This window comes from Eublepharis macularius, chromosome 8 (genome assembly GCF_028583425.1).
Source record: "Eublepharis macularius isolate TG4126 chromosome 8, MPM_Emac_v1.0, whole genome shotgun sequence".
NCBI lineage: Eukaryota > Metazoa > Chordata > Lepidosauria > Squamata > Eublepharidae > Eublepharis > Eublepharis macularius.
In genome coordinates this window covers 110,299,233-110,875,948 of record NC_072797.1, presented here as the reverse complement: position 1 = coordinate 110,875,948, position 576,716 = coordinate 110,299,233, and the positions used below count along the sequence as shown (strand labels likewise).

Here is a 576,716-nt window from a genome sequence, read left to right as displayed (position 1 = left end):
GAAGAGTGAAGCTTGCACCCAAAGCCTTACTGCAGCTCTGAGACTGGGTTGGGGCAGAGCCCTAGGCTAGCCCCCCCCCCAATAAGAATTGATATAAAAAATATTAAACAGAAGAGTGAGCCTTCAGCCAAGGAAACCCAATAAGCTTGCTCCCAGAGCCTTGCTGTAGCACAAGCCACAAGCCTCTCTCTTACACAATCCAAAAAAACTCCCACAACAAGCAGTTCCTCCCTCAGTAACCAGCTGGAAAGTGAAACCGTGGCTCAGCACTGGGTGGTATATATACTGTTTGCTCTCATAGAGAGTAATGGGAGATCTCTGGTTGGAAGCCAGAGCTGCCTATCAAGGTTTTCAGGGCTAAGATTGGTGTGTTCCAAAGGCAGCAGAAGGTCTGCAGGCGACTTCCCTACATTGCCTAGGGAATTGATTGCTCAGCACCAGGATGTCTAGTTTCACAGGCCAACGGACTGATGGACTGCCCCAAAAGTCATTGAGTCTGTGAAAAACACGTCCCATGACTTGCCTGTTCACGAACGCCGAATCGGGCCAGTCTGTGTCAAATTTGGGTTCGTTTTTTGATCCGTGCCCACCTCTACTGTTAAGTATTTTTAGAGTAGTTTTTTAACCTCCAGTACTTTGGCCTATTTGGCTTCAGCTATGGTCTGCAGGCATCTTGCCTTGATTTACACCCAGATAGGCTGGATACTCTGTCCCTCAGTTTCTAAGCTTAGGGTTAGTGAAAAGGGACTGGTGGCAGCTGCTGTTACCCTGCCCTCCCTCAGTGTGTTTTGTCATTTGACCCTGTCTGGGCTCCTTGAGGACTTGAGAGTCCTCAACGCGGCCTCAGCCAGTAATTTACATGATTGTGTAACAAATACTCTCTTACAGACTAAGGTTGATTCAGAAGCCGTAACAGCAAAAGATAAGGCACTGATTAATCTCCATTAGACATCCTCATTTTCTCTGTCAATTAGATTTCATGATCACTTGCCATTTTTTGCAATGGCTGACCTCAAAATGAGAATTGTGAGAGGAGTAGCTAAAAAAAGTTAGATTTTTTTTTATTAACAAAGAAAGTGTTAAATGTATTAGACATGGGACAAGCCTACTCCTCTCAGAATTTCCAGGTCCCCCCTGGTGGTGGGGGACGGATGGACCTGGCACTCACCTTTGAGAATGTTTTTGCATGTGTGCAAACTGAGCGTACACACTCCCAGGGCTGCACAATGACATCACTTCTGGGAGGTGACATAATCGCGCAGGGCGGGAGCGCTCCTGTGCTTCTCAGCAGGCCAATTTGGGACCCCAATGGGCCTGCTGTGAAGCATGGAAGCATTCCTGGGGCATGCAGCAATGTCACTTCCAGAAGTGATGTCGTCGTGCCGTCCTGGGAGCATGCCCGGGAGGCCTGTTCCCATGCATTCCCCCCATGCCAACCAGGTGAGTGGGGGGTGGGTGGGAGTGGGGGGCCCAGGGGGACCCAGGATCCCAGGAGTGGGGGACCCAGGGGGACCCAGGGGGACCCAGGCTCCAATTGGGGGACCCAGGATCCCTACTCCTTCTTCACCCTGGGCTGAACTACACAGTATTTTTAACACATCCTCACTCTTTTAAAAATGAGACTCAGTTTCCCCATAGTCACACAGCAGCTGCAGGAGCACAATTTAGCTCAGGATAGTAGCATGGGGGGAGGAGGGGCTCCTGCCTTCCTTTCACGCCTTTTTTCCTTAGCAGAAATGGCCTTAAGGAGGAGTTATCTGCATAACGTTGGAGCTGCAGATGGAGTAATCCAAGCATTGGGGAAGAAGGAATCTTGAGGGGCCTCATCCATAGATCATCATGTCAACATATTCTTGTATGATAGGGCTTAAACAGGAGCAGTTGAGGGTAAAACTATTTTCTTTTAAAAATCCCACTGGGGAAATAAAGAAAAAGCTAAGGGCAATAAGAAGGAAATTTATTAGAAGACATTCCACACACACTTGATCTTACACAGCTGATCTTAGCCAAAAGGCCTAGAAGTAATAGAGGATGTTGTAGAAGTGGGCCTAAGTCAACGGCATTGCCAGAGCAGACAGAGCTCTTCACAGTCCCGGTTCTTCATTCTGAGACAGGAAGAGAAGCAAAGGCATTAAGGTGGAAGACAAGGAGACAAGAGAGATGCGAGTTAGTCTTGCTTCCAGACACTCTCCTCCTTCAAGACTCATGGAACATTGGATCAGATATAGCAGGCTTATTACTGGGCTATTAGTTATACTAATGAAACCTCTTTTACAAGTCTAACAGAACCACACAGCAGAAATGTCAACTTTTATATCTTCAATAATAGTGCAAAAGGAAACAGGTTTTAAAAGACAACAACCCTAATAGAGCTAGATGTTATTGCAACCTCTTGAAACTGGTGTTGGTTGCAACTTGGTTAAATCTAAACCAAGAGTATTTATTCATGACTGAAGGCACAACCAGATATTATGGCATTCCTATGGATGACACAGGAAACCCCATACCATTTAAAAATGCCACAAGAGCCTGATCCTGATCAGGCCTGCAACATAACAGGACCAGGCACTCTTGTCCCCCTCCACACTCAAAAGCATTTTTAAATAGCCTGTGCTCAACTCTAAAATGGCAGTGTCACCCTTGGGAGTGTCTAGTTGTGCCCTGAGGCTGCAGCACTAAAATACTTAATGGGAAGTAAGATCCATTGAGCTCAATTGGATTTATTTCTGAGTAAACATGTTTGTGCTTGTGATGTAATTGTAGTGGGATCGGGACTAGTTTGCTTCAGCAATCCTCATTCTTCACAAGGATGTGTACAGAACCCTCTCATCTGAATGTGAATGGTAAGAAATAATATATCTGCTTGTACAGAATTGTTTGTTTGGAAGAAAGCCAAGAGAATCCTTTGGGATATAAAGCACACCAGCATGTTCACCAATTTCCTATTATTTGTTTCTTTATTACTGAGGATTGCTGCACTGTGACTGCTTGTAGGGGTGGTGGTATCACAAACAACACCTGGGTACAACTGCAAAACTGGATTCACAGTGCATTGCAGGTGCCACATGTGGACGCCACTCAAAGATGTCTGGTACAAATGTATAAGAAATTGTTCAGACGATTGAGTGGTGAGCGTTAATAAAAGCTCTCCTATTACTTATGATGCATGTGACTTGTTCGTACTTGGATGGTGTTGAAAACTATGAAATTTAATTCAGAGTAGGTAAGGTTCCTGCAAATTATGGTTTATATATTTTGTTCTGAAGAACAATGTATATTGACCATGTAGCTGCAGTGCTGCATGTATTCTGGACATTTGTTGTCAGCTGTGATGTCCCAAGTATGAAACAGACATGTGCGTGCAATTTTCAGTGGCACAAGAGTCTACATGTGTTTTGTTTCTACACCTGTGACCATATAAGTATGGTGGACTACTAGATGTTATAACAGACGAAGAGCTGTAACTGGTCTTTATCTCTTTTGCCCCCCTTCCTGGTAATGTTGGTATATACTAGAAAAAAGTGTGACATGACACTGTTATGCTGTGCAGATCATTGCCAGTTGCAGCCAGTAATGTGAAGCAGAAGCTGTGAATTACACACTTTGACAATGTCACATCATGTGTTAAATTAGATCAGACAAGAAGGTGGCAGAAAGGAACTTGCAGTGGTGGTAGATCCATTTTTCTTATATCAGCTTGAACCCACCTAAAATGTTCACAGATGGAAGGATTTCCATCCATGAAAACATAACTTACTTCTTGAGTCCATTATTATAACCCATAATGCTGCTCCTGGAGGATGGGGGGCCCCCTAGAATATGTTAGGGATCTAAAGTCAATCATGAGAGGGAGGGATCCACAAAAATTGCCCCATTGCACACATGATCCAACTCATTTCAACATGTTGAAACACTAATTGTAAATTCTGTGCATACTTCTAGAGAGCTGTCAGCTAGATTTTACTGGTGCTGGCATTCCGGAGTGTATTAGTCATGGGTCCAGATGTGACCTGTGTGACAATCTTGTTGCAGAACCTGCCGCTGTTAATAATTTTTAGGATTATTTGTTGCATACCTACTCCCTATGTTTTGTTTTCAAATTTTTGTAATCCTAGTCCTTTTATTTCATTTATCAGATGTGTTATCCCATTGATTGCATTGACTTACACTGTGTGTGTAAACCACAGTGCATCTCTACAAGAAAGGCAGAGTATTGTCCCTCAGGGGGTGATGCTCTCCCTGATGTTGTTTAACATCTGTATGTGCCCCCTTGCCCATCTGGTGCAGAGTTTCGGGTTGGGTTGTCATCAATATGTGGATGACACCCAACTTTATCCGTTGATGGATGGCCAGCCAGATGCCGCTCCAGACAGCTTGGCCAGGCTTTGGAGGCTGTGACAGGATGGTTAAAACAGAGCAGGCTGAAATTGAATCCAACAAAGATGGCAGTCCTGTGTCTGGGACTCGCAGGTTGTTGGGTACAGAGATCCAGTTTCCATCTCTTGATGGAGCACCTTTGGTATCGGCTCCATCAGTAAGGAGCCTGGATGTGGTCTTAGATGCCTCCTTATCGATGGAGGCCCAGATCATGGTGGTTGCCAGAATGACGTTTTACTGTCTTCACCAGGTCAGGCAGATTGCCCCCTACCTCGCTCCCCGGTACCTAGCAACAGTAATCCATGCAACAGTCACCTCCAGATTGGACTGCTGTAACTCACTGTACACTGGGCTGCCCTTGGGCCTGCTCCAGAAGTTACAACTGGTCCAGAATGCAGTGGCATGCCTCTTGACTGGGAGTCTGCTCCAGTCACATGTGACACCTGTGGTGTGCCAGCTGCACTGGCTTCCAGTGGAGTTCTGGGTCAGGTTCCAGTTTTTGGTATTGACCTGTAAGTCCCTTGGCGGACTCGGACCACCATGTTCCCCGGAGAGCATTGTGCTCAGCGGGGAAAAACCTACTGGTGGTCCCTGGCCGCAAGGAGGTTCGACTTGCCTCAACCAGGGCCAGGGCCTTTTCGGCCCTGGCCACAACCTGGTGGAACTCTCTGTCTGAAACAATTCAAGCCCAGCAGGATTTTTTATCATTCCTCTGGGCCTGTAAGACAGAGATGTCCCACCAGGCTTTTGGTGGCTGAGGCGAGCGGGCTGGGGTGTCTCTCCCCCTTCTTGGTTCCTGCCAGTGGTTTGTTGCCATCTGCCACCTGGGACTCAGGATGATAAGGTGTGCCGCTGGAAAAGGTTGCTGTACTGCTACTAGTCTTAGATGCTGTTTTATATTTTATATAAGGTTATTTTAACTGTGGATATTTATATATTGTATTGATTTTATGTATGTTAGCCGCTCTGAGCCTGCCCAGTGGGGAGAGCAGATTACAAATCTAACAAATAATAAATAATAACAAATAAATAATGTAAATAAATAATATTTGTGCAATTGATGTAATTAGTTACCCTGAAGAAGAATGTCTTCTCCTTAGGATTGTCAACTTCCAGATAGAGCCTGGAGATCTTGAATTACAACGGATCTCCAGACTACAAATATTAGTTCCCCTGGAGAAAATGGCTGCTCTGGAGGGTGGCCTGTTATTATACCCCACTGAAGTTCCTCCTCAGGCTCCACTCCCAAATTTCCAGAAATTCCCTGACCTGGAATTGGCATCCATGTTTCTCCTGAATGTTCTTTGTTAGCCGAATGTTCTTTCCATTGTCTAATTTTCTTCTGCCACAAATTTACCAGTGAGGTTGAAAGAAGTCAAAGATATGTTAGTACTAAATAAATGATTTTGTAAATAAGCCTCTAGCGGAGATTCCCCCTACCCATTTTGAATGTACTGGCCTCATGTTGGATCTACCCAAAGAGTAAGGAGGCACTGGTGAGGTGGCTCTGACAAGACTAATGGACGTGATAATGGAGAAAGGATCAGAAGCTTCAAAAGTACACACTTGGGAAAGTTCTGTGTATGCCTATACACAATTTACCTATAACAGTATGGGGGCAAGTAAAGGAGATGAAATGAAAGAGATTTGCCACCCGGTTCACGCTGTTATAAGGTCTGCACCTGAAACAGTAAAAGCATAAAGTTCATCACAGTTGACAGTTGTCACATTTCATCTTAATTGTTTAATAATGTAGAATAAAAATTAGTTGCTTGGAACACACTGGGACACACACAGTTAGTCCTTATCCTGGGAAACAATATATGCCGATATTTAATGACCACTGACAATGGAATGGCACGGATTAAAATAGACTGTGAAGATTAGTGTATTCAAAAATGCAAGGGAACTCAGGAAGACAGGATGTAATCATCCACACTGGCATTTTGCCAGGGCATAGGGTTAAAAATACCTATTCTTACAAAATGTATCAGGAGATTTTTTTTTAATGAACACAGGTGGTTCAGGACCTTAGTTTCACATCTTGTTGAGGAAGTGTCACAATTACTCTTAACATTATTCTGGGCTGTGGTTCAGGACCGAGTCAGAGGGAATAGCACCACCTACAGCACTGAATTACCAGCACATACAAGTATCAAATGGGAAAATGGGGCAGGGGGGAACAGGACGGGACACAGAAAGACATGCAGATAGACCAGATACAAGGACAGGGGTTGAGAAAAACGTACAGATTCTAATATAACATAGACAAGATGGGAGAAAGTCTACACAAACACTTAAGAACAAGAAGGATATAGGAATAGGAGGGAACTTTTCACCTAGGTTAAAGATCTTCAAGACCTTAATATAAGAAATATGAGGTCAGTGAAAGTGGCAACAGATCTTCTAAGAAATGCTCAGAGTAATTTATTGACTAAAGGTGGCTGAAAAAAAATTACATACATCTTTTACTTTCTTGTTCACAAAAGATCTGAGATAAAAGTCCAAAGCAGACATAAATTTCCCAAGAGTGGGGGGAAAGTTATTGAAGGAAATCAAGATCATGTCAGATCGGGTTCTCAAGAAATTAGAACTTCTGAAGACTGACAAATCTTCACAGTTAGATTAGGTCACTCACAAATATGTGAGTAAGGCAGCAAAAGGAATGAAGGCAATTCTTAGCAGCAAAAATCAGTCTGCCATTCACTTAATGAGCTCCTATGATACTTCTGGTCTGTGGGTGCAGATGAAATAGAGATTGGAAAATGAAGAAGTTTCAGTTTTGTGTTGAGACTCCCTGTAAATCCCAGGACATGGGTGGGAAGACGGACAGATGGATGGATGGGTTGGGTTCTTGCTATCCTATTGGTATGAGGGGTGTACCTTTCTTACACAAGTAAATCTTAGATTGATTTTTGCATTTCCTGTGTCTAAAGTGAATTTAAAAAAACCCTATCATTTAGAATATATAGCCCACTTCACTCTTCTGCTTTCTTTGCTGCACCAACAACATTCACAACTGTTCTGTTCTGAAACAAAAGGCACTTTTACCATCATGTCTGATCTGGGTCCCGTTTCTCTCGCTGAAATAAAATAAGTTCATTTTGGTGAATCACTTTGAACTACGTTGGACACTATACAAAAACATTTTTTCTGATGTACAAATGGCATCTCATTCAGTTGCTTTGCTTCCAAGACAGTGTTTTGTGGGGTAGGGTTGGGCATCCCTTGAATGGAAGGATGGAGATGAGTGAGTTCTAGATGCATGTAGTTATGGCGCATATGATGTATCACATCAGAGGAGATATGAAGCGTCCCCTTTTGGATGTTATATTGGAAGTGTAAAATAGCAGATGCACAAAGGACTAATCTGCTATCCGCTTCTATATAATTTCAATCAAAGCCAAGCTACAAGAGATGAATTACATGAAGAGGAGCACGTGAAGGAAGTTGCAATGTTAGCCAGGAAGCTGAGTTTTAAAAGAGATCGGAAGGCTTTGTCAATTTCCCCACTCTACAGAGCCTGGAGATTGCTGCTCAGAGGGTTTGTTTATTTCCTCTTTGCCTCTTAGAAGGAGAGGTGAAACTGACAGAGCCTGCCTGAGGAAATTAACCAACTCTCTGAGCAGGGATCTCCTTGGCTCTGTAGAAAAGGGAAATTGACAAAGCCTTCCGATCTCTTTTAAAACTCAGCTTCCTGGCTAACATTGCAACTTCCTTCACACGCTCCTCTTTGTGTAATTCATCTCTTGTAGCTTGGCTTTCAGCCTCAGTTCTGAATATATTAAGGGTTTCATAAAATTTCAAGCTCAGTGTCATATACAGTCCCATGTGCATGTCCCACGGCAGTGGAGTCCGCGAAAGAGGCCTGGCCCAATGCTTACCCTGCCTGCCCTGCTCCCCACAGTAGTCGCCATCACATGGGCTGCAAGGAAGAGTGGGAGGACAGCCAGCAGCATGTGCTCTGCGTGCATGTGTGTGCAGGGCAGCGGCGGCAGCAGCCTCGCCGCTGCTTGCTCTCAGCACGCAGTCAAGGAAGAGGGGAAGGATGGTAGCTAGCGGCCAGGCTTGCTCTGTGTATGTGCATGCATCCGTGTGTCGTAGCCTTGCCGCCGCCCTCTCTTTGGCACCACTTGGGTCAAGCGACTTCCCTGCCCCTCCCCTAAATACGGCCCTGGTCATATAACTCAACTATAGTATTTAAAGGAGAAGTAGTGTGTTATAATGAGTGGGATGCTGGGCTAAAAGTCCAGGCATATATAAAATGGTCTTGGACTTGCATTTAAATCTTACTGGTTGGTCTTAGACAAGATACTTCTAGATGTACCCACAATTCTGAATGTGTCAAATGGCATCTTCATGTTCTATCTTGCAGGGTTCTTGAGCAGATGAGGTACAGGTCATGCCTGCACAAGTGCTACAGAAATGATTAAGGACAACAAAGATTTGATTATCATCACACTTTCAAAGAAGGTGAAACAAAGCATTGATTATTCTTTCTAGATTAAAATGTATATATGAGGCAGTAGTTGCGATTCTTCCACTGTCAATTAAGTTATATAAGTGAGGGACCCACAGGGACTTGCTGGGGCATCTCGTTTAATCATGTACCTCCTCCCTCTCTATTTCCTCTTTCCCTCCTCCTGGTGGTCCGCATAACTTCTCCCGTTTCCTTGCTTCCATTTCTTCTTCCCTCCCACCAGCTAACCTACATTATATCTCCCCTCCCATCTTCAGCTACATGTATTACTTATTTACTTCAGTTATACCCCCCACCTTTTTTCACAATGGCAATCCAAAGCAGCACTCATCATTCTACTGTTCTATTCTCTCAGTAAATCTGTGAGGTGGATTAGGCTGGAAGTGTGTGTAATGGGTCCAAGTTGTTAAGGAAAAATTTCTTAAAGATACTCTGCATTCAGATTATATTTCCCAACAGCCATCGCCCACAAGTAATCAAGACACCAAACAGTGATCCATAATTAATTAGCTTTATTTACAACTAGCTTGATGTCTATGCTTCACTACAGTATTAAACTACTTTAATTCCAGGTATAATACTTATGGGTATGTAACATTTTTCAGTTTGTGGGGTGGGTGGCTTAGTTGGTTTTGTAGTATAATGGCATAGTACCCAAGCATCACAAAGGTGTTTGTATAAAGCGAAACGTGTTGATGCCGAAAACTGATGAAGTGAATTTCGAAACATAACATTTATTGAAGAGATTTTTTTAAAAAAAGATTGTACTGCAACAAATAAAGTGAAAAATCCGTACAACCTTTTTTTTCTACTGAAGGACCTCTTTGTAGACCTCATGGGTGGTTTTCCCCTCAGGTGCTAGGATCACCAGGCTTCTGGGTGAGGTCACTCTGGAGCAAGCCAAGTAGAACTGCCCATGTGAGAAGCAGTCCTCCCTCAAGTCAATTTTTGCCACCTTCAGTGTCTGCCTCTGGGATTTGTTGATCGTCATAGCAAAGCAGACCTTGAGGGAGAACTGCAGTCTCTTGAACTTGAAGAGGTTATCTGATGGTATGAATGGTATGCATGGTATGAACACCGACTCCCCCACCCCCAGCAGTGCCAGTCAACAATGTGGCCTCGATGATGTTCCTGTGGAGGGATTTCACTTGTAGTCTGGTGCCATTGCAGAGTTTGGATGGGCTGGAGCACTGGAGCCTCCAGTTTGAGGAGAAGCTTGTGGGCTGGGAAGCCAGGAGGGTTGAGCATGTTGAGGAACTCCACAGGGTAGTGGACAGCATCATCCATTTGCACCACTGAGTCCACAGATCTGTACTCCATTTCTACCCCTTTGAGGGACTTAAGTTGTGTTTCATTAATGATGGCAGCCTTGTCATTCTTGGGGGTTAGAATGGCACACTTACACAGCCCGTCCATAGACTTCTCCGTGATAGTGATGATATCAGGGTATATTGTGGCTGTTCGGTCAGCTAGGGTTGTCACTACTGTGCCCAGGCCTGCAGGAATGGTCACCTTTCCCTTGCCTTGGGACTTGCTAGTACTTGGCCACTGCAGGAGTACGATGTGCATATTTCTTTGCCACATCTCTAAGTTCCTTCCTCCTTTTAGCATTGATACATCTTGCATAATGTCTGCCAGGAGGCTTCTTGGGGGCAATAAGAGGTGATGGCTGCAAGAGGTGTGAGGTGGAGTTGGACTGAGGGAGGGGTGGTGTGGTGGGCACTTCGGCAGGTTCATGTGAGAGGTTCATTGAAATGCCCCCTAGAAAGGTTGTGTACCATCTCCCCATGAACATTTAAAAACTCAGTTGCCATACTGATTTTTATATAAAACCCCTTTCAGAAGTCTTGTACTGTCTTTCTTCAACTTCTGTAGTTTCCTTCCTGATTTTTACCTCAGAACACAAAGTTCCACAGCTGACCCATCAAGGAGGGGGAGGGTGCGAGCAGGCAGGAGCCTGTGAGCCACACAGGAAAGCCAGGCCCCACAGGGAGATTGGCAACCCTAGAAGGGAAGGCTGGGAGGTGTATTTTTTCCTCAGGACACATTCAATGATTCCCAGTAGCAACTGTATACTCTTTAGAATGTTGGGGAGATGGCCAATCAAGGCTGCATATGTAAATGGCCTCAGGGAGGCTGAGTTGGGAGTTGGTTGCGGGGGGGGGGGGGGAGCACCCTGCCAGCCACACAGGGAAGCTGTATCCCTATGGCAAAACACATTTTACCCCTTTTTACCTGCTTAGGGGGTGAATTTCTTAAAATCCCTTCTTAGTAAGCCTCTACCCCACAAAAGGAACGTCCTCCCCAAATTTCACGTTTCTAGGTCCAGGGGTATGGGCTGGGTGTTGATGAGTCAGTCAGGACACTTGTCTTTATATATATAGATAAAACCCAGATGCTATACCATGTTCCGACATATGCATAAAAATCAGCCATAGCAGAGAATATAATATACTTTCCAAGGTTAATTGTTTACAGAAAGGAGATAAAATTGTTATACAAAACTAGATACAAACAATTCTTCAGAATCAAATGCTTCAGGAGATGTGACACAAAACAAGTCTGATTGACAAGACAGTAAACTCTCTCTGTAATATAAACATGTCTGGTGCCACAAAGGAATTTTGGGTGTCTTCCTGAGAGGTGCTGCTTATCCAAGCTAAATTCTTGAGTACAAAGTCAAAACAAGAGAGATACTGTCCTTGCAACAGGGCTTTCTGACCTTACTTAACCACAGTATCAGAAGGAATCCACTTACAAAGGAACAACTTTTGCCTTCTGTGCGAAAGGTCAGCTCCAATAAATGCTCATACATAGGTCTTTTAGAATAGGGGTCATAGAAATTCCCTAACACAAGTCACCCACAGCAAAGTGATGATTCAAACCTGGGTCTTCCAGATGCTAGCCTGAAACTCTAACCTGTACACTATACTGGCTTTTGTACAGTAGCCACTATTGAATAGTACCAAACAGCTGAGCCTTAGGGTTGCCAGGTCCCCCAGGGGCCAGAGAACAGGGATTGGGGGCAATTTGTAGCAAACTTAGTGTTTGGCAGTGATTTTTAGCAAACCACTCCCCCCTCCCAGTCATGACCTGTAGCTTCTGTGTCACCCTGGAAAATGATGTCATTTTCTGCCACGATATGGATGCATGTGTGAACCTCCCATGTGTACCTCCCTCCCGATGCCTTCTCCTCTGTTGGCTTGGTGAGTGGAGGCAGGCGGGCAGGGGTTGGGGCAGGAGATCCCCCTATGAGGGACAGCAACCCTACTGAGCTTGCCAGTGGTTGCTGTTAGGCCTGGCTTCATAAGCCTTCCCTCAAAGGCCAAAACAGCCCTGGAAAGGACACTGCTCTCTCACCATCAGGTACTGACAGAAACCTAGGCTTGAATGCTGGAAATATTGCTGGTTGCCTAGCAACCTCCACATTGGCCAATGCACATGACATTTGTTTCTTAAAGATGCAAGTGCTGCTTCTGTTATTTGGATGGGTTTAAACCTCTTTTTTTAAGATTTCAGATTTTTTTTGCAAACCTGAGACTTTTCCAGGTTTGTAGAAAGATCTGTCTTGGCTGTTCATAGTGCCACTCTCTGAATTTAAGTATCCACAGATGTTGAGAATTAGATATATTGACAAGCAGGGGACCCACAGAGCCTTCCTGAGGAAATTAACACTACTTCTTTCTGTTCCTGGAAAGCCCCATAGCCTTTCCTATTTTCCTTCTCCCCTCCCCACTCACCAGCTTCCCTTCCTTTCCTCCCCCTGGCAGCCTCTGCCTGGGAACACTATAACACCATTGTGGAGTGCTGTTGTTCTTTCAATAATTCTACCACATGAGGCTTTTATTGTGACCTGACAACTTGAAAAGGGCAGCAAGGCCAAAAAGGGGTAGCTAGGAGAATAAAATGAGGGGGGGTGGATTGGGAAAGGCTTGGGTAAGGACTAGGACAGCAATTATGTGCCTGCTTAGTCATTTTAATAACAACAACAACATTCGATTTATATACCGCCCTTCAGGACAACTTAATGCCCATTCAGAGCGGTTTACAAAGTATGTCATTATTATCCCCACAACAAAACACCCTGTGAGGTGGGTGGGGCTGAGAGAGCTCCAGAGAGCCCTGACTAGCCCAAGGTCACCCAGCTGGCTTCAAGTGGAGGAGTGGGGAATCAAACCTGGCTCTCCAGATTAGAGTCCCACACTCTTAACCACTACACCAAACTGGCTCTTTTTTAATTGAAAGAAACTTTTTTTAAATCTAGGAAGCAGAGATGATCTGCTTGCTTTTTTTCACCTTTCCAAACATGAAGTTACAAATGCCTGTGGTGCAAATTAGTGACTGAGTCACAAAAGTTAAAGCAGCCTGTAAACAAGCCACATAAACAATTAATTATGAATTAACATTATGCCGCAGAAGCTGCACAATTCTGTGATTGCTTTGTAATTAATTTGATACTTGCTGAAAGGAAAAAAGGAACTCCCCACAAACAACTGTTTTTTGGCCCTAACAAGATGTTTAAAAATTCTCTGGCTCAATTACCAGACTCTGGCTTCAGTTATATCCCCACACTGTAAAAGAATATTTAAAATAGCAGAGCGTTTAAAAAAAACAACAACCAAGAGATGAAATCACAAACAAAAAAGGGAGGAGTTAAGCTTTGTTTTAGATTGGTTAGCTCTTAACAATGTAAACATAACTTTGCTTTCACCTAGTTTGGAATTCATTGAGGGAAACTACACAAGACGCCTGAGCACATGTCGGGTCCCGCAAGTTCCCTGGGTAGTGTAGTCTTACAAAGAACAGCTGCTCGATGTGATTCTCCACCAGGGGAGAACGATGGGAGGGATTCTCTCTTTCAAAGAGCTTCGGCTTGGGTTTTCCTCTGGGAGCTCAGGGGCAGAAGGGGATGTAACAGGAGGCAGGAAATCCAGGGGAACTTTTTGCAAGAGAGAGAGAGAATCCGTGATGCAATATACCAGAGAGAAGAGTGGTGGGGAGAGGGCTCTTTCTCTCTCTCTTGTAAAAAGCTGCCCTGGATTTCTTGCCTCCTGTTACGCCCCCCCCCCCACAAGCTCCTAGAGGAAAACACTAGCTGAGGCTTTAAAAGACAGAGACAGAATCCCTCCATTGCTCTTCCCCCGGCAGACAATCGCATCGAGCAGCTGTTCTTTGTAAGACTACACTACCCGGGGAACCTTGTGGGACCTGATGCGTGAAGAACATGTGTCTGGCATCTCGTGTACTTTGGCTCATTGTTTCCATAGAGGGCTTGTGTGAGTGTGATATCCTTCAGTCCTTCAGATATGCTGGCCGCAAGCTATAAAGGGCTTTAAAAGTCAATACAATCACCTTGAAGTGAGCCCAGAAGCAAAATTGCAAGTCAGTGTAGATGGAACAAAACTGGAATGATACAGTCCCTACTACAAGTCACTCCAGTTAACATTCTTGCCACAGTATTCTATAACATCTGTAGCTTCTGGACAGCCCCACATAAAGACCATTGCAGTAATCTAAGCTGTTAGCAGGCCATGCACCACAGTGGCATGATCTTTCCTGCCCAGGAGGGCCACCGCTGCCTCCCCAGCCAACATGGGTGAAAGGCACCCTTGGCCACCACTGCCACCTGTATATTCAAGAGGAGGCTGGGTCCAGCAGCACCACCCAGCTGCAAACCTGCTCCTTTAGTGGGAGTGCAGCTCCATCCAGAACAGCAGATATCTCAGCTCCTTGGCCAAACCTTCCCCTCCCCCCACCAGCAGCACCTTCATTTTGTTGTGATTAAGATCCAATTTGTTAGCCCATATCCATTCCAAAATTTCCTACAGGCACCTATTCATGGTTTCCACAGCCTCCCTGGGATCTGCTGGAAGCACCAGATAGAGCTAAGTGTCATCTGCATATGAACTGAGGTGTGAGCTGACATTACTAGGGACCTTTTTCATCCTTTGCCAGCATCACAAAATGATATAACCTTGTTTTGGTGCTGGAGAGAGGCTTTCCTGCTCTTCCAGGACCAAAATCTTTGCTGTAATGCTCTCCTCTGCACTGCCACACCCATTTCCCCAGCAAATCAGTCTACAAATGCTAAAAATCCCACTCTAGCAATATGCTGGGGAAGGTTTACTGTTTCCCAAAATATTAAGACAGAACTCTTATTTTTAAGAAAAACTGGTACAGCTAAAGCACATCTGCAGTACGGATGTAAAGTTTGAAAACAATGGGATCCAAGGTGCCACGGTGTTATATCATCACAGCACTGCAGAGAGTATAGCACGGATTGGCAGGCTCTTAGAAACAAAGCTATAACCGAGAGGAATGGGGGAGTCTTAAACTGAGGATGGAGAGCAATTGACTCCTGCTAATGGAAACATATGCAATATTAAATGAAATTGAACTGCACCTTCTATGTAAGGTGGCACCTGGGAGAAAGACTCTGTGTACCATGGGATCCATTTGGAGCACAGTACTGGGGGGGTGGGGTAGAATCAGCTGTGCCGTTCCAGTTCTGTCTAATGGTGGTTGTGCTCCTAATTCACTGTGCAACTGCGTAAAATATTTACCTATACCTCTTTAGTGAGGCTGCTTGTGAGACTTCAAGGGAGTACCTAGCCAAAGGGGAGTTCCTTTATGCCAATTAAATGGACGAGCATAAGAGGGAGAGTAATTCAGCACGCTGCTTCTTGCAGGAAGCTCTGTGCTTAAACACCTCGATGGGGCTCTTTTTAATGAAGAATCAAACTGCACTACATGGCCTCCTACACACCTAAGAGGGATGGCTGGGTCCCCTGGTCCAGTATTTCCCTGAAAGGGAGGCAAGAGGCGTGCAGCAAACTCTCCTGCTGAGTGATATATTTGGATTATCAAGATGCTCAGGCTGAACCGTGGTGGGGAAGGGAGTGGGTGGGAACATGTGCAAATAAATCTTCCTCCCCCTCTGGATTGGTAATGGAGGGTTTGCCAACTCAGAAAACTCCTTGACATACATAGGCACTTGCTTCTGAAAGAGGCTCTCTCTCCCCCTGCACCTTCCTTGCATTCCTGTATTCACCTTTTCATTCCAAATTCTTTCCTTTATTTACATCTCTTTATGCCTTACAATACATTAATCCTAGTTCTCTGATTTGTAGCTGACTTCAGAGATTGGCCTAGTCTTACTATAATTTTGTAATCTACATCAGTGATCTCTTATACTATGTTCAGAAGTGGTACTAACAATATATTATCTCAGAACGTTCTTAAGTTAGGTCAGAAACTAAACTGAATGTGTATTCGGCTTAATTTTGATTTACACTTCGATTTACAAGGAAGAGTTTTGGATCATTCCTAGGGCCGATTTGCACAGTACATTCTTTTATTGCACATCTAAGATGTTTTTAGATGATATGGGATGGGATGGTATAGCCCGATCTCATCAGACCTTGCAAGATAAGCAAGGTTGGTACTTGGATGGGGAAGCGCTGAGGAAGACTCTGAAGGCCATGGCAAACCACCTCTGCTTCCCACTTGCCTTGAAACCCCAAGCCATAAGTTGGTTGCAACTTGATGATGCATACATGAGTATGTTTTTACTTGAAATTGTAAAATATGGACAAGACATGGGGACAAGCATCGGCTTGCAAGAACCTCTCTAAAACACACACAGAATAATAATAATAATGACAACAGTATGCTTATATATTACCCTTCTGGACAGATTAGTGCCACACTCAGAGAGATGAACAAAGTCAGTGTTATTATTATCCCCACATGCCTTATAGAAGTGTGGACATCACGTGTCCTGCCTCATTGTTACATCACATCGCCATGTGTTGGCTATCTTATCTGCTGAGTAAGACATGCACACACTCTCTGTAAGGCACATGGCTCAGTAAATATGATCCATGTTCTTGAAAACTGGAGGGCACACATGCATATAGAGCCTTTGTGTGTTCTTGTTCAAATTTGACGTTAAGAGTCTGAAGGTAAAATGGAAGGGCTGAAGCTGGTGGAGATGATCTGACTGACCTTGTGCATAATTGTACACATTTTGGGATCAGTTGCACAGTCCCATGCTTTGCAACCAGGATTGACCATAGTTTCCTGTCAAGTACCATCTTGACCTGAAAGGTTCTCGTGGCACACAGGAACACCTCCCAAAAGCTGGCTTCTGCAATGCAACATCATTGTGCAGCTTGTGAAAACCTAGCAAAATCTAATCAATTACATTGAGATTGGGGTCTCCTGGGGGTGGTGGGATAATAACGTGTGCTGCTTGTTGTTCCCACGCAGTAGTATATCCAACAACCAATAGCTGACTGTAATGTAGAAACTTAAAACTGTGACAAGTATGTTAGGCTCATTAATTCCCCCCATTTTGTGAATTTTTAATCACCAGCTTTGCAGTTCAGTGCTGGAGGGGGGGGGGGTGGAACTTTCATTTTCACATGCTGATTTCCCAGGGGTGGTTCTCTTTATACTGTAAATAACAAGACGATTGATCGGCTGTATGATATGAAAAAGAGATTGACTTAAGTAGGGCAAGGCAGGCAAGAAGCAAAGAAGGAAGGTTCCCTGAGAACAGGTAAGAAATATCACACCTGCATCCATTTACACAGTTGTTTGGGATACCTCTCCCCTTTAAACCCACATTTCTCAGTCTTTGTGAGGCAACGAAAGTTTAATCTCAATTATTTTTCAACCATGGTATTTTTTAATTGAGACTTTGCTATGTAAAGCTATCCAGCCCTGGATCTTTATAGTTCCAGAGGAGTTAGCCATGTTAGTCTGTAGTTGCAAAATAGAAAAGAGTCCTGTAGCACCTGGACGAAAACCATGCTTACCAGGGGGTCAAGCAACTGTGTGAGAAAGTTACAAACCAAAGACATTTTATTTAATTAATGTAAATATTACTGCCACCTAACATAAAATGAGCAGGGACTGATATCACAGAGAAACGTCACGTGCCTTCGCCTTTCTGGGTGGTTTCATGTCACAGGGGAACAGAGAGGGGGCGATTGTGCACCAGGTTGATCAGATCATTTCCACTAGCTTCAGCCCTTCCATTTTACCTTCAGACTCTTAACGCCAAATCGTGTTTATTTGCTTTTATCCTTCTTGGTGCTACTGAAAACATTCCAAGGGTGCTCGTCAGATGGAAACACAAGTGAAGTTGCGTTTCCTGCCTTCATACACTGTTTTCATTTTTTTCTTTGTTGAAAAGCTTCTTTGAACTGATATTAAGATGGTTATGGGATGTTATGGGAGATGGTTATGTGTCAATTTCTGGGTCCCCCCCCCCCCTCCGTAAGGCAGTAACCTCTGCTGCTTCTTGTGGCTGGTCATGGAAGTGTACAAAATTTAAAATCTTTGTAAAGATCCAAAATCTTAGTATGGTCAATCCTGCTTGCATAGCGTGGGTCTGTGCAACTGATCACAAAATGTGTACAATTATGCAGTGGAGGGAGACATGAAGAATAGAAAGTCTCCTCACTTTGGTTGATTCCCCTCTCTTGACCCTTATAGGTGCAACTCTCTCAGTGGAAGGGTCAAGTTGCATGTGTCTACAGGCAAGACAGGAACTCATACCTGCAATTTGTTGACACCTACTGTCAAAAGCTATATACTTATTTTTACTTATACCCCACTTTTCTCCCTGATGAAGACCCAAAGTGATTTATCACATTGTTCTCCCCTCTTCCACATTATCCTTAGAACAACAACCCTGTGGGGTTGGTTAGGCTAAGAGACAGGCTCAAGGTCACCCCTCAAGCTTTCAGGGCAGAGCAGGCATTCAAACAGAGCTGTCTCAGGTCTTAGTCTGATACGCTAACCACTATGCCATGCAAGCACTCACCCAATTTTCAAAATGATCAAAATCATGCGATGCTTTTTAAATTAGGGACAGCAAGTGTCCCCTGGTTCAAGACCCAGGTAATCTGTCTCCAAGCATATCTGACCTGAATCGTGGAGTGGTAAAGAAACTGTTCTCTTTGTCTGCTGGAAAATCCTGCGCTAATAGTGAGCAAAAGGGTTCACTCCAAGCACTTAGTGTGAAAGCAGCCAAGAGGCTTCCGCACAGGTAGAAGAAATCAAGCTCTCCAAAGTAGCTGACTTTATGCAAAGCAGGCGAGCGCAGTCAAAACACTTACAGCAATCAATTGAAGTTGTTGGGTAAAGTTTTTTCCATGTCCCATAAATTATTGAACAGTTAATTTCGTCTTTGTGCTTCCAAGACATTCTAGCTTTAGGGATGACAGCTTTATCCATTAAAGTGAGTGTGGTGGTGACAGCAGTACAGTGAGCGCCGAGAGAGCTGCAAGGAAAGGAGGTCCATTCTCAGCTGCTGCATTACCACTGAGAAATGCCGGGACACATCAACATCTTAATCAATATGCAAGAGTCAATTACTGGGGAAGCGCAAGCTTAAGCAGGATCTGATTATTAGGTTCACATCCAGGCAGCCAAATGGGTTTAATCGATAAGGACCTAAATATCAGTCAGTGAACTCAGAGCTGCCACCTCCTGAACACTCAGGCCCTGGAATATATAATGATGCTTGGACCTCGCTCACAGTGCTATCAAAATGACTAAATTACTTGCACATAATCTAGGGAGAGGCACTTTGTAATAGGTGCAGAACAAGACATCTTAAGGGCTAGAAAATTCTAAAAGGGACTCATCTGTCCAACTCCCCTTTGAAATTGGGGGAATGAATTGCACAATCTGTTGCCGATTCAGCTTATATCTGCTGCTGTAACTGCTACCCAAGTCCCATGTGCTTTTAGTCCCAAACCACCAGGTCCTGCACCCTGCTATGGATGCTGTGGGTTTTGGCTTAACCCCACCGTTTTTGTTTTCAGCTCTAACAGCAAGGGAGGAAAGACTGGGAGAAACATCTTTGCCAGCTGTAATATGTTTGCTTTTGCATTTCCCTTCTTATTGCAGGTACAATGTTGGATATAACCAGATGTGTGAGCCAAAGGCTCTTAGCCTGTGCCTTTGGACGACCAACCCAAGATGTCGTTTCTGTGTTGGTTGATTTATATTGTATATTTTAACAGTCATAGGCCTCTTGGGGTCTCTTCATGGAGAAATGAAGAATAAAACATTTAAATAAATTTTAAAAATCAAGTTTAAATATATGCAACTGTATTTGCTCGGGATATTTGTTTATCATTGCTGCCTTTGTCTCTTCCATCCATTCACCATAACCATTGCTGGTTTTAGATTGTGAGCTCTCTGTTGGCAGGGACTCTTCTATAGAGCATATTAGTTAGCAGAGTTGTAGAACTGCGCAATGGACATAATTAGTGCACACTCCAGTTCTTAGCTCTATAAAAATACTTTACTACATAATAGGAAAAAAGGTTACATTGGTAAAAAATAAAGAATGGCTGACTGACTGCATCTTGCAGGCTAGAGAGACTGAGAGAGACTTAAGAACACTGAACAAAGAGCAATAAAACTTTGGTATAACTTTCTAGTGAACCCCCCCCCCCCATAAACTAGTTGCCCAATAGAGAATCTCACATTTACTTCATTTATTTATTTGATTTATACCCCACCCTCCCCACAGATGGGCTCAGGGCGGCTAACAACATTACAAAAATACATTAAAAGTCACAAAAACATAAAATCAATAATAATTTTTTAAAAGTCATTAAAATATTTAAACAAATATTGGGAGTCCGTATACGGGCATAGCAGATGGCCGAGGACAGCCCCAGAAGAAGTGGTGGTCTTAGATGGAAGAAGGAGGACACCCGCTGGCACTCGGCCAAAGGCCCGGCGGAACATCTCCATTTTACAGGCCCTGCGAAACTGTAAGAGGTCCCACAGGGCCCAGATCTCCAGTGGGAGAGCATTCCACCAGGCCGGGGCCAGGGCAGAATTAAGCATAACGCATTAAGCATAAAGACTCCCCTTCCTATGGCAGAAAACCTCACTGGACAGCTAAATGGTTACATGCAAATAAGTTTACTAAGTAATATAAACAACAGTTTAACTCTTTCATGACTGAACATAGAACATAATTCCCAACATCCGCCCCACCCATACTGTTGCTTATATGACCTCATACAGCACCACGTACATGGATGATACTGAGTACAAAAATTCTGACACCCTACAAATAGTGACTAACTTCACCCAGAAATCTGGCTTATAGTGCAGTGTAGTCTAAAGCATTCTGATTTCTGCAAAGTATAGAAACAACATTTTCAGGCTAGGAAAGCTGTTCAAGTGGCAGCCAGAAGAGGTACTGATGATTGCGGAATACGAGCTAAACTGAGTAATATGCATATTAAGTACTTACTTAGAAGAAAGTCCTTACTTAGAGGAAGTCCTTGCTTAGAGGAAACAGTGGCCGTCGTCACACGGGCTTTTATTTAGCGCTAAAATGGCGCTATTTCCCGGCAAACACCCACCTTATTCCAACACTGTAACGATTTTCTCTCTTCTGCTTTGTGCTTGATAGTCGCGCTATTTTGTGCCTCAGTGTGAATGCCTCACATCGATGTATTTCGCCTCGCAACGTCCTATGCCTTCCCTTCAATCCCAGAATCCATTTCTTCCTGCGACTCCCCTTTTTTTTATTTTATTATGTCCTTATAACGCCATAACGCCATAACACAATGCAAACTTTCTGCTGAAGTAAAAATGACTCAATCGCCATGGCAGAGTCTTCAGCGATGGGGATCACGTCAGACAGGGAGTTTTCTGCGGGCAAAGGGCTATTTATATCATTTCAAAGTTGGAAAAACAAAAGGGTCGTAATGTTTTGCTCTAACGGAATGTTTATATGCTGTTATTCCGTTATAGCGGAATTAAATGCCAGAATAATAATTAAAAAAGGGGGGAGGAGCTGCTTCTGAGCGGTTAGAGAGAACAGAACAGAGTGCTTCGGTGTGGACAGCTGGTGGCGCGAAGAGCCATTAGGTGACCCAAAGAAACGTTACTGTGCCGATAACAGGTAGGACGCTATATGCTGTAAATTTAACGGAAGAGATGCCCGTGTGACGATGGCCAGTATCATTATGACTTTTAGAAAACAGCTATCACATATCTATGCGGGATTACATCAGTTAGAACATCCATCCCATAAAAACCTGGTGTCAGCTATGCTGGTACAAACAACAGACTTTCTGCTCCATGTAGCCACTAGTTATCTTCCTCCTGGAACTTGTACAGAGATCAGTGCCTGCAGCTGCTAGCTCACAATGCAGTCTGACACAAACTGCATTACCGTCACCATATGCTTTCTTATTCAACTTCCTTTTCAGAAGTGTGTCATATGTAGAGGTGCCACAATCTTTGTAGCAAACATGTTCAGCTGGTGAGTATTGTTCAATAACCACAATCACAACCAGCCAGTCTTAGTGATTCTGGGGCCCTGGGCAAAAGTCTGGGTTGGCGCTCCAGAATCACTGCCACTATCTCCACCCCACCATTGGAGCCAAGCAAGGGATGCCCTTCACCCCATGCCAGGCAGGTGGGAGCTGCTGCTGGAAGCCTGCTTCCCAAGCCCCAGACGGGGCAGGGACAAGCAGCAACTGCAGGAGCTTGCTCTTCTTCCCCCCCACTCCTGTCAGGGAGGTGGGGCCGTAGACAGTACCCGTTGCCCATTGGCTCTACGACTGCCCCTGGTCATGCGCCAGTCAAGCTTCTGGTCTTTTTGCCTTGCCCCCATTTGCCCTGATCAGCTGCCAGACAGTTTTGCATCTGAGTAGACACAAAGGCAGCATGCCCATTTTTGCACAATATCTGAAATCAGTTCTCCCCCCCAAGATCACGGATGGTTGGGTCAGATATATAAATGACAGGAGGGCTTGTGTGACTCCCATAAGGCTGTTTGAAAATATGCATGGGCAAAAGAATGTTGACGGCATAGATTTGGGTAAGAGCCCAATGGTAAGACTTGATTGTTGGTTTGTTTTTTAATCGGTGTTGATGGTAACTGGCGACTCAGTGTGTATATAAACAGGCAGCTGCAGAGGGGGGCACAGCAACAACAGGACGGGGGACGGACTAGGAGGACGCCTCCACCAAGGTGTGTGAGGATGTGCACGTGTGAAATGCTGCCCCTTGCACTGTACTGTATGAATACACGCAACACCTTCAAATGGCAACGTGGCTCACAAAGGGACAGCTTCTTTGCTCAAGGTGCAACAGACAGCCGCAGTTAGAAAAGGAAGGCCAGCAAGAAACAGGCCAGAGAGTTAAATTAAAGAAGCCTGAGTTTGGCCTCTTTGGGTTCTATCTATCTAGAACAGCAGAGAAACACTTGAACGCCACAATGATCCTCCAGCTAACGTTCAGCAATCTTACCTGAAAATGTTACATGCAAAGTGAAAAATCACTTGTTTTATTGTAAGCTGCCTCATAGACTAATGCTGGTTTAGGGTCCCGGAACGTTAACCGCCCAAAGCAGGATCTCCGTTCCTCCCTGTATCTACCTCTTGAACGCTTATATCCTGACAATCTTATTGGTCTCTAAAGTGCCACTGGCCTCCAATCCTGCAGCCCAAAGCAAATAAATAAATGCATAATCATATCAGAACTATACTGAGCTGGGTTCTCCAATGGCAACAACGAACTACTGAGAGGGACTTGCATACTGGGGGAAATGCAGGATGGAAAAGTACATCTTGCTAAACTGAGCAAATAAATTGGCAGCAGCCACTGCCACAGCTCTCTCTAACCTTTATTATTATCAGAGACACGGAGGGCTGGGATGGGGGGGTGGGGAAAGAGTGTGAAAAAACGGCCAGTGTAACAGGATAGTGAAAGAATGACATATTTGTCTGTGAAGTATAAATATGAACAGCTATGGAGATCTGGTGCTGCGGCGCTGCTAGGTTTTAACTCCAGCAACATTCATCTATTGCCAGGAAACACTAGATTTAGTACCTGAGGGATTGCAGTCTCAAATACCTTCTGCATTTCTTTTTTAATATGCTGCCAAGAATTTAAATTGGTAAAAGCTGGGGACTGACAGGGAAGGGGGGAAAAAAACCTTGATCCCCAAGAGCTTTTCTGGCATTGGTTTATCAGGGAATATGGTACCATTATTTTTATTATATTTGTTATTTTTTTGGTGGTGGTCAGGGAGCTCATTTATAACCCAGTGACTTCTAGTCCCCAAAGCATTTTTTTTTTAAGTTAAACAGAGGGATTGATTATCTTGGTGGCGCTAGGAGCTGTCATTAAGTTTATGTGTAGTATGCCTTGCCTGCACTCATTTTAACGTATCTGTGAAGAGGTCAGAAGCAGGCAACAGAAGAGGTCCTCTGCAGAGTACGTGCTCCGTCCAAACCACCCATCCACCTGGGGCCTCTCTAGCAGATGAAATGAAGGCAATATGGGAAGTTTGTTGGCTTCCTGAACATGTTCTGACGGGGAGGGCGGTCTAGAAATGCGATAATAAATGTTTACTTGGATCTGAAAAACCAGGACTACTTCCATGTGCCGAATGGCCTTCAAACTTATGTTTCTCATCAGAAACTCTACATGTTACATAGGAAACCTCTGAGGGGAGTTTCAAAAAGCAGTTTCTGTTAAGGTTGCCAGGTGGGGCTTGCAGATGTTCTAGAATTACAACTGATCTCCAGACTACAGAGACCAGTTCTCCTGAAGAAAATGACTGCTCTGGACACTGGACTCTAAACTCCACTAAGGTCCCTCCCCCTCCCCAAACCCCATCATTCCCAAAATTCTCTCCAGATTTCCAGGAATTTTCCAACCTGGAGTTGGCAAGCCTATATGGCATAGGTTGGGTTTGCTATTCAAAAGGAATGGGGAATGGCCAAAGTATTTCTGGGTATGTCCAAGATCTTGAGTATCTTAATATAGTTCTTCAGAACACAGTCATCATTGGATTGGAGGAAAGTCCTGTGGATTTCAGTGGAACTGACTTGTTTATAAATAGGCTTGACAGGGGCAAATATCTAAATGAAGTAGCTGATGGTGTCAAGCAGGGTTTTTTTTCCAGCTGGAACATGGTGGAACGGAGTTCCGGAACCTCTTGAAAATAGATACATGGCTGGTGGCGCCGCCCCCTGATCTCCAGACAGAGGGGAGTTTAGATTGCCCTCCGTGCTGCTGGAGCGGCACGGAGGGCAATCTAAACTCCCCTCTGCCTAGAGATCAGGGGGCGGGGCCACCAGTCATGTGACCATTTTCGCCAAGGGTGATTTAAACTTAAAAACTCCCCCCTTGTTCCAGCTGTCCCAAAGTGACGTCATTGGTCCTGGGAACGTGTGCGCACTTTGCATGTGCACATGTGGTACCAGGGGCACCACCTCCTGCCAAGAGTTGCCCCCCTGTGCTGGCAACCCACTGAGTTCCACCACCTCTTTTCCCAGAAAAAAAAGCCCTAGTGTCAAGCTACTTCTATGCAGACTAATGGATTAGTTGGTGTTATTGTGGGTCTGTGTTTATTAGAGGCAGACATCAAGGAATGGAGGCTTGACAAGAAGGGGTTCTAAGGGAAGACACAAGTAAGAAACCCTGAAAATACATAGTATAAGCCAATTAGAAAAGATAGGTGAACTACAGAAGGAAAACCCAGGATGATTTTATTTTATTTAACTCCCAAATACACAAGAGGGTTAAAAAAAAAACACTTGCAGTTGAATAACGTGAAGGAATCCTTTGTGTGTTTTGCATTTATTTGAATTGTGTGAAGTTCCCTCAGTCTTCTTTCCATCTGAGAGAGGAAAATATATAAAATGGATACCAGGTTCTGGTGCCAGTGCCAGGGTTTCTGGCACCTGAGGCGACATACCTACTTGCATGTCATCTCCCCGCCCCCCGCTAACAAATTTTTAATTTAATTTTTATTTCTTAATTTAAATTTTAAATTTTATTTTTTGTAATTAGTGTGAGAATAACAACAATCTTTGTTTTTCTTATTGTGAGCCAAAAATCTATTTTGTGAGCAGAAACAGCGACTTGCATTGAAGTTTTGAGCACACCTCCTTTTGTGTGTGTGTGTGTAAAAAAGTTTCCCTCTCTCTTTCTTCCCACCTCCCTCTGAACCCAGAGACTCTTGGGCAGTAGAAGGAGGGCTTCTCTTACAGGGCCTGCTTGGAGGAGAGAGATGTTTGGAAAGGGGAGACTGAACTGAAGCCTTCTCTTTCTCTCCAACCCTCTCCAAGCCTTAAAATATTGATCACCTTTGTCAGAGATCCCTTTTGGGAACTACCCTCCATGCTCATCCTTCTCCCCCCCCCCCACAACTTGGGTTTGAAGTCAATGGCAGCTGACAGCTAAGCATGTGGTGTATAAATATTGAAATAAACTATTGGGGAGAGGGGGAAGGTGGGGGTGATATATGTAAACTAGGGAATGAGAGAAGGAAGGTGATAAAGAGGGGGGCGCAGTGCAGGGCGCTGCTCTGCTGGAGTGAAGGGGGAGCATCATTGAGATCGGAGAATAGCAAGGGGGAGGGTGAACGAAAGGGAGAAGGGGGGAGGAAAGTAATAGAATTTAAAACAACAACTTCTGCCCCAACAACAGTGATCTGCTCCTACCTGTCGCACAGGAACTGAAAGGGAATTGTGTGTGTCTCACCTCACATTCTCCTTCCTCTGAGGCGGTGCACACACAACCAGCCACTCTTTCCACTAAAAGCAGCCCCCCCCCACCAAAAAAAGCCTGAGGAAAGGTGAGAAGTAGAATTGATGCCAGCTGGGGAGGGGGAAAGGGATGTACTAAAAGGAATGACAGGATTGCTCGTTGGAAATAATGCGATGGGCTTGAAGGCTCATTGGAGAAAATGGGAGCCAGGAATGCCAATTTACTTGCATGGGCTCCATTGAAATGCATTACAACACAAAAAAAGAGCAAGAGTCCTGTAGTGAAGAAGTGAGCTGTGGCTCATGAAAGCTCATACCCTACCACACATTTTGTTAGTCTTATTGGTGCTACTGGACTCTTGCTTTTTTTTACTGCTACAGACAAACACGGCTACCCATCTTGAGCTATCAACACAGGCCCCAGAGTGGAATGACAGTCCCTGGGAGAAGAATCAGTGGTCTGGGACTGGAATGGCAGTGGGTGTGGAATGACAGGGGATGTCATTCCAGTCCTAGAGCCCTGACCCTATTTCCAGGAGCAGTCGTTCCACTCTTTGACCTGTCATTCTAGTCCCTGAGCACAGGTTCTATTCCTAGGGGCCGTCATTGCACTCTGGGGGCTGTCATTCCATTCCCAGAGTATTCCACCTGGACCCAGAGACCTTTATGGAAAATCCATTCCACATTTTCTTTGCAACTTTTTTTTGTGTTGAGATGTATTTCAATGGAGCCCAGGCAAGTAAATTGGCATCCCTGGCTCCCATTATCTCCAATGGGCCTTCAAGCCTCTCCTATTATTTCCAATGGGCAATCCTCCTATCATTCCTTTTAGTACATGGCTGGGGGGGGGGAGCAAGAAAGAAAGGAGGGAACAAGGGGGACAAAAGGTCAGATGGGAACTCGCTGCTCCCCAGCTAGCTAAAGTCTCTCTTGCTCCCGGAAGCTTACCCAAGGCTTAAATTGAGAGGGGGGGAGGGGGGAAAGGCAGAGAGAGAAATGTCCCTGCTGATGGGGCTGAACTCGAAGGTCCTTGGGCACTGGATGAGCAGGAAGACAGGGCTGCCCTTCTGCTCTCTAGAAGAAATGCCTTGCACCAAGAGAGGAGAATTCCTGTGTGAGCACACAGGAACGCACACACTGCAGGGAACGCCGATCAATCGTTGGGGGGCCAGCACAGCGCCTCCTTTAGAGTTCAGCGCCCGAGACAGGGGCCGGCTCCACCTCAACGGAAGCGCCAGCAGTGCCAGGTTCTCTTTTCCATTGTTGTCATTTCTGTCAAGCAAGTAGGGAATCCCTGGAATCTGTGTAGGAACAGATTAAAGGCTATCTACACTGTGGCATTGCCATATGTTTTATTTTCAACATCTCTAATCTTTTATGTGTGGTACAAGATGGCATGGTCCCCAGACTACATATACCTTGACTAACCCACTTTTTGGTCAGTCATAAAATGTGCAAAATGGAAAACTGTGCATATATTGACGATAATATACAACCACCAAAGCATATGGTAAGCACTGAACATCACATTCTGATGTGATTGTGTAGTTTTACCCCACGATTGTAGCTGACCAGTGCATATTTAACATACATGTAACTAACATTCTTGCATATTATACCGATGCTGCAATAGCCGTATTTACTGGCACTAACATCTACCTTTGTTGGGAGAAAGGTTCATGTTTTCTCCAATCAAAGGTGTTAAACCAGATTGCTGGGCAAGTTGTGTGGCAATTTTAATCACTGATAAAGGCTTTTTGCCTTACATACGTGCCAACAAATCCAAAATTCAGCTCTGACTTACACATAGCATCTATATGAAGCCATCATATCAGGATTTCAGCTAATAGAAATGAATGTGTAAAAACTAATTAATCCAAAATGTAAGCAAAAATAGACTTTAAAAAATATCCTTAATACCTAATCTGAATTGGGAAACTTACACAGTAATATCTGGAAATATTCAGATCTGGCTATTATTCTGGGGCCTGGATGTCACAGAGATCAGATGGATGAGGGGACAGTGAGGAGAGATTAAGTTAACAGGTATGTTACTGAGAGGAACAGTTACTAACCTCAGATTTTGTGGTTTTCACTACCACTTTTTTAGTTTATTTCTTTAGGGAGAGCTTTGAGTCAAATCTTTATTAGCATGGTGGTTCCTGTGCCGATGCCATGCCTGCCTGGAAGAGGGGCAAATGCCTTCACATGAGGTTTGCCAGCATAAGGCTGGCAACCAGTAGGAGACTCTGTTGCTGGAAGGGGGAGGGGTTCACCAGTGACATAATGATGTTGCCAGCAATGCACTGATGTCACTTCCGGTATGACTGGAAATGACATCAGTGCATTGCCAGAAATGCTCTAGCATTTTAGCCTTTGCCAGATGGTAGAGCATCCCCAGCAATTAACTGATGTCACTTTGGCTCACATGTTGTGGCTCTGGCCTTCCTCTCATTTCCCCCTTATGTTTCTCCTGCCCCCTCCCAGACGAGCAGCAGAAAGGGCCCACTGGAGGTGGGGGATCCCCTGCCCCCCAGTGGGAACTTAGCAACTTGGCACATGCAGACGTACAGGGAGGAGGTTCTGAAGACTGAAAGGGATGAATACGGAAATATTGTAGTCTCTCCCAGACGTATGTAGTGCTGTTGCTAGCCAGAGTGAAGCAAACATTTTGCTTACAAATACGGAAAATGTAGCAGGAATTGCTGCTGGTTATGGAGGGCTGGGGGGTGGCTGCCAAAATTACATTTGCCCTCTCTCCAGTTATAGATCCAGAGGAGTTAGCGGTGTTAGTCTGTAGTTTCAAAATAGTAAAGAGTCCAGTAGCACCTTTAAGACTAACCAACTTATTTGTAGCATAAGCTTTCGAGAACCACAGCTCTCTTCACCAGATGTATCTGACAAAGAAAGCTGTGGTTCTTGAAAGCTTATGCTACAAATAAATTGGTTAGTCTTAAAGGTGCTACTGGACTCTTTACTATTCTCCAGTGATATAATGTCTTGCCATTTTAATGTATGAATACTCCCAACAGACAAACTAACTTAAGGTTCTTTTCTATTCCTCCCTCTGACTTAATAATGCATTTATGCATGGACAGACATTAAGAAAGAAAGAAAGAAAGAAAGAAAGAAAGAAAGAAAGAAAGAAAGAAAGAAAGAAAGAAAGAAAGAAAGAAAGAAAGAAAGAAAGAAAGAAAGAAAGAAAGAAAGAAAGAAAGAAAGAAAGAAAGCCAGAGTTCAGCAGCCACAAATGAAGTGCAAATACTGGTGAGAGCAGAAGGATGCAAGCAGGGGCAGTCTTCGTGATTCTGGGACCAGGGCAAAAGTCTAGGGCCCTTTTTGCACTTATGGTTTAAACCGCTGTTTATGAACATTCACTGCAATCACAGTGGCTTTGGCATGGCACCCCCACGTTCTGAGGCAGTTTCGATTTGGTGTCTTGTTTTTCATTTTAGTCGGACTTTGAAGCCTCAGTGCAGTTTCAGGCTTTCAAGGCTTTGCAATTCACGTCACACTTTTTTAAAAAAAACTTTGTGTAGTAATGTAGCAATGTCGGAACCCATCCCCCCCATATTTACTGATTGGGTTGTCCCCTGTCCACTGGAGAGGCAATTGGTGGCGGAGTTCTGGGGGAAAACATGTATTTTTCATGCTTGTTCCACTTTATTTTTTAAAAAAACAAAGCCAGGAAAGGGTTAAAATGCTGCTGCTTCCTCCCCTCTCAGCAGCTTCTCTGCTGCTTTGTTTCCAAAGTGCTGTACAAAATGCTTGGTTTTTTTCCTCTTTGGCAAAACCCAAAACATGCCTGGGAGGGAGGGGAAAGTACTTGTTTTATTCTTTCCAGGCTTTTAAAGCCAGGAGGAATGTGCAGTAATGTTACAATGTTACATCCTTACAACCCATTTTTGCCTTTGGAAAAAAGAGTGTGTATGCATACTCCAAGGAAGGAAGGGAAAAGTAGCCATTTAATCCTTTCCCGGCTTTTAAAGCCAGCAGGGAATAAGCAGCAATGTTAGGAATAGTTCCTGGCTTTGAAAAAAATATAAGAGAGTGTGTACATACCTGGGAGGAAGGAAGCCGACAGAGAAGCATCCTTATGACCCTTACTTTGGTTTACTGATAAAAATGGTGGGAAAGGGGTTCAGAGAGCTGAGGAAGGTGGGAGTGATTAACTCTGCACAGACCAATCAGCTCCCAGGGAAAGGAGAGAGGGAAGAAGAGAAGCAGAAGGGGAGTATAGAATTCACACTGACATTAATTGGGCTAGATGCAACTCGGCAGTGGCTTCAAAATAAAATCACCATATGTCCACGGGGGAGAAATCGGGGATACCATGGATAAACATTGGTATTGTGTCCCATGACTACCTTACAAGTATGAAACTCCTGCAAACATGGGAAGCAGAACAGATACTGAAATGCTTTAAAGTCCCAGTGTGAAAAGGACCTCGAATGGAGCCCAAGAATCATTGCCTGCCCCCAGTAGGTTCCTACCTCCCCTTGCCAGGGTCAAACAACAGGCAGCTCTTTTGACACAGGTGGGAGCCATCACCAAATCCTGGCTGCCTGATCCGCAGACAGAGCAAGCATAAGGAGCCACTGCAGAGCTGGCTACCTGAATCCCAGGCAGGGCAGGTATGAGTGGTTGTCACAGCAAGTGGATGGCCCAAGCCCTGGACACAATGAAAGTGAGTGGTGGCAGAGAGAGCCTGCTCTTTTTCTTCTTGCTCCCTTTCCATAGGGGGAGCAGAGAAGTGTGCCATCAAGGCTCTCCACAGCAAGGGCTCGGGGCAGCTGCTCTTGTTGCCCATTGGCTAAGACAACCCCTGGATGTGAGGCAAGCCCACCTAGTGGTGATGAGGAAGAGGGGAGCCTATGGACTGGAGGAAAGGAGAGCCTGCAGGTGTAAAAAGGAAAGCCAGTGATTTCCAGTGAAGAGTCATCTTTCCTTGCATGGTACTATTGTGCCACATGACAGGTTTGCTTCAAGGCAGGACGAGAAGGATCAAAAGTAGATCCTGCCCCTCCCTCACCATCTTAAGGATGCATGTGCGCCACTTTTCTCCTTTTTAGTAAGGACATTTTATGAACGTTTTGCAAAAACTAAGGACTTTTATGGAACTGTTGTGTATGTTGTGTGGGCTTCTCTGACATTAGGCAGTTCTGATGTAAGGGCCATTCATTATATTCTTGGGCTACACAGAGGGGGAATAAGGAAAAAAACCCTTGAATTTAAGGGAAATAACTTAAAATTAGAAGCATCTGGCAATCCTAGCTAAGCCTTCCAAATTAAAGGTTGCTTGAAAGACAGGCTTTGGATTTGAATTTTATAGCATAGGAGAAGGGTTTTTTTACTGCTTTGACAAGGGGTGTTTGAAAGAGCGCTCTCTCTCTCTCTCTCTCTCTCTCTCTCTCTCTCTCTCTCTCTCTCTCTCTCTCTCTCTCACACACACACACACACACACACATGTTTAGAAAACAATTCCAGCCTTGGTACCATATGCCTTTAGCTTGTGGACTGATTTCCAGGCAAGCATAACAGTTTAGTGGTTTTTTTTTTTTTAAAGAGGCTGGAAGGGTGGGTTTCATTTCCTTCCTAAGGGAATTTTTATTAGTTTTTTTAAAAAACTGTGTTGCTTTCCTTCTGCTGGTTTACTGCCTTGTATCTATCTACCCCCAAGGAGTTTAAAGCCTGGAGTAAGTATTATTAGATTTTTTAAAAAGTATATTCTCTGATTTGTCTGTTCATGAGATGAAAGAGAGGGGGGATGACTGTTTCCTTATATGCTCGCGTTATTCTTTTGTGTCCTCCTTACACAGAACCAGAGAGTGGATACTGAGAACAATTGACCAAACAGAAATTTGCTCCAGAGTGCATCTAATCATGCGGCAAGTTAGTTATCAATGTTCTTCTGCCAGCTTGTGAGGATAACTTTACCGCACCACGATTGCAAATACATGTTAAAAGTTTCATCTGTAATCACCCATACATGTACGTGCAACTAATAGAAGAGTGCTGATCAAATTTGTTTCTTTTTGCACAATAGATTAAAAAATCCAGTATGTTGATAAGATTTTTATATGTTGAGATATAGGAAAGGATGCACCCGTGTGCGGTTAGTTAGAATATTAATTGACTACTCTTCTCCCTGACAGGACACAAAGCAGCTTACAATGATGACAATGCAATACCCAAAATAATCCAATTATATATACAAACAAGCAAGAAAAATCAGCTGTATCTTGAGATGGCTAACTTGGCCGTGAGCCAGGGGCTAGGAGCTGAGGGCCAAAAGCTCTTTGGGCCATGACCAAAGGCTCATTGCCTTGGGCCACACCCAATCTTCATACCTGCAGGCAGGAAACGAGTAGAACAAGCAAGTGCACAATTTAGCTGGTGTTTCTGGCAGGAGGTTTCCTTCTAATCTACCTATCATGCCTTTGGAAATCAAAGAATGATTTTTTAAAAAAATTTATTTGAGCAAAAAGTTATACTGCTTCTCTGGAGACTTGCTTGGAATATATAAAACGTGTTTAGCAATTATTCTCCCTCTCCCTTTGCAACATGTTGTTCTAGCTCTAACTTTGATTGAGGTTGCCTTTCTGCTTGATCCACAGCCCGGCTAAGCCAAATCAACTACCTTTAAGCAAATGTAAACCTTTTGACTTAATATGGGATTAGACCATTTTAAAATGAATCACATCGACTTAACTGAGTTGTAAATGGGGATCTCAAAGCCAAGTCGAAGGACAAAGTGGTCTGTTTTTTAACAGTATCTCCAGCTGCATATACTTTTTACTTATGAGCTGTATTTCTCCCTCCACCATTTTTATACAAAGGGGATGGACCTGTTCAAAACCCAATGCAGACACACACAGCCGTCCTAGCTTCTGAAATCTTCAATAATACAACAAGTGGGTATCAATATGTAATATCTACATAGCATACTTCCGTTGTGCTCAGAACACTCTGTATTAATTGAGCTGGAACCCAATGATAATTTCTGCTAATGGAAGGCGGGGGGGGGGACAATTTTCATGGATTACTCCCACCTGCTGCAGACTTGTTCTGTTTTGGGGAGTGGGTGGATGTGGAGCTACCTAAAAGCTGAATTTTGGGGAGATTAGCGGGCTGCAGCTGGGGAAGAGAGTAAGGGAAGTGTCTTTCACTAGTAAACATTATCAACACAATGCAGCCCACTATTTCAGTAATATCGATACAAGTCCTATAAGGTAGTAATTCTGACCTATTTCTATATTACAAATGGGGAGGGAAGAAGAAAACTATAGGGTTGTTTGGGGGAGGGGCTTTCTGTTCCCCAAATTTACTTTTTAGATACAATCATCAGTTCTCTTTTTCCTCTTTTAAAAGAGGGATTTCTCTTTCATTTCTTTTAGATATCTCTTGAGATATCAACACACCCTTTTATGGCTTCCGCCCTTGCAATTACTTTATGGTAGGCACTACAGGATGGTGCTCTAGTAGAAGGATAGAAAGGTTTGGGAAGACATTGCCTTGCCTCTGAGCATTAGTGGAGTGAAATTCTAAAATACTGCAGAACCTCCCTTCCTACACCTCCTCTGTTTGAATTTCTCTTTGTTCAAAATGGAATTGATTGGAAGTTGACTCCAAATTCCTAAAAGAGGAAAGCATGTGGATTGTTGAGTTTCTCTTAACAACCCTTAAAAAAATGTGGCTTGCTTAAATCCCCCTAATGAGTTTAGGGCTGAGGCGAAACTTGAACCAGGAACTTTGTGGTATATAGCTCATTCTCTGTCCTTACTGTTAAGCTAATAAAGCCCTTTTTTAGTAATTCATTTCTTATGTTGCCTTTGTTACTAGTGTCCTATATTTCCCCACATCTGGGGCCCTATTGCAGGAGTAGAATAGGAGAAAAGAAGATGTACCCTTCTGATTCTAAAGCTCTTAATTACATAAGTACAAACTGCTCTAATTTGTCCAGCACTTTATGCTATAGAATATTTAGCATAGCGGTTAATCCAGCCTTGTGAGTTATGAACAGGAACTTTTGTACCGCGTGTAGTTCTCCTGTGATTGTTTTTGAAACCAACACATTATAGATTTTCCTTTTAATCTCAAAAACAAAGGGAAAACACTGCTGGGAAGAATACTTGATTTGTTTTGAAGCATATGCTGTTTCACATGATCCTTTGACTTACAGTGAGAGCTGGTGAGGCAATGCACTTTATTAACTTCCATAAGAAGTGTGTGTTTGTATTTTCTTTTCATTGTTTATCATGCCTTCTTTACTAGTTGATACATATTTTTATCATTACTCAAGAAAGGAACTATAGAAACGACAAAGGCTTCGCTGTAACTAATTACCAAAGACGAAGGCTCAAGTACACAGTATAATACCAGATATGTGAAAAATAAGATCTCAACAATATCTGACCTGTTGAGTGAGGAACAGGTGGGCATGGCCTGCCTGCCTGAAACCTGTCTGGATGATTCTGATTTGGTCATGTAGATACAGCTGACTCCGGCTGGATACAAAGCCCTCCACCAACTCAACAGAGTATGTGTGTGGCATTTCTTTTCCATGAGTTGTTCTCCATCACTAGGTATCTAGTGCAGATACAGGCTGGCTTGGATTGTTTGCACCTTATGCTGGGCACTAGGGACAGATGGGGGATCTGCTGGAGTATGGTCAGCCTATCTTTCCAGCAGGGTCTCTGGCTGAACTGGTGGAGGTGGTGTTGGGTTTGGTGCTGAAGATCCTGAAGGCAGGGTAGAATTTGCTTCCTCCTCCCTGGAGGGGCAGTGGACCAATTTGGATGGTCTGCCCTCAGAGATTAATAGAACCTGTTGGTTTCCATGCAATTCTGGGGGATTTTGAGAGCATCCTCGTTGACTCTGTAAAGCCCCTTGTAACTGCATGGAATGATGGTCATAAACAGAGTTGCTCCTTGGCATCTGCAATCATTCTCTGTGAAGCCTTTGTTTATTGGGGAGCTGGGCAATAAGAAGCAGACTGGAAGACATCTAGAGCAATGCTGGTGAACAACTCAGTACAAACCAGACAGAGGATGTCAGAAAGCCTGTTTGCAAGCCTATGAGGTGGTGGTGATGGCGGCAAAGAAGGCTATCTTCTCTGCCACCAATAGGATCTGTGCCAATAGGATCTCATCTAACTCAATTGTTTGAAGTGGTTTATGACCCAATAACAGTCATGTCAAAACCTGCCAGTGATGGAAATTTAACTCTCAGCTGTAATGTTTTTGAAATTTTTTTGCTGACAAAATCAATCTTATCCATTCTGACATGGAAGCCAAGTTGAGAGCAAATCTGGTACCTGAAGTGTCAGTAGAGATTGGCACGAACAGCAATATGAACAAAAAAAAGCCATGAACAGCCCAATCTGCTGTTCACGAACGGGCTGTTCATGAGGCCCCATTCTAAATGAATAGATAGTCGTTGCAAGCCTCGTTCATTGCTGTTTGTTGCTGTTTGTCAAGCCAGACAGTCTGGTACTTGCAATCAATTACTTTGGCAACTTAGGCAGGGATTGTCTGGACTCTGTCTGAACTCCTGCTGTTGCCCTAGAAACCCCAATCTAAGCCCAATTTAGTTTGATAGGCAGGTCTTTCTTTCAAGTGTGGAGCTCCAAATTTGTTACAACAAGGGAGCAAAGATCAGGGGGGAGAGTGGCTCCCAGCTCTGACTCTGCAGACAGTGGAGAGGGAGAGAGACAGTTGCCGTTGGCATTTTGATAGAGAGAGTGCATTGGAGCTTGAATTTTCTTTGTGTGTGGTGGGATAGGGATCTACCCCTTCAAGTTCCAGGGCTGCTGCCAGGCTCTGGGGCCAAGCTATTATTTATTATTGGTACCTTTCCTGGTGCCTGGTCAGGTCAGATTTCTGGGAGTGGTGCAGTAAGGATCTTGACTTGGATGATGGCTGGAGGAGAGCCTGCTGGCCCTCACAAACAGCCAATTATGAACATGTTTGTGAACAGGGCCATGTTTGTGGTTGTTTGTGAGTCCCTGTTCGTGGATGGCAATGAACAACGAACATCATGTTCGGTTTTTTTCCTGTTCATACCTGCTTTTCCTTTTGTTATAGACAGTTTCAGATTGACCCTACCTATGGATTCTGACAGGGTCTTGGAGAGTGTGTGGGCCACCATTTGTGCTCTAGGACCACAAGTGGCTTTTAAAATCTTGTCAGAAAAGGAGCTGGAGCCATTACTGGAAATCATCAACTGGTTGAGGGGGCTCTCCATAGACCTTTGAAGAAGGCAGTTATTAGACCTCTGTTTTAAAAAAACTTTATTGGCTAGGGATGAGGTAGACAGATCAGTCATCAATTTACCTTTTTTTAGGGAAAATGACAGAGGTTGTAGTGGCAAAGCAACTGCAGGTTTCCTGGAAGGCACCATCTGCCCCTGACCCAGAACAATCTGCCTCCACCGGAGGTGCGGAATCACCTGGGTCTTGTGGAGTGCCACAGGATTCCATTCTCAGATTCTATTATCTCACCAATATCCATCTAGGTTCTGAACTCGTGCTTTGACCAAAGTGGTGCCTTGCTCTTTGAAAAGCAGGTTGATATGGTGGCCTGAAGCACATTTTATCAGCTGCATCTGGTGCATCTACTCTCTCGCTACCTAAGCTCAGTTGATCATGCCATGCTGATCCATGCTTCTATAACTTCATGGTTGGATAACTGCAGTGCACTCTGTGGGAGGCTACCCCTGAAGACAACCCAGAAACTGCAACTAGTCCAGAATGTGACAGTCCAACTATTATCAGGAACTAGCTTCCAGGAACATATATTTCCATTGGCAGCCATTTTATTTCCAAGTTCAGTTCAAGGTGTTAGTCATGACCTTAAAAGCCTTTCATGACCTGGGTCCCACATATCTGAAGGACTCTTTCCTTCTGTCCCAGTGCACCAACAGCGATCCTCAGGCAGTCATTTGTTGACTGTCCCACCACTTAGAATGGCCCATCTGGCATTGACCAGATCCTGGGCCTTTTCCATCATGGCTCTTGCTTTGTGGAATAGACCCCCTGAGAAAGTGAGAGGAGCCCCCTCCTTGAAGGTATTCAGGAGGTGCTGCAAGGCTTTTGGGGGGGGGGCGGTGAACAACAGATATCTTTTAAGGGGAGAGAAAGGGAGGGAGAGATATGGGGTCTGTTATTTTAACTTGGTTTTGATCCAGAAATGTTTTAAAACATTTTTGGAACCCACTTTGAACCCCGAGGAAAGGAAAGATATAAATGTTTTAATAAACAAACAAACAAACAAACAAACAAACAAACAAACAAACAAACAAACAAACAAACAAACAAACAAATAAATAATTTCACCATTGAAAAGGGCAGCAAGACAGAAGACCTATAATGTTTTGTTGGATGTTTGGATGAATGAGAATGCTTTTCGCATAACTATGTTCTACATTGCAATGATGGCAATATTTAAGGTTGTTTTTAATATACAATATGTAAGGTATAATAGCATTCTACGGTATAAGTTATCGTGCTTTCATTGCTCAGAAAATGCAGCATTCTGTGGATGGGAATTTAAGATTGAAACAGCGATTACAACCCAAGGAAAGTGAATGAGAAGGTAAAGATCACTATCTCTCGAAACGGGACAGATTACTTAAAGTAAAGAAGAATTAAAGTAGACTTTTAAACTGCAACAGACTAAGTATAAGGAGGGGAGGACCCAGCAAGAATTATATTAGAAAAAGGACTAAGTTAAACGAAGTTATTAAAGAAATTGGACTATTGGTTTGAATACCTGTGGCTATAAGGAAATATCAGGCTGTGAGAAAGTTTCACCATCGCGAGAACTGCTGTAGGAAGTCGGGAAACAGGAAGTACGTAACAACAATAGAGTTGCTGGAGAGAGGCGGCCCTTGCCAGAGGGCAGGAAGTAGGGAATCGCCATTTTTGAAAGGGGAAGAGCCGCGGCTTCAGCGAAAGAGGAAGTAAGCCATATTGGATTACAAAAATCATAGAGGAACCATAGAGAAAAGACGCCCAACATTTTGGACTCTTTAAAGTTTTTTTTTGAAAGACCGGGACATTTAAACTAAAAGGACATTAAATTAAACGCCACGGAGCTAAGGAAGAGAGCGGACTTGTGGGAGCGAGCCAAAGCAAGCCCCACGATGTCGAAAAAAGAGTGGCAATCGGCAATAGAGAATTTGGATAAAAAACTTTTAGAAGTGATTAAAGAGCTCAAGGATATGAAACCGGAGTTGGTGAAAGAGGTTAAAGAGGTTAAAGAGACAGTGAAAAATGAGCTGGCAGAAGTGAAGAAAGGTATGGAAACAATGCAAAATGACCTGCAGGGAACACAGCAAAGAGTCAAGGTAGTGGAAAGCACGGTGGAGAACTTAGCAGATACGCAACGAACAGAGATGAGGGTGATGAGGGGGAGAATGGCGGTTGCGGAAAGTAAACATATGGAGAAGCAGCTGAGGTTTCGCGGCTTGCCGGAAGTGGAAGGAAAGACAGCTCAAGAACAGATCACTGAGGTGTTAGCTGAATACCTGGGGAAGGAGGAGGAGGAAGTTGTGGCTATCCTAGATGTGGTATATCGTGTAAATTCAAGAATTGCGACCCAGAGGAAACTACCAAGAGATGTGATTGTGCAATTCACGACCAGAAATATAAAAGAGAAGATTGTGACTAAACAGTTTCAAGATCCATTGGAGATTGATGGCAAGACGATTATTATCATGAAGGAATTACCCAGATCGGTGTTGTTAGATCGAAAAAAATATAAAGCTCTAATTCAGATTCTGAAGGACATGAAAATAAGGTACAGATGGGAACTACCAGAAGGAGTGTCCTTTGAATTTGGAGGAGCGAAAAAGCGCATTAGATCTGAATCAGAGATGGAGCAGTTTATAAGGGACAATGAAAAGGACTTACCAGCAACAAGATTATGAATATGGAGTGCAAAGTTTTATCTTGGAATGTAAATGGACTTAATTCACCGAATAAGAGAAAAAGTATTTTCCACTGGCTATTAAAACAAAAATGTGATATTGTATGTTTGCAAGAGACTCATATTAGAAAACAGGATGCAAAGTATCTAAAATTGAATAAATTGGGCAGTGATTTTGTAGCGGCCTCTAATAAGAAAAAAAGGGGAGTGGTATTGTATATAAAAGAGGAGCTACAGCCAAAGTTAGTGATGAAAGATGCGGAAGCCAGATTTTTAGCAGTGGAATGTATATGGAATTTAAAGAGAGTATTGGTGATTGGAATCTATGCACCTAACGGAGCAAAAGAAAGCTTCTTTGAGGACTTGAGGAAGCAATTAGATGAAGTTTCTTATGACCAGATAATTCTTGCAGGAGACTTCAATGGAGTGACAAACTTGGAACTAGATAAAAAGTCAGCAACTGCACAAAAGAAAAGAGGACTATTACCAAAGACGTTTTTTGTATTGACGCAACAGGAAACTTTAGAAGATGTATGGACAGACTGAACTTGTCATGGTTGGGAAGAATTGCAGTAATTAAGATGAATGTGTTACCAAGAGTGATGTTTCTGTTACAGACAATACCAATTATCCGAGATTCTAAGCAGTTTGAAAAATGGCAGAGAAAAATATCAGATTTTGTTTGGGCAGGCAAAAAGCCTCGAGTGAAAATGAAAGTGTTACAAGATGCAAAAGAAAGAGGCGGAATGCAACTGCCTAACCTAAGACTTTATTATGACGCAATTTGTTTAGTGTGGCTGAAAGATTGGATGATGCTGAAAAACCGGAAATTACTGGCCTTAGAAGGATATAAAAAAATATTCGGATGGCATGCATATTTATGGTATGATAAAGTAAAAGCGGACTCTATGTTCTTACATCATTATATTCGGAGAAGCCTATTCACAACTTGGAAGAAGTACAGAAATTACCTACAAGATGGAATCCCCTCATGGGTGGTTCCATATGAAGTAATAGATCCGAGAACTGTCGATAATGAACAACAGTGTTTAACATACAAGGAGATAACCCGAATGGAATTTTCTAAACCCAAAATAAAGACGCAAGACGAGTTGTCTCCAAGTTACGATTGGTTTCAGTACAGACAGATCAGAGATCTTTATAATTCGGACTGTGTGAAGGGAGGGATAAGAATGGAGAATTCGGAATTAGAACAGGCACTTTTACAAGAGGATAAAAAGGAAATCTCTAAGGTATATAAAGTGCTGCTGAAATGGTATACTGAAGATGAAACAGTTAAAGTGCAAATGGTGAAGTGGGCTATAAACTTTAATAAGGAAATAACAATGGAGGCGTGGGAATACTTGTGGAAGAATACAGTGAAGATCACGACATGCACCAATATTAAAGAGAATGTCTACAAAATGATTTATTGTTGGTATATGACACCAAAGAAAATTGCGCTAGGGAATTTGAACACATCTAATAAATGCTGGAAATGTAAAAAGCATGAGGGATCTTTGTATCATATGTGGTGGACTTGTGAGGTAGCTAGGCAGTACTGGGGGGAAATAATAAGAGTAATAAGCGAGATTTTACAATTTCAAATTAATAAGAACCCAGAACTCCTGCTACTGAACTTGGGAATGGAGGATATTCCAGCACAATATAGGACATTGCTATTTTACATGACAGCAGCGGCTAGACTTTTGTACGCGCAAAAGTGGAAAGTGCAAGAAGTGCCAACTATTGAGGACTGGATATATAAATTGCTGTACATGGTGGAAATGGACAAAATGACAAGGAAACTGAGAGACCTTGATCCAGGACAGTTCAACACGGATTGGGAGAAGCTGAAACAATATTTAGTGAAGAAATGGGAGGTGGGAGGAGAACTGTGGCAGTTTGAAAATTACTGAAATACAATAAAAGTAGAGGGAGGTGACTTTACCGGGGGGTGGAGAGGTAAATGAGAATTTCTAAGCAACTATTTTATTAGACTATTATATATAGCATTAAGTATTATAGGTGTTATTACAAGAATTATAATGATAGAAATTAACTAATTATAAGGATAGAAACTAATTAATTTCATTTCTGGCAATAATTGTATAATGGAGATAATTTTATAATTGCAATGAAGGAATTTAAGTAAGGTGGGAAAATATATATTAATGTATAGATCATGTATTAAATTGATTGAATTGGTTTGGAGGTATATATGGGTCAAATTGGTTGACTATTTTTGGTGGATAGTTGCATAATGAAAGAATAATATAATTATATAATTAAAACAGTATGAAGATAAGATATGTAGAAAAAGTAATATATAGAGTATAAGTTAAATTGGTTGACTTATATTGAATGTACTGTTTATAGAAGTATCTAAAATTATGCTAAATGAGGGATAAATTGTTTGTCCCATATTGAAGATGAGATTATAAGATAGAGTATAGAGTACTAAAATTAGCTAAATGATTATTATCAAAAGAAAATATGCCAAGAATGTATTATTTAGTTATGTATTATTTAGTTGTTAAAGTAAGTAGGAAGACAGAAGGAGCACTGTGTTATACAGATAAGCTTAGAAGAAAGTGAAAGTTTACGTTTGACAGATAGAATAAATTTAAACTGAGTAAGGGAAAAGGGACAAGGGGTTGGAAAACTGTTGGAAGTCAACAAAAGGGGGGGAAAGGGAGGGGGTTAGAATTGGAAAAATTAAAGGAAACTGATTGTAATGTACAATTTAATGACATCTAATCCAATAAAAAAATTTTATAAAAAAAAAAAAGAAAATGCAGCATTCTCACAACAGGACGTGCTGGCTTTAAAAATATACCTATATCCTACTTGATAGTCTAGAAAGGACCTATACTCAAATGTGTGAATCTTAAGGGAGTATGCTTTCTGTTATTGCAATCGTAATCAGAGTTACACAACAAAGCCCACTTATGTCAATGGGTAGAACAGTGGAACTCTGTTTAAGATTGCACTGTCAGTATAGCAGTGGGTGACAGTAGGTCAAAACATGCCTTTTTCTGGAAATATTTTTTGTAGGTCAAAACATGCCTTTTTCTGGAAATATTTTTTGTAGGTCAAAACATGCCTTTTTCTGGAAATCTATTTCTTCCTCCCCAGTGTCTTGTGTCTGTGTCCATAATTTGGCCTACGTGCAGAAAAATGTGTTGCTTTATTAAACTACATGAAATAACTTATTTTCCATCTGGGATTGTTTTGGCTGGTATCTGGGAAGTTCTGTCACTTTGTTCTTTGTACTTAAAATACAGTGATAGAGCAATACTATCATCTCTATTATTGTGAATTTCTAGAAAAAGGATCTCCTACATGTTGTGCTTCAAGATGTATGTAAAAGTAACCAATAAATTAAAAGAAGATTAAAAGAGAAGGCGAAAAGCATGTCAGGTAGCTCTTTTTTTCCTTTCCTTTTTAAATCATAAAGCCTCAGGGATCATTGTACTTACTTAGCAGTTTTTAAGCACCTTCCGTCAAAGGATCTCCAAATGCTTTGCAAACGTTAATTAAACCTCACTGTATTCACTCACAGGAGGTAAGGATTATTAATCCCAGTTTACATCTGGGTAAACTGAAACACTAGGACATTAATAGGTATATTATGCTTGCAGGTAAATCTATGAGTACCATCCTCTCTGGCCCAGCAATTACAGCTAGTTCAAATTCCTTGTAGACAGTACTGGGTGAAGGTGCAAATCTTGTAAAGGGGTGGGGGGGGACTTTTATGGGGGGAAATGGAACTTCCTTTTAAATTAAAGACCGTGATTGTTTTGCTATCTTTCTCTCTCTTTTCAAGCATGACAGAGGTGTCACCCCAGGGGAAAATAAGACAACAACATCCTTAGAGATGTCATTTATACAGAGCTTGCTGTACAAGTTCAATTTCTGTACCGGCAGCAACAAAAATGGGGTGGGAAGAAAGAGTTTGACACAGGGAGGCAGAGAGACACAAAATACTCAAAAGCAGAAGAATATTCTTTCTGGAGAATAACAGACTAGTTGAAATGGCTGGAAAATGAAGAGAAAAAAAGAGAAGAGGAAAGAATGGGGAAAAACTAGGGAGGTAAAGATCAATATTACTTTTAAGAATGTTTTTAGTAGAAGCTATTTTTCTCTTTTCTTGTCATCGGGGGTTCTGACCTTCTGTCTAAATATCATCTGGGGAACATTGCAGGTAGGTGCTTTGAGAGAGATTTTGGGCCCATAGAGACTCGGAAACTCCTTCCTTGGTTTCACAAATTTCTAGGCACCAACTTCCCCACCCCACCCAACTGAGGCTCTGCAGAGTAGTTATGAGGCAATTGTGCCATGAATCTCATTGGCAAAGATCAGAGTAACCATAGCGTTGGGCCTAAGAAAACCAAATCTTTAACAGTTTGCATGAAATGGAGAATTTGTATTGCTTATTCTGAAGCAATGTGCTGGGCAAAATTGCAGTTGGTAGAATTTGTCCACCTCTTAGCAGTATAGGAACCCTCTCGGGCTCCTTATTTATTTCTTTTAAAAGTGTTATCACTGTAGCATGGTGGTTTGCTTAATAATATTAGCAAAAGAGCAGAGCCCTGCCCCAAGGAACTTACAAAGTAAATTTTGAGGATGAAATATGAATGCATGAGAAAGGGAGGATGACAGAACAGGCGGGCAACAGAAGTAAGGATAACAGGACAGAAATCTGCACAAATGCAGTTGCCTATTTAGTCACGGATCTAAACCTGGCAGCTGGGTTGCCATGAGATATGGACCAAAAGTCTTGTTTAGTCCTTACCCCCCACACATATGGCCTGTTCTTGGGGTGGGGGGAATCAAACAGCTTTACTCTGTGGCTTTAATGCTCCTGTCCTTGTCTTTGACATGTCTGAACAATATATCAGGTTGCTTTATGCTACTCCATCGACTCCTAATTCCCTTCCCTCCTCTTTATATGCAATCACGTGCGGAGTCCAATGACCATGGCCTCATATATCCTCTTTTTCTTCTTCAGCATCTTCTTCTCCTTTTTTGCTCCTTGGCAATTAAAGAAAGTACAAATCTAAGCCCAAACAAATCAATGTTTACGGATTTGTAATAAGTTTCTTTCCCCCTCTTATTTATTTATTTCCTCCTCAGTCACTAAAGAAGCGGCAGCAACGTGCAAGGAGCAGTTCTTGCCAGAGGGTGAATCATAGCTGTATTGATTTGATTATGTAAAAGCTCAGAGGAACCTCAAGCCAGATACAGAAATATCTCATAGTCCAAACCCTGCGGGACACACACTAGTAAAAAAGCAATCTTTATATTGTTCTTGATAAAAGCATCATTAGTTTCCTCACAGCGAAACCATTTCTCTGCTGATACCGTGTATGGTTTTCTTTTTCTCTAGAATCCACTCAGACATAATTAACACTCAGTTACTAGACTTCGGCTTCCCTCCGGAGTGTGCTGTTTTGAGGGATGTGGGGAGGAGCGGGGGGGGGGGGGAGTGAGTGCTGTAGAGAGTCTATCAAACAGTTGCCTTATAGGGGATCATGCTTTATAGTAACAGCCATGGTGGTACATCTCAGACTCTGAGCTGTGGCACCCTCTTCTGGGCCCTCAGAACTTTCCGCTTTCCTGAGTGAGCCGTAAAGCAATCAATCTCTCCCTCTCTGTTTCTTTTCCCCTCCAGCACTTCAAACTTTTCTTTTTCTTTGTGTAATTCTATTCCAGCTGCTGCACCACAACAAAGGCATGAAATCACACATCCACAGACACACAGACCTGCAAAGGCAGACATGCTTCCAGCTTGTCATAACAAAGTGAAGGGGAACGGTTTACTCTTTTGATGAGCTATCCCTCACAAACATCGCCTGCTAACCAGACAAGAGCTCTCTATTGCTGTTGTAAGTGGAAGGGTGAGACAGAGAGTGGCTGGGATATTTTTTAAGCTGAGAAGTCCCCTTCTCTCCCTCCCTCAGAAAAACCACACACAGTCATATTTGTGCTTCTGTTTCCTCACTACGTGATTAATACCTGGCCAAAAGTGATCAGCATGGGCTAACTTGTTAACCTCACACAGGGAAAGTCTGTACATTCATGAGATGGATTTTTTTTCTTCACTGTGCACACCAAAAAGGAAAATATGATCCCTTCGTCCGGAGGCCTCTCCTGTGTGGATATGACTTCATGATGTAGAAAGGGCTGATTGTGAGCAAGTTTACTTCACTTGCCTTATGTTCCTCATTTAATTCCTTTTGGCCCAGTTGAAGGAAGGGATAGATTGATTTTTAATATCTTGGCCTTGAGGTTATGCAGAACACAGTGGGGGAGAGAAAATGGTGTCTGTGGGTCCCAAAACATTACCCTGATCATTATAAAATATTCTGGAATGACTCTATTTTTAAAAATACTGCCTCAGAAAATGAGTTTGCTTTGGGCTTCTAGGAGGTATCAAGGACTGATCCAAACACAGAAACAATTTAGGCAATAGCCAACAGTACCACAATTAAAAAGATGCCAACCTCAGCTATGCAAATGGCTTGGAGAAAGAACCACTGCCTGTACTGTCAGAGAAGTGTACTGCGGCAGCTTAGCTGTTCATCCACTAGTAATATTCCCTGCATTCCAGGGGAAATGACTGAGAGCCTTCTGACTACCACCCACGGTTGTGGGCTCAGAGTTGTAAAGGAGAGGAAGTAAAAAAGTGGAAACCCCCCCAAATGAAAATGATAAAATAGTATTCCAGTCATCTTTTGACTACAAGCAATTTTACAAGGAGTGGTGGAAATTAATTTCTCTATACAAAAACACACACACGCCAAAACAAAAACCCTTGACCCAGCACTGAGGGGAATCGGTTACTTTTATTCAGTGCAAGTTCTGTGAATGCTTCGATATGAGACATATGAAATTCCACAACCTAGACCAGTTGTCATTCCCATTCTTTCCCGTGTCTGGTAGCTCACAAACTCAGGATGTCAGAGGATTCGCCTCAGCATGCCAACATCTTATAGAAACAGCAGCTCACCATTGCTTTATTGTGTTTGAAAAAGGTGGCCTAACCGCTAAAAGGAACTCTGCTCTCTAAGCTTTTTATATGCAGCTTTAGCTTATGGTTAGTTTACGTTGTCAAGGAGCAGGTTTCAGTATGAAAAACAGAAAAAAGAACCCCTGGATAATCCTGGGCTCTTTTTTCATCTCCATTTTAATCTTGAAACAAATGGTACCATAAATGCTATTGGGTGCATTTTGAAAATTACCATTCCTTTTTGAAATCCATGGCTGTTGAGTGTAATGTCTATCGTGACTGGTGGGTTTTCCAGACCCTGTTGGGTCAGACTCAAAATTCATTAGTTTTCTTTCACGCTTATGGTTTTCGTGGCTGTTCTTTTTGATGGGAAAGGGGAGGGGGGACTAATCGGAGGCTCTGGGGCAGCTGTTTTTGCACTCAACAGCATGAAAATCACACAGAATACAGCCCTCCCTCTGAACTATTGACTCACTGAGTATCCAGCACACACAAACAAGGGGGTAAGTGTTAAGGGACCCCAAAGTAGTTGAGTAGTGGCAGTGTAGGCTTGTAATGTCACTGACTCCCATGTGAATTCTTGCATGTAATGAGGTGCAATATCCAAATACATTTGATGCTATGTTCTGTGCCAAACAGTTGATTGGCTGGTACAGCTCAGTGGTTTGATTGGAAGGGAGAAATGAGGCTTGTGGCCTGAGAAAAACAGAAATAGAACAGAAAAACAAGGTTTGCCTTGCCTTCTATACCTGCCTAAGGCCATGGTAATTGGCTGGCATGGCTCCTAAGATGATTTCTAAGGGCCAAGCTACAAGTGACAAATGACACTTGAATGGCAAGTGGATTGAGTGGAGGGTAAGTGAACTGGGAGAAATACACTTGCTGTTCAAGTGTCATTCATCACTTGTAGCTTGGCCCTCAGACTGGCAAAAAAAAAATGGGAAAAATCTGCAATAACTGAGAAATGCCTGAACACTGTGGTGAGGTGGCACAGTCAAAAGCACTAGGAATTGAAAAATATCACAGAATATGTGTGTGTGTGTGGGGGGGGGGGTCCCCTGACTACCAAGCAGTCCATACCAGTGTCTCCATTCCAGGGAGATGGAAATAAAGCTTATAAACCGTTTTTAATCGGGAATTTTGTTAAGCACATCCCTACTACTGAGTACCATTGGGTAGCAAGCAACAAGCATACAGCGACTCAAAATTGAAGTGGCTAAATTATCTTGGCAATTTCCATCCTAAATAAATAGAACAAAATGAACTTGTTGGTTGACTACTCCTTGTGTTGTTGCTTAATATTTAACACCAATAGACTGATATGAACTATACAGGAAACAGAAGGGGATTAGTATCTTGCAAGAACACATCTGGCCCGAAGGAAGGATTACAGTGCCCATTACATACTACTCTGTTCCTGGTTTTCACAATTTTTTTTTTCATGTGAAGCTGCTTCAGGGTGAATGGAGAACTGAGAAGGTGAACTAATAGGAATCACGTACCTTGAATAGGAATACAGATGGAAAGGCAGATGGGGAATATATTTTCAAAAGACAAATAGCTGGCAAAGAAAGGAGAACATAGTCCCCTCATCATCCCACCAGACACTGGTCCTCTATTCAGATCCAAACTACACATTACATCTGCCACTGATCGCCATCGGGACTTGTAGACATACAGCAGCTGTGAGTTCCCTATGGGACCTCAAATCAGAAGTGCCACAGGGACCTGAGATCAGGACTGAGGCACAGGGGAAGAGGGGCTCCTGCTGTCCACCCATACCATTTTTGACCCCCCCCCAAATAGCCCTGGTGGGACATTAATCACCCCACCAAGGAGCTTCACCTGCAAGCATTCAGTGCACATGCAGCCGTCTGATAGAGCAAATCATGTTTCGTGGGGCTGTTTTGGGTTGGGAAAACAGCACAGTGGGGAGGCAGGAGCCCTTCCTTCTCCTGTGTGGTGGTCCTGATTCTTCAATGGTTCTGAATTAAGTTTGAACATGGAAGTTGCAGCTGGCATCCCGCTGCAAGTCCCCATAGGAATCATGTGGTAGATATAACTTGTAGTTTGGCGTCTGTTTTAAGCCAACTCAATTAGCTTTGAATCGACAGCTTCAAGAGGGGATTGGATAAACATATGGAGCAGAGGTCCATCTGTGGCTATTAGGCACAAGGTATAGATGGATCTCTCTGTCTACGGCAGTGATGCTCTGTATTCTTGGTGTTGGGGGGGGGGGAATCATTGGGAGGGCTTCTAGTTTCCCTTCCCCACTGGCAGACCTCCTCCTGATGACACCTGGTGTTTTTGGCCACTGTGTGACACAGTGTTGGACTGGATGGGCCATTGGCCTTATCCAACAAGGCTTCTCATATGTTCTTATGTTCTTATAAATAGGTAAAACCTCTTTAGAAGAAATAACTTTGGGGCTTTATATATCAGGAAGCTCAATTCTAAAATAAGGCAAAGAGAATGGACAGAGCTTGATAGAGTGGAGCTAATGACTCCTACTCAACATCCTTGGAAACATCCTCAATAACCTTATTCATGCACAGAAAGTCTAAACATGATGACAACACACTTAATTATTTTTGTCATAATGCTAAAATCTCTTGAAGAATCATACCCCCCCCCCCTTTCACAATACCCTTCTAAGGATTCCAGCTTCGGAGACATTCTTATGTAGTGAATTTCTCCCTTTTTTTCCAATTTGCTTAATCAGAAAACTTAATCACACTTGGACATTACTGCTGCCACTTTCCAAAAATGTCCGCACGGCCAGATGGAGTCTATCTGGAGATTTTTATTATTCTCAGTGCCAGTTCAGCTGTGGAAAGAAGCCCCTTTTATGTTAAATCTGTAGATTGCTGGGCTGGATCCCACAGATGATTTCTGCATGAGCAATAGTTCTTGCTCAAGTGGAAGAGCTAAGACTATTCCTCACTGTTTGCTTACACTAAATTGAAGTGACTGTATCCCCACTATTTGTTCCATGTGTGCTAGACATAGCACAAGGTATTTCTTCTGTTACAATTTCAAAATCAAATTAAATGTAATCATGTGAACCATCTGCAGTACATTCCTTTGTTCCATATGAACATTGTTATTTTGTTAAACATTATATTAAAGCGCTCTGTGTTACTGCAGCTATTGGGCTACCGCTTCCTTAAGTGGAACCATGCTAAGTACATAGCCCTTTTCTCACACACATTGCTGGACCCAATCCATTAAGTTCATATTTTCAGTACTGGGATCCCAGCCCCAACGGGGGGTTGACCATTTCAGACTCTGTATATGCACTGTAGTTGTTAAAACCTTGAACTTATACCAGGGAAATCCAGGTACAAACTTTTACTTAGAACCAAACTTCATGATGTGTTTGGCCATGAGTTGAGTTGGGGTTGCAATTTGGATTCAATTTGGATTGAGACCACAGTGCCTAGGGAGGAGGGGCTCTAATTTTCCACCCATGCCATTTTTCCGAGCTGAAGCAGCCCCGGGAAATAGGCTTGTTTGCCCAATTGCAGGACTGTATGTGCAGTATTCATTGCATGTGCAGCACCACAAATGGGCAAAATGTGCCTATTGGGGCCATTTCAGCTCAGGAAATGGTGTGGGGATTGCTGGAGCTCCTTCTTCCCCTATGCTGTGATCCCTATCTGAATAGGTCCCTGTCCTATGATGCATAGGTGAATTCCATCAATGGCCAAGTGGCTTTGGGGGAAGTGAATAGGGCTGGGGGAACCCTGACTCAAGTTGGCACCAAACATTTTGTGCTATTTGGCACCCATTCATGATGCTCACTGTGTGACCTTGAGCAATTTACTCTTTCTCAGTTTAAACTAATTTCACAAGGATGTTGTAGGAGTAAAATAAGCAGACCCGCCATTTATTTTGAACTTCTTGGAAGAAGGGTGGGATACAAATAAAAATTATAATATAAAATTAAGATTTTGTGTGTTTCAATGTGTATCAATTTGCATTTGCTTTCACCAGATATTGTTTCATTCTGTTGTCTTTGTTAAGGAAGTACAAGATAAAAAAAAATTAGTGGCATAGAATCAATACCATTATCAATTTACTATTTTCTTGTTTTTTTTAGTGAATACAACGAGAGTTTTAAAAAGACCTTTCTTATTGCGCACTGTCCTGGCATTCAATATTTTTCACCTCATTGGCTTAAGAATCTGCAAGAATTAATAACCTTTGAAAACTTGCTCTGGCTGGCAGCTTTAATAGACTCGTCTTGCTGATCCCCAGTTTCCACCCCCTCAAAACTAAAATCCACCCAAACTATAAATCAAAAGCACTGAAATGAAGTACAGTTACACATCGCAGAGCAATAGTTTTATGGGAAGAACGTGGTCCAGATAATTTTTAGAACAAATAATTGCATTTTACTTAATACTGTCCCATGTACAAATTTCAAGTTACATAAAACATGGCAAAATGACTCTGGCTTTGATCTAACTTTGGTTGGAATCTCCCCCGTCCTTTTCCTACTGTAAAATGGACAGTTGTGTTTACATAAATAAACTTTACTACACCTTTTCCGAAGCTATCATCAAACCGAATGATCTTTATAAGAGTTGTTTTATTATTAACATACCATTTCAGTTCTACCAGTTTCAAAGTCAATATTTAACAGCTTCGGGTCAGAATTCTTTTTTTAAAAATCTGGCAGAAGATCAAAATGTAGTTGTAGGCTGATATGTGAACTAATATACATAACCATTATCTAATCAATATACTTTCTATGGCAGTCGGTGGGGTAAGGAAGGAAGGAAGGAAGGAAGGAAGGAAGGAAGGAAGGAAGGAAGGAAGGAAGGAATTTCCTTTGGAAAACAGTAGCAAAAGTTTTGAAATCATATTTTCTCATTAAAAGATCTGAAAATCTCTCCACAGAATCTGTTACTCTCATCAGCATTATACTAAAGTGCTCTTGCCTACAGCCTGTTGCACATGAAAGATGGCTATTTGATTCCCAGCACAGTTGGGTTCCACTGTTTCAGACAGCAGGGCTGCATGGATTTAAGAGCACTTTCTACTTGAGGAAGTGAAAGCCCCGAGGAAGAGGAAGCTGAAGAAACATGCCGACGATGCCTTGCATCAACGGACAATTTGATGGAGAATCTTAATCTACAACTAATCAAACCAAGCAAGAAGTCGCAAATCATTTTCTCAAGTCAGAAGAGTGGTTGTGCTGTTGCATCACATGGGATAGCACTTGGAATTTTTATGTCTTTAAAAACTGTGTGGCAAATTCAGCAGTGAAATTTTCACAAATAATTATTTGCTTATTTGTAATTCTGACTGGGAAATACACTGTTGGCTTTTATTTCTTTGCCTGCTTAATTTTTAACTACACACCTAGGTCCAATATTCAAATATATTTTCTGGCAATAAGATATAAAACAAAAATATGACCCTGCTATTTAATTAACTAAAGGATACATTATTGGGGTATGCATTCTAAGGCAGGAATGCATCAAATATGCCCCCACAATATTTCCTTCCACCTGTTTCCACTATATTTCCTTCCACCTGTTCTGAGAAATCCACAAATAATCACAAGAAAACTTGGCAATCAATATTGTCTGATTCAGAGTTCTATAGTAATGTATATTACTATACAATATAATCCTAAACTGTTACGAAGTCAATGGGTTTTGAAGAATGTAACTTACTATAATTTCCTTTTAAATATTATGTTGAGCCTTATAAATCCTGTCTTGTGAAGGTTATAGTTGTTTGTTGGTTAAAATGGACACAGATATGTAAGTCCTACACATTCTGGGGGAAAACAAGAACCCTGTTGAATTGTAGCCAACAGCAAGTGATGTGCAAAGTCATCGCTCCAACAAAAATCTTGAGATATGTTTGTATTCGGGAGGGTCAACCGTCAAACTGCAAAACAGCACACATTAGGAAATACAGCTTGCATTTCCTTGCATGTTCCATGCTGCCTGCTTCTCCTCAGGCCAATGTTTTGTAGTTTGAAGAGGGAAAGCCCCCTTCAAATGACTGGCCTAAAGTCACTCTGCAAGCTTCATGATGTAAATGGGAATTTGACTCTGGGTCTCCCAGATCCTGGTCCAACATTTTAACCACTGCACCAGACGGGCTCTCAAAGGATGTCATCTACATTTTCTTAGATGTTTTCATTCTGGATTCCTGCCTCATTTCAGTGCTGAAATAGTCTGGAGTCTTACAGTCTTATTTGTCTTATTTGTGAAAGAGTCCAGAAGATGGTTCTTGAAGTTGCTGCTCTTCCCTGTGGCCTGCAGCCAGTAAGGTTCCAGTAGGTTCTTTCTTGTCTTCTAGGCTGTTTACCTTCTATGTATCTCCCAAGCCCTGCTCTCTAAGCTCCCGCCTGCAGAAGCAAGTGGCAACTAGAGACAGTGATGGCAACTCACCTTTAGAATCCCCTCCTTCTTGAGACTCTCCTGACACCTTCCACACAGTCTTTTAGGTGCCAGGCCAAAGCATTATTTTTTATTTAGTTTTTTACTATGGGGTTTTATTTTTTCAGCTGTTTTATCATGTTTCTAGCCTGTGGTCTGTTTTATGGATATGATTATTTGATGCTCTTTTTTTGCCCATGGCTTGTTTTTAATGGCTTGTTTTTAATATCGATAATTTATGTTGTTATAGTATTGTTTTTATTTATTTGCCAATGCAGGCAGTCTCTGGAAAGGCAGCATGTACATTCCCTAAATAAATAAATGTGTGAACTGCTGGAGGAGATTTTCAGGAGGTTTGGTGTATAGTGTCCTTAGTATGCAGGTTCTACCTCTCTTTTTCATGTGGATTTTTATGTGGATTTTTTAAAAACTATTCTCTGGAATCATTGATGACCTACATAAGGAAACAAAATGAAGTTTAATCCTGATAAGGCACGAAGTACTGCTAGCCTAGCAAATGAAATTGAACCTGTGCTGGATGGGGTTGTGCTCTCCTTGAAAGTTCAGTTTTGCAATTCAGATGTAGTTCTAGAACCCCATTGACTCCTGGATGTATCATTAGTGACATCCTAGCTAGCTAGGAGTGCCTTTTCAACTTAAGCTGGTATACCAACTGTGACTTTCTTTGGAGACATCTGACTTGGCCACAGTTATATAAGCCCTGGTGACCGACAGACTAGACTATCGTAAAGCTCCTTCTGGGCTGCCTTGGAAAACTTGTCAGAAATTTCATCCAGAACTTGACTGCCCAATGGTTGAATGCAACAAGCTTCTCTGAGCATTTCATGCCAGCACTGATCCAAATGCATTGGTCTCAATTTATTTCTGGGTTCAGTTCAAGTGTAAAGCCCCAAGTGGGTTGGGACCTTAGGGGCTGCTTTCTCCAATGTGATGCTGCGTGGTGGAGCACCTGAGTTGCCGCGGGTCACTGACCTTGGATGCCCTGTGGTCAGGAGTGAGGGGAAGTGAAGCTGTCGTGCCCATGTTATCTCCCAGATGTCCTCTTCCCAGGGCCTCAAATGGAGACAGAAGAGATACACAGCACTCTACTCCTCTCCTGTGCACCCTGTCCCTTGCCTAAGGAAACAGATCCATGCACTTCCTCCTCAGATATACCTCCCCTTCCCCCTAAATCCCATCCTCGCTATCTGTGAGGGAATAATGCCCGCAGCTATCTCAGCAGGACTGGGCCCTGAGGAGCTTGTTGGCTTCAGCCCATGCCACTCATCTCATGTCAATTCATGCATCACCCTCCAAAGCTGCATCAACCAGAAGCCTCTTTGGTTGTGCCTTCTAGGCAGATGCCTCTGCAGTCGCCCCCTCTCCTACTTCCAGTGAGGTCAGGCCACCAGGTCAATGATTTGAGTTGTTGATTGTGATTTTTTCCCCTAATACTAAATACAAACTGCTCTGGTTCTGAATCCCACCCTCACTCTCACCATTACAGTTCCCTTGTCACAGAGGGGGACTGGCTATATAACTGACAGGGGGATTTCCCTGTGGGCCATTGCCTTAGGGGGCAGCAGATGGTCAGACGAGCAACTTTGCCAGAGCCTTAGGGGCCACTTGTCTAAGACCCTTCATCAGCAATGGCAATTGGTGTCAGTTCAGCAACTGTCTTTTTCCATGCTGCTGCCAGTTTTCAGGAGGGAGCAATGGATGAGCCAATACCCATTGTTTGCACCATGGAGCTCGGTGCCCTCTGCAGCACTGGCTTGTGTGACTCCACTGGGACCACTCAGCTAGGTTTGCTCCAAGGCTATTTTCCTTCTTATCAGTGAAACTGAGGGTGGAAATACATGTTACTAAGTACATAGGGACGCTCAAATGAACCTCATTTCACGTGCTCCCCCTCCAACTTTCCATGTACTCGCTCGCACAGTCACAGTTCAATTTGTTCTGTGTGAATACATTCACACATTTGATATCAGTTGCTCCTTAACTGCTGAAAGTATCCCAGTCCCCCCGCCACACACACACTTTAATTCATTGAAATGCAGATCTTGACACTTTCTCACAGCTTAAAGAAATGCAAATTGGCTAGACAAAGGAGCCTACAGTACTTGTTCTTGCAGCGATTTGCCCTCTGGACACACTTGCAGATGCAATCACACAAAGTTCTGGTCCAGAAAGCAGCATGCACGTACACCAAGCAAGAACAGCCTGCATGTGAATTGAGGAGCACTCATAAAATCCTGAACTGGAATGTCCCCAGGAAATTTGCAATGTATAAAGAGTAGTTTTCAGACAAAAAGTGTATGTAAAAATAATAGTAACTATATCGACTATGGTTAACATTAGGTTTTATACATTTCCAGACATGTAAACCATATACAGAGAGTTTTTCCTCCCACTAAGCATCTGTTAACAGCTACCTTGTCTTTTATTGTCACTTTTCATTTTTGACTTCCACAGGACCATAGGTGCCACAGTTTTTTGTTTTAATAGAATTTAGCCAGAATTTGTTGTAAGTACTACCGAAAAGCAAACAGGGTAGTTGAAATTCATTTGAAAGAATGTCAAAGGAATTAAGTTCCTCCTTTCCATATGATAGCTGAGATGGGTGTAGGAGTCCTGACTAGAGATGGGCACGAATCGAATTACAACCCAAAAAAACACATGAACCAGGCCAGTTCGTGGTTTGCGAACCAGTGGTTCATGGAAGCTCATTTCCACGAACTTCCACAAACTGGTCTACTGGTTCGTTTGGGTCGTAAAGGGGTAGTTTCAATGGCCATTTCCCCAGGGAAATTAAGCACTCTGAGTGGGTGAAGACCAAGTGGCGATCATCGTTCCCTTCTGGGAGAAGAAGCAGCCCAAAAAAGGATGTTTAAAATCCAAGTTAAGATATAGATCAGTCTTGCCATTACAGATGTGCATAAATGCTTCAGAGTAATGGGACAAGAAAAAATACGTCTTCTTTAAGTTCCACAGAATTACTACATGCGAGGACCAGGTCAAATTCTGCTAGCTAATTCTGCTAGCCAGATGCCTCTCAAAAATTCCCAGACTGGTTATAATGAAGACAGTCATTCCTTATCTGTCTTCCCCCACATCTGATAATCAAAGGATATCGAGATTCCATTTTGAGCTATAATGGTTAATAGCAAGTAATAGTGAGTACTATCCTCCTCAGGGACCCAAGAGAGGCCAGTGTAAATTATCCACTGGTCCATGAAAGCAAACATATTTATACACATTCCACACTGGGAAGCTTTCAGCTGTCAGGGAATCGGGATCACTTGCTCATGACCACATCAAAAATGTATTTGAATCCCCACTTGGAACACTGTTTACCGCAGCACCGACCTTGTTTCAGTTCTGTGGCTGTACCAGACCAAGGTGTAATCCCAGTGGGAAAAGAAACAAGAGGATAGAGAAGCATAATCTCCAAACATCTCAAACATTCTTGTCCAAGTTTAATCGCAGAATTAATAAGTTATTCTTTCTTCTCTATTTATTCCATGTATTTCCAGGTGATACCATTTCACAATTTTACTTAGTATCATTTGCAGGTTGGGGTTTCAACTGCATTTTTTCCCTGAACGATATGGGCAGCATTGTTTCCATCCAAAGGACTGGTGTTAAAGATTCAAAATGACGATATTAAATCTCTGTCTTGCAAAGCAACATCCTTTATGAAATGCAGCCAAGACACATTAAGAATGAACAACAGATAAGGGAGGAATTCGGCTATAACTCTTTCTGGAGGATTATGTTTAAGAACACTTGGAAAAGAAACTTGCATTTATGGTTCAACAAAGAAATAAGATCTCTTCCAAATTGCTGAGGGTACAAAACATTGCATTAAATCCATTAAAGTTTACATATGGGAGACATATGACCGCTCCATCATTGGGCAGCAGCAAGGTGTGCAAAAGAATCCTATTCTTTTCAACCCTTACGCTTGAAATGTGAAGCCAACCGAGAAGACAAAGAGCTTTAGAATGTGCACGTGATTGTTGCCGGTGACAAACCATCATGTTAGTCTAAGAGCCAAAACACACGTTAAGAAATACCTAGGTTCAGCACGTGTTCTCTTACCTCAAGGTTTGCCGGGATCTGTAGGCGTCCTGGAAGCTTAAAGTAGGCGTCCTGGAAGCTTAAAGATCTGTAGGCGTCCTGGAAGCTTAAAGTCCTGGAAGCTTAAAGGATCTGTAGGCGTCCTGGAAGCTTAAAGGCGTCCTGGAAGCTTAAAGCTTAAAATACAGGCGCCTGTATTTCCCTTCCCCTTTTTGCTGCTCTGTAAATGCTAAACTTTAAGCTTCCAGGACGCCTACAGATCCCGGCAAACCTTGAGGTAAGAGAACACGTGCTGAACCTAGGTATTTCTTAACGTGTGTTTTGGCTCTAAGTGGTTGTTTGCTCATGAAATGTTGATGCCTGGCCTTATGGCTACAGGAATTCATATCTGTATTAATTGTTACTGTAAATATTATTAGCTAGCAACTATGACTGCTAAGATTACCCAACTCCAGGTGGGGCTATAATCCTGAGTCCAGGATTATAATGTATCTCCAGATTTCAGAGATCAGTCACCCTGGAGGAATGGGAACTTCATGCGGGATCTCTAGCTCTACTGAGCATTCTCCCTTCCTGAAATTCTGCCCTCCACAGGTATCAGCCCCACATCTCCAGAAATGTCCTATGCCAGAGTTGACAAACGGATGTCTTTTGACGATTTCACTGCCTAGTGCTATTTTTTTTCTTATTTTGCTTCATTTATACCCCACCTTTCTCCCCAGTGGGGACACAAAGCAGCGTGCATCATTTTCCTCTCCTCCATTTCATCCTCTCAATAACCCTGTGAGGTAGGTTAGGCTGAGAGGGTGTGACTGGCCCAAGGTCACCTAAGTTACCCAGTGAGCTTCCATGGCAGAGTGGGGATTCAAACTCAGGTCTCCTAGATCCTAGTCCAAGAGCTAAACTACACAAGATGAATTACGCGAGGACACTGCAGTGAAGGGTGACACAATGATAGCCAGGAAGCATAGTTTGAATTTCACCTCTCTACACAGCCAGCAAAGATCATTTTTCAGAGAGTTTGTTAATTTCTGCTCTCATCAGGGCCATGCTGATGAACCTATGAAATCTCTGTTCAACCTTAAACTAGATAGATGGATTTGGGTTCAGTTCCTTCATCTGTAAAATTATGGCATTAATGAGAGCTAAACTACACGAGACAAATTACACAAATATGCTCAAGTGAAGGGGGACACAATGTTAGCCAGGAAGCATAGTTTGAATTTCATATCTCTCTACAAAGCCAGCAAAGATCGCTCCTCAGAGTGTTTATTATTTTCACTTCTCTACGGAGCCGGCAAAGATTGCTCCTCAGAGGGTTTGTTAATTTCCTCTTTGCCTCCCCAAAGGCTCTGTCAGTTATTAACAAACCCTCTGAAGAATGATCTTTGCAGGCTCTGTAGAGAGAGGTGAAATTCAAACTACGCTTCCTGGCTAACATTGCAACTCCCTTCACTTGCGCATCATCGTGTAATTCGTCTCATGTAGTTTAGCTCTAACACTCTAACCACCATCACACCAGCTCTTCTTCAAATGGAATGTGCAGTTCCAGTGATCAAGAGATGCCAAGTTAGGACATCTATGTGTGCCCAATTTAAAAATCAGCATTAACATACCATGATTATTTTAATAGTAACATGTTCATTGGTTTTTGTTTTACACTTTCCCTAGGTCAGTCACAGCAATGTATTTCTCTTTGCAAGTCACTTGAGGAAATTTATGGTTAATAATCAGTAGTTTCTTAACAGAAAAACCAAAGTATCCCAGTTTGTATTAAGACAAAAACCTTACAGAAATGCATAGCATACCCGACTGGTGATTATTATTGTTCTATGTCATTATTATAAACCATTTTGAATATTCTTTAAACTGAAAGGTGGCATATCAGATTTCTAAATAAACAAATAGCTAGATTAAGTAGAACATCTAACTACAGCTACTTCAGCTCTTGTTAGCAAAAGCAGAGATCAGTGCTTGATGCCTATAGCTCAAGATTACAGGAGATTGACAAGAAAAGCAGAGGCAGGAAAGTTTTGATCAGTGGGTATCATAGATTGCTAAAAGAAAACACTCAGTTACTCTGAAACAGTTGGAAAGTATACTAGTGATTTGGAAAGCTATGTTGAGAATGTAGAATATTTCTAAAAAGGGGAAGCAAACTTTTCTTCCTGGGCTGTTCGGTTATATATTGAGGTATAAGATATCATGACCACCATCTACAGTCCTTGGTTTTCACAGATGTTCAGAAGCATTTGTTATATGTGAATTATATAACTGGTAAAAATGGGGGACCCACGCCGCTCACTATGGACTGGCATTCCTCTGGATAAAAGAGACTTGGATTAACTGTTCGGCAATTAATCCAATGAACTTCCACAGCAGAGTGATTATTCCAAACCTGGGACTGCCAGATTCCCAGTAAGAAAATAACCACTACATCACACTGGTTTTTGTGGGGTGGTTGCTGATGAATACTAGCAAGCAGTCAGTCCTGGAGTCATGCACGTTACATATTAGCAAGTTGCCTGGTGGTTGGTGCTAGGCCTAGCCCCAAAGGCCAAAACATCCCCATAAAAGTCCCTCCTTCCTCTGCCTTTTCCTGACAGAAACAAAGGAAGCACACATCCACTTTCTATCACTTGTTTTCTTTTAAAAAAATCTTTCCTAGATGTTTATAAAGCCAGCACTAAAGTGATCAGCCAGCGTTGTTTTGGGGGAAGAATATGAACAGTAGCTAAGCAATTCCCCATCCCTTATGTTTTCTTCTGCAACATGATGACTCCGTAAAATTCTTGTCTATAGCACATAAATAATGATACTTTATAATGTAAATTCTGTATTTATCCTACTATAAAAAAGGCTAACTGCATTCCAGAAAACTTACTGCCTATCCTGGTGCACCTTCAGAGTGCGTTGCCGTGGAGAGAAGCCCAGAAGAAGCAGCCCGTCCCTCCAACAGCACGCCGCAGCAGGAAGCCCAGGCCGGAATCAGGTGCAGAGAAGGCTGCAATGCCTTCCTCCCAACTTCACTAAGCTAGGATCAGAAGCGGAGAAGGTGGCAATTCCTGCCCCCCACCTTCACACAGTTGGGATCAGGAGCGGAGAACGTGGAAATGCCCATCCCTCACCTTCACACAGCTGGGATCATGCACGGAGCAGGTGGCAATGCCTGCCCCCCACGATCACCTGGTCGGGATCAGGAGCGGGGCAGGTGATAATGCCAGCTCCCCTTCACCAGCTGGAATCAGGAGCGGAGCAGGTGGCAGTGCCTGCCCCCCACCTTCACCCAGCTGGGATCAGGAGTAGAGCAGGTGGCAATGCCTGCCCCCGCCATCATCCAGCTGGGATATAGGCGCAGACCATGAAGCAATCCCCACTCCCCCCTTCACCAGTTGGGATCAGGAACAGAGCATGTGGCAATGCCCACTCCCCAGTTAATCTGCCAGAATCAGGCATGGACACAAAACAGAAGGCGCTCCTAGTTTGGATCAGATAATACAAAGAGAGAAACCCCCAAGCAGGAGAAAAACACCAAACTCTCTCTGTTATAATATACCTTCACATTGTTTGTACATGGTGGTGAGTTTAAAATACATACTCATAAAACTTACGTACATGATGTTTATTTATTTGTTTTATTGTTAGAATACGTCTTTGTTCATAGAAAGTGCTAAAGTGGACAGAATCCTTGCCCCTGAAGAAGTCTTCAGACGACAACTGCGTAACAATAGCTGGCCCCAGTTAGGGCTAGGAGGGCTTGGACCTTTTCCATCCTTGTCGTCCAGCATCCCCAAGAATGATTTAAAGGGATATTCATTGGGGTAAAACAATAAGACTGTATTGCTTGCATATTAAGTGTTAAATTGTGGCCATCATTTTGTATTGTATAGTTTTTGTGAGTAATATTTATATTTATTTATAGAATGTATTTATTGACATGTGATAGAGGAATACCTTATGAATTATGATTTTGAGCACTTTATGATATGCACAATGTATGTCATCACTTTAAGTATTTGATAAAAGGGTATACTATAACAGAAAGAGTTCGGCGTTTTTCTCCTGGTTGGGGAATCAGGCGTGGAGCGGGCAGCAATGCCTGCCCCCTCCTCACCCAGCCAGGATTAGACGTGGAGCAGGCAGCAATGTCTTCCCCCCCACCTTCACCTGGACAGAATCAGGCACAGAGCAGGCGGCAATGCCCAACACCGCCTTCACCCAGCCGGGATCAGGCACGGAGAAGGTGGCAATGCCTACCCCCCTTCACCCAGCCAGGATCAGGCATGGAGCAGGTGGCAATGCCCACACCCCCTCACCCGGCCGGAATCAGATGTGGAGCAGGGGGCAATACCCGCCCCCTTCACCCAGCTGGGATCAGTAGCGAAACAAGCAGTGGCTGAAACAAGCCAATTTGATTCCATTGACTAGCGAAAATGACTGTTTAATTAGTATACACAGCTCTGTACTGGGCGTGACATACATGCTCCTGAAGAGGCTTCAGATGAAACCGCGGTTCATACCGGTGCTGCACGTTGGGCGTTACAGCAGAGCGTCTCCGCCTTGGAGTTTTCTCGGAGAGGACACTTTCCCATTATTTCTGAAAGAGTTTACTGCCGCCCCATTTGGGGCGAGAGACTGGATACTTGACTTTTTTGTTTGTATGATTGTCATCCAAGGACTGTTTTCTCCTTGACTGTTCATAATGTATATGCTTTCATTTATGTAACTTTTGCATTGTTGTAATATAATATTGAAAAGAACACCTGTAACCTCTGTTGAGTTCAGTTATATTAGGAAATATTTGTGGGCTACCCACCTTTGTGGTTCTCCACCTTGTACTTACTCTGTTCTTGAGTGGGTCCTCCGTTTTTTGCTGTTCAGGATCAGTAGGAAAGCAGGTGGCAATGCCTGCCCCCCTTCACCCAGTCAGGATCAGGAGTGGAGCAGGTGGCAATATCTGCTCCCTGCCTTTACCTGGCCAGTATCAGTCATGGAGGAGGAGGCAATGCCTGCCTGCCCACCTTCCCTTTTCTAGAGTCCGTTGCATTTCCCCCCACAATGGGCTTGTTACTAATAATTAGAGATGGGCACAAACTGAAATACGAACCAAAATTAAGTAAGAACTAGGCTGGTTCTTGGTTTGCAAACCAGCGGTTCGTCAGATCCCATTTCTGATGAACCGCCACGAACTTTAGGCTGGTTCATTTGGTTTGTTTTTTGGTTCATCACTGCAGACAGCCTGGTGCCAATCAGTTTCCTAGGCAACAGGGGATGGACTTCCTGCAGAACTTCTGCTGACCTGGAAGTGAACTTCTGCTGGCCTAGAAGTGATGATTTTCTGGCCTGGATGTGACATTTTCACTAACCAAACAAACCAATTCGCAAACCAGGGGCAGGTTTGTGAAAGTTTGTGGTTCGTGAAATTTGATAAACCATGAACCACATGGTTCTTTTTTTTCCAGTTCATGCCCATTTCTACTAGTAATGATATATTTTTCATTATTTTATTGTTTGCTCATAACCATTTGATCTATGAGCATTAATAATAACATGGTCTACATCCATCCAAACTACAGTTTGCTTCTTGCTTACAAGCCAAGATTCAAAAGCAGCATCAAACGGTAGCTCAGAATCATGACCCTGTATTCAACCAAGTGCCAATGGAAACACAAAGGAAGAGATCTCTTCACTTTGCCCTATTCATTGCAACTCCCTGATTCCCACAGCAGTCTGACCATGCAGGTCCTGTTATCTTAGGAATGATGTTTCTTTGGGGTTGAAAGGAACTGCTTGAGGGTGATAAAGAAGGGGAAAGGATCCATGCTCTGCTGCTACTTGATCAGATGCAAGCCCTGATAGGAAGTATTCTTTATCAAAGCCCTCTCTGCAGACACGCTGGGTTCAGCCTTCATGTGTGTAAGGATGTGTCCTTTATTCAATGATCAAGTGAGATAAAAGTTGACAGTTAGAGGTTGAAGGACAGCTTGCCCAAGTCAAGCTTCTCAACCCCAAGCTAGGAATGAATACTAGGATAATCCTATCTCTAGTAAAGAGAAGCCCAAATAATATTACATGGACTCCATTTCCAAGCAACTTGAGGTGTGATTTTTTTAATCCAAAAAATGAGCAGAACAAAAGGTCTTGAGCAACCTCTTTCCTCCCATCCCTCTTTTGCTCCCAATTTGTATCCTGCCCAGGGCTGGTCCTTGCTTTTTAAAAAATGGAGAAAAGAAACAAGGAACTCCATGTAATATGTAGCTTGAGCTGGATGGCTTGTTTGGATCAATGGAGACCTGTATTCAAATCCTATGTCTGCCAGAATTCCATCATCTAGTTCTGGGTAAATTGCCATGTTTCAGATTTACTGATACTATCAAATTGGGACTATAACAATGCACTTCTCAAGGTTATCCTGCCCGCAAATATGCATTACCAGCAGAAAGTGTACTATAAATTGCAAGAGGTAACTGGCTCTTATGTTCACACGCTTGTCAAGTGTTGTTGTTGATTGGTTTATTAGGAATACAGTAGAAAGGTTACTAGAATGAGAGGACCTCTCTGGGTTAACAAAAAGAAGCTGAACTGGAGCCCCACCACTATAGCTTATTGAATCAAAATGATGGTTTCATGGACAGCATAGGACTTGGACAATAAAAATGGCTATTTATTTAGCTGCTCAGAATTAGTTCTTTGAAATGTAACATGTTGTGTCAGTAGGTTAAGTTTATTCTTTGCTCTGCCGCAGAGACTTGGCACCATTTGAGTATGCTATGCAAAGCCATTTGATGAAAAAAAATCACTTCCTTGTTTCTTAAGGCACATGGGATAGTAGTCTTTTCTTTTTTCAAGCATGTGTAATTTCCTTCACTTCCTTTTCCTAAACTTCAAGGGCCAAATATTGACCTACATCACAGGGGACTCTAGTTACAGGATGAAAGAAGGAAAGTGAAGAGACAGTAAAGAGGAGAGAATCTCGCTTACCAGCAGTGATTAATGGGTACATGGGCCAATGCACGCTGCCACTTACTTGGGATGGCCACTTTCCTTCTCTGCTGGAGGAAACTCCCTTCTGGCAAATAGGTTATAATTTTTATACCACAAACTTCCTCAGTGTGGGTTGAGTACTTGTGGACAAAAGTGCTAGGGCTAGTCAGTCAAGTTATTCAACATGAGTAGAAAGCTGCAATTCATAACATCACTACTACAAGTGTGCACTGAGAGAATTTCCATTTCCGTTTCGAATACAGGGTTTTTGAACTGTTTACAATTATTGGTTTCTTTCAGGTGGGGCATTATCAGTTTAGCTCTAATTCATTTGGGGTTTTTTGCTGTCATAAGTTTCAGACCCATTTTTTGCAATGAGGCCTTTGAGGCTCTTTGGGACAGTGAGTTTTGCAGTTAACAGCAATAAAATCACACAGAACACAGTCTTCCCTCTAAACCATCAACCACTGAGTTTGAGTACACACAACCATAGGGTCTTTAAAGACCACAAAGAATGCTTGGGAAAGGTGTCAAGGAGAATGTTTGGTGGTTGTGCATGTGACCCTGTTCTTTTCAAGTTGGGAAAATGAGGTTCTGGGGCAGCTGTTTTCCCACTTATCTAAAACCCACATCAACATACTCCCCTTTCCTCTAAACCATCAATCCACCAAGTTTTTCCTCAAGTACACTATACTCACACACAACAACCAACCCCAAGAAGGTGAATGTTGGTGGGTGCACACTATGGTGGAAAACTGGCTGTCAAGGCAGTAGCAGGGTAGTGGCAGCTGCCAGGCAGTGCCCAAACAGAAGAGCACTCCAACCAGTACGACAACATCTAAAAAATCCTACTTTTGTTCACTTTTTTCTTGTTCTAAGTAATGATAGTGCCAGTAAATTATTATCTTTCTATCCTGCTATTGCTTGTTGCTGCCATGTTTCCTTTTGCTTTGCAGTTTCATTCCCATGATGAGGGGTGATTCCTTCTTTTTTTGACATTCAACATTCCAATGAAAAATAGAGTGTATGTGTGTTCTCACATTTATCACCCTCAATCTCCATCACCCAGATGCAGGCAGGTAGCACGATTGTCCAGATTCCCTGCCCTTCCTCAAACTGACCTATGCTTTTCTGCAATTTTTCATTTTGTTGTGAGTAGATAAGATTGATTTTGAAAGGGTGGAGTGGGCCAATGGCTTGTAGGGGGCTTGGCTTAAGATTGACATGGAGAATGTTTTTAAAATAATGTTTTGGCAGAAGCTGGATAGGTGTGTGTGTGTGTTGCAGCAGGATGGGGAAACCAGAAGAGAAGACTAGATTGTAGTTGGGAACTGTGAAATAGCTGAAGTTTTATTAGAGTACATTTACCATTTAATTCAGAGGAAAAAAGAGCTCTGAAAGACTATGACTCTAATCTTCCAGGGCTTTTATCAAGTTTGATTGATTGAAGTAGCCACTTTTACCCTGCTCAGCAGCACTTTCCCTCACAGTGTCCAACTGTTCATGTCCTGATAGGGGTGAGGGAGACAGACCAGTGCCTGAGTAGTACTGAGAAAAAAAACCACCAAGATGCTCATTCCTCCTTCCCTTCAAAGGAGTGAATTAAATTAGTGTTTCTGAAGCTGATGATCAGGAAGAGGTCAGTACTCATTCCCTTGTGAGGACCCAATTAGCAGGGAAACAATGCCATTGCCCAGATAGCACCAGAAAAAAAAAAGATACATTCACGTGCATTGCTCACAATCCCCCTCCAGCCAACAAAGTTAATTAGGTAGTATGACATGATGTAAAGACTCTCTCCCTTTGAGATCCAATTGGTAGACAATGCCAATAAGGAAAACAAGAAGCTGCTGGTTCAGTGCTTGCCTCCCTCTGGCTGCTGCTGTGCAGTAAGAACCAAAATGAAATGCACAAAACTTTTTAGTAGGAGGGTGTAGTTATAACTTGGTTTCCCAGATTTTGTTCACTGTTCCAGAAGCTGCTTTAACAAAATGGAATAGAGATTTCTGTGTGTATTTCCCACTAATTTATTTAATTTTACACATCCCTAATAATAACCACAATAAGGCAATCACATTTATTGTGAGAAATAGCTGAGAAACGGGAACCCAATTAGGGAAATACTCTGCCCATGGCATAGTTGGAATCTGAATACTAGTAACATGCTAAATATACAGATACTCTGGATTTCACATCAAAGTTTTCAACAGCTGAACTTACATTGTTCCTTTATGACAATCAGATATGAGCTGAACAAACAATGTGAACTGATCCAGCAGGTGTTCAACCACCCCTACTTACATGGAGGTCTTTGTTTCTTTTCTCCATTATTTTAGAGCAAAATCAGCTCCTGGAATGATGCGAGTTGGGATAGAGGAAAAATGGGAAGAGAACAGTGGCTTACTAGTTTTACTCTATAATTTTTCAGTTCACCCCCTCCAAGTTGCTTTTCATCTATGAGGGCAATGATATGGTGTTCATGTAATGTGTAGTTTGAGCCTCTATGCACGGCACAGAGAAGTACTCCAGTGTTTCTTTGCCATACCTTCCCCAGCCCATAATGTTTGAAATCAGGGTCATTGCTGAAATTAACTGTAGTTTGAACTTTCATGTATTATAATTTACAGCTGCATTTGTGGGAAACTGCTGTCCATACAGTGTCCTGTGTATACACTTATGGATACGACACCTACGTAGAAACATACCAGCATTATACAAAGCCTGAATATTTGATATTCAACTGAAAATCGGCATTGGCTATTATTGACACCTACATCAGCTAGAAATTTCTAGAAACCTCAGGGCCCCTTCCCTGCCTACCACATGAGCTAATTTAAAGCATATTCTGAGCAGAGAGACTATCACTCCAGTTTTTTGAAGACACAGCCACTAAAATGTATCAAATATAATGACAAATTGTTTGGTAGCAAATCACACTATAATTGTGGGTCATTTACAGCAAAGTGCAACCAAGCAAAAGATAAACATCAAAAAGGTCATACACGTATAACTTGAAAACTTGTATTTAAGAACTCAAAGCCTATATTGCATAGGGCACAATGTCTCCTCTTGAATTATAATTTATTTTCTCGTTCCCACATGTTAAAAAAGTAATAAAATGTAAAGATCCTGTATAAATGCACGGAGGACAGATCTGTCAGTCATCTGCCATGACAAATCATAACAGCTAATGAGATCTTCTAGAGACAAAATAATTGAAGACCAGATGCTGATTACAAACAATATGGGAAAGATATTGCCAAAATGCCCAACTTCTGAGCTTTTCAAGGGAAACTGGTTGACCACAGTTGGAAGGAGAATTGTGGACTGGACAGACCTTTATCCTGATTCAGCTGGGTATATAAGTAAACAAAAAATCCCAGGATGAGGATTAGACCTTCTGAGTTGTGGCCTGTGAATCTGCTGTCTTCTAAGACCTGACCTTGTAGGTCATGTTCAGACAATAAACAACATTTTTCTTAAATTTTCTTTTAAGGTTATTTTGAGGACAGATGCCTCCATGGTGTATGTGTAGCATGCTGCATGTGGTTTGAAAAAGGTTTGTCTGTTGTGTGCTGGCAAGGAAAGAGGTGAGGACTTGAAGGTGGATGAAAATATTTTAATCAAAATGGCGTTTTTCCAGTTACTAATGCTTGACTACTGCTGCTTTAGAAAATGAAAAAAATATCCAACACACTTGGGTTTAGTGATACCTAGTAAGCATTTGTTCAAACCAAAAAATTACACTTAAAAAAATAACCAAAAGCCATGGACACATTTAACAGCAACCTTGGAAAGTAGATGTGGATCTGTTTGGTGCCTTGAGGGGAAGCAGCTAGAAAACCCTCTGTACATCGTCTTGGTTCCATGGAAGAAAGATGGGGTAGAAATGGAATAAATGAAATTTAAATAGTGTTGGAACACACATACAGGCTTAAATATTAGAAGAGACAGAGCAAGTTCCACAATTCCAGTTGCATTCATATTCTTCTGAACATCATCGCTTTGATACGGATTTTTTTCCCTATACCAAAATTTGTGCTAAAGGTCAGAGAAGGCTATGGGACTATATTTAATATCTACTTCTTGTCTACTGAGAAAACACATTCTCTCAAAGCTTATTAAAATCTGGAATCTGCCATGTTTGTCCTGGGTTATAGTCTTTCCTGGGAAATTTTACTTACTATGCCTATTAAAAATGTGACCTAAATAGAATAAATTTACTGAAAATAACATATTTTCAGAGTCATCTAGAGAATCAAACACATTTATATTTGAGATGTGTTTGGGTTTTGCTCCAGAAATTTAAACCTGATGGCATACTTGCCATCTTCCCATGGGTTAGTGGCTAAAAACAAGCATTTTCCACTAAAACTGGAAGCACCTTTTTGCCAGATCTTATCCTATATTAAAATATCTTTTGCCTTGCTGCAGTTGACATATCTCTTTTTTTTCTTCCTGCATGAATCAATACTATTTGTTTGTTAGTCTTCTAAATGATCACAGCAATGTATTATCTACTCCATAACCTTCAACGTTTTACAATGAAAATAGGGACATTTTTAGGTACATGTAATTAGAGATGAATTCTCCTAGCTCTGTTCCACTGACATTTCTCCGATTATCTGTGCATAGGTATTCTGCTCCATTTGCCTTCTGTTCCTCTATTTAGAATTTTTTTGTTGCCTCAAAATTCACTTTTTAAATATATATTTTGCAGCATTATTTGATATGGTATTTCTTATGTGTTCAGCTGAATGAATACTGCAGTCCTACATTTTTCCCCAAGGTCGCACGTGTGTATATGAATCGACTGTGATTTAAATTGCCTTGTAGTTAACGCATTTAAAATTTAACACTTGCATGGGAAAAATTAGTAAATGCCATTACACATTGCTCAATACATCAAATTCATTTTTTAGCCACCTGTCCTCCAAGGCGCTCAGAACATCTACAAAGGTTTCCCCTCTCCCATGAAGTTCCTCTAGAGCTCAGATACACCTTCTCTTTGTTATATTCATTTACTCTAAAATATGGTGTCTTGCAGAAGATTTTGTAACATTGCAGGTCGTAAAATTATCATAACAGTTCTCTTTCTTCAAGAAAAGCTTTACAAAACTTTGATATAATAGTTAATGACACAACAGATATGACTTTACTTGTGATAGAACAGCTGCAGCTCAATCACATTCAGTGGCACTGAGTACTCTGGATAAGTGTTTGTGCAGGATGTTAAAGAGGGAGCCATGCTTTGGAATTTGTTAGAGGAACCTCAGAAAGAATTAACTTAGCCACAGCCTGAGTCTTGCCATATGATTTAAAAGCAACAGAGGGGTTCTAACTAGGAAAAAAATAATAATTTCCCAAATGACAGGTTGCAATTTAAATGGTCCCTTTACGCGTACAAGTGCATTCTTGTTCATGTACACGTGAGTCTGCATCGGTATCCAGCTCAAAGATTTAATTTCTAGACATTTAGCAGGGAGGAGGGGTTACCCCAAGAACAGAAACTCTAGTACATGAATATGCAAAATATTGTTTTTAACTGAGTGCCTTAAAAGCTCCATCCATACGCATGACATATTTGAGTACAGAGCACATGGAAGGGAAGCAGGACTGAGTATACTGGCCCTACCCCCACCACTACCACCCCACACACTTAGAAGTTTTCACTGTACTTGGGCACAACAGCTATGCCCATATGACCTATATCGTCACCATGATTAAGAATGTTCATACAGTTGGTACATAAGTAGGCACTGTGGCCGAACATGTGGAGAAGACCAGAGCCATCATGCTCTGACATGAACAGGGAAGTGGGGCAAAAATGCCAGCTCCTGCTACCTCTACATGTGTACAGAAGTTCTGTTTTACCACGGATAGTTATTTGAGGATTGGTACTGACTCTGGAAAACTGGGAGAGATATACACTATAAGCGCTGTTTGTCTTAATATTGCTTCCAAATGATTATTATAGATATTACCAAGAATGAATCTATAAATACATGTTCACACACACACACACACAGACATACACACACACACACTGGTAGTTTGGCATTCTGATGTACTTCAGTATTGCTCCCCAAACTTCTCAGTAAAGGTTTTCCTCTTCACTGAATATGAATCTACAAGTGTTCTGGTTTTTCAAAATGGGACTAGCAATCAAAGATAATAAATGTTTGTGAAGGGAAATCTTTTTTTTTAACCTGAAAGTAAGCACAACACACATCAATGCGATGGAAGTTGTAACTGAAATGAACATCAGAACTTTGAGTAATCACTTAGAGTAAATCTATCAAATCAAGAGTCTGATTTCCAAAGGTAATATTTAACTGTTTCCACCGCTATCTATATAACATTTCAGGAATCATCTCGCATTCATTCTTGGCAGTGAGATTTTTTTTTTACAAGGGACAAATCACAGGTCGGTTCCCAGAATAGGTCATGTGTTCTCCCTGTCTATCAAACGCTTACTCTGAGAGCAGCTTCATAACCAACTCTGTCAGTTTTGGCAGAAAACATTTTACCTTTTCCAAGTGACTATTGTGACAGGCAAAACCTCTAGACAAAGGTTTAGACTACAACATAGATGTTTAAAAAGTCTTTCAGAAAGATTATTGGTAAAAATGCTGGGTTCTCTCTCCAATGAAACGTTGGTTTATATATTTTTCTTTATTCAGAACACATGAGCTTCTGTTGAAGTCAGTAAAAGATTTGAAACAGAGAAACTTTCAACATTAAATGACAGAACTGTAACCAATAACTATTATTTTGCTTATTAAGTTGATATGTAGGATTTTATTTGAATGATCATCTATCAAAACAGGAAGGGTTTAAAGCTTCTCTAGCACCATCTCTGTGATCAAATTAGCAGCCCCACGTGGTTGCTTTAAAGTTTTTTTTTAAAAAAATGAAGATCTCTCAGATCCCCTGTGTTATTGTTCTGTTTGAGCCCAAGCAAATTTTCAGCATTGTTTCTAGCAAGGAAGCAGGGGTGGGGAGGAGCTAGTTATTCCCCTCTCCATTGAGATTATTAAAGAAAACAATTGCAAATTTCGTCTCCCGCAGCAATCCTACATAGCTCTATCACTGAAAACTTTTATTTTAAGACATGGCAGATTCCACTTGGGGGCATGGGCTGGTCATTCCTGTCCCCCATTGAGACTGGTAAACAATTGCAAATTTTCATCATCTCAGCAATAATAACCACAGCACGGCAAGGTGGTGGGGCTAAGTAGCCAGCAGAGGCGGTGGAGGGCAATGAGAGAAACCTTCCTCTCCCTAGTGATCCTGAGTAGCTTTTAAAACTACAGTTTCCAGGTAAAATTGCATCATCCAACATGTTAAAGAACACGTGCCTGGTGTCACGTCTAGCTTGGCCCTTAAACATACTGTGACACAGGCCAAGAAAAAAAGAAATTCAGCCCCATGATGAGCAGGGATGAATGTTATTAGAGGTGTGCACCAAAAAGAAAAAAAAATCCAGGTAATTCAGGTCCAGGTTTCAGAGATTTTTAAAAAAGGACTTCCCTGGAATCTGGGTCAGATTCTCTGATCTGGCTTTGAGAATCCTGGATTTAAACAGCCATTATCCCCTATGGGGGGGGGGGAATATCCAGTGGCCTGGCGGGGCATTTTTAAGCAATCTCCACAAAATTTGCAGGAAACCTCCTCATGACTGTCCAATAAAGATTCCCCAAATTTCAGAGGATTGGACCCCAGGGTCCAGTTCTATGGGCCCCTATACAAGGTGGCCCCAGCCACTCTCCATTGTTTTCTATTTCCAAGGCTTTTAAACACCACAGTTCCTTCCTTCTTGATTGGGATTCTCTGGCTTGGCATTAAAACACCCTTCCAAGCTTATTGTCAAATCAGAGAATCCCAGTGTTGAATAAGCGGATCTCAATGTCAAATCAGAGAACCTCAGAAAAACACTTTAGTGAAATGAGGGGGGGAAGCTTGTCGAGCCACCAAATTTAAAAGGCAGCCAGCAGCAGCAGCTTGAAGAGACTCCTTTGGAGCTCAGGCAGGGCAAGGGGCAAAATGGGATGGGAATCCACTCTGTTTGCTGTCTCCTCTTCCATCCCTCCAGCCTCCCGCTGCTCTCCTGCAGCGGCGAGGAGCTTGGCTCCATTTGTGCTGCCCTCTCAATTGCACTGCTCTTCTGCCTCTGTTGCAGCTGCCTGTGGCTGCTGCCAACATCTACATAACATGGCCCAGCAAGCCTGGGTCCCTGGGTCTAATCTGGGGCTCTGGTATGCAGTCCTGTCTAACCAGATTAAGCTGGATCTGCATAAATCCAGTTTTTAAGCTGGTTGCCAAACCTGGTTCACACACCTTACCTGTTATGTCTTGGGTAGGAGTAACAGGACTGAAAGGGAGGGGGCTGTTCTCCATGTAGCATGTGTTGGCTTTGTTCATAGGTCCCTACACTTCCAACAATGGCATTCCTCCCCTCTCCACCTGCTTCAGGGATGAAGCCAACTAGGGCAGAATGGAGAGAAAATGTCTTCTCTCTGTTCTGAACTTACAAAAGGTGGCCAGAGGCCAGTTCATGCATTTGGCACTTGCCTTCTGGCAAACCTATCCCCCCGTCCTTGGATATTAGGACTTGTATTGTTAATCACCTTCGCTACTGCCACATGGCAAGCTGCTGGTTTCAAAGCCAGGAAGGAATTTTTACCTAGAGATCAGATGGGTCAATTGGCTCTGATATTTTTGCCTTCCTCATAGCAAAGAAAATATATTGGATTATATAAATGAGCAGTATGTAACATTTGTCACAACTGACTGGATAGGTGCTTGGGCAACTGGGCTGAGAACATAGTACAGGGCTATGTAATGTTATGGAGCTGCAGTACACAGCAGACACCCAAGAATTTAGAAGCCGGTGGGAATGGTGGCCTCTGCCATTCCTTGCCTTAATGAGCCAACGAAAAGCCAAAATCAATTTTCTTGCTTCCAGAACACAATTGTAAGGCACATAATAAGCCAAAATCAACCGAGGAGTTGTGAAGAATTCCCAAACTCCCGGCTGGAGGTGGCAACGGGTTTGCCAGCTTGGAAATTAGGCCCCGTTTCGCACAATGTGCTTTGTCATAAGCCACATGTAAATCAATTATAGTCTGCTATTGCTACTTTTCTCTTTTACATAGAAGCCACATGTAAATCAATTATAGTCTGCTACTGCTACTTTTCTCTTAGAAGCTTCTGTTCCCAAATGATTTTACTTCATGGGGTCACATGACCAATGAAGAAAAGAGAAAAGTAGCCATAGCAGACTATCATTGATTTACATGTGGCTTATGACAAAGCACATTGTGCGAAACGGGGCCTAATTTCCAAGCCAGCAAACCCGTTGCCACTTCCAGCCGGGAGTTTGGGAATTCTTCACAACTCCTCGGTTGATTTTGGCTTATTATGTGCCTTACAATTGTGTTCTGGAAGCAAGAAAATTGATTTTGGCTTTTCGTTGTGCCTTATATTTGAGTTTTGATAGCAAGAAAATTAAACTCTTTTGTACGTGGTCCTGTTCTTCGGCTTCGTTTCATTTTGTTTGGGACCACCCCCTCTTGGATTTGCTCTGCTTAATGAGCCAACAACAAAGCCAACTATCTGGAGGCTAGCTGCGTCTACTCATACAATAAATAAACATTTAAATAAATGTAATTTTAAAAATATTTTTCAAAGTGCCAAAGTGCTCAAAACTATATTCTAAAGTGCATCCTATATGAAAACAATCTTAATCACCATTACCCACTTCCTTTCTCATCAATTACTAATTAGTTATACAAACTCATACAATAAATAGCTCATTCAAAAAATAACCAATAAATAGCATTCATCCAGTAAGAACAGAATCCTCATGGAGAACAATGCAATGTCCAATCATCCAACTGGTGAAGAATCACAACGTACAGTCATTCAACAGGTAAAGAGCATTCCTGTATGAAAGCCTGCTACTGGTATCTTATGCCCCAAGACATTAGTAGAGAGTATGTCCAATAATGTCTGGTAATCTGAGGGCCAAGCTACAAGTGACGAATGACACTTGAACAGCAAGTGTATTTCTCCCTGTTCACTTGCCCTCCACTCAATCCACTTGCCAGGCAAGTGTCTTTTGTCATGTGTAGCTTGGCCCTATATCACAGCATTTTTGGTCTTTCTCAGATGGTGCTCCTCTTGAGGCAGAAGGATTCTTTAAGAAGATGAAGTACAATCAGTCTGCAAGCAGATGTTCCTGTTCATATATCATGCAAAACCACAGTTAAAACTAACTGTGGTTAATAAACCTATTTCAAACCTTGTTTCAGATCCTTGTCATATTCTCACTAGCCAAAGTTAACCGAGTGGTCCCTGTTCAGGTGATCACTGGTTTAGTGAAACCATGGTTTCCTGTGATGCTTGCGTGCATTCCCCAGTTTTTTAGGTGAACCGCTAGTTACTGCCTGTTCAGACTGCCTGCTTACAGGGAAAATACACTGTTTAGCCTGTGCTTTTAGCCTGCTTTATTTCTTGTCACACGGCAAGTGGTCATGGGGATATAATTTCAACACTTAACAAAATTTCACCCCATACAAAATGAAAAGCAGAGTATTTCCTAGACTGCCAGGGTGATGTAGTCAGTTGTGTGCTGGACTAGAAACAGGTTCAAATCCCTATTTGCCATGAAACTTATTGTGTGACCTTAGACCAGTCAATCTCTCCACCTACCCTACCTCACAAGGTTTTGGTAAAGATAAAACAGAGTTTGAGACAACTACATATGCTACCCCAAGCTCCTTGGAGGGAAGGAGAGAGAAAAACACACTAAATAAATTATAAATATATAAAGAGTTGGTGTACCTTTTATCCTATGAAACTTTTTACAGATGTTATCTGCTTTAACTTCCACAGCAGCATAAAACACAGACTGAACTGCATGTTCTGCCTTCCAATCCCCAAGACAGTAAAGGTCCAAAAAGGGTCAGATAGTCAACACATTAAGCTTTCTGTACTCATATTTCTTTAGTGGGTGCCATGAATATCTGCATTCTGAACTGCACCAGCAGTACAAGGGCAAAGACCAGAGGTGATCTGATAATACCATTCTTTGAAACACATTCAGTGGGCTGACACTCTCTTCCTCTGCCTTTCATAAAGATAGAACAGGTGACTGGACAAGCCCTGAATGCTGCTCAGTTCACAGGCATTACATACAACCCCCCCCCCCCCCCACTTTATAAAGACTTGCTGAATGGGACTTTGTGCCTGTAAGCGAAACTTAATTAGATTTCTTTACGACTTGCACAATCCCATGGAAAATTATGTAAGAATCACATGATTCAATATTGGCATGCACTTGAATCGCTTTTTTTCAAAACATATAGAAAAGAATTCTCTATCTTTTCTTTAAAGGAGGGTTTTTTAAAAATGAAAACAGCCATTTCTAATGCACGCGCCCTAACATCGTTCGCGATGGCACAGACAATATGCATGTGTCATTGTCCCAACTCAGAGTAACATAAATGCACAAATTATAAGCCATTCACTGTGAATTCCAAAGGCTTTCAAGGCCTCCAGGCCTGGCGTTGTGAGGGAATAATGCTGTCTTTCTTGCTATCTCCATGCTCTCCACTGAACTGTATGCTACATGCATTAAAGAAAGGAATACGCACACACATATATATCTACCTTGATGAATAATGGCGGTGAGGCCAAGCATTGCAGCACTGAGATTCTTGTGTACAAGTTTGTGCCTTTGTTATTCCATATGGCTTCACAACGAAGAAGAATTTCTGTGAGTAAAGCCCCAGCGTCAGGGTGACCAAACACAAAGGATGGCAGGGCTCCTAGATTTTTAATAGTGCTAAAGAAGAACCACTTCAGCAGGGTCTCCTTTGCCCAAGAAGCTAAAATTTCCCCTTATTTATTGATGTTTTTTTTTTTTTAGAGAGAGAGAGCGGTATTTTGTTCAGGAGACCCTTTGGGCTACATTTTCATTCTGAGAACTGATGTTGGTTTTTATATTGCCAATTCTAGTGTTTTGCGGATGTCCAGGGTTTAGTGTTGTTTTGATTGATTACGTTCTTAATGTCCACCACCTTGTGTTCACATTTGGTCTATAAATATTTTAATTAAATTATTTGTATGTTTTCCTTACGCTTCCACGAAGAAGGTAAGAGCAGTTTGCATCTGGTTCTTCTAATGCAGGTTCCTATCTAATCAGACCTGTGTAGCTTCATTAGTAGAACTATTTTATGTGTTCTCCAGGTCAGGCCTTTCTCTGGCCCATATTCTTTGGTTTCAATCCAGCAGAGGATTTCCATGGAGCAAAGCAGGCAATCTTCATCCATTCCTTCCCTTCCACTTCAGACTACTGGCTCCCTACCATGCTGTTTTAGGGGTTTCCTTTTCCCCAGCAGCATTTGGGCCTGCAGCAGGAGGAGGGAGGCATGGAAGTCCCATGAACAGAAGAAAATGCCTTCTATCCACAGAACTCTTTCACTGTATCCAAACTATGGTGTGCCCTCTTGTTCACTTTTGTCTCTCTCCTTTGTGTGATGATCATGGAGAAATTTGGCGGTATAATTTTTTTGTGTATTTTTTTTCTAAATTAGTTAAGTGCTATTAAATTGCTAAGTATACTAATACATTGACATACAACATTTGTCCATCTTTCAGTCTAGAGAACTGCACTCAAGCTTGCTATGTAATACATAGCACACACATGTTGTTCTCTTGGCTTCAAAAATAAACCCTTTTGTTTTCAATTTCTCATTGGAAAAGAAACAGCAGTCTGATTATATGCAGATAGTTTCAGGTGGGTGGCCATGTACATGTTCGAGTCCAGAAGCACCTTATAGACCGATAAAGAGTTTCCAGGTTATAAGCTTTCAAGAGTCAAGTAAGTTGTGACAAACGGTTTGACTTTCAGAACCTTATATTCTGGAAACTTTTGGTTGGTCTTTAAGGAGCTAGTGGACTCTGCAGGGGATAATAATGTACTGTACAATACAGACCTTCTCCATATCCAACCCATCCATCAACCCTTAAGATTCATTTGATCATGGTGGGAAGTCAGAGATTGCTGTTATACAGATCCCTGATGAAGCTACGTGCAAAATGCACGGAGATCTATAATTACAAATAAAATATTTCTCCTATTGCACTTTGTTTTCTTCTTTTCCTGTCCTGTTAGGTTGCTGCAGCCAGCAACACCCAGGAGGAAATGCAGGGTGCAAATGCTTGGCATGCTGATGTCGTGCACTTCTGCTAAACTATAGAGTTTTTGCAAAATACTAGAGTTAAAAACTGAATGTGAGCATACTGGCATGACACCAGTAAGTGTGCTTTTCCCTTACATTTTCTGCCACTAGTACTGAGTCAGCAGGCAGGAATTTGGGAGGTGTTGAATTCCCTCTCTGTCAGCAGTCCCCCTCCCGTGTAAGCAGAGCTGTGTATTGTTGAATTAGGCTTGCTATCCCCTCGCCCCCACCTGCCACCTCCAGGCCCCACTCATGTAGCTTCCACGCTCCCCCATAGTGCCTACAACAGAGGAATCAAGGTGCCTGCTGAGGCTGAGCGCTGTGAAAACCACCCTTCTGGAGACGGTTTTTACTGAGCTCCAGTGTGCACAGAAACTCCTCCATCACACTCATTTTCCAATGCAACAGAGGAGTCGCAGTGCACAGAGTTTAGTGAAAACTGCCTCCAGAGGGACAATTTTCACAGCGTTCAGCCTCAGCATGCACTGCAATTCCTCCTCCACTCTGGAAAATTATGTCATTTTCTGGCAAGACAGGGGAGTGCAGAAGTGCATGCATGCATGTGCATGGCATGTGCACAGTCCCCTGCCCCCTGCCCCCCCCTTGGTCCCTGGGGACTCTGGCAACCCTAAGTTGAATACAGGGGATGGTCTGGATCCTCCATCTAATTTGTTAATTATTCTTATTGTAATTAAATAAAGCATGTATAACACACGATTCCTGGTAACTTTCTAAATTAAATATGTTCTAGAAAAAATACATCTGAGCTGGTTTCACATTTCTGGTACTTAAACTCTTATTTTTCTAGAATAATTGCAGTATATCCTGGCTTACAGCGATATATTAATATGGTTAAATGCTGCATTTCCTAGTGAGAAGTTCTGAACTACTACCCATCAATCCCTCTGGCAAAAGAATGGTCCACAAGCAGCCATCACAATACTTTCCATATAACTTCATAAGAACCTCTGTTATGCCAGACATTCCGCATCTGATTTCAGCAGGCTGATCATAGCACCAAGAGTGCCCTCCACTGGTGACTCGCTCTGTGGATCACCCTCTTCATTTGCAACCTACATTCCAAAACCTTCCAAGAACCAAAGCCAAATGTAGTTGGGGAGTACCACTGCAACATACTTACCGAACTCTTCTGGATTTACCAGAGGCAGCAGGTAACATAAGAGGTCAGCAAAGTTCTTTAATAGTCTCTCATCTGGATAAATGTCCCATCTGTTCACTTTCTGAGCCAGTTACGGTTTCTAGGATTATCCTGGTAAACAGGTGTGATTCATCTCTACGTTAGACTTGGCATGGTTTATTGTTTGTTGGCTCATACTGACAAGCAAATTTACAGTTAACTTTTCATTGCGTTTGAAAAATGAAGATTCTGCCAAACAATTAATGATAAAGAGACCATTCTTTTTCCTTTAAGTTATGCAAATGTTCTCACACCTGATTGCTTAGCAATGCGCCCCTCCCCACACATATAGCTGTGTGCAGGAACGACTACTGTATGGCAGAATGAGACCTCCTCCTATGTGACCTGAATGACTGGAATGGAAACTTTGGTTAAGGATACTGGAGGCAAGCACACATCTTCCATGCCCTTGACTACATTTGTGGTGTTGCCCAGGGGGAAGGAGGGAAATGGAGAATTTCTCCATGTGCTAATAGAGGAAGGAAGTGCGGTGCTTATCAATACTTTTGTAAAACATGCTTTTAAACAACTCTGGCCTTCTCTTTCCTGTAAGTGGAACCATCATTCCATTAGAGGTGCAGAAGGGTGCTAGCCAGTGGAGGACAGCTAGCAGGAGCTTGCGGGTGGGGAGCTCTATGGGCAAAAGGTTTTATGTCACTTCCAGGAGAAACCTGGAAGTGAAGTCTTTCCATTTTAGGAATTTGGTTTTATGACAGAGTTTCTGCAATTTCTAGAACTGAGTGATATCACTTCCTGGTTCTCCCCAGAAGTAATGTAACACTGTTGCACTGACAGTGACTTTTAGGGGGGGGGGGTCCTCTTGCTGTCTGCAGGAACAGTCTCATGCAACGAGAACTGGAGTGAGAGATCTCCTGTCCCCAGCAAGTGAGTGACATCTCTAAGTGGCAGCAATGCTAGAGATAACACAATTTTTCACAAATTGCACACATGTTCAGGAATGAAACATCCTGTGTATGCCTCTCACAGTCAGACCATTAGCTGATCCTAGATATGTTTGGCTAGTGCAAACTGACTCAGGCAGTTACTAAACTTGTTTACTGCTGGCCACTGTAGAGAAGCTGACTCCCAGCTGATTGGAGTGATTGGCTTCTGATCTCTGGGAAACTTCACTGTACCCCAATCTTGCTAGCATATAGTGGAGCTTTCCATGTGGCTGGAGGGCAGGGGGAGTAATCAGAAGCAAGATTCCAGCTAATTCCCTGATCAGCTGGCAGTTGGCTTCTGATCTGCTCCTCCCAGGTTGAAGCACAGCGAAGGCAGAATGTTAATTCTTGGGAAGATGAATCAGCAGCCCATCCCCAATTGGCTCATCTTTGAGTAGGCTTCTGATCTTTTCCAAAAGAAATGTTCTTTTGACGATTTCAGTCCCTTGCTATGACACAGCAATGTTTCCTTGGAGAAAATATGGAAGGATTCTATTGTAAAGTTTTATTACTTGTACAAGATCTATTATCCAAAGAGCAAACCATCCCAAGGCCTAACTCAGAGCTACACTGAGGTGCCCTTTGATTCCTTTGCTACTAAATCTATGCGCTTCTTTTAACAATGTTTTCATGATGCAGATCTTTCCAGCTGCTGACAAATTTTCAGCATGCACTTTCTCTCTCTCACTCTCCCTTCCAAGGAATTGCAAAAAGGTCCTTTTTGTATATGGAAGTGCCACTAGTGGAGACCAAACCCTTCAAAGGAACATTCTGTTTGCTTAGCTGCATTTGGAGTCAAAGTACTTAAATAAAAAGTGTGCTTTCTTTTCAACAGCTGTGATTTCTTGGGAGCACTGTGGAAAGTATAACTCTCAATTAATTATTGTTATAAAGTAGTTTGCAAGAGAAAAAAGGAACACCATGGTGGTGGTCCAGATAATTTAAGTTCCATTTATGGAAGACACACTGACCCACTGGGATGGGATGAAATAGTGTGGACTGAAGTACTATAAAAGATGCCATTTGGTTCATTTCCTTATTGTGATGCTTCCAATGAAAAGACCCAGGCCAGCATCATAAAGTGTCCTCTGAATCACATTGGTTAGTGACATTGAAGAGGAACAGATTTAATTATAGGAAACATGACTCCCTGTTCATGTCATCTGGATTTGCCTTAGTCCCTCTAGATTCAAAATTGTCTGCTGTAATTTGGGATGATCATAAAACAAAGGGTTGGATCTGCCTATCGGGTTGGATCTGCACTGCCATTGTGCCAGCAGAATGGAACTTTTCTACTTCTCCTCCACTGTGGTCCACATCTCTCTGCTCTTCCTATGAGACAGAAGACTGTTTAACAGAGATCTGTGGGCTGGTACAGGACAGAGAAGGAAGAAAAGTGATCCTCTGTTGATGGAAGTGCCCTCAACTAACAGAAACTGAACGTTGGAATCAGCCCATAATATGCTGGCATATTGCACAATTATAAAAAAAAATGCAATTGCATCTGTCAATATTAATGTTGAAAATCATTGTTGACCAGAGGGGTAAATGGGATTGAGGGAATAATCCTCCTCTTGTGACTTCAGCAACATGTGTGAAGGAATTATCATAGTGAAGTGGTCATAGAGGTCAGGATGGCTTTATTGTTAGTGCTGGAACTGGGCCAAGCAGAGCTGGGTTGAAATTCCTAGGTGCTATGAAGCTCACTTGGAACAATAAAATTCTCGCAACCCAATTTATCTCATCAAGTTGTGAGGATGAAATTAATCATTCCCAAGCATGCTACTTGAACCTATTGAGAGGAAGGACAATATAAATGTCCATAATGATGATGATGATAATAGGTGATTTGCAAAGTGACATATTGCTTAACATTGATAATGTTTTTATAGTGATTCCTCTGTAACTGAAGACTTTTTATACCAGGCATGTGCATGGCTGACACATGATAAAAATAATCTCCAGGTACCACAGGAATGATACCTGGCACCACCTTCACTGACCTTGAAAAAAAGGAAATGGTTAACGGAGTCCTCAGGAAGACATATTTTGGAAGTGCAGAATTGAGATCCATAATCCTTTTCCTTGGCCAAGAATATTTTGTGAATCTTACCTGCACCACCACTGTGACATATTTAACAGTCTTACTTTTTACAACAGCTATGGGGTGATGTTCCTAGAAGAAATGTATAACTCACCAATTTTTCTCACAAATATATTCACTTTATATCTTGGAACCACAGACCCTGGAAGATACCTGCATCTTGACAGTATCTTCCACTTAGCAGGTAAGAAGAAATCAGTTTCTTCAGCTTATTTAATCAGCAATTAAGTCTCCTCCAACCAGAGCACAAGATGTCTTAACTTCATTTTGCTGAACTAATGGAAACTTATTGTATCAGTCCCAAAATTCATACTGCCCCAGTCTCCCAGTTTCAGTATGATAAACTGTAAGCTACCATACAGAAAAAATACTGTCATTTAACAGTATTTTGATTTTTCTGATATTTATATAATTGCTGTTTTTTTCACAAGTATCAAAATAAAACAATGACATTTTAAAATGTGAACTTAGTATGATAAGACTATGATAACCATGTAAAGTCACTATTTCTTTTGATATTTGCCATTATATTTTATACTTTTGTTAAGGAATAAAGCTCCAACAGAGACCATTTGGGAAAGAAAGACTTGCAGGTTTGTTTTAGAACCACCTGCTGCAGCGGGAGCCTTCAGTGGGGAGGGCTGCTGTGCCAAACTTGAACAAAGCTTTTATAGAAAATGCCGAACATCTTTTTTGTCATGCACAACGAGTTGTTTTACTGAAGCCTGAGTTACCGCACTGACAAGAATAGCAACTTCTGCTGATGTAGTAGCAAGTCAACATGCTGAAGCTGCTTGCTCTGAGAAAAACACTTTTGCTGGCCTTAGTCCTACGCTGCGTGACAGTGTCACATAGGCTTACGGCTGATTTTACTCCCAGAATCCTTTTCACTTTATACACTTATAGGATAATAGGTGATGATTTGTGATTAGTATCTAAATTCTAACGGTCTTTAGAAGAAACCAAGAAGACAAAGCTTGACACATTCACGCACAGGATTTTGTGAATCTTACCTGCGCTACCACTGTGACATATTTAACTGTCTTACTGGTCATGGCTTTTCTTTTTTTATTTGTTGGCTCATTTGACCAAAGGTCTCAAGCTCAGAACTTGTATCACATATGTCCACAATTTAAAACAACCTACAGTAGTACATACATACAGAATCACTATAACAAAATCATCGTAAATCATTATTTTAATAGGGTATAAGAGCAGAGATAATATATAAATTACATAAAATATTTATTCAGAATAAAATATACAAATATATTTAAAAAATTAAAACCAATACATGGACTATGTATAAAACAGCGTAGGGAAATATAAATACAGGATTCTCCCATTCATTTCTAAGTAATGCAAGTAGCATTTCAGTGTTGTTTATGGGAGTTCACTATTGTTAGGTATTTTGCCACATAGCGCATCAATTCTGGGTCAAAATCTGCCAACAGATGGGCTATTACCCATGATTCCAGGGGAAGTTGATGTTTAAGTAATGCAAGAATAATCCACTGAGGGGCTTCCCACTGGTGGCAGAATAATATAAGGTGGTCCATGGTCTCTATTACACCAGTTGCACAGTCGCATAAATGATCTGAATATGGAGTTTTGTCAATACGCTCCTTCAGCTCTGCGGTCAGGAAGGAGTTTAGTCTAGCAAGTGTTAAAGCATGCCTGTGATTAGAGATTGTAAGGGCCAAGCTACACATGACGAATGACACTTGAACAGCAAGTGTATTTCTCCCTGTTCACTTGCCCTCCACTCAATCCACTTGCCGTTCAAGTGTCATTCGTCATGTGTAGCTTGGCCCTAAGAGAACTCGCATACCAAGGAAGAGTCATAGAAGGAGGGATTCCAAGTGAAAGTGTGGAGCATACTCGTCTTGTGCGGGCTAGAGTACTGTCCCAGTCTAGACTGAACACCCTTGAACTAATCAGTTTCATTGCTTCACTGGAGTTTATATTCTTGAGCATTGGTGGTGAAAGACCAAACAATGTAAGTTTGTTATCTATAAGCTTCTATGGCTGTCTTCCTTTAGCAAGTATAAGAGACCTCCTTGGGCATTAGGTGCAACACAGTTAGGCACTCCTGTCATTTAACGTAAAAACGAATGGAGTGTATGGTCTAAGGATTTAGTAACTTCCCTTATCCATATACCAGCCTCAAACAAAATCTGAGGGAGCATTTTAGCATTGAGGCTGTGATAGCCATTGGTATGTACTGGATTGGTCATGGCTCTGAATGACTGTTTGCCGACACCCCAATATCTTCTGGTGTTATTTTAAAAATGCAGGTGGCCCATTGTGTAAACGATCATCTGAGCTTTGTTGTAATAAGTGAAGTGGCCTTGTGAGGGATCTTTATTCGATCTGAGCAAGATGTAAACATTATTGGGCAGGAGAATATTGGGGAAATTATCATGTGTGTAATACTTGAAAGCAAATGTTTTCTGATTGTGAATATGAAATTTGAATTTTCAAAAAGCCCTTTCCCTTGAAGCTGATTCTTTGTATTTATTCTAGTGATGTTGAATTATTTCCTTGTGGAACAACATTGAGTAGAAGTATGAAATCAATGTGTCTGTCCAGCAAGGCTCTTCCTTTGAGGAGAAAACTCTTCATCATTAGCTCTTAATCATATTTTCCTCTTTCTTTTAGCCTGGATGCTATTAGAGTAATGGGCAGCAATTGTGTGTTATTTATTCTTTTGAGTTGCTGCTGCTAAGTACTCTGTTACATTATCACATAATTTGTCTCCATTAAAATAAGAGGTGGCAACTCTACATCTTTTTTCTCCTCTATGTGTGGCCATTACTGAGTTAATTTCTCTTCGGTTATTGTATTGTCCCCCTAACTTTTGGTGAAATCCAACATTTTCTCATGGTTAGAGTAAGGGATTTTTCAGTCCCAGATTCACTGACTAGCCCCAGCGACACCCCTCCAGCAGTTTGCTTTATAGATCAGTAAATGATGATGCCTGACTCTTGATAGACTCTGACAGTGCCATCCTAAGCAGGTCTATTGATAGTCTCTCTACACAAGTTGACTGGGCACGTGTTCTTCAAGTGTTGATTACTGCAAGTTTACCGGGGAAGTGTAGTATTACAAAGAATGGCTGCTTGGCAGAGGAATGATTCTCACAGTGCCCTTCTCCGCTGGGGAGAAGAGAGATGAAAAGGATATTCTCCCTTTCTCTGGCAAAAAGAAAAGCTTGGCTTGGGTTTTCCTCCAGGAGCCTGGGGAGGGGTGGGAATGTAACAGGAGGCAGGAAATCCAGGGCAGCTTTTTGCAAGGGAGGGAAAATTCAGATCATTAATCGAGTTGACGTGTGTACAGCATGGAATTTCTTACAGTTTGCCTCCTCTTTGCACTTGTGCAGTCAGATGCATCTTTTAAATGACTGGCAGTGGCTAGATTGCATTGCCTGCTTTTTGTGCCTGCCAGTCAGCAGTATCTTTCTGAGAAGTGACTACTAGAAATGTCTGCATGGCCAGACACCAAAGATACACAGAGACAATATATAGTAAGTCTCAACTCAAATATCTGAAAGGTTTTTCTTTGTTTTGCTGTAAATATTAGAGGCAGTGGCTGCAGCCAATGGGTGAGGAAGAGCCAATAGCAGTGGCTAGGAAGTCTAAATTATGTGAGAACATAGGGTAATCATGCAAAGCTACACTTCCAAATTAATTCAGATGCATGAAATAGCTCTGCATGAAATAGCTTATTGTTCACAATGGGCTAGTAGCATATGAGCTGAACCTGCAGGTGTTCAGGCATAATTACTGATGGTAATATGATGCCAAAAAGTAAAAGCAAGAAATTATAGCCCTACAAAACCGAGTAAGATTGAAATAACTCAGTTAATACACCCTTACCACCATCCTCACTAATCTCATCACATACAAATGGTTAATTCACTTACATTTTTCTTCAACAACAAAACCTTTGCACAGCTAAAAAGAGCCTGTTTTGCTTTCATGGTCAGGGTGGCTAGCAATTGGTGGTACTGGGTACTTGACCTTTGCCTCGTGTGACTTCCTGACAAAGAAAAATCAAGGAAGCATAAGGGGTGTATTTATACAGCAGTTGTAAACGATTGCCTTGAGCTTTCTCAGTGTACACTTAATGTGCTTATTTTACAACCTTAACCCTCCCTGATGAATTTGTAACATTAGCTGGCACAAGCAGTTGACAAGTGTGCTGCGTTATGACAATAACAAGAAATAGGTTAGAATAAAATGTTCTAGCTAATAAGAGATGAAATACAAAGCTCTTTGTCAACACACATGTCTGGGGCAAATTTGATAAGCTCTTTAACTGATCAAAATGTTGTAAAATTAATTGGCAACACTGCTAGACCAGATTGGAGCAACTCTTCCTATTTTCTTTAGGCCCATGTATTTCTATTCACTCTAAAAGGACTGGTTATGATTTCCACAGTCATAAGCAAGATGAAAATAAGTCTTGTTTTCTGGAAGCAGGAGGTAAATGTATACTTATTACAACAATATTGTCAGCGTAAACAGAAAGCAAGCCATTTCAGTTACACTTTAGTTCTTACAGTCTCTAAAAGACTTCTGTTACAACATTGGAAAGACAAAAGCCCACTTACCATAACTCACTGGATTGAGGACCTTATAAACTTACCAACATTTGATTGTATCATATATAGATGACAATTGTGTATGGACTTATTTTTAGATATTTGGATATGTATAGATTCACCAGCATTGCTTTGTTGTTGTTTCTTGCCTTTTTTTTTTTGCTTTGCCTAAATAAAGTTTAGTCCTTAAAAAGTAAAATATGTCTTTGCCATATAAGGTGAATAAATTTATGGCCTTATGTATGCTTTTTGAATTTTTCCTACTTAGGTATCAGAGACTAGAGATAGGCACAAACAGCAATATGAACCAAAAAAAGCCACGAACAGCCCAATCTGCTGTTCCAGAACAAGCTGTTCATGAGGCCCCATTCTAAACGAACAGGTGGTCATTGCAAGCCTCGTTCGTTGCTGTTCGTCAAGCCAGACATTCTGGCACCTGCAATCAATTCCCTTGGCAATGTAGGCAGGGATTGTCTGAACTCTGTCTAAAGTCCTGCAGTTGCCCTGGAAACCCCAATCTAAGCCCAATTTAGCTTGATAGGCAGGTCTTCCTTCCAAGTGTGGAGCTCCAAATTTGTTACAAGGGAGCAAAGAGCAGGGGGAGGGGAGCTCCCAGCTCTGGCTTAGTTTGCAGACAGTGGAGAGGGAGAGAGTTGCTATTGGCATTTTGATAGAGAGAGTGCATTGGAGCTTGAATTTTCTCTGTGTGTGGTGGGATATGGATCTACCCCTTCAGGTTCCAGGGCTGCTGCCAGGCTCTGGGGCCAAGCTATTATTTACTATTGGTACCTTTCCTGCTGCCTGCTCAGGTAGGGTTTCTGGGAGTGGTGCAGTAGGGATCTACCCACCCTCAGGTTCCAGGGCTGCTTCCAGGCTCTGGGGCCAAGCTATTATTTACTATTGGTACCTTTCTCGCTGCCTGCTTAGGTAGGGTTTCTGGGAGTGGTGCAGTAGGGATCTTGACCAAACTTGGATGATGGCTGGAGGAGAGCCTGCTGGCCTCTATGAACAGCCAATCACAAACATGTTCATGAACAGGGCCATGTTCGTGGATGTTCGTGAGTCCCTGTTCATGGATAGCAATGAACAACAAACATCATGTTCGGGGTTTTTTTCTGTTCATGCCCATCTCTATCGGAGACTCATCAGAATCATAGGATGGAAACTATCTGACATGTTTTAATTGAATAAGAAGAAAATTCTATGTTTCACCTGCCACTGGTTAAGAACTGATTATGTCCAGGGCCTGACCTTGAAGGTGGGGAATGATTACACTTCACTAGATCCTAGCCAAGACTGGAAGCCATTGTCATGATATGGCCAAGTTAGGTCATTTCTCAAATAAAAGCAAAAATGCTCATGGGGTTTATGTATGCATGAAATAGGATTAAACAGAAAGCCCATGATAATGCCTGTATCAGGCCCCAAGAAATTATACATGGATACTAATTTAGGGTTGCTAGAAGGAGACTGACAACCATAAGAAGACTCACCAGTGGAAGGGGGAGCTCTTTGCCAGTAATGTACTGATGTTGACTGGAAGTGACATCATTACATCACCAGCAATGGTGTAGCACTCTAGACTAATGTCACTGGCCATCTCCCCCCACATCCCCGATTTTTCTTCTGCTGCTCTGCTGAGTGGTGGCAGAAACTGGGTAGGGGGCAGGAGGTTTCCCACCAAAACAGAAGATTTGGCATGCCTGCACTGATTACATAAGCCTTTGAGATCACACAAAGCAGGCTGACAAGAAAGCCTAGAACAGAATTGTCCTGTCTTGACTGGAACAGAAAATGTCAGGTACTCTCATTGAACTTTGGAAAAGGGGACACTGCAACTAGTATAAAGGAAATTCCACTAATTGTGAACTAGGAAGACTCATAGAAGACACTCAAAAGGACTTTGCATTTTAACAATCAAGTAGAAAAGCAAACAGATGTCCTGAAAGGAAAACATACCATAAAATGAAATGATTGAATGAAATTGGGGTGTTGTTGTATATGGTCACTGAACTACACTATGCAACTATTGTTTGCATTTGTAACCCCAGTCTGGTGGCTCCCTGGTAGCCTGTCTCGTTGCCTGCCAATGCCTTGGGCACCAATGGGAGGTAATGGGGAGGGAAGGTAAAACCAGATGAGACATGGCAGACACTCTAGCATTTTGCAAAAACTCTATGCTTTTACCAGCAGTGCTGTAAGAGCACCAGTGTGGCATGCCAGACTCTACCCAGCATGAGCTTCCAGAGTTGTTGGATGTGGACTGGTAATCCTAGTCTGGAAAGTTGCAAGACATTTGATGTGCAATGTTTCTTTTTACTGAATACTGCCTTAGAGTGTTGGTTATGGTTACTCTCCTATTCCTTATTAAAAACATGCTTTTGTTATTCATATTTCTGTTTTGAATGCTTTGTTTAATATACTATACATGATATACAAGGCCAAATTGTTCAGATTGGCCTTTGGAGGTTAATCGGATGTTTTTGGTTTGGTGCTGATAGTGGTATGGTGCTGAACCATGTATTTTAATATATCTTAATGTGCCATCTTATGTGCCGTCAAGTTGCCTCTGACCTATGGTGACCCTATGAATGAAAGACCTCCAAAACATCCTATCATTAACAGACTTGCTCAGATCTTGCAAACTAGAGGACATCACTTCTTTTATTGAGTCAAGCCATCCCGTTTTAGGTCTTTCTCTTGTCCTACTGTCTTCTACTTTTCCTAGCATTATTGACTTCTCCAGAGAATCTTGTATTCTCATAATATGACTAAAGTACAATAGACTCAGCTTTGTCATTTTTTGCTTCTAGGGAGAATTCAGACTTGATTTGATCTAGTACCCACTTATTTGCCTTTTTGGCTGTCCATGGTATCCATAAAACTCTCCTTCAAATGAATCAATTTTCTCCCTGTCAGCTGTCCAACTTTCACATCCATACTTCAAAATGAGGAATACCATTGTTTGGATTATCTTGCTCTTAGTTTTCAGAGACACCTTTACTGAGAACTTACACAATTTTAAAGTTGAGAATGAGGAAATTGAAATTGTCCAAGATTTTCTATTCCTTGGCTCAATCATCAACCAACAGGAAGACTGCAACGAGGAAATCAGAAGGAGATTGAGACTTGGAAGAGCAGCTGTGAGGAAGCTAAATAAGATCCTTAAAGATAAAGATGTCTTTCTGGGAACCAAGATCAAGTATTTTAATATTTTAATTTAATTTTAATTTTATTGTTATTATCTCTTCTTGTGTTGGTTTTAATGTAGTCCTTAATGCTTTAATGCAGGCTAATTTCCTTGACAAAATGAGTATTTCTTATACATATTGATCAGAAATTCAACCTACACAAATAACATAAAACTAAAGATACCATGAATTCGTGGCAACATATATGAAGTGAAGTGGAAGTAATCAATCAAGAGTAAATCAGGATTAGATAATAGGGAACAGGAAAACAAGGTGCCTGCCTGAGGTGTGGTGTAGTGATTGGCTAGCACAGCTCTGTGCTCCTTGATCCAATTGGAAGGGAGAAGTGCAGATGATTGCCTGGGAACTCAGAAAAGAAAAACAAGATATGCCTTCCCTTTCATACCCACCTAAGGCTGCGATGATTGTTGGCACACCTCTGTGCTGATTTCTCTGACCAGAATAAATGTGGCCAGTTTTCCAGGAGAAACATCATAGAATAATAAGTTGCCTTCCATGTGCCCTCCCTGAGCTTTTGCGATTGGCTAGGACAGAGAACTGAGAACAGCCTGCATGCTACTGTGATGAAGTGGCACTTGAAAGCATTCAAATCAAAAACTATCACAGAATGTTCAGGGAGGAGTTTCCGTGACTACCAAGCAGCCTGGACCAGAGAGTCATAAAAGGCCTCAAAACAGTTGTTTTTGTGATTTTTACAGGCTGGGATTTTTATTACATTAACCCCAGTAGATAATTACCTATCACTAGAGATGGGCACAAACTGCAAGATGAACTAAAGTTCGTCATGATCTGGGCTGGTTCATGCTTCATGAACCAGCGGTTCGTGGAAGCCCATTTTCCATGAACTTCTACAAACTGGTCTGCCAATTCGTTTGGTTCGTGTAAAAGCCCAATACCCCTTTCCGTGCTACTGGAATGCCCCTTTCCCAGCTGCTGTGAAGCAGAATAGAAAGGGGCATTTAAACCCCTGGATCAGCTGCTTATTGGGGATCTCCCCATCAAGCAGCCGATCCAAGCTGGTGGGGTTGAAATTCCTCTTTCTGTGCCACTTCGCAGCAGCACGGAAAGGGGTATTTAAATCCCACAAACCATGAACCGCAAATCGGTTTGCTAACTGGGGTGTTTGTGAAAGTTCACGGTTCGTGGTTCATGAAATGGGACGAACCATGAACCAGATGGTTCATTTTTTTCCGGGTCCGTGAGCACCTCTACTTACCACCAAGAGAAGTGATGTAATTAAACTCTCGGAAATGGGAGCGTCATGTATAATTATAGTTAGTCTGGAGTTCATGGTAAAAAGTGGATCAACTAGATCATTAAAACTTCTCTTAGACATCTTCCATCTTCAGTCCTGGACATTTGTGAATTCTAAAAGAAGTTGAGCAATAAACTTCTGAGATTTTGGCAAATAGATATTCTTCCACAATTAATTTGGCCTGAACTGAGGCATAAAATTAAAACCATAAAACATTCTTCATGAAAAGCTTGATCGCAATTATGCTTATGTGAACACCCCTGCTGCTTGGAGCATATTGTTATACAAATTTGTTGTAGTTTTTACTGATGCAACCTCATGCAAGTGGCAAAGGCTTTGGATACCTCCTCAGGCCTTTTAGATGAATGTGTTCAGGATAATTATGCAATTATTTAGCCTCTATATAAATTGGCAGATGATCCCATAGCCATGGGCAGGTAATCTTGGAGTCTGATACAACATCCTGTGAAGTCAATTGAGTGTTCCCCTTAATATGGATTGCCTTTGGATTAAACCACTTACATGGATTCTTTAAATATTGAAATATGTAAACAAATCTTTGCTCTTGTGCAGCTGTACTTTAGCTTGGACCACAATTCCATAGTCAAGAATTTTTAAAAATACGTTTTCCATCATGTTTTTATATTGTTTTAATGGTTTTCAGATATGTATATGGTTTTAAGTGTATAAGATATGAGGTTAGCTTCTGAGCCCATTTGAAGGGAGGGCAGGGTATGCAACAATATGCTTGTAATCCACCCTGAGCCTGCTGGTGTGGGGAGGGCGGAATATAAATCAAATATAAATAAATAAAATTTAAAAACTGATAAGATAAAATAAAAATAAAATCATAACAGCCATGAAGAAACAGTTTGACATGCTGGTAGCCCTGTGGCACATAGCAGTGGTGCTAGGGAAAAATAGCAAGAGCTTTCACTCTATATCAAGAACAGGAAAGGTTTATTAATGTCATTTTGTTGCTAATATGAGCTTATGCTTCAGAGGAGTACTATTGAGCTTACTAGCTGTTAAGTCAAGCCAGCATGATAGAGTGGTCAAAGGGTTGGACTAGGATCTGGGAGACCCAGGTTCGAATCCCTATTGTGCCATGGAAACTTGCTGTTGACCTTTGCTCCGTCACTCTCTCCAAGTTTATCCTACCTCACAGGCTGGTGTTGTGAGAATAAAATGGAGAAAAGGAGAATGATGTTATAAGATGCTTCCCATTGGGGATAAAATCGTGGTATAAATAAACTGGAAGAGTGACCATCTGGGCTCTCTATTCTCCTGCATACTTAGCCATAGGTCCAAATTCTGTGCAAAGTAAAATTTGGTGGCGTTTAAAATTCTGCCTGTAGCACTTTCTGAGTGAGAAATGATTTTATATGGAAAGGGAAGAAACCAAGAATAAGAATTAAAGTATTACAGGATGAAAAGAAAGAAAGAAAAAAAGAGGGGGATTGGAAGTACCACATATTAAATTATATCGCCAGGCTGCTGCAATAGTTTGGATAACAGATTGGATTATAAATTCGAGCAGAAGACACATAAAATTGGAGATAACAGACACCAAAGAAGGAATATTTATGGGTTAAGAAATCATTAAATCCATTCAAAAGCAAGATCGTGTTCATATACCAAGAGATGGATTACTCAAAATATGGTTTCAATGCAGAAACAGATTAAGCCCACCGATTTCGCCACTGATATCACCGATAGATGCCTATTATGATACAACCAGTAGAAACAGAATTGACCATGTCAGCTATGAATCTATGATAGATAAGCAAGGTAACATGTATATAGTGAAAACATGGTAAGAAATTCAAGCTCAAGGGAAAAATATTCCATGGTTGATGTATCATCAAATGGTATCCAAACTTAAAGAACAAACTCTCAAAGAAGGTGGCAGATTAAGATATAAAACAGAGTTCAAACAACTAAGTGGAAACTTGAAGCATCTATTAGGAAAAATCTACAAAATTCTACTGCAACATCACACAGAAACTGAACAAGTTAAAAACTGTATGTTAAAACGGATGAAAAAAATTGGAGAAACGTCATGAATCAATGGGGAAATCTATGGACTAAGGAAATCAAATTTACAGATTGTTAACTGTTAAGAAAGAATTGGTATAAAATGTTCTTCAGATGGTCTATCACACCCAAAGACATTGCAAGACATTGCAAGGATTACAGTGGAAAGTGTTGGAAATGCCAATGCATGGATGCAACATTTTATCATATGTGGTGGACACGCAAGAAGGCACGAAGATATTGGATAAAAATACATGAAGAGATGCAGAAGTTTTTCAAGCTTTGGTTTGAGTTAAATCTTAAAAATATGCTATTAAATATTCTACTGAGTAATATTACAAAAGAACATGGAGAATTTTTCAGGTATAAGATGGCAGCTACGAGAGTACTATGTGCAGCAAAATGGAAGACAGAATCTTGCCCCGGTATGTCTGAGTGGATAGATAAAGTGCACAAATATGCATCAATGGCTAAATTAACTTCTTATGTGCATAACAGACCGATACTGGAATTCCAGAAAAAGTGGAAAGATTTCTTTGATTATGTAGCTCAAAGCTAAGAAAATTTAAGAGTAGTTAATAGATTAATTATAATATAGAGACCTTAAAAATATAAAATATGAAATTGATGACTGATTAAAAACTATTGATATTGAATTTTAGGTATAATTAATTAAGGAGAGGGAGAGGAAAAACATCCCATAAGCTGGTTGTGTTGCCACATATTTTGAATATACTTTTCTGTTGTAGTTTAAATTTACTATTTTGTTAATTTCTATACACTTTCTATTGCTATTGTATTTCACTTTCCAAATAATTTTTTAAAAAATTCTGCCTGTAGCACTGAAGCATGAGAAACTCATCCTTTACAGAGACTGCAATTCCAAAGATGTTCTCCCAATTTGTAAATGCTGCACATGGTGTTCTACATTCTGGAGCTGTTTCTGGGAAGCAGGGCAAAATGTAACTACACTTATGGATGGCAATCCAAGACCTCCAAACTTTTGTGACCAGGGGTCATTTCGTAAAAAAAGAGCTGGAGGAACTCATTAGCATAATTCATTAGCACAACTTATTAGCATTTGCCATACCCCTTGCCATCACCAGAAGTGTGTCATTAGCATAACTGATTTGCATATGCCACACCCCCTGGCATCACCTATCCTGGCCGTTTTGGACCCAATCCTGGCCATTCAGGGCCAAAATTGGGCCCAAAATGGCAAAAGGGGGCTGAAAATGGCCAAAAAGGGGCCCCAAAATGGTCAGGATCAGGCCACTGCTGAGTGGGAGAGTGATCCACCACCCGTCAGAGGCCCAATCTGGGCCATTTTGGCCCCAATCCAAGCTGAAATGGGCCCAAAATGGCCGAGAGTCAGGTGGGCAGGGCCACCTGACATGTGACCTCTTTGGGGAACTGCTGGAACTGCGTTCCTGTGCATTCCCCCTCGAAATGAGCCCTGTTTGTGACCATCTATGAGTTCCTGGGGGGGTGCTCTTATTTTTAGTCTCAGGTACTATTTTCTTTCTGATTTCTCTCAGTCTAGCTTTTTGCTCCTAAACTTTAAGTTAGTGTTTAGTTTCTAAGACAAGAACTGATGGAGTTTAAACTTAAGCAAAGCTGTGACCCATTAATCCCGTCTTGGTGAAAGGGTGACCTGCTAGGGTTGCCAGCCGAGCTCTGGCAATCCCCGGGAGATATGGAAGGCAGTGCTGATGATCAACATTGCACCAATGTCATGATGTCACTTTTGGTGCAAACCCAGAAATGACTTAGCATTGGCAGCACAACACCGAGGGCCCAGTTTTGCTCCCACTGTCCCATTAAGCAGCAATGGGGCCTGGGGCAGGGCCTCAGGTTATCCAATGAACAGCAGATAGGCAAATTGCAGTGAGGAGAATACACACTGCATAGGGTGGTACCATTTCTCAGGTGTCAGTAGGCAGTAGAGATTTTACTAGTAGGGAGAATTCTCAGCAAATCTCTTTAGGCCTCCTTTTAGATATATTCAAGATTTTATTGCAAAGAAAAGCTATGCATTTTATTATTTGTAAAGATGAACACTCTGTATGCAGACCATGAGCTGACCAGAAATATAGATGATGCTGATAAATTAACAATTCTTAGTCCTCTCTGGCCTTTCCAAAATGGAAACCTCCGACTCGAAGACTGCAGCACATTTCAAGGGCTTATCCCTGGAATTCCCAACAAGCCTGAACCCTGGAGTGGGCCATAGGTGCTGGCATGTGCCACCTTAGGCATTTCCATGCTGTCATGAGTAATATTCTGAACTGAAATCGATATGTTGACAGCAGCAACGCAAACGACACACTCTGAAGATCTAGAGAGTGTCTGTGCAGTTGATTAGGATGTCTCAGTAGCTTAATTATATCTCACACTTGCTTATTAGGTGCCACTGGGGTATGCGGGCTCCATAATGAAAAGGAACAAAGAGACCCGCGGTTGCAGGTGGTCTCTTTTACTGAGCTAAAAATAAAAGAGAAGAAACTGAGCATCACACTCTTAGGGAAGACGGCAAGAGGCGACATTTTAAACCCATGTATTATATATTCACACATATGTGTATACACACACACACAGTGTGACACACTCCTAAAGCAGACTCAGGCCTCTCAATTATATTGACAGAGGCAGAGATTTAAGCAGTAACAATGAAGGGAGATGCAGCAGAAATAGGCAGGTGCAGTTCATGTCCCCCAGGACACCAGCTTTATCATCCCCAAATCTGAAAACTGAGGCCAGAATGAGGATTAGTGTGTTATCATGTCTTTTTAAAAAAAAGCTGTATCTTGCTGCCTGAGTTTCTCTAATCCCTGTCCATCACTCATTCAATTTAGTATAAACAAGGGGAAGATTGTGGGATCGTGGGATCACCTTTTATCAGGTATAAAATGATAAATTCAGCACACACACAAAAGGTCTTAGCACCAATTAAACAACTGTACTGGAGCAGTCACCTGACATCTCATTTGGTTTCCTGTTGGACATGGCATATCAACGATCCCTGGCTTTGTTAGTAGAAACTAAGCAATAAGCATGGGAACTGAAGCCAAGAAATTCCTCTGGGAAAATCTCAGCAGAAAGCCCTGATGAATGACAGTGCATATATGCTAAACTTTATATTCCAAGTGCCAAATTCTGCAGTAAAAAGCTTTGAATTTGCCAACCATGACTGTGTTAGAGAGAAATTAGGCATACAACAGGCCAAGATACTACTAACATTAAAATAGTTTCTTGTGGAATGGCATCAAAAGGTTGCTGTTGGAGACTAACTATCTTCAGTGTGGGAATTATATAGTTGGGTTCCACGGGGTGCAATCTTATCGCCCATGTTATTCAACCTCTATGTAAAGGCTGAAAGCTATGATATTAACAATAGCTATGGAACTGGAAGTCAACAATATGTGGATGACACCCCGCTCTATATCTCACTATTCAAATCCCCTGGTGATGCAATATAGGTCTTCTTGAGTCACTGCCCAACTGCTGTAGTCAAATGGCTGAAAGCAAGCAAATTGGAACTGAACCTAGGTCAGACAGAAGTGATGCTGGTTGGGAAGGCAGACATCTTAAAGGACATTCTGCTCCCCACTTTTGAGGGGTTCAGATGACCTTGCCGACTGAATACAGCACGGTTGCTTGAGATGCAAGTTAATGCAGCTGCAAAAAAAGGTCTTCTTCCAACTCAGATTAGCCTAGAAGATGGCACCCTACCTTGACATTGCTGATCCGCCATGCCACAGTAACATCAAGACTAGACTACTGTAATGCACTCAGCATAGGTCTCCCTTCTAAGCTAAACCACACAAGATGAATTACATGAAGATGCTCAAGTGAAGGGAGACGCAACATTAGCCAGGAAGCGTAGTTTGAATTTCATTGCTCTCTACAGAGCCAGCTAGATCACTCCTCAGAGGGTTTGTTAATTTCATCTCTCTACAGAGCCAGCAAAGAGGGTTTGTTAATAATTGACAGAGCCTTCAGGGAGGCAAAGAGGAAATTAACAAACCCTCTGAAGAGTGATCTTTGCAGGCTCTGTAGAGATAGGTGAAATTCAAACTACGCTTCCTAGCTAACATTGCGTCCTTGTGCAATACATCTTGTGTGATTTAGCTCTAAGTCAACTTGGAGACTCCAGTTGGTACAGAAAACCACAGCTCAGTTATTGTCAGAAGTAGGTGGAACATGCATATTACTCCAACTGTGCAGTTACTTCATTGGCTACCCATCAATTATTGGGCTGAATGCAATGTTTTGGCTGTAGAAAACTGAATTATTCAGGAGGGTTTTTTAATACAGGTAAGAGGGCTGAATTGTAAAGAAATGTCACAGGAAGATGCCTTGGTAAGAGATAGGGACTGTAGATTATACTACTGTATACTGCCTATTGCCATAACTGTGCTCCTACTAAGCAATCTCCGCATCATTTAACATGTCACATTAAATTGCTTATGCTTTGTCTAAGCCTTGTTTCAGTTCTGTATCAGACGTCTGCTTGTTTTCAGATTTCTGCAATCCATTCCCTAATGACCTATTTATTGGATGTCCCAGCCAGTCATCATACTGTTAATTTGCACTATGTAATCCGCCTTGAGTTTCCATGAAAAAAAGGCAAACAACAAATAACATAAATAAATTAATAAAATATAGCTTAGGGAGGAACCCTAACCTGGGCCGTCGTCACACGGGCATCTCTTCCGTTAAATTTACAGCATATAGCGTCCTACCTGTTATCGGCACAGTAACGTTTCTTTGGGTCACCTAACGGCTCTTCGCGCCACCAGCTGTCCACACCGAAGCACTCTGCTCTGTTCTCTCTAACCGCGCAGAAGCAGCTCCTCCCCCCCCTTTTTTATTATTCTGGCGTTTAATTCCTCTATAACGGAATAACAGCATATAAACATTCCGTTAGAGCAAAACATTACGACCCTTTTGTTTTTCCAACTTTGAAATGATATAAATAGCCCTTTGCCCACAGAAAACTCCCTGTCTGACGTGATCCCCATCGCTGAAGACTCTGCCATGGCGATTGAGTCATTTTTACTTCAGCAGAAAGTTTGCATTGTGTTATGTCGTTATGGCGTTATAAGGACATAATAAAATTAAAAAAAAGGGGAGTCGCAGGAAGAAATGGATTCTGGGATTGAAGGGAGGGCATAGGACGTTGCGAGGCGAAATACATCGATGTGAGGCATTCACACTGAGGCACAAAATAGCGCGACTATCAAGCACAAAGCAGAAGAGAGAAAATCGCTACAGTGTTGGAATAAGGTGGGTGTTTGCCGGGAAATAGCGCCATTTTAGCGCTAAATAAAAGCCCGTGTGACGACGGCCCAGGTTTATTTAGAAATGAGGCTCACTTCGAGGAAAGTGTTCTTAAGGTTTGCAGCCTTGTTATTTCACTACAGAACAGAAATTGTGCCATGCCCCTCCTCTTTCATGTCCTTGCCCGCACTGCATGAGGGTTGTGCAATTCTTGAATATGTAGATGCCAGCACAGTGGCAGCACAAAGCAACTAAAATGTGGGCAGCTATTCTGAAACACATGATTTATGCACACCAGCTTTAATAATTAAAATTAATACCCTTATCTTCAAATGTATTGAACATTTTGTCCTTAAATAAGTAGAGGCAGGGGTTTTTTTTGCTTATTTTGTCTGTGGAGTCAACTGTTGGGATGCATTATTACTCTCTTCTCAATACTTTCAAAGCTGGGTGGATTCTGTCATTGTCTTCTATTTTAAATGTGCAAATCACTAAAGAAACTGTGCTGCATACTTCCCAATTACTTGATTCCCCTACCAATACTAATTTCCCTGTCCCAGCTGATGCTAGAAAGAGAAATTCATCCTCTTTGCACTTGACAGCTCCTGCAGTACTCATAGGGAAAGGAGGAAGTTCGAATGACCTCCCTCTGTATTCCTATACTGGGTCTGAGAAGTACCTTGTCTTACTTTTTCAGTCATTCCCCAAGCAGCGTGCTGTTGTTTTTATAACAGTAATGGCCCAACTATAAATTCATCACTGTAAATCCCCCCTTTTATTGGCAGTAGTTTAATACAGCTGGCTGCTGCTACTGTAAGGAGGTGGGAAATAGAAGGTAATTTACTTGAGGCTCCTTTATTTCTGTACACGCTGTTGGTAACTACAGCAATAGTTCATGGGAGTCTTATGAGAACTGGTGAAAAAGATTTTGAATATATGACTCTCAGGTCACAGAATATGACAAAGGATAACCAAAGCCTAATTTAGACATTACCTTCAGTGGTGTGGTTCCTATTTTATTCATACTTGTTCCAGAATAAAGTTCTAGAAAATCTTGTAACCACAAGGCCAGGACAGAGTTTCTGTATATTGGCAGAAAGACAGAGAGCAAAACTTGTCTTCACAGTAAAGAATAGTACCAAAGTTTCATTTTTATGGCAATAACAGACAGAGCTCTTACTTCAGTTTATTCAAACAAATAGAACGATTCCAATCAACCAAGCATATTTGGTTAGAGAAAACCTGAATAGAAACTCTAAACAGGGAAAGTGAGTAGATAAAGTTATACAAGTAAATGGGTACATAAATGCAGAGTAAAATTAATAAGTATAAGAAAATAACTAGCAATACAGTAAATTAGTAAATAATTAAGAGGTCCGAGTAAGGGAAGCGAGCAAATGAATGGAGTGGGTAAAATGAGATTTATGAATTGAGTAGCTGTATAAATGAGTAATGTTAGCAAGTAAATAAATGACTAATGACTAATGAGCAAGGTAAGAAAGTAAAGGGAATAAATTAATTAATAAATAGTGAATAAACAAGTAAGAGGAATAAATGAGTAAACTTAGTAAATGAGCACCCTGAATGAATAAGAAGGTGAGTAAAGTGAGTACACCAGTAGAAATAAATGGAATGAGTTACTGCATGTCAACAGGGTAACAGCACAATCCTCAAGCCAATGTGTAAATTACTTCTGATTGCAACTAAGCCTTTATGCCTAGAAGTATGCTAGTTTATAGGACATGCAATGGAGGGTTACAACTTTCTGGTCTCATGTTATGCACACTTAAAAGCACACATGATGGGAATTCTAGAGAAAGGGCAATTTGGGGGGGGGGATCCGAAACGGAGCAGTTTGCACAAACATCTAAGAAAGAAAACAGGCGCTGTTTCAACATATTGCCAAGAATACTCTGTGTGGATCCCTACAGATACTCTTCCTCAGGTTACCAACACTGTCTAGAACCCCCATCCTTCAACTGAGGAGGAGCCTCTTCTTCAAACTGACTGCCCCAAATGCCTCCCCCATACACATGCCAAACATGTAACTATTGTATATCGTCTAGTGGCTCAACACACTTTCTCTGTCAACACTTGCTAGCAGGGTTTTCCACGGAGGCAACACATGGTAAGTAGTCACACGGCAGAAAGTGGGTTCCTTTGGAAATCTGTTGTAGATCATCATTGTGATCACACATGCAAGTGGATGAATAAGGGGGGTAAAATCACAGGCTGTAGCATAGTGGTTAGAACCATAGTGTTGGAAGGGACCTCTAGGGTCATCTAGTCCAACCCCCTGCACAATGCAGGAAATTCATAATTACCTCCATTTAAGTGGCTGAACTGCGAATCAGCACTCTGCAGGTTTACCTGCCAGTACTGCCATGAGCTTGGGAAAGCCATTCCCTCTCAGCCTCGGCTCCCCAGCTGTATTGTGGGGATGATGATAACACTGACTTTGTTCATCACTCTGAATGAGCACTAGGAGGGCAATGTAGAAGCACAGTTATTATTACTATTTTGAGTCACTACTAGCCACTCCAGCCATCGCTACAGCTGCTTAAATCCTACGACCTTTTTTTTGCCTTGCCGGATCAAAACACATGGAACAGCCCAACAGGAACTGCATACTCAGCTGGAGAGCAACTGGCTACAGGGGCTGGGAAAGCCTCAGCCCAGCGACTGCTCTGTGTTCCCAACAGCTGCATCCTTGTCCCTGTGGGATATTGGAAAGCTACAGAACAATTTAACATAACCATTAATACCTGAACTTGCACAGCGTGAAAATGCCATAAAATTCTGCACATATCATGTTTAAAATTCAGAACAAATAATGCAGTTCCGATCAAAATTCTTTCTAAGTCTTTTCAGTAGAACAACTACTGTACTTTCCCTCTACCAAATGTATATATGCTTTGTGGGAATGGAAAAGACTTCATAATTTATTTGGCCTATGAACTTCTGCCATCAAAAATGCATTTTTAGATATCCAAAAATAAATATTTAAAACTGTATTAGTAGATGTGCCTATACTAGCATGTCCACCAATACCATTTGGGGCGACTATAAATATAACATTGAACAGTAGGGCGAGTTCGAAAGCAGACTTACTGTGTTCATTTCAAATGCAGTACTTCTTTTTCAGGTTGGGTGCTTTAAAAAAAAAACACCAAGCTCTGCAGGTGCCGATTGGCTGTTACAAACCCATTTCCCCACAAACTACACATCCCCTGGGCAGTTATGCAATATTTTACATTACATTTCCTTCTTCAAAAAAGGATGAAGAATAGGAGCTGGATCCAGCAGCTTTTCCATTGATAAAAAAGGGAGTGGGGAGTCTTCTTTGGACACCAAAAAAGGCTATGCTGAGGATCAGGCCTTTTTTTCTGGGAAAAGAGGTGGTGGAACTCAGGACCACACAATGACATCACTTTGGGTCAGCTGGAACAAAGGGGGGAGTTTTTTAAAGTTTAAATTGCCCTTGGTGAAAATGGTCACATGGCCAGTGGTCCCACCCCCTGATCTCCAGACAGAGGGGAGTTTAGATTGCCTTCCATGCCAGCAGCATGGAGGGCAATCTAAACTCCCCTCTGTCTGGAGATCAGGGGGCGGGGCCACTGGCCATGTGACCATTTTCAAGAGGTGCCGGAATTTCATTCCACTGCGTTCCAGCTGAAAAAAAAGCCCTGCTGAGGATCATGGGACCTGCAAAACAAAAGCCAAATGGTACCGGCACTGTAGCAAAGAGGATAACTGGGCAAGGTTTAGAGAAAAAATCTGGCTGGTCCAGCCCTAGGTGTATAAATACACTGAGATGGAACTATAAAGGCAGACAACTGAACGATGTAGACCGACAGGTGAACCAGTGTTATATTCACTGGTTTGCCTGTCTATCATGCAACCTACAAAGCTAGGAAAAAACCAGAGTTATGTCATGGCTAAAAAACACGGTGCATTTTCTTTTTAAATTACGTTTGTATTCACCATTTTATCACTTATAATGTGGCCATAGTGAATTCTGGTCCAGAGAGAAGAGAGACAGAATACTAGAATATCAAACCATTATCCATTGCCCTGGCTAGATTGTATATACAACTCAAAATGTCCCTGACCCCCAAGGAAAAATATTAATGGGCAGGAAACCTCTTTCAGATGCACTGCACTGTGCTGGGTCTGTAAGTGAAATGAAACTTATTACTCACAGATGTACTTCAGCAAACTTAGGGATGAAGCCATGAAGGACCCCTTAGTATTTTCTTTGGCCTCTGAACAAACTGTTGACATCATTTCAGTATTCATCTACTGCTGTTCAGGGCTTAAACTGTGCAAAAGCTGGATTTCAGGGTCTAGAGAAGGTCTGGTCAATAGCTTGGGGGATTTTTCTGGGAACTTGTATATATATTTTTTTCCTGTTCCTTTGGAAAGAACTATTGATTCCTACCTAAAAATTCTTCTCAGTACTTGAAACTATCTTTTAAATCCAAGTCAGGCAGCCCAGGTCTACGGTCCCAATATGCCAGCCATCGGTAGGCCATTATCAATGCAGGCACAATTCTATGTACTTGCAGCAGCAGTAGAAGGCACCAAGATAGCTATAGAAACAACAGTTAACATAACACTGATAGCCACTTCTGCAGCATAGCTAGATACATTGCCACCACACATTAATCACAACATTGCACACTAGAGACACTCCTACATTAGCCATATAGGGTTGCATCAATCAAAACACAATGCAAGTGGAATAACCATGAAGCTCCATGAAGGGAGGGCAGGATAAAAATGTAATATAGAATTTTTGTTCACCTCATCAATTAAGTGTTTGTTTAAAGTACCCTACTTCCAAAGACTCCGCCTGTCTGATTATGGTTCTAAAGAGACAGAGGCAGAGTAAAATAGCTCAATGTAGGGCATTTGATATATTATGAGTTCTCTTGCTGAACCTTATAGAATCCTGATGATATTCCAGTATTGCCTCCAGAATTTATCAGGATTGTATTCTTTGATGTGACTGAGTTCGGGTTGGAAGGAACAGAGCTGAGGGCCGTCATCTGGGGCTCCTTGTTGACACCAATGGAAGTGTTGTAAGTAGGGTTCCGATTCCCCCACCCGGGGTGGGGGATCCCCTGATCCCACTCTTTCCCCTCTGCACCCACTTACTTGGCGGGGGGGGGTGCGCTCCCTGAGCCACTCCCTCCCCGGGCAGCACGGTGCACCCGCAGGCAGGGGAGGCAGACTCCTGCACCACGAGAGCGGGCCACGGCAGCAGTGAGAGTGGGTGGTGGTGGCAGCAAGAGTGGGACACAGCAGTAGTAGTGAGAGCAGGCTGTAGCACCCACCACTGCCACCACCCACTCTCGCCGCCACCTGTGCCACCGCCCACTGCCCACTCTCACTGCCACTGCTGCCAGCCCTTTGCACTAAATAAGAGCAGGCTGTGGCAACGACGGTGAGGGCAAGGGCCCCCTTTGACCTGGGGCACCCTTTGACCACATGTGATGATGTCATTTCCTGGAAGTGACATCATCATGCAAGCTGGAACCATGCGCGCACTACACGCACATGCAATGAAGTACCGGCTCCCAATCCCCCTCCAGGAGAGACCAGGGACCTGGGGATCTCCTGTCGCGAGACTCCAGGTCCCTGGCAACCCTAGTTGTAAGTTACGCACCATTTCTAAAGATATAACATTCAGTGTTGAGGAGGTGACTGACACAAATGTAGTCAGAAGGTATTATTTTGCATTCATTTTGTAGACTGCACAACAGAAAAGCAGGATACATTACAATCCTTCCTCACCATAGTCCTTGTTTTGGCCATTTTTTTCTCTTGTACTTTTTCTCTTATGCCATTCACTGGCATAAACATCCCCCAGCTGGCAAAGTGCTAGCCTCTGCCAGCACCAGGAGATTTACAGTGCCATCTGAAACTGAAATAAAACTGAAACTACAATGTCATCCTAAGCAGAGTTACACCCTTCTAAGCACATTGATTTCCAAGGACTAAGAAGGGTGTAACTCTTTTCAGGATTACTGTGTAAGTAGCATAATTCAATGGAAGGATTGCTCTGTAAGCAACAGTAAACTCTTAAAACAGGACATCCAAGACTACTGAATGTGAAGTGTGTATTTCAGAAAACAGAAGGAACAACAAGAGGTAAAGGGAAGCAAGGATCCTATACCCTTGATAGCTGTGTAGGAAGAATTATGGTAGATGTGTCTTGTTACTGAGGGGTGAAAAAAAATCCCTGATCCTGGCCACCAATGCCATTTTAGAGACTGATTTAGCCATTTTAAAATTGCTGCAAGGGTCCAATCTTAATTGGGCCCATGGTGTGGTGGTACCATGCAACCTCTCCCCCCTCCCCCGCCGTATCAAGTGCCAAAACAGTGCCTGGTCTTACCTAGGTGTGTACGAACATCTTCCTACTCTGTACCTGACCCCAGTGTGTGGATCTAATAATCCACACACCAGGGTCCCAGTTCATAATTAGATATATGATATACATGTTTCTTTATGAAAAATGCCATAGCACATACCAAGATCTTACACTGCAAAGATAGCTTCTGGTGGGTAGCCATGTTGGTTTGCGGTAGAACAATAAGATTCGAGTCCAGTAGTACCTTAAAGACCCACATGATTTTCAGGGCATAGGCTTGCAAGATTCAAAGCTCTCAAGTGCCCAAATCTTGCTGATACACGGTGAAGTATCATCATGTACTGTTAAATCTTGGCAATATCAACCTGGTAGCTCACGGGGGGAAAAAACAACTTTGGTCTTTTCTGAACATTAATCTTGTGCATTAAAATTTGGGCAACATTTTGTCCCTCCAGATTCTCTAGCTTTTGCTCCAATAAGGCACCTCTTTTATATGCTTGCTTTTTACACTCATATAAGCCCCCATTTTACTAATAGATGAATGGTATGTTTGCCTTAATTACAGTAACATGTTGTCCTTTTCATTTATGTCAGCGCAATCCACTTTTGACATTGTGTCATAAAAGTTTATGTGCTGTGTTCTCTCAGTGCCTTACTAATATCCTTGCCATTCTCCCTGGCTATCCGAAATCAATACCATTGCTCCTCTCTTGATAAAAAAAATGGAGCAATGAACAGGGTCCAAATGTGCACGCTGACAATATGGAGCAATTAGAAGCCATGCTAACAAATGACCATCCCACAGGGGATCAAGCATGCCACAAAGGATTACTAATGTCATCTACCTGGGAATTAAGGGTGCTTATATTAAAGAGTAGATTCAGTCCGTGAATGCAAGGAAAAAGAGAAATCAGGACAGAGAAGCATGTAAATTAGGAACCCCTTGCGATCAATTTTTACTCGCAGCTGGTGGATTGTAATCAATGTTAATTAACCAAGCTCCTTTTTTCAGAACAGGCCAGATCAGGAAAGCAACTGCATATATTCTTGTCTATGACAACAGACTCTAGTAGTTTTCAGGAAGGGAGAGAGTGATGGGTATGTGAGCAGCAAGAGAATACAAGATTAAAAGAAAGACAGGAAACGGAGGCTTCTTGGAGCACTTTGCCATAGCAATGGTTTTGGAATTACGCTGTATTGGACACTGGTGACAAATAAGAGAAATTTGCTAGCTCAAACTTACTCAAAGAAGCAGAGTAGCATCTTGCCCAATCTTCTGGGTTCAAGGAGGCTTACTCCCAAGTAAGTGTGACTAGGAGGACTGCAGTCCCTACTCCCCGTAATTTGCTACTTAACCCTTTTCAAATTAATTAATCACTAAAGGCCTTTCGAGAAAGGTTTCTAGCTGCAACTCAGAGGCTGAATTCAATACAAGGGCTAAAATAATCTCCTCCAGATAGCAAAGGGTTATATCAGGAAGCTGGATCAAAGCTGTCAAATGACTTCCACAAGCATGCTAAACTCTTGAGACAAGGTGTGTGTGTGTGCGTGCAAAGGAGAGAAAATATACTGTGCAGCAGAAGATATCTACTCTGCTGGATGCAAATTTTCCTGCTCTATTAATGGTTGCGTTCAGTGAATAAAGTTGTCTTTCCTGGGACATTTGATGAGAATCAGAATTGAGGATGAACTCTGGAATGAACTGGGTGGAACAACAGCAACCAGATTATTTATTGTGTTTAGAAAAGAGACCGAATAGTGCCATGTTAGACATATGTGCCTGGTATATAACTCTTATTAACACTGGTCACTGGGGGGGGGGGGCGGATTTTCTCACTTGTAACATATCCACAGCATACTCATCAGTAAGCATTTTACTTTTAGTAAGTGTTCAGAGAGTTTGCAATAAGAAGTTACTGAAGCCCACAAGAATAAGCAAGACTTAAGCCAAAAAGCATCTCTTACAAGTGAATTATGGACCCGTTATGGCTAGTACCTCCTTCTTGACCTAAATCTTTTGGTGTGTGTTAAACATGATCCTGAATATTGACTGCTTAATGTGATTATTCCCTGACCTGGATGGCCCAGGTAGCCTGATCTTGTCAGATCTCAGAAGCTAAGCAGGGTTAGCCTTGGTTGATAATTGGATTGGAGACCTCCAATGAAGACCAGGGTTGCAGAGGCAGGCAATGGTAAACCACTTCTGTTAGTCTCTTGCCATGAAAACCCTGCCAGGGGTTGCCATAAGTCAGCTATGACTTGATGGCACTCTCCACCACCAATGTGAGTATATGCCATTTACTATTCAACTCTTTTTGGGGTTTGATACATTGGCTTGAATACTAAGATCTGTGAGCAGAGTAGAGTTCACAGAAAGGATCTTTGCAGTCACTCCCTTCCTACAAGAGTTCCCTCAAGCCACCCTCTCAGGAACAGCATGGGATTCAGTGCAGGGAGCTATAGCTGGAGGGGAAACCCCCCCTTGTGTGAGCTGTTACTCCTCTCATGCAAGAAGGGAGCAATGTCCATCAACCCCTGCTCTATCTACAGCCCTCTATGCAATGTCTCATTCTGTTCTTGAAGATCTCCCGGCCCTTAGAGGTGATTTCCATTCTTAAGTCCATTTACACTTCTAAAATCCAAGCCAAGAGGATCCCTATCCCCTTTCTGGCTACTATTGTTAATGTGGAGTAGTCCTCTCCTCTTGATGGATAACAGGCTTCATGTTTGTGCTTGAATATTGCAGGAATATCAACACTAAGAACAATGACTGAATCACATTATCTCATTAATCTGCTATTGAACATCATCCATAAGGACCGGGTTGATCCAGGATATAATCCATTTCAACATTTAAAATATGAAGTGCCATCTTAGTAAACCATCCATGCCATCTTGGATTTCAATGGACTTAAAAAGATGTAACTCTGTTTAGGATGTAAATCAAGCCAATTGTCTGCCCAGCCCAATACTGGTTACCCATTCCTTGTGATTAACAAGCTTTTGGTGATTTTTATATTAAATAAAATTACAGTTTTACACATCTCCATTAAATTGTTGCTTCTTTCTAACATATGTGTATCTTGTTTAATTAATTCTCCAATCTCCAATACCTCCAAAAGACAGCAATCAATAGTAATCGGAGTAACTTGACAAAACATTCTTGACAAATGTATTTTTACATGGGCGATACTGAAGTATTTAAAAATATAATGGGTAGGGAGTTTAAAAGAATTGTGACAAGGTGTTAATTCCTCTGAAGGAGATTGGGTCTATATTCCAAAAGCAACTTCCAATTTACCATGGTTTTGATACAATATATTTTTCGCTCATTGTCAGGTCAGGAATCTGAGCTAACCACACATGGGTCGAAGGTGCAATTCATGACTTCCACACACTTAACACAATCATTTTGCCATTGCCACAGCTCTGCCAGTCCAATCTCTTTGCTCATTGGGAAAAGCCCATGTAATCGATAAATATATCCTAAAATTAGATGTTTAAATTTAAAGTCACATACTGTATTTAATAGCATGTTGATACACTAAGAGATATAGAACACACAGCAACAGCCGAAGAAATAAGAGAGAAAAAGAGGTAGCAAAGGACATAACCTTTGACCACAACAGTCCTTAACTGTAAGTAGCTTAGATACATCCATGCCGTACTAGAATCCTCACATTCCTAATGAAATGCGGTAAGGTATTATGGTGCGATACCTCATGTGGTTTTGATAGCTTAATTATAATTGAAGAAGTAGAAAGGGAATGTTTGAAATTTTCGTGCACATATTTTTGTTTTCAGTACAAACGTTCCAGGATAAGGATGGAAACTCACATGGTCTGGATTATTTGAAGCTTTATAGTATGGACACTGACAGTGCAATCCTAAACAAGGTTACATCCTTTCTAAGCCCACTGTCTTCAGTGGACTTATAAGAGTATAACTTGGTTTAGGATTGCACTACAAATCTTAAAGTATATACAATGCCAACATCAGTATGGTTCTGGATAACAATTGTGTTATTTAGCAAGAGGCCAGTCATGCAAGAGGCCAGAAAAGAGGCACAAACATTTTAAAAATACTGTTTTCTCCATACATTTTTTCATCACATCCTTCACTCAGGTGTTAAGATTTTATCCTATTAAAATAGGATAACTCATGAATGGCCGATATATATGCAAACTCCTTGCATGTATGAATCCATCTCAACATAAAAATCAAACAAAAAACATCATGATGCAAAGAAGTGGATGCTCTGTCTCAGCTTAGAACACAAACAATGCAATTTTGAGGGGCAGGAGTGAAAGTGCACAAGGAGCTAATGTTCCCCAACTTATCTCTGAGGGCCCCAGCAGCACTGTGCCCCCAAGCTAGGTGACAACTGCACTGGTGGTGGGGAGGAGCAGACCCAGGGACATAGAAAGAGTTAGTCTGCTTTCCTGGTGCAGGAATGCCCCTCCAACTGGTGGGAAGTAACAGTATCAAAAACGATGGCATAACACATAGGTGCCCATATAACATGACAGGCCAAGAGCCCCCCACAGGGGCGGTCCCACCCCAAAGTCATGGTGGAGCAGAGGGTATCAACGGGGGTACCAATGACAGTCACTCCCCAGCGGCAGCCAATGTCTACTCCCATTCCCGACCACACACACACCCCTCCAGGACACCCATAGTTCAGTAGGTACATAGGGCACATTGTATGGTACCCTTTCTCAGCAGTCTCTGCCATTAACACTTAGAGTGCACAGAGTTGCACATTGGTAACAGAAAAGGCACAGAGGGCATTTACCACCACTGAGGGAACACTTGGCACTAACACACAGGGGAGAGAGCAAAGCCCATGCCATGTGGGATTTCAGTACCCTAATAGGTACCCTATATCCATGGGATCAACCTGAAGGGGCAACCACACATTGACAGGTGAGCTGGGTTAGGAAACTAGCTGCCCTGGCTCAGGAGTCAGCACCTGTTTCCCCTATACACCTCTCACAAACCCGGGTGCTGCCCCGACAATGCTGACTCCCACACTCGAGGCTAATGGTGTGTGGAGGTGGGAGTAACCCAAGCCACACCCACCTGGCACTATGTCTCATGTAATACAATGAGGTCTATTTCCAGGGAAGTGTACCCTGGATGAGAGCTGTGGGGAGGGGTATAATGAACTGTTAACACACTCCTTTGTCAAGAAGCCCCCCAGGAGGTGAACAGGGCACAACTGTGCTCCATTGTGCTCTGGGATCATCTGCCAAACAACCATGGGATGTAATGCCTTGCCAGATCTGGGCCGAATGCAGCAGCAGTGGATGGAACAGTTGCAGCAACAGAGCACTTCACAGGATCAGGAAGTGTCATTTGGATGAGTACAGCTTTGGCATCTGGGGGGTTCCCTGGCAAATGGAGCCCCTCCATGCAGACCCTGGCATGGCTTTGGCTGGCATGGCACTTGTGCTGCTGGCCATCATGGCTCATATTTACATTTAGCAACTGTGCAGGTGGGGATTCAACAGGGAGACCTGCAAGCATGACCAGTACAGTTCCTGTCACTTTCCTCAGTCACAAGTTCCAGCCTGGTTCCTGGTGTATCCTGCCACAGGCAGCTTTCTGACCAACAAGCCTGCTTCACTCCCACAAATGCTATGCAAGGGACAGCCGGCCTGTCTCCCTATGGCCCTGGGAGCAGCTTGCAAAGGCACAACTGCCGTAATGGACAAAAGGAATTGGCAGGGCCAGATCTAGGGTTGCCAGCGCCCGGTGCAACCCTTGGCCAGCCCTGCGCACGTGCACTCCCAGCGCTGTGTGATGACATCACTTCCGTGACATCATCACGCAGAGACAGGAGGCTGCCCAAGCACCCAGTGCACTGTGGAGCTGGCGGCAGCGGCCTGGGCGTGTGCTGGGGCGGGCGGCTGAGCACAGGGCTAGGAGTCCCTCCATGCGGTTTGCCTGCCCCACTCCTCCATGCCGCCCGCGTGGCTGCCCCAGTGTATGGTGCGCTGCGGAGATGGCGGTGGTGGTGCGGGTGTGCGTGGGGTGGCTGGCTTGCCACGCAGGCAGCTGAGTGCAGGGCTAGGAGGCCCTCGCACGGTTTGCCTCCCCTGCTGCCCTGTGCCACCCGCACGGCAAGCTGGCCGCCCCAGCGCCAGTGTGCCATGGGGCTGGCAGCGGCAGGGTTGTGTGTTGGGGCGGCTGGCTTGCCACGTAGGTGGCTGAGTGCAGGGCTGGGAGGTCCAGCGGGGCAAGCCAGCCACCCCACTGGCGGGGCAGGTGAGGGCCTCCAAAGCCTGCACTCAGCCTCTCGCGCAGCAAGCCATGGAGCGCTCCGAGCGGCTGGCAGCCGTTCCCAGCACTCCCTCTTTGGGGGCGCCAGGGGCAAACTACCCCTGCCCCCCCTGGATCCGGCCCTGGGAATTGGCAACCCAGTTCATTGGACCTCTTCATGATTTGCTGTTCAATAGTCAGTTCAGGGACATACAAAATGACCTAAAACACTTCTAAACGTCTAGGAGCAGTGATAATTTATCTCCTGGAGTTCTGGGAATGTTTCAGGCAGCCAGTAGGAGCAGAGAAGGAGAGAAGAAGAGGAAGTATATCTTGGCCCACAGCAGTTGCTCCGTGCATCCCTTAAAGAAACAATGCACCACAAAACAGATGGGTGGTATACTTCCTCTCTCTCCCTCCCTGCTCCTGCTGCCTTGAGTGGGGGCAGGGGAAATACTTACATAATTTGTTTCAATTTTAGGGTTTTTTTAAAAAAAGAGCATCATTTTCAGGTGCTAAAGTCCCTGGACTTGAAAACGGTGCCCAAAACCATTTCCTAAAATGGGACATGCACTCTCAGCTTTGGCATAATGAAAACCATGACTTTTTTTAAAGAACCCACCTTAACACAAAAGTAATACAAAACTTTTTGAAGTACACACTATCTTTCCCTGTTTGAAGAGGAGGGCTCTTTTGTTGCTAGAGAAAAGAGAGATTAATGTTGCCAAGTCAGCAGCAGCACCCCAAAATGAACTAGTTCTATTGCCGCAGACCAGCAGAAAACCAACTATGCACTTGCATCTGTTTCTAGGCCAGAGACTAAAATGCCCGAGTCTAACAGAAATTTCATTTTTAGGTAGAAATAAGTATTTTGGGTTTTTTAAAAAAAAATCACAGTTGAGAAGTCTTTGCCAAATGCTGTGGCTTGGAAAGCAAGATTTGCCAAAACACACACACACTTCTGCCAAACCATTCCTTTCCATTCATTCATTTCAAAATACATTGGGCATGATCCAGCACAACCAAACCCCATGGAAAGCAATGGAATGGGGTCTTGTTGGGAGTATTTAAATCCCATGGATTTCAAGGGCCTTAATTGTAATTTAATTTATGCTGAATTATTCCCAGTGTCTCTACAATGTCTCTAATTTTACTCCGGCAACATTTACCATTAATTGTTGCTGACGGGTTCACCATGGAATGACCTCACTCTCAGAAATCTGTTTGTAATGAGTAATAACAACAATGAAGATGTCATCAAGCTGTAAAATCCTCTGGAGAGCCGGAATCTGTTCTCATCTCATGGTATATATAAACTGTCAAAATATATGTGGTGCTACAAGATCCTAGGGTCCTGCCTATGAAACAATGGCAGGATAAACCTTTCCCACACCCTTGGACAAATAGAAATAAAGTCCTTTTTTTAAAAAAGGAATGGAATCCATATTGCTGTTATTTCCATTATCTTGTTGAATGTGGGGGGGAGGGAGTACAGTGCAAAATTTGTAGGGTGACAGAACAAAGGTCAGAGCATTTAAATAATAATTGAAGTGGCAGCACAACTGCCTGTTAAGTTTATTAGATATGCTGACTTCATGCGGGGAAATCGGAAACCTGCCACTGCCATCTTGAGAATTGTAGACATAGCTGTCATTCCATATGCATGCACTTAAATCCAAGATGACAATACCTTGTGGTTGTGTTTGTGGTTTTTTGGTTGTGGCAACTCTTAGTATGGCTTTATTGTACATATATGTGACTATTGAAGGTGTAGGCCTATGATTTATAAATAGTGCTATCTTCCGTGAGGTACTACTGATAGTACATAATCAGTAGCTTTCAAAAGGCCTCTTTCCTAGGGTTCCAGGGGGAAAGTGGCCTGCTGACTTTTTTGTCTGTGGCCTAGTTGTCAAAAAAGCGAGATCAATGCTGCCACCACCCCCAGCTTTTTTAAAAGCTGAACATCTAGGGTTGCCAGCCTCCAGGTGGTAGCAGGAGATCTCCTGGAATTACAGCTGATTTCCAGGCCACAGAGATCAGTTCACCTGGAGAAAATGGCTGCTTTGGAGAGTGGACTGTATGGAATTATACTATGCTGAGGTCTTTTCCCTCCCCAACCCCTGCTTTCTCCAGGTTTCACTCCCCAAATCTCCAGGAATTTCCCAACTTGGAGTTAGCAACCCTACATCTTAGGGCTTACGCAAACATTACAACAATGAGTTGTGCCAGGATCTCTTGACACAGCTCATAACTATGTGTGCATAGGGGGACTCACCCCTATCCATGTGGGGGGGGGGCATGTGGAGCACAAGGAAGGGCAAACAGTCCCCTCCACAGCTGTTTCTACTTGTGAAAACAATATAGAAGGGAACCCTGAATCCCTTCTTCCTCCCTCACGGAGCTTGGAGCTGCTTCATAAGGGGGAATCCCCCAGCTGAACAGACAGGGTTCGTGTTGGGCTCTACCCCTAAATTTCTGGGTTCTGTTCCTGGAACCAAAACCTTTGTGAAACTGTGAAGTGTATTATCTGTGCACCCCCTACTAAAGGATGGTAGGCTCCCATTTGGGGTTTGAAATAGAGTATCTATGTCCTGACCATATGCTACTGCAGCAGTGTTGTTGGGGGAGCAGGGGTGCAGAACAAAACCAATGAGCCAGAAATACACACTGCTGATTTGTTTTGTTAAAGTGGCTTCTGGAACAGTGAACCAAATCTGGGGGACCAAGTTATAACGAAGACTCTCCCACCGAAAAGTTTATGTGTTTATTTTGTCTCATAAGATGCATAGGAGGGTAAACCCATCAGGCCTCATCATCAGGGATATTACAAGGAGCTGCTGTAGCATAGTGGTTAAGTACTTGGGCACAAATCAGCACTCTGACGGTTTGAATCCCACTCCTCCTCTCAGCCACAGCTCCCCAGTTGCACTGTGAGGAAAATAAACACACTTACTTTGTTCACCACTCTAGTGGCACACTGTTCCGTGTCTAGAAGAGTGGTATATAAGCACATTTGTTGTTGTTGTTAAAGAGAGACCAGTTCAAAATAAGATCCACTCCAAAGTGTTATCCGTTCACTAAGCATAGGTGTGCGACTCTTCTTATTGATGTTCAATAGTCAAAATGTAAACTCTAGTGCACAGTGAAAATACAATAGGAAGTTACAGGGGTAGAGGTGAAAAAAGATCTGTATTGGATGGGGAAAGCATGATAGGAGCACCTATAGTAAGAACGAAATGAATTGCTTTATGGCAGCTTTGAATCAACAGAGGCCTACAGCTTTGTATTTCAGTGAGTTTATAGCAATCTCTAAAACAGTGGTCTTCAAACTTTTCAGACTTGGGAACCACTATGCTGCAAGAATATAATAACAGACTATGCAACATCACTGTCACATGACTGTGAAGAAGTGAGCTGTCGCTCATGAAAGCTCATACCCTACCACACATTTTGTTGGTCTTATAGGTGCTACTGGACTCTTCTCTTTTCTACTGCTAGAGACAGACTAACATGGCCACCCATCTTTGTCACATGACAGGCAGTGTTATGATCCCTCATTGGTATCAAGGGTAGGAATGTGACTAAGACAATAAGGGACAGCAGATCCAAACTGAACGCTAAACGGTATACTGTAGGAAGGAGCAAATAAAGAGTCAGAGCCATGGAGGAATCCTCTCCACCAGGGCTTTTTTTCAGCAGGAACGCGGTGGAACGGAGTTCCGGAACCTCTTGAAAATGGTCACATGGCTGGTGGCCCCGCCCCTGATCTCCAGACAGAGGGGAGTTTAGATTGCCCTCCGCGCCGCTCAACAGCATGGAGGGCAATCTAAACTCCCCTCTGTCTGGAGATCAGGGGGCAGGGCCACCAGCCATGTGACCATTTTCTCCGAGGGCAACCCACTGAGTTCCACCACCTCTTTTTCCAGAAAAAAAGGCCTGCTCTCCACCATTAGATAACCTTGCCTGTTGCTCTCCTTCATATGTGAGCAAAGAGAGGGACTTTGCTCTCTGGGTATTCCAAACAGCAGCAGGTTCTTTTTTTAAAAAGGGCATCTCTAGAGGAACCGACTGTACAGCTCACCTGAGGCTCCCAATCCAGGGGGTGACTACTCTATAAATATCAAACTGGTTGAAGTTACGTTTTTCTTTACAGATGTTAAAATTTGGCTAGATTTGCTAGTTATTTTCTTTTGTTACAAAGTAACATATAGTTAAGCACAGACATGCCCATTGTTGTACTATTCACATAACATAACACGCTCTACTTTTAAGAACTATACCGGAAACAGAATTCACCAGCAGGTGCTTTTCTTAACAGCAACAGGAAATCCTGAACAACTAATGATAATTTTCCTTCTGTGCAGTCCTTTAAGATACAAGAGCCCTCTTAGAATTTGGACATGACAAGCATTTTTGCAGCCAACGAAAATGAAAACAAGTTGCTCTCACTCCTTTCTGTGTTAAATATCCTTTAGGGGTGTGCATAATGGAAAAAACAAGTTGAAAATACACACAGAAATCAATGGTTTAGCTCGTAAGTGACTTCCAGAACGACAGAACAAATTCAGGAAATTAGGCTGTAATGACTCCCCCCCCCCCCCGCCGAAAAGTTTGTATGTTTCATTTTGGTTCTTACCACACAGAGGCAGCTCAGACAGGCCAGGCGGTGGGCCATTTGGCAGCATCTTGTTTTCCTTAAAGGCAAGTGTGCCTGCACTCATTGTACAACCAATTGGATCCAAATGGGAGAGACTGAGCCCTTAGAATTAACTCCGTTGGTGTGTGTGGTGTGTGTGTGCACAGCATACATGAGTGCATTTTTTTTCAGAGCTTCCTGGGCGATGGCATTGGCATTGAGAGACTAGTAGGAATCAAATTGCAAAAGGTTTGTTTTGAGCTAGGGACAGAAGCAGCAGACAGCTCTGTGCCATCAGTACCACATTGCCATCGCCATCCCTTTCTGTGTGTCTTTATGCACAATGCAAGGAAAGGCTGGCAACATCCACATGGGCAAGCACACATGGATTTGAGAAGAAAGGGATCTCCATCAGCCTCTGAGCCCCTGGCTGCTGCAAAGGCTCATGTTATGCAGATTAGGGTGGACATTATTAAAGAAGAACTGCACTGAGGAGGTCCCAGGCATGTGGAGCTGGTTCATGCCCGTTCAGGGACCTTCTGCTGGTGTTATCTTTTGCTTAAGTGTCATGGTGCCAGGGCCACCCCAGTGAGACTAAAGAAGTCCTCCAAAGCTAGCAGGTCAAGGACCACAAGGAGTAATTTCATCAGGCCCAGAAAGTCGTCTGACTTTTTTGGCTTTTCTGATTAAAACTGTTAATCCAATATTAAATGATGCAGAGGTAGGTGGCATGTGCATTGCGTACATTCACACATTCCCAAGTCTTTCCAGATCAGTCTTCCACGTGGAAGGACAGATCTGCTCAGATTCTTTTCCTTTCTGTTTTTCTTCCTGCGATTTTGCCTTTTTCTTTTTCATTCAACTCTGGGTTAATGGTTTTAGTTGGAAAGGGAGACTGGCAGCCAGCCATTTGTCCAGTCTCCCACTTTTACTAGTAAAAAATAGAGAAAAAAGAGGGTCATTCCCCCTCCCCTCCCCATGAAGGAAAAATCAACATCTAGCCCTCCCTTTCTATGTGCTTTTATGCATACTGCACGGACAGGCCAGCAGCTGGCAGGCTTAAGCAGGGAGTCCCTGGACTGCTGTAAAGCAAATTAGAGTAAGAAGGATTTGCCCCTCATTGTGAGAATGAAACTACAAGACACAGAGAAACTTGGCATAACAGCAGGACTCAAAGGTAATAATTTATTGGCTTTGTCACTATCATAAAAGAGCAATTATTTTTTTATTTTGCTGCACTGTGCTAGTGGGCAATGAAACGCTTTCCTCCTTGTCCACCATGCTGGTATTCCACGCCTACTCCATTTTGCCAATAAGTTGTGTTTGCCTACCAACACTCACCTTCTTTGGGGTCCATTGTTGTGTGAGTTTTCATGTGCTTGAGGAGAAACTCATTGGATTGATGGGGTTTTGGATGATGTGGTTTTTGGTTAACGGCAAACAGAGCCTTTTTCCCCCAACTCCCCCCGCCCGGCCAAGAATAATTTGTATGTGTGGGCACAGCTGCTCAACTCACCTTGATGCTCACCTTCCCCAAGCATTCCTTGGGGTCCATAAACATGGAACCCTGTTGTTGCATGCTCTCAAAATCAGTGAGCCAATGACTTAGAGAGAGGACTGTGTGCTGAGCAATTTTGGTACTGTTAAGTGCAAAAACAGCTGCCCCGGAGCCTTGTTTCCCCATTCCCCTTGAAAAGAACAGCATGAGTTTGCACATGCACAGCTAACACCTGCCTTGTGCTTGCACAATGGGCTGAAACGCATGAAAAAAAAAACCAAATAGATCAAATCTGAGCCAGCACTGCCCCAGCCATCACTGTCCCAGCTGGAACAAACAATAATGGAATGGAATTATTCCAGACAAAATGGAATTTTGGGGGGTGCACACCCCTAATATCCTTTTCATTCTCCTTTCAAGCAGTGGGTATATAGTGGCATAATATCTCCTTTAAAACACCAACTCATAAAAAAGGCCAGCATGCTTCCATTTGATGGGAAGGGCAGGAAAATGTTTTTGCTACACACAAACACCCAAAAAAACCAAGCAAGAATCTACTGTGAGGAGACAGAGCAAATAGTGCATTCAGCAAACTCACTAAGACATGTCAGCTTGATTTGAATCACTTGCTAAAGTGCAGGCTCTCCAAAGCCAAAAGAACCTATGGTTCTTCAATAAAAGAGATTCCCAAAGCATAAATAAAAGATTTCACCTGTGAAGAATGATTTATTATCTCTCACTCATGAGAGAGATAGATGTGATTTTCCATGTGATGGCCACTGCTCTTAGTTTTAAACTAAAAACAGCCCAGAAAACAAACGATCAATCGAGTGCAAGAAAGAAGAAATGGAAGAAACTTCAGACCCAGCGAAAGGTGACTTACACCCAAGCGAACTAGGTAAAAAAAACAAACCAGAACATCGGGCAACAGCAGGTGACCACTTAGGCAAGCATTTCATGTATGTGGGACAGGGAGACAGAATTTTTTCAGCAATGATAGAGGATCTGTGCCTGTAACAACTATGTGGCATGCAGAAATTCAAGTGGTGAATTTTTTCATCTCACAATTTTGACGTCAGCAAAAGTTGCATCTGTGGAATTTATCTATCTATAATGTGACTCTTAAAGATACAACTCAAGGAACATCCCCTTCATGGATTATGTTGAGAGAGTATTTCTGGAATAGCTGTAACAATGATCAGATATTATACGCAAAAAGGTTCTCTTAAGAGACGTGAAAATACAGGTTTTATCCTAGCCTCCTTTAAAAAAAAAAAAAAGCAATGTTCCCAACAGAAAAACTGGGAAATCAGGAGGATCACGGGGGAAAAAACTCCAGTGAACTGCTTTGTCTTTTGGAATGAGTGAAATGTTTTTAAGACGAGGGTTTTCTCACTCTAGAAATGCATAGTAGTTTCAATTTGTCCAATGGAAAAGTTCAGAAAATTGAGAGGAGCACTGAAACAGAATCTTTATGAAATATTTTTGTCTTTTAAAATGAGTGCGATACTTTTAAAGATAATGTTTTACCTGCTCCGATTTTATGGCAAGTAGAGTCTGAGGACTCTATTAAATTTTTTCAGTAGAAAATTGGGACATTTGGGGGAGCACTGGGAAAAACTTCTTTTTTAAACTTTTGAAACGGGAGGATGTTTCTTAAGGCAAGGTTTTACTCAAAATGTCCAAAGCTTACTGTTTTCAGTCTTAAAACATTTAAGATGGTATTTAGATATGCTGGTATTCCTAATTACTGTGATTGTATGTGTATGCTTCTGTCCAAAAAAATGCAATTAATTTTGTTTACTACAAACTGGATTTCCAATATAATTTGTATTCCTAACTTTTAGCAAAAATTAAGATACATGCACTAAGGTACCACAAGGCACAGGCGTATTGGATATATTTGCAATTTATACATTTCAGATCTATAAATATGCCAAATAATACAATTTTATATGTTAAGTAAGTTATAAATGATATTTTTATGTTGTAAAATCAGTAAAATACTTTTAGGTTTGATCAGAAAGTAAATATAGCATATATTTCAATTTTATTCTTTTTGAGGGGGGGGGGCAAGAACAAAACCTGTTTCCTTTCTGTGGCTTCAAAATTTCTGGAAATTTTACATTCTGTATGTAGGCTATATTCATTTTTATAATCACCATGATCATTGTTTTACTAACAAGTACGGTGCCTGCATTGCTATACACTTATACAGTCATATATTAATGTTTTATTGTTGCTATTACTGCACACAGATGGAAAGGTGTAGGGTCCAGTATCCAATAAACTCTGCATTGACTTCAGCATCAACTTGGCACAGTTCCATGGAAACAAGGACAGTTGTACAAGCAGAAGAGAAATTTTGATTTTACAAACTCATGTCCATTGTTTTATGGGCGTATAAAAATGCTATGCATGGGACTTTTCTAGTAAACTATTACAGTCATGTTAATACTTCCTTGGAATGACCAAAAGTAGTCCTATCACTATGCCTTCTGCAAGAGCCATGTTTGGACACAAAAAAGTTTTTAAAAATTTATTTATTGCAATCCTCTTCATAAAAAGAATAAAAATTCCACTTATGCAAGAACACATACCAAGGAAACCCTTGGAAATAAGCCAGAACGTCTGGTGATTAATGGCACTGGCTTAAAATATATTTTATCCTACTAATTGCTTGATTCAGTGTGGGACAGTACTTACATCAATTGAATTGCTGTGCAGTAGGGAAGTACCATCAGCTACTGCCGCTTCTGCTCCTGCAGTATTATTATTAATAATAAAAATAAAAACAACAACATTTGATTTTTATACCACCCTTCAGGATGACTTAACACCCATTCAGAGTGGTTTACAAAGTATGTTATCATTATCCCAACAGCATCAAACACCCTGTGAGGTGGGTGGGGCTGAGAGAGCTCCAAGAAGCTGTGACTAGCCCAAGGTCACCCAGTTGGCTTCAAGTGGAGGAGTGGGGAATCAAACCCAGTACGCCAGAGTAGAGTCCTACTGCTCTTAACCATTACACCAAACTGGCTTATGGAAAATGTTCGTCCTGCAGAAATTCTACATACACAAGCGTGCACGTGCATGTACAAATTCACACAAATATCTATAGAACTATTAAGGATACAAAAGTCCTCTCCCATATGCATAGGTCCACCTCCTATTCAAGGTGATCTAAGAAACTGGAATTGAGCTGTGGGTTTTCAACAATTTTTATCAGTTGCAGAAATGTTATTGGCCATCCCTCTGTTCAAATTTAGTACAAGTGGCTATTAGCAGTGTTGAAACGACTTCGAGTCAATAATAGGGTAAAATGGAATACCTAGGGTTGCCAGGGGCCCCAGGGGCTAAAGTGAGGGTGCAGGGAGCAGGGCAGCGAGGGACAATGGTGTACCCACCTCCTGTGCTCTCTCATCGCACCAGAAAATGATTTCATTTTCTAGCACGATGAAGGAATCTCAGTGAAAGCCACCTATCCAGAGGCAGTTTTCACTGAGCTCAGCTTCTGTTATGTTGGAAAATGAGTATGACAGAGAAGTTGCTGTGCGTACTAAGGTGGAGCTCAGTACCAAAAAAAAGAGACTAAACCATACGTTGCATTCATTTGGAGTACAAGAATATGCAGACATTTATGTAATAGCAAGAATTAAAATGTTTAAATACTGATGTAGATTACAGGGCTTAGTACTTGCAGAAAATACATACTTGCATCAAAGTATTTACACCGACGTGGTCGAATTATCTCCTGTACAACAGATGGTGCTGGGTCATCACAGGAAGACGGGGTTTCATCCTCCTGACCAGAGGAATCCTTTATGGCCTCCTCCTTACAGACAATGAGACAAACAAGGCAAAGTTACTCTTAAGTTCAAAATTTTCTTAGCACTTCACCAAATTTTTATCCTACTCTTCCTCCAAGAATCTCTGGATAGCATACAGAGTCCCCTCCTCTACACACACTCCCCACAACAACCTGTGGGGAGCACACCATGATTCCTCCATCGACAGAGCAATGAGGGAGCATGAGAGAGTATGCACATGTTTTTCCCACCCTTCTGCCTCCTCCCCCGTGCTGGTCAGGTGAGTGGGGCCAGGGGCAGTAGGTGGGGGCAGAAGAATGGTAAACCTAAGTATACCTTAAATTTGAGCTTCACCTTCCTGATGCAGATATTTGCTGAGTGCTGTTGATCTACTCTCCCTCCCATTGGGAAGCATGGGCCCAGTTGGTCACCTGTGCGGGCTGAGCAAGAATCTTGGCATCTCTAATTGGCTCAGATAGATAATTGTTTTCTACCTGCTTCATGTTGTTCTTGAGAGGCAGTATAGACCTGATCTTGTGGCTGGTTAGGTCACAACGAGGGATGGCAGAAGTTTCTCAAGGAGCCCGGCGGGGGGGGGGGGGGGAGAACAAAACACACTTCTGGGAGGCAAGTGACCTTACCACCCTGGGTAACAAGCTGCCAACATTTCCTTCTAAACAAAGGCTGTTTCCCCATGTTCTTAAAATTGCGCAGAACTCACCAAAAGCTAGTCGCTTCCTCGCGCTATTTCTGATGTCACTTGGAGGCAGGCAGTGATGATTCCATTTTCGTGGCACCATGAAAACAGAATCGTCACTGCCTTACCTCCGGGTGATATCAGAAATAGCACGAGGAAGTCACTAGCATTTCATGAGTGTCTCACTATTTTAAGGTCGTGGGGGAATGTCCAAAGTATCCAGCCCTTCCGGGTGTTAATTAAGAAGTTATCTCTGTAAGGAAGGATTCCTGCAGACTGAGTTCCACAAAAACAGCTGTTTCAAAGCTGGGGCCAGTCATACCAAGATACAGGATTCAGATTGAAGCCCCCAAACCAATAAAATTGCAAAAGTATATTTAATAACGTTAATTAAGAATCATGCAAAAGATAACAAATACAGAAATGTGCAAAATAATAACATCTAAATAATTACTATAAAATTCCTACCAGCCTTTGGTTGTGTGTGTGTGTGTGTTATGTGCTGTCAAGTCGTCTCCAACCTACGGCAACCCTATGAATACGTTCTTTCTTTAACAGACTTGCTCAGATCCTGCAAACTGGAGGACGTGGCTTCTTTTATTGAGTCAAGCCATCTCACTTTAGGTCTTCCTCTTTTCCTGCTGCCTTCCACTTTTCCTAGCATTATTGACTTTTCCAGAGAATCTTGTTTTCTCATGAATGTGACCAAAGTACGATAGCTTTAGTCTTGTCATTTTAGTTTCTAAGGAGAATTCAGGCTTGATTTGATCTAGTGCCCACTTATTTGTCTTTTTGGCTGTCCATGGTATACGCAAAACTCTCCTCCAATATCACATTTCGAATGAATCAATTTTCTTCCTGTCAGTTTTCTTTACCGTCCAACTTTCACATCCATACATGGCAATGGGGAATACCATACTTTGGATTATCTTGATCTTGGTTCCCAGAGAGACATCTTTATCTTTAAGGATCTTATCTAGCTCCCTCACAGCTGCTCTTCCAAGTCTCAATCTTCTTCTGATTTCTTCATTGCAGTCTCCCTGTTGGTTGATGATTGAGCCAAGGAATAGAAAATCTTGAACAACTTCAATTTCCTCATTATCAACTTTAAAATTGTGTAGTTCCTCGGTAGTCATTACTTTTGTCTTCTTGATGTTCAGTTGTAATCCTGCTTTGGCACTTTCTCCTTTATCCTTCATCAGTAGTTGTTTCAAGTCTTCACTATGTTCTGCTAGTAATGTGTTGTCATCTGCCTATCTCAAATTGTTAATGTTCCTCCCACCAATTTTCACTCCACCTTCTTCTAGATCTAATCCAGCTTTCCTTATGATATACTCTGCATAGAGGTTGAATAGGTAGGGAGATAATATGCTTCCTTGTCTGACACCTTTGCCAAATGGAAACCATTCTGTTTCCCCATATTCTGTTCTGACAGTAACCTCTTGTCCAGAGTACAGGTTGTGCATCAAAACAATCATATGTTGTGGCACCCCCATTTCTTTTAAGGCTCCATAGCTTTTCATGATCCACAGTCAAAAGCTTTGCTGTAATCTATAAAACACAGGCTGATTTTCTTCTGAAATCCCCTGGTATGTTCCATTAGCTCTCGTAAATTTGCAATGTGATCTCTGGTGCCTCTTCCTTTTCTGAATCCAGCTTGAACAATTGGCATTTCTTGTTCCATATATGGTAAGAGTCTTTGCTGTATAATTCTAAGCATCACTTTTCTTGCATGGGAAATTAACGTGAGTGTCTGATAGTTGCTGCACTCTTTGGCATCCCCCTTTTTGGGGATTGGAATGTAGACTGAGCATTTCCAGTCTGTGGGCCACTGTTTTGTTTTCCATATTTGTTGACATATTCTTGTTAATATTCTGATGGACTCCATTTCTGCGGCTTGAAATAGCTCTATTGATATTCCATCTTCTCCAGGTGCTTTGTTTCTCTCAATTGCTTTGAGTGCAGCTTTTACTTTACTTTCTAGAATTTATGGTTCTTCATCAAAAGATTCTTCTTCAAATGTATCTGTCATCCTTCCATCTCTTTTGTACAGTTCTTCAGTGTATTGTTTCCATCTTTCCTTTATTTTGTCCTGATCAGATACTGTATTTCCATGTTGATCTTTCAGCATCCCAAGTCATGGCTTGAATTTCCCTTTCATTTCTCGGATCTTTTGGAACAAGTATCTTGTTCTTCTTTTTTTGTTGTTCTCTTCTGTTTCTTGCACTGGTTATTATAATAGATTTCTTTGTCTCTGTGTGCAAGCCACTGAAAAGCTGCATTTAGAGTTTTGACCCCATTTCTTTTTTTCTTTTCTTTTCTTTTGTTAATAATTTTTTATCGGATGGGTCAATATATAATCAAATTCAAATACAAATACACTCCATTTCAATACCCCTGTATATATTTCCCCACCCCCTCCCCTCCCCCTTTTCAATAATGACTTCCAACAGCACTCCAACCCCCTGTTATTAATAATACCTTATTACCATATTAATATTGTTCTTTTCTTACTATTAGTAAAGATCTTAGTTATATCTTATCTTAATTTCTTTAAAACCCCTCGAAAGACCATAATTGTCCCTTAACATCCCATTTCTTTTCCATATATTTTTTTCAGCTTTTTCCAGTCTTCCAAAAATGCTTCTGGATCTTGCTCCTTCAAATTTCTTGTTAGTTTGTCCATTTCAGCCATGTACAACAATTTCCTTGTCCACTCTTCAATTTCAGGTATTTCTTCTCTCTTCCAGTACTGAGCAAATATTATTCTAGCTGCCGATATCATATAATATAACAATATCTTATCATTTCTATTAACATCTTCCAACTGCAATGATAATAACAACATTTCTGAATTTTTTGCAACATTATAACGAAGTATCAAAGACATCTCAGTACATATTTTGGTCCAAAAGTCTCTAGCCTTACGATAAGTCCACCACATATGAAATAGAGAACCTTCATGCTCCTTACATTTCCAACACTTATTGGATAGCTGTTTGTTGGCTATGGTTAATTTTTTCGGTGTTAAATACCATCTATATAACATTTTATAGCCATTCTCCCTAATACTGGTACATGTTGATATTTTTAAAGTATTTTTCCATAATTGTTCCCATGCTTCCATTGTTATTTCATTATTACAGTTTATAGCCCACTTTACCATTTGCACCTTAACTGTTTCATCTTCTGTAAACCACTTCAATAACAATTTATAAATTTTAGAAATTATTTTATTATTACCTCCCAACAATAATTCTTCTAACTCTGAATTCTAGGTTCTAAAGCCTGTTTTTCTTTGGTCTGAGTCAACTAAGTCTTTAATTTGTCTATATTGCAACCAACCATATTTAAAAGGCAACTCCTCATTTGGTTTAAGCTTCAACTCATTATCTGTTACTTCTGTTAAATCTTTGAGGGTAAGCCATTCCTTTCCTTTATATTCTAAGTTTGGGTTGATCGCCTCAGCTGGTATAATCCACAGTGGTTTCTTCTAGTCTATAAATTTTTTGTACTTTAGCCAAGTCGATAATAAATTTCTTCTTAAGTAGTGGTGCTGGAACATTGTGTCTATTTTGTGCTTTTCATACCACATATATGCATGCCATCCAAAAGATTTATTATAGCCTTCCAAAGTTAGTAATTTATGATTGGTTAAAGACACCCATTCTTTTAGCCAAACAAGGCATATCGCTTCATGATAAAGTTGAAGATCAGGTAACTGCATTCCTCCCCTTTCCTTGGCATCACAAAGAACTTTCATTTTTACTCTTGGTTTCTTTCCTGCCCACACAAATTCCGATATTTTCTTCCGCCATTTTTCAAATTGTTTTTTGTCTTTTATAATTGGTTTTGTCTGCATTAGGAACATCACTCTAGGTAACACATTCATCTTAACTGTGGCAATTCGACCTAACCACGATAGGTTTAACTTATTCCATTTTATCATATCTCTTTCTATTTGTGTCCAGAGCTTTTCATAGTTGTTCTTAAATAAATCAATATTTTTCGCTGTTAGCTCTATTCCCAGATATTTTGTCTTATGTACCACTTCACACTCTGTTAATTCACTCAGTTCATGTTGCTTCTTTTTGGTCATATTCTTGGTTATTATTTTTGACTTCTTTTTGTTTATATAAAAACCTGCCAGATCTCCAGATTCCTTAATTCTCTCAAGTAGTATTGGCATAGCTTGTAATGGATCTTCTACTATAAACATCACATCGTCTGCAAACGCTCTTAGCTTGTAAGAAGATTCCTTTATTTTTATTCCTTTTATGTCATCATCTTCTCTGATCTGCCTTAGTAATATTTCTAAGACCATCACAAATAACAGCGGTGATAGTGGGCATCCTTGTCTTGTACCTTTCCTTATTTCAAACCTTTCTGTCAGGTCGTCATTGACACAGCGTGTTTCTCTTTGTTCCTTATATATTGTTTTCACTGCTTCTATAAATTCTTTGCCTAAATCCATCTTTTCCATTGTTGCATACATAAAATCCCAGTTCAGGTTGTCAAAGGCCTTCTCTGCATCCGCAAAGAAGAAGCCTACTTCTTTGTCAGGTCGCTTATCAAAATATTCAATGGCGTTTATAACCACTCTCAAATTATCTTTTAATTGTCTATTTGGTAGGAATCCAGCCTGATCTTCTCCTATAAAGTCCTTTAACCATATTTTAAGTCTGTCTGCTAGTATTCTTGCCATTATTTTATAGTAATTGTTTATAAGCGAAATTGGCCTATAATTTTTCACGTCTGTCAAGTCTTGTGATTCTTTTGGGATCAAAGCAATATTCACTTCATTCCATGTGTCTGGAAGACCTTTTCCTTGAAGTATATCATTCATTATATTTTTTAATATAGGTATAAGTTCTTCCTTCATTGCTTTATAAAATTTAGCTGTGATCCCGTTCGGACCTGGTGCTTTCCCAATCTTTGCTGCTTCTATTGCTTGTAAAATTTCTTCCTCTGTTACTGGAGCATTCAGTCTCTGTTTCATTTCTTCTTATATTTTTGGTAGGTCTATTTTTTGGAAATATTGATCTATTTCTTCCAAATTCACTGCCTTGCTTTGAAATAATTTTGCATAATATTTATAGAAGGCCCGTTTAATTGCTTGATGATCCTTCAATTCCTTTCCTTCCTCAATTATCTTGCTAACAATTTTCTGCTCTTTTTTCTTCTTCAGTTGCCAGGCTAGGTACTTTCCTGGTTTGTTTGCACCTTCAAATGACTTCTGTTTTAATGCCTTTAACTTCCATTCCAATTCCTTGTTGCTAATGGCTCTTACTTGCTCTTGCAGTATTTTGATTTCCTGTCTTATTGATTTTTTCCCAGGTTTTTTCTTTAACTCCTGTTCTTTTTGGTACAATTTCTCTTGAATTTCTTGCCATTTCTGTTGCTTTCTTTTCTTGTCATTATTTAAGAAAATTAAATTTCCTCTTATTACTGCCTTATATGTGCCCCATACCATCTGGATTGAAACTTCATTACTGTTATTTATTCGAAAAAATTGCTTTGTTTCCTCTTTCAAATAGTTCAAATTATCCTGATTTTGTAGTAAATCTTCATTTATTCTCCATCTTAACTTTCTCCAACCCATTGTTGCTTTCCATAATATTGGATTATGATCTGAACTCACCCTAGGCAGAATTTCCCCTTTTTTTGTATTTAAAGCCAGCTTTTTTGATGTCCAGATCATGTCAATTCTTGAAAATGATAAATGCAGGGGGCGTGGCGTCGCTGACTCCGGGATGGACGTGTGCTGAAGACCTCCGCTCCTCCCAACCCCCAATTCTCCAAACAAAGCTACACAACTTTACATTTGATCGTTATATTATGAAAAATAATAACGTTAAGAAGAAAAAGAACTTAGTGAAAGCAGCTAAAAACTTACAGCCGCTTTTTTCGGCGCCTAAGGAGAGAACGCAGAGCGAAGGAACAAAAATGGAGAGATCCAAAATGGCGGACGGACTATCTCCTCATGCGATAGAAAAGGTACATAATTCAGATATCACCCTAGACCCTCAGCTCGATAAACTAAAGAATGAAATCCTAGATCAAATCGCTAAAATGATTGCCCCACTAACGGCACAACTGGCTGAAATAAAAGTGGACTTGCATGCAACTAATTTAAAAGCAGATAAAGCTCTAGACGCAAGTTCCTCGGCACAGAGAGAAGTGGGCTTACTGCATGAGGCTTTTGAAAACCAGCAAGAAAGATTAATCAACCTAGAAGTCAATATGAGACAGAATCACTTGAAGCTGAGGGGGATTGATGAACTTTTAATACCAAAGGAAGATTTAATGCCTGTAATCACAAGATGGCTTGCAAAGCACCTGGAATTAGAAGAAGGGGTAAACACCCTGATTACAAAAGCCTACCGTATTGGAACTCCTAAGCAATACAAGAACAGACCTGTGCCAAGAGACATAATCATAGAGATACCTGATCAAAAAATAAAGATGAAAATTATTGAAACAGCTAAAATATCAGGTTCAATACTGTTCAATGGAACTCCAGTGCAAATATATACGGACTTACCGAGAGAAGCATTATTAATAAGGAAAGAACTGAAACCCATTACAGACGCGCTGAGAAATGCCAACGTCAGATATAAATGGATAAATCATGTCAAGATATTAGTGATTCTGAACGGGAAACATCATGTTGCTACAAATTTAAGGAACGGAACAGAACTCTTGAATAACATCGGCGTGGAGACACCCATGGAAACAAGCAAGCAAAATCAGAAGAGAAAATCGACGGACATGCTTTCTCCACAGAAGGGAAGTAAGATCCCGATAAGAAATCCCTAGCAGACTCTGGAGGATAAGAACTTTTAATTGAATTAATCAGCTATTGTTGTGCCTAATATATTATAATTAATACAAATGGAGATTGGGGGTGGGGGGGAGAGTGAAGGCTTCAACACAGCTCCGTGGTATTAGAACTTTTCATTTGGAATTTTACCTACCAAAACTGTGGCGTGAAGTTAACGACACAGTTTGAAAGTTCTAAGAAATAGCTGGTAGCACGTAAATTGATTGTTAAATTGTTATTTAGTTAAGAGTGCTTATAAAGATATTTGATATCTTAAGGGTAAAGGGAGGGGAGGGAGGGGGAGAAATTAGGGGTTTAAGATTATTAATAATACAAGTTCTAAGAACTAGGGGAAGGGAGGGAAGGGTTGTATAGTTTTGTATAGTATAGAAGGTAACAAGTTTATAAGGAAGCATATCAAAGTTCATATATTTACTTAGATAACTATATTATATTTGTAATAATAAAAAAAAAAATTAAAAATTAATTGAAAAAAAAATAATAAGGAAAATTATAAGTGAATACTCCCTTGGGGGGGGGAATACAAAAATACAAAAATAAAAACAAAAAACAACAAAAAAAAATAAAAAACAAAAAACAAACAAAAAACCCCCATAGATAGGATATAGAGATTAGCTATAAGTTTTTGTGAAAGAAGAGAGTGGATTTAAAATAGAGCACCAAATTGTATTTTCTTTACTGCTTGATATTATTGTAGTAGATTGAAATTTGTGTCATATAAGTGAAGCAGAATTATATATTTTAAATCATGGCTTCTAATTTTAAAATGACATCTCTGAATGTAAGAGGTTTGGGAAATCCTATAAAGCGGAGAAGAGTGATCTCATTGTTGGCCAAAACTAAATCTCAGGTAATTTTTCTACAGGAAACTCATGCTAAAAATAATGATACAGATATTCTAAAGGCAAACTGGATTCATTCACAATACTATGCAGCAGGTAATTCAAAATCGAGGGGGGTGGCAATACTATTCACAAAAGATCTTCTATTTCAACATAAAAAAACCCTCAAAGATCCTAAAGGAAGATTCATCTTTGTCAAAGGTTTAATTCAAGAACAAGACTACACCTTCGCATCCATCTATGCCCCTAATAATCAACAATTAAATTTTATAGAAGAAACACTAGGAAAACTGGAGAAATTTCAGGAAGGTCATCTCATAGTAGGGGGGGACCTAAACTACATAATGGACTACAAATGGGATAGAACACATTTTGAGGAAAAAACCGCTCAAAAAAATAGGAAGACAAAGTTACCACCCACCTTAAAAAGACATAACCTTATTGACATATGGAGACATCTACACGTAGGGGAAAAGGATTATACTTATTACTCTCAAAGGCACAACTCATATACTAGGATTGATTTTATTTTAGTTTCTGAATCACTGCTCGAGCAAGCGATTGATTCCCAAATTGGATCGTGCTTAATTTCTGATCACTCCTGGGTCAATGTTTTAATAGCATCAGGAACACCAAAACAGAGCTCCAAACAATGGTGTTTGCCGAAACACTTACTCTATAATCATCATGCAGCTAAAGAAATAGAAAAAATCATAGAAAGAGCCATAGCCGATAATAACTCTGAAGAAATAAAGGCCAATATACTCTGGGATACGATTAAGACAGTATCAAGAGGACATATTATAGCGCTTTCAGCGAAATTAAACAAAGAAAAACTAAAATATAGACAGGACTTAGCAGAGTCCATTAAAATTTTGGAGGAAGAACACAAATTGACAGGATGCAAAAAAACGTATCAAATGTTAACTGCCCGACGTAAAACTTTAGAAACGCTCGATAGTAACAGTGTACATAGAAGTTTAATTAAGTCTAAACAAAAATATTGGTTTAATACCCCCAAAGCCTTAAGAACTCTATCAAATAAAATAAAACAGAAGAATTTGAAAAATAATATCCATCTACTTCAAGATGAAAATAAAGTAAATTGCCATGATTCCAAATCAATTTTGCAAGTATTTAGAGAATTTTATACGAATTTATACTCATCAACAAACCCCAAACAAACTAAGATTATGGATTTTCTATATTCACTTAAAAATGTAAAGAAATTGGAAGAGAACCACAGACTAATTTTAGAGAAACCAATCTCCCTACAGGAAACCCTAGAAGCAATTAAATTAGCTAAAAATAACAAAGCCACGGGACCCGATGGATACCCATCAGAGTTCTATAAAAAATATGCAACATTGCTAGCTCAACATCTAACTAATACCTGCAATCTGGTTTTGGACGAATGTAAATTGCCCCCTACTTGGAATATGGCTGATATTGTAGTTATACATAAACAAGGAAAAGACCCAACAAAAGCAGATTCATACAGACCAATATCACTTCTCAATCATGATTATAAATTATTTACATCAATCCTGGTTCGACGTTTAAACTCATTTATAAGCAACTATATCCATAACAATCAGGCAGGTTTTATACCCAAAAGAGAAATTACAGACAATATTTATAAAACTTTAAATTTGATTGAGTTTTGCAATAACAACAGGACGGAAGCATTGTTCTTATCTTTAGATATCCAAAAAGCATTTGATTCGGTTGAGAAACATTACTTATGTAACACCCTTCAATTCCTAGGCTTTGGTAAGAAGTTCCTAAATACTATTGGAGCTATATATTCGCAACCTACAGCTAACATTAGACTTAATGGTTTACGTTCAGAAAAAATAGTAATCAATAGAGGCACTAGACAGGGCTGTCCGTTATCTCCCATGCTTTTTGCTATAGCTTTGGAACCCTTCGCAATAGCTCTAAGGGAAAATGAAAATGTACTTGGAATCCATATCAAAGATAGCTCTTTTAAAATCTCACTTTTCGCTGATGACATGCTAATTTACTTAACTAACCCAACAACCTCAATGACATATCTCCACCCCCTGTTATCTGAATTTGGTGCTATATCTGGCCTGATTGTTAATCAATCAAAATCACAAATTCTTCCTATCAATCTCTCTAAAAGTACTGAAAATCTAATTAGTAAACATTACAAATATCAATGGGCCTCAAATCATCTAACTTATCTCGGCATTAATATCACCTCTAATTTAAACAATCTCATCAAATTGAATCACCAAAGAATAGCAAACCAAATTAAAGCTGAAATTATCAATTGGAATAAACTAAAACTTAGCTGGTTCGATAGATTTCACTTAATAAAATCATTCATTTTACCTAAATTTCTTTTCATTTTTAGAGCAATCCCAGTAACAATTCCCATAACGCTAATTACTCAATGGCAAACAATGATCAATAGTTTCTTATGGCAAAATAAACACCCAAGAATTTCATATTCCACGTTGAGACGAAAATCTAGAGATGGAGGTTTTAATTATCCAGATCTTAACCTATATCAAGCAGCAATCAGACTTCTAAACTTACTTCAACTCATCTCCGTGGAATTTACAGCAGAATGGACCACCCTTTCCAATACTCAATTGGACAAATTCTCCTTCAATGATTTAATATGGAACAAACAAATAAACAGACCCAAAAGCATTAACAAAAATACGTTTTTATTAGCAATTTTGCAGATATGGGACAAATTTAAAGCTAAACTAATTCCAGAAAAATCCAGATTTTCTTCATTTGTTAATCAGTCTTGGTTTCCTCCAGGTCAAGAATCAGATTTCATAAATATATTCCAGCAAGCTAAGATGACAAAATTAACTGACATCGCTACAAATTCAGGCCTGATGGAGAAATCAGAAATAGAAAACAAATTAAAGCAAAAAATGTCATGGTTTAGATACTTACAGATTAAAAATATGATGGAACATATCGGCATAAAATCAATAATGAAAACTCCCCTGACGGAGTTTGAAATGATACTACGATCTTATACAGCTCAAAAAAAAGGAATGATCTCCATACTTTACACTACATTACTGAACACACTGAACAAAAAGCAAATCCTCTGTCAATCCAGCTGGGCTAAAGATTGCAACGTAGATCGATCTCTTGAAACATGGAATAAGATTTGGACTTCAACCATATTTAAATCAAATATCTCTCTAACTAAGCTGCAAACATTCAAGATTATTCATAGGTGGTATCTCACGCCTAAGAGATTATCCTATATATACCCATCTGCTTCCCCACAATGCTGGAAAAATTGTGGAGAGACGGGTACATTTGCCCATTGTTGGTGGGGTTGCCCTTCTATAAAAAGTTATTGGGGAAAAGTGATTGAATCAATCAGAACAATTACAGGATATGAAGTCCCTTTAGATCCCAAAATCATTTTCTTAGACCAGTGGGAAGACTTAGCAATACCTAAGATTAGAAGAGAATTGATTGCAACTCTTTTTGTAATCGCAAAAAATGAGATAGCATTGGTCTGGAAGAAAGATCATGCACCCTCTGTAGATTCATGGTTTGAAAAAGTATGGAATCATTTCATAATGGAAAAAATTCATAACGATCTCTATATAGCTGAACAGTTTCCTGCAGTTTCTAAGTTTATGGAAAAATGGCTTCCATTTTTTGAATATGTTGATAAAAATAATATCCAGCCTAGATCAAAGATACTCCAAACAATTACTCTCTCTAGAAGCTTTACATTGTAGCGTATAAGTTTTGTTGAACTATATAGCTTTTAACTGTATATACTTAACTCTCTCCTGTATCACAATAGTTTTATACTGGTTAATGTTTCAAGTTATATGTGTATGTTACTATGTTGTAATGGTTTAACTGCAATAAAAGTTTAATAAACAGAAAAAAAAAAAAAAGAAAATGATAAATGCCTCGTGGAGTAGTATGTAAAGTCTTTGGCTTTAGGATTTTCTTTTCTCCATACATCCTCAAGTTGTTCTTGCTGGACCAAGTCAAAAAATACTTTTGGCAGCTTTCCAGATTTCTTGTTGCCTCCTTTAATCTTCCTGTTCATCTGTAAATCCACGACAGCATTAAAGTCTCCTACCATTATCATCTGTTCACAAGAGTCCTGATCCAGTTTGTCCATTATTTCTCTATAAAATTGGTCTTTTGCACCATTAGGTGCATAAAGACCTATTATCAATGTTTTTTTGGCATTTACATTTATTTCCACAGCCACATATCTTCCATTCTGATCTTGAAAGATTAATTTAGAATCTATAGTCTCTTTAATATAAACCACTACTCTTTTTTTCTTTTGCTTCGACGATGATATATATTCTTTTCCTAATTGTTTATTTTTTAGGTATTTAATATCTTGATCTTTAATATGAGTCTCTTGTAAACAAATTATATTGCAATTTTGTTTTTTTAGCCAATGAAAAATTGTTTTTCTCTTTTGGGGTGAGATTAGTCCATTTACATTCCACGATATTAATTTGTATTCCATTGTGTTACTATATTAATGTTCTGGGAAAATCTTCTGCATTTTCCTCAAAAAATTTTTCCATCTGCTCTCTTGTTTTGATGATGACTCTTAAGGCTTTATAGTAAAAACTCAATCCTTCTGGTAGTTCCCATCTATACCTGATATCCTTTCCTCTTAATTTCTGGGTCAATTCTCTGTATTTTTTCATCTCCTGGAGAATGCCTTTTGGCATTTCTTTCATAATCTGAATTCTGTTTCCGTCCACTGCTAAGGGCTCTTCAAAATGCCTTTTGATAATTTCTTCTTTCATTCTCTTTGTTACTAGTTGGACAATAATATCTCTTGGTATTTTCTTACATTGTGCAAAAGCTGAATTAATTCTATATGCGAGATCCATATTTATTGATATTTCTTCTGATTCTTTATGTAAAAATTCTGCCAGTATTTCTGTCATTTGTTCTTGTGCGGATTGGGTATCTGATTCTTTGACGCTGCAAAATCTTAATTGCCTTTCCATTGCCTTACATTCCATCAACGCCATTCTTCCTTGTATCCCTTGATTTTCCTGTTTTATATCCATTGCAAGATCCTTGGTCTTTTGCTCAACCTCCTCCACTTTTTTATTGGTTGCTTGCAGTTCCCCTTTTATTGCGTCTATATTTTTTGCCAGTCCCGCTACTTCTTCCTTGATAACATCTTTTACCTCCACCTTAATAGCATCTTTCATATCTTTTAAGTCTTTTGAAAGCATTTCCTGCGTTTTTGCACCAATTCTTTGTGATTCTCCGCCACTCTTTTCTCTAATTCTTCGATCGATGCATCCACTTGGGCTTGCCACTCTCTTTCTACTTTTTTTCCAGCCATCGTGGGGCTCTGCTTCGCGCCTCCCCACGTATCCGCTCTTTTTCTTAAATCCATTTTGACTTCTATAGCCCCTCTCTCCTTTCAGTATATTTAAATGTCTTTTTTAACAGTTTAAAAATAGTTTCTTTTAAATCCAAAATGTCAGGCGTTTTTTCTCTATGGTTTCTTAGCCTCTTCTCTTTGGTTACTGGCTTTACTTCATACCTCACTTAAAATGGCGTACTTCCTGTTCCTGAAGTCCTTGTAGCTTTTCCAGTAGTTCCTTTGTTTTGCTTCTGGGTCATCCTTCTTCTAGTCGATCTTCTTTCTTCCTGCTCTCTGCTGTCTTCTCTAGGCAGCACCTTATCTGGTCCCCTGCTTACTTCCCATCTCGTGATGTTTCCTCCAGCCCACAGCTCCTCTCTCACGCTGCTTATCTCACTTCTAACCGCAGGTATGTGTAAACAATATTTCTTTTCCATTTTTTAGTACTTAAAACTTCACCAGCGTCCAAAATTTTACTCAGTAATTAATCCTTGACATTTATTCTATCAGATTCTGTCCCTTTAACTTTTTTATCTTGGTCTTTTCACTGCTGTTTTAATCTAAAAATTCCGATAATGATCTTTACCTTTCGACGTTTCTGCGGGTTGTCTGTGCTGTTTCATTCACTTATATTTGGTCAAAGCTGTTACTGAAGCTTGGTTTCTGCCGATCTGATGCCAATTGAATGACTCCTGAGGTACTGCAGAGTTGATAGCTTGCCCTTCTCCGAGGGGACCTCAAGGTGGTGGGGAGAATCCTTGATTCAGAAACCCCCCCCTCACCAAGATCACACTCTCTCGGGGTTGCGAAGCGTTCAAGCCCAACTTCTTCCTGAAGGTGGGTCAGCAGCAGGCATCTAGGCGCCTCGCTTTCCAAAAGAAACAGTGCCTCAGACAGCCCAGACTTGGGCTCCTTCAGACCGTCATTAATCCCAAGCTGGAAAAGAGCCTGCTGCACATTCCCTGTGAATATGGGCTCTGTAAGCGCTAACGGGTCCGCTCTGGCACTGACGAACACCTAACACCGAACACGCTCAGCCACCATTTGGGAAGCTAGACACTCAGGCGCCTTCAATCAATTGCCTTGCCAACGGAGGGGGGGGGGGAGTGACTGAACTCTGTCTGCATTCCCTCTGTCTTCCTGCCCCCAATCAAAGGCTAACTTAGCTTGATGGGCAGGTCCTCCTTCCAAGTGTGGAGCTGCAAATCGGTTACAATTGGTAACATGGGAGCAGACACCGGGGGGAGGGAGGGAGGAGGGGTTGTTCTGTGGCCATGGGAACTCCAATCTCATCCCTGCAAACCCTGTTAGACAGTTCTGACTGCCAACCACAGGCCTCCTGCATTTCTCAATCAGTCCTCAGCTTATAAAAGGGCACTGCGCTCTGAGTTCTTGTTTCACTTTCAGCAAGCAGTGGAGTGGGACAGAGCTCTTAATAGCGTTTAGGAGGAGAGAGTGGGAGAGTGCATTGGAGCTGGGCTTTTTTCTGTGTGTGGTGGGTGGGATAGGGAGCTATCTCCTCTGGTTCCAGGGCTGCTGCCAAGCCCTGGGGCCAAGCTCAGTGGGCACCTTGGCTGAGGGTTCACCCTGATTATTAGTGCCTGATCTGGTCAGGTCTCTGGGAGTGTTGGGCTAGGGCTCTACCCCCTCCCTCCGGGAATGTATGAGATCCATACTGCAATCTTGACCAAACTTGGGTGGTGGCTGGAGAAGAGCCTGCTGCATATTCCCTGTGAATATGGGCTCTGTAAGTGCTAACAGGTCCACTCTGGCACCGACGAACACCGAACTCCGAACTTGTTCAGGAACGGGACATGTTCAGGACCATTTGGCTGTTCGTGTTCATCGTTGCAAATGAACACCAAACAGCCTGTTCAGGTTTTTTTCCCCGTTTGTGCCCATGTCTACTTGCAACCCACACTTAAAGCAGTACTTGATGATGCAAATCAGCTCATTTTAATAAAGCATAGTTTAACCCAAATATGGTTATCTCATGTGTTCATTTGCAGGGTGTTGGTACAAATGTTTCCTGTCATTGACAATTTTTCTGTACTTCTTGGAAAAAAAACTTATTCATTTAAACTGCCACCATTTGTCCTTGCTCTCAGTGATCCTCATTTGCTTTCACAGATGTCATCATGGCACCAAATACGATTGACTCACATCAACCACAGCAATGTAACTTCTACCCGACTCACTTTGCAATCCCTGATTAGATGAAATTGCCTATATTCAGAAAGAAGATGAAAAAGCAGTCATGGAATACAACAGCTGAAAAAAAGAGAAATAGCTGAACATAAATATGCCTCTATTTACAGTGAAATCTCAATCCCAGGAGAAGATCTGTCTTTTGTAAAAAAAAAAATCCATCATAGTGTTTTTTTAATACTGCACCGTATACAACAGGTCTGATAAGAAAGTCTGTGTGCCAAGAACAGATGTTGTTTTTGCTAGATCTCACATTTCCATGTCCTTGCTTTCTGAGGTACAACTCCTGATTCCTGCTGTGTTCGAACAGCAGCAGCAGGAGCTGGAAGTAAAGGCTTAGTGTTAGGTGAATGTTCATGAAGCATAATCAATACAGCCAAGATTTTTTTAAAAAACTTAGTAGTAAACCAAGGAAACTGATTTACGAAGTTTCCCATAACTTGTGGATCAGCATTTTTTAAAACAGTGGCACTGCTGCCTTGACAAATGACACCATTTAAATGATATCTTAACTCTCAACTCACTCCCTGTGATTGAGGTAAGGCTCAAAACATAGTGATCACCCCCCCTCCCCGTAATATTCATCATCTTATGAGGACTCCAAGTGGTTCCTCATGACAAATACAAAACTTGCTACCTGATTATAGCATACCGTCTGAGTTTACTGACAAGAAAATAATCATGTACAAAATGAAGAACGTGCCCGTCTGTATAGCTAAAGTAGGACTGAAAGATACTAAATAGAGGAGTTGAGAAACCACTTGAAATATAGTGGTGATTACAACAGGCTGAAAATGTGAAACAGCCAATCAACAACTACTGAAAAACACTTGTCATTCAACAGTGCTGAAGAAAATATTAAACCAGACTTAATATGGGACTTACATATACAAAAGTTAGAATTGGACTCCACATTGAAGAAGGTTGAATGGTAAGAATGTCCTCCAGCATGCTATCGCTATCATACTCACTACCCAGACAGGGCCGGCGCCAGAGGTTTTGGCGCCTGCGGCAGCGTGCCTTGCGCCTCTGCGCGGCGTGATGACGTCATCGCAGACGTCATCACGCGCCGCAGGGGGGCTGGGCGGCACGCCGACCGCCGAAGCTGCGGGCTGCTGCTGGAGCGGCGCGCGGAGGCTGCTCCGCGCGCCGCCCCAGCAGCAGCTCATGGCTTCTGCGCTCGGCTGGGGCGGAGGAGTGCGCAGCGGAGCTGAGGTGGCTGGCTGCAGCAGTAGCTACAGCCAGCCAGGCAGCCCCGTGCCGCCGCCGCCACATGCCCCAGCCGAGCGCAGAAGCTGCGAGCCGGGGCTGGGGAGGCGCGTGGAGGCTGCTCCGTGCGTCACCCCAGCAGCAGCTCACGGTTTCTGCGCCCAGCTGGGGTGGAGGAGCGCGCAGCGGAGCTGGCGTGGGCTGGCTACAGCTGCTGCTGCAGCCATCCAACCAGCTTCGTGCCGCCGCCGCCGCACGCCCCAGCTGGGCGCAGAAGCCGCGAGCCGCTGCTTGAGCGGCGCACAGAGGCTGTGCCCGGCTGGCGTGTGTGGCGGCGGCGGCAGCAAGGGGCTGGCTGGCTGGCTGCAGCAGTAGCTGAAGGCAGCCCAGTCACTCCAGCTTCGCTGCGCGCGCCTCCACCCCCAACACCCCCTCCAGCGCCCCTCCCGTGCACACGCGCCCGAGGCCACCGCCTACCTGGCCTCCATGGGCGCGCCGGCCCTGTACCCAGATATTATTTATATGAAAACTGCATGTTACCTTAATTGTGGTAATTCTCAAGAATTGTTAGGGACCTCTGCATGGCACGGGCAGCTCAGAGTCTCTAAGAACACAAGAGCCTTGCTAGAGCACATCAGTGGTCCATGTAGTCCATCATCCTGTTGCATACACAAACCAATCAGTTGCCTTTTAGGGCCAATAAATAGAGGTATGATCCCTGGCCAATAAACAGTGGTATGATCCTGATGATCCCTTGGGTTGATATTCAGTGGTTTACTACTTCTGGTTATGAAGATTCCCATTATTGGTGGACTTTTCCTTCCTGGATCTATCCAACCTCCTTTTCAAAGCATTTATACTAGTGGCCACTGGTGATGAATTCTACAATGTAAATACTTGTTGATTAAGTACTTTTGCTTACCATAATATGTTTCTTTCTTGGATTCTACTTCTTTAAGTTCTATATGACAGGGTACTCAGGGACCAGATGAGGGCAGCCTACAAAAAACTTTATATTTATTATCCTTTTGCAAGTTTTTTAATGGCCCAGAATACATTGGGGTTACCAGAACAACAGATTGACTCTGTCTCCTCCCTTCTAGTTTGGTGCATGGGTAGGTATGAAACTCCAGCCTCTTTTGTAAATGAATAGAAGTGAGGTCTGTTTTCAGTGTACATCACCCCAAGCCCCAGATTGTAAACAAAAGTTGTTTTCCTCTCTGAAATAATAAAGAAAGAAGTAAATCATTTTCATCTTTCTTGACTGCTCTCCAAGTTCAACAGGCTAATAAGCTTAATATATTATAAATTCTAGCGTAATACAATCCTTTGACAGATGTCTACTCTTTCTTTGCCTCTAGCTTTATCCAATAATAATCATAGATCAGACCACACTCAATCATGTATACTCAAACTGCAGAAAGTCCTACCGTGGGCAGAACTTAGCAACAATATAATGCCACGCATGGGGACTTGACTTGTGAATTATGTTCAAGATCTGTTTGAACATCCATTGTACAAATTCCAGTAAGGTATCTACAAAACAACAGAATCCTGTAGCAGAATAAAGGCTCACAAATGCATTGTGACATGAGTTTTCATAGACAAAAGACCATTTTATCAAATGCATAAAATTAAAAGTTATAAATGGAGAGCCAGTTTAGTGCAGTGGTTAAGAGCACAGGACTCTAATCTGGAGAACCAGGTTTGATTCCCTACATCTCCACTTGAAGCCAGCTGAGTGACCTTAGGTCAGTCACAGCTCTCTCAGAGCTCTCTCGGCCCCACACACCTCACAGGGTGTTTGTTGTTGTGGGGATAAAAATAACATACTTTGTAAACCACTCTGAGTGGGTGTTAAGTCATCCTGAAGGGTGATATATAAATCAAATGTTGTTGTTGTTGTTGTTGGCCGTTGTTGTTGTTATATATGAGTGTCTACAAGAGGATGTGTGCATTTTGTGTGCATGGGCATATGCATACATTGTGTCAGTAGAAATAAAGTTTTTGAAAAGAGAAACTGAAAAATGAAAAGTAAAGATATCAAACAGAAGTCAAGCAGTTGAAGTAAATAAGTTTCAACCATCAGAGTTCGATGAACCCACAGATGTAGAGTTAAACTGAATGTTCTCCATGTTTCTTAGTTTGGTTTAAACTAGTGATTTTTGAAGGATTGGGTTTCTTCCCCTGGCCCCTTCAACCGTTTATTTAAAATATATACCACCTCATCAGAGGCCTGCTCAAAGGCATCTCACAGCATAACAGATGAAAATCATGAAGCATAAAAGCCATTAAAAACCAGCCTAGAAGTATAAAAGCACATTAAAGCACAGAAACACAATACATTGGGCAGCCTAAATGATCCTTGTAACATTCTTCAGACTTGAAACAGACTAAAAACAATTTAAAACATCAACCCCCTAGTTAAAAGCTTGGGTAAGAAGAAATGTTTTGGCCTGGCCACTAAAAGACAATAGGGATGGAACCAAGCTGGCCTCAGAGGGAACAACTGTATTCCACAGGCAAAGTACCACTACTAAAAAAACCTCTGTCTCTGTTCACCACCCACCTCACCTCTGCACGTGGGATCACAGAAAACAGGGCTTTTGAGGAACATCCTCTCGGCTACCTTTGTCATTGTAGTTTGCGGCCACTTTCCCCCTCTTTGCTGCAACTTTGACAGTCATTTTCCTTCTGTTTTGATTCCACCCAGGGCTTTTTTTCAGGGGGAATGTGGGGGAACGGAGTTCTGGAACCTCTTGAAAATGGTCACATGGCTGGTGGCCCCGCCCCCTGATCTCCAGACAGAGGGGAGTTTAGATTGCAATCTAAACTCCCCTCTGTCTGGAGATCAGGGGGCAGGGCCACCAGCCATGTGACCATTTTCTCTGAGGGCAAACCACTGAGTTCCACCACAAACTGTTCTGTTTGTATGACAACACAACTGTGAGAGTGAATGACTATTTATAAAACTCACATTGACCTTAACAGCAGCAATTACAGAGCCAATCGAGATGTCATTATTTTCTCAGACGATTAAAAAGATAACAAAGTTTCTTGTTATACAAGTTCTTTCTACCTTTAGTCGGCAGGATTTGACACAGTACATATCTAGTGCTTATTGGTTTCCCCAAAAGGAAAAGAAACAGCTTTGAAATAATTTAGCACGTGTGTCCTACATTACAGAGTTGAAGGTAAGTGGAAAAATAAGTCCAATGGCAGACTTATGAGAGACATTCTCAGTTAACTCAATTTGTTAGGGTACCATGATGCACGCTATAATCTGCAACATTAGTTTTCCACTTGTGAGTTTGCTCCCCCCCCTCCCCCCGCATCCACCATTGGAGTGAAGTCAATATTTTCCTAATCCGCTTCCTCTAACAACAGAGAGGAAAGGATCAATCATCATTCTCTTCACATTAGATTTTTATTGAAGAGTTTTCTTCTCATCAATAAGAGCTATCCAGTGTAGCCCTGGCTTCCTTTGTATTCTCTCTGCCTACCTTTCTTTACCTTCTTTCTGGCCCCAAATGTCCCTCAAATCTCCTATCATGCAAAGGTTAGAGGTGACTGCTTTATCAAGAGTGCAGCTCTGCTATATTGACAGAGAGAACAGGAGAGAAACTGGAGATATATAAAGCTCCCGGGCCTTGGCCTTGTGAGCAGCGCCTGTGGTTAAAGAACAGGGCTTTAAGAGGGTGACCCACCAGACTTTGTACACACAGCAATAACTGAGAATGTGATAAACTGTCACCAGAAGATGGTCTCAATTCCCTGGGTCTTAATGGTAGGATAACACAATAGGGTCAGACTAAAAAGGTTTCCTTATGAAAATTTTATCAGCAACTTTGGTAAATTGCTGTGGGAAAGGTGCTCGGCTCTCAGGCAGACCTGGAACCTGTTTTTACAAGGTACAGCTAGCAGGCACTGCATCACCCTGCATGATATTAAGGGCACTCAAATTGAATTAACACCAAATCAGGCCGGTGCACTTAACAATACAAATGCACTTAAGGGATGCCTCAGAATGATTTGTGACTAAAGAAAGCAAAGAAGAAAACAGCCTCCAAGACCACAGGGGTGGTGTTGTGTGTCATATACAGGAAAAGCCATAAGTAGAACTTAGAATACCGGAAAACCATGAACTTCAGGGGCTCTCAAATACCTTAGACCCAGCCATAAAGTAGATGGCCTATTTTGTGGTATGCAGAAAACAATTGATAAATAAATTACAGCCAATTTTCTTAGTGGTACAGTCTCCATTACCTCTGACAGCAGCAAACTGTCTTGCTAAAATGATAAGAGGCAAATAATGGAGTATCAAGTAGCAACCCAAGGAAATTCTTTCTGAGTTCTTCTTTGTGATAGCAATGACACAAAGATCATTCACAAAAGGGAATGGGATGCGATGTGGCAGCCAAAGGAAAGAGACTGGAAGACTCCTGCTAGGGAAGCCGACCCATTACTTGACTAGGGTGGTATTAATTTCCTCTACTGTGCTTTACAAACATTGAACTTGAATTCTTACAGCTAATACTAAGCATTAGGCTCTTTGGGACAAATCCTGAACTTAACACCCAATAGCACCAGGCTCAGCTCTTTTGCAATTGCAACTGGCCATGGGAATTGAAAGCACTCTTCCTGATAGTCAAGATATCTAAAGATCAGATTAACATTCTTTCTGGCAAGTGAAATTACTCTGAGAACATAATATCCACCAGCAATTTATTTCTTCCTTGTGTGTGTGTGTGTGCGTGTGACTACTGACTACCTATAGAATCACAGAAATTTATATATGAAATGTTTACAGGGGCTTCTATTAAAATTCTGTAATTTTTTTGTTCTGGTAGCCAGCAAGTAATCCCATGTTGAAGTGTTTGGCTTGAATTTGAGAGTTTGGGAATCAGCTTACACAGAGGTAAAGCAGCAACCTGACTCTATGCAAACTAACCCCACTGGATTGTTCAATGAAACTTATTTCCAAGCAAGTGTAGCATACACAGGATTGCGCCCCAGAGCCAAATCACTCAAAATGTTGCAAGATCTAGGATCAGAACATTTCTCCCTATCTATTAGCATGGTTGCACCTGAATGAAGAACTTCCATTCATTATTTAATTTTTTAAAATTAATGTTCACCAGCTGTTTCTGTAACATTCAGGTTTTGTAGCCTCCCTTGCACAAGAGAAATGTGGACTATACATGAAATACAGCCTCAAATAAACTCATTCTTTAAAATGAACACTGATCTTTCAAAACAGCTTTTCTTTCTCCTTACTGTTCTATTATTATGGCCGTATTTCCAAGTTGTTCCCTTTCCTACAGCAAACCGAAAGGAAGTGAGGAAGTGAGAGTCAACGTTGCATAGTGGTTACAGTTTTGGACTGGGATCTGGGAGACCCAGATTTGTACCCCCACTCTGCCCTGAAAGCATGCTGGGTGCCCTTGGGTCAGTCACACTCAAGGTGAAAAATCCTTGTCATTTTTACGTAATGAACTTTTCTTCTTACTGCACACTCATGCAGTGAGATTTGATAGCAACAAAATGGATAGCCAATGCTTACCATGGAGGTGCTTCAAAAGACAATTCTTTCTTTATTAAAATATTTATACCTCACCGTTCACTTTGGGGCTCAGTGCCTTTTCGAATTTCACTATTGTCAACATCCAACCCCAGCGCTGTAAATGATCTCATTTAGTGGCTGCATGTAAATACAGAAGCATGTAAATATACTGATAGGCACCAATATATGTGTGTATGTGCATACATGTGCTCAAACACATGTGTGTGTGTGCACTATATTTTGTGGGAATTTTCCTCTTTTGGATACCTTGGGAAAATAAACATCACAGAGTATATGGTAAGGCAGCCGTTACCGAGTTTTTGCTATCTGCCAAGTCAGCAAATTATCTGGAGTCTCTTGACCTGGATTCTTATCTTACGCAATTACTAAAAAATGGTTCAGGATTTCCCTACGGATAGCTTAAAATACACACAGTTCTGCCCAGATCCCAAGACATATTTAGCAAACAAATACATCGGTCTTAATATAGTTTGCCACTAACTTGGGGTACTTGCATTGACATACTTACTTGGACAAGTTGCTATTTGTTTAAAACAGAATTTTTTCAGAATAAAAAGTTGGAATAATCCTTAACTGTATTCTATAAATCAAGTTTGTAATGGCATTTGATTTCTGCATTTTAGCCACTCCTTGCTTCCTTTTCTTGAGCTGCCCTTAATCATATCTATATTATCAGGGATATGTTTTCATTTGATGTTGAATAGCAACATGTGTGCAATTGGAGTATTATATAAATCAATAACAGACATAAGAAATAATATTTTATTGTTATTGGGCATAATTCATTTAGACCATTGGCTTATACAACTACACAGTGGGTATAAAATTGCCCAGAAAGAAGTCCTTTCTCTGTTGTAAATGCAGGGGCTTCTTCTTAGGGCATATGTCTACACTAAAAATATGTGTTAATTTTAGACCAAAACCATCATGGCTTTCACCCAAGAATCCTCAGATTCTTCCCAATAGTGGTCTGTGTATAGGAATTCTGTACATGACCTCCTATCACATTGATTCATGTACTCAACAGTTTACTTCTGCAGTTTAGTTCTTGTACAGTGTCATCCTAAGCAGAGTTACACCCTTCTGAGTCCGTTGAAGTCAATCCTAAGTAGGTCTACACAGAAAGAATCCTTCTCAGGTGTATTCAATGATGCTTGCTCCCAGGAAAGCATTTTTAGGATTGTACTGTTAGGTTAAAGACTAGACATGGGCACGAACCAAAAAAATTTAACGAATCAGCAGTTCGTGGTTCAGTGCCGACGGCGATCCCAAAGTCGTGAACCACAACGAACATTTTCCGTTGCTGAAATGGTTCGTGGTTCGTGGGCACCAGAATGGCCCCCATTGCACTTACAAAGCCCATATTCACAGGGAGTGTGTAGCACGCTCTCCTCCAGCCAGCACCCAAGTTTGGTCAAGATTGCAATAGGGATCTTGGAGTTATACCCTCTCCAATCCGAGGCCCCCAGGAAACTCCCACAAATATACAAGCTCAATTATACTCTCTCTGTCTCTCCCCAAAGGCTAGCAAGTAGCAAGCAACAGTTCTTACACTCCACTACTCGCTGAAAGTGAAAGCCAGCCTAGGAGCACAGTACTTTTTATAAGCTGAGGTCCCATAGAGCAACACAGGAGGTCTGTGTTTGGCCGTCAGAGCTGCCTATCAGGGTTTGCGGGGATGAGATTGGAGTGCCCGTGACTACAGAATACCCCCTCCCCCTCCCTCCCCCGGGTGTCTTCTCCCAACTTGTAACCGCTTTGCAGCTCCATGGTTGGAAGGAAGACCTGCTGATCAAGGTAAGCTGGGCTTCCATTTGGGTTTCCAGGGCAACAGAAGGAGCGCAGACAGAGTTCAGGCATTCCCCCAGCTCCGTTGCCAGGGGAATTGATTGATGGCGCCTGACTGTATGGCTTCCCGAACCATGGCCAAATGCACTGAACCAGGCTTCTTCTGAATGCAGGTTCGTTGGCCGAGGACAATCACGATCTGTCAGATCACGATTGCGCAATCGCCAATTTCGTGGGTTTTTGAAGTTCGTAATGCGGTTCATGCCCATGTCTATTAAAGACCCACAAACATTATGCATGGTGGAAGTGATGTCAGTGCACATTCTATGCCTTGAAAAGAAATGCTTCAAAATACAACAAATGTGAAAACATTTTCACCACACTTTAAATGGGTGGGTTAATACAGATGACTGTCTTGCCACATAAGAAATACGGAGAAAGTTTGCTCATTTTTTAAATAAGGTGAGTTAAAGGGTTCAATACAAAAGAACCATGGTTTGTTTATAATTCTCCATGGTTGCTTCTGTACCATCCCTACATACTAACTTAATCTATTGATTCCCCACTTCTCCACTTGAAGCCAGATGGGTGACATTTGGTCAATTGTAGCTCTTTCAGAGCTCCCTAAGCTCTACCCACTTCACAGGGTGATTATTGTGAGGATAATAATAACACACTTTGTAAACCACTCTGAGTAGGCATTAAGTTGTCCTGAAGGACAATGTATAAATCAAGTATTATTATTATGTTATTATTATTGCTATGGAGTAATAATTCTACCTATCACTACAAGCACTGCTCTATCATTTTGTCACTGCTACCTGACCATTTGTTTATGAAAGTATTTGGGTGGATGACAGGATAAATAATGTCCTTTGCTATCTAAGCACAGTCATTGAAATGGATTTTGTTATATTTATATTAGTGCCACTGTTATGCACAGATACACACTTGTGTACCACATTTGGAAAATAAAATATAAGAAAATATACTAAAAGGGATTACTTATATACCTCATTCAAGATATGTTAATATGGCAACCTAGCTGAAGGTTAAATCGGTATGGTTCTGGTCAATGCCTTGATGGAAGAGAGATAAACGTAAAAAATAAGAGCACACAAATCTCACAGCAGATGAAAAACACAACTTGAGTGACAGAATTTTTGGTGAAGAAAAACATATATACAACTAGATAAATTAAAAGAGAACCTCATGAAAACAACAAGTATTGAAGTCTTTCAAAGTATACTGTGAAGTGAATGCTAAATGCCATTGGAAAAAGTAGAAGACAACTAATGATGCCTCAGACTTTGCAGCGAACAGATCTGGCAGGCGAACATCCTGTGTTAAACAGCTGCAGTCACTTGTGAGCCTTGCCATGGTTAGCCTCAAGCTGCTGCCCATCTAATTTGCAACTGGGCAGTTGCTGTGGCATTGCTGTGGTGTTTAGTTTCCATTTCTTTCAGTACTGAACACCACTTCCACATTTGCACAGTAGGAGAAACTGATTGTCTCCCAGGTCTTGGATATCCAGATCTGATAATTAAATGACATGGGACAACAACTCCTCTAAGGCTGTACATGCCCCCGCCCCCCACTTTCTGATGGTGGTGGAGGAGAGTGCCGTCAAGTTATAGCTGACTTATGGCGACCCCTGGTGGAATTTTCATGGCAAGAGACTAACAGAGGTGGTTTGCCATTGCCTGCCTCTGCAACTCTGGTCTTCATTGGATGTCTCCCATCCAATTAGTAACCAAGGCCAACCCTGCTTAGCTTCTGGGATCTGATGAGATCAGGCTCAGATAATGCAATCTTAAACAAACACCAAGCATTAAGACTTTTTTTTAAAAATACGATGTTTATAATCACTGTCTGAACAATGAATTTGCTTGCTGTTTATTTACACAATTTGCTGCTGATTACTAAACAGTATGAATAGCCCTGTGGAGGGAGGGGGAAACTTGGACTCCCATTGGATGGCGTCTTAATGCGCATGCATACTGCCAATTGCACTGCATTCCAGCCTCTTTATTCACCAGGAATGCTTGATTACCTGTTCATTTGGCTTGCAATCTGCTCCTAGGTAATGATCACAGGAGCCAAACAGTTGATGAACCATTTGTCTGCATCCAAAGATATATAGTGGAGGAGAAAAGATAACTGCATGACCACGTTTACGAGCTTTATTCTAGTAGTTCTTGTTACCCCCTGCCTTCTCTGTTACTGCCTCCAAATTTGAGCAGTTAGAAAGAATAACAATTTGTGTTGAGTCCTGTTCTTTTGGTGTCTCTGTGAGCCTTATGACAGCACAATTTGGAGTCCATTAATGGCTGCCAAGCTGTCTGAAGAAGACCATAAGGAAAGGTAGAAAGTGGGAAAAGAGGAAGACCCGAAAAGAGATGGCTTAACTCAATAAAGGAAGCCACAGCCTCCAATTTGCAAGATCTGGGAAAGACTGTTAATGACAGGACATTTTGAAGGTTGTTAATTCATAGGGTCATCATAAGTCGGAAGCGACTTGATAGCACATGACACACATTCACCCAAGCTGTCTGGATCCAGATCAGTAGGCACATTTATATTATCACATGGCCTCATAGGAGTTGTAGTTTATTCCTTTCCACGTTTATCATTAAACCTTTCAGATTATGAAAATGAATGGCTCTTGGGGTTTGTGGAAGCACAATGCATGGAACCCACGTGGACAAGCAAAGGCAAGGCAGCCAAACAGTCCCAACTGTGGATAAATGTGTGCAAAGACAGTGAACATTCTGAAAGCTCTTTGCTTAAAAAAATGGCCATTTTAATGACCCAACCATGACCCCTGCAGGAGAAGTGCCATCTTCTCTGGTGATTGAGAACACTGAATTTGCTGACTGCAACACGGAGGTAAATTAATCTTGTCTACTAGGGCGTGAATGAGCCAAGACATTCGGCACAAGCACCTACTGCACAAGTGCAAAATTCTTTGATGTGAAGTTCAAATTGAGCATTGAACGGTAATATTGTGGCAATCTGGCGAGGGGATACAACTGAAGCCTAAGCAAGGAATTTGATCCAGGGAAGTTCAGCTAGCTATCATGTTCATATAGAAGTTTTCAGCATCCCTGCTGTTTATGCTGTATGTGCATTTTGTTAATGCAGACTAGAAAGCAGGATGGAAAGTATACATTCCAATCAATGTATTCCTGTTATAGAGCAGTGATCCTCACCGAGTGGCTCAGGAATCTCCTGTGGCTCTTCTGAGTCCTGTTCCCCAATGTGGTACCTGCCCCATGTTTCAGGAAAGGGGGCAAAGCCTTTGCCCAGCGGGGATTGTGACTGGCAGGTGGTGGTTCCCGCCTTGAAACAGTCACTGCCATGGGGAATGAGGGATGGCTAAGCTGTGAGCCTCCCTGAGCAGCCAAGGATGGAGGTAAAGGGCCCATCCTCTCCAACATCCCCCACAGCCTCTGCATCCTGGACTGTTGCTGGGAGGACAGAAAGACAGTACAACTACCACCACAGCAGCCACCAGGGAAAGAGAAAGCTGTGGAATGAAGGTTGTTTTACTTTCCTTTCTCTACATCCAGCTTGTTCTATTCTGGGCACCTTGGCAATCTGCCTTGCCCATCTGAGTTGCTGTGCCTCATGCTGAAGAGAAATGAGAAGACAGAGAGGAAAGCCCTTCCCCTAATTCCAGATACACAAGTGCTAGCTAAAGTTCAACAGTGGTATTGCACAAATAAAGTTGTAAACCATTTTTAAGTTCGGCGCTTGGGAGAGACAACACTACACGCTCAGAAGTAATTTTGTCCTTTAAAGGGTAATAATTATTTATTTATTATTAATTAGCTATACTATTGTTATTATTATTAATAATAGCTATACTATTGTTATGTGTGTTTGTGGTAGGGAAGGGGGCATGGTATAGCCTGATCTCATCAATTTTCGGAAGCTCAGCAGAGGCGATACTTAGATGGGGGACCATCAAGGAAGGTGATGGCAAACCACCTCTGCTTCACATTTGCCTTGAAAGCCCCTTGTTGGTATCACCATAAGTTGGTCACAAAACTTGACAGCACACACGTATGTGTTTGTGGTGGCAAACCATAGTCATACCATACCATAGTCATGTGGCTCCTTCAGTTGTTGGTAACTGCAAATGTTGTTTTCCACAAGCCACATAGTAAGTACCTGTTTTATAGAACAATTTGAACACAAATTGACTTAAAACTCACATGTGAAAATATTCTTTCGATGGTGTTTTATGTTTGGCTGCTGTTTGACGCTTGTAAGTCAACAGTCCAGGGCTTTTTTTCAGCTGGAATGTGGCGGAACGGAGTTCTGGAACCTCTTGAAAATGGTCACATGGCTGGTGGCCCCGCCGCCTGATCTCCAGACAGAGGGGAGTTTAGATTGCCCTCCACGCCGCAGCCATGTGATCATTTTCTCCGAGGGCAACCGACTGAATTCCACCACCTCTTCATAGAAGCACTGGAGTTCCAATTCAGGTTTAATGCAACTTTTTTTGGACACTATTGGCCACCAGTGGAAGATATGCATCCTCCCCTTTGATCAATCAAATCCATTACATTCAGTGGGTCTGAATGTTGTTCACATTCAAGTAATCAAAAGTAAGGCAATAGCATTGCTCTTTACTCAGAAATTATAAGCAACAAACAACACATTCAAAAAAATCACTATTTGTGAATAACTGATGATACATAGATATTGAATTCCATGAGGTCTTTATGGATCCTTTAGAAGACGGGGCTGCACATTTGAAGAGATTTTGCCTATCCAGTTGCACTGGGTTTCTTGCATGCAAAATGCCAAGTTGTGACCCACCTCTTACATCCTCCAGCCACCCTGGAGGGAAAACTCTTTGTGGAAATTTGCCACAATATTTAATCAGAAAGAGACAGTTGCCTAGAGGCAATGTGTATACACAAGAGCATGACAACCTGCTGAATAGATTTTGTTCCACTGCATAGAAAAGGGAAGTCTCAAAAATGGAGAAAATAAAATGCACACTAAAGAAAAACATTAACTTGTGCATGAGTCAGGGCTGAAGTTACATTCTTTTTGTCACAACCTCTCATGAGAGTCATAGATTCCGGATGTACATGTTTTTCATGACTCTGGGAAGTTGGGGAGGGGGGTTGATTCTAAACTGATGAATCATTTCCAAGACAAATGCTTCAGTGTGTCATCAGGTTAGATCCTGGTCAAGGGAATCAGACAGTGAGGCTAAGTTCATGAACCACCCTGATGTGATCGAAAATCAGTTTAGACAATCATACACAGAGAAATGAAAGACTATTTCTTATGAAGCACTGAGGATGGATCTTAGAGTGTATGTCTTAGACCAAGAATGCCTGGATTCAGTCCCTTACCTAGCCATTGCACATTTTTTGGAAACTTCCTCTCAGATTTAGTTCTGCATTTGTTAAATGATCTCCCACAGAAGACTGGGGTGGAGAGGAGCAGATTATTTCCCCGGCCATTCTGTCTCCATTTGCTTAGTATTAGCCTTTACCAAGATGGTCTGTAGCCATCCACCTGCACTATACAACTCAAGGATGTCTGGCAAACCCTTGACAGGGAATTGTTCTGGAGGGTATCTGCAAGACAAAAGGAGGCAGGCTGAGGAGGAAAAAAGGCAGAAGCATTCACTTTTGAATTTGAATAATGAAATGCAATGGTGAGCTAACAGCCAAGGTAAAGTGAACACATGAACACTGAAAGCTGCCTTTATACTGAACCTGGCCATTAGTCCGTCAAGGTCAGTATTGTTTACTCTGACCAGCAGCCGTCCAGCGGGATCTCAGGCAGAGGTCTTTCACATCACCAACTGCCTTATCTTTTAAACTGGAGATTCCAGAGCAGATGACTCAACTGGGTACAGTTAATTCCATAACTATTCTCCATTCATAGCATTTCAATCCAATCAAGGTGCCATAGGGCACAACACTCTGTCGTTTTGCCTCAGTGTTGTCCTAGCAGGAAGGGTCTCCAAAGATCTTATTCTGTAATTTAAGGAGGCTAGTCCAAGGAATGCCAGAACCATCTCTACTTCCTGGCCTTCCTCTAACCTGCTTTTGTCCTTGAAAGCCTCTCCTGGCCATCTCTAACTTTCTCTGCAAGCCAGTGCTGATGCTTGCTTTGGACTTCACCCACCTTTCTCATTCTCTGTCCAAGTAATTCAAATTGCTGTTGTTATTTTATAATGAGAGTTGCCTCCATCATTTCAACTCATGCTCAGTAACCTGATCTTGAAGCCCTGCTTTGCAGCATAAGCTGGGCAAGGCAAACGCAATGGCTGTTCCCGTCAATGATCAGCAGAGGAAGGGGAGAAGCCTCACGGGAAACACAAAATAAACATATCTACGCAATATCAAACTGTTACAAAAGTGTATTCAAAGTGCAAGGTGCTATAAATATTTCATATTCCTCTCTTTTTCAACTCTAAACCATATACATTTATCACGGAAATTGTTCCTGGCTTAACAAAGCAACAAACCGGGTACGCTACAGAGTCCAGTAATCACTTCCTATGTTAAGTATTTTTCTCCATAGTCCTCCATAGTCCTCCAAGTTACTGACAAGCAGTTGTCCGTGGAGCCGATGGAAAGGGTTCCGTGCCACGCCCAATCTGGGGCCGGCTACACAATGCAGATTTCGTCCCTTACTTTATCAGGGGCGTGTGATCCGCTTCAGTTAAGAGGAGTAGACAAGAATCTTAGAACCCGGAACATGTGCTAGAGAAAGCTCTGCCACCATGTTCTGGGTTCTAAGATTCTTGTCTACTCCTCTTAACTGAAGCGGATCACACGCCCCTGATGAAGTAAGGGACAAAATCTGCATTGTGTAGCCGGCCCCAGATTGGGCGTGGCATGGAACCCTTTCCATCGGCTCCACGGACAACCGCTTGTCAGTAATTTGGAGGACTATGGAGAAAAATACTTAACATAGGAAGTGATTACTGGGCTCTGTAGCGTACCCGGTTTGTTATTTTGCAGCATAAGCTGAGCTTCCTTGTTCACATAGCTGCTCCTACATGCTTCCCCCCTCCAGACTCTTTTCTGGATCTTTCCCTTGAATTTTTATCTAGAATTGCATGCTTCAGTCACCACGTGGTCTTGGTCAGCACGCCACTTGTGTAGAACTGAAGGCTGTTGTCAACTGTTTGGATGCATGGAAAATAGCCAATGGTTTCTTCACTCAGAATCATACAAAGACAGGTATCTTTTCCCCTGGTATCTCCCCCACTTTCTCCACAAACCCCTCCCTTGAGTGGCATGGGGCACTTAAGAATATCTAGCATCTCCTGTGGGCACTTTGAAATTTAGAGCTACATCCATGTTTGATATTTTGTATGACTGTATTGGCATGTTTTGTTATTTTACTCAACAGAACTATCTCTGGACCTACAGTATTCCAGAATCTATTACATTCTCTGGAACCCCATCACTTTGTCATGGATCCCTAAAATAAAGGGCAGCGGTTAACTCCAATTTTGGACACATTTCCCAATAGCCAGGTGTTAAAAACACTCGATCAACAGTGCCTACTAAAACAGGAATGAGTGGTAATGGAGGAAAGGTTTTCGTTCCTGTGTTTTGTGTGAAACTAGGTTCAGTTTTAGAAGCATACCCGTACATGGTAACAAAAGTAATAACTGAAAACAAATTAGTATTTTAATATCTCTTTCTAAATGGAAAATAACGACGTTGTTGTATGTGAGTTATTGTATACAAATCTGTCCATTAATTATTATATGCAGCACCTAGAACAAACTGAGCTGTCTGCATTGAATTAGTCCCTGGGGATTAAAAAGGTATCATGTTGCTTTTGCTTTTTCTTCTACTGGATTTGTCTGTCTCTGACATTTCTACTACATGCTTTTTCTCCACTCTCAAGGTGCAATTTCCGTTTTTATCTCATCCTTCAATATTCAGGTGCTTTCTTTAAAAGGTTTTACTTATGCCAAAAGAACAAAAAAAATCAAACTGCATCTACATTGCACTTCATTGAAAACTGTTCTTGTATACTCTGAACTTTGTTGTTGTGAATGCCTGCTACATGCAAGCCTTTACCTGGCCCTCCAAGGACAGCTAAGGCTGTGGTCCAAAGCCACTTACTTGGAAGTAAATTACTCTGAAATCAGTGGGATTTGCAATTTTCTGCTCATGCCTCTTTTGTCAGTGTAGCTATTGCCCTTTGGGAGATCCCACTGCTTACATGGGCAATTAAAACCTCATGATAAACCTCATTAAACTGAAGCCCTTCTACATGTGCATTAAAAGCAACTTGGAAGCTACCACTGAAAAAGTGGTGCCCACTTTCTAAACAGTGAGCATATCCAGAGAAAGTTAGATGCACTGACCTACCATTATTTAAATAGAACTTAACAGGCACGAACTTTCTGTACGCTGCATTCATGAGAAACAGAACTGTTTACTCCCCTGGGATGCTTTCACGGGCTATAGGGAGGGAAATACGTGTGCAATGAGAATTAATAGGGTTAAGTTCCAAATTCACACCCATGTACACAGAAGTTTGAGCAGAACAATGGTGGACCAGAAGAAAATGTTCTGCTCCTGTACAGTAAAGCCTAAAGCAGGGCTAGACAACCATTTTTGTCCTCCTAACCCAAGTATCCACAAAACTTCAATGTGAAATCTTGAACCCGAGCAGCAATGCCATGGCCTCAGAGGCTCGTCTCAGACCCAGATGGCAACTGGTTTGGAAGATGGTGACACATTGCCTTCTCCCACACCATTATACCAGTGGCACCATTAGAATCTTAAACACTCACCTTGGTTGCTTGCACAGAAAACCAGCTATGCCTGCTGAGTGAAATTATGTGGCCTGCCATTGGCAGTCACGTATGCCAGGTGGTTGCTGATCTGGGGTCTAGAGGACTGCATGGATACCCGGTGATATGACGAATGTATTGAGGACTGGATACATCAGGCACCCATTGAGAAACACACATATTGTTTCTTGTGATGAGTGCTCCATCTTTAGGTTGAGATTTGCTACTTTAATATCTCCGTGTGTCTTATGGCAGCTGTCAAATTGGTTGCCAAGTTGTCTTTATCCTGGACAATTCACACATGCATGATCTTGCACAGCCTCATGGCATTGTAGTATTGCCCCCCCCACACACACACACACATGCACATCCACAAAAACATTTTTAAAAATTCTTTTACTTGATTAGAAGAGATGCATCTCAGGTTATGCTGTACTTGCAATTCAGTGTCCTTGTCCTGGCATATGGTGCCCATTTTGACAACTGAAAGAAAGGCAGCGAAACCATCCCATTCAGTGATAAATTTGTGCATGTACCTAATGACAGTGATTTAGAGAAAGACATCTCAATGGGCAGTTGCAAAAAGGGGATAAACTGCAAGTGATTCCATGTTCAACCAATTACTCATCTAATAACACTTTAATGACCAAGTAATGACTGTGAGGGATATGTATTGTCTTTTCCAATGATCAAGAATATTTAGTTTGCCAAATGGACAGGCACACTAATGCCACAAGCTACCAATTACCAATGTAAGTTATTTACTAAGGCATGACCTGACCGTGATCATGTAGCATAAATAGCTACTACACGGAACAAAGCTGTTCAACACAGTGTTCAAGGGGAACATCAGACAACAATGATGAGACAGTCCACCCACAAGTAAATGAGGAAATTGGTCATGGTAAGTTTGGCTGGTGACCAGGTCTACACCAGTATCTCTTTTCCATCTTGCACAAACCTTTTCAGATCTGCTTCTTCCATTTGCTTCATGCAATTAGTTTTGGGTCTTCCTCCTGCTCTCCTTCCTTCTAGTTTTCCTTCAGTCCTGGACTAGTTCCTTTTTTTAAGACTGTACAGCGTCAGCCTTCAGGCTTTGCATTAGTCCCTGTTTCCTTCCATATCCTACCAATTGTTTTTCTATTGGTTTTTCCTTTATATCCAGCTTGCTTTGCACACTGTTCTCCAACACCACTTTTCAAACATCCCCATTTCTTATTTTCCCATGTTACTAATGGCTGATTATTTATATCCTTACAAAGCTGATACAGAAACCAACATTTCATGTTTCCAAGCCTGTAGATGGAAACGTTTTTTTTAAAATCTTCAAATCAGTCCTCTTTGACTTGAGGTCTACTTTAGACCAAATACAATGGTGTTGATTTAGTTAGAACATTTTTATGCTGCCTTTCCCAAGAACCTGCTTGAGGCAATTTACAAAAGAAAACATAATAAAAACACATTTAAAAAACACAATTAAAACTGTTAAAAATTAAAAGAGATTATTGGGCCTCCCAGTTTTGGGGTTCGCTAAATCGGACTGCTCCCATTCGATGTTTTCATAAATTCACTTCGTCTTAAAATACTGAATGCTGTTCTCTACTACAGTGGTCTAGAAAAAGGTGGAAATGTTCCCTTAATACCCATGAACCTGTTATTAAAGAAATGATGGCTCTTCGAGGTGAAGGATTACATGTTCCTTAATGCGGCAGGATGTATCACTAGCAGCAGACTTCTGCCACAGCAAGTTAAGAAAACAACAGGAAAAAAATGTATTAAATAGCTGCACTGGTTCAGCTTTCATATTTCATCCTGATTTTTATTCTTCTGTGGTTTCTCACCATGGTCAGTCATGTCATGCCATTAAAATGAAAACCCCTAAGTAAATGACTGGAGATTAAAAAACAACAAGCCAGCACACACCGCTTGGAAAAAGGTAACCAAATTCCTCCGTCTGACAGGCTGTAAACAATGTCGTAGAAGGACAATGTTTTTCTTTCCACCGCTTTGCCAAGTTAGAGAGGAAGCATGAGATTAGAAGAAAATATTTAAATCAAAAACTGAATCCTCAAGTGAAAGTTGGTTAGCAGTGCAATCCTAAGCAAAGTTATTCCTTTCTGAGCCCATTGACTTCAGTGGACTTAGAAGGATGTAACTCTGTTGAGGGTTGCAAGGTAAACCCCTCCTCCCAGGTCAGTTTGGAAAGCAGATGTGTTCTTGAGAGAAAGATATAGAATTGCTGAGTTAGGGGGAAAATTCTACCGGGAAGAAAACCACAGTTCAAGGTCCAGGCTTCGTCTGACATTAGTCTGTTGTGTTTTAAGCAGATCCTTTCAGCCAGGAATACAACTGCCATTAAGCATCTCCTGTGTTTTTAAAATGTAAAGTTTTCACTTTGAATTTTAATGGGGCAGTCCTTCTACACTTCCTTATTACTGATGCAACTATTCTCTGGTCCTTCACGGGGAATAAGCGGTAAAAAACAAAACATCTGACTTAAAAATTTACAGTTGTAGTATGTTGTGGCTTAGTGGGGCCAATCCATAACAGGTGTGAGATAAATGAAAGGTGAGGAATAAATGTCCTCTCCTCTCTACAGTTTGAGGAATAATTATTGTTTATTCAGTATGGCCTGAGTAGTATCAGACTTTGTGTATACCCTACTAATATTTGCTACTGTCATTCTGATCTATTTTTTAAATCATGAAAAATAACTGTTGGTGAATATTTTTGCACCTTTTTAGTTAATGTATTTACTTCATTTATACCTTGCCTTTCTCCCCACTGGGGACCTGAAGTTTACACAGGTCTCCTCAACTACATTTTAACCCCACAACAACCCTGCGAAGTAGGCTAGGCTGAAAGTATGTCACTGGCCCAAACTCACTGTCTGTGGTTGGTGCCACAGCATGGTACAGACAACAGCTGAGACCAGCAGAGCAACAACACCATCTCCCTAACCAGGTGTGCACTGCTCGAGCAACCCAGGTGAACTTACCTGTCACCTGGAGAGGCTCTGGGAGCCACGGGGCCGCCATTGTGGCAAGCAGCGGCAAGGAGAGCTTCCTTGACCGCTGGTGGAATGGAGCTGCTGCCATTACAAGCAATGATCTGAACAGCCACCCTTGCCAGCAGCCCAGAGACAGGGCATGCAGCTGGCCCCTGCTGGCTCCAGAGGTATGGCCAGGCCCGCAATGCCCAGCAGCAGCAGCAGCAGCAGGTACCATGGGGCAGCCAGCTGCAACAGCCCTTTGTGACTCGGTCAGAATTTGCTCCTGCCAGCAGTAGGGTGTGTGTGTGGCAACCTCCAGTTCTGTCCTTGCCCTGACAACCAAGGACTGCAGCAATTGTTCTAACAAGGAGGAAGGGCCAGGCCAGGTGGAGGCCATACAGGGGAGGTGGGAGAGGGGCTTGGGCAAGTCAGTAGCCCAGGTGTTGTGCCTCACCCTGTGGGTGGGGCTGTGCTTTCCCCCAAGTAGGGGGAGGGAATAAAAACAGGGCTGCAAGCCCCAGACTGTGAGGAGATGCAAGCAGACATGATTGCTAAGAGCTGCTTTGTGGGAGCCAGGACAACTTCCAGGCTGAGGCAACCCAGCCCTGCTTCTTGCATCTGAGGCCAAAGGGGGAAGCCCTCTCCAAGGGTGATGGCACCTGGCGGTAGGTGGCTGCACTAGGAGGGAGTAGCCTGGGACCTGTGCACTTCAAGGGTATCCCAGTAGATGGGCAGGCAGCAACCCCACCCCCAGAGGAGCCTCACAGTCACCTAGCAACTTTCCATGTTGGAGTGGGGATTTGAACTTGGGCCTCCCAGATCCTAGTCTTATACTCTAACCACTACAACACATTGGCTTTGATCAGGGCCATATTTTCAATAACCAAAACATGCTTTTTTCATAATTGAAACTGAAGTCCCATGTCAGTGCCTCATGTGAAAACTCCCCCAAATAAGCATTTTTAAAGAGTTTCTGCCAGAGTCAATTTGGGGGGGCATTCTTCCTTTGACTTACAATGAATGCAGAGGTGTGGTGGACTTATCTAAACTTCAGTTGGAAAAAAGTAAGGTCAAAGCCCTGGCTCATGTAGAGATACCTTTTCTAGGTGGTTATTTGAAGCTCAGAATAACCTTTAAGTCTTATTTTAATGTCTCATGGCACACAGTACAAGAATTGCTGAAAGAAGTACAACTACATTTTTTTAAATCAGGTACAGCTTCCCAAGAACATTAGCAGCCATTTCTGGTTTCTGTTAGTTTCCACTCCTGACTTCAAATTTCAATTGATCTCCAGATTACAGAAACCAGTTCCTGGGGGTGTCAGGTCTCCCATTACTGCAGGAGACTTCCTATGCATCCTCTCTAATGACAGCTGGCACCTTAAGGACAGTGGAAGAAAAATTAAGGGGAAATGGGGAAGTTGCTGAAGTCAAGCTGGTATGTGACATCACTTCCAGTGAAAATTGGAAGTGACATCATGAACTTGGGGAAACATTCTAGGATTTGCCAAGAATTCTATGGTTTGAATTCTATGGTTTTGGCAAATCCTAAAGCATCACTGCCATCATCATAATGTTATTTGGGGGGGGGGGGGTCCAGCAGTAACATTGCACACCAACATGATGCTGGAGCTCCTGTCCTCACCCCCCCCCCAATCTTCATGGGGGGTGCCAGGCAACAGCCTGGCATACAAACTAGTTTCTCTGGAGAAAATGGAGGGTGGACTCTATGGCCACATCCCTCACAAGCTCCCTCCCCAAACTCTACCCCTCCCAGGATCCACCTCCAAATTTTCAGGAATTTCCCAACTGGCTGTTGGCAATCCTACTCCAAAGGAGAACAACTTCACCCTAATCCTGCTCTGCTGTCAGTACTTTTGCTTAGAAATTTTAGCACTAAAGCATCCAAAAGCCACTGGTTACTGCCTTGTCTTTTAGGAATCAATAGAGTACCTGCAGTTTTCATTGTAAAAAGGGAGAAATAAGACAAATTTCTCTCAAAAATAAGCAGTATATAACCTTTATAGGAAAAGGAATACAAGTTTTGCATCCAGTGAACTGACAAAAGATAGGGAGATATTTGTTTACCATTTGTCAAATACCTAGATGAAGTTCACTCACATTTGAAAAATGATTCTGTTGGATGATTTTTTAAAATATATATATATTAATAACTCAGATAGATTTTCTGTAGATTCTTAATGAGCAAAAATAGAGTTGTTTATCAGTGTAAGACAATTCCAAGAAACAGTGTACAATGAATGGTGAAAATAAATTTATCTTCTTATGTGGGTAATACGATGTCAGACTGGAGCATTTCTCTATTCTAATGTAATGTGAGTAGAACTTTTCAAAAGTACCTAATTAGTATACAAGTGGACAGCTTTCTTAATGTCAAGATTTCAATTCACTACCACAGAATTTCTAAGAACACATTATTAAGCAGTGTTTAGAATGACTCTGTAAGTTTTATTGAGAGAGAGATTTGAAGTGAAGTAGATTTTCTTTTATTTTTAAATTTTTATTTATTAGTGCAAACCAAACAAAAGAAATTTTTTAAAATGCTGGCTACAAAAACACTATTGGCAAATCTATACATATGCTTCTATAAAACGTTTCCAAATATCTAAAAATAAGTCCATATGCAATTGCTGCCTATATGGGGTAAGTTCAAATGTTAATAAGTTTATAAGGTCCTCAATCCAATGAATTACAGGAAGTGGGTTTTAATCTTTCCAGTATTGTTGTATAAGTCTTTTAGCTACGGTAATGAAGGGTTCATTTCCGTTGATCGTAGGTTCCAAGAGACATGCAAATAGTTTAACACTACGTTAATATCCTCAAAAATAAATTGTTATTTATAATGAAGGCATGTTATAGTAAAGCCAACCAACATAAAGCCAGCTGGGAGGAGGGTGGGGACTTAAATAAAAATAAATTATTCTAATAATATGGGTAATGACTTCCTCCCAAAAGGGCTGAGTGACTAGACATATCCAAAAATTATGCTTAACAGATACATCTTGTAAATTACACCACCAACAATTACACATTGTTCTTAAGTCTTTAGTAAAAAGGCACTGTGGTATCCAATATACCCCAAACATATATTTTTTGGTGAATAAGTCGCAGCTTAAGATCTCTAGCAGCAACAGGTCAAAGGCTTAAAGCCTTATCCCATTGCTATAGCAGAATTGGATGTTCTACCTCTCCATTCACCTCTGAGAGAAGTTGTGCATCATATTTATTGATTGACATCAGATTGACATCAGATATTTATATACAAATATTGTCGGTTTCATTTTCTGTAAACATCTTCTGGTGATCCCTGACCCCAAGAATGTTCGCCTGACCTCAACCAGAGCCAGGGCCTTTTCAGCCCTGGCACCAGCCTGGTGGAACTCTCTCTCTGTAGAGACGAGGGCCCTGTGGGACTTACTACTATTCCACTGAGACTGTAAGATAGAGATGTTTTGCTGGGCCTATGGCTGTGATTGAGGCACAGGAGAACTGTCCTGCTAACCACTCTACAGTGGCCTTTTTAGTCCACCTGCTCTGCTAATATACTTAGTAATCTGCCTGCCCTACCCCATGATATGTAGGTGTTGGAGTGTATTGTCTGTGAACATCAAATGCTGCATCTTAGATATTATGGTTCTAACTTTTTCTCCTCGAATTGTTTTATTTTATTCTTATTACAGTGAATTGTTATCTTTAACTTATTGTATCTTTTAACTTATTGTAAGCGTTTCCAAAAGTCAGGGAGATTCTGAAGCACTCAAAGCTGGTGGGCCATATTTGCACATTAACAAATGTTGCAACTGTAAGCCACCGGCCCCAGTTTAACAGGGCCAGAGTTTGCGGGCTACAGGTGAGAGGAGGGCAGCTTGGCTCCCTGCTCCCAGCCAACGGCTCCAACACGGCTCCCTGGGACGCGTGGGGAGCCATGGTATTCAAAATGTCCAGCCAGCCAATCAGAGCAGCCAGCTGGGAGGAGGGTGGGGACTTAGTCCCCGATCGGAGAGAACATGTTTTCTCTCAGGTCCGGCCCCCTTCTATTTAAAGGGAGCCGCCTGGGAGCACGGGACACTTGGTGCTGAACAACGATCCCTCCCTCCCACTGCTTCATTTGGGTTTTAGATACAGGCTGGTTTATGTTGTTATTCTAATGTTAAATTAAGTTTGGCAAGACATTTTGAATTGAATTGCAATGTCACAATTTTGTCACAACTTTGGGTGATAGTGAATTTTGACGGGTTGGAACAGTTTAAATGTTGGTTGGCTTTACTATAACATGCCTTCATTATAATTTTGATGTGGCAGCGATTTTGGCGTTGGGCTTGGATCCCCTTGGGGGAAAACATGGCCTGCGCACACAGTTTCCCCTAGGGGGATCCCCATAAGGGATCTTGGAACAGGCAGGGGCAGGGGGCAAGCTCAGTTCAGGGGCTGCCAGAGCATGCCTGCTTCCAGGTGGCAGGGGAATGGCTCATTGGGGTTCCCACTAACTGTCATCCTGCCATTTCCCTTTCAGCAGGCAGGCTGAAGGATGAGGAGTCATCGGCTGGCAGGCGGGTCAGCTGATGCAGGGCTCCACGCCCTGTGTTGTGCCAATACTCCTATCGCTGTTACCAATAAAAGTTGTGGCCTTTTTCTCCACGCAATGCATAATGCGTTTTTTGTTAACCTACCCAAATACTCTAAGCCTTCAAGCTGGCCCTGCAAATATTGCCATTCAGTAGAAGTTTGGAAATCATACGTAAACCCAGCTGGGGAAATGACAAAATTCATCACTGTAACCTATCAATTGATCTAAGGTAAAAATTCCCCCCTTTTTTTAAAGCTTTCCATAAAAAAGATTTCTTCCCAATTTTTAAATCTGGATTTGACCATAACATTAGTTTAGCATGTGAGAACAGGTCAAATTGATATCGTCGTGATATGATGCACCATACTTCTCTAGCTATAGAAACTGCAGGAGGAGCAAAATCCATTTTAACATAAGTAGACCCTAATGCATTCCACTTAGAAAGTGGCTCGAAAAAAGGAGCCTCCAAGAGAGCTCAAGATGGATAATCCAACTGAGAGGAGTGATCCCAATAATTTGTACATGTTAACAAATATGCTTGATGATAAGCACTAAGGTCCAGAAAACCAAATCCTCCTTCATTAAGTGAAAGTTGCATCCTCTATAAAGAAATCTTAGATGGTAATGAACTCCACATACATTTTTTAAAAAAGGATTATTTTTATTAATATACCTACAAGGTATATGAAAAGGCATTGCAGGCACTGCGAATAAGGAACTGGGAACTGGAAACCAACTTTATCTTCATCCTCAACGTGCCATTTCAGCTTTTTGTGCCAAAGGGGAAGAGTTCTGTATGTAGGGAGTAGGGGGCAGATGGATAATGTTGGATATATTCAACATTAAATCACAAAAAAGCAGTGGTCCCTGGCCTCAGGGAGGCCCGACTGATCTCGACCAGAGCCAGGGCCTTCTCGATCCCAGCTTCATCCTGGTGGAACTCTCTGTGTGTAGATACTCGTGCCCTCCAAGATCTTGGCATTGGTTGAGGCTGGTCTTATATCCTTCTGGTGAGCCTCCCTGTCGGTCTCCTGTCAGAGGGGAACTGTATAGTTATTTCAGTGCCCCACATGAGTCATCATGTGACCAGAAATGGCTGTTTCCTCTCCCCCCCACCTCGTGCACCACTGGCAGGGGTAGATGATATGGGCTGCTATCTTGGGAACTGTATTTTACTGTATTTTATTACTGTCATGATGATGTGGGTTTTATTGTGATTTTGAAATGTGTTTATACTCTGTTGTAACCGACCCTGATCCCACTTGCGTGGAGGGTGGGCTAGAAGTCAAATAAACAAACAAATACGAGAAGTTACGGTTACTTTTTAACCCAATGATAACCAAAAATTAAGGAACCATCATATGTAGTTGGGAAGAGCATGGTCTCCCTTTCAGAAGTACACTGATGTTATAACCTGATTGAACTGTGGCTGTAAAACATGAGCACACAGGAGTTCCAGGACACATATCACTCATAAAAACACTAGGGCATCTGTGCAAAAGGCAAATAATGCATATAATGTAAAGTGGCCCAGGAAATGTGGGCATTGTGCCAGCTAGTATATGAAAGACTCTTCCGGGTTCTCAGCTAATTCCTCATCTTCCAGGATGGGGCTGCCAACCTTACTAGACTGGCTGAGACGCTACGTCTAAGAACTGGTGTCAGTGTTTTTGTACCTAATGAAAGCAACCCAAGAAATGTTCCCCTTGCCATGTTCTTTTCAAAGTACCTTGGAAGGAGGCAGGATGGAACACCGTGTTCTGGCTCCTGGGTGAGGGGGTGATAGAAGGATAGCAGGGAAAAAAATAAAAAATAACCTCCTGGAATAGCTTCAGCCAGAATTGGCGACCATGGAAGGCAGATATGCATTCAAAGCTTTTTCAGCTGTCATCCTGAGAGCTTTAATTGAAGATGAAGGGGGTAATGTGTACTGTGGAAGGAGAAGAAAAAGGTATGGCAATTTTAGGTCTAAAGAAGGCTGTCCTCATCCTCCCCCCCATCCGCCTGGGGGCACTTGGAGAAAATGGAGGGTGGACTCTATGGCAACTGATCTGTGATGAGCTCCCTCCCCAAATTCTACCCTTCCCAAGCTCTACTCTCAAATCTCCAGGAATTTTACAACTCACAATTGGCAATCCTATTCCAAAAGAAAACCACCTCAACCTAATCCTGCTCTGTTTTCTAAATTTTGCTTAGAAATTTTAGCACGAAGGCATCTTAAAGTCACTGTTTACTGTCCTGCCATTGGGAATCAACAGAGAGGAGACTTCTGAGAATTCATTTTCCCAACCTTTGCCCTGCAGCCTTGAGGGCTGGACACTTAGCTTTTTAAAAAGTTGCATCCTTTTCTTCCACTGACTAAAATGTCTAATGACATTCACTGTTGCATGCCTACATTGTATACAGCCATTGCGTTTTATTTTTTCTGTCACTGGTTTAAATGTATTAGGAGTTTCTTCTTAACAATTTATATAACCCCTTTTTAATGTGCAATGCATATAAGCTTTGTCTCACTCATTGTGCTGCAAAAACAATACTTCAGAAAGGTGATTATTTGCTCTTATACATACTGCTGTGTAAGGAAAAGTTGTGTCATTTGTTTATATGGGTGATCACCAATATGTCACAGAGTCTGGTCTTTTGGACATCCACAATACATAATGAAAGCTATTGATTTTGCCTGTAATATTTATTTGCATATATTATACCGCCTCATTCAATCTTTCAAGGAATAGATATAATGCTGAGGAGAATGTGGCTTGGGGCTTTGAATACTCTGAAGGAACGTTTTTATTCCTGCCATGCAGCATCCTACATGAATTACCGGGTCTTGAATTTTTATTTTTCCTTACTGTCCAATAAAGACATTAACATGTTCCTATTTCTCCGGAGAGTTTTGAGACTGTATTAATGGAGCTAAATTTCTTTGGCATTGTTGATGAGTGATATTTTTAAAAACACAGGAAACACTACCTATTGGAACTGAATCAGTTCAGCTTCCCACTGTAAATCTCCTTTTAAAATCCCCAAATAAATGCCGGTTCTCTTATTCAGAGACAGAAATGCTAACTTTGTGAATGGATGCAACAGCAAATGCCATTCTGAGCACATTCTTTATGCACCTTTTGCCCCTGGTGTATTCCGACATGTTACCGAGCAGTGTGTGCTAAGTACGGAGGGGAAGGGTGGACGCTTGATAATCAACACCTTTGCTGTTCTACAGAATAAAGATTGGAAACACAAAGCTTCACTGTAGTGATTTCTCCACCCGTGCAGCTTTGCTTATCGAGATCAGCATCCCTACTTGAAGTCTGTACTCTATAAAGCAGGACTTGAGTGTTGTGTGAAAACAAACAGCAGGGAATCCTGAATGGTGCGTCGAATACAAGCCAAATGGAATCTTTTGGTCTCCTGTTGTGCAATATTGCCATTGTCTGAGTGATCCAATGCGGAAATCAATTGAACTCTCTAATGATGGCTTCAGAAGGAAATGCAAAGGAGAAAAGACAACAGACTACATGGATTAGAAAAGGAACAACAGTCAGAAAACGTGAGAGGAATATGGTGGGTGGTAGAGACTGCTGTCAAGTCATAGCTGACTTATGGTGACCCCTGCTGGGGTTTTCCCGCCAAGAAACTAACAGAGGTGCTTTGCCGTTGCCTGACTCTGCAGAATGACCCTGTTCTCCCTTGGAGGTCTCCCATCCAAGTACTAACCAAGGCCAAATGCATGAAGTTAATGTTCACTGTGGCTTGCTGCTTTTCTAATAAGGGTGGAATGAACACAAGCAATACTTCCCTCTCGCCTACCTCCTTTTCCTGAGGCAAGAATGATAGAGATGGGAAGGCTTCACACAGCCAGGGACCTAGCACAGGCCTGAAGCATGCCATAAGCATGTGTGAGTGTTGCCAACCTTTGTGGGGAGGGTTGGAGTGCTCCTGGAATTAGAAATGATCTCTAGATTACAGAGATCAGGTCTCCTGAAGGAAATAGCAGACTGTATTGTGTCACAGCCCTACTGAGCTCTCTCCTCTCCCATAAACTCTGCCTTCCCCAGGCACTGTGCCCAAATCTCCAGGAAATTTCCAAGCCAGAGCTGGCACTCCTAGCATGTGGCCTCGATAACTGGAACCATGGTAACTGCCAAATGAGGCAGCCACATTATGGTAGCATCCAAGCTATAGAATGCCGGAAGCTTCCTTATTGCTGTTTTCTTGGCCAAGATAAACTTTGAAAAAAAGTGTGAGGGCTAGGAAGTCCGGTAGTCAGGCTGAGCCTAGCAACCAGTGGGAGGGGCAGGGGGACAGAGCACGGAGTGGAGTGTGTGATGCTGACATTGGCAGGAGGCCTGGGAACCCTACTGGGAATGCCAATTCTGAACTGGGTCCAAACTTTGGATTCACAAAGGGTTGAGGATGGTTGAAATATGGAAATCAATATTAATAATTAATATTAATTAATATAATTGATTAATATTTTCACAAACCTGTTTCCAAGGTTTGGGGCATGACTACTTCCAAGTGCCTGGCTGCCACTACTCAGACATTCAGAACTGCTTGTGCTGTGCTGTTCTCTTTGCCCGTCCCCATGGCACATGGGAAAAGAGCACACAGCCTGTTCAGTCAGTGGGGGAAACATGCCCACCTTTCACTGGGTTATGTGTAATGTTTATTGCTCTGCGCAAAAGGGAACACGGGACACAAGTCCCCCATCTGGACTTGTAAAGAAAGTTGCAACTATCAAGCTGGAGTCACTGATTACCTTCCACTAAGGGAGGCGTCTTGTTCCAGAGAAAGGTGACGTGATCCAATGGATAAATCATCTGCTGCTGGAACAAGGGTCCTCACTGAGAAAAAAACGAGTTTCATTGAATCTAACCCATTATAAATTGCAGATGTCAGGAAGAAACCAGATGTTAACACATTCATTTGACCTGCGGTGCAAAACTATATGGTCGGTATGAATAAGCTTCCCAAGTGCCCGCCAGTGGCAGGCAAACTCCAAGCAAAGCTGGGGCAAGCTCCCAGGGCACCTCAGGAATGTGCACCATACATGCACTCCCAACTGGCATGGTGATGTCACTTCCAGAAGAGATATTGTTACGCCGGCCATGGGAGCATTCCCACGCTTTGTTAAGTATGAATCACATCTGCTGAGCAAGACCTTGCTTTGGAGGAAAGAATCTTGCATTAGAGGAAGGCATCTTGGAGGCTTCCTCCTCCAGAGCAGGACTTTAGCATTCTGTATTTTTAGTGCCAGCATTTCCATATGTTGCTGATTTAAGCATTTTCACAATGTTCTGCAGAGACTTGGGTGGAAGAGCATGCAAAGGAATGGCTGCAGAATGAGACAAAGGGCTAGATACATGAGGTAGGTCTTAGCATGATACGAAAATAGGCGAAGACCAGGGAGGTGGGCGGTGCATTGAAATACAATTTACTCCACCCTGCTCAGCTGTGGTATCACCATACATAACCACTGAGTGCTAGTATGTTAAGAGACTGAGCAGTGTCCCAAGAAGATGCCAGTTCAAATCTCACTTCTGTCACAAATTTATTAGGTGGCCTTAAACAAACTTCTGGCTCTCAACTCCCATCCTCTTCTGCAACGTGTGGATTTTTATTACTCGGGGTACCACAAAGAAACCTCAAGTGATCTTTTACCCCTTACTAGGCCCATTTCTGCGTAGCTTCAGCAAGGGCACTTCATCACGTGCCTTACCATCACATCCTCTTTTTTAATTAAGTTATTTATATTCTGCACCCGCCTATCCCCCACTTTTCAACAGGGACTCATGGCAGGTAAACTAATAATGTTGAATAGCTTTATAATAGGGGTTCCCAATTTCACTGAGCCTTTTGGAATTTTGAGAATGGGGCGTGGGTTCCACTTGAAAATGGCTGCCATGTGGTACTGGGCCAGTCACAATATGGTGGGAGGTTCCAAGCTAAGCAACCTTAGCTTAGGCAGCTGTTCTGAGGAGCCTATTTGCTTTCAAAATATCTTCGACAAACACTAAAGTGATTCCTCCTATGTTCTTCTGAAACATTTCCTGCTCTAAACGAGGTGAAAGTAGGGCTTTTTTTTCTGGGAAAAGAGGTAATGGAACTCAGTGGTGGAACTCAGGACGGCTCAATGACGTCACTTTCGGTCAGCTGGAGCAAGGGGGTGAAAGAAAGGATTACGGTTTGCTTCCTGGGCACTAGGAAACTTGTCAACAAGCACGTTGTTGGAAGTAACTGCTTTTAAGAGTTACTTCTAAGTTTGAAACAACATAAACAAAGCTCATCAATCACTTTAAAAGCACTACATGCTAAATGTCTATATCCCCAAGCTTGTAACTGGAAACATAAGGGTACAAGCTTGCTTTTAGAAGATGAAATTACTGGGATAGCAAATGCCAAACTGGATTAGATTCTTGCACGGTGCAATGATGGATGTATGGATTGCAACATAATCCTGCATAAAGTCAGTTTGCTAAAGTGCTAGAGGCTGTTAATTCACAGAGAACATACTAATTCATACAGAACAAAGGGAATTAATACCAAAGACTTCCAGCTCCATTTCACACAAATTATTCGTTTCTCCTACACTACCATCTCTAACATGGTCCTGGGGAAACTGCCTTCATGATTGTTTGCTCTCAGCATTTGATCAGACATATACTGCCCATGAACATGGAAGCTTAAATTTATTCATTCAACTACTTATTTCAATATTTTCATGGTTTGACCTATTTTTTAGTGTTCGGATTTGAGGGAAACACTTTAATATTTGGAAACAAGGCGGTTTCTTTTAAAAACAGTCTACTCCCTCCTTGCAATTCATGGTATGCATCTTAAATTGTGGTTAAAAGTGGAGCTTCTTCCAGTTTGTCCAGCTATGTAAAGGACTTTTCTGAAGAGTGATTCCTGGCTTACATGGTATTAGACCTCTGAAGACCAATCAATCTGTAATCAATTCAGGAACTTGCAGATACAACTTATCTGTTCTTGTTTATTCACAACGATGAGTAGGATTTAATTAATATAATACATATGGTCAATGCTTTGCTCTTAAAACTTTACCTTTTTCTCATTGGTCAATCAATAAGTATTTTAATCTTTTTCTCCTTTTAAACATGGTTTTAAAGTCTCTCTGAACAAAAGTAGCAGATTTCACAATCATTAATTGCTATTATAGTCCTTTCATTTTCCAAACATCAGCAGTTTCTATAAATTCCACTTTTATCCCTGTGCTAAATTACCTTACTCTTGTACATCACTTAACTAGGATTCCATTAAGCCAATGGCAACTGACCTTAAAAAATTCCCAGCTGCTCTTAAACTTCCTTGATTTTGTCAATGAAGGGAGATAAAACAATATATATATCATGATAAATTGCACATTGTTCTCGCATAGGATTCATCTTACTTCTCTGGTCATACCATTTTGGTAATTCAAGACTGTGGTGTAGAATGTTTAGAGTTGGAGAAGATGTGGGGGAAATTCCACAAGAAATAGAAACTTCCCCTTCTATTTCCTAATTCTCCTGTAGCATTCACAGTGGGACTCATGGATCTCAGTTGTGATCCAGATGAGCTCTACTTTACCAGATCCTATTTGTAGCACAATGGAGCACTACAAGGCACTTCTATAAATATCCATCTTCCAACATCAACATTGGCAATAAATATTTATTTATTATTTACATTATTTATAGTCCACCTTTCTCACTGAGACTCAGGGCAGATAGCATAGTGTAAGTCAATACAATCAATGGCTGGGATATTAAATGAACCAATATATAAGAAAGGGCCAAGATCAGACCTTTTTAACTATTGATCTATTAGTCTGCTTAGTGTGGTAGGAAAACTGAATGCTAGACACCTATACTTTGGAAGTGGATTGGTAGGGGAAACATATTAGCAGAAGAACAAGCTGGATTTAGATCTGGCCGCTCAACAATGGACCAATGTGTTATTTTTTGACATCTAGTAGAGAACTATACTGATAGGCTATCAGGAGCATTGTATACAGTATATATTTTCAGAGAAAGATGGTGGCCCAGGTTATGTACAGTGTGCAGGTATCCCTGTACAAAAACTACTCCAAACTTGAAGCAATTCAATCAAATTTTTAAAGAACTTTATTAGGAGTACCAAGATGTGTTCATAACAATTTGCTCAGGATAGAGGCTGGATTAATTTCACTGAAAACCCAGGCTTGGTTCCATGCCATCAGCCTATGGCTCAAGATAAAACTATCTCCCTTAGGATTAACTCCTCTTAGATAGTTGCTGCTCAAGATGGATCTCAACAATAGAATGCAAATTGTCTTTACTGGGTTTTTCCAGTACAGCTCTCCTGTACCTTGGTTACCAAGAAGTCAGAGTAATTATTAAACAAAGATTATGGGACATCTTTTTACAAGCAGAGAGCGCATGATCCTTGTATTTCCCGGTAGTTGGGAATATATAACAAAATTTTACTCTGTCCAGTTATCTTCTCTTGTTAGAACTTCCAAAATACCACAGAGCCTTTACTTTAGCATGATTCTCTCCTCTGCTGTTTTGGAGGGGAGATTGTCTCTGCCCTTGTCAAGCCAGACTGGCAGAGACAATTGATCACCATCTTTTATACTGCCCGTACTATCTTGAGATCCAAATAAAGTATATCACATCAATTATTGCCATCCATCCAGGCAGATCTAATCAATTTTATTTTGTTCTTCTTTTAGTTGATTGCTGTAACAAAATTACTGCCAAGGTAGCAAGATTCTGTACCCTGGCTAGTCTAATCAGACAGAATATCACAACTTCTTTTAAGAAATTTTAACATTTTAACAATTTTATTTATTTATTTAAGTATATTGTTCAATATCTTAGATATGCTCAGATATGTAATCAATGTATTTGTTACATATTATTGTAAATATTGACTTAAATTCTGATCTTTGATTGTAATAATAAACTTGAACTTGAAATAAACTCTACTTTCAATAAACAATACAATAAGAATTTGCAATAAGCAGAAATTTGATACAGAGCTGAAACAAAAAAAGCAAATTTACATAACCTATTAAATGATGCAGAGAAAATATTCAGTAGGACCATAATTACAGCAAAAGGCAGTATACATTTGTATAATCAACAGTTTCTATCACTTTACTCACCCATCTCTCTGAACCATTTTGCTACAGCACAGTCCTATTACCTGTGTGAAAAAGCCCTTTCGAATAATTTATTTGAGCATATTTTGCAAAAAGCCGGGAAAGCGGGAGCTTTCCTGACCTCTTCAGGCAGGCCATGCATTCCATAAGGTGGAAGCCACCACAGAGATTTTGCATGTACAGGCAGTTGTTGATTCTGCCCATTTGTAGGATGGCAGACGCCCTGTTCAGATGAGTGAAGCTGCTGTTGGTGGGGCACAGGTAGAGAGGTAGTCGCATAGATATGAGGGACTAAGGCCATGAAAGGCTTTGTATGGGATAGCCAAAACTTTGCACTGAGCCTGATAACTGATAGAAAGCCAACAGACTGACTGCAGAATGGGAGTAATAAGCATGCTTCACCTAGCTCCTGATAATAATTGAGCTGTACCAGTCTGCACCAGCTGGTGTCTCCAAGCTGACATTAATGGAAGACCAATGTAGAGTGCATTATAGTAATGTAGTCTCAAGGTTGCCTTGGTGAGGATCCAGGTGGCAGATCAGCCATGTAAAGGTAGAGAGCCATCTTCCAGGCTAAACTGAGTTTGAAGAAGGCATTTTTTTTTGCAGATGCATTAACTTGCTTCTCTAGTAGCAATGCTGGATCCAATGTAACCCTTAATCTCTTAACTGTGCTTGCAAAGGTCAACTGAACTGCATCAAAAATGTGGAGCACAATGTCCGAGGTTTTTGCATTCCCTACCAACAACCAGCATCACTTCTATCTTGTTTGGGTTCAGGTTTAATCTGTTCACTCTCAGCCATTTGATTACTGCTGTCTGGCACCAGCTCAAGATTTCTGTAGCATCATCAGGGGATAATGAGATATAAAGCTAGATTCGTTCCAGTAGCACCTTAAAGACCAACTCCAAACATGATACTCACAAAAATGCACTTCCCAACATGGACATGAACCCTGGAACTAGGGCCTGCAATAAACCAAGATTCAAACTCTGCCCCCATATTCATTCCAAGAACACAATCACTGGACAACAGCACCAGCTATACCATCTCAGGCTCATTCACTTGTTCATCTTCCAACGTTATATAAGCCATCAAGTTGTCAGCAATGCCCTTCAATTCTCTATATTGGACAAACAGGTAAGTCTGTTCGCAAAAGAATGAATGACATAAATTTGATATCAAAAACCACAACATTCATAAACAGTGGGAGAACATTTAAATCTGTCAGGACATTCCATTACTGACCTAAGAGTAGAGTTCTCAAGCAGGGAAACTTCAAAGAAAAATTGCAATGCGAGGTTGTTGAAATAAAGTTTATTTGCAAATTTGGAACAATGGATCCCCCACTAGGGCTGGATTGGGATATAGGATTTTTCTCACATTACAGACGCTAATTTTCTGTACCGCAACCAGGCTCTACAAGCTAACTACAACATGCATTATAGCTAGCTTCCAAGCACTTTAATTTACAATACCCCCTCCCACCCTGTGTCTGGATTATAAGGACTCCTTCCTTTATCCACTCTTTATATCTGACAAAGGGAGTTCTGACTGTTGAAAGCTCATATCCTGAAAATTTATCTGGTCTTTAAAGTCCTACTGGACCTGAATCTTGCTCTTCTACTACAGACCAATATGGCTACCCATGAGATATAAAGCTGGGTGTTATCTGCATACTGATGACATCCAATACCAAAGATACAAATGAGTTCTCTTAAAAGCTTTAGATAGAGGTTGAATAACATAGGGGATAAGATTGTACCCTGTAGAGCCCTGCAAGCCATCTCTACCCCATAACCTTGCCCTGAAATCAGTCTGAAAAGGGTCCAGAGCACCAGAAATATCCAAGAAATGCTGAAGTTGTCTCCTACAGCTCTCTCCATCACTTTGCCAAGGAAGGAAGATTAGATACTGGGCAATAATTTGCCAGATCATTTTTATCTAAGGATGCATTTTAATTGGCAGGCAGATAACTCCCTCTTTGAGTGGCTGAGGGAAGGCACCTTGACTGATTTATGATAGACATCAAGGGTTCATTTAGATGGTCTTCACATGATTTTTAGTAGCCAAAATGGGCAAGGATCCTGCGCACAAGTAGTGGCCTTCACGTGTGCCATGATCCATTCTTGTAACTGATCCATAAGTGGACCAATGTATTAACCATTTCTTTGACCTCACCTAAATTACAGGCAGAGTCCAAGTCAAAGCACATTCGTGCAATTTTATCAGAGATCACTCCTTTTAATCATTGTTTTTATACCTGTATTTTAACTCCAGTTTTAATCAATAAGGTTTTTTTGTTTTTAATTATTTTTAAGATATGTTTTTATGTTTTTAATTTGTTACCTGCCTTGGTGTCCTTTATGACAGCAGTAAGGCAGGGTATAAATTTTGTAAAATAAAATAAGCAAATAAATTGGTGAATAGATGCAAAGTGCTATTCATTGCAGTGCAGACATTCAACAGAATATGTATGGAGGAAATTAAAGGAAGGTCGATAAAAAAATGATAAAAAAGGAACAGACAACTAAAACTGCACAAGCAGGGCAAAACTGTAAAATGTTCTGAAAATTCTACAACTGGATTCTCAAAGAAAATCGCCCAGCTTCTTATCTTATTTTACAAAAGAAAATCCATCCTAAACTAGCCCTTTGGCCTCCCATTGCTGATCTCCCCAGGGTTTGTTTATGACACCACTTTCCCTTAATTGGACTTGAAGCACCTGCCTCTTTTGATGTAGAAAAATGACTAGAAACTTCTCAAAAGAAATAAGTTTGTATTCTAATACTTCACACAGTGAGTTGTAAGTACTTGGTGAACTTTATAGGAGAGGTTCTTGCAGTTTCAGACAGTGGTGGGAGCCATTTCAGTTATTAAAAAGAATATTCTTTGGCGGGGGGAAGGCCGTTCAGCACCAAATGGAGAAACTCCTCCCCTTTCAAATTATATATCTTTATAGTGCAATTCTTTCTGGCTAGGAGGAAGACTTCAGACACTTTTTCAAATAACCCCAGCTGTTTAATCTGTACCCTTCGGAGTCCTGCTGTGTGTGTACGTGAGAGAGAAATACTTTGGTTGAAATAGGAGAATGCTTTGGATTCAGCTTGGCCTTTCCATGGCAGAAGAGGAGGACTCATTTCCTTTATAGAGAGTGGCATTGCATGGCTCATGAACCTTTATTCTTTCTTAGTTTGGACAGGAACTTCTCACAGGGGACTGTCAGAGGAAAATGCACACAAATTCATTTTTACAAAATTAGATCTGCTAACTTGCCCATTTAACTTTACTTATGCAGCAAAGTGGCAGCATTTGATCTTAATTTATAGCAAACAGATCGGTCTAGGCTTTACTCGAAAGGTTTTATTCATCACCTCTTTTTAAAATTTACTCTTAGTGACAATCTAAAACTAGATCAGTCAGGGTGTTCTCCCTTAGGTTTTAAGTAATTTGTTTGGAATACCAACAAATCTAATATCCCAATAGTAATGTCCATTGATCTCCCTACCTTTCCTGGTGTAGAGACTAACCAATCAGTCAAGTACACAAGCACAACCCCCCTTGCATAAATACTCAGAAAACATCATGGCAGAATCAACAGGGCTAGAAAAGCTTTTATTCCAGGGGAACAATGAACAATACAAATTGAACCAACCATTTTCAGGTTTCTTAAGTATAATAGATCTCTTGACTTTGGGAATTACCAGTCTTTTCTGTTTTAAAAAAAGTTCATTTACATATGTTGGCTTTGTGCTTTAAAAAAACCACATAAATATTACTTTGGTTTTGATTACATCACTATAATGAAAAAATGATGTATCCAAAGAAGCACACACATTCAAGTATTGGTGCCCAAATTGCGTGCCTGGACACTCTGAGCCACATCATGAAAAATCAAGACACCATGTTGTGTGTATCTATCACACTATTTCCCTTAGAGCAGACAGGGAATAATTTTGCAGCATTGATACCCATCCAATTAATAGATGGGAAGCAGCATCACCTTACAGAGCAAGGATGCAAAAAATTCCCTGATATAGTTTTGTGCTTCACTTGACAGATGTAAGAATTCCCAGAAGCATCACCATTGCTCAGACTCCATGGCCCCACCCCTTAGCTCATTTACCAAAGAAGAGGGGAGGATGCTAAGAATGAAAAGCACTGCCCCAGGATTGCAAGAAAGAAAGCTGCCATTGTTGGGTTATTATTGCGTTCCTAAATTCCAATGGAATCCTGTTGCACTTTTATTGGACGTCTTACGCTGTCTGACTACATGTTTTAAATATTTTGTAAGCCACCATGAGTTTCAGCAAGTAAATAATAATTTAAGTACTGTCAAGTCACAAGCGACTTGTGGCAACTCTTCATGGGGTTTTCAAGGCAAGAGATGAGCAGAGGTGGTTTGCCATTGTCTTCCTCTGCATAGCAACCCCTGGACTTTGATGGCTGTTGTGGATTTTCCAGGCTGTATCACCGTAGTCTTGGCACTGTAGTTCCTGACGTTTTGCCATCTACTTCCTGAGTAGATATAAATTACCTGCTAACATCTTCTCCACAGTTTGACACTGAGAGATCTCTGTCTTTCAGTGCTACACCTCTGAAGATGCCAGTCACAGCTGCTGGCGAAACATCAGGAACTACAATGCCAAGACCACGGCGATACAGCCCAGAAAATCCACAACAACCATCGTTCTCCGGCCGTGAAAGCTTTCAACAACCCTGGACTTCCTTGGTGGTCTCTCATCCAAATACTAATCATGCCCAACCCTGCTATAGCTTCCAAGCTCTGAACAGCTCAGGCTAACCTGGGCTATTCAAGCGGTTTTTCAGCAAGAAAGGTGGGATATAAAAAATAATAAAGATGTTGTATGTTAATACAACCAACTTTATTTCACATGGAATTGTAAATGAGGCTACCAGATTATTTTAAACTATCCCTAAAGGTTTCATTGTGGAAATATTCTTCAGTCAAGACCATTCAGTCCAGTGGCGCCCTTTCACAATGAAGGTTTTTTGCACCATTACTTTACCCTTGTCTGATGAAGGAAAGAACTGGCCGGCATCAGGGGCTGGCTTCCAGTGATGCATGAGAGGCAAAGAACATATATTTAGCACAGTGCAAGCTGTACCGCAACAGTTACAGCAACACATATAATTTTAATATAGTTAACCAAATAATGTGCCAATGAAACAATGGATGATAAAAAGATATGGCTCACATGATTTTATTCAATTTGGTTTTGAAATAATATCAAAAGAATAGTGCTGAGCCTTGCAGACAAGGAAAAGATAGTAGGGATTCATTTTGCACAGAGAGTGAGGAATAATTTTATTGGTTCCACTTAAACAAGGTTTCTTGCACACGTGGATATTTTACGTGGGATTCAATCTATTGTAAGTCTGCAAAGATGATCTCCCCTTAGGCAACTATTCACAAAATAAATCCAAAGGGGTAGCCTTGTTTGTCTGTTGCAGCAAAATTAAACAAGATTTCAGTATCATCTTAAGGTAAGAAGAACCTTACTGGATCAGACCAGTGGTCCATCTAGTTCAGCAATCTCTTTCACACGTTGGTCAACCAGTTGCCCTGGAAGGCCAACAAACAGGGCATGGAGATCAAGGGCTTCCCCTGATAGTGCCTCATACCACTAGTATTACCTCTGGATGTGGGGGTTCCATTTAGTCATTGGGGCTAGAAACCACATATGAACCTATCCACCACACATCTGTTTAATCCCCTTTAAAATCTATCTATCATATTAGTCACCTTCTAGGGATGCCAGTCTCCCGGTAGGGGCAGGGGATCTCCTGCTCCCACACTCCACCCCCCTGCTTACCTGGCGGGTGGGGGGAGAATGCACCTCTCAGGCTGCTGCATAGTGTGGGAGTGCTGCCGCACTCTGCAGTGGCCTGATTCACCCCCTGGGGAGCATGGGAACGCTCCAAGAGCAACCTGTGACCCACACAATGATATCCCTTCCTGGAAGTGACATGATTGTGCATGTGGAAATAAGGAAAGGAGAAGGTAGGAGCCAGGCCCCAGATCTCCCTTGGGGGGGGGGTCAGGGGAAATAGCAACCCTATCACCATCACATGCCCTTTATGTTCTTAAAGAATTGGTTCAGCCTAAGTTTTAATAAGTCAGTGGTCACTTCATCAAATGTCTGTCAGTCTTTAAGGTGTACTGGACTTCTTACACAAACTTTCTGGGAATGCCAATGGAAATCACACTCTTCCTTCATTACCTCACTGCCTCTTTGTAGAGGTAGTAGAGAACCCCAGTGTTAGGGCTAGTAAAAACTTTGCATGTTTTTCAATATAATAGGAAGTCACTGATTAAATTCACAATATGATATCTCCTATTTGTGGCATATATCCAATCCACAACTGTGTATGTATTTAAACAGACTTAAAACAGTCATCACCCAATTTTGTATATGTATTTATGTCATTTATAGTACACCTTTCTCATTGAGACTCAAGGTGGATTACATGGTGTGAGATTAGCACAGTCAATATCAAGGACATTTCAATAAACAATGCAATAGGGTATATAAATGCAAATTCGCAAAGATATAATGTCAGCAAAAATCCAACATAGAGTAAAAGAAATGCTGAAACAGACATAACCAATTCTAAGACTGACATATTAAACAACATAAAACTACCAAGTAGGATTATACTTAAAGCAATAGATAGTACATATTAACACATACTTAAAGCAACAGGCAGTACGTAATACAACAGAAAGTACATAGTAGTGAAATTTATGGTCCCTATCTCTTTAGAGAAGCATCTCTTTGAGACCACTTTCTTACAGTACAACCCTCCTATCTGAGTAGAAAGCCCTCTTGAATAATTCAGTTTTGCATTGTTTGTGGAAAGCCAAGAGAGTGGAAACTTTCCTGACCTCTTTAGGTAGGCCATTCCATAAGGTGGGCTACCACTGAGAATGCACATGTACAGGCAGCAGTTGATTCTGCCCATGTGCAGGTGACACCTGCAGGAGACCCAGTTCAAATGAGTGAAGCTGCCATGAAGGATCATAGGGAGAGAGGCAGTCCCATAGGTATGCTGGACCAAGGCGGTGAATAGCTTTATATGTGATAGCCAATATCTTGAACTGAGCCCAGTAACTGATTTGTAGCCAGTGGAGTGACTGCAGAATGGGAATAATAACCGAGCTGCAGCATTCTGTACCAACTGGAGTCTCTGAGTTGACGTAGACAGGAGACCTATGTACAGCGCATCACAATAGTCAAAGCTTGATGTTACCATTGCATGGATCCTGGCCAGATTGGCAGTGTCAAGGTAGGCCATCTTCCAGCTTAGAGTGAGGTTGTAGAAACCATTTTTTGCAGCTGTCTTAATTTGCTTTTCTAGCAGTAGCACTGGATCCAGTATAACATCCAGTATAACTGAGTCTGCAAGGGTCAGACAAACGCCATCATAAGTCAGGAGTGAAATTTCCTTTAAGATCTCCACCTTCCTATCCAGAATCACTTCTGATTGTTTGGGTTCAGTTTTAGTTTTTTCACTTGCAGCCATTTGATCGCAGCTGTCAGGCAGTGATCCAAGATTTCTACTTCCTGTGGTGATTTGGATAATGAGATATAGAGTTGGATGTCATCTGCATATTGACGGCATCCCACTCCATAGCTGCAAATGAGTTCTAAAAGCTTTACATAGAGGTTGAATAACATGGGAGATAAAATTGCACGTTGTGGAACCCTGCAAGTTAATTCCCATTCTGGAGATAGCTGATCTCCAACAGCAACCCTTTGAGTCCATTCCATGAGAAATTATTTAAACCAGTCAAAGGCGTATTCTTTGGATGACCACTTCTGTCTCCAAATGCCTCAACAAGATGGCATGTTCTACTGTGTCAATGGCTGCAGATAGATCCAGGAGGAGCAATAACAAGACATGGCCTTTGTCTATATTCAGACAGAGATCATCTGCTAATGCTACTAGAGCTGTCTCTGTCCCATGACCTAGTTTGAATCCAGACTGGAAAGGGTTCAAAACACCAGAATTATCTAAGAAGACCTGGAGTTGGTCAGCTACTCCGTCCTCTCTCAATCACTTTGCCAAGAAAAGGTAGATTAGAGACTGGGAGATAACCAACTATGTCATTTTTGTCTAGGAATGTTTTTTTAATTAGTGGATAACTGCCTATTTGAGCAGCTGGGGGAATACGCCCTGAGTTAGTGATTGATTTACAATAGACCTCAGTGGTTCATTTATGTGGTCCTTACTTGATTTTAACAACCAAGATGGGCAAGGATCCAGTGCACAAGTAGTGGCTTTCACAGATGCCAGGATATTGTTGAGATCCCTCATTGTAATTGGTTCAAAGCGGTCCATACATGAGCCAGATGGTGTATTAAGCATTTCATCCATCTCATCTGTATTACAGCTAGCATCTAAATTAGAGTGAGTTCATACTATTTTATCAGCACAAAACTGTGCAAAGGCCTCACAGGTAATTCTGTTCTTGAGAATGTAAAGGTTCAGATTTAGAAGTTAGAAGATGTTGAGATACCTTGAACAACTGGGATGGTTGTGAACTAGCTAAAGCAATGGTTGCTAAGAAAAAAATTTCTTTGCTGCTTTCATTTCTGCTTCATAGGTCCTCTAATGGGTTCTGTAGCATGCTTTATCAATTCCAGTGCAAGTTTTCCATCAGCAGCTTTCTAGGCATCTTCCAATCCTCCTTAGGTCACCCAACGCTGTAGTAAACTACAGGGCAGGCTTCTATCCCAAGGGCTGGAGGGATTGGCAAGGAACAATGTTGTCAATAGCTTCAAGGAGCTTTGTGTTTCAAGTTCCTACTGCAGCCTCAATAGAACATGTTTCTGAAATTCTAAAATCCCCCAAGGCATTTTGGAATCTAGAAGGATCCATGAGCTATGTGGGTGAATCATTTTAACTGCCCCCCTTTCTGTGGGGTGTTGGGATATAGATAAGATGCTTTTGCAACCCTTCTCATTCATTGTCCAGTCATCTCAGAACTTTGTTTCTTAATCAAATGTAAATTGCTTCTTGGCAGAAGCTGACAAAAAAAAAGAGAGGTTATTTTCTGAAAGAAAAACAAGATGAAAAGCTGCAGGCATGTCCTAAGGCACGCTCAGAAAAACTACAGGAACTCATTCCTGTATTCTCTTGGACTTCTAAATTTGCTATGCACTTCGCCAAGTTTATTTATTTATGTAGAAAACACACCCATCACTGAGCCTCAGTAGAGCAACCAAACATAAAAAATGAACTCTACCCACAAACTCTCACAGTACTTTAAAAGACAGACTGTAATAACTCAAAACTTTCTTTGTGTTCATGGAAGCTTGGATTCCAACAATAGCACCAATGCACTTGATAATATCATCATGCAGCTCCATTCAGGAAAGTGCACAAATGCAGCCTGCCAACTGGAAAGCCAGTTTGGTGTAGTGGTTAAGAGCAGCAGGACTCTGATCTAGAGAACCGGGTTTGATTCCCTACTCCTCCACTTTAAGGCAGCTGAGTGACCTTGGGTCAGTCACAGCTCTCTCAGATCTTTCTTAACCCCAACCACCTCACAAGGAGATTGTTGTGAGGATAACAACACACTTTGTAAACCGCTCTGAGTGGGTATTAAGTTGTCCTGAAGGGCGGTATATAAATCAAATATTATTGCACTGACTAGGGACGCTTGTAGTTGCCAGAAGCTGAGAGCCTGTGTCAGAAGCACTATGAATGAGTGGATTGAATAGATAAGGGAATGAATAATTTCTTAATATTGTTGTCATATATTGATTTCTATTGTGTACGAAGCTTATTTTATTTTCAAATAAAATAAAAATAAATGAATGAGTGGAATGTCTAGAACTGATTCATATGAGAGATACGTTGTGCAACGTCTCAAAATGCAAGGTGCTAGAACAATGTTATGTATTTCCTTATCAAAGTAGGAGAATTTTTCTTCTATCCTTCTACATCCTGTACTATCACATCAAATTTTATCCCACCTGTCCTCCAAGAAGCTTGGGTTGGTGTAACTTGGGACGCACCCCCCCCCCATTTTTTTCCACTCAGTAAGCCAGTATAGTAGGTTAGGGTGTGAGCAGTTCACCCAAAGTCACTCAAAGAGCTTGAGAGTCGAGATTGGAACTTGAGTCTCCCAGGTCATAATATGATACTCTGGCTTTTCATCTTTTGAATTCTTTATGAAATAACCAGTGCTTCCTTGGCCGAATTATTAAACACTGTGGGACAGCTAGAGCATGTTGGGATAGAATTTCCATATTCAAAAATCCATGCACATGTTGGTAGAAAGCAAGCATGGAAGCCAAATCCAAGAGAGCCATTTTTATTGTTTGTAACAATACAGGTCTACAGAGAAAGGAGGAAATTTGTGGAAGTTGCTTCCCCGCCCCTCACTGCACAAATTGATATGCTAATCTGCCAGAGAAACTACATGATTAAATAATGCAAACATCTCTGATCTTATGTAAGAATCTGAATGAATGACTAAAAGCAGACATTAAAGATAGAAAAATGATGCTGACCAATTTTTAATTACAGTTTATTACATGTTTCAGTCATGTTATATGAGAAAATTAAAACATCCTTTCTGCCTTGGACAAAGGAAAATACAAAGCTGAATCAGAGGATTCTTGGTTTTAAAAAAAATTGTTGGTTTCTTTAAAAATAGTTACTATCTTCCACTTTAAACTAGACACATTTTCAGAGGTAAACTAATAGTGTTTCTAGCAAATGTGAACATGATAGATGAACTGTAGAAGAAAAAGTAAATGGCAGCGAATAAGCTGTAGGAGGAAAAAGTTCACCACCACAACCGAAGATGTTTCTTGGCTGTTCATCATCAGAAGGTGGTTCTAAATGTACTCCATTTCATCTTATGCATTTTTTACATGCAGTGCATTTTGAATGATGGAATACATAAGCTACAGTGCTGTCACACAACAAAAACAACATATTCCGGAACACTTTTCTTGCCAAAAAAGGATTGAATAAATATTTTTGTCCAAATTATAACTCAACCAAACCATCGTTTATATTAAGTGCATGAATATTCCTAATAACTATGATATTAAAACTGATATACACCACCTGGGACTGCATTATACTGATTCAGACCATTGGTCCATCAAGGGCTAGTTTGTCTACTCAGACTAGCAGCTGCTCTTCACAGTCTCAGGTAGAGCTTTTTCACATCGCCTATCCAATCCCTTTTATGGGAGATGCTGGGGACTGATCTTCTGTATGCCAAGCAGATGCTCTACCACTCAGCCACAGGCCTCAGGGGGAGAGGGGTTGCAGCTGCATAAGGTGACCCAATGCACATGTGGTATTCCATAATGGACCAACACAGTGAAAAGAAGACAACATCATTCATTCTTGTATTTAAGGGGCTGGACAGGGAAACAGCCCTAGTTCTTCACCAGCACTAGAAACGATTCATTATCGATAAAGTGGATTACTGGTTAAAACAAATAAATTACAAGGAAAGAAAGAGAAGGATCAGTACCTACAGTCACACGATCTAGGAGTTTAATTTGAGGAAAGGAAAATATTAGAACAGAAACTAGAAAAGGAATGAAACGTTATATAAGCACGGCTGGCCAAAGGTTTTTCCTGACTGATTTATGTGTTACATTTTCCTCCTTCCTTCAAGGAGTTCTGGGTGGTATATGTGGTTTCCTCACATTTTATCTTCCAATATGCCTGTAAAGTAGATGAAGCTGAGAGTGACTGGCCCAAGGTGTGGGTTTGAACCTGTATTGCTTTGTTCATCCTCTAACCATGACTTTACAGGCACTCACTAATCTTAAGGGCACTTTCTAGTGCTTCCACTTACCAACAGGATATGGTGTTAAGTCTAGTAGTTTACTACCAACACTGGAGGATGAAGAGAGACAAAAGTTAGTTGTTCCAACAGTGGAATGGTTGATAGTTCCAAACAATGATTTGGTATAATATATAAATGAGCTTAGAAGCACCTCAGGCTTATGTACTCCCTTCTCCTCTGAGGTGCATGAGTTAACTAGTAACTTTCTGGCTTTTGGTAAAAAAATAACTTCTGGATCAGGCAACTTTGCTCTGTGCTAGCAATCTACAGCCTGGGCCTGGTTTGCAATCTCGGTATGCAGGGCAAGAGCAAATCACAGTTTACCTATTTGGATATAAGTCCAAACTGTAATGTATTGGAGCCAGAAGGAAACTATTTCATGACACGTAAAAGCAATAAGAGAGTCCAAACTCAAAGCTTCCTCCAAGACTAATTCTCATTATTTGGCATAACATCTAAACCGTGTTCGAGTCAGCCAAGGTCTAGAAAAATGAATCTGCTGATATCGGAGGAGAATATAGTATCATGCCAGGGTAGGCGGACCCCAAAATTCACATTTGTAGGTACATCAATGTTGAGCTTACACATTCATTTTCACAGAGATTTCTAAACACATGGTAAGAAAGCTTGGCAGTTCTACTGGGAATCAAATGGTTTCTACTCAGATAGGAGGGCTAAATTGTAGGGAGGTGGTCTCAAAGAGAGGCTTCACTAACGAGTTAGGGACCATAGACTTCTCCACTATGTTGCTTATGCTTTGTTTCAGTATTCCTTCAACTCTGTATTGGACTTTTGCTAATGCTATGTCTTTGTAAACTTGCATTTATGGCATTGTTTATTGAAATGTCCTTAATATTGACTGTACTAATCTCACACTATGCAATCTGCCTTGAGTCTCAGTGAGAAAGGTGGACTATAAATAAATAAATAGTATTTTTAATGCCTTCACCACTATTCCAAAAGATAAATTCATGGTTTCATTATATCAGGATACAGTATCCAACTGTGTGCTAAATACAGTATGCAAAAAAAAGTGTGCATGACTGAAATCATGTCACATAAAACATGAGGATTTGTATACTCATTCACAGTTGCTGTATTACCAATTTATGCCTTCAATCATCATATGGGATTTTAAAAAATGACTGTGAAGAACACAGAGTCTGTAATCTCTATGAATAGTAAGGAGGTTCTCATATCCAAGTATTCCTACTGAATGAGATCTAACCCGGAGAACTTTATTCCCTTTGAAAACACAGTGATAATGATTTAGGATTGCTGCCCTAGCACCTCTTCAACAATGTAGCTGTAAAAGGGTTTACAACATATAACTCAGATATTTTTCAATATCCATGGTTTTCTTTCTGACCTTTTTTGAGGGCAGCAGTTTTGACTACATTGAATTGTAAAAGCCAGATTTCACAATTCTGAAAGTATTATGGCTGATTTTTACCTGTAGTACAGTTATTCCTATTCATCATTTACAAACTTCTACTTATTGTTCTTTGTCAAGGAGGACAAACAAATCAAAATTACTCTAATTCCCCAAAGGTAACAACGTCAAAATCACTGTAATGCATCCCTGCTCCTTTAAATGAAAAATTATGACTTATTAATACGGTTATAAGGAATTGACCACAATAATCTTTTAAAGACACTTTTGATATTGCCAATTGTCTGTATAGTAAAAGGTAAAATTCTGACTATAGGGTATTAAAACCTTATTAATGACATTAATAGCTTTAGTTCACTTCTTTTAGAACAGCAAAAAACAAAACTAGTCATACAAGTGGAAAAGAGAACTGATCTTGATATTTTCAGTATTTTTTGTAGTAGCAACAAGTATAGCAGAAACAAATCCTTTATTCCAAAACTTTGTCTTAAATAATCCAGAGAAATCACACCATGAAAAGAGAGAAATTTCTTTTACTGCTTTGTTCATTTGAACGTGTATACAGTTGCTATTGCACATGTGAAACCACTTTTAGAAATGAAGTATTTCAAGTAATACTTGAAATTTTCTGACGTTCTACAGAGTGGTTTTCAAGTACATATCTTGGAAATCTGCATGATTTTACTTATAATGATGTGTATTACATATGCAAATTTTTTCTTCTAGGGCAAGGAGAACAAAGATAAATGTTAGTCGTCAGGACCCTTGGAATCAAACACTGTTCTTATCAAAGCACAAGAAATTACAAATTCTACAAAGCACGATGTTATTTTTAATGTATCCTTGATCCATAATGAGAAGCAATCTAACATATAGATTTTGTATTCAATATCCCTGTCAAAAACTACATCACACATCAAATGTTAATGGCACTGGGGAGTTGGGGTGATTAATACCATAACAAATGGTATATATTACAAGTTTTCTTTTGTTCTTTACTCACAATGACGCATACTGGCTAAGATTTAACCTTTAAGGGTTAAAGAGTTTAATCAATGTCAATGTCTGATCTTCTAAAGGCGATAAAGAACAGTCTGTCTAGCGATACCCAACAGAACATCACTTTGTCAAGCCACAAAGCACCCAAAAGCTTGTCAAGTAAGTTACCAGAAACCTCTTTGTGGTTAGAACTCAGCTCCTTCCTGCTTGACCTATTATTTGATATTTGACCACTTGGTTGCAAGACACTTGCTCTTTCCAGCTGAAATGTCACTGGGGCATCTTGTCAGCTCCCCGACATCTCGGCCTGACATACAATTTTACTTTTGTGTGCTACAAGGCAGAAAATGCAGGGCAATGGCCTTGCTTTAAATTCTGTCAGCATCAAAGATGGGCGTCACTCTTGGGTCCTACCAACACAACAACAAAAATAAAAGGAGCTTATTTTGAAGGTCAAAACAGCCATTACTTTAAAGTCTTGCAGCTCAAACTAAATATATTACCTGCAATGTTGGTTTGGGAACTGCCCTTATAAAAGTACATAAACATATCATCTAAAATTTCTCCCAGAACAATGGTTTCTACTTCCTTATCAAATGCAGCCTTTGCTAAAAGGGTGAGTTTGTGGCGCCTGCAGGGACCAGATTCAGCACTTAACTTGTTCAAAATGGGCAAGTGGTATCATGTAGCTTTACAAGGAGCAACCTGACCTTCTCACATTGACCAGGAGTGACATTATTGTGCAGGAGGAGAAGCAGTCACATCATTTCTGTTTTGCACAACCTGCTTAAAGTTTGCAACTAAATGCTTGTCTTCAGTTGAGCTGACAAGAGAGAAGAGGGGGCTCAGTGAACCATGGCAGGGCTGCCATGAAATGACAGGAATCATTGGCATACATTTCAAATAGCTCTCTCAATCCCATTAAAGTATTGCAGCCCTGTTTTAAAATAGACAAGTATGAAACAACTTTGATAGATAGAGACCAAAATGGCTTATTGATTTTTTTAAAAGTCTGAGGAAAATTACCCAAAATGTGTCATTCTTTAACATTTAAAAATATATTACATAAAAATGAGCTTCCATGATAAATAAAACTTTTTTTTTTAAATGGACTGTTTCACTATGCTGAAAGTATGAAGCAAAGGAACATATGTACAAGGCCCCCCTCCTACTTAAAACCATCACACTGAATAAATGCAAAATTAATGTCACAAAAATGCAGAGACACTGAGCCAGAATTCAATGTATAAAGGCATACTAATAAAATAGGATTTAATTAGGGGTTTTTTACCACTTAAAAATACCACATAATAAAAACTTAACAACCATTTTGCATTGCTCGTTTGGTGCTAGCTGTGATATTTAGGGTAGCGGAGTAAGATGAAGAAGCCTGAGAATGGGGTCTGTTGTATGCCAAAGGAAAAGATGCCTCATAATCCGACTCAGCCTTCAGCGGCAAAAAATCCAGGACGCCACTCTGGTCAAACTGGGATGCTGGTCTTGAAGCTGCAGGAATGTTTGTACTGTTCCGTGAATCCTAGAAAAAAAGTTTTAAGAAGAAAACACACTCAAAATTCATCAAGGATCAATAAAGAAAATAATAGCTATGGTTTCAGACATGCTAGCATTCTGTAAGTGATAGGAAGGAACCAATGAAACAGACTTAAACTTCATTGATTTCAACAGGACTTAAGCATGATGTGCATTAGATTCCAGCTATTATCAACTTTTATAAATATACCCCCTCCCCAATACTTCTAATGATATATTTGCCCTACCTTTCAAATGTGAAAACAAAGTAAGAACTAGATATGCCAATTTTACAATCCAACAAGTCTGAGAGCATGGTTTATAGTAGACATCAGCACAAACAGAAAAAACAAACAAACAAACAAACATGGTGTTTGTTGTTCTTGGCCATCCACGAACAATGAACAACGAACGCTGACAAACACTGATGAACACGATCCTGTCACAAACATGTTCATTGTTCGTTGTTCGTGGGGGCCAGCAGGCTCTCCTCCAGCCATCAAGATCCCTACTGCACAACTCCCAGAAACCCTACCTGAGCAGGCAGCAGGAAAGGTACCAATAATAAATAATAGCTTGGCCCCAGAACCTGGCAGCAGCCCTGGAATCTGAAGAGGTAGATCCCTATCCCACTACACAAAGAAAATTCAAGCTCCAATGCACTCATCCTGTCTCTCTAACAGCAGCTATCTCTCCCTGAAAGCCAGAGCTGGGAGCCCCCCTCCCTCCTGGTTTTTTCCTCTTGTAACAAATTTGGAGCTCCAGTCCACACTTGGAAGAAAGACCTGCCTATCAAGCTAAATTGGGCTTAGATTGGGGTTTCCAGGGCAACAGCGGGAGTTCAGACAATCCCTGCCTGAGTTGCCATGGGAATTGATTGCAGGTGCCAGACTGTCTGGCTTGACGAACAGCAACGAACGAGGCTTGCAACAACCACCTGTTCGTTTAGAATGGGGCTCATGAACAGCTTGTTCGTGAACAGCGGATTGGGCTGTTTGTGGTTTTTTTTTAGTTCGTATTGCTGTTCGTGCCCATCTCTAGTTTAGAATATGAAGTGTTGTATGGTAAAGAAAAATCTAGATATCAGTTTTAAGTAGTTTTCCCCATTTTCAATCTGCATGATATTAAGGGTAGCTGGTAACTATATTTCCCTGGAATGGAAACTGGTATTGCAGAATTAATGGCTTTGCTATCATTGAATGCATCTCCTCTCCTGATTATCTATGGAGCCATATAAAACTGAGCCCATGTCATAGTTTTGGATTATAAGGTAGCTGAGCACACTACCTATAAGATTTTACAGAAGTATAATTCCTGTTTAATAAAATCTAGAAATCCAGCTTTTGGGGGCACAGCAATATGTAGTAATGATATGTTCCACTGATAAAACAAGCAAATAAATCAGAAAGGATAGTTAAATAATACATAGCAGGAATCTACTGGGGTGGGGGAAGACACCCACTATTGCAACCAAGAAAATGTTATATAAAATGCTACCTGCTATAGAAAAATAGGATGGGGTCAAAATGCCACCCAAAAGCTCATGGTTTGCATTTGGTGGATTTTAAGTCTACCAAATACAGGATTACATGTGGGGGGGGGAGTAAAAGTTGCTATAAGGAAATATTTGTAATTCTGCTACTGTGTGCTTGAGGGTTTTTTTTTTTAGTTTCCCCTCTCCGCGTTCCCATTACAGCTACTGGGAGAAGGGGGAAAAAAAATCAATGACTGCATCTAACACCTAGTTCAGCAATTTTCTTTGATGTTGGTTCTTTGATTTCCTGATACACCACAAGCTATCTTGTAGTCGGCTGCAATCATCAAGACCTTTAAGACCCACCAATATGGTAGTAAGTTCAAATGGTTATCCCAAAGAGATATTTAAAAAGCAGTAGTACAGTCAGTTTTACAAAGAGTTTGGATTATGAAGAGAAGTTAAACAACAGAACATTTATCTTCAGTACTATTGGATTTTAGCTGCACTATATACAGTTTATTGTTGACCCAGGTAATGTAAAACTTCATTGTATTTATTAATAACCATGTTCATTTCAGATTTTTACACATTTTAGATGACACCTAGCCCATTATAATTATCAGTATATTTACACAGGATATAATAAAAAAACCAAGTTAGGTTTTACTGGCTTACTTCAAACTAAAACCATATGAACTCGCATTAAAAAAATTCACACTGTATTTTAGATTGTGCTGAAGCGGGAAGATAAATGCGTCATTTTAAAGAGAATCTTCTCGCCTAAATAAATGCAGTAAACAAAATGGTTGCAAAGGAGAGCTCATTTTACATATTTATTTATTTATTTGTTAGCACCCCTCCCCCCATTATCATGCTTGTCATTCTGGTTAAAAATAATTTACGTTGCTCACATTTTTCTTTTCCTCGAGAACTATCCTTTTTTTTTCTCTTTCTTTCAAAGAAAACAACTGCAAAATCCCAAGTAAGGAGATGAGAAATCAGGTTCCCTTGGAGAGTTGCACAAAAATGTATGAAACTTAATGATTGGCAGCTAGTCAATAGAGTGTTACAGGAAAATGCTTCTGTGTTTGGTGGAGGTGATAGTGGAGGGGGTCAGTCCTGTTTCAGTTCTCAGGACCACTCCAAACCTCATAGGAAACTAATATAGAATAACATCTAACTACCAGAATGGAAATTAAATTACTACATAGCCTTGTCTGATGTAGTGGGAAGACCTCTTGCTGCTATTCATTTGAACCTAAATAAGAATACATATTTAAAGCAAATCTGGGGGAAAAAACAAGAATAAATTAAACAGGTTCTTTCATAGCTTATAAGATTGTATAGCTTTCTACAATGTAAACGTAGTAGACACAGAAATAACCTGAGCAATGGGAAGAGCACATCAGCCAACAGTCTTTTGATGTATGTGAGTGAAGGTCTTGGAACTCCTGTATTTTTTTAAATGTTTGTTGTTAGCTACCCTGTCATAAAGGGTGGTGGTGTTAGGTAAAAATCTTTCAAATAAACAAATATAAAATATGTCTTCTATGCACAGGATTTTTTCCACAACATTTCCACTTCAATTTGGCAAATTTAAAAATTGTCACACTTATATGAGAAGTATTGGAACACCAAGGAGAATCTGGACTGTAAACATGTGTTGAGATTATTTTTTTAAAGGAAGTGATTTATTTGATATAAAAGCCTCAGTATTATATCCAATAAAATAAAACCAAAATTTAAGGTATGATGCACTTCACAATATATACTGAAAATGTTTATAAAACGTCATAATTTAGCCTTATTTTTCAGTGTTTCATTCCACACTTTGAAATAATATCCAAAACTGTAGTTTAAAATATGAAAAAAATGCTGTCTGAAGGAAAACCTTAACTAGAACCACCATATTTTATAAGCAACAAGATATTTCAAAAAGACAAATCTGTTAAAACTAGTAAATACAAAATAAATATTCAGAACATGCATGGAAGAGAATGTAGTTGGAAGTGATATTGGGTCTAAAGCTGTAATTGGATTAGCGTATCAGGCCTTGAATTTTATGAAATTCACTCATAAACTTAAAAAATGAGAAAGAAATGAATGAGTATTAAGGTAATGTGAGAGTGGAAATTCAACATAGATAGCATAAGGGTCCAGGGATCTTCAACCAGAGTCTCCAACAAGGCTTCCACGCTACCTTACCAGGATATCTTGGAAGCACGGAAACTACTTGTCTGAATAGTATGGCATTACAATGCTACTCACCATAGTGGTTTCAGTGGTGTACAGAAATTTTATTCAGTTGGGATCATGTGATATGGAACTGTTTTATGAGTAAAGATGCCAACTCCAGGTTTAGATATTTGGGGGTGAAGCCTAGGGAGGGCAGTATCCTCAATGGGGCATAATGCCATACTACCCTCACAAAACAGTCATTTTCCATAGGGGGATTGATCTCTGTTGTCTGGAGATGAGTCATGGAAGATCTCCAGGTCCCACCTGGAGGTTGGCAGCCCTATTTATTAAACTGCAAAGTAGGAGCAGCTTCTCGCTCTGAGTCGCTCTACACAAGATATCTTACAGAGAGATGCTCAAGTGACTTACTTTCTGTGCGGTCTTATATTCAAGTGTACTCTGTCTCCCTAGCAGTGCATGTGTATCCACAATGGGAGAACAAGTGTAAGATCTTTCACTTGAGCGTCCTCGGGTAAGATGTCTTGTATAGAGAGAGACTCTGTGAAGGCTGAATGATCGTGGACTGCTAGGTCCCTTACTGGACTGCTAGCTTGCTTACTACCGACTTGCTTCGAACTCTACATTACGGTGTCTAACACAGAAAGTTCTTTTAATTGAAGTCTCCATATGAGAGATAGCTAACTTCTCAAGGCCAAGCAGCAGCCAAAAATAAAATGCTTCGCTCTTATAAATCATTTTGCACACCAACAATTTAGAATTAAATTTTTATGAAGAGATTAAAGATTTGCAACAGGCACTATACATTTTTCACTTACGAGCACTTAGGACAGGCTTACCTGGACCCCACATTAAAACTCTTGCTGTCAGATACAACAATGCAAATGACTGCCAATCCATATAATTTAAAAACCAAGAAAAACACTGAGCAACCTAACAGTTTCTAAACATTTTTTCATTACTTTTTAATTTTCTCCTATGCCTTTTAACCTTTTCGAAAGCTACAGATTCGGTAATAATCTGGGAACCATAATAATAACCCACATTTCCTCTTATCCTATCATTCAGTGATAGCATTTTATATAATCTTTGGAATTATTGTTGTATTTATAGTCCTCCTTTCTCTCTGAGATCCAAGATGGATTACATAGTGTAAATGAATACAATTAGAGATGGGCATGAACAGGGAAAGTGCTGAACCACACGGTTCATGGCCTTTCATGAACCACCATGAACTTGCCCTGGTTTGTGAAAATGTCACTTCTGGGGGAGCAGAGGGTCTGTAGAATAGGTGTGTGTGTTTCCAGTCCCCCCCTTTCAAATGCGAGCTGCTTTTCAGCTGATGGGAGGAGGATCCCGCATCAGCTGAAAAAAGCTTCCAGCATTTCAAAGCATTAACACTTTTTTTTGCATGGCAAGAAATGTTGCTGCTTTCAAACACCTGCCACTCTCCTTTTCCCAGGGAGCTAAAATGAAGTAAGGGTCATAAGGCTGCTTCTCTGTTGGCTTCCTTCCTCCTGGGTATGCAAGCAGGAATGATTCCTAATGTTGCTGCTTATTCCCCGCTGGCTTTAAAAGCCAGGAAAGGGTTAAATGGCTGCTTTTCACTTCCTCCTTTGTGGTATGCACTTTCTCTCTCTCTTTTTTCCAAAGGCAAGAATGGGTTGTCATGTTGTCACATTGTAACATTAACGTTACTGCACATTCCTCCTGTTTTTAAAAACAAAAAGAAGGTTAAATGGCTGTTTTTCCCTTCCTCCTTTGGGGTATGCACATGCTCTTTTTTTTTCCAAAGGCAAAATTGGGTTGTAATGTTGTAACATAGTAACATTGTAATGTTACTACAGATACTTCCTGGCTTTAAAAGCCAGGAAAAGATTAAGTGGTTGCTTTTCCCTCCCTCCCAGGCATGTTTCTGGCTTTGCCAAAGAGAAAAAAACTCAAGCGTTCTGCACAGCCCTTTGGAAACAAAGTGGCAGGGAAGCTGCCGGGAGGGGGGATGAAGCAGCAGCATTTTAACCCTTTCCTGGCTTGGCTTTAAAAAAAATAAGAGTGGAACACGCACAAAAATTATATGTTTCCCCCCAGAACTCCGCCACCAATTGCCTCTTCAGTGGGCAGGGGACAGCCCAATCAGCAAATACTGGGGGGGGAGGGTTCCAACACTGCAATGGTACTAGGCCTGCTCAAAGTTTTTTTTTTTAAGTGTGACATTAACTGCAAAGCCTTGAAAACCTGAAACTGTACCAAGGCTTCACACAAGAAAAGTGTTGCTGCTTTCAAATGCCAGCAGCTTTTTTCGGCTGAAATGTGGCCGGGTGCACACCTCTACTGCAGAAAGCCCATCCCTGGTTGCTTAGAAAACTGATTGATCAGTGCCAGGCTGTTTACAGTGATGAACCGAATAACGATCCAAACAAACCAGCCTAAAGTTTGTTGTAGTTTGTCAGAAATGGGTTCTAATGAACTGTCGATTTGTGAATCACGAACTGAACCCAGTTCGTGATGAACTTTGGTTTGTTTTTCGGTTCGTGCCCATCTCTAAATACAATATAATCAACAGCTAGGATATTCATACAGCAAAAATACAATAAGATCAACAGTTAAGATATTTGGTTAAAACAGATACAATAGAGTATGATAGCAGCAAATTTGAAAACTAGCATAAAGTCGAACACAGAGACGAAACCTTTCTGAATTAAAGCATAAGTAATTAACATATTTTAGCAACATCAAACTACCCAGTAGGAGGGTATCAAGTTCATCAGACAGCACTCAATAGCCTGGTCTACAGTCCCTGTCCCTTACCAAGGTTTCTCTTTGAGTTATTTCTTATGATACAGCCTCATAATTTGAGTAGAAAGCCCTCCTGAAAAATTCAGTTGTGCATAGTTTGGGGAAAGCCAGGAGAGTAGGAGCTTCTCTAGCCTCCTTGGGCAGGCCACCCATAAGGTGGAGGCTAGCACGTTGAAAGTGCGTGTAACTTTGACTTAGCTTACCAGCAGGGTGGTATCTACAGAAGGCCTGTTCTCATAAGCGAAGCTGCTCTGAAGGAACATAGGGAGAGAGGAGGTCCCATAGGTATGTTGGGCCAAGGCCATGAACAGCTCTGTATGTGATAGCCAATATGGAGAGAACTGGTTGCACAGAGGCTTAGGCCATAAAGGGCTTTGAATATAATAACCACGACCTTGAATTAAGCCCTATAACTGATGGATAGTTAATGGAGTGACTACAGAATAGGAGAGATATGTATGTTCTGTTTAGCTCCTGAAAGAAAATGAGCTGCAGTGTTCTGCATCAGCTAGAGTCTCTAAGTTGACTTTGAGGGGAGATCTATCTAGAATGAATTATAGTAGTCTACTCTTGATGTTACCATGGCGTGAACCCAGATGGCCATATCAGCTGTGTTAAGATAGGGGACCATCTTCCAGCTAGTCTGAGTTGGGAGAGGAACTTTTTTACTGCTGCATTTATTTGCTTCTTTAGCAGCAGTGCTGGATCCAATATAACCCCTAAGCTTTTCACAGAGTCAGTCAGGGTCAATTGAACATCAAAGGTCAGAAGCACAAAGTCCTTCAAGATTTCTGCTTTTCTAACCAGCATCACTTCTGTCTTTTCCTGGTTCAATTTCAATTTATTTGCTTTCTGTCAAGCAGCAACTTAGTACCTCTACAGCATCATCAGGGGATTTGGGTATCATCTGCATATTGATGGCATCCAATATCATAGCTATGAATAAGTTCTCCTAAAAGCTTTACATCGGGGTTAAATAACATGGGGGACAAGATTGTGCCTTGTGGAACCTCACAAGATATTTCTTATATTGAGGATAGCTGGTCCCTTGATACCTACGTCTGCCTGCAAACACGTCAAAAGGATGGCATTGTCTACTGTTTTGAAGGCTGCAGATAGATCCAGGAAGAGCAACAATAAACCATGGCCTTTGTCGACATTCTGGCAAAAGTCATCTACTAGAGCCGGCTACATACTATAGCCTGGCCTAAAACCAGACTGAAAGGAGTCCAAAGCACAAGATTTGTCCAAGAAGGCCTGGAGATGATCAGCTACTGTGCTTGAACCAGTGAAGGTTCAGATTTAGGAGTTAAAAGATGTTGAGATATCTTAAAGAGTTGGAATGGAAATAAACCAGCTGATGCAATGGTTGCAGAAAAACAACATTTTTTGCTGCTATCACCATGACTTCATAAGACTTCCAATGGGCTCTTTAGCGTGCTCTATCAAATTCAACACGAGTTTTCCACCAATTCCTTTCTAGACATCTTATGCCCTCTGTGGTGAACAATAGGGCTGGCTTCCACTGCAAGGGTGGGAGAGGTCGGTGTAGAGCAATCTTGTAGACAATTTCAAGGAGCTTCACATTCCATGCTTCCACTGCTGCTTTAACTGAGTCTGTGTTTGAAATTCTAAAATCTTCCAAAGGATTTCGAAATCCAGAAGTATCCATTAGCCTTTATGGGTGGATCATTTCAGCTGGTCCTCCCATTTTGTGGAACATCAGTGTCATATTCACCCTTGACTTCACCAGGTAATGGTCAGTCCATGGTTCAGGCTGAATATCCAATCCCAAAAGAAGACTTTCCTTCAAAGACTCAGAACAAACGATTAAATCCAAAGTCAGGCTTTTTTCATGCATGAGAGAGAGGCCTAGGGCTGCCAAGGAAGCTATGAAGTCCTGGGCTGGCCCTAACATGGAACATTCAGCATGGATGCTGAAGTCACCCAGCACTATCAGTCTAGAACTATCAGTCAAGAACATCTCTGCCAACTCCCAAAGGGTGCTTACTGGGGAACTAGGTGTCCAGTAAACAAGCACAATACCCAATTTATTCTTAATCCTCAATGTAAGGAGCATACAGTCAATGCCTGGTATAGTTTGTACCAGGTGTTAGCTTGAAAGAAAGAGGACTGATTTTACAGCTTAATGAAATTATATATCTATATCTATCTGTCGATCGACCGACCAACAGATAGATATAGATATATGTGCATACATAATCACAACCAGCAATTAGTCAGTGTACAAGGCTCTACTGCCCAGTGGACAGAGCCATCTCGAAAGATACAAAGGGGTTGGTACAGTAGGGTACCAACCTCTCCATCACTTACGGTACCCTCAGTCAGCTCTGCAATCAGCCACATTTCTCATATCTGCACCCCCAAAGCAGTTACCAATCCCATTCCATATGTAGGAATGAGGGTAGCAGGGAAGGGAGACTGTATAGGAAAGCAGAAACAGCTGGAAAAAAAATGAAAAGACTGTAAAGATGCAAGAGAAAGGGCAAACAAGCTTAGTAACCGAGGTTTCACCATTCTCTGGATGGCAGTTCTTAGGCAGAGAAGACTTCTAGCTGGCAGGTTGTTCCTCTGAAAAAGCTCTTGGAGGCTCCTAAAAGCAGCTCTGGACCCCATTGGATCAGACTGCAACGCCTGATGAAGTTGCATAGACTTTTTAAAGCAATATTCACACTTAATCTTCTCCCTGTATTTCTTTTTGCTTGATGGATATTGAAAGGAAAGGGGTTACCCAAGAAAGCAGGACGTGGATGGGCCAGAAAGCAGCCCTTCCAGAGCTGTCGCCTAGAACAATTGACTAAAGAGCTAGTTCCTCACAGTGAGACTGAACCCAAGTTAATCTACTACTAGAGAGGACACCAAATAGCTATTAGGTTGGCAGGGGGAGGAAAAGTTGATCTCTGAATTTTGGAATGATGTCCCATGACAACTTTGGGCAAGCAGAAAAACCAACACATCAAGCAAAGACGGGGAGGGTCGAACCTTTTCCCCTTGCGGTTCTAGTTCTGTCTAGGCATGGAGGTTTTTATATAAAGAAACCTTCAGAGCTGGAATCCAGCGTCTGCAGTCTGAAGTGGTGCAGTCCATTCCACCAGGCCAGGGCTTACTCTCTTGCGTAGAGAAGCCCTTTGCAGCAAACTTTCCTACCAATTTTGAATATTTAGTATTATATATAGATTCTCTTCCAATTGCTACCTTCAGTTCTATTAACATGCACTAACAAATAGGAAATAAAAGGAGATTTTGCAAGCTCTGTGGTTGGCTCCCACTTGAACAGCCTGTACAGGAAGATTGTCCCTGTACTTCTTAGTCAACATCTTTGGCTGTCAGATTTGGAACTCCTTTATAGGGATGGTGTGTCTGTCTATTGAGTTTCCAGCAGCCTAATTTTCACTAGGCTCCTGGAGCCTGATGCAGATCTGTGCTCTGGCAGAAGGAGGGGGAAAGGGGCACAGTGAGTGAGAGAGGGAAACCATATTTACATTCACTTTGCCAAACATTAGCATCTTTTTGTCCAATCATTTGAATTCAGAAGGGTTAGGAGAAAACAGCTTAGAGAACAAGGGTTGACACATACAGTGTGAAATTTTAAAGGTGCTTGAATGCAATGAGGGAGAAAGTGAGACTGAGCCATTTTTCAGCTCCCTAACTGCACTGCAGCCTGCATGAACTTTGTGACAGGTCTCTGTCTCTCAGCCACACTCGAGTAGCTTTTGCTGACATTCAGCTGTCAGACAGCATCCCTTTACCATGCCCCTAACATGCTCTACAGCTTCACCCAATTAACTTGCTTTCACTTGACAATGCAGCAAAAAGCTTCATAATAGGTGGTCAAGGTGCACGGTGCCTGCCTGCCCTCTAACTGCTCACGCACAGCAAGATGCTTAACTACCGTCTCCTTCTTGCCAGTTTGCTCAGAAGTGGTGCGACTATGATTTAGTCATCCCGTTTTTGCTAAACTGTGCAGGGAAATCTGGGATTCAGCAAAATCCACATTCTCATGTGCGTTTTATTTTAAAGAAAGTGGGGAATCCAAATCTGATTGGCAGAAGCAGGAGGCTTAAAGTATACAAGACAGTTAAATCTTTGTAAAAGATATATTATATTAGATAGGCAGCCAAAACAAAAATATAGTTTACAAGTAATAATTTCTAACAGTAACATTTTATGATACAGGGAATGAGTAGGCTCAATTAAGGTGTCTTTATGATCCAGCATTCTTACATTAGAAAAATCGTTAGACATTTAGATGATTAACTCTATTACATACTCTGTCAAAAGGCAGGCAGAATTTTAAAATTAAAAATTGAGTATAGATAAAATGGCATTAATTAAAAAAGTAAATTAACTGTACATCTTTTGAGGATATCAGGAACAAGTTTTTAGTTCTCTGTTATAAAAGAATGGTTCTGAACTCAATATCACTATGGTATTTTACTTTATATTTTGTAATATCTAGACAATCCCCTCATTTTAACAGGGTTAACTGGACATAGGTATATAATTCTATACATTATGGAGGCATAGGAGTCTATAGATGAAAGCATATAGATCCATGTACTATGGAAGCAATTAAAAAGGCAAATCATATACCTGCAGCAGTTTCATTAGAATGAAGTATTGAACCAAAAAGTATGCAAGTCAAGATATTGGAGAAAAATGCTTCTTTATTCTGGGCATTTTAGCAAAATGGTCCTGAGAAAGCAAAAACCAGTTGGCTTTGAGCTAGCTAATCAGAAAGTGTGTATATCTTTTGTCTCCTGTGGGAGGCAAAAATGGTTCCTTGTCTATTTCAAAAGGGGAAACTGCCTAAGCCACAGGTCCTTGCTAGAACTTTTGCAAAGACAGGCACAGAAGCAACAGCTATAATTCCTCTTTTTAAAAGCGAACACACGGAAGGACAGGTAAGGAGGTCTTGGGACTGCATGCAGGGCTTTTTTTCAGCTGGAATGTGGGGGAATGGAGTTCCAGAACCTCTTGAAAATGGTCACATGGCTGGTGGCCCCGCCCCCTGATCTCCAGACAGAGGGGAGTTTAGATTGCCCTCTGCACTGCTCCAGCGGCACGGAGGGCAATCTAAACTCCCCTCTGTCTGGAGATCAGGGGGCAGGGCCACCAGCCAGGTGACCATTTTCGCCAAGGGCGATTTAAATTTTAAAGAACTCCCCCCCCCTCGTTCCAGCTGACCCAAAGTGACATCATTGTGTGGTCCTGGGAGCATGCACGCACTTTGCACGCGCGCATGTGGTACCAGGCGCACCAGCTCCCGCCAAGAGTTGCCCCCTGTGCTGGCAACCCATTGCGTTCCACCACCTCTTTTCCCAGAAAAAAAGCCCTGACTGCATGTGCAAACTGCTGCAAGTCACAGCTAATTATTGAGCACTGACTTGTTAGTCAAGAAAGATGTTCTACAATATGTGGGACTGTGGGTTGCAGAGGCCAGTACTGCAAGATTATGTACCACATACATTATAATCCTAAACACAAGGACACAAAAGATCAAGGCACTTTCATTGCTCAAATAGGAAATGTTTACTTCACATCTGAATTTTACAATCTCTTTAGAGAAAAAGAACAACCGTAGTTACACTCTACCCTAGATAAAAAGCTATAGTGCATAGATGACCCTTCTTGATGTAATGGCAATCTGGAGTTTGCAAAAGAAGTGACCTGGTAGGATTTCAGATACCCTCCCAGTAGTTGTTCAAAGACTAGATTTTTTAATGCAAATTCAGAATGTTGAAGTTTGCCTGTCTTTAATCTAGCAAGCAATTCAATGGATACCAAAAGACAAAATGGTTTTTAATCTGAGATAGTTCTACATTCAGTCAATTGCTGCTTTACAAAAGTCATTCAAGAAATGAGAAACAATGAAAATTATAAAGTCCAGTATTGTTTTGTCCTATGCGAATTACCTTGAAGGTTAACAGCAAGAACTGCTTAATGGCAAGAGATTTCATTTAATGCTGTAGAAGGAGTGTGGTGTGTGTGTGTGTGTGTGTGTGTGTGTGTATGTGAATTTTTAACTCACTACGGAACACTTGAGAATGCTGTCAAACATAAAAAGATTTCTGCAAAAAATATACTTTGTTTGATTCAGATTTTATACACAGAAAGGCTTTTGGTCTGGACAGGCTCTCCTTCCTACTGCAAATAGTACAAGATTAATACCAATTACTTGTAAATTGTTTAAAATCATAAGTAAGTCAGAAAAAATAATTTATTTTGAGAACAGTGCTTAGAAAAAGATACGTGAACAACCAAAAGGGGAAAAGGTCATATTTTAGACTCAATTTCAGGTGATGTCTAATATGTAAGCAAGCTTCAAATATAGTTAACTAGACAAGAAAACCAGCTTATCAGTTATAAACATCTTCAATATGGGTAAGTTAGGGTTACAGCTTCCATTGTTTCTGGTCTCATTTATATACACATATTCTTCTGGCTGACTTAAACAAAATACTAATAATTAGTTTAACAAGAACCACACACATTCTGCTCTATAGACTGGTACCTACTCTGGAATATCACTTTTCCTGAAGCTGGCAGTACAAACTGAATGGAACTAAAAAAGTAGAAATCAAGTTTTCTACATACCAATTATATCCTAAATGAATCAACATTTCAAAACAAACTGATTCCGCCCCCCCCCGCCCCTCCCCCCAGCGACCTGAATGTCAAAATATGAAGATTCAAGAGGAATAATTAAAATGGGTGTGAAACGGTGTGGCTGGCAAGACAAGAAAAATAGGTAGTGCTCCAGAAAGCAAAACATGAATATAACACCAAATTGTGTTAATGAGGAAGATACACTTCAGGTGCCCAGCAGTAAGGGAAAGGGTCAGACAGAGTCTACAAGAGAGGTTATTTAACCTTTCCATAGTGCAATAATGGAGCCTGGATATGCAGTTGCCATTTCTGTGTCACTACAAAAGATGCCGGTCCTGCATAACGCTTCTCCAAAGCTAACACCAATTATCTTTAGGCAATGACCTTAGGAATGAAGAGAACAATTCCAGAAAGCAAAAAATCTTTGCTCTGACATTTTTGTGGGCAGAACTTTTCAGACATGTTCTGAGTGTTGTTAGCAATAATGGCACGATGGGGTACCCCTTCAAAAAAAGAAAAAAAGAAGGCAACCCAACCACAAAGCAAAATAGAAATATTAGAAGCATTAAGTTCCTTTTATAGAGGGTATCTTTTTTTAATGGCAAGCCACGGCCCCTCATTGCTTTACTCTACTGGCTCCATGCGCCCAACTTGTCCTCAAGTGGGATTACTATGTCCTGTGGCAGAGCTCATATTGCCCACAACACTCTTGGATTTAGATCCACTGATGCAAAAGCAAAAACACAGATGAACTTAGTGTAGTTCCACTTGCACAAGATCTTGTGTAACACCAAGCACCATCTTCCCTTTATATTATAGTGCCTTGGAAATGATCGTATAAGATCTTATGCAAGTGGAAATGCAAGTGAGCCTGAGTAAGTGACCATTGTCTTTTTATTGTGTTTCTGCTTCCACAAGAGTTCTCGCGTAAGCAAAAATCTGTGCTGGATCCAAATCCTTGGTTTTGTACCATGCTTGCCCAGAGCATTCATCATTTGGGAGCTGCTTCTGGCTTAGGAGAAGATGAGATCTCTTGGGAGTATAACATCAGTTGATATGTGTATGCAAACAGAAAGGCAGAAGGGCAGGGAATCTGGAGTAAGCAGGAGGTCTTCCCTTCCTATGGTATCTACTTCAGAAAGACCAGTCCCCGTCTTGATAATTCTGGGTTTCCCACAACAGTGCAAGTTCACTAGAGATCAGAGTGGTTACACTTGTTATCTTCTAGACAACCTGGGATGCATTCTACTCCTATCCTATCACTCCACTACATAAAGTTTATTATTTTTTATTTATAAACCACGCAATTTGACTCAAGTTTGAAGCCCTTCTCCAGGCTCATTAACCCTGTCAAGTATGTGACTCTTCTGTACGGAGGAAGAACCTCTTAAGTGGGAGCTGGAGTGGGAGCTGGAGGAAGGCTACGTGAAGGAGGGTTGGATCCACCCCATTAAAAGAATACTGCACTCAACTCAGATTTTCATTGCAAGCTGGTAGCAATCTACCCCTGCTTCTCACTAGAAAGGTCCTTTACTAAAAAATTCTTAAAAGATTTGCTTTCCACTCTTCATTTTCAGAGTGAAACTACTTAATGTATACTAAAAGTTATGTGATTATCAATCCAGGGCTTTTCTGCACAGGTTTTTTTTCATCGGCTCTGGACCCATCCAGCAGAGAAATACCCCCTTTCTGCATGTACAGTCAAAATACTTCAGTTCAGTCTTCAAATTGCTTCCCATACTCCTTCGAGTTCTGCATGGCATCTGCTGCAGAATAAATATTTTCCCAGGGTTTCTCTCCCTATGCATATATCCCGATTTTTTAAATAGTGAAAAGATAGCTTTTTTGAACTGCAGGATGTTTTCTTCAGTGTAAGCACTGGTCCTGCCTTTCACCCTCCCCTTTATTCCCCTCTGTCTTGGCTGGTTGAACAACAACAGGTAACCACACCCTTTCCCCCTTCTTCCCCCAACTCTTTCAGCCCTCATCCTTTAAAATATTTGTTATGTGTTGCGTGTGCATGCTAACCTTACAGAATGAAGTAAATTGTCTTCTCACGAACACAAGCTATTAGGATGACATTTTGTACAGGAGTCCATGTTTCTATTTTTACTGCAATGTTTCCTCAATTTTTATTTTTTTAAAAACAGCAGGGTTGCAAAATTTCAAAGTTTTTTTTTAAATTAAAAGTCCCACTTAATATTTTGATGTTTCCCTTCAGAACCCCTCAGTCAATCAAATTTTGTTAAATTTGGAAGTCAAATAACATCATTCAATTATTGCTGGACAAGTACAGGGTGAGGTAGAAGTTAACCACAACTTCTAAATTCTAAATGTTACAACATTGTAACACATGCACAAAGGCAAAAACAAAACCCCACATTGATAAAACCGCTAATATTGTCTTCCCCCAGAAAGCCTGCAGCGGAAACAGGGAGTTTTCCTAAGTTCAGAAGTAAAAACCTGTCACCACTTTGGCTCAACTTCCTCAAGTGGAGAATTACAGAAGTCCAAAGTGGATCTGATTCTTGCGAGCGAAATACCCAGAAAACCTGCTGGAAGTGAGTATGCAGAAAAGCCCCTAGATGCTTTTCCAAAACTTTTAAATCAGTTCACCCTAGCAACTGGTATCTCTTTTCCTGTGACACAGCATGATTTCAAAACCTTTTTTCAAAAAGCATTTTATATTAAATTAGGAAATAAAAACAATGAGTTCAATATCTATATCTTGTAACTTTAAGAACAATGACCCACATGTATAAACCTAAAAAAAAAATTAAGATGTTATCTGCCAATTCAATATCCTAAATCCCACTAGCAACCATAGAAACAAAAGCATTCACTAACAGTATATTCAACTTTACGATGCCCTTTGAACTTCCTGTCTTATATGTCACACCTTCCCACATATTGTCAAGATTTATCATTCCACTTAGTTTTCCATCATAAAAACAATGAATCACTTGGGCCACATAATGTATATTATTCTATACACCCTAACTTGTAATGTGAAGTCTTATAATACACAGTGTTAATGTTTGTACATAAATTTTACTAATACTAATGCCAGATGAAGCTGCTTTCCAACTACACAAGTTTTTCATGCAACAGACGAAGACTTTCTTAAACAGGCTTAAAGGAATGGCTTGGCTGGTTATCTATTTGGGATGTTTTAACTATAGGCTGACCTATTTTAGGGCACAGGGGTTAGACTAAGTCAGAGATCTTCTTCAGCTTTTCCAGATCTGAAACCCAATGTACTGCAAGCACCATGGCAGGAGGTAACATGACAGTCATATGGCAAGAAGAAATGCAGCCAGAATTAAAACCCACTGGTACCAAGGCCAGGACTATGGGCTGCAGAACAAAACGAGCTGAGGACAGGAGACACAAGCCAAGTGCAATGTGGTATACCACAATGAAAAACAATCCAAAGGCTAGAGCCATGGACCTCATCTCCACATACTGTGGATCAGCATCCTGCAAAGAAAGGCAAGGGACATGGCATTTGCTCTCTACATAGCTGAGCCACTCAAAAGACAGTTAAGAATAGTAGCTCTATAGGTGCTAGCAAGGAGAGGTTTCACAGCCCAGTTGAGGATCCCTACCAATGCAATGAAGACAAAGTAACTAGTAAATATTACAATAGGGCCATACCCTGTCCTAAGGTGGGCTGCATAAACACCACTCTTTCATTCTTTGAAGTTTAAGAGTAGAAAGAAGGGCAAAGAGAGAGAGAAATTACAAACCCCATATTACACCTTTGGTTAATGGCAGATCAGAGGTTTTGAAAAGTGTGAAGACCTTTGGCTTATATAAGTGCAGAGCTTCACTGGGTATCTTCAACATCTGTAATGAATGCTACCTTTTATCAGGACTTGTACCTTGTTCACAGTACAAACCCACCAACACATTTGTGGCCTGCACATATAACCCTATTCACATATCTGAGGATATTCACATAAGGCCTTGCGGCAATATCAAGTATTCCGCACAAATGACTCAATGGTTTTATCAGCTGAAGTAGCTCAGTGTTTATTCAAACTCTTACAGCACAAGAACATTTACACCACTGGATTAACAAGATTTTCAACTGGATTTGATGGGCATTTGTATGCCGAGGAACATGCTTAGGAGCCTTAGCCAAGTGTCACGCCTGCCAACACATTCATACACACACACTTTTAAACATGATTGAGATTGAAAACATGTGTTGTATTTTGCTGCAGCCTTTGAAATGGTCCACACTTATTTGGACATCATACTGCAGTGATCCAGAAACAGAAGAATGAACAAAATAGAGAGTGCTCAATGACATATTTTATATGTTCTTTAAGATATAGCGGGAAAAGGAGAAAGAATCAAAGGAGAATTAGCATGAAAAGGCCATATGGATTCCCTGAATTTAGGAGTTATACGAGTTTATGAACTAGACTCTTTCTGAGCATATCTAGGTTTTATTCCCCTCCAAAATTTTCTCAGCTGATGCATAACCCCAGAACCCTTTTGTGGTTAACCCACAGTTTAATGGATGCTTCTAACTTTCTGCCTTGAAATAGCTTCTTCAAAAGAGGAGGAGGAAACACCTATGTAAAAGTCCATGACTCTGGGAAGAAGTAAATTTATCTACCTTTGCATAGAATAGTTCTTTTCTTCTGCTCTGTAAAGCCACTATAATTACATCCATAGCTCTATTCTTTCTTTTTTAAAAAATCCCTTTCTACATAGAGTTAAACAGCCTGATCCAGCTTTCAGCACAATAGCTTCCCCACCTCTCACAGGCCTTTTGTTCTTACTGCAGTGTAGGCAGTATTGTTGGATCTTTTTATAGTGATGTGTCAGACACTGTCACTTGGAAACAAATGGGATTATGGTGAACTGGAAAGAAGATACAATGGACAGAGCAAAGAGATAACAGGAAACTAAAAGAACTGGTACCTGGCCATGCATTTTGTTAGTACTGTAGCTGACATACCATGGGAAATTCTTCAGGAGTTTTATTAGTTTTAGTTTTTATAACATTAAAAACACACTGATAAGAACGTACTATAACCCATCATATTTATATACAAAGAGTTCTCACACTAAAGTTATCATGTGTGTTGATTATGGCAAATCTGATGCTAGAGTAACTTCCTCAGAAGAGTCTTATTGCAGTCCTGTTTAGTTCCTCTACCACAATGAGCACAATACACCAAACTCTGGGGGACCCGTTTCTGCAGAGCCTTGCTATGCATTAGTTGTTCAGTACTGGCCAGGGTCCATCGAGCCTCTTTCATACAGGATAGTATCCTGTGCAAGAGGAACTGACCCTCTACAGTCGAACAGACTCTATATTTAAGACTCAGATCCTGTACAAAACCATGGCTTAATTAAACTGTCTATATGGTGATTGTTCAAACACGAGACAGTCCACTGACTATAAGCAGCGCATGTTTTTTTTACTTCAGAGACCTCTGAATCACTGATTGCTAGCAGGTAATTATCCAACATCCAAATCCAACCACTGAATGCAATTACAGGCTCACCTGGGTTTTGAAGAAAGGATTCGGTTGGTTCAGAGGTAGAACAGACATCTTCATTACCACAGTGTTGTATCAAGCAACTGAGTACAATTCGAGTTACTGAGGCTTATTGTAAATCTTAAACAACCAAAACAACTGCTGCAGCACTCAGTAAGTCAGCACAAGCCCATGCTTAAATGTCTCCCTTCTACTTCCTATTTCTTGGCCTAATATACTACATTTCCCAGCAGGCACTGCATCCAACTCTGTTGTTATAGCCACTACTATATCCAGGGCTTTTTTTCTGAGAAAAGAGGTAGTGGAACTCAGTGGGTTGCCCTCAGAGAAAATGGTCACATTGTTGGTGGCCCCGTCCCCTGATCTCCAGACAGAGGAGAGTTTAGATTGCCCTCCGCTCCACTCGGTGGCGCGGAAGGCAATCTAAACTCCCCTCTGTCTGGAGATCAGGGGGAGGGGCCACCAGCCATGTGACCATTTTCAAGAGGTTCCAGAACTCTGTTCCACCCCGTTCCTACTGAAAAAAAGCCCTGACTATATCTAAGACCACCATATTAGAATATGTTAAATCAAGATTTTTTAAAAAAGTTTGAAGTTGGTTTATTCATTAATATCTTAACTGTGATTTCATATGATGAAGAAACACAGAAATCTTGGCTTAATCCCAGCTTGTTTCTGGCCCTAATGCATTGCCTAGCAACAGTTTGTCCCTGGCCAAAGCAAAGGGAAAGAAAATAGCATTTGTCAAGGCAAACTAGAATTTGAATAAGGGATTCTGCAAGTCAAATCCTGGTTTCCAAAATAAGCCATAGCTAAAATAATGATGGTAATAATTCTGATGCACTCTGGTCTAAGCAGCATAAACAGTGATCAGTTGATACTGATCTATCAGACCTAGATGGGGTTATGCTTTCTTTAGTAGATCAAGTGAAGAACTTGGAAGTGCTCTTGGACCTGGTTGGTGTTGTTGCTAAACCAGCCTTCTTTCAGTTACACTTTCCTTGCAACCTGGCCCCTTATTTAGACACTGCATACCTAGTAGGGTGGCCAGCCACCAGGTAGTGGCTGGAGATCTCCCAGAATTACAACTGATCTCTGGGCAACAGAGATCCATTCCGTTGGAGAAAATGGCTCCTTTGGAGGATGAACTCTATGGCATAATATATACCCTGCTGAGGTCCCTCTAGGGTTGCCAGGTCCCTATACCCTCCTGGTGGAGGTACCCCGTACTTACCAGGAGGATGATCCTTGAGAGCATGCTCCCGGTGCTGATACGATGACAGCACTTCAGGCATGCTCCCACACTTTGCGCAAGGCCATTTCAGCCTATTTGTGGCTAAAACTGGCCCCCGCAAAGTGTGGGAGCATGCAGGCTGCTGGCATGAGGACATCACTAAAGGAAGTGACATCACAGGTTGCCTGGTGGTGGTGGTTAATTGCCGGGCAGTTTGCCATCTCCCGCCAATCACCAGCAATTGGCGGGCAATGGAGAAAACTGCCAGGAGATTGCCTGCCACCAGTGGGCAACTGGGAACCCTAGGTCCCTCCCCTCCCCAAATCCCAGCCTCCCCAGATTCCACTTCCCAAATCTCCAGGCACTTCCCAACCTAGAGCTGGAAATCCTAAGACCTAACCACGTTGATCTGTGCTACCACAACCTCCAGATTTGATTATTATAATGGACATCATGGGGGGCTGTATTTGAAGACACTTCAGAAGCTTCAATTGGTACAAAATACAGAAAGATTCCTGTCAGAGCTCAGCTGCTTGAAACATATCACTCCAGCATTGCATTAATTGCACAGGGTACCTATTTGCTTCTAGACCCAATTCCAAGTGCCAGCCATTATGTTTAAAGTTTGTCATAGTTTAGGGTTCTCATACTTATTGAACTGCATATCCCAGCATACTCCCACATGTCAGTTATGTGCTTCAGACAGCTTTTTTCTTTTGGTGCCCATTCTTAGGACTGTTCATACAGCAACATCTAGGCTGTGGGACTTCTGTGGGCTGATTTAATCATCTGCAATGACCTACCAGATAATGCCTTCAATGGCTACATTTAGGAAAGCATGCAAGACATTTCTGATTCAAAGGGAATTAGGAGGCGAATAATTTTTTCAGCAGATTTAGCCATGTGTGTTTTAAATGTGTGTGTGTTTTATATGTTAAAGGTAAAGGTAGTCCCCTGTGAAGCACTGAGTCATTACTGATCCATGGGGGGATGTCGCATCACGATGTTTTCTTGGCAGACTTTTTACAGGGTGGTTTGCCATTGCCTTCCCGTCATCTACACTTTACCCCCAAGAAACTGGGTACGCACTTTACCGACCTCAGAAGGATGGAAGGCTGAGTCAACCTTCAGCTGGCTACCTGAACCTGACATCCGCCAGAATCGAACTCAGGTCGTGAGTAGCGATGGGCACGAACAGCAATACGAACTTTAAAAAGCTACGAACAGCCCAATCAGCTGTTCGCGAACAAGCTGTTCGTGAGGCCCCATTCTAAACCAATAGGTGGTCGTTGTAAGCTTCATTCATTCCTGTTCATTGCTTTTCGTCAAGCCAGACAATCTGGCACCTGCAATCAATTCCCTTGGCAATCGGAGGCAGGGACTGCCTGACCTCTGTCTGAACTCCTGCTGTTGCCCTGGAAACCCCAATCTAAGCCCAATTTAGCTTGATAGGCAGGTCTTCCTTTCAAGTGTGGAGCTCCAAATTTGTTACAAGGAAGCAAAGAGCAGGGGGAGCGGGGCTCCCAGCTCTGGTTTTGCAGACAGGGAGGGAGAGACAGTTGCTGTTGGCATTTTGAGAGACAGACAGGGAGAGTGCATTGGAGCTTGAATTTTCTTTGTGTGTGGTGGGATAGGGATCTACCTCTTCAAGTTCCAGGGCTGCTGCCAGGCTCTGGGCCAAGCTATTATTTATTACTGGTACCTTTCCTGCTGCCTGCTCATGTAAGGTTTCTGGGAGTGGTGCGGTAAGGATCTACTTCTTCAAGTTCCAGGGCTGCTGCCAGGCTCTGGGGCCAAGCTATTATTTATTATTGGTACATTTCCTGCTGCCTGCTCAGGTAGGGTTTCTGGGAGTGGTGCGGTAGGGATCTTGATGGCTGGAGGAGAGCCTGCTGGCCCCCACAAACAACAAACAATGAATATGTTCGTGAACAGGTCATGTTTTTCAATGTTCGTTGTTTGTGGATGACAACAAACAACAAACACCATGTTTGGGTTTTTTTTCTGTTCGTGCCCACGTCTAGTCATAACTCATAAGCAGAGCTTGGGCTGCAGTACTGCAGCTTACCATTCTGCACCACGGGGCTCTTATGTTTTATATGTTAATGGACATTTTATGTTTTACGCCCTTGCACTGTTGCACTGTTAAGCTGTCTTGAGCCCATGGAAATAGGGTAGGACATAAATATTTTAAATAAATAAATAGAATATATAGAATATATTTGCACAGCTTGGTAACTGCAAGAAAATGCCTAAGTTTAGCAGGTGTCTTGTCACTGTTTTAGAAACAGCCACTAGCAGTCCTAAGCTATAAGGATAGCACAGTATAACACAGAAGAGGAAGACAGGTTTACCCATACCATCTCAACCACAAGTGTGATTCTACATGCTTACTATCCTTTGATAACTAGATTGCATTTGGCAAACAGTATTGCACATGGACTTGGGCCACTTTTAAAGCACAGGGCATTATGTGAGCCATGCAAAGAAAAATATGACCACCATACAGAATTATTTGATGGACAGACATACACACTCCATTTCTCTTCATTGTGAAAGCTTTCACATCAGGCACAATGAAAGAAAATAAAACTATATGCACTTCAAAACAAGCTAATGTAATTATAAAGATGGGATTTAAATATAACAAGTATAACAGTTTGTTTGGTATTAATGGCTGTGAGATAATAATAGCTGGAGGTATATCCTGGCATTGAGAGGACAATCTGGGATGCTCTGAACTGGAATACTAAATAAGAATGACTGCAAGATTCTTAATAGGCAGCACTCAAAATATAATTATGAAGCCCTAGAAGGTTCACCAATATCCACAATTCATCCCCAAGACAGAAACTGGATAAATGATTTAGCTCATCTGGTGTGCAACCATGGTTATTTTAAAGGAAGTTTTAGTTCTATCAGAAATTACGGGTCTTCAAAGATCCCGGAGTAATAAGTATGGATATCAACTTTCCGGTACGATCCTTATTCACTTATCATCAGTTCACATTGGAGACCAAATCTACTTTCAGCTCCTCCTCTCTTAACTGTTTGCCAAATATTCCCCCCCCCCCCCCCGCTCTTATCAGTGTCCTCCCAAAAATATTCTTGATAATTTCAGGAGCAGAGGAGTTTGTTCTTCCTCAAACGCTACCTTATAGGCACAAAGAGAGAAGTTTTAACATTCTAGATTTTGTCTTAGCAATGAAGAAGTTTACTTATTACAAACAGTATTGCTACCCAAACTTTACTTCTCCGCAGGTGTAAATATGTGAGTCTGGTAATAAGTTCCCACTAAGAAAAGGGTTATTTATATTAAAATATTAAAGCTATTTAATGAGCTTTCTCCCCCTACCCTCCAAAAAGTAAGTTAAGTGTGTGTCTTAACCTGCTTGAGGCAAAGGAAGTTTCAAACATATTGGATTTGAAACTAGCCATTATTTCCCATGTTGCAAAAATGGCAATTTTATTTCCCGACAGCAAATGAAACTGTCAGGAAAATTTAGATGCAATAAAACTGTGTGGTTAAACCAACATGCTGGATTTGGACTAAAACTGAATTAAAGGAATTAAAATTAAGCATTATGTCAGTCAAACTTTATAAAAACTATATTAAAATGTGGATTTTCACTGGGAAAACTTAGGAGTTTGGACTTGGTCAACTCCAACAGGATCCATCCACTTCATCTCTATCAATTGTGTCACATTTGAAATTTGCACAATGAAAAATATTTTGCATAAGTGTCTTGCTTCTGGCAACCTTTCCACCTTTATAAAAAGTTGTCAGGCAGTGTGTGACTTTCACAGTGCAGAGTTTTAAAATGGTGGCTTCAGTCCAAGGCTAGCTAATAACGGCTGACATGCACTGGAATCTTGAGGCCTAAATCAACATTGTTTTCACAGCTGTAATTAAGCCACCTAATCAGAAGCACATTTTGACGGGACAGTTTCTGGAAGCCAGACATTACAATTTCTTATGCCTGGAGCGCAGTGGCTCATGAGAGGTCCTCATTTAATTTCAGGGTTTTTTTTTTAAAGAGGCAGTAAAAAGGAAAAGTTTTTTAAAAGTAGTGCACAACTGTTGAAATGAAGCAGGCCTATGTGTTCATGCCTTGACCATCTTTGCATCCCGCCCTCCTTCGGCTCTCTGCAGAGTCCCCATCTCTCTAATGGCAGCTGCACACAGTGAGAATAAGGAACTTTGCCAAGAGCAACAGATGAGCTGGTCTGAACTGGCTCTCTGTGTGTTCTGATTGTAAATTGTGCTGGTGATGATTAGAGAACTCCAACACAGGATGTTGACTATTAAACTATCCAGGGAAAATAAGGGCTTTTTTTTTTTGTTCCAGGAATTTTTTTCAAAACCTTATTGGTGACTTGGTACACAGTGTTGTGTCTATGATTTCAGACAAATTAAAATAAACTTATTAACTAAATTTGTTTCTCATACCTGAACCCTTCATCTCCATTTTTATTCAAGAGTGCTGATGCTGTTGCGTGCTGTTCCTTCAAGCAGCACGTATAAGTACCGTACAACCTTACAACCTGTTAGGGGAGGCCAATCGTCAGTCCCCAAGAATCTGGAAGTTTATTATTGCCTGTTCTCTCTTATATACATTGCGTTTGTTTTTTAAAAAATGGCTGAAATGTCGTCTTGCTCATGTGCTGTGGCACTGCTGCATTTGGTAACTTGAACATAAACTTTCAACCTCAGCAGCTATTGCAAGAGTACCAATACGAACGCTCTAGTCACTGGGGTCTGATTACATTTAGTTCTGCATTTTAATTGCATATGGATTCCATTAACTTACCCTTTGCCTTATGGGCAACATTTTAATCAAATTACTATAATTTTCAAATATGTTACAAAAGCTTGACAAGGTAAAAGTTCACATACCTAGCATGTATTGAATATATTTTTTAAAACCCTTTATATAGAAAGAGAAATATTCTTTGTCCCCAAAGGGGGAACAAATATATTGTCAGATTACTCTGAGGTTTTTTTCACACCTTGCTCCAACTAGAGTTTCATGACTTACATGGTTCTCATATTTTATTGCCATTGGCTTGGATCCAAAGAGCCACCATTTCCTCCCCTTGAGAACAAGCCTACCCACAGGACCTTACACACCATTCTAGCGTCCCTCTCAGCCCTAAATAGCGGGGGGGGGGGGGGGGTCAGGCTACACTAGAAAAAGAGAAGGTAGGAACTCGACTTGCAGTTCTCTGGACACATCAGTGTTACTGCAACTGTTACGAGCCCTTTTCTCTCTTTAGTTAGATTTAGCTTTTAACCCTTTTCTTCTTGCTTCCTCTGAGTAGACTGCTGCCACCAGGAATTATATTCCAAAATAATTTAAATTTCCCCTTTAATAATGTGCACAAGTGTCAGGCTCCTTCATGGGATTATGTGGCCCTGAGAATAGAAATGGGATATAGGAATAACATATACTGTAGAATAAACAAAAAAACCCAAAATAAACTCTTATTTTTACAGGAAGCGTATCAGTTTCATATTATTTCTTAATTTTGATGGTTTCAAAGAGTGTTATTTGTTCTTAAAGTTACTTTACTTAGGCACAGTCACTCAGATCTTCATAACCTTTATCTCTCAGGCTCCACACACAGTTCGCCTGCTTCAGAATTCAGATATCAATTTCTCACTCAAATACACATAGACTTTCTCTCAGGCGCACACACAGTTTGCCTGCTTTAGATAGAACGAATAGGTTTCTCTCAGACACACAGAGCTCAGATTTCCACATGGGTTCTATTTCTCTCAGAAATGCTTAAATATGCTCAGGCTGCACATAGTTTGCCTGTTTTCCCCAGACTGAATCTTTTCTTTCCACTCAGTAACCGAAAACTGCATTCACTCCGCCCACACTCTCAGTCATCAGCCAATCATCTCACTCACTCATCCCTCTCTTTCACCCCTACTCTTCATCTGTACCACACCAAGCATGTAAAGGCACATACACACATTTACTTAAAATCATTGCAGCAACCAACAGCGTAACCAAATAATTTTAGTATTGATCACTAAAATGAAAAAAATGTAACTAATACATCAAGTCAAGTAAAATGCATATGTTGTCTGCTATTTTAAATAGCTAGTTTCTTACCACCATCTACATTCATGCCCTTACATAACCTAAATAGACATACTGGCATGGATCTAACCATCCAGAGACCTCACCAGGTGACATTTCCCAGATCCCCTCTCCCACTGTAGCCCGTTCGCCCCTCCAAAATTTTGTTCCTAGTGGTCAGCCAACCCTCAGAAACAACATGGAGGCAAAGTGGGTACCTTCAGTGAGAAGGGGAAATGGTAGACACTGCCAACGCCTTCCAAAGATTTAAATGTCCTCAAGCCTTCAGAACTGCATCCATGCCATTGTTTTGCAAATGGGACCTTCTAAATACAGCTGTTTTGCTTTATATGCATAGAACATACCCCCACATCCAAAAGCTGTGGAAAGCATTCAATACAAGACTCACTAAAACTTGTTTGAACTGTTTGCTTAAATTGTGCCTTTCCTCCAGCAGTGGAGCAAAGTACGCAGACAAGGAAGACAATCTCCCAAACAAGATTTAAATCTTGACGTGCAGGAGTAAGTCCTTGGCAGCAATACAGACAGGGAACCTTCTTCTTGAATGTAACATTCAGCTGACTAGTCTGTAGAAGGATGCAAACATTAAGAGTTTTTCTGCCAACAGGTGATTGCATTGCTTGGCTAAGGTGTTTCAATCCGTTGCCAGATTCCATGCTGAAGAGAGTGAAGGGCTTGCTGGGCGAGGTAGTCTAGTCCTCAATACTATTTCTTCTATTTGTAGAAAGCAGAGGAATAGATTTTCTAGAGGAGTATGCACAGGCTTCAAAGATCAAAGACAAAAATTTAACATGGTAGGATATTGCACTGGAAGGAGAAAGCAACTGGACTAGATTATTTTTTATTTGTTTTTTATTTACTTCATTTATACCCCACCTTTCTTCCCAATATGGACCAAAGCAGCTTACGTCATTCTCCTCTCCTCCATTTTATCCTCACAATAACCATGTGAGGCAGGTTAGGCTGAAAGAGTGTGATCAGCCCAAACTTCCACTGGAGATTCAAACCTTGTCCAACTCTCAAACCATTAAACCACTTTGGCTCTCTGATTTGCATTAGATTAGTGTTGCCAACTTGTCATGCTTCAGTTGTACATAAAAGCAATAAGGACCAAAATAATTTGTAAAATGAAGTTCATGTAAAAGTACTGGCATGCAGCACTCATCCACCAACATGATGCTCATACAAGCACACTTCATACAGCAGTCATGAGTAGACATGGGCACGGACAGAAAGAAAACCACAAACACCCTGTTCGTTGCCATCCACGAACAATGAATAGAACATGTCCCCTTAATGAACATGTTCGGTGTTCGTGTTCATGGCCCTTTAAAGATCCCTTTAAACTATCAGCTGGCAGGTGGCGGGGGGGGGATTCCCCCTTGCTGCCTGCCAGCTGATAGTTTAAAGGGCCCTTTCCTGCCATGTGCAAGGGGCAGGGCCCTTTAAACACCCCACAACCCCCAGCCCCCTGCCCCACCCCAGCACCACCAGGCTGCTGCTGCTGGATGCAGGAGGGACGGAGAGATTCTCTCCCACTGTCAGAGGGACGAGGAGAGACTCCCCTGGTCCCTGTGACAGTGTGCAGAGCCGGTGCCACGGGGCTCATTCTGCCCACTGTCAGAGAGACGAGGAGAATCTCCTCATCCCTCTGATAGAGGGCAGAGCCGGTGCTGCTGTGGGGGCGCTCCTACCCGCTGTCAGAAGGACGAGGAGAATCTCTTCATCCCCCTGACAGCGGGCAGAGCTGCCACCGCCGCGGGGCCACTTCTGCCCACTGTCAGAGGGACGAGGAGAGACTCCCCTCGTCCCTCTGACAGTGGGCAGTGCTGGCACCGCGGGGCTGCTCCTTCCCGGTAACAGCACTGGGAGAGCCAGCACTGGGAGAGCCAGCCTCTAGCACTGGGAGAGCTAGCGCCGCCCTCTTTGCTGTCATTTTCTCTTCACAGTGCCAAAAACCGTACTGCCTGTTGGAAGCTACTTTGAGGGGTCACAAAACTGACCTTCCCAATGTCCAATACCCACCAAATTTGCTGGGGACATAGTCCTCACTGTCCTCTGAAGACCCCCCAAGTTTCAGAGAGATTGCACCCTGGGAAAGGTATGATCCATGGGTTCCCCCCACCTTTGCTGTCTATTTCTCTTCTGAGGGGCAAAAACTGGACAGTCTGCTGGAATCTGAAGGGTTAAAGCCAGAAGGAAAGCCTGAAGGAGTTCAGACAGAGTTCAGTCCCTGCCGTTGCCAGGGGAATTGATTGAAAGGCGCCAGACTGTTTGGCTTGACGAACGGCTGCTGAACGCAACGAATGAGGCTTTGCAACGACCACCTGTTTGTTTCAAATGAGGACCCATGAACAGCCCGTTTGCGAACAGACGAACTACCTGTTCGTGGGTTTTTTTCGTTCGTATTGCTGTTCGTGCCCATGTCTAGTCATGAGTGCTACATATGTACTATGAAACATTTTCAACCAACATAATACTGCAGTTTGAATACTGAGAAAATAAGATACCCCAACCATAGAACTACCAACTGTAGAAAATATGTCCAGATCTTCGCAGCAGTCACTATTGTATTTATTTAAAATGCTCTTGCTGCTTTTTAATAGCTTGCTTATTTCAAACAGACTCATACTATTTTCCCAAGTCTCTATACACTGCCTGTTGAAAAGTCTACTGAATTATGTCATCTCCATTCAAGCTCATTGCCACAGCATGCGGTATTTCATCACAGTGACGCATCATTGAAACGAATGAAATATCACACACACAATGCCACATAAAAAGTTCTAACAGAAATGTTGGTTGGATTACAACATCAATTAAGACATTCATCCAAAAACAACAACTCTTGGCATTTCCAGTGGTAGAATGACAGCCTGACTCTTTCTCCAGCTGTTATCTCACTTGTAGCTGTCCTCTCCTGAGGGTCATTACTCTTTTTTCCCTTCATCTGAAGCTGTCCTCCTGACCCCAGCAAATTTCCATCTCCCCTTCAACCACGTGATCCCCTGCTCATAAGGCATTCCTTCTACTAATTCTTTTTTGTCCATTTCCTTTTTCCTTTCTTTCTTCACACAATCTAAATTCTAAAGCATTGAGTAATTGCTGGGAATTCCTCCTGATATGCAATAAATTTGAATAATTTTGTGGCAGCCAAGTGGACATTCTTCATACTACATGGACACTGATTTCACTGTTCTGCCTTTTCCTTTCGTCTTCCACATTTCCAGATGTTTACAGCTAATACTCCTTAGTATTTTACAGCAGCCTTATCCTCCAGCACCAAAAGCAGAATTTTCCTGCCTTGAGAGGGAGGGAACAGCCATGCTACATGCTGGCTGATCTGAGTGCTGGTTAGATTTTCAGAAAGTGAAATATACTCACAACAGTACAACCCTTGAGGGAAGACACGTGGACTGAGTGCACAATGTGCAAAGGCACACTATGCCTAAATCAAGAGAAAGCAATCATAATATGGACATTGTTGGGACATATATAGTTTAATTCAGACTTAGACAGCTGAGTCTTTTGAATACACGATTGCATGTAATCTGAACTCTGAGTTCCAAAAAAGCTTGCTACAGAGCTCAACATATAAAAAAAAGAATCCCTATTTAGTGTGATTGCTTGGCAGGATACTCAATCCATTGTTCTAAAGGAGAGGGAGGGAAAGTGTGGAAAGAGCACCTTCTTTGGCTGTACCATGTTACTGACAATTTGTCCTTCCCTTCTCATCCAGACACCTATAGAGCTTGGATGTGGCCAGAGGTGTGAGCCATTGGGTGTGCGCTGAAGGGCAAGGCATCAAATTAGTTCAAGACTGGCCCAAGTTGTAGCTTGTTGTTTTTGCTGTTTATTGTGTGTCTGTATCCATGCACACATATGTATGCGTGCAAACACACACACATACACACACTAACTCTTTATACTTGTTTTTTTAATGTTAGAAGCCATTTTTTGTCCTTTGGGGAAAGAAGTAGAATAGAAATAAGTGACCATCTTGACTGGTACTATAGCAGCGACAAACACTGAGCTAAAGGAACATTACACACATAAACCAAGCAATATGCCTGGATTTAAACTGATTAGATTCTGATCCTAAACATTTGTGCCATGTATTACAAACCTAAACAAGCCTAATATAGGGCTGTTCGTGCTGCTTGAAGTCAATAGTATTAAATTGCTTTATTCTAAGCACTGCAGCTTAAGATAAATACAGCAGTGAGGTGTTATTGAGGAATCTAGTTTGTTACTGTCGCTCCTAAATCGGAACAGCAGAAAAGGATCTTAACGTAATAATGAAGTTAATTGGAGGAAATCAGATTAATTCAAAATACTGAAGTGCTTAATGTGCTGGACTCTTGGAAAAGTTGTAGAAGGGGTTGAAACCTTCATCTAAAGATCTTAAATACTTCAGAAAATGCAATTAACTAGATTATCTTACTCCAACCATATTTAATTGCATGGCAATGCTAATTGATATATCTGCCTTATGCTTCGGTGGGGGGGGAGGGATCACACCATTTCTTCAGTAAAAAGCATAATAAGTTAGTGAGCATGACTTATATGTCTATTAACATGTTCTAATTACCAGTCTGATTAAGCATATCAGGTTGAATTCTAAGAACTGTAAGCAGAGCCTCTCCTGCACAACAGAGCTTTCCTGCCTGTCTTTATGCAGTCCCCTGCACCCCAAAAATAGCACTGTAGTATGCATTGAGTGGGTTGCAGCTAGAAGGAATCATCAGAAATCACTTCCTCCTCTTTTGTGAGAGGACATGTCTTTGTGCTCGTGAAAGAGAAAATCTTTAATTAAAAATGTTGTATATTGATGAGAGTGTGTATTCTTAAAAAAAACCTTTTGTTCCAAAATGCAACTGAGGGCTTCATTGCTGAACCCAAAAGAATTATGAAGCTATGTTTTTGGCATTGGCAGTCCTGCACACATTTTTTTATACAAGACGAAATGACAAACATTAATTGCTCCCCCCTGCTCTATGTTAACTATTAAAACTTTGAAGCAGTAATCATTTTGCATCGCTGCTCTGAAACATAAAATCAAATTATTGATAATGTCTACATAATAAATACAAATACTCTATTGCTGTTAACATCCCGGTCATTACAAGCAAACTGAGGGCTCTACAGAGACCCATGTAGCAGAGTGAAGATTCCAAGGATAAAAGAATACAAAAAATTAAAGCAGACACTTACTGAGTGCAAGCCTTCATTTTCACGAAGACAAGCAGTTTGGAGTTCTGATTTCAAAGCTGCAATGTGATGCCGATGGGATGCTATTTCTCTTTCTAGTGTGGCAACTCTGGAGACCACTAGTTGATAGACGTCCATAAAACTCGCCACCATAGCCTTAACGAAAAAGCAAAGGGAACATTACTACCTATAAATGTTTTCTCTTTTAAGTCTGTACCATCTATGTCAATAATCATACAGGGAGCAAACCCCCACGAACGGGGGTTTGCTCCCTGTATGATTATTACTAAACTGGATGTATAACACGTTGCCTGAGATGAACCAATAAAAGAACTCTGGAAACGAATTTGCGTCCTTTCACGGTCCGTTTTCACTTCAGCTTGGTTTTCAATTGTGACCGTTCCCACCTTTGGTTTGTTGGCCATCTACGTCAATGCCAAATCATGTTTCTAATTTTAGAGAATGGTATACAGATTAAAAAAGATTTCTAAAATGGACCCTTAATACCAACCTCTTAAAATAAATAAACAACATTGAGTGTATTTCTGCCAATATTATAAATAATGAGTGTTTTGGTTTGTAAACAGCACTTTTGGACTCTATTTAAACACATCCCTCAGCTAATTTCATTCAAAGTCAGCTGAGAAGAAAGCCAGAGGTAAGTATGAACATTTTCAAAATGAATGGAGTTGCTAATTCTCCCACTTCACCTTTAAAAAGAATTAGATTTAATTTGGCATGAAACTAAAGGAAGTTACAGACCTCTGAAAGTAAATAATCCGATTACAATATAGCTGGGAAAATAATTCTGTTCAGGTATATAGTGGAGGAATGTCCCAGCCGTGTAATATTGATCAGACCAATAATAAAGTTAACTGCACAAGAGAATATAAATGATTTGGCAGTGCTGGTAACTTGATATCTGACCTAAATAGTATAACACAGTTGGGATTATTGGACTTCTTTACAACTGGTTAATCACATTTTATAGGTTATAGTTTCTCTTTGAAGTGACCTGTACTGATTTTTTTCAAATGTAAGAACAGCATTAAACTTGATAAAAATTTTACGTGTTTGTTAAATAAACTTAGATTAAAACAGTATCTGATGCTCTCTTTAGCATCTTCAGATTTTTATGCAACAAAGCAGCTCTCTGTTTTAGAACAACCAGGAAGAATCTTTTTCAGATATTGGGTCTAGATCCATCAAATGCAGGAAGAGGTGCTTCTCAAACTTTTTTTCAATTTTCAATAATATTATGAAAGAAAAGCTCATTTGCAAGCAAAAATAGGAACAGTATCTTTTTGTCAGAAATGACCAGGGGTAAAAGTAAACTAGGAGTCTTGGTAAAAAAGTGGCTGAATTGATATTGCCCATCTTCTGTTTCCAGCTCTCCACTCCACAGGGCAGTGTTGTTAAGAAAATTAAATTACTTTCACCTCTAACTCTGATCTACCTCTAGGGAAAAATGTGCAGAGAAACAGATTCAGTACAGTACATATGCTCCCTCATATACAAACACCATGTGGGTAAGCAGGGCCGGTGCATCCATTGAGGCCAGGTAGGCGGTTGCCTCAGGGTGCGGGGCGCCGGAGGGGGCGCTGGGGGTGGGAGTGCGTGCCACGGAGCTGCAGCCTCCCAGCCGTCCAAGCAGGAGAGCTGGGAGGCCACCCATGCACCATCCCAGCTGCCCGCCACAGCAATTGGGCCAGCTTGTGTGCACGCCTGTGATGACATCACATGTGACATCATCACGCAGGCTGGTATGTGTGCGTGAGTGCACGTGTGTGCACGCGCACCTGGCCAGCCAGCTGCGGGTGCCGGAAACTCTTGCGCCGCTCCTGTGGGTAAGCATCTGCTTTGTGCTGTGCATTCAAATGTGAGTCAACCAATACAGCCTTCATTCACACACCTCATCCCCAGACACTGTCTTGGGCTATGTGCCCTTTTTTGTATCTGGATTGGAAGGAAAGAGGAAATGGAGGGAGAAGCAGCAAATGGGCACAACTCTGACATTGCTGCACAAGCTGAAATGAAAGTATGTTCTGCTGCTACCACGCTTGGCAGTGAATTTTGCCCACTGCAACCTGTATGTTATTAAATCTCATGGTGTTTTTGCAAGTGGGACTAATAATGTCTTTTAGTATGAAATGCATCGCTTGTTAATGCCTGGGAGAGAGCCATTTAGTTGAACATACATTATAGCCCATGTAGCTTTTTAATTTAGAGAAATGAAGAGATTTGTCACTTGTGAAAAAAAAATCCAAGCCTATATATATGAAAAAAAGCACCTCAACATTTCATGTGTGGTATTGTAAAAAGTTATCTACACAATCATAGGAAAACAAAGAAAATCACTCCCATATCCACTCCACAATATTTTCATTCTGTTCTCAAGTTACAGCAATCGTTGCTCTTTTTTGAAAAACATTTTTTAAAAACCACCAATCCCTTACAGTGTGCAAATATCAGAAAGTTAGACAAGAACAAATGACTAGATAGAACAGCATCTTATATAATAATAAAAAACTGTAGTCATTACGAATCCTGCTATAATCCAATTTAATCTCCCAAGTGACATTTAGACAGGGCTACATACATTTTAATTTGGACAGGTTCTTTGGGGTAACATTTCCTACTTTCCCCTAAAGGAACCATGGAATTTTCATGTATCAAGTGTTCTGAGCCTCATATTTAAATCTCAGCGGGCAGATGGTATTTCCAGTAGTCTCCTGTATTTATTAGTGTGCTGCCTTTATTGCTGACTCAGCATACAGTATCCTGTGAGATGATTAAGAAAAATCAAGTTCTCTGATTAGGAAGGGAAAGAACACTTTACTTATAAAGGCTGGATTCTGCAAGGCTTTCACGCTATGCAGCTGCGCTATTTAAAAAAGAGAACTGGGTGTTCAACAACTTCTCCTTTTAGAAATTCATTTTTAAAAAACTAGTACATTAAAAATTGAGACTGAAAATCACCAGTCTTCTGGGCAGTTGGTTCCCTGACAAAATGACAAGGGTGTCATTTTTACTGATTGACAACTCTTGCTTGTTGGGAAGAAAGGCACATAGATGCCTGGGTTAAGAAGCCATATCCGGATGTTATTGCACAGGGTAACCTGACTTTCTAACTCTGTTGCCTGTAAAGATACAATGCACTGGTCTTACACTGACTGTACCAAAGCAAAATTATTCTGTCTCTCATAAGAGCTGAATAATTCTGAGCCTGAAGGCTGTTCCTCATTTTACATTTCAGGGAGGGGGGGAGACTGTCCTCTTGGGAATCATAGCTGTATACAAGGCCATATGAACATATGATGCAGCAAGAATATTAGATCTATTTCAGAGAGAGATGCATGAATGCAGAACCCCTTCCTGAAACTCATTGCACTTATGATGACTCCTCTTCAAAAAAGAAATCTGCTATTATCCTTTCAACATTCCACAGTCACACATTTTAAGATATGTAGGTATGATTCTGGAGGGAACACGTGCATTCTTTTAAAGGAGACATAAAAAGAGATTCACTGTCTTTGCATTTCCCTGTTCATTATAATTTGCTTTCCTTCCAAACACAAAAATATGTGTACATTCCATACTTTTTCTTAAAATTTTGTTGGAAACAATCCAAAAGACAGTGAAGATCATTACATAGATCACCCCAGCAAGTACCAATTAATCTGTGCACTGTGTTTTCCACCAGCTGCAGTTTCTAAACATTTTCCTAGGCAGAAACTCTGCCGTTTTCTCACCTGGATGTTTCCAAGTCACTGGTAACTGACAGTGTTATACTTTTCCACAAGGGGCTTCTATGCCTAGGAGTTCAGTAAGCAATATTAAATGTGGAGATATGAAAGGTATTGTATGACTATTTTGGTGCTTCTTCACTGATTCACATATCTTGGATATGCTCATGTAGGCACAATTGAGATCCATAAACCAAATGCAGCTGGGAAGTGATGTCATTGCCACCCCTGGAAGCACCTGAAGTGACATCATTGCTGCCCCTGGGAGCACCAATTTGGGACAGATTGGGCCACTGCGGAGTGAGGGAGTGCTGTCATGTTTCACAGCAGCCTGATTCGGGCCAGATTTGGCCTGAATTTGGCCTGATTCGGGACGGATTGGGCCACTGCGGCGCATAGGAGCGCTGACGCACTCCGAAGCAGCCCAATTCAGCCTGAATCCAGCCCAATTCGGGCTGAATCAGGATTGATTCAGGACACTGCAGAGAATGGGTGTGCTGCCATGTTCTGCAGTGGCCCGATCCTGCCTGAATTGGGCCCCAATTGTGCTGCTGCAGTGCATGGGAGCATGCCCAGGAGGCACATTACCCCCCCCACCAGCAAGGTAAGTGAGGATAGGGGGTGGAGAGTGGGGGCAAGAGATCCCCCACCCCTGGCAACTCTATCCAGAAGCTTCAGCTTATCCAAAACGTAACAGCCAGGGGCAGGATACAAGGATCGTATCACCCCAATGCTGCCCATCTGTTTCCAGGTACAATTCAAAGTGTTGGTTCTTACCTTTAAAGTCCTAAAAGGCTTGTGGACACAGTGCTTGAAAGACCACCTTCACTCATATTGTCCAACTCTGCTTCACAAGCCCTGTCCTATGTGGCCCTGCCTTCAGAGGTAAGGCATGCAGCAATCAGAAACAAGGCTTTTTCAGTAGTGATGCCTTGCTTGTGGAAAGCCCTTCCCTATTGAGGCTTGCCTGGCACCTAGATTGCTCTCTTTTAGGCACTAGGCCAAAACATTTCTGTTCACCCAGGCTTTTAACTAAGGGGTTGATTGTTAACATTTTTTTAGCCTGGAAGCTGTAGATTGTTTTTATAATCTAAGTTTTTACAGGCTGGGCTGTGGCTTTTTTAAATACTGGGTTTTAATTAATAACTTTTAATGTTTTGTTTCTATTTTAATTTTGCAAGCCACCTCAGGCAGGTTCCTAGAGAGGCAACATAAAAATGAACAAAATGCATGCAATAATATTTTCTTGCATTAAAAAAACCTCTGCTTTCCCTGCGAAGTGCCTTTAATGCATAACAGCAGCTTCTGAACATAGGACTGATTAAAGAATTTTGAGCAAATGATGCTTCTGTCATAAAAATTACATTCTGTGGGATCCAGCAAAGGGCCTAGCATGAGAGGAAGGCACTTCCACACAAATTAAGTGTGTGTGTGATTTCCTCCAATTTTCCTCCAAGAAGCAGACCACTAATCTACATCTCAAGCCATTTGACAGACTCTAGACTCTTAGGATATAGTGTGGGGGGATCACAAGAGTATGTAGTGGGAAAGAAGAGATGGGAATGCCACCTTGCATGAGCAGAACTCTGCTTACAGTTCTCTCAGAGCTAAGCTACAAGTGACGCCTGACACAGGTTGGACACTTGTCAGCTTCCCTCAAGTTTTGATGGGAAATGTAGGCATCCTGGTCTTGCAGCTGTAATGGAGAGCCAAGCTGTAAAACCCATCAAAACTTGAGGGAAGCTGACAAGTGTCCAACCTGTGTCAGGTGTCACTTGTAGCTTGGCTCACAGTCCTATCACCAATTTCACAAAGGAAATGAAGCTGTTTTTCCCCCCTAAAGACAAAGGAATCATGGGATAAGTTTTCAATATGATTTTTTATCTGAACTGGCAGACCCTAACAATGAAGCAACCAACCAACCAGCCACTAGAAACTAATCAACTATCATTAGAAATCAGACAAAAACATTCGACATACAGGTTACACTATTCTTTATAAGAAAACAGTCAAGGCTGAGATTCCTGAACATTATACAGCAAGCCGGTTTTACAACCCAGAGAGATTCATATGGCACGTTTATTTTAAACCTAAAATCCCCTTCCTGACTGAGGAGTACTGTAAGAATGTGGTTCAGGAAACTGAACCACAGCAATTCTGAAGGCTGAAGAATTTTAATTTTAAGCATTAAAAAGCCATTTTAAATTGAAATACAAGATGTAAGTTAATAAAAACTAAAACATGCAGAAGGCTGCCAATTTTAGAACACAAACAGTAATGAATTACTCAGGAATAACCAAATGCAAGGAAGTAAGAACAGACCAAATCTGTTTTTCCAGTGACCTCGTCCTCCATCCTTTTAACCTTCCTGCCTTTCCATTATGTGCTACATATTCCTATCCAGGGCCGTTTCCAGATGGCTTACCTGAAGCCGCTCCATGCCGCAATGTTGTGGATCGTGCCGGGGAAAACGCGAAATTTCTCGCGTTTTCTCACGCGAGAAAACGCGGTATTTCGCGTTTCACCCGGCACGATCCACAACATTGCGGCATGGAGTGGCTTCAGGTAAGCCATCTGGAAATGGCCCAGGTATCTTATAGTAATGGTAACACGGCGGCTGCATGCTTGTCTCCCAGACAATTTGCCAATTTGAAAATTTGGTAACGCTGATAAAATATCTGAAGAGTAAGATTAGTTCTCCTGTCTAACAGCTACTGACAGACACACATTCTATGTATTTGTCTAATCTTTGCATATGATAGATTACATTTTGCATCCCTGTAGTAGCTGAGAATATGATGTTCTGCAAGAGATGTGACAATAAAATGTATGAAATGAGGACAAAGCATCCTTCATATTAAATACATTAAATCAAAAGGTCACTCCAAGTATTACTAAGTTGAAAACAGCTCCAGTGGAACATTTTCAGAAATATGAAATCTATAGATCTGAGTGCACAAGTTGCTAACTGACTTCTTGTTAAGGTGTTAATGCGCTGATTATACATTCATTCATCTCTGGGGAATTGCAGCCAATATTCTTTACTGTGTCCACTGAACATTTTCGTGACAATTGCTGGCAAGTAACTTCTTGAAAAGGAGTAAACACATTTACGCATTTCAGGCTTTAGCAGGTAGTTACCTATAGGAAGAAGTCTCAATTAGAACAGCTGAAAAGAAAGGATGAATTCCCTAACTACAGTTTTTATGATCTCATAGTAAAGTTTGTGGGTGTGTTTGTAGATGCATATTTGCATACCATAATTAAAGCCAATGTTTCTTTCTGCTGGCTTTCAAGTAGTTTGACTTTAAGATAGGTTACAGTTGTATTTATGTATTTGTAATGTAATATCCTTTTAATTTTTGTTTTTCTTTTTGCAAGTGGATAACCTGAATTGTTGATATATGCCAATAAAGGCTAACTTGAACTTGAACTTGACTTTAAGATAAATAAAGGTGCTTTCCATACGGGGGAAAGGCTTGCGTAGTTGCCCCATTGCTGCTGTAGCTGTTAAGAGAACGATTCCCTGTATTTTCCCTGCTTCAGGATAGGAATTTGGCCCCCAGCAGAGGCCAACCAGCCTACCATGCCAAGGCTTTGTCAGGTTTTTTTTTTAAATCAGCAAACAAGTATTGTTATATTTATTTAACATTATAACAATCTGTATCACTTTTTGTGAATTCCCACCTTTCATCGAACAGCATCTCTAAATTCTTTTTGTTGCTGAGATACACGAGAAAGTTATATCTCTGCAACAAAAAGGGCCAGACACTTAATTTTTAAAAATAAAAGCTGGGAATGCACAGGAAATGAAACACAAATTGTTATAATGTTAGACCAACATAACAATAGTAATTTACTGATATAAAAAGTCCTCCTCAAAGGTGGTGGGGAAAATGGCTGCTGAGTGGGTAGGACTGGGAAACATTCCCACCTACACAGCAACTACCTTTGATGCAATTTCCCCCCCAAAATCCACAGCAAAGTAGGTTTGGAGAATCTTGGAGAAGAGCCAAGGAAACTCTGGGTGGTGCATGAATGTATCATGATGCTGTGGGGAAACATGAAGAAAAAAACCGTCTGTACTTTCCAACAGCATCAAACCCAGGGCAAATAACTCATGTGGAGATGGCCTAAGAATGCTTTTACTAAACACCTGCACGATGTTGTAACACTGGCTTTCAAATTTACAGCAAGTTCAAAGTTCTAGTCTCTCCCTGGCAATGCACTGGAACTAGAATAAGCTTCCATCTAGAGACAGTTTTATTTACTAAATGGAAGCTGAAACCCCCCCAGCAAGTATAAGACCTCAGAACAAGTTGACACACACAACATTCTGTTGTAAGTAGTCCAATAAGTAGATAATGAGGGAGGGAGAATCAAAAGCCACATCTAAAAATTAGAAAACTATCTCACAAAGCATAGGTTCTGCTTATTTTATGTTTGAAAAAGGAGAAAAATCTAAATTAATATACGCCTTTTAGGCTTTCAGCCTTCAAGAAATTCCTAAACTAAAAAAAAAGTTAGTAGGTAATAAATTTACCTAAGGGCAACGAACACAAAGAGATGAAAAGAAACAAGAGAGGGAATAATAAATGTATTTCAAAAGAACAAGAGGCTAACTTTAGTGTAGCAAACTACTAGGATGAAAATCTGGAGAGACTACAAATTTTATTTTCATTATGAAGTTTGGCAAAAAAAAAAATGACAGCCAAAGATTATCTTTTGTGGCTATATAAAATAAAGTAGATGTGGTGCTCTGCATCTATAGCAGGTATTCTGTAGAATGACCAGTTAATTCTAATCATAAACCAGCATTATTATTACTTTGTTAGTTTGGATTGGAGGGGGATTGTGTGTGGTGCTCCTCACCAAGTATAGAAGTGAACAAGCAAAGTGCAGTTATCACATCAATTTTTAATGTCCCATTTCAATTTCTAATCCCAGTGAAATACCGCAACTTAAAAAAAAAACACTGAAGGTAGTCTGTGATGGACAGGACTGGCTCCAGCTCCGCCTCTCCCAAGAGACAGCCAATTGGAGTGAGTGAAATGCTGGGCCAATCAGAGTTAAAGTCCATTGGAGGGGGAAAGAGGCTCTTGCAGAGACTGAGAGAGGGAATGGTTTAAGATGCTGCTAAGAGGCAGCAGAAAGATAGCTGGCTATTAATCTGTTCTTTTACTTTGAAACCTTTCCTGTTCTACCCCAGTATGTTTGGTAGTTTAAAATCTGTTCTCTCCTGTATTCCATCATATAAATAAAGTTTGTTTTTGTTTTGTTTAACCCTGGCTGGCTTGAGATAGTTAGCCGAGGGGAAATATCTGACAAACACACACAAATGTTCTGGTCACATAGTCTAAATGATGGCAGTGAATACTGAGGGAAAGAAACTTCTGAGTTCCCTTTTCCCCAGTAGCCCTGGGCTGTAGCTAGATGAGGAGAGGCAAATACAGGGAACTGGCTGCCTGTCTGGTGGAGCCTCTGGAAGACAAGAGAGGGGACCCTGTGAGGATTTAGGTCCGGGCTCTCTATCTGCTGTAGTGGAGGCTAGAAAGGTGGCGTATGGCAGTGGACTCCCAGCCTTTACTTACCTGGAAGGCAAAGGGGTGAGAAAGTTTTGTGTCTGTGAGTTGGAGTCTACCTATCCACCTATACCCGCTAAATAGTCACACTTTGCACAGCTGCAATTTACAAATAAATCGCAAAGTGGCAGGAAAGATATATGGAGCTGATGGAGATCAGAATAGATCAAGGGAGCCACAGACACAAAAATACGCTACAATACTTATCTGGGAATAGAAGGAGAAAAAGGTTGTGCTGAGTGAGCTACTTCAGAGTACTTATAAAATTCCACTAAGGTTACCTCTGCCCAAAGGTGTCTTGTGGCAGCGAGAGGCTGTAAACTGTAAGGTGTTCTCAGGCATAACAAAAGGCCACGTGGGAGAAGACATTCAGCAGAACATTTCTCTTACAGTTGTTTGGTACTTGTTTTAATGATCTCCTCTCTATAGATCTCATGCTGGGCTTCATTTAAGCATAGCGTACAGAATTTAAAGACACCAGAAAGGAAGGCAACTCTGTTCTGTTTTTCCCTCCACTCCAAAATTTCACAACAGCAGGACCTCTGGGTACAACTCTGCCCTCTTACTTTCGGTATCAGTTATGTTTACTTCCACTTCTTCCCAAGGTCATATGCTACTCTAAGGAAACAAATCTCTCTGTAAAATGCTAAGCTTGCAGCAAGTAGTAATGACATGATTTCCTTTGGGGAGGGGGGAGAACTGAAGAGTGATGAAATTGACAAGAGATGGAAAGGTTTCTAATGGAAGTCACAGTGGGATGGCATTTATTGCAAAGTATTAACAGCCCCAAAGACAATGTTCTAAATTTAAAAGTGTGGGACTCAGAAGAACTTGTGGGGGCAGCTCGTTTTCCTCTGTATCCCTTCCCCCATGATTTCCTCTTTCCATCTTCTGGGCAGTGCTCATATCATCTCTTCTTTCCCTGCTTCCTTTTTTCCTTTGGCTCCTCTGTCAGCTTCCCCATCTTCAGCTATATTTACTAATTCATTTATAGTCTACCTTTCTCCCCAATGGGGACCCAAAGCAGTTTACATCGTTCTCTTGTCCCTGATTTTATCCTCACAATAAGCCTGTGGCGCAGAGTGGTAAGCTGCAGTACTACAGTCCAAGCTCTGCTCACGACCTGAGTTCGATCCCGGCGGAAGCTGGGTTCAGGTAGCTGGCTCAAGGTTGACTCAGCCTTCCATCCTTCTGAGGTTGGTAAAGTGCGTACCCAGTTTCTTGGGGGTAAAGTGTAGATGACTGGGGAAGGCAATGGCAAACAACCCCATAACAAAAAGTCTGCCAAGAAAACATCGTGATGCAACGTCCTCCCATGGGTCAATAATGACTCAGTGCTTGCACAGGGGACTACCTTTACCTTAAGCCTGTGAGGTAGGCTAGACTTTGAGTGTATGAGTGCATTAAGGTCACCCAGAGAGCTTCCATGGCAGAATGGGGATTTTAACCTGGGTCTCCGATATCTAGGGTTGCCAGGCTGTACCTAGCATATTAGATATTGAGCCTTGTGCTCAAGTGATTTCAGCCAGGCAGTAGTTTCAGCTCATGAGAGTAACTTTATTGCAAGAGAACTCAGTTGTGGCTTCCGGAGGAGCCAGATATATACACCTCAAACTACACCCCCTTTCAGTAACCCCCCAATAAGAACACAGGCACTAGGATCCTTCATTTTCATGCACTGAACAAAAGGTAACATGTTTACAAGGCAGCAATTGGCTCATAACCCAGAGGAACGATTGGCTGCTGCTAACTCTAATTCTCAATAGGATTGGATACCTGAGGAGCCCTGTTTTACTCGAAGCTAGCCCAATACATAACATGGCAACTGGCAGGAGCTTTGGGGGAGGGGGGACAAGGAGGGACACTGGTGTGTTTTGGCAGAGTTCTGGGAAGTTCCTAGAGGAACATGGCATCACTTCCAGGTTTTCTCTGAGAGTGATGTCACATCATGCACAAAGGCAGTTTAAAAAAAAAAGATTCCTCCTACTGCCACTCGAGTGGTGGCAGGCAGCAAACATCACCAGTGAGAGGTCTCCCATCATAGCAGGCGACCTACCAATCCTGCTTTACCTGCACATGTGCAGTTAAAAATGTCTATAATTTCCCCAAACAAAAGAAGTTCGTACAACTTTTAAATTTACACCTGAAAATCACTCCTAGGCCATTTCCACACGGCTCCCCGCTGCTTGTAACAACCCGGAAGATCACGCAAAAACCGTGGAAGATCGCGTTTTCTCATGCGAGATTTGCGTGACGTCATGCAAATTTCACATGAGAAAACGAGATCTTCCGCGTTTTTTGCGCGATCTTCCGGGTTGTTACGAGCAGCGGGGAGCCATGTGGAAACGGCCCCAGTAATAAAAAACTAGATGGTTTTGTGCATCACTCTGGCAGTAAAATGGAGCAACCTGTGGCAGGGATTTCTGCATCTCTGGGGACTTCACATGTTCATAGAAAAAAAATTGCTTATGAGTTTTTTAAAATGACACATATACCCTAAAAAGGTCTGATGCTCACTGAGGATGCACATTACCCTCAAGGGGTCATGGAACATTAAGGGAAGTTGAACACCATTTAAATGGGGAGAAAGTAAAACATATGGGAGAAAGGGGGTGTTGGGTTGCCCAAGTATGCATACAAAATATACTTCTCCCCACACTTTACAGCTCAGATTTTGCTGTGAGCATCTTGTTTTATTTATAAATTAATATCTCACTTCACCATGTAATAACACAATCCATCTAATCCAGCATCCGTTTCCCCAAAGCAGCTTCTGTTGCAACTGGCATTCAGAGGTATACTTCCTCTGAACATGGAGCTCCCATTCAGCCATCATGGCTAACAGCAGATGATCTAGCCTTCCCTAATCTGTACAATCCCTTTTAAAAACTAAGGACCAAACAGACATTACAGAGCCCACGGGTCTGACCTATGGTCACCGATACCATTTTAGAGCTGAACTTGGCAATTTAAAAATGGCCTGAGGGCTCAATCCTTATTGGGAGTATAGCATGGCAGAACCAAGTAATGGCCCTCCTGTGTCATTCAGTTTGGCACTCATTTTGGCATGGGTGGTGGTGGGGAATCACCTGGTCCCACTGAGATCAGGCCCTCATGCCATTTTTAAATGGCTGAGTTCAGCTCTAAAATGGTGTCAGTGGCTATGGGTTGGGCCTGCAGATGCCATAACATCTAATTTGGCTCTAAGCTAGTAGCCACCAACATGTCCTATGGCAATTAAGTCTCACAAGTCAACTGCAGTGTTCAAATAAGTACTTTCTTTAGAACTCACCAACTATGAAACAGCTAACCAACAACTAGACAATTAAGTCACTAGACAATTCACCAAACCAACAAGTCCTCATTAAACTAAAGTTAAGAAAGCCCTTTGTAACAACACAACCATATTCAGTTTTTAGCATCTCAACAGTGATGGAACTTTATGAATTTGCTCTGGGAGGCCTTTCCAGAAAAATGGGCAGAATCACAGAAAAAACTATGACCACCAGGGAAGGACCAAGTCTGGAAATGTGACAGAAGCACAAACGACATGAGGTGAGAAGCCTTTAACTGGCACATTGGCTCATAACAGGCTACCTTCCTCCTTATCAGGCACCAAATCTCCTCCATCAGCACAATTGTAGTGTAGCAATGTTCATTAGAGAATATGGCAAACAAGAAATTATTCATCCATCCAAGGATGTCTTACATAGTTGCACTGAGGGCAGAAGATCTTTCAACTATTGACCCCCTCATTTTTTCCTAATGATAATATTTTCATGCCACTGAACCCAAAACTTGGCCACCTTAAGTCATCGGACATGTCTTTAAACCACTATTAATATCCAATATGCTGAAGACTTACTTTTGTGACACTACTTTTGTGGGGAAATATAAACATAGAAAACTTTTCCAAAAACTGCACAGACATTCTTCTACAACAAGTTACAGAAACTGTTTCCTCAGGAATGAACAAGATTACTATACTTTCATATATATTTCAGCATTAGGGTCTACTACTATTTTTTTTTATCTCTGCTAGAAAAAAGCTTTGAGAGGCTCAGTGCATGAATTTTATTTCACCAACAGCATCTAGTCCAGTTAAAAAGTTATCACCTTAGGATCCTCTGCCATACATCTTAGGAAATCTGTACTGTTTACAGTCACTTACACACATCAGGGTGTTTAAAAAGTGTTTTTCCCTCTTTATACACAGCAGCTAGCACCAATGAAAACAGATACACAATATTTGCTAACAAGTTTCCAAAATTTTAATTCTAAAATGCTGAAATGTGACAATGGCTTTCACAATGGCCATCGTCACAAATTCAAAGATCACATCCAACTACGGTTAAAGAAGCTCATTGTTTCTAGTTGAAGACATGAAACTGCCTTAATATAGAGTTAGACCATTGGTCAATTGAGGTCAATAGTATCAAGCAACTCTTTTGGGTCTCTGGCAGAGGTCTTTTGTATCACCTATAGTATTTACTCCAATGCAAGACTTGGTTTTTTTAAAAAAAAAAAATTAGGTATACCATTAAAAAAAGAGGAGGGTTATCTTACATTCAGGAATATTTGCCTTTTGAGTTGATACGGTACTACCTGATCCTTTTAGCTGGAAATGCTGGGAATTAAACCTGGGACTTTCTGCATGTAAAGCAGATGCTTTTTACACTGAGCCATAGCACCTCTCTTGATTAACTAGAGAACTAGAATAAAAAATGAAACAGCAAACTGTGGTTTGTGCTAACTACATCTTGGCATATCGCTTGAACTGATCAACCACAGTGCAGGCCATTGGTCTATCTCTAGAATTTACAGCAACTAGAATCTGAAGCACTGAGCTGACAGAATATAGCTGTAAACCATGAAATTGGATCCCATGGAGGATTTCCACAGGCTGAAAAGGAGAGATTTTTGCTAGTTTCCCCCTCTTGCTACCAAGCTTTGATTCCTCCCTCATTTTCCATCAACAGAAATGATCTGTGGGATCCAAACCATGTACTGCATATATATTTGGAAACTCGTACCATGGTTTGAGTTCTAAACTAGTTATCGTAAGTCAATTTTTGGCACTATGCCTGGATTGAACCCTCAGTGTATTTGCTCACAGTTAATGGCTAGATTTACACATATAAAGAAATCAAGGATTGTTTTAAAACTGGTTAATTTGTGAAACCGGGTTTCAGCTTGCAGGCAGTCATTCAAATCCTTGACAGATGCTGGTTTTCATCACCTTTGCTCTGAGCCAGGTGACCTTGTAGCTGGGAAGCGTTCAAGGTCAACGTTGGAGAACAAGCCAGGATTGTCATTAGCACATCATGCAAAACCAATAATTACAATCGTGGTCAATAAACCAACTTCAAAACAAGTTTCAATTCCTGTTTTAATGGACTGTAATTAATCTACATTTAGAGATCTGCATTTGGAGAGTACAAGGGGTATCTAAAGTATCTAAAGGAGGAGTGTGCAATTCAGCTTTCCTGATCAGGCTATGCAAAACTGAATTAAAGAATCCCAGATCAAATCGCGGAAGTCAGATCAAGATGAGACAGATTAACAGGGTTAATTTGGTTAAATCTGGTAAACATTGGCTGCTTTTTTAGAATATTTTTTCTTCTTTCCCGGGCTCTTCCCAGCAGGGGAGGGGGGTTGAGGCAGGATAGAGGGAGGATTGTGAGGCCAAAGGGAGAGGAAGTGAGTAAGTGGCCAATGCTGAGAGAGAGCCTGATTGGCCAATCAGTATTCTCTGATGGGAGAGAGCCTTTTTCAAATTCTGCAAAAGAGATTAAAAGCAGCTATGGCTCAGAGTCGACTCCATTCTGAGTCAGAGACTGGAGAGATTGAAATGGTGTTCTCTTGCCACCGGAAGAGGAAGATTCAGAGAGAAATGTTAGGGAAAGTAGAGAATTTGACACACCCTGTAATTGCAACAAACAACCAGCGGCAAACCCATAGAAACTTCCAAACTGAAGCTAGAAAATGGTCTGGTGTTACTCTTGTGTAATGTTAACTTTCTTCATTGGAGGGGTGGGAGGAAACAGGATGGCCAGTGATAAAGGGCTGCTGCAGCTTACAGCTCTGTCTTGAGGCTCTCTGAGCCTGTGAGAGGGACAGTGTAAGCTGCAGAGCAGACTAGAGAGAGGAGAACTTGGATTTCTCAAAATTATTCCTCACTCTCACTTTCTGAGGCCTTCTTTGGGAAAGGGTTCCATTATTCTAGTCACAACAACTGTATTTGCTTGTCATTGCCTTGTGTGTTGTTGTTCTGCCGCTGTAAGACTGTGGGTACTTTGTTCCTCCTGGTGGAATTTGCTGGTTTGACATGATTCTCTGGTTTGATGTTGTTCTCCTTGCTCCACTTTCGTTCTGTTGGGCTTTCTCTGAATTCAGCTTGAATTGAGACTGGCCAGTGGTTGTCTTGCCCCTGTGTGTGTTTACCTGAGAGCCAGCTTGGAAATTTTCCCACCATAGGAAACAATGGATAGTGTCTGAGTTCAGGGGACACTTGGGTTCCAGCGGGGAGAGGTCATTTGTTTCAATTTGGTTCTGCTGGCTTTCTCTTGCATTTGAGACTGTATTTTTGGCCAGTGGCTGCCCCTGTGTGTTTTTGCCTAAGAGTCAGCTTGGAAATTTTCCCACCACAGGAAACAATGGAGAGTGGCTAGAGGTGCCTTGTACAAGGGCCCAAAGAATTGCCCCCCCCCGAATTTAATCTTCCTGAAACTTGAGTGGGGTGATGGGGCTTTAGTGAACAGAAAGGAGTAGGTTCCATGCAAATTTGATGGAGTTCACTTAAAAATGCTGCCACCCTGCCACCTGGATACTTTCTCCATAGGGAACAATGGCCAGATAAATACAGGATTCTCTAATCTTGCTGAACTGGATTAGAGAATTTTATGCAGATTTTAATTTATGCAAATTTTGTTTTGGTTTCCTTGAAACCTGGATCCAGATCAACCAGATTTTTTTTTTTGGTGCACATTCCTAATCTAAAGCTTAAATGTTCTTGTTTTTTCTCCTTATGTCCTTACTGCAGGTCAAGGATCTTGAACATATCAGGGGATTCTGCACTTATTAGAATGCAATACCTCCCTGATGTTGTAGGATAGAAATGTGTTTTATAAGGTCAGGGAGATTCTGTGTTCACATGAGCATTTTCCACTTCATCCAGCACCTTCTACCATCAAGTAAGGGGTAGGGTAGGAAGAAATAACTGTCAGGATCCATTCTCAAGCTCAACCCTTGATGTACCTTCAATCATTCTTTGCCCAACTCTCCCATCTTTGTACTGCTTTATTTGTTAATGTCACTTCACTTAACTTTCCCTTTTCCTTTCGCAACAGTGCCAGATGCCGAAAGTAATGTCATGCTTAAATATGTTTTTTCCTCTTGAACCTGAAAGTAACAAGAATTACACAGCCTAAAGACTGATGCTGCAAACTGCTAATAAATAGGGCTGGGACTTCAATCTTCCATCTCATCAGCAATCTATTTCCATTTCCATTAGCCCAGCAATCAGTTCTGTAGACCAGAAACAACACGTGCCATGTATTCAGCAGTAGGACAGCATGAAAGCAAAAGGAAACTCTCAAAGGACCTCATAATATTTGAAATTAATGCACTTCCAAAAATCTACACCTCTGTAACAGGGCGAACATTAAGCAGAACTTAAGAATTTAGGTTAGCTTCTAATTCCCTCTAAACTTTTTTTCTCTTTGAATTTTGATTTAGTATATCACTTGGGACACAACAATGGCCTATTTCCTCAATATAGGATATCTGTGGAATTAGCAGACTAGCCTGTTTCTTATGAACAGTTTTCTATTCTGAAGCGTTTACATGGCATTTTCCTTAATACTACAGTTGCATATTCATTGCTGTATTTTCCTTTAACTGCTGTCACTTAAATTGTCATGCAGAACAGGGCAAATCAGGGTCAGTTTATGTAAGCGAGATCACTCTGAAGAACTTCATCAGTCTTTATTTCAATGCATTATGCAAAAAAACCTGACATTAAGAGAGCCTTAACTGACAGCAAATGAAATCAATCAGCAAATCACTAAGCCATAATAAACTCACTCAAGTTGTAGATAACCCTTCCTTTTCCAGGCCTCCACCTAAGCAACCCATCAAATGATACCCTTTACCCCCCAAAAAGCTGACAATTACATTACAAAAATCTAGTGTTAATACAGTGCAATGTTTCACATAGTTTTTTGACCTTAAAAACTATCTACAAGGATAAAAAAAGAACTAAGAAAGCCATTATGAAGGGTAGCTGTGAGAAAAAGACACGGTTTTTAATGATAAAAGTTGTACGATGTGACATCTTAAAAACCAGGTTTTGAAAAGCAGAGTTTATAAGCAAATTCAAGTCATTCCTAAACTCACTGGCAAAGCTGAGGCAGCTCTTGTCAGCTAGCGTGGACTCCCTGAAATAAGATTTGGGGGAGGGAATAAAGTCTTCAGAAAAATTCACTCGTTTGATTTTAACATGGTTTAAGTTTTCAAGTAATGCTCTTTCCAACTGAGCAGCAATTTGGGTTAAATGGCCTCCCCAAACTGAAAAGAAAAACTCTTAGGAATTTTTTTTCATTAATATTATAACTTATAGAAAAAAATGTTTTTACTCTCCCATGGGAACTATTTTACACAAAGTGTTCCCCATGTGAAAATGAAGCGGTAAAATCACCAACATAAGATCTTTCCCACTCCTACAAATATTAGAAACAATATTTGAAGATTAACAACAGCTAAGTTCCAGCACAGTCATGGTTCAAATTCACTGGTGTTTTTGGTTACATTTGAAGGAAAACTCAACACAAGCACGCATGTTCACAGTCATCAATGTTTCACATTAAATGTGAAATGCCTATACATGAGCTCTTCTATCATTTTCTTTTGAATAAAATGTCTGAGCGGGATTTATTAGCATATTTACTGAGTTTTTAAATGGTCTTATGGCTACAGTGTCATGACAGTATGTACATCTACATAAAACACCACCACACCAGGAAATTTGTACTCCTTTGATTTTGAGGGAAACAAAAACTCTTTCCAAATTTTTAACTTTGATACAGCTTTGAATGACATGAATTAATACTTAATACCCTTTTGGAGGGTAAGGATTAGACATGGGCATGAACAGCATTACGAACAGAAAAAAACAATGAACAGCCTAATCTGCTGTTCTCAAATAAGCTGTTCGTGAGTCCCCATCCTAAACGAACAAGCCTAGTTCGTTGCCTTCGGCAGTCATTTGGCAAGCCAGACAGTGTGACACCTGCTGCAATCAATCCCCTTGGCAACCGGAGGCTGGGAGGGGCTGAACTCTGCCTGAACTCCTTCTGGCTTTAACCCTTCAAAGTACTTCCAGCAGAGTCCCGTTCTTGCCACTGTGAAGAGAAAATTACAGCCAACGGGGAGACCCGTGGATCATGCCTTTCCCAGGGTGCAATCTCTCTGAAACTTGGGGGGGGGTCTTCAGAGGACAGTGAGGACTATGTCCCCTGCAAATTTGGTGAGTATTGGACATTGGGAAGATCACTTTTGTAACCCCTCAAACTAGTCGCCAGAAGACACTGCTGTTTTTGCCAGGACAGGGCCCTTTAAACTATCAGCTAGCAGGCAGTGGGGGGGGGATTCCCCCCTGCCACCTGCCAGCTGATAGTTTAACGGGATCTTTAAAGGGCTAGGTAAGTGGGTTTGAGGGAAGGGGGGCTAAGTGGGGTGGTTGGGGTGGGGTGGTTCTGGCCCCCATGAACAACGACCATGTCCAGGAACAGTTCACGTTCGTTGTTCATGGATGGCCGTTCGTGCCCATGTCTAGTAAGGATTTCTCCAAGCAAATGGAAGGGGCTAATACTGAAAAATTAACCTTTTTCATTTTATGTTGCCCTTGAGCTAAGATGGTTCTCTCTTCTTCATTTTATCCTCCTAACAAGCCTGGGAGGTGGGGGAGAGGGAGGGGGAGTGTTTCCAAACCTGTGGGCTAGGACCCAAAACTGGGTCACAAAGCCTCTGAACGAAACTAAGCCACAGTCCAGCCCTCTCTAATGGCTGCCCCTGCCCTTTGCATTGCTCTCTTTCCTCTTCCTCCTTGCCAACTTCTCATGTTCTCACCCCCCCACACACACACACCACATCACATCCTTTGCGGCTGTTGGAAACAGTTCAGTGTGAGGGAAAATACTTTTTATTCTATCAGGATACGTTAGGTCCATCTGCAGTGCTGGGTGTGTGTGTGTGTGGCCATGCTGGCCCTGGTTAGTGGGTCCATCCTGCCTTCCCAGACTTCGGCTGCCTGGTTGGTCTGGGTTAGCACTTCTTGGGGTGAGAGGGCTCCCCCACAGGCCTCAGAACTGGTGCCCTCTGGAGCTTGGTGAGGAGCCTCTGTGTTTGATCAGTCACTTGAGAAGCTGCCTCTCATGCCAGGGACAGGCTTCCTCTCTCCTCCTCACCCAGGATAGGGAGTCTTCCTTTTATACTTCCCCTAGTGCTATTCCCACCCCCAAGGTGAGGCCCAACACCTGGGCCAGGTGTGCCCACATGCTTCTGTCCCACTCTTGCTTAGGTGGCCAATAGCGGTCATCTCCTGCCCCTCTCTGCTGCTCCCACCACCAGCCAATGCCCTCTGGATCCAACCTGGCCCCAAGCGAATCACCAGCCTCCTGGTGGGCTGTAGGCGGGCCGGCCCTGGGGGTGGGCCTTCTTGGCCTGGGCTAAAATGGCATCATTTGAGGCATAGCGGCATCAGTCCTGGGGCTTTGGAGTTGACGTGAGGCTCCGTAGTGTCGCCTTGCCCTCTTGGCCCGCTTTCTGCCAACCGGGGCAAATTAGGGCATTGGCATCAGATCCTTAACAAGGCTGACCAGGCTGGAGTGGAAGTTGGTGTGGCTGTGTTGCTGAGGGCTCGTCCTCCTCACCGCCCATCCCATCCTCTGCACTGCCCATGCCGTTCGTCTTGTCCTCCACGCCACTCGCCCCCTTCTTCTGGTGCAAGTCACCTCCCAGCTGGTGAGTGAGGGCAGAGGGTGTGTGGGGGTTGCTGCCACCCATTCGGGGAGTGGTGGAGGCTGTCCCAGGATATATTTGTAGATGTGAACTGTATAAAAACTTTCACCCTCAGTTTAAAAAAGTCTCTCTTAGCTGAGTGGGTAGGAAGCCACACCCAGCCATGGGCTTTAGTCCTGCGGACAGTGGTCACTCATAATAGCGTCGACAACTTCAAACTTGACCACAGAATTCAAAAGAGTAGGAGATATAGCAATATAGTCTATTGTGCTGTCTCTACAGATGGACAGATAAGTAAAAGTCCCACCAGATGTAGCAAAATTGGTACCATGAAGAATGTATAAGTTTGTCAAAGAAAGCAGTTCCAGGAATTTTAAACCAAACTTATTTACCAACACGTTCTTCGATGATCGATCCAAGGAATGAGCATGTGCTACAATCTGTGCATTCAGACTAGTTCTTGGTACAATTTCTCCCGAACCTATTCTTGCATTTAATTTCCCACATAGAATAATGTGAGAGATTGAGTAATGGGAGATCAACAATTCAAATGTTGCAATTAGGGCATACCAAAGTCACCCCTCAGCTCACAAGTCTAAACCTCTTGGGGGTATATACACATTTATGCAAAGAATGGTACCAAATTGAGAACCTTTAATCAGTAAAATCCGAAAATTATTGGGACAACTATTCTCCGAGTAGGTTTCCTGCAAATTTGGTGAAGACTGGTTGAAAAATGACCCCTCCTCCCAGCCCACCGGATAGCCCTTGGATTGAGTTTCCTGTAGGAAACAATGGCTGAATTCTACCAAATTTCTGCTATATTACTGAACTAAACTATATAATCAATTCTGTATTCAAGGAATACCAACTTTTTTCTCTAGTTTGGTATTCAGATTTACCAAATTTCTTTTGTGTGCACAGCCCTAGTTCATAGTGTGGGCAGTTGTAGCCATTGTGTTGGAAACCACTGATCTACTACATTATACTATCTCTCTACTATAGTCTTCTTACCAGTTTTCTGCTGGCATAAGCAGATCACTCCTTGCCTTCCCCTTCCCCCAGAGCAGTTCCTTTGACCCCTGAAAATACTATGGTGTGAATCATGAGACACACTTGGAAAAGTCATGCAAGACAGCAGAACTGGGAGCAACTGAACCATTATCCAATGGGAAGTTCTCCTTATGAGTTGGGGGAATTAGCATGCAAGGAGGGCAGCGAGAGGTGGTAACTTAAGGATCCCCACCAATGTATATGAGGATTGTCCCAGCTAGAGAACTCTTTCAATGATCAGAGTTTTAACCAAAAAGGGGATTTTTATTGAAAATAACAAAGACCAACAGCACACGAAAACACACACCACACACTCTGAGCTAACTAGAAAGCAGTGGTGAAAGTTGGATAGGGTTTAAGGGATTGGGTGGTATTTACCATCCAGAAGAGGGCATCTGGGGGAGAGAGCATTGAGAAACCTGAGCATCAAGGTGGAAGGACTGAAACGGAGTTTGAGGGTGGATGCTGGATCCAAGAGCATGCACATAGCTATGGCAGAAGGGCAGCCCAATTATACTGTGGTTCCTATTCAAGGGCAAAACTGCATCTTCAACTCCAAAAACAAAGACTTAATGGATGTTCCTGAGGTGGAACAAAGGATTGAGAAGTTGTCTCTGGGGCAAGACAGAGCTGGCAAACTGTCTCCGAAGTGAGACAATGAACCGGCAAACCATCTCCAGGGTATGACAATGAACTAGGAAGGTTTGATTAGGTCTTCCCAGGTGGAACTAAAGTTACCAATAATGACCGATGAGTTGCAAAGTAGTTGGATGAGGCTACAAGCTTCCTGAATTGCCGAAGAATAGGAAAGTGGTTAAGGGGAGATCAATAGAGCATGTTGTGGTGATTATTTCAGGAACTCTGGGAAGACCCTATTGTATCAGGATGCTTTGCGTGCTTCCAGGGCAAGGGAGAGGGTGAGTTGGCCTCGCCTCTCATTCTGCATGCTGGCACGTTCCATCTTCTGGCCAGGATCTGGCTTCCATATTTCTGCCTGCTTGGGCAGTAGTTTTAGTGCTCAAAGCACACTCAGAGAAGGGACTTATGGCATAACCATCATCATAAGTCTTCTAATATTGTGGGGGAAAGTCTGACCGCTAACAGAACCTCCTCCTCCTTGCATCAACAGAAACCAACCCATAGAAAGTGGTCCAGCTCACAGGATCCAGCCCACAAAAAGTGGTCTTATAAGCTCGCTTGTTTAATCTAAAATCCAGAATTTACTGTTTCCCAGCTGACATAAAAGAATTTTCTTGGGGTGGGTGGGTGGGAATCAAAGATAATTAAAGCTGTTTGCATGAAAAAAAATCCAGACATGGCTTAAGAAGAAAGGAAGTATAAAGAAAAGGGATGGGGGAAGGAAATGTAAAGAAAAGGGTACTAGAGAATTAGACTTCACGTGTCTCTTTCAATGGCTTAAAGCTACTATGGAGGTTTTCGTGGTAAAAATACACTTTGTGCAACCTGTACTATACAATCAAAGAACTCCTTTGCAGAACCTTTTTCTGCAGTGAGCTCTGCATTTCACCAAGTAAGGGCACATTTGTAAGATCAACTAACCATGGAATTATTTGAGGGATTTTCTCAGTTACGCGTCACCCTGGGACATTTGAAATTAGTGAAATATCCTGCGTGCAATTCTAAGGTGATACCTAGGAGAGGTTGTGCTTCTTTCTCTCTCCCCACCATTGGAGTTAATTGCTATTTTAGGGGGAGCACAATTATTTGATTTGAGGAAAATTATTAAACAAGCCCTTTCCAAGTGCCACTCCCCACCTCTTCAACTGGCTACTCTGGAGTACCAATGCAGGGAAGATTGTTTTTAAGAAAAAGCACAGATCTTAAGTGCCATATCTAATGTGGCCCTGACTGGGTTTATTAATCTGTTAGTACCTGCTATTTCCCAAGCAAATAGTTTTTCACAAAATGTGATTGTTTCGGGGAAAAAATGTTTTCAATATTTAAATCCCACTTATCTCCTAAAAATATCTGAAGTGAATTACAAAAAGCAACTTAAATAAAAATACAATAACCAAATACTAGGAATATCAAATAATACATTTAGAAAATGTATCGTAAGCAAAGCAACAACTTAAAATCCTTTATATTTCTCACTTGCTCAACCAAACAGTGTTGTCTGAGCTTGTTGCCTGGAGGAAAGAAACATGGACACAGGCCTGTATCACCAAGTAGAGAGCTGCACAGCTGGGCATTAACACTCCATCTCTGCTCATTTAACCTATAAGAAGAGGGACACTCGGGGTGGAAATACCCGTTACTAAGCACCTATGGACGCTCCAGTGAATTTCATTTCACGTGTCCCCCCCCCAACTTCCCATGCACTTGCTTGCACAGTCATACTTCAATTCGCTCCATGTTACTTGTTTGATGTCAGTTCCTCCTCAACTGCTAAAAGTATCCCCATTCCCCCCCCCCCACATCCATTCACTGAAATGCAGATCTTGCCAGTTTCTCATACCTTAAAGAAATGTAAATTGGCAAGTCAAAATGCCTACAGTACTTGTTCTTGCAACGAAAACAGAACTGAATTGGTGCTCTGCCCTCTGGACACACTTGCAGTTGCAATTACACAAAGGGAGCTCCCGTAAAAGCAACATTCACATGTGCCGAGTAAGAACGGCCTGACGATGAACTGAGGACCACTCACAAAATCCTGCACTTGAGCATCCCTAGGTAATCTTCAACATGTCTTTCCAACACGTCTGGGTTTATACATGACAGAGAATAAGGCAGCAGAACAGAATGGACCAGCTTGAACTGCAGCTGGGTTCCAGTTTTGGATGTTCCTTTCCATGAAAACTCCCTGCAAACAGAAAACCACTAAGCAAGGAGAAAACTTTTATCCTTCTTAGAACTGATTAAGTTTGCCAAACACCCGGTGGGGCCTGAAGTTCTCCAGGAATTACAACTGATTTTGAGACTACAGAGATCAGTTCCCTTGGAGAAAATGGCAGCTTCAGAGGGTGGGCTCCGTGCTGAGCTCCCTCCCCAAACTCTGCTGCTGTCTCCAGGCCCCACCTCCAAATCTCCAAGAATTTCCCACGCAGGAATTAGCAACCATAGAGCTGAGCTTTGTTTAACGATTTGGCTGCTTCATTCTTGTAGTTTGGTTCATGATGCAGAATATACAAATCATGAATAACCCGGTTTCTGCAGAGACTACTCAAGATAATAGTTTAGCAAGAAAAATCACATTTAAAAGATTCCAGATGAACAGGTTAACTGTCCTCCAATATTGTTCCAAAGTGCTGGTGATGAAAACCAGCGTATTTTACATGCCTATGCAGAATCACAGTTTGAATGGGAAACAATGAGGAGTTCTGCTGCTTTTTTGCCTCCAAAAAGTACTCTAAACAATACATTTTATAAAACGCAGTATTTGCCGCAACATTCTGAACAGACAAGAAACAACATCATTATCTTCATATTTGGAGATAGATATTTTCCCTTGGGCCCTGAATGCTTATTTTCATAGAACCACTAGTGCTGTTGAAAGAAGCAGAAAATGTAGTAGGATCCTAAACATTAAACTACGTTTATCTTTGCCCAATTGATTAGAAGAGCAGGCTTTTGCTGCTGTATACAATACAATATGATAAGCCATGACTACATCATACATGGATGCATAATTTACATAAAATAAATGGAGGACATAATCCCTTTATAAATTTATAATGATTACACTCTATCACTCAGAAACGATGTCAACACTCTAGTATACTATTATAAAACTAATAACACCCCTCTTACATTTGTATAGTAGTTTGCAAACAAAAGAATGTCAGAATATTTCAGCAGCTGTAAATTGCAGATAATTTGTATGTAGCCTATCTGCACCTGTATGCACACTCCAACTCTTGAGGTAAGGAGAATGAAGTGCAAGAATGATCCATTATCCATATTTTCATTCACATTCTCTCATACCACAATTCCTTCAAAGCACATATTTGTAAAGCCAACATCTTCTGTTTGAGAAGTAGAACACAGAGAACAGAACACACACAATTTACAATCAAATTCAGAGAAAGATGTGGATATTGCTGTAAAACCTGTGCAGAATTTAAAGCTCTTGATGTTTATTCTTCCATTCAGAAGATAAAGACAGACAACACTAAATGTTGAAGTATAGAACAAAACAGTTCTTAAGAACAAAACAGCGGCTTAAGGATTCATATCATTTACGTTATTCGCTAAATCACCTTACAGCAGCTGGGACTTTAAAAAAAACACACCACCAACGGTTCACTTTATGCTTTATAGCCTAACAAGTCTCATTTCTGCATCTAGTTTTCTTCAGTTACCATACTTGGATCATTTACAAAAACTGTCACCTTATTAAAGCTACAGATTAAAGGATTTGATAGTTAACAGCAGAATAATTTCTTATGAAGAAGTCACCCCAAAACAGTGAGTAATAGAATATCTATTTCTGATATCCAGATTAGATACCTCTTTCTACATAACGGAATTTTGATAGAACTATCTGAACTTTTAAAATGGAAAAAAAATTAAAAGGATTATTTATATGTTGGTTTATGGTTGCTTAATGCAATTTGCTAATGTAAGGGATTGACCAGTTTAAGCAACAATGGGAAGGAGCTGTTGCATTGTGAATCAGAGAACACAGCTCGGATCCTAATCAGCACAAGTTAAATCCAGCTAGAAGGCAACTTCCCCTCTTTCCTGATCTCACGGCAGCTTCTGTGCCCCTCAAAATTGTGCTCCTGATGGTTAACAGACCGTGTGCCTGTTACAGTGTGGGGAACAAATTGGGAGTCTGTAGCAGGAGGGGGAACTGGAAAAAAATCTACCCCCACCTCACAGAAGAAGAATTCATTCTGCCGCAGCTGCTGTGCTAATAGAAGGATCAAAGCCTATGAATTTTCAAACACTGGGTAAGTTCCAAGGATTGAACACATAATGCATAGGACCAACACAGTTGGGAGTATGAAAAAGACACAGACTTTGAACATGTATGATGGCTTTGTTCTAGATTTTCAACATTTCAAGATATACATTTATTATTATTATTATTATTATTATTATTATTATTATTATTATTATTATTATACTGACTTTGCAAAGCACTTGCTTGAGGTGGCTTACAAAATAAAACTTCATAAGAACACAGTACATTAAAGTTAATAATTAAAAATTCAGCTGGGGTATAAAAACAGCATAAAACAATGAGCAGCTTACAAAGAGCCTCAATACGGTTCTCAGGCTAAAAAGCAAACTATAATAATGTTATATTGTCGAAGGCTTTCACGGCCAGAGAACGATGGTTGTTGTGGATTTTCCGGGCTGTATCGCCATGGTCTTGGCATTGTAGTTCCTGACGTTTCGCCAGCAGCTGTGACTGGCATCGTTAGAGGTGTAGCACCGAAAGACAGAGATCTCTCAGTTTCAAACTGTGGAGAAGATGTGGAGATCTCACAGTTTGACACTGAGAGATCTCTGTCTTTCGGTGCTACACCTCTGAAGATGCCAGTCACAGCTGCTGCCAAAACGTCAGGAACTACAATGCCAAGAACACGGCGATACAGCCCAGAAAATCCACAACAACCATCTATAATAATGTTATTAAAAGATCAACCCCTTTAAAAATCTGAGTAAGAAGAAACATTTTGATCTGGTGCCTAAATGAGTAAGGTATGTGCCAGGCAATGCACACACTGCTAAGGTGTCACTACTAAAAAGCCCTGTGTCTGGCCACCACTCACCTCACCTCTGAAGGCAGGGGCACAGAGGAAGATCTCAGCTGGCAGGCTGGACTGTATGGGAAGAGTGGTCCTTCTTGTTACTTAGGATAGCATACTTAGCAAACAACAGAAACTATTTTTATTGGGACTATTGCTTGATATAAATAATAAAGAAATAATGTATCATAAATGTTTTAGTAACAGCAAAAACATATATGTTAGATCTTGGCAATCAAATAGTACCAAGAGAAAAGGGCAATTCGAAATACTCTTGAGACTGCTTTAGAGATGGAAAATTATATTAAACAGCCTTAACAGCAGCTAGGTACTTAAGATTTGACAATACATGATGAATATCTTCAAGAATTAAAGTATGTTGGACACGTTGATATAGTCAAGTGTTAAGCCTATGTTTAATGCAGTGTTTTGGAGCACAGAGAACTACTACTCATAGAATGGAAAACGGTTGCACTTCATGTATTTTTATCCAGTATCTTCTCGCTTTCTTGTATGTCTACAACATGTGATAGAATGTTGCATCTATATATTGACATTTCCAGCACCTTCCACTATAGTCCTTATTGGGTTTTGCAATTTCTTTGGGAGTAATACACTATCTAAAAAACATTTATACAAATTCTCCCTTAACATTTGACAATCCGTAAATTTAATTTCTTTAGTCCATAAAGATTACCATTGGATCATAGAGATATTTTCTTCAAAGTTTTGCATCCATTTTATTATACAGTTTTTAACTTGCTCTGATTCTGTTTCATACTGCAACAGTATTTTATATACTTTTTCTAACAAGTGTTTTGGATCATTGCTGATTAATTGTTCAAATACTGTTTTTTCTTTTAGAAGACTACCTTCTTTGGATAGTTGCTCTTTAAATTTGGACACCACTTGATGGTATATCAACCATGGGACATTTTCCCCTTGAGCTTGAATTTCTTGCCATGTTTTTATTTTTCCATGCTTGTCCATCATATCTTCTAATTCTTTATTATTATTATTGTAGTCGTACCATAGTAGGCGTCTCTTGGTGATGTTGTTGATGAAGTTGGCAGACTTCACCAATGTTTCTACATTGAAACCATATTCTTAATAGTCCATCTCTTAAAATTAAATAGTTAAACTAATAAGTTAATATAATAAATATTATGAGGCTGAATAAAATGTTGAAAACAAAATGCTTAAAGTTTCACCTTGTGATGAACTCTAAAAATATGCTATTAGCTATTCTACTCAGAAGTATTACAGTGGAAATGAAGATTTATTTTGAAGCTTATATATTCTGTTATAATTATTGTTGATCTATATAACTAGGTTACAGAAATTTCTATTTTTCTCTCTTCAATATCATTCTTATTACTATGTTCTTTTTGTATGATTGGATGAATTTTCTATATATACAATTAGGTCAATTTATTAAATTTAGAATGTACAATTAATATTAAAATAGACTAACAGCTAAGCTAAACTGTTAAACTAATACGTTAATATACTAAATATTGTGAGTCTGAATATAGAGTTGAAAACAAAATGTTTATAGTCTCACCTTGTGCTGAATCCCCCACCAAAACTCCTAAAAATATGTTACTAGATAGTATTGCAGTTTTTTCCTTCCTTTTTTCTGTAACAGATGAATTCTATATTCATTCTATATAATTTCTATAACAGGAGAAACAGTATAAAATCCTGTTATGTTATATATCTTGCTTATATTTCCTATGCAGCTTAAATCTTTTATTATATATTCGATATATTCTTTCTGTTGTAGCTTAATGTATTTTGTATAATGGTCTATGCACTTTCTATTGTTATTTCTATTTTCTTTTTCAAATAAAATTTTAAAATAAAAAAAAATGAGTGCCATCTTGTCTTTGAATAGTTTTTAGTGATTTCTTAAGCCATAAATAATTATGAATTTCTTCTTTGGTATCAATTGTCTCCAATATTATATGTCTTCTATTCAGATTTATAATCCAATCTGTTATCCAAACTAATGCTGCTGCTTGGCGGTACAATTTGATATTTGGTACCACCAATCCACCTCAGCTTTTTTCATTTTGTAGTATTTTGAATTTTATCCTTGGTTTCTTCCCATTCCATACAAAGTCAATTATCCTTTTTTGTCGCTTTTTAAAAATCTTTTCATCTATATAAATTGGCAGCATGTGAAACAAAAAATTCAATTTTGGTAATAGTTTCATTTTAACAATAGAGATTCTACCTAGCCATGAAATATTCAGTTTTTCCCATCTTTGTAAATCTTCAATGATGCCCGTCTAAACTTTTTAGTAAGTATCTTTATATAGATTTTCATTTTGTCCCATATATATATATATATATATATATATATATATATATATATATATATATATATATATATATTCCCAGATATTTTATTGGTTTTCTGGTAATCACACAAACTGTTATTTTTTCTATAAAAATACATGAAGAGATGCAAAAGATATTAAAGCTCCACTTTATCAAAAAATAAATAAAGCTCCACTTTATCAAAAATATGTTCCTCATCATAAAGTGTCGTCTATCTAGACTGAAGAATTCAGAGTCTCTGTGTGAGGCCACATTAACAACCATGGCTTTTATTTTTAAGTCATAGCATGGCCTACAGTAGTCCAGCTCCTGATTAAAGGAACAGACTAGTCACATACACTACAGTTACAAGCTGTGAAACACAGATATCTGAAGGAGTAAGCTGAACTCACAAAAGCGCACAGTAAATAATATTAGTCCTAAGCCATTAAGCTTTTATCTTATTCTACAAAGATGCAATCTGGTATTGGAGATGTTCAGTGACATCAATTTATAACACTTTGACCAATACCCTTTCCTCCAGAAGGGGGTTGAAATGTGTTTCATGCTCCCTTCAAATGGGATTGTAAAAGGATCATAATGACCTGTTGATTAGCAGCAGGGGAATTCTGTTTACCACACAGGCTAAGAGCTTACAGCATTCACAGTCTACAGTGACTGAATCAGTGATGATGTGTTATTTAATCTGCAGGCTATCAACAAGAATAATGATGACCACTGGAATGAAATATACATTTGCTAGAAGACTGCAGCAAGAGCCCTGACAGCAGCGAATTTAATGAAAACTTGTATGTCAAGGATTTCTTGCCCTGGGACACCCTTTCTGAGTAGAAGCGTAAGACGTCCTTTAAAAATATCGGTTTGGAGTTTATCTAAACCCCACCTCTTAGCCCCAGTGGGTATTAAAAGTGGCTAAAACATTTTATACCTTTCCATTCCATCTACACAACAAGCCTACAAGGTAAGTCAGGCTGAGAGAATGCAGTGGGCCCAAGGTCACCGGCAAGTCTTTCAGTTAGAATGGCATTTGTACCTGGATCTCTGAGAGCCAAGCTACAAATGATGAATTATATGAGGACTGCATGTGAAGGGAGTTGCAATGTTAGCTGGGAAGCTGAGTTTTAAAAGAAATTACAAGGCTTTGTCAATTTCCCCTCTCTACAGAGCTGGGGAGATCATTCCTCAGAGGGTTTGTTAATTTCCTCTTCACCTCCTAGAACAGAGGTGAAACTGACAGAGCCTTCGGGAGGCAAAAAGAAAATTAACAAACCCTCTGAGGAGCGATCTCCCCAGCTCTGTAGAGAGGGAAAATTGACAAAGCCTTCCGATTTCTTTTAAAACTCAGCTTCCCAGCTAACACTGCGACTCCTTTCATGTGCAGTCCTTGTGTAATTCATCATTTGTACCTTAGCTCTCAGATCCCAGCCCAATGCTCAAATCACTATACAAAACTGCCTCTTTTTAGAAATGGTGTCATACAGGAGTGACTCCAGAGACAGAATGAACACAATTGTAGCAAGAACTCTCTCCTAGCAGTGGCAATTGTAATGCTGTCGAATCTGTTTTATGTTAGTCCCAGGATACTAAAATCTGGATCAGTTCCAGTCCAGATTTTACTCATATCTGTGTAAATTGGTGGAAGAACTGCTAGGGAAGGCCTCTGATATGCCTTGTGTTCTTTTCTTTGTTTCTGCTGAATAAAGCTACTCTGTGTTGACTAAGAGACCCGCTGCACATTCCTAAATGACTGCTGAATCTTACAGCCATGAGACTGAGAACTGTGAGAAGAATCAGCACCATTTCCCTGGTAGGAAAAAGGGATTGAGGGCATACCTGGAACCGACAGGAAAAAAATGGCTTCAAAAAGTATCAGGCTTAGAGGTGCAGGTTTATCATCTCTGTTAAAACAGAAACAATTGAGGAGCCCCAATCATTACACTGATGGTTCCAGGCTGCTATGTCACTGTGGTAGTTGTATTAACTCCTGCTGGCAGGGATGCACCTTGGAACCAAGGACAGCTTGAGAGGAGGAGGGATTCCTTGAGTCAAGCAGGCATTTCCAAAGGTCTTGGGGGGGGGAGGGGAAGCTTGTCAGCCTTGGATCCCAGCCTTCTATTAAGTTACACCTCCAAGTGTCTCCCCTTGGAGCCGTCACAGCCAAGGGAGTGGAGAGGCCTATCCAGGCTGGCAGGCAGACAAAGCCTTTAGAAAAAGCCTTGCAGCCGCCATCCCAAGAAATCTGTTATGCTACATCTCCAAGTGTCTCCCCTCAGAGCTGACACAGCCAAGGAGGGAGGGGCCTTTATCCAGGCATGCATGCAGGCTAAGCCTCTGGGAAACGGCCTTGGAACCGAGGGCTCTGTCAGGCCTCCTTTCCAGGCTTCTCCCCTTAGGACTGAGAGGGTGAGTGCCTTTAATCAGGCTGGCATGCAGCTGCAGCCTTGAAGAAAGAAATGTGAGGAGGCTCTGATGGGCCACACCTCTGGACTCAGCCCTTGGTACTCAAGGGGGCCAAAGAAGGAGCAGGTGCCTTTAATCAGGCTGGTGGCTTTTTTTCTGAATTTATTTACTTATGTCTTGAAAACTAGAAGATAACTCGGTTCTTAGCTTGTGTATGTCTTCCCTAAATCCAGAAAGTTTCTTGTGTCTTCTAATCTGTTTTCTTTAGATGGATCAGAAGTTTTTTTGTTTTCTTGATGTATTTCTCTAATCGCCTCCTGTGTCTTCTGAATCAATTCAGTAGATAAAATTTGGAACTGTCTTGACATGGAGGACATTAGTTTCTCTATTAATATATCAAAGTCGTCTTCTGAGGAAAGTTCAGTGTTTACCTTTGGCCATTTTCTTCAGTTTAGCTGATCTCATTTGTCTCCTAAAGACCACATACATCTTATCCATATAACAATATATTTATAATGGTATACTTATATGTTTAATATTCAATATTCAGCATTCAAAATATCCAATGTTCATATTACCAGTTGAACACATTCATTAATGGTCTAAATCTTAAGCTAAAACACTCTATAGATAATATTTTATAGTTATTGCTCATTTATAATAATTAATACACTAGTATTCAATAAAGGTATCAAATGGTATTCAATACAGAAATTAAAATTAACTGTTTAAACTGTACCAGTAAATCTCATGTGGCAGTTTAAATCTTATCTCCATTTTAAAACCAGACTAGCATCCAGCAAATATATATTTTTTTAAAAAAGGGGGGGGATGAAGTAAGGGTTCTAAGGTATTGAATGTTGATTCATTTTTCAGCCCAATCCATTCTTCAAACCACAGATGGATTAAAAAAAGATGAAAAGAGAGAGAAAACTTGTTAAATATTGAATATTAAAAAGCAATTTTCTTCAAACTGGCAGGTACTAGAGTTCTATTTATGAGTTTTCCGAAGCTGGAATGGTCTCATTCAATTCCAACCTGCAGGTGGCAATAGGGTTCAGTATGTAAATCTCCAGTGGGTTTTTTTTTTTTTGCTTTCAGCTTCAAAAGAAAAAAAAGAGGGAAATAATTCCAACACAGTCCAGTAATATATTTGTAAGAAATCAGATTTTCAGCTTCATAACTTTAAATCCTTACTTGTTTAATACAGTTCAATCAGTAATAAAATGAAATAGGTTTATTAAGAGTTAGTCTGATAAGCCAGTTTAGTGTCCATTATATTATCCCATTTCTTCTTAGAAAAATAAAAGAACAAAGAAGAAGATAGTATCCAAATTTTGGAAAGATTCCTGGATATGTTTAAATGCAGTCCTTTAATAGTCAGTTAAGATATAACAGAAAAAGGTAAACAATCTTCATATTGAAATCTTTGTCCAATTAAGGTCCACAGACTCTTGTAAACACAAAATTAAACAAGATAGTTTTAAGGTCAGTGTCTGAATTACATTTTGAAATCCAAAGTCCAAATAAAGTGAAAGCAATTGTGATTTAATTTTATGAAGAAATGTAGATTTTACTAGCTCTCTTTATTCAGGTAAAAAAAAAATAAAGCACAGCCTGTAGTTTTTAGTTTAATTTTGAGTCAAAGTTTCTTGTAAAGTTTGTAAAAGAAGAGGGGAAAAAGCAATTGTAATACAGTCCAGAAAAATATCAGCTATTATTTACAAGTAATCTTCGGCAAACTTACTCAGCCTGCAGCTGGCCTTGGACTGTTCCTGTGTCGATGGTGGCTGCGTTATCGGGACACAGAGGAATCTTGAGCTCTTTAATTAAAAAGAGCCCCAAACTCCCCTGAACCACCCCCGTTATGCATAAGCTGAAGGGTTTCCTATCAGTAAGGAAACAGTTTCCCAACCCTGCATGGCAATTGGTCTAGGAAACAGAACCGGCACAAGAGCCCACAGAAATGTCTCTCAGTCAGTTGCCATGTTGATCCTCAGGCCGGTGTTTTTCAGCATCTTGAAGAAGCCTCTCTTGAGCCATAATGATGAAGGGAAAGAAACTTTTCTTCTTTAAATGTAGTTGCATTCCTCACTGGAATGTCTATTGAGGTTTAATAACTTTTATAAGAAATAATTCTCCTCAGCCTCAAGGATGAGGTGAGGGAAAAGCAGAGAACAGCAATGGACATCCTCTCTCTGCAGCGGCAAAAAGAGAACTGAGGGAATAGTGTCTCTCTTCCTGGTTATGTAATGTTTTTGGCGGGAAAGTGCCAAAGGGAGGAGGAGCGTTCCTAGTCTTCTAGAAAGCTCTGGAATTCTTCTCCATGGCTGGCCTGCATGTGCGCAGTTCCTAATGTGGGATTACACAGAAGCCATGAAGATGAACTTTGTTTTGCACTCATTTGTTGCTGCAGTCCCCCTTCTCAAGCTGCTCGAGAAGTTTGGAAGACCCTTAGGAAGAGCATAGGATGCAAGTAGCATTACCAGAGCTCCTTACGCTCCTGGCAAGAAGGTGGAACCCGCACTTTCCTTTTCAATGTCGTTGCACATGTGCGTGTGCTCCTGGAGCGATGATGTCACTTCCAGGAGTCTTATCACTGTGCAGTCCCTGTGACTGCTCCTGAGCTTCGCTGATCTGGGCCCCCAAATGAGCTGAATTAACCGGGGCAAAGCCCAGGAGCACTCTCAGGGCTGCCATGATTATGTCACTCCTGGGAAAGACATCATTGCAACACACCGGGAGTGTGCGCCAGGAGGCCTCTTCCTGTGCCTTTCCCCTTGCCAGCCAGGTGATGATGGGGGGCAGGAGGCTGGGAGCAGGGGAATCTCAACCCTAGATGTGGCACAGAGACTGCAGTGGCAAGAGGCAATCAGTACATATTATATGCCCCCCATGAGCACCTCCATTTATATGGAGGGACCTTTGTATCCAATCCACTACATGGTGATAGTAGTAGTTTTACTTGATTTATGAAGCTCATTTTAACATTTTTATTTTTGCAAAATAGTAAAGAGTCTAGTAGCACCTTTAAGATTTTAAAAGTTGGTAGGATGAACCTCTGGGAACCCAAAACATGTCAGAAATGGTGCTTAGTCCTTAATATCCAATGCACTGCATCAGAAGTGGCTTTATGTCAACAGCATTTGTAGAAAAGAGTCCAGTAGCACCTTTAAGACTAACCAACTTTACTGTAGCATAAGCTTTCGAGAATCACAGTTCTCTTCATCAGATGCATGGAGGGTAAGAGAACTGTGATTCTCGAAAGCTGCTACAGTAAAGTTGGTTAGTCTTAAAGGTGCTACTGGACTCTTTTCTATTTTGCTACTACAGACTAACATGGCTAACTCCTCTGGATCTAACAGCATTTGTGATATTCTCAACAAAATTTATAACAATTATTTTCTGTGGTTGCATGGAATAAATTACAGGGATTATATGTTCTCCACATCATCCTTCACATTTCTATCTGACACAACCTTTCAGTCCTACAGTACCTGTAAAAGTAATTTTCAAGCAGTCATTTGGATTTTCAGTTGCACCATTGGTAGGTGACTACTGCTATTATCAAATATTCTGAATAGAAGTTTTCATACTTTCTATTGACAGCCCTTCCCCCAATATATAAATTATCATTATTCTATATCACTCTAGAGAATCAGGACACCGCCTGAATAATTATCAGGGACTCATGATTCTAATCATTCTATGGATCTCTTCTACATTTGTATGAATTCAAGAGGATAGTGTTATAGACATTAACCATTTTTCTTCCAATTGTCAGTATTTTGTTTACTCTGTTTTTGTATTTGTGTATTCTTTTCCCTTCTCTCCACACCTTTTCTTTTACACCACCCTGTTTTTTCCCTGTTTTTCCACAGGCCTTTCTATAACACCATCTCTCACTTACCCCTCTGGCCCCACATTTCTCCTTTTTCCCCTCTGGTCCCATATTTCCTGTCTCTCCTCCCTCTCTTATACTTCCCCATGCAGACTTAGTCTTCTTATGCTATTCATGCATAAGAAAGCCAAACTGGCAGATTAGCTGGCTGGTTACAACAGGCTGAAAAACTTGGCACGAATTCCACAATACTATTGATAGGCCTGTAAGGGCAACCTATGTTGTCCAAAAGAGGCAGCAAAGGGCTATCATTAAACAGTTGTTTGGCTTGTCTCTTCTCAGACAGCTGCAAATAGTCTACGGGTCCCTCCAATTGGCCCATGGGTATTATTATATGCAGAAGGATACAGACTATGGAACACAGGGGAGCTGTTTCAACTAGTCCCAAGAGATAATAATGTCTAGAATACTCCTTGCATTTCTTTCACCAATCATGTTTTGACATCCAAATAATGTCAAAAACAATTGGTCGCGATGGTGTTTATTAGCATCCTGCTCCTTTGTCACATGCATATGTGACAATGTTCAGTCATCTCAAATGGCAGCCTCTTCTTGAGCAGTAACATTAGCTTTCCTGCAAACATGCTGAAAGACTCTCCTTGCAGTTCCTTCCTTATATAAAGCAGTTGGCAATTGCTATGGCTATAGGTCTTACCCGGGCCTTATAGCAGCATGCTGTAGGATTTCAATAGCTACTAGGTCTGACTGCAGAACTTCTGCAACTCACACGTGGCTCTATTCTAACACATCAAAAGTTTCCACACTGGTGCCCACATAGTTAAAGTCTAAATGTTGTAGCTCTTATCTGCTTTTGACATGATCACATAAAATAAACAGGATTGGATCCAGACTAAATTAGCAATTTCCACTGATTCCCCCCTTTCTGCTGCAGCCCCCCCCCCTCAATGTTATTCCTCAGGGTTTCCTATCCTGAAAGAACAGCATTTCCTGGAGATCAGTAGGTTGCAGTAAAAGTGGGGAGGCAGGAAAATGCCATTGCGCTGGTGGAAAATTTCGTCTGTATTCAATCCTATATCTGTAAAGTGAAATTTAAAATCATGGTGCAAGCATAAATAATACAGTGAAGAAAAATGGGACTAACAGACACATTGTTATTGTATCCAAAACACAATTAACAATAAGCAGAGGTCACATGTTATTATTGACTGGCCTTGCTAAGCTGATACAAGTTTCCACCAGAGACCTAAGTATCAACCAGATATAGGCGTAATATGTACGCTGTTCCAGGTAGTGCCGGCTTTTGCAGTTCAGAAAGCTGCAGTTTTTCCATATGAATTGTAAAGTTTTTTGAGATGGTTCCAAGTACCCTGATGACAATGGGGACTACTGTTGCATTCTTCTTCCATAATCAGGTGGTTTCTATTGTCAGATCTCTCTGCATTGTCGATTATCCAGACTTTTCGATTTTCCATGACTGTTACGTCTGGTGTATTATTTTCAAGGTGCCGATCAGTTTGAATTCTGAAATCCCACAAGATCTTGACTTGTTCATTTTCAAGCCCCTTTTCCATCTGATGTTCCCATGAATTCTTTGATACTGGAAAGTTATACTTTTTACACAATGACCAATGAATCAGCTTTGCGACCCTGTCATGTTGTCAGACAGGGGTTAACCTGTCTGGCATAGAAGGCAGAAGTTACATAGTTGCAGTTTAATGTCTGACAGGAGTTAGCCTGTCAGTTATAGTAGGGAAGTTACATAGTTGCAGTTTAGTTTTCTAGCATTGAAAGGCTGTCAAAGCCAAGAGTTCTGTTCCATACGAAAAGGGAGGGGCAAGGAGTATATAGTCAGCATTGTTACAGTTAAACAGTCATCCTCGGCAATTGCCTTGTGTTGGTTGTACTGCGATTCCTGAATTTTAAAAATCCATTTACTGAATCTGTCTGCCTGATCTGATCAGTGCAGATGTTTTGGGGAAGATCCATGGAACAGAAACTGACATTTTACTGAGAATAATCTTTTCCTCCTATGGACCCCAGAGGGCACACTGTTGGCCCCTGAGAAATGGCAGTCGAGCCAAGAAAGAGCAGTCTGGTGAATCCAAAGGAGACCAAGGAACTCAGTGAGAGGAATCCAAGCTAAAGGCGAAGGAGATGAAGGGGCCCGGGATAATACTGCAGACAGACCTGGGCTTCCTACCCTGGCTGGCAGTGACTCCTTGAAGCTAGGCTTCTCGTTCCCACGCCACTGCATACAGAGAGCTGAGAGACAGGAGGAGGTCTAAGCTTTTCATGCCGAGTGGGGGGAAGGAAGAAGCCATCCTGAGTGATGAGAGGAAAGAGAGTGAAGAGGAAACAGAGGGGAAAGAATCCAAAGGCCATGACACCTGGAAGTACGAGCTCTACAGGAGGAAGTAGAAGAGCTTAAAGTGGCATTGAGGGAGATAGTGGGAGGAATGAGGGAACTCCTGCAAAGCACCCAAGTATTGAGAGCCCCAGCCGATTTGCCACAGAGATGTTCCAATTTACCCAGGGACCCTTCTCCCTTACCACCCTTTCAACAGGGAGGCCACACACCATCTTATCACAATCAACCAGTGAGGTCCTTGATCCAGGGCCAAGTCCCCCTGAGTTGGTGGAAGTTAGAAGCACAATTTGAGGAGGACCCTGGAGACCTGGCATACTTCCTGGTACAGGTGGGGGAGTTTTTATGCGAGTGGGGCCATACCTTCCTCAGTGACCTCAGCCGGGTGAGCTATATCGGGTCTCGTTTAGTGGGGTCAGTGGCCAAATGGTACGTAACTCTTTATGCGGCTCAAGCCCCCAAGCTACAAAATGTAAACATGTTAATACAAGCTCTTAAAGAGCAATATGAAGACCCTTTGGAGGAAGAGAGAGCAAGAACTCACCTGAAGCACCTGAGGCAGGGCAATCGCCCTGTATGCAAGTATGCAGTCGAGTTTAGACAGCACACAGCTAAGCTGAGGGATTGGACAGAGTGAGTGAAAATTGAATTTTTCCGCACTGGCTTAAATCCAGATTTGGTGACTAAGGCCCTGGTACAAGATGATCCAAAAACCTTATTAGGATGGATCCAGCTAGCTTGCGAGATCAAGAATAGGGAACAGGTGGTGAAGTTACTTTGTCTACAACATCAGGCCGGACAGCAAAAGAACCTTGGGGAAGGACAACCACGAGATCTAAGGAGGGAATGGAACAGCCCCCTCCCTCTGGACGAGAAGGGCTGAAGGATGAGCCAGGGGTTATGCCTATGATGTGGGGAAGGCTACCATTTCATAGCGGAGTGCTCCAAGACGAGAAGAGTGTACCCAGAACAAAGACAGAAGCTGAAAAGGACTCAGGAGAGGCAGCCTAGACCCAGACCTCGTCATGCTGAGAAGGAGACAGCAGGGGAGGTGGCTTGAGCGCACGGGGACACCAAGGTATATAGTGGGGGGTCATCCTCAACTGACAAAGGAGACACCAAACCACTTGTGGGAAATGACGGAGACCTGCTGTAAAGGGTTGGTCGTCAGGTTATGGAGGAGCAGGTGCCAACGAAAGTGAGACAGAAGGGAGATCTATTCTTCCATGTCATTGCCCTGCTGAATTCGAGGCAGGGGACCAATCTCCAAGTCAGGGCATTGATTGACTTGGGGTGTACTAGAGATTTGATTGCCCACTCTCTAGTGACTGAACTGGGACTAAATGTACACCAACTGCCAGAACCATTGGTCTTTGAACAAATGGATGGTATGGTCATGAAGAGACCCCCGCCCCCAGGATTTGAAACCGAACTGATTCTGATGGGGATAGGGCACCACTAGGAGGACAGAACTTTCATGGCCAGGCCAGCCCAGCCACAAAGTTCCCGCTGGTGCTAGGGGTGAGATGGCTGTACGATCATGACCCATATGTTAAGTGGAAAGCAGGCGAGTTGGATTTTCCCTCAAAACATTGTCATAAACATACATGGAGCTACCAGTGGGGGTCCCAACCCCCTCCTATCACTGAGGCTATATGTTAAACCATGGAAGAGAGGGATAAGATTCCTCCGGAATATCAGGACCTGAGCAAAGTGTTCGAAGAAGGAGAGGCGGACGAACTGCCTCCTCATCGGTCAACTGATTGTGCGATCGAACTAATACCGGGGGGAAAGCTACCAAAAGGGAAACTGTATTCAATGAGCTTAGGGGAGAGGGAGGAAATTACGCAAGTTCATAGATAAAAACCTAGCTAGGGGTTTTATCTGCCCAGCAAAATCTCCCCATGCTGCACCAGTGCTATTCAGGAATAAGAAAGATGGGGGGGGTTGAGGTTATGTACCGATTATAGGGGAATTAATGCGGTCTCCATGTCTAATGCTTACCCCCTCCCACTTATTAGGGATATCTTGGGGGTAGTAGCTCAAGGAAAGATATTCACAAAACTAGATTTACATGATGCATATTTCAGGGTACGAATAAAAAAGGGTGATGAATGGAAAACGGCATTTAACACCTCACTGGGCCAATTCAAGTACCAAGTAATGCCATTTGGTCTACAAGGGGCCCCAGGAGTGTTCATGAATCTAATTAACAATGCTCTGTATAAGTATTTGTACAAAGGGGTGGTGGTCTATTTGGATGATGTACTGGTGTACACGCAGGACCTCACTTCCCATGTGAAGCTAGTAAGAGAGTGTTAAGAACCTTGCTTCAGCATCGATTATTTGCCAAGCTTTCTAAATGCAAATTCCACGGAAAGAATTGGACTTCCTAGGCTATTTGGTGTCCCACAAAGGTTTGGGAATGGATCTGGAAAAAACTGGAGCAGTGTTGGGGTGGGAAGCCCCCCAAACTAGGAGACAATTGCAATCTTTTTTGGGATTCGCGAATTTTTATAGACCCTTTATTAGGAATTTTGCCCAAGTTGCATTACTGCTCACTGATTTACTAAAAACCAAAGGGAGAGGCCTGAATGGAACTAAACCAAGCGCAAAGTTAGTATGGTCTGGGGAATGCCAGAGAACATTTACAGAATTAAAATCTAGGTTTACCTCTGAGCTGGTATTGCACCACCCAAATGAAGCTCATAAATTCGTAATACAGGTAGATGTAAGTGATGTGGCTATGGGAGTTCTATTTCAAGAAGGAGAAGATGGGAAGATGCATCCCTGTGTTTACATATCAAAAAAAATTTCAGATGCCGAGCGGCACTGGGCGTTCTGGGATAAGGAAGCAGCCGCTGTTAAACTGGCTTTAAGCACATGGCAGGATTGGTTGGAAGGGGCCAGGGTACCTTTCGAGGTGTGTACAGACCACAGGAACTTGGAAGCTTTGAGAAAACTGCACAGACTGGGAGTGAAGCAGCTAAGATGGGCAGACTTTTTCTCCAGATTTAATTTCACATTTAAACACTTCCCGGGAAAGTCGACTTTTTTGGCAAATGCCCTGTCTCGCCTCCCACAGCATGCCAGCTACAGAGAGGAGGTGGTAGACACAATGTTTTTCCCTGCCCAATTGGGGGGAGGCAGTCGTTACTAGGAACCAAACTAGAAAGGCAACTTCCCCGCTGCCTTCCCTTTCCATGGACTGGGAAGAGAGGGTGAAGAGAGAACTAAAAAAGAAGGGAAGGATTACCAGAGCAATTGGAAAAGAGGATAAATGGATGTTGGTATCAAAATGGGAAGATGTATATTCCACCAGGACACTGAGGGGAGAAGTATTTAAAAAATTGCTATGATAGTAAGCTAGCAGGCCATTTTGGCTACCTCAAAACATTGAAACTAACCTAAAGGCACTTCTGATGGCCCAAAATGAGGCAGGATGTGTCCCAATATGTGGCCACCTGTCAAGTATGCTTAATGGGAAAACCGAGAGGGGAAAAACCACTAGGATTGTTACAACCAATGGAGAACCCCCCTCAACCTTGGTCTGTAGTATCAATGGATTTTATCACGGATCTTCCTCCAAGTAAAGGAAAGACAGTGATTTGGATGGTGGTGGACCTGTTCTCTAAACAGGCTCATTTTGTCCCTTGTGCCAAGCTACCCACAGCCAAGAAGCTAGCCAGTCTGTTCATGTAGTGAGGCTTCACTCTTTCCCTGATAAAGTAATTTCGGATAGAGGCCCACAGTTTACTGCTAAATTTTGGAAACAGTTAATGGAAGTGACCGGCATCACCCAAGGGATGTCATCGGGATACCATCCAGAAATGGATGGGCAGACGGAAAGCGTCTATCAGGTGTTAGAACAATTTCTAAGGTGATATATAAACTATCAGCAGGATAATTGGACAGAATATTTAGCTTTTGCTGAATACTGTTATAACAACAGCATTCACAGCTCTACCGGAGTGTTGCCTTTCAAGATCATGCAAGGGTTTGAGGGCAAGGCGATGCTGTTTATTAGAGACACTCATCCAGAGAATGGAGGAGAAAACTGAACTCCACAATTAGTGGAGGGGAATTGTAAAACAGTGGGACCTAATTTCACAGACCCTGAGAAAAGCAAAAGAGGATTACAAGGCCCAAGCAGACAAGAAGCACTCACCTCAATGGGACTTAAAAGTAGGAGGATGGGTATTTATATCTACAACGAACTTACAGGGAGAACAGTCTAGTAAAACATTAAGTTGGAAGTTCGTAGGCCGATTCGAAATAATATAAGTCATTAATGGAGTAACAGTAATATTAAAACTACCAAAGAGTGTCCACCCCGTTTTCCATTGTAGCCTTCTAAAAAGGGCACCAGATCTGAACCAGTGGCACCCAGAACCTGGGACTCCCCCCCCCCCTGTGATGGTGAACGGCCAACCGCATCATGAAGTAGAATCTATTCTGGATTCAAAACGCAAACGAAGGAAACTGTTATACCTTATTCGGTGGAATCATTTTAATCAAAGACACCAAGAGTGGGTCACAGCAGAAGATGTTAAAACTCCAAAATTAATTAAGGAGTTTCACAAAAAATATCCAGATAAACCGAGGGGGAGCTGAAAATAAGGGGGGCAGAATGACAGACAGGGGTTAACTTGTCTGGCATAGAAGGCAGAAGTTACATAGTTGCAGTTTAGTTTTCTAGTGTTGAAAGGCTGTCAAAGCCAAGAGTTCCGTTCCATAGGAAAAGGGAGGGGCAAGGAGTATATAAGCATTGTTACAGTTAAACAGTCATTCTTGGCAATTGCCTTGTGTTACTTGGTTGTACTGTGATTTCTGAATTTAAAAAATCCGTTTACTGAATCTGTCTCTGCTTGATCTGATCGGTGCGGATGTTTTGGGGAAGATCCATGGAACAGAAACTGACATATGTCTAGCTTTGCAGTCCGTCTGTGCTATTTTGCGGCATTCAGAGATAAGGTGGGACACAGTTTCATCTTTTTCCAGGCAAAGTCGACATTTTGGACTTTCAGAATTTTGGCTTTCATAACATTTGTTTACGATGCTTGTTCTTTCAGTTTCTTTCTTGATTGTATCCATCTTCAACCATGCTCAAGCTAGGCTGTAGTCACTTTTTTCTTCAATATTTTTTAGATGTTGCCCATGTAAGGGTTTGTTCTTCCAGCCATTTAATCTATTCTCAAACTGTTTCTTCTTGTATTCAGCCTTTGTTTCGGTTGTTTTTAATATGTTATCTGTTTTCACAGCCTGAAGTAGTAGTAGTAATAGTTGTTGTTGTTGCTGTTATTTAATTTCTAGCCCGTCTTCCCTACAAGTGGGCTCAGGGCTGGTTACAACAGTATGAATAAATGCAAAGATTAAAAACATTTAAATACATTAAAATCAGAACTATCAATAAACATACATTACAGATCACAAGATGGAAGCCTCCTCCATTCTTCTGTAACAACCATACACAGGGGAGAGGGGGGACAAGTTGATATCATGAAACTGTGCCTTCACATTTTTGGGGGTGTGTGTGTCAGGCTATGGATGACAGGATATGGTAGACAGATCCCTGGACCATTGCAGGAAGACCCAGGTTCTTGGTTAAATGGCTTTTATTCAGAAATCAGATTATTTCCATATATATGTCCATAGAACTACTCAGAAGCAAGGTAAGCATCTAAGCAGCAAGAGTAAAAGTTGATAGGAATGACATCATGTGAGATGACTGTTTAACTGTAACACACCGCCATACCTCCTGTGACCCGGGAGTAGTGGGATCCCTAGCTCCCTCGTGGTCTCCTCCATCACATCCACTGTCCTCCACACTCTCCATCCCATAACATAACATATAGCAGTATCGACACAATATAATACTAACTACCCTCAATCTAATCCTCAAATATGGGTTTTAAATACTCTCATTTCATTTCCCCACACCCCTAACCTCATTATCAAGTATAAAATGGAAATACTGTCCCAATTAATTAGAGCATAAATATATAAATACATAAATGATCACAATACAGAGCAAGATCTGTGCCTTGAAAATCTACAAGCTGTACTAGAATCACAGAATCATAGAGTTGGAAGGGGCCATACAGACCATCTAGTCCAACCCCCTGCCCAGTGCAGGATCAGCCTAAAGCATCTCTGACAAGTATTCGTCCAGCCTCTTCTTGAAAACTGCCAGTGAGGGGGAGCTCCCCACCTCCCTAGGCAGCTGATTCCACTTTTGAACTACTCTGACAGTGAAAAAGTTTTTCCTAATATCCAGCCGGTACCTTTGTGCATGTAATTTAAGCCCATTGCTTCGGGTCCTACCCTCTGCTGCCAACTGGAACAGCTCCTTGCCCTCCTCCAAATGACAGCCTTTCAAACATTTAAAGAGAGCAATCATGTCCCCCCTCAACCTCCTCTTCTCCAAACTAAACATCCCCAAGGCCCTCAGCCTTTCCTTGTAGGGCTCAGCCTCCAGACCCCTGATCATCCTCATCGCTCTCCTCTGCACCCTCTCAATTTTGTCCACATCCTTTTTGAAGTGAAGCCTCCAGAACTGCACACAATACTCCAGGTGCCACCTGACCAAGGCAGTATAAAGAGGGACTATGACCTCCTGCGATTTTGACGCTATGGTCCCTTTGATACAACCCAAAATTGAATTAGCCTTTTTTGCCACCGCATCACACTAACTGCTCATATTTAGTTTACAGTCCACTCTTACCCCTAGATTCCTTTCACATATACTACTGCCCAGAAGTGTATCCCCCATCCAGTATTTGTGCTTCCCATTTTTGTGGCCCAGATGTAATACTGTGCACTTTTCTTTGTTGAATTGCATCCTATTCACAGCTGCCCACTTCTCCAGAGTATTCAGGTCTTGTTGAATTTTAATTCTATCTTCTTGGGTGTTTGCTACTCCTCCCAATTTGGTATCATCAGCAAATTTAATGAGCAGCCCTTCCACTCCTTCATCCAGATCACTGATAAAAATATTGAAAAATACTGGGCCCAAAACCGAGCCCTGCGGCACTCCACTGGACACCTCCCTCCAATCTAATTAAATGCTATTGACCACCACTCTTTGGGTACGGTCCTCTAACCAGTTCCCTATCCACTGAACTGTTCTATAGTCCAGTCCACAGTCTTCCAGTTTGCCCATCAGAATGTCATGGGGGACCTTATCAAAAGCTTTACTGAAATCCAGATAAATCACGTCAACAGAGTTCCCCCGATCCAGTAAGCTCGTCACTCGATCAAAGAAGGAAACCAGGTTGTTTCTACTGTAGATGGCTACCCTCTCAAAACAATGCTAATACACCGTATTTATACTAGGTAAAGTGCTTTCAAGTTTGGCAGATGTGGGGGGAACACCACTCCTCTCCCAGCCCAAAACAACTCTATAAAGTCAACTCAATCCTCAAGCTGGAACTTGACTCACTGGAACGAATGGCAGAAAGTAAGAAAGTGTATTTAGAGACTGCCATATCTGCACAGTCTTGTCCTAAATAAAGGAAGATTTAGTGCAACTAAAAACAAGTTGGAGGCTTGTGAAGAATAATATGAGAAATAAAAGACTGGAAAATTCCCTGGGTTGCAGAGAGCCATCATGGCCTCCATAGATTTCTCCATTCACCCTAACAGATGTTTAACATTCTGGGCCTCTTAGTGAACAACAAACATGCAGTCTAAATCCAGCTTCTGAAGGAGGATTTTATTGTGATTTACACAACAGTACTGTTACACATACCTGAGGAGTACACCTACATGGGCTGTGAGAAGCCCAATTTCACTGCCCTATGATAGGGCACTTGACTATATTGTTAGAGAAACACTACAACAATCCCAGTTTGCAATACATGGGTACTTCAGATGCTGATTTATAATTGAGAGTAATGTGTCTATAAATGTGAATGAGAGGGTTTCATCAGCTGACATTTGGGACTGTTGCAACAATTCAGGCACTAGTACAACCTTGCCATAGAGAACTTTATCAGGACATTGACTTCCTGCCTCCCGCTTCCACTTTATTTTTAAAAGATGTATGTAGCTGTGTCCATGTGGGTCTTACGGGACAGAATAGGGAAGAAAGAACAATAAAATAGCAATGCCTTTTGCCTGTTTTAACTGGATTGTGAGCATTTAAGAGGCAGGAGCCTTTTTATTTTTACTTTCAAATAGGTAGTCTGTTTGCTCTTGTTGAGCCCTTGGGGATGAATCTAGACCCTTGGGAATTAATTAAATAAATAAATTAATCTGAACCATGATGAATTTCTTTGCAATTTCTTAACATGCTAGTGAAACGATGCAAACTGTATCTTGTGACTTGGCTCTTTTTTAATTCTAAAAGATCCTTTTCTTGACAATAATAAGCACATTTACTTCATCAGAGAAGTTCCACTGAAATTAGCTGCATATTTGACTTGAGGGCACTCTCCACCACAATTCCAAGTAACTCTGTTTAGACTTCGTGTTAGTTTGTGGGTTGCCCCCCCCCCCCGCCCCACACACTTCAGTGTTACTCTGGGCCATGACCAGCCATCATCTGGAAAAACCCAGAAGTGACAGATACAAAATATCTTCTGTCATCTCTAAAAGCAATTTTGTGTGTGTCACTCTGCATGTAATGTGGATGTGCCACTTACCCCAGGGCGATTATATTAAGTGTTAAATAAACATAGAAGATCTCAACTAGTCTAAGGAAAAGAAAGCCTAAGTCTAGAAGCAGGTGTAAAGCCAGAGAAAATTACATCTATACCCATGCCAACTTCCAAGGCAACCTCTACATTTCCATATCTAGGCAAGGGCCCCCAGCTTACAGTACTGCCCGAAGCACCCCCATTAAGCTTGCTCCCGAAAGAATATTTTAGCACTCCTGTCTCCTGGCCTTAGTCAGTAAAGCAAGAGGGCACCTGTCTAAGAACTTTTAAAGGCAAGGGGCAATACACCCCTTTTTAAAGCAAGGCGTTGTGCAAAAATTGATCCTTCCAGAAAAAGTTTCGAACACATTTGTTTTACCATTCATCTCAAACAGCAAGATAAACCAAGGCTTTCAGTCAAACATAGAAGGGTTCTTCTCCAATTCAGATACCATGACAACTATATTCATTCTCTGTTTTACTTGTCCGAGTGCTGTGTCATCAATCAGTGCCAGAAGGTGTCAATAATCAAGTGCCTAAAGAGATCAATGACCCTATAACCTTTCCCCAGCAGGTATGAATCCAAAGATCACTCATGCACCCCACTCTGTGCCCATTTCTCCTCAGTGATCCAATCCTCACCCCAATGTTTACATATTGATTTTTACGATTGTACTTCCCCCCCCCATAGAGCTCTTTGAAAATACATTTTAAGAACCTAATTGGAAAAAGCAAGTTACATGGCAAGTTCTTCCCTATGGATAAATACTGTTTTTATGTATAGTGTTGTGCATCTTTCTTCAGCTGTTTCTAAATATTCTGTTTAGGATATGGTTAATTTTAGTCATTAGAAAACAACATTTTTAATTGCTGACTACTACATGATTGAAGCTTTTTGTCCTTCCTATTAACACCACCTTTTGTATTTTTAAGCATGGGGGGTAAAGAAAGGTTATTTAGGATTCTAACCTGGAATGCTACCACCTCAGGCCCAGCCTTGAGCCCTTCCATTACAAAGGTCTCCAGGTGCAGCTTAGGCAGCTGCAGGGTGAAGTCATTCCTAGTTGCCGCAGTCCGTGACAGCGAGATCTGATCTCTGACCTAAAAGGGGAAAAAAAACAGTATCAATGGTAATTCCCCTTCAGACACATTAACTGGGATGAAGCGGGTCCCCTTGAGTCCACTGAGTGGACTTGCATTGATCGCTGGACCTGAAATCCATGAATAAATTTAGGACTAATTGATTTTTCGTTGCAAATAAATCTCTAATTCAGAGTGCTGGGAGAGAATGTTAAGAAGAAAAAGCATCCTCTTCTCTAGACTGAAAGAAGAAGGGAAGGGAAGTCACTAAAGGCTTCTTTCTTACCCGAACAGTGCAACAAAATTCTATGGCTACACAGTAATAGGAGGCTCAAGAAATCAAAATGTAAAACTTGTTCAAAACAGCGCATACAACAATAATTGCCTGCTTTATTAATATCAAATTGTTTGTTACTGTAGTATGATTATACATACTACCAAAATATTTTTAAGCCACCACTGCTTTTGATTTTCATGCTAGGATATTATTTTGAGGAGTCTCAAAAAAGGTCTTACACAGTTTTTAAACATTATGGTTACATTTCTACAATATATTCATTTGACTATTAGCATATTTTTTAAAACTTAAATTGGTCAAATAGCTTTTTAGTTCTTTCCTGAGCACTCCAAACTGTCACCTAATTTGGAAGTAAGCCTTCAAAGAAGATAGCTCTAAAGAAGAAATTGATATTTTTTCCTCATAAACCCAAATAGTTTGGATTTAAAATACTCAAAGAGGCAGAGTTTAAAGAAACAATAACAAAACACTCGGCATGGTAAATGAGAGATACCAACAGTTTTTGTAGACAAATATAACCTTATGCAGTTGGTATTGTACTGCCATCTTCTGTCAAGGTGAGAAATCCCTTCAATTCATTATATGTCCAGAAAAACAGAAAGTATGACCATGCTTCTAATTTTTTAAAACCAGTTTTCAATCCCATACAAGTTTTGCATCAAACCAAACTAACGTCATTAATTAAAAACAAACACCTCATACATACTCGCTGCATATTGCTTCACATCCGAATTCTGTTCACATCTGTTCCCAAATGTTGCTCTGTATTAAGTGATATGTATTTTACTAACACTCCCTTCAAAAAGTGCATACTATTGCGTATTCAACAAATGCTGATGTTCACATGCATTTGCCGAATTCAAATTATTTCCTTGCATCAACAAGTAATTGTAGTAAATCTTTAGCTTTACAATGAGATAAAAAAGCAAAAAGATTATCTTCCAGATAACTCTGTATGTTTCTGCATAGACTAGATATTTTGGATACTTTATATGAATGTGCTAATATTATAAAATTTAATTCTGACATCCTATTTAGGCTGAGTTTAAAACAATATTTCTCCCTTCCTCCTACAGACCGGATCACTTAAAGAATAGCTTTAATTTGTGTGGGTTAACGTCCCGAATATTTTGTTCACAAACTGTACTTTTTAAAAAAATTTGCTTCAGTATTACTTTCAATGTCTAAACACACACACACACACACACACACACACAATAAACACATTTAGATCTCTAATGTGTGATTGTATGTCTTATTTACAGAACTACAAAACTATGGATATAGATATATATTCAATGCTATAGTGCATGGGAATAGGAAGCCTTCTGTTTCCCCAAGCTGACCTAAAGAATTCCTGTCAATTCCTGTGGCTGCCAAACTTATGCACTATAATGCAATTTTTATAACAAGTGTACGTCCTCCACACATTTCTACACAGACTGTTCTAGGCTCAGGTTAGAGAGTCCAGCGGAACAAACACTGTCTCCAGGGCCTTCCGTCAGCATGCGTAATTTTGTTCAGATGTTAACCTTATCTAACATGATACAAACATGTTATTTTAACTATACCTACAATAATACATATTTCACTTGATTTTTGAGAGTTTATATATGCTAATATTTTTAGTTTTTCAGTACAGCCAGTATGCAGACAGATAAAAGAAAACATTAATGTGGATTAAGGTACTAAGAATTTATCAACATCAAACCACCAGTGTTTTGCCTTCTACCCTTCTGAACCATAGTCAATAGATCTAAATATTTTACTGCACCCTGGCCAATTCATTGTTTGATGTTTAAAAACGCACCCAGAATCAAAGAAAATTTATTAAATTTGAGCCCCCAAATGAGATACTATTAGCTTTGAAAGTCAAGTTTAACTGCGATATTGATGATTCTCTTTTTTCTGTGACAAAATTCACCAGGGAAATCCCTGATGTCAAAGTACCAAAGCAGATTGCTAATACTGAAGAGGGAGGAAAGGAAGAGAGCAGAGAGAAGGATGGAAAAAGCAAGGGAGTGGGAGGAAAACAATATATATCCTAAGTACGTATGATATTGAACACAGAAGGGACAGCAGAAGATATTTTAACCCTATCTCCACCTGGTTCTGTTCTTTGCCATAAGGGTCTAAAGTTCAGTTTCAGCAAGAAACATAGGAATACAAACATCTTTAAAATGTAATAAATATATAGTAGCATGTTATCAAAAGGGAACGCTATCATTCCCTACAATATAATTCTTGTGAAATCAAGGGACCCAAGTAAATTTGTGAGTGCTTTTTAATTATGTTAGATACAAAGATCTATATGGCTTTCATTCAAATGAACAATGCTTTGTTTTAGCTACTTTAAAAAGGGGGTTTCTTTTTGATAGCCATCTGGGGTGTATGCTGAAAGCCACAAGGAGTAAACAGAAAAGCACTTTTTAAAAAACAGATCACTTACCCCGCAAGGCAACCACTGCCATTTCATTATGACACAGTTTTCATGAAGAGGTAAAACTGACTCTGACTACTGCCACTTCAGACCACAGGTAGCGGCTTACATGACTCTTTCACAAAAGTTTTCCCTGTGCATGGAAGACTAGTAGGTCAAGGAGAAGTCTAGCTTTGCCTTCTCCCTGACACTTGTTTCTGTGTACTGGGCTTTTTTTTTGCTATAGAGAAGCAATAAGTCACAATAGTCTCAAGTTGTACAACACAGATACAGATTTCCTAACTCAGCAAGGATCTCAGAGCTTGTAAGTTGTGCTAATGCCCCTGGACTGGTTATACAGCACATTATAAGGAACACCTACAGCGGAACCTTGTCCTCAGACATTTTTATCTATACAATGTTGCTTTTTCAGTGTTGCAGTAAATGGAAAGCAAGGCAAGTGCACATGTACACAAGTCCCTGAAGCCGTGTACAAACCATAGCAGGTTAGGCAAAGCCAACGACCCCAACCCACCGTCCCTGAAACATCTATCTGTGAAATGTCGGTGATTGAAAAACGAAAGAAGGAGCAACAAACAATACTGATTATACTCAGCCAAACAGACTCATAGCAAGCTGAGCCACTGTGGTGCTGTTACTGCCTCAGGGGTTTCACCTCAGTCCTTTGGGCAGAGAACTGGCCCTGTCTGGCATGTGTGACAGAGGTTGTGTACCGCTGGACTATAGCTTTTCGTGAGCTTTAAGGCTCTATAACATTTATTGTTGATCACCTTACAGCTATGCATTTTATCGGTACTAGAAGAAATGTAATAGTTTGTGTACTTCAAACTCACAAAGCCTGTTTGACAAAATGTAACGGCAAGGCAGAAAAAATAATAATAATATGGCTCATGCAGGCAACGGTGGCTCTATTATACATACTTTAAGCCTCTGCAAATCAGTTTGTCTATATGCAGACTTAAAGGTGGAGGGAATCCTTCGATAACATCATACTTGGTTGTGCAGATTGCACAGTTTGAGCAGATACTGATCCAATCCCAGAGGAATTTCAGGGATATGGAAGAAATCAGTATCTCCATCTCTGAATATGGCAGAGTTCACAAACACGCACAATGTGCTTCAAAAGCACAGAGCAGATCATCTCTAGGAAAACAGCCAGTGTAATGCAGAGTATTATACATAGGATTTGTGAGACCCGGATTCGAGATCCCACCGGGCCAGTTGCATATTCTCAGTTCAATCAGCCACAGAGGGCTGTTGAGAAGATAATTTAGGGAAGGAAGAACTATATGTGTCACCTTGAGCTCCTTGGAGGAGAGACTGAATAAAACCGTGTGTGTGTGTTTTAGAGAGAGAGAGAGAGAGAGAGAGAGAGAGAGAGAGAGAGAGAGAGAGAAGATGCATAAGCCTATCTTGAAGTCCTGTTATCTTAGCTGAAATGGTGGAAGTCTGATAGATTATTTTTAGTCTCCCCTGATATAATCCCATATAAAATGAAGTTGCAAGTGGAAATTTACCTTGGAGGTGATCACTTGCCCCTTTCACTTTCAATCGAAGGGAATTTTGAGGTTCTTACCTGAAAGCCTTTTCAATAATTCTGTATGAGTGAAGGGTGTGTGGGATTACTCAGACAACTGTTTTGGCCTATCAACACTGGTTCCCATCTGTTCAGGTACAATACAAGGTGCTGGTGCTGACCTATAAAGCCCTTTATAGTTTGGAACCAACATATCTGAAAGAGCGCCTGCTCCCTTATAAATCTGCCTGACCACTATGGTAATCTTCTGGGGCCCTGCTTTGGGTGACTGCTTTCAGAGATGAGGCAGGTGGTAACTCAGAAGAGGGCCTTCTTGGTCATGGCACCCAAATTCTCGAACTCTCAAAACTTCTGCCAGTGGGTGATAACTTGTCTCGTTCGGCACTCTATCAATGAGCTCTCCTTCCTGCCTAATGTTTTAATTGTTGCCTTTATTTTTTGTATGTATTTTAGCTCTGGTTTTGTTTTAATGTGTTTTGTTGCTTTTAATGGTTTTTAAGATGTGATTTTATTATTTATGTTTTAATTTGTTAGCCGCCTTGGTGGCCATTATGATGGCAGAAAAGTGAGATATAAATTTTGAACAATGCAAAAAATGTTCTTATTAATACTTTGCATGGTCCTAAGACACTGAGAAAGATTTTGTACTTGAGAGAAAGAGACTCCATCCCCAAGCATACAGGTCTCTCTTTCATAGCACCTTTCTGAGGAGAAAGAGGCAGGTATGCTATCTAGCCTCACCATGCACCCCACTAAAAAGAAAGCAGCAACAGCCAGAAAGCCAACAAGAAACACTGAATATCTTCATCACATTGCTGCCCTCCATGACAGCTTTAATTTTATGATCTTAACTGGTTTTAATTTATTTTTATTGTAAACCACCTTGGAAGGAAGTTGGGCTGACACTGGTCTAGTAAACAAATAAGATGGCATGAACTTGAATTCAAATTAATCCCTGCATAATAACTGCCACTTGAGATGATTAACTTGCAACTCCCTCAGATTGCTACTGCCTGCTTTCTGGTGCTCAGGGTTGTATACATGGTGCATCCTCCCCTCCGAATTTTATCCTTACTCAACAACGCTGAGAGATAGGTTAAGATTGAGACAGACTTTCTCTGCAGAATGACGCTTTGAACCCAGATGTCTTCAGCCCGAGTCTAACACTCTGTAGCATGCACTGGATCCCTTGCTGTATTTAATCACCCAACTCACACAACTATGAGCAGTAGTGCTATAGATGGGTTAAACCAGAAAGCAAATGCTTTCTTCTCATCCGCCTGTTCAGTTTAGGTATATAGCCAGCTAGCAGCTATGCATCGATAGATATTTGGGGTATGGGTGACCAGTTTCAGGGATGAGGAAGTAAAGAAAGCATTGTCTGTCAGATCAAGAATTGAGGGCAGGAAAGTTTTATTAGCACATACCTTCTGAAGTCTGGAAGAGAAGACATTTTTGTTCTGTGAGGAAGTGAGATGAAGTCCTCAGAGTGACAGCGGTATGATTTGTACCGAAATAAATTTGTATCTGATATAGAATCCAAGGACAATTTCCAGATAAATTACAGATAGCATAAGGAAGATTTTGTCTGAGATACTTCCAAATAAGTTTTGCATATGCAAAGAGGTTTAATATAATTATTAGAAATCCTTTAGTGTGGTTTTTACATTTCGGAGGAAGGATTATCTATACTGAACTCCAACCCTTTTACATTTTAAAGTGAAGTATATAAACTTGGATTTTTGACATCAGATTGAAAATTCTCATATCCGCATAACTAGAGCGCAATCTAATAACTGGAAGGAGATCCAGTTTGGTGTAGTGGTTAAGAGAACTTGGTTTGATTCCCCACTCCTCTGCTTGAAGCCAGCTGGGTGACCTTGGGTCAGTCACAACTAGACATGGGCACGAACGGGGGGGGGGAATCCGAACACCCTGTTCGTTGCCATCTATGAACAACGAACTGAAGCAAACATGTCCCCTTAACTGCAAGAGTTAGCCGTGTTAGTCTGTGGTAGCAAAATCAAAAAGAGTCCAGTAGCACCTTTAAGACTAACCAATTTTATTGTAGCATAAGCTTTCGAGAATCAAGTTCTCTTCGTCAGATGCATGATACAGAGACTGGTCAAATATAGAAAAGGAGGGAGGAGAAGGGGAGGAGAGAGAAGAGGCAATTGGGGGGGAGGGGGAGGGTGCAACCAAAACATTCCTTTGCTAGTATGTCCCCTTAACGAACATGTTTGGTGTTTGGTGTTCGTGGCCCTTATCAGAGGGACATGGGGACTCCCCTTGTCCCTGACAGCGGGCAGAGCAGCCACTGCGGGGCTTCGTTCTGCCTGCTGTCAGAGGGATGAGGGGACTCCCCTCCTCTCATCCCTCTGACAGCAGGCAGAGCCAGCGCCGTAGGGCTTTGTTCTGCCCGCTGTCAGAGGAACGAGAGGACTCCCCTCGTCCCTCTGACAGCAGGCACAGCCACCAGAGCAGGGCTTCATTCTACCCACTGTCAGAGGGAAGAGGGGACTCCCTCCCCTTGTCCCTCCAACAGAAGGCAGAGTCGCTGCCGCGGGGCTTTGTTTTGCCCAATGTTAGAGGGACGAGGGGACTCCCCTCAAGCCGGTGCCACAGGGCTTCGTTTTGGTGACTGTCAGAGAGATGAGGGGAGTCCCCTCCCCTTGTCCCTCTGACAGTGGGCAGAATGAAGCCCTGCTGCGGCAGCTCTGCCCGCGGTCAGAGGGACAAGAGGATTCCCCTCGTCCCTCTAACAGCAGGCAGAGCCGCCGCCACAGGGCTTCATTCTGCCCGCTGTCAGAGGGACAAGGGGACTCCCCTCATCCCTTTGACAGCAGTCAGAGCCACTGCTGTGGGGCTTCATTCTGCCCACTGTCAAAGGGACAAGGGGACTCCCTTCCCCTTGTCCCTCTGACAGCAGGCACAGCTGCCACCGTAGGGCTTCGTTCTGCCCACTGTTAGAGGGACGAGGGGACTCCCCTTGAGCCGGCGCTGCAGGGCTTCATTTTGTCCACTGTCAGAGGGACGAGGGGACTCCCCTCATCCCTCTGACACCGGGCAGAGCCGGCGCAGCAGAGCTTCATTCTGCCCGCTGTCAGAGGGACGAGGGGACTCCCCTCATCCCTTTGACAGCAGTCAGAGCCACTGCCGTGGGTCTTCATTCTGCCCGCTGTCAGAGGGACGAGGGGACTCCCCTCCCCTCGTCCCTCTGACAGCAGGCAGAGCCACCACCGTGGGGCTTCATTCTGCCCACTGTTAGAGGGATGAGGGGGCTCCCCTCGAGCCGGTGCTGCAGGGCTTCGTTTTGGCCACTGTCAGAGGGATGAGGGGATTCCCCTCATCCCTCTAACAGTGGACAGAGCTGGTGCAGCGCGGCTTCGTTCTGCCTGCTGTCAGAGGGACGAGGGGACTCCCCTCATCCCTCTGACAGTGGTCAGAGCTGGTGCTGCAGGGCTTCACTCTGCCGACTGTAAGAGGGACGAGCGGATTCCCCTCAAGCCATCACCGCAGGACATCTTTTTGCCTGCTGTCAGAGGGATGAGGGAAATCCCCTCAAGCCGCTGCTGCGGGGCTTTGTTCTGCCTGTTGTCAGAGGGACAAGGGAAGTCCCCTCGTTCCACTGACAGCAGGCAGAGCCGGCACCGCGGGGCTTTGTTCTGCCCGCTGTCAGAGGGACAGGAGGACACCCCTCCCCTTGTTCCTCTGACAGCAGGCAGAGATGCCACCACTGGGCTTCATTCTGCCTGCTGTCAGAGGGCCGAGGGGACTTTCCTCATCCCACTGACAGCGGGCAGAGCCAGCACTGTGGGGCTTCATTCTGCCCGCTGTCAGAGGGACAAGGGGACTTTCCTCTTCCCTCTGACAGCGGGCAGAGCTGGCACCGCAGGGCCTCGTTCTCCCCGGTGTCAGAGGGACAAGGGGACCCCCCCCCTCTTCCATCTGATAGCGGGCAGAGATGGCAGAGACTTCTCTCCGTCCCTCTCACACCGGGAGAGCTGGCACCACCCCCTTTGCTGTCATTTTCTCTTCAGAGTGGCAAAAACTGGACTGTCTGCTGAAAGCTGAAAGGTTAAAGCCAGAAAGAAAGCCAGAAGGAGTTGATACAGAGTTCAGTCCCTCCCTCCCTCCATTGCCAGGGGAACTGATTGAAAGGCGCCAGACTATCTGGCTTGACAAACGGCTGACAAACACACAAACAAGGCTTTGCAATGACCACTTGTTTGTTCAGAATGGGGCCTCATGAATGGCTTGTTTGCCAACAGCTGAACCCAATGTCTGTGGCTTTTTTCGTTTGTATTGCTGTTCGTGCCCATGTCTAGTCACTACTCTCCAGAGCTCTCTCAACCTCACCCACTCACAGGGTGATTGATGTGGGGATAATAATAACATACTTTGTAAACCACTCTGAGTGGGCATTAAATTGTCCTGAAGGGCAGTATACAAATCAAATGTTATTATTATTATTTATTAAAGTTCCAACTGACATCCAAAATAACCTTATGGTTCGAACTTCAGTAGAGCAGTATGGGAACATATCACAGGAAAGCAGCAACCACATAAGATCTATAAAATAAGAAGTGGGTCTTCTAAAAAAGCCTCAGTCAAAATACGGAAACTCCACCTTTTAACTGGGGAGGAAGGTCAGACCATTTAAAAACAATTTTATTCATCAATATCCATGGACTTTATCTCACATGGCTTCATTGGCCTGAACTTTTTTTATACTTCTACAGTGACCCTAAACAATATGCTGATTTGTTTGGCATTTCCAGAAAAAGCAGACTAAGTGCATGGGGGGGGGGGTGGAATTGGAACAATTTGGTCACTTAATATATAATGTGAAAGTACAAGCTTACGTTCACCATATTTCATGTCAGTCCATATTTTCCTTGCTGGAAGCAGAACACCGTTAATGGACAGGCATCTAAAGATTAAATCTGGATTACTAACGGCTGTTCTCAAATTAGGTACTAGCTGAATCAACAAAGTGATGTTGAGCAAAGTTATGAGTGGCAATCCAGGAAGTAGGTTTCAGTGTCTCCAAGGATTAATTTACAAAGCTAACAGAATATTTCCCACTGATTGTATTATGTTTTGTAAATTTTCTTTACAAAAAATTGTAAATTTTTTTGTTTTGTAAATTTTCTATTTTTTGGAGGAAAGGTTCTTGGAGAATGGTTGGATCCACCCCAATAATTCCATGCTGCAGTATCAACCTTAACCACAACTCTGTTGATTCTAAATAGACTGATCTACCAATAGTAGACCTTTCTTAATCATGTCTAGGGCACACTATTACCTTCTAGTCTTTTAGGGGTTTCACTACAGAAATCTCTCAGTATAGTATTGGACATAAATGACCTTTACTTCCTTCTAGCCTTACAATACCACAATCATAACATTTCTAAGTTACCTTCCTGAAACTATCAGTTAAGAGGATTAAAACTTAAAATATGAATGTACAAAACCTAGATTTTTTTAAAAAGGCAGTTACTTCTACCTGAGAGCTGATATAACTGAATCCTAAAATTCATAAGAAGAGTAATCACACTAGAGGGGAAAACTGTATACATTACTGTAGATAAGTGACTATAAACTACTTGCAGGTCCCCTTGCCAATCACAAAAGCAGCTAAACCAAGAGACCCATAGACAAGGTAAGGGTCTACATATTTGGAAGATTCTCCAATATAAATAAAAATATTAAATTAACCACACACACACACATCTATCTGAGGGACTAAATATGCTTCAGGTTGTTCACCTGCAGAATGCTGAGAAAGCTACAAGTCAGTAAAAGAAATAAAGGTTTAGCCTACATAAACCTTAGAATTTGTCATCCCAGAAAGGGAGATCTTTAAGGGAAAAGGTGATTTCCAAATTGTTCTCTCCCCTATGATTTTGCACAGGCCCCCATCTTTGAGTCAAACTTGTTTTCTCTGGGTTGTTTCCTTATCTACTCACCTCGTAGCATCGGTGAGCTCACTTTCACAAGACGACCATATTGTTATGTGGCAAAATTATACCAAGATGGCATCTTGATCAATAGGAACAGCCGTCATATACACTCCCAGATTGTGGCACATTATGATCTGGATGAAGCAAACTAAGGCGTAAGAAATTTCATGAGTACAGATAGGATGTTGAAACCTGGAGGTTGCTGTTAAGAGGTGAAGATTAGTGGGATGATCCTGGATCTCTTCCAAAGTATATTCACAGGTTAAACAAAGAACATCAATGTATCTGTTTACCCACCTTGTAAATTCAAGTTAAGTTATGGAGAAATATAGTAAACAAATAAAAACTAAAACTAGCTTAGCATATTCATAACCAATGCTCTCTTAAATTCAGTAAGTTTTTAAAAGAATGTTCGGTCAGAAAGAAAGGAACATGGTTTCTTTTTTAAAAAAAAAAATCATTATAGTATAATTTCCTGAAAAATGCCAACACACTTACAAAGTGCGTGCACGCAAACACATACAAAATCGCTCAAACCAAAGATTATTTGGATGAAATGTTAAATTTGATCTGGGCTCTTTAAGCAAACCATAACCACTATGACAAAGCTATTCTGTATTTGTGTGATGCGCACAGTAATACATCCCTTATGAACAGATTTCATTGACCTTGAGCTGGAAGTGAACCCATGTCTGGAGAAAATAACAGCTAACACATTAATTTCACAGTATTCCATACAAGGATGTTTCCTTACTTAAGGCAAAGTACACGCATGGACATACAAAGAAAAACCCCTTCAGACTTCCCAAAGAATGAAGACAGACGGGCTCTGGCATTACTTACTTAGATATGTCTCAGCTGAAAACAGTTAAACACATGGATATGACATTCTGCAATGTCTTATCTTGAGTTTGTCAAGGTTTTTTAAATCCCTCTTGAACTGGAGTACCATTTTTAGCTTGGCTAGGTCAGAATGACACTGAACACTATGAGTGATGACACACTAGACAGCTATATGGACAGAGATGTCATCAGCAAGCCAGCTGTGCTAACACCTGTATGTCCTGCACAATTGATCTTTAGGAATATGGATCAAGAAAGTCAGGACAGCATCAAGAACAAAACAAAAATGATATTTAACAAATTTGCAAAAGAGCAACACGAAAAGAGAGAAGGATCACCTTGAATCGAACAATGAAGCAAAATGTAGTATTATTTTATTTCAATGTTTCATGGACTATGTCTCTTTCAGAAAGAAAGAGGCGCATCTCTAAAATCTTAACATGATGCCACAAGCCCATCAATATAAAAAATGCCATGAGTCATTCTTTATGTGACTTTAAAAACAGCTTTTTTTTTGGAGAAACTTTAAAAAAAAATTGTTCTTTTCCTGCTGACTCCTTTTATGTGTGTCTACTGGTCCGTTTCACTTGTGGCAGGTGCCAGATTGATAGACAAAAGCCAAGAATAGGCACAGAACACACAACAGCATCCTCGGATTTCTGTCACTGTCCTGCCAGCCCATACGAACCTGACATGCTATATTTCCAACTCAGAGCTAAAGCTGAGTTGCAACTTTCTACCACATGAATGCATAAACAGAGGGAGCCTAATTACACACTGACTCCCATCGAGAACCAGCACAGAGCAAATAATACAGTACATCTGTATTATCTATATATCAGTATATATAGATTCTATAGACAGTGTTACGTCAGGACCCAGTTACCTAGACACACTCTTTAAAAATGTAAACGTGCTACGCAACCTACTACTCAGGCTTCATCTATCCAAATTTCCAGACTCATCAGAATAATTGTGGCTAATTCAAATCCTCTGTATTGCTTCTAGGTTTAGCACAGTGCGCAGCATATTACTGGCAAGGAAATGAAAGTTAAACCTCATGAACTGTTACAAAACTCCCACACGATATACATATGTATTGAGGGGGGAGGCATGTCTTGTGACTGTAGGCAGTACTTGTGATTCTCAAAACAGGAGGCAGCTCTCCTTATGGCACTGGTCTCAAATTGTGGAGCAGGAACCAAAAGGGGGTCATGACAGTCTGACAAGTATATTGTAGCATAAGCTTTCGAGAACCACAGCTCTCTTTGTCAGATGCAGATGGATCTGCTTAGGATTTCACTGAAAGTCACTTGCTAGGGAAATTCCATGCTCTTCTCCAAACCCCCTATGGCACATGTATTGATTGAGCCAGCATAATGGTTAGGATGTTGGAGACCCATGTTCAAATTCCCACTCTGACATGGTTCAAATAACCACTCAGGGTAACGTCAGGTCAATCACTCGCTCTTTCTGCCTAATCTATATCACAAGGGCGTTGTGATAAAATGAAATGGAGAATGATACAAACTGCTTTCAGAAATGTGGAGTATAAATAAAAATGTGAAGTATAAATATCTAAATAATTATTGAACCATGAAGTGAAGGCAAGTGGAATGCGTGTGCTTTCCTAATTATTGCAGCGTTGGCTGATGTTATCTGAACACAGAAAGGACAATTATGTTTTATTAAGTCAGCCCCATCAGGGTTGGTTGATGGTACCTGAAGAATTGTCCTTTTATTAAGTCAACCTCATCTAGATTCAGATTACATGGCAAGCCTTGTAGCGCTTTTTTCCAAGTGTACTCAACCCTCTAGATGAGTACTCAAATTACTTTTCCAAATACAGACTGTAATGACTTGTTTGAGAAAAAAGCACGTCAAACGAAATTTCAGAATGGCTGCATGTGTGTTTATTCGTTCCCAACATATACATATCAGAAGACAAACACAGGCACCCCCATTACATTTTATATGCTTGTCCCCACTCTTTTTCTTCCCCAATATTAGAAAAAGCAATGTGAGATATAATCCACAAACAGAAAATGAGATCTATTTGCAAAGAATATTTTAAATGATGTAAACGTTGAGAATTGAAGGGAAAACTCAGTTTGCTACAGACCGTAGAACCACAAAGATGTAGTAAATAAAAACCAGGCATTGATCACCAGCAAGCAAATTCTGAAAATTTCACTCCATCCCCCACCCTTTGCACAACTTAGTTGGAGCTAAGTCACAAAAATTTCAGTGGGACATTGTTCTTAATGTCCCATTGAAACCTTTACAAGACGGGGCTGTGTCACCCTCCCCCCACCCCAGCAAAAAAGAACAATGAAGAATGAATATCTGAAACCCGCAATTCTGTTGTTCATATGCTGTTAAGGAAAGGGTAGAGAAAACATAGCACCCAAAGGGTAATCTGGAAAATGCTTTCTCAGGAAGTTGCCCATTAAAAGTTGCTGCTGACCAGGTTAGGTTGGGACACAAGGGGATGAGGCTGGGGTACGTGAAAACAAAAATGTTCTTAGAAATATCTTAAGTAGTTAAATAAAATAGACAAGATGAATTCGGGGGGGGGGGTTATCTGCAATGAGGTGAACAGTCATTATGCCAAGGACTGTTTTAAAGTATTCAGTTAGCAGCATGATGTTAATCTCTTTTGAAATACATCAGCCAAACTGGAAAACAACAGCGAAGGGCCTGTGAATCCTGACCGTGTAGGGACTGGACTAGTTAAACTTCAAAGACCCTTACAACTTCTGGAACTTTTATAAGTCCCAAAGCTCAGAAAATAAATGTAAACACAAAGATTGAAAAACTGTATGTACTATCCTGCACCCACCACATATTTTCTACTTTCATAATACCATATTCTGAACTGTTAGCAAATTATTTCTATTTTCTTTTTTGCCTCGTTTTAAGTTTCTGGAATCCTAGCCTGATTATGTTTCCTATTAGATGTCACATCCACAGTGCTGAGAGAGGGGGACAAGGGGAACAAAATCCCTTGGACTTAAGTTAGCACGAGAGCCACTGAAGATGGATTAGTCAAACATTCAGTGAATAAATTTAGTTTTTTCCCTCTACTTTTGGTGCTGTTCTGCCTGCAGCCACTAGGGGTGCAGGAATATTGTGGCCAGCAAACAGCCAGACACTGGTTTTCTGGTACTGTATTTGCCGCCTTTTTTGCATCCATTTAGGTACATGGTTAATGGAGAAATATTAATAGGCACAGGTTATGCAAACTGAGTAGTTGATAGAAGGGATCCTCAGGGGCTGATGAAAAAAGAGCAGAGGAGGTCTGAGAATCTTTACTAAATAGAAGAGGAGGGCATTTTTGGCAGGAACAGTTTGGCTGGAAAGAGGAGAGGGAAGCTGCCCATGCTTCCTTTACATTATTATGAAGACTTGTATAGATATATAAGCTATGTAAGTATAGAGGCTTATAAACTACTGAATGTTGTGAAGAAAAAAGAGATTTTTGTCCTGTCTCACTGCTGAGTTCACCCATAGTTAGCTTGAGGCTCAGGACAGCCAGAAGGAAGTACTGTATCACATGCTGTATAATCAATTTATTGAATTAACCACTGTAAGAGGCGATACCTACTGGTTTAGAAGACTTTAAAAGAGGATTAGACAGATTCATGGTGAGGGAAAGGTCCATGAGGAGCTATTAGCTATGAAAACAGAACCTCCATGTTCAGAGGCAGTATACTCTTTAATGCCAATTTTGGGAGGCTACTGTTGGGTAGCTGTTGCCTGCATTCCCTGCTGGTGGGATTCCAAGAAACATGTAGCTGGCCAGCACGGGAAACACGACATTGTACTAGAAAGTCCTCTGGTATGATTCAGCAAGCCTTTTGTTTTATGGTTATGAAAGCTACAGGGTATGTTGCCCTATCCATATTTTTACAGAGGAATTAGAAAATATAATTTAGTGATCCCATTGCTTCTTCTGCATCTGCAAATATGCTACTAAATTATTAAAGCATGTGGGAAGATCAGAGACTGCAGTTTTTCAGTGCTGAGGGAAAGGCATTCTGTGTATGCCCAGAAGAATTTTTCTTCCAAAACTCAGCCTGTGCTGAAAACAAATCTGGACACAAACTGAGCAATTAGGAGAGACAAATTCTAAAAGGGTAGTCTCTAGTATGTTGTGGCAAAACTAAAGATGAATTTTGTGCCACTGGAAAAAAAATAACAGATGCAGTGTAGTTTCAGTTTTCATGGTTAGAATCTATTTCATCAGATGCATGAAGTGAATTCTCAGTCTGCAGATATAGCTACATACATGAAAAACAAATTTGTAAAGAAGGAAAGCCTCTGTAATTGCCATTAAAATGCACGCTATTGAGATAGGATACCTTGTAATTAATTAACATTATGTGTTAATTTTTTTTTAAAAGCATATATGCAAGTGAAACAGAAGTAAACCCAATTACATGAAATGAGACTTACTTCTAAGGAGACTTACTAAGGATTACTCCCAAAAGATCTCATCAATTTTGCATCCTTCAATCTGTACCTTCATCCTGATCAAGAGCAGGGCCGGTGCCAGGGTTTCTGGCGCCTGAGGCCAGGGGCAGCTTCAGGGCTGTTGCTGCCCCTACGCGCATGTGTGCGCGTGCACACACCCACACCCAGACTGCTCAGTTGCCCCGCACCACCCCGGCCACCTGCTGTGCCTGGCCCGCAGCTGTGTGCACACCAAACGAGATGAGGGTCGCGCAAGTTTTCTTGGGAAATGTAGGAGATGCCTTCCCCTCTCTGCTACTGCTCACTGCCCTCTCTGAATGTGTGGGTTTGTGTGTGGGGGTGGAGCCCCAAAGCATTCTCCCCCATCTCCTGCCTGTCGCCTCACAAACTGGAAAGGAGCGGAGGAAAAGTGATACGTTTCTTTTGAGGGACTGGGAGGGGGATGGGATGGAATAATGACCAAAAAGCAAAGGGGAAGGGAAAGGAGAAAGCGGGAAGGACCTAGAGAAAAGCTGCACCTCAGGGTGCGAGCTTTGAATGAGCTGCTGAAGACACAAATCCTTCTTCCAGGCACACACCCCCTTCCTCACTCCCCACACGAGGGTACCCTGGGAGAGAGCAGCAGCAGCCCACCACGGAATGGTCTTCGGGTACCCTTGCATCCAGCAGGCCTGGAAGAAGGATTTGCATCTTCAGCAGTTCATTCAAAGCACACACCCTGAGGCGCAGCTGTTTCTCTAGGTCCTTCCCGCTTTCTCCTTTCCCTTCCCCTTTGCTTTCTTCTGTCATTATTTCATCCCATTCCCCCCCAGTCCCCCAAAAGAAACGAATCACTTTTCCTCCGCTTTCCAGTTTGTGAGGCGACAGGCAGGAGATAGGGGGGAATGCTTGGCGTGCGTGCGTCCTCCCAGCCCTCCCGCTCAGTTGCTCTGTGGCGTGCGCCCCCGCCCCCGCCCCCCCCCCCCGGCGCCTCTGCGCTCGAGGCGATTGCCACACCTGCCTCCACAGACGCACCGGCCCTGATCAAGAGCATGTATTGGGCCTCTCTGTAAACTATTACTAGGGACATTTCAATTGCCCAATCTCCCCCTGCTTTCTTTCTTTCTCTTTAAGGAGGCAGCAGCAGGAGGGAGGGGAGGGGAGGGGAGGATAGGAAAGAGCTTGAACTATTGGCATTTCAGCATCCGGATTTTAGTATCTCTTTCTAAAGTTAGGGCAGATGTGGAAAGACAGCAGCATATGGAGATGTTGCTCACCTGCCTCCCCTCTCTGCAGGATAAATCCAACTTTTCACACCTCAATTTTCCTTATCCCTTTAAGTATCTTCATGTTGCTGTGATTACGCTATTTTGTTTTGGGTAAGTAGAAATATTTTAAAGTTTGGTCTCAGTTTAGTACTTTTTGAGACACAGAAGTGTCACTTGATTCAATGGGGCTTATTCCCAGGTGGCTCGGGTCTCACCTATGTTTCATTGATAGTGTGCTTCAGTTTTCTGGCTCGGCCTTTGGCTGGAGAGTCTTCCTGATTCTGCTTGCTCCTGGTTTTTTGGGGGAGAGGGGGGGAGCAGGTTGCATCGTATCCTATTGCAATGATTATCCTGTTCACAGTAACAGAAAACAAGTGATTTGTTTTGTTATGATATCTGTTACAGATGAGAGAGGTTGCTACATGACAAACCTCTTCTGCTCATCTCTTACTTTGAACACCCCATAGTTGGGGTCACCATGAATGGCTGCAACTTGACGGAGCATTTTTCTTCTTCACGGTGGCAGCAGATGGAATTTTTTGTCCAGGGGCCCACAGTGCCTCTCAACAGTACTGGTCACATCCTATTGATTGCCTAGACTGACACTGTGTGTTTAAATCCATCTTGAGTCTCAGTGAGAGATTATAAATAACGTAAATAAACAACTTTGGACTTAAAGGCTGTTTATGATATAAGCAAGTAAATTTTGTACTTCTAATTCGGAAGCTATTGAGGCTTCTAGTTATTGTCTGGACCAAAATGCCCCTCAGAATTCTGCACAAGGTAATGCAGAAATCTCTGCTATTTCCCCACTTCTTCTAGGGGAGCTGCATGTGCAATTGTGTGCCATAGATTCTCCTTTGTTTCGGCAGTTCTTGGTAGAATTCCAAGTTACAAAAGTATCTACTTCCTTATATAAATACTAAATAAGTATTTATTTGTGAACGCCACAGACCAATATTAAGCTAAAAGAAAAAAGATCTTTTCCTTAAAAGGAGTCAAGCTTCCAAAACAGTCTGGACGAGATGACACGCTATCCTACTGTCAAGTTTGCCGAGAGCATGGCTACACATTACCCTTGCTGTGTAAAAAGGAACCAGGTTCTGACGGTTGAGAACTCAAAGGGCAACTGACAGCTCATCTCCCCAAGCAGCTGAGAAGCAAGGGAGATTAGCTGTGTGAGATAACTAGAGATAAAAGCTTACTGGTCAGCAATGCCTCCTACACTCTTAACGGGGGTGTTTGAGGCAAATACCTTTAGTCTTCCTAGACTATCGACTGAAGGGCCCCTCTCAACAGATTTCTCAGCAATCAGGGCCTGCTTTTCATGTCATGAATGTAAGGTGTAACCTGCAGGCAAAGGGCTCACAATGAATCAGACAACACAGTCCTATAGAGCCTTAGACAGTTGACCCTATTTGTCAGCTACTGGTAACCATAAGGTGATGACAATTATAATTCTGGGAACCGCCATCCAAATGTTACATTTCCAGACCAAAACCAAAAAATATTATTTATTTAGAAGATTCATAGCCGCCTCTCCAGAGGCCTGTTTGAGGCAGCTCACAAAGTAAACTAATACAATAAAATCATTAAAAGAGAATAAAAAGTAACCACCACCATGAAGCCCAGCCATTAAAAACTCAGCAAATTAAAACAACCACTGAGAGCCAAAACACACGTTAAGAAAAACCTAGGTTCAGCACGTGTTCTCTTACCTCAAGGTTTGCCGGGATCTGTAGGAGTCCTGGAAGCTTAAAGTTTAGCATTTACAGAGCAGCAAAAAGGGAAAGGGAAATACAGGCGCCTGTATTTTAAGCTTTAAGCTTCCAGGACGCCTTTAAGCTTCCAGGATGCTTACAGATCCTTTAAGCTTCCAGGACTTTAAGCTTCCAGGACCCCTACAGATCTTTAAGCTTCCAGGACTCCTACAGATCCCGGCAAACCTTGAGGTAAGAGAACACGTGCTGAACCTAGGTTTTTCTTAACGTGTGTTTTGGCTCTGAGCGTTCTAAAAAATTAGCCATAAAACAGACCTCAGACCAGAAGTAGACCATAAAACAGCTAAAACCCCTTAGTAAAAATCCAGGGGGGAAAGAAAAATGTATTGACCTGGCACCTAAGAGAGAGTAAGGTAGGGCACCAGGTCAGCTTCAACAGAGAAGACATTCCAAGCGCAAGGTGCCACCACCAAAGAAACTCTGTCTGGTCACCACCTGCCTGACCTCTGCAGGTGGGGGCACAGTTTGGGGAGATGATCTTAACTGGTGGGCTAGACGGTTATTAGTCAGCAACAAGATAAAACTAAAGACAGTAGAGAAAAATATTTTAAAATTGCTGGAGTAGAAGATGGAGGAAAGGAGAGGGAATAAAGTTCAAGGCATTTTTCAGTTCAAAATACACCACAAAATACAAAGAACCCATTGCAAACATCTTACTACATACCCCATCCTCACTGCTGAGTGATACAAAGATACAGATGAACATGCTAAGCAGGGCAAGAGAGGACAAGTAGGATCGTTCATCTGTAGATGCTCATAGATGGTTACTGTGCAGTAGCAGTATTTGTAGATCCCAGCCCAAGTGTTTTTTCCCCTCCCAAAATTTAAGGGGGAAACCCCTAGTACTTATTTTTGGGGCAACAGCAACATCTCTGTTTTATGAAATGGATATATACACAATTTACTTTTGTACATAGCACTACACACAGAAATTAAGCACTGTACTTATAATCTTGATTTTAACAGTGTTCTTTGTCTATATGTTGTCAGTGCTATTAAATTAGCCTTATGTATGATCTCTGCTACAGCCAATATAGACCTGCTTCCACAATAGAAGGTCTTAAGAGTAAACTCTCATGTCTTTCTACATGATTGTGGTATTGCTCTCCTACAGTTATAAAAAAAAAACCCGAAAGCATAGTACGCATTAATATTTTAGACTACCAGTTACCTTTCTGGCCTGATTTTCCAGACTGCTCACAAGAAAGCAACTACCAAATATAATATTTATTTTTATCTATTTTATAAAAGAATCCACATCCTAAGTGCTGTGTGCTCTGATAAGTAATTTAAAATACAATCCACCAAACAAAAGAAAAGGCATGGACAACAATACTTTATACCCATACAAAGAAGCCAGAAGCAACAGTAATGAAGCTATGGTTGTTGGGGGTTTTCCAGGCTGTATTGCCGTGGTCTTGGCATTGTAGTTCCTGACATTTCGCCAGCAGCTGTGGCTGGCATCTTCAGAGGTGTAGCACCAAAAGACAGAGATCTCTCAGTGTCACTGAGAGATCTCTGTCTTTTGGTGCTACACCTCTGAAGATGCCAGCCACAGCTGCTGGCGAAATGTCAGGAACTACAATGCCAAGACCACGGCAATACAGCCCGGAAAACCCCCAACAACCATCGTTCTCCGGCCGACAATACAGTAATGAAGCTGATTCATCTAATCTCCAGAAAAGATAACAGTGAGCTTCTGATCTAGCTGTATTCTTTTCAGTGCAGACCAGGCAAACATATTAACCATACCTTAAAGTGTACTTTTCCCTCTAATGAACTGCCCCACAGTCCAAGTTTTTACCCCAAGGGAAACTGCCAAATGCAGCCTCAGTTTGAAAATGGCACAATGACAGAAGGAACAAAAATAAGCAGCCCTGGTTTAGGAACTCTGTTACTGATGGTTGCAGCACAAGGCTTGGAAGGGGGCATTTCAAGAATTTTCAATCTCATGTAGTTGAAAACCCCTGAAATGAGATTCACTTGGTACAGACTGTCTGGAAACAAAAACATGACAAAATAAGAAACAGATTCCTGTGCGTAATTAGTCTTCTGAGATGTGTAAACACACCTCTTCTTATTTCTTGATATGACCTGATTATTAGGACCTAGATCATGAATACGAAAGCAAAAATCAATTTTTTAAAAAAACCCTTAGCTAATGCGTAATTCAAGATGGCATATAAAGAATGTTTTGTTTTATTAAAATATTATCATCTTTTCATATTCAAATATTTTAGTGATTCCAATTACAGAATTTCTGGAAAAAAATAATGCCTATCTTTTAGTATGAAGTTAGGTCTAAAGTACCACCAGCAGAGTAAAGCCAGTACAATGTGACTTCCTCATCTCCCTTGGCTTCAACCCACTAACCCCCTCCCCCATGAGATTTGACTTCTTGGGGGTTAAGAAAGTGTGGTGGGGATCTATAATGATATGGAGGAACTGACAAAAACGGTTTCTACTTCCATATCAATAGAAGTGCCATTCCATTGGTGGAACTGGCATCACATCAGCAGAATAGTACTTCTAGATCCAGCCACTATGGATAAGATAGTACTACTTTTTATTTGTTACTGTTTTATTTACTTTATTTATACCCGTGAAGTTATCTCTTCAATGGTTATTGAAGGGAAATATAGAAAGATCCCATATGAGGACAGACGCTGCCGTTGCTCCATTGGTGAAGTGGAATCACTTATTCATATGTTCTTTCGTTGTCCTTTCCATCAAGTCTATAGGGACAAGTTTATTTCCCCACTCTTAGACACACCAATTGCAGAGGCAAGTAAGGCCTGCCTGGAGAAACTCCTAATTGATGAAAATCCAACTATCTCCAGGCAAATAGCCAAATTCTCTCTCTATTTGGTTAAATTCCATAATAAAAAGAATAGCCATACGTAGTCTCCTGCTCTTTTTACGATTTTAACTATCTTAATGTCAATGTTTTAAATATTAGAATTCCTGCTGTTCCCAGAGAACTATATACATTTTAAGATAAGATTTTAAATGCTAAATGTATTTTTTTATGTCCTTTACATTTTTATGCTGGATTTAATTATTTCATTGATTGATAAGGATGTATTGTCATTGTTATGGTCTCTGATTGCAAATAAATTTATTCATTCATACCGCACACTTCTCCCTAGTGGGGGCTCAAAGCAGCTTACATTGATTTCCTTTCAAATATTCAAATATTTGTCTTCACAACAACTCTGTGAGGCAGGTTAGGCTGCGATGGTGTGACTGGCCAAAGGTCACCCAACAAGCTGCCATCGGACGGCAAGAATTTGAACCTGGATCTCCCAGATTGTTGTCTGACAGTAACTAATAAGCCACACTGGTTCTCTTTTAACTTCATTATAGAGGGAAAAGAATATTTTCAAAAAACAAATTCCTGAAGTACAGACATGATGGGGGAGTAAGGAAGAACTGACCATGTACTTACATTCTGAAGAGAATTCTCCACGGATTTCATATGAGTAGCAATTAATTCTTTATCTCTGTTAAAAAGGAGGGTAGAAGGTATGCTTACAATGTCACAGAAATTACTAGAATGAGCATTATCAAATGCCCCAAGATCTGTCATCTTTGAATCACTTCAGTGCATATATAAAATGGATAGCTTAGATAACTATAAAGAGACTGCCCCATGCAACATTTCCCCCTCTTTTTGAGCTAACTGAGGGCCAAGCATGGGGTGTTTCTTGTAAACAGGCGACTAATGAACAAGTCCTTAAAAACTTCCACCCTGATAGTGGATATCAGTTCCACATAGGAGGCCATACTGGGCAATAGGGTCTAAGCACTGAGCAGTTATTGTACTTGTTAAAGAACACCTATGCCCATATTCAGAACATATTACTTGTGGCTGAGGAATTTTGAATCCTCTAGATCACTGACACATACAGGAACTAGAAACGATGGAAGGAGAAAATGTAAGTGCAACATTGGCCCATGAACAAATAGCATATTTGTGGCCAAAGTGGCAAAGAAATTAGTGGGGAAACATTAATTATTGGCAAAGCTCAGCAGAAGTAAGACGGACAAATGATAGTCATGGAGGCATGCTCCGTTCTCTCTAGAGAGGAGATGGTCCTCCGAACTAGCCAGGTATTGCGTCTCTCCAAGCATGGTTCACCATCACCTCCTCCCATGACGTTACCAGCTGGGGCCGAGCAAGCCCCTGTGGCAACACCCTCCGTGTCATACACATCATACCTCCAATTTCACTCTATACTCTTGCCTAGCCAATTTCCAAAATGGCTGCATAAACTGAGAAAACATGGTTCTGGATCAGTTCATGGGGAAAGTAGTGTGCCAAAAACCAAGTAACAGCACCAAATGCTGCACTCAAGCCAACACAAGCACGGAAGCCTCTCCTTTTAGAACGGCCCTTTCAGCCATTTGCTCTGGTGAAAGCAATGCCCACAATAAATGAGAAAGGAATACAGAGGAAATATGAGCAGAAACTAGGGAGCCTTTCTCCCAAGTAGTACCAGTCAAGGCAAAGATAGAACATCCCCTTGGGAAAATCTTCCTAGACCTGTTATCCCTTATTGCTGTTAGGAAAGGGGCACAATCTTCTCCCTATCAAGAAAGGTGGAGTTGGGAGGGATTTTTGTCCTTACTAACATGTTTATTGAACAAAAATATCTTCCCCATATGGACTTCTGGAGTGATACAAAAATGTAAACAAAATGATAAAGACAGGCAGAGACATAATCAGAATCCCAATAAAATAATTGTACGTAGTCAAACAGTTGCAAATTATACTTTTACTGGGACTAGTACAAATTTGTAATATAGAACCTCCTCCTTGATGTCTTTTCATATCTATTGATATATATCTATATTATCATCTGATGAAATACCTATTTCTTGTTTATTTCAGAAATGCCATAAACAAGCTACGCCATGGTAATGGGATAGACCCCCGCCAATGGATTTTACACACACACATACTGGATCTTCAGCCTTGGCCGCAAAGTGTGTTCTAAGTAACTTTATTTATTTTATACCTCACCTTCCTACCCAATAGGGACCTAAGATGGCTTATATAATTTTCATCTCCTCCATTTTATCCCCACAACTACCCTGTGAAGTTGGTTTTGCTGAGAGTCTGTGACCAGCCCAAAGTCACCCAGCAAGATTCCATGGCAAAGCTGGGTTCTCCAAGATCCTACTTCAACACTCTACCACTACACCATACTGGTATATTACTATATTAGCAAACTCCCTTAAGATGGTAGATATAATCAGTACAACGTCCTGTACTCTGCTAGTTACTACATTTCAGTTTTCATCCCACCCTTTCTCCAACAAACTCAGAACACTGTATGTCAGTCATTCTCCTATTCTTCTGTTATCCCTCCAACAGAACTATTAGGTACGACAGGCTCAAAGTGACCAGTCCAAGGTCACTTATCCGGTCAGTTTCACTGAAGAGTGGAGGATTTGAAACAGGGTCTCCCAGACTTAGTCTGATACTCAAAGCATAGGCCTCCATGAATCTCCGTTGGTACCCTTGGGCCAGTCACTACTGCCCCTAGCCCATATCAAAGGGCTTCTTTGGGAATAAACTGGGGAAAAGAGGTAGGAGGACTGCTATGTATAGTTCCATTAGATCCTTGGAGGAAGAGGCAGAATGCAATAACTTAACAGACTGCACAGATCACTTGGCAGCATCACCATCTTCCAGTTCTCTGTCAACTGGTGCTGATTGCTGTTTATGTACACACACACAGCCTCCTATGTTATGCTTCTACGTACGAGAAGAAGTCAGTGATGGCTTTCCCCCCACTGTGCTACAGCTCTAAAATCCTCTTCTTTCTTGTCCCATGTGCACTCAGTCATAAAGGCATGTATTAGGGCATCTGATCTGGAGTGCTATGCCTTGAGGAGGGGTGCACAGGCCATACATGTCTCCTGTGTATGTACTTTATTTCTGCAGCATGATGGAAGGGATTTTCTTTTTTTGCCACCAGTGTTGGTGCAGGAGGGAGGTTCTGAGTATGTGCGCACAAACCAAATGAAGGAATACCAGAAACTTCATGCTGCTGAGAGAATATGTGGTGTTGACTCTTTTTCATTGTTACTCCTTACAACATTCCACAGGTGACCACACTTGTGTATTGCTATAGTGACTTTATAGCTGTGAATGCTGTTTGTACTTTGCTTCCCAATTCCTGCAAATCCAGTACACTGATTGTACTACGTTCCCTGATCCAACATCTGCTTTCTATCCAACTCTTTGTTCATTTGCTAGGCCAGTGGCACATCTACTAGCTAAGGGAAGCTGGGGGTGACTCGGTCACTATACACTAGAAATATATGTTTGTGCTGCAGCAAGCCCATCCTTGAATGACCAAGATGGGCCATTAGTATGTCGAACTAAGTTTTCTTTCTTCAAGAGGATCTTGCAGTAAATTTCAAAGGAAGGCAGCTGTACTTTTGTTTTCCAATGCTGCATTATCCAGGCCTAAAACCCTTTGCATGAAAGTAAGAATTGATCTTTTGTCTGTTTCAAGTGATCTCCCCAAGGCCCCAGTGCTCACTTTGCTGCCATGCGGAGGGCACTCTCTGCATCGCGGATGCTCTCTTCCAGCCGACGCTTGTCCTGCTCCAGCTGGGTAAGATGTCTATTGAGCTGACGCAGAGATTGATCTTTTCTTCTCAGCTCCATCTTTGCCTCGGAGAGACTCTGAGAGCCGACAGAAAACAGAGTTACTTGTCAGCTCTGATAATTAACTTCAATTTATGCCATAGGCTATTAAACAAAGAGGAATACAGACAGACTGTGAAATAGATTGAGGCTATTTTCTAATAAAAATAGTTCCTATTTACCTTTTCAAATATCCAGCGCATTATATAGCAAACGAAAATCCCATCCTCAATCCAGAATAATCAAAGATATTACATGTGCTGTACATCAGCATTATTCTTCAATTTCATGAGAATATTCATCTTTAAAAGTGAAGGGCCAATGAGCTCAATAAGGTACATTTTGAAAGACAAGTCACAGTACATGAAATCACAGGTGGCCATTAAAGACACTGAGTAATATGGCTCGGAAAGGAAAGAGATAAAACAAATATAACAGAAGAGAAACATCCCTAAAGGTCTTCTGATATGGTGTATTGGTGTTCACTATGCTGCCAATTGCTGCTAACATGCAAACATAATGTACTTCATTGTATCATGTGGCTTGTGTGGTTTCCAAAATACATTGCATGCTTTCTCTCCCTCCCTGGATGATTGCCTCGGGATTTCTACAACATTAAATGCTTCAAGTACAAAATAAGTTCAGACTGATAGAATACATACAGTTCTCAAAACGGACAGTGTTTATTTATTTCATTTATACTTCGCCTTTCTCCCCAATGGGGATCCAAAGTGGCTTACATCATTCTTCTCTCCTCCATTTTATCCTCACAACGATCTGCGAGGTAGGTCAAGCTGAGATTGGGCAACTGGCCGAAAGTCACCCAGCAAGCTTTCCATGGTAGTGGGGATTCAAATCTGCGTCTCCCAGAACCTGTCCGACACTTTGATCGACGCAGCACTGGTTCATATGCAAACTACAATCAAGGCCTATATACTCCTTTCTTTTTTATTGGAAGAAAGTATTTTCAAAGGATTTCAACTTGCTGAGACCAATTTTTAATTCCGTTGCCTTTAGTAATCCAGTCTAAAATTAGAAAATTTTTGTGATTGCTGTGAGATTCTTCTATCACTATTATTGGTAATAGTAATTCTAGTATTTTGGTTATTGTTTGTTAATGTGGGATCAGGCTTAAGCCTATGACCAAAAGAGCTGAACCAGGAAAGGAAAGGAAGGAATTCAGTTGCCCTTCCCCACTGTGGAAAGACCTCACAATTGTTACGGATTATCCAAGTGCCAGCACTATATTCAATCTTTCGTAATATACTGTTTCTGCATCTTTGTTTACGCTTGTATGTATTTAAACTTTGTTACATAAAAACCTAATTTTAAAAGTGTGTCTTTTTAAAGAGTTTACATTTGGTTGCTATGTTTATTGCAAAAGGATTTAAACTGGGCTGTTCCAGAACAAAAATTCCTATATGCTACTTTGACAAATTAAGAAGTTATAGCCTTCTCAACGCAGCCAAGAATTTTAAATATCTACATAACACTTTGAATGCATTTCTAACGGCATCCATCTGAGGAATGGAAACACTCAGCAGCAGAGGAATTTGGGAAAGGCTGAGCAACCAGACTTAGCCAAATGTCAATGGAAAGTCAGCAGTGCAATGGAAGCCCAAGAGGTCTATACCCCACAACCTCTGATTACATTAACACCTGGAGAACAGAGGGTCATTTGTCATTTTGTTTTTGAAAAAGATGGACATGTGTTTGGGAGGGTACTATATTTGCAGATTCATGAAAAAATCTGTAAAACATACCTTGGACTGCAGGTTCACAAACTACAGAAGTAGCTTTGAAAGTCTTGCCCTATGTCATTTCCCGGAAATAGCTGTATATAGGACGATTGACCTGAAGACTTTACAGATCTTTAGATATGGATTTCTGGGTTTACTAAAGAAGTTTTGGGAGTGCCCCAGTAAAATAAATGCTGAAAAGATTTGGCAAGGTAAAAACAGGACCTAGACCTTCCTTTTGCTTCCGGTTGCTACCTTTTAATTAGCATTAAAATGCATAGTATGCTATATTTAGAGCCGGGTAAAGAATAACTATACAACTAATGGAGATAATAAAGTTCTCTATAGCAATGACATTCTTGGATACCTTAAGCTATTTATTTTCTAAATTCTCTTTATCAAGAGTTCATCTGTGTCCTTGCAAGATTTAGTTGATTGAATTTAGAAGAATTATCATGGGGCAAACCCTATCGTCTCAAGAATTCCCCTTTTCCCATTTAAAAAAGGCATAAAAACATAATTGCTTATTTGCTGAGAGAGGTCTTTCAAAACTGAAAAAACCCATACATTTCTTATCTACAGATTAGACAGTATTGTTCCATGTGGTATAAACAGCAGTGGTCCTTAATCGTTAATCTATTACTGCCCCTTAAGAACACACCACAATATTATAAACAGATGCCTCCATTTATTTAAACATTTAAGTGCTGCCGTTCCCACCTATCCAGAGGAGTGAGCCATGTTAGTCTGTATTTGCAAAATAGTAAAAAGTCCAGTAACACCTTTAAGACTAACCAACTTTATTGAGGCATAAGCTTTCGAGAACCGCAGCTATCTTCGTCAGATGCATCTAAAAAAAAGAATAGTCTAATACTTTTTCCGGATAGCCGATAACATAAGGGCTGTCCAGACCTTCAGGCAACGAGCATTCCATAGTACTGGAGCCACCACTGAAAAAGAATACACCTGTATTATGGCTGAACAGAGACAGCTTGAAGGGAGGGCTCAGGAGGAAATCTTGGAAGTATCTTACATGATGCACAAGTGAAAAAAAGCAAATAAGAACAGCACTCCAGAAAAGACAGATTTATATAGTATATAGTATATTTATTATGTATACATAAGTTTACACAGATCTCAGGAGCACATTCACTGAAACCCTTGTGCCTAGTGGCCAGTCAACTCCTTAAAGTCAAATTTGGTTCCTGTTTGTTGTGTGCCACAGCAAGGACTTGAGACAGAAATGTAGGATCTGGAATTTTATCCTCAGCATGGGGTAAGCAGTATAGAACAACTCTCCTTTGGCAGGGGGAAGCGGCTGCCAAAATTCCGACTGCTCTCCCCAAGATTGCCCTCTGGAGTGCCATAGGGTTCTGCAATAAGCATCAGTTTACCTTTGGTCTTCTTCCCATACTCATCACAAATTGCATGGGAGAAGTAGGGAACATTCTGTATATGTTAATTGTGAGGATGTGATGTGGGGCCATGCAATGATGGCATTCCCTTTCTCCTCACACACAAGAAGGCCTCAGATTGGGAGGGGAAGGGAGTGAAGTTCATCCTCTTCCTCCTGTTTCGATTGGCAGGCTCCTCTGTCTCCCTTGTGTCTCCGAGTTACAAGCAATGGCAGAGGAGTCAAGCTGACCACCTCCTTCTAAGCCTCTGGCTAGGAGGTCTTAAATTGTTTTCTGCAGCCCCTCTCCCAGTCCTGCAAGACTATCCTGTCTCTTGGGACTTCCTCCTCAGAGAGGCCTTAGGCTTCTGTTTTGCTGCCAGCTTTCTGGGCACCAACCTCTTGCCTTTACCTCCTGGTTGGTTTGAGCCCCCCCCCCACCTCTGCAGTGGCCTGCAGCCTCAGCATTTCTTAGCCAGCATCACTCAGTGGGGGCTTGGTTCCAATGCACAGCTGAGCAGGGGTGGCCTGAACAAAACTGGAGCAGTTGGACTGCTGTGGGCTCCAGACATGAAGTATCTGCTGTCAAGTATACCGCCTAGCATGCAAGAATACAGAGTGCGCTCTATGACCAACTTCCTCACACTCTGGTCTTATCCTGCATGCCTATTGAGGCTGGCACATGAGAATGAAATGGGCAAGTAAGAACAGCCAGATCCCAATGGCGGCCATATCTGCTCATATTCATTTCTTCTCTCTTTTCAACTTTATGCTCTTCCTAACTAAAAATGCTAAGACTTTGGTTCTCTTCTACTTAACACAATTCATTTCACTGGATTAGTGGATCACTAACATTGGGCTTCAGGGCATGTATCAATCAATAGCTGCAACGTTCACTTGGGGAGCCAACAGAACACCTATTTTCTATCTGTACACTTCGCTTTCACCATCACCTAACCCCTTTGCCTCTGATGAAAGAACGGAAGTTGGCATTTTTGCAGATAAGAACTCTGTGCTTGTTTTTTGACTTTTTAAAAGTAACATTAACACAACTGGAATGTACAGCATCATCACCACAACTCATTAAAAGGCAAAACAAAACAATGACAAGAAATCTCTGAAAGTCAAAGAGGTGGAAAAAACTTGCAGGCTACAAAACACTGAACATTTCTTTTGGCCAGCTGTATCCATTACCTAGGCTCAACGAGTGCTTTCAAGAGAAAGTTGTCTCTCTGCTTTTAAAAAAGTTGGTCTTTGTGGGTTAGATAAACTTTTAAAATTGTTCAAACCATAGTCTCTGGAATGGTTTAAAGTAATATACTTTCAGCTGCTAAGGCTCCCCCCTCCCACCACATTTCTTCAGATTGATCTAATTAAAACCCCTGATAAACTTTATGGACTCTAATATTTCCAGCTGAATGACTGAAACCAAGAGGGTGTGCCTCAAGGCAGCAAGGCAACAATGATAAGCAGCAGGTTAGCCACTAATTTCTCAACCAGGGTAGATTGTAAAAGTGTGATGTTCTGATATCCAAGAAACTGTTCAGGAGAGAATAGGATAAATCAAGTTTAATAACTCTGGTCCTAATTGTTCCCCCAATGCTCAACTCTAATTACTTGGAGAACTCTCCTGACTGTCACCTGATATTAAGTTGTTGGAGGCTGAGTGTGGAACAGTGAGATAATCAATAAACATTTAGAGGGGAGAAGAATGAAGATCCCCGTTAAGCAGTGGGAACCGGCAGCACCCAAAGCCCTTCTGCTCATGAGAAAGCCTATGGGAAAACCGGAGTGATTGCAAAGCAATAATCCAAAAGCACTCTTTTTAGGCCTTGAGGCCTTGAGGCAGGAGTACGTTTGAGAAAGAGAGGTTAACACGGTCACCCTAATTACAGCCCACTTTCACATGCTTCATATATAAGCGAAGACAAGCCAATTAGGTAGAAAGGAAGATAAGAGAAGTTTTATTTGTATACTAATTAAACCCCTGATGAAATTAAAGGAAAAACATACAGCTCTGTAATTGTGTCTGAGAAAGGTCACTTCAGGTTCAGTTATCAGAAAAGCGCAGCCTTGAGATATTTCACTTAATCCACAATATAGCCCCTTTATTTTGCTCCCTGGGCCTTAATATTTACAAAAGTAAGAAAATTTCAAAGCCCGATTATAATGCATTTATCTCAAAACGTTGCAATGGGCAAGCCTGAATGGCCAGAAAGTTAAAGCTGAATAAGAAAAGGAGGATAACAACAACAAAAGGAAGCCATGCAAACCCACATATATTCTGAGTATGTATCGTTTTGAACAGCAAAGAGCTTTAAGTCACATTTCAATAATGTGATCCTAATTATTTTATCCTTCAGACAGTTAAATTGTTGTATGGTCATTGGCAAAACCCCAATATTTCTATTCACCTTAAGTCAAATCACATTCTCATAAGTAAGCCATGTTCCCACTAAGGAACCCTACAAGACTACTCAAATACACAGCATAACGGACAACTTGATCAAAATGTAAAAGCCCAAACCTCAGAATACAAAGAAAATATAAAGAGCAAAGAACACATATCCTTGAACTCAGCTGTCCCACCCCAACACAATTCCATGATTTCTTTCTTTTTTGCTGAAGGGGGGGTCATGCAGAATGATGTAATTTGATATCTTATGCCAGGTAAACAAGACACATTCATTCGTGTCACACTCACACATGCCCTCCCCAAGAGGAAGAGAGAGGGGAGCAAATTGGGCAACATTAAAGGGTTAAAATTGACAATTAATCATTATTCTTTTTATCAGTGGAAAGGGAAAAAAGTTATTTAGATAGTCTGTTCCAAATACAGAAGCTCTAAATATCTCATGATGCCAGATATACTGTTATATTGTGTGTTGGGTTTTGTGCTACAATATTTTCACAGCACAAGGGCAAAAAAGGACATTATGATGGACCCTGGACTATTGAAGTAAGCCACGGATTCCTAATCTCACTGAGTCTTGGGCAGTTCTGGATGCGAAGTAGGAGCTTCCATAGGCTGTCATGGGGCACCGAGTGTGCGTGTTATGTGCCTTCAAGTTGCTTCTGACATATGACAACCCTATGAATTCACAACCTCCAGACTTCCTATCATTGACAGCCTTGCTCAGGTCTTGCAAACTGAAGGTCATGGCTTCCTTTATTTATTTTTATTTTATTTATTTCAAATTTGTATTCCGCCCTCCCCGCAAGCGGGCTCAGGGCAGATAACAACATATTAAAATACAATTAAAAATTCATGTTAATTAAAAACAACACATTTAAAACAGGATGGTGGACAGCCTTCACAGGGAGGGTTAAGATTTATACACCCCTTTTTTCCAGGCCGGTGGAGTGACTTTATTGAGTCAACTCATCTCATTTGGGACTTCCTCTTTTCTTGCTGCCTTCTACCTTGTCTAGCATTATTTTTAAAAAACTTTTTTTAGCATTATTGTCCTTTCCAGTGAGTCTTCTCATGAAGTGACCAAAGTATGATAGCCTCAGTTTAGCAATTTAGCCTCTAGGGAGAAGGCAGCTGTTTAGATGCTTCTTGCAGATAAGATGAGGCCTTCTGGGTTCTTTTGAAGCACTCCATGATCTGATGAAGTGGAAAAAGACAAGACAAGCTATTTGCTTTGGGGAAGAGATAAGACTGGGGAGAAGAAAGTGGGCGCCAGGAAACCATGATACCTACAAGGTACCACACTGGGGGTCACTGAAGTCAGAGAATGATTCCCTTATAGGAAATGAGAACAGAGATTCAAAGAGTGAGCATCAGTTTAAATAAAAGGTATTAAATCCCAAGGAATTTCAAACAAACCACACTTTCTTCAGAGAAATCTTCAAAAAGCAGAAGAAATCCGATGCTTGGAAGTACACTTGAAATACATTAGGATTTCACTTATCTAAGTTCTTCAGATCAGCAATGTAAATGCTTGCATACTTTGTCCGATAAAGGAATAATATCTATATGGCAAAAACTCTATAGACCAGTTGAAGGTCACACTTGCACCATGTTCCAGTTTAACTCATAGAAGAGTGGGGGAAAAAACAGGGTTGTACTTACCTGCAACTGTTGTTCATTGAGGTCTTCTATGCAGGCACACATGGGACTGTGCATGTGCAGGCCTGCCAATTGGAGCGGTTTTGCAGCTTTAAATTCTCTAGGGGACACCTCTCCTACCCCAGAGGACATACATGGCCATTTCCCGCCAAAACAGTCTGCACTCTGGGACAGGTGGCACCCCCCCAACCCTCAGTTTCTCCTGAGTCGCCGGACTCTCCAGGTAAGTAATGAAGAGCACACAGCACAGCAGGAGGGAGGGTATGTGTGTCTGCACAGAAGACCTCAAGGAACAACAGTTACAGATAAGTGCAACCCTGTTTTCATTGTCGGTTTTCTGTGCAGTCCCACATCGGAGATTAGCAAGCCACTTACCCAAGGAGGAGGGTCAAGCTCTTCATCTGAATAGCGATTGTAGAACTGCTTGCCCCACTGCCGCTTCTCTCCTGTATCCAGCGCTACTAGAAGTGCCACCTTCATCAATAATACCCTTAAATGGAAAGTAGCCAAAGGTTCAAAGGGCTTCATCATTAGCTTAGCTAAAACCAGACGTAAAGACCATTGCAGGACAATTTGAGATACGGGTGGAAACATGTTATAGAACCCTTTAAGGAATAATTTAGAAGTGTAATGAGAAAAAACCTACACTTTTTGTCTATAGGAAAATGAAATGCTGAGATATCAGCTAGATATAGCAGCTAGATACAGTTTGACAGATGAGATGGAAAGCCCATCCTGCTTAAGCATTAGTAAGTATTCAAATGTCTGAGTTAGTGGACAATCATAAGGATCAGTCCCTTATTCTTGGCCCAATCTATGAATTTGTCCCGTTTGAGGACATAAGACTTTCTAATGTTGGGTTTCCTTGCATTTAAAATAACCTCAGCTACCCCTTCCAGGAGTCTCCCTACTCTAGAACTAACCAGACTTCCAGTTTGAGTTTGCGTATGTTGTAATATTGGACTCCCCTGTAGGTGAGTAGGCCTGACGCCATGGGCAGCTGTTGAAAGTTGCCTCTGGCCAGCTGAAGTAGCCGATGGAACCATGGCTGGCAAGGGCAGAATGGAGTCACTACGATGGCATCCGTTATCTCAGCTTGCATCTTGGTGACCATCAGAGCAATTAGCAGGATGGGAAGAAAAGGATAAAATAGGTACCCTGATCAATTCACTTGGAAAGTGTCCCTCAAGGAGGATGGGTCTATTCCCCACCAGAGCAGAACAGAGAGGCTTTCTGATTCTTCTTTGTCACAAACAGATCTACGTTCGAGAAGCCCCACCGTTGTAACAGCGGTAGTATGCACAATTTTTCATTCGTGAGTGGAGGAACCTAATTTGCTCAGTCTGTCTGCAATGAGGTAGGTCACACCTGGGATGTGAATGGCCTGAAGCGATGTACCCTGTCTGTTGCCCCATTCTCAGATGAGTATGGCCTCCAAGCATAAAGTTTTGGAAGTAATATCTCCCTGCTTGTTTATGCAGAATGTTGCTGTGCGTCCATGAGTATTTGAACATTTTTGCCCTTCACCATATTTGCAAAGGAGATAAGTGAATAATGTATTGCCCTTAACTCTAAAATATTGATGCACAATCTCTGTTCACTTTCCAGCCATATGCCATGAGTAGAATAGCATTCACAGTGCCCCCCCAGCCATGCAGGGAGGTGTCCATGGTGATAGTAGCCTCAATTTTATGTAAACCAGTCAAGTCCTCTAGCAAGTGAGAGTCTATCAACCACCACAGCAGTGATCTGACTACTGCCCTATGTATGTTGTATTTCCTACTCTGGGAGTGTGCCCATGGATAGTGAACTGACAGAAACCATAGTGGCATTTTCCTCATCTGCAGTCTGGCTAATGGTGTTACAGTTGTGGTAGCTGCCATGACACCCAGGAGTGTCTGAATTTTCAGTGCTGACTGAAATCTGAAGACTGTAAAAGATCTCACTGAAAACTTTATCTTTTGTGCTCTATTTGAAAGCAGGAAAGCTTTGTTCAGAGAAGGATCGAGGACTGTTCCTATAAACTGCACCCTCCTGGAAGGGTTCAGATTAGACTTTTAAAAATTTATTACGAGTCCCAAGGATTGGCATGTATCTATTATAAATTTTATCTGTTTCTGCTGTCGGAGATCTCTAGAATAAGCTGGTATCAACCAATCATCCAAATAAGGATATATGGAGCATCCTTGTGTTCTAAGGTAGGCGACTATCAATGCGGTGGATTTTGTAAGGACTCTGGAGCCGTGGCCAATATTGGTATATGTTTCCTTGAAACAGAAACCTCAAAAATTTTCTGTGAGAACGATGAATGGTCCTTTTTCTGGACCAGGAAAAACCTGGAATAGAACCACAGATGGGATTCAGATACGGGGACTTTTGTTGCACTGTCCCTTTCTCTAATAATGCTGCCAATTCTGTGGCTAAAACAGGTGATGAGACCTGTATTTATTTAGGAGGAAGACTAAGATGCAGTAAACTGTCAAACTCAATTTTATAACTATTTTCAATGATCTCCAATACCCAAATATCTGAGGTGATAAGGACCCAATCTGAATGAAAAGTGGTGAGCCTATCACCAAACAATACATATTGTTCCTATTCCAGTAAGAACTGTTTTGGATTCTGAGCCTGATTCTTAATAGAGGAAGGACTGGCATCCCGCCTTGACTTATGCGATGGCTTTCATCTTTGGTATTGCCCTATGGTGACCACAGTTGAGCGGCCATAAGGATGCTGATGCGGCTCTAATAATGGCTCTTGTAATACTGTTGTTGTCTAAAGGGAGGTTTCTACTTTGATTGCTGATTTGGTGGAAGGATCCTGTAAGACCTTGTGGTCTGTTGGTCCTTTCACTTCTGCAAAAGATAATAATCAGTTTTTGCAGAGAAAAGTGTTTGGCCTTCAAATGGCAAATACGTGTCTCAAGCGGTAGATCAGAGCCATGCATGCCTCCTAAGCATTATTGCTGATGCCCACGCTCTAGTGGACAAGTTGGCCATGTTCCTGCCAGCATTAATTTGCTGTTTAGACAGCCTCAGGGCCTCCTACTGGATCACCTTGACCAGAGCTCTCTGATTCTCTGGCAAACAGTCTTTATATGTCGCCATCTTGTTCTAAAGAAATATTTGGTAAGCCCCCATAATTGCTGAATAATTCATGATCTTTATATTAAGGGTTGATGAAGTGTAGATCTTTCATCTGATCCCGTCAAGTTTTTTCCCCTCTCTATCAGTGGGTATAGAATAAGGTCCCTGCTGATGTCTGGACTATATCTGATCGGTGACAAGTGATGATGGGGGGGTGGGGGGAGGACAAGAAATGACACTTTCCTATAAAGACCCTCAACCTTTTTGGATATGGGTGTAGATGCTGGTTTCTTGCACAGAGAAGACATCAATTCTACAAATCCCTCAATCATAGGGAAGGCAATATTGGGCAGGGTTCCCTGAATAAAGATGCTGCAGTATTTTATCCTTTGGTTTGGGTTCAGTAGATTTACACATTAATGTTGAGCGATTTGGCCATATGGAGCATCTGTTCAGCATATAGCCAAAAATCATCAGTGAGTGAAACTGATCCTCCATCACCCATTGCCTTATCAGGGGAGAGATCCGATTGTAAACTTGGGCTCCACTAAATCTAATACGGTTCAGAGTCCGACTTGGATAATTGGAAAGCCATAGAAGATTTTAGAATAGAGTGCTTGTGCTGATGTGGTTTAGTTTGCATGAAGCTTTCCAAGGAGGATATGAATGATTCTGCCTGGTATGGTTCTCCCAAATTGACGGCATAAGCTGGTAGCATCTCCAGATGTGTACAGCAGGATTGTTGTAGATCCTTCCTCTGGGCACAACGCCTCAGAACCAGTGGTGCTCTTGGTAATTACCCTTCTTCCACAGAAGAGTAGCCAGAGGGCAGTTTTGAACATAGTGAAGGCATATGTGGATCCTCAATGGTTTTGACTTCATTTGCCTCCGCCTTAATATTAGCCTTCCAGCTAGAAGTCTCCTTCTGTTTGGAAGAATGCTGAGATTTGGACCTGGCTTTCTTTCTCAGAGGCTCTGAGAACTCCAGGGTCAGTCCCTCCATTCTTTCGGGTCTCTCTGCATTCAGGTCCAAATTAGCAGCTGAAGCTACAGGTGCAGCTATGACCAGCAAAACTGAAGATTCTCTTGACTTCGACCACTGTCGAATCCTGGGTGTTTGAGTCGGATCCAAGGGGCTCAGAGAACCCAGGACATCAGTGTATTCTACAACAACCAGAACCTGTTTCAAACATTCATCACTACTGTTTTGGATATTTGAGAGATTTTTCTACCCTAAGCATCTCTCTCTCTCTCTCTCTCTCTCTGTAGTGTTGAGTTCCCAGTTGCCCACCAGTGGTAGGCAAACTCCCAGTGGTTTGTCCCACTGCCTGCCCAGTGATTGCCTGCCACCAGCAGACAACCTGGGCAAGCATGCAGCAGTTTTAGCCCTAAACAGACTGCAAAGCACAGGAGCACTCCTGCCTCCGCTGTGATGATGACGCCACTTCCAGAAGTGATGTCATTGTGTCAGTGTAGGAAGTACACATGCACAAAGCACATGCATGAAGATATTATCCCGGTGAATACTGAGTGTCCCCCCTCCCACTGGAAGACTATAGGGACCTGGCAACCCTACTGTAAGGAGGTATGTTTTCTACAGTCAAGCCCACTGTTCACACCAACAAACAAAAATGATAAATGTACTTCAGTGCATCTTTGGATCAGTTTTCTTTTGAAAAAATAGTAAAACTTTTAAAACCCCAATATATTACACTGGCTGGGATAAAAAAAGAACATAATATTCAAAATCAGTTGAGGGCCTGATTGGTTCATGCCGCATACTTCTCTCTTTCCTGAAAGAAAACTGTTAAGGAGCGATATTTGGGAACATCAACTTTGTACGCTGTAATGAAGTGCAGATAACAAATAACCCTAAAAGCACAAAGTTGGAATTTCTATAATTAATTCTGCTGGAAAAATGCAACTTGGGTGATTATTATACACGCACTCACACACATATACTCCTCCTGCCTTACAGGAAACACATACAGCCTCCACATGAGCATACGTATGTATAAGTATGTTCTCTTTCATCCATGGGACAAATAAGAGCCCTGGGGACGGAAGTGTGAGAGGGGTGAGAGTGAGACTGTAAACTCAGTATTGAGGAGGGGTTAACTCCTCCCCTTGTGGTGTGACACTCATCTGAAGAAAGGTCATGGCTAAAATTTAAAAAACAGGTGATCTTCCACATTTTGACCCACAAACAACTGATTCAATCTGAAATAAATATTAACCATAATATAATTTGTCTTCATAATTTGACCACAAACTACTTCTGTGGAGGTAACAAGAGTTGCCAAAGAAAACACACTGATAATGAAAAAATACAAGTAAGCATAAGCCGTTTGCAAACACAGGTAACATCTAAAAATTAAACAGAGAAAGCATTTCTAAAATACTGCTTAAGAATATACAGTTCATAACATGAAAAACAACGTGAACCGTCCACGGGAACTGCTGACATAAGCCTTAACTACTGAGATCTGTAAGGGAAAGGTAATATTTAATGTGCGGATGGACAAAAAGGAGAGAATGCATGATCCCACAGGCTAGTCCTTTAACCATAGCAGCATGTTTCATTGAGCAAGGTCAAAGAGAATTAGTATAGAGTTTAATCCTAGCTTCATACTATTAAAACATCCAACATCACTTCTATTTTAACTGCCATTTCAGTGTTAGCTTACGTATGAGTTCCACTATGGTAAGTTTTTTTTTAAAACTTCATAGACTCAACCTTCATACAAAAAGAGATCATGGGAAAAGTCAGTTAAGGTTAATAAAGACACTCACAGGATAAGTCGTATAAGAATAACTCCCAGGTCTAATACAACAACAAAAACTTCAACTATAAGGGACTTGGATATCAGAAGTCAGAGAAAAGTCTTATACATTGATATTCAAGCTACTAGGAAAAATAGGGTTTAGAACATTAAAAAAATGCATGCAACTTTATAGGCCTATTGATTCCCTCTGCTCATCTCAAGGTAACATAGTTACTTTGTAGTTGATTCAATGCTGTAACAAAAGATCTCTCAGGAAAGTGGATTTAACAAGAAGCCTGCCTGTATTTTTGAACGAAAACTTAAAGATACATTAAAGCTTTAAACTAACCAGGATAAATGATATGCAAGCATGTGTACTTAACACCTTTGCAGAATACCCGTGCAGTAATCCCATTTTTTTTTCTTCCAACGTATATGTCAATAAATTGCACTCTAAATTCCAAGGTCATGGACAGAAGTGTTTATTAGTATAATTACAAAAAGCAATAATACTACTAAAGCCTTCAGTGACAAGACTTTAAAAAAAACCAATTAAAAGAAGAAAAGTAGAAAAGAGTAGATAAGATTTTCCCCCTCTCAACAAAAATGCACAAGGCCACCAAAGGAACTAATTTCACTCTTTCAATAAATAACGTTTTAAAAATGACTTTCTATGCCTGTTCTCCGGAGGCTGCTTCGTTCAGCAGATACTGATGGTCCGTGGTCCCAAGGAGGTTCACCTTGCCTCAACCAGGGCCACGGCTTTCTCTCTGTCTGCGTCAACTCAGGCCTGCAAGACAGAGATGTTCCACCAGGCATATGGTGGTTGAGATGGGCAGGCCACCTAAGGTATTGGTATCAGCCTCCTGCCATTGGAGGAGCACATGTTCCCCCCCTGCCCGGTTTCTATGACCATCGATAACTGGTCACCCTGCCCCACAGGTTATCTAGGCTGAGTGGGTGGGGCAATATGTGCATTGCTGTTTTTAGAAATTTATGTTGTTACTGATGTTTATATTGCTGCTAAATTTTATTCTATTTTATTGTACTTTTTTAAATGCTGTGATCCGCTCTGAGCCTGCTTGCCAGGAGAGTGGAATAAAAATTAAATAAATCTGACTGATGTAAATGAAGGATTTTTAAAAGCTTGCAACTGAAATCTAGTATCAGACCCTGGATTATGAATCATTTAATATTTAAGAGGGACATTTTGTATGAAATAAAAGTTATTGTAAGGTACAAAAGGTTATGTTGTATGCTGCCTCAATTGTCTTTGGACAGGTGAAGCAGCTGAGAAATGAGCAATTTGCAACCATTTAAGTATGCTCCTTAAAAAAATAATACACTGAAGAAAAGGAGGAGGGAAGAGAAGGGACAGTCTACCTAAAAAAATGAGTACTTTGTGTACAAATTTCAATGCTTTCCTCCCTGCAGAATGGGAATGTATCTACATAGTGCAGTTGGTGTTCAATGGTGCTCATCTTGATTATTGCCTCAACTTAATGTCAGCTTGGATAGAGAAATCAAATGTCAGAAACAGAGATGCAAAACAGTATATTAAAATGGTCCATTTGTGGGAGGTGCTCCTAACAGAAAGTATACTACTTTTCTAGATGCATTCAACAGTACACTGGAAAGACTGTGGTATTGGCCAAGTATTCAGGGTGATTATCAGTTAGCACAGATGTTGAAATCACATATAGGATATCCATTATCTTTTTGGATAAGTCAAGAGAGAAGCAATTGTCAAAAAGCATCTCTTTGAAGGGGTTCTCATGTTGCACTTTGAGGGTTTTCTTTTTGCTCTTTGAGGGTTGCACTTTGCACTTTGAGGGTTTTCTTTTTGCACTTTGAGGGTTGCACTTTGCACTTTGAGGGTTTTCTTTTTTTGTGACTCAAGTATTAGTAGTGACTCATGAATGACTTTTACTGAAAGAAAGCCAGGTAGAAATTCCAGTTCAACATTCACTCTCTATAAATATATTATTTAGAAGTTGAGAATACGCATTATACAAAACTAAAGCCTTTAACTAATTAATGAATTATGAAATTTAGTCTTGAAACAATTCAGAGGGGAACTTGCTCTCTCCCTCTCTCTTGCTTGCTTTAACATGATAAATTTGATTAACAGAGTTTACTATTAACTTGTACACTAATGAATAATCAGCTACATTATGTTCTTTAATGAACAGCTTTTAATTTAATAGATACAGTGTTTAGAATGGCTCCTTCTTGCCAAAGTGACAACAGAGTTACTGGCAATCAGCAACGTCCCTGCGAGCATTCTAAACCCAGTCTATTTCTCTAGAGGAAAGGAAAAGGAAAAGCTTATGAGAATCAACAAATAAACACCAGAAATTTATTTTATTAATTTACAGTGAATACGCTCACAATTATTCTACTCGGGTATTGGGTTTTCATCAAACCTCTTTAAAAGGGATATATAAAAATATCTTTATCATTTAAAAAATGCTCAGTAATCTGTAGAATCCAACCTGCTAAGTAGTAAATAAATTCCAGGCTATATTACTCCTACGGTTTGTGGTGTACTCTGTTCAGTTATCCTTATCATCAGCAAGTTTTTCAAGTACTGCGGATGGGGAGAGGAATTCTGAGCTATCAAGCGCTCGTTTGGGGTCTGGGCATCCAGTCTTTTCCTCCACTACTCCCTTCTCACATGACCATCCATCACCCTTAATACTCACTGTTGATCATTAGGTAACATGTGACTCTTGTTAACCAAGTTGAAGGGATACCGTTTCCAATGTCTCAGATAGAAACAGGTAGAGAGATCTTCACTTGCATGAATTGTGGTTCAATTATTCACATTTCTTCACATTCAGATTATTAGAAATAACACCTATACTAATTGACAGAATGAGTATCCACTTTGATTTGTTGCATGATTTGCTAATTTTACTTATTTTGCTGCTAAACCTATTAAACATGGTTGACTGCTGAAACAGTTTTAGATTGTTTTTAAGTGTCTTTTGGATTATTTGCTTATTTTATACCGTAAGGACTTTTAAAAAATGTTTTAAATCTTATAAACTGCCTCAGAAAGAAGGCAGACTAGGAACGAGTTCAAAAAACAATAAAGGACAATAAAAGCTGGACGATTACACTTACTGGGCCTAATCCCTCAAGCGCTACAGTAAATATTCATAAGCACCTCAGAGCCCTGCTGGATCCAGCTAGTGGTCCATCTAGTCCAGCAACCTGTTTCATACAGCACCCAACCAGTTACCCTAGAGGACCAATGATGACAGCATAAAGGCCAAGGCCTTCCCCTGATACTGCTTCCTGGCACTGGTGCTCAGAAAAAGTCTGCTGCTTCTGAACATGGAGGTTCTCTTTAGCCACCATGGCTAGTAGTTGTTGATAGACTTTCTCCTCCATGAATTTATTTAACACCCTTTTAAAGCCATCCAGGCTTATGGCCATTACTACATCCACCAGCAATGAATTCCACAACTTAAATTACTGGTCGAATAAAAAAGTATCCCTGTACTCTGCTCATCTATTATGCCCATTTTCATGGAACTTAAGTCAACAACTGGTGAATTTCCCCATCAATTTGCCAATTGTTCTCCCTTTCAATAATCTTTCTAAACATGGTTTTTTTATACAACATGAGCAAGCATCCTACAAAAAATGTATGTCTAGTATTTGTGCATTAGGAAAACTCTCCTTATATGAAACTGCCATGAAGTTTTTGGCTATGCAACACAGTATAGATTCTGTTCCCACAAGCACAAATTGTTCTTTTTGCAAAGGGAAATTGTTAAGCTACTATCTTGTCTCACCTAATAAAAAAAATTGTATAAGTACAGTGCTTAGCTCTGACTGACCTTGAAACATAATTGGCTAGCACGTAAGTCTCTGTGGTATATGCCATTGGGCAGATAAAAATATATGGGATTATAATCAAAACCGATAAAGCTGCAAAATTAATCAACACTGTTTTCATACAGGAGGTTTGAAATAACAGACGGTTATAATATTGCCTAATTGCTAACGTATGGCACATGACTTACAAGTCAAAATCTCCAACATATAACTGTCAATTATTTTCTTTGATGCCTTTATTAGTGCTTGCTGTTGTGCATGCTTTAAAATTATTGCAAAACCTTCAAAACTGTTTTACTTGTAGTGTTGAATTCAAGGCTTCTTCACACTGATGGATCACGGGATGGCTCGTGTATCATATACATCTATCATAAATATAGCGATGTATATTAAAGTTGACTTGTACTAATTTTTTATTTGTGTCTTGGTGGGCATTCAATGGTTATGTTGGATACTTGGTGACTGGCACTGGATTAAAGGTTAAGAACCACTGGATCATAAATTCATTTACAATTGCTTTTTGCACGTTCAGAGAATATAAGGGCATGTTTCATTTGCATGCATTGTTAATGCATCTTTAAGCAGATGGTCTCGGAATAGTGTTTAAAAGATATGTAGATCTATCTATCTATACACTTTTACCCCACCTTTCCCCAAGTTCAGAAGGGTTTCATGATTTCCCCTTCCCCATTTTATATATTGATCTTAGTACTGTACAAAGTCATATTGCTTGAACTGTTATTTACTTCATTTATACCCCACTTTTCCCACAAAGGGGATCCAAAATGGCTGCTCTCCTCCATTTTATCTTTACAACTTACCTTGTGAGGTAGGTTAGGCTGAAAGTGTGTGAATGGCCCAAAACCACTCAGCAAGCATCCATAGCAGAGTGGGGGATTTGAACCCAGGTCTGCCAGAGCCTAGTCTGACATTCTTAATACTATACCATGTTTGCCTCCAATTTGTTGTACAAATCTAAAATTATCTAAGGCCCAATTAATACATTCTGGAAATACATGAGGTATGATCCTTGGTGACTTGCCCTGCCAAGAGTGGAAAAGATGTAAGGACCAATGCCCAGCCTGACAGAGTCAGAGGACAACTTTTGCAACTCTACTTCCAAGTAACTCTTCCACTTAGAGAAGCAGCCATATGTTTGGTCACATCTGTATAGCACAGAAAAGGAGTTAGTAGTGATGGCAGAGCAGGCAATGACAGCAACTTGACTGCTGAGCAGTCCTTATTCAGGCTTCCTTCTTCCTTCCTTAACATGAAAAAGGAAAACAGTCATATGGGAGTCAGCTGTTCATAGCTGACAATGAAGCCACTAGTACCAATACATAGCAATCATAATACACAGGGGAAAGCTTTATCACTCCCTTTTTTTAGTGAGAAGCTGAGGCAATGGCGACCCTAATTCATTAGCTTGTGCATCTTCCAATGAAAAATATGGAAAAGTAATAAATTGCATACTAACCATCTATTACCACTTTCATTATACTGGATTCTGAACCAGGCCCCTATGCAGATAAAAAAAAAACCCTGGAGAATGGGCCACGTACAGACAGGAGACGTTTTTCTACAGACCTGGGTGAGTCTCCATCCAGGTGGGCAGAAAAATTCCAAAAGTTTAAAAGGTGAGGGGAAGGGTTAAATCATAGGAGTGTTGCTTGAGCTTGTACAGCCAATGTCAAGGAACCAAGACCTCATGCCATAGCATCTCGAAATCTTTGTTACCATTGTTAGGGATGGTGGCTACTGATAGAGGTAGCCAGAGAGAAGCAGGTGGGGTGGGCAAAGAGAGAGGGAGCAGGCAAGCAGCGGTGGTTGTGGAGAGTAAGATGGCAGCACTACCACAGAGATAACTAGGAGTAAGAAGCTGGGTGGACAAGCAAGTAGGGAGCACTGCTTTCTCTTCCTTCCCAAGCTGTCTCTCTTCCCCCTCTAGCCTGAGAGATGGCAGTGCAGCAGCCTGGAGGACAAGGATATGGCAACACCCATGCTGCTGTTTTCTTCTTGCCCTTGCTCCCTTGTTGGGGAGAGAAGGTGATGAAGTGGCAGACACAGTAACCAGGAGGAGGGGAAGTCTGTGACAGCTCTTCTTCTCCCTCCAGCAAGTTCCTTGGTAGATGTGACAGTGGAAAGGGAGGAGACAGTAAGCGGGATGAGTGAGTCAGACATACAAAGGAAGCATTGTTTCTAGTGAGCAGGCCAGCAGGTGTGGCAGCAACTGCTGAAGAAGGGAAGGAAGGAGGAGGTGGTAGGGAGAGTAATAGAGGTGCTACTGCCAGGTGAGCCCAGGAGGAGGTGGCAGCAACAGGGGAAATGAAAAGTAAGAAAAAGTAAAAAGATGGAAGGGAGAGAAAGGACTGGTAGTGGGGTGCAGGGGAAGTGGGAAGAAAAGATTCTATTTCCCCTCTGTGAGTCTCGTGGGCCCCCGCTGCTCAGTTTCTAATTTTTAAATAATGCTTTCCAAAAGTGAATGAGATTCAGTCCAAAAAAGGCACTAAACACATCTGCTATGGACATGGGAGCCAGAAGAATAAGAATAGCCATTTAACCACTTGAAGAAGCTGGTCTAAATTCAGGGTATGAATGAAGTTTACTTTCTCTTCGACCCTGTGTAGGTGGCTTAGGACCTAGAGTGGGCTGTGGAATCCTGTATCGCCTTCCTCCACCTCTTTCTCATTATGTACACATTTTGGCTGCTTCCTTCTTCCCCAAGTATACGTTATGTATAGTTCCTCTTTCTCACTAAGACACAAGGCAGAGCTGTGTTCAAGTTATGTTAAATAATTTCCAATCTCGATTGAAGTGAACCTTGGAACATTCCTACACAAAGTGGGCAGTATCCTTCTACTTAATGTGTTGAAGAGGTGTTCTTTTACTACATTTACCATCGCTGCATCTCTGAAAAAAGCTGTTGGTGTGCTGAAGTGCATCTCTGAAAAAAGCTGTTGGTGTGCTGAAGTGAGGACGCAAAAGAGGATGAAATCGCCCCCTCCCCTCAATGGAGCTGCATATATGAAACAGGAAGGAGAAGTTTTTCAACTCCTTGCATCTGAAGCAACTGAAGTCCCATGAACCCAGGACTGATCCCTTCAAGGGTCAGAAAGAGCCACAGCAATGGAGAGGGATATGAGAAAATTCAGTGATTCTTCTGCACTCAGGTAGTAGGATGCTGCCCATTAAATCCATCTTTGGGGGCAGTGGGTACACATGATTCTGCTCTTTTGGTTTGCCAGTTATGGGAAGAAACTTTTTTTTCCCCTAGCACTAATTTAGCCTTCCAAGGGAGGGACACCAAAGTGTTTTTTTATATCAATCTGTTATCAGGATATTCTCTGCCCCCTACCCCGAATAACAGCTATTTTTACATGAATGGCCTTAATGTGTCCTTACAAGAGTTGTTTTTGTGAAGGACACAGAACTGAAGATACACACCGATGTCGGACCTGCATCTCTATTTTTGAAGAAAAATGGGCCTACCTTCACAGCTTCACTTAGGGTTTGGTTTTTGTCTGCTTCTTCACTGGAATGCAATTCCAGTTTGTACTGCAACTCCTGGAGCTGTTGTGCCTGCTCGTTCAAAAGCATTTGTGCCTGCTGCTCCCGAAGTAATGCATTATTCAGCTCTTCGCATGCACTTTCAAACCTCTCGTGGGTGATCAATTTCTGATAAAGGAAATAAATTGTGTTCTGTCATGGAATTGCGGCATTGTTTATATACACTTGACTTTCAGGATCTCACTTGCCAATATGCAACATTCTAATGCAAAAGTTTTTTAAAACACTCAATATATCTGCCCAAGGGGCTTTCTTTTCTAAGTCAAGACCATTAAACAATGCTAATGCCAGTTGATTTTTATTCACTCCAACTTCCTCAAAAACCTAGAGCAAATGATGACTTTAAAAAAAAGTTCTTTCACATTATTAGCGATTTCTGAACAAAGAAATCGTTTTTTACAAAAAGACTTAAATTTGAGCAGAGGTACCCAAGTGTTCTTGTGTTTAAGCACAGACCTATATAACCAAGAAGCACTACATGTAATATGTCACATGTTTCAGTGGGAAAAATGAGAAGCAAACCTACTGAACTTATCTATCCAGTTTTGTTGCTAAAGACAGCCAAACCAACTGAAGCTGGTAAAGCTAATTACTAGGCTGGTTAATTAAAAACAGCTAATGCCAGAAGCACAAAAGTTTAACAGGAACAAGAGCCAAGCTCCAGGGTGAAGTTCCAAAACACTGATTTTTTTAAACTCCATTTGCTGACAGGAGGCTTCACATAGTTGTGCCTGTACTGACCGTGGATAAAAATGAATTTTAAAAGTCAGCCATGTCAGAAATGAATACATGAAGGGGACATTATACAGACTGGAGGAAGGCAACTGATATGCTACATTTTTATATTTCTTTCTCACTCCTCTCTCCCAAATCTTTTTTTTTCATTGAGAAATGAGACTGTTTGCTGCAAGGAGAGATAAGTGGTCATTTTCTCAGCTAAGGTACTGACGGCATTAAACTGTGAACCTATAGACTTCTGAGGAAGTGGTAGACCACTAAGGTGCGAAGGGGTTTCTTCACACACTACAGAATTCCAACACGGAAAGCACAGAACACCACACCTGATCCTTGCCCAAGTGGGCCTCTTGATATATACATACATGCCAGGAATCCATGGATGGCCCATTTGCCTGCTGCTTTTACAACATACAGCAAAACAACCCCACCTGTAATATTTGTTACACATGATGACCTACATTAGAATTCCACATTAAGTCAAACATGGCAGTGCCTTCTGTGTAGGAACTTTGTGATGTGTGAAGCAGCCCTGACTTAGTTCAAGAATATGTCACTAGGAGTGTGGCTGGAAAGGAATTCAAACAGGTATACACAAATCATATGGTGCAAAAGATGTTAATGCACAATATGTTTGAGCTCTGGATTTCTCCGGGGAGAGGCGGGGAGAGAACTACCATTGCTGAAGATCAAACATCATTATTTATTCAATATATTTATGCCGCAATATAAAAAACTAAACATACTGAAGGAGCCACTTCTTCCTTTTTTAGTGTGTCTGATTCACAGCTGGATGACATTTACAAGACACAGTTATTTGTGCGGAGATGGGGGTGGAGAAGAACATTATAATACATTGACTTTGTTACTTAATTTTCTAAGGAATACTGGATCTAAACGGAGTAAAAGGAAATCTCTCCTTTAGACCAGGTTCTATATTTTTTTTCTAAATAAATTATACTTACAGATTGCTTAAATGCATTTAATTGCTCTTGCAGGCTCTGGGCTTTGTCAGCCTCTCTCTTCATCTCATTCAAATTCCGTTTGAATTCTGTGAGCTCTAAGCGCAGTGACCGCCGTTCCACTTCTGCTGTATGCAGCCTTTGTGTAAATTCAAATATTTGCTTCTGCAAGAATGCAATACTTTTCTGGTAGTAAAAGGGAAACAATGTTGTTAGCTATAAAATGTGCTGATTAGTCAATAAATCAATAGCATTTAACGCCTGGGCAAATTAAAAGGAAGCTTCCTTGCTGGATTCACACACAAAAATGAAGTGTTCTAAATCCTCTCCTGCATTTTGCTAGAAAATAGAGAGAGAGAAGACACTGGAGCAAGGGAACAGAAAGAAAGGCGAATTATAGAGAATTATAGATATAAAGATACAGACAAAGTATTTTTCATCAGCACTCAGTGAGATAATTTCAGTATTTTTAGAATTAACATCATGTATAGAAGTATTTTAGACTATAATTTGTCTCGAGGGCCAACTAATAAGTTAAATGAAGAATCAGTAGTAGTACTATAAAAGTTAGCTTTGTTTTAAATATTGTGACTCTCAAATTTTCTAATTTCGCTCATCAGCATAATAATTTGAAGAGTTCTACAAAAAGAACATTTTTAAAAAATTGAAAGCGTATTCAGCATATACAATACCTATTGTATGTTAATGACATTCATACAAACCGTAATAGGGACTCTGTCATTTATGCCTGCTTTAAGGGCTTGTGCATTTATTTTATGCAGCCCACGAGCCAGTCTCTGAACTAATGAGTCTTTCTCTACGTAGGTAATGCTCCTGCTGCTGTCTGCCGGGGCAACTTCCATCATTACGCAAAGTTTGTCCATGAGTTTTGAAAAAGAATTCCTTGCCGCGCTTACAAGTAAATGTCCGGAAAGCCAGGAATTGAGATCTTTAGAAGAAAAAAAAGTAGAAAAAATCCATAAATCAAGTGTTTGTGTGTGCTTGATATGAATATCATAAATATGAATATTTGATGCTAAAAACATAGAAAAGAATGGTCCAGACATCTTCTCATATACAGCAGGCCAAGAAACAATATGGAAATAACCTAAGGTTATTATTACTAAGAAAAGGCCTTATTTAATCAGAAGTTAGTGATGCTTAAAACTTAGCTATGATCATGCAAGGGACATGAAAGTCTCCCCTGAACCTACAGTGAAAACCAACTGAACCTGTGAAGTTTCAAGTAACGTACTATAGATCCTTAGTGCAGAATATCTTTCACAGAACTGTTTTGGAAGTTGGGAAAGATCTGTTGTAACTTTCTTCATGATCCTGTTATGGATGTTTTTAAAGAACCTAATGCTTGGATCCTATACCTTGCTTCCTCTGTACACTGCAATCCTCCACTGAGGAGACTGCACTTCACTGTGAAACACAATTCTCCAACACTAAGCAGTTCTGGTCATGGAAGGCTAGTGTCTTTCAATGAGCAGAGAAGCAGATAGTGCCAGAGAGTAGGGTGAGATGCACAAATGAAATAAAAGGTAGGATCCAAGCCTAAGGCATTATGTGAACAGACATGCAATTGAACTCCATGTGTCCAAGCCAGAACGTGGAGTTTGTTAAACAAGTATTTTCAAAGGGGCAATTCTGTTGGCTGGAAGGGTACCCCCACATCCCTCCCTCCCTCCCTCCCTCCCTCTCTCTCTCTCTCACACACACACACACAAAATTAACTCCACTTCAATGTCCCCAAAATTGCATGTGATGACAGCCGCTGGTTGGCTCAGGAGAAATAATGGTTTTTTTCTTGTCTTCTAATGCTGCATTTTTTTTCATTCATTAATCTACAGGTTGTAATATATGACAACAAAGACCTGTTGGACTAAAAAAATGTTTATAAGTATCAGTGAATGTGCTACAAAAGCAGAAGGTAAGTCGTTGCTACAAATTTAAAACCTTTTCCCTTTCTTTCCTGACAGCTTAGACATCTAAATCATTTGCTGCTTAAAACTACTGAGGCTTGGTACCTTAATGCCATACTATTTATATTCCTAGACAAGAGAATATAATTTACCTTATTCCAAGGCAATTAAAATTTTACAACTACAATTACTTATTTCCCCATAGGATTTTGATAATCATCCTTCTCATATAATGGACTTAAGGCCCCAGCACACCCAACATGTTCTGCTTACTGCTAGATTCATCAGGTCTGTAATTAATAATTGTGTTTAATGTTGATAAATAAAATTGTCAGTGCTCCTTCTACTAATTGGTATTCCAGATAACAGTTAATAGGTTTATTTATGCCTTAATAAAAGTCTTGTAATTTAGTTTTCCCTCTGCAAGTCAGGTCTTAATCTGTCATTACTTGTCTTATGATACTATCAGGGTAAGATGACAACCATAGCGGAGCTTATTTACATTCAGGAGAATACAAGATCTCCTGTTGCAGGACAGAATTAAAATATTTGTTCAGAAAGTTTAAAGAAGAAAAGCTATCAAGGAAGTGTTTTTTTTAAAAGAATGCCATCTTTCTTCCCCCATTGGTAAGAATAACCAAAAAAGTTTCAGACAAACAGGAATATAGCTCCTAGAAAATTCTTTCCATCTGGCATGGCACTAAAGGATTATCTAAACGTTTAGAAACGATCTAAACTAAATACAGTAAAAGTCTATTTTAGGATGCAACTAATCAAAATAGTTTTTGCAAAACAAGAAGATCAGTGCATTTTACTAGTTTTTATTTTATTTATATGTAGACCTTGCATATGGAGAATAGTCTGTCCGGATTTCACTTTAGGTTGGCTGAGATCCAAAGAGCTACTTTAGGTGTACCCGAGGGCTTGGGCATGTCCACTTGTGGGTTTTAAAAAAAAACTCTTCAAAGAGCAGAACCAATGTGCCTTATTACAACTGGATTTTAATAGTTTCCTTAGTTTCAAACATTATTTGTGACATGGCACAGGGAAAGGCTGCATTTTGAGGAAAACTAAGAGAAAAATCCCACTGGAGCTGCACAAGAGTTCTTTGGATCTTAGTCATTATGTGGAATCAGAGGTTCTTTTCCTTTTTTCTTTTTCAAGCTAGCCAATGAAACATAACCATGTTTTTAGTTCTGTTTTAACCTAATTATTTGCCAAGATAATCTTATCAACATTCCAGGTGTTCCTGGTATCAGAAGATTTGACAGAATACATTGTAGTCCCAGGTAACTGTCATTCCAATTTAAAATAAGAAGCCTGAAGTTTATATTTATATGTATATGAAAATATACCCATACTTTCCAATTCAATATTGTACAAGTCTTGTTTTTAAAGAACTACCACAGAGATCTTATAAAAAAAACCCTAAAGGATGGAGAAAGCACACTGTTTCTAAAAGCAAAGCATCACCTCTGGTTAATTTTTAATGAATAATGGTTTTGACTAAAACAAAGAAATGTGTGGCTTAGAATCATTCACTGCTTTGAAAGGTGAAATGAGAATACAATGCAATTCCATAAGGTACTGTATTCGGCTGTATCTATAACCAGAGGGAAAAGAATATATACACTTTAAGTACCTGGCCACAGACTATCAAGGAATTACAGTAAAAGCACTAAATAATTTATACTGTGATGCATGTGAGAAATGTCTTACACAAATACACTTATAGTACAAAGAGCAACCAAGTCTTTATTAAACAAATGAAGCAAAAGCCAATGAAAAGTGACAAACATTACTCTAGTGACAAGGGGAAGATGGTCTCTGTTTTGGTTTTTTGCCTTTTGTTTTTAAGAGAAACAGCACAAGGAAAAAGGACTGATCTCCTTATTAATGCTTAAGTGTCAAAAAGTTCATGCTGAGCTTTGGAAACTCAGTTTAAACTGCAACTGATCACAATCAGTCTGTTCAAGTAACTAGTGCTTAGAAAAATACCTGGTCTGCATTTGAACATAAATACCACGGTGTGGGTCCAAAGTACTATGTTATATGTAGCCAAGTGATTGCAGTGGGCTTTTGTAAAAAAAATTGTTTTGCAGAGCTGGCTTAATACCGACTCAGAACCACAGGGATCAGACATGGGAGTCAGCTGTTCAAGGAACATGTCAGAAATTCCCTTGATATGCATAGAACTAGTTGTGTTATTCTTAAGATCCTGGCCTACTGAGCAAAAGTTAAGTTGAAAACATTCAGTACTGTCAACCATGGGGGGGGGGGAATATTAAACACCAGCATATGATTCTGGAGCTGTGCCACACCAACTCCTGGATAATGTCCTTGGCTTAAGATATTAAAAGCAGTAACACTGGAATCAACTGGGTAGGTAATGACAAATTGCATACATATCTACAGACTAAACTAGAAGTACATCCTGGTCAAAGTATAGCCAATATGCCAGGGAAACTGGGGATTTGCATTGAAGACTTGATGCCTTGCACAGGAATATTTGGACTGGACAGTGTCATATTCCTAAGAATGTACAACCAAGACCATGTCCAGTCACCTGTCACATACTGAAGATACCATTGGGGAGCTGGTTGACAGAATAGACCAGCTGGTCAGAGTGAGCTCTATGAAAAATTAGCATATATTATGTGTCTGGTGATCTCCATGAGATGCCACTCAATTGTGTGCATGTGAACTTGGCACAACCTAGCAAATTTTCGCTGAATACTTGTGTGATAGACAGGACTGGTTCCGCCAATGGGAGTGGGTGGAATGCTGAACTAATGAGATTTAGTGTCTGTTGGAGGGAAAGAGGACTCTGAGGGAGCTGCTGACAAAGAAGGGTTTTGACTGCTGAGAGGCAGCAGAGATTGCTAGTTGATTACAAACCTCTTTTGTTACACTGAAATATTCTCTAACTCCAATTTGTTTATTAGTTTAGAATCCGTTCACTGCTGTTTCATCTTGTAAATAAAGTTTGTTTGTTTTGTTTAACCCTGGCTGGCTTGAAATCACTGGCTGGGGGAAAATATCTCACACACACAAACACTCTGGTTACGTATAACAGGCCTAGTTTAAATGGTGGTAGCATAGAGAGAAAGTAACCTCTGAGTTCACTTTTCCACAATAGCCCTGGGCTGAGTGAGGGGAGGCAAACACAGGGAACAGGCTACCTATCTGATGGAGCCTCTGGAAGAGGAGAGAGGGGACCCTGTGAGGATTTGGGTCAGGGCTCTTTGCCTGCTATAGTGGAGACTAGACAGATGGCATGTGGTGGTGGTGACCCAGCCTTTACCTGCCTGGGAAGCACCAAACCTGTGAAAGGCTTAGGGTGGGTGATAGCATGTGGAAGGCTGAGAGAGTTGTCCACCATAACTTGGATGCCAGGAACTTCATTGATTTATGCCTCATATGCCGTCTACCTAAGTCTTAATTGCAGGTAATAGTACTTTGCCAAGGACTGGATTCATGACTGCTACACAGATAAACTGCTCCATTTCTCTAAAATCTTAAACACTTCTGAATCCAACTGTAGTAATTCTCTTTTTCTAATCTCCAATCCCACCTTAAGTGAATTAAAAATGGGAACATCAACAGCAATTCAACTTTTTAGCCGAGACCATTCAGTGCCTTAGCAGAAATGGCCACCTAGTTTTGTATCATAATTTCCTGGTTCAGCCTAATCTGCAATATTTGCAACTGAAATTTGACCTTTTTGCTGGCAAGTGTGGAGCAGGAAGGAAAATACTTCTCTAACTCTCACTTTCCTTATTGGAGTTTTCTATTGCGATCCATGACTATTAGAAACCAGAAAGGTCCACAGGATGCTGCATAAGAAGGTGCATGTTTATCCAACCTTTCTCAGCTGCAATCAAAGCAATGCAGAAGAGACTTTGCATGGCCTCAGGTTGGAAAGCAAACACACTGACTGCTGTGATTTATAGATTAACAGTCAGCAATAATTTGCTCTACTCACCATATGTTCAAAAGCAATAGTGGCATGGTTCCCACACAGTAACAAACAGAATGCCAAATGAGCCTTGAAAACCCTTGCTCTCAGGCACTCCTTCCCCTTTTTCCTCATGCGCAACTCATGTATTTCCTCTTCTGCACAAAAACATGGTTTGTAATGACATCCAAACCACAAACTTTGGTTTGTCATCTTGTCTCCAAGACGAAAACATTGTTTGGAATCTTGGTTTGGAGAAGAAAAAAAAGAACAAATCTCTATTATGATGGCAGGGGGGAGGGGAGGTTCTTACTCCAAGATCTTTAGTTCCTCTGATATGCCACCACCACCCAAACTGAAACAGGCTTGACCCTTCATCAATTGTTTGGGAAGGTGGTGAGCCTCTGTGCACGTGCAGAGCGGCTGAGCAGAAGGCTTGTAGGAGAAGTTTGGACACAACTTGACTTAATCAAAAAATGACCTTTACTGTACTAAAGTAGACTATAAAATACTTAGAGCACAAGAATATATATAGAAGGAGCAATGCCCAAGGCTACAGATAATATAAGAAAGAAAACCAAAAGTCTAAGATCTACCTGTCCTTTTAGAGTTCCCAAATAGTATCTGAGACACCTCTTGCCAGGATGGGTGTCCTGCACTTGGGAAGGTGAAGGCAAGCCCACCCTTAGGACCCTCAGTTCTCCATCCCAATGAACCACACAACACAATAGGTTACAAAGCCTCTTTTGTATCCTCTTTCCCAAGGGGGGGGAAGTTCCCTCCCTTAAAACCAGTCTCTCCCAAACTCCATGGTGAGCAGGCCCCTTGTCATGTCAGTCATGTTTCTCATGCCTTTGGTTTTACAATGGTACCCAAAGGCTAAAACAACATCTCTTGACCCATCCTAGAATGTCAGTTAGAGCAATTGGCATTTATTCTCCTGTCCTCTCTGCTTTCCCAGAGCTGGATTTGGAAAGGTGAATCACAGGGCAGTTTGATGTAAAAGGCCTGCAGGTTTATGCCCTCATTGTGACAACCGCTGTTTGTACTTTGCACTAAACTAACTATGATTTGCTGTTAAAGTGATTAATAATAACATTCGATTTATATACTGCCCTTCAGAACAACTTAATGCCCACTCAGAGTGGTTTACAAAGTATGTCATTATTATCCCCACAACAAACACCCTGTGAGGTGGGTGGGGCTGAGAGAGCTCCAGAGAACTGTGACTAGCCCAAGGTCACCCAGCTGGCTTCAAGTGGAGGAGTGGGGAATCAAACCCGGCTCTCCAGATTAGAGTCCCGCGCTCTTGACCACTACACCAAACTGAACTGTATATGGAGGGAGCAGACCAGGGCCCTCTCAAAAAGGCGAGTGCATACAAGGATCTTCAAGGCTTGTTCCCATAACATGCTTGTCAAACATGCTAACCATGCCAGAGGATGCCTGAGACAAGACCAAACTTCTCGGAGAAAACTCTGAAACATTACCTGATTTGCTAACAACTTCTTGAAGCTCCACCATAGAACTGAGGACTGAAGCAAGGAGGTCACGACTAGTAAACCAATTCAAAGCTTGAAGAGAATAGTTATGTTCCTTTTCTTGCCCTATAATACAAAAAAAGGTTTTTTTTAAGTAGCATGCTACAGAAGTAGGTTTTAAAAACACTTCTCATAAAAGTTATTGTGAGCATTTTGAAACAGATTTGGAACCTTAACTCAATGGATACAACAGATGAGAACTAAGAATTATTGGGAAATATTTTCAATTGTGTTAATGAGCACTTTAAATGTCTTAGTGACCAAAAAAGGCAAATAATTTTCTATTTTCCACCATCATCTCTTTGGAAGCATTCCAATATGAGTTAATGCATTTTTGTCTTTTATGAGCAGCAAGCTCATAAGCATATGTCATTTATTTCAGCAGTGGAATCCATGTCAGAAACTGGGCTATCTCATACCCAAGGTATTCCTGCAAGTACCAGGAATCCACTTTTTTAAAAAAAAAGTTATAGCAGGAATTTCTCAGAATTATTGTAACTTTTCCATGGATTCCACGCAAAGAATTAAAAATCAAGGGCAGCCTGCAATTCAGCTACCTGAAATATAAGAATACTTGGTATTTACATATTGTATTTCATGTATTTAAGCCATTATCAAAAACTCTCAGTAATACTTGTAGAGTCTATAAAAGAAACGAGCATTTTTTGCAAATTGTGGGTGCAAGGGAAACTAGTTTGTATTCACCATCATCCGTGTAAATGCAAATGTGATGCCGTATCAGTCAAAGTATGGAAGGGAGGGTGAATTTGCACTGAGGAAGGGAGGGTGATGTGCCTGTGCACTCCCCAATTCCTAAGCATGGTTACATCTGTACCAGCCTAGAACAATTCAGATTCAGTTAACCAAAGATTCAAATAATGGGTGCGCCTGTGCATTTAATACCACTGTTTTACCAGCAGTTTTACCAGCAGTTTTAATAATCCACTAAATTCGATTTAACAGCTCAAACATTCCCCCCCTCAAATAGCAAAGCCAATGCCCCCCCCCATTGCCTTGGCATAATATAATTGTTATTTAAGTACTGAAAGTGCAGCCTGACACAAAACATATTAATCATTTGCTGATTATCTTACTTGACAGATTTTGTGCATCTGGTGAATCTCCTATGCAGACCAAAATTCCTATGCCTTCTCTAAAGCCATCCACCCAGGAGAACAGGGCACTGCATGACTGGGCCAACATTTGAAGCCTATTGGCTGCCAGCACCGCAATGACACTTTTACGGAAGAGATGTATCAGGCCTCTATAATGTCTTTTCTTCTTCACCTTGTCCTCACACTGCTTTTCTTCTGTATCAGCCAATGCACTGGCCAAGGTCCTAATCTCATGCTTCAAAATTTCATAGGTGTTGAACTGATCCTGAAGAAAGTCCCTTTGGGTGGATAAGGCACAGGACCGGCTATAGAGAGGATACAAGGCACCAGTCAACAGGGCACAAGCTGCCAGCAAAGCAGTATGCTCGTTTTGAGTTTCCGTCAACACATTTTTCAAGCGCGAATTTTCGAGGAGCAACTGCTCCTGTACTTTTTCAGCAGCAGCGAATTTTTCTTTTGTTTTTTCTGCTATTTCTTGATATTTCTGCAATAGGGAAAAATTAAAATACAGAATGAACTACCAATCCCAATCTCCAACAATTGACATTAAACAATAAACAATTTTGTTAACCTATTGGTGAATCCTCCCAATCAAGCCCTGTTACTTATAATGACTAAAAGTACTTCCTCACTCGATAACCAACCCTCTCCAACCACTGCAGAGGCTGATTCAAAAAACAGTAAAATGGAAATGGCTCTCAAATAGAATTCCTTCATTTCCTTGCCCAGTTACACAAAGATCAAGATGAGCATCACTGAAAAGATTCTGGTGCCTTTTAACAGAATTCGAGAAGAGCTGTTTTTCTGTGGGTTCATCCCCACAGTACAGCTATGATATGCAAAAAGACCAGCATCATGCATTCCTATCTTCCAGTCATCACCCAGCCAGAAGTGTGGGAGATGGCTTTATGAGGAAACACCAATGCCATTGACCTCACTCACATGGCAGCAGGTTTGCAAACAAGACAGGAGCATCATTGGATATACCACAGCCTACAGAAAAGCAATACACAGAAAAGTGGAGATGGAAGGTAGAAGCTGCATCAAGTAGAGGGTTAACTGGCACTGAACGTAAAAAGCTATTTATGGGGTAGGGACAAGGGCTAAGTAGCCAGGTAGGGATGTGGAAACTAAAGCGAGTTGACTAGGAGTTGGGACTCAGGGAGACAGCTAGCAATAATGGTGCAAACTCTGCAAAAGCAACTTATACATGGGCCTTGAGTATAAGGCAGCAAACCCTTCTGATGCTGCCATGTTTAGAGAAGAAGGTAACACTCCTTGCTGCTTGGTTCAGCATTCCCTGAGCTGTGGAATGGGAAAGAGCTCAAGCCAATTCCTCAAGGAAGTCTGATCCTTGGCAAGCCCCAACCAGACACTCAAAGTTCCTGACACATGTCCAGAGATCAAAGAAATGCCAACACATGACACAACCTCTTACAGCTTTAAGTCACCAGGGACAAAAGTGAAAGCCTAGTAGGTTGTGTAAGCATTTATTTGATCTCCATACATGTGCCAAGCACTGTCCAAGTCTCTAGCAGCAAAATCAAGACACTGCCCCCTTCACCGAAATAACTGAAATTATCTGGGCCCAAACGACACATGGTTGTATTATTAATGTTCTACTTATGCACCTAATATTGTTGAGGCCTCATTCTGCAGAATAATTAACACAGTGGCTAATAGAGGTCAATAGTTCAGTAAACCTTAATCGTTTCATCCACAAGCAAAAGGGAGGGAGGAGGACCAAGATTCAGAAAGAACAATTATGGAAGTTTACAGTGCAGAGGACACATGGCTGGGATAAGTTAAGTTTGGCAAAAGAGAATAGTAAACCAGGGAAAACTGGAGAGACAGAAATAGATAGGCAGCAGCTGGGAAGAGGAGAATAAAGGTGATCTTTTAATTACTTTGTAAATCAACCCCCTGCTTATATATTCACAGATTAATTATGTCTCAGGCAGAATTGTATTTTCAAGAGAACACTCTTTGTTTTATTTGATCAATCACTTATTGTTTTAATTTTCACATACATAAAACCTGCAACTCCAAGAAGCTCTAAAATGAACATACAAAAAAGTAAAAAGTGGTGAAGTACGTCAACTAATTTAATGATTAAAGATACCTCATGATTCATAGCATATAAATAAGTTTTTAAGAGTGCAATCATTTTTAAAAAGCAAAATGGATAATTTCCTTCCAAGTTGCAACATGGGTGGTGCCCTCACTTATCTACTTTGTTACATCAATATATGTCTCAGCACAGACATCTAAGCTACTGGAAAGCATTAAGTTCTATCACACACCCTTCAGAGTTTTGAGAAATATTCACCCAAAACAGTCTGGATCAGCTCTTTCCATACCATTCAATGCTCCATACCCAACATAGCTATCCCCATCATAATCATGGGGGAAAATGCTGTAGGATGATAGGAAGCCTTTGAGAAAGTCTAACATCAGAAATAGTTACATATTTTCTTTATATGGGGAAATATTTTAATTGTGGGGAATTTATTCCTCAGCTGCTATAACATAACACTCTTCCATTCCATTCAGCAGCAATAATCTGCACATGACAGGATAGGAACAAGGACAAAGTTAAACAGAAAGAACAACTAATTCTTCCTCCCCATCATTTAGGAAGTCATGGCAGTGGAGAGGCCGATTTAAAAACCCTGGCTTGAGCACACACAGGGCCCCTCGTTTATGTAAAAAGATTTTGAGAAAGAGGTCTCGGATATGTTTAAAATTCTACAGATGGCCCAACTGAAGAAGATATAACTGAACCACATCCACTTGCTATAAAATACAGAGCATTTTTTCATGCAGTCTTCAACCAAACGGACAATTCATGGTACGCTGCTATGAACTATCCAAATGTTTCTTTAAGCCACATGCAACTGCATGGTTCTCTTGCCCAGGAGTTAAGATCTCAATTAAGATCTCCTGACTGTCCCGTTGACCACCTGGTGGCTAGACGAGAGAGGGCCTTTTGGGTGGCAGCCCCCCTGATTATGGAACAACCTCCACAGGGAGGTGAGCCTGGCTACCTCTCTCTCAATTTTTCAAAGGCAGCTGGAGATGGTTTTATTTAGAACTGCATTTATTTAGTACTATTTATTGATAGTTTTAGGTAGCGTTTTACAATTGAGGTTTTTATGTATTCTTGTCTGTTTTAAGCTGCCTTGAGTGCCATAATTTAGAAAGCTGGCTAAAAATGTTTTAAGTAAATAACTAATAAATAAATGGTCCTAATGTGTAATAGCTAGATGTGTGTTTAGGCTTATGTGAGACCCTTCCCTTCAAGGCTCCCAGGTCCTGAGGCAGTTACAAATCATTCTGGGAGACGGAGGTCCCAGCTCCCATAAGGCGGAGTGAATGATAACTGCTAAGACAAGGATCCAATTCATTACTTACTATGCCTGTCAGTTGCGTTCCAAGGAGTTCAGGACAGTGTTTATGAATCTTTAACCTTTACTACTCACAACACCTTTATGTTGGGCTAAGAAACAGAGATGACTGACTCATTTCCGAGGCTGGATTTGAACCCAGGTTTCTCAAATCCAAACCCAGCATTCTAGTTGGTATACCACATGCTACAACTCCTTTGAAAAGTCAGGCTAACAGAAAAAAGTTCCACTCTTTTACATAGCCAGATATTTAAGAAATCGCAGCTTTCAGAATTTTATTTATTTACATCATTTATGCCACACTTTCCTCCTTAATGTGAACTCAAAAGTGACTTAGAATATTCTCTCCTAGCCTGGAAGATACAGTTAGGATGACAGTATGCGACTGGCTCAAGGTCATCAAATAAGCTTCCACGGTAGTGTGGGGATTTGGACCCGAGTATTCCAGATCATAGTTTGACCTCTAACCACTATATGCTGCTAGAAGAAGAGTAAATACTTTGATAGTAATATTTTCGCCACAGTGTGATAGGGAAAGGCCTTCCAATGTATTACCACAGGTCAGAGGTTCTTTCCCAAGGAGAGTCCTTGCAAATTCTAATGCCACACCAGGGGAAAAGAACCATATGTGGCTTAATGTGAGAGCACAGTGACCCTCATCATTTAGGGATATGTCAGGTCTATGGATGACAGACTATGGCAAATAGACCCCTGTACCCTCACAGCAAGCACTCTATGATCTTGGTTGAAAAGGCTTTATTCAGGAATGAAATCATGTTCATAGATATGTCCACAGGTTGATCAGAAGTTGACAGGAATGGTAAAATCTGTAAAAACTATAGTTCATATAGGTCCCAAGCACTCCCCCCCCCACTAGGAAAACATAACTTTTGGCACGAAGCGGTCCTGAGAACTCCCTAAATAGTTTACATGCTTTGCTTGGCATGAGAGAGGCAATAGATTAAGAATGAATCACGGTATTCTTCTTCCCCCTGAGAACTAGCAGGTTTACAAGGTCAGAGACGCTGAGGTTCAAAGCACAAGAGATAAGACACTTTGGATACAGCAGGCCTGTGAATACAAGGCAAGTTATGGCATCAGCAACATGACATCAGGACATAGCACAGAACAATGGTTCATAGTAACACATCAGCTGAAAATAATGGCATGGATGGGTGACAGACATGACAATAAGCAAGTCACACTGCATAAGGGATTAAATTATCATCCATCCTGTAGAAGTAAGATCATCTTCAGAAATATAGCCAGAATTACTTCTCTTACTACAAGATTCTAACTGTTATTCCATTATGCAGAATATCAGTTTCCTTATTGTATTCCTTTGGACTTTTCCCTTTTAGCCTTCTCCTTGTGTTTCAATATATTACCGGCTTACTGTCAATGCTGGGCAGACCATCTGGTCTTCTTTGGGATGCACACTGATTTGTACAAGTATGTAAACACACTCCTCTCCTCTAAAGCCAGCCCCTCCCCCGGCCACACTCTGGAGAGTTGGATGGCAGGGATGTTCTTCTCTGGGATGCAAAGTTATTTTAACCAGTGGGCACCCCCCACCACCCATCCTCTCTAAAGCCCCCCCCCACACACACACACACAGATCTTGAGGACTTGGGTGGCTGGAAGAGGAAGGAGAGAAATAGCACCAGTGGAGAGAATGAGCACAATGGAGGCATGCAAAACAATCATTGTATCTACATGCCAAGCAGTCCCCCTCTCCCCTTTGTCCATGCTCTGGAGGCAATAGGCACCTCCCCAAACGCTTCCCCCCACCCTTGTACAGGCTGATGAAGGGAGTGTGCTGGTGACAGAACAGATCTGGGAGTTGGCACTTTAGGAAAAAGGGGGCAGGCAAGGTGCATTACATGCCTCATGCAAGCTGCAAAACGGAACATTTGCGAGAGGCAGCACAAGGTTGCTGCAGCAAAAGGCAGGGGAAGGGGCAGTCAAGGTGCCTTGTGGAAACATCCCTTGCCTTGTTCACCCCACGTGGACTCTGGAGTGGAATGCTTGCTGGGAGTCGAATAAAGCAGCCACATATGGCTAGATATGGGGGAAAGGAGGCCAGCGAGTAACTTCCTCCCAGAAGCCTAGCTACCATTGCTTGGATTCTAGAGGGGAGAGCTTGCTGGCAGCGATCCCTCAGGACAGCCTTATTTGGGATAACCGGTCTCCAGTGTCGTGACAAAGGGCCACGGATCTTTTCTGAACCCATTCCAATCCTTCTTAAGAAGCCATGTGGATCAAAAGGCCTATGGGAGGCTCCCCCCCCATTCATGCTTCCTCTACTTGCTGAATAAAGAGGGAGTGGAGGTTGATAGCTCCTTAAGTGCAGTTTCTCTGCCCCACCCCTGTTGCTGCCTGCCAAGGAACGCTCTGCCCGGCTGGCTGGCAGTCACTTCCTGCAGGCTGCAGCAAACCCTGTTTTGTCCACTAAATCTCTGAGGGTCTGAACAGCCTTGTTTCCTTCTGCAATAATCAGTAGTAACTATAGTTAGGAATTCTGGTTGCTGGGGGAACAAAGTTAACTTTGGTAAGCCACCTCCATTGGATTTCACAACTAACTAATCTCTGGTCACCATGTGACAGTGAAAGGAAAGAGAGCGCATACAGTTGACAGTTTAGTAGGTTCATGCCCATGACAGACAACTCCAACTTGTTTGTGACTTCTATAGCAAAGTAACATTAGAAACATCCCAAATAAATCAGTTGCACGTGGAAAAGAATTTGAATTTATGATACTTTCTACAATTCGTGTGGTTTACCTCCATCAGAGCTTTAAAATTTAAGCTCTCTTTTTTTAAAAAGCTGCTTTTAGTTCTTGAGCATTGACAGCTACTATTAAAAGAGACCAGGGAAAAAAATCAATCACACAAAATGAAGTAACAATGGACACAATCTTCAGAGTACTATATAATTTGGCTGCGGTTCTTAGTAACTGTGCCAGCACAGACCCTATTCAAAGAAGCACTTTATAAAGGAGGAAAAACATTCTTTGTAACAATTACTAAAAAGCAAATTTTTGAGAAAATTTTCTGATAAACATGACCAGGAAGGCATAAATGAAATGATTTTTTAAAATGGAGTGAAAATGTGCATGATATACAAACACCAAATCCTGTGTCTATATGCGTTTTTGTACAATGAACACAATATTTATTTATTTGTTTGTTTGTTTGTTTAATATTCCACCTTTTTCACGGAGCCTATGATCATCACCAGGAATATTCAATAAACAATACAATAGGGTATGCATTGCAGAAATATGAAAAGAAGCATAAATTCAAATGCAAGAATAAAGAAGCATAAATTACAGTACAGCAACACTGAGATTAAATATTGTTGAAAACATGACATATTAAACAACGAGAAAACTGCCCAGTAAAAGCATATCTACATCAACAGACAGTATGCAGTAGGACAGTCTACAGACCCTCCCAAAGCCTCTCTCGGAATCTTTTCCTTATGGTACAGCCTTATTGCCAATGTAAAAAAGCCCTCCTGCATAGTTTGCATAGTTTGCGGAAAGTCAAGAGAGTGGGGGCCTTCCTGACTTCCTCAAGCAGGCCATTCCATCAGATGGAGGCAGAGAAAGCATGTGTATGGGCAGGTATTGATTTTGGCCATGTGCATGGTGGTATCTGCAGAAGGCCTTGATCAGGTGAGTGAAGCTGCCATTGATAGGGGGAGAGATGGCTCTGAGGATATGAGGGATCAAGGCCATGAAGGACTTGATATGTGACAGCCAATACTTTAAATTGAGCCCAGTAACTGATGAGTAACCAATGGAGTGACTGCAGAATGGAAGTAATATTCATACTTCATGTAGCTCCTTACAATAATCAGGCTGTGGCATTCTGTATAATCTGGAGTCTCCAAACTAAATTTGAAAGAAGACCTACACAGAGGGTATTACAATAGTCTAGTCTCAGTGTTACCATGGCATGAATCCAGGCAGCCAGATTGGCTATGTCAATGTAGGAGGCCATCTGCCAGATTAGTATGAGTTGAGAGAAAGCGTTTTTTGCAGCTGCATTTACTTACTTCTCTAACAACAGTGCTGGATCCAGTATAACCCTTATGCTCTTAACCACACCTGCAAAAGTCAACTAAACCCCATTGAATGTGGGAAGCATAATGACCTTCAAGATCTCCGCCTTCCCAACTTGCATCACTCTCATCTACTTTGGGCTCCGTTTCAATTTGTGCCCTTTCATCCATTTGACCACAGCTGTTAGGCAATCAGTCAATATCTCTACTGAATCACTCAGGGATTTGGACAGCAAGATATAGAGCTAGATATCATCTGCATATTGATGACATCCAATTCCATCGCTTCAAATGATTTCTCCTAAAGATTTTATATAGAGGTTGAATAACATGGGGGAAGACTGTGCCATGTGGAACCCAGTAAGATAATTTCCACGTTGAAGATAGTTGGTCACCAACAGCAAACTTTTGAGTTCATTCCGTGAGGACTGATTTGAACCAGTCTAAGGTGCATATGTAGCATGAATATTACTGGGGTGTGTGGAATAAAAATCCCAAGTTGTAAAAATCCTGGGAAAAAAATGTTTTCGAGCCTTACTTCCATCTCTCTGGAACAGGAGGGCTGCTCTGGGCTGCTTTGTAGTCACACAAACCCCATCCGTAAACATTCTGCAATTTTTTTCAATTTCAAATGCTTTTCACTGTGCCACCTCATCACAACAGCACACAGGCACTTCTCGGTTTGGGGGGAGGGGGGGTCAAATTTTTCCCCAGGCAACTAGTGGCATTTATTCCTTCCAAAGTGATAATAGAGCACAGACCTGTCCCCCTCTCAGAAATGCTTTTTTGCACAGAAAAGGCCCCCTCTGTGTGTCTGTATGCACATGAAGGAAAGAGCTGCCAGCAGCGTCTCTGTGTGCCATGAGGCATCAGCAGGGGGTGGGGAGGGAGGGGTTTCTCCTCTTTGCAAAACAGCAAAGGATCATATGATGCAAATGAGGATAAACTTAAAAGGGACGTCAACAGCAAAAAAGTAAACATAAAGCAGGATTTCTTTTCCAAATGTTGCTGACTAACACAAGGTGGTGGTGATGATGTTTTCCTGCTTGGGAACCAACCTGTTGCTAATGGTTTGCTTGTAGTTTCCCACCAAAGGAGTTAGCTGTTATCACTTGCCTACTTTGGGGTCCACTAACACTGACCCCCCATGTTTGAGTGGGCTGGGAGGTTTGTATTCTGTGCAAATTCAGAGGGAGGATTGTATTCTGTGCAGGTTTGGTGCCGTTTAGTGCAAAAACAGCTGCCCCAGAGTCTCTAATTGGTTCCCTCCATTGAAAAAGAATAGTCAGGAAAACCATGAGAAAAGAAAACTATCAAATTTTGAGTCTGACCCAAAAGTGCCCTACCAGAATCATGATTAACATTTCATTCAACAGCTACAGATTCAAAAATGGAGTAGTAGTTTTCAGAACGCACACCCCTAGATATTACTATTTCCTGCTAGACAGAAACACAATAGCTAAATAATTAATCTTTGTAAATATACTGTATAAAATTTCTTATGCTACAATTCCATTTGAAAAGTAATGTCTCAATATCTACATAGGACTGTGGAGCTATTTATAGCCTTCTGGATAAAGCTGGTTTAAGTGCCAAGTGTGGAATGTGCTAGAATGTAAGCACAGTATTTATAAGAACAATCAGGACTTATTTTGTGATGGTACTCAGCAGTACTAAGTACTGGCACCTTTGGTCAGGGGCGGGGGCTCTCCCTAGTCCTAAGGGGGGAATTGGTGGATATCATCACAATTTTATATATGAGTACAGAACTTTTTTAAAAACAAGAAAAAAAACAGAACACAATCAATGGTTCTTGGCACTTAGAGGTAAAGATTCAGTGTTTCATCTCTCCCTTGTATTAATTTTAGCCATTAGTGGTTTTTATATTTTTGGAATTTTATTCAATTTTATTGCCATTTTACTGGTTTTACTTGTAAGTAGACATGGGCACAAACCAAAAAAAAACCCCCGAACCATGTGATTTGTGGTTCATAGCATTCCACGGAACCTCAAACCACGAACTTCCAACCTTTTCTCAGTTCATGGTTTTGTGGCATTTCAACCGCCCTGCACTGGCTGCTGAAGCCAGCGCTGGGCGTTTGAAACAGACAGCCCCTTTCTTCTGCTGCCTGGGCTGAACCCCATTGGTTGAACCCAGTGCAGGGTCTGTGAAACTGACAGCCTCTTTCTCCTGCTGCTGTGAAACTCTGAACCGGCCACGGAACGGTTGGAAAAATGCATTTGTTCTGGAAAAATGCGTTCCCATGGAACACGTATTTCAGTCCAAACGAACCAGCCATTCCGTATGGAATTTTGTTCTGTGATTCATTTCATGCCCATCTCTACTTGCAAGCCATCTTCAATGATGTATTGTCGAAGGCTTTCACGGCCGGAGAACGATGGTTGTTGGGGGTTTTCCGGGCTGTATTGCCGTGGTCTTGGCATTGTAGTTCCTGACGTTTCGCCAGCAGCTGTGGCTGGCATCTTCAGAGGTGTAGCACCACAAGACAGAGATCTCTCAGTGTCACAGTGTGGAAAAGATGTAGGTCATTTGTATCTACTCAGGAGGGGTGGGGTTGAGCTGAGTCATTCTGTAAGAGTTTCCCAGGGTGTGGAATGCTAATGGCGGGAGGCTTCACTGTAACCTGAGGAGGTTCTTTTGCATATGGATTGGTGCTTGATGTGCTAATCTTCTCTGCAGGGCTATTGTCGGGTGTGGAGTGTTTTGTTGGCCTGGTGTTTTTCAGAACTGGAGCCCATGCTCTGTTCATTCTTAAGGTTTCTTCTTTCCTGTTGAAGTTTTGCTTATGCTTGTGAATTTCAATGGCTTCCCTGTGCAGTCTGACAAAGTAGTTGGAAGTGTTGTCCAGTATTTTGGTGTCCTGGAATAAGATACTGTGCCCTGTTTGAGTTAGGCTATGTTCAGCCACTGCTGATTTTTCAGGCTGTCCAAGTCTGCAGTGTCTTTCATGTTCTTTTATTCTTGTCTGGATGCTACGCTTTGTGGTCCCGATGTAAACTTGTCCACAGCTGCAGGGTATACGGTATACTCCTGCAGAGGTGAGGGGGTCTCTGCTGTCTTTTGCTGATCGTAGCATCTGTTGTATTTTTCGGGTGGGTCTGAATACTGCTTGAAGGTTATGCTTTTCCATAAGCTTTCCCATCTGATCAGTAATTCCTTTGATATATGGCAAAAACACTTTTCCTGTAGGTGACTGTTTTTCCTTGGTTGTTTGATTCATCCTGGGTTTGATTGCTCTTCGGATTTCATTTCTGGAGTAGCCATTTGCCTGAAGTGCGTGGTTTAGATGATTAATTTCCTCATTGAGAAAGCGCGGCTCACATATCCGTCTTGCACGATCCACTAATGTTTTCATTATGCCTCTTTTCTGTCGGGGGTGGTGATTGGAGTTTTTGTGTAAGTACCGATCAGTGTGAGTTGGTTTCCTGTAGACCTTGTGACCTAACTGAAAGTTTGCTTTGCGGATGACCAAGGTATCCAGGAATGAGAGTTTTCCCTCACTTTCTTTCTCCATTGTGAATTGTATGTTCAGGTGGATGTTGTTGAGATGATTCAAAAACTCCCTCAATTCTTCCTCCCCATGGCTCCAAATGATGAATGTATCATCCACAAACCGGAACCATACACTGGGTTTGTGGGGTGCTGATTCTAGAGCTGTTTTTTCAAAATGTTCCATGTAGAAGTTTGCTATAACTGGGCTGAGTGGGCTCCCCATGGCCACCCCATCCATCTGTTCATAGAATTCGTTGTCCCATTGGAAGTAACTGGTTGTCAGACAATGATGGAATAAGGCTGTTACATCCTCTGGGAAAATCTGATTAATCAGTGCAATAGTGTCTTTTACTGGAACCTTGGTAAACAAGGTTTACCAAGGTTCCAGGTTTACAAAGTTTAACAAACTACAGGAAAAAAGACAGACAAGCCCAATGCTCGACAATGCACGCATTGTCATCAATCTGACAGACCGTCAACTCTCACCAGAAGAAACCTCCATCTTGGCAAAGGGAGGAAACTTTGCAGTCACCCCCACCAGAATTCCTGTGGAAGACATCATTGCAAATGTAGAAGCTGCCATCCGTCATCTACCTGAAGAGGAAGCTGAGGAAATAAGAGGAGAGACAGCCAGGATTCTACGAAAGGCAAAGCTTCCCACCAGCAATATAACACGCAAGGAGAGAAATGCCATCAAGACCCTCAATGCAGATCCAGACATCATCATTCTACCAGCTGATAAAGGCAATGCTACAGTGATCATGAAAACGGAGGAATACAAAAAGAAGATTAAGGAACTCCTGGACCCCTCCACCTACAAAAAACTAAAACGAGATCCCACTTGCAAAATCACCAGGCTAACAAATGCGCTGATCAAGAATTCCTCACTACATCCCGACACACACAGAAAACTATGCAAGACTGAAGCACAGCCACCTAGACTATATGGACTCCCCAAAATACATAAAGATTCAGTCCCACTCCGACCCATTGTGAGTGCCATTGGTTCACCGACATATGAATTAGCTAGACATCTGGCAGATCTCCTGCAGGACCACATCGGGAAAACCTCGTCTTACATCAAAGATTCAGCAGATTTCATCAACAAAATCAGTTCTCTGAAACTCAATCCACAAGACATACTTGTCAGTTTTGATGTTGTATCCCTGTTTACCAAGGTTCCAGTAAAAGACACTATTGCACTGATTAATCAGATTTTCCCAGAGGATGTAACAGCCTTATTCCATCATTGTCTGACAACCAGTTACTTCCAATGGGACAACGAATTCTATGAACAGATGGATGGGGTGGCCATGGGGAGCCCACTCAGCCCAGTTATAGCAAACTTCTACATGGAACATTTTGAAAAAACAGCTCTAGAATCAGCACCCCACAAACCCAGTGTATGGTTCCGGTTTGTGGATGATACATTCATCATTTGGAGCCATGGGGAGGAAGAATTGAGGGAGTTTTTGAATCATCTCAACAACATCCACCTGAACATACAATTCACAATGGAGAAAGAAAGTGAGGGAAAACTCTCATTCCTGGATACCTTGGTCATCCGCAAAGCAAACTTTCAGTTAGGTCACAAGGTCTACAGGAAACCAACTCACACTGATCGGTACTTACACAAAAACTCCAATCACCACCCCCGACAGAAAAGAGGCATAATGAAAACATTAGTGGATCGTGCAAGACGGATATGTGAGCCGCGCTTTCTCAATGAGGAAATTAATCATCTAAACCACGCACTTCAGGCAAATGGCTACTCCAGAAATGAAATCCGAAGAGCAATCAAACCCAGGATGAATCAAACAACCAAGGAAAAACAGTCACCTACAGGAAAAGTGTTTTTGCCATATATCAAAGGAATTACTGATCAGATGGGAAAGCTTATGGAAAAGCATAACCTTCAAGCAGTATTCAGACCCACCCGAAAAATACAACAGATGCTACGATCAGCAAAAGACAGCAGAGACCCCCTCACCTCTGCAGGAGTATACCGTATACCCTGCAGCTGTGGACAAGTTTACATCGGGACCACAAAGCGTAGCATCCAGACAAGAATAAAAGAACATGAAAGACACTGCAGACTTGGACAGCCTGAAAAATCAGCAGTGGCTGAACATAGCCTAACTCAAACAGGGCACAGTATCTTATTCCAGGACACCAAAATACTGGACAACACTTCCAACTACTTTGTCAGACTGCACAGGGAAGCCATTGAAATTCACAAGCATAAGCAAAACTTCAACAGGAAAGAAGAAACCTTAAGAATGAACAGAGCATGGGCTCCAGTTCTGAAAAACACCAGGCCAACAAAACACTCCACACCCGACAATAGCCCTGCAGAGAAGATTAGCACATCAAGCACCAATCCATATGCAAAAGAACCTCCTCAGGTTACAGTGAAGCCTCCCGCCATTAGCATTCCACACCCTGGGAAACTCTTACAGAATGACTCAGCTCAACCCCACCCCTCCTGAGTAGATACAAATGACCTACATCTTTTCCACACTGTGACACTGAGAGATCTCTGTCTTGTGGTGCTACACCTCTGAAGATGCCAGCCACAGCTGCTGGCGAAACGTCAGGAACTACAATGCCAAGACCACGGCAATACAGCCCGGAAAACCCCCAACAACCATCTTCAATGAGTTTTCACAAGAACGCATTGTATAAGTTACCTTAGTGATGACATAATTATAGTTTTTGGAAAGCAGATATAACCTCCTATATACCCTAAGCTGGCATTTATAACCTTTTTAAAAAGCCCTTAAAAAAGAAAAAAAAATCACTGCCTTTAGAGGTATGGCCATTCTGCTTCCATTGTGATATAGGTTTAGAACGGTACGGTGCGTCTCTTCTCTTTCACAGGTTTCTAATTGTTTTCTGCCCGAACCTACATTGTTTCTAATATTTCCTTAGAAGTTTAAAAGTACATTTTCTTGAAAGGAACAGCAAGGTTCCCGCCTTAAAAAGACTGGCAACCTGACTTCCTGGAGTGGAGAAGCTTTGAGAGGTGGCTTACCAGGTTACAGCACTCTATGGACTTCAAGAATCCTTTAAAAAAATTAGTCACTCCCCTGAAGAGTACAACTCTATTTTATCCTATTTCGTGCTGGGTCTTTATCCTTTATGTTGGCAAAAAGACAAGACTGCAAACTGGAGACTTAATGACACTTGGACTTCAAAAGACTCCACTTTATTTCAGCTATTTTCTTTTTCTCACTTACAAGACTCACGTTGATTCCACTGATCACACCACAGTCTCTAATTCACCTGTTCTAACAGTGCTGCTCCTTAGTAAAACAAGTCAACTCTTCAAAGAGGAGGCGGAAACCCTCCCTAGATCATAGAAATTCCTCCTGCCTTTGTATTTAGTAAACAATGTCATTTTTCAAAATGGATCTAATCATTATCACATACTAGTTTGAACATAGCTCGATTTTTGCTTCTGTCTGCACTTTGATTCTAAGAGCACTAACTGGATTATTACAGGTGCTAGCAATGTAATATAGCAACTGTTAGTATTTAAAAATCATTTTTCCTACAACATTTCACATGATCTATAAGCAGGGCTTTTTTGCTGGGAAAAGAGGTGGTGGAACTCAGTGGGTTGCCCTCGGCGAAAATGGTCACATGGCTGGTGGCCCCGCCCCCTGATCTCCAGACAGAGGGGAGTTTAGACTGCCCTTCGCGCCGCCAAGTGGCGCAGAGGGCAATCTAAACTCCCCTCTGTCTGGAGATCAGGGGGGCGGGGCCACCAGCCATGTGACCATTTTCAAGAGGTTCCGGAACTCCATTCCCCCGCATTCCTGCTGAAAAAAAGCCCTGTCTATAAGGTAGACTACGTCCTGATTAACAAAGGCCACCTAAAGAGCAATCCTAAGCTGAACTGGACCCTTTTAAATCCACTGAAGTCAATCGTCTTAAAAGGGCTTAACTCTGGATAGGATTGCACTGTCATAGAGAGTTCATGGTGGAGATTAATTTCAAGCACTTAACTACTATACCGGTGGTTCTCAAATTAAGGGCTTGGGTCCAGAAGTGGGTTGTAACGCTCACCAGTATGCTATGAGCCTAGGAAGGAGGAGGTGGCTGTGGGAGAGATTTTATTCTGCCTAATGTGCAAAACGGCCTTAAAATAAGCCTATATCTTGGTAATTATTAATATCTATAAGTATTAAAATGAAAAATAAAATACAAACTTATTCATTGCTAATTGATGTAAAATTATTTTGCTTTATATCAGGGACAGGGACAGTAGCACAGTTATTTGCTAGTGGGGCCTAAAACAGAGTAAATTTAGAATTGGGTCCTACTTTAAGAAGTTTGAGAAGCACTAATGAACCCAAATGATTTTATTCGAGTACGATCTGCATTTCACACCAAGACTGATGTACCTTCTCAGTATGCATTTGGAATCTGGAGGAGCACCAGTGTTCAAAAAACTCTGACAACAGACAAGGGAATAACTTTTCAAACACAAAATACGAACTGTAGCTTTTGTTTTTAAGCTCATATACAGCAAGCATCTTTATTAGTTATAGTTTTTTGTCAGCAGGAGTTATGGGTATAACAAACATGTTAGCTGCCTGCTGTGAAGTATAAACTAGGTTGTCATGCTGACAGCATGGGTATAAGCCAAAGACAAGGAAGATCCAGAGAGAGTAGGGTGGGTGATGTAGACACAGATGGAATTAATGGTTGGTAACGTGACAAGGGAAAGATTGATAGGAGGAAATAATGCTGAATATTTTAGATTCATCTTTCTTGACATCTAGCTTATAATAGTCTAAGAAAATCAAGAATGCATTGCATAATAATAATAACCACCTTGTGCTTATATACCACTCTTCAGGACAGATTAGTGCCACACTCAGAGCAGTTAACAAGTCAGTGTAATTATTATCTCTACAGCACACATCCTGTGAGGAAGATGGCGCTGAGAGAGCTTTGAGAGAGCTGTGACTGACCCAAGGTCATGCAGCTGGCTTCATGTGAAGGAGTGGGGAATCAAACTCAGTTCTCCAGATTAGAGTCCTGCTGCTCTCAACTAGGGGTGTGCAGGGCCAGGTCACTTCTGGTTTACCAGAAGCAGGAAAATAATTTGAGAATATCATATTTCCGAAGCAGCAAGCCGCTTCAGAATTATTTATTTATTTATTTATTTATTTGCTTAAATTTATAGTCCGCCCTCCCCAACCAAGTGGGCTCAGGGCGGATCACAACAATTTAAAACACACTACACAATTCATCAGCAGTAGCCAATAAAAATATAAATAATACATATCATTCAGTTAAAACATATATTAGCACCATATAAATACAGCTATCAACAATAAAAACATAGCAGCACGTTATACATTCACCTATCACCGTCTATAGAGCAGATTACAGCTATCGTATAAAGATGTGAGATGGCTTTGAGCGGGAGGGCACAGAATCTCACCCCCCCCAGGGCAAACCTTCCACCACCACCCTAGGGCAACCCCTCCACACACACACCCGGGGCAACCCCTCCACCCCCACCCACTTACCTTGCGCTGGAAGGAGAGGGGGATCAGCAGAGTGGCGGCATGCCACCGCCACAGCACCTGCAGTGGTGGCGCTCAGCAGTGGCAGTGCTCTGCAGCAGCCACGGCAGCAGCATCACTCGGCCACGGCGGCGTCACTCTGCCGCGGCAGCAGTGGCGGCGCTCAGCCACAGCGGCGTCACTCGGCCACGGCAGCCTGGAGTCAGCCGGCTCCTCTGCCGCTGCACCGCCTCCTGCCACATCGCCTCCTCCGCCGCCCCATGGGTGGCAGGGAGGGCTGGAGCCACCGCTGACCGCGGGGCCGAGCTAAGTGGGGGCAGGGGTGGGTGGGAGCGGGGCTGTTTTTGATGGTGTTTAAAGGTCCCCACCGCTGCTTGCAAGCACACCCCTACTCTTAACCACTACACCAAATGGGCTCCATTGGCATACATTTGGTGTACCTGAGATGAATACTATTTTCTTGATTTTATGTCCCTGAACCATTTTCTTTAAGAAAGTTGACCTGTTGCCTACATTAGAAACTGCACCTCTTCAGAAAAAAGGTGAGGAACTTTAAGTTGTGAATGCTTTCCCACCCCCCACCCACAAAAAGCCCCACCACATATCAAAAGCTAGCATATCAGGATGCAGCTAGATCAGAACACTTATATGCATTTAAATAACTGTAGGGAGCTTTTGGCATGAAGCACGCAAACACACAACTCTCCCACCTGCTTGCTTGCTGCTGACAAGGAAGGCCAGATTACACACTTTTTCAACACATTTGAATGAAAGTATTTCAGAAGTGCATTGTCACAGCAATTTCTCACTTCTAAGGAAACAAAAAACATCAGGGCCAGCCTTTTCCCTCAGAATCCCTTCTACCTCTATCTATACCACACTGATCCCATTCTCCTTATCAAATCCATAGGTTTGTTCTTTCTCCATAAACCTAGGATGAAAAAACAGCATCAGCACTACTTCAATTACAGCTCAGAAGGACGTGATACTGAAGGCACAGGGAGTGGATAGGACTGGGCTGTATTTATATTCAGGATAAACCATACAGGCTTTGAGAAAACTGACAGGTAGACCTCCTTATAGGTTAGTTCAAAAAAAGAAAATGAACCATGGTTGAACACATAAAGTAGAAGGGTAGAGATGAGTGACAGTCAACTGGAAAGGGGAAACTGACCACCCACACAGGTTTTATCTGTACTTTTTGCCTATAAGAAGGGTGTCACACTATCTCGACTATAAAATTTCTCCAGTGATCCACTTTCTGAAGTGTAAATGCCAGAACAACTATAAACACCAGAAGCTAGACAGAGGATTATAAATGAATATTTGTCACAGATATCAGTACACTGAGAGATCATGGCAGCTGGTCCTCTGCAGTTTGGGACAACGGCTGCAAATACCATATTAGAGAGTTACCTTTCAATGTTCATAATTTCAGAAGAAATGTAGTGGAGTAGATACGGCATCATGCTTAGCTAAAATAAATAGCATGTGTCAGACTAATCCACCTTGCTGCCTGGCTCTGAACAGTAGAGATTTCTATGTTTCAAGTACTCTTTATTACTGCCACTAACTTGCCAAGAAATCCATGCCAGATACAAAGTTTAAGCATAAACTGAATTTCAATAACTTTAATTCTACAAAGCCATAGGAAGAATAGTTAGTCATCACAAGGGAAAAGCATCTGGTACTCCATGTAATAATACAAAGAAACCAGTGTTTGCACTCTGTAGGTAACCTTCACATGGCAACTAAAATGGGAAATACAACTGCAGGATCCAATTAAGTAATAGACGTTCTGGAATGCTTTCACACAAATTCAGACACTTCCTAAAGAAAGTAAAAGTTAATGGTAAAAAAAAATCATTTCTTTAAGCATACTGAAATTCCCAAGCAACTTCAAATTGGTTTGGAAATCAAACCACTGAAATAATATACTAAATATTTAAAGAATACATTTTGAAGATTATGGTTTCCTGGCAGAAATATTGTACCTGTGCCCTTGCGTGAACTTCCCCGAGGAGGCCAGAATACTGCTGTTCCAATTCTTTCTTCTGCTTCAGCCAACAGCTTTCTTGTGCTTTCATCTGCTCGGCCACTTTGTTAAATGTGTCTTCTTGAGTCTGCTGAAGCTCCCTCATGGTATCTGACTTGTTCTTACAAACATATTCAAGGTGAGATATCTGTATGATTAGCATCAAGAAACTTCTTTAGTTAACTCTTTTTTGAAGGCAGTTTCAGTCCTAATTTAAACCAGGGCAATTGGAACCACATTTTAAGATCTTGTACCTAACAACATAAAGGGAAGTTAAGCGCTAACTGACAGAATCCAGCAATCCAGGCTTGTGAAACAAACGATATAGGAGTGATCAGAGATTTCTGAAACTGTTGGCATGCAAGTGCTTTGAGAAGCTTAGTGGAAACTGGCCTTTTCCATCCCTTCTAATGTCAGAAAGCCTTCAGTATCAAACATCTCACAAGGTAAAATGCTTGGCCTGCTGGATTAATAAACCTATTTAAACATTCACATGAAAAAGTTATGTTAATGTTGTCTGAAAAGGAATGTGACATATTTGCTATACTGTGATTTGTTGAAGATATGAAGAAAGTTTTGAACTTTTTTGTTGAGACTCTAGAAAGCTTTATTTTATAGCATATTTCAACAGATTCAGGACTATAGTCACAAGTAGGGATGTGCGTTTCGGCATTCAGAATGCCGAAAGAATGCCGAAACAAAAGTGTTTCGGCTTCTTTCGGGGAATGCCGAAACGTTTCGGGGAATGCCGAAACGTTTCGGGTAGCCGAAAGAAAAAAGCCGAAACGTTTCGGGATTCTTTCGGCTTTCTTTCGGCTTTTCTATGGGAAAATGCCTCCGTCTTCCAGGACGCCTGGAGGAGGCATTTTCCCACCAAATAAGCCCAAAATTGGTGGGGACCTTCCTCTAACCCTTCTCTAACAACCACCCAAGTTTCAGACAGATTGGACTTTGGGGGGCCATGTTATGGCCCCCCAAAGCAGGTCCCCCCATCCTCCCATAAGAAAGCGAAGGAGCAGCATATTGTTAGCATGCTGCTGCTGATCTTTCTTCATTATTTCCTATGGGGAAAAAATGAAGAGGCAGGCTTCCTTTGCCAGGGGTGGCATTTTGCATGCAAAATGCCCCCCAGCCCTCAGGGGCCCTTCTCCCACCCCTCCTCCCACCCCCCATCAAGGCTCAGCCTGCTCCCACTTGGGGGGGGCATTTCATGGCCTCCCCAAGTAGGTGCTCTAATCTCTACCACTGACAGCTGGGGGAGGCTTGTGTTGCCAGGGGTGGCATTTTGCATGCAAAATGCCCCCCAGCCCTCTGGGGCCCTTCTCCCACCCCTCCTCCCACCCCCCACCAAGGCTCAGCCTGCTCCCACTTGGGGGGGCATTTCATGGCCTCCCCAAGTAGGTGCTCTGCTCTCATCTCTACCACTGACAGCTGGGGGAGGCTTGTGTTGCCAGGGGTGGCATTTTGCATGCAAAATGCCCCCCAGCCCTCTGGGGCCCTTCTCCCACCCTTCCTCCCACCCCCCACCAAGGCTCAGACTGCTCCCACTTGGGGGGGCCATTTCATGGCATCCCCAAGTAGGTCCTCTCAGCCCCTAAAGTCCACCCCTTACAGCCCCACACAAACCCAATTCCCCCCCAGCTGCCACACACAGACCCAAATCCCCACATTAGCCCCTCACAGACGCAAATCCACCCCCACCTGCCCCACACCCATAACCCCAGGAACAGGCTGGCAAAGGCCAGCCCTCTCCCTTTGTTCCCTATGCTGGGAACTTCTAAACTCTCTTTCCCTGGGCAATTCTGCACAGCCCAGGGGTGCCACAATGGTGGGCACACTTCTGAGTGCCAGCTGGTCCCTGTGAAAGAGCACCTGAACCACAGACACCCTCCCTCAAATTCCCCCACCACCTACAGAGATGGCTGGCCAGCCAGCCCCATTGTTCCCTATGATGGGAACCAACTGCACAACAAAGAATAAAACAAGAACAACACAAAATAAAGTTTTAAATTTTTTTTCTCCCTTCCAAAGTACAAGTAGGCAAAGCATTATGACACATTACACCAGCAGTCCCCCACACAGAAAAATAACACAACTCACTTAACATCAGAGAATCACAAAGCATGATTCCTGTCAAAAACACTTTATTTCTTGAACAGCTTTAGGTTACACAGCAGGGGGGAACACCAAAGGGCATGGCAGCACTATCTTACACAAAATAACACAACTCACTTAACATCAGAGAATCACAAAGCACAATTCCTGTCAAAAACACTTTATTTCTTGAACAGCTTTAGGTTACACAGCAGGGGGGAACACCAAAGGGCATGGCAGCACTATCTTACACAAAAATAACACAACTCACTTAACATCAGAGAATCACAAAGCACAATTCCTGTCAAAAACACTTTATTTCTTGAACAGCTTTAGGTTACACAGCAGGGGGGAACACCAAAGGGCATGGCAGCACTATCTTACACAAAAATAACACAACTCACTTAACATCAGAGAATCACAAAAGCACAATTCCTGTCAAAAACACTTTATTTCTTGAACAGCTTTAGGCTACACAGCAGGGGGGGGACACCAAAGGGCATGGAAGCAGTATCTTACACAAAAATAACACAACTCACTTCACATTAAAGAATCACCCCAAAAAATAGCTGTCAAAAGCACTTTATTTCTGTAACTGCTTTAAGTTACACAGTAGGAAGGCACCGCAGAGCAGGAAAGCAGTGTACTACGCAAAAATAACACAACTCACTTCACATCAGAGAATCACACAAACACAATTGCTGTCAAAAACGGTGAAGAGGGTTGTATTATTTTTTGTAGTACATTGCTATCATGCCCTGTTGTGCCCTCCTACTGTGTAACCTAAAGCTGTTCAAGAAATAAAGTGTTTTTGACAGGAATTGTGTTTTGTGATTCTCTGATGTTAAGTGAGTTGTGTTATTTTTGTGTAAGATAGTGCTGCCATGCCCTTTGGTGTTCCCCCCTGCTGTGTAACCTAAAGCTGTTCAAGAAATAAAGTGTTTTTGACAGGAATCATGCTTTGTGATTCTCTGATGTTAAGTGAGTTGTGTTATTTTTGTGTAAGATAGTGCTGCCATGCCCTTTGGTGTTCTCCCCTGCTGTGTAACCTAAAGCTGTTCAAGAAATAAAGTGTTTTTGACAGGAATCATGCTTTGTGATTCTCTGATGTTAAGTGAGTTTTGTTTTAATTTTTCTGTGTGGGGGACTGCTGGTGTAATGTGTCATAATGCTTTGCCTACTTGTACTTTGGAAGGGAGAAAATAATTTTTTTTAAACTTTATTTTGTGTTGTTCTTGTTTTATTCTTTGTTGTGCAGTTGGTTCCCATCATAGGGAACAATGGGGCTGGCTGGCCAGCCATCTCTGTAGGTGGTGGGGGAATTTGAGGGAGGGTGTCTGTGGTTCAGGTGCTCTTTCACAGGGACCAGCTGGCACTCAGAAGTGAGCCCACCATTGTGGCACCCCTGGGCTGTGCAGAATTGCCCAGGGAAAGAGAGTTTAGAAGTTCCCAGCATAGGGAACAAAGGGAGAGGGCTGGCCTTTGCCAGCCTGTTCCTGGGGTTATGGGTGTAGGGCAGGTGGGGGTGGATTTGGGTCTGTGAGGGGCTAATGTGGGGATTTGGGTCTGTGTGTGGCAGCTGGGGGGGAATTGGGTTTGTGTGGGGCTGTAAGGGGTGGACTTTAGGGGCTGAGAGGACCTACTTGGGGATGCCATGAAATGCCCCCCCCCAAGTGGGAGCAGTCTGAGCCTTGGTGGGGGGTGGGAGGAAGGGTGGGAGAAGGGCCCCAGAGGGCTGGGGGGCATTTTGCATGCAAAATGCCACCCCTGGCAACACAAGCCTCCCCCAGCTGTCAGTGGTAGAGATGAGAGCAGAGCACCTACTTGGGGAGGCCATGAAATGCCCCCCCAAGTGGGAGCAGGCTGAGCCTTGGTGGGGGGTGGGAGGAGGGGTGGGAGAAGGGCCCCAGAGGGCTGGGGGGCATTTTGCATGCAAAATGCCACCCCTGGCAACACAAGCCTCCCCCAGCTGTCAGTGGTAGAGATTAGAGCACCTACTTGGGGAGGCCATGAAATGCCCCCCCCAAGTGGGAGCAGGCTGAGCCTTGATGGGGGGTGGGAGGAGGGGTGGGAGAAGGGCCCCTGAGGGCTGGGGGGCATTTTGCATGCAAAATGCCACCCCTGGCAAAGGAAGCCTGCCTCTTCATTTTTTCCCCATAGGAAATAATGAAGAAAGATCAGCAGCAGCATGCTAACAATATGCTGCTCCTTCGCTTTCTTATGGGAGGATGGGGGGACCTGCTTTGGGGGGCCATAACATGGCCCCCCAAAGTCCAATCTGTCTGAAACTTGGGTGGTTGTTAGAGAAGGGTTAGAGGAAGGTCCCCACCAATTTTGGGCTTATTTGGTGGGAAAATGCCTCCTCCAGGCGTCCTGGAAGACGGAGGCATTTTCCCATAGAAAAAAGCCGAAAGAATGCCGAAAGAATGCCGAAAGAATCCCGAAAGTCGAAAGCCGAAAGAGATTCTTGTTTCGGCTTTCGGCTTTAACGATAGAGAATCTTCTTTCGGCTTTCTACTTTCGGCTATAGCCGAAAATTTTTGGCTTGCACACCCCTAGTCACAAGTTGAGGCTTTAGCTAACCAAGTGCAGTGGAAGTTAAAAGAAGATGTGTATCGGGTGGAGAAAATATACAGAAAAGGGCATATGCTGTAAGATTACCCTGTTAATCAGCTAGACCAGCAATTTACATGGTGATTCATCCTATATGGACCTACTTGTAGCACTTTCCACCAATTTGTATTATCTACAGCATTTTAAAAATGTATTTCAAACATTAGTGCTTTGTGTTAATGTGATAAGCCTTTTTTTCCAACTGAGGGAACCCACATAGCCTCCGACAATTTTGAGGAACTAGGTCTGTTGTGAAACGTAAACCTTACCCTCAGTTACCAAATGCTCTTATAGTAAAGAGTGTAAAGGCTTTGGGTTCTCTTCTGTGTATAAGTTCACTGAAGCAAAGGTTTATAAAAATAACAAAGAAGATTTATGTATAGGTTGTTTTTAAAGAACAGATCAGCAGCCCAGGCCTCCCACACTTCAAGGGAGAAATTTGGCTGAGGTACATAAATTTAAGCTTCAGATTGTAATTTTAATTCCATTTAACTCTTTCAGGCACAAAAAGGCTTTCATTGACTAGCCAGCATGTTAGAACCTTTCACACATGCACAGAATTCCACCCAGGCCAGCCTGCCCTTTCCCAAGTGTCAGACTAAAGGGTGTAAGAGCTGCTTATCACCAGAGACAATCCTCACAACTCTGTCCTCTCCCACAGGTAGAGTTATAGACCTGCCATAGCACAGTGGATAAGTGGTTCAGCTTCAAATCAGCACTCTGCTGGTTTGAATCCCATTACTGCCATTAGTTCAGCAGGTGGCCTTACATAAACCACTCCTCTCAGTTCCAGCTCCCCAGCTGTACTGTGGGGATAACAGTAACAACCACCACCAATTTATATACTGCCCTTCAGGACAACTTAACGCCCACTCAGAGCAGTTTACAAAGCATGTTATTATTATCCCCACAACAAACACCCTGTGAGGTGGGTAGGGCTGAGAGAGCTCTAAAAGAGCTGTGACTGATCCAAGGTCACCCAGATGGCTTCAAGTGGAGGAGTGGGGAATCAAACCCAGTTCTCCAGCTTAGAGTCACGCACTCTTAACCACTACACCAAACTGGCACACTGACCTTGTTCATCATTCTGAATGGAGCACTAATCTGTCTAAAAGAACAGTATATAAACATCATCATCATCATCATCATCATCATCATCATCATTTAATTAATTAATTTTTAGCCACTGCTAAAATACTAGGCAGAGTTATACACGAAACTGTCTGCTCTCTCGCTGAATTAGACTGATGAGGTGTTTCTCTCCAACATTCTACCCCACCCCAACAAAAGGTGATTGGTTGCAGAAGCAGCGCTCCTATAGGCTCATGGATGAAACAGCTGAGAGGCTGTTCTACCCTTCAGGGGCAGGATAGCCTCCTGCCTGTCACAGTCCACTCCCTGGGCAATCTCAAACTAATACTGGTAGGCAAATGTGTTGCTGAAGTTTAGTTGAAGAATAGCTCCAACTATTCATAAATGTTTCCTTCTTCTTGTCCTTGGAGAGCAAATGGTAGTGGATCCAAAAATCTGGAATCTTGCTACTCGACCACAAAGCACAATGCAAAACCCATCAATAAACCAGGGTCAAAACTCTTTCTACAATAGCATTACAAGCGGGCCTGCGGAGCTACTCTCTCATAATACACTTTTTTTTTAATGCTGAAAAGAGTGAATCCTATGACATACTAAGGAATGTTACTGTGGGGCCTCCCTGAGGAAAATATTTATCTTTTTTTTTAATTCATGATGTATTTATAAACTACACTCCATATAATATTTACAAATGTAAATATCAAAGAGCAAAGCCATTTCCTGGGAACACTTTTCTTTCCTCTTCCAAATAATTCCTCCTATTCACAAGCAAATGTTTTAAAGATGACTGTCCTTAAGTCAGTGCATTTTGTTTCTGTTTTATGCTGAGATAAAGAGTTGGTTTATTAGTGTAAATGACTAAGTTCTTTGAATAGCTTCATCAGTGAGATTAATTTATTTTCTTTTAATTAGGTCCCTGTGGCTAACACTGGCTAGTAGTATTAGCAAGTCCTGCACAGAAGCTGGAGCTTGGAGACTTCATACAGACTTCAGTCACATTTACATGCCCACAGCAATGGCATCAAACTGAGCTGTAGACAAGTCGTAATTAACGGTATTGAATTATTAACATCCAAATTCTTTTTGAAATAAGATGAATGTCAGTCCTTTTTAACGATACTATGATGTGGACAAATGTCACTGGATTTAATAGAGGCAGCTGGTGCCGGAGGACAATACCTTCTCATTAGCCTTGTTGAGGTCTAAGATCAGGGCATCAACATTCTCCTGCAAGACCGTGCAGAGCTCTGGCCAGGAGAATTTATCCAGCATGCCTTCTGGTTGTTTTAGAAGCACGCAGCCTGCTACCAAGTGCTGATACAAAGTATGGAGGAAGGTTAGCTTCTCCTGCGAGATGGGATTTTAAGAGGGGGGTAGGGGGAGAGAGAGAGGGAGGGAGAGTAAACAACAAATATTGCTAGAGTCCAATGAAATGTGTCATGTAAACAATACTGTGCGCGTTTCAAAGGAATATATGACCTATGCTCAATCATTAATTAAAAAAAGAAAAAAAAGGTAATTTGCCCATTATACATACACAAACACAGGGACTGACCCTGCAGACAGTCTATTAGCCAGGAAGCTTGCTTTTTAAATCTTTGGTTTGGAGTCAGAATGCAGATTGTTAAAAGGAATACAGGATCAGCCCTTCAATTCTTATGTGGATCATAGCCAAATATTTTGTAGCTATTAATGGGAAAGTAACTGCAGTTGTCTAATGAAAAAGAAAAGAGGACCATACTTGAGTTTTGTATAAGGGCCAAGCTAAACATTACATTAACTTTTATAAGGCAATACAGAAGGGAATGAGGTAATTTGTATGTGTGCGTGTGGCAGTTTGTTTGTTTAAGGGAATGCCTATATTGGCTCCGAGACACACATCCTTTAAATATGTTGTACCATGCATAAGTACATATAGACAAATTATAAACGAGAGCCAACTATAACTTTGTATAAAAGAAATCTATAGGAGGAGGGCAGAGACCCCATGGCCCAGTGGGGGAGAAGTTGCTGGGAGAGGGAAACATTGGTGCCTTCTCAGGAGGAGGCAACAGTGGTGTGGCCCTTTAAGAGCGTCCCATCGGCCACACAGCTGAGAAGCAGCAACAAGAGGGTGTGAGGAATCTGGCCAGGAAGCAGCTACACCTGCAAGGAAGCCTACGCACACCCCCTGGGGGAGGGATTTCCTGGTGTGGGAGGCCAAAAGCCCAAATGGGAGACGTGTGGCTTGTAGAGTCACCAGTCTAAAAGCTCACTGATGAAGCAGCATTGGTTTCTTACTCCTAAATTTACAGTATAAAGGCTGTAGAGAGGGGAAGGGCCCACAGTACCCTTACCAACCCTGTTCCCTCTCACTTTAAGGCCATTTCCCACTGAACTTGGATAACTGGATGGGCAGAGGGTGGGACACACCCCTCACATCCATATTCTTTATCAAATGTCAAATACGAATTTCTTTTTACATTAACTTTATTCCGTTCACAGCATACAGTATCCATCTCTACTAGAAAATGAAAAGATCTGTCATTAGCTACAGAGTTCATTAGGCAGACGAGACCAAGCGTCCCTAACCTTGCTGAACTTGTGGATGCCTCTGGAATTCTGACACAGGAAAACGGGCACCAGACACCAAATGGCTGCTGCAGGAGGTGGCGTCAACCATAAAATATCAGAGTGAGGTTATATATAATTCTAACAATAATTCTTCAACATTTCAGGCAGAAGTACTTTTTAACAAGATGCCTTTTTAAATGAACATATTGTTCATTTAATGTTTAATGAACATACAGGAAATCTTCAGTCACACAGTGAATATCCTTAATGCTGAGATGGCAGCTGCTGCCAAAACAACTTTTTAAAAAGCGAAGCAAAAGCCCCGCCAGATCATGCCCACTTTTGAAAAGCATTTGGTGGGTGCCAGGAGGGTGTTGGGGATCCCTGGACTAGACTAATAATTATTTTTGATATTTACATAGAAAGGAAGAAGCCTATCTGACATTTTTTCCCCTCAATACAAGTTCTTCTTCTTCTTCTTTTTTTTATAGATCCAAGACCAAAAACTGGAATCCTGGTTCAATTAAAAAGATTTCTACTGTGTTTAATGTACGTTTGATACAGTCCAACGCAAGGCATTTCCAAACAGATTTTAGGAAGGCATTAAGAGTGGAATTACTATTGTGATTTTTTCCCCCAACCATATTCTGGTGTTTAAATATCTCATGAGAAACAACCAACAACACACAGTAAAATATTAACACAAGTGTTTCCACCCAATCTTTTGCTTCCCCTCTTGTTAATTCAATCTGTCGCCACTGTGTCCTTTTTTGCTTGGGCTGTGATAAAACAAGCATGGTAATCATCCCTTTGGCCTGGAAAAAAGAATCCAAGGACCCAGAATCAATTCACACATGTAGAACCCAACCACAATATTGGAGACATGCTGACTTTACAATATAGTCAGGCTTCTAGTTTCCTCTACTTTAATCACTATCTGATGAGTAGAACAATTCCAACTGATTCATATGGACGCAATTTAAATCCCAGACTGCATGAAGGGTGGAAAGAATGTTTCCTTTTTACTCACTTGGCATTCCTGTTCATATTTGTTAAGAGTAATGAGCTCAATATGCACCATAATTTAGATAAGGGATAATACAGTGGATGTACCTAGAGCAGAAAAAAATGTGTGTGCAAAAAAAACCCCTAAATGCAAGCAAAATATGTATTTTTTAAAACGATAAACAGTTTGGTGGAAAGCATTTTTAAAAATAACACTTCATGAAACAATTATTGTCCAACATACCATAATCAGCTGCTTCCCCAAGAAAAGGACACTAATTCTACTTTGTTGGTAGGTGGGATAAAATGGTCTGAATTCTGCTTGTCTGTTACACTTTTGGTTGTCATTTGAAATAGTTAATATCAATTACTGTCGAGGGATTAGAAAACTAACCTATTCCAAATGTAGATATATTCCAAATGTGTATGTTTACATCCAGCTAAGCAGCAGCTAAAAATCCCTCGGCATGTTTCTTTAAATATACTTATGTCTCCATGGTCTTCTCAAGAGCATCATAATTTAAAAAGCCAGATGGGTTCAAAGAGCTAAAGTTTTTTTTATTAAAGGAGAAGAACAAAATTTTTAAAAATCCTTAATCTTAATTGCATATAGGTAGTACAAAGCATTCGTCTTAAAATAATACTGGGGGGGAAGAAGTCTGTGTCTACAGACTAACCATCTGATGTATGTAAATGTAAAAAGCTAAGATTAAAGATTCTTTTTGACAGTCATCGTCTCTCTGATAATACCTCCACATCCTTCTGGTAAGCTTGTGTAAGCCTCTGGGTTTCATTTTCAGATTCTGTGGCACGCATTTTCTCCTTCTCCCAGCAGTGTAGTACATTCTGCAGTTCCACTTTTAAAGTGCCTATTAAAGAATCTCTATCTGCACACTTGGCATGCAGATGATTTAACTCCTTATTGACCTCAGCAAATTTAGCCTCAGCCTCCTGAAAATGACAAGAGAAACTCATAAATTAATTCCATAAACTATAACTTTTGGTGATCAACAGATGGCCCTGGAAATACAGGCAATCAATTGTTCAATCTCCAAACAATGGCATTTATTAAAATGAAAACTAGTCAACAGCAAACAATTATAACATTTATCCACAAGGTAAGGCAATGAGAGAGGTTCCCTATAAACTAATGTGTAATATTTTGCTGCGTAAATACTTTGTGCGTTTTATTTCAGCTAATTAATGTGGGGTTTTGAATGTATGTTTACTATGGTTTAAAATGCAGGCTCTAAAGTAAGAAGGGTGTGTACACGGATGGGTAAGTGAAGTTGTGTTCTGGCTGAATGTTAGCTGTGCCCTAAGGGACTGAGTGAGCTGCAGTTTAGTCATAGTGGATTGGAGGGAAAGAATTTAGTCAGTCTGTCTGTGTGGAAATCTCTGTCTGAGAAAAGAAAGTCTTATTTTGGGAGGGAAGAGCCGAGGAAAGAAGTGTGTGGGTTTTACTTTGTGGATGAAATCAGCCTTTGAGGCAAGTGAACTTCTGGGAACTTGGAGAATTCCATGTTCTTCTCTTTCGGAAATATTTTTAGCCTGCCAGTGCAACAACTGTATAGAAAATTAGTCGTTGTGACTGATTCTGTGTAGAAATATTTTGAAGATTCATACTTATTTTGAAATCACTGCGCTTACGAACTACACTGAAACCAATATGATTATTAATTATTTTGTTACCATTACACGTATGTTCTTATACATAAACTCTTTACTGTTCTTAACTTTGTATTGTGATGACCTTTGGCCATATACAATTAATTAAAAACAAAACATAAACTCTACGTCTGTTTCATTTAGAATAAAGGATCTTTTTTTTTAACTTTACAGTCACTGACCATCTATAGCTGAGCCTTCATATACTATAAGTCAAACTGAGAGAGAATTAAGGTGAGAGCCTTTGATGGCAGCAAAACTCTAAGGGAACACTAAGAAAGGCAGGGAAACAGTATAATATAGGCCTCACAGAGCATGTAAAATGCACACAAGGGCTTCCAAATAATAGCATTTTTCTTACAGAACACGTCTGAAACTAGTTCTTTAAAATTTACAAAATTTGTTTTAGTTTCTAAATACCTAGAATTCTTCCCACTCACACTCAGTATTTTAAAAAATGATGGGGGAGGGGGTAATCCCAACCTAATCTATATAATTATTGCTTCTTGGCCTTTTGGCTAAGATCAAGTGTAGTATCTATATTATGAATGAATTATAATTATATTATATTATGAATTATAATTAGAAGACTACCTATGCACATTCTCAAGAGAATATTTCTCAAAATTGACTGATTTTTTTCAGAAATTCATTTGGGGATAAACACCCAGACTTGCCTACAAAAAACCCAACTAGAGACTGAAAAAGGAGGGTTTAAATTCCTAAATGTAAGAGCACAAGAAAAATACCAACTTCAGGCTCTGCTTACCCTATATGGCACAAATAGGAAAAGCTTTAAGTTACCCAATCTCTGGCTGGGAGGCACTGAACTCACATCATCCATGTAACCCAAATGTACAGTGCCCCACTATTTAGGCAACCAGGATAATTTGGAAAGAAACTGGATCAACCCAGATCTTCGACCCATTTATACATGTACAAATGATAATACGGGGCAACTTTAATATTAAAGTTTCAGGCATATCTTTCATACAGCTGATGCAGGATGAATCTGGTATCATTCAATTAATACAGGTGTTAAATAATGCTAAGGTTATTAAAGTTTTTAGATACTTACTAGTTAAAAACAGTGTTAACATATGTATATTAGGTTGTTTAGAGAATGGGATTAGCTGGTTGCTTTCGGGCCAAGCAGGAGATTTTTTTGAGACCCCCTCTAATTGACTATGGAGAGTCCTTTTATTGACTGCTTCACAGTGTATTAGGGAGCTTTATCTTATTTAACCAGACTTTGTTATAGTAGACTGGTAAAGTCCTAACTGAGGTGGCAGGTATGAAGCAGGCAGTAGCACTGACCAATTTTGGAGTCAGGTCCATACTTCCTCACCACGTCCACCTCAAGTTTTGGTAGGCCACTTACTGGAAGCTGCTCCCACCTGAGTTAGGACTGTTCATTTGAAAATAAATAAGAATTTATGTCTATGTTTGATAACTTTTTAAAGCAAGTTTTTAAATGAATAAATAAATAAATGGAATTTTTAAAAAATGAAATAGTTAGGAAAACTTTGCAAGCACGTTGAGGCATCTATTGATGGAGGGAGTTCGCCTAAACAGCACAGGGAGGGTGCTGCCTTGCTGTAGCACAGCGTTCAGGTGAACCCTATGCTGCTCTATGTCATGGGGGGATGATAGTGCAGCTAATCTTCTCATGCGCAGAACATTTTTAAAAGCCTTAAATGTCTGAGACCAACCTCTCTTAAGAGGGTTCTTCAAAGAACTTCAAAGACAAAGAACCCTCTTGTCTTAAGAGGGTTCTTCAAAGAATTTATCATAACAGGCCCTTAGTTGTAGATTCAAGCCTCAAACCAATAGCTTTTGTAAATAAATGAAATTATGAATTAAATAAAAAGCAAGCAGGGGAACCTGCGAGTGAGACCCAGTTCTCTGCCAGCCCCTGTGCTCCACAAGCTGCTGGATGGATAAGAACAGTGTTAGCTAGCCAGTGAGGCCCTTAGGGGTGACTTACTGGAAGATATCGCATCAAGTAACATTATTCAGATGTTGGGGGTATGTGGCCTTGTTCCTCCACCAGCCTCATCTTCCCTCTTCCATCTCCCTTCTGCCTCTGCTCACCCCCAGTGTCGCTATCTACCCAAGCATCCTGCCTCCACTTCTATTCTCCATACTTCCACACCATGCCCTACGGACTCGGACTCCCCTGTTCCCCACCTTACCTTCAGCTCCTTATGTGTTTTTGAGTTGTCCAGGCAACCCAAAATGGAACTTAAGATCCTTCATTTCTTGCTGCAACATCTGCATATTTATTTTTCAAATTTCTCAGATTTTTCAGAAAAGCGAGGAATTTCTCGCAGGTTTGCCAAACTATCTCCCCTATCTATACATGGCCCCATGGTCCTACCGTGGGATCATGTCTGGTATCATGTATGTTAATGTGTATTTGTTGAACAACCATTCAAGTCCTGACCATTGCTAGCACCATTTCCATCCAGTTCTATGGAATAAAATCGTATCCATAGATGGGCATATGTACCCTCAGCAGGAATCAAAAGGATACACATGAACATGTAAATAAGTTATACACTGTTTTTCATCAATATCTTTGTAAAAGACATCATTCCAAAATCTAAGAGTCACAAGGCCAACATATCTGTTTGAAGTTCAGACACAGAAAACCAAAAAACATCTACAAAAATAATATGCTTGGAATATTTTCGTTCAAACAGAAAATATTGGGGAGCAGACCACTCCAGGAACACAATATGGTTAAAATAACAGACCTGCTAAGGGATTTCTGAAGGATGGCAATATAACAATACCCCCAGTAAAATGTCATAGCGACAGGATGTCATCCTCAAAACATTTACTCTGGAGTAAACCTACTCAATTTAATGACATTCCTAAATGAGGTTTCATGATTACAAACAAACCTTCATCAAAATGAAACCCATGAAGTTACTGGATACTGAGTCAGAGTGTTGATCTACCAAAGTCAGTATTGCCTACTTGGACTGTCACCAGCTCCCCAGCGTCTGAGAGAGAGATATTTCACATCACTTAGTGCCTTCACTGGAGACGCCAGGATTGAAGATGGGACCTTTTGCATGCAAAACAGATGCTCTATCACTGAGCTACAGCTCCACTCTTAACTGTACATATTGCAATAAATCCTTTAGGTCATACCTGAAGTTCTTGAGCTTGAGATCTTAGCTGCTGTTTGGAAGAATCAAACTCTTTGGCTATCCTCTCAGACAAAATCATCATTTTCTTTTGCTAGGCAAAAAAGACCCCAGAATGCATCAGATTAAAGAGTGGGCTTACCAATAAGATGTCTTAGAGACTAATCTTGCAAACTTAGGCACATTTAGCTAGGAGCAAGTCCGGTTAAACTCAATGGTGCTTACACACATATATGTAATCAGCATCCAAGAATGATCAGACCAAACCCTCAAAATGTCTTGTTTGTTTTATTCACCAGAAAAGATGTTTTATAAGAACATTAGCTGTAAACTCCGGTAGCCCACAGAGAATGCCCTACCAGAAATTTTTTTTGATCTGGTTTATGGAATTCATAATATACTGAATTCAAGGATATTAGGAATATTCTATTCTTTCAAAGGCACATAGTCAAAAAGTGTATAGGAAACAGTAAAGCTATAATGTGGAGCTGGATTCTATAGTGTGTGCAAGGGGACTGGGCATTATGAAGATTGAAAAAACCCATGCTGTAGCCACTTGAGACTTCAAAAATTCCTCTTATCAGAATGCTGATCTAATGTTACCACACACTTCTATCCCTGCAATCATGAAGGCCATTAATGGGACTCTGAAAAAACCTGGTAACCAACTGAATAAGTACAGTGGAAGTCAAATTCTACAGTTCATAGCATGGCCATACTGTGGAATACAATACATTACTATTTGTGAACACAATGCTTGGTGTAGTTTAATGCGCTTTCTGTCATATTCCATCACAGTTTCTTTCCATAGTGTGTTCCCTCTAGCCAGCCTCAATGTTAGAAAATATATTTTATCTGATAACAGATACTGGCTTCAAGAAAATTGCCAGGTTCCAAGTCTTGCTTGACATACTTTAAAAATGTTAAGAGTCATTATACTTTAAACAAGTTAAGAGTCATTATTGTACACATCCAAAGCATACTAATGGGAAGAAGCTACTTCGATCCATCTGTATGATTTTTAAACTAAATATGCAGTTTTGCAAGTTGAAGGGACTATGTAATAAAACAAAGGACTTTTAAAAATGAATAGACCACAGATTCTCTCATTTTTCATTGTACTAAAAAGTTTAGTTACTAATTACATTAAAGGAAAAAGAGAACCAGAAGACAGCAGGGCTATCAACAAGGAAAAGAAAGGCACAGAACTATCCCATCTGCATAACATGAGGACACTCAGTGGTCTCTGGCTCCATATGACAACTTCAGGGTCAGGCACATGCAGCCCTACTGGGAAGTCTTGTGGCAGGTCATCAGTTGGTCCTGTGCTGCTTGCGATTTATTTTCCTTGACAGTTCATTCTTCTTGCTGACAGAACACACTTCTTGCTTTCTTAACAGCCACCCCCTGGTCTCCCCACTGCTGTCTCTGGCATCCTTTCACAACAAAACACATTCCTGAGCCAAAGCCTGCTGAGTTGACTTTTCAGCTGTGGGGAAGATCAGGTGACATTCATCCTCCCAACAACAATCCACAATGGAGACTGTGTGCCTAGTCACTCTGCTGTTCCCAGACTCAGGCCTCAGAGGGCCACTAAACACATGGGTTGTCAATGGGAAAGGTCTCAGAGTGGCAGCTGTGTGCAGAAATACGTTACTGTTTCCATCGTGACTTTGTGCCCCTCCAACCATATCAATAGGCACAATATATATTTTCTCCCATTAAATCTAATCAAAGCTAAATGGGCAAAAAAATGAAGTATATTTTACACGATAAATTGGGTGCCAGCCACTGAACTAAAACATAGTTCATTTTAAAACCCAAATGCATTTTTTACAACTCTGATAACTTTCAGGAAGCAACCATAGCAGATATCTTTCTCCAGCAGGAAAAAAAATGCCTTCAGCACCATTCGAAGCAATCCAACTGGATCTCATCTTGGAATCCGCCCCCCCTCCCCCGAACTTGCACATTTATTAACTTGAATATGCAAAAATATACAGAGAGGTATTTTTGTAAATTCTTTTTATTACGTATTTATACTGATGACTTGAGTCAGAAATGGATGATAAATAAAAGATACGTATATATATCCCTAAAAATTGGGAAGCACAAGAGTTGGAGAAAATATATATATATTTTATTTTTAAAAAAAAAAAATCACAAATTGCTAAACAGTTGCTTGAATTTAAGTGAACTATGGCCACAGGGCAAGCTTAGAGGGAGAACAGTGACAACAGATTATTTCTTTTTCTTATTTTTGAGGCTGTCAACTCAAACATTCCCAGCATTCTGACCTCTGTAACAAGCAAGGAATATCTCGTATTGGGGGCCGAAGGCTATGTGTGTGGAGCCAAACAGCGCAAGTGTTACCTCATTAGATGTATCTTCCAGCTTGTTCTGGTAATCTGTCAAGGTATGCCTCAAAGTCTCAAGGACAAGAGTGAAGCTCAGAGGTTTATCTTTGTCCTTGCAAGTGCCTGAAGAAAAATACAGAATCAAAACAAAGCCCTTAGAGTTGAAGAGACAGAGAAAACTTCTCCAACAGCAACAGAGATATTTAAACTAGTTAGGCTCCAGTGACAATACAGAATGTTGAACAACCACTGTATTTTCTCCAAAGCACACTGGTGCATCTGTTCTTTAATATCAAATAAAGCTGAAGAAAATTCTTACGCTACAGCTGTAGATCACCACATGAAATACGATAACTCTACTTTGTTTTCATGCACATCATGCGGTCCATCTCTGACTTTATTTAAAAGATATCTAATTATTACAAGTCTCTATGCCATTTTAAAAGATCACCCTCCCAATGAAACCAGCACTGGTTGAAGTGTGCTGCCTTCATGCTTTTGTTGCTTCATGATCAACCATGCATTTTGTAACAAAACATTTTCACTCCATTGTGCCAAGCAACACATGGCTTCCTATTTTGCCTGGATGCATCTTAAAGCAGTTGAACATCAATCCCCAATATTATTTCTCTTCTTATCTTGTATACAAAATTGAAAAATGAAACCTGATCAATGACTGAAGCGATTTTAATTCATGGCTATGTTGTCACAGGGACCCATTTCTTTCCTTTCCCAGTTCAAATTCCAGATTCCCCACTGTGCTCATAAATAAAGTTGTCTTCCAAAACTTCTGCCACTGGCTCCTATGACGGTTTGGCATGCCATCAGTCAACCCACTATCTGAAGCTGTGTGTCAGAACAGCCGCTTCATTAGAAGGACAGCGTACAAAAACCAATCGTGGGGACAGGGGCACAGAAAGAGAAACAAAAATAGCCCACCTTGAGCAACTGGTCCCAAATACTTCTACTAAATGGCAGCAAAAAGGCTTAAAAACAAATCACACTGAATAGGACCAAGAACTGAATTACTTAACATCTATTTCCATGATCTTTTTAACCAAATACAACCGCTGGAAGTTGCTATGTAAAGCAGGGGCACAGTGTGGGAGGGACTATTAAACTCTTTCCCCTGACTTCCATCACTGAATTTTCAATGCATCCGAAGCTTTTCATTCCTCTGCCCTTAAGCATTCATATATACAAGTAATTTAAAGGACACAAGTTGAACAGCACTAAGGCTGTACTTCTGGTTTATGTGAATAGGACACGAGCTACTGAGGCTTTGTCTGAATATTATGTCCAAGGAGAATAAGGTAATATTTACCTGGTATTTAAGCCTGCCTGTGCATATCAACCTGCAAAGGGAGCCCAATCATATGGACAGAAATGTCATACTTCAGACGTGGCAGCTACCAAGCCAAACCACGTAACAAAGAAGCCCCAAGATAAGTGTGGTGCATACTTTGCCTGACTGTTCAGAAAGAACTTGGTAGCTCAGTAACATAACACTTAAGAGATGACCTCAGATTCATCTGTTAGGAAAAGAATAACGCATGAGAAGACCCTGAACATATGACACAATGGGTTTCAACTTACAAGAAAGCTAGAGAATGTTCACCGAGAATGATGAGGAAGCACTTAATGCTGCTGTATATTGTTCAAGCTAATTAGGTCTCAACCAGGATTAAAAAGACTACTTCGTAACCCCTTGCTATCCCCTCGGAGCTCCCTGAAGGAAATGCAGGATATAACTGGTCATTATGAAGATTACCAAAAATGTACAGTACATGTTATCTGTTTGTTGATTTTATGATGAACTGTTGTTTTATGAATTGTTTTAATATTTGTATTATATTTTTATAACTGCTGTACCTCGCCCTGAGCCCGCTTGTGGGAAGGGCGGGTTAGAAATGTAATGATGATGATGATGATGATGATGATGATGATGATGATGATGATGATGATGATGATGATGATGATGTAATTTCTTTCCTTGGACATAGAGTGATAGATACAGATAGAAATAGTGATAGAGATAGCAGAATGTTTTAGGGTACAGGGTATCTTCCTGCAATGCCAGGTTTGATTAAATGAACCACGTATTCCACTTGAGCACCATGATGCTAATATTCTATGTACATCAATTCCATCTGGTCTTATTAAAGTCTTCTTAAGAGAGCTATTAAAATGGTTGTCTCTTTGTTGTCTGTCTCTAAACTGTATTATTTCACATGGATGGTCAACCTGCAGTATGGTTATCACCAGAGGCATGGGTAAAGGGCGTTTGTGGTCCATGGGCCTCCTTCTCCAGATCTCTCAGTTCAATGAACTAGATGACTTATGTACATACTTAGATTTTTTTAATCTATACATATAAAGACAAGTGTCCTGTCTGACTCATCAATGCCCAGCCCAAACGCCTGGACCTAGGAACATGAAATTTGGGGAGAACATTCCTTTCATGATGTAAACACTCACTAAGAAGGGATTTTAAGAAATTTACCCCCAAAGGGGGTAAAAAGGGGTAAAATGTGTTTCCCCAAAGGGATACAGCTTCCCTGTGTGGCTGGCAGGCTGCTGCCTGCTTGCACCCCCACCCACTGCCAGCTCGGCTACTCTTCCCTGATTGGGCCAGCCTTTCATGGTCATTTGCATATGTGGGCTGATTGGGGTCACAATATTCCACACCTCATCCCCCCCCCCCCAACAAGACAGTTGAAACACAGAGGTCATTTGCTTATGTGGCCTGATTGGTCTTCACCTCCCACGTTCTAAACTGTATGCAGTTGCTTTGAGAGTCCTTGACTGTGTCCTGAGGTCAAATGCACCTCCCAGTCTTCCCCGAAAAGTTCACTAGGGTTGCCAATCTCCCTGTGGAGCCTAGCTTTCCTGAGTGGCTGGCAGGCTCCTTCCTGCTTGCATCCCCTCCTTCTGATTGGTCAGCTGTAGAACTCTGTGTTCTGAGGTAAAAATCAGGTAAAGGAAACTGCAGACAGTTGAAGAAAGACGTTACAAGACTCTTGAGTAGGGATAACACACTTTGCTTTATTTAAACACCTTTGTGAAGCTCAGGTACTATGCTATTATACTACAAAAACAACTAAAACCAAAAAAAACCCACAAACCAAAAAATGTTACATACCCATAAATATTATAACTGGATTTAAACTAGTTAAATACTGTACTGAAGCATGGGTATTGAGCTAGTTAAATATATGTTAGAATATATTTTATAAGCTACCTTAAGTCCCTGGGGTTTTTCACCCCAGGAGGAAAGGTGTAGTATAAACATTTTAAATAAATAAAAATAAAACACAAGTGCATAGCATATATTGTAATGCAGTGGTACTCCAATATGACACCTGCTCCTCGTTTCAGGAAAGCAGACAAGGCTACTACCCAGTACGGCTTCTGGCTGACAGCTGGTACTCAGCTTGAAACAGCTGCTGTCAGAGGAATGGGTACGCTGCAAGCTTCCTAGAGATGCAGGTCTCATGCTAGGAATGGAAGTAAATGTGGCTTTTTTTGGTTGATAGTAATTGTGAATGTGGTTCTCCATTAGTCATGGAGTAAGTACTACTGCTGTAATGGTTTTCATACAACTGATATAACTTGTGATGCAACTGCCAAAAAGGCTGGCCTCCACAGTTGTCATATTTAGCCAAACTGTTCATTCAATGTATTATTTTTAAAATGACCTATCTTCAAGAACTCCATGCACATCAACTCTGTCCATATCAACAGCATGACCCCTTCCCAATTCAGTCAATTTAACCAACTGGGGAGGGGGGGCCTAAATCAAGTTCACCTAATTTAATTCTACCTAATATCAAAATAACAACAACAACATTTGATTTATATATCGCCCTTCAGGATAATGCCCACTCAGAGCAGTTTACAAAGTAAGTTATTATTATCCTCACAGCAATCACCCTGTGAATTGGGTAGAGCTGAGAGAGCTCCAAGAAGCTGTGATTGACCCAAGGTCACCCAGCTGTCTTCAAGTGGAGGAGTGGGGAATCAAACCTGGTTGTCCAGATTAGAGGCCTAGTGCTTAACCACTACATCAAGCATCCTTAACTTAGCTGTGTTGTTGGAAAAAATGAAAAATAACAATCCCTTGGCGGGGGCTTGAGGGAGAAGAATAATCATAGGACATTACTATAGGGCTCATTTCCCATTGTCACCTCTTCCCTCAGTATCACAAACATACAAGCAATTCCACCAAAACTGAAAATAAAAATACAAAAAGGAATATGTTCCCTCTCAACAGGGCTCATTTGGAGGTGGAACACACTGGAACGGCGTTCCGATAGCTCTGAAAAGAGGTCACGTGGGTTTTGGCCCCACCCACGTGGTTCCTTTTCCTCCTGGCTGTCCTCGTCTTTAGCAGCAGGCTCTGCTGCTTTATTTTCATTTGTGACTCATGCGAGAGAGGGAGAGAGGGAAAGAAAGAAAGAAAGAAAGAAAGAAAGAAAGAAAGAAAGAAAGAAAGAAAGAAAGAAAGAAAGAAAGAAAGAAAGAAAGAAAGAAAGAAAGAAAGAAAGAAAGAAAGAAAGAAAGAAAGAAAGAAAGAAAGAAAGAAAGAAAGAAAGAAAGAAAGAAAGAGCAAGCTGAGTGGGGCTGGGCTTCAAAGGAACTTAAGCTGTTTAGAATTCATTCTGCTCTGCTGTTTCCTTTATTTTCATTTGTAACTCATGGGGGGGGGGGAGAAAATGAGTGAGTGAGTGCAAGCCGAGTGGGGCTGGGCTCCAAAGGAACGTAAGCTGCTTAGAATTCATTCTGCTGCTTTATTTTCATTTGTGACTTGTGAGAGAGAGTGAGTGCAAGCGTGTGTGAAAGCAAGCAGGGCTGGCTCTCCAGAGGAAGGTAAGCTGCTTTGAGTTCATTCTGCTTTAAGGAAGTACCTGGAGATTTGGGGGGGAAAGGGCCTGAGGGGTGGATGGTGCCTTGTGACACCCTTCCGGTGATGTCAGGGGGTGTAGCATATACTAATGAGATACGCTAATGAGTTCCTGAAGTTCTTTTTCTAGGAAATGGCCCCTGCCTCTCAATAATTATTCTCAGTTTTTATTTGTATTGTTCTGAGTCTTTTCTCTAGACAAGTCAGTCTCCTATGCTCAAACCTCTATCCGAACCAAATCAATCCAAAACCCTACCCCATATCCTTAGCTTGTCAAAGAGGAGGAGATTCTAGCTTGATTCAGCAATTTTTTCAGCAGTTTCTCAGGTCAAGCACTTTGTCCTTAGATCTCCACACTTCCTCAGAGGTAAAATAAATTCTGTTCCCAAATCCTAAACTCTCTACTGTGCCGTTCTATGATCTCTAAACATTCATAGTAATTTCTTTAACATACATTTATAGGGAAAGCCGGAATGTAAGAAGAAACTGTATCAACAAGAAAAACTATCGCCCCGTAAGCCTCCTTGATACAAGACTGAAACTGTCCCAAGGGGGACTGGCAGTCACTTTAAGGGTGTCAGAAGGCAAAGTTCCAAAAGGACTGACAAGTGAAGGCTCACTGCCAGGGTAGAAAGCCACTACCTGCCTCTCTTAGCTAAACCTTCAGCTGTGCAACTGAGAGGCAAGTTCCCAGCCTTACAAGGTTTTAAACAGGAAGTCAGCCCTGCAAGGTAGGCACTCAGCAGGTTGTGTCCAGAAACAAACTAACAGAGTGGCATGTGACAAAGTGGCCAAAGATCTGGATTTGGACTGAAGTCACAATTAGAGATGGGCACGATTGACATTACGATCGAAAAATGCCCACGATAATGGCAATCGCACAATCGGGACCCGGCGGATCGGTGCCGTCCACGGCGACTGATCCAGCATTCGGGGTGTGTGTGCTTGATCGGGGCGATCGGGCTCGGATTGGGAAGCCAGACACACAGGCGCCAGCAATCTATTCCCCTGGCAACGGAGCCAGGGGAATGCCTGAGCTGTGTTTGCCCTCCTTCTGTCGCTCTGGAAACTTGAATGAAAGCCGAGCTTGCCTTGATCATCAGGGCTTCCTTCCAACCACGAAGCAGCAAAGCACTCACCAGTTGGGAGAAGACACCCAGGGGAGGGAGGGGGAAGGGGGTGTTCTGTAGCCATGGGCACTCCAATCTCATCCCTGCAAACCCTGAGAGGCAGCTCTGATGGCCAAACACAGACGAGCGGCCAGACCCCCCTCCCCCTGAGGGGAGGCGGCTCGTTGCTGTCTCCCCGTGCCCACTGGGCCTGGTGGCTGCCGTCTTCACCCACAGTTCATTTCTCACCAGCACACTCCTTTTTGGCCTGGCGGGCAGGCACATGGGGGGTGCCGCCATCGAGTGGCTAGACCCCCTGCCCCCTGAGGGGAGGCGGCTCGTCACCGCCTCCCCGTGCCTGCCAGGCCTGGCGGTCGCCGCCACCACCCACCTTCCCACATAGCTGGGAACAGCGGGGCGCCCCTCCACTTTGGCCTCCCCGATCACGGATCGGAAACGGGAGATGATCGGTGTGGATCGCTAGTTCGGGATCATTGCTGGCGCCGATCCACAATCAGCTTGATCGGTAATTTTTTTGGGATCATGCCCACCTCTAGTCACAACTCTCAGTAATTCCACACTAAATTAAGGAAAGGAATTTATTAAAGAAAACTGCAGAGGCAAACAAAAATAAACACAGAAGTATGTGGAAAAGGACAAAACAGACTATTTAAGCTAGGCCACATTCACTAAAAATCCCTGAAATTTGTTCTAGATGTTACTTTCAGCAAGTTTCAGAGTCCAAATGGGAGCTTGTTGCCAAGTAGGCCCCCTCCCCTGCTTTGAAGCCTGCTATGAACTGTGTTAAAGTTTCCTGCATTACTGTTTTACTGCTGCACCAAAGACTGCTTTGCACGTGTGTGCTCTGATACATGTGTCAGTTTCCTGCCTGCGTGTCAATTACCTTGCTGCTGCAATAGACTGTGTAGTTTACTGACTCCATGTTTGGTTGACTGCACAAAAAGGACTCTCTTCCTGGGCAAGCCCTGCCCTGGCCTATATCTGGACTTCCTAGTGTGTGTTTGGACTTTGCTACAAGTGTGCCCCGTGCCTACATTGCCATCTGCCACGGACCGTGCCTGTTCCCTGCTTTGGACTGTGTTTTAAAGTGTTGTTCCCGCTGCCTCCATGGAAGCCTGCCTCATATGGGCCCAAGCCGCTGCTAGCAGCCGGGCGCCTGCCGGGGAAACCTCCAGCGAGCCTGGCTAGGCGCTCCCTGGCCAGTTCCCGCCTGGAGCCTCCCGCGGGTAGGTTGCCGAGCTTGCCCTCGCTACCGGGCAGCCTGCTATCCAGCCCCAGCTATGCCCAGCCGGCATCCATGCTCTCAGGCAGCCAGAAGACCCTGGGAAGAAGACTGCTTTGAGAAGCCATTTCGGCGAAGCGGGCACACCACGTCCGCAGCGAGAGCCCCTCGCCCCGCTCTGCATATCTTAGGAGCCGCCCCGGAGAAGGAACTAAGTGCCGACCATCCCAAACACTTAGAGAATGCATCTCAAAGAAACCTCCGCATTCCAAAGCTGATGACATCAGGACAAACCCTGTCCGCTGGAACATCCTTTCAGCCCACTTGGATTTCCCCCTCCCTCCTTTGTCCCCTCTTCCTGAGGTGTCACTTATCACAATCTGATTACCAAAGTGGCCCATCCAAGCCATTCAGTAGCCCATTAGACCCTTTGTTTTAATCTGTGAGAACCACCAAGTACAGCACCAGCCCCAGGGTACGTTTTGGGGTATTTAAGCTGGTCTCTCAGACCACTCGGTGCTTAGGCCATTCCTATCCAGACTTCCTTGCTGTCCGTCTGTGGTTCCAGTGCTGGCATTGGGCCACCTCGCTGTTGTGTCTCTGCTTCGCTTCAGGATAAGTGAGTATTCCCCCTATCATCGTTGGGAACCAGCTAATGCGAACGTCTCTGTATTTCATACTCTATGTTTCTTAGACCTTGTATGATTCTTTGTATGATTGTGCAAGCTAGGCTTACGCTACACTCAATACACGTGTTTGGACCTGACTCCTTGTCTGCCTCTTTTTCACTAGAGTGTCTGGGATCAGGACCTCCGTATACATAGGTTATGATCCTCGCTTAATATTAATAGTTACAGACTGCTACAGCTAATTCCCCATTATAATAAAAGAGCAGTTCTGGTAACAGTTTACTGGTGGAGAATGTGGGCATAACCCAGTTCGTGTGAATACACGTGAGTCGACACGCGTGTCTTCGGCGAACTGACTTAGAGGAAAATTTTCCAGACCTCAGTGTAAAGAGCGCAATTTAGCTCAGGGAATTAAAAGTGTGAGTGTGTGTGGCTCTAGCGAGCATTTCTATCTTGTGGGTTGGCTTTTCCCCATTTCCTCCTTCAGCCAGCTTTGGACTACTTGCCTTTTGTGGTGCACCGCGAGGCCCTCCAGCCGTTATAACCGGTGTACTGTGGGTGAGGACCTCTGAACTGGTGAAGTTCCTGGCCACCTTCCGGGCCGCCTAAACGCGTCTATGTGGGTGGGATCCCAGAAGTAGGCTCTATAGATTTATATATATATCCTGAAGCAGCACATATAAAATTCTCTTCCGCCCTCCCCCGTCTCTCCTAAGTCCGTCCAAACCCCCGTTCCTGCCAGCACTTAGGCTTCAATCCCCGCTCCGGAGGAAACGGGAAGGGATCGATAGTCCGTTCGTTCAGTCAGTTTAGCTTTGGGAATCTAAAGCCAGGTTCCTGAAGCCCCGCGGCAGCTGGCCGCACCGTGCTTAAGAGTTTTAAGTTAGACTCTTGGGCGCCTTTCCGCTTGCGAGTTTTAAGTCAGACTCGTGAGCACACCTCGCTTGGGAGTCAGTGGGACTCTTGGGCGCACCCTGCTTGGGAGTTGTTAAAACTCTTGAGCGCACCTCGCTTGGGAGTACAGTAAGCTTTACTCCTGAGCCATTTTGCTTGGGGACTTGCAGAGGCAGTCCTTGAGCGCATTTAGTCTTTTGGTCTTGGCTTGGAGACAGTTTAACCGTTTGTCTCTGAGCACGAGGCCTGGGGACACTTTGAGTTTAGTTCTCGGGCAGAGAGCTTGAGAGCATTTGCAGTTTCCGAGCAGAGGCTTGGGAACCCTTTTTGGTTTTCTGAGCGCATAGGCTTGGGAGACCCCTGAGCTTTGGTTTTCCGAGTAGAGGCTTGGGAGACCCCTGAGCTTTAGCTTCTGAGCAGAGGCTTGGAAGCACTGAGCGTTTTTGGTTCTTGGGCTTAGAGAGCTTGAGAGCACCCTCTGAGCCAGTAAACTTTTCCTGGTCCCGTGGCTTGTAGGCAAGCTTGAAACGGGAATAGGAATTTTCTCTTCTCCCCCGGTGGAGAAGAAACGAGTGTAGGACCCTTAAAATACCCTGTAAACCCTAAAAGTAGGACCTTAAAACCCCCTGGTAAAAACCCTTGAGGACCTGAGGGAAGGATAAACCTCCCAAAAGGGACATAGAGAGGAAGAAGTTGTTAAAACCCTTGAGCAGCTTTAATCGCCCCACCCCTGGTTGTCGCTGATCCACTCTTTAACCTCCCCCGAGATCAGCCTTAAACTAAAAAGTAAAAATGTACCGGGCAAACCCCACCGTGCCCCGCCTGGAGAAGTGGCTAGTTAAGAAGGGAGATTGCCCTTGGGAAGCAGGTTCCTTCAAGGGACCCGACCCACTCCAGATAGTCAGAAGCGCCTTCCAAGATTTTTGCGAGAAAGAGAAACCCAAGTCGAGCAAGAAGGACAGATACGGAGCTTGGGCACTTTTCACCGCCCTACAGGACAGCGTGTCCCTGATAAATAAATTACATATAGCGCAGGAAGATAGTGAGCAGGAAATAGAGAGGCTCAGAATAGCCCAGGACAAAGAGAGGAAGGAGCTAGAGGAGAAGGCAGCGCGAGAACAGGACGCCCTGCACCTAGAAATCCAGAGTCTCAGGGCCAAACTAGTCGAACAGGAAAGAGACCATGAGGAGAAAGCAGTTGAGTGGCGCGCTGAACGCGTCAATTTCATATTGGAAAAACAAGGATTAACTACCGCCCTCCAGGACGCCCAGCACAAGGCTGAGGCGGCCACCGCTCGTGCCGATATGGCTGAACATGCAGTAGTCGAGGGACAGGAAAGAATCGCTAAGCTAACCCATGCCGCCCAGTTCATGGCAGAGCATAACCACTCCAAGGTAACCTCCGCAGACCACTCCGCTTGTAAGAGGGAGCTAGAGGCTCTAAAGCAGCACCTGGGAATGCAGCAGGCCGTAATTTCCGCCGTGCATCCCGCGGCCCTCTTGGCCCTCCCCGAAGGTAGTACCGACAACTGGTCACCCCCTTCGCCCCAGCCTGCGGAAGCTCCACAGCCCCTCCACCCAATAGCCACCAAGGAAATTGTATCCATGGACGAGGATGGCAGGAAAACAGACCGGGTCGTTAAAGAAACCCGCAATTGGAGGCCCGATGAGCTCCAAGCCATAGCAGACCGTATGGGACCCCTAAACCGAGACACGGCCATCCAGTGGTTCACCCATGTGACCACCTCCCAGCCCTCCGCTAGTGGTTCCGATGTGGCCCAGCTGGCCCGCCAATGCGCTGCCCCTGAAATAGTCTCGGCCCTGAATGCCTATATCTCTAACCGAAGGCTAGCCACACGCAGCCAGTATGGAGCAATTAAGGAGATCTGTGCATTCCTGTGGCCCACCAAAAGTTTGAAAGCCCTGTACATCGCAGAGTCTCAAAAACCCGGAGAGGACCCAGAGGCATATTTAGCCAGAAAGCAGCTTCTTGCTGAGCTAGCAGATGAAGTAGATTTGGATGCCAGCGATGTACCCGACTTTGACGAATTAGAATTCAGGAGAGCAGTCTTAGATGGACTCAATAGTACCACCCGCCTAGCACTAGCAGGAGTGGAGCCCGGGAGCATCTCATGGGGAGACCTGGAGGCTCGCATCAGAAGCATTGCTGGCCTGTTGCGAGAGACCGGCGCCATCCGCCATGTGAAGTCCCCAGCCTCTCGTAGGAAGGAAAGCGAGCCGATTAGCGCGGTTACCTATGCCAATCATGGCCCTCACTCTCAGTACCGACCACAGGGACGCAGCCCGTATCCGGAGGCAAGGGGAGGAATCCTGAGGGGAAGGAGCAGTAGCTTTAACCGGGGAAGAGGGCCGAGGGACTACCGCCCGGGAGTTTCCTTTGCGCCTACCCCGAGTTACAGTTCCTCCTCCCAGCAAGGACCCCACGAGCCCCGACTGCAGGATGTACCCATAGCCCCTTCTCACTCGCGAGCATCGCACCCGTACCACCATCAGGTCTACCCGCCTCCAGATCAGTCTAATGCTTGGGGAGCATCGCAGGGCGACCACGAGGGCTACCGGGACCGAGGCAGCACGCCCCAGTCCAGGGACTCCCTCCGTTGGGAACTTTGGATGCGCCTCAAAAACATTGGAGCGAACATGGAGCTCTTCGACGGAAAGCCCACGTCCGTTCTAATGAAGGCGATCATGGAGTGGGAAGACCAGCAGCAGCCCCCAGTACCTCCGTCGGCGCCCCCTTTGCCGCCAGACCCTCCCTTCTCGAGTCCCCCGATAGCTGCGGTTCAAGAGCACCCGAGCCCCAACAACCCCTTTAGAAGAAGCGCCGCTTCCACCGACCAGAGTGCAGGATCAGAATAGGGTTGCCCCGAGTCCCAGTCTCCCTCCGTGGGCATAGTTGCCAAACTAAAGCCGGACACATGGGGGAGACCGACAGTAAAGGCAGGGATCGGGACTCCCGGGGAAAAGAAGAAGCCTGCCACTCTCCTTATAGACACCGGAGCTTCTCTTAATATACTCCGGCCCACCTTAGTTGCAAAGGGCACCCAGACCCCCACAACCATGCAGCTCGCCGGTTTTGGAGGCGGCACGCAGGAATCCCCGGTCTGGCAGGATATCCCCCTCTCCGTTGGGAACCTGGCCACCCGGATTTCAGCGTGCGCAAACCGGGGAGAAGACGATGGACTTTTGGGCATGCCATTTTTCCGTGCCGAGGGACTGACCATTGACCTAGCGAACGGGCTCCTGTGGCGCATCCCGGGAGGCCCCGACTTTGTTAATGCAGTCCATCGATGCGCAGCCCTCAAGGCCCCCCTTCCTCTCGCCCCCGTCACCGGAGATCCCTGGGTTCAGGACTTCCCCGAAGTGTGGGTGACAGATAAAGCCGAGTGTGGGATAGTGAAGGACGCCTGCGTCCTGATTGAAGGAAAGGACCCCCCCTCCCCAAAGACAATACAAGTACCCAGCAGAAGCTGAGGCAGGGATAGCCAAGACTATAGAAGGACTCCTTGAGTGGGACGTCATACTCCCGATGCAGTCCATCTGCAACGCCCCATTGTGGCCAGTTCTGAAAGCAGATGGAGTGACCTGGAGAATGACGGTCGACTTCCGTGCCCTGAATGCCACCACCCCTCCAGTTGCCCCGGTTGTGGCCAAGTATAATGAGATCCTAACGGCCATTGCCGCTGGGTCCCGGTTCTACTCGGTCATAGACCTGGCCAATGCCTTCCACTCCATCCGGTTGCATGAGTCTTGCTGGTACAAGTTCGCGTTCACTTTCCGCGGCCAGCAATACGCATTCAAGCGGACACCCCAGGGATTCCACTCCAGCCCCAGCATTTGTCATGCCCATGTAGTTCAAATGTGGGAACGCCTCCAACCCTCCTCGAGGCCCCACGTACTGAGCTACGTGGATGACATTTTAGTCCACGCCCCCACGGAAGAATTAGCCCGCCAAATCACCAGGGAAGTCCTGGAACTCCTCCGCGAGACTGGGTTCAAGGCAAGCAGGGAAAAGGCCCAATTGGTTCAGACCAGCGTCAAGTACCTGGGTCTGACCCTGGGACCCGAGGGTCGCACCCCGGACGCCCAGCGAATGGAGGTCATTTCCAAGCTGCCTGCACCCACCGATGTCCCCTCCCTCAGAGCCCTTCTAGGGACTTTTAACTTTTCCCGAGACTTCATTGAGTCCTTTGCAGACAAAGCTCGCCCCCTTTATGCTCTCCTCAAGAAGAACACTCCCTGGGAGTGGGGACCGGAGCAACAGACAGCCTTAGCCGAGCTAAAGCGCAGCCTGGCCGCAGCCCCGGCCCTAGCCCATCCAGATGTAACTCAGCCATTCTTTATCCAGTTAGCAGTATCAGACAAGAGTATAGGAGCCACGCTCACCCAGCAGCAAGCGGGAACCGCTAGAGTAGTAGCCTATGCCTCTCGCAACCTAACCGCAGTAGAAGCTAAGTTTAGCCCATGCGAGAAGACATGCCTTGCTCTAGTTTGGAGTCTGACCCATTGGGAATTTATCATAGGAGGCTCCCGCACAATAGTTCAAACTACCCACACGCCTCTCAAATATATTCTGTCTGGCAAAATACAAGACGGACAAGTCTCAAACGCCCGCATAGCACAGTGGACCCTGGCCCTGGTCAACCGCGGAGTAGAATTCAAAAAGGAAACCACTGAGCCACCAGCCCCCTATGGCCTATTGGTAACCGGGACCGAGCACGAGTGCCCCCTGGACCCGCCACCACAGGTTGTCTGGCCAGTTACTTGGGGAGTCCCGCTAGAGGAAGCCCGACAGAACGGCTTCACATGCTGGTTCTGTGACGGCTCCTCCTTTCACGTTGGAGGCTCCCCTCGGACAGGCTACGGCGCCGTGCGAGTGAGCGACGCCCATACCCTCAAAGGTCCAGCCCGCCCCCATTCCAGCCAAGCGGCTGAGGTGCAAGCGCTTCTGGCAGTGCTTGAGTTTGAGCCCCCAGAAAGCCCACTTGCCATTTACACAGACTCGGATTGGACGGCCAAAGCCGCCACGGTCTGGCTCCCGGTATGGCAGAATCAGGGGTGGAGAGCTAGCGATGGGAAACCCGTAGCCCACCTACAGCTATGGCAGCAGGTAGCAGCACTCCTCCAGTCCCGCTCAGGCCCAACGCAGGTGACCCATGTCAAGGGACACCAGAAGACAAACTCAGAGACCGCTTACTGGAATGACCAGGCAGACCTCGCAGCCAAGGCAGCCGCCACTGAAAATGCTCCCCTACCGGAATCAGCCACCGACTGTCCCCTCCGCCCTGTCACCACTCGGGCACAAGCCCGCAGCCAAGCTCAGGGAACCGCAGGAACACTAGACCTAGCACGACTGCAGCTATCTGACCCAGAAATAACTAACCTCCTAGCCGCAGGAAGGGATCAGACAGGGAGACTCATGATCAGAGAAGAGGAAGGCATAGTTTGGGCAGTAGATGCAGCCGGCGAACGCCATTGGGTAGTGCCATTGGAAGTTAGGGCTGACTTAATTCAGTTTGTCCACGAGCAAGGACACCGAGGCAAGGATCTGACTCTGGAAAGGGTAAAAGAGGTTGGTTGGTGGCCTGGCATGCGCACCGAAGTAGCGCAATGGGTGGACAACTGTCTGTCCTGCGCTATGGTCAATGCAGACCCCACCGGACCTAGAGCTCCCCTCCAGCATCAGAGAATTGATGGACCCTGGGCTCGCATACAGATTGACTTTATCGGCCCTCTTCCCCCCACTGCTCGCGGCAATCGCTACTGCCTCACTATCATAGACCCCTTCAGCAAATGGGTCGAAGCGTTTCCGTGCAAGCGCAACAATGCAGCCACCACAGCCAAATTACTGTTTAATAATGTTTTCTCGCGATGGGGCATCGTGAGAGTCATGGACTCTGATTTAGGCTCACACTTCATCGGAGAAGTAACACAGGAGCTTTGTAAAGCACTGGGCATCCAGCAACGTTTCCACATAGCCGGCCACCCCCAAGCTTCAGGCGCCATAGAAAGAACCAACCGGACCCTCAAGGAGGCTCTCCGCAAGATGGTTCGCTCCTCCGGGAGAGACTGGGATGAAAAACTCCCCATAATCCTAATGGCCATTAGAGGCACTACCGCAGTTCACGGGCTCACACCCCATATGGTAATGACAGGGCGAAGAATGCAGCTCCCGGAAGCCTTCTGGCTAGATACGCAGCTCCCTTCCGATATGCAGCCCGTAGTGATTAATGATGCTTGGGTCCAGGACCTGCTCTCATCCATACACGCCGTCCACATGCAAGTGGCCCAGAGGTTGGGCACAGCTCAGAAGGATATGGACCGCAAACTAGGATGGGTCAGGAACCCCAGGCAGTGGGAAGAAGGACAGCTCGTTCTGTACAGGAAGTTTTCGCAAAAGGCGCATTCACTAACAGCCAAATGGCAAGGCCCAGTCCCTATCACAAAAAGAGTCTCCCCAGCTGTCTATCAGGTAGCCATCCAAAGAAAGACAGGAGGAACGTGGTTAAAATACTTTCATGCCTCTCAATTAAAAGAATGGAAAGGGAAGCCGCTGCAAACCGCCCCCCCTGTGTATGACCCTGGGGGAACCACCACCAGCCCAGCCCCCCTCTGCCCAGTGATTCGCCAGATATCACTCCACCCTGGGCCAGAGATACCGTGTGTCCCCTTAGATCAGACTTTTGTAGCTTTAGAATAAAAGAAACAATAGAATATGTAGATATCGGTGTAAATGGTAAAAGTTTTTCCAGTTCTATTCTTTGACCTCATTAGGCGGGCCCCACAGTTGGGACCCTTAGGAGAAGACACGGCAATCAAAGCAAAATAGGACCACCACCGAAAGTGATTCTCAATTGGATTGTAAGCCGCATGTTCGGAAAAAAATTGCACAGGCAAAAGAGATTTGCTGTGTGAAAGTGGTTGGAGAGGCTTTAGCCCAAGAGTGAATGCATTTCCAATATTGGAGACACACCAATAAAGGTGATCTCTGTATTTGAAAACATTTCACCCGCCGTGCTGGTGAAGATCCCGCATCTACGTAGATTCGGGATCTCACCTGCCAGACCCACGCTTTCGCATGATGGTCGGCTTTGGCTTTGAGGGCCGTGCCTCCCCTGGAAAAGGTCCCCCAGATAGCCCAACACCTCTCTTTTACTAATGCTCATATTCGTCACGGTGAGTTGCTGTACGGCGCCACCACTTAGTACGCTTTAGTGCAAAAGTAAAAGACCCGCCAGTATTTTGTAAATATGTTACCCCTGGAATGTGTTATTGGGGTGCGTTCGCCACGCACAAGGGGCAGCGTACCTCATTTACATAGCCAGGATCCCCTGCGCCAAGATGACCCCCGATTCACCCAGACTCAGTGGCGCCGGCAGATCTCGGCCGCCTCCGCCGCTTTTCGATAAACGCCGCCGAGCGCCTTCGGCTCCATTTCGGCCCTTTCCGCCAGCAGCCGCCCGCCCCACGTATTCTTTTCCCTTGCCCGTACCGTATAAGGGAAAAGAAGGGGGGGAGACATATTGAAGTTATAATGAAGCCCTGCCAGGCCTTCCAAGTGAGGGCAACCCAAAAGTACCCCACACCCGTATGCTTCTTGCTCCTTATATTTTTCTTGCTCAGTGTATTTTTCTTTTTGCCCGGTGTACCTTTTTTTTTGAAACCAGAAAATGGGGCCTCCCGAGGGAGTCCCTCCAAAAATTGCTAGTCCTGCAAACATATGACGAAAGCCCATTTTTAGGAAATTAAAGCGAGGGCCCCCGTCTGCAGCAACCCTTATAGTTAATGGAAACCGCTCTTTAGTTTTTCTTCGCTTCAAAACGGCAAGGCCAGGCCGAGCCGGACCGATAGCTCTCAGCCCGCAAAATAAAAGTAGGCCGCCACCGAGCAAGGGGCACCTGAAGGCCACATAGCCTAGGCACCCAGGGACCCCTGGGGCGAGTTTGCATAATCCCGCCTAACGCACAGCCGACCCTTGCTCGACGCAAAGACGTCCCCCCTGAAATATACACGCTTGAGAAAGAAGCCTTCGCACAGGAGCTCCCCAGAGCAACAAGCTGGAAGGCTCGCTTAGTGCTCTGGGACTTCTCGTTCGAACCCCGCTTAATAAACAGTGCTGGCAGAAAAACCCCCTCTCTTTTTCCCTACTTCACTTTATTTTATTTTTGCTGCAAGAAACTCAGGGAACCTGTACTTATATCCGCAGGTCTCCCCAGGATATTTTCACTACAGAAAGGAAAAAGAAGGCCAGGAGATGAGGCACCTGGCTACTCTGTGTTTGCTCGTGCTGACAGGCACCCTAACAGAGGGACGCCCGTCCAAATTAATGCCCTACCCCCACTGGAGATGTATCAATACCCTGGCAGGAAATGAAATGATGGTCTGCAAAGTTGTGCAGCAGAGCAATATGACCACCCCCACGGATCGCACTAACTTCCGCAGTTGTGAAGAGCAGTGGATCCGGCCCCCAGAGCTTGTTATTTTATGTGTGGGAGTAAAAACTCTGTCCCAAGAATTAGTATGCTACTCAACTACTGACACAGTGTCACCACTTGCTCCGATTCCATGTATGTTTCTTCCCCGTATAAGGCCAGCCCCCACCGCAGTCCCGGTGGTAGACAAATATACCACCCCTGCCAACTTCGAGACCTCGCCATTTGTCACTGAGGCTTTCGGACCATACTGTGAAGTTATTTTAGTGTCGGCCGCAGTATGGAAGGCAGGAGACCCCTTTAGAATGACCATCCTACTAGGCACTACCACCACTGAGTCTGCATCAGTCACTATCACGCCCCCTTCAGGCGCAGTTCTCTCCTTTGCTATAGAACGCTGGGAGAACCTGACCTGGATTGTAAAAGAGGAAGACCTAGCCAAACATGGCCCACCCGATTGGATTCTGGTTCAACAGACGCCCGAATGCCAAACCAAGCCCCTAGTAGAGAAATTTCACCGGCTTGGGCTGCTCTTTGTAAATTTGACTCACGAACCAGGCAATTATTCCCTGCTGATCCGGACCCAGGAGACCCACACCATCCAAATTGACCCTTTGATTGCTAGCAATGAACAATTGAGCCAAGGCGGCACGCATATAGTGGGCTCCCATGTTTTGAAAACTGACATTCGAGAGAGAGTTCTAGTCCGCCCGCAAATGTCTTTGAAAGAGATCCGCATAGACTTAGCTGAGCTAAATATAACCCAGAGGCTGCCGCAGTGCGCTCCCTATCTGGAGGCCGGTAGCAAGGGTTGGAATGCATGGCTACAACTGTGGATCGATCCCTCTCCTTCTCTCTCGCGTGCCAGACGAAGCATTGCCGACTGGACTGCTCCTGCAGCCGGAGGCTTAGCAATCATGGATTCGGTCAACATTGAGACTCTCGCTAATAAGTTTGCCCATGTTACGACTAGCATCTCTGACTTAGGTAAACCGGTGGTGCAGTCCCTAAATTCCATTTCGAATGGGCAACACGAGATCAGCTCCATTTTAGTTAACTGGGAGAGTCAAATTGAAAGAGATTTTTCTCTGCTGCTCAAAGGGACACAGTCTTTTGAACGCAACGTGTCAATAGCTATGGCATGTATGCAAGCCCAACAATTAAATCAGGCTGTGGCCATGGGGCTAATTCGGCAAGCCATGGATGGGCACTTGCCCCTGGAGATTAAAAGATTGATTATGCCCAAATTGTCACCCATAGAACTGGAGCTTGAATCCTGGTGGTCTCTCGTAAATTCCTCATTCTCACCGACCACCCAGGAGCTTAAATTATTTTTATTAACGGCCAGTGCGCACGAGTCATTCCACGTGTATCCAGTCGTGCCTCTGGGACTCCAAGTCAGCGACACCGAAGTCCTCTACGCTCGCCACCCCGACCATTGGGCCCGCTTCACCCCGACCGGATGGCAGCTCGTCAGCCTCCAAGGGTGCCAGCATCGAGACCAGACCGGCTTCATTTGCCAGGACCAAGCCTTTGCACCTCATCACCCCTGTGTAGCCCCGCAAGTCGACGCCCTCAATGAGTGCCCTTTCGAGGTCGTCCGGGAGAACAGCTCCGCGGTGGTCTACATTGGGAAAGGATGTGCCTGCGTGCGAACGGCCTGCGACTTTGTGATCCTGAACTCGTTCCAGCTCAAGCCCGTGATCCCGGGAGTCAATCGCTGCTTTTGCAACCTGTCTTCGGTGGCAGCCTGCGACTTCACCTACACGGTACCGGTCTGGACCCAAGAAGAGATCCTGGTGGCACCCTCCATCTATCGTTATGTGAAGCCTGTCGCCCTTGGCATCGGTCTGGAATTAATCCACGAGCTCCTGACCCACCCGCAGCTTCACCGCACCCTCCAGAGCATCCAGAGGGACGGGGACACCACTGCTCTGGTTGTGTCCCACAACGGAAAGGAGATTTTGGATCTTGTCCAGCGGATTAAGACCACCGGCGAGCACTCGTGGTGGGAAACCCTCTTTGGCTGGAGCCCCACTGCCACTGGAATTTACAATTTGGCTTTGCACCCGATCATCGTTATTTTGGCCTTTCAAGTTCTGTTGTGTGCCTCACTGCTTTATTTGGGCTGTTGGAGCCGCCGACAGCTCCAGCAACTCCAACTGTCCTACCGTCTGGATCATTACAATCCAGACCTCCTCTTGCCCTAATGGTTATTCTTGGCGCCCTCCTTTAACCCTCGTTTGTTTGCTTATGTTATTATGAACTATGCTTGGATTTTATTATGTGTATGAATCCTGCACCGGCCCCATGGACGATTTGCTGCTGGACACCGCTCCGAGGCCCTCTTGTGGACTAGGGGGGGACGTGTTTCTCTGCCTCCCAGCCCACGGCCCGTCTCCAAACGACCGCCAGCGGCACTACCTCCATGAGGACTAGAACTGTGTGCCTGAAGCCCTTCTCGCCGCCTGCCGACCCTGCTCTGCGGATTGACGCAGACAGCAAGGGGGGGTGGAAGTGTGTTTTGGAACACATGGACTAAGTTTGCTTGTTCCTGTATATATGCAACCCAGTCCAGCAGCTGTACTGCGGACTGAGCCGCCTGTGATCTTTGTTACTCTATGGTTTTATGAGTTTCCCTCCACTGCTTTTATGAATTTTAACTCCCATGAATTTAGCCCCGAACTAGTCCCTCTCTCTATCTATTGCAAGTGCGCCCATGAACTTTATCCCTATGAATTTGATTTTAACCTCAGGAATTGCCTTTTTAACCCGACTCCCTCCGCCGAGGTAATTCTAGCATATCTATTATTTTATGAATTTGGTTTTAACCGGGACCCCTCCTGAACGGTCTCTTTTAAAGGTTATTTTATTTCTGATTTTTAAGCTCTATGAATTTGGTTTTAATCTGGCCGCATGAGTTGGTCTTTTGATTGCAGAGTTTATTTTTCTGACCCCCCCTATGAGCCCTTCCGCCGCTCACCCCTCATGAATTGTTTCCACGCACTTGCTTTTACTCTTGCTGCTTTATTGGTTTTAACCTCCCGAATCATCGCTTTTAATCCTATGTATTTATGTATTTATGGTTTTAATTATCTATGAATTAGCCTACCCTCAATGAATTATGCCTTGCTTGCACATTTCACTTTACCTTGTATGAATTGCTTTTACTCCTAAATTCATGAATTGAACCATGAATTGTCTTTGCTTTTAAACTTATGCTTATGAATTGATCCATGTATATGAATTGCCCCTGGTTTTAGTGCTTTTAATCCACCATGAATTACGTATGAATTACCTTCAATCATGAATTAATCAATGTACCCAAACATGAATTGTTGTTGTTTATATGCATGAATTGATCATTGCTGCCTATTACTATGAATTACTATTGCTATGAATTATTACTATTTATTCTGACAATTGCACTTAGCACACCCCCTGGTGTGAACCCAGAGACCTGCAGCCCATTGGCTGATCTAAATTTGCACTTATTCGGGTTAAGGTGGTTCTCCAAACTAAATTTTCGAGTGACGCCTCCCCCTCCTTCCCTTCCCACTCCTTCTTCGCTCGAAGCTCGACCACTGGACATTGCCGACCACCTCGCCTTTGAAGTCAAGTTCGGAGACCCGCGCGCCTGACGTCCCGGGGTCTCCGAGGGGGGGAATTGTTGCCAAGTAGGCCCCCTCCCCTGCTTTGAAGCCTGCTATGAACTGTGTTAAAGTTTCCTGCATTACTGTTTTACTGCTGCACCAAAGACTGCTTTGCACGTGTGTGCTCTGATACATGTGTCAGTTTCCTGCCTGCGTGTCAATTACCTTGCTGCTGCAATAGACTGTGTAGTTTACTGACTCCATGTTTGGTTGACTGCACAAAAAGGACTCTCTTCCTGGGCAAGCCCTGCCCTGGCCTATATCTGGACTTCCTAGTGTGTGTTTGGACTTTGCTACAAGTGTGCCCCGTGCCTACATTGCCATCTGCCACGGACCGTGCCTGTTCCCTGCTTTGGACTGTGTTTTAAAGTGTTGTTCCCGCTGCCTCCATGGAAGCCTGCCTCATATGGGCCCAAGCCGCTGCTAGCAGCCGGGCGCCTGCCGGGGAAACCTCCAGCGAGCCTGGCTAGGCGCTCCCTGGCCAGTTCCCGCCTGGAGCCTCCCGCGGGTAGGTTGCCGAGCTTGCCCTCGCTACCGGGCAGCCTGCTATCCAGCCCCAGCTATGCCCAGCCGGCATCCATGCTCTCAGGCAGCCAGAAGACCCTGGGAAGAAGACTGCTTTGAGAAGCCATTTCGGCGAAGCGGGCACACCACGTCCGCAGCGAGAGCCCCTCGCCCCGCTCTGCATATCTTAGGAGCCGCCCCGGAGAAGGAACTAAGTGCCGACCATCCCAAACACTTAGAGAATGCATCTCAAAGAAACCTCCGCATTCCAAAGCTGATGACATCAGGACAAACCCTGTCCGCTGGAACATCCTTTCAGCCCACTTGGATTTCCCCCTCCCTCCTTTGTCCCCTCTTCCTGAGGTGTCACTTATCACAATCTGATTACCAAAGTGGCCCATCCAAGCCATTCAGTAGCCCATTAGACCCTTTGTTTTAATCTGTGAGAACCACCAAGTACAGCACCAGCCCCAGGGTACGTTTTGGGGTATTTAAGCTGGTCTCTCAGACCACTCGGTGCTTAGGCCATTCCTATCCAGACTTCCTTGCTGTCCGTCTGTGGTTCCAGTGCTGGCATTGGGCCACCTCGCTGTTGTGTCTCTGCTTCGCTTCAGGATAAGTGAGTATTCCCCCTATCATCGTTGGGAACCAGCTAATGCGAACGTCTCTGTATTTCATACTCTATGTTTCTTAGACCTTGTATGATTCTTTGTATGATTGTGCAAGCTAGGCTTACGCTACACTCAATACACGTGTTTGGACCTGACTCCTTGTCTGCCTCTTTTTCACTAGAGTGTCTGGGATCAGGACCTCCGTATACATAGGTTATGATCCTCGCTTAATATTAATAGTTACAGACTGCTACAGCTAATTCCCCATTATAATAAAAGAGCAGTTCTGGTAACAAGCTTTAGCTCTTAAATCCAGAGGTCCAACAAACAAAAGCACAAAGATTGCTAGCACAGTGATCCACCAGTTGCACAGCATTCGGGAACAGGAGCAAATGCAGGTACGGGTGCAAGAACACCTTTAGAGCCTGGAGAAACAACTCTTTTCAAGACCAGCCACCTGCAGTTGGCCTAAACGCTTAGCCAATCAAAAGGGCCAAAACCTCCAATGACAGACCCGGCTGTAAGGGGGGGGACTCATCACTCTACCCCTATAAGGCTACGAGCTAACTAGGCAGGAGGACAGTACCAGCCTCCATCAAGCTTTGTCCTTGAAAGCTGTTTCGGGTTTGTGCCTGTGGCTCAAGGCCTCTTATCTGGCTGAAATAGACAGTGCCAACCAGATCCAATTGGGTAAGAGAATTTCTTTACAGTACTTACAGTACTTTAAGTACTTTACTGTACTTTACAGTACTTACAGTTATATCTAAGAATTCTTAACTCTGGTAGCATTAATTTGAAATAACTGAAGTATAAGAATTGTCTTAATATGCTTACAAGAGTGCAGCATAAAAAAAAGTAAGCCTTCAGGGGCCAGCATGAACACAGGAATGTCAGACTGATGCAGTGAATCTGTGCATATTTCCCATGATCATCTTATATATTTATGCATTACATCTTTCTGCCTTACAGAAGAAAAAGCAGCATGTACAGATCACCCATCAAATCTCTGAACGGATCCAGAACAACATAAAATCAGCAAGTTGGCCACAACACATGCCTTCCTCCTGGACCCTGATATATTCTATATTATATGACCTTGTATCTGAAGATATAACTGTGAATCTGTCTCCTTTGGAGAAGAGTCATTGCCCAGGGGAAAGGCTGTGGCTTGTATGTAGAAGGTCCCAAGTTCAATCCCTGGAAATTCCAATTTTTAAAAAAGGATCAAGTAGTCAGTGATATAAAAGACCTCTGCCTGAAACCCTGGAGAGCTGCTGCCAATCAGACTAGACAATACTGACCTTGAAAAACCAATGGTCTGACTCAGTGTAAGGTTGCTCTGCATGTGTTCACTGGCTCAGTTGCATCAAAAACAGCTGTTCCCCTTGAAAGTATAGATGTGTTCTTTACTGAGTATCAAATTGGGGGAGGGAAGACACTCTTCAGTTCAGGCCAAAGTTTCCACAAAGGGAGATGGGTCTGAAACCAAAGGACTGGTTTGAAAACAGTAATTCCTAACAGGAATCTGAAAACGGGTAGTAACAGAAGACATGTATTTGTTAATTTAAAAATAAAAGCCAAGCCCTTCCTGCACAGTTAGAAGCCACAGAGGGCCAAATGCAAGGAGATGGAGTGAGATCGTACCAGCTGTCCACGTCCGCTTCTGGTCAGAATCTAAAGCAGCATTTAAGAGAATAGCAGTTATTTTTCTAAATACTAAAGGTGTTGCGCAAGTCTGAAAAATAAGACACACGCTGAGGAGATAACTAAATTTTTTAAAGATCTTCTGTACACTTATCTTGTGCCTCTGATAGCACGACCAACCGTTTTCTTTTTATAATAAAATCTCCTGTTTCTATGCAGCAGAGAGCAAGGAGGAAAGAATACCTGTTTTACAAAAGAATGTAACACTATAGGCTTTTTTAAAAGCCTTCAAATTAAAAAGGAAAGTGTAGCATCAAATCACACACATGCAGACAGTTAAACAATATTCCTTATCACATTATCATTATGTAGCCTTACTAGATAATGAAAAGAAACAAGATCTGGGAGGGGCATTTTTACACACCAGTCAGCACAGTACTTTGCGTTGGCATAATTGTAATCATTATCCCTCAGTTGATTTTAAAGCAACACAATAAAGAGCAATGTGTTGCATTCTGTGTCCTACATAACCTTTTTTTGAATAGATGACCTTTACATAGCTGAAGGTTGCCTCTGAATTTGGCTCAGTTCAAACCAAAACATCTGTTCCCCTTGTAAGGATACTATAAGGACTTCTTTTCTCTGTTGGATTTAGAGCACAGTAAGCGAGCCCTTTCCTGTCCGATCACACTGAACCCAACCCCTTGTAAATCAAGTTCTGGGCTGACAACAAGAGATCCGCCTTCAGTCACCCTCTCTCAGCTAGCGAGGCCACTCGACTGCTGTGAGAACTGCTCTTATCATGTCATCAAATCAAAGCATGTTGAGAAGAGAGAGTACGAGAGGGCATCGGTAGAATTCCCACAATGCAGTGACTTTGGAACACTGACAGATGCATCTGTCATTTTATACCTTCAACTAACCTGCTGCTCGCTGGCTTGACATAGCAAAGCTGTCCAAGAGTAACTCCAGCTCTCTCATGTTGTTTTCACAAGTCTCTGTTAGGAAGGCCTGGCGTTTCTTGGCCTTTATTTGACAGGGGTGGGGAAGAAGGTAAAAAGTAGACATATTAAAGTACTAAATTAAGAGCGTATCACACAATTCATTCTGTTTTATGGCATCATGGGTAAAAATAAAAAGTAACCAACACCTCCCCCGTTAATGCAAGGTTGTTGCATTAACCATAGCATTTACAGTCAACTTCTAGGAGACAGAGACTCTATCCCATAAGATACTTTTTATCTACTTCATGCTTAAGATTACCATAATTAGGATGTATTTCCCCACTTGCTATGGTAGCACCCAAAACCATACTCTGGAATGAAGTATATGCAGCTTCTTGTAGCAAAATCCTCCTCTGTTACAAACTTCCCTCAGGAGAGAACAATTAAGAACAGAAAAGAGTGTTTTTGCTCAGTGTCCCAAATCCATGTTTATCTTGCACACACAGGTCTGGAAAGCCACAATAGTAAGAAACAAGCTGGAGGGAGGAAGTGGATGAAGGAAAGGACAGAGCACTGCTTTTCTTCTGCTCCTATAAAATCCCCTCCCTAGGGGGCACCTTGAGCATGCAGTGAAAGCCCTTCTATACCACACAGATTAGTTTGGTTCTCAATTCATACTCAAATGTACACTTGTTCCCAGTCCCAAAGAATCAGATCAATTTGTCAACTGCTGGAAAGTACAGATTCAATTTACATCACTCTCTCTGAATTTCTATGTAAAAGAGAAATTTTTAATTCAACAGGAAGATGAGAAACGTTCCTCTTTCCTTTTTCTTCTCTTTAGGTAAAGAATCTGATGGCCTTCTTAACTTTTGATTACCCAACGCTTTCTATGGCTAAAAAGTCTGCCTCCAAGATTTAAGGACACTGTTTTTACTGAGTAAGAAACATCTTTCCCCTATAAAATTGCGCTCTATTATGAGCCAACAGTGTATCATGACTGACTAGAAGACAAGCAATGTATGTGAATTTCTGCTGTGTTCTCCACCATTCTGTTTAAATATTTTATAAATTTGCTCTACTATTTCAATTTTAATTATATGTTCTGTATATCTACTAATATATTATTCATATACATTTCAGTGTTTGATCCCGGGTAGCATTTACATGGGTTTGTTTCCTTGTGTGATGGTTAGGACTATACTTCACAAGAATTTCCAGTGCCAATGGAATTCTCATGCTAGTGTTTTTGTTTCTAAACCATCAATATTCCATAATTATTAAGATGCCTGTTAGTGGACAGAAACAGTCTAGAATGATAACCTGCATAATTGCATCTGCATTACTTGATATTGCTTGTGCAATGCTGGGGTGAAAGCACATACAGGAAAAAAAACACCACTAAGATAAATATTTTCTTGTAAGTGTAAGCATTCCGAGTATTCAAAAGTCAACTACACTCTGTACACAAGATTTATTATTTGTACAAAAACTATGTTGTGAAAGTACATTCAGTTTTGACCAGTACAGGGTAGGCCTAGAAATTATTTTGTGGAGGAGGTCTTAGTTAACTTTTTATATGTACTAGGTTAGAGGTCCCCAAGCTTTTTGAGCCTGCAGGCACCTGTGGAATTCTGACAGTGGTGGAGCCAACCACAAAATGGCTGCAGCAGGAGACGGAGCCAGCAACAAAATATGAGGTTATGCATAATTCTAGTAGTAACTCTTCAGCATTTCAGGTAGAAGCTCTGCTTAGCAGGCAACTTTTTAAATGAACATATTATTTTCAAAAGTTGTCTTGCTAACACGCAGCTTATCTTCAGTCACACACTAAAGCCTTGTGCTGTGGTGGTAGCTGCAGCCAATGCAATTTTTTAAGACCTGCACAGCTAATCAAGTCGGAAATGGCCAATCAGACAAAAGTGCCATCTGACCCTAACCCACTGTCTAAAAAAACTTGGAAGGCATCAGGAAAGGTGTCGTATAAAGCCATGTTGTGGACCCCTGTAGTAGGTTAACTAAAAACGACAGAAGTTTTTAGAAAATTAAATTTCAGGGGTTTTTTTTATTTTAATTAAAGATGCGATCTGAGGAGAAACCAGAGTATCTAGATTTAACCCTTTGCAATCCTATATTGATTTCAGACCAGAGGTTCTGCATAGTTTCCTTTTAGAAGATACTTCTGTGATGCATGCTGTGGCTAAATTCTGCTCTCTAGCTGTTAAGAAACGCAGATTGCTTCTGGCTGAAAACATGGCTTAACTATCTTTTTGTTGCTATTGTCCCTCCTCTATCACAGAACTGCCCTGTTCTACTGGCTCCCAATGTAATAAAACACCAGTGGTGGTTTCCAGATTCAAACTTTTAAATGGCTATTTAGGATGCTATTTTATATTCTTATTATTCTACTTTAATCTTGTGATGCATTCCTTATTAGATACCTGATATTTGTTTATTTTTAAATGAAGTTTCTTTTAACTTGTACACTATGCAATATTTGTCTAATAATCTTGAATCTGGTCTGTAACCACAATAAAACTTACTTTGGCATTGTAATCAAAAAATGATGTATCTTTTACAAACACACTCAACGTTCTATGGAGTTATAAACTCTATAGATGTTCTACTTCTTGCCCCATGCTTGTGACACATTCTACTAGACTGGATTATGATTGATTGATAATAGTGGCCTACCTTCATCTTGAGTTAGAAACCTGCCCCTGGAGCAATATAGTTTACCTCCATCACGGTGCAAGTTCCAAACAGAAGCACATAGTTTGAAAACCAAGTATAGCACTTCTAATAATTGACACAGCTAAACTGCTGCAAAAAACGAGTAGACCGAACACAACATTGTTCCCGTTATATCCTATTCTGTCTAGCCCTCAGAGGCTCTCCATATGAAAACGCTGCACAACAAGGGAACCCGTTTCAATAAAAGCACTATTCGTGATCCTTATTTTACTATAAAGTTTCCCTTGGCGGTGCTCATTCTGTTGCAAAGTGCCTTTCAAATCTAGCAGCTCATTAAACATCTTGCCTGCCACCCACTTAAAAAGTCATTTATTTCCCAACTGGAATTCTGGATAGTTATGCTTCTAAAACATCCTGTTCCAGTACAGCAGAAAGGTGACAATGACACACTTTGAGAAAGAGGTCACCAAGAGCAACAGCAGCACTGATGACTTTTAGTATAACAACACATTGAGGGGGCTGTCCTCCTATGGTTAAGAAGCTCACAGTTGGAACAGCATGTCCCCTTGGAAAAGAGGACAGCAGAAACTGGTTGCTTCCAGAAGAATAGAAGCAAACAAAAGCAACAACCCAGATGCACAAAAAAATGAGATGGTTCAATAGCCATTTCTGTTTAGTGCTTATATACAAAATTCATTTGTCATGCTCATTTAAATATGAAACGATTCTGACACCTAAAATAAAGTGGTTGGATGAAATATAGAACTCCAGAGCGTGTTGCCGGATGATCTAGTGTAGGGGTCCCCAGTGTGGTGCCCGTGGACACCACGGTGCTAGGGCTGCCAGTCCCCCGGTGGGGGGTGGGGGATTCCCTGCTCCCAGAGTCTGCCCCTCACTGCCATTCACCTGGCTGATGTCACCACACTCGGCAGCGGGCATGTTCCCATGTTTCACAGGGGCCTGTGAAGCACAGGAGCATGCTCACTGCTGGGCATGACGATGTCACGCATGAAGGAAACACCCCCAGTAAGTGCCAGGCCCCCCTCTGCCAGGAGGGTAAGGGGACCTGGCAATCCTATATGGTGCCTTCCGACACCTTTCCTTGCACTCACCAAGTGATTTTAGAAATTGGGCAGTCCAAGGGGGCTTTTCATTTTTTTTTTACGCTTATGCTATAATGCTGACAGTTGCGTTATGTAGTTCTTTTCCTGTGCAAATAGCAGAACCCTATTCTAAAAACACAGTGGGAGCTGATTCTGACTAAATACGATTGGCATGCACTGGAACTTCTATTGGACTCATCAGATCTTTCCAGTTTGAACGTACTTTTATAATTCAGGTGGAAGTCAACCCTTCTTCACCAACTGTCATTGCTACAACTAATACTGCAGGTTAAAAATGGCTGGGCTCATAAGAGAAGGGCTTATGTAAAAGGGATAACCAGAAGAACATTTGTTTTCCTTTTGCATAAGTGTGTTAGATGTCTGCAAAATGAAGACAGATTCTTCCAGATGAGGGTTTCTTAGGTAACCCAATAGGTATACTTGTTTTGTGTGTATACAAGAAAACATTTTTAAACAGTAAGTAAATTTTAAGAGGCATCCTGTTAAACTGAGCTTCTGCCTGAAATGTTGAGGAGCTACTAGAGCTACTATCAGAATTGTACATAACCTTACCCCTTTACATTTTGGTTTTTATATTATTATTATTATTATTATTATTATTATTATTATTATTATTATTATTATTATTATTATTAAAGGTTATCAAGCACATAGTCCAATTCAAGTCTACATTCACATAACTTATTTAAAAGTTTACTATTAACATTTAAAGTTTCTTTTTCTTTAAATGGTTTTCCTCATATAGATCCATGAAAGTTTTGTTGTTCTTCAATTGCTTATACTTCTATTAATGACTGGTAGATGGTATTCGTAGATTGTATCTTGCTTGTTGTAATGTAGTCAAGAAATGGCTTCCACTTACTGTAAAATTCTGTTGTCTTTTCTTTTTCTGAGGATTGTTGAATTCTTTCTGTAATTTTTTCCATAATCATTTGGTCCCACACCTTACTAAGCCATTGGTCTATATTTGGTGCTGCCTTAGCATTCCATTTTATTGTGATTATTGTTTTTGCTGCTACAAATAGACTACTTATGAGTTCTTTTCTAATTTGTGGAACTTTATTGTCTTGCCATAAGTCTAGAAATATTATTGTCGGTTGCAGTTGTATTGAATAGGTAGTTATTTTATGTATGGTCTCTATTACTTCTTCCCAAAAGGCCATTATTTTCGGACATGTCCACCAACAATGGCTATAGGTTCCTGTACCCCACATTCCCTCCAACACAATGGCGAGTACTTTGTTGTTAGCTGTGCTAATTTCTTTGGTGTGTAGTACCAATAGGATATTATTTTAAATGTTTGTAATTTAGTAGATATTATCAACGAATTGAATGCCCCTTTACATTTTGTGATTGGCTCTACCTCCTGCAGCAGCCATTTTAGGGTTGCACCTATCTCCCTGTTTCAGAATTAAAAAACTACCCACAGCCTTAAAAAGTTTGAGGCCTCTGATCGTATCAACATATTTGTTAGCAACTTGCATAAAGACAAAAAAAGCTCACATACCTATATTAACACATTTTACAAAAAGAGACGTACCTTCCCCTTCTGGATGGATAATTTAAGTATGCCATATTCCCGGCTCCCATATTTATGCCTCACACATCTGCATCTGTCAGCAAAGCTCCAACTTTTTACATCAACTCCTTCCTCACAGCCTGCCATCTCTTTTTAGCTCTAATTATATGTAATTAAAATGGATTGATATTCTTCCCATTCTCTGTCCTTTTATACATCTTGCCTTCCTTTGTGTTGTTTTCTTTTAAGTAAGGTCTGCAGGACAGAATGCATATAATTGTGCATTTTGTAAGACACTCTGCACATTGCTGGTGCCCCAGAAAAATCATTGTTAACATTGCTGCAAGGTTTAAATGATTTGAAAAGGAGGCCTCGGGAGTGACTCAGAACCACCGAACTTGGCTGTTTGACGCTCTCATAGACCTGAAGCCCAGAGCACATTCCCATCTACTCAATGCACAGGCTGCCCCTAATGTTACTAACTCCTGCTACATATGCTGACAAAATTATTAGGAAACCAGCTGCACCTGCAAATAGCTGTTATGCACAGACAAGAGGCAGCAAGGAGTCTTGAGAAAACAGGAGGGGCGGGAGGGTTGGTAGGTTACTCCCAAGAACTAAAATCTGCTACTTGCAACAACTTCTGGAAGACTGACTTGTTAGCAGCTCATTATCCGAATTGTATGAAGCAGTTTTATTTCACTGAGCAATTTAAAACAAACTCCTGGAGAGCCAACCAAGCAATAAAAGTAGCTAATGCTCTCAGACATCGGGCTATATAATTACAGATATGGGATTTAAAAATTTTTTTTGCCAGGAAGCACCTATTTGAATCTCCTTCCAGTGCAGAGATAGCACACACTATTTAGAAAAACAACACACTGAAAATAAAGTCACTGCCTCTTCAGCATACACAGAGATAGTGATGGGCTGTAAGAGCTATGTTATCCCTAAGCCACATGGTGGCACCACAGAGAGACAGCTGGAATTTCTACTGCAGTTATCAGCAAATTTGCAATATTTAGTGGGTCAAATGAAGTACACTTGACAGACAAAAACATCTATGAAGTATTGCTGTTCAAAGCAAATTAAAAAATCAATAGCTTTGTGTGTTTAGTCAGAGACTTCATATCTTCCCCAAAGTGTGTAATGCTACCACTCAGCTACACTACCTTTTGGTACTACTCACTTTCTCTAGAGAAAGGTCATGTCGTGGGCTGGGTCAGCCCAAGCAGAATAGTCAAAGTCTGGTCCAAAATCAAAGCACAAGTCCAAAGCCAGGAGAGAGTCCAAAAGCTGAGCCCAGAGTGGAGATGGGCACGAACAGGGGAAAAAACGAACCATGTGGTTCATCAAATTTCACAAACCACAAACTTTCATGAACCTGCCCCCAGTTCGCAAACTGGCTCGTTTGGTTCATGAAAACGTCACATTCAGGTCAAAAAATTGTCACTTCCGGGCCAGCAGAAGGTCTGCAGGAAGTCCATCCCCTGTTGCCTAGGAAACTGATTGATCGGCACCAGGCTGTCTGCAGTGACGAACCAAAAAACGAACCAAACGAACCAGCCTAAAGTTCGTGGCCATTTGTCAGAAATGGGATCTGACGAACCGCTGGTTCGCGAACCACAAACCGGCCTGGTTTGTCATGAATTTTGGTTCGTGCCCATCTCTAGTCCAGAGGTCCGTAGGTCAATTATCAGTAAGTTTGAGGGCGATACAAAAGCAAAGTTAAGGTCCGGTCCGAAAGTCACAGAACAAGGCAAAAGGCAAGGCAAGGTTCAGTGGAGTAGTCACAGCAGTAGCAGGAACTGATGTGTTGCTTCCATGCCTCCTGGTCTTCTGTGGCTGAGTTTTATAGACAGGTTGGCTTGCAGCCAGCTGCTGTGTTAGTTATCCTGTGGTTACTCACCATTGTTTTCAGCCAGCAGCTGGCGTCTGGCCAGGAGGCATGCGCTTTGCCGTCTCTCCTGTAGCTCTACATGTTGCCTCTGTCTGCGGTGCTCTTTGGGTAAAGGTTTGGACGTCCCAGGCTGAGCGTCACTGGTGGTGTAGGAGCAGGAGGGTGTCAGTGCCTCTAGCTTGGCTGCTGACTGTGGGCATTGGTCAACCAGTGGCTGAGCTTCACCGGTGGTGTTGGAGCTGGAGGGTGTTGGTGCCTCTGACTCAGCTGCTGGCTGTGGACTCTGATCCTCCAGCAGCTGTTCCTCCTGATCACTGGCTTCTGCTGAGTCAGGGCTGGCTAGGCTGGTTACATGGGGCTCCTCTCCTCCAGAGGAGTCCTCACCATCACTGAGCCCCATGACAGGTCATATGAATTAGACCCAGTGAGCAGCCGTCTCCATAGTTCTGGCTATTGGAAAATGTGACCATGGCTGCATTTTTCCAGTACAGTACCACTAATGGAGATGACTGCCAAATGGACTGGCCAGCTCCACTAACCAGTTTTTCCATGTAGTTTTGAGTAAGGGGCTTACTGAATTGAACAACTTCACTTGTGAGGATCAACAGCCAGAAGATGGGATTCAGTAAATGTTATGCTATGGTTTTTATGCTGCCTCTTCTATAGTTCTTATGTTGCCTCTTCACAAGAAGTAGGTAATCTTTTCTAATCAGTTCTAAAACTGTGCACTCATGCCTTAGGTAGTGAGCCATTCAAGATGGCATAGTGGAGAAAGGAGATGCAATACTGACCTCCCAGGCTCCATCATAGTTCCAGGTCCCAGGCAATATGTGGGTTCCTTCTGATTGGGCCTGCCAAGAATTACTTCTGGATCAGGCCTGGGGTCCTTGACTGGACAACAGGCAGACTTCAGCCTTGTTCTTAGTTGACTGTCTGTGCCTCTGCTGACCTGCCATCCTCCAAAGTCCTTGCTATCCACGTGCCTGTCCTCCTGTTGCCTTTCTACATACAAGCTCCCTTTGCTTCATCTTACACCCTTGCCCACAATCAGCTTCCTCTCTTAGACTTTCCTCTGCTACCTTTGCAGAGACTATTCAGTGCAGGAGCTTATCCTTACCTTGGTCTGAACTCAGCATGGACCTGAACCCTCTGCTCTTCATGATAGGATTACCAGACTGCAGCTAGCAACCCCTGGGAGAAATCCGGGGTGGAGCCTGGCACACCAACAGCATGCCAATGTCACTTCCAGTAAAAACCAAAGTGACATCTTCAAATGCTTTAGCATTTACTAAAACGCTGTGGTTTTTATCATCAAGTTTTTTGTAAATGCTAGAGTGCTCACTATGTCACATCCATTTTTTACGGGAAGGGATCTCAGAACACTGGCACAGTGGCAGCATGCACACATACCCATTTCCTGCCACTTTCTCTTGAGGTGCCAGCAGGCAAAAAGCAGGGATGCCAGAAGATCTCTCACTATAGTGGGAGTCCTGGTATCCCTACTTTGTGGGCTTGGCTTCCCCATGGCACAGTGCTGACACACCACCTACTATCCTATGATTCCCTAGGTCCAGCACAACCCAAGCTTCCTCACTATACACAAAACAAGAACCCTGTACACCCTGGTAGTAAGGTTGCCAGGTCCCTATACTCTCCTTGCAAGAAGGGGGGACCTGGCACTTCCCTCATGTTGCTCGAGTGGTTAGACTTCACGTGCACCCCAGCGCTTCCGCAATGATGTTACTTCCAGAAGTGATGTTATCATGCCAGCTGCAGAAGTACTCTGGCGCTCCACGCAGGGCTGATTTGGCCCATTTGGGGCCCAAATGGCCCCCAAACAAAGCATGGGAACGCTCCTGTAGCCAGCGTGATGATGTCATTTTCAGAAGCGATGTCACTGCACACACACCCCTGGGAGCGTGTGTGCCTGCTAGTAGCAGGCAACCTCCAGGGGGCTTGCCACCTCCCACCAATCACTGGCAGATCGGCGCAGGGGGGGGGCAAAGCCCCAGGGGTTTGCCCACCACTGGCAAGCACCTGGGAACCTTACCTGGAAGCTATACAATCCATTCCAAATTTTAAAACACTTTCCACATACTACAATCCACTGCATGAAAAATCTTTCCCACAGCCTAATCCTTCCCTAAACCACAGGTATACACTTGAAGTTCTAGACTCCAACCAATCCACCGCCAACACCAGCAAATCCTTTTTTTCTAGCTGTACAGGCAATAGAAAGAAGGCCTGGCACATGCTGTTAGGGTGTTTTTCTCACAGAAGCTAACAAACGCTAGAGGGGCCCCAAGAGATCTCCTGATCTACAGCTTTCCTTGCCCTTATGTTGATTAAAGCTAGTAGCTTTAATCAGTTTCATGTGCAATGGAAATGTATCACTTCAGAATGAAATAAGAAATTACCTACTTGCATATGACAGGCAAATAAAAAATGAAAGAAATCTTTCAAAAATAGACAGGTTATCAGTGTCAAAATCCCATGCTTTCTGCTCTTTCCTCCCAATGTCACTTCTGGAAAACTACAAGATAATGACTTCAGCATGAACAAATGAGTTTTAAAGTAATAGTGTATCAAAGCTCTACTGGGGATTTTAATTTTTCATAATGGAACAGAAAATAATTTTGCCAGCTTCCTCTTTCTACACATACATACAAATTAGTCAACCAGAGAGGACTATGATAATAGCAAAAAGAAAAAAAAATTCCACCAAGTATAACTTACATTTTGCATAAGATAATGAGGGCTCATAATTTAAAGAATCCCAAACTCAAAAGGAATAAAGTACACTTATAGACTTTTAAGTTGCATAATATATCCTGACTTTTGAAGAGGGAAGAAATAGATTTTTAAAAAATCAGTTTCTAAATGTTTTCATAATCATTGTAATTTGACAATAGTAGAAATTTGCTTTGTTCATCATCCTTCTATAATAAAACTGCTGAGGAATTGTCCTGAAGCACTAAGTGGTTCTAGGAGGGACTCCATGTAGTAAAGGATCACAGCATTCCTATCTCCTTAAAAGTAAATGTCAATATTCTCCACACAGGAAGGAATGAGCAAGTGCTTGTGGCCCTTTCTTATGTGCCCAGGCAGCTAATGTTGATTGACATGGGTTTAGAAAGGATTTTTCCTCCAAGCCAGATTGGCCAGGCCTCCTGGAGGTTTTTTGCTTCCTCTGAGTAATGAGCAGGAGCCACTGGGGAAGTGGGGGGTGGGAGGTAGCTGTGAATTTCCAGCATTGTGCAGGGAGTTGGACTAAATGACCTTGGGGTTCCTTCCAGCTCTATGATTCTGTGTTGCTAATTATGATTCTGATTCTATATTACTAATTACAGAGAAAGCCCATACATGGACTTTCTCTGTGGTGGCCCCTACTCTGTGGAACGGCCTGCCTGAGGAAGTCAGGAGACCCCCACTCTCCTGGCTTTCTGCAAATGATGCAAAACAGAATTATTTACTCAGATAAAAGGGCTGTATTGTAGGGATAAAGTCTCAGATACTTCACTAATGAGTCAGGAACCACAGACATCACCATGTTGCCTTACATACTATCTGCTGCTTTAAATATATACACCTATACACTACCCTGCTTCATGTTGTCAACTGTTAGTCCTAGAACTGATTATGTTCTGTTTCAGCTTCATGTTGTCTATTATCAGTTGTAGAATTCATTATGTTCTGTTTCAGCATTTCTTCAACTCTGTATTGGATCCTTTGTAAACTTGTTTATATTTACCCTATGGCATTGTTTATGGAAATGTCCTTGACACTGTATGGAAATACAGATTGTACTAAGCTCATACTGTGTAATCTGCCTTGAGTCTCAGTGAGAAACGTGGACTATAAATAAATAAATATATAAATCCAATTAAGATTTGGAACACTTGATCTTTTTTGTACCATACCAAGCAATTTGAGGCATATATCCCTTGTAGTGAGTAAATGTTAGATGAGCAAGGGCAATTAAATATGTCTCCTCACCCCAGATGACTTCTCTATGGAATGGATGCATTCATTATACTAACCTCATCCGGACACAAGTGTTGCGCAACCATCTGCTGCCATGCATATGACATCCCATTGGTTTGATACTGGACAGATAATTTTGTGACAGTGTCCAGTTTCAGCTTCTGTCCATCAAGAAGTAATATACGACAAACTAGATACTCCTATAATGTAACACCTAGTAGTGTGATAACAGGCCAGTCTCTAAAAGGTTTCTGGACTGGATCAGTCCATTAGAACAGACAAAATGAAACCAATTTCTAATATACTTTATATCATATTATGTACTCAAAAAGAAAGAATACGGGATATATTCACAAAATGAGAAACTGTTCTGGAAAGTATCTCATCAAAAAAAGGCTTAGAATGCTTCCAGATGGAAGATTTTCCAAGTGTCAAAATGTGCATGAACAAGTACATCTAATACCCAGAGAAACAGATGGGGACTGTGCCAATAGCCAGTGTTGATCCCTAGTAGCTCAAACAGCAATCTGGGATCCATCCAAATAAAGTGTAAATGATTCAATCCAAAATGGCAACTATTGTGCAAACTCTCCATGCTACTTGATTTCTTTCTTGATATAATCTCTCACCTTCGTCACTTCTAACAATGATATGCCTGCCATCTGAGATAATATGGAAATAATGAAGTGGCAATCCTAATAAGAAACAAGAAAGTTATGGCTTGAAAAAACACACTGCAGGATGCTCACATGTTAAGCACCGTTCTTCAAGTAATATAGGACTCCGCAATGGGCTTGTAATTCTAGGCAAACTTACATCAACTTACATTTTGGGTCCCTGGGTCCAAGTCAACACACTCAGTAGGACTTTTAACACCCTAAGCCTTAATCTAAGCATACCAGTAGTTTGAATAACTATAGGCAAAACTGATCATTTTTAGAGCTGGTGAAGATTTAATGAAGTCTGTTTCTTAACCAAAATTGGATAAAGGGAGCATGCGAGACTTCCTCTTTTCAGCCTCATTGTCCCCATCCATGTTTTGCTGCAAACCTTGAAGTCTTCAATTCCCAAGTCGCAGCTTTCAGATTAATAATGGTAAATGTCAGTGCAAATACAATTCTTAATCATGGTAAAGGCCTGTACAGGAACTCTGTATTAAAAAGAGGAGAAAGAACCCAATACCACAGATCAGTTGGATTCCTTCATGGTTAATGGACAGGTCACGTTATTTCTGCACCAGTCCTTAATAATGCAAAATGAAGTGTTAAATGTGTTCTAATACCTGAAGGCAAAAGTTAAAAATAAAACAAAGAGAGCTCTAACTTCCTAGTACTGAGTATAATTACACACAGAACTACTTCAGAAACAAGGTAGTCAATTCAGTGCTACACGGAGTTTTAAATTGAAATGAGAAGTCTCTCTGAAAGATATGCTTTAATCCAACCAGGATAAATTCTACTGCCTGGGAGCACAAGAGGTCAGACTAGATAATTGTAATGGTCCCCCCTCTGGTCTTAAAAATGTGTGAATTTAAATTACTTCCACACTTAATAGTCTAGAAGAAGCTCAAGTGTAACTATTCCTTTGAGATTATCCAAATTATGGTCAGTGAGTGAGACCACAGACCACAGGTTTAAATACCAGCTTGAGCAGATAAAATAAGGAAAGAGTACATAACTTCTGATACACAGAAGGTTCTCGGAACAGAGAATCACGTTTTAACTCTAATGAATTTTTTTGTGTCTTATCGTTTAGTTTAAAAGTTCTTTTCAGAGCCATTTTCCAGGAAGTCATTTGGTCAAGTAAAAACAAAAAAAGTAAAGAAGTTAACTAAAACTTTGGACACTGGATATTTTCACATTAGGATAGTGAGTATAAAAAGATGATCATTTTTGTGATGGGGAAGACATCTGTTGTTAGTCTAAGGACTGCCTGGATGCAGCGTGTACATTTTTCTTCATTATGTTTTATATCCCTCCTCTTATAAACAAGTCCTTGCTAATAACCAGAAGAGTAAACTAGGGTTTAGCTGGTAAGCGGAGGGGATTTTTAAAAATACCTAGGAAGCAGCAGAACCAAAAAGCCCATCTTCAAACTAATACAGAAATTTATTTTCTGTACAACAGAACAACTGTTAGCTAGACCCGGATCTTTTTTCCCCTCTTTTGTTTTTTTAAAGGGAACAGACTCATTTACAGTGGGCATGAGGTGGTTTCTATTGTCAACCCATAATTTTTAAATTTGTTCTGTCCCAGTTGTTGAATAGATTTATTTTACCACATCATACCACAGTACAACTTTAAGGCCAATCAGAATGCCACGAAGCGAAGAAATCACATCTACAGAGATTTAAATTGCTTTGGAACCAAGCAGCAGGAATGAGACTGAGTGGTTTTATTGTGCCATGTCAGGCGTCAAAATGTGAAGCTCAATAAAATTCAAATGGTTTCGAATACAGCAGGAAAACAAACAGGAACTGCAGCTGACTATCAAAGAACGGACCCTCATCCTAGTCACAGATACTGACTTCTGGCTTCAAGATTGATAACTCCTCCCTGCAACTACACAAAAAGCAAAACCTCCCCTCTTCCCCAAAGTAAAGAACAAATCCTTCCACCTCCTCGACGCAAGAGGTACTGCAGAAAAGACGAGGAGATACCACATTTGCATCTGCAGAGAGTTCCTGTTCAAAAACAGTCAGCCGGAGCAAGGGAGAGTTTAAAGTTTAAAATGCTCCCCCTTGCTCCAGGCCCCAGAAGTGGCCCCATGGACCCACAAACCTGTCCGCAGTTCATGGAATTTCGTGGTCCATATGGCCTGTGAAACTCCACAGACCATGGACTGTTGGCCCATGGTCTTTTCCCAGTCCTTCCCCACCTCTACTCCCAACATTCTGCAACTGGGCCTGCCTCTGCAGCAACTATTTTGTGTTGGTGCCCACTAGTCTCCGTCAAAATTCCAGAAGTGCCCACTGGCTCGACAAGGTGGGGGCCCCTGTTAGTCTTCTAGACTAGTCACCAGCCAAAAGAGGACTACTGCTGTATTCCTTAGACCTGCCCAAAATATAGAAGGCATGTTGGAGTCAACTTAGCTTTACACAATGGACAGGGATGTTCCTGGGCTTATTTAACACTCCTGGGAGAGGCAGGGAAGTTTCAGAGATCTCACAGGGCAACACCCCTACACATATATATGATGGAAGGTGGAAAGAGACTAGTGCATATGTGCAAGTGCTTCCACACATTTATATCCATTTGTCCAATTTTGTTTTCCAGTTTGAGTCACCCCTACCCCGCCCTGTCCCCGAGCTACTTCTGAAACTTTCTCAAGTTTCAGATAAATTATTGGCTGGCTAAGGAGCTACAAATTATGATGAGCTGATGCCTGTAGGAAGGCTCTCTGTGTCACCCTTTGAACATCCAGTACACGGAAGGTCTACCGGGGGAAATAGATTGGGTCTAGTTAGTTCTCATTCAGAGTTAAGCCTGCAACAGTTCAGATTGAAATGCTGTCAGAGTATTGAATGGTACAAAATTAAAGCATGTTTAATATGTATACACAGCATCAGTGATGAAGACAACAACTTGCAAAGAAGCCCTCTAAAGGAGCGAGCATTTTTTAACATTCCCAAATAGCCCTTGCATTCATTATGCAAAACTGAGCTGAATGCTGGACCCAAATACACTCTGCCTTTAAATCTTATGGTGAAATAATATGAACCCTCTAGTGCAAGAAATGCCACAAACTCCAATGCAGCCATGATCCAGTCGAGGAGAGTTTTTTTCCAATGACTATAAAATAGAGAAAAATGTAACATTCTAAAAGCCTTTAAAGAGGTGACCTCACAAAAATTGTTTGAATTTATACTATGACAAACATAGTCATAGTATATCAACATCAAGTATTAGTATTTATATAGCAACCCTATGGGTTGAAGGTAATCAAATACAAGCTATAGTTATCTCTGAAGATGCTTCAGAGATACCTCAATTGGTTAATTAGTTCAAGTAAGTCTTTAGAATAGAAGAGTTTTAAACCTCTGCCTTGTACATAAATGGTCAGCAGCTTTAAAGCCATGGGGGGCAACATGGAAGGACAATACATAGTTTGCTATAACCAGCCATCCCTCAGGAAAATATCCATGCCCTTCCCTCCCCTCAAAATACAACCATTACCATATGACCATTGTCCATCACTTTCATCAAGCTGTCAACCCTTTCATTTTCTATGCTCCACACCCAGCATTCACAATGATATCATCATATAAGGCCAAGTGTAATGATATCATCATATAAGCCCTACAACAAAACACTACCATGAAACAGGGACTTGGTTACCCATTCCACCCACTGCACACACCACCCATATATACTCACTCTAAGCAAAGAGAGCAGCAGAAGTGGGTAGTACCAATAATCGTCTGCTTCCAAAAAAAAGTTTATTTTACATGGCAGCACGCACAGCATCTTTCAGACCAATAAAGAAAATGCCTCAGGGCTATTCTCTTACCAGGAGAAGCTCGTCCTGTAATTCTCTGTAACTTTTTTCATTATCCTGTAGTCTCTGTGAGAGCTCTGTAATTGCATTCTTCTTTTCCTCTACTTCTTCCTTTAGCCTCTTGTTTATGGAGAGATAATCCTTCTCCAGTCTGAAAGGATGGAACAGAATTTGCAAAAATTCTTTTTGACAACTAACATTTTAGGCGCTGACAACTGTGCTGTACATAATACGTTCCTGTAACATGCAGTTTCAAAGCAAGTTATTACTAATTTTTAATCTGAACAAAATATGAACAAAGGAAAGACTATATTACTATGTGCTACCTCTTGTGGGTTTGGCATAAAAATTAAACTATGTCAATTTGCATATAGTACCATTATTCACTTAATCCAGAAGTTTCTACAACACTTAGAAGTTTCTTAGATTAACCAAACTATTGAACATGCTGAGCATCAAAGTACATCACTTGCCAGAATACAGAAACAAACAGTAGTTTAATTTTAATCATACGTGTATATGTTATACTTGAACCTAAGTGGAGAAAGTAAAAAATCCTAAAGTAATGTTAGAAACTCTGTCTGGTGCTGATGCAACCTCCCCAGATCTCCAATCATGGTTTCGAAATTAGGAACATGGTAGGGGCTTGTGGGCTTCCTCACACCACTCAATCTTCCCACTGTGCGCAAATTCACCTCTCTCTTCCATTATTTTAGTTATACATCAGAACTTGCTATTGTTAACAGTTTGTAACAAACTCACCACAAGCCACTGTTTCAAATTGTTTGCCTTGATGCAGGTTTGATTAGCTAACCAAAGGTAGTCCCGGCAAAGATGTAAACCATGGAAAGGAGAAAAGAATTCAGGGGCAGCGCGGGAGGGACCATGCAAGCCAGAGGCTTGAAATCATGACAGTTAGCTCTGATGAACTGTGCCAGTGACTCACCTCCTCTGTTTAAAAATAGCTTCTACCTGGAGAATTTTGTTTCTGGATCACCAGGGCCCTAACAGAACCACAATTTCCAGGCATTCAGATTTAGAGGAGCCACCACCTTTAACTTTGGTTTTATATGTCCAAAATGTACAAAGTATTATTTTCAAAAACTGAACACGGACATTTTAAAAGCAGTATTTTTCATTAACATCTGCTCCATGACAGAAAGATGTTTTCAGTAATCTCTGTCACAAAAACTCATACCATTAATAGTCAAGAGAATGTTAGTTGCCACAAAACCCAGTATGAAGACAGCGAATGATAAGGTTCAACACAAAGGAAAGCATGAATATTTCCAATGAGAATTCAGATCAGGACATTACAATGGTGAAAAATGGTTGGAAAATTAAGATCATTGCTAAACACAAAGACCACTTAAATCAAAGAACAGAAGGGAAGAATGATGGTAATAAGTTATATACCATCATCATATATAAGAACTACCTGAAAGAGACAGTGGGTTAATGCCCATAGAAGTTACATCCATATCAGAATATCTTGCGAGGAAACAAAAATCCAATTATAAATTTAAATAAAATACACTAAAGCTGTGGCAACTCGAATGGCAAAACAACTGTCCTCTTACTCTACCAGTATATTGGGCCACTGACGGAAAAGCGTCTCACCTATTTCTGTCATCTCTAAAGTGAAGTTTTGAGTCAGGGGAATTCCGTTCAGTCCCCTCTAATCACACCAGGATATGCAGGACGCCACTAAGCTTGATCTAACATTTGGTTATCAAGCATTTTAACAGACATTACTGAGCCTGCCTGTTTTTTCATGAGATCACCAAATTCGCAAACGTTTTAACTGGTAAGAAAAACAGTATGCTGATTCCCCCCAAAATTTAATTTCTTGTTTTACTGCATTTTAAAACCTATTGGTTTAAAACCCTCTGTACCTTACCATTAATAGGTACTCTGTTTTATGCATTATGCTTTTTCCCTAATCTGCCACCAAAGCGTCAAGTTAGCATATACTGTCCCCTCACATCAGCCCTGAGGTAGATTTGGCTGACAGAAAGTGAAAGACTCCTAAGGTCACCCAATAAGTGATGTAGCCAGGGCTTTTTTCTGGGAAAAGAGGTGATGGAACTCAGGACCGCACAATGACGTCACTTTGGGTCAGCTGGAACAAGAGGAGAGTTTTTTAAAGTTTAAATCACCCTTGGTGAAAATGGTCACATGGCTGGTGGCCCCGCCCCCTGATCTCCAGACAGAGGGGAGTTTAGATTGCCCTCCGCGCTGCTAAGCGCTGAGCAGCGTGGAGGGCAATCTAAACTCCCCTCTGTCTGGAGATCAGGGGGCAGAGCCACTGGCCACGTGACCATTTTCAAGAGGTGCTGGAACTCGGTCCCACCATGTTCCAGCTGAAAAAAAGCCCTGGATGTAGCTAAGCAGGGACTTAAGACTTAAGCTCCTCCAGTTAAAGTACCACATTCTAGCCACTATGCTGTAACAGCAAAATTGTTGCCAAGCAAAAAAACCCAAAAAAAGGTCTTCTATGGTTCTAAGAATTAAAAAAAAAGAAGCATCTCCAAGTACTGCACATTCACTTATGAAGTATCTAAAGAGATTAGGCAAGATGATTACTTGTAAGAGTGATCTAGGAACTAGAGAAAAAAATACCTGTTAACAGTTGATTCACACATTAGATTCACTACACCTTCCAGCTCAAAGAACATAAACCATCAGTTTAGCTCTCTACAATATATGTTATCAATGTTGAGCTATTATTTTGTTTTCTAATACCCACATGAGCAAAGGCATACCGATTCTGATTAACAACGTACAGATTGAGTTTTTCATAGCTCTCTTGAGCATTTCGCTTTTCCCTCTCATAAGCATTTTCTACTTCTTTGAACTTGCTTTTGACAATGTCCAAATCAGAAAGTGCTTCTGCTTGGCTGGCCTTCTCCACTTGCAAAGCTCCTTCCAGGTCTCGAATTCTTAACTGAAAAAGTGGTAACAAACCAACAATCAGTACTCCAAGAGTGCTGTTAAAATGTCAGATTATTAGGCAAAGCTGTAACTGTGAGGGGCAGACAACATTTTTCACATACAAAGGGACATTTACACATATAAGGCTGGTGTACACTTAACTTTGCCAGTACATTACCACGGCCAGGTCAGTAACAAACACAGGTTTACTGTTAATCCTTAATGTAGGCTCAGATGTTAAACCAAACCATGGTTAAATGTAGATATGAATTCAGCCACAGGATCACATATTACCTTCTACTAATACCCTTCTCTCTTCAGTGCAAATTTTGCCCGCTTTTAGTTATAATTATAAATATTGTCTGTTAACCATGGTTACAATTAAATGGTATTCTCACTCCTCAACAAGAACTCGACTCAAGGGTTACATACTGGTTAGGAGTGAAATCTGGTTACCATTAGCAAGGTTAACACCGGAAGATAAAACACAAACGATAACAGGAGAAGCAAAGTTTGGCGAGTGAATGCAGTGTGGTTAAAGTGTTGGACTGGGATCTGGGAGTCCCAGATTCAAATCTCCACTCTATCCAGTTGGAATGCTTTGGGCCAGTCACTCCCTCCCAGTCTAACCCATCTCACAGAGAGATAACAGAGGATGGGGAAACACTGTTGTAAGTTTTGAGCCCCCATTAGAGAAAAAGGAAGAGTATGAATATCAAATTTGTCCTGTAGAGTGGAGGGTGTAAGGGTGAGCGTGTGATCCTGCAGTTTATTCTCTATACCTAAATCATACTTAAGAGGCTGGCAACTAAGGTTCAGGTAAGAAACTTCTGTGGCGACATTTACCCCATTGCAACGCACCGTGCATGTACGCCAACCTTCTGAGTCAGCTCACAATGCTAAGCGGCTGCAGCAGCCTAACTTAGTACGAGGATGCCAGAAAAATACAGAATTTACATATTCTTTTGGGTGCCCATTGCATACTCATTTTGCAAACAAAATTGTTTTACGAAGCCTGAACAGCTCAACTGTCAAATATTCCCCAACACAGAAGTTTCTATTGCATCCTTTACAAAGGCTAGTCTGAGGTATGTATCAAAACACAGCATTAGGCCTTAAATTATGAAGCATGTGCTAATTGTTCAGTTGCATGCTAACCTGGTACACATTTGTCAGTTCCATTCACTGGTTTACCTGTATTATTTCAGAATTAAATTTTGATTCCAGATGTGCTGCTCTTTCTGCTTCAATATTTTCTTCCAGTTTCTTAATTCTTGCTACAGCTGCCTAAAAAGAAAAACATACTACCTTAAAAAGCACCTCACCATGATGGCTTCAACCTAGTGCTGCCTCTTAGAACTGGATGGAACTGCTCTTGAAGAAAGCCTGGTACTTCCATCCTCCAAAAATTATGTCCCTTAATATATTACAACTGTGAAATGATACCCACTCAGTTCCATAAGGGTTATTTACCTTTTTGTTAAGCAACAAAGAAAGCTGGTCTCAGAGACCAACAATTCTGGTTTAAACATAACAATAAATCCATCTCTTCTTCTTCTGTATAAAGTGTTAAAATACTATTTCCGTCCAGTTTTTAGACACCTTTAAATTAACATTTTGCATTTTCACCAAAAACAAGAGCGGGCCAAACACATTCCCAGGGCCACATGTATCCATGGTCATGCACAATAGTCTAGTGGTATGGTTCAATGGTTATTAGTGGTATGGTTCAATGGGCTGGAGTGGCAGCATAAAAACTGTCTAAATAAATGAGATTCAAAGATTCTAAGTTTGTCAAGGTGCACAGAAATGTTTAGGTTGGGAAGAGGGACCCAGGAATATGTAAACTTCTACTCAAACAACATTCCGTATGGCATTCACAAGGTGCCTTCCTCGATATAATAAAAGGGCAATGTTTAAAATAATATTGTATTAGTAATGCTATGCATATATTTATTAATATTAAGGTAACCTCAGCATTAGAGGCAGTCCCTTGAAAATCCCAAGCCCCAGTGCAGAGAAAGTCAGACAGGCTGAAACCAGCGAATTCCACGTATATCAGTAGGACTTAAAACACAGCCAACCTCCTCCGAGCTACTATTTATAAGCAAAGAGGTTATTGTTATTTGAAAATCTAAATTGTAAAACAAAAATCCCATATAACATGTTGATTCTTCCTTTAAACAACAATATTAGAGCCCTGGATTTCCCACGTGTAGGAGGTGTCTTTTTCTGAGGACCACTTTCTGCGTTAATCCGACCCACCCAGAGCTGGCTCTTCTGCTTTGTGGCTTGATGAACCCCAGGCATTTCTCTTCAGAGAAACAACATCATAACATATCCATGAAGAAGCCTTTGGTGTAGGAGCAAACTAACTTGGTACTACTTTTTAAAGCAACACAGACTTTTTTTGTTACAGCAGGCTCCCTTTTACTGATTTAATCAAGTCAATATTTTGTTTCAACTTCTCCTGAATTTTATTGGAAACTTTTCTTTATTATTGCACGTGCAACTAGAATTTTATTGTTCACAAGCTGTTCTGATTTTCTTGTAAGAAAAGCGGGTTGAAATGTTTAAGTATAAGAAGTAATACATGAAAGCTCATGAACTAATAATGCAATGAACAAAATTTCATCGCATTATCCACAAGAGGGCACTATAGGAACAGCACAAATCTTCCTTAGAGAAAATGGCTTGTGAGAGCAGCGCTTAGGAATCTGCCAAATCGCTATGCTAAAATCAGTCTGTAGAGCTGGTTTTGGCCACAGTTACCCTTACTTAAAACGTATTCCATTTCTGTTTCATTTACATTGCACACTATAAAGCAGCAGAATAAGAAATTTTCTCCCTAATATTCAGCCTTTTTTTCCCTGCCCTGACAGCCGCGGTGTTTGTCTCATAGTTCATTCCAGAGGAACAGGTAACTAAAAATCAACTATACCGACGTGGAGACAAGGAAGCAAGTGCAGCTGATATGGTTGTTCCTTAGAAAGACTCTAGTTTTTGGATTACCCTCTAGGCCACTGAGTTGTTCATTTAAGATTTCTAACTTTTCCTCACAAAGAACCCCACAACTTCTCTTGGTGGCAGTACAGTTAAAGAGCTTTCTAGGAAGGAAGCCTAACATGCTACACAACACAGATTCCGCTGCAGGCAGTTATCAGACACTAACACCAAAGCATCGAAGGGGAGGGGAGGCAACAACGGCACTTACATCAAGTTCTTTTTTAAACCGAGCTTCTCGTTCAGCACTGAATTCAAGTTCATTGTTCTGCCGCCTCATCACTTCAGAGCAGTTGCTATGTTCTAGTTCCAAATCCTGCAGTCTCCGGTGAACACTTTGCACTGCACTGTCTTTTTCCTGATTGATAACAATACAGTTATTATCATGAGGACCAAAACAAAGCAACTCTTTGGTGCATGCTTTCTGATTTTTTTTTAGCAATTCAGACCCTACAATATCAATAACATGTCACCGCAGAAAACGTCAACGCACATCACCACAAAAGCTGCATGCAGACATCCAATATAATCATGGTTAAATAAAAACAGACACAAATCCAGTTTACGATGGACTTGTGCATGCAGATGACTCCCCCTCCCCTTTTTTACAGACAGCAAAATGAAGGAATGGTAGTTGGCTAACTCCAGTTATATACAAATATGGCTTAACTAGAGGTTTTCTTCCACAAACTGAACAGTGCACCTACATTCACACATCACAGGTAGCCAGAGCTAGTTTGATGGCTCTTCACCTGTACTCTTTGCTGGGAAGCAAAGATGAAGGAACTAGGCAGGCACAAGTCAGGTTTCTGCACATTTTTATTTAACTACAGTTAACTGAGATGTCTAAAGGCAACCAAAGATCATTGTTTTTCAGGCTTATTTCTAATTATGCTCCCTTTAGGAATTTGTGCCATAGAATCAGAACATCCTCTATGTGTGTGTGTTTGGGACCAGCATTACCACATTTCATACCACCAAGGAAACATCATTAACATTCAAGTCCAAGACTTCAAAGCCAAGAAATTTAAATAAGGCTTTCATAAGACACATTTTAAGTGTTTACATTTCATATTTGTGGTAGCCTTACACAGTATTTCTGAATAAGAGTGGATCTTGAATCTGGTTGTGGACTGTAATAAAATTTAAATTAAAAAAGACAGAGTGATGTGTCTGAAAATTCTTCCATCCTCAAAACAGTTATATCTAATGACATCAGAATATATAGCAAGGTTGCCACAAGATACACCTTGCTTACTGCATCAGGATCAAGCTTCAGTTAATAAAGGCAAACTGCAAAGCCTTATAAATTACAATTCTGGAGTTCAGCCTTTTGTGTCTGTGTGCAAAACCTTCCCCTACAGGGCCACCCAAAGTAAAGTTACCCCCTTCTAAGGCCACTCACTTCAACAGAAAGGGGTAACTGCTAATGAAGGCACTGAGACACCAGTGTGCTGTCACATTTTTTTACACGTAATGGCTTTGGAAAAGCGGGCTGTCTTCTAAAGATGTTATGTGCCTTACAGTCCTCCAGGGACACAACACTGGGCAAAAAACCACCATAAAGGATGAGTGGCACAGTGTAGAACCTGAAGAAGTTCTACTCTTGAAAGTGAATGGAGCGAAAGTGAGATGAAGTCTTCCTTAGGAAGGATTTCAAATTTGCAATTTCTTACCACAAACTACTATGATCAATTAGTAAAATGGAATGGAATGCATTGGTTATTAGTCCGACTGCGTGCTCAGACTGTGCCTTTACTGCACCACTGTAGAAAAACCCCAGGGGGGCACACATTTACTGCTGCAGCTTAACTACCCAACACAATGCTTTCTCACTTATTAATTTCCAAACATGTTGCTCTTGTTTTAGCACAGATGTATATAGCTCCTCTGTGAGGGGAGAAATATATATAATTAGCTTGTTTGCCTGATAAGAATTCAGCTGCAGGATCAGAGTATTTTTAAAAAGCACTTAACGCTACCAATTTAAGTTCTCCCCACAGCACCACTTCACCATCTTAATCTCAGACTCAATGCAAGTAAAGGAAAGGTTACTGTAGGGTCACACAGCCCCAAACCCCCACAATCCATTAAAAAGAACACAACATTTGAAGTCTGCTTTCACTGTTACAACTGGCCTTCTGATTCCACATCACTATCAGTCTGTTTCACTAGTGCAGGCATCCTGGCCCCTTGCTAACAAACAAGCTATCTTTTCTGATGCCAAAGTGCATCACAGTGCTTGGTTCCTACCACAGACGAAAGCCAACCGGAGTTCTGTGTGTCATACTCTTCGAGCTGAGGGATGCATCAGGAACGTATTCAAATATACACACAAGCCGATGAAATGGTCATCTATTCAGTGTTGTGAACTGGCTGAAGGAGTGCCGTGGTAAGATGCCAGAAGGACTTATTGCCATCCCAAATAACTATGGCCCAAATTTCTTTCACCCCTCTGTGGGATTAACGTGGTGAAATGGCACCATCAACAGTTGCCAGGCAAAGTGCAGCCTCTCACTGAAAATGGCAAGTAGATTTCGTTTTTTCAGAGGTGGCAGAAGAACATTAAAGTAACACCAGGGTGGGATCCTACATCAGACAGCGCCTAAGTTTAGTGCAGCTCACCAGCTTTCTTCCAGAACTGAAGTAATCATTTGACCAGAATCACTATACATGAAGGAAATAGCTAGGTTCTGGTGATCAGCAGATTCCTACACTGTTCACAAGTTTGAACTTTTCAGTCAAGCAGTCAAATTTGTCATTTCCTTATATTCTGCAGCCAACCCAGTCAGGTTTCCTTCAAAGTGGGACCAAACCCTTGGTCCATCTAGAAGCTGGAAGTGGTAATACCAGGCTCGTGCCTGGAGGACCAGCTGATCCAGCAAGGCCATCTTCCCAGGGCTCAGCATAAGCAGGCTGCACTACCAGCAGATGTTGGAGTTCCTGAGGCTATGCAGTGCTCTGGCCAGAATCCGGCAAGGAAGTACCACCCTCAGTGCACTGCTCTGGTTCTACAGTGGAGTTACATGCAGCCAGTCTGGCACTTCACTTCCTCTGTGTCACCTTGGCTCAGGCCTTCTGCTGCCACCATTCCTGTGGATTAGGAGAAGGTCTTGGGGTTCTACAGACCTAGGTTCGAGTCCTCCCCGGAGGAGGTTATCTCAGTGGTCAGTGGCAAGGTTTCCCTTGCAGGCTCTGGGAGCCTCTGCATTGCTGGAACGTTGTCAGCAGGCATCTCTGCAATACTGGTCCCTCCCTGGTCCTCTGGTCCTCCTCAGCCACCAACCTTGGCTCCTCAGGCTCCTCCCCTGAAGACTCCTCCAAGTAGGAGTCACTGAACTAGCTGGAGAGGGTCTAGAAGACACCAGGATTAAATTAAATTTTAAAAAAATTAAAAAAGAAGAAGACACCAGGCACAGATTACAGCCATTACATGCCTATTAAGGTTGTGTGCACCTCAGCAAAGCCCAAACTCTTTACACTACATTGAGATACTTTGGATTACTATCATACATCACGTCCCCATTCAACAGCATGCATAGTCAAGCAAGTGTAACACACAGTTCTAAAAGCTTGGGTAGAAACCCATAACTGCTTTAAGAATAGCTTTTAAAACAGCCAGACACAATATCAAAAATTTCTTAGTATTCATGATTAGTAACATCAGATAACAAGATAGCAGTGGATGAGATAATAAAGGAGGGACAATAATTCCTATAACACTAAACCAGCTGGGGGGTGGAAGAACAAATTAAATGCCGGGAGAAACAGGGATATCTTGAACTCGTAACAGTAACTCAAGATTTAGCATCAGATGTATGGCGGAGAAGCCATTCCACAGGGATACTACCACCAGTAGGACACTGTAACAGTGAAAATGTACAACTAACCACTCACTTGGTTCAAACATAATGGAACACCATGATTATAACTTAATTCATGAAACCAGGATTCAACTCACAGATGACCATTCGATTCAACAAACGCCCATTTCATCACTGGATGCTGTCACTACTACTGCTGGCTGGTGTGTGCAGGAGACCATTTTGGTAGGTTGGATCGCAAGGTGCTATCTGTCCTTGGGGCAGCCTGGAGCCCTTCCAAGGCCAGTGCCTGTTTCTCCTTGCTTTGTGAACAGTGGGGTGCAGCTTTGGGTTTCGATCATGCACAGGACACAACAATGTTGAATCCAGAAAACAGAGGCGGGGACCAGAATGTGTGGGAAGGACGGCCAGGGCGTGGGAAGGCAAGAAAAAGGCTGTGAGGCCCTTGGATGTCAAGTCATATCCCCATCCATCTTCGAAGAAGACTTGAGTATGAACCTCCTCCAAACAAGGATATTTATGAGGGAGAGAGAAATGTGACCCAAGCTTTACCTGCAAGACAAACACGCACACACCCCTCCCAGACTCATCCTTTTCTCTTTGGAGTAAATACATCTTTGTGCTGGGGATTAGTTGCCTCCATGAATTACATCTGGCTGAATACATTTGTGCATTCTAAATTTAAAGACCTTACAAATTGACTGTGGGCTTCAGTTTTTGAAGAGATCAGACCTTGACTGTAGTGATGAAGAATAGTAAAGACCCTTACACTGTTCCTGAGGGTTTACTGACCTACAGGAGCACAATTTTGGTGGACAAAAAGAGCTGCATGGGGAGAGAAAAGTTGCTTTCTTCAAGCATGACTCCACTTGTGCAGCTTAGCAAATAAGCCAAAGTCTGCAACAGCCGCAAAAAGGCTTTAATCAAACAGAGACTGTACATGGTGGTTGACCTATATCAATACTAAGCTAAACTGCATTTTAGAATACATCCATGCATTAGAATCCAAAAAAGCTACAGATTATATGACACCCCATAACACTATTGGCTAAGGAAGGATTTATATGACTGTTCTTTCATAAAGGTAGCTTTATTTTAATAACTTTATAGCAAGATTCACCCATGGATGCATGATCCAACATGTCCTGGAAATGCTGATATACATGAATTTCGGAGCCCTATATGTTCAAGGTTTGCTTGACATTTTGCACATCCTGCATATAGGCGGCTCTCACTGTAAAATAGTTAAAAATGCAATTGCATGAGGAAAGCCTAAAGGTTAAGCAGTAGCTTAACCATCCTTTCCTTGACAGCTAGCATTAGAAACAGGACATGAATCCAGTGATTTAGATGGAGGTTCACTGGAGACTCAATTTGTTAAAACAGATTTCTGTTCAGAGAAATAGAAAGATTATACTAAGTCATCAGACAGCTTATTCCTTACAGGACCATCACACTTAGCCAAATACCATCAAAGTGTTAGGCATTTGGTCTTCAAAACTCTGCTCCTGAAAAGCAGCAGCTGGATAAGGCTAGGCTGATGTTATCTCACACCAGCCAAAACAGCGGGGGGTGGGGGGAGCACAGGAATTGCTCAAAAGTTAGATGCAAAAGTGACTTTACACAATAAAGTCTTTGTTATGTTGGCCAAGCTCGTCATCCAATTCTGTTGCAAAGAAAAGTCACGAAGGAAGATTTTGAAAACTTCAAATCAGCTTTTAACACAACACGTGTTTCTTTTTGTATGTTTTAACAAGATAGCCTAATCGCTTTGGTGAAAACCTATTTTGAAAGGTGTCTGGGTCTTGAGTGGGAATCTTAGGACTTCTACTGCCAAGCTGCTGATACTTGTTGGGTGGGGTACATGGAGCAAGTGATGCTATTATCTGGATCAAACCCTTCATTAAAAAAAAATTGAATAAAAATGTGTTGTTTTCCTATCAGATTGGAACCAAAAACTGTAGTTCACAGAAGGGATCCTGTGCATGGCAACTTTCCAGCCTCCCCCATCCCGCAGAAGCCCAAAATTCCCTCTAAAGTGCCGCCCCTGGAAGATGCAGGGATCCACAAAAGCGGCATGAAGGAGGAAAGTAAAAAGGCTGCTGTGAAAAGGGGAAAATGGGGCAAATTGCCTCTTCTTGAACATGGGAAATCTTTTTGATGAGATCCAACACATCATTACGTACACATCAAATACCTAAGAATAAGATTATCCAAGAGGTAGAGTCAAAGCCGTGTGTGTGTGGGTGAGGGGTGGTGGTGGTATCAATCCCTCCGCTCATGCCAAGTGTCTTGGGCTCTTTTAGGGGTATGGAATCAACACCAGCCCGAAAGATCTGGCAAAAGAGTTTTTGTTATGTATAAGTATCAGTCATTGCATTCAAACAAAACGTCTCTGATCTCTCACATTATTTTTGTTTTGGCAGATATATATTTTATACTCTTTCAATTCAATTTATTTCCATTCAACACAGCAGCTTCATGAATATGGGCTTAAGTGAACCGTAGTCCAGGCTGTTCACAAATAAATTTTAAAATAACAGTGCAACACTGTTCTGCTAGCCACAAGATGATGCTGTTGCATTGTTATAAAGTCTCCGCTGTTCCTTTATTCAAAAAGCATCAGGCAGACAGGTACTCCAGAGAAGGACCACACTACTGTATCTGCCAGGAAAATTATGGTGGATTATTCTTATCAAATTGTTTATGGATGAATTTGTTTTCTGTGTCTTGTTATAGGCAAAAATTCCATGCCTGAACTCCGAAGACCTCATCTCAGGCTTTAATAATACAGATGCCAGCATACTTTTACAAACATGATTAAAGGACCTCAACTAAGCCTTCATTCTGAAGCTTGCAATTTTGTTGTTAGAGCACAACAGAAGGCATGTAGTATCAGAGTAGATACAGGCGTGTAATTCAAGATATTCTAGCACTTGCCAATGAGCATCTGTCCTATTTTAAAATATAGTTAAGACTTGACTACCAAAAAAAAAATCAGCATTCATACTCACACCACAGGAAATTACCAAGACATGGCTTAAAAATCATGCCAATCTAATAAAATGTATGGTCACACCAGTCCCTGAATCTGGAAGGTATCCAAATGAGGGGAAGGAATATATATGGATGCACAACAGGGAACTGGCCCATGTTTAGAAAAAAATTCTGCAGAAAAAGATGCCGGATCTTGCAAGAAAATGATGGTAGTCATTACCAGCAACCTCATATGCAATTTGAAAAGGTAGCAAATTTCAATTATCACATGCTGTTTAGTCCTTGGGATTTGTGGGAATCACTTAAGGATATAATGGGGTGAATCCTGTAATCTGTTGGAGCAAGGATCACGGATCTTTCTCATGTAACCTTCCCTAGAAGTCCCTTCTGATCCCAGAAAAGTTTATTCCCAATTTTAAAAATAGGCACATAGGTAGGCTATTTTGCCCCCTCCCCTCTTCACTACACAGAAGTGAGTCCACAAGAGTCAGTCCTGTTCTCAGAATGAACTGGGATAATTACCTCAGACAGAACTACTGGGGTAAAGAGAACATAGAAAACATCACAACCTCCAGCCCCTTCTGCTGATAATTTGCTGGATTCAATCCAAGAATTACTACCTTTATTTAAAATGACATAATATTGCCATTGTTATATCAAGGAGAGCTTTGAATCTGGTGATGTTTCCTTATTGTATTGTATAGTTATTTTAACATGATCCCTAGACAATCCCTTAAGGAAAAAGCTTTTGCTTTAGTTTCAACTTTCACTTGCTATGTTGATTACTAGCCATGGCTTGTTATGGCCTAGCAGTAGGGTTCCCAAGTGCCAGCAATTTGCCCCATTGCCTGTCAATCGTTGGAGATCAGCGGGACGTTGCAAGCTACCTGGCAATCTCCCACCACCAGCAGGCAACATGGGAAAGCACACAGCAGGTACATTACTGGTGTGGCACAATGATGTCACTTCCTGATGTGACATCATCAAACTGGGGCCGGGAGCATGTGTACACAAGCATTAACTCCCCAGAGAGTACCAGGATTCCCCTTGCCATCCTGCTGGAGGGGTATAGTTACCTTGCAACCCTACCTAGTAGGGCTCAAACCAGGCCTTGCCTATGTTACAACAAAGTTCTGATCTGTTATGGTACCAGGTGTTGTGGAATTATTACAGATATAATGGATACTCTTTCCCCCCACAAAATGTATTAACATAACATGGTGTCAACATTAATATCTGCTCAATACAAAAACAGACAATATAGGGCTGCCACTAAAATTTTATTTTTCATTTCCCTGGCCAACATTTGTCAATTTTCCCGACCACCATTCAAATATAACCACAAGTTAAAAAATGAATAGGTCGTGTTGCATTAATGCAAGGCTTAAAGAAATGTTCCAATCTACAACTACACAAGTCTCAACTGCAAAAATATTTGTCAAAGTAAGAGATTTAATATCAGCATCTTTCAACATTAACTGCAGCAGCATCTGTTTTGCAATTGCACCAAAAATTACACTAAGATACAAACGTCAGTTCAAGTAAACTCTGAATGCTAACAAATGACATAAATTTTTGTTATTGTTTTAAAGGTACACTAAAAATTATATAAACGTCCTATCTAAAATGGTTTCTCTGAAGCCACATTACGAAACTTATAGTTTTGACATTGCAGTAATAATCAAGTTAGAAATTAGAGTACAAGTAATCTGTTTTTAAAGAATGAAGATTTAAGATATAAAGCTATCACTTCTACAGTTTTCTCTTTTTATTTTGTAACTCTTTTAGTTTCTCATCAATGGTTTCCTCTTCCATTTTGGCTTCTTCTCTCAGTCTTTTTTTAGCATTTTCAAGATGTTTCATTTGTCCCTCAAGTTTCTTCTTTTCTTCTCTCTTCTGAATTTCTTCTTGTTGCTTATGGTGTTCAGCCTCCAAGTGCTCTGTGTAGCGTGCATGAGCATGCCTGACTGATTGCAACAGATTCCTATCAATTACAACAGATTCAAGTCCTCCACAGTTCAAGGCAGCATCGTAAACCCGACGTTGACAGACAACAGTTTCGTCATGCAAGTTCTCAATTAACATTAACTTATTAACTGAAAATCCACTTTCAACAGAAGCATTACCATGAGACAGGACAAGGCACATTTTGACAACCGTCCACAGGTCCGAGAAACTTTTGTTGGACATCAAAATACCACTGTAAAACGTATCCAGTCCAACTTCATCATTTTGTTTTGCAACATACGTTTGAAACTGAGCCTTGAACTCATTGTGGGCAGCTGTGGTTAAAGTAGTGTATTGTTCTTTGATTTTTCCGCTACTGTGTCACTGATCTGATTTGCTGCATGTAGAGCTTCAAGAACAGCCCCTATTCTGGTGATTCCAAGATTTGGCTTGTATAAAATGATAGTAGGATCTAATGCTGATAGGCCACACACCATCTTCAACTTCAAAGGACTTCTCTCAATCAACTTTTCAACAACAGCTACTACTACCATGTTTCGACACCCTAGGCAAAACTCGGCCACTTGACGGTCACTCAGTTTAGTTTCCTTCAACAGCTTCTTTGCTGCAAAGCCAATGTCAACCTTGCTTCTGTCAAGCAAGTTCTCAGACAATTTCATGTCAATTGTTAACAACTGGGAACCAGAAGACACGTTTTGCAGCGTTTCCGATTTTATGCAACGACTCATTAGCTTCTTGATTAGCTTACAAAGTTCTTCATACAAAAAAGGTGCCAAGATTTTTTGGTTTTGAAACCTTTGTAGAAATGGCTCACAATCTCCAGCAATCGTTTTCATGAAAACCATTTTGCACTTCATGAGTGGATATTGCATTGCAGCTTTTATACAAATGGCAGGTTTACTGTGGGGGAGTTTTGCTTCTTCCACATACTTCTTGATGTTGTCAAAAACAGTTATAGCTCTATCAAGGCACTTAACATTCTCCAACCACCTAGTGGAGCAAAGCTTCAGGGGAAATAGTGTGCTTCCAGTCATAGCAGTGCATGATGCCCTCCTAGCTGGGGAATCTTTGAACAGATAATACATGTTGTGCAAGACTGAATTCAGGTCCCATTTCACGGCTTGCAATCCTGTTTTAAAAGACCCATGTACAACATGAAGGCTACAAGTTCCAAAGTCAATCAATTCTTTTCCTTCTTCTTTACAGTCAAGGTTGGTTTTAATTTCTTCTTTTAGTTTTCTCGGAAAAAGGCGATTTACATTTGGCCCATCCATAGATACTTGTAATAATTTTGCAACTGATAAAGAAGACATACCTTCTTGAAATTTCTGAAGAAGGCCTTCAGCAGTAGCAGTCTGAAGAAAAACACTGGTTAGATACCGTGTGGAAACTTTATGACAGTAATCATCCTGAAAACGAACCACTAAATCCATCTGTCCCTTTTGAACCACCTTATTCAAAGCTTCATCAAAACAGATAACAAATGTTTGGCATTGTTTCAGCTGTTTCAGTAAAAGAGCTGAGAAATATGGTGCCAAGCCAAAAGCAACAACATACGTTGCTTTTGTTTTTCCAAGATGAAACTGTTGAGCTATCTGGCTATCTGAGAACACTCGCTTGAACAACTCACTGATGTTGTTACAAGAGTTAAATGACATCTTCTTCATCACCAGTTGCAAAGCCCACAGGCACTCTGCTGTCCTGACACAGTCCTTGATTACATAGGCAGCCATACTAGTTTGTGTGGTGGGTAATTCTTTGCCATTTTCATCACTTTGATAATGTTTTCCAGTTTTCGTAGGGGCTGTCTCTTCACCCTCTCTGGTTTTACTATCTGAACTTGTACTTGGCTTTGAACCTAAACATATTGCGATGGACTGTTGACTTGATTAAATTTTCAGGTTCTTCTGATGTAATGGTCCTTGTGCATGAGACTCCACAGCTCTAATTCCCATATTACTTAGTTCAAAGGTTTTGTAGCACACTTTACAATAACCTTTGCATTTGTCCCCAGCAACTGGTGATAGCCATGGAATGAAGTCAGGACGAAGTTTGAAATCCAGCCACTGCATATTAAAAACTGTCCTCTTAGAAACCATCTTCAAAATGTGATTTCATATACAGCCGTACACAGAACCACCTGCCTGACACCAAGATGTTAGCAGATTTGTTTCTGGCAAGTAGGAACTTTTCAAAGCTGGGAAAGTTTCACTTTCACTTTCTGGTTCCAGAAAGGGTAATGAGCAGATCAGCAGCAAGAAAGGAGGTGGAGTTTCTGCAATCTAGAGAAGCAGACAACCCTCATTTGCAACCTTTATGCATGGGAGAAGTCAGGAAAGAGGGTGAGAGAGCTGGTACTCTGTAAACTCCGGCAGGAACAAGCAATCACATTTGCAAAATTTACTTTGCATGGTGCAGAGTAGAAAGTGCTAGTTGTCTGTGAAATCCAACAGCGGCAAAACTCATTTGCGACTCTGTGCTGGGTTTAGCAGGAGACAAAACGTCCATTCCATACACAAGCATGACCCAAAAGCATGCTTATCTTTATATGTAAGTTAAATGCAGTACTAGCAGGTAGGGATGAAAACAGTTAGATGTTTAAAGTTTGTATGTTGCTAAACGTTTAAACTAGCCTTGCTTTGAAAATGCTACAAGCAGACCTTGGAAATCATGCAGGGACAGAGCTCAACACAAACACATTAGGCTGGTTGCTGGGGGTGGAGCTGAGAAAAAGGTGGAGCTGGGAAAGGGCATCATTAAGTTTTACTTGTGTTCTGCTACTCGTCTATTCCAGTTGCCACAAGAACAGATCATGCTCTTGCAGCAGCAGGTCAAAAATCCACTGCTTGAATGTATTTTAATCACAATTTCCCTGACTTTCCCTGACCAATTTCCATTTCCCTGACTTTCCCGAAAGTGGCAACCCTGCAATAATGAAATAACCTGTACAACCTACTGATGTTCTTTTCATCTCTGGGAATTCCCTAAATGCCTGTCCAATGTTTATTTAGCAACAATGGGAGTCTGAAGGGATGGCTACATTTTTCACTGCTGCTCTCTCTCTCTCTCACACACACACACACACACACGCACACGCACACTAACACAAAAAATACCTGCAATAGAAAGTGGAGTTCACTTCTTTCTGCTTCCCACTGCTCTGCCTGACACCTAAATTCTTCTCCTGTCACCTCCCTTATCTCTGACTCTATCATTCTCTTCTGCTCTTCTTGGTGCTCCAAGGTGTCCTTGACATGGATAAAGTTTAGCTTTTATTAATAAAATAATTAAGCACTGCAGGTCAAAAATAAACCTACTGAGCAGAAATTCTCAGGACATTAAGATCCTGTTTTTCTTATCGACAGCAAGGGCCACTTCACATAAGTCTAGTTTCTTTCACAAATATCAACCAGTTTGCACAGTTCACCATATGGGTGAATTAAGCATGAGATCTAGACATTTTAAACTCTAAGTAAACCAAATCCCTACGTTCCATGTAAAAGGGCCCAGAAACAACACGGTACCTCCTTTTTACAGAAAAGGCTTTTCTGTGGGGTATGCCTGCGGTGACTGCACAGAGCTGTCTTACCTTGTGGCCAAAGTCTTTCAAAGACCTTGAGCATAAAGACACTTTGTGGTGTCAAAGTTCATGGTTTTCTCCAATAAGCTGATGTGAAAGCAGAAAAGTGTCAGAATGTTTCTCTCCTGGGTAAATCTAACAGAAATCCTGTGACGGAAACAACCACGTTGTTTCAAGTCTACCTTGTCAATATTTTAATATTTCAAACTGTATTTTAAGCAGAGGAGTGTTTTGTAAGATTACAGTGACTTGGTGGTTGTTGTGGATTTTCCGGGCTGTATCGCCATGGTCTTGGCATTGTAGTTCCTGACGTTTCGCCAGCAGCTGTGGCTGGCATCTTCAGAGGTGTAGCACCAAAAGACAGAGATCTCTCAGTGTCACAGTGTGGAGAAGATGTTGACAGGTAATTTATATCTACTCAGGATATAGAGACTTGTTCTGGTAAATAATCGTATGTATCGATAACAGTAGATTCACACCATACCTTCTGGAATATCCCTTAAACAACTTCGAAATTGTGGTATCAGTTTTTACAACAGCAGTATCACCCTAATTTTAATGGCATTTCCACTGTCGGTGATGTTTTTAAGAACCAGTCACTCAATTTACATGCACAGTCAAACTATGGGCTACCAATTAAATGAATATCCCTTAGACCCACACATTCCCTCCTCCAGCATTTCCATGCTGTGACCTCTTTTCCCTTGAGGCAGGCCCCTGTATGCTTTTACACTCTATCCAGAAACCTATTACTTGTGCTTTGTTATCCCAATTTGACTCTGTTCTGCAATTCTAACAGGTTCAGATGCAATGACAAACAATTGCCTTGCCTCACAACAGGACTGAGAGGAAATCATGCAAGAGGCAGAGGCAGAATGTGATTCTGAGGCTAGTTCCTGCCATGCTAAACCAGGGTTTAGTATTACATCTGAACCAGCCAAATACATTTGAGATATGATTGCAGAACTGTAGCAACAATGTTGCCCAGAAAAAGAAAGTAACATTCCCAATTTTGTTAAGCTTATATCAAAGTGTTTTGATTGTTTAATTGTTTTATGGCTGTTTGAATTTATCAAAATACAGGGACTAATAATGTATAAGAAACTATATAGTTCTCATACCCCCCCCCCATGCCTGCACAACTTGAATAAAGGCATACCTTCAAAATATTTTCCAGTTGAGTCCTCTCCTTCAACAGTAATTCATATTCACTATTGCAGGACTTGATAATAAGGTCTTTTTCGGTGATGTCATTTACAAGCCTTTGCTGTTTTTCATCCCAGTGCTGCTGAGAAATATGAAAGGCTCTCTCCGTCTCATTCAACTTCTGCTGAAAAGCCGTAATTGTCGCTATTGAGAAGGGAAACAAGGCGATGTGCTCATTGAACTTAAAAGTACTGTGAACACATTATTAAAACCAGCAGAAGTTATTTTTGTACTCTTCTATCTAACTATATAACAGAAAAGTGACAAAGGAACGGTGATATTCTGGAACTGAAGATTTCTTTCCCATTTTATTTGCACCGGCTCTCCAGATTAGAGTCCCACGCTCTTAACCACTACACCAAACTGGTTTTAAAAAAGTTTTAAAAATTGCCTCCGATAAAATGTTGCATAGACCTCTGTGAGCAGTGAGCATATATATCTCCGTATGGCAAGGAGAACAGCAGGCAAAAAAACATGCCTCCTGCAGCACTCCCACCCCCACCCCCACCCCCGCCCCCGCCCAATGTTGTTTATTTAAACCAAGAACAGGGATGAGTCTCCACCAGGCAAAGTTCAGGCAGATTCTGGTTGGCTCAGGCCTTGAGGACTCAGGTGAGGTGGGGGAGGAAATCCTCAAAGTAAAATAAGAAGAAATGAAACACAATTAACATTTTGTCCAAGATGGAAAGATGGCAGAGTGAGAGGAAGGATTACATACATGGTACTTTACACAATCGCATAAGCAAATAAGTAAACAAGTAAACAACCCCTGCCTCTGAGGAGCATACAATCTAAATCTGATAGCAGGAAGTACAAGGGTAGACAATCCTTTTGCATTCTTCCCCAGTCAAATAATGTGAATGAGACATATTCAAAGCTGCTATCATGATCACATCCACGCATACAGTTGAAGATTCAGATGGTGTGGCTTGGAAACATGCTTTTTCAAGGGGCAATTTCCCTCTGATGTCTGATCTCACTGTAGCCCCATAAGGACCGCAGAGAAACAACAGAACTGGGAAACATGTTTCCCCAGAAACGAGGAGAGAGGCCTGGAGCCATAGACTATATTCCTTGTCCTGTTTTCATTTAAAAGAATTGTGGATTCTTTTTAGTTGATCGACTTGATCAAAAGGAAGAGTATAAATCTTTAAAATAAGTCGTTCTGTGATGCGATTTTGAGACGCAGCATTCGACTTCATTTCACCACATTCTGCTATTGCTACTGCTACCGAGTTCAGTGAATCCTTTGACAAATGCAGAGACTTGCATTTCACTTGCAAGTCTCTTTAAAAACATGTAATAAAAAGACAGATTAAAACAAAGAACAAAAAGGGGAGGGGAGAGATTAAAACAAAGAATAAACATCCAACATCACAATCCAAAATTATTCCTAAAGAGGGTAAAGACAGATGAAGGCCACATAAACCCGCGGGGGATCCCTTCAGACAGTGTGTCTCAGTATACCACAAAGCACACATTAAAGCACCAATCCCAGGCAATCAAAGAAAGAAAAGGAGAAGTCTCTAAGCAACTAGAGAGCAAAAGCATTAATTAAGCCACCACCTAGGAGAAACCAGAGAAGCAACGTGCTCAGGATTCTGCACTAAGAACAAGGCTGCAGCTCCTAAGCAACAAAACAATGTTTTACACATCATCACTAAGGACAATAACAATGTAAGAGTCAGGAAACCCAAAGCTTCCTTGAGTGTAAAATTCAAGCAAAGCCTTTTGTGTGCAATATTCAAAAGTATTTTGAAAGAAATGCCCTACCCTTTATTATATTTGTGATGTTTTGCACTTGGGTGTCAGAAAAGCAGATCAAAAGTTGCATGTGGTTCAAAAGAGTCTGCAGTTTCCAAAAATACGAACACAGATTTTGAAGGTGTTGGGTAACTGAAATCTCACCACCACTCCTGTTTTCATGTACAGGTTTGTTTGTTTTTCTTGAAGTTGTATTTGATTTCTTCTTTTAGAGAGGACAAAATTGAGGAAAGTATGAAAGAGTACAAGCAGTGAGAGAAAGCAAGCTATGAAAAAACCCACTCTGGGGAATGAAAACATGATTTTCATCTGTTATATCAAGTGAAATGCTAGAACAGCAGGTGGTAAAAGGTGAAGATGGGTGAAGGGACCAGGAGATGGCCTGAAATGCAACAGCTGTCTCTTTGAACTGCACTGAACAAGGTATAGCTTTCCAACTGTAGACTGTCATTGTATTGACCTGGGGTAGTGGGCTATGTTGGGTGTGACTTCATAAGCGGAAGAGGAGGGGAAAATAAAAGAATCAAAAGAAAAAGGAGATCAAAACACTATCAACTCCTTTGAAAAAGGTCTGTTCTACCACTGTTTTAGTGCAGACTTTAAAACGTACCTTGAAGCTGTTCAATTTGTTTGTTTGCTTCACATAACTTGTCTTCTGAAGAATACCGTTCCAATCCAACTTCTTTTCTTGCAATAGCAAGCTCATACTCCAGACTCTGTCGAACAGCCTCGCCTTTCTCAACTTCAGCTCGCAACTTGGCAATCTGACTTACACATTTTGAAAGCTGTGAAAGGAATTGGCACATAAAGCTAGAAGAAATAGCTTTGCTCGTAGGTACAGTATTTACTAAATACACAACCAAAATTTTTCCCCAAGGTATGACATCAAAAAAAAATAAGGGCGTGACCAGCTTTTTTTCCAACTTGTCATGATGCCTCTGACCAGCCCTTGGACCAAGCCAGTGACTCTGACCCGGAGTACTCAGACGACAAGTCTGAGGAACCAGGACCAGAGAACCAGAAATACCAGTGGGATCAGGGAGAGCCTGATGCTATAGAGGCACCGACCGACCATGCCCCAGCAGCACCAGAGACCAACCTGCCAGAGTCTGCAAGAGAGTTCCTGCCATATGACCCAGACCACTAAGCCTCCACCAGGCAGGACATGAAACCGGGCCCATAGTCCCTCAGAACCCTTTCCCACACTGCAGGAACAGCAATGGTGGATGGTCCAGGCAGACAGGCAGCAAAGGATGTGAACTGCAAGGCTGGCAGTGTGCCACTTTTCTGCAGACTTAGAACAAGGCACTGAGTGTGATACTTCATCACAGGATCCTGGCCAGAGCACAGTACAGCCCCCTAAGCTCCAACAACTGCCTGACTAGCTCTCAGCTTATTTAGATTGAGACCTGAGAAAGCTGCATTGTTGGTTCAACCAGTTCACTAGGCACTAGCCCTGTGCTCCAAGCTCCAGCTCCCAGAACCTGCCACTTTGTGCACCTATAAGTCCAGCCTGACAGAGCACAGGACAGTAGAACTAGCCACACAGAAGCAAGATCTGGTCGATGCCCACGTGAGGCTTAGGGTTCAAGTGAGCCTCTTCAGCATTCAAGTTACTGCATTAGGAGGACAGTTTTAACAGCAGGTAGTCCCACAGGTGCTTCTATCTGCTTCTCCACCAAGGAGATGCCCAGTAAGCCTCTCTGAGAAGTTCAAATGGGATGCCAGTTTCCATCTGTCCTGGCACAGTGCAAGCACAGGACAAGTGAGAGTCTGGAAAATTAACAGTGTGAGTCAGAGTGGCTGATTGACTGACACCCTTCATGCCTCGGAGAGAGAGACATAACTTAGGACAATGAAGTCTCCCACGAAGTTCCTGCCTTATCTTGTCAACGTCTGATCTCACTTTCCCGCACCCACTTACCCTAATCAAACTATTCAGCAAACATAATAGCTTTTCCCATCTGGTACTTAAAGTGTCATCAAGTACCTTTTTCACCTATAGTCTACCTCAGATAGAAACTATCAAACCTCCCCCAACTTATTGTCCAACCTCCAGACAACCTATTAAGTTATTCTTTGGGGGCTGAAGACATCAGCTTGCCCCAAGGAGCATTTTGCCCTATAACTAGACTCCCTAGTCACTAGTAAGTGTGTGCGTGTGTTCTGGATCCATCCACACTCCCCCAAATCCGTTTGGGCTTCTTTTCTTCTCCTCGTGAAACATTGGTTGTTTTGTTGCCACCTTTATGAACCTTCAAGACTGATCATTATTACCCTCCCACTCTTACTCTTAAGTTACCCTTGTATGTGTTCTGTGTGTAATTTTCTGTATGTTTGCCCTTTTATTTATCTTTAATAAAAAACCTTTCCTGTTGAACATCTGTCTGGCTTATTTGAGAGTTCTATAAGGGAATAATCCCCATAAACATAGGCTGAGAATCCCAGTTACCCCTTCTTGCTTGTCTCCTTAAGCTAAGTCTCCCAAATAATTAGGAAACTGTCTATTTGGTTAACACTGATCGACTAGAACATGATAATATACCTGGACATCGTAATTTACTCGAGGAACTCTGACCTCCACACTGCTCACGTCTGATCCGTCCTGAAGAGACAGCATATCTACACCAACTTGAAAAGTATACCTTCATCTTGACCAAGGTAGAATTCCTGGGGCACATTATCACCCTGCAGGGACTTCTGAGGGATCCCCAGAAAGTGAAAGCAATGATGGATTCGTGCACCCCAAAAAACATAAAGAAGTTGCAATGGTTCCTAGGATGTGCGAATTACTACCACCTGTCCATCCTGAACTTCTCCACATTGGTCTTCCCCCTGACCCAGCTGCTCTGAGGATGAATCCTGTTTGCTTGGGACACTGATGCTCAATGGGTGTTCCAACAACTGAAACATCTGATTGCTAAAGACCCAGCCCTAGCACATCCCGAGCCCAAGCCTGCCATTTGTGGAGGAAATGGATGCTTCCAATGTTGCGGTAGGAGCAGCGTTACTGCAACAGCACATTCTACGAGCATGCCTGTGGCCCTGAACCTATCACTTCTGGAGACCTAATTCTACAGAACCAAACAATACCATCTGGGACAAACAACTGCTGGACATGAAAGTGGCCTTCGAGACGTGGCAGAACTACCTGGAAGAAACACAACAACCCACTGAAAGCTGGACAGACCACTAGAATCTGGAATACCTGTAAACTGTGCACAAACTTATCCAATGATAAATTTGGTAGTATGTATTCTTCTTTTGGTTCTGCTTCAAGGTGACATACATCCCCAGCTCTCAGAACCTGAGGGCCAATGCACTGTCTTGGAAGCCAGAATACACATCACACCCCAAGAAAACAAAGTCCTCAGTGCTCCAACTTTGCCAACCCTCGGGAGGGGATCGTTGCTGAGAGGATTCAAGACTTACAGCAATGAGACCCCCAAGCACTAGAATGACCCCAGGCCTTATAAGCCACTCTCCTGAAGGCCCCACAGGGCTTTTCAGAGGATCAGGGCCTGGTGAGGTACCACAACAAGCTCTACATCCCTCCTGGGGAGCTTTGCACAGTGATTATACATCTGTGCCATGACACCAAACCAGCCAATCACTTTGGAGGTTCAAGACTCAGCATACAGTATTTTGGGAATTCTGGTTGTCCTGCTTCCATGCAGATATGTACCAGTATGCAGTGACTTGTGCAACCTATTGCCAAGCCAAGGATCGTCCCTGCAAGCCTAAGCAATTACTATAACCCCTTGCCTACCTTGCCCCAGCCATGGAACACCTGTCAATGAACTTCACTGAGCTACTACCATCCAAAGGATGCACCACCTTACCAAGATAGCCCACTTCGTGGCCTGGCAGGAAATGCCATCCGCAAGCTTAAGTCTTCCTCCAATATGTTATTTGCCTAAAAGAGCTCTTAAAGCACCTGATTTTGGACTGGGGGTTGCAACGTACCTCATAGTTCTGGAAGGCCTTGTTCACATCACTGGCTGTCCACCTCCAGTTAGTCACAGCCCATCACCCACAGACTGATGAGTAAACAGAATGGATCAATGCCATTCTAGAACAGGACCCGCTCTGTTTCATCAATTTCCAGGAGGACAACTGGGCGGAGTGCCTCTTGCTGGCCAAATTTGCTTACAGCAACACCCTCCACATGCCCTCCAAGCACTCCCCCTTCTCTGCTTCTTCCCATCCAGGTAGAGGGAGAAAAATAATATGAGATCGCACAGATCCTGCTGGCACAGGGGCCAGGTCCAAAACCTGACATAGCCCTAACATAGCCATCAGCCATCCCCACAGCTAACCAGAGGGTACAAGAACTAAGGGTGGTGCATACTGATCTCCAATAACAGCTGGACCTGGCCCAACAGGTGTACAAGGACCAAGTGTATCAGAAACGGTAACCTGGAAGCTCTTGAATGTGGGGGACCAGGTATGGTTGTCAACCCAACACCTCAGAATGAATCATCCATCCAAGATGTCTGGGATCCTTCCATCAAGTGGCCAACCCAATAAATAATAATAATAACAACAACATTCGATTTATATACCTCCCTTCAGGAGAACTTAACACCCACTCAGAGTGGTTTACAACGTATGTTATTATTATCCCCACAAGAATCATCCTGTGAGGTAGGTGAGGCTGAGAGAGCTCTGAGAGAGCTGTGACTGACCCAAGGTCACCCACCTGGCTTCAAGTGGAGGAGTGGGGAATCAAACCTGATTCTCCAGATTAGTGTCCTGTCGCTCTTAACCACTACATCAAACCCAGTAGCTTTTCAACTGCAGCTACCTCCATCAACATAGGTCCAGCTAGTGTTTTACTGCTGCCTTCTGATCTGGGATCCCCCAGGCCCACTGCAATTCCATCTCCCTGACAATCACCACCCATCCAGGTAGAAGGAGAAGAATAATACGAGGTTGCGCAGACCCTGCTAGTACAGGGGTGAGGTCCAGTACCACATAGACAGGAAAGGATGTGGGCTTAAGGAACGTTCACAGAAAAAGCCCTTTGACATCCATGTGACCAACATCCTCCAGTGCTTCCACTGCCACTAGAGCCATGAAACCCAGAGCCTGTGGCCATTGGGAGGTGCAGTCATGGGGCAAGGGGTGGTGTCATGGCTCCCTCTGACCTGGAGTGCTCAGAAGACAAGCTTGAGGAACCAGGAGGACCGGCAACAGCCCGATGTTGCAGAGACACTGGCTGACCATGCCCCAACAACACCAGAAACCACCCTGCCAGAACCTGCAAGCAAGACCTTGAATGACCACGTTGCAGCCACACCAGAGACTCTCCTGCCAGTCTGCAAGTAAGTCCTTGTCATGTGCCTCAGAAATCACCACTAAGACCCCACCAGGCAGGACACGAACCTGGGCCTATAGTCCCCTCAGAACCCTCTTCCACGCTGCAGTAACAGTGACGGCGAATGGCTCAGGCTGACAGGGTGCAAGCTTGACAGCAGACCATTTCCCTGCAACCTTAGAACCAGGCACTGAGTGTGACGCTTCCTCACAGAATCCTGAACAGAGCACAGTGCAGCCTCCTGAGCTCCAACACCTGCCAGCAGATGCAGTCAAGTCTGACTAACTCTGTCTATTTAGACTGAGACCTAAGAGAGCTGCATTGTTGGATCAACCAGCCCACTAGGCACAAGCCCTGTGCTCCAGCTCCAAGCTCCCTGCTGCTCCAAGCCTCTTCAACTCAGCCAGTGGCCCTACTCCTGAGGAATCCTGACCAGGCTAGCCTACAGAGAGCAGCACACAGCTGAGGGAACCCACACTGCCTCCTATAATTTGGGGGAACTAGATTTGTTTTAAAATGTAAATCTTCCCCTCAGTTACTAGCTCATTTTACAGTAGCAAGTGTAAAGATCATTCCTTTGTCTCTCTCAGCCACACCTTTTATCCTTTCTCCAACAGACACTCACAGCTAGATGCCTGCAGTCCATGACTGAAATGCCAGCGTTCTGTGTAGAGAACACTTTGTTGTCTTCAGTGGGCACAGGGAGAGACACTTTGTTGTCTTCAGTGGGCACAGGGAGAGTGGCATGCTAGGAACAAGAAGCAAAAAATGGAAGCCATCCAGATAAAAACGTAACAGCCAATATCTGATCAAAATGTGTTTCTGAGGCCAAACAGAATGCATAAGCCTTCTATAGGCCAACAGCAAGGGGGGGAAGTAGTTCTTCACCTGACACTATCGGAGTTCAGCTGACAAAAAACATGATACCACTTTGTGGTGGTATGACTAATGGAGCTTCCCAAGTTTTTTTTTACCTCCAGTTGAAGTGCCCTGCTCTTTAACAGCTAAGTTCTGGCATACCCAAAGTATACAAGAAAAAAAAATCAGCCATACTGATCCACAGCAAAATCCGAAAATGAAAGCCATGCAGTACTTGGTATTAAGACCAAGCAAAAAAGCACAACACAGTGCACAAGCTCATAAGTCCTCCAGAACATCATTGGGGGGGGGGAACTAACAGTGCAATCCTATGCAGATTTATTCCAGTCTAAACCCATTGAAATCAATGGTCTTAGACTGGAGTAACTTGGTTTAGGATTGCACTGTAAGTGTGTTTAAGGACTTTCACTTTCGTGCTGTGGGAGCCTAATCAGTGAGCTTAACACCAGTTGCCTGAAACAGAACTTCACATTTAGTTAATAACTGATTTTATAAAGTGTAATCAATGTACCTGCATTTTCATTAAACAAGCCAATACTGGAGTTCTTACTGATCCTCACAAGCGTTCCTTGATGTGCACAGGGAGCAGCAGATACACAGAGCTGTGGCATTGCCAAGTCATACAGTAAGACATTATATAAAAAGTTTTTCACAAAGATGAAGCACTTACCTCTTCATTATGTTCAGCAATTAAATCCAATTTTTCTTTCTTGGCTTGATGGAGTTTTCTTCTCAAATCATCCTTAGTATCCATGTCTGGTTCTCTGCTGTTATGCACAGATGTCTTTCTACCCTGCCTGCTTCAAAATACAAGCATTATCACAATGTTATATCAGCTCTGAACTACAGGATTTAGCCTTAATAAGTATACTTACTCAAAGTTCCAGAGGAATTAGCCGTGTTAGTCTGTAGCAGCAAAATAGTAGAGTCCAGTAGCACCTTTAAGTAAGTCTAACCAACTTTACTGTAGCATAAGCTTTTGAGAACCACAGTTCTCTTCGTCAGATGCATCAATAAAGTTAGTTGGTCTTAAAGGTGCTACTGGACTCTTTACTATTTTACTCAAAGGTAACTCCCACATCATCTCCCAAAGAAATATGGTTAATTTGTAGCAATTAATGAAACTGAGAAAGCTGCAATCACATTTAATAGTCTGCCACATTTATTTTAAATTGCAATTATCCATAAAATCTCTATTGCCCTATCTTTCCTTTCAAGGCTTCTGTCATGCTTTTTCTACTTCTACTTTTTTAGCAGTGACACTGAATAAAATTTAAGTTTTCACATCCTTGACTAGAAAAATCAAAATTGTTCCAACTTTTCAACTGGATTGGAATATAAATATTTCCCTACTTTGAAAATCAAGCCTCAAAGTCAAGATGTATAGATTACAGTTTGTATCCAAAAACTGAACAAATGTCATCATTTACAGACCAATTTCGTAAATAGCCAGAAACAAAATGGAAAATGGAGAAATATCTGATACACAAAAGTAAATGCTGGTATCCTATTTAGGCAAGCGTTAATATTCACTGACCTATGTGAATAGCTGGACATTCACAACATTAATCCGCAATTTATTAGGATTTATTCCTTTCTTGAATGAGGTCAGGCCAGTGAATCACTCCATTATATATCCAGACAAATTTATGAATTAGGGTTAGACTGGGAAAGAAAAAGAGGCTGGGCCAAGACCACCCAATGACCTTCACGAATGTGTAAGCATCTGCACCATGTTCTTATCCTTCTAAATTCAAATCTATCCGCTACACCACTGATTCAGTATGAATGACTATATTTGAATGTTAGCATCCGCATACAGTGTACTCATTGAGATTTTAAAAGCCAGGAAGTAATTGGCATCACTATCACCCTTGACCCAACCACCCTGAAACATGCACATAGCCCAAAGCATGCAACATTACCAACCTACCTGCACTACTATAAAACTGATTTAGCTTTTATTCTTAAAAAGGGCTTTTTTCAGCAGGAACGCAGTGGAAGGGAGTTCCGGAACCTCTTGAAAATGGTCACATGTCTGGTGGCCCCCACCCCCTGATCTTCAGACAGAGGAGAGCTTAGATTGCCCTCCGTGCCGCTGGAGCAGTGCAGAGGGTAATCTCAACTCCCCTCTGTCTGGAGATCAGGGGGCGGGGGCCACCAGACATATGACCATTTTCTCCAAGGGCAACCCACTGAGTTCCACCACCTCTTTTCCCAGAAAAAAGCCCTGTTCTTAAACAAGATTAATTAAACAAAAAAGAAACTGGAAGAGGAAGATATCATTAGAATGATATGAATTTAAAGGAAATATGGAAAAGGAAATACAGAAAAGGAGGTTTCAGCATGGCAAAGATTCCCCCCAAATTAGAAAATGCAAAAATTAAATGGAATTTAGAAGGCATCTTACTTTTTATACATGTACTCGCCCTTATAGGTTGAGGGAAGAAAGTAGTTCTACCTAGTATTATTAAATTCTAGTAGTTCTACCTAGTATTATTAAATTCAAGAATGGATAACAAAAGTCCAAGTACAAACAAAAGACTATTGTAAGGGAGGGACAGACAACTTCTGCAATCTAGGGGAGGCACTAAATTATGCAAGCATAAGCCCAAAGAGCAGAACAACTCAGCTCCATCACAGGTATTTCTTACAAAGCTGACAGCACTTAGCAGTACATTTCACATGCATGAATTTCATTAATCAAAAAAGGTGAAGAACAAGTGCGCTTTCTGAAATACCTCAAGGTATTCTCAAGCATATAAGAAATACAATACTATTTATGTAATATTCACACTCAATGCTTCCTTTCTTTACAAATGACACCAAGCAATAATTTTGACCATGTTTTGGTAGAAGCACTAGGGAGCAGATAACTGGTTCTGGGGCCAGATCAGGCTCGGCATGCCAATCAATCAGGCTGCTTTAATGCAGCCCTCTCTGCTCTTCCGGAGGCTCCACCAGAGAGACAGCCAATTCCCTGTGTTTGCCTCTTCTCACCCAGCTACAGCCAAAGGCTACTAGAGAAAAGGGGACTCAGAGGTTACTTTCCCTCAATATATGCTGCCACTATTTAATGCAATAGGCTCTTTCCATGTGACTAGAGTGTTTGTGTGTGTGCATGTCTTATTTTCACTTCAGCTAACAACATCAGGCCAGCCAAGGTGAAACCAAACAAAAATAAACTTTTATTTATAAGAAGGAACATAGGAGTGAAACAGATTTTAAACTAAAACACATACTGGGAGTAAACAGGAAAGGTTTCAAAATAAAAGAACAGATTAACAGCCAGCTAACTTTCTGCTGCCTCTCTTAGCAGCATCTCAAACTCTTCTCCCCTTCAGTCTCTCTAAAGCCCTCTTTTCCCTCCAATGGACTCTAACTCTGATTAGCCCACCATTCCACCCACTCCCATTGGCTGTCTCTCAGGCGATGCAGAGCTGGAGCAAGTCCATCCATCACAGTAGCTTAACCAGCAGGGCCAGCATTCCATGGAGTGAAAGCCAACTCAAAGAGTCTTTTCAACAAGTGGTCGTCTGTTTCCATATGGATACAGTTTCTATATTATCAGCAATAGTGTGGCTGCTGCTGCTGCTGCAGGAAGAAATCATGCAACTGGTCCCTGCCCCCCCTCATGATTGGCTTTCATCAAACATTACTAGGAGCAACATGGGAACAGTCACAGCTGGTAAAGTATGAATCAGGTCATATTTCCAGTTAATGAGAAGTAGAAAGAGAAGCGGATTAATTTGAACAGAGCCAAGGGGAAAACAAATATATATCAAACGAACACACTGCTTGCTTTTTAATTACCATAATATCAGTGTTATTGCAAGATGAATATACACAATTACCCCATCTTTTTTCAGCAGTGAAAACTTACTAGAGGCCAGTTATAAATTCTCACCTCATATTTACTTGGTCAGCTGGCATCTCAACTAAAAGTAGGAGATAACAAATGGAACAGAATTGCAACTAAATATTGTGCGCCTATACTGATGTTACTATGGCAGCCACACCCAAAGGAATCAAGAAGAAAGGGAGGGTAAATAAGGAGAAAACTGAGAAAAACAGGTGTGCCATTTGAAAAAACATTTTAAAATATATTTTTTAAAACATACAAGGTTCACAGGGAGGGCGGGATAGAAATTGAATATAATAATAATAATGATAGAAAATCATGGAAATTAATATGAAAATTGCCTTAAAGATCATAGCATCTACTATAGATTGCAACAGGAAAACTATACATAGGACTGGATCCAACCAAACTTGTGCAAACAGAAAGCACTTCTACTTGTATGGGGCGTATAATAACAACTGTGCTTATATACCACTCTTCTAGACAGATTAATTGGGGACATAACAGAAAATAGGCAGCAGAGAAAGATCAAGTCTTAGGAGGAGCTCTGCTCCCAGTTTTTGAGGTGTAATTTTGTGTAATTCACAAAATTTAAACAGGTCCAGTGTCTTTTGCTTATTTTATTTTACATGAACTTCAGTCAGAGTACTTAAATTCATGTCAGATTGCAGACAAAATGTATAGCCTCAATGACCTAAAAATATCTTGTTGGCCAAGATTATATTTTATAATTTTTAAAATTATCATATGGAGAACTTGTGCACTGAAGTCCTAAGGGAGATGCCTGGGCCTTTAACAGCCTAACTTTTTCTATACTTATAGAAAGGAAACATTAATAACCTGTCTCACGCACAAGTTTGTTTTAGGTGAACAACTGAGAACTGTAGAAGTATCTGACCATTATAAAGTTTAACACAATTAAAAACCAGCAATAAAACTGTTTTGGCTTAAAAACTGCAAATTACCCCAGGATTTAAAACCAGTATGTGCCAAAGGAAAGCGCTCTGCATTTCAAAAATATCATTTCTGTGGTCACATGTACTAGCAGAAACCAACATAAAGGATTAAGCCAGGATTCATATGCTGCATGAAACCACAGTTAGGGCTAACTCTGGTTAATAAGCCAACTTCAGATCCCAGTTGTAAAGAGCTAAACTCACTCTGGTTTACAGTTGTCAGTAGTATGTACCCTGGAGAGTGTTTAAAACAGCTGATAAACATCTACTGGTGGTCCCTGGCCCAGGGAAGCTACACCTCAACCAGAGCCAGGGCCTTTTTGGTCCTGGATGCAACCTGGTAGAACTCTCTATCGGTAGATATGTAGGCCTGCCAAGATCTTTTATCCTTTCAGTGGGCTTGCAAGACTGAGTTGTTCCGCCAGGCATATGGTTGAGGCCGATCCTGTATCCACCTGGAACCTCCCTACTGGTCTTCTACTAGGGGGGTGGTACAACTATTTGGCCCCTCACACAAACTGTAATGGGGGCAGAAGGATGGTTCCCTCTCACCCCCACCTCTCGTGTACTAGCAGTGGTGGGCTATACACTAAATGCTGTTGGAACTATGTTTTATGAAAATTGATGTTGCTGCTGTTTTATTGTAATTTTAAAGTCTATTGAAACTGTTTGTAACCTGCCCTGGGACTGCTTGCAGGGAGGGAGGGCTAGAAGATTAATAAATGAATGAAATGGAATGATAGTGACTGGCAACTGCTGGGAGTTAGAGGGTATGTGACGGGCTAAAGAAGGGACTTTGACTCTCGAAAGCTTCTGTTCTGAAAATCTTGTTGGTCTCCAAGATGCCACTAGACTCAAATCCTAATGTTCATAAGAAGAAATCCCCTTGGCACATTTAGAAGTGATGTCTGCATTTTGGCCTGTTGCAGGGTTGCTAGCTGGGTTTGGAAATTCCTAGCGATTTGGGGGTGGTGCCCTTCAAAGCTGCCATTTCTTCCCATTGATCTAATCTATGTAGTCTGGAGCCCAGTTGTAATTCAGGAGAACTCCAGGCCCCACCTTGTGGTTAAGTACACACCAATACAAGGAAGTGTGCCAACACAGCTATTATTATTATTGCAGCACAAGTAAATTATACAATCAATATAAACACAACAGTTTCGATTCCATTCAATTCAATGTGGCTGCAAACTTGTTCCAATAGACCTTGTGGTTGGCAACCCTAACCCCATGTGGTCTTTCTCTTTGGGAATTTGAGAATGTTTGGTACAAGGAGGTAGACTGGAATGTCAGAAAGCAAGCAGGCTGAAGAGTAGGTGAACAAGGCAAGAAAAAAAGTGAAGGGAAGGAACTGGATTTCTTAACGGGCCCTGTATTTACTTGTATATCATATATACTTGACCAAATTGTCCTTTAAGTGCTGTCTCCCTTTGCGTGAGAGTTATAGTGCAATCCTACACGGAGTTATTCCAGATTAAAACTATTATTCTCAATGGGCTTAGACTGGAGAAACTCTGTATAAAGTTTTTAATTAAGAAGGCTGCTTTATATACACAGTCATCAACACCAAGCATTTGGGATAAGGAAATTACATTCTAAACAAATCAGAAAAGTTGAATAAAATGGAGAGGGGTGGAGGGCTTTGAAATCTGGGAACAAGAATGAGAGAATGCGGTTGAGACAAAGTTCTACCAACGAAGCTGATGTGTAGATTTGGGCACCACAGAAACTGGTTGAAAGCATTTGGTGGCCTGTTGAAAGGGGATGAGGTAGCAACAGGAACCAAAAATGGAGAGCTGCTGTACCACAGTGGTTAAGTAGCTGGGCTGTGAACAGCACTCTCCTGGTTGAAATCCCTTCCTGCCATGATCTTAGCACATGGCCCTGGGTAAGCCACTCTCTCAGCCTCAGCTCCCCAGGTGTATTGCAGGGGTAATGATAACACTAACTTTGCTGACTGCTCTGAGTGGGGCACTAATCTGTCTAGAAGAGTGGCATATAAGTGTACATTTATTATTAGCACAATTAATATTCATGACTCTTACTGAAATAAGAACAATTATTTGCTTTTGCAAGTGCAAAGAACTGAAGTCTAAAATTAAAGCACTGCAAAGCTGTATTTTAAAATGTTAAATGAGCTCCTAAGTAGGCTGTAAAACTAGGACTTTGCCTGAAGGCAATCTAAATGTTGCTATCATAAGCTTGCCACAAACATTGCCTTGGTAAAAAGCATAGCATCTGTGGCATGTACCAAGTCAGATTACCGATGGGGGGGGGGGAAGAGGGCAGTGCATGTTTTGTTAGTACTCTAATATTGGACAACTTTCACACATAAAATCCCATGACCCTCTATCATAATTGTTCTGGTGCCAATTTTTCCTCCTTTGTTTCATCAGACATTTATCTTAAAAATACTTTTGCTGTTCAGTATAAGCTGCCCTGCATCCGGATTTTGACCATTTATGCCTATGTATCCGATTGCAGTATCTGAACAACCATATAGTTTGTGATTGGTGCAAGTAATGATCATGCCCCATTCTGAGTCTGAACAGAGCATAGGGCAGTGTTGGTACTGCAGACACTGCTTTATCTGTAACATCTCAATGATTCTTTTATAACCACCTGCATTCCAAGAATATGCTGTTATGGAAGGAGCTGAAACAGTGTGTCATCCTTTCAGAACTTACTAAATAACAGTTTCACTTTCAGCCTGATCCCATGTAAATCTATTCAGAAATAATTCCCAACAAACTCAGATGAGCAATGAGTTCTTCTGAGCAAACTTCTGTAGGATCAGATTACTGGTACAGCTGCATACAAAGCCATGGCTACATTTCCTTCTGTATACTATTATAATGTTTCTCATAGAAATAGTTTGCTCTTTGCCATGATACTGCCACCTATGAGACATATATGTAACAGTTACAAAGCAAATATAACCCTAAACTTGCACCCAACTATTAGACCACTGCACAATTTAGCACTGCAAGCTAATTCAGATTTTTATTCTATTTTTAATTAAATTTTATAAATCAACATAACAGTAAACAACTTCAAACATTATCACATAAACAGTATAGACGTATTTTTAAGTTCATAAAACTTCTTCAAGGTGAAGGCAGCCTAAAGAAACAAATAGTAACTCAAGTCTAGAAAGAGATTTTCAAAAGCTGCTCTAGGAACCCTGGAACCCCCCCAAAAGCTTATCATGCACTCCTCAATCAGCCCTTCAACAGCAGTGGTGTAGAGGTGGCCAGTGTTGCATAGTGGTTAGAGTGCCAGACTAGGATCTGGGTGACCCAAGTTTGAATCCCCAGTCGGTCACAGAAACTTGCTGGTGCCCATGGGCCAGGCGCATATTCACAGCCTAAATTACACCACAGAGTTGTTGTGAGGATAGAAAGGGGATGGGGGAATTGTTATAAGTAGCAGGTTAGGATGAGACAAATTGATTGGCCCAAAGTCGCTCAGTGAGTTCATGAAAGAGTGTGAATGAATGTATTTGCAATCAATGCCTCTACTATTTAAGTCAGCAAAAATGTTCTAACTTTGAAAACCATTGCTTGAAATTATCCAGGCATCTAATTTTGAATGCATAACGTTGATTTGATCCAGATGACCAACTAATTGTGTTCTCCACTCCACGAATGGCACTGTAAGGCAACCTTTTCCACGTAGCTGTCAAATAATAATTAGGTATCACCTTCTGAAGCAGTGGTGTTATACTTAACCATTCTTCTTTCTTACTATACTCTACTTTTATACAAATCATAGTCTCATAAAGCTATTTCACATCACAAATCGCCTGGACAATGCCCATCACTGGACACCTACTCCGGACAGGTCTTACAGTTTTGAACTGTTCCAAGGTATTTATACCTCATCCCCACAAGCACATTTTCTCATGGCAGTTCACAAAAATAATTCAATCCTGGTTACAAAAACCAGCAGACCAACAATACGACTTAAACAATAAAGCATAATAATTCAGCGGCAGCATTAGCAGTTAAACTTAATAAAGACTGTTCACCGCTGCGCCGTTGGGGTGTGCGTGTAGAGCTACGCAGCCAGTATGCAACTAGGCACTGCAATCACAGCAAACCCACGGGGGCTTTGCTTCCATGCTCTGACGGGCTGCTGGGCCGGATCTATGGTTGCCAGCGCCCAGGGCAACCGTAGTTAGGCTCTACGCGCGCGCTCCTGGTGCTCCATGAGGATGTCACTCCGGTGACGTCATCACGCTGCCCCCCCCTCCCCGCAAGCCGGCTGTCCCGGCACGCCGCGGAGCTGGCAGCAGTGCGAGTGGCTGCCCAGCCGTTCACCTGCCCCGTACAACAATGGGCGGCCGGCTTGCTGGGCGCCCCTTGTCCTGGGGAAAGACAAACGGCGCCGGCAGCCTCCCAGCCACCCGCGCTGCCTTTTGCCTTTCCCCAGGACAAGGGGCGGCCGGCTCCGTTACTGTAAAGAGTTACAGAGCAGGGAGCTGCTCCCCAGACAAAGCGTCGCCTCGGCTGAAACTAGGAAAGGCTGCAGTCTCTAGATCCGCTGCCCGTCACGCAAGTGTACAGAAAGGCGCCCAGCGTTTAACTGTCGCCACGGTTCTCCCTCGCTCTCTTTTGTTCCTACTCACATGGCAGAAGCGTTACAGGAGGACGTTGAGAACGTTACGCGTTTTAACTCCACCTGGCAACTTCTCTTGTGGGACTTCATATTCCATGCCCCAAAGAGTTGAGTTCAGCTTCCTATACCGTCCAAAAAGCCCTCAGCCAACTCCATGGACCTGTGCCACCCCCTCAAGCAAACCTGTCCCTTCCCACCCGCGTTGGTCTCCCGTCTTCAGACCTTCACGCCACCCCTGCAGTTGAGAGTAATGAGATCAAATGAAGTCACCTCAGCAACAGTCCCAAGAGCCCAGAAGTTTGAAAGGGCGCTAGGACCCAGAAATTCACACGAAAGCCAAGCCACTCCCAATACTTCTACAGAGAGGTTTTGCAAAGGCTACTTCCGGTAGCAGTCAGAACCTGTCTTAGAAGCTTCAACCAATCCCGTGGCTTCATCCCGCCCTTTTGCCTTAGAACACACTTCTCATTGGAAGATCGGATAATTGTGACGCCACACGTTCTAAATGGGCGGGGAATCAAGGAACTGCCATCGCTTCTTCAACTTCAAGTTTACGAACAGAGCATGCGCACCAAGGGGTTTAGCCCGTTTGTTCCCGCTCTCTTTGCCGCTCTACCAAATATTCCAGCCAACAACATTTAAAGAGCTGGCCATGAGACTGAAAGAAAGTCGCATGAGAGGTGCAGCCTTTTTTTCCTAGCTAGTACACACTTCTTAAATTCCTTCCTAAACAGCCCAATCCTGTGCGTATTTAATCAGAGGTAAAGCCCCCAACATGAGATGGAGTGACTCAGTAAAGGAAACCCTATGGCCTTCCATTTGCATGACTTGAGCAAAGCTGTTAGGGATGGGATATCTTGGAGGTCATTAATTCACAAGGTTGCCCTACGTTGGAAGCGACTTGATGGCATATAACACACACACAAATCCCAGTGGACTAAATGCACTACTCCCAAATTAGAGTATTTAGACTGCAACCAAAATATTAATATACAAAATCTGAGTGTACAAACCAAAATGTTATTTTGCAATCTTTGTTAATGCTAGTAATGCAATCCTACACACAGTCACACCATTCTAAGCCCATTGACCTCAATAGGTTTAGAAAGGTATCCCAGTACTACCCTTTATTGGGGCTAAATTGACACAAAACATTATGCAAGCTTTAGAGATCACTAGTACCCTTCATCAGGCTGGATGTTACAAAGTTTAAAAAGATAGAAGGGTGGAAAGCAAATTCTGAGGAATGCAAATAGGCAAATAGCTTAACTTTATTGCTGGCATGGTGTAACTGTGCTTTAGGAATTTGCTATAAATCAATTTTAAGTTAGTAGCTGTTAAGATTTTTAAAACTGTAATTCATTAGCCCTGGGCTATTAAATCAAGTAGATAAATTTGTACTGTACATTCTGATGTCATCTCCTAAACATTCATATATAAACTGACAAATTATAAGGATTGAGGGATGGTGGTGGTAGAAAGTACCATCAAGTTGTAGCTGCCATTGCCTGCCTCTGTGTAGAGGCCCTGGACTTTCTTGGTGGATTCTGATCCAAATATAAACCAGAGCCAACCCTGTTTAGCTTCCAAGGTCTGACAAGATCGGGCTAGCCTGAGCCAACAACACAAACCATGAAAACAATAAGATTTACTAGACAAATTGCAACAGGGATTAGTATTCTGCAAAATTGCCAGACACCTGATATTTCCTTCAACCCATGGGTCTTTCTTTCACTAACTTGGGTGGATTTTCAATCATAAATTACAACTTGTTTATATTTTGCCTTTCTGCCATACAAACAACACATGTAACAGTTTAGTTATTACATATTTATTTATTTATGTCATTTATAGTCCACCTTTCTCCTCCAAAGAGTTCAAAATGGCACATGTGGTGTACTTTTATTCCAACAGTCCTATGACAAAGATTGGGATGAGGGTCATGAACACCCAATGAGATTCTCCGTCTCTATCCATTCCAGGTCCATTACTCCACACTAGTGCTCATTCATTCAGGCTCATGGTGATGACATTGCTATTATATATGTCTTGAATTCGACAGTACTTAACTACATGCTATGATTTTCAAAATGATACAGTCTCCATTATAACTGGGAAAGTACCAAAGCATCAGATATTTTGCTGTCATCTTCAAGAACAATATTTCCTGGCTCAATGATTCCATGAAATATGTATGGAATTACAGAACTGAGACAGAGAAATTATGAAGTTTGGGGGTAACTGCCATAAACACAAAAACAGTCTTATTCAGGGGACGCTAAATATCAATTACCTAACACTGCAAGACAGTATCTGTTAATTTTTAACTAAACTACAATATTTAACTGCAGTACAGTACAAACATGATACTCTTGATTACTATGCAAAATCTTCAGCTGCCACAGACTGTACACCCATGCGTGCAAGTATTCATTTATCAAATATATTAAGAAAATGTATATGCTACCTCTCTAAAGACCTGCTCAAGGATAAAATAATTTTAAAAATTAAAAAATAGTAAAAAACTATCAACATTAAAACCAGCAATAAAACAAGCAATGAAACCGGAAGATAAATAGCACAATAATAATATTCAGCAGCATAAAAAGTTAATTTTAGTAAGGAATATAAAATAGGATTAATACAAGAGCCAACAGACAAGAAGATCATAAAAACCGTATCTCTAAAAGATGCATTTTCCAATTAAAGGCCTAGTTACAGAGAATATGTTGGCTTTGCACCTGAAAGATAATAAAGTAGGCACAAAGCAGGCCTTAAGGAGGAGGACACTACAAAACTGAGGTTCTACTATTGAAAGGACTTATCTCTGATTGCCACCCACCTCTTCCCTGTAAGCAGAATCACAAACAGCAGGCCTGGGAGGAGGATCAACTGGTAGTAGGGTTGCCAGCCTCCAGGTAGTGGCTGGAGATCTCATGGAATTACAACTGGTCTCCAGGCCACAAAGATCAGTTCACCTGGAGAAAATGGCTACTTTGGGGGGGAACGGACTGTATGGAATTATGCCATGCCAAGGTCCTTTCCCTCCCCAAACCCCACTTTCTCCAGGTTTCACCGCCCAGATCTCCAGGAATTTCCCAACTTGGAGCTGGCAACCCTAACTAGTAGGCTGGACAGTACAGAAGAAGGCAGTCTTTCAAGTCATTTAGGGCCTTAAAGTTTTGAATCAAACAGGCAGCCAATGTGGATCTTTCAGCACAATGTATGTGCACAACGGTGATACAATCACTATATCCAGCCCCAACAATAGCCTGACTGCCACATTTTGGAACAATTGATATTTCTGCACAGAAACTTCTAAAGGCAACCCCATGGCATATTGTAGTAACCTAATCCGGATATGATCAGATTATAGATCTCTGGGGTCAGATCACACTTTTCAAGGAATAGTCATAGCTGGCATATCAACTAAATCTGATGAAAGACACTAAAATGCCACAGAGAACTCAGCCTCCCATTTTAAGTCAACAGTAAGCACTGTTCAAGGCTTCACAGAGAAAAAAATGGCCCTGGTGCAATGACAGAAGCATTTGAACTGGATATGATATCTGCAGGGGCTGCAAGCACGTTTGCCCATTTTGCCACATGCCTGCTCAGATAGGGGCTGCTGTAGCATAGTGTTAATTCATACTAGGCTAGGCTTTGAATCAGCACTCTGCTGGATTGACTCTCATAACTACCATGAGCTCAGCAAGTGGCCTTGAGTAAGCCACTCCTCTCAGAGCCGAGCTACAAGTGACGCCTGACACAGGTTAGACACTTGTCAGCTTACCTCAAGTTCTGATGGGAAATGTAGGCGTCCTGGTCTTTCAGCTTGGCTCTCCATTTAATTGAAGTTTACAGAACCCCCACCCCCACACACACCCCCAGCAGAGGGGAAGGGGGGTGTCCGGCTAGAGCCCGACGCCTGCACTCCCCTCCTGACCACATGTTCTCCCTCCCATAAACTGCCGCTCTGTAAACTTCAATTAAATGGAAAGCCAAGCTGCAAGACCAGGATGCCTACATTTCCCATCAAAATTTGAGGGAAGCTGACAAGTGTCCAACCTGTGTCAGGCGTCACTCGTAGCTTGGCTCTCAGTCCCAGCTCCCCAGCTATATTGTGAGGATAATGATAAAGTGATTTTGTTCATCGCTCTGAGTTGGGCACTAATCTGTCTAGAAGGACGTATAAAAGCGCACTGTTATCATTATTATTATTTATTACTATTTCCCAGGCCTGCCTCCTCCTGCTGATCAGCGGATGGAGGCTAGGGTAGCCAGCCCCCCTCCCCTCAAGGCGGAAATCCACTGCCCTCACCTGCCACTCCCCTGCCCTTGGTCACCTGGCTAGCAGGACGGGAGTGTCAGGATGCTGGCTGAAGCCATGGGACAAATGGTCTATTGTTCATGGGACAAATGGTCTATTGATGTCACTTTCAGTTTTAAAAAGAAGCAATGGGGCCAAATCAGCCCCAAATATAGCAATGTTTGGGCCAATTCGGCTCTGCTAAGCCCCCCTCACTTCTATTTTAAACCAAGTTTAACATCAGTGGAAAGCCCCCCGGAGCTTACATGCACACAAAAGCATGCACATGAAAAAGGAGGACTAGCAGTTACCCCCTAGTTTGAGGGTTAGGGAAGTAGCAACATAGCGGAGGAAGGATTGCTGGGAATTCGCCCACCACCAGCAGGCATCTGCTAAGCCTAAACAACATATATACTTTGCATGATTGCGGATGGGCAGCCATGTTAGTTACTAAACTTCTATATGCTTTATATGGATTTGATTTAGTGTGTAGCTACTTGGGAAAGGGGAAAGCTAGAAGTTTAAATAGGGTAACAAATCTCATGAAATTGTAGGATTGCCAGCTCCAAGTTGAGAAATTCCTGGAGATTTGGGGATGGAGCCTAGAGAGGGTGGTATAATGCCATGGAGTTCACCTTCCAAAGCAGCCATTTTCTCCAGGGAAACCGATCTCTGTAGTCTGGAGATCAGATGTAATTCGAGGAGACCTCCAGGCTCCACCTGGAATGTTGTGGCCCTATGAAACATTCATGCTACCATTTTATCCTCAGTGGTTCCAATCTCAGTGAATAAGTTGCACTTAAGTTCTACTGAAATCAGTGGGACAAATCAGATGCAGATAAACGGACCTAAGCCTGACTAACTTGTTGGATGGGGCCTATGTCCGCAAATATAGCTCCACTACAAACTAAACAGGCACACACCATTTCTACTTCCTTTACGTCTTCTCATAAACATCCAGTCTGACACAGTCGTGTATGACATGAAAGTTTGTGTTAACAGAAGTTGGGCAAAACAGAAACACAGTTTAGTAGGACTTTGACCTATTTCAATCAAGTTTAATTTCATTTTCTTTTCCCTTTCTGATTATTCTTGTTTTGGGGACAGTGTAGCAGGCAGTACAGTTGGGGAAAACATTCAAGACTCACAATATAAACAAAATATGACAACTGACAGAATGTGATGATAAAATTCTATTTCTCTTCCACCTTGTTTAATTGCCACAGTTTCTATTTAGCCCTGGTCCTTGCAGGCACAGTATTTAAACTACATTCCAGTCCTAGGAATTGTTCGCCTTCTAGCAACAACTGTATTATCAGTGTGGAAAACCTGGCTGCATTAGGATTATTTTTTAAAAACTGAATGGCATCAACATTAACAGCTCTGACTTTTCTAAAATGATTTAGTTCAAATAGTGGGCCCTTGCCTCTAGGCAAAGCACCCAGGGAAAATCGTAAAGTAAAGACCATTACACTTGATTCTGTTTTTAGTTTGCATTTGAATCTGAAGAATAGAAAGACAATTTACTATATTGTCACAGGCTAAGCAATGCTTTTCTTTTTCAGATTTTCCTCCCACAGACACCACCAATAGTCGTAATGATCATGTTCTTTTAAAAACAAGAAAAGTACATAGCCTGTAATGTGAGCCACAGCTCAGCTCTAAAACCAGCCCTGACCTGGGACTCTTTAAATGCTACTCAGATGACTTTCCCCCGTTTTGGACATACACATAGAGTTTAATCTAGTATACACTGGCTCCTGCACACAGGGAGAGGGGGAGAGCTGCCAGGAAGGAATTTTAAGTAGTTACTACATATACTCAGTACTGACTGGCATCATTAAATTTAATGAACAGAGGTAGGAGGGGAAGGTGGCATCATACAGTCCGATCTCCTCAGATCTCAGAAGCTAAGCAGGGTCAGTACTTGAATGGGGGACCACAACCAGGGAAGACTCGGAAGAAGAAGACCACCTCTGCCTCTCACTTGCCTTGAAAGCCCCTTCCTGGTTTCACAATAAGTCTGTCGCAACAGCACATATGTAAGAATACAAGTAGATTTATTTATTAAATAGCTTATTTCATCATACTTTCATCCAGTGATTCCAAGGGCAGCACTGTAGCCTCACATCAAATCTAAGCGGTTACTTAAACTGGGAGGGAAGAACAGCTCCTGAGACTCTTGGCTGAGCAGGGATTTGAGTCTACGTTTATAGGCAAGCAAGAATTGCCTTGCTGGATCAGGCCACGGTTCAGCACTGTGTTTCCAGCAGCAGCCAAACAATTTCCTCGGGATACTTACAAGAAGCACATGAAAGTGATGGCCTTCTCCTAATATTTGTCCCCAGGAGATGATATTTATGAGGCACATTTGCTCTGTGAATAAAGGTTTGATTTTCTCATCAGTTCACAGCCACTGACATGCTCTAAAATGTTATTTGTAAACATTAAAAAGGTACATATCTCTGCTGCCTTTTCCGTGGGGGAATGCAGGATTTGAACTTATGACTGCAATCTAAACAAAACTGCCATGGCTTTATGACAGCCAAACTAGTAGATCACCACATTCAAACAAATTACCAGAAAACAGAAGGAGCCAGCCTTGCTGTACCGTTTCTACTCATGAAGAAGGCATTTTAGGAAGTGTTAACAGTTCTCACCCCAGTATAACAAGCTGCAACTGCCAAAATTCCCTCTTCATTATTAAAGATGCAAGATTTGGTTATCCAGCAACTGAGCTAGTGCCTCATTTCTAAGTGCTTTACAGAGAATCCTAAGAACACTTTCCTTGGAGTAAGCTGAACAATCAACTCAAGCAGGACTCTCAGTAGAACTGTTTATGGTTGCTCTCCCAGATATGCTGCTGAATGCTGCAGCTTGTAGCATAAGGTGGGAAGAAGACAGTGTAGTGTAGTGGTTAGACTAAGATGTGGAAAACAAGGTTCACCTCTCCACTCTGCCATGGAAGCTCTCTAGGTGACCTTGGGCCAGTCACACGCTCAGCCTAACCAACAGGGTTGTTGTGAGGATAAGTGGAGGAAAAGGAGAATGACGTAAGCCTCTTCGGGTGCCTACTGGGGCATAAGACAGGGTATAAATAAAATAAAGAAGAAGATGCTGCTACCTACTCCATCCAGGGGGCGTTTCAGGCAAGAGACAAGCAGAGCTGATTCCCCACTGCCTTCCACCATAATCGGCATAGCAACCTTCCTCGGTGGCCTCGCCCACCCAAGCACTGACCATGGCCAAGGCTAAGCAGGGCTATTCGGGCTGCTGACCCTAAGGTGGAGGAGGGGAGAAATTCTGATCAAGCCTCAGTTGACCTTATGAGAGGCAACCTTATGCTAAAATCCAACCAATATCTGCCTTTATACTGACAGCCTCTCATGACCCCAACCCAGAAGTTTACCCCACAATACTCTGTGAGATCACTTTTTACCAGAGATACCGGCTGACAGGGCTTCCAATGAAACAAAAATGAGACCTCTCCTATTACAACTGAACATCAAGAAGACAAAAGTAATGACTATCGAGGAATTACACAATTTTAAAGTTGACAATGAGGAAATGGAAGTTGTTCAAGATTTTCTATTTGGCTCAATCATCAACCAACAGGGGGACTACAATGAAGAAAAAAGAAGAAGATTGAGACTTGGAAGAGCAGCTGTGAGGGAGCTAGACAAGATCCTTAAAGATAAAGATGTCTCTCTGGGAACCAAGACCAAGCTAATCCAAACTATGGCATTCCCCATTGCCATGTATGGATGTGAAAATTGGACAGTGAAGAAAACTGATTCATTTGCAATGTGGTGCTGGAGGAGAGTTTTGTGGATATCATGGAAAGACAAAAAGGCAAATAAGTAGGTACTAGATCAAATCAAGCCTGAATTCTCCTTTGAAGCTAAAATGACAGAACTGAAGCTATTGTACTTTGGTTAGTCGTGAGAAGACAAGATTCTCTGGAAAAACCAATAATGCTAGGAAAAGTGGAAGGCAGCAGGAAAAGAGGAAGACCTAAAACGAGATGGCTGGACTCAATAAAAGAAGCCATGTCCTCGAGTTTGCAGGATCTGAGCAAGTCTGTTAAAGATAGAACATTCTGGAGGTCTTTCATTCATAGGGTCGCCATAGGTCGGAGACGACTTGACGGCACATAACACGCCCCTCTCCCCCCATGAATGGCTGCAATCCTATGCACCTTTCCTTTGGAGTGACAGGGGGTGTGGCTTCTAAGTAAACACGCAGAGAATCGGGTTGTAAGCGAGCGCCTTGCTTCACTTCAAGTGAGTCATTTGTCCCCCCCCCCAGATGCGCACACGCCCAAAATGGGTGGTCGGTGCAGGATATATTGGAAGAGGCAGGTAAACCCCTCATAGACGAGGAATCATTTCACATAGGATCAACACTCCCCCCTCCCCATCCAAAAAATTCGCTTTTTTTGCCTCACGGCCTACGGGAGCTTTGCAACAGAAGGGGAAGCAGCCGAACGAACCATTCTGCCTGCAAACGGGGGGGTGGGAGGATAAATTTCTGCCACAGACTTTTCCTGGAGCGGCGCGGCTATCGTCGTAGTTGGCCTCATCAAACCGGGAAGATAACTAGAGCAGGCGAAGAGATTTCCCCCCCTTCCTTGGGAAGGTTTGTAGGCCTGCCGTGGCCCGAGGGCTCCACCTCCCTCCCCTCTTTCCGCGACTCTCTTTGGTGCCAGCCTTGAGCGAGTAGCGAGCGAGCTTTTTAGGTGGCTGTCGCGAGGCGGCTCAGGCGCGAGCTGTGTTTAGCCTGCAGCGGCCGCTGTTTTGCTGTTGCGAGAGGCGGCGGCAGTGGGGGGGGGGGAGAGGCACGCGCGGGCGGGCGAGCGAGCAACGGGCAGCTGTGCTGTGGGGTTGGGGGCTGTGGCGCGCGTGCGCGGGCAGGTAAGCGGGGTTCGAGGTGCGAGAGCCTCAGGGTGGTGTTGGTGGGGGAAGGGGTGGCGGGGAAGGTAGGGGGGAGGGCTGCCTCCTCGCTCGGTGCGGGTGAGGCGAGCTAGTGAAGGGAGCATTTCTTCCCGCCAAAACGGATCGGGGTAGCGGGGAGGGAACTGCGCTGGCCTGACAGCACCGAGAGAGGGGCCGTTTGGGCGGCATGTGTGGAGCGGGCTTGTTGCCGTGGGGAGGAAGATGGATGAGGCGGGAAGGGGAGGAAAACCCGTGTGTGGAATGACTACGTTTCGGCTCGCTTACCTCAGACCTGTCCCACCCTGCCCCCGTTTTCTCCTCTCCCCCTTTCAGAGTTCGCCTTGAGAACGCGCGGGAGCCCGGCCGGTTCTCCCCCAGCCAGCCACAACATGACCCGCGATTTCAAACCCGGGGACTTGATCTTCGCCAAGATGAAAGGCTATCCCCATTGGCCAGCTCGGGTAAGGCGCGACCTCCTTCCTTCACCTCCCCTGCGGTCCTCTTTGCCTTGCTTGCAGAGACCCATGTCTCCTCTGCAGCTGGAAACCGGCATCCTCTCGAAAACTCTTTATCCCCCTCTCTAACGAGAGTCGTCTTCTGAAGTGGCTGCTGCTATTGTCCTCCTTGTGTTTTCGTTCTGAAAATTCGTGTCAGCAAGGGGCAGGGGGTGTGTTTGTGGGGGTAGAAATGACTTCTAGATCACATTGTGGATGCCCACATAGGCATTTTAGTATTGTAGGAGGGTTGTGCCCTCATTTGTCATGAGTAAGCAGCCACCTCTTTGCAGGACTTCCATTCATTGTTGCATAGCACTTTTAAAAAACTTTAAGCACAAGGGCAGTCAAACATTTGCTTTAAAAGGGTAACTTGTCAAAACTGAGTGGGTTGTTGATAACAAACCTACAGGCATCACTCTGATTTCAAAGGCTAGAAGAATGTTGGAAATGTGGTATGTAACTTTTGATTTTAAAATTTTGAGAGAAGGCCTAACAGTGAGCTAAACTACAAGAGGCAAATTACATGAAGACGCTCACGTGAAGGGGACTCCATAATGTTAGAGGGGAAGCTGAATTTTAGAAGAGATTCGGAAGGTTCTGTTAATTTCCCCTCTCTACAGAGCCAGCAAAGGTCTCCTCAGAGGTTTTGTTTGTTTCCTCTTCTCCTCCTAGAAGGGGAGGTGAAACTGACAGAGCCTTTGGGAGGCAAAAAGGAAATTAGCAAACAGTTGGAACAGCAATCTTTCCTGGCTCTGTAGAGAGGGGAAATTGTCAAAGCCTTCCAATATCTTTTAAAACTCAGCTTCCCAGTTAACATTGTGAATCCCTTCAGGAGCACATCTTTGTTTAATTCGTATCTTGTAGCTTAGCTCAGTGTCCAACTTGGAACTGAGAAAATTAGATGGTAGTCTGTGCAGTACAGCTGATAAAGTTTTATCCAAAAACATACAGAATCATTCTGTTAAAAGTAGCTCCTCTATCTGCAGGATTAACAAAAATAAATGTACCACATAAGCAAAGCAAAGGTAGATCAGAGTACAAATCATGATTTTAGACAGCCACCTTGTAGAATAAACAGTTCATGACTATTCTTCTGGGATACAGTATAAAAATAAAGGATGCTCTGGTGGCTCAAAATCTTTATTTTTTTTCTTCTGATTCTTCTGCATTTATTCTCCATATATACTTGGTCTCATCTTATTGGTTTGTCCTAATGACTTCATACACATACCCTTGGGGTTTTTTACGAACCTGCATCCTGAAATTACGTCTGTTATCTGACATGTCTACAAAAATTTTGGATCCAACACCTGTTGTGATGTAAAACACACATCTGGACTAGATTCTCCTAGAGTCTTACAGTTCTTACAGTGTTTCCCTATTCAATAAAAAAATCACACCAATATTTTCCAATTGTAACATGTCCTGGTGTGGTTTTAGTACAAAATTCTCAGATCTAGAAGATCCATGTCATGGTTCTTTCAAGATTATTTTTTAATGATAACTTCATCTAATCTTGTAGCTCTCTAGCTGTAATCTTGGTGCGAGTTACCAGAAACAAAGCAGTGTTACAGTACTTCATTAACATAAAGTTATCTCATCTTGAGCAGCAATAACTGGGAAATCACTTCTGCAAGGTGAAGTGCTGGGGACTGATCCTAACTGTAAGAAATCTTGTAGAAGGCAAGGTACCACTTCCTTTTAGCTGTCAGTCATAACAGTGGCAGAATAACTGGGAAGTGATTTCCTCATTAATACAGTAATTTTATCAGTTTGCTTTCTTTGGTGTTCAAGTCACCAGACTTTGTAATCACATTTAGTAGGTCTTATTTTCTATTCTTATTCCCAGTTTACATTTCACATTTGCTTTTCCTTAATTTGATAACATATACAGTGTTGATATTGAGGAGAATGAGGTAGCTGCCCCCAGTGAGCAACTTTTGGACACTGTTAAAAAGACAATAATGAGTCAAATTGTTTAGCTTTTTATTTGCTTTGAGGAATAAGGGGTGAAAATCAGTAACTGAAAACATTATAATATTAGAACAATCTCAGTTTCAGGTTCTTAAAATTCCCATAATTTGTTTTTAAAGGCATGCTCTACCCCCTTTTCATTGTGGAGATATAAGGGGAAAGGCATACCTCTGCAAAGAAAAGGGATAGGGATTTACTTTTTAAATATGAAATCTAGAATTCCAGAGAGTGTAAAGCATATTGTCATAAGAATATTCACTTGTCATTTTTAAAAGCCCCCCAGAATTGTTGGAGTTATGTCAAGCATCTGTTAAGTTTCTTCATGATACACATTCACTATCATTAACAGGCAACATGATTCATTTTTTTACCAGATATGATAAATTCAGTTCATTGTAATAGATGCAGTAAAGTGGGGAGTTAGATCCATATTTAAAAACAGCAAGAAATGCCTATGGTGTGGATCTTATATGCCATGGATCTTATGGTGTGGATTTTACATCCTTCAGATGTGGAATTTCTCACTACAGCTGTTTAACAATATGGTGGATGATCTTTTTTAATGATAGTTTTATTATGATCTAACTATGATTCAGAGTGTTGAAATCTTGGTTCTGCATGAAAAAAATCATAAAACATAGGTACCTTTTAATATGGGCCTCTGTGTGGCTGGACTATCAGTTGATGCAAGAATCAATAGCTTTTAATTACAGTGTAAATAGGGATAGAGAAGAGAAGTTCTGAGATATTCAGTGCACTCTTAAACAGAGTTACTCCAGTAAAAAAGAGCAAGAGTCCAGTAGCACCTATAAGACTAAAAAAAATTGTGGTAAGTTATGAGCTTTTGTGAGCCACAGCTCACTTCTTCAGATACTGCTAGAATGTGAGTCCATCTGTCCTTATATCTTGGCAAGTGGAGTGATTGCTAAAGCCAAATGATAATAGCCAGTGGATGACAGTGGCAGGCATGAATGAACAGGGTAAGGTATGCAGAGAGGTAGTGGGTGTGGAGAAATCAGCATTGGTAATGAGACAGGAAGCCAATGTCTCAGTTCAGGTTAGGTGGATGCATTGACTTGAGCTTCCCTTATCAGTTGCAATTCAGCAGTCTCTCTAATCTCCCTTTGAAATTTCTCTAGAGGATAACTGCTACTTTTAAGTCAGCCACTGAATGTCCTGGAAGGTTAAAATGTTCCCCCACTGGTTTTTTGACTTGAGTGACTCTGTTTGGAATTGCACTGATTGTATATGTAAAAATCATCAAGTTCTGGATCCTTATCTAGGCTTGTTGCACGGCAACATGCTAGATCTATGATTTTATCATGTCGGAGGTTTCATGAAATATATGTTACGGATGATTTTATATAGTTTTAATCTAGAAATCCTCTGGATCTCTGTAGATACCCTTACTCAGAATCATTCATACTTTATTTACGTAAGCATTTACACCTCAGTCTTATCCATTTCTTAAGGCTTCAGTCTCTGCACACTTGCTTGGAAATGTCCAGAGTAAACAGTCTTGGGCTCAAGCTGTATACATTCTTTTCCCAAATGTTTTTCCTGTAAGACTCAGATTATGGTAAGTATATTGAAAGAGAGATTTATCACCTCCGATGTCTTTATCTCCATAGTGCTTGTGTCAAGTATTTCGCTTTACCTGCCCATCTTTAAGTGCTTTCCTTTAAGATATTTTTTTCTTTCCTTAGGTCGATGAAGTTCCTGATGGAGCAGTTAAGCCACCTACCAATAAAATGCCTATATTTTTTTTTGGCACACATGAAACGTAAGTCATATGGAGTCAAAGTTATATTGGCTTTGGAAAATCTTGACTGTAAAATTATAGATAGTATAAACAGTCTGCCAATTTTTAAAGATTTTAAAAATGCAACTAAGTATATTGTTAAAATTATTACGCAAGGTTGAATTCGATTAACCTGACTTATCTGTATATATTCAGACTGTTTTCTAGGTGCAGATCCCAGTTTGTTAACTTGTATTACATTGCACTTGCAGTGGTAGTCTTGCAGCAAAAACTGTTCATGCTTCAGATGATGACAGGCAACGGAAGAAGGGGAAAATGTTCATGGGCTCCTGGCTATGGACTCCAGGACTGTGTATCATACTTAAGCCTGACACAATAGGGATCTGCCATGATTTGTCCTAAGTTGTGGCTGCTGAAGCTTAAAAGGAAGGAGCATAAGAGTAAACTGGCTGGTCCTAGAGATGAAAGGTACAAGACAACCAAGTGTGCTGCCTCTCATGTTGGTCTCCCTCATGCTGGTTCTCTGTCTTGAGAAACTATCTAGCCCAATCTTTTCCCTCCATGTTTCTGCTGCAAGTGAGCATGTAAGCAAAAGTGACCATAAAAGTCATAGGTGGAAGGAAAGAAAGAACATGCAATATGGAAAGGGTAATGGGAAAGGGCCACTGGGTAGCATAATGCATATATAGCAGAACTGCATGTGTTAAAATTTGGCAACCAATGCATTTGACTGCAATAATTTTAATACCTGACTCTTCTGCATAGTTTTTTACTTTTGTTCATTCTCATTATATCTCTTGGTTTTCTAAAAGCTGTTCTCCTATTTCTGTAAATAGAAAAAAAAAGTGAGAGACCCACAAGACCTTGTGGGGGAGCATCTTATTTCCCCCTACCCCTCTATTTCCTCTTTCCCCCATATCCTTGTTGAGGAGCTTTATATCTCTTGCAGGAGGAGCATTACTTTTAAACACACATGTGGTAACAAAAGAGTCTTTTTGTCTATTTTAAAGCAATATTCTAACCTCTAAATCCCAGAACTGTGTTAAAAGGGCTGTTCTCTTCTTTAGCCTCTTTTTACAGCCATCTGACTGAAGAGGAAACAGTAGTTTGTTTTTATTCCAGGTGTAAATTGGAAACCATGTATCCTAGCCAATAATCACTTACTGTGGTCTTTAAGATTTTTTTAATTTATTTTACTTAAAATCGGTCTAATCAGTCTTGAAATAGACAAATTTACATGATCATAAATATGCAAAAAATAATTCCATATGTCAAAAAATAACAGAAGCAGATAAGCATACATCATAATTCCATATCCTAAACATCTTAGATCTAACAATAAAATACAGTTTTAAGAATTTCAGCAAAGTGCTTATGAAAGACTAGTACAACTCAGTGCAACTCAGGTCTAAGAGATTCAGGGGTCTTTAGAAGTGGCTATTTAATATAAGTTAGTGATATGAAAGCCGTATGATCACACCAAAATTCTCTGATTTGTCAGTATCCATTGATCCTTTGAATTTCCCATGAATTCTAAGCTGAAGATTTGCTCATAGAATAGATGTAGTGGACTTTGGTCTTGTTCAGAACAAGCTGTTGAGATTAGTCTGGGCATCTCTGTTATCATTGTGCCTTATCTTTATTTAGGATGTATAGCAAGAACTTAGCAGAAAAAAGCAGCTATCTTGCAAATGAAGAGCCAGTGTGGTATAGTGGTTAAAGTGTCAGACAATAATCTGGCAGAAGTAGGTTTGAATCTCTACTCTGCCATGTAAGCTTGCTGGATGACCTACCTTGAGCCAGTCACAGACTCTCAGCCTAACATACCTCACAGGATAGTTGTAGGGATAAAATGGAGGAAAGGAAAATTATGTAAGCCACCTTGGACCCTATTGGGGAGAAAGGTGAGGTATAAAATAAATAAATTTATGAAAATAAAGCTAATGTCAGGCCTGCTTTCTTTTGTTAATTCAATATCTATTTCAAACCAGGATCTGCAACAGGCTTGTCCCTTTTCCTGCTACTTTCTCTTTCTGCTCACCCACTTTTCCTTTTTCAGAGCTCCTGTGATCAAATGACCTTGAGCTATGACCAACCAGAAAATCTTCCTTTAACAGCCCTCCTGACTTCAGCTTTGCCTGCTTCTTTCCCTCTGGCAGTCCCTCTCTGAGAAATCTCTGGCCAAGTGGTGAGGTGCCCGTAGCCAGACCATGTGGTGGGAACCTGCAAGGAGTTGAGTGGAGGCACCTTGCTTTCTCCTGTATTCTCTGCTCATACTATTTTCTCTTTCCCTCTTCCTGGCAACTCCAATATTTTCACCTTTCCCTGTTTTCTTCTCTCCTTCCCAACCATCAACCAACCTACCTTTTATCTGCCCATCATCTTCAACTGTATTTATTATTTATAGAAAAGAGCAAGAGTCCAGTAGCACCTATAAGACTAACAAAATTTGTAGTAGAGTATACCTTACTACATTTTTGTTAGTCTTGGTGCTACTGGACTCTTGCTCTTTTCTACTGCTACAGACAGACTAACATGGCTACCAATCTTGTTTTATTATTTATGTCATTTATACCCGGCATCTCTCCCCAAGAGGTGCTCAAAGCAGTTTACATCATTCTTCTCTCTTCCATTTTATCCTCACAACAGCCATGTGAGGTAGTTAGGTTGAGAGGGTATAATTGGCCCAAGGTTACCCAGTGAGCTTCCACAGGAGCGTAGTGATTTGAACCTGGGTCTCCCAGATCCTAGTCTGAAATTCTAATCACTACACAACACTGGCTTTTGTGGGGCAGCTACTGTTGAACACTGGCTGCTTTGATGCGTCATGCATATCAGGTGGCAGCCCGTTTCCTGGTGGTTGCAGGGCTTGGCTCTGATAAGTTCTCACTCAAAAGCCAGTAGCCCTTGAAAAGTGCTTGTCTCTTGCCTTCTCCCCCTTTTCCTGATAGAACTGGCAATAGTGTTGCAGTTATCTATCAGTGGCCACTGAGAATATTCATTTCTTAAAGTTACAGGTGCTCCATTTATCATTGAGGGAAAGGTTTTCTCAGGTTTGCAGAAATATCTGTTTTGTTAGTTCATGTGTCTCTGTTTAAATATCTGCAGATGGGGTTGATGTTGAGAATTAGCAATGTTGATGATAACTATTGTTACTCTTGTTTAGACTCAGCATTTCTCTGCCCTGTACAGATACTATAGAGGAAGATTCTGGCCTTGCAGGAGCAGGCATTCTTTAAGGCCTAGCCTTGCAGCAAAAATAGGAGTGGATGTTTAGAGCCAAACAAGAAAACTAAAGTTTGTAAACCAGGATTAGAGCCTGTCTTCCTAACAAAATGGTTCTTTACCCCCATCCTCATTTACTTACTTTTTAGTATCTTGCCCAGCTCTATAATTTTTTTTTAAAACGATATACCATCTATACTATAACTAGTATTCCGTAGTGCAACACTGTTTAGTGGTGGTAACTGTGTCTAATAATGAATTGGCAGGCTTTGCCAGCATGACTAAAGCAAACAAACAACAAAAAGAGACTACCCAAAAACAAAGTCATGGTCTCCACTTATTTGGAGTATTACATAGGAACGTAAGAAAATATTACTTGTAAATTCACTTTTTAAAAAAATCTTGAAAAAGGGAGATGAACATTAGAAAAGATGGAATGTTGAGAGCTGCTGAGTGGCAGTTAAGGAAATACACTTGGAGGTTAGCATGCTCAGGGCCCTCAAAGTTTAACCAATGTTAGGGGATGAGAGGATTCCACGCAAACCACCAGCAACCTGGATTGCTCATATCCTAGTCCACCATTGCTAGCTCGTAAATCTAGAACATCTGTTAAAGAATTTGCAAGACCTAGAAAAAATGTCTGCTGAGACGCTCAAATAATTCTAAAAGAATGAAATTTAAAGCAGGCTACATCCAAATCAACAGTTGTGGTGAGAAATAGTTTAGTATAACACATAAAGTGAAGATAGAATGTCTGAGTATTTCACTTCCTTTGTAGAGCGTTTTTGGGACCAAAAGATATATTCCCTTATGCTGAAAATAAAGAGAAGTATGGGAAACCAAACAAAAGAAAAGGCTTTAATGAAGGACTGTGGGAAATTGACAACAACCCCAAAGTTAAATTTTCCAGTCAGCAGGTAAGTACTTTCTGATCTGGAAGCATTAACAATTTGATCCATTACTTTCACTTTCTTTGGGGCCTTCAGATTTTCCTGATGGCCTTTGTACCACCACACTGTTGTAGTTAAGATACTAGATCATAAAAACGACAGCTTTAAGAAAGCACCTTTTGTAGTTTAGTGGGCCATATTCCTACTTACAACTAGATGGACATTATGCTATCCATTACATAATAATACACTAATCCTCTATGTATCTGTCTTAGAACCATCTCTCTTCCACCAGCAGCCAATACAAGCAATGGGGCTAGAGAGGATCCTCTAGTACTTATGTACTATTTGCTACCCACCTTTCCCTCTGTTACTCTGCACCTCTTTTTATTCCCTCTGGCAACATCAGCTTTATTTACAAATTTATGATCAGCCATTTTGTGACAGTTCAGAAGGAGCTGGGAGGAGGGGGTTGTTTATTTGCTAAGGAAAGAACAGAAATTGTCAGTATAAAAGGAGAGCACACCTGATGTTGGATGAGTGAGTGGCAGTGGCTAAGGAGATTACTTTGCCAGGAGTAATGTCAGGGTAGCTTCCAACAATATTTCAATAAATACAATAAAAACATTAAAACCACTTAATCGAGATAAAAAGATAAACATTAAATTCTGGAACTATTCTGTAGTCAGTGGATGCAGTTTCAGAAGCCTATGCAGACAAGAGGAGGCTTGATTCTGTGTGTTCTCTCATTAAGTGGACAATGTATAAATTAACCTCTGTATCTTAACCTATTACCATTTTTCCCAGTAGAAGATAAAAGAACTGCATTTAAACTTGTGTGTACTTTACATTGTTGTCCTGGTACTGTATTTCTTGGTTCAAGACCTCCAGCACCTTCCAGACTTTTTTTCTGTATTTCAGTGATTGTCCGTTCATATTCAATCCACTCTTGTTAAAATTTTCACTAGAAATGTTTAAGCAATTGCGCTTAAACTCAAGCTTACAAAATACATTTCCTAAATACAAATGAATTTTTTATCAGTCAAATTACTTTTGTTTTAATTGATTAGGCTGTGTGTATATTGAATCCATCAAAAATTACTCAATCTCTTGCCTTGAAATTGATTACAACTCTAACATTTTTATTTTCTATTGATTTACTTATGTGATGGTAATATTTATTCATAGCCCCATCCTGCTGTTGACGCTGCAGTTGTTAAAGAAAATGTTCAAGAAAGCAGTCCAGATGTTACAGAGGAAAATGAAAAGATGGGTCCTAAAAGGAGAAAGCCTACAGTTTTTAAAGTAAGTGATTATGAATAAATGGCATAAAAGGGCATTTTTGTGATAGGATTCTATGATCAATTTTAAAATTCCCTGATTTCTTTCCTCTTAAAATGAAATTGGAACAACCTAAGAACCTACATGGGTTTGCCACCAACCAGCCTTTTGTACCTGGAGCATGACATCAGAATTTACATTCCAAGATTCATTCTCATTCATTCATTCTCTCACACACAAACTCTCTTTCTCATACACGCTTTCACACATTCACACACAAAGTTTCTTATAACACTTGGTGACAGGCCCCTCAAACTGCCAATATTTTTTCTCCATTAAAATTTTAAAATCATTTTTCTACACAAGATAGTAAATATAACAACAAATGCCATGTTACCCTACCATCCACCCTCCTCTCCAACAATAAGAGAAGAAAACTGCGCAACGTCAGGCAGTTAGGAGTAGAGATGGGAAGGAGGTTGCAGTTCTTTCCCTTATACAGAGGTCTAACATCATTGACCCAATCATCCACAGGGGGAGGAATATGAGATTTCTAGTGCTGTAAGATTTTGCTTGGCGACCAAGGCTATCCTTTGAATCCATAAGGCTTAATGTTTGGGAAGTGCACACAGAAATTATATATAGCCTAGGATTAGCTTATTAGCTGTGAGGCACAATTTGGTAGGTAATCTAAGATTAATCTGAGACATAACCTCTTGCCAGCAGTGTGCAAGTTTGTAGTACTCTTAGAGCATGTGGACCAGATTGGTTCTAGGAGTTTGACAGCACCAACAGGCATCCCTCTCAGCAAGACCTAGACAGCTAACAGTGCAATCCTAAGAAGAGTTACTGCAGTCTCAGCCCATAAACATAATGGGTTTAGAATGGAGTAACTCTGTTAGGATTGTACTGTAAATCTAGCAGGATGCCAGTATACTCATAAAAGGGTTTTTTTTTTATGAATAAGCCTTAGATGCAAATCCAAGGTAGCAGATTTAATGGATGTAAGGAACTGCTAGTGTTTCTCTGTGACAGCAAAGGAATCCAGAGAGCATTTTGCATAGGTTGACTGTACCATGGCAGCATATCATCCAATTTTTTACTGACAAGACATGCAAGCCATTGATTATGATCATGCTAGTATATAGAAGTTTGTATAGGAGGAGTTAGTTTGAATGTGGCTTCTCAGAAACAAGTTTTTAAGGAGAACAGAGGGAAAATGCAAATTCTGTGAACATTTCTGTGAACAGGACGTTTTCTTGCACCAGCTCAGTTGAATTGGCTGTACTGACTCTCAAGGTGTAATCTGCTGAGTCTCAGTGAGAAAAGCAGACTATGAATAAGGCAAATAAAAATAAAATAAACAAGGGGCTTCTGTCCACAGTTAAGCTTTCTTTGAATATAGTACTGGAAACAGCTTGCCTTGCATCGATAATCATAGTTCTCTTTCTCAGTTTGTCTTATAGTATAGGAAGGCTTAACTGTAGACTGACAGAATGGTCAGCTTGTAGGGATGGTATGAGGCAAAGGTAATATGAGGTAAAAAAAAGGATCCTTTATTCTTGATAAAACGTTTTATTTAAGCAGAATTAGAGTTTATTTATAAGTACGTATGCATAATGGTTTCATAGTATTTCATAAGTATAATGGTTTTGAAACAGGTACAGATCTTCAAATGTTACTAAACGGTTTTAGTAACAGAGACTTATTTTTTTCCAGTTGCCCCTTAGGCTGATAATATCTACAAAGAAATGAACACACAGACTTTCCTCACATTAAACACTTCACTCCTTCTCCCTCTTTCCCCAGAACAACTATGAACAGTACACTGAATTCTTTCCATCTGAACAACTCCGACTAATTTGCAATTCACTCCGCCCCCTAGGGTACAGCTGCCATCCAATTATAATGCACTTCATTCACTCATCCAGTCCCCCACTTCTCTTACAGACCTGCTTTTTAAACCACAATAAACATATATTCAAAACCCCTCCATAATTACAGTAAACATACATGCAAAACCCCTCTGTAATTATCAGAAATAAACTCTTTGTATGGCAAAGCATTACATTTATCCTATGAGCTCTTACCAAATATCTGTAAGTAATCTATTGTGCATAGGTTGATTGTGCCATGGCAGAAAATCATCCAATAGTTCACTCACAAGATTTGCAAGCCACAGATTGTGATCACACTAATATATGTAGAATATTGTGTGGAGGGGGTTAATTTGGATATAGTATCTTAGAAACTAGTTTTTAAGGAGATGTGTTTAGGATATTTCTGTGCCTCTTCTTCAAAGTCCTGCTTGAAGTGGCTTACAGTTAAAACAATGTAATAATATAAAAGCAAGCCATTGGATAAAAATGGCATTAAAACTATTCATAAAACAGAAGAAGACCATTTAAAAAGCTGGTAAGATAAAGCCTCTAATTAAAAGCCTATGTTAAAAGATGTGATTTGGTCTGTGGCCTGAAAGAAAGTAAAGTAGGTGCCAAGTGATCCTCAGAGAGGAGGGCATTCAAGAGATGAGGTGCCACCACAGAAAATGCCATTCTACTAGCCCCTGTCTCACCTGAAGGTAGGGGACACAGAAAGCAGGCCTTGATCAGCAGATCTTAACTGGCAAACTGGATTAGGAAGAGGCAGTCCTTTTGTCTGTTCTGTTTGGATTAGTTGATCTGAACTAATACTAGGGAAATAGCTAGGTGTCTTTATCCCTTCCCATATGAAATAACTAAACTTTTAAAAAACTTTCTGCCACTTTTTAGAGGGAAGCAGCACAGAACCAGAGGAAGGACAATTGATAGGAATTCTGTTTTAAAAGTTGATTTCCACAGGCAGTTTGTGTAAATCTTAATAACCTTAAAACAGTGTTACTGTTTTGATTCTAAAAAATTTTATGGAATTATTAGTCCCTGAGCCAATGTATGACAACAGGCAGCTTTGAAATGCAATAATGTTTATTTACTGGCTATTTACATGCAAAAGAACTACAGTAGTTGAGAGGAAAAAAGAAAATTTGGTATAAGCCATTATGAGTGAAAAATATAGTATAGATGAACAACTTCAGAATGGCTATACCTCTGGTAGTTGGTTATGTCTATTTGTCTGCAGCTTTTCCCTTTATACTGACAGTTTGAAGGGAGTAAATATATATGCATTTAGGGAAATCTTGACTTGATTTAGGGAAATTTTGATAAGAAATCAAAGAGAAGGAAGGTGTACACTGAATGAGTTGTGGCACTGTAAAGGCTAAAAGATGATTTATTACATAAACATGTGACCTCAACCCTTCTTCATTGGATGGGTGCCTTTGTTAAGTCTTTCCCAGTTTTTGTTGACTCTTGCATTTAAGAAAACCGTTCTGTTCTAATTGATTTCTAGCTTAACATGCCGGACTTCAGCTGGTGAGAATGCTGCAGTTCCTTTACTCTCAGGAGCTAGAGGGAGTATGCATTCCTCTTTACAGTAGAATTCAGTTTTAGCAGAATTGTGTGCTGATCCTCCTACTTAGTGTGACTAGATTATTTATTTATTTATTAGATTTGTATCCTGCCTTTCAGTCCAGTCAGAGCTGCCAAGACAGCTAATAACTAAAACCAGAGCAATATAAAAACACGTCATAGAACAAAACAAACATACATTGTGTGTGTGTGTGTGTGTGTGTGTGTGTGTGTGTAAAAGAGACAAATAAAAAACATAGGGCAGGGAGGAGGGATTTTTTCCCCATTTTAAAAAAAAAATTATTGAAAAATTTAAAATCCCATTAAAAAGGGGGGGAAAGAAAAAAGAGAAAACGAATAGAAAAAGAAAGGGAAAAGAACAGAAACTAGAGGAAAAGACAAAGAAAAATAATACATTTGTTTTCCTTTTTCTCTAAAACACCTGTAATGTCTTTTCAAACATTATACTTGTAGTCTTATTAATACATCAAAAATGTACCTTTTCTGTATTTTCCCCCTTTTATTTAATTTTCCCAAATTTATCTTCTTAGAAATCAAGTCCACAAATCATCAGTTCATCTTTTCTCGTTTCACACAGAAAGTCAATGAGGGGTTTCCAATTTGTTATAAATGTAGGCAATGTTTTATCTCTGATCAAAGTGGTTTAGCCATCTCAGCTAACTCCATCATTTTCACAATCCAGTTTTCCATTGAAGGCAGTGCTATACTTTCCCATTTTTGTGCGTATAAAAGCCTTGCCACTGTTGTCATATATAAAAATAAGATGCCATATTTTTTTTTCCAACTGTTTGTCCATTAGGCCCAACAAAAAGGCTTCTGGTTTAAATTGTATATTGGTCTTCAAAAAGTTCTGAATTGTCATATGAATATGTGACCAAAATTTTTTTGCAAGTCCATCACAGGTCATCAAATGTTCCTTCATGCTATTCATATTTCCAGCACTTGTTTGACCTTTGACCATTTTTGCTAATTCATCTGGAGACGTATACCACCAATGCATAATTTTAGAAGAGTTTTCTTTGATTGTAGAGCCCCTTTACTCGCATATTCTCCCACGGATCCATTTGTATACTATACCCAAAAATTTTAGCCCATTTTATCATGCTACCTTTAACACATTCTTCTTCCGTATCAAATTTCGGTAAAAGTTTGTACATTTTAGAAATAACATGTTCTTTATTTGTACAAAGCTCTTTTTCAAACTCTGTCTTCTCTTGGTCAAAGCCCCATAATTTTTTTATCTGATTTAAACCTTTCTAATAACTGTGCAAAAAAAACACTGACATTTGTAACATTTAGCTATTAGGTCTTCCTTTTTAGGGAGGAGGGATCATTGAGGGAACATCAGGCAAAACAAGTCTTCACCCCGTGGCAGAAGATTGTGATATAAGACAGATGGATTTCTCTGCGGTGGGAGTTCCGCAGTGTTGACACCATGACTGAAAAGGCACTGTCTTGGGTTGCCACTTTCCTAACCTTAGAATGCAGCAGCACCCAAAGCATAGCCTAAGAAGATGACCATAGTGGTTGGGTAGGGTTGTGTGGGAATGGAAGTTTTTAACCCCTGGCCTTTTCTTTCCTTTTATTCCCTTAGAAGCTCATCAATTAACAAATCTTGAGCAGCAAAAAGTTCTTATCATTTTTTGGACACAAGGAATAGAAGGACGAGACAAATTTTGCTACTGCCAAAGTAATCTTAGAATCATTATATCTCAGCAAATAAAACAGTGTTTCTGAAGTTTAGGAAGGGATGAGTGATCAGTAATAAGTTGCTTAATATAGTAGTCTCAGATATACTTATACAAATGGCATTCAAGCAGGACATGTAACAATCCGATTAAGAATGCAAGGGCAGATTCTGTCAGAATAGGGTCTATTCAAAAATCTTCCTTTTGAAACCATCGAAGGTATAATATTCAATCTGGCAAATACAAAAGCCCTGCAATAGCATGGAATAGTTAAATAATAGTTAAATACATACGGGAGGTAAAGATTTCAGAGGAGTAATGCCAAAGAATGCCAAGGAAACAGACACGACAAGCCCTAAATGTTAAACTTCCATGGTTGTGAAAGGCTTGACAGTTTGCATGAAGAAATTCTTTTGTCAACAACAAATAATCCGCAAGGATTTTTCAAGACAAGACTGCCTCATTCATTGTGATTCTCTGGTCACTTTTTTCTGTCCCTACCACACTCATGCCTGGCTTAGATAAATGAATCTATGTGAGTAATTTATTTTTTTAGTCAGTAATATTATTGGTGGTTGTATTTAGCATTTCCACTTTTAAAAATTTAAAGGACAATTCACAAACAGTTCCTTTTTTAACAATAGAAGACATCCATTTATGGATACAGTTGACTGTTCACCTTTTTGAAAAAAATCAGAGGTATGAATACAGAGGGCTTAAACAGTTGGTCACCTCTGTTGACTTTATATGGATGTAAGTGGAAGACAATGATACAGATTTTTCATTAGGGATCTACCAAACAGGATAATATACCTACTGAAGTTGAAATAGAAGAAAAAGAGATGGATGCTCCAAAAGAGGAAGACTCTTCAGAAAAACCGAACAGTGAAGTAAGTAGACAAGAACTTAAATTAGTTCTGTCGTATTTGTTTTTTGCTTGCACTTAACCTTGAAACTGTATGTCCTTACCACCGCCACAACACACAACTCTGGTCACACTTGCTTATTTTCATATGAATTCCTTTAACAGATACTTGTGTCACTGCTCATTGAAATGATACTGCTTATGTTCCCACATGCAACCAGATTTAGTTATGGTATGTTAATGTGACTTTGAGAGGCCAGTTTAACAACTAAGTACTTTCAGGGATGGGAGAGAATTTACACGTAATGCAGAAGAAATGGTCACAAATTAATGTGTGATCCCACAGTTTGTCCCTGATCTATAGAACCAGGTTTACAATTAAATTTACTTGGTCTGGTGACACTGTTTTGACAATTTAGAGGACGGATATAAATCTCCAATTTCTCTGTGAGCTGTTCCACTAATAACTATGGAATAATAATTTTTGCTACCGTTCTCACTCTTGTTTTCTTTTCACTGGATTCATAAATACATTGGGCAGGGTCTGCTGTTTCTGTTTTAAGTGTGTTTTTTATCATGTCCTTTATAGGGTTTTTAATCTTTTCAAATAATATTGACCTTTATCCATGCAAATGAGGACTCTCTTGCTAGTGGGGTATAAGGTGTTTTTAATATATTTTATGGGAGGGACGGCAGTATAGTATAGCCTAATCTCATCGGATCTCAGAAGTTAAGCAGGGTCGGTACTTGGATGGGAAACCACCAAGGAAGATTCTGTAGAGGAAGGCACTGGCAAACCCCCTTTGCTTCTCACTTGTACTCAAAGCTCTTGCTGGAATCTCTATAAATCGATAAATCAATATAGGTTTGATAGCACATATACACAGACAATGTATTTTATATTGTTTTAATGTTTAATTGTCTTTATATCTTTGTTGAAACCTGAGTTGCTTAAGAGAAAGGCAGGCGTATAAATATTTTAAATAATGCATAAAATAAATAAACCATATTGTTCCCGAGACTTAAGAACCAGTTTTCTTAAACTGGGGTAGTGATATCTGCCAGTTTCCCAACCTCCCAGTGCAGCCCACTGAGTCCCCCTTCTTGCAAATTTTGCTCTGGGCAGTCAAACCCTCAAGAGCATCATGGGGGCAAAGTGTGGGTTTCTAGTGCAAGGGGGAAAATAGCAGAAATTGTTACTTTCTCCTAAGAAAATGTAAGTGCCCTTAAGTCTTTTGAATGTCTGGTTGGATACAGGCCATTATTACTATCTACCCTGCATTTCTCTATATACCGTGTATTTTCCTCTTTGTGCCATCACAGGCATTTCTGTGCACAACTCTGTAGTCCTATTTCCTTTTCCTCTGTTTGACTTATCTCCTGAGCATACTTTTTATACCACCTTAGTTCATTATCTCCATCTCTGTTAGTCCCTGCTCTAGTTTTTTTTTCATCTGTTTATGTTTTCACTGAGGTTTTCAACAGCACTCAGTGCTTTCATTCAACTATTCACACAGTGAAGGAGTCTCATATGCATATGAGGTATGCAGCATGGACTGGCTAAAATAGGCTGGAAAACTGCTATGTACCTTTGAATTGAGTGACAGATGTTGTACAGCAGACATAATACCAGGAATTCTCCCATCTCCTTTTCTTGATGAACCTTAGAGTCCAACTAAGGTTAGCCCAGAAAATGACCTTAACTTAGATGATCTGGCTACCTGGATTCATACCATGATAACATCAAAACTAGACTACTGTAATGCATTTTGCATAGGTCTCTTGGAGACGTCAGTTGGTGCAGAATGCCTCAGCTTGGTTATTTTCAAGAACTAGCTGCAGCATGCATATCATTCTGCAATCATTCAGTTGGCTGCCCATCAGCTACTAGGTTCAGTTCAAGATACTAGCCATCACATATAAAGCACTTCATGGCCTTGGACCTGTATATGTGTAGGGCCACCTCTCTTTCTATGCCCCAGCACAATAAATTCACCCATCTGAGCAGGGCCTCCTACAGGTACCAGCCTGCAAATGAATAAGATCAACAACTGCCCATACAGTGCATTCTTGATAGTGGCCCCTACCTTTTGAAATGCCCTGCCTAAGGAGGTCAGGAAGGCTATTGTGCTTCTTGCATCACTCAATCTATGTAAACAGAATTGTTCCAGAGGGCATTTTTATAAAGATAAATATTATAACAGAATGGTTCAGGAGATGTTTCAAGGAAGGGAATGGATCTGTGGACTGCTACTGTGTATCGTATATGTTATCTACATTGTCTTGTTATCAATGCATTGTATTTCTATTTAGATAATACCATTTACTGCTTGTTTAACATGTCATATTTAATATATGCTTTGTTTGAATTTCTGCTTTGTTTCAGATTTCTGCAATCCCAGTTTTACATTGTTTATTAGATGTCTCATTGTTTGTTGTATGTATTGGTTGCATTGACTTACACTGTGCAATCTGCCTTGAGTCTCAGTGAGAAAGGTGGACTATAGGTAACATAAAATAAATAGGCCCCCATGTAAAGCTGCCATGTAGTTGTGATAGTTATTGAGTTGTAGATCTTTCCCATGCAGTTAAGGGACTGTAAGAAGATTCAGCCCATGTTGGAGCAGCAATGGCTGCAGGTTTTCCATACCAACACTGTAACAAAAGAAGTTCCTTATAGGTGGGAAAGGGCTGCAAACAATAGATAATTAGAATTTCTTCAGAAGACCATAAATAGTCAAGGAGAAGCATGCCCACAGTGCTTATATTGTGCAGGTAGAAGAACAGTAAAGCATTTCACAATGGATTAAAAAATTTAGGAGGTAGATCTCAAAACAGATCCCATTTCATTAAATATACTAATCATAGATCAGGGTCCAAAGATTTACGTAGTTTCACAGAAGAACTCTTGTATATTTGATGGATTTGATGGAATTTCCTTGATATCACAAAATGCTTTTACCATATCACAAAGTGCTTTTTAAACTCACAATGATTTCAAAAGTAGCTTATTGTGTGGGGCCATTGTTTAAGAGAGACCAGTCAAGAGACCCATTGAGTTGATGGATCAATTTCCACGGTTCTTTACATTCTGGTCATAGTTTTGGGAGTAAGTTCAGTTGAAATATGGGTACATTGAAATAGCTGTTTTTAGAGTCAAAGTGCTGATGATAGACAATCAGCACACATGTTCTCTGTGAGGTGAAAGATGTGATTTAATGGTCTGATTTTTTGTTCTAGTTGTGTTTAAATTGAAAAATATTGATGACCTTAACAAAATTCTCTCATATAAACATTTTTTTCCATTATAGACTTTTGAATTTCAAAATTAGACAAAGCTCATAATGAATGTTGCTAATTTTCCCATCTCTAGGATGTAGACAAAGTGAGTGATGTACCAGTTCCAAAGGTTGCTAGAAGGGGGAGAAAAAGAAAGGTAAAAATTCCATCTTGTAGATTGGATTGTTATTTATTTTTAAAAATATACAGCTTGTTTTTATGTATTTCACCAAACAAATTCATTATGAAAGCTGCATTACAGTAGAATAAATGCTAATATCCATGGTACCCATGATTAAAATAGATAAGATCCATTTTCTGAAATACTATTATTGATATCTTGCCCTTGGAGCATAGAAGATATTTTTTTCATTAGAGATCCTGAGAGACAGTGACTGATTGAGCATCACATCTAGTCAGGATTTCCACCCATGTCTTCTCATCCAAGGCATACAATGTAACTACTCTGGCTGTGTGAAAATGCATTTAATGTATTTTCCTGTGAACAGTGAACGCTGTGAATTTCACTGATGCTTAGGAAGTTTGACTAAACTAGATTGTCCTGCCACCCTTATCTTGAGTACATCTTGCTAAGTTCACTATGTCTGCAAGATACACATATAGTTCTTCTTTATAAAATATAGGCTGTTGGTAACATTTGGAACAACAATGAATTATTTATATAAAGGAATTAATTCCTTTCATGCAGATTGAAAAACAAGTGGAAACTGAAGAGGAGGCAGCAGCAGTGGTGGCGGCAGCAGTAGCAATAACAACTGCAGTGGCTGCAGCTCCAAAATCAAGCCCTAAAAGAGGAAGGCCAGCTGGTAGGTTATAAAAATGTCCATTGCCTGTTAAGTTTTAATATATTCCTAAAATATACAATCAGCTAAATCAAGTGGTGAAGTTTTTCCTAGACTACATCAATTAAAAGATTCACCCTAAAAGTTAAATGAAATAAGACTCTATTGCGCAGAAATCTGGTTTTCATGTAATCTTTTAATTCTTTGAATTGTAAGTAAGCTATCTTGTGGAAATTAAAGAATTATTTATTCAAAATATTTTTATGCCACCTTAACACCCAGTTCAAGGTCCCCAGACCAGCAATTAGTTGACCAGTAATCAGTCAGAATATTAAAACAAATTTTAAAATGCTTATACATAAAACAATAACAACAGTTCAGAAAAACAAACAGGAAGGAGGGTCACTGTGGGAACCCCAAACAAAATAGAAAAGTCATTACCTGCTGGCAGAAGACAGGGGAACAAATGAATTTCCCTGAGAGTGAATGCCACAGTTTCAGTAACATAACTGAGAATACCCATTCTCAGGTTGCCATCCACCTAACCTCATATTAGTGGAGTTACCCAAAGATGACTGTAATAGTTTGGTAGGTTCATATGGGAATAGATAGTCCTTATTGTGGTGCAAGCGTTTGTAAACTAAATAATACTATCAAATGCATTGATAAAATGAGTTCTACTCCACAAAAGCCAGTTACCATCTATGATCCCCTTTACACACTGCCACCAATCAGAAACCTGCCTTTACAGCTTTGGAGCTCACAGACAGTTAATGGCAGTTACAACATGCCATCTGTCTAGTCTCTATTTATCGAGCAGAGAGCCCTGATCTAAATCCACATCAGGTCCTCTCTGTCCTCCTAGAGGTTCCACCAGACAAGCAACCCATCCTCTTCGCCTAGCTACTGCCCAGGGCTATTTGGAAAAGGGAATTTAAGAGTTAACTTCTCATATATGCTGCCACCATTAAGGCCCATTAGTTGTTACCTGAGTGTGTGAGGTTTTTGTGTGTCTTATTTCCCCTCAGCCAACAGCTTTAAGCCAGCCAGAGTTAAAACTGAAACAAGAATACATTTTATTTACAACATAAACCACTGAAGTGAATGATTTTCAACTAAAAACACACAGATATATTGTGGTTAAATAGGGAATTATCACTGTGCATCAGAACATGTGTCAACAACCAACTGTATCTCTGCTGCCTTTCTTAGCTTCCAAAACCCTTTTCTCTCCCTAACTCATCTTCCAATGGACTTTTAACTGCCACTAGCCCAGTATTCCTCATTAGCTGTTCTTTAGGAGAGGCAGAGCTGGAACCAGTCTTGTCTGTCACAAAAGTGCTGCCTTACAGTGACCACTCTGAAAAGCTCAGTGGGTGACATGGTGTCCATGGATGTCTCATTGGGGAGCCCTGCTAAAGAGAAGATACTTTTGTGTTCAATGAATGTAGACCCTCATTGATACTGAAAACTCAAAAGATCTAAAAATACTAAATTATATACATCACTAGGTAGCATACCCGCCATTAAAATATTTGTTTTAATTTTAAAAATTAAAATAAACCTCAAACAAAATAGTAATAGAAATATGGCAGGCCTATATACAAGCATATCTAAATATCTAAAAATAAGTCCATACACAATTGTTGTCAATATGTCATATGTTCAAATATTGATTAGTTTGAAAGGTTCTCAATCCACTGAATTACAGAACATGAGCATTTCTTTGTTTTGTTTATTTTACTTCATTTATACCCCACCTTTCTCCCCAGTGGGGGTATACAGCATCTTACATCATGCACCTCTCCTCAATTTTTTCCTCATAACCATCCTGTGAAGTAGGTTAGGTGAGAGTATGTGACTATCCCATGATCATTCAGCAAGCTTCAAGCAGAGTGGAGAATAGAACCTGGTTACCTAGATCCTAGTCTGTCACTCTCGCCACTACACAACACTGCCTTTCCACAACTGTAGTGTTGTAATATAAATCCAGTGTTGTTTTGGCTACCCTAAGGGCAGTGAGGGTCCATTTTCAATGACCATCAGTTAGCCTCCAAGTAACAGGGTAAATACTTTAAAAATACATAAGCATCCTCGAAAATCAATGAATATTTTAACACAAAGTTAATATGAGTAATGACCTCCTCCTGAAAAGACAAAATATATTCGCCATTTATTGAAATCCACTATTGAGTCCATTGCACAATATATCACCTGGAGGAATTTTAAATTTATGTATGACTTGCGAGAATGCAAACAGATAACTTCATTGTCCATCTTCTGTGCAGTCCCACATGGGACTGTGCATGCACAGGCTTGCCAATCAGACAGTTTTTCTAGCTAAGTCCACAAGGGGCCGCTCGCCTCCCAGTGTGCATGAGTGAGACTCCCTGCCAAAATGGCACTGGGAGGCGGCGCCCCCAACCCTCCAGTTTCTTTTTTGCTGCCAGTAGAGAAGGTTCTAGTTTAGCTCCATTTGTCTTTGGATTGTTATTTAGGCCTTTATTGGTGAGATCTTGTTCATTATGGCTGATACAGCTTTGTTCAAGAAGTGTGCTACCTGTGTGACCAAGATGACCAAGACAGACGGTCACTCTGGAGTGCCTGGGGGAGGGCCAGCCTTGACTCCATGGAACAGAGTCGCAGGTTCCGTCAGAGGCAGCTAGGATCCACACGCCCGCAAAGTCACCAAGGGTGTTGGATCCACTACCATTGAGCGCCCCTAAGAAGAAGAGACGGCTGGAAAAACACCAAGAGACTCCAGGATCGAATTCTTTGGAACCAAAGAAATCTGGACCGGGGAGCTCAGATCTGAAGATGGCAACACTGAGGTTGGACCTGAAGCCCTCGGATCCAACCATATCGGAGCCGAAGTGCTAGGATCTGAAGGGGTCGGAGGCGAAGGAGCGCTCTTTGGAGCCATCTCGGTCCGTACACAAGAAGGCTGAGTGCAAGACCAGACATGGGGAACCAGTGTCTGAGGTCAGACTGCACACTCCCTCCCCATGGTCAGCTTCCCCTTCATACCACTCCTCGGCTGAGGAGGGTAAGCTGCAGGAAGGCTTTCTCTCAGATGAACCCTGGTACTCCGAGAGTGAATTTCATCAACGAGACTCACCTAGAAACAAGTGGCCTCATTTGAGGACCTCCCGATACTATCTTGATCTTGGGGAGCCTTACCGTACGCATTCCATAGCATCGGAATTTGAGACGTTTGAGGAGCACAGGGGCTCCAGATCACCCTATGGGATCTCTGATTGAGCCATGTCTTACCACCTGTCCAATAGGAGCAGGGAACAGACTCCCAGTCCAGTGTCGGATCTGTCTCCCAATGAAGTTATCATCGTATCCGGCCAGGCTTCTCCCACTGAAGACTACCATATGTATACAGAGCAACTTCTCAGGATGGCCCGTTCCTTAGAAATCGAGATTGAGCTGTTGCCAGAGGTGTTTCCTTACAAGGCCATTCACGTTTCAGGCATGGTGAATGTGACAGCGGACACACTGAGCAGACTAAAGTCAGAGAACTACGAGTGGTCCTTGATAGATGTGTATCTGGAGCCTGTGTTCGAGCAATGGGATTACCCAGAAGTGGACCTTTTTGTGAGAGAGGGGAACCAGAAGGCGTTGGATTTTTACTACGGGGAGGGGGGGGAAATAGGACACAACTCCCTAGGAGAAGCTTTCCATATCACTTGGAAGGGGCGTCTCTTTTATGCATTCCCTCCCTTCCCATTAATTGCTCAGGTGGTGAGCAAGATCCAAATAGACAAGCCACATGTTATATTAATAACACCCTTCTAGCCCAGACAACCGTGGTTCCAGCATGTGTTGCATCTATCCAGGGTTCGATGCCATCGTTTTGGTCTGCAACCAGATCTTCTCACTCATGATAGGGTATGGTTTCACGACCTACCGAGACTGAGGTTGACAGCATGGCTCACAGAGAGCAGGGAACCCTCTGCGCTAGAGTAGCAGAGGTTGTGTTATAACAGAAGGAGACTGAACACTAGGAGATCCTATGAGTTTAAATGGGGAAGATTTGTTCATTGGGTCATGCTGAGGGAGCTCAACCCATTTAACTGTCAAATTTCAGACATCCTAGAATTTTTACTGCCTCTCAAGGACAAAGGCCTTTCTAATTCATCTATTAAGGTCTACCTTGAAGTTATCTCGGCCTTTCACCCGAGGGTTGATGGGAAGACAGTCTTTTCCCATAGCATGTCAAAATCATTCCTCAGGGGTCTTCAAATTTTGTTTCCCCTAGTTAAAAAAATAGTACCTCAAAGGTTGCTTCAGCTGGTTGTCTCACAGCTGATGTGCCCCCCCCCCCATTTGAACCTCTAGCAACTTGTGACCTTGCTGAGCTTTCGCAGAAGGTGGCGGTTTTAGTAGCCATTACTTCTAGCAGAAAGGTGAGCGAACTGGCAGCCCTTCTCTCAGACCCCCCCTTTCTGCAAGGTTCATTGTGGGAAGGTAGTCTTGAGACCTGATCTCAAGTTCAGACCCAAGGTATCTAGTCATTTTTCACATGGTTCAAAATACTGTTTTACCCGTTTTTTCCCAAATCCAGGTTCAGAGTCAGAATGTGCATTGCAATCCTTAGATGTGAGGAGGGCACTGCTCTTCTACCTACACCGTTCATCTGAATTTAGGAAGGACAGGCATTTGTTTATCTGTTATGCCGGCCCAAAAAAGGGATGTAGGGCTACTGCCCATTCGATTTCTCGTTGGGTTACTTCTACGATTAGACAATATTACAACATAGCCAACATACCTTGCCCACTCGAGGTGCAAGCTCATTCCACAAGAGCCCAGGCTTCATCCTCCACACTCCTGAAGGACGTCTTGCTTTTCGATATCTGCAGCGCTGCTATGTGGTCTTCTCTGGACACGTTTGCGAAGCACTACACCCTAGACGTGATGGAGAGAAAAGAATCAGTGTGGGACAAGCTGTGCTCCATTCTCTGTTTCAATGAAGACCACTCCCACTTCCAGGTAAGAAGCTTGTGAATCTCCCATGTGGGACTGCACAGAAGATGGACAATGAAAACCAAGTTACAATTACCGTAACTGCTGTTCATTGACGTCTTCTGTGGAGGTACATATACCCTCCCTCCTACCCTGCTGTGTTCTTCAATACTTACCTATTGGAACCAGCAGATCAGAAGAACTGGAGGGTTGGGGGTGCCACCTCCCAGTGCTGTTTCGGTGAGGAGTCTCACTCATGCACACTGGGAGGTGAGCGCCCCCTAGCAGACTTAGAAAAATTGTCCGATCGGCAGGCCTGTGCATGCACAGTCTCATGTGTGCCTGCACAGAAGACATCAATAAACAGCAGTTACGGTACAACTCTGTTTTCCTACTGCCTTAATGTGAAAATACCAATCCTGCAGCTAAAAACTTTTCAGTATTCCACTTCAGTTGCACTTAGTTTAGTGAGTTCTACTGATTTTAACAAAACTTGTTTTCAAAATAACACAGTTAATAGAACAGCCTAAGACGGATGTGCAGAGAAATAATTTGTGTTCAGCCAGGGTGTTGTTTGCTCTTCTCGTTGTAATTCCACTGCCCAAAACAATATGAGAACTTTCAAATGAACAACTACTCTGTGCGTGCACATGCCTTCTGTATCTTGGATTGAGTGTGAAAATACTGTAACTTATACTATAAAACTGTCTTCCAAAGGAATATAATAGGTCTTAAATGAAATGTCATCTAAACATAACGACATCATTATTACAGAAATACACAGTAGCATGCAGGCACCAGAGGTTATTCTTTCTGTATCCCTAATAGCACCTTCCACATCAACAACCTCTTCCTGTCTTCTTTTTATACTACAAGTGTTGTAGTTTGTACTTAGAGTGTGCTTATGCACCGCTCTTCTACACGGATTAGTGCCCCACTCAGAGTGGTGAACAAAGTCAGTGATATTAACCCACAATACAGCTGGAAGCTGGGGCTGAGAGGAGTGGCTTACTCAAGGCCACCTGCTAAGCTCATGGCTGTAGACGGATTCAAACTAGCAGAGTGCTGACTTGCAACCCAACCACTTAAATCACTATGCTATATCAGCTGTTAGTTCTTAGTTTGATTATAGCATACTGTAGTCAAAGATGTAATCATATGCTGTCATTAGCAACAAGAGGCAGCAATATTTTGTCAGATGTACAACACAGCTTCTGAGTTACTAAATTATAGAATGCAGATATTAATAAAATTGTGCATTATTTTTATGTACATATATTTTATCCATATGAACATGTTAGTTATTGGCCAAATTGGGCTACCCTTAGCTGGAGAAACAAACCAGTACAGTAGATCTTCTGTAATGCATTAATTGTAGAGATGATCTCAAAATCCAGTGAAATCAAATTTTGTCTGGTTTGTCATAGGAGTGCTTCTGAGTAAAAAAAAAATCCTCACTTAATCAAGTTTATACACTATTATTAATACAGGTAACATTGTTGACTGGATGTGGTGAACATTAAACTTTGGACAACTGCATTTCAACTAAAATAGTGTTAAATTAGAATAATTAAACTAAATGTTTCTTCATGGAATTAGCTACTGAAGCAAAGGTTCCAAAACCTAGAGGGAGACCCAAATTGGTGAAGACACCTTGTCCTCCTGAGAGTGACACGTAAGTTTGTTTCCAAGCATTGATACTGTTTTATTTGTTGTGGCAAGTTCTCAGCATTTGTTTACTTGCAGCCCCCAATTCAGGCAGTTGATGAATTAGTTATTAAATATGTATTTAAATATCCTATATTTACAGAGATTATAACTGTCAACAGCTCACTAAAGCATCTTTCACACCATACCTCAGAGATGTGAACTCAAAATACAAAATATAACACTGATTCTGCTTACAACCTAGCTTTCGGTTTGCTCTACTCCAGTTTGAATCTCTGATGTATTTCTGTACTGGGGCAGGAAGTCTCTAGGCATTGCGGAGATATAAAGGAAAAGGTCTGTTTCCTCAATGAAAAGGGCTAGAGACTTTTTTAAAAAATAAGCTTGCGAATTCAGAGGAACTAGTAGGCAGGCTGTTATGACATTATATTGCTATAATAGTATGTTAATTGCCACTTTTTAAAGTGGCAGGGTAGGGATTTCTGCTGTAGGGGATTGGTGCAGGAAAAAGGACCAGGAAGATCCAAATTTTCCCATCCACATGCATGTCACCTCAGCTTTGCTGTGATCTTTCTCATAATAGCAAAGCAGGCTTGGGAAAGGTTACAAGATAGACAAGGAAAATCTATGAGGTGCATGGAAGTGTTGTAGTGCTGTAGGGAAGGGAAAGCAGCCTGTGAGTAAGTGACCTGTCTATTATGGGGATGAATTTTTTGGTAGTCAGGTGCTCAGATTTCCATTCCCAAATACTCATTCTTTAATGTTCCCATAAATTCAGTTGGTTCTGTTTCTTTTATTCTTTGTCCTTTTCCACTGTGCTATTTCCCTACCCCTGAGAAATGCAATTTGAATGGAAGAACGGCACAGTAGTGTTTTAAAAAAAAACCTTCCTCAGAACAAAATGTGTTGTTTGATAAAGAGGAATAGTCTGAAATACCTATTTCTTTATGTGAGAGTCTTACAGTCCTTAGAAGAGTTGCACTCTTCTGAGCTGTGAGCTCCAGGAGGGGGCAAAGAGACAGGAGACCTCCCCATGTGTTCATATGTGTATGTGGTTTTTAAAGCAAGGGATGGGGGGGTCTATTTTTAAACAGCATGAAGCAGAAGGGTGAAGGGAGCTAAACCATGTCAATTTCTATGTCTTATTGCTGTTATTGATACTTTTTTCTCCCAGCCCAGTTATCTTCTGCTATTGAAACCTAGCTGAGAGAAAAAGGTTTTAAACTCCAGAGCACAGAGAGGTAAGGAACAAGAGAGAGAAAGATTTGGCTCTCCTCACTTGTGTCCTTCATTGTTGTTCAAAAATAGACCACAGCTAAACCCCCACTTAGGGAATTTTAATTCCTCTAAAATGGGAGTTCATTCTCCTGTTGACCTGAAATGTGGCAGGGAGGACTCCTTGGGTATCAGCTGGTCTTTTTTGTGGCAGTACTCACCAGTTTTGAGAACCAGCCCCTTTTGGGGCCATGTGGCACAACCTTATATATGAATATCAGCACCTTTTTTAAAAAAAGAAAAGCACTGGGTAGTAATAAAACCTATATTAATTTCATTTGGAGTAGAAAAAAGTTGCATCAGTAATCGCACATGTGAGACTTGGTTGTACAGCTCTTACGTTGAGAATCCTCTTCTTACAATTAGTGGTGCCTTCAATCCTTGTTTGACTTGCATGTCAACCAGTAGCTACATGCTTTCCTGGAGTTGGTTTGCACCGGATGAGGAGAGGCGCTACAAGTTATATGAACCAACCCTTAGACTTCACTTAAAGGCATGTTCATTGCAAAGAAGAGATGTGGGGCTGGTTAAAGGGAAAGTAAATCTTGTTCTGTCTGTTTTGGGATTGTTTTAGTGTTCCTGAGGAAGATAAGAATAAAAGAAAGGGAGCTGAAGAAAAACCACCCAAAAAACAGCAGAAAAGGGACGAGGAAAGTAATAGGGAAGAAGAAAAACTAAGGAAAGAGACAGACAAAAAAGAGGGGAAAAAAGAAGCAGAGACAAAAAGGAAAACCATTGCTAAAGTGGGATCTGCATCAGCCTCTGATTCTGAAGAAGATGCTGAAGAACAGGAAGGAAATAAAGTATGTATTTTTCTTTTTGTGTTTCTTTTCAGTTAGGGAACCATGTGAAGCTACATTAAAGTATCCCATATGGAACACAGGCTGCATTCAGACATCTCAATAAACTCTAATGAGAAATTTGTCAGTGTCTGGCATGACTGCAGCTTGGTTGCTGTATTCACCGATGTAATCGAAAATTGGAACTTAATCAAACTCCATGTCCTAGAGGAAGAAGGAGGGGAGCACTTGAGCTTCACAAACGTAAATAGCATTGTTTGATCAAAACCATTAAGATATCTCAACTGTTGATGTTTTGTAAAATCTTTAAAAAGAAACTTTTAAGTTTTTGAAACATTTTAGCTTGCTGTTATTTTCTAATTTGATTGAGTTTTTTTCTTTTGTCTCTCACTTGTCTCTCACTTTTGTCTCTCATCTGTCTCTCACATAAATATTGTTATTAAACAATGAAGGATTAAACTCTTGTTCATATATTCATAAGTCTGCAACTCCTTAAAGACAAGCGGCTTTAGTGTCTAAAATACTATTTTTCCCTTCTATTCAAAATTAAAATGAAATAGAAGAAAAAAGGAGGAAGAAATATTCAAGGGCCTCATAGAAGGAATATTTTAAAAGGTCAACAACATGAACGTGAAGTAGCAGAAAGAAAACGTAAGCAGGAAGAGCAAATGGAAACAGAGTTGTGAGTATAACTTCAGTGATTGTGCAGATATTTAGAAGTTACGTGACTAATGCGGTATTAAACAAAGAGAAATGTCCTTGAAGACAGAAACACAAAAGAAATAACCAAAAATGCAGGTAGCCAGTTCAGTTAAACTAAACAAAAATCAGATGCGGGGAACATTCACTGCCCAAACCAGAATTTTTTTTTAAAAGCAATGCAAAACCACCTGTCACAAGCATGAGAAATATAACAATTTATAGGAGCTACACATAATTCTGTTTAGGCTATAGCTGAATTGGTTTGAGACCTGGATTCAAATTCCCACTCAACTGTGAAACTCACTATTAACCTTAGATCATATCCATGTTCTCAGCCTTATTTTCCTCTTAAGGTGGTTATGAGGATAAAACAGATGACGGGAGAATTATGGGTTCTTCTTTGAATGCTTTGAAGCAAGTGAAGGATAAAAATATGAATCATAAGCCAACTTGACCCAGTTTTAAGAGGCAGAGTTGCATATAACACTGACTGAATATGGTTAGGACAATCCAGGACTTGCTATGTCCTCCTTCCTAAAGCTTTCCTAAAACAAGTTTTGCTCTTGCATCAGTTTTGCAACCGAGATTCCTATAAATATACAGATTGAGCTCTTAATGAGTCTTATGTTTAGAGTTAGTAATTCTGTGCATTTTAAACTTATTATATTGGCTAAATAGCCTGTGAGTTTTTTTTATTGGGGGGCGGTTTCTAGCTAATTTCACCTAGCTTTAATGCTTTAGTTCTCTTCTGTAACTTACTGTGAATATATATCAGCCAACTCTAACATAGAGCCCACCTCTTTCAGTCTCCAGTGTGGAAGAAAAGTAAGGCAAAAATGCTTAAACGCTCAAATTCAGTGTCAAATCACATATCACAGATTTTACCATAACAAACGAGGATCATTGATTTCTAAGTCCGTAGCGGAAGATTTTTTAAAATCAGGAGAAAGATGCTCTTCTCCTTGAATCCTTGTGTTTCTGCCCTGAAATACCAGATCTGTGCTTCAGGGAACAGAATTTTAAAAATTTAGGAAGAATTTCAATGGAAAACTTTTTTAAGCTTCTGCAGTGCTTCCAGTGCTAAAGATCATAGTCATGTATATAAGAATTAGATATAACAGGAGATGTCTGGCAGTCCCTGAGAACCACAGACTCTTCCCGTTGCCTCTAGTAGACTGACTAGCATAAAAAAATGTATGAAATGGCATCAACATGTTCCAGGTTTTCCTGACCCTGAAAACAGCAGCCGATGAAGATGAGAATAGGAGGGAAAACTCAAGTTCAAAGATACACAGGCGATTTTGAACATACGTTTCTGAGAAGGAATTAGAAAAGAAGGGTTGCCGGTTTCAGCGGCAACCATGCAGCTCTCTTCATATGTAATTCCAGTCTTTCCTGTGTGCCTGTATAACTTCTTTATACAACTAAGTTCTGTCTAAGTCAGCAGTCGGTAGTAAATGATCAACATGGTTTCTCTGTTAACCATCACCTCCCCTGTCTTCACCAAGATGCCAACTTGCTCTTCACTGAGTCTGCTTTTGAGTATTTTCTCTCTCAGTACACAGTACTACACCATCATCTTTAAAGATCAAAGTATATATAATAAACTATACCTAACCCTTGACAGGCTACATCATTTTACAAGTCAGTAACCATCATCTTGGTGGAAGAAATGTGGCAAAACAAGCTACTATTTTCATACTTGCTGGAGTGTGTCAAGATCCAATTCTTCTGGACACTAATTATATATCATGTCAGTAAAATAACAGTTTATTACCAGGGGCGGCGCAAGGGTCTGCCACACTCGCGGCCGGCCGGCCGGGCGCCCCCGTGCGCACACGAGTGTGCGCGCACACCAGCCTGCGTGATGATGTCATGCATGACATCATCACGGGGCGTGTGCGCCGCCGCCGGCCCGATTGCTGCAGCAGGCAGCCTCCGAGCTCTCCCGCTCGGTTGCCTGTGCCGCCGCAGATGCCTGCCCGCGGTGGCTGCGCCTGGCCGGGGGCTTGTGCTGGCAGCGGCAGTGGCGCGGGGTGGGAGGGATAAGAGGCTGGTGCTTTGTGGCGTGCGCTCCCGCCCGCCACGCCTCCTCCGGCGCTCCCTCCGGCACCCCATGCCTGCGGCCACCACCTACCTGGCCTTAATAGGCGCGCCGGCCCTGCTTATTACATTTCCCCAAATCTCACAGTAATTTTGGGGAGTTTTAAACTATAAAACAATCCCACAAATCAGAAGAGAATTCACAATATTATTATTAACAACAGCCAAACTCCTAATTGAAAGGAGCTGGAAAGGGGCGGGGGGAATCACAAGCTTGTATAATAAAATTTGGGAAATCATAAAAATTTACAAGATTTTGGCACAATTGAAAAATATGGCAAATCCCAATTATACCTCACATGTCTTAGAGAAATAGTTCTCATTTATTTCATATGTAAAATCAGTGAAAGAATGTGGTACGACATTCTAAATTTAACAGAAAATATACTGAAAAAACAGTATTATTGTATGTTTATTTAAATGTATTATAATGTATAACAATGCAATGTACTGTTGACAACAATTTAATTGTAAGTTCTCACATTCCATTTTTATAAAATGGTGAAAGATTCATGTCTTTGTAAAACAGGTCCTGTTTCATTATTTCAGGACCCTTTGTGTTACAATGTGTTACAATTTCACATTTAGAAATAAAAAATGTCCCACTCCAAGTTTGAAGACAAGACAATCAACCCCATCAACCTTGACAGTTCAGATTGTGCCACAGGCAGCCAATCAATTAAATATTCTTTAGGAAGACCTTCCTTATATCATTTTAAAGGTTACAGTCACACACTTTCCCAATATATTTCCCAGTAACAGTTACTCCATTCGCCTTTCTATTTACATGAAATGCAAGGATTTTGAATCTCTTTTCTAGTCTGTCCAGATGGAAGATTTTATAGGGGTAGTATGTCATACTGAGCACCCAGAACTGGAAAATTCTGTGTTACCATTTCTAACAGCAGCATTATTGAATATTTGTAGTAATAGCTATAGTCAGACTTGAGTCTTCAGGAAATCCATCCCCTGTTGCCTAGGAAACTGATTGATCGATGCCAGGCTGTCTGCAGTGACGAACAAAAAAAGGAACCAAACAAACCAGCCTAAAGTTCATGGAGGTTTGTCAGAAATGGGCTCTGATGAACTGCCAGTTCGTGAACCACGAACTGGCCCAGTTCGTGCCGAACTTTAGTTCGTATTTCAGTTTGTGCCCATATCTACAAGTGACACAAAAGGAACTGTCTAGGTTCTTGGAGCCTGCATCTTGTGAGACTGCTATACTACTTAACAGCTTGCAGACCAAAGCATAAATTTATTGCCCATCTGTAAACAAATTCTATATTTAGCAGTTAGCCATGACAAAATTTTAAAAATGCTTCCAGAAGCTATGTGATGTGTTTGGGGAATCTCCGCCTTGGTACCACTGCCTTTTCCCTAGCATACAACAACAAAAACTGAAAAAAGCACGCCCAGGACGGAAAGAAATTCAACCGTGAAGAGTAGTGAAAATGTAAATGCAATATTTCATAAAGGTTATACGTTATAACCTTTATGAAATATTGCATTTACATTTTCACTACTCTTCACGGTTGAATTTCTTTCCGTCCTGGGCGTGCTTTTTTCGGTTTTTGTTGTTGTATTGGTTGGAAGCTTAATACCCCCCCCTCTGTGTTGGCGATTTTCCCTAGCATAGGCTCATGGCAGCTAACTAACAGTTTAGTAACTGATCTCTTTGCATCCCTATTATTTATGGCCGTGCCAAGCAAGTCTTAATGGATGTGAGTCCGCAAAATGCTGGACAAACAAATCACAAATCTTTTCTGAGTTATTATCATTAAATGCTTAATATTAAATGCCTCAGTTCAAACAGCTCAACAGCACAACACTGTACAGGCACAATGGTGGTAGAAAGTGTAACTTTGTCGCCATCTCCACCACAAAATAGGCACAATGATACGCTCTAACTTGTGTTCAGGTATGTTCCTTTCAAGATTTTCTGCACTTATGTTTCAGCTGTTTGCCTATTTACAGAAAAGCTTGAGTAAATGAAGCAAAGGTGCAGAAAGGGTCTTGCAGGATATAAAAGAACATCTGAGTCATCAGGTCAACTACTAGGTTCGCTTCAATATTCCACAGATTAATCACGTCTAACAACAGCTCCAGGGCCCTCAGGGAAGCCACATGAATCTTTCAGGAGCAGACCACTTTAACTTTTCTGAAACTTTTACAGTGGTTTTGAGTTCTTAAGTCTAAACCAAATAAAATAATGGTCTGGCCATAGTGAGGGAAATTTAGAGACTTTCCATTACCAAAGCACTTATCATTTTATCAGTAGGGGATGTATGATGGGATATGGGACGGAGACACTGCTGGTCGCCCTCACAGATGATCTTCTCAAGCACCTGGACAGTGGGTGGAGCTGAGGGAGGAGTTGTCATTCCGCCACCTGCTGGTGTGCGGTGTCCTGCAGGGGGCAATACTCCTCACTCTTGTTTAATATCTATATGCGCCCCCTCGCCCAGCTGGTGTGAAGCTTTGGACTTGGGTGTCACCAACATGCAAATGACACCCAACTGTATCTGCTGATGGACAGCCGGCCTGGCTCGGCCCCAGATATCCTGGAACATGCTTTTGAAGCCGTGCCTGGATGGTTGAAGCAGAGTCAGCTGAAATTAAATCCTACGAAGAAGGAGGTCCTCTACTTGAGTCACGGGTGCGTAGGTTTGTGACTCCGGCTTCTGGCCCTTGATGGGGCGTTACATACGCCAGTTCTGAAGGTCAGGAGTCTGGGGGTGATCCTAGATGTCTCCTTGAAAATGGAGGCTCGGGTTGCAACAGTTACCAGGTCTTTTTTTCATCTTCGACAGATCAGGCAGCTTGTCCCTTTTAACTACCGTGAACCAGGCAACGGTCATCTCTAGGCTGGATTACTGTAACGCACTCTACTCAGGGCTTCCCTTGAGTCTGATCCGGAGATTGCCGCTCGTCCAAAATGCAGCAGCACGTGTCATCACCAGAGTGTCAAGTAATACACACATAACACCGGTATTGCGCCAGCTGCATTGGTTGCCAGTGGAGTACCGAATCAGATTCAAGGTTTTGGTATTAACCTCTAAAGCCCTATGCAGACTGGGACCAATCTGATGTAATCCGCTCTGGGCCTGCTTGTGAAGGGAGGGCAGAATAAAAGCTAAATAATAATAATAACAATAACCTTCACATGCATTGGCACTAAGATGTTTTGAGACTAAACATCTTGACGTACTGAACGCTAACCATCTCCAGCAGCTCAGGCAGGGAGATGGTTAGATTACAAGCTAGGCGCTGAAAAATCCCCACCTTGTCCCAAGACTAGGTACCTACATTAAAAAATTTAAATTCTGACTTAAAAAGCACATGGAGAGGCCAATATTGCAACAGACTGCTTTAGACTGATGTTTCACTGAGAAACCAGTACAGTTCCCAACTTCCAGGTGGTAGCTGGCAATCTCCCAGAATTACAAATGATCTCCAGGCAAACCACCTCTGCAAGTCCAGCAGGGGTCGCCATAAATTGGCTGTGACTTGATGGCACTTTACACACATACGCGCACCACTGACCTTGCATTTAGTATTTTCAGTCTTGATGGTATACTGGCAAGACTACCAGGATATTGTTGGTTGACAGAGTGACCAAAATAGGGGGAAAGCACTACTTGTCTCAACACCCTTCCAGCAACCTGCCTCATCCATCTCCTACCAGTTTGAAGTAGTGGTTAAGAGCAGCAGGACTTTAATCTGGAGAGTTGGGTTTGATTCCCCACTCCTCCATGTGAAGCCAGCTAGGTTACCTTGGGTCAGTAACAGCTCTTCTAGAGCTCTCCCAGCCCCATCCAACTCACAGGGTGATTTTTGTGTAGATAATAATAATACACTTTTTAAACCATTCTGAGTGGGTGTTAAGTTGTCCTGAAGGGTGGTATATAAATCAAATATTATTATGTTATATTACCACCCTTCTTGTCTAAAATGCAAAAAATGCCACATTCTCGTTACCCTGAAAAATATGATGATGGTGGATGATGATAACAACAACAATAATAAATTATTACACTTATTAACCACCTCTTCCCAAGTAAAAAGTGTCTCATTGAACTTTGCCTTCTGAAGTGAACTCTTACTCAGTTCAACTTTCCACCTCTCAAATTCTGACCAGACCCTCCAAATGATGAATAGTCATAAACAGCCCCTGAATTATAACCAATTGAAACATTAACTGGCCATCTCCCTTGTACCCCCCAAAGTGATGATTCAGACTCATTAACTTGCTTTATTCTGTGCTGCAAATCAGCAGTATATTGATTTTAAACTGTTAACTGATTTTTAACTGTTAACTGATTTTAAACTGTTTAAACTGTAACTCAAATATTTACATTTTACAATGTCAATAAGAACTGAATAATTTGCGATAAACAGATCCCATTACTTTATTAGCTGAAGCAAATGAAAAAGAACTAGTCAAAATGACCCTTGTAATCTGATTGATGCATTCTGTATGGTAATGCTTTCTTGCTACAATTTTCACACTGTCACAGTGTAAGTTTGTATTATTCCTGACATGCTGAGTTAATTATCATACATTGCATTTTACTGTTTCATGTTTGTAAATGTGGGGTATGGTTTCATTTAAACTTTTCTTTTTGGGATAGACAAAGCAAAGAAGAAGGCAAGAAACCAGAAGTTAAGAAGATGGAAAAAAAGCGAGGTCAGTAGTGCAAGCTTGCTCTTTTTTCCTTTTTTAAGTTTTAGACAGTGATTAAGTTCTTACCAAGCTGTATCTATGTATTGTCATGCAGCAGATTTCTTTTCTTGATATACAAGTGACTTATTGAAGACTTTGAAAATCCTAAGACATTCATTACCTGAGTTCATATATTGTCTAATAAAAGTGACTCATCCAGCTGCTGGATAGTTTTCAATAAAGAATAATAGCTGTTATTTGAATTTTGGTTTTCAAAGCTTCTATTCTAGCCATGTGCTTAGAATCTGACTGCCAGGTTTTTTTGTTTGTTTGCTTTTTGCAGACGATCAAAATAATGCTAGTTTATATTGTTTAGATTATTAACGTCAGTTTTTCAGTTCTATTGTTTAAACCTTTATGAGGTTTAATCTCAAAACATATTACACAAAACAGCATTTTACAAATTAACAAAACTATTCCAGCATAAGCGTCTGTGCATTAGGCCTTGGTGGTCGTGGAAATTGCCCCCAAGTCATAGCTGACTTATGGCAACCCCTAGTGGGGTTTCCATGGCAAGAGACTAACAGAGGTGGTTAGCCATTGCCTGCCTCTGCAACCCTGGTCTTTGTTGGAAGTCTCCCATCCAATTACTAACCAAAGCTGACCCTGCTTAACTTCTGAGACCTGACGAGATCAAACTCATCTGGGCTATCCAGGTCAGGGTTGCGTTAGGCATTAGTTCATCAGATATATTAAAAGTGTAAATTCATTAGGTTGATGCTTTTATACTCAGAATAGCCAGAGATGGGCATAAGTGATACAAAGAGAGACCATTTTAAAGTGAAACTAAATAAGTAAACAGTTAATTCAAATGAGTGGGGGGCTACCCCCACAACTGTTGCTAAATAAGGCAGAGTAGTAACGTAAAATCTAGTGCAAGAGAAACAGATACGTTGTGAAATAATAAAAGTATAACTGAGCTAATAGAAGTTCCATTTTTATTGGCTCTTCTCCTGCCTTTATAACATCTCCCTGTCCCTACCACCACCTTTCTGTTGAGTATAAAAACCACAGTCTAACAGATGTACCCTCCTGTGCATCTGATGAAATTTTCATCAGATCATGAAAACTTATGGTGAAATAAATTTGTATTAATCTTTAAGATGCTGTGGAACTTCTGTTTTATTTTGCTGCTACAGACCCATCTGGAATGATCAATTATGCTATGCTTTGTCGAGCATTTACTGAGAGGTGCTTAAAGATGGATTTTAAATTCAACACCCTAAAAATATTGTTTCACTATTTTAGAAACTTCAATGGATTCTCGTCTTCAGAGGATACATGCAGAAATAAAAAATTCTCTCAAAATTGACCATCTTGTAAGTATGCTAAATAACATCCATAAATATATTGAAGTAAGAAGATTCTTAAATTCCTTATTAATGTTAGATTTAAAAAATGTGCTCTGCGAAGAAGAGTTGGATTTTAGCTGAAGGTGACTTTTTGTGATTTAATGGTGGATTTTTATGTTTACAAAACTGGTGTCTTACGATATATGAACTAAAGCTAAATTATTTACTAAACATGAGTAAAGGCAAAATTCAGCCCTTTAATAATCTGTTAAAGAGGACTGTAGAGTTTGTCTGGAAGAGCTAACAACATATCCTCTAGTTTGATGACAGGACTTTCTTAGGAAAATCATGTGCCACAGTTGTTAGAATCAAAGACTGAGAGTAGAGGAGTGGTTTCCTGCTGAAAAGAATTTCCCCCCTACCAGGTGGCTAAAAGCTTTCTGACATCTGATCTTGAAGACTCATTAGTGTTCAAAAGTCTTTATTTTTACAGACAGGTTTCCCTGGAATTTTTAGATATGTATAACTACATTGATCAGAATGATGTAGAACAATCTCCCATAGTATTACTTTAAAAGAGAAGAGGATACCAAAGTATCCTTTGGTAAAGTTACAGACAGTACAGCTATATGCAGAGTTACTTCTATCTAAATCCAGTGATACCATTGGATTTATATGCTGTGTAGATTGTCCCCTTCATTTGAACATTTTTGCGGCCAGCTCCAGAGATCTCAGCAGGAGGGTAGATTTGCTGGTACCTATTAATTATGTGCCCTGAATTGACCTTTTGTTAATGTTCACATAAAGATTCAGACAGGCAAACAGTATTATTGTACCAATGCTTAGGCAGATCAGTGGCCTGCAGGAATCTGAAACCATTAATAGACATCTGAAGTCAGTCCAGAGGAAAAAAGAGAGAAAGAGAACTGCTAGAAAGGGCTAGATCTGGAAAGGGCAGGAGACCACTAAAAGTTGGTGCTTGTCATGGTGTGTTCTGTACATGGAACTTTTATTCTGTCTGCAAGTTCAGTGACATGTATTCACAGTTCATCATCCTGCTAGCACCAACTGAGTTTGTTTCTCAGCTGCTTACCTGACCTTTGTGTGGCCAGTGAATGAGATTAAGGACAAGAGCCCATGGCTCACCTGTGCTAGGCAATGAGATGGATCAGGTCCAACCCAGGATGTGTTGGGGTTCTTTTTATTTAAATGAGTTGTTAAAATTATTTTTCTGTAAGCCACTTGGATTCCTTTTGCAATTAAAAGAGAGATAAAAATGCCCAAATAATAATAATTGAATATTTCTGTCAATTTTATAATATTCTATGTTTTAAAATCATGGAGTCATTTCAGTCCTAAAACTGTATATTTACTGGTGCATGATAAACCTACGGTTTCTTCTGTGACTATTCATTCTTGTATGTCTAAAGAAGGGAGGGAGGCAGCATGCTATACCTCAATCTTATCAGATCTTGGAAGCTAAGCAGGGTTGGTACTTGGATGTGTGACCACCAAAGAAGACTCGCAGAGGAAGGAACTGGCAAACCATCTCTGCTTCTCACTTGTCTTGAAAGCCCTTAACTGGTGTTGCCATAAATTCATTGTGATTTGATGGTACATACATGCACACACATATGCCAAAGGGAAATAAAATGATAGGGTTTATTTTTCCTTTGCAGCTGGTGTAATGCTCAGTGCAACCTCTAACTTCTTTAAATTTCTGAGACTTACTTTGGGAGTTATACTGGACCTTCACACAGAGTAATATATTTATTTTTAAAAAATTGTAAGCCTACCTTTCTCTGTAGAAAAGTACAATTTTTGTTCTGTCAAGAGTTTAGACACAAGAGATTTCAAAAAGAAATGTGTGTCAGTTTATGTGTATGTGTGAGATTCAATGTTTGGCTTCAATGTTTGGCTTCCATTCCATTCAGGATGTAAACAGGTGCATTGAGGCTTTGGATGAACTTGCTTCTCTTCAAGTAACAATGCAGCAAGCACAGAAGCACACAGAGATGATTTTGACTCTCAAGAAAGTAAGTTATTCCTATAAAGAAATGTAGAAGTTTAATTTGTATTTTATCATTGCATCTTTTATGAATCTTGATTTATAAAACTTTTTCTATACAAAATTGGAATTCAATGGGAAATTGCTATTGGTAATAAAATTTATTCATTTTCGGTCTTCTGTGCTATCCTACATTGAACTGCACAGGCCTGCAGATCGGTAGGTTCTGCAGCTTAAAAATTCCTCTAGGGGGTGCCTGCCCCTCCCAAAAGCACATGCACAGCCGCTTCCCACCAAAACAGCCTACGTTCTGGGAGGAGCAGCACTCCCAACCATCAGATCCTCTTTTGCTGACGGCTCGAGAAGTTCTGCAGTTCTCCTCTGTCCCCACTATGCTGGGCATTGCCTTCCCTGTGCCGCTTTTTGTCTGGATGAGGAGAAAGAGAGAATAAAGGTCAGAATGGCTGAAAAAGCCTTGTTTAAGAAATGCACACAGTGCAATATGAAGATCACCAACACAGATGGGCACTCTTTTTGTCTCCTCTGCTTGGGAGAGGGCCACAATGTAAGATCTTGCAAGCACTGCCAGAGCTTTACCCCTAAAGCCCAGGCCAGATGATAAGAGTGAGTGCTATCAGTGGCAAGTAGCCCATCTGCTAAATCAACTAAGTCTTCCATTATCCAAGAGCTAGCCAAGCAATCAGATTCAACACCACAAACCAGCTCACTGTCAAATGTCCAGAGACCATTGGAACCAACAACATTTTCTCGGATCCAACAATATCACTTGACTTCAAGCACACCAAATTTGTCAGATCCAACACTACTTCGGATCTACCAACAACAACCACCTTGGGTACTCTGAGCCCATTGAAACTGACAACTCCTCAGGTTCTCCAGCAACAGCTGGCCACTGAGCCCCTCAGATCTGTCACCATCCCGGGTCCAACAACGCTCCAAATTTAAAGGTTCATTGGATCTGATGGCTAGGGTTACCTCATCAACACCTATCTCTATGGGTAGGCATTCAGCCGTGAAATATAGCAGGCCAAGGTCTGAGGGAATGGAAGGAACAAATCTGGAGTCCTCAGAGCCACCCAGGAACAAAGCTGGATCTAAGATGAAACACTCATCCAGGCTTAAGGAGAGAGCTCACAGAAGCCAGTAATAGAGCTAGAGGTGGGGAAGCTAGGGGTCATGGAGACCCCACGCACCTACTCCTCTCATGCAAGATCATGTTTTAAGTGCTTCATGGAGGAGAAAGGAGAGAGCCCTCTGGCTCCCTCGGACCCAACTCATCAGGTACAGGAGTGGATACCACATGAGAGTTTCTGTGCACACAGATACCTATTGTGGTACTGAGAAGTATCTCCACCCTCAGTGATAGATTGAGCAGAGCCCTTTAGAGTGTAATCTGTGGGATCTGCATACATCAGTTTTGCACAGTCAAGGCACACCATCACTAACACTCCATCTCTAAATCATCTATGGCCTTTTCCTTATCAGAATTGGATCCAGAGCCCTACTCAAGGGAACAGAGTCCAAACCTGCAATCCGACCCATCATCAAATGAGGCAGTGGTCAACAGGGAGCCAGTTTCCGCGCCGCCGCCCCCCCCCCCCCCACAGATGACTTCTGGCTCTATGCTGAACAGATGCTCAGAATGCTCTGAGCCCAAGCCCAGAGAAAAGATACTGAAACACCTATATTCAGAAAACTCAGCCACCGTGTTCTCAATAATTGAGGGGTTTGTAGAGTTGATATGAGAAACCAGCTTCAGTTCTTCCTACATTCCAAAAAGGTAGAAGGGCTTTATAAAACCAAACAGGACAAATGTCCTTTCCTATTTACTCACCCTCTTCTGTCTTCATTGATCACCAAGAAGATGCGATCAAGGCATAGTCAAGGTAATGACTCTACACCTGCCAACAAAGTGGGGGAATTAATATGTTAATAAAAATATTACTTTAAAAAAAACAAAAAACAAAGGAGGGGGGGAAGCTAGATGGTCTGGAACAAAAGGTTTATGCATCTGCAGCCCTCAACATAAAGATTGCAAATTACACAGGCATCATGAAGGTTTACCAGATCTTTGTGTGGAACAAGATGGCAGCATATAATGACCATTTGCTGGAAGACCAAAGGGTTCTCATTAAGATCATCCAGGAGTAGGCAGTTAGACTCTTTAAGCAGCAGATTAATGCTGGAAAGAACATGGCTGACTCATCCACCAGGGCATTCGTTTCAGCTGTAGTGCTGAGGAGTCACGCATGGCTCTAGTCCACTGCTTTGCCTGTTGAGACGAGAAACAGGATAGAAGTTCTACCATTTGAAGGTCAACATTGTTCTCAGTAAAAACCAAGTATCTTTCCCCCAAACAGAAAGGCTGACAGACTGTGAGATACTATGGAGTTTTGCTGCCCTCCTACCAATTAGGATCTTGGCCTCTCAACGACAACAGCAACAACAGTATAGAGGTCATTATTCCAGATACCGGCCATACCAGCACCTGTATCCTCATAGCAGCTCAACACCTACCAGTCAAGGACAATATCAGCAGCATAAACCTTCTCATAAACTAAAATAAGGTGCCTAATCAGCCAGTGGCAAAGACCTGGGCCAGAGTCAGAAGCAATTAGCACAAGGGGAATCTGGTGTATTTGGAGATAGAGTCACCCAATTTTATGCAGCTTGGGCGGCTATCACCACAGATGTTTGAAGTTTTGAGATAATCAACACCAGTTATACAATTGAGTTTAACAGTTCCCCATGTCTGGCTTTTCCTTGTAAATTAACACCTTGCTCAAGTGGCAGATCTGATCTGAATTATGGATTGGATCAAAGACAACGAACAGTAAAACTGGAATCAGCAGATCTAGATGAAGGCTTACCTTATGGATAAAGAAATCATCCAGAATGTGTATAACACAAGAAAGGGGTCATATAATTAGAAATGGACTCTTGAGAATATGGTTTAAACGTCAGAAGTTACTGAGTCCCCCAAACTCTCCACTCACGTCTCTAATAGAACTTATTACGACAAGAATATAACAACAACAACATTCGATTTATATACCTCCCCTCAGGACAACTTAATGCCCACTCAGAGCGGTTTATAAAGTATGTTATTATTATTTCCACAACAATAATCACCCTGTGAGGTGAGTGGGACTGAGAGAGCTCCTAGAAGCTGTGACTGACCCAAGGTCACCCAGCTGGCTTCAAGTGGAAGTGGGGAATCAAACCCAGTTCTTCAGATTAGAATCCCACACTCTGAACCACTACACCAAACTGGTGTATGATATATAAACATTTTTTTTAACATGGCGATATGATAAATGGTCTGCGGAAACTCAAGTCCTGGCTAGATATTAGAAATGAAGGAATTAATATTCTTTCTTGGACAAGACCTTTCTACCTGTGGAGAGGGCACAAAAATTGAAGTCCCTAATCAGCTCTGTGATAGCTTGTAGGTTCCAATCAGCACTAAAGATCCAAATGCTCCTTGAACTGATGGTGGAGAATACAACCATGACACCCTAGCTAGACTCCACATAAGAGCATTGCAGCTATGTTTCCTATCAGTCCACAACCTCAAGTTAAGATGTATTCCATTCCGAGGGGAGTCATTAAATCACTGCACAGGTGGCTGTATGACTCCCATTTATTTAAAGGGTTCCATTTGTGTCTCCCAAGATTGAGGTCACAATTACCACAGAAGGTTGGGGGACACACTGTGACCACCTGACAGCCTGTGGCACATGGTTGGAGGATGAAAGGAGACTGCACATAAACATACTTGAAATGAGAGCAGTACATACACACTTATCCTTTGCAGATATTGTGCGAAACAAAAATATACAAATAGTTACAGACAATTGTTCTACTATGTTCTACATAATCAAGCAGGGAGGTACCACATCAAGAAACCTCTGTCTGGAATCCATGTTGATTTGGGATTGGGAAGTACATCACAATGTTTTTCTTCAGGCTGTTTATATCCCCAACTACATCCAGCCTAATTTTGGACAGACTGAATAGGTTAGGTTCTTCCACTCGTGAATAGTTACTGAGTCATGCATACTACTGATCTTCCATTAGTGGGGATTCCCAGACATAGATCTATTTGCAATAAAGGAAAACAAAAAGGCCCTGTTATTTTTTTGTAGAGGGGGAATGGACCCATGACGCATTCTAGATGACATGGTCAGGGTACCTATTTTATGCCTTCCTGCCCATATACCTAATAGCTCACACCATCAGCAAAATGCACGTGGAGAAGACAAATGGTATAGTAATAATACCCTTCTGGCTATGTCAAGCGTGATTTCGCAGGTTGTTACTAATGGCCAACAGCAACTTCCAACAGCTATCTTTGAGGCCAGACCTGCTCCTGTACGAAGGAGTGAAGTATTGCAACATCCCAGACTCAAACTGACAGCCTGGTTAATCCCACAGTAGGTGGCCTCCCTGAAGAAGTAGCAGAAGTTATACTGAATGCTAGAAAGCCTAAGACTAGGAGGTCTTATATTCACAAATGAGATAAATTTGTAGCATTGGTCCAAAAGCAAAAGGATTAACCCTTACACTTGGCCATTAGCCCCTATTCTAGAATATCTGTTGATCTTAAAACATGCTGGGCTTTCTACCTGTTTGATCAAGGTATATCTAGCAGCAATATCAACATTTCACTTCCCTGTAGACAAGAAAGCAGTCTTTTCACACTACACGTCCAAACTGTTCCTAAAAGGTGTTCACAACATGTTTCCCCCAGTATCTCAAATCGTACCTCAGTGGTCTTCATAGCTGGTACTGGCAAAGTTGATGGCTAAATCGTTTGAGCTCCTGGCCACCTGCCACTTAGGGACTCTATGAAAGTGGCATTCCTGGTGGCTATTACTTCTGCCAGATGAGTAAGTGAATTAGCAGTGTTGTGCATAGATTCATCTTTCGTGAAGATTTATTCAGAAAAGGTAGTGCTTAGACCTAGTTTGGAATTTCTTCCAAAGGTAGTTTCTAAATTTGATACCTCACAGGAGTTAATACTCCCTGTCTTCTCTCCTTCTTTGGTATCCAAGGCAGAGAGGACACTCCATACACTAGATCAGATCAGATGTTCAATTGTTTGTTATTCAGGCCCAAGTAAGGGGGGGGGGGAAGGCTACTTCTCAGAGCATTGTCAGATGGGTAGTTCAGGCCATTAAAATGTGCTATGAACAGACTAACTTACCTTATCCACTGGAACTCCATGACTATTCCATCAGGTCTCAGGCAACGTCAGTAGCCTTTCTCAAAGGTGTTCCCTTGCAAGACATCTGCAGAGTTGTGACAGGGACATCAGCTGATAACTTCATCAGGCATTATGCCCTAGATGTACATAACCGGAGGGAAGCAGCCATGGGTCCAGCAATACTGCAAACACGGCTCCCATGGAGAGCACACCTCTCCTCCACAGATAAGCAGCATGTTAATTTCCCATGTAGGACTGCACAGAAGACCAAAAATAACAACAAGGTTGCACTTACCTGTAACTGTTGTTTATTGAGGTCTTCTGTGTAGGCACACACACCCTCCCTCTCCTTCCCCCTGCAAGCTGTTCATTACTTACCTAAACAGTCTGGCAGCTAAGGAGGAACTGAGGCTTGGAAGCACCACTTCTCCCAGAATGTGGGCTGTTTCAGTGGGAAACAGCTGTGCATTCACTGTGGGAGGGGCAGGTGCCCCTAAAGGAATTTTTAAGCTGCAGAATCTACTGATTAGCAGTCTTGCTTATGTGCAGTCCCATGTGTGCCTGTACAGAAGACCTCAGTGAACAACAGTTATAGGTAAGTGCAAACCTGTTTTATTTCTGTAGCTGCTTGATGATTTTGAGTTGCTCACATACTGTAGCAGATATAGACGCATCTCTTTTTTTAACATCGCTACAGATACGGAAGTTCAAGGTCAGCCAAGTTATAATGGAGAAGTCCACTATGCTCTACAACAAATTCAAGACCATGTTTCTTGTTGGAGAAGGAGACTCTGTTCTTTCACAAGTGTTGAATAAGTCACTTGCTGAGCAGAAGCAGCATGAGGAAGCAAACAAAACCAAAGAACAGTGGAAGAAAGGACCAAACAAGAAAACAGAAAAAGATAGAGAGCAAACAGGTATGTGAAGCTTCATCAGGACTATTTAAATTTTAATTCAAAACAACTATGGCAGACCAATTTCTGTATATGTTAGCTTCCAGTTAGAATAAGATCTTGGTTTCTAAATTAATATGAAAAGCTTCTTTGACCATCTCTACACTAACAGTGAAATCCTAAATAGAGTTACTCCAATCAATGGGCTTTGACTAGAGTAACTCTACTTAGGATTTTGCTGTGTCAGTGTCTAAAAGATACATTAATGTTTTGAAAAACCAGGTTAATGGGAACACTAATTAGCTTTCACAGTTCATTTCCTTTTATTTAAAAAAAAGCAACTTGGTTGCATCACTATTTTCTACATCGATACAGGGTGTAGAAATGCATCAATGGAAAATGTGAATTATGCTTCTCCCCTCTCCTTCCCCCAAACTTTGAAGTAGGCAGGTTCTGGTGCAAACTAATGTGTCTTGGTTTGAATGTACTATTGAACCCTAAGTATAATCTGGGTTGACATAGGGGGACATGGTCATGCATCAGATCAGATACTACTTTCTAAATGGGGAGGAATGCAGGGGGGAAAGACATGTACGTTCCTGAGGAAATGGTGTCCTATAACTGGGTAGAAAATACCTTATGAACCTACTTTGAGTGAGAGCTTTACAGATGTTTTCTTGCAGGTTTACTGATCTCTCCTCCAAAAAGATAAAGCGATACTATTTTCAGAGCTGGCAGTTTGCTGCAGCAAAAGGACATTATCCAGTCTTACATGGTTCTGTCCTGCACATACTTGTGTTTCTTTAAATCATGTCTTTTGTGTTCACATTTTAGTATATAATTCCTTGAAGCAGCCAATAAGATTCAGCCTGAAAATAGCCAAAGCTGTTCTTCTTTTGATGATGCCATTGCTTGGAGTTATTTCTATAAAAGCAGGACGCTGCAGTTTAGAAAAATGAACATGAATGATCAGGAAAAAAACCCTTGCAGACCCATGCTATTGAGTAGAGGCCATTTTGTAAAATGTTGGGGATGCCGATGCATTTGATATAGAAATATTAAATGTAACATTAGTTTAGTTGTAAATCAAAATCCGCAGTTAGAATAATATACAAGCAGGTGGCAGATCTGTACGGTAGCCACTGCCAGCATAGATACATTTTGTTTAAGAAAGATTTCAGGCAATACATTCGGTGTGTAGAGAGAATTCAGTAATAATGATCATGCATTTAATATCTGTTGCTTTTTATGATTGGAAAACTGTTTTTCATGTTGCCCAATTCTTGCCATATTGTCAAGCTGCCTACACTTCATGGATCTTTAGCTTTTTCACAAATCTTGTCAACTTTTTAACTGTCTCATTTTATTTACATGCTGCATCTGTTCAAAAAGAATGTAGCAGCAAGTTGCGTAGCTACGAAGACTGCTTTAAATTTTATACAAGAATGATCAAGAATTTAGTAAAAACAACCTGTTCAAATCACACCTTTATTTATCAATGCTATGGTTTTACTTAATCTTTTTTTATTTGATATTTGTAAAGAAAGATACATTATGTGCATTGATTGTTAGACCAATTCTTTCTTAACATTTAACAATCTGTAAATTTAATTTGTTTGGTCCATAAATTTTCCCACTTGCTCAAATCACTTGAGCAATCTACATGCATAGATTGTACATGTGAGTGTACTCCTAATCATATGGCTTACTCCCTATATATATTGAGTTGCTTAAGCAAGAGAATCAATTGTACCTCACCATCTATGCAGTCTTCATATTACCATATTTACTCAAAAGGAACATAGCTTTCCCCCTCTTTTTTGCTTTCTAAAAAAAAGATCAAGGGGGTCCTCCTCTAATCTACTGACTCACGTTTATGGCTCAGAATAGTATCCTACACCAGCTTTTGTTTTCCCCCCTGTGCCTCAGGCCAGAATTGCCTAGTAATTCGGGTTTATTTTTTTCTAGGAGAGGAAAACTAAAAAATCCTGCAGGTTTTACAGTAGTTTATCACAACATTAGCTGTTGCTCTTATGAGTTTCTGGACATTTTCAGTAGGGAAGGATAAGACAAGTAGTTAATTTTAAACAGCCCTGCTGTATTGATAGTGTTGCCTGGTAGGGCAGACCTAGGCAACCAGTAACTTACTTACCAGTGATGTAATGATATCACGAGATCACTGACAATGAGCTGACATCATTCCTTGTATGCCTGGTAGTGATGTCACTGCATTGCCAGGGATGCTCAAGCCAGTCTCTTGTCTTTTAAAATGTGAAACATGATCCAGTACTATTTATGAACAGTTACAATGCAAGGAGGAGCAAAAGGTGAAAGTAATTATTCTATTCTGTAGTGTATATTGCTTGAATATTGTTGTATATTGAGTACTATGTGATAAACTTTGTTTATATTGCTACCTTTTAAGGAGAAAAGAAAATTGAAGCAAAAAAGGAGAATGGGGGCTAGAAAGAAGGACGGGAGCAAAGAATGGGAAAAAGTTGAAGTCAGGTTATGGGGGAAGTGAGATAAGTGTGGATTAGAGGAGCAGCAGAGGGATGAATTTCTTCTTCTCCTCCACTCCCATGAGTTCTTGAGGTTGCTTCATATGTTTTATCTAGATAGAATCTTTTAAGTAAAATGAGATTGTGCTGTCTGTTGCCATACCAGAACTGAGGGAAGAAAAGCTAACCTAACACTTCAACATGATTCTTTTAAATTCCTATTGGTCATAATACTAAATTCCATGAAAACTACTGGAATAAAAGTTACCAGTAAACTCCAGTGTCTTTGTTTTCAGTAGGAATTAGTGTCAACTAACTTTAGTTGAATTGGGCCCATTAGCTTGAACTTTAATTTTTCCATTTGCAAAAGGGGGCAGTTTTTGCCAAACCCCTCTTCCTGCCACAGATTGCCATGCCCCCTGAAATCCTTATCCTGCGGGGCAAATGGACCCCAGCAACTACTTGAGCAAAGCAGGGTCTGTGAAAAGGGAGATATCAATGAAAATTCTCCTTCCAGTGGCAGAAGTGCCTTCTGCAAATGGAAAGTGCAGGTAAGATCCAAACCATTGTCTTTACGTTTGAGGAAATATGGAGATTTTGTTGCTGTATTCCAGAATCCACAGTTTAGGAAACTGTAGTTCTTAACAGTGTTGGCATACTTTCATGGATGCTTTTAAGCAATGAAGGCGTATTGTGAAGTTGCCAAAATTGTCTCTGATCTTGTTTTAATTATCAGTTTTTAGGCATGCAGTACTGTGTTAGTTACTGCTTTCTGCACTAATAGTGCAGTTACATCAGTACAATCAGTAGAACTGCAGTAGTGCAGTAGAAACAGTACTACTGTTGCAAAACTGACATTAGTTACTATTTTGTCCTTTAAAAACCAATTTTTTTCTTCTTCATTTTAAAGGCACAAAAATAGTGAATGGAGGATCTGATGCTCAAGATGCAAACCAGTCACAACAGAATGGAAGTGGCATAGAGGAAAAAAGAGAGAAGACTGATGCAGGCGGTAAGAAAAAGTAAGTAGTGGTTTACAGTTGTAAGATAAGCAATAAGGATATTATTTATTCTGCTTCAGTTATCTTCAACCAGCTATATAAAGCTTAAAGAAGTTTTGAACGTGGTCCTTTTTTACTTGTTGTCTTAGGGAGAACAAAAAGTACCCAGTTATGCTCAGTGTTCAAGTAAAAAACATGTTAGAATTGTATGTTCATGGATAACCAAATTATATTAATATATTTTAGTGATAAATCAGTTCACCTGAATTGACACACTAATGCATTTCCTGAATTACCCTGTTCTCTTGTTCTTACTAAATCATTAAGGATTGCTAATTTTAATGTTCTAATAACTGTTTTTGAAAGCTGTATCAAGATGTTGTGTAGAAACTGTAGTCTTCTACATTGATTAAGATACAAGCTTTTAGTAAACTCTGATATTACTTTTTGAAGGCTGAATCTTTAGCTGTAGTTAGCGTCCAAGTGAATTACTAGCTTAAGAGCTGGTGACTGCATACCACCTAAAAGAATAAAAAAGAACTAATTCTAAATTCCTGTGGGTTTGAGGCATGGTGTTTAGCATCTAAAAAGAAGCTAACAGGCCACTTACCAATCCCACTTTACTGGGATTTATTTCTATACTATATCAGGACTGCTTAGATAAACTTGACAACACCATGGATACTACCCAAGACAGGAGTTCCCACCCTATATGCCATGGCAGTGAGAGAAAGAAGTGCAAAAAATTAACTGTTAAAGTCACCTATGAGCCCAAAGGTGGCTGCAGGATTTACTGCTTGGTCCTTACCAACTGTCAATCAGCCTCCACTGACAGTGGGTATTTCTGTCACATCTGTGGTCACACAGAGATACAGCAAGCATTACCCTGAAAAAGAGGCCAAAATAGTGACATGCAGACTCCATTAGGCATAGCCAGTTGGTAGACTTTGAGATACAATATTTTCTGCTTCTGTTATTTGTACTTCCAGGAAGTATAGTGGGGAGATCACCATTTTGTTTTTCTGACTCTAAAGAATTTTATAACTGTAGGCTGTTTCTGATTTTACCCACTGTCCCAAATAGAAAAGAACCTTTTCAGTAATCAGTTATGTATAGTGTTTTTAATTTGTTCAGTACCTATAGATATATACTGGACAAAAAAAATATACCAGGCAAAATACAATTAAAATAATTCCACTTTTTTCCCTCTAGAATGTCTGGTGATGGAAGAGAACAAGAGAAGACGAAGGTTACAACCTCTGACAATGAATGAATGAATGCAGCCTGATTTTTGTAAATCACACATTAAAGAGGACTATAAGGGTTTGCATTTAAGAATTAGATTGCTGAAAGTTTTAAATTTTATAACCATAGTATTTTACCATGTACAATTTTGTGAGGGGTTGTGAAGAATCCCCTTTAACCTTTATTTTAAAAGTATTTAAACATCCTGATAGCGTTGGCCCAGTATTAACAGGCAATACTCAGTTCAGATGTAAAGACCAAGTCAATTTAGAGACTGAAAAGTGTTTGTATGTTTAATGACTAGCACTGTAGTATTTTTTCCTAACTATTCTATGTTCATTTTTGGTTAATGACAGGAAAAAAGTTACTTTTCTTTTAAAGTTGCCAAACTGCTTCACTTGTAGAAATCTATTTTCTTCCTGTTGTCTGTGCATAGTTTTCAGAGTTGTTGTTTGCCAAAGTGTTGTTCACTGTGTTTTGTAAGAAGCTGGAAGCATTTTGTAGCAGCAGTACAAGTATATTCAATCAGTCCTTTATACAGAAGTTAGTTTTGTTCTTGAAAGCTAATTGTGCCAATTTAATATGCTCTTTCTGTGGTATGCTTTTGGTATTCTAGATATTATACTAAGGAAACTGGTGTTTCCATTAAAATTACTGATGCACATTAGTCAAAAAACACTGTCTTGAAGCCATTTGTTTTTAAAAATTAAAGTTATGCAGAAAAAAACTGTATATTTAATTGAACATGTTCCATTTAATACTGGGTGTAAAAGATCACTTCAGCTGCACAAAGTAGTAGAACCATTTAACTTCATAAATTTTCATTCAGTGACTGTCTTGGTTTTGTCCGTAATAATGTCTCTAAGCATTGGAGTTGTCAATGCTGTTCCTCAAGCCAAATAGAAGTATATATGTGAAAGTGACATACAAAAGATCATTTCTGATGTCTCTACCAATGAATATGAAACCTGCAAGCCAAGAATTGTCTGATTATTAGTTCAGATCAGTATATCATATTTAACCTTCACAGCTCACTGCTTTTTGGCTCTTGCTATCCCATTAGGATTGCCAGGTTACAATATAAATAGCAGATACGGTCTGTGCCTTAATGGGATATTGCTGTGTATGTTGTCTAGAGCTTTATGATCATACACTTGTGTAGGCATATAAACAAAATGAATGGAACTTTGCTCCCTTCATTTCCCCCCTCACGTTTATGCACCTTGTGTTCATTGCCATGTCTTCTGTGCAGTACCACACAGGAACTGTGCAAACCAGCCATGGATGTTCTGAAGCTCCTTAAAGGCATGAGACACTCACCTAGCCTTTTGCACACTTTTCTCTCAGGCACAGCCATGAAAGGTCATCATGGCTGAAAGTGGCTCTTTGGGAGATAGCACTGAAGGGCGCTACCGATTCCAAGAATAATGCCGCAGATGAAGGACCACAGCACCCAGAAGAGGTCTCCTCAGCTTCTTCAGCATGCTCAACACCTCTTACCACAGAGAAGGACCAGTCGGTTCTAGTTGCTCCTTCGACAGTTCTACTTTGGTGCCAGTCAGAGTGCCCACAAAAAAGGCTAAGCTCAAAATGAAGCAAGCCAATAAACAGTCAACTTTAAAGACACAAAAAAGGAAAAAGTCCTCCTCTTCAGCTCCAATCACATTGGTTACATCAAATCTACCCAGGATTCCAAGAACTGCATCTCCAAACCTCCAAATACCATTCTGCTTTGGCTCCATCCCTTTCAGAGGGTGAAATTCGAGAACTGGAAAAATTGTCAATAGCCATTTCTCCATTGCCCGTCACCAATACAGCCTGTGGAAAGACAGAGGGCTACTTCTGGCCAGTTGGAAAGTGACAGTCACTTGGAACTGGCTCCCCACCATAGATGCCATTGGTTCCATTATTCTCTGTACAGTTCCCCATACTGTTACTACACTTACGGGTTTGAAGGGTCACCAGGCATGTACTTGCTGTCAGTTTCTGTTCAATGGATCTTCTCAAAATATCCGCCCCGATCAGACTAGGCAGAGACAGATTCGGTAAACGGTTTTATTCAGGAATTCCAGTACAACCAACTAACAATTGCTGAGAATGACTGTTTAACTGTAACAATAATGACTATATACTCCTTGCCCCTCCCCTTTCTCCCTCTGAGGCGGAGGACATCTTGGGTGATTCCCACCATCCAATCAGGGAGGCAGGAACTAACTTTCTTCCTCTTCGTGTCTAGCCTGTGGGACCACCCTCTCTTCAGTTCTGTTCCTGCCTCCAGGGAGAGCAGTTCTGCAGCAGACTAGCTCTGCTGCCTTTTTTCTCTCTATCTCTTATTTATCTTTCTTCTTCCTCAAATCATTCTTTACCTTACTCCTTACTTACTTCATTACATTACTCTCCTCCCATTTCCTCTTCTTTTACCCCTCTTGCCAAAGAAAGAAAAGAAGAGGACGAGATGGTCTCTAGAGAGTCATCGGACTCTGAGGAAAGCTTCATAGAGAAGAATTTGGGCTGTTCCCATGGAGAGCCATCCTACCGGCAGCGGGAACAGGCCCAGCCAGCACCAGCATGCCTCTGAGGCTGTATGGGTTCCCTGGCAAGGAGAATATGGGCTGTTCCCACGGAGCTGTCCTACCGACGGAGGAAACAGGCCCAGCCGGCACCAGCATGCCTCTGAGGCTGTATGGGTTCCCCGGCAAGGAAATGGCCTTGGAAGAGACACAGGCCTCTCAACAGCCCCATCTTCCACAGAGGGAGCTTGTTAAAACAGCGTGCCTCAGCCAGCCAGCTGAGAACAGCGTCACCTGGTGGAGCTCAATTTTGGCGGGAAACAACGCAACATGCTTGCCAATCTCCTGGCAGGAGAAACGTGGCTGAAACATAATCCAGACACCCAGAGCTCCAGCCGACAAGCCCAGGAGGGCCATGTAAGTGTTCCCCCGAGCGTGTTATACCTCCAGAATTCCTGTCAGCAATTAGACTGACTGTGAGGGAGGAAATCCTGTTACTTTACCAGTCAGAAGCACCTTGGCCCTATAAAGATTCCAGAAATCTCCTCAGCCTTGGCACCATGTGAGTGTGCCCATGCCAATCTCCTGGCTGGAGATTTTACAGCAGGCCTTTCCTCTTTGGATTTAGCCCTGCTTTTACAACAGGATCTAGCCCTGCCTTTCCCTGTCAGATGGGTAATGTATAAAGGGCGCAATTTTGCCGGTGTCTTTGAACTTTTTAACTCTTAAGACTAACCAGGAGAGAGGAAATAGTGGTGTGGTGTCTACCTCCTCCTCCCTCCATGAGTAAGGCTGTAGCTCTGTGGAAGAGCTTCTGCTTTGTATGCAAAAGATCCAGGTTTGTTCCTCATTAACTCTAGTTTAAGAGATTAGGTAGATGAGGAGAAAAACCTCTTCCTGAGACCCTGGTGACCTGCTGCCAGTCTGAGGAGATAACACTGACCAATCGTCTGAGTCAGAATAAGGCAGTTTGTAACGTTTATCAGTCAGGGATCCCCACGGAGCAGGGGGATCGCCCTCAGACAGAGTTTGTAATGACAGGGAGGATGAATTACTTCAGATGTGGAAAAGGAAGAAGTACCCCTACCAGAACAGTCAGCCCAGCTGTCAGAATCTGAGGTCTACCAGTATTTACTACCTAAGACATTCTCAGCCTTAGAGCTGTAAAAATTACCCTTGGGGGAGTAGGACCCTTAGACTGGGAATACCAAATCCAACCCAGGGAAACGAGTCACTTCCTAGTGAAGGTTCCTCAGAAAAGGTCCTCCCATTTTCAGAATATTTGTGGAGAAGGTTCAAGGCTGAGTGGTCTAAACCATAAGCCAATTAATAATCCCCAAACTTGGTCCCAAAACAAAACAAACTGTACTCACTACCTTTCTTTGCTATGAGTTGTTGCAGGTACCTGCAATGGAACCTCCAGTGGCTACACTTCAGTCATCTGGGCTCTGGTCAGAAGATGGGTAAGGATCAGTCAGAGACCACTTAGACAAGAAGAGAGAGGCCATGCTAACGAGCTCACGAGGCCGTGACCATGGCTATTAAGGCTACAGCAATTGCCTCAAGAGTGTCAGGAGTATGGATCTGGAAACTGATCCAACTCCTCCTGTACAACAATAGCTGCCCCCATTGAAGGGGCAAACAGAAATGTAAGGGCCAATACCTTCAAGACAGACATCATCCTGGATACATTTAACCCCCATCATACGTTTCAGAGACGGAGGGTATTCATGTTCACTTGTACCCAGATGATCTCCTGATCGGTTCAAGAGAAAATCTCACCACAACACTCAATTCACCATTCAGTTCCTACAAGCTTGAACACCTGGGTTAGATCACAGTCACCAAAAGGGTTTTTTCTATCCCTCACCAAAGAAAAGGTCAGGAAGACCAAACTGCTGACTGAGACTGTCATCAGAGTGCAAAATCGCTTCTCACAACACTACTGAAACTGATGGGTTTGCTAGTTGCTACCTACAATGCAATACCTTTGGGGTCGTCTATAGGCAAGACCACTTCAGACCTTTCTTAGATCTCATTAACAACAAATCATGGAGAAGACAGATCTTCCCGTTCAGATACCACTTCAGATCAAAACCCATCTGCGCTAAGGTCACCAATCCAATGCAAAGTAAAAGATTCATGATCCCTCGAGAACAATAAATATTTACAGGTGTAAGAATCAGGTTACGCATGTCTTCCTATCGATGACGTAGAAAGAGGAGCAATTTGTCTGGCCCTGTTCCAGTTCAGAGATCCGTATGGACAAGGTTGCAGACAAAATATATATAAACAAGCAGGGGGGATTCAAAACCTTGAAGTGACACAGGTGGCAGCAAGGATACTTACCTGGGAGGATGGTCACCTAGCTTCGATCAGAACTGTACACATCAAAGGCATATCCAATGCCCAGGCAGACTGGCTGAGGGGACAACAGGGGAATAGTCCCTTAAGAAACATCTCATAACGTTGCACTTCACAACACCTCATGAACCTGTGTGCGTCCCAACACAGCCATCAACTACCGGGGTACATGACAAGTTTTATTCTACCCACAAGCAGATGTCCTGACATTGCAGTGGCCATTAGGCCTCCTCTATGTATTACTACCCTTACCAGTAACAGACCATGCCTTTCCACCCTCCAACAGGTGGTGATATTTCCACCTTTCATCCTACTGTTCTCTCCGGTCAAGTTACAGCAGGGACCAATTTGGCTCTCTCATTTAGAATCCGTAAACAAAGTCCAAGTCCAGTCCAAAGATAAGTTTTACCTAAAATATCCATAGAAAATTGATGAAGTAAAAGAAGTACTAGCGAGCTCAAAACAAAGTTCCTCTCTTCGCAGCAGTCAGGAGAACTGAAGGAAAGGGGGTCGCTCCTCCTAGGTCACGGGACTCATTTTTGGCAGGAAAAACAGCCCCTAACAGAGCTGTAAAGAAGCTAATAAGTTTCTCTGTCAGCAGGCCTGCACATGTACAGTGCCAATGTGTGTCTGCATAGAAGAACTCGAACAGTAATTACAGGTATGTATGACCCTGTTTAATACAACTAAACTCTCAGCTGTATTCCTGGCTTTAGACATTGAAAAAGGCATTTGATAAATTAGAAACTAGTTATTTAAAATACGTGGTACATCTTATGGGCTTTGGTGAACGCTTTCTAGGTGCAATTAAGACTTTATATACGAGATTTTGACTTTAGTCAAAATCAGTGGAGTCTGTTCTGCAGACTTTTATTTATCTAGAGAGGCATGAGGCAAGGGTGCCCTCTTTCCCCTATTCTTTTTGCTATTGCAATAGAATACTTAACTTCTACAGTCAGAGTCCATCCTCGAATTAAGGGTATTTTAATGATAGAGAGTTCAAAATAGTTCTGTTGCAGACAACATCGTTCTTTATTTATCTGACCCTGTGAACTTTTTTACAAACTCTAGAGCCAATACTCTCTTATTTCAACCAACATAAAAAAATACATTTCTAGATTATGTCAGTCTAAAACAGACATATCCTATTAACCTAACACCAAGAACCAGCAAAAATATTAGATACATATTTCTTACAAAGGGATCTCAAAATACTGGATATATCTGGGCATAAAAATCCCTGTGAAGTTAAAATATCTTGTAAAATGTAATCACCTGGACTTACAACAATCTATTAATTTCACCTTAAAAGATTGGCGTACCCTAAATTTGTCCTGGATGGAAAAGAATATGATCGTTCCAAAAGTTCTTTTATTTTAGAGCTATCCTTATATTGATCTTTATTAAAGAATTAGCAAAGGTCATTTAATGATTTCATAAGAAATAAAAAGAAACGTTGGATCACCTTCCAAAGTATGCATCACCGCTCAAAATTAGGCAGCCTTGACCTCCCTCATCTGAAATTATATTATTAATTTTCCCAATTATTGTACTTTCTTGCAGTGTTAAATAATATATTACAAGCAGATCAGCTGATAATTGAAACCTTTTATACATATCCAAAAAATTACAGGCAGTAATTTGGAATAAAAAAGTTGAACATCCTCCAAACATATCAAGCAATGTTTTTTTAACCAATACCTTGCCAATCTGGGATAGAAAAGACAAATTAGCCCCTGCAATATCTCCATTCACTCAACTATTAGGCCAAAAATGGTTCACACCAGGCAAACATCAAGATTCATATAAATCATGGAGCTGCCAGAGAGGGAGGGAGGGTGAAGAGCAAACACCTACCTGCCTGTGAGAGAGAAGCCAGCCTCTCAGCCCCACCCTTCTCTGTACCTGAGGTACTTAAGAACCGTCGCCTCCAGGAGCCTGAGCTACCAGGGAGGGAGGGTGAAGAGCCTGCCTGCCTGCCTGTGAGAGAGAAGCCAGCCTCTCAGCCCCACCCTTCTCTGTGCCTGAGGTACTTTAAGAACATCTTGAAGTGCCTCAGTTACTTGAATTAATGTTGTGCTTGCCTGTTGTTGTTGTGGGGAATGGAGAGTATGTTGGATGATGGTGGACATAGAGAGGAGGGCTGGCATAGGGTCAGAGATCCCAGTCCTCTGGGGATGTGGGAGGTATGACAGTGGGAGCTGGTCTCAGTGGAGAAGGGCACGGAGATATGGAATGGCTTGGTGCCCTTCTAACCTGTGTCCCATCCTGAGAAACTCTGGTGATGGAGCTAGGAAAAAACCTTCCAATACTGATGTTACGCAATGCCAGGTCCATAAACAATAAGACCGCAATGCTGCAAGATCCCTTTGCGGTGAGTGATTTGGACCTGGTGTGAGTGATGAGGACCTGGTATGTGTGACTGAAACCTAGGTGAGGGAGGGTGAAACAGTTGCCCTGGGAGAACTGACCCCCCCCCCAGGATATTCGGTCCTCCATCAGTCCCGAATAGGAGGTCAGGGGGGAGGGGTGGCAATCCTTGTCCGAGAGTCTCTCTCTTTCAGGCTGCTCCCCGCCCCTGAGATCTCTGGCATTGAATGTGGCCTGGAGTGGGGTGCCGAGGAGAGTTTGGCTATCTGTCTGCTGTACTGACCGCCTAGCGCACCAGCAGATACCCTGTCGCGCCTGCTAGAGGTGATAGCAGGGTGGGCCTTGAAGTACTCCAGACTGATGGTGCTGGGGGACTTCAACATCCATGTTGATGATGCCTCCTCTGTGCAGGCTGTGGACCTGGTGTCTTCCATGGCAGCACTAGGACTCTCCCAATTTGTGTCGACCCCTACACATCAAACAGGCCACACGCTAGATTTGATCTTTGGGATGGGGTTAAATGTGGATCTGGAAGGGGTAGAACCAGTGCCATGGTCAGACCACTAGGTCCTGAAGGCTCGGCTGGGGATGCCACCCCCCCCCCTTGCAAGGGTGGTGAGCTGATTTATGCTCGCCCACGGAGACTTATCCGCCCTGAGCCTGCGAAAGCAGGGAGGGCGGAATATAAATACAATTAAATTAAATTATGGACCCAATTGGGTTCCAGAATGCTTTGCAGGATCCAATGCTCCATGGCGGTTCATTAGATGAGCTAGTGGAGGACTGGCAATGCCAACTTTCTGAAGCCATCGATGAAATCGCCCCCCATCGCCCTCTTTGCCCTCGTGCAAGACGGGCTCCCAGGTATACAGAGGAGCTCCGACAGAAGAAGCAGGAGCTAAGATGGCTTGAGCGAGTGTGGCGGCGATCTCGGGACGAAGAAGCAAGATCATCTTATAGGACGTTTATGAAAGCCTATGAGGTGGCAGTGAAGGCTGTGAAGAAAGAGTTTTATGCAGTCTCCATCACGTCAGCTAGCTCACACCCAGCAAAATTGTTTAATGTGGTTTGGTCATTGGTCTCCTTGCCAGAGGGAGGCCATCAAATTTTGAATTCAGATATTAGCTGTAAGGCTTTTGGGAGCTTTTTTGCTGATTAAAATCTTGTCTCAACCCCTTGGATGTCTTTGGGGCCAATATTTGATCATTTCAGCCCACTCTCTGGGGAGGAAATTGACAGGACCCTGCAATCAGTTAGGCCCACCACATGTCCCTTGGACCCATGCCCATCGTGGCTGGTAAAGGCCAGTGCCGAGGGGCTGCAGTCCTCACTGGAGGCCATTGTTATCCTATCCTTAGGCACCAAAGTTTTTCCTGGGCCATTAAAGGAAGCTGTGGTGAGGCCTCTTTTAAAGAAACCATCACTGGACCCCACTGACCTGGTCAATTACCGCCCGATTTCGAAACTCCCGTTTCTGGGAAAGGTGATTGAGCAGGCGGTGGTGGAACAGCTGCAGGGCTTCCTGAAGGATGTCTCAGCCCTAGACCCCTACCAGTCCGGGTTCCATCCGGGACATGGGACAGAGACGTTGCTGGTTGCCCTCACAGACGATCTTTATAGACATCTGGATTGAGGCGGCTCGGCGCTGCTGATATTATTGGATCTGTTTGCAGAGTTTGATACAGTCGATTATGATCTTCTGACTCAATGCCTCGCCGATGTGGGGATACGAGGGACTGTCTTACATTGGCTTGTCTCTTTTCTCCATGGTCGGGGACAGAGGGTGGTGCTTGGGGAAAAATTGTCATCCCACCACCCTTTGGTGTGCGGGGTCCCACAGGGAGCAATACTCTCCCCTTTATTGTTTAACATCTATATGCGCCCCCTTGCCCAGTTGGTGCGAAGTTTCAGACTTGGGTGTCATCAATATGCAGATGACACCCAGTTGTATCTGATGATGGACAGACGGCCCGGCTCAGCCCCAGGTGTCCTGGAACATGCTTTTGCAGCCGTGACTGGTTGGTTTAAGCAGAGTCGGCTGAAACTGAACCCGACGAAGACGGAGGTCCTGTACTTGAGCCACGAGGGATTAGGTTTGGGACTCCAGCTCCCGGCCCTCGATGGGGCACCATTAGTGCCAGTTCCAAGGGTTAAGAGCCTGGGGGTGATCTTGGATGCCTCTCTGAAAATGGAGGCACAGGTCACAGCGGTTGTCAGGTCCTCTTTTTTCCATCTGCGGCAGACCAGGCAACTTATCCCTTACCTATCAACTCGTGACTTAACTACAGTGATCCAAGCAATGGTCATCTCTAGGCTAGATTACTGTAACTCGCTCTACACAGGGCTGCCTTTGAGCCTGATCCGGAGATTACAGCTGGTACAAAATGCAACGGTGCGTGTTATTATGAGAGTGCCAAATAAGGCGCATATAACACCATTCTTACGCAAGCTGCATTTGTTGCCAGTGGAGTACCGGATCAGATTCAAGGTTCTGGTATTGACCTATAAGGCCCTGTGCAGACTGGGACCAGCGTATCTACAGGACTGTCTCTCCTCATATATTCCCCAGAGGACACTCCGATCAGGGAACAAACAGCTGTTGGTGGTCCCTGGCCCCAAGGAGGCCCCCCTAACCTTGACTAGAGCCAGGGACTTTTTGGTCCTGGCTCCCACCTGGTGGAATGCTCTGTCTGCTGAAATCAGGGCCCAGCAGGACTTACTATCTTTTCGCCATGCCTGCAAGATAGAGTTGTTCTGCCAGGCATATGGCTGAGGCTGGGCCTACGCCAGCCTGGAAAAAAGGGGTGTATAAAACCCTCCCTGTGAAGGCTGTCCACCATCTTGTTTTAAATGTGTTGTTTTTAATGAATATGATTTTTAACTGTATTTTAACTGTATTTTAATATGTTGTTATCCGCCCTGAGCCCGCTTGCGGGGAGGGCGGAATACAAATTTGAAATAAATAAATAAATAATAGGTTAACACAAGTGATAGGAATTACAAAAAAGAGAAAACTACAAAAATTGGAGCTGGAATCTCAAATTGGCAAAAATACACTGGTAAAAATATCTCCAAGTCAGCCACATGCTGAACCACCTAGATAAAAAGAAAGCATTCTCCTTCAAAAAAACTGATTTTGAAAATATATTAAAACTAGAATTTTCCAGTTTTCAAGGTTCCATTTCAAAGCTTTATAAAATTCTAGTCTCTGATGATTACTCCAAACCTCTACCATATGTAAAGGCCTGGTACTCTATTTTTTAAACATGTTTTCAATTAATTCTTATTAATATCTTATATATAACAGAAAAAACAAGTGTAAATTACAAATATATCATATCTAACATATCAACAGACATGAACAACAATTAAGAAAAGTAAATAACAGAGAGCAAGTTTTCGCAGTTAGAACCTTCATACAGTTATTTCTGTGAAATAATTCAAGAAATGAGTATAGATTTGAACAATTCTGTTAGGTTGTAAATTATTCTTTTCTATATAGTCAATGAAGGGAGACCGTTTCACTAAAAAAATAGTCTCATTTGGAAAATGTTCAAACTAATAGATTTTATCATGCAATTTTTCTAAGATTAAGTGGTTCCATATTTTGACAATCCAATCATCTGATGTCGGAATTTTCTTCTGCTTCCAAAAAGTCACAATAGAGCTTTTAGCTGCTGTAAGTAAAGTTGTTATTATTAAGTCTCTTCTAATTTTAGGGATAGTAAAGTTTTCCCATAAATCTAAAAAGATTATTTCCAGAGAGAATGTAATTTCATATCCTGTTATTTCTTTAATTAACCCTAAAATTTATTTCCAAAACTCATCAAGAAATTGACACTCCCACCAACAATGGGCAAACATACCCACCGCTCTGTATCCTTTCCAACACTTTAGCGAAATTTTTGAAGAAATTTGCAATAGTTTACAGGGAGTAAGATACCATCTATTCAACAATTTAAAAGTTTGTAATTTAGTCACAACTATGTGTAAGTTAAGGGCACATGAGGCCCAAATCTTCCATGCTAAATTGCTTCCAAGAACGGGTGTATGTTATAGTCCTGGGACCATTTGATTTGACATTTTAACATCTTGATTTGAAATGTAGAAAGTACAATATTATATACTTTGGAAACCAGACCTTTATGCTGAAATGATGGAAGGTCCAATAATTGTTCAAATTCCGATTTCATGGCATTCATTATTTTTTTCAGTTTTATTTTATCTGCCATACTTTAAAGTTGTAGATAGATATACCAATGTATTTTTGTTTGAATCTTTTTTTCTAAATCTGCTTTATCTAAAAGACCTTTATGGGAAGCAATATCAATCAATTTAGTGTATTGAGATTGCCTCCAAAGTGAACAGAATGTTGGATTTTGGCCTGGTGGGAACCAAAATTGGGCAAGGAAAGGAGTGAATCTAGATATATCAGGAACTAATTTGCCTCTAATTGCATCCCATTCTGTTTACAATGAATTTAAGAAAATGTTATGTCTGGCGGATGGAGAATGATTGATCAATTTATTCCAAATCACCTCTGACAAAGTATTGTGAGTTAATTGAGACTGTAGGATGGATATCCAGTTAGGTTGATCTACATAGTGTAGAATTTGCAGAATGTTATCTAATCTTATTGCAGTCTGTTACACGGAGAGATCGAGGTAATTAGTTGTTTTTAGTCTTAGAGTTCCAAAGGCAACTCTTGGATTCTTATTATGCCATAAGAATTTATTTAAAACACTCTGCCAATGTTTTAAGTGTTTTTGAGGAATTTTAACAGGAATTGCTCGAAATACAAATATGAATTGAATGTAACTGGGAGAGGGGACATCCTTGTCTAGTTCCTCTTTTAAGAGTGATTGAGTCAGAGAAACATCCATTAATTTTAAAAGTGGCTGTAGGAGCTGAATAAATCACCTGAACAGCCTTTAAAAAGGTGTTGCCAAAGCCCATAAATTTAAACGTTTCATACAAGTAATTGATTTCTAAAGTATCAAAAGCTTTTTCTATATCTAATGATAGAAAAGCTGAACCTAAATTTTGATTTTTACAATGTGAGATTAACATTAGGGTTTTAAGTATATTATCTGTTATATCTTGTCCAGGTATAAAACCCGTCTGGTCTATTTGGATATATTTAGCAATAAGAGAATGTAAATGCTTAACCAAGATGGAAATAAATAGTTTATAATCCTGATTAAGGAAAGAGATGGGGTGATACAATGCAGCGTCCAAAGGATCTTTACCTTGTCTTGGAAATACAACTATATTTTCCTGTTTCCAAGAAGGGGGCAGATAACCTGAATCCAGAATAAAATTACAAGTCTCAGTTTGTGGTTTGGCTAAGATATTAGCAATTTTTTTATAGAATTCAGATGAGTATCCATTCAGCCCTGGTGTCTTGTTGTTTTTTCATTGTTTAATAGCTTCTAACATTTCTTGCAGAGTGATGGGTTTGTCTAGTAATACACAATGGCTTTCATCTAGTTTTTTGATATTTTTAAGAGAACTTAAAAACTGGAGAATCTTATTTTGATCTGGATTTTTAGAGGAATATAGATGACTATAAAAGTCTTTAAAGGGCCGCTGACCTCAACTGGGTCCACCTCCTTTCCTGGCCTCAGCCACCTTCTCGGCTGCAGTCACCCGTGCCCAGGGGCGGCTGAGGCTCCTTCCCACTGGCCTCAGAATGGGGGTCCCGGGACTAGGCCTCTCCTTGCCTATCCGTCCCTGGGGCACCCTGGAGGAGCGGTCTCTTCACATCAGAGACAGACTTCCTCCCTCTCTTTTCTTCCCCAGCCGGGGTTCCAGAGCCCTCCTTTATACCTCCCTCTATCCCTAGCCCCGCTCCCAAGCCCCCGACCCCAAGGTAAGGCCCACCACCTGGACCAGGTGCAGTCACATACTTGAGCCCCACCCGCGGCTATGTTGCCTCCTGGGGCTCGCTCCCTCTCTGCCCAGCCGGTCTCCCTGTCCTGGTGGTTTTGTCTGGGCCAACCCCGCCCTGGCCCAGTTGCAGTCCGGCTCGGTGGGGGCGTGTCCAGGTGGGAGCCTTGCACCCTAGATTTGGGTGAGGATGGCGTCAGCCTGGGCAGCGTAGCTCTGGCCAGCTGCTCTTCGGGGCTTGGCTGCATTGCTGCGTCTTCCCTGCCTCTCAGCTGTTTGGAGGGTTGCCACTGCCACTGCGGCGGGAACCTTGGCGGCTGGCAGTGTTGCACGCCAGCGGCCTCTCTGCCTCAGCCCTCTGCTGCTTCCGCAGGCTCTCCAGCCTCGCCCGGACCGGGCTTCCCCCGGTAAGTGTGCTCAGGTGGTGGGGGCAGGCTCCTGAGCGTCCGGTGCTCAGCCACAGTGGCCAGCTCCAGACAAGACTATAAATATTTCATTTGATTTGGAATGAATTGATTCGTTCTTTCCTTTGATAAAGTTGATAATGTTTGACACTCTTTTTTGTCTTACCCTGCTCAAAAGCAGACACAAAGCTTTGGGAGACTTGAACCAAAATTTTTGCGTAATATTTTATTCAAGCTTGTGTTTCTGTTTTTGTTTGTTGTTTGTGACTTGTAATGGCCTATAGCTGAATACAATAAACCTTTCACTACTTTACTCCTGCTTAATATAAAGTAAAATTTTGTGGATGGTATTAATTTCCAAAGATTCAAGTAATTTACACTGCGTCAACAGCCTTTTATAAACCTTACTGCTACCCGTTTTCTTGTGAAGGTTTTCTAGGTATTTGATGTTGTCCAGCAATTCCTGCAACTGGGCTTTCTTTTGTTTATTTAGTTTGGAGGATAATGCAATTATGTGGCCCCTTGCTACAGTTTTAACAGTATCCCATAATATGTTAGGATTATTTTCTGAAGAAGTATTGTCGGCTATGATAATTTCCAACTTTTTTGCTATCTCTGCAGAAGTATGGGGCTATGATAATTTCCAACTTTTTTGCTATCTCTGCAGAAGTATGGGGGTGCAATAAGAAGGACTTAGGTAAACACCATTGCTTTCCCACATAAGGTTCAGCGCCATATGTCAATAACATATCAACCCAAGAGTGATCTGATATGGAAATATTGCTGATTCCTGAACTATCTATTTTAGGTAACAAATATTCTGAAATGAGTATATAATCTATCCTGGTATACACTTTGTGCCTAGTAAAAAAATAGGTAAAGTCTTTTTCTTTGCCATGCTTATGTCTTCAGATATCTACAAGATGATTTTCTTTTAGAATTGATGCCATTTCAGTATAAACTTTTTTTCCTGGCACTTTGTACCACTAAAGTTAGATCTGTCTAACTTATTGTTGATTATATAATTAAAGTCCCCTCCAATTATTAGGTGACCCTCTTGAAATCGACTTAACTTATTCAGTGTTTCTTTTGTAAAAGTAAGTTGGTGTTTGTTAGGGGCATGCATTGAAGCAATTGTGTATGTCTGTCCTTCTAAGGAACCTTTCACAAATATGAATCTACCTCAGAGTTCTTTTAAGGTTTTTGTATGTTGAAATGGGGTGTTTTTGTAATGAGGATTGTGACTCCTCTTGACTTTGAGGTCCCCAAAGCATGGAATTGTGATTGAATTCAGTGTGCCTTAAGCTCATTGAAAGAATTTCTTCGAAAATGTGTTTCTTGAAGAAGTGCTATATTAGAGTTAGTTTTAGCTAAACTTGTTAGAACCCGTTTACATTTAATTGGGTTTCCCAGACCACGTACATTGTATGAAACGATTTTAAAGTGTGAACACATATCATAGGATAACCTATAAATTCAATTCTATAATAGTTTTGTTACTTATTAACCTTATTAACTTATTTGTTACTTATTAAGGGGGGACACTCGGTGGTCCTCAACCAAAGGCCTAGTGGAACATCTCTGTTTTACAGGCCCTGCAGAATTGTAATACGTCCCTCGGGGCCCGAATCTCCAGCGGGAGAGTGTTCCACCAGGCTGGGGCCAGGGCAGAAAAAGCCCTCGCCCTGGTGGAAGCCAGCTGGATGTCCCTCAGGCCAAGGACCACCAGGAATTGTTTATCTGCAGAGCATAGCACCCTGCAAGGGACATAATGGGAGAGGCAGTCCCACAGGTATTAAATTAAATAGATCAACCCAGAGATTCTTGCTGTAGTCAGTGCTTTAAAATTGAAGGTTCAGAGTTAAAGCAAGGAGTTCAAGATCACCTATTAACTATAGAAAAGATACAAACCTGTTACAACAATGTTTAATACAAATCAATTTAAATTGATTTTTAGATATTCTGAAATGTCGATCACACTCACTTATTAAATTTTCTTATTTGACTCTTAACAAAACTACAGTACAACTATAATAAAATACTATCCCACTTTCCCTCCCTCCTCCCTCTTTCCCCCACCTTTTCGCACCACCCTTCCTTAACTGCTAAAAACTATTGATCCTCACAATATAAACTTTAAATATTAAACTATTTTCAATTTCAACAAATAATGAGTTTATAACAGCTCTCTTGAACTAGAGTTTTAAATTAATACTCTAGTTTTTTGGGGGGGGAGGGAACCAAATCAGTCGAGCGATTAAAACAACCATTGAAGCTGTGTTAAAGGAACCATTCCCTCCCTCCCCCCTGTCAGGCTATGGCATTCCAGACTTGATAGTCTGTTTCACTCCCTTCTGCAAGAAGACGAGGTCTTTTGATTTCAAAGGTTTATTGTGAAAGACAGCATTCAAGCCCAGATGTACATATTCCAGGATTAGAGATCCTGGCCGAGCAAAGCTTTGTTAGGAATGATTCATGGAGTAAAGGTTGTTACATTTCACACTCCCGGAGCCCAGCCTCCCCCCCCCCCCCCCGAGTTCATACAGCAAAACTTCTCAGAGGTGCTCCGAGCTAGCCGAGGTCAAAACAGCAAATAAGACAGTATCCGTTCCCATGGAACCGGCTCCTTGCAGGTGTTGCCTGGAGGGAAAGAAATCTAAATACTACAGGATTAAACATGGCGTTACTTAGGTTAAAACAAGTTCTGACACCCTCAACCTCTTGGATATAAACTATGCACAAAATTAAAACTACAATGAAGTCCTTGTGATATACAGACTTAATTTCCAAAGTAGCTTTAAATATGTCTTATAGGAATTTTGCTTCCTTTCTGAGGTGAAGGAGATGATGTTGATTTTCTTTTCTGATTGATCTTGCTGATGTCCATAGTCAATTCCAGGTCAAGAGCATGCAATAGATCCATCCCCGTGTCAGGATCTGAAGCCATATAGTGTTTTATGAAGCCATATAGTATTTTAATGTGATTAATCCATTTGTATCGCAAATTTGCTTTCCTTAAAGTTTCAGTTATAGGTTTAAACTTTTTTCGTCTTGCTATCGCTTGTTTGGGAAGATCAGTGAAAACATGAATGGGGGATCCTTTATAAGGGATGAATCCTTTAATCCTGGCTTCTTCCAGTATTTTTGAGCATGTTCTGTAATCAGGAATTTCTATTATGATGTCTCTTGGGATAGTTTGTACTTGTTTTACTGCACCAACACGGTAAGCCTTAGTAGTAAGAGGAGCAAGCCTCTCCTCTAATTTTGGATGATTCGCAAGCCACATTGAAACAAATATAAGGAGATCTACATTTTGAGTATACGACTCATCCAGCCCCCTTAGCTTAAGAATTCGCTCCCAAGCATTGATTTCAAGATTCAAGATCCTTTCCTGATGATTATCAGTTATTTTTTGTAGATCTGTGAGATCTCTTTGAGACATTAGACCCATGTCCAAAGCCGTTTCAGCCTTTTGATTTACTTTTTGAAATTCCAGTTTTATTTCAAAGAGTTGATCTGTTAAAGGCTGTATAAGCTGAGCCATTTGTTTTAATATATTTTGCTCTAGCTAAACAAGTTGTGGATCTAAACATGACAGCAGATTTTACCTCAGCACAGGCGCTGTTACTAACTCCTCACACCATTTTCTGACAGACGTTAACACAGCCTTCCTCAGACAGAGATGTTTTAACTGCCAAAAAATAATGCTGCAGGTTTTTTGTGGCTTTTAAATGGTTTCTCTTTTTCTTATGATCTGAATGACTCATAATATTTCAGACAGGAAAATTGTTATAGGAATAATAATAGAGGATAGGAAATCGGGAGGGACAGAGCACCTTCAACATGTGTCCATTCCTGAAGGCTGCAAAGCCATGCCCCCAAGGCCTGGTACTCTGATTTGTAACCTTTTAATTTCAGAATCACAACGGTCAAAAATTTGGAGTTCATATATCTTTACTACAAGCTCAATCAATATTAGAAACCAATCTATAAAATTGCTAACTAGATAGTACCTAACTCCCAAAAAATTACATTATATAAATTCAGCAATTTCTCCTTATTGTTGGAAATCACGAGGTGAAATAGGTTCACTTTCATACTGCTGGTGATATTGCATAGGCATAAAGAAATTTTGGCATGACATACTATCTCATATTACTATAATAACAGGTCATTCTTTTCCAATGAAACTGGAACTGATATTACATAATGTATGGCCAAATACAGATCTTCCAAAGAAAACGAAAAAAGTAATAGCTATCCTTTTGTATGTGGCCAAATCAACTATTACAGTCTGGAAAAACCCGAATCCTCCATCTATCACCTTATAGTGCCACCTGCTGTCTCAGCAGTTAAACAGGATTGCACTAACTATAAATCATATTTTATGGAGCAATGGTTTCCTGTCCTAGATTTCTTGATGAAAGATGACTAAGTTAAAAGTCTCATGCCACTCTATGACTATTATGGCCTACTTACCCATTTTGATAACTTTTATAAGTGCATTAGAATAGTATAAAAATAATTGTTGTTTAAATTCTTTGAAACTGAAGTAAAATGGTATTTTATTTACAAATCTGATGAGTCACTTATGTTCATAGCTTTCTGGAAGTGTGATATTGTATATGTCTTAAGTTTATTGTGCAAGGTTATGTAACTGAAATTAAATAAAAAAATTTAAAAACAGGGTTGCAATCACCTGCAACTGCTGTTCATCAAGTGGTCTTCTGTGCAGGCACACATCCCTCCCTCCTTCCCTGTTGTGTGCTTTTTTAATTAACATCCCTCTACACTGGCAGCTTAGAGAACTGAGAGTGCCACTCGCCCCATCTTTTATAGCTGCACCTGGGGGAACAGCACGAAAAAAAGCTAGGCAAGCAACTTGCACCTTTAGGAGCTTTAGAATGTCTGCACAGTTTCCATGTGTACCTACATAGAAAACCACGTGATACAGAAGACCAGAGTTACAGGTGAATGCAACCCGGTTTTACTGCTGAGACAGTAGGTGGCACCATTGCATTGTAAGACAATTGTGTGTATTTCAGGAGGATGCTGCCACTATCTAGAAACACATTCACAAACCTGCCTTCCGAAATGCTTTGTCTTGACAATAGGAGTAAGAAAGAAGGGCCTGTATAGGGGCAGATGTATATGTGCCCTGTACACCAAAACATTGTGTATGCATCCACTGAGGCTCCTACCAGCAAGAGGGTGGAGAAGCTAGATGGGTCTTGCTTTCCATGGCAACTTTGTCCTCAAGTGCATTTTTCATTTATTCATGAGCAAATAGGAACCATTCACTTGAATCAAAGAAAGGGAGTGTACTTGCAAACACCCAATATTTTAGTCTCCCAGGATATTCCATCATTGACTTAAGAGTAGTAGTTCTCAAGTAGGGAAACTTCAAAGAAAAATTACAATGCGATGTTGCTGAGTTTATTTGCAAATTTGGAACGATGGATCCCCCAGTTGAATTGGGATATAGGATTTTTCTCACATTAAATGCTAATTTTCTGCACTGCACACACCTGCTCTATGTATGTATTTTAGCTACTTTCCCAACGCTCTTAATTTACAATACTCCTCCCACCCTCTGCCTGGATTATAAAGACTCCTTCCTTTTTCCACTTGTATCTGACAAAGGTTTGACTCTCAAAAAGCTCATACCATGGAAATTTACTTGGTCTTTACTGGTAGAAAAGTTGTGGGGTTTGATTCTCTTCCTTCTTTTGAGGAAACAAAACTTCAGCGATTTCCATCAAAATGGAATTAAAGGGGAAAGGTTGCCTTTCTCCTACCCAATTTCAATCTCAAAAATTATGAGGCAGTGACATTAGGTTTCTTCCTGAGGACTAATCTCACTTTTAAAAATTCTCTGTATATTCTAAAGCAAGTTTCTAAAAGCCAAGCCAAAAGGAACTATATTTTTACAATTAGTTTACAACTAAAGTGTAAAAAAGTAATGATCGAATGCTGGAAATTTATGGATGACTGAATTGAGGGAGAAGATTCTGACTTGTTGATCTTTGTCTTTCCTTGATCAGCAGAAGAAATTAGAATCAAGAAAGTGTTTGTTGGCTACCTATTTCCATCAGGAGTTGGCCTTCCTCCAATCCTCCCCCTGCAGTCCAAAACTGGCCCTTGAAATTCTGCTTACAAGGAGCCTCAAAAGAGCCACACAAGCGGGAAAGCAAAATATATATTCTGTCCACATAAGCCTTCCACTGGCTCCAACCTGACATGCTTATCTTCATGGTTATGCATGGGACAAAATTTGAATTAACTTGGTGCAGACCAGTTCCATGCACTGGGAGAGGACACTGAAAAGTAGCTTAGTGGGAAGAGCACTGGCCTGACTGCAAGCCCATTACCATGGTACAATCTATTTATATCCGTTCCAGAATTAGACATTGGGTAAAGTATCTGAGCTTTTAAAAAAAAAGTATACAGAGTCCTATGAACAGCCACAGGCACTATAGGCATAGATAAAACTAAATCCAGTGACCCTGCCATTTTCATTAACTCAGCCTGAAAAATAAAACACATCCTTCTTGCTTATTCTCATATGGTAAAGTATGAGCTTTGATGTTGTGACCGCTTAAATGCTAACAGCATTAAACAAGTAGCCAAAACACAAATATCCAGCTGGTGTGAGGAATTTAATTAGAAACCAGCAGCTGGGCCCAATACTCGGTTGGACTCAGAGGACCCATTCAGAAGAGGATTCTGAACTGAAAACATACCCAGCTGTCCTGCAGCAGCTCCTGGGACACATGGCATTAAGGATGCAATGTTTTCCCTATAATTTATTGTTCAGTGTGTAAACTCCATATAGCACTGAAGGTCACAGTATTTGGGATGCAACAGGATGAGCACAGAATACAATTTAATCAACATAAGCACTCCTCCTTTAGGAAATGGATGGATTTCAAACCACCACAAGTGCCATGTTTTCCAAAATGGAAAACAGCCGTCCCTAATGAGAGTCTTGTTCTGATCCAGTTTTAGCACATGGCTTGCTTAAATGGCTCAGTAAGTTGTTTGCATAGCAATTCCTTGGGCAACTGGAGCACTCTTCTACTACTGCTCCATCCTTGATAGATTTTACTATAAACCCCCAAATGCACAGTTCAGGACCCGTGTTTCCAGTCTGCCAGGTCCTACCTGTGAGATGAAAATGAACAGGGTCAGACAGTCTAGTTGTTTTGTTTGGTTTGTTAACCTTGAAAGTGCTTTCAACAGCATTTTGCTTATCATGCTATCTCTGTATTTACACAGTTGCAGATAACATACTGAAGAACAAAGTGACTTGTTTGTACGACATGATACATAAAGTTTATGGAGAAGATAATTGTACATGCAGTCTAATGAATCCAGAGCAGTGTTCTAATCACTGGTGGTTCTTCCTCTCTGCCAGAGAAGTGTTACATGGTCCCATATTTCACTTTAAACTTACCTGACAGTTTTAAAAAAGAAAGTCTTTGACAGGGTTTTCAGAGCACAGTTCTAAACATTTTTATTTACTACTGTGTTCAAGGGGGCTTACTAAAACATGCATGGAATTACAGCCATATGGTTTAGACTAGTTAGAACACCGCAGGGAAAATGAGTACCAGAGCTGGTCAGTATCATATAAGCCTTATGTAAACGTCACTTCTGATGCAGTTGGTGGCAATCACCATACTGTAGGTGATTCATTTTGGTCTTCATATTGTTGTGATATTGTTTGTTCACTTGATGCTGCATGGCAATGGGTGGGGCTATAACATTAAGGATGCACTTATTGGGAGAAACGGCGTTTTCAGAATCAAACACATTTGCTTTTGAGAATGGATGCAAATAGTTTCTTGCAACATGACATTCCATTGGACAGCTGGCAGTTCATAATGCATACTGGAGAAACTTTATATTAAAAAAAACTATTTTAAGAATTATTACAAGGTAAACAAAACAATTACCCCCTCCCCTGATGTAGCTTCCAGTTGAGCTGCTATGATGGCATGGAATGTTTACAAATATTGTATTTGGAAAACTTTTTATCCTACCTCACTCCCAGCAAGGACTCAAGGTGGCTGCTGGAAGGGGGTGGGGGGAATCAATTTATAGAATGATGACAAAGTGCACAATTTCAATTTCCTCACAGCTTGGGCTGGAGAAAACAAAGGATCCAAGGCCTGGAAAGCCATTTACTGACAGCCAGCCAAAATGTTCGGCTACAGCTCTCTACTATGGAATAAATTCTGTTGAGTCAAGACACTGAATGCAATATATGTCATTAACATATTCCATGTTATTATTAACATATTACATACAGAATGGTACAATTTATATTTAAATAAACCAAAAAACATCAGTACAATAAAAGCAAATAACACTGAAATGCTTAACCCATAATATGTTATTAATTCACTTAAAAAGGACATAGACACATGCTGAAAAATGTAAGAATTCCCAACATTAAGTGGATGCTGCCCTTAGTTCTCTTCTATTAGGGGAAGGCATCTAGCAGTGCACTGACACTCAATGCCTGGTGTGTGAAAGAGGAGGAGAGAGAAGATTATCTTGTCAGTCCAGAACGGGACTTCCTACTACTCTTTCTCCTTTCTCCTTGTGATTCCTGAAGAGCTAGAAAAGAACCCTGCACTTACCACTCAGCAAAAAAAAAAAAGGAACTGTCTCAAGTTCCTGAAGGTCTTGTGTAAATCATACAGTGAGAGGTGCTAATACTAATACTGACATCCACTCATCTAGGCCACCATGCAAGGACCAAACTAGATATGGTGGAGGCAGGGCTCAGCAAGTATTTATGACTCAGTACCAGAGCTGGTCAGTATCATATATGATACTGATATATGTCAGCTGCTTATATCTACAGCAAGGGTGAAGGAGACTGACTAAAAAAACCTGAGAGTGTGGGCAAAGGGAGCTAGATCCTGCTGCTCCTTACCTTGCTGTGGGCTTAAGTGACTTCCAGTGACCAAGCTGAGCTTGAAGAAAAAATCCTTTAAGTAACAACACAACAAGGTAGGGCAATGGATTTAACTCCCCTCAAACGTTTTGCCTTTGCCTATTATTTTGTTTAAGTACGCGCATGCTTTACACGTAAATGAGTGAACATATGGACCCACTGTCACATTTACTATGCACCAAAGCAAAGAAGCTCTCATTTAAATCTAATTTTTCTTGTAAGTCTCAACTGAATACACACAGAGTTTGGTCAAGATCACACTAATAAAGAATATTCATCAGCATATGATATGAACTTCTTGTAATTAACAGGGTCTGGAGTTTGAGGGCCCTCATCATCTGAACGGCTTGCAAAATTTAAAACATCATATGCATGGAAGAAACAATGTTTTGATAAAGACCATAAGGGCGCTGCTTAATTGTACTCTGATGTTGCACATTCCAGCAGTCACTGAAGAAGATTAATAGAACAATTTTGTTGTCTTGCTCTTTGACAGTCTCAGTTGAAAATTCCAGGATCGACATACGGGTATGCAAGAAATTCCCCTAATTTGTTGCCGTCTGCATCATAGTGGAGCATTTGGAAACAAACATCGCAGAAGAAAGAAGGATCTTGAGGAGCAAGGCTGTCGTCATTGGTCACCCATCTGTAAGTTTCAAAGTAGAAGCACTCACTTTAGATTGACATTTGCTGATCTTTTACTCCCTTCTAACTTCTGAACAAACTGTCTGAAAAGCATTAATATTTACTCTGCAGTCCATTTTGCATAATGCCACTCCTCAATAATCAAACTACTCTCTCAACTTTTCTATCAGGTTTAACATCTCTTTTTAAAGAAAGGGACTAAAAAGTAAATTGTGACCCTTATTTATGAGCCACTTAGCTAATAACACATAAAATTAACCACCTATTTAACAGCCAAACCAAAAAAAAGGTGTTAAATAAGAGGAATAGAGGAAACATGTTAAAAAAAACAGGTGGTCACCAAAATGTTAAAACCCAATTAAAGACCAGAATGTGCAAGGAGAGGACTCATTCCTCAGGCTGCAGGGGATAGGATTACAATGTATTAAAAAAGAACTTTCAAAACTATCTTGAACTCATCACTCATGATATTGTTTTAAGCTTCATTTGAAAACTAAACTACCTAGTACAACTTAGAATTTACTTAGTATGCTCAGAATTTAAAATACTTCATGTTACACTATTACAATAATGTTTACTTTGCAAAGGCCAGCATTATTAGACCAGTATTGCAAATGGAGTATCATGGTGGGGAGAGGTCATCTAGTGACTTTGCGGCTAATATTTGAACTCAAGACCTCCCAAATCACTGCTCCTTTGAGAGGTAGAATTTCTGGAAATTGATGCCGTGGAAAAAATCATTACCATAGCACCATCTATTACCATAGCATATGTATCTTTAATTTTTGCCATTCAAGAGCTAATATAAAAGTTGAAGGAAAAAACAATTTTTTGTTTAAACAAAAGAAAGCATATTAATATAGATGGAAACTCTCATACAGTCACAATAGTCAGGACTGAAAGCATATTTGACTATTAAGTTCATGAAAACATCAAACTCTTTAACAATGTATTATCATTAAATATATTAAAGGTTATTAGCAGCACAATCCTGAGGGTGAGGGGCTGAAAGCGCCCTCGGAGCTGACTAGGAGTTATGCCAGCATATCCCGGATTTACACCAGCATAACGCCCCCATGCCAGCTGGGTGTATAAGTTCCTGAGCAGGCGGGGGGGGGCACGACTAGGTAGGCTCCCTAAGCCGTTTCAGCCACGAGAACACCCCCCATAGCAGCAGAAAGTAGCACCACAAAAAAGATGGTGTAGCCCACAGGTGCCCATTATATGGGTCAAGTTGATTCCCTCCCCACCCCCTGCGCTTAGCCCCACCCGAGCGGCCCAGTGGAGCACAGGATGCAGACCAATCTGCTCAAGCCCCCACAGCCAATTTTAAAAACTATTTTTATCTATTTATATTTGTACGTAGCCCTTCCTCCAAAGAGCTCAAAGTGACATATGTGGGTTTTTTCACTTTATCCTCACACCACCTCGGGCAGGCAGGTTTCCACAGTTGCTAAGTGAACCTCAGGGCTGAGTGAGGATCTGAATCCAGAAATTCCTAACTAAAATCACCATTTATTTGGTTAAATTGGTGTCTGAAGGAGTCCTGACTTAGCTAACAATCCTAATCATAACACAATTATACAGCATTCAAGTCCATTACATTGTTCTACGGTCATATTTGATTTGCACTGACATCAAATTACAAATTTTAAGATCCATCATCTACCATCAACATCAGACAGATTGTTCCAGTGGATATTACTTCCTGCTCTGTCTCACAGCATTTATGATTTACATTTATTCAGGTCTTTGCAGACATTGGTTATGAGACAGCCATATCAGTGTGATAATCTCCTTAATAGGAAAGATCAGTAACCACAAACAAGGAACCCAAAGGCACTATGCAGCTCAGATTAGAGAAGCAAGGTACCCATCAAAAATGCTGTGCTCAGCCTTTAATCCTAGCTCTTAATCCAGCTCAGTTTAATATAGTTAAACAACAGCTCTTCAGTAATGCATTTCTCAACCTATCGTCTGCCAATAATGGACGCCACCTAATACAGAGTACAGCCACCATGGATAGCACCTATGAATTACCATGGAGACCCAATGGGTAAAACAGATGACCCCACAGAGAGAAAGGTCAACATTTTATTTAGAAGCCACCTGGACAATGAGAACTATAAATCCCAGAGAAGCTAATAATACTCTTTTGAGATAGCTTGCATCAAAGAAATAAGCTATCTGCCTTTGTTGGCAGGCAGCAGTATTCTAAACATGGACAAGCAGAACAGTAATTAGAGGACCATTAGCTTGCTTCCCACTATTTGCAGCACAAGTGTGAATGACTGGAATCAGCACTTTGGATGCGAGTTCATTGTCTGCCAACAGCAGCATTCTCCACACAGAAGAACCTGAAGATGCATCTTTTCAGATTGCAATGTCCATTTTGTAGTACCCATGATGGCACATTTTCAGTTATGGTTCACCTATTTTAGGTAATCAGAGTATTTTCTTTCTTATTTGATTTATTTATTTTATGTCATTTATAGTCTACCTTTTTCACTGAGACTCAAGGTGGATTACACAGTGTGAAATTAGTAAAGTCAGTATCAAGGACATTTCCATAACCAATGCCATAGTAATAACATAGTAATAACATCTGATTTATATACTGCCCTTCAGGATGACTTAACACCCACTCAGAGCAGTTTACAAAGTATGCCATTATTATCCCCATAGCAACAACCAGTCTGTGAGATGGGTGGGGCCAAGAGAGCTCCTAGAAGCTGTGACTGACCCAAGGTCACCCAGCTGGCTTCAAGTGGAGGAGTGGGGAATCAAACCCAGCTCTCCAGACTAGAGTCCCACGCTCTAACCTACTACAAATACATAACATTAGCAAGAACCCAATACAGAGTTGCAGAAATGCTAAAACAGAGCATAAACAATTCTAGGACTGAGATTAGACAATATATAATCACCCAGTAGAATCATACTTGAAGCACAGGTAGCATAGGAGCACATGCTTAAGGCAACAGAGAGTATGTAAGGCAACATGATGGTGAAGTATATGGTCCCTAACTCATTAGCGAAGCATCTGAGACCTCCTCTCTACAATATAGCCCTCCTATCTGAGTAAAAAGCCTTTTTGAATAATTGGATTTTGCAGTTTGCAGAAAACCATGAAGGTGGGGGCTCTCCTGACTTACTCAGGCAGGCCATTCCTCAGGGTAGGAGCCACCACAGAGATTTCTTGTGTATGGGCTGCTGTTGATTTTGCCTATGTGCAGGGTGGCACCTGCAGGAGACCCTGTTCAGATGAGCGAAGCTGCCATGGAGGAACATAGGGAGGGAGGTGGTCCTGTAGGTAAGCCAGACCCAGGCCATGAAGAGCTTTGTATGTGATAACCAATACCCTGAACTGAACACGGTAACTGATAGGTAGCCAATGGACTGACTGCAGGATGGGAGTGATGTTCATGCTCTTACTTGCTCCCGATAACAGTCGAGCTGCAGCATTTTGCACCAACTGAAGTCTCCTAGTTAACTTAGACTGGAGACTTATGCATAGTGTGTTGCAACAGTCAAATCCTGATATTACTATAGCTTGAATCCGGGTGGCCAGGTCAGCCATGTCAAGGTAAGAAGCCATCTTCCAGGCTACAGTGAGATTGCTAACAACAACAACAACATTCGATTTATATACCACCCTTCAGGAAAACTTAATGCCCACTCAGAGCAGTTTATAAAGTATGCTATTATTATCCCCATAACAAAACACCCTGTGAGGTGGGTGGGGCTGAGAGAGCTCCAGGGAGCTGTGACTAGCCCAAGGTCATCCAGCTGGTTTCGAGTGGAGGAGTGGGGAATCAAACCCAGATCTCCAGATTAGAGTCCCGCGCTCTTAACCACTACACCGAACTAGGCTCTTAACCGAGTCTGCAAGGGTCAGATGAACTCCATTGAAAGTGGGGATTACAATGTCCTTCAAGAGCTCTGCCTTCCCAACAAGCATCACTTCCGTTCTGTATGGGTTCAATTTAAATTTGTCATTTCACCACAGCTGTCAGGCAGCGATCCAAGATATCTACTGAATCTTGTGGGGACCTGGATAGCAAGATATAGAGTTGGGTATCATCTGCATATTGATGACATCCAGCTCCATAGCTGCGAATGAGTTCTCCTAAAGGCTTTATGTAGAGGTTGAATAACATGGGAGATAAAACTGTGCCCTGCAGAACCCCGCAAAGTAGTTCTCATCCTGGAGATAACTGATCTCCAATGGCAACCCTTGAAGTTTGTTCCATGAGAAACGATTTAAACCAGTCCAAGGCACATCCTTTGGTGCCCACTTCTGTCTCTAAATGCTCAACAGAATGGCATGGTCTACTGTGTCAAAGACTGCAGACAGATCCAGAAGGAGCAATAAGGAGGCCTGGACTTTACCAAGATAAAAGCAGAACCCTGTGGCAAATCTTTTTTAAAATAAGAATCTTAACTAATTCCAATCTATTAATTTTCCCATAATACGTAAGCAATCTTGCAGATACATGTACAAAAATTACAAGCCCACAAGCTTTTTCTCACTAGCTCATACATGCTTTTATTACACATCTGTGAGATACATCCAATTACTGTGAACAGGTCTGCTTTGCTATGAGTTATGTCTGCTTGATGAGAATGTGCCAAGCCTGTTGGGTAAACCGTTGGTCTGGGCCTGTGAGAAAAAGATAATTTCATCCTCAGAGCCAACTCTAAGCCTGTTAGTGTTAACAGTGCAAGGCCTGCTTGAAACTGGTAAGGAGGGGCATCAAGGCACCAAAGGTTGTCATGGCCATGGAATATTCCATCTTGTGAGCTTATCCTGAGCCACCTCACTGGAGGAGGGACATTGGTGTGAGAGCTTCATTCAGCTGCAGATCGAGCCCTTACATCACCACCATATTCTGATTGGTCAATTCCCCTTGTGCTGTTGCTAGGCTTTGGGAATAAAGGTTGGTTCAGTTAGCTACATAGTCATGCATTCAGACAGAGTGTCAGCCCTTGGCCATTTTGCTCTGGGCTTGGCTCTTTTGTCACATTGTTCTTGAAGTCTGGGGTCTAGACTTGACTGTGCTTTTTGGATTGACAATCATGCTTCAGTCCTTAAAAACTCTGATGCTGGATTCTGTATATTTTGTGTTGGGTTACCTAGCTTTCTTGTTTTATCTATCCTTTTGTGCCCCCTTTCTAGTTTAATCATTTTACTCACTTATTAATAAAGCTGTGTGGTGTCTCTGATCCCGCAGCTTCAATCTGAAGGCAATGTCTAGGACAGTTTGGCCCCATGCTGCCTTTCATTAACTTTTGCTTGGGATTCAGCTTCCCATCTCTCAAGTACAGTCTAACTAGGCCTGAGATGTGGTTTCTGCCCAGTGCCAGGACTTAGATGGGAAACTGGTAGCAGCAGCCATTTTGTTAGGCAGGTGAACCCTTAGCTAGGCTTCCCCCAAACCATGAATCTAGTTGGTTTCTCCATAACTGAGTCTATTAAGAGTGCCATGGGATTCTAGTTGCTTTCTCAGAATTCCCCTTCTCTTCCACTACAGCTCAACTCTGCTGGCCTCCAAATGGGAAGGGGGAGAAAAAATTCTTGCAGTATCCCTTCAATAACAGCTTGTCCTCCTTTTCTCTCCCCCCACCCCCACCCCACTGCTGAGGTAGATGGCAACATTAGCACCTAGATGCATTCTGGGAACTGTTTGTCCCAGAACAACTAATACTCCACCCAACTGCAGTCCTCATCAGGAGGGCAGATACTGGGGTGGTGTGGAGGAAGGGGGGATTATTCCTGGCTTGGATTTACCATCCTAGCCAAAAAAGGAATACAGCAGGTTGGCAGCTTGTCTTGCTTTGAAGATGGCCATTCTGAACTAATGAAAAATATATTCTGAGCCACAGTAGTTCAAATTTTATACCTCATCTTCATCTCCAGAGAAAAATAACCCCTTCCTACTTACTTAAGAGCATCTGGTGGGAATAATATTTTAAATGTGATTGTGTGGATTTTATAGTAATATGCCAATCTGAGAAAATCATACTGAGAAGGAAAGAATGGACAAGAGCATTATTTACCCCAGGCAACTGGGTAAAGCTTGCAAGCCTGCATTAAGTAGGAACATATTATCAGAGCTGCTCAAGCCCTTAACACTGCAAACCTCAGCACTGTTTAATCTTCTTTTGGTAGTCCTTTAAGCCAATGATTCCCAAAGGAATGATTCCTAACTGATCACAGAAGTCTCACAAGTAGCTTTCGTAATTCTCTCCCCTCTTGTCCTCCCCCACCCCCACCTCAACATACAGCCTGTTATCTCCATCTCGGGAATCAATTGATTGCTCTTTCCACTGAAATGCTGGTGCATCTGTGTCTGGCCTAACTCCCAGTGAGGGTTCATAACTGAATGTATTCCCCCCACCCCCAAATCATAGACCTAGAAAATCAAAGCTAAAATCCACATTCCTGACCTACCTCAGTGAAAACTAAGCCTATGAAACTGACTAATAGTAAAGACGGCAGGTAAGAGATATGCTTAATTTCTCATCTATCAGAAGCACCGGTTTAGCCTGTAGCCATAATAATCGGCTGCAAAGCTGTTGTTACGTCCTTGTTCTAGCACAATCAGATATCCATAACAGCTGTTTATGGTCTAAATGCAGAGCACATATAAATGCATCTCTGAAAGAAGACATGGTGTTCAAAACCTAGTACATTAAGATCACTCACCTGGCTGTGTACATTTTGCAAACAAAGCATTTCTTGGTCCATATCCAATGTTTCTTGGTTAACAAGGGATAAAGGCTCCTATCTAGACAATCATCCCGATGAATTAGCCTTGCACAGGGACAGAATATGGAACTAAATTAGAACACATTAATATCTATGGAACATTGTGAAAGAGTCACAACATAAGTTCTCTTTGGTCTGAAAAAGCATACCTATTACCAAGTGAGTATCTAAATGGAACAAACGCACACAGCATGGCCTTTTCTGCAACTAATATAGTTTACTCAATGCTTTTTGGCACGAGGGAAGCTGGAAGCTAGTTTCTTCCCTCTTGTGACATTATGCACTATCTATAGAAAAAGGCTTCGGACGGATTTGAGACTGTCCTACTGCCTGGTTCCTCCTCAGCCACGTTGGGAAGGGCACGGTCCAAAAATTCCCAGAAGAGAGCAGACACTGAAGCAGGTTATGACTACCTACCTATGAGACCCAAGTGAGTTGAATGGCCCTAGCAAAGAACACTCCAGTACCTTTGGATGTGTGGAAGTGACCACATCCCAGAGTCCCATCTTCTCCAAATTGCTGTATTAAAGAACTCAGAGGGAAAGGAACAAACCTATCAGAGGGCAGAGAACACTTTCCCTATCTCTAAATATTTAATTTTTGTTTGATTTATTTTTTGAAAAGTGCAGAAATGCTAAAAGTGCTATAAATATTGAAATACAATAAATAGAATAAATACAAATTTTTGGGTCCTTATAATAAACAGTAATTAATATGCTGTCAGAATTATCATATTACAAAACACCACTAGATGTGTAATTATTCCATCGTTATCACACCAACTGGGTAACATGGGATTGTCTGGCTAAATGCTGTATTGGTCGTTCTGCTACTTTGTGAGCCTTTGTGAAAGTTTTATTATGAAACGGTATATAAATGCTGGCGATGCCCGTTAGGCTCCGCCCTCCAGCAACCACGAAGCAGTCATAAGGTTTACTATCTTGAAGAATCCTGTATATATTTTTGTACCAGTAAAAGAAAGGGAAAAAACAGCTGTGAAAAAACTTGTGACAAGCTACTCACCTGTAAAGTCTACTTGGAAGTATTTCTTCTTCAGTCGGATCTGCAACATTGCACTCTAGATCAAGTCAAGACTCTAATAGTATATTTAATACATCCAGTGGTGTTTTGTAATATGATAATTCTGACAGTGTATTACTATTTATTATAAGGACCCAAATTTTATATTTATTCTATTTATTATATTTCAATATTTAGCACTCATATATCACTTTTAGCACTTTCGCACTTTTTAAAAAATAAACAAAAATTAAATATTTAGAGATCGTGAAAGTGTTCTCTATACTTCAATAGGTTTGTTCCTTTTCCTTTAACTGCATTGCTCTTGGAGGAGCCCCTTTATTTGTTTTTGGTATTACTCAGCTGCTTTGATTTTTTTATCAGTTCTGTTTGTAAGTTTATGATGGGAGGATGCTAATATGTTCTATTTCAGTCTTCTTCTAAAGGTCAGTGATGGATTTATACCCCCAGTCTACAGACCTTGGCACGCAACCCATAACTGCACATGAAAACCTAAGCATACCCATATATGAAATGCATTTTAGATCGAACAGAATGGGGGGAAATTATAGTCTGTATCAAAGAGAAATGTAAATTCAAAGACCCAGGCCAACAGATAGCTATTTACCGGATATCTGTGATAATAACTATGTGCTCACAGTCTCCCTGGTGGCAGTAAAGGTACGGGAAGCCAACTTTGATGTTCAAATTATTAAATGTGTAGTCTTCCATTTTAGCAGCCTGAAGATTAGCGTAGCCTCTATCTCGAGATTCTGCCCACTCAATAATTGTCCTGAAATTATCAACAACATGGTTAATTCTATACATTATATTCTCCTTGGTGGTGTAGAGTGAGAAAATGTACAGAAACAAATGACAAAACTGGCTCTTGAATGTGTCAAAGTTGAGAGCAGAAATATTTTATCTTAAGTTCCAGGTAATTTTTCAGAATGCTCCAATTTTACATAAGCCAAAGCACATGGTAAACAGAACCTCAGGGAGAGGGGAAAGGGAAATATTTATCTTGGCAATTTTGCTTCATGTTTCACACAGAAAATTCTCTATGACAAAAAAAAAATGCTGTTACTTCAGAAGGTGGTAACCTACTCCAAATAAATATAGTGAGACATACAGTAGGTGTCTCTAAGACACTCTACATAAGTACATGCAGAATTAGATGTTATGAAGGAAACACAGTTCCCTGCTGCAGGTTTCCCTAATAATCTTAACATTTGTAAGGTATGTCAGTGAGAGGAAGTGTGATGTTTAATCCTTTTTTCTACAAGTGCCCCTTGAGTAATTTGTAATTTTAATTTTTTCCCCTTCTAGTAAGCAACAAAATTAGAAGTGAGCCCAGCTAGGACAAATCAGCCTCTGGAAAATGAGGAGGAGATCCTCATTCATTTTCTGAAGTCATGTCCAAATCTATCCTCCCACAGAAAAATCCAATTAATGGAATCTTCGTAGATCAGCAAGCAATCATGCCAGTTACAGCTACCTTGCTCAAGGCTAGGATCAGCATATACAAATGTGAATTCTTTTTTACCTGCTTAAGTCTCTGCACTCTTGGTACCTCACGTCATTGTAAAAAATCCCCTCAAAATAAAAGAAGGCAGACTTGTAAAGATCCTAATGGAGAGACAAGAAACAGAAAGAAGAAAAGATGTTAGTGGGGAAACTAGTATCTAAGAGACTGTATCTTCCCCACTTACCCAAAAATATGTTTTAAAAAAAACCCTCAACCAATAGGATCACCTTAGTTATATGTTCTAAACACCAAGTTAGAACACACTGTTTTTACATTTTCATACTCTCTATCCATGAAGATTGTGCTGGTATTGCTTGTTACTACTTCCACAGTACTGAACATTTTCTTCAGAGATCCAAAGTCTAAGTAGGATCTTTTTTAGCTCTGACCCAGCAGCACCCGCCATTTAGGTCATGATATAGCCACAAAGGCACATGATCATCAGATGCTCCCAAGAAGCCTGTGTACAGAAACTGGAGCCTTCTCTCCTTTGCGATCAACTGGACTAACTCTCAGGCCACTGTTTGGCCTACTCTACAAATGCATAAGTATCAGGCAGTTGAATCCTGAGGTGTCAGAGTCAACCGTACCATGTCAGGTTACAGGCAGCAAATGGCATTTTAAATGTTTATAATTTTAATGAATCCTGGTTTTCCCCATAACCTGCTGTTACATATAGATAAATCTGTAAAACATCAGAACGTTTCCCTCGACCAAGCTCTGGCAATTCCAGTAGCACTAGACAAAGCATATCACATCATGGGAAGCAAATAAGATTGCCAACCTCCAGATGGGACCTGGAGTTCTGGAATTACAACTAATCTCCAGGCTGCAAAGATTAGTTCCCTGTTCCTGCTGAGCTCCTTCCCTTCTCCAAACTCTGTTCTCCCTAGACTCCACCCCCAGATCTCCAGGAATTTTCCAACCTGGAACTGGAAGCCCTAGATGCTATTAAAATAGTCTTTTCTCGCTGAGGTTGACGGAACCTCCAAGTATTTTGTGATTGGACTCAGCCTCCACAGCAGCCACTCTTAAAATTCTAAAAGCAGTCACAGAAGTTCAACAAACGGGGGACCCCATGGTAGTTCTTACTCCCCTCCCTTCTCCTAAGCACTCTGAGGTCATTTATCTTACAAAATAATCATCTTAATATAGAGGTAGAAACCGGCCTTTTGCAGAAAACACAATTGCCTTTCCAAAAGACAATTCACATTTTTTGCTATTTAGGTCAGCATTACCAAAGCTCACACGCATTCTACAGCATCTCAGTAAAATGACACTAACCAAACCATTCATTATTTATACTGAAAGCCAATGTTTCAGCAGGGCTGAATTTTCCTTCTTAATACATGGCAGCTCTCTAGAAAACCAAGGTATGAATTATTGAAAGAAATCCACAAGTGACTGAAAGCATTCTGCTGTTCAGCAGTACAGCCTCTGCAATGACACTGTTGTTTCTTCTAGCAAGTAACAGCCAGAGCAAACTTTCAGTTAAAGCTTGATTGTCATTTGTATAACTCTGTCTATTAATCTTTCTAAGGACATTTTCAGGTGTTATAGCTTGTAGGTATACTTATTAGATACACACAAAAAGATAAACTTCCAAATGTGTTTGGAATCATAAAGACAGACTCTTCAAGACAAACTATATTTATTTTTATACTACCTTTCAAGAAGCTCAGGACACCCATTCACCATTATATAACGTTCACAATAATCCTGAGAAGTAGTTTACTTTGTGAAAGACTGTTGAAACTGATTAATCACTGAGTGGTTTGTGAAATAATCCCAAATCTTCTGAAAAAGCAACACTTAAATGGAGGAAAATGCAAAACTGAAGCACCTAGAGGGCAGGCTTTAATTCGACCAGAGGATTTCCAGAGTGCATGCAGGGACACACGATTTCTCAAAATTTTGAAGCCACAGGCTTAGCCATTTTCCTCTTTTTTCTGAAATGTAGAAATTTGGGGGAAACTGAAGTAATACTTGCCTAGCAGGCCAAAACTTCTTTTACTGATTTAACATTAAATGCAATATTTATATTATACAATTGTACTTCTTGGAATATGTATTCAGCAGACCAGCAGGGGAAGAAACAGCAGGAAACAGGGGGAATGACAGGGTATGCTCATCAAGTTGCTGCGTGAAGTCCTGTTATTTGGGCAAAATTCACAGAGTTTTTTCCCAAATACGAGAGTGGTCCCAGTGAGCTAGTGATATGACAATGTCACTTATGGAAGTGACATCAGCACATCACTGGCAATATCACTGCATCACTGGCAAGCACACCCTGCAGCCAGTAAGTCCCATCCTTCACCTTCCTGCCAGGGGGACCTGGCAACCCTACTAGTTACCAGGTAGGTCCATAATATCAGACCTTTCAGGAAACGACTCACTATCTAGAGACCTGATAGAGAAATTCCTCCATGCCCATTCTGAAGTGCAAATACTTAAAGAGGCCAAAAAGAGTTTATGGCCTTCCAAGGTATATCAGCTAAACTCCCAGAACCACATATTGTGTAATGGACAAGCAACTAAATCAGGTATAAACTAATAAAGGCCAAAATATGCTATTACTCAAGATTTTCTTTCAGCCTAATCATGATATGCAAAGGCAACTCTGTTAAGATGTGGACCCAGGGCACAAGACTATCATAATCCTGAACATCTCAATACCAGAGTGCTTGGTCAATATAGTCATTACAGATCTACAAGCTCCAGCACAAAAGCAGAAACCTCAGATCACACTTTGACCCTTGTGCCGATATATATATATAAAAATATATAAAGAGAGCTTTAGACTGCAAGTATGCCTAGTCCTATTAGCAGCAAACTTAATGACTATTTTATATTAGACCACATTATAATCCAAGTCTGAAGCTAGGTTATGAATCTCACAGCTAAAATATCTCCTGCACATTCAAACAATCTGCTAAATATAGAAAGAACTTTTGCAAGGCAGCAGACATTGGAAGAGAGTATGGAAGTCAGCACACTCCTGCTTTACAGCTATCACTGACGTATCCAGCCCAATAGCATGGAACAACTGAAGTAAAACTTCAGCTCCTGGAACCTCTCCAACAGCACCATCCAGTCTAATGAATGGGCTTAGACAGGAGTAAGTCTGTACTGCCTCGTACTTCGCCCATTCCAGACTACACTGCATTCTATTCAGTAGGGGAGGGCGGGGAGAGACGAAAGGAAATCTTGCACTATGGCATTTATTGTCAAACTGAAACTCACAACTCAAAATTGATAATGCATGTGTCTCATGTTAATAACAACTCATGATTGACAATTTAATTATCAAGCAAACTCTGGCTTTTTAAAAATGATTCATTCTATCAAACCGGAGGATCACTCATTATAAACATGTTGTTCCTCAGACTGTCAAGGGGTAGCCAATAAGAACATATCTCACCTATTTTAAACACAGCTACATTGGCTGCCAGTTTGTTTCCAAGTACAATTCAAGGTGCTAGTCATGACCTTTGAAGTCCTTCACAATCTAGGTCCACACATCTAAAGGACCTTTTCTCTTCATGCATGTGGCCATCTATGGTCTTCAAGCTGCCACCTATAGACTATTCCCCCACTTAAGGTACCTCACCCAGCCTTTACTACAGCACATACTTTCCCCAGCATATTCCCCACCCTCCTGAACAGTCTCTGAGATGTTTTAGGGAAGGACTGCCATCCATGGAACTTTTAGGGGGCAATGAAGATTATTTTGTTTGCTAGAGCTTTTAGTGGAATGTAAGCTATAGGCATTTGGGGAGAGATAATATTAAAGGTTTTATTTTACCTTGTATGTTTTAAATCTGGATTTGTAAGCCACTTTAAGCCAAAAAGGAAAAGCCAGATAAATATACAAATACCAGGGTCCCATGTTCAAGAGTTCCTACTTATGATATTTAACCTGGACCAAGGATTCTGGTATGCAACCTCACCCTATATTAGGCTGACTGCAAGTCTATGTCTCTTGTAAGAATACTGTAACATAAAAATGGTTAAGACACCAAACAATTCAAACATATAAATAGAGAAGAATTAAAATGTAAGATATTCATCCAGTAGTATTTTGTCCCCTGACAGAATACAGTGTGTCTTCCTGATTCCTGAAACTTACAATGGAAAAGCTGTATCAGAACAGGTTCTTATCTTCATGTATGGTAGCACAGCCCAAGGTTCAAAGGTTTGAGACAATATAAGGGTCATGGCGTGATATGCTATTACTTTACTCCCAGAAATCACTGGGTCAAACTATTAAGCAATTCATAGGCAAAATATAAAGCCTTCCTTTTATAACTCAAAATAAGGCCTGCAAAAACTAAAAATCCTTTCCCATGGCTTCATGAAAATTAACCACTACAGATATTTTATTGTTCAAGTGAAAAGGAACACTTGATCTTGCATGTTTTTACCCAGAACCTGCTAAGCGCATTTTGAAAAGATTAGCCATTCCAAGCAATACATTCCAGTTAAATGTTTAAGGATTAAAAAAATTTAGAAACATAAGCCATTTTAAAAATTAAAGTTACGGTACCTTACTGATATGTTCTGGCGCTTGGTCGGGATGACTGCTGAACTCCCCACCAATCTGAAGGTCACTGACACAGGAGATCGAATCTCTGACTTCAGTCAGATTTTGGCTGCCTAGAACCAGCATCGTTTGATAGGGCTTGCAGATCTTATGCTACGGAGGATATGAAGAGCTAGAATCAACCATAACCCACTTCAAAGCATTTCAGACTCTGCTACTGAATAATGGCATGTGCAGAAGGCAGTAAGACACCAGACCGAGCATTCTGCTCCTTGCAAGGAGGAAACAATAACTTTTCAATTAGTTTCTGGAGTAACTTATGAGAGATATAAACAAGACTTTTCCTTCCTAGGAAGCAGTGGGGGAACTACAATTGACCTTGAACAACACAACCTGCATACCCTGTTTGGGGATATTAAGGGGATATGAGTAGCAGTGGATCACATGGCGAGCCAAAGGGAGGACTATTCACCACTGAGGCAGAGGGGATGTAGTGTCCTTAAAGGAATGATTCATGAGGCAGTAACAGAGATGCCAAGGCCACGGCTCCAGTACCATGTTCGCATTCAGCTATTGAGTAGCTAGCAAGATCCAGTAACTGACAAGTGAAGTCACCAGATAGCATCCTACCATGCTTGGTTATAGATACAGTAACTGCATACCTGTGCTGCTGCAGAACTGATGCAGCGGCAGGTGGCTCAGCAAAGAAAGGAAGCCAGTCTGCCTATAATGAAGCCTCACTTCCATCAAACATGCTTGTCCTATCCGGGATTAGATCTTCCCACCCACCTCCCAGAAACTGTACTTGTGACAAGCAGCTCTCTAGCAGAGACTCACTTCCCCCAAAACCTTCTGCCGAGGCTGCTGGCCTTGTGCGGAAAAGAACCAGGCTTCTCTCAGATCAGAACCACGGTCCTTCTCCCATATATCTACAAGTTGTTTCAACCTTTTTTTTTCCTCCACTAGAGGTTCAACAGCTATGGCTGATGCTTACAGCCTTTTCAAAAGAACCTAAGGACACCGTGCTGAATCAGACCAGTGGTCCATGTAGCCCAGCATCCAGTTACATGCAGCAGCCAGTTACCCTGGAGGCCCAACAAGCAGGGCACAAATTCCAAGATCTTGCCCTGATGGTGCCTCTGAATGTGGAGGTTCCCTTTAATCATCAGGATTAGTAGCCACTGATAGACCTGAACCTATTCTCCATGAATCTCCCTAGTCATCTTACAGTGTGTATGAGCTTTGTTTCATTTTAGCTAATATCGATATCTTGCTTTGCCTCCCTCACAAGTCAACCTTTGCATTATCTCTTTAATATGAGTCCTACCTGAATGGCTTAACATGCTTTATATAGCACTGAACACTGAAACATCATGGAGTCTGCATCAAAACTAAAACTCCCTTCCACTGGAGAACATCCAAGTCTAAGCTGTCATGGAAGCACTGTAAGGTTTTATTTAGATTGGGCTTTTGGTGGCTAAACAGGCTGAGTGCAGCTGATCTGTTTTTAACCAACTTATTCCCACATTTGACTTTAAGAGTCCTTCTGACTCAAAACCACCCAAACTTTAAACGTCTTGGAGCACAACTGGACACAGCTCCCTTTCACTTCCTCACCAAGAATTGCCCAGAAGGATTAGGGCTATTTGTGAACAAGCCATGATTAGAAATGTCAATCATTAGCAATTTGACCCCCCTTCTCATTTGTTTTTAAAAGCACACCAACCTTCTGAAATATAACCGGATAGAAAATATTGAGGGTTAAAAGAAGCTCTCCCTCCTTTACTAAGTTAATGGGATCCTTGGGTCTCTTTCCAACTGCATGAGATTCCTAAAAAGAAAAGAAGCCAGAACACTATTTTAATGGTTGGACAACAAACCACCAGAAATGATAGAGAACACATAGAAAAGGCCAGAAATTATTTCAGAATGTTCAAAGCATTTCTTATAAATCCTCTTGCCATCCTTCAAACAAGGCTATACGCTACAGTCAGTCTGATCTCCACATAAATCTTTTTATTTTGTACATTTTATCCCATTTTAGCCAAGGAAGAATCTCTCCACTCCACTCTCCACCCCTCTATTTTATTTTCACAACAACCATGTGAGGGAGATCAGGCTGAGAGATTGGCCCAAGGTCATTCATTAAGCTTCAAGGCACAATGGGAATTTGAACCTGGGTCTCCCAGATCCTAGTCTAACTCTTTTTCCACTACACCAAGCTGACTTTGATATTGCAGACAGAGGGGTTGAAAGAACAGCTTGCCTAAGGCCACCAGCTGGGAAGACACAAGATACAGACTACTTGACTCATATCTCAGCCTCTTTCTTTGACCAGCTTCCAATCCAAACTCAAAACCTGAGCATCATGATCACTGGGCTCTCTTATGGCTCTCTCATAAGCAGCCCTTCAAAACACAACCAAATCACCTTTATCCATCATGTGTTACATAGAATTTTTTCTCTTGATCATTTGTAAACCAAGTTCTGTGCTCTCATTTCACAAGATCGGTCAGATTATTTGCCCTAATTTCACACAGGCGTTTCCTCCTTTTGAGTGTTTCACTATACACTGGCTCAGGATAATCTGGCCAAATGCCACTGAGTGAGCATCATGTCATGTCAGAATGCTACCTGTAGTAACTACAATCCTACAACCCACATCAAGAAGATCATCCATAAAGAAAGACAGAACCAAAGATTCATGATTAGGGTCTGTTCATCTGGAAATGGATTAACAAAATGATGCTTTAATTGCATTAATTAAGACAGGAAGAAGCTAAAATATAGTTGATGAAATACTGGCCGGCTGTACTACTAAACTGTATCTCTGGGGCAGAGAAAGATTCCACTAAGTTTCCTACTAGACAGAAGAAGTAATTTTAAAGCAAATATGTTATAAACTGGAGGGGGCGGGGTAAACAAAGATTACTAAGAAAAGGCCCACGTGCCAGTTTTGCAGCACCATTTTAGCATTATTACTTATCATTATTAATATTGAAGCCTCGTTTTCTGCCCAAGGGGCACTCATTAGAATTCTCCACTAAAGCAGTTCTGTCTGCAAAAAATGCAAGGTCCTGCCCATGACTGCTGCAGATGGAAGGATTTCTGTCTGTGAAAGCACACCACATCCCAAAATGCCCCAGAAATGCTGCTCCTGGGAGACGGGGCCACCAAAAGTAACTTGCGGGGTTTAGAGGTATGCTGTGGAATACAGAAATCAGCAAAATTCCACAGCACCCCACCCTGTGTAGGCAGAACCTTTAGGCAGGATCTAACCCAAAGTCTAGAGAGATTAATCCCCAGAAATGCTAGCTTCCGCCAATTTATTGGCAAGTAGTCTAATCCATTTTCTTGTACAAGCGTGAAATTGAAAACTCTTAGTAGTTTGTTGTCCACTTATTGATCTCTGGACCCCATCAAGAACAAATACCTTTGCAGTTAAGATATTTCACTGGCCATTAATCACAGCCACACTGTATCCTTTCTGAGTTTAAAAGGCTCGATACAGGATAATTAATAGGAGCCCCATGGCGCAGAGTAGTAAGCTGCAGTACTGCAGCCCAAGCTCTGCTCATGACCTGAGTTCGATCCTGGCAGAAGCCGGGTTCATGTAGCTGGCTCAAGGTTGACTCAGCCTTCCATCCTTCCAAGGTCAGTAAAATGAGTACCCAAGTTCCTGGGGGTAAAGTGTAGATGACTGGGGAAGGCAATGGCAAACCAACTCGTAACAAATGTCTATGAAGAAAACGTCATGATGCAAAGTCCCCCCATGGGTCAGTAATGACTCGGTGCTTGCACAGGGGACTACCTTTACCTACAGGATAATTAGCCACAGAAACATGTATGTTACCACCTTCCTAACCAAGCTAGGGGAAGGGGAACCCTCTTCCTGTAGAGCAGTGAGTCAAAGATCCGCTCCTATGGAGCCTTATTTTACTTCCCTTTGGAAAGACCTGCTGCATAGAGACAAAGGGTGCCATGCTTCCTGCCCTGGTTTGCATATAAACTAAGGACAGAGAGGTGAGGTCATTCAGTGGTAGAACAGATTTCTCTTTAGCTCTGACTCATGGCTTATCCTTCCTGGAGCTTGGTTTGTGTTCTCTGTCCCCAGCAAATTAGGTCTGTTGTCCAAGGCCCTGGCACTGGCACCAGTGAGTCCCCCCACTTCCTGTCACATGTATAGCTGTTATTTGCTTTCAGTTCAGTGCATATCATGTCTGGAAAGGTGGAGTGCCACTGCTGTAAAGGATAAGCCACCACTCTCAACTAAGGACCAAAAGAGATGTAACACAGAAGACTTGCGACTGGACCCACAACATTTGTTTGTTTTTAAAAGCAGCTGCTGGGCACTGCAAATTAGACTACATCACCAGTGACAAAGAAGGCTTTTAAAATTATGTTTTCCTTTGTGCCATTTTCCTCAGCCTAAACTGTCCCCCAAACCCATCCACATACCAGCCAAAATGCAGATTAATAAATCATACTGAGGATATAAATAATCTTAAATATAAACCATCCTGGACTGTGATCTGATTTTTTAAAAAAATAGGTACTTGGATTAGCTTTACTTGTCACATTGAGTACGTAGAGAAGACAGAGGCAGAAAGAATCTCACCATCTCATAAACAAACGTTTCTTGTCTACATGCACGATCTATAACGTGTGTTTCTTCTCGTCTTTCCAGGGCCTTCTTTCTAATTCTGGAGAATAAAGGAAGCAAAAGTGACACACATTCAAAGAAAAATGTGTAAAGGCTCAAACAGCAGGACTTTAAAACTACACAAAGACTCAAGTGCTCTTCATTACAAGATAATCTCTTTTTTACAAATTCCCTGTCTATGCAGCTGGGTTTACCGGTTACCCCAGCAAATACAGCATACTGAAGTGGCTTCCACATCATTAGGGTAACATTGACAGAGGGGGCTAAACTCAACATTTCTTACAAGCACTGTCTCTTGTCTCTCAAAGGACAGTGTTGTACCAGAAAATGGGAGGTACCGCTTCTGGCTATTTCCATACCAATACTCCGTACTGGCCTATACCAACTTACTTTCATCCAGTGTTTAAAGAAGCCCTGGCTAAGAACCTGATAGAGCGAAGATCTGCAGTTCAATCCTAAGAAAACTTTTGTGGGAGTAAATGCCACTGAATAAACCTGAGTATGATTCTGAGTAGACCTGCTTAGGATTGCTCTCTTAGCCACTGAAACTGTCCAAGTTCCCAGCCTTTCATCAGCCATACAATCTTACCTTTTGAAGTTTCTACATAACATAATAACATTCAATTTATATACCGCCCTTCAGGACAACTTAACACCCACTCAGAACAGTTTACAAAGTATGTTATTATTAACCTCATGATAATCACCTGTGAGGTGGATGGAGCTGAGAGAGCTCCAAGAAGCTGTGACTGACCCAAGGTCACGCAGCTGGCTTCAAGTGGAGAAGTGGGGAATCAAACTCAGACCACTATACAAAACTGGCTTTTATCCACTGCTCCCACATGTAAAATAAATCCTGTTTACACAATCCTGTTTACTACAGGAATCTCACTTCCATACAGAAGGCAGCATGAAACCTATACACAGTTTATCACATGCAGCAAACGTATGTTTCTATTTCACCATGTGAAGAATAACTGTCCCTTTTTTACACATGACCTCTTCGGCCTTGAGTTCATCCCGAAAGCCAGTCCTGCAAAACCTGTGACCCTACTCCTCAAATCTAATTCAGCCCTGTAGGACAGCCCTCCAGGCACTCAATAAAATGTTTCCTGCCTGGGACTGCAGAAAACAGGGTTAAAAAGAAGGACTGTGTCAACTGCATTGCAGGCCATAATACATGGCTGGCAGGAAAAGTTGAGATCAGTGAATCACAAATTCAGCAAGCCTACTAAATAATAAAAAGATATGATCACATGATGTAGGACTGACAGAATGACTGCAGCCCCTCTCTTGTGTATTTGTATCTTCCTCCCAGAAAATTCCAAATACTCATTGTTTGTGGCACTTACCCAACTTGCTTATGGTACATTCTAAGGCCCATGCAAGCCTATCCAAAGTGGGGGCAGGAATGGGAGAAATGTCTGCATTTCTGCATCTGCATCGCACCTTCTCTCCCTGGATTCAGAAGCTGAATAGCACACTGGCATCATGGTTTGATCACATTCCAGTTAGCTATCATGTCCTAATCCAGATAGATCAACCAACTAGATTGTGTTCATTGGAGCAAAACTAGGATTTTAAATTACGGCTTGCAGCTAGTTTGCTAACTATCACTTATACTAATTGTAGTTTGCTGCAACATCTGGATTCACAAGCCACTGTTAGTTAAGTAGCACAGCCTTTAGCAGCTGCCTGGACACAGATGAGAGTTTACCCAGAGACAGGATGCAAGCAGACGAGACAGAATGCTACTCACAAATCTAGATTTTACACTTATGTCATGTATGCTAATCAGAATCGGCTGTATAAACCATAGATTATTGTGCTATCAATCAACCAATAATCCACAACTTCCGGGATGGGGACAGGAATGGGAGAAATGCCCCATTCAAGGAGATCAATCCAGGATGGAGAGCTCTGTGAACATGATCGAAAAGAGTCCAGTAGCACCTTTAAGACTAACCAACTTTCCTGTAGCATAAGCTTTCGAGAATCACAGTTCTCTTTGTCAGAGCAAGATAAGATTAACAAAATTGTGGTAGGGTATGAGCTTTTGTAAGCCACAGCTCCTGTCAAGCTCCTCTGATGACAAAGCAGCATACTGCTAGAAGGAGCTCCTTTTGGGTGAGAAAAAGGTGATAGAGAAGGAGGAGGAACAACACCCACAAGTTTGCTTTTCAGAAAAAAGCAAGGCTAAAGGCAGGACAATCATCAGAAGAGTCTTAACCACAGGACAGGGGCTTATCCTTCACTGCCCACTCTGCCAACCAATGACTAGCAAAACACACAAGCAGTGAAGTAAAATAACTCATTTGGATTTTGATGAACATCAAGTGCAACATACGTGAGAGTTACCAAATTGGTGCCTTCAGGTATTTCTTCTGTATCTTCTTTACTCCGGCTCTTTAATGCACCAATACTAAAACAAAACAAACACACAACTCCTGCATCAAGTCATGATGTAAACTCATAAGAAGAGCTAGACAACAAAAATGCAACACAGGATTCTTGTATTCCTTATAACATATGATCTTGCTCTTATGTGCGATGCATTCATACTTGATTGCAAGAAGAAAGGCACCATTTATACATCATCAGTTGGAAGGGAAGGCATAAGAATATATTAAGTGGAAAAATGACTGTAACTACAGAGGAATACGCAACAGATCCTGGCTGGCTGCAGCTCACTAATACATTTACAAATGTGCATTCCAATTTTGCTGTAGCATCTAAACAATGAAGAATATATGCAAACATTCTTGCTATTCATAGTTCTGTTTTAAAAGGCTCTCTGCATGCTTGCAATGGGGACACCCAAATCCCAATAGAACTTTTAAGGGCAAAGTTGATGGGCCTCATAAGCTGGAACATTCATCAATAATACACCAAACAATGCATTGCTTAGAGCCATCTCATAAAATACCTGTAAGCAGAGGGGTCTAGCAGGCACCCTGTGTGGAGAGTCCTGAGGAAAGCATCCCAGGGCTTTTCTGATAACTGTATGGTTCAGCTGCCTTTCCCCCTATCATGAAACCCCTACCAGCTCCAAGCAAATAAGTTGCTTCCCGATAAGCAAGCAATCTTTTTTTTTTCTGAATCTACTGTTAAGTCTCAACGGAGCCTGGTTTTGAAGCCACGTTAGAGAATCAGGCTCCCAGTACCTTAGGGCTAGATCTTTACACCCTGACCCTATGAGTGCAACTCCACTGAATACAATAGAATTTACTCCCAGCGTGCATAGGATCGGCCCCCTACAGATCTTAGTGAGGCTGGGGGGTGACTCGAGAGAGGTTTACTTCCAGGTAAAATGTGCCCTGGACTGCATCCTAAACGAGTTGGGTCGCATGCATCCAGACCCTAAAAGGCTCCTGGAGAGGCAAGCCCCTGCAAACACAACCGCAGCGGGGCGTGTTCAACAGCCAGGCGGGGGATTCATCCACAGCTACCTGCACACATCCCTCAGCTCCGACACAATGTCCGGCGGACAACTAAACTCCTCGGCCACCGCGTCGTCGCCGTCCTCTTCAGACGCCGCCTGCTGCAGACTCAGGTCTTGCGGCCGCAACATCTCCCTCCAAAGAGCCCCAAAGGAGCCCACGTGGAACACCTGAGTGTGCTTCTCCAACGTTTCCTCCTCATATTGGGGAACGTTGCTACGGGAACTGCCGGCACCGCCATCTTGGCTGCTACTTCCAGCCATCTTCGCATCAAGTAGGCCGGCGCGGGCGTCCCCATAGACGCGAGTTGGATTATGGGATTCGTAGTTCCTGGTTCTTCTGTCATCAGAAGGCCTTTAAAGGGTTAGACCGAAAGCTGCGCGTCCTGCTTTGTTATTGTTGGTTTATTGGCTGGCAATCTTCCACTTAGAAACACGACATTAAAGGGAGTGACGCCAGAAAAACGGGCGTTGTATGAGGGATCCAGCTTCCTTGAGAGCATCATTGCATTGCTATGTAAAAGTAAGCTTCGTATCTACCGATAGGAATGTTTTAAAAAATAGATGTAAGCTTAAACTGTATATAATTGAAAAGTAACAATAAAACACCAATGAGAAAATGATGCTACAACCCACGGGAAAACAAGAGTTAATGGGGTCAGTCAGTGAGGGGTTGCCAGGTCCAGGTTGGGAAATTCCTGGAGAGGGGATGTACTAAAACGAATGACAGGATTGCCCATCGGAAATAATGGGAGAGGCTTGAATGCCCATAGGAAATAATGGGAAACTGGAATGCCCATTGACTTGCATGGGCTCCATTGAAACACATTAGAGCAAAAAAAGAGGTGCAAAGAAAACGTGGAATGGATTTTGAAGGAAAGTGTCTGGGCACAGATAACCTGTTCTGGGACTGGATTGACAGGCCCCATGCTGGAATGACGGGCCCTGGGTGTGCCAGAAGGGCTCTGGGACTGGAATGACAGGCCCCTGACTGGAATGACGGGCCCTGGGTGTACCAGAAGGGCTCTGGGACTGGAATGACAGGCCCCTGACTAGAATGACGGGCCCTGGGTGTACCAGAAGGGCTCTGGGACTGGAATGACAGGCCCCATGCTGGAATGACGGCCCCTAGGTGTGACAGAAGGGCTCAGGGACTGGAATGACAGGACCCGGGCTGGAATGACGGGCCCTGGGTGTACCAGAAGGGCTCTGGGACTGGAATGACAGGCCCCTGACTGGAATAACGGCCCCTGGGTGTGCCAGAAGGGCTCTGAGACTGGAATGACAGGCCCCAGACTGGAATGACGGGCCCTGGGTGTACCAGAAGGGCTCTGGGACTGGAATGACAGGCCCCTGACTGGAATGACGGGCCCTGGGTGTACCAGAAGGGCTCTGGGACTGGAATGACAGGCCCCATGCTGGAATGACGGCCCCTAGGTGTGACAGAAGGGCTCAGGGACTGGAATGACAGGCCCCAGACTGGAATGACGGGCCCTGGGTGTACCAGAAGGGCTCTGGGACTGGAATGACAGGCCCCTGACTGGAATAACGGCCCCTGGGTGTGCCAGAAGGGCTCTGGGACTGGAATGACAGGCCCCAGACTGGAATGACGGACCCTGGGTGTACCAGAAGGGCTCTGGGACTGGAATGACACGCCCCTGACTGGAATAACGGCCCCTGGGTGTGCCAGGAGGGCTCTGGGACTGGAATGACAGGCCCCAGACTGGAATGACGGGCCCTGGGGGTGCCAGAAGGGCTCTGGGACTGGAATGACAGGCCCCTGACTGGAATGACGGCCCCTGGGTGTGCGAGAAGGGCTCTGGGACTGGAATGACAGGCCCCAGACTGGAATGACGGACCCTGGGTGTGCCAGAAGGGCTCTGGGACTGGAATGACACGCCCCTGACTGGAATAACGGCCCCTGGGTGTGCCAGGAGGGCTCTGGGACTGGAATGACAGGCCCCTGACTGGAATAACGGCCCCTGGGTGTGCCAGGAGGGCTCTGGGACTGGAATGACAGGCCCCAGACTGGAATGACGGGCCCTGGGTGTACCAGAAGGGCTCTGGGACTGGAATGACAGGCCCCTGACTGGAATGACGGGCCCTGGGTGTACCAGAAGGGCTCTGGGACTGGAATGACAGGCCCCATGCTGGAATGACGGCCCCTAGGTGTGACAGAAGGGCTCAGGGACTGGAATGACAGGCCCCAGACTGGAATGACGGGCCCTGGGTGTACCAGAAGGGCTCTGGGACTGGAATGACAGGCCCCTGACTGAAATAACGGCCCCTGGATGTGCCAGAAGGGCTCTGGGACTGGAATGACAGGCCCCAGACTGGAATGACGGGCCCTGGGTGTACCAGAAGGGCTCTGGGACTGGAATGACAGGCCCCTGACTGGAATAACAGCCCCTAGGTGTGACAGAAGGGCTCAGGGACTGGAATGACAGGCCCCAGACTGGAATGACGGGCCCTGGGTGTACCAGAAGGGCTCTGGGACTGGAATGACAGGCCCCTGACTGGAATAACGGCCCCTAGGTGTGACAGAAGGGCTCAGGGACTGGAATGACAGGCCCCAGACTGGAATGACGGGCCCTGGGTGTACCAGAAGGGCTCTGGGACTGGAATGACAGGCCCCTGACTGGAATAACGGCCCCTGGGTGTGCCAGAAGGGCTCTGGGACTGGAATGACAGGCCCCAGACTGGAATGACGGGCCCTGGGTGTACCAGAAGGGCTCTGGGACTGGAATGACAGGCCCCTGACTGGAATAACGGCCCCTGGGTGTGCCAGGAGGGCTCTGGGACTGGAATGACAGGCCCCAGACTGGAATGACGGCCCCTGGGTGTGCCAGAAGGGCTCTGGGACTGGAATGACAGGCCCCGTGCTGGAATGACGGCCCCTGGGTGTGACAGAAGGGCTCGGAGACTGGAATGACAGGCCCCATGCTGGAATGACGGCCTCTGGGGGTGCCAGAAGGGCTCTGGGACTGGAATGACAGGCCCCTGATTGGAATGACAGGCCCTGGGTGTGCCAGAAGGGCTCTGGGACTGGAATGACAGGCCCCTGACTGGAATGACGGGCCCTGGGTGTGCCAGAAGGGCTCTGGGACTGGAATGACAGGCCCCATGCTGGAATGACGGCCCCTGGGTGTGACAGAAGGGCTCGGAGACTGGAATGACAGGCCCCATGCTGGAATGACGGCCTCTGGGGGTGCCAGAAGGGCTCTGGGACTGGAATGACAGGCCCCTGATTGGAATGACAGGCCCTGGGTGTGCCAGAAGGGCTCAGGGACTGGAATGACAGGCCCCTGACTGGGCTTCTGCGCCCAGCTGGGACGCGCGGCAGCGGCGGCACGGAGCTGGCTGGATGGCTGCAGCAGCAGCTGTAGCCAGCCCACGCCAGCTCCGCTGCGCGCTCCTCCGCCCCAGCTGGGCGCAGAAACCGCGAGCTGCTGCTGGGGTGGCGCACGGAGCAGCCTCCGCGCGCCGCCCCAGCCCCGGCTCGCAACTTCTGCGCTTGGATGGGGCGCGCGGCGGCGGCGGCGGCACGGAGCTGGCTGGATGGCTGCAGCAGCAGCTGTAGCCAGCCCACGCCAGCTCCGCTGCGCACTCCTCCGCCCCAGCCGAGCGCAGAAGCCATGAGCTGCGCTGGGGCGGCGCACAGAGCAGCCTCTGCGCGCCGCTCCAGCAGCAGCCCGCAGCTTCTGCGCTCGGCGGTCCGTGCGCCGCCCAGCCCCCCTGCGGCGCGTGATGACGTCTGTGATGACGTCATCACGCCACGCGGAGGCGCAGGCGCACGCCGCCGCAGGCGCTAAAACCTCTGGCACCGGCCCTGCTGGGTGTGACAGAAGGGCTCGAGGACTGGAATGACAGGCCCCAGACTGGAATGACGGCCCCTGGGTGTGACAGAAGGGCTCGGGGACTGGATTGACAGGCCCCATGCTGGAATGATGACCCCTGGGTGTGCCAGAAGGGCTCGGGGACTGGAATGACAGGCCCCATGCTGGAATGACACCCCCTAGGTGTGACAGAAGGGCTCAGGGACTGGAATGACAGGCCTCAGACTGGAATGACGGGCCCTGGGTGTACCAGAAGGGCTCTGGGACTGGAATGACAGGCCCCTGACTGGAATAACGGCCCCTGGGTGTGCCAGAAGGGCTCTGGGACTGGAATAACAGGCCCCAGACTGGAATGACGGGCCCTGGGTGTACCAGAAGGGCTCTGGGACTGGAATGACAGGCCCCTGACTGGAATGACGGGCCCTGGGTGTACCAGAAGGGCTCTGGGACTGGAATGACAGGCCCCATGCTGGAATGACGGCCCCTAGGTGTGACAGAAGGGCTCAGGGACTGGAATGACAGGCCCCAGACTGGAATGACGGGCCCTGGGTGTACCAGAAGGGCTCTGGGACTGGAATGACAGGCCCCTGACTGGAATAACGGCCCCTGGGTGTGCCAGAAGGGCTCTGGGACTGGAATGACAGGCCCCAGACTGGAATGACGGGCCCTGGGTGTACCAGAAGGGCTCTGGGACTGGAATGACAGGCCCCATGCTGGAATGACGGCCCCTAGGTGTGACAGAAGGGCTCAGGGACTGGAATGACAGGCCCCAGACTGGAATGACGGGCCCTGGGTGTACCAGAAGGGCTCTGGGACTGGAATGACAGGCCCCTGACTGGAATAACGGCCCCTGGGTGTGCCAGAAGGGCTCTGGGACTGGAATGACAGGCCCCAGACTGGAATGACGGGCCCTGGGTGTACCAGAAGGGCTCTGGGACTGGAATGACAGGCCCCTGACTGGAATAACGGCCCCTGGGTGTGCCAGGAGGGCTCTGGGACTGGAATGACAGGCCCCAGACTGGAATGACGGCCCCTGGGTGTGCCAGAAGGGCTCTGGGACTGGAATGACAGGCCCCATGCTGGAATGACGGCCCCTGGGTGTGACAGAAGGGCTCGGAGACTGGAATGACAGGCCCCATGCTGGAATGACGGCCTCTGGGGGTGCCAGAAGGGCTCTGGGACTGGAATGACAGGCCCCTGATTGGAATGACAGGCCCTGGGTGTGCCAGAAGGGCTCTGGGACTGGAATGACAGGCCCCTGACTGGAATGACGGGCCCTGGGTGTGCCAGAAGGGCTCTGGGACTGGAATGACAGGCCCCATGCTGGAATGACGGCCCCTGGGTGTGACAGAAGGGCTCGGAGACTGGAATGACAGGCCCCATGCTGGAATGACGGCCTCTGGGGGTGCCAGAAGGGCTCTGGGACTGGAATGACAGGCCCCTGATTGGAATGACAGGCCCTGGGTGTGCCAGAAGGGCTCAGGGACTGGAATGACAGGCCCCAGACTGGAATGACGGGCCCTGGGTGTACCAGAAGGGCTCTGGGACTGGAATGACAGGCCCCAGACTGGAATGACGGACCCTGGGTGTACCAGAAGGGCTCTGGGACTGGAATGACACGCCCCTGACTGGAATAACGGCCCCTGGGTGTGCCAGGAGGGCTCTGGGACTGGAATGACAGGCCCCAGACTGGAATGACGGGCCCTGGGGGTACCAGAAGGGCTCTGGGACTGGAATGACAGGCCCCTGACTGGAATGACGGCCCCTGGGTGTGCCAGAAGGGCTCTGGGACTGGAATGACAGGCCCCAGACTGGAATGACGGACCCTGGGTGTGCCAGAAGGGCTGTGGGACTGGAATGACACGCCCCTGACTGGAATAACGGCCCCTGGGTGTGCCAGGAGGGCTCTGGGACTGGAATGACAGGCCCCTGACTGGAATAACGGCCCCTGGGTGTGCCAGGAGGGCTCTGGGACTGGAATGACAGGCCCCAGACTGGAATGACGGGCCCTGGGTGTACCAGAAGGGCTCTGGGACTGGAATGACAGGCCCCTGACTGGAATGACGGGCCCTGGGTGTACCGGAAGGGCTCTGGGACTGGAATGACAGGCCCCATGCTGGAATGACGGCCCCTAGGTGTGACAGAAGGGCTCAGGGACTGGAATGACAGGCCCCAGACTGGAATGACGGGCCCTGGGTGTACCAGAAGGGCTCTGGGACTGGAATGACAGGCCCCTGACTGGAATAACGGCCCCTGGATGTGTCAGAAGGGCTCTGGGACTGGAATGACAGGCCCCAGACTGGAATGACGGGCCCTGGGTGTACCAGAAGGGCTCTGGGACTGGAATGACAGGCCCCTGACTGGAATAACAGCCCCTAGGTGTGACAGAAGGGCTCTGGGACTGGAATGACAGGCCCCTGACTGGAATGACGGGCCCTGGGTGTACCAGAAGGGCTCTGGGACTGGAATGACAGTCCCCTGACTGGAATAACGGCCCCTAGGTGTGACAGAAGGGCTCAGGGACTGGAATGACAGGCCCCTGACTGGAATAACGGCCCCTGGGTGTGCCAGAAGGGCTCTGGGACTGGAATGACAGGCCCCAGACTGGAATGACGGGCCCTGGGTGTACCAGAAGGGCTCTGGGACTGGAATGACAGGCCCCTGACTGGAATAACGGCCCCTGGGTGTGCCAGAAGGGCTCTGGGACTGGAATGACAGGCCCCAGACTGGAATGACGGCCCCTGGGTGTGCCAGAAGGGCTCTGGGACTGGAATGACAGGCCCCTGACTGGAATGACGGGCCCTGGGTGTACCAGAAGGGCTCTGGGACTGGAATGACAGGCCCCTGACTGGAATAACGGCCCCTGGGTGTGCCAGAAGGGCTCTGGGACTGGAATGACAGGCCCCAGACTGGAATGACGGGCCCTGGGTGTACCAGAAGGGCTCTGGGACTGGAATGACAGGCCCCTGACTGGAATAACGGCCCCTGGGTGTGCCAGGAGGGCTCTGGGACTGGAATGACAGGCCCCAGACTGGAATGACGGCCCCTGGGTGTGCCAGAAGGGCTCTGGGACTGGAATGACAGGCCCCTGACTGGAATGACGGGCCCTGGGTGTGCCAGAAGGGCTCTGGGACTGGAATGACAGGCCCCATGCTGGAATGACGGCCCCTGGGTGTGACAGAAGGGCTCGGAGACTGGAATGACAGGCCCCATGCTGGAATGACGGCCTCTGGGGGTGCCAGAAGGGCTCTGGGACTGGAATGACAGGCCCCTGATTGGAATGACAGGCCCTGGGTGTGCCAGAAGGGCTCAGGGACTGGAATGACAGGCCCCTGACTGGAATAAAGGCCCCTGGGTGTGTGAGAAGGGCTCTGGGACTGGAATGACAGGCCCCAGACTGGAATGACGGCCCCTGGGTGTGCCAGAAGGGCTCTGGGACTGGAATGACAGGCCCCTGACTGGAATGACGGGCCCTGGGTGTACCAGAAGGGCTCTGGGACTGGAATGACAGGCCCCTGACTGGAATAACGGCCCCTGGGTGTGCCAGAAGGGCTCTGGGACTGGAATGACAGGCCCCAGACTGGAATGACGGGCCCTGGGTGTACCAGAAGGGCTCTGGGACTGGAATGACAGGCCCCTGACTGGAATAACGGCCCCTGGGTGTGCCAGGAGGGCTCTGGGACTGGAATGACAGGCCCCAGACTGGAATGACGGCCCCTGGGTGTGCCAGAAGGGCTCTGGGACTGGAATGACAGGCCCCTGACTGGAATGACGGGCCCTGGGTGTGCCAGAAGGGCTCTGGGACTGGAATGACAGGCCCCATGCTGGAATGACGGCCCCTGGGTGTGACAGAAGGGCTCGGAGACTGGAATGACAGGCCCCATGCTGGAATGACGGCCTCTGGGGGTGCCAGAAGGGCTCTGGGACTGGAATGACAGGCCCCTGATTGGAATGACAGGCCCTGGGTGTGCCAGAAGGGCTCAGGGACTGGAATGACAGGCCCCTGACTGGAATGACGGGCCCTGGGTGTCAGGGCCGGCGCGCCCATGGAGGCCAGGTAGGCGGTGGCCTCGGGCGCGTGGGCGCTGGAGGGGCGCTGGAGGGGGTGTTGGGGGTGGAGGCGCGCGCAGCGAAGCTGGCATGACTGGGCTGCCTGCAGCTACTGCTGCAGCCAGCCAGCCAGCCAGCCCCTTGCTGCCGCTGCCGCCACACACCCCAGCCGGCCACAGCCTCTGTGCGCCGCTCGAGCAGCGGCTCGCGGCTTCTGCGCCCAGCTTGGACGCGCGGCAGCGGCGGCACGGAGCTGGCTGGATGGCTGCAGCAGCAGCTGTAGCCAGCCCACGCCAGCTCCGCTGCGCGCTCCTCCGCCCCAGCTGGGCGCAGAAACCGCGAGCTGCTGCTGGGGTGGCGCACGGAGCAGCCTCCGCGCGCCGCCCCAGCCCCGGCTCGCAGCTTCTGCGCTTGGCTGGGGCGCGCGGCGGGGCGGCGGCGGCGGCACGGAGCTGGCTGGATGGCTGCAGCAGCAGCTGTAGCCAGCCCACGCCAGCTCCGCTGCGCACTCCTCCGCCCCAGCCGAGCGCAGAAGCCATGAGCTGCGCTGGGGCGGCGCACAGAGCAGCCTGTGCACGCCGCTCCAGCAGCAGCCCGCAGCTTCTGCGCTCGGCGGTCCGTGCGCCGCCCAGCCCCCCTGCGGCGCGTGATGACGTCTGTGATGACATCATCAAGCCACGCGGAGGTGCAGGCGCACGCCGCCGCAGGCGCTAAAACCTCTGGCACCGGCCCTGCTGGGTGTGACAGAAGGGCTCGAGGACTGGAATGACAGGCCCCAGACTGGAATGACGGCCCCTGGGTGTGACAGAAGGGCTCGGGGACTGGATTGACAGGCTCCATGCTGGAATGATGACCCCTGGGTGTGCCAGAAGGGCTCGGGGACTGGAATGACAGGCCCCAGACTGGAATGACGGCCCCTGGGTGTGACAGAAGGGCTCGGGGACTGGATTGACAGGCCCCATGCTGGAATGATGACCCCTGGGTGTGCCAGAAGGGCTCGGGGACTGGAATGACAGGCCCCATGCTGGAATGAGACCCCCTAGGTGTGACAGAAGGGCTCAGGGACTGGAATGACAGGCCTCAGACTGGAATGACGGGCCCTGGGTGTACCAGAAGGGCTCTGGGACTGGAATGACAGGCCCCTGACTGGAATAACGGCCCCTGGGTGTGCCAGAAGGGCTCTGGGACTGGAATAACAGGCCCCAGACTGGAATGACGGGCCCTGGGTGTACCAGAAGGGCTCTGGGACTGGAATGACAGGCCCCTGACTGGAATGACGGGCCCTGGGTGTACCAGAAGGGCTCTGGGACTGGAATGACAGGCCCCATGCTGGAATGACGGCCCCTAGGTGTGACAGAAGGGCTCAGGGACTGGAATGACAGGCCCCAGACTGGAATGACGGGCCCTGGGTGTACCAGAAGGGCTCTGGGACTGGAATGACAGGCCCCTGACTGGAATAACGGCCCCTGGGTGTGCCAGAAGGGCTCTGGGACTGGAATGACAGGCCCCAGACTGGAATGACGGGCCCTGGGTGTACCAGAAGGGCTCTGGGACTGGAATGACAGGCCCCTGACTGGAATAACGGCCCCTAGGTGTGACAGAAGGGCTCAGGGACTGGAATGACAGGCCCCTGACTGGAATAACGGCCCCTGGGTGTGCCAGAAGGGCTCTGGGACTGGAATGACAGGCCCCAGACTGGAATGACGGGCCCTGGGTGTACCAGAAGGGCTCTGGGACTGGAATGACAGGCCCCTGACTGGAATAACGGCCCCTGGGTGTGCCAGAAGGGCTCTGGGACTGGAATGACAGGCCCCAGACTGGAATGACGGCCCCTGGGTGTGCCAGAAGGGCTCTGGGACTGGAATGACAGGCCCCTGACTGGAATGACGGGCCCTGGGTGTGCCAGAAGGGCTCTGGGACTGGAATGACAGGCTCTGTGCTGGAATGACGGCCCCTGGGTGTGCCAGAAGGGCTCTGGGACTGGAATGACAGGCCCCAGACTAGAATGACGGGCCCTGGGTGTACCAGAAGGGCTCCGGGACTGGAATGACAGGCCCCTGACTGGAATGACGGGCCCTGGGTGTACCAGAAGGGCTCTGGGACTGGAATGACAGGCCCCATGCTGGAATGACGGCCCCTAGGTGTGACAGAAGGGCTCAGGGACTGGAATGACAGGCCCCAGACTGGAATGACGGGCCCTGGATGTGCCAGAAGGGCTCTGGGACTGGAATGACAGGCCCCAGACTGGAATGACGGGCCCTGGGTGTACCAGAAGGGCTCTGGGACTGGAATGACAGGCCCCTGACTGGAATAACGGCCCCTGGGTGTGCCAGAAGGGCTCTGGGACTGGAATAACAGGCCCCAGACTGGAATGACGGGCCCTGGGTGTACCAGAAGGGCTCTGGGACTGGAATGACAGGCCCCTGACTGGAATGACGGGCCCTGGGTGTACCAGAAGGGCTCTGGGACTGGAATGACAGGCCCCATGCTGGAATGACGGCCCCTAGGTGTGACAGAAGGGCTCAGGGACTGGAATGACAGGCCCCAGACTGGAATGACGGGCCCTGGGTGTACCAGAAGGGCTCTGGGACTGGAATGACAGGCCCCTGACTGGAATAACGGCCCCTGGGTGTGCCAGAAGGGCTCTGGGACTGGAATGACAGGCCCCAGACTGGAATGACGGGCCCTGGGTGTACCAGAAGGGCTCTGGGACTGGAATGACAGGCCCCATGCTGGAATGACGGCCCCTAGGTGTGACAGAAGGGCTCAGGGACTGGAATGACAGGCCCCAGACTGGAATGACGGGCCCTGGGTGTACCAGAAGGGCTCTGGGACTGGAATGACAGGCCCCTGACTGGAATAACGGCCCCTGGGTGTGCCAGAAGGGCTCTGGGACTGGAATGACAGGCCCCAGACTGGAATGACGGGCCCTGGGTGTACCAGAAGGGCTCTGGGACTGGAATGACAGGCCCCTGACTGGAATAACGGCCCCTGGGTGTGCCAGGAGGGCTCTGGGACTGGAATGACAGGCCCCAGACTGGAATGACGGCCCCTGGGTGTGCCAGAAGGGCTCTGGGACTGGAATGACAGGCCCCATGCTGGAATGACGGCCCCTGGGTGTGACAGAAGGGCTCGGAGACTGGAATGACAGGCCCCATGCTGGAATGACGGCCTCTGGGGGTGCCAGAAGGGCTCTGGGACTGGAATGACAGGCCCCTGATTGGAATGACAGGCCCTGGGTGTGCCAGAAGGGCTCTGGGACTGGAATGACAGGCCCCTGACTGGAATGACGGGCCCTGGGTGTGCCAGAAGGGCTCTGGGACTGGAATGACAGGCCCCATGCTGGAATGACGGCCCCTGGGTGTGACAGAAGGGCTCGGAGACTGGAATGACAGGCCCCATGCTGGAATGACGGCCTCTGGGGGTGCCAGAAGGGCTCTGGGACTGGAATGACAGGCCCCTGATTGGAATGACAGGCCCTGGGTGTGCCAGAAGGGCTCAGGGACTGGAATGACAGGCCCCAGACTGGAATGACGGGCCCTGGGTGTACCAGAAGGGCTCTGGGACTGGAATGACAGGCCCCAGACTGGAATGACGGACCCTGGGTGTACCAGAAGGGCTCTGGGACTGGAATGACACGCCCCTGACTGGAATAACGGCCCCTGGGTGTGCCAGGAGGGCTCTGGGACTGGAATGACAGGCCCCAGACTGGAATGACGGGCCCTGGGGGTACCAGAAGGGCTCTGGGACTGGAATGACAGGCCCCTGACTGGAATGACGGCCCCTGGGTGTGCCAGAAGGGCTCTGGGACTGGAATGACAGGCCCCAGACTGGAATGACGGACCCTGGGTGTGCCAGAAGGGCTCTGGGACTGGAATGACACGCCCCTGACTGGAATAACGGCCCCTGGGTGTGCCAGGAGGGCTCTGGGACTGGAATGACAGGCCCCTGACTGGAATAACGGCCCCTGGGTGTGCCAGGAGGGCTCTGGGACTGGAATGACAGGCCCCAGACTGGAATGACGGGCCCTGGGTGTACCAGAAGGGCTCTGGGACTGGAATGACAGGCCCCTGACTGGAATGACGGGCCCTGGGTGTACCGGAAGGGCTCTGGGACTGGAATGACAGGCCCCATGCTGGAATGACGGCCCCTAGGTGTGACAGAAGGGCTCAGGGACTGGAATGACAGGCCCCAGACTGGAATGACGGGCCCTGGGTGTACCAGAAGGGCTCTGGGACTGGAATGACAGGCCCCTGACTGGAATAACGGCCCCTGGATGTGTCAGAAGGGCTCTGGGACTGGAATGACAGGCCCCAGACTGGAATGACGGGCCCTGGGTGTACCAGAAGGGCTCTGGGACTGGAATGACAGGCCCCTGACTGGAATAACAGCCCCTAGGTGTGACAGAAGGGCTCTGGGACTGGAATGACAGGCCCCTGACTGGAATGACGGGCCCTGGGTGTACCAGAAGGGCTCTGGGACTGGAATGACAGTCCCCTGACTGGAATAACGGCCCCTAGGTGTGACAGAAGGGCTCAGGGACTGGAATGACAGGCCCCTGACTGGAATAACGGCCCCTGGGTGTGCCAGAAGGGCTCTGGGACTGGAATGACAGGCCCCAGACTGGAATGACGGGCCCTGGGTGTACCAGAAGGGCTCTGGGACTGGAATGACAGGCCCCTGACTGGAATAACGGCCCCTGGGTGTGCCAGAAGGGCTCTGGGACTGGAATGACAGGCCCCAGACTGGAATGACGGCCCCTGGGTGTGCCAGAAGGGCTCTGGGACTGGAATGACAGGCCCCTGACTGGAATGACGGGCCCTGGGTGTACCAGAAGGGCTCTGGGACTGGAATGACAGGCCCCTGACTGGAATAACGGCCCCTGGGTGTGCCAGAAGGGCTCTGGGACTGGAATGACAGGCCCCAGACTGGAATGACGGGCCCTGGGTGTACCAGAAGGGCTCTGGGACTGGAATGACAGGCCCCTGACTGGAATAACGGCCCCTGGGTGTGCCAGGACGGCTCTGGGACTGGAATGACAGGCCCCAGACTGGAATGACGGCCCCTGGGTGTGCCAGAAGGGCTCTGGGACTGGAATGACAGGCCCCTGACTGGAATGACGGGCCCTGGGTGTGCCAGAAGGGCTCTGGGACTGGAATGACAGGCCCCATGCTGGAATGACGGCCCCTGGGTGTGACAGAAGGGCTCGGAGACTGGAATGACAGGCCCCATGCTGGAATGACGGCCTCTGGGGGTGCCAGAAGGGCTCTGGGACTGGAATGACAGGCCCCTGATTGGAATGACAGGCCCTGGGTGTGCCAGAAGGGCTCAGGGACTGGAATGACAGGCCCCTGACTGGAATAAAGGCCCCTGGGTGTGTGAGAAGGGCTCTGGGACTGGAATGACAGGCCCCAGACTGGAATGACGGCCCCTGGGTGTGCCAGAAGGGCTCTGGGACTGGAATGACAGGCCCCTGACTGGAATGACGGGCCCTGGGTGTACCAGAAGGGCTCTGGGACTGGAATGACAGGCCCCTGACTGGAATAACGGCCCCTGGGTGTGCCAGAAGGGCTCTGGGACTGGAATGACAGGCCCCAGACTGGAATGACGGGCCCTGGGTGTACCAGAAGGGCTCTGGGACTGGAATGACAGGCCCCTGACTGGAATAACGGCCCCTGGGTGTGCCAGGAGGGCTCTGGGACTGGAATGACAGGCCCCAGACTGGAATGACGGCCCCTGGGTGTGCCAGAAGGGCTCTGGGACTGGAATGACAGGCCCCTGACTGGAATGACGGGCCCTGGGTGTGCCAGAAGGGCTCTGGGACTGGAATGACAGGCCCCATGCTGGAATGACGGCCCCTGGGTGTGACAGAAGGGCTCGGAGACTGGAATGACAGGCCCCATGCTGGAATGACGGCCTCTGGGGGTGCCAGAAGGGCTCTGGGACTGGAATGACAGGCCCCTGATTGGAATGACAGGCCCTGGGTGTGCCAGAAGGGCTCAGGGACTGGAATGACAGGCCCCTGACTGGAATGACGGGCCCTGGGTGTCAGGGCCGGCGCGCCCATGGAGGCCAGGTAGGCGGTGGCCTCGGGCGCGTGGGCGCTGGAGGGGCGCTGGAGGGGGTGTTGGGGGTGGAGGCGCGCGCAGCGAAGCTGGCATGACTGGGCTGCCTGCAGCTACTGCTGCAGCCAGCCAGCCAGCCAGCCCCTTGCTGCCGCTGCCGCCACACACCCCAGCCGGCCACAGCCTCTGTGCGCCGCTCGAGCAGCGGCTCGCGGCTTCTGCGCCCAGCTTGGACGCGCGGCAGCGGCGGCACGGAGCTGGCTGGATGGCTGCAGCAGCAGCTGTAGCCAGCCCACGCCAGCTCCGCTGCGCGCTCCTCCGCCCCAGCTGGGCGCAGAAACCGCGAGCTGCTGCTGGGGTGGCGCACGGAGCAGCCTCCGCGCGCCGCCCCAGCCCCGGCTCGCAGCTTCTGCGCTTGGCTGGGGCGCGCGGCGGCGGCGGCGGCGGCACGGAGCTGGCTGGATGGCTGCAGCAGCAGCTGTAGCCAGCCCACGCCAGCTCCGCTGCGCACTCCTCCGCCCCAGCCGAGCGCAGAAGCCATGAGCTGCGCTGGGGCGGCGCACAGAGCAGCCTGTGCACGCCGCTCCAGCAGCAGCCCGCAGCTTCTGCGCTCGGCGGTCCGTGCGCCGCCCAGCCCCCCTGCGGCGCGTGATGACGTCTGTGATGACATCATCAAGCCACGCGGAGGTGCAGGCGCACGCCGCCGCAGGCGCTAAAACCTCTGGCACCGGCCCTGCTGGGTGTGACAGAAGGGCTCGAGGACTGGAATGACAGGCCCCAGACTGGAATGACGGCCCCTGGGTGTGACAGAAGGGCTCGGGGACTGGATTGACAGGCTCCATGCTGGAATGATGACCCCTGGGTGTGCCAGAAGGGCTCGGGGACTGGAATGACAGGCCCCAGACTGGAATGACGGCCCCTGGGTGTGACAGAAGGGCTCGGGGACTGGATTGACAGGCCCCATGCTGGAATGATGACCCCTGGGTGTGCCAGAAGGGCTCGGGGACTGGAATGACAGGCCCCATGCTGGAATGAGACCCCCTAGGTGTGACAGAAGGGCTCAGGGACTGGAATGACAGGCCTCAGACTGGAATGACGGGCCCTGGGTGTACCAGAAGGGCTCTGGGACTGGAATGACAGGCCCCTGACTGGAATAACGGCCCCTGGGTGTGCCAGAAGGGCTCTGGGACTGGAATAACAGGCCCCAGACTGGAATGACGGGCCCTGGGTGTACCAGAAGGGCTCTGGGACTGGAATGACAGGCCCCTGACTGGAATGACGGGCCCTGGGTGTACCAGAAGGGCTCTGGGACTGGAATGACAGGCCCCATGCTGGAATGACGGCCCCTAGGTGTGACAGAAGGGCTCAGGGACTGGAATGACAGGCCCCAGACTGGAATGACGGGCCCTGGGTGTACCAGAAGGGCTCTGGGACTGGAATGACAGGCCCCTGACTGGAATAACGGCCCCTGGGTGTGCCAGAAGGGCTCTGGGACTGGAATGACAGGCCCCAGACTGGAATGACGGGCCCTGGGTGTACCAGAAGGGCTCTGGGACTGGAATGACAGGCCCCTGACTGGAATAACGGCCCCTAGGTGTGACAGAAGGGCTCAGGGACTGGAATGACAGGCCCCTGACTGGAATAACGGCCCCTGGGTGTGCCAGAAGGGCTCTGGGACTGGAATGACAGGCCCCAGACTGGAATGACGGGCCCTGGGTGTACCAGAAGGGCTCTGGGACTGGAATGACAGGCCCCTGACTGGAATAACGGCCCCTGGGTGTGCCAGAAGGGCTCTGGGACTGGAATGACAGGCCCCAGACTGGAATGACGGCCCCTGGGTGTGCCAGAAGGGCTCTGGGACTGGAATGACAGGCCCCTGACTGGAATGACGGGCCCTGGGTGTGCCAGAAGGGCTCTGGGACTGGAATGACAGGCTCTGTGCTGGAATGACGGCCCCTGGGTGTGCCAGAAGGGCTCTGGGACTGGAATGACAGGCCCCAGACTAGAATGACGGGCCCTGGGTGTACCAGAAGGGCTCCGGGACTGGAATGACAGGCCCCTGACTGGAATGACGGGCCCTGGGTGTACCAGAAGGGCTCTGGGACTGGAATGACAGGCCCCATGCTGGAATGACGGCCCCTAGGTGTGACAGAAGGGCTCAGGGACTGGAATGACAGGCCCCAGACTGGAATGACGGGCCCTGGATGTGCCAGAAGGGCTCTGGGACTGGAATGACAGGCCCCAGACTGGAATGACGGACCTTGGGTGTACCAGAAGGGCTCTGGGACTGGAATGACACGCCCCTGACTGGAATAACAGCCCCTGGGTGTGCCAGGAGGGCTCTGGGACTGGAATGACAGGCCCCAGACTGGAATGACGGGCCCTGGGTGTACCAGAAGGGCTCTGGGACTGGAATGACAGGCCCCTGACTGGAATGACGGGCCCTGGGTGTACCAGAAGGGCTCTGGGACTGGAATGACAGGCCCCTGACTGGAATAACGGCCCCTGGGTGTGCCAGAAGGGCTCTGGGACTGGAATGACAGGCCCCAGACTGGAATGACGGCGCCTGGGTGTGCCAGAAGGGCTCTGGGACTGGAATGACAGGCCCCTGACTGGAATGACGGGCCCTGGGTGTGCCAGAAGGGCTCTGGGACTGGAATGACAGGCCCCATGCTGGAATGACGGCCCCTGGGTGTGACAGAAGGGCTCGGAGACTGGAATGACAGGCCCCATGCTGGAATGACGGCCTCTGGGGGTGCCAGAAGGGCTCTGGGACTGGAATGACAGGCCCCTGATTGGAATGACAGGCCCTGGGTGTGCCAGAAGGGCTCAGGGACTGGAATGACAGGCCCCTGACTGGAATAAAGGCCCCTGGGTGTGTGAGAAGGGCGCTGAGACTGGAATGACAGGCCCCTGACTGGAATGACGGGCCCTGGGTGTCAGGGCCGGCGCGCCCATGGAGGCCAGGTAGGCGGTGGCCTCGGGCGCGTGGGCGCTGGAGGGGCGCTGGAGGGGGTGTTGGGGGTGGAGGCGCGCGCAGCGAAGCTGGCATGACTGGGCTGCCTGCAGCTACTGCTGCAGCCAGCCAGCCAGCCAGCCCCTTGCTGCCGCCGCCGCCACACACCCCAGCCGGGCACAGCCTCTGTGCACCGCTCGAGCAGCGGCTCGCGGCTTCTGCGCCCAGCTGGGGCGCGCGGCGGCGGCGGCACGGAGCTGGCTGGATGGCTGCAGCAGCAGCTGTAGCCAGCCCACGCCAGCTCCGCTGCGCGCTCCTCCGCCCCAGCTGGGCGCAGAAACCGCGAGCTGCTGCTGGGGTGGCGCACGGAGCAGCCTCCGCGCGCCGCCCCAGCCCCGGCTCGCAGCTTCTGCGCTTGGCTGGGGCGCGCGGCGGGTGGCGGCGGCAGCGGCAGCACGGAGCTGGCTGGATGGCTGCAGCAGCAGCTGTAGCCAGCCCACGCCAGCTCCGCTGCGCACTCCTCCGCCCCAGCCGAGCGCAGAAGCCATGAGCTGCACTGGGGCGGCGCATAGAGCAGCCTGTGCGCGCCGCTCCAGCAGCAGCCCGCAGCTTCTGCGCTCGGCGGTCCGTGCGCCGCCCAGCCCCCCTGCGGCGCGTGATGACGTCTGTGATGACATCATCACGCCACGCGGAGGCGCAGGCGCACGCCGCCGCAGGCGCTAAAACCTCTGGCGCCGGCCCTGCTGGGTGTGACAGAAGGGCTCGAGGACTGGAATGACAGGCCCCTGACTGGAATGACGGCCCCTGGGTGTGACAGAAGGGCTCGGGGACTGGATTGACAGGCCCCATGCTGGAATGATGACCCCTGGGTGTGCCAGAAGGGCTCGGGGACTGGAATGACAGGCCCCTGACTGGAATGACGGGCCCTGGGTGTGCCAGAAGGGCTCTGGGACTGGAATGACAGGGCCCATGCTGGAATGACGACCCCTGGATGTGCCAGAAGGGCTCTGGGACTGGAATGACAGGCCCCAGACTGGAATGACGGACCTTGGGTGTACCAGAAGGGCTCTGGGACTGGAATGACACGCCCCTGACTGGAATAACAGCCCCTGGGTGTGCCAGGAGGGCTCTGGGACTGGAATGACAGGCCCCAGACTGGAATGACGGGCCCTGGGTGTACCAGAAGGGCTCTGGGACTGGAATGACAGGCCCCTGACTGGAATGACGGGCCCTGGGTGTACCAGAAGGGCTCTGGGACTGGAATGACAGGCCCCTGACTGGAATAACGGCCCCTGGGTGTGCCAGAAGGGCTCTGGGACTGGAATGACAGGCCCCAGACTGGAATGACGGCGCCTGGGTGTGCCAGAAGGGCTCTGGGACTGGAATGACAGGCCCCTGACTGGAATGACGGGCCCTGGGTGTGCCAGAAGGGCTCTGGGACTGGAATGACAGGCCCCATGCTGGAATGACGGCCCCTGGGTGTGACAGAAGGGCTCGGAGACTGGAATGACAGGCCCCATGCTGGAATGACGGCCTCTGGGGGTGCCAGAAGGGCTCTGGGACTGGAATGACAGGCCCCTGATTGGAATGACAGGCCCTGGGTGTGCCAGAAGGGCTCAGGGACTGGAATGACAGGCCCCTGACTGGAATAAAGGCCCCTGGGTGTGTGAGAAGGGCGCTGAGACTGGAATGACAGGCCCCTGACTGGAATGACGGGCCCTGGGTGTCAGGGCCGGCGCGCCCATGGAGGCCAGGTAGGCGGTGGCCTCGGGCGCGTGGGCGCTGGAGGGGCGCTGGAGGGGGTGTTGGGGGTGGAGGCGCGCGCAGCGAAGCTGGCATGACTGGGCTGCCTGCAGCTACTGCTGCAGCCAGCCAGCCAGCCAGCCCCTTGCTGCCGCCGCCGCCACACACCCCAGCCGGGCACAGCCTCTGTGCACCGCTCGAGCAGCGGCTCGCGGCTTCTGCGCCCAGCTGGGGCGCGCGGCGGCGGCGGCACGGAGCTGGCTGGATGGCTGCAGCAGCAGCTGTAGCCAGCCCACGCCAGCTCCGCTGCGCGCTCCTCCGCCCCAGCTGGGCGCAGAAACCGCGAGCTGCTGCTGGGGTGGCGCACGGAGCAGCCTCCGCGCGCCGCCCCAGCCCCGGCTCGCAGCTTCTGCGCTTGGCTGGGGCGCGCGGCGGTGGCGGCGGCAGCGGCAGCACGGAGCTGGCTGGATGGCTGCAGCAGCAGCTGTAGCCAGCCCACGCCAGCTCCGCTGCGCACTCCTCCGCCCCAGCCGAGCGCAGAAGCCATGAGCTGCACTGGGGCGGCGCATAGAGCAGCCTGTGCGCGCCGCTCCAGCAGCAGCCCGCAGCTTCTGCGCTCGGCGGTCCGTGCGCCGCCCAGCCCCCCTGCGGCGCGTGATGACGTCTGTGATGACATCATCACGCCACGCGGAGGCGCAGGCGCACGCCGCCGCAGGCGCTAAAACCTCTGGCGCCGGCCCTGCTGGGTGTGACAGAAGGGCTCGAGGACTGGAATGACAGGCCCCTGACTGGAATGACGGCCCCTGGGTGTGACAGAAGGGCTCGGGGACTGGATTGACAGGCCCCATGCTGGAATGATGACCCCTGGGTGTGCCAGAAGGGCTCGGGGACTGGAATGACAGGCCCCTGACTGGAATGACGGGCCCTGGGTGTGCCAGAAGGGCTCTGGGACTGGAATGACAGGGCCCATGCTGGAATGACGACCCCTGGGTGTGCCAGAAGGGCTCTGGGACTGGAACGACAGGCTCTGTGCTGGAATGACGGCCCCTGGGTGTGACAGAAGGGCTCAGGGACTGGAATGACAGGCCCCTGACAGGAATGACAGGCCCTGGTTGTGCCAGAAGGGCTCGGAGACTGGAATGACAGGCCCCATGCTGGAATGACGGCCTCTGGGGGTGCCAGAAGGGCTCTGGGACTGGAATGACAGGCCCCTGACTGGAATGACAGGCCCTGTGTGTGCCAGAAGGGCTCAGGGACTGGAATGACAGGCCCCTGACTGGAATAAAGGCCCCTGTGTTGCCAAGTAGGCCCCCTCCCCTGCTTTAAAGCCTGCCATGAACTGTGTTAAAGTTTCCTGCATTACTGTTTCACTGCTGCACAAAGATTGCTTTGCACGTGTGTGCTCTGATACACGTGTCAGTTTCCTGCCTGCGTGTCAATTACCCTGCTGCTGTAATAGACTGTGTAGTTTACTGACTCCATGTTTGGATAACTGCACAAAGGACTCTCTTTCTGGGCAGCCCTGCCCTGACCTGTATCTGGAATTCCCAGTGTGTGTTTGGACTGTTACAAGTGTGCCCCGTGCCTGCAGTGCCATCTGCCACGGACCGTGCCTGTTCCCTGCCTTGGACTGTGTTTTAAAGTGTTGTTCCCCCTGCCTCCATGGAAGCCTGCCTCATATGGGCCCAAGCCACTGCTAGCAGCCGGGCGCCTGCCGGGGAAACCTCCAGCGAGCCTGGCTAGGCGCTCCCTGGTCAGTTCCCGCCTGGAGCCTCCCGCGAGCCGGCCGCCGAATTTGCCCTCGCTACCGGGCAGCCTGCTATCCAGCCCCAGCTATGCCCAGCCGGCATCCATGTTCTCAGGCAGCCAGAAGACCCTGGGAAGAAGATGACTTTGGGAAGCCATTTCGGCGAAGCGGGCACACCACGTCCTCAGCGAGAGCCCCTCGCCCCGCTCTGCATATCTTAGGAGCCGCCCCGGAGAGGAACTAAGTGCCGACCATCCCAAGCACCTAGAGAATGCATCTCAAAGAAACCTCCGCATTCCAGAAGCTGATGACATCAGGACAAGCCCTGTCCGCTGGAACATCCTTTCAGCCCACTTGGATTTCCCCTCCCTCTTTTGTCCCCTCTTCCTGAGGTGTCACTTATCACAATCTGATTACCAAAGTGGCCCATCCAAGCCATTCAGTAGCCCATTAGAACCTTTGTTTTAATCTGTGAGAACCACCAAGTACAGCACCAGCACCAGGGTACGTTTTGGGGTATTTAAGCTGGTCTCCCAGACCACTCGGTGCTCAGGCCATTCCCTATCCAGACCCCCCCCTTGCTGTCCGTGGCTCAGGCCATTCCCTATCCAGACCTCCTTGCTGTCCGTCTGTGGTCCCAGTGCTGGCATTGGGCCACCCTCGCTGCTGTGTCTCTGCTTCGCTCCAGGATTGTGAGTATTTCCCTTATCATCGTTGGGAACCTGCTAATGCGAAAGTCTCTATATTTCCTACTCTGTGTTTCTTAGGTCTTGTATGTTCTCTGTATGCTTGTGCAAGTTTAGGCTTACGCCACACTAAATACACGTGTTTGGAACCTATTTGTAGTCTGCCTCTTTTTCACTAGAGTGTCTGGGATCGGGACCTCCATAGACATAGGTTAAGATCCGCGCTAATTTTAAGTTACAGACTGCTACAGCTAATTCCCCATTATAATAAAGAGCAGTTCTGGTAACAGTTTACTGGTGGAGAATGCGGGCATAACCCAGTTCGTGTGAATACACGTGAGTCGACACGCGTGTCTTCAGCGAACTGACTTAGAGGAAAATTTTCCAGACCTCTGTGTAAAGAGCGCAATTTAGCTTAGGGAAGTAAAAGTGTGAGTGTGTGTGGCTCTAGCGAGTATTTCTATCTTGTGGGTTGGCTTTTCCCCATTTCCTCCTTCAGCCAGCTTTGGACTACTTGCCTTTTGTGGTGCACCGCGAGGCCCTCCAGCCGTTATAACCGGTGTACTGTGGGTGAGGACCTCTGAACTGGTGAAGTTCCTGGCCACCTTCCGGGCCGCCTAAACGCGTCTATGTGGGTGGGATCCCAGAAGTAGGCTCTATATATATACATCCTGAAGCAGCACATATAAAACTCTTTTCCGCCCTCCCCCGTCTCTCCTAAGTCCGTCCACACCCCGTTCCTGCCAGCACTTAGGCTTCAATCCCCGCTCCGGAGGAAACGTGAAGGGATCGATAGTCCGTTTGTTTAGTTAGTTTAGCTTTGGGAATCTAAAGCCAGGTTCCTGAAACCCCGCGGCAGCCGGCCGCACCGTGCTTAAGAGTTTTAAGGTAAACTCTTGGGCGACTTTCCGCTTGCGAGTTTTAAGTCAGACTCGTGGGCGCACCTCGCTTGAGAGTCAGTGGGACTCTTGGGCACACTTTTGCTTGGGAGTTGTTAGAACTCTTGAGCGCTTTTTCTGCTTGGGAGTACAGTAAGTTTTACTCCTGGGCACTTTTGCTTGGGGACTTGCAGAGGCAGTCCTTGGGCGCATTTAGTCTTTTGGTCGAGGCTTGGAGACAGTTTAACCGTTTGTCTCTGAGCACGAGGCCTGGGGACACTTTGAGTTTAGTTCTTGGGCTTAGAGAGCTTGAGAGCACTTTGGCTTCTGAGCAGAGGCTTGGGAGCATTTGCAGCTTCTGAGCAGAGGCTTGGGAGCATTTCTGGTTGCCCGAGCAGAGGCTTGGGAGACCCCCTTAGTAGCAGTTCCTGAGCAGAGGCTTGGGAACACTTTTTGGTTTCCGAGTATAGGCTTGGGAGACCCCTGAGCTTTAGCTTCTGCGCAGAGGCTTGGAAGCATTGAGAAGTTTTTGTTCTTGGGCTTAGAGAGCTTGGGAGCACCTTCTGAGCCAGTAAACTTTTCCTGGTCCCGTGGCTTGTAGGCAAGCTTGAAACGGGAATAGGAATTTTCCCCTCTCCCCCGGTGGAGAAGGATTGAGTGTGGTACCATTAAAAATACCCTTGTAAACCTAAAAGTAGGACCCTTGAAAGCACCCCCTGGTAAAAACCCTGTGTAGCACCCAGTTTAAAAATCCTTGAGGACCGAAGGGAAGGATAAACCTCCCAAAGGGACATAGAGAGGAAAAGTTGTTAAAACCCCTAAGTAGTTTTAAATAAAAAGTAAAATGTACCGGGCAAACCCCACCGTGCCCCGCCTGGAGAAGTGGCTAGTTAAGAAGGGAGATTGCCCTTGGGAAGCCGGTTCCTTCAAGGGACCCGACCTGCTCCAGATAGTCAGAAGCGCCTTCCAAGATTTCTGTGAAAAGGAGAAACCCAAGTCAAGTAAAAAAGACAGATATGGAGCTTGGGCACTTTTCACTGCCCTACAGGACAGCGTGTCCCTCATTAGTAAGTTGCAAACAGTGCAGGAGGAGTTAGAGGAGAGGTCAGAACGAGAGCAGGACGCCTTGCGTCTAGAAATTCAGACTCTCAGGACTAAGCTAACTGAACAGCAGAAAGAATAGGAGAGAAGAGCAGTTGAGTGGCGCGCCGATCGCGTCAATTTCATACTAGAAAAGCAAGGACTAACTACCGCCCTCCAGGACGCTCAGCACAAGGCTGAAGCGGCCACCGCTCGTGCCGATATGGCTGAGCACACACTAACTGAGGGACAAGAGGAGATTACTAAGCTCACCCATGCCGCCCGGTTCATGGCGGACCACAACCAGTCTAAAACCACAGCCGCGGACCATTCAGCTTGTAAGAGGGAGCTAGAGGCCCTGAAGCGACACTTGGGGATGCAACAGGCCGTAATTTCCGCCGTGCACCCCTCAGCCCTCTTGGCCCTCCCAGAAGATAGTAAGGATAGCTGGGCATCTCAGTCGCCCCAGCCCGAGGAAGCCCCACAGCCCCTCCATCCGATAGCTACTAAGGAAATTGTATCCATGGACGAGGACGGCAGAAAGACAGACCGGGTCGTTAAGGAGACCCGCAATTGGAGGCCCGATGAGCTCCAAGCCATAGCCGATCGCATGGGGCCCCTAAACCGAGATACGGCCATCCAGTGGTTCACCCACGTGACCACCTCTCAGCCCTCCGCTAGTGGTTCCGATGTGGCCCAACTGGCCCGCCACTGCGCCAGCCCCAAAATAGTCACAGCCCTTAATGCTTACGTTTCTAACCGAAGGCTAGCCACCCGCAGTCAGTATGGGTCCATCAAAGAGTTGTGCACGTTCCTATGGCCCACCAAGAGTTTAAAGGCCCTGTATATTGCAGAGTCCCAAAAGCCCGGAGAGGACCCAGAGGCATACTTAGCTAGGAAGCAGCTTCTCGCTGAGCTAGCAGATGAAGTGGACCTAGATGCAAGCGATGTACCCGACTTCGATGAGCTAGAATTCAGAAGGGCAGTCATAGATGGGCTCAACAGCACCACTCGCCTAGCCCTGGCAGGAGTAGAACCTGGGAGCATCCCATGGGGAGACCTGGAAGCTCGCATCAGGAGCATTGCTGGCCTATTGCGAGAGACCAGAGCGATCCACCATGTGAAGTCCCCGGCCTCTCGTAGGAAGGAGAGCAAGCCAATAAGTGCAGTCACTTACGCCAATCATGGCCCCCACTCTCAGTACCGACCGCAGGGACGCAACTCGTACTCGGAGACAAGGGGAGGAATCCTGAGGGGAAGGAGCAGCAGTTTTAACCAGGGAAGAGGGCCAAGGGACTACCGCCCGGGAGTTTCCTTTGCACCCACCCCGAGTTACGGTTCCTCCTCCCAGCAGGGACCCCACGAGCCCCGATCACAGGATGCGCCCCTAGCCCCTTCTCACTCTCGAGCATCGCACCCGTACAACCATCAGGTCTACCCACCTCCAGATCAGTCTAACGCTTGGGGAGCATCACAGGGCGACCACGAGGGCTACCGGGACCACGGCAGCACGCCCCAGTCCCGGGACCCCCTCCGTTGGGAACTTTGGATGCGCCTCAAAAACATTGGAGCGAACATGGAGCTATTCGATGGGAAGCCCACGTCCGTTCTAATGAAGGCGATCATGGAGTGGGAAGACCAGCAGCAGCCCCCAGTACCCCCGTCGGCGCCCCCTTTACCGCCAGACCCTCCCTTCTCGAGTCCCCCGATAGCTGCGGTCCGGGAACGCCCGAGCCCCAACAACCCCTTTAGAGAAAGTGCCACTTTCACAGACCAGGGCGCAGGATCAGAATACGGTCGCCCCGAGTCCCAGTCTCCCTCCGTGGGCATAGTTGCCAAACTAAAGCCGGACACATGGGGGAGACCGACAGTGAAGGCAGGGATCGGGACTCCCGGGGAAAAGAAGAAGCCTGCCACCCTCCTCATAGATACCGGAGCTTCACTTAATATACTCCGGCCCACCTTAGTTACAAAGGGAACTCAAACCTCTACTACCATGCAGCTCGCCGGTTTCGGAGGCGGCATGCAAGAATCCCCGGTCTGGCAGGACATCCCCCTCTCCGTTGGGAACCTGGCCACCAGGATTTCGGCATGTGCAAACCGGGGAGAAGATGATGGACTCTTGGGTATGCCGTTCTTCCGAGCCGAGGGACTGACCATTGACTTAGCGAACGGGCTCCTGTGGCACATCCCGGGAGGCCCAGACTTCGTCAATGCAGTCCATCGATGTGCAGCCCTTAAGGCCCCTTTGCCTCTCGCCCCCATCACAGGAGACCCCTGGGTTCAGGACTTTCCCGAAGTTTGGGTGACAGACAAAGCCGAGTGTGGGATAGCGAAGGGCGCCTGCGTCCTGATTGAAGGAAAGGACCCCCCTCCCCAAAGACAGTACAAGTACCCAGCCGAAGCCGAGGCAGGGATAGCCAAGACCATAGAAGGACTCCTTGAGTGGGACGTCATACTCCCAATGCAGTCCATCTGCAACGCCCCACTGTGGCCAGTTCTGAAAGCAGATGGAGTGACCTGGAGAATGACGGTCGACTTCCGGGCCCTGAATGCCACCACCCCTCCAGTTGCCCCGGTTGTGGCCAAGTACAACGAGATCCTGACAGCCATTGCCGCTGGGTCCTGGTTCTACTCGGTCATAGACCTGGCCAACGCTTTCCACTCCATCCGGTTGCATGAGTCTTGCTGGTACAAGTTCGCGTTCACTTTCCGCGGCCAGCAATACGCATTCAAGCGGACACCCCAGGGATTCCACTCCAGCCCTAGTATTTGTCATGCCCATGTGGTTCAGATGTGGGAACGCCTCCAACCTTCCTCGAGGCCCCACGTACTGAGCTACGTGGATGACATTTTAGTCCACGCCCCTACGGAAGAATTAGCCCGCCAGATCACCAGGGAAGTCCTGGAACTCCTCCGCGAGACTGGGTTCAAGGCAAGCAGGGAAAAGGCCCAATTGGTTCAGACCAGCGTCAAGTACCTGGGTCTGACCCTGGGACCCGAGGGACGCACCCCGGATGCCCAGCGAATGGAGGTCATTTCCAAGCTGCCTGCACCCACCGATGTCCCCTCCCTCAGAGCCCTTCTAGGAACTTTTAACTTTTCCCGAGACTTCATCGAGTCCTTTGCAGACAAGGCTCGCCCACTTTATGCTCTCCTTAAGAAGAACACTCCCTGGGAGTGGGGACCGGATCAACAGACAGCCTTAGCCGAACTGAAGCGCAGCCTAGCCGCAGCCCCGGCCCTAGCCCATCCAGATGTTACCCAGCCATTCTTTATTCAGTTAGCCGTGTCAGACAAGAGCATAGGAGCCACGCTCACCCAGCAGCAAGCGGGAGCCGCTAGAGTAGTAGCCTATGCCTCTCGTAACCTAACTTCAGTAGAGACCAAGTTCAGCCCATGCGAAAAGACTTGCCTTGCTCTAGTTTGGAGTCTGACCCACTGGGAATTTATCATAGGAGGCTCACGCACAATAGTTCAAACCACTCACACGCCCCTCAAATATATTCTGTCTGGCAAAATACAAGATGGACAAGTATCAAACGCCCGCATAGCACAATGGACCCTGGCATTGGTTAACCGCGGAGTAGAGTTTAAAAAGGAAACCACTGAGCCACCAGCCCCCTATGGCCTGTTAGTAACCGGGACCGAGCACGAGTGCCCCCTGGACCCGCTACCGCAGGTTGTTTGGCCAGTCACTTGGGGAGTCCCGCTAGAGGAAGCCCGACTGAACGGCTTCACATGCTGGTTCTGCGACGGCTCCTCCTTTCACGTTGGAGGCTCCCCTCGGACAGGCTACGGCGCCGTGCGAGTGAGCGATGCATGCACTCTAAAGGGTCCAGCCCGCCCCCATTCCAGCCAAGCAGCTGAGGTGCAAGCGCTTCTGGCAGTGCTTGAGTTTGAGCCCCCAGAAAGCCCACTTGCCATTTACACAGACTCGGATTGGACGGCCAAAGCCGCCACGGTCTGGCTCCCGGTGTGGCAGAATCAGGGGTGGAGAGCTAGTGATGGGAAACCCGTAGCCCACCTACAGCTATGACAGCAAGTAGCCGCGCTCCTTCAGTCCCGCACAGGCCCAACGCAGGTTACCCATGTTAAAGGACACCAAAAGACAAACTCGGAGACCGCTTATTGGAATGACCAGGCAGACCTCGCAGCCAAGACGGCCGCCACGGAGAATGCCCCCTTACCGGAACCAGCCACCGATTGTCCCCTCCACCCTGTCACCACCCGGGCACAAGCCCGCAGCCAAGCTCAGGGAATCGCAGGAACACTAGACCTAGCACAACTGCAGATATCTGACCCAGAAGTAGCTGACCTCCTAGCCGCAGGAAGAGATCAGACAGGAAGACTATTGATCCGAGAAGAAGAAGGCATAGTTTGGGCAGTAGATGCAGCCGGTGAACACCACTGGGTAGTGCCACTGGAAGTCAGGGCCGACCTGATTCAGTTTGTCCACGAGCAGGCACACCGAGGCAAGGATCTGACTCTGGAGAGGGTCAAAGAGGTTGGTTGGTGGCCTAGCATGCGTACCGAAGTAGCACAATGGGTGGACAACTGTCTGTCTTGTGCTATGGTCAATGCAGACCCAACTGGGCCTAGAGCTCCCCTCCAGCATCAGAGAATTGATGGACCCTGGGCTCGTATACAGATTGACTTTATCGGTCCCCTTCCTCCCACTCCCCGCGGCAATCGCTACTGTCTCACTGTCATAGATCCCTTTAGTAAATGGGTCGAGGCATTCCCGTGTAAGCATAACACTGCAGCCATCACGGCCAAACTACTGTTCAATAATGTGTTTTCGAGATGGGGCACTGTACGAGTCATGGATTCCGATTTGGGCTCACATTTTATCGGAGAAGTAACCCAGGAACTTTGCAAGGCGTTATGCATCCAACAACGCTTTCACATAGCCGGCCATCCCCAGGCTTCCGGCGCCATAGAAAGAACCAACCGGACCCTCAAGGAGGCTCTCCGCAAGATGGTTTGCTCCTCCAGGAGAGACTGGGATGAAGAACTCCCCATAATTCTAATGGCCATCAGAGGCACCACCGCAGTTCACGGGCTCACGCCCCATATGGTCATGACAGGACGGAAAATGCAGCTCCCAGAAGCCTTCTGGCTAGATACGCAGCTCCCTTCTGATATGCAGCCCGTAGTAATTAATGACGCCTGGCTTCAGGACCTCATCTCATCCATACACGCCGTCCACATGCAAGTGGCCCAGAAGTTAGGCACAGCTCAGAAGGATATGGACCGCAAACTAGGATGGGTCAGGAACCCCAGGCAGTGGGAGGAAGGACAGCTCGTTTTATATAGAAAGTTCTCACAGAAGGCACACTCACTAGCCGCCAAATGGCAAGGCCCCGTCCCAATCACGAAAAGAGTCTCTCCAGCCGTCTATCAGGTAGCTATCCAGAGGAAGACAGGAGGCACTTGGCTAAAATACTTCTATGCCTCTCAATTAAAGGAATGGAAAGGGAAGCCGCTCCAGACCGCCCCACCAGTATATGACCCTGGGGGAGCCGCCGCCAGCCCAGCCCCCCTCTGCCCAGTGATTCGCCAGACGTCCCTTCACCCTGGGCCAGAGATACCCTGTGTCCCCTTAGACCAGACCTTTGTAGCTCTAGTATAAAAAAACAACAACAGAATATGTAGATGTAGATGTGAATGTCAAACGCTTTTCCAGTTCTATTCTTTAACTTTATTAGGCGGGCCCCACAGTTGGGACCCTAGGGGGAAACACGGCAACCAAAGCCAAATAGGACCACCACCGAAAATGATTCTTAATTGGATTTTAAGCCGCGTGTTCGGAAAAAATTGCACAGGCAAAAGAGATTTGCTGTGTGTGAAAGTGTTTGGAGAGGCTTTAGCCCAAAAGTGAATACGGTCTTCCAACGTTGAAACCACCAAAAAAGGTGATTTCTTTGTTTGAAAACATTTCACTCGCCGTGCTGGTGAAGATCCCGCATCTACGTAGATTCGGGGTCTCACCTGCCAGACCCACGCTTTCGCATGATGGTCGGCTTTGGCTTTGAGGGCCGTGCCTCCCCTGGAAAAGGACCCCCCGAAGACCCAACATCCCTCTTTTACTAATGTTCATATTCGTCATGGTGAGTTGCTATACGGCGCCACCATCCAGTACGCTTTAGTGCAAAAGTAAAAGACCCGCCAGTATTTTGTAAATATGTTACCTCTGGAATGTGTTATTGGGGTGCGTTCGCCATGCACAAGGGGCAGCGTGCCTCATTTACATAGCCAGGATCCCCCGCGCCAAGATGACCCCCGAATAACCCAGACCCAGTGGCGCCGGCAGATCTCGGCCGCCTCCGCCGCTTTTCGATAAACGCTGCCGAGCACCTTCGGCTCCACTTCGGCCCTTTCCGCCAGCAGCCGCTGTTGCCAAGTAGGCCCCCTCCCCTGCTTTAAGGCCTGCCATGAACTGTGCTAAAGTTTCCTGCGTTGCTGTTTTACTGCTACACCAAAGACTGCTTTGCACGTGTGTGTTCTGGTACACGTGTCAGTTTCCTGCCTGCGTGTCAATTACCTTGCTTCTGCTATAGACTGTGTAGTTTACTGGCCCCATGTTTGGTTAACTGCACAAAGGACTCTTTCTGGGCAGCCCTGCCCTGACCTGTATCTAGAATTCCCAGTGTGCGTTTGGACTCTGTTACAAGTGTGCCCCGCGCCTGCATTGCCATCTGCCACGGACCGTGCCTGTTCCCTGCTTTGGACTGTGTTTTAAAGTATTGTTCCCGCTGCCTCCATGGAAGCCTGCCTCATATGGGCCCAAGCCGCTGCTAGCAGCTGGGCGCCTGCCGGGGAAACCTCCAGCGAGCCTGGCTAGGCGCTCCCTGGTCAGTTCCCGCCTGGAGCCTCCCGCGAGCCGGTCGCCGAGCTTGCCCTCGCTACCGGGCAGCCTGCTATCCAGCCCCAGCTATGCCCAGCCGGCATCCATGTTCTTAGGCAGCCAGAAGACCCTGGGAAGAAGACTGCTTTGAGAAGCCATTTCGGCGAAGCGGGCACACCACGTCCGCAGCGAGAGTACCTCGCCCCGCTCTGCATATCTTAGGAGCCGCCCCGGAGAAGGAACTAAGTGCCGACCATCCCAAGCACTTAAACAATGCATCTCAAAGAAACCTCCGCATTCCAAAGCTGATGACATCAGGACAAGCCCTGTCCGCTGGAACATCCTTTCAGCCCACTTGGATTTCCCCCTCCCTCTTTTGTCCCCTCTTCCTGAGGTGTCACTTATCACAATCTGATTACCAAAGTGGCCCATCCAAGCCATTCAGTAGCCCATTAGACCCTTTGTTTTAATCTGTGAGAACCACCAAGTACAGCACCAGCCCCAGGGTACGTTTTGGGGTATTTAAGCTGGTCTCCCAGACCACTCGGTGCCTCGGCCATTCCCTATCCAGACCTCCTTGCTGTCCGTCTGTGGTCCCAGTGCTGGCATTGGGCCACCCTCGCTGCCGTGTCTCTGCTTCGCTCCAGGATTGTGAGTATTTCCCTTATCATCGTTGGGAACCCGCTAATGCGAACGTCTCTGTATTTCCTACTCTATATTTCTTAGACCTTGTATGTTCTTTGTATGATTGTGCAAGCTAGGCTTACGCCACACTCAATACACGTGTTTGGACCTTACTCCTCGTCTGCCTCTTTTTCACTAGAGTGTCTGGGATCGGGACCTCCGTATACATAGGTTATGATCCTCGCTTAATATTAATAGTTACAGACTGCTACAGCTAATTCCCCATTATAATAAAGAGCAGTTCTGGTAACAGTTTACTGGTGGAGAATGCGGGCATAACCCGGTTCGTGTGAATACACGTGAGTCGACACGCGTGTCTTCAGCGAACTGACTTAGAGGAAAATTTTCCAGACCTCGGTGTAAAGAGCGCAATTTAGCTCAGGGAATTAAAAAGTGTGAGTGTGTGTGGCTCTAGCGAGCATTTCTATCTTGTGGGTTGGCTTTTTCCCCATTTCCTCCTTCAGCCAGCTTTGGACTACTTGCCTTTTGTGGTGCACCGCGAGGCCCTCCAGCCGTTATAACCGGTGTACTGTGGGTGAGGACCTCTGAACTGGTGAAGTTCCTGGCCACCTTCCGGGCCGCCTATACGCGTCTATGTGGGTGGGATCCCAGAAGTAGGCTCTATAGATTTATATATACATCCTGAAGCAGCACATATAAAATTCTTTTCCGCCCTCCCCCGTCTCTCCTAAGTCCGTCCAAACCCCGTTCCTGCCAGCACTTAGGCTTCAATCCCCGCTCCGGAGGAAACGTGAAGGGATCGATAGTCCGTTCGTTCAGTTTAGCTTTGGGAATCTAAAGCCAGGTTCCTGAAGCCCCGCGGCAGCCGGCCGCACCGTGCTTAAGAGTTTTAAGTTAGACTCTTGGGCGCCTTTCCGCTTGCGAGTTTTAAGTCAGACTCGTGGGCGCACCTCGCTTGGGAGTCAGTGGGACTCTTGGGCACACTTTTGCTTGGGAGTTGTTAGAACTCTTGAGCGCACCTCGCTTGGGAGTACAGTAAGCTTTACTCCTGAGCACTTTTGCTTGGGGACTTGCAGAGGCAGTCCTTGAGCGCTTTCAGTCGTTTGGTCTTGGCTTGGAGACAGTTTAACCGTTTGTCTCTGAGCGTGAGACCTGGGGACACTTTGAGTTTAGTTCTTGGGCAGAGAGCTTGAGAGCATTTTGGCTTCTGAGCAGAGGCTTGGGAGCATTTCTGGTTGCCTGAGCAGAGGCTTAGGAGACCCCTTAGTTGCAGTTTCCGGGCAGAGGCTTGGGAACACTTTTTGGTTTTCCGAGCAGAGGCTTGGGAAACCCCTGAGCTTTGGCTTCTAAGCAGAGGCTTGGAAGCACTGAGAATTTTGGTTCTTGGGCTTAGAGAGCTTGAGAGCACCCTCTGAGCCAGTAAACTTTTCCTGGTCCCGTGGCTTGTAGGCAAGCTTGAAACAGGAATAGGAATTTTTCCTTCTCCCCCAGAGGAGAAGGATTGAGTGTAGGACCCTGAAATACCCTTTAACCCTAAAAGTAGGACCTTAAAACCCCCTGGTAAAAACCCTTGAGGACTTGAGGGAAGGATAAACCTCCCAAAAGGAACATAGAGAGGAAGAAGTTGTTAAAACCCTTGAGCAGCTTTAATCGCCCCACCCCTGGTGTCGCTGATCCACTCTTTAACCTCCCCCGAGATCAGCCTTAAACTAAAAAGAAAAATGTACCGGGCAGCCCCCACCGTGCCCCGCCTGGAGAAGTGGCTAGTTAAGAAGGGAGATTGCCCCTGGGAAGCCGGTTCCTTCAAGGGACCCGACCCGCTCCAGATAGTCAGAAGCGCCTTCCAAGATTTTTGCGAAAAAGAGAAACCTAGGTCCAGTAAGAAGGATAGGTATGGAGCCTGGGCACTTTTCACCGCCCTACAGGACAGCGTGTCCCTAATTAATAAGCTACAGGTAGCTCAGGAAGAACAGGAACAGGAGATAGAAAAGCTAAGGAGAGAAAAGAAGGAACATGAGGAAAAAGCAGCCGAGTGGCGTTCAGAACGCGTTAACTTCATGCTGGAGAAGCAGGGACTAGCCGCTGCCCTCCAGGACGCCCAGCACAAGGCTGAAGTAGCCACCGCTCGTGCCGATATGGCTGAGCACGCAGTAATTGAAGGTCAGGAGAAAATTGCAAAGTTAACCCATGCTGCCCAGTTCATGGCAGAGCAGAAAGTCGCAAAGATAGCCGCAGCAGACCACTCCGCTTGTAAGAGGGAGCTAGAGGCCCTAAAGCAGCACCTGGGGATGCAGCAGGCCGTAATTTCCGCCGTGCATCCCGCAGCCCTCTTGGCCCTCCCCGAAGGTAGTACCGACAACTGGTCACCCCCTTCGCCCCAGCCTGCGGAAGCCCCACAGCCCCTCCACCCAATAGCCACCAAGGAAATTGTATCCATGGACGAGGATGGCAGGAAAACCGACCGGGTCGTTAAGGAAACCCGCAATTGGAGGCCCGATGAGCTCCAAGCCATAGCAGATCGCATGGGACCCCTAAACCGAGACACGGCCATCCAGTGGTTCACCCATGTGACCACCTCCCAGCCCTCCGCTAGTGGTTCCGATGTGGCCCAGCTGGCCCGCCAATGCACTGCCCCTGAAATAGTCTCGGCCCTGAATGCCTATATCTCTAACCGAAGGTTAGCCACCCGCAGTCAGTACGGAGCAATTAAAGAAATTTGTGCATTCCTGTGGCCCACCAAGAGTTTGAAAGCCCTGTACATCGCAGAGTCTCAAAAACCTGGAGAGGACCCAGAGGCATATTTAGCTAGAAAGCAGCTTCTTGCTGAGCTAGCAGATGAAGTAGATTTAGATGCAAGCGATGTACCCGACTTTGACGAATTAGAATTCAGGACAGCAGTCTTAGATGGACTCAATAGTACCACCCGCCTAGCACTAGCAGGAGTGGAGCCCGGGAGCATCTCATGGGGAGACCTGGAAGCTCGCATCAGAAGCATTGCTGGCCTGTTGCGAGAAACCGGCGCCATCCGCCATGTGAAGCCCCCGGCCTCTCGTAGGAAGGAGAGTGAGCCGATAAGTGCAGTCACCTATGCCAATCATGGCCCCCACTCTCAGTACCGACCACAGGGACGCAGCCCGTATCCGGAGGCAAGGGGAGGAATCCTGAGGGGAAGGAGCGGTAGCTTTAACCGGGGAAGGGGACCGAGGGACTACCGTCCGGGAGTTTCCTTTGCGCCCACCCCGAGTTACAGTTCCTCCTCCCAGCAGGGACCCCACGAGCCCCGATCACAGGATGCGCCCCTAGCCCCTTCTCACTCCCGAGCATCGCACCCATACAACCATCAGGTCTACCCGCCTCCAGATCAGTCTAACGCTTGTGGAGCATCGCAGGGCGACCACGAGGGCTACCGGGACCGCGGCAGCACGCCCCAGTCCAGGGACTCCCTCCGTTGGGAACTATGGATGCGCCTCAAAAACATTGGAGCGAACATGGAGCTATTTGATGGAAAGCCCACGTCCGTTCTAATGAAGGCGATCATGGAGTGGGAAGACCAGCAGCAGCCCCCAGTACCCCCGTCGGCGCCCCCTTTACCGCCGGACCCTCCCTTCTCGAGTCCCCCGATAGCTGCGGTCCGGGAATGCCCGAGCCCCAACAACCCCTTTAGAGGAAGCGCCGCTTCCACCGATCAGGGTGCAGGATCAGAATAGGGTTGCCCCGAGTCCCAGTCTCCGTCCGTGGGCATAGTTGCCAAACTAAAGCCGGACACATGGGGGAGACCGACAGTAAAGGCAGGGATCGGGACCCCAGGGGAAAAGAAGAAGCCTGCCACTCTCCTTATAGACACCGGAGCTTCTCTTAATATACTCCGGCCCACCTTAGTTGCAAAGGGCACCCAGACCCCCACAACCATGCAGCTCGCCGGTTTTGGAGGCGGCACGCAGGAATCCCCGGTCTGGCAGGATATCCCCCTCTCCGTTGGGAACCTGGCCACCCGGATTTCGGCGTGCGCAAACCGGGGAGAAGATGATGGACTTTTGGGCATGCCATTTTTCCGTGCCGAGGGACTGACCATTGACCTGGCAAATGGGCTCCTGTGGCGCATCCCAGGAGGCCCAGACTTCGTCAATGCAGTCCATCGATGCGCAGCCCTAAAGGCCCCCCTTTCTCTCGCCCCCATCACAGGAGACCCCTGGGCTCAGGACTTTCCTGAAGTATGGGTGACAGACAAGGCCGAGTGTGGGATAGTGAAGGGCGCCTGCGTCCTGATTGAAGGAAAGGATCCCCCTCCCCAAAGACAGTACAAGTACCCAGCGGAAGCTGAGGCAGGGATAGCCAAGACTATAGAAGGACTCCTTGAGTGGGACGTCATACTCCCGATGCAGTCCATCTGCAACGCCCCATTGTGGCCAGTTCTGAAGGCAGATGGAGTGACTTGGAGGATGACGGTCGACTTCCGTGCCCTGAATGCCACCACCCCTCCAGTTGCCCCGGTTGTGGCCAAGTACAATGAGATCCTGACGGCCATTGCCGCTGGGTCCCGGTTCTACTCGGTCATAGACCTGGCCAACGCTTTCCACTCCATCCGGTTGCATGAGTCTTGCTGGTACAAGTTCGCGTTCACTTTCCGCGGCCAGCAATACGCATTCAAACGGACACCCCAGGGATTCCACTCCAGCCCCAGTATTTGTCATGCCCATGTAGTGCAGATGTGGGAACGCCTCCAACCCTCCTCGAGGCCCCACGTACTGAGCTACGTGGATGACATTTTAGTCCACGCCCCCACGGAAGAATTAGCCCGCCAAATCACCAGGGAAGTCCTGGAACTCCTCCGCGAGACTGGGTTCAAGGCTAGCAGGGAAAGGGCCCAATTGGTTCAGACCAGCGTCAAGTACCTGGGTCTGACCCTGGGACCCGAGGGTCGCACCCCGGACGCCCAGCGAATGGAGGTCATTTCCAAGCTGCCTGCACCCACCGATGTCCCCTCCCTCAGAGCCCTTCTAGGAACTTTTAACTTTTCCCGAGACTTCATCGAGCCCTTTGCAGACAAAGCTCGCCCCCTTTATGCTCTCCTCAAGAAGAACACTCCCTGGGAGTGGGGACCGGAGCAACAGACAGCCTTAGCCGAGCTAAAGCGCAGCCTGGCCGCAGCCCCGGCCCTAGCCCATCCAGATGTCACCCAGCCATTCTTTATCCAGTTAGCAGTATCAGACAAGAGCATAGGAGCCACGCTCACCCAGCAGCAAGCGGGAACCGCTAGAGTAGTAGCCTATGCCTCTCGCAACCTAACCGCAGTAGAAACTAAGTTTAGCCCATGCGAGAAGACATGCCTTGCTCTAGTTTGGAGTCTGACCCACTGGGAATTTATCATAGGAGGCTCACGCACAATAGTTCAAACCACTCACACGCCCCTCAAATATATTCTGTCTGGCAAGATACAAGACGGACAAGTCTCAAACGCCCGCATAGCACAGTGGACCCTGGCCCTGGTCAACCGCGGAGTAGAATTTAAAAAGGAGACCACTGAGCCACCAGCCCCCTATGGCCTATTAGTGACCGGGACCGAGCACGAGTGCCCCCTGGACCCGCCACCGCAGGTTGTCTGGCCAGTCACTTGGGGAGTCCCGCTAGAGGAAGCCCGAAAGAACGGCTTCACATGCTGGTTCTGTGACGGCTCCTCCTTTCACATTGGAGGCTCCCCTCGGACAGGCTACGGCGCCGTGCGAGTGAGCGACGCCCATACTCTCAAAGGTCCAGCCCGCCCCCGTTCCAGCCAAGTGGCTGAGGTGCAAGCGCTTCTGGCAGTGCTCGAGTTTGAGTCCCCAGAAAGCCCACTTGCCATTTACACAGACTCGGATTGGACGGCCAAAGCCGCCACGGTCTGGCTCCCGGTATGGCAGAATCAGGGGTGGAGAGCTAGCGATGGGAAACCCGTAGCCCACCTACAGCTATGGCAGCAAGTAGCAGCACTCCTTCAGTCCCGCTCAGGCCCAACGCAGGTGACCCATGTCAAGGGACACCAGAAGACCAACTCAGAGACCGCTTATTGGAATGACCAGGCAGACCTTGCAGCCAAGGCAGCCGCCACTGAAAATGCTCCCCTACCGGAATCAGCCACCGATTGTCCCCTCCGCCCTGTCACCACCCGGGCACAAGCCCGCAGCCAAGCTCAGGGAACCGCAGGAACACTAGACCTAGCACAACTGCAGCTATCTGACCCAGAAATAACCGACCTCCTAGCCGCCGGAAGGGATCAGACAGGGAGACTCATGATCAGAGAAGAGGAAGGCATAGTTTGGGCAGTAGATACAGCCGGCGAACGCCACTGGGTAGTGCCATTGGAAGTTAGGGCCGACCTAATTCAGTTCGTCCACGAGCAGGGACACCGAGGCAAGGACCTGACTCTGGAAAGGGTAAAAGAGGTTGGTTGGTGGCCTGGCATGCGCACCGAAGTAGCGCAATGGGTAGACAACTGTCTGTCCTGCGCTATGGTCAATGCAGACCCCACCGGACCTAGAGCTCCCCTCCAGCATCAGAGAATTGACAGACCCTGGGCTCGCATACAGATTGACTTTATCGGCCCCCTTCCCCCCACTGCTCGCGGCAATCGCTACTGCCTCACTGTCATAGACCCCTTTAGCAAATGGGTCGAAGCGTTTCCATGCAAGCACAACAATGCAGCCACCACAGCCAAACTACTATTCAACAATGTCTTTTCAAGATGGGGCATTGTGAAAGTCATGGACTCTGATTTAGGCTCACACTTTATCGGAGAAGTCACACAGGAGCTTTGTAAAGCACTGGGCATCCAGCAACGTTTCCACATAGCCGGCCACCCTCAAGCTTCAGGCGCCATAGAAAGAACCAACCGGACCCTCAAGGAGGCTCTCCGCAAGATGGTTCGCTCCTCCGGGAGAGACTGGGATGAAAAACTCCCCATAATCCTAATGGCCATTAGAGGCACTACCGCAGTTCACGGGCTCACACCCCATATGGTAATGACAGGACGAAGAATGCAGCTCCCGGAGGCCTTCTGGCTAGATACGCAGCTCCCCTCCGATATGCAGCCCATAGTAATTAATGACGCTTGGGTCCAGGATCTGCTCTCATCCATACACGCCGTCCACATGCAAGTGGCCCAGAAGTTGGGCACAGCTCAGAAAGATATGGACCGCAAATTAGGATGGGTCAGGAACCCCAGGCAGTGGGAGGAAGGACAGCTCGTTCTGTACAGGAAGTTCTCGCAAAAGGCGCATTCACTAGCAGCCAAATGGCAAGGCCCAGTCCCCATCACGAAAAGAGTCTCCCCAGCCGTCTATCAGGTAGCTATCCAGAGAAAGACAGGAGGCACGTGGCTAAAATACTTTCACGCCTCTCAATTAAAGGAATGGAAAGGGAAGCCGCTCCAATCCGCCCCTCCTGTATATGACCCTGGGGGAGCCGCCACCAGCCCAGCCCCCCTCTGCCCAGTGATTCGCCAGATATCCCTTCACCCTGGGCCAGAGATACCCTGTGTACCCTTAGACCAGACCTTTGTAGCTTTAGTATAAAAGAAACAGTAGAATATACAGATATGGGTGTAAATGTTAAAAGTTTTTCCAGTTCTATTCTTTAACTTCATTGGGCGGGCCCCACAGTTGGGACCCTTAGGAGAAGACACGGCAATCAAAGCCAAATAGGACCACCACCGAAAGTGATTCTTAATTGGATTGTAAGCCGCATGTTCGGGAAAAAATTGCACAGGCAAAAGAGATTTGCTGTGTGTGAAAGTGGTTGGAGAGGCTTTAGCCCAAAAGTGAATGCGTTTCCAATATCGGAGACACACCAATAAAGGTGATCTCTGTATTTGAAAACATTTCACCCGCCGTGCTGGTGAAGATCCCGCATCTACGTAGATTCGGGGTCTCACCTGCCAGACCCACGCTTTCGCATGATGGTCGGCTTTGGCTTTGAGGGCCGTGCCTCCCCTGGAAAAGGATCCCCAGATAGCCCAACATCCCTCTTTTACTAATGCTCATATTCGTCATGGTGAGTTGCTATACGGCGCCACCATCCAGTACGCTTTAGTGCAAAAGTAAAAGACCCGCCAGTATTTTGTAAATATGTTACCTCTGGAATATGTTATTGAGGTGCGTTCGCTACGCACAAGGGGCAGCGTACCTCATTTACATAGCCAGGATCCCCCGCGCCAAGATGACCCCCAAATAACCCAGACCCAGTGGCGCCGACAGATCTCGG

General features: G+C 42.9%; 3 protein-coding genes and 1 pseudogene across 9 annotated transcripts; 2 read left to right on the top strand and 2 right to left on the bottom strand.

Moving 5' to 3' along the window:
• Positions 1-184,197: 184,197 nt before the first annotated feature.
• Positions 184,198-433,494, bottom strand: CCDC171 (coiled-coil domain containing 171). 2 transcript variants are annotated; one of them, XM_054986128.1, is made up of 24 exons: positions 433,455-433,494; positions 424,677-424,803; positions 418,418-418,592; positions 415,997-416,187; positions 402,680-402,826; positions 400,660-400,752; positions 399,297-399,478; positions 396,544-396,682; positions 380,793-380,895; positions 356,246-356,352; positions 353,877-353,966; positions 349,797-349,997; positions 346,668-346,835; positions 339,649-339,837; positions 321,102-321,606; positions 319,957-320,073; positions 313,303-313,529; positions 312,584-312,766; positions 310,806-310,991; positions 290,303-290,448; positions 287,194-287,248; positions 265,047-265,178; positions 217,349-217,501; positions 184,198-186,173 (listed from the first exon to the last, which is right to left on the bottom strand). In XM_054986128.1, coding segments are annotated over exons 1-24 (3,837 nt in total). In that variant the 5' UTR covers positions 433,457-433,494; the 3' UTR covers positions 184,198-185,954. The 2 variants fall into 2 exon arrangements, with proteins under 2 accessions (XP_054842103.1, XP_054842104.1); XM_054986129.1 differs by having other exon boundaries at positions 399,318-399,478.
• LOC129335236 (U2 spliceosomal RNA) lies at positions 351,213-351,310 on the top strand (annotated as a pseudogene).
• An 8,510-nt stretch (positions 433,495-442,004) lies between the features above and the next one.
• PSIP1 (PC4 and SRSF1 interacting protein 1) lies at positions 442,005-493,569 on the top strand. 6 transcript variants are annotated; one of them, XM_054987684.1, is made up of 17 exons: positions 442,005-442,036; positions 443,021-443,148; positions 446,865-446,941; positions 450,924-451,062; positions 452,224-452,340; positions 458,260-458,361; positions 461,710-461,772; positions 462,325-462,442; positions 468,989-469,064; positions 470,907-471,135; positions 471,693-471,814; positions 478,569-478,624; positions 479,909-479,979; positions 481,887-481,988; positions 487,888-488,107; positions 491,495-491,606; positions 492,798-493,569. In XM_054987684.1, the coding sequence occupies exons 2-17, from the start codon at positions 443,077-443,079 to the stop codon at positions 492,856-492,858; spliced, it is 1,737 nt and encodes a 578-aa protein (XP_054843659.1). In that variant the 5' UTR covers positions 442,005-442,036; positions 443,021-443,076; the 3' UTR covers positions 492,859-493,569. The 6 variants fall into 6 exon arrangements, with proteins under 6 accessions (XP_054843659.1, XP_054843662.1, XP_054843661.1 ...); XM_054987687.1 differs by lacking the exon at positions 442,005-442,036 and adding an exon at positions 442,097-442,114; XM_054987686.1 differs by lacking the exon at positions 442,005-442,036 and adding an exon at positions 442,316-442,391.
• A 21,068-nt stretch (positions 493,570-514,637) lies between these two features.
• On the bottom strand, positions 514,638-538,209 carry SNAPC3 (small nuclear RNA activating complex polypeptide 3). Its single transcript, XM_054986781.1, has 9 exons — positions 537,956-538,209; positions 536,854-536,928; positions 534,462-534,546; positions 531,570-531,674; positions 529,847-529,996; positions 525,319-525,401; positions 524,401-524,565; positions 522,690-522,797; positions 514,638-515,981 (listed from the first exon to the last, which is right to left on the bottom strand). The coding sequence occupies exons 1-9, from the start codon at positions 538,207-538,209 to the stop codon at positions 515,834-515,836; spliced, it is 1,173 nt and encodes a 390-aa protein (XP_054842756.1). The 3' UTR covers positions 514,638-515,833.
• Between the last annotated feature and the right edge of the window lie 38,507 nt (positions 538,210-576,716).

Excerpts from the sequence above, each read along its gene's own strand:
- CCDC171 (XM_054986128.1), bottom strand. Across the intron at positions 339,838-346,667 it reads TCAACAAGGCTAATGAGAAG|ATATCTCACCTTGAATATGT; the intron begins GTATTGTCCTCC and ends CTAATCATACAG. Across the intron at positions 217,502-265,046 it reads CTGAGGTGGTAGCATTCCAG|GCTATGGTGGCGAGTTTTAT; the intron begins GTTAGAATCCTA and ends TTTTTCGTTAAG.
- PSIP1 (XM_054987684.1), top strand. The coding sequence starts at position 443,077 with ATGACCCGCGATTTCAAACCCGGGGACTTGATCTTCGCCAAGATGAAA. Across the intron at positions 443,149-446,864 it reads ATCCCCATTGGCCAGCTCGG|GTCGATGAAGTTCCTGATGG; the intron begins GTAAGGCGCGAC and ends TTCTTTCCTTAG. Across the intron at positions 469,065-470,906 it reads TGTCCTCCTGAGAGTGACAC|TGTTCCTGAGGAAGATAAGA; the intron begins GTAAGTTTGTTT and ends GGATTGTTTTAG.
- SNAPC3 (XM_054986781.1), bottom strand. The coding sequence starts at position 538,209 with ATGGCTGGAAGTAGCAGCCAAGATGGCGGTGCCGGCAGTTCCCGTAGC. Across the intron at positions 525,402-529,846 it reads CGCCAGAACATATCAGTAAG|GATCTTTACAAGTCTGCCTT; the intron begins GTACCGTAACTT and ends TCTCTCCATTAG. Across the intron at positions 515,982-522,689 it reads TGCAAAATGTACACAGCCAG|ATGGGTGACCAATGACGACA; the intron begins GTGAGTGATCTT and ends TGAAACTTACAG.